A 575361-nucleotide genomic window follows, 5' to 3' on the forward strand; every position below is an offset into this window, starting at 1 on the left:
GTGTGTAGATGCTTGAGTAAGAGCCTAAAAATAGCCATGGTGCCTCGGTACAACTCTACCTGACCCTCTATCCCAGCAGCTTGCTTGGCCCTTGACTCGCGCTGTTACTTTCTGCTGCTTGGTGCATCGTTGTGGGCCCGATTCTGTGTGAGTAGCGGGGGGGACGGGAGAGTTTTTCATTGGGCATTCAAAGCTTTGCGAACACAGGCCCAGAGAGCTGCCCATCAGGCCGTTCTCCCTGTGTAAGCTGGATCATTCGTAGGTGCCCTGGCTCATTTGTGTCAGCCAAGAGCCCGGTTCAGGCTGAGGCCTCATGAACAACGTGGCCCGGATTCGCCAGAGATTAGCCCCAGCTGCCTATAAATAACGCTCCGGGAAGCTCTCCCGCGCCGGCTGCAGACAGGACCAGCAGCCTACCCAGCTGGCTTGCCAGGGGCGTGGAAAGGCGCTCTCATCACTGGGCATGGAATGAAATTGATCTGCAAGGCCGGGGTGTTCATTGTGGATCGTCAGGCTTTGGGGGCGCTTACAGGTTCGGCATAGTTAGGACTGGAAGAGGGGTTCGGTTCCGACTTCAAAACCCTGCTCTCCCAGATGCTCTGATCCCCAGTTCCAGCTGCTTCCAAAGATTCCATGGAGACCCTAAATGCGTGTACACAGGTTGGCTTGTTGCGCTGTGGTTTTGTGCTGGGTTGTCGCCACGTCGCCGGGCGTTCAGCACGGTTATCTGGGTGTAGGAGCCAAGTCAAACATTTTTGAAGTGGCCCTGCGGAAGCCTCCGAAGGGGCGGGGCATCAGGCTGAAGAGGCGGGGCCAGGATACGTCTGTGCTCCCCTGCCTACTGACCCTGATTGGCATGGGGGTGGGGGAGTGTGACGTAGTGGGGGTACTTGCTGGGCTGTGGTGACCTCTGCTGTCTGGAGCAAGACCCATCAGGGAAAACCTTATTATGCAAAGGTACCATACCGGTTGAACCAGCCTACCCCCCATGGGGAGAAACAAAGGGAGGTGGATGCTACCCTGGCTAGGGGGAAGGGCTGGAGGAGAGTTAGTTTAGTTCCTGGCTGGAAAGCAGGGGAGAAGGAGCTGGGGAGGAGGGCTGGGAGAGGTAGAGTTAGTTCCTGTCTGGAAAGCAGGGGAGAAGGAGCTGGGGAGGGGGCTGGGACTCCCCTATCTCAAGGGGGGCACTGAGGCCTCTTAGCCCCAGTTCCTGTAACCAGATTACATCTGTGCTATGCTGTATCCTGGAGGAGCAATAAACCACCCTCAATTCCACTGGCTGGTGGAGTCTGTTTGTGCCATTTCGGGGTGCAGGAGACGGGGGACCCCCCAACGCGCCGTCACAGGGAGCACGTGAAGTCTTTGCCCCTGCCCTCCCCAGAGAGAACTGCCAGCTGTTCTGAACAGCTGGCGGTTCCCTCTAGCGCCTGCACCCCAGCGAGGAGAGGAGACTTTGCGTCTGGCCCTCGGAAGCTCTCCTGCCCGCCCCTGGTTTAGAAAAACAGCCCGTCTTGATTTTAAAATTGCCAATGGTGGAGAATCCCCCACAACCAATTGTTCCAACGGTTAATTACTCCCTGTTAAAAATGTGCTCATTTCCCATCTGAATCTCTCAATTGCTGGCCATTGGATCATGTTAGACCTTTCCCTGCTAGACAGAAGAGGCCATGAGTAATGTTGCTGCCCCATGCAGATACTTATCGACTGTCATCAAGTCACCCCCTTCGCTCTCTTTGTTACACCGATCGCACGCCGGGGTCTTTAGCAGCAAGTCACGTTTCCTACTCGACTCATCATTCTCGCGGTTCTTCTCTGAACCTTCACCAGTGTATCCTTCTAGAATGGCAGACACCCAGCCTAGGCACCAGGGCCAAGTTTTCATTTCCCCTTGTTGTTTTTCAGAGACTTTGCCAAGTGTGGGCATGTCTACACTTGAAACACTACAGCAGTGCCACTCCTGAGTCAGTGTAGACGCCCACTACAGCAACGGGAGGGGTTCTGCCATGGGCATAGTTAGTCCAGATCCGCGAGAGGTGGTACTTGGGTCAGGGGAAAATTCTCCAATCAATCTAGCGCTGTCTACACCAGGGGCTAGCTCTGTTTAACTACATAGCACCAGGGTGTGGATTTTTTCCTGCCCCCTAAGCAACATAAATGGGTCAACTTAATTTTTGAGTACATCAAGTAGTCCTGTGGCATCTTAGGGTACGTCTAGACTACATGGCTCCATCAACGGAACCATGTAGATTTGTTTGTTCGGCAAAGGGAAATGAAGCCGCGATTTAAATAATCGCAGCTTCATTTAAATTTAAATGGCTGCCCTGCTCTGCAGCCCATCCTAATGGAGTTATAAAAAGGGCTGCCTGCCCCAACAGGAGCCTCAGATGGGTTGCTCTGTCCAGGCCAGCCTTGTGTCTCCAGTGGCGGTACTTGGCGGTACCAGGTGCTTTAGAGGAAGGGACAGGAAATCCCGCAATTGGCAGTTATGCTGTCAGCTTCTGCAGGGTAAATTCTTCCTAATCACTAGAGGTTGATTTAAACCCTGCAATAGGAGGGTTTATAACCCTCCCAAAAATCAGGTGATATTTTTGAAAAGTATTTAGTTACACATCTGGATAGTCTCGTCATCCATATAAAGGTCCAATCCAATTTTTTTTGTAAATCTGGCTCAATTCATGGCCTCCGTGACATCTTGTGGTGGTGAGTTCCACAGGCACCACCAGGCACTGTGTGACAAGGTATTTCAGCTTTATCGGTGCCAAACTTATCACTCTTCCGTCCTATCCACTGGAGAAAGAACTGCAAAGCAAAACAGCTGAAAGCTGTACCGGTGACAATGCCTCCCCTCTGTCAAGCCAGGAGGAACAATTTTTCATATGGGATTCAGTGACAAGAAGGCCCTGATTGAGGACTGTACGTGTGACAGCAATACAGGGAATGACATTCCTTATACACAGACATGACTTCATACTGTGATCGTTAATCGCGGAAAGCAAAGGGCTGGTTTTATAAATAAACTAGAAGATTTGCCCGGCGTCGCTCAGGTTCTTCATTCCTTTTTGGTTTGAGGGGCGGAGGGGGGTTGGAAAATAATATGAACAGGTCCATACTTCACTTAAATCATTGCTCCCGTTGGGGCTGGGGAGGAGCTGCTCAGTCTGCAGGCTGCCCTGGGGAGAGGACTACGCCAGCCCCCTCTCACTGCAGCAGTTTGGGGCCAGGTGAGAAGCGCTTTGCTATGGCTGCTGCATAGGTACATCTGCCCCCTGCACTCCCCAGTCAGTGTGAGGACTTTCCCCTCGCTCCCTGACAAAGGGGAACAGCCAGCTATATTCCTGTATGAATCGGGGGGGGGGGAGCTTCAGCCCCCTCACTATCCTCCCTAAAGGGCACTTTGGGGGTCAGAGGCCTGGACAAGGAGGAAGGCACCCCCAGTCAGCCCCTTTCACATGCCTGGTGATTCTGCCTCTTTTCTGCATGAGAACCAACCCAAGTCCAGGCACGTCCCATTTTCCTGGCACAACCAAACCCTGACCTTGCTATACTGAATTTGGTGGTCCTAGCTCAGACCATTTAGGAGGAGGTTTTGAACTGACGGACGGAGAGACAGACAGACTCTCTCAAATAGATAAGACCATAAGAACGGCCATAGTGGGTCAGACCACTTTCTTTTACTCTGTATTTGTCCAAAGCACAATGCAGGCTGATCCTCACCGGGGCCTTTGGGTGCTGTGAAAAGAAAGAGCATGGCCAGCAAGTGCAACTGACCGGTCTGTTTGCATTGTCCCGTCCCACGCCGAGTGCAGGGACATCACCAAACAGCATCAGCGGGGAAACGTAAATTGCACGTTACAGTGTTGTAAGGGCTGTGAATCTGGTCTGTGAATCTGGACAATGAACATTGGCCTACATTCTTTTGAAGGGCGCAGTGTTTGGACACCTTGCTTGCCGGGCACGGCGACGTGCTTTCAAGGGGTCTGGAATTTTTAGAAAGTGGGTACTCAGCACTTTCTGAAATTCAGGACTTTGAATGTGTCTAGGGGTGGGCACCCAAACATGGCTGCCACTCCAATCCCCAGTCACTTCCGAAAAAACAGCCCTAGGCTCCCTTAACCTTAACACTGCCCTTTCCACTGCCTCCTTAACTAGCTATCAGTGTATAACTGTGGCACCCCTCCAGCTGTCTGGCCATTGGCTGCACCATCAGGCAGTCCACAAAATCACACGTCCAAACATTCTTCCACAGGGTACTAAGGGAAGCCAAGCTCGACCCAGGAGATGGCCCCCAAAGGATGCCGAAAGGTCAGAGCAGTGGAGACAAGAATCATTTTCTTCTCCCAACAGGTGTCAGAGGGGTGGCCATGTTAGTTTGCTTCAGCAAAAACAATAAGGCATCCTGGGACACCTTCAAGACTAACAAATTTATTTGGACATAAGCTTTCAAGGGCGGCAAACCAGTGTTCTCACCAGTGTTCCCTATAAGCTGAGCATGTGAGCAGCCACCCAGGAGAGAGTCAAGTACCACCCACCTGATTAGCAGAGCACCCACAGCCGCCCGAAGCCAGTAGCATGTGTTTATATTGGTGGTGCACATCTGCACTTTCCTCAGTGCATATAACAACATTTATTCCACCCATGGATAAAAAAAAAATTAGCGGGAACACTGATACTCACCCTGAATATTAGCTTTGAAAGGAACTGGTTTCACTCTTCAGAGAGTCTTATGTCCACCCTCATCCATCCAGGGTACGATCCAAAACCCATTGAAAAGGAAACTTTTTATTAACCATACTGGGGTTTGCCTCCAGCCAAATCTGTGAAGATAAAGGATGCACTTCTTCCAGCTTTAGTCAAATGAGTATGGGACTGCTTGCTGGAGTGAAGAACGCTCCTGTGAGTAAGGACTGCAAAGTATGGAGAGAGTGAATAAGGAAAAGTTATGTACTTGTTACTGTAACACAAGAACTAGGGCGTCACCAAATGAAATGAATAGGCAGCAGGTTAAAAACAAACAAAAGGAAGGTTTTTTTCATGCAGCGCACAGTCAACCTGTGGAACTCCTTGCCGGAGGATCTTGTGAAGACCAGGATTTGAACAGGGTTCAAAAAAGAACTAGATAAATTCATGGAGGTTAGGTCCATCAATACTTATTAGCCAGGATGGGTAGAGATGTCGTCCCTAGCTTCTGTTTGTCAGAGGCTGGAAATGGGTGACAAGGAATGGATCGCTCGCTAGTTTCTTTGTCTGTTCACTCCCTCTGGGGCATCTGGCATTGGCCACTGTCAGCAGACAGGACACTGGGCTAGATGGACCTTTGGTCTGACCCAGTAAGGCTGCTGTTATGTTAAGATACAGCCTCTTACTCCTACCAGGGCACATAGCATAGGCGTGTGAATTTAATCAGGAGTTCTTATCTGGGAAGTTCCCGTCCCCCTCCCCATGGTACTAATGAAATGGGGGCTCTGCTAGATGGGAGGGGGGGTTCTGGTGTGGAAAAGGATGAGAACCAGTCAATTAGACTCTCAGGGTGTCTCAGCTTAGTCTGTGTCTCTGTACAAAGGTGGGTGTATGTCGTTGTGACCGCTGTTAAGAAGTTACTCTGGGTCCAGACAGTCCTTCTGTGCTCTGGGCTGAAAAGATCATCTCGGAGGACTATGGGAAAGGCTTTTTTCTCCACTGCGATGTCCCAGATCTGTTTTGATGATAGGCAGAGCTGGTAGCACTGTCTGTAGTGAAGGTCGCTTAATGCATTTTAGTTCTACTGGGAAGAAGACACCGTTCAAACCCCAAATCATTTTTAACCCCCACTCCCTTCCTCTCTGTTCTGTGCAGGCAGAGAATCGATGGGTGTCTCCAGTGTACAGCTAAATAGAGAGAAGCAGAGACATGCTCAACTCACTTAACGCCTCCTGCCAGAAGGACGCCACATTCCCTAAATGAGAGCTGGAGCAAGCTGAAATAGGCATGATTAAGGTTTTCTTAAGCAACATGAAGAGCTCGGCCAAATGCAGTTTTGGGCAGTTAAGCAATTTGGTTGTTTTTTACGCACACATATTTTATAGACTCATACCTAACCTACTCCAGTAGGCGAAGGGTTACATCACTTTCAATACCTACCACCAGTCAGTTAAACCTGATTCATCTACCACTTATCTTTAAGGGGTACGATCTTTCCTCGCTCTTCTGCTGCATGTAAGAGTCTACTTGATTTTACACTCCACCTTCAGATATTATTCTTGAAGGGAATTAACATCAGCACCTCCTCTCTAAGGGCACATCTACACAGCAGCGCAAAAGTCAAATTAAGCGACGCAACCTCAGCTACGTCAATTGCGCAGCTGAAGTCAAAATAGTTTAACGTGGCCTTTGGTGCTGTCTACGCAGCAGGAAGTTGAGGGAAGAGCACTCTCCCTCTGACTTCCCTTACTCCTCGGGAAATCAAGGCTACAGATGTTGGAGTGAGAAGTCCTCCAGCGCGACATTATTTCAAAATAATGGCTTGCTGTGTAGACGCGGGTTTTATTTCAAAATAACGTCAGTTATTCTGAAATAATGCTGCTGTGTAGATGTACCCTAAGATTTGCGACCCTTCACCGCTTTCTTTCTTTCTTTCTTTCTTTCTTTCTTTCTTTCTTTCTTTCTTTCTTTCTTTCTTTCTTTCTTTCTTTCTTTCTTTCTTTCTTTCTTTCTTTCTTTCTCTCTGCTTCTCTCTGTGTTTCTTTCACTCTGCTTCTTTCTTTCTTTGTTTCTTCCTTTCTTTCACTCTGCTTCTCTCAAAGGCTATGTCTAGACTGCAAGCCTCTTTTGAAAGAGGCTTTTTCGAAAGATACTTTCAAAAGATACTTTCGAAAAAGCTTCTTTCGAAAAAGAGCATCTAGACTACAGTCAGTACTTTCAAAAAAGCAAGCTGCAGGCAGTCTGGATGCTCTCTCTCGAAAAAGCACAGTTTGCATTACGTAGCGCCTTTTCTTGAAAGAGCACTGTCGAAGAAAGGCGTTATTCCTCGTGAAATGAGGAGGACCACCGTCGAAAGAAAAGCCACGTTCTTTCAATTTAATTTCCCATCTGTAGTCTAGATGCAGGTGACGTTTTTTTCGAAAAAAAGGCTACTTTTTTTTGAAAAACCCTGCTTCTTTCGACTTGATCCAGAGCCCACGGAAATCAGTGGGCTTTTTCACTGGCAGCCGCAGGCTTAGGATCCGGCCCCGAGTCTGTGTGGTCCAGCCAGCCAGGGCCCGGCAGCGCCTCCTGCCAGCGGCTGGCTCTGAGCAGGGTCCCTCGGTGCTGTCGCTTCTCCCCTGCTTCCCGGCAGAGTCTCCGGCTGGCCGCGCTGGCGGGACTGTCCGGGGGGCTCCGCTCTCCCTGTGGGGGCCCCCCGCATATTGCCCCGCACGGGATCCCGGGGGGAACCAGCCCAGGCGGGCTGGGAACCGGCTGGCTGCAGCTGTGAACATCCCTGTGTCGGCAGCCGAGAGCCAGTGCGGGGTGGGGGAGCGGGTGGGGGAGGGGATATGTCCCTGACTGGGTGGTGGTGGTTTTATTTGTTGTGTTTCATGAAGGAGCTGAGGAAGTCAACAAACAACTCGGCAGTGGGAGAGGAGAGGTTGCGGTGTTGGTTGGAGGAATGCTGAACGAACACACACACACATACACACACAGAGAGATACATCGACACACACACACACAGACACACACATACACAGATACACAGACACACACACAGAGATACATAGACACACACACAGAGATACATAAACACATACACAGACACACACACAGAGATACATAGACACACACACAGAGATACATAAACACATACACAGACACACACACAGAGATACACAGACACACACACACAGATACAAAGACACGTACGCAGATACACAGACACACACAGAGAAGGTTCAGCATTCGTTGAAGGCTGAAATTTACCAGATTTTGTCCAGAAGCAAGAATGTGTGTGTGTCTTTGTATCTCTCGGCGTGTGGGTGTGTGTCTGTGTATCTCTCGGTGTGTGTCTGTGTATCTGTGTGTGTGTGCCTTTGTATTTGTGTGTGTGTCGGTGTATCTCTGTGAGTGTCTTTCTATTTATGTGTGCGTCTTTGCATCTCTCGGTGTGTGTCTTTGTATTTCTGTATGTTTTTGTGTATCTGTGTGTTTCTTTGTATGGGTGTGTGACTGTGTATCTCTGTGTGTGTCTGTGTGTGTGTGTGTATCTCTGTGTGTCTGTGTATCTCTGTGTGTGTCTCTGTGTGTGTGTGTGTCTCTGTGTCTATGTATCTCTGTGTGTATCTCTGTGTGTCTGTGTATCTCTGTGTGTGTCTCTGTGTGTGTGTATCTCTGTGTGTCTGTGTATCTGTGCGTATCTGTGTACGTGTCTGTGTACGTGTCTTTGTATCTGTCTGTGTGTGTGCTTCTGGGTGTGTCTGTGTTCGTTCAGCATCTTCCAAGCAACACTTCAACCTCTCCTCTCCCACTGCCAGATTGTCCGTTGACTTCCTCAACTCCTTCACGAAACACAACAAATAAAACAACAAAGGGGGACTGCAGGATCTTATGGGGAAAATACAAACAGAATCCCCAGCATCAGATGTGCAATGGAAACAATATTGTGCCTTCATACAGACCACACAAATCTATTTTTAAAAAGCCGAACTATAGCTCTGGGTCAGCCAGAGCGAGGGAGAAGGGACAGTGGCTTGCAGAGACAGCTGGGGGAAAGCATGTAGACATCTTAGGGGCCACGTCCTGCCTGCCACTGGCTTTCTGTGTGACCTTGGGACTGTCCCTCTGTCTCATTTGCAAACTGCGGATTATGACAAAACACGCAGGATAGGAAGAGATAATAACGCCTATGATTCCTAGGGATGTAGATGTGCCATGTAATCCGCCGCAGCTCCCATTTAAATTTGCTCCAATTTAAATTTGCTCCGAATTAATTTGTTTTCATCCAAAAATTACATTTTTCAGCCCAGTCGACAGTGAATTGTTTTTAACGAGTTTAAGAAAAAAAAAAAAGTGCTGCGGGGATTGGTTGGACATTTCTCTCCCGACAGCGCACACGCGGAGCAAAGAGACGGATTTTCGTCCATACCCCCCCGCGCCGGTTCTGAGCCAATTGCTGCTGCTTTGAGCAAATGTGGATTGATCGAGTGTCAGTAGCTTGAACCGAGCGTGGTCTGTGGATCCGACCGAGAACGCAACGGAAGCAAATTTCTCTAGGGTTCCCAGGGCTCAGGATCCGCTTCTCGTTTACACTGGGGCAAATCTGGAGCGTCCCCATGGAAGTCCCTCCGGATTGACACCGCTGTGATTTTAATCCGGCGCGCTGTTTTGTAGAGATCTGATCTCTTTCCCTCGTGTGTCCCCCGCCCTCTCCCGGATTATCCTCTTCGACAGCGAGGTATAAACTGTAGCACGGACACACGGACACACGCACTCCCAATGAGGCGTGGGGGCAGGGCAAAGTCTGGGAGCTCTTCCAACCCAGCGTTAGGAAATTCTCCCCCCTCCCCTTCCCACCCTACATGAGTTGCAGCTTTCCTGGCTAATCCGAAACGGCAGCTTTTAGCAACCTGATCCTGTCGCTGGCAGCCCTCGGCCACAGACTGGTCAGACTGGTTTGCTTCTCCGGGCCCAATTCCCTTCTGGACACATTTCCATAGAGACACGTGCTCTGTGCTGCTCCAGCCAGAAGGGGCTGGAGTTTCCCCCGCCTTGCGAGCTAAACACATCCCCTGAAATCTGCTCTCTCCATGCACACACCCACACACAAAAACGCAGACACACACACACAAACATAGAGACACAGACCCACAGAAACAGACACACAGACACACACAAACACAGAGACACATACATACACACAAACACGCAGAGACACACAGACACACAGAGAGACACACAAACATAGAGACACAGACCCACAGAAACAGACACACAGACACACAGAAACACAGAGACACATACATACACACAAACACGCAGAGACACACAGACACACAGAGAGACACACAAACATAGACACAGACCCACAGAAACAGACACACAGACACACACAAACACAGAGACACACAGAGAGACACACAAACATAGACACAGACCCACAGAAACAGACACACAGACACACAGAAACACAGAGACACATACATACACACAAACACGCAGAGACACACAGACACAGAGAGACACACAAACATAGACACAGACCCACAGAAACAGACACACAGACACACACAAACACAGAGACACATACACAAACACGCAGAGACACACAGACACAGAGAGACACACAAACATAGAGACACACAGACACTGACCCACAGAAACAGACCCACACACACACACACACACACAACATTCCAGTTGCATGGACGAGATTAAACTCGATTCCCCCCGCCCCGCTAGGAGTTTAGACACACGTGTCTCTGTTCAGTGGGCAAGGTCCGCTGGAGGAAGAGGGGACGATTCTGAAAAATCAAGCAAAAATCAAGTGCGCGCAGCACAGTAGCTTTTTCTGCTTGTTTTCCATCCCCTGTCGCAGTGTAACTCGGGGCACGTGACAACGTTAAACGCAAACTGCGGTTTTGTTTGTTTGCTTGTTGGTTGGTTTTTTGGGGGGGTTTTTGTTTGTTTTGGTTTTGGGTTTTGGGGATTTTTTTTTGTTTTGGTTTGTTTGTATTTCGTTTTTTTGTTTTGGTTTGGTTTTTGGTTGGGTGGTTTCTTTTCTTTTTGCATCAGCTGAAACAAAACAAAACAAAAACAGGCGCAAAGGCGATGTGAAGAAATCCCCCCTCCCTATGTGTGTTGTAGACGCTACATGTACTGCTCCCACGATGACACCGGATTCTTTGGAAGACATGCTCTCTCAAATGCGGACCAAAGCGGGGGGAAGGAGGGAATCAAAAAGTCGATTGAATGAACAAATGTGTAAATACACCCACCCACACACACATACACACACACCCCACCCCCCCCACACACACAACCGTATATAATACTACATGCACACCCATTATAAATAGATATATAGTGTATTCGTGTATGTATAATAATACAATGTATTATGTGTACAGATGTGTATATATATATGCACGTGTGTGTGTGTGTGTGTGTGTGTGTGTATTACTATCAATCGTACTGTAAAAACCGACTAGCTAGCTAGATATCTAGATCTTTCATGAACAAAACCTACTTCCTTAGATGAGATGATCATAGAATCACAGAATGAACAAATGTGTAAATGTCCGCACCTATTGATATATGTGTGTATGTGAGATGTGTGTGTGTAGTCGATGTGGTTGTGTATATGGATTGCATACACAATATTTGTATGTCGATAGATAGCAACGTGTGTGCTGCACGCATAGCTGTACATCATTGTGTGGTTAATCTGGATCTAGGGTGCGGAACCTAGGTGGCTCTTCGGAGCGGGTATATAATCTGTTGGGAGTTATTTGGTCTCTCTAGATCTTCCGGGTGCGGTGTTTTACCGGCCAATCTGCTGCGGATGGTCCCAGGGATCAATCTATTTACAGCCCCCGCCCTCGCCAACATTGAAAGGCGCGAGCGCCTACAGTCCGCCAAGGGAAGCCGGAGAGGGGATCGGTACGTGCCCTCGCAGTCGGATTTGGCCTGTCCGGCAGCCAGGCGTGTGGCTGAAAGCGGGCAGGCGCCTTCTCGGGGCTGGGACGGAGAAATGACCCTTCTCTCGGGTCCGCCTGGCTCTGCCCGCCTTGCCTTTCCAGGAACGTGGGCGCGCACTTGGCACTTTGCACGCGCACTTTGCACTTTGCACGCGCACTTTGCACTTTGCATGCACACTTACCCACTTCGCACGGGCTAGAGCAGAGGGGGGGCGCTTCTCTGAGCTCTTCTCGCTCGGGTTTTAGATCCGGAGTCACAACAACACGCGGTACCGGGCGGGTACCGGGTGTTTCTCTTTAGCGCATCCCCCTTTGCACTGGGGGCGGGGGAGGGGGAGTTCGCCGCAGTCTTGGCTCACTGAGCTTGGCTGCCCAGTGACCGCGGCCGGGACACAACGACGCTCCAGTATCCGGTGGGGATCCGGAGCCACAAGGGGCCCTGGGGCTGTCTGAGAACGGAACTCGGCCCCTTGGCCCAAGGTCTCGCTTGCGCCTGGAGGCCGGGCTGGTACCTCTGGGGGGGCGGGGGAGGTCTGGGCCTCGCTGGGTTGGAATGGCCGGGCAATGATCGGGCCGGGCAAGCCGACAATGCAGAGGGAAGATGAGGCCCAGGAGCGAGGTGCGTGTCTACACAGCGGAAGAAGCGGGCTGTGCCCAGAAAGCTCGTGATACCAGCTCCCTGTTCGGTTACTCTGTAAAGTGCGACCAGACCATTGGCTGTTTGACGTTTTTCCTGCCAGAGTAACTCGGCTACCTCTGAAGCTACACTACTGTTGTGTGGCTTGTGTGCTAAGCAATGTAGGGACACAACAGGTGTCCACCCCAACATCCCTGTCTGTAACTGATGCGTGTGTGTCGACACCCCTGCCATTTATAAAACATGCATCGCACTGGTCTACATCTCTATTACATACAATGTATGTGAACATATCCAGATCTATCTATCTATCCCCACACACCATATCTATCTATCTATCTATCTCCACACACCGTATCTATCTATCTAGCTAGCTAGCTAGCTCCACACACCATATCTATCTATCTATCTAGCTCCACACACCATATCTATCTAGCTAGCTAGCTAGCTAGCTAGCTCCACACACCATATCTATCTATCTATCTAGCTCCACACACCATATCTATCTATCTATCTATCTATCTATCTAGCTCCACACACCATATCTATCTATCTATCTCTCTATCTCTCTCTCTCTCTCTCCACACACCGTATCTATCTATCTAGCTATCCCTACACACCGTATCTAGCTAGCTAGCTAGCTCCACACACCATATCTATCTATCTATCTATCTATCTATCTATCTATCTATCTATCTATCTATCTATCTATCTATCTATCTATCTATCTATCATACAATGTATGTGAACATATCCAGATCTATCTAGCTAGCTCCACACACCATATCTAGCTATCTATAACACAATGAATGTGTACATATCCAGATATATGATTTTATATATCCATATATATAATACAATGTACACATACATTATATAAATAAAATACATCTATGTGTACATATCCAGATACATTATTTTATATCTCTCTCTATATAAAATACAATGTATACATAAATTGTATATATATAAATAAAATACAATGTATGTGTACAGGACTATGTAGCACTTTAAAGACTAACAAGATGGTTTATTAGATGATGAGCTTTCGTGGGTTGTGACTATTTTCTTCCACTATTTGACCCGAGGAAGTGGGTCTGGCCCACGAAAGCTCATCATCTAATAAACCATCTTGTTAGTCTTTAAAGTGCTACATAGTCCTGTATTTTGTTTCAGCTACACCAGACTAACACGGCTACATTTCTATCACTAATGTATGTGTACATATCCAGATCTATCTATCTATCATGTGCATGTATGTAAGTATATATATGTATGTGTAGGCATAATACTTTTTTCCTCTCCGCTTAAATATGTACACACAAATACCCAGATCTATCGTAGACTGTAATATAAATATAAAGGATCTCTCTCTATAAATTAGAGCTTTTTAGAGGGATGGTACAGCTAATCTAACTATCTATCGATAGATCTGTAATTTATGGACAGTCCATTGATCTCTATATTACAGTCTAGATAGATGGAGGGTATCCCATCGAATCTCTCGGTCTATAATTTAGACGGAGATCGTTCATAGCCGTGTTGTAACCAAGATGGATGGAGGGATGGACGGGCTATCCTCTGATCTACCTGTCGGGGCTCTCATGGAGATAACCCCGGTCTCCCTGGAAGTTCCTGCGGCTGGCTAGCTCTGGCGACATTCCCGCGGAGACAGCGCGGATCTTAGCGCCATGAGGGGCGGATTGTCCATCTGGACTGCCCGGCCTCGCTATAAATTATAGAGAGCGAGCGGTGCGCGCGATCTCTCCGTAGGCGCCGGCTCGCCAGCCGGGTCTGTGTGTCAGGCACCCGGAGCACGAACAGATGCTGCTCCGGGCGGCTCTGGCGGTGCGGGACCGAGGGCGCTGGCTGGAGCCAGGCGGGGCCGGCTCTCTCTGCTGCGCGGCTACAGACCCGGCCCGGGCCCTGGCTTCCAGCCCCCCCCTTTCCTCCCCACCCGCCCGACGCCCCGCCCGGCACCTGCCCCGCCGGGGCCCCGCTGAAATATTCATGAACTCCGCTTTGGCTCCGCATTCGGCCGCGAGCCGCCTTGGGCAGCGCGGCTCCGGTTTCCGCGCCCATCAGCTGGCGGGGGGCAGAGGCGGGGGGGTGGCTGCCTCCCTCCGCACCACACCCCCCTCCCCGCCCCGGCTTCAATTTTTAAACGCGCCCCGGGGAACAAAGGGGCGCGGGCCGATCTCCTTTCCAACCCGCCTTTTCAGCCGTGGAAACCGGATCCCTCCTGGCCCGGCTCGGCCGCGGATCAGATGTGCGAGCCGGGCTCCTTTTTCCTCCGAAGGTGTCTAATTAGCGACAGCAGGTAAATAGCCGCGAAGGAGGGGGCGCCGGGGTCGCTGGGGACCTGTATAAATTACCTGTGGAAGGACCCTCGGGGAACAGACCCAGGTAACCTTCCTCTGAGCGCAGGGTGGGGAACACGCCTCCTCCTCCGTCTCTCTCCCCTTCGCCCTTTCTTCCTGGCTCTGGCAGGAAAGGCAGGGGAGCTGGTGTCTGCGGGGAAGGGGGCGCGAAGGGACAGACCCCGCTCGTCTGCCAGGTAGAGTATGGAGTTTTGTTTTCCGGGGGAGAGGGAGGGAACCGGAGTCACACCGGTTTGGGGGACAGAAAGGGGGCACCTTGGTCTGCTTCCTCCACACCTGCCAGGTAACAAAAGCCCCTTCCCCGCCTCGCCAGCTAACCCTCTGCTCCCATGTCCCTGCCAGGCCGCGGGAAGCTAAGGAAACCGGGCCTGGATACAGACTGCAGACGCGCACCGGTCCATATCTCCACGCCTTGTTCCGTTCCGCTCGCGGCACCAAGGCCCTGTCTGGCCACGGGAGAGGGGGGATCTCACGTGTGTGGTTAGCGGGGGTCTAGGTAGATAGTCAGGGGACGGGTGATGGTTGTACTGGCGTTTCCAAAGGAGGGTGGGGATGTTTGGTTCCCCCCGCCCTTGCTCAGAGAGCTCGCCCCGTGCTGTGGGTGTACTTTTAATAGAACTGCAAAGTGGGAAGATACAAACCGCCGGGAGGTGTTTGTTTTTTTACCTCTGAAACAGAGATAGGGAACTCAGGCCCAGGGGCCCCATGCGGCCCCCGCCTTGCCTGACTCCGGCCCCTGATGCTCAGCAGTGGGGAGCCCGCGCTGCCCCCCAGCCACAGGGACGGAGCTCACAACATCTACTAGCCTGCCCCCCCCCCCAGACTCTGGTGTGGGGAGGGTGTCTCCTTCTCCGTAGGGGGCCTGCTTCTCACTTGTGTGCGCCCCCGAACCCCCCCATGGACGCACAGAAGCCACCTGAGACGGGTTTTTCCTTCTCCCCTGACGTGTCTTGGTGAAAAACTCCAAATTTCGTTTACAATTAATACAGGAATGATATTTGTAGCCGTCGCAATGTCCCCCCCATCCCGTGTGCCCCCCCCCCCCGTGCCTGGGGAAAAACAAGCGCCCGAAGGAGCCGCTTTGTCTGGGGGGGGCTATTGGTATTCGCAGGGAGGGGTGCGGGTGGGGGGGTTTCAAGGGCAAAGCCGCGGTGCGCTCAGAGCCGTTCCCCTGCGCTTGGCTCCGCTGCGTCGCGTCTTTGCGCTTCTCGGAGCCCGGGGCGGGGGGTTTCACACCCCAGCGATGCTGCGCTGCCCACTTGCCCGACCGGGAGCCTCTGGCTCCGGGCGCTTTTCGGCAGCCCAGGGGCAGGGCTGGGTCTGCAGCGAGGCTTTGCGGAGGCAGGCCCGGTGCGCACCAGCTGGCCGGCTGTCATCTGAGCCTCCTACCCGGCGGGGGGGAGGAAGCGCCTCTTAAAGAGACAGTGTCCTTTGAGACCGACCCCCCTCCTAATCGGAACAGTAATAATTAATAAATACAGGCAGGCACCCCCCCCCCCCATCCTCTCGGCTTCCTTCTGCTCTGGGTTTGCAGAGACACCCCCCCCCCAGCTCCACTGTGATGTTTTTGTTTCATACCCCCTGTAAAGGGGGATTTTTGTATAAAGCGACCCCCCCCCCCACACACCAGCACTACCCCCGCCAGGACAAGCTGCCCGGGGTTCTGGAAACACACGCCCTTCGGGGCAGCTTTCGAGCGGGGGAGGAAAGGCGATGGGGCCGTTGCGTGCGGCTGTCTGTCTGTCTCTCCGTCTGTCTGTCTGTCTGTCTGTCTCCCGGTCTGCTCCGCTTGGAAATGGGCGCGTCTTTAGCCGCTGCCTAGACGGGAGGTTTGTTTGGTTTTTTAGGGGTGTCGTTGAGTTTCCAGAGAGACAAACATTCAACTCTGGGTTTTCCACGGGGAGCAGCATGAGACCCGCTCTTGGAGGGGGGCAGAGACTGGGGGGAGGGGGCTACGAACGGTTATGGGATGGGGGGAGAAATCCACCCCCCCTTGCAATACCCAACGGGCGAGGCAGCAGAGCAGCGGGTTTCTGCAGAGGGAGAAGGTTTTTTTGTTCCGCCACTTCAGACTTTTCGTGAGTTTTGTTGCAGGGCGTCTCCAATTCCGCAGCACCTTGGTGATGGTAACTCCCCCTCCCGCTCCGCCGCCTCTTTCCCCCAATTTCTTTTCCGATTTAGGGAGAGAGGATTCTGATGCGGGGCTCACAACCCCCCCCCCCCGCGCACCGAGGTCCGCAGGGCGCATCCCCTCTGCAGACTGGAGAGGTGGGGGGGGGGGGGCATGTGCAGCGTGCGGGTTGGGTTTTCGTTCTGAATTCGGATTGTGCGGCCTCTTCTATCCCCCCCGCCCCGCACAAAGGAAAAAGCCGGACCCACTTTCGGACCGCTCTCCGGCAAGCGCCGCACAAAGGACAAAACTGAGGCGGGGCGGGCGGTCCCTAGGACGCCAGGTGCATCTGGAGTGAGGGAAGGTGGCGAGGGGGCAGGCCCGGGCGCGGCGGAGCCGGGGGGGCAGGAGGGGTTTTCCGGTGCGTGCGCAGGGGCAGGGGGGGGGGGGCGCAGCGGGAGAGCCAGACAATCCGCCTTTTGTTCCCCCGGCCGCAGCCCGGTCTGCAGGGGCAGAGCAGGTCGGCGGCTGCCCCCCCAGATCCGGGCTCTGGCCAGACCCCTCTGCGCGTGGAGCAATCGAGCTCCGCGTGCAGCGACTCCGCTTGCGGCCGACCCGGCTCCGGTTCACACGGAGGGCGGGTTCGTCGATTCGAATCGCACAAAGGAGCCATGGCCGCCCCTGGGTGCGGGGCGGGGAGAGATGTGTGCGCGCTCTGGGGTTTGCGGGCAGCCGGGGGGGGGGGGTAGGACCTTGGCGGTGCGGTGGCGATGCCTAAAAGGGTCTCACTCCGGTTTTCCTGGGGAGGGGAGAGCGGGGGAGGGATGCGCAGGCAGAGAGGCTGGACGCGGGTGTGAGGGCGGGGAGGGGGCAGCCCGCAGCCAGGGCCCCCCAGGTGAGCTCCAGCCCATCCCCCCCCCCCGCTTCTTTTTCCTCCGCCTCCTCCCCCCCCCCCCCGACTCCACCTTAAAAGGCGCCGCAGCCAATTGGCCGGGGGCAGCCGGCGGGCCGGATTAGCCGCTCGCTGGCGGAGGTAAGGTGATTACAACCTAATTATCTCCCCATTCGGCCAAGCGCGCCGCCTCGCAGCAGGGCAGCTCCGGGCCGGGCGCTTCGCCTCCGACACCGCGCGCCGGAGCCCGAAACTGGGACCCGAGCAGCCGGCTCGCCAGCCCCCCCCCCCCGGTCCGGCGGCAGGAATCCGGAGCGAGCCCTGACACCCGATACCCAGGAAGTTCGTTTCACCAGGGTGGCCTTTCTCTGCCCCCTCCCCCCTTTTCTTTGTCCCCTCTCCTGGCGGGGCCCGGCTCCGCGGGGGGGGACGAGCCGCGGCGATTTGGGGAGGGTGAGCTGGGAAATCCGCCTTGTCTGTCTCCTGTGAGTTACCTGCCTGTCTCTCCCCCCCTCCTCTCCGCCCCCAGCCGTGCAGAGCCTGGGAAACTGAGGCAGGCTTTCCCCTCCCCCTCTTTCCCCTGTCCCGTCAGGTGAGTCCGGGCACAGGACCCCAGGGCGGTGTTTCCCGAAGCCTCTCGCTCAAAACACCTCTCCCCCCCCCTTTAATTTTAAACAAATCCGACAGATCGGTTTTAAAAGGGGGAGGAAGAATCCTCCCCCCCCCCAGCTGGCCTCAAAGGTAAGTCTGCTGCGGTTTCATTTGGGGGCTTGTGTGTGCGGTTGGGGGGAGGCGTGGGGGGTTGCGAGGGTCCCTGATGCCCTGGACTGGCGGGTCGCAGTGTTGCGGTAGCGCAGGAGAAAGAGGCGGAAACCCGAGCGGCCCGGCTGTGTTGTGACGGCAGCAGAGAGCAAAGTGGGCTGAATTCGGGGTTGCCGTTGGCTTGCGTGCTCTGGTTTTTGGGGGGCGGCGTTTGGGGGCCGGCGTCTTTTTTTGTTTGTTTTTTGTCGATCTGGCGCGCCTCCAATTTTCCAGACACTTGAGAGCAGGGGAAGGGGGAGATCGGGGGGAAAGGGGGAGATCGGGGGGAAAGGGGGAGATCGGGGTGAAAGGGGGTTCTCCCGCCTGCTTTGAAAGAGGAGAATTAATCGGAGGGGCCGATTTGTGTTTAGAACAAGCCGGCCCGGAAACCGGATTGCGCGGGGCTACCACAGATTCGTTCGCGGCCGGTGAAATTCTTTTCGCGATCACCTTCATCTTTTTCTGACGGCACCTTGAACTGGCTCCAAGAAGCCTCCCCTCTCTGCCCCCCCGCTTCCCCCAGCCTGATCTGAATTCCGGGTTGCGCGGCCGGACCCTCGGTTCCTACCGTTTTGGTTTATTTGCCTTTGGGCGCAAACCGAACCAAACCGGCGCGCGAAGCGGTGCGGGTCCAACAATTCGGATTTGCGGCGGGGGGGGGGTACAACCCTCCTCCCGCCCCCAGTCCCGGCCGCTCCTGGACTTGGGGTTTGCTGCGGAACCCCAACCCGGCGTCTCCATCGCCCTCCCCGGGCGAACAGCCGGGACCATCCGAACCCTGCTCTGGATAGAACGTTCTCTCCAGCTGATCTGTCTCCTTTGCGTGGGTGCACCGGGGGAGGGGGGCGGTGGCCAGGGGATATTTTTGCCCCCACCCCAGTGTCAGTGCCCCTAGACGAAAGCCGGGCCAGGTAGCTAGGCAGCGTCGCGTTTCCGCTCTGGCTCGCAGCTCCGCCGCTTTCTCTTTTCCTCGCCACGCACGATCATTGGGTTCTTCGCCGCGCTTGGCTGGTGCATCTCTTGGGCGTGGTAACCCGACCTGCAGCGTCCTGCGCTCTCGCTCCAGCCTTGTTGGGGGTGATAGGGGTGGGGAGGGGGGCTATTTCCTTTTGCCCAAATCTCCCTCAAAACCCCCATCCCCCTTTCTGGAGAGGGCCGGTCTGGAATCGCAGCTAAACGCCTCTGGCATTGAGCGCAGTGACAGGTGATCCGGATTAACCCTTCCTGTGCCGGGCGGAGCAGCCTCCTAGACCCGTTTTCTTTCGGAAGCGGTTTGCTCTGCGATCCAAGCTGCAAGCGAGATTTGTGTCTGGCTGGTTCACGGTAGGGCGGCTTCGCTGTTGCGCTCCCACCGCGAAGGTCAAACCGGTTTGCGTATAACCCTGTCCGCGGTCCCGACCTAAAACCGAATCTGAGCCGGGTGGTTGCACAGGTTGGACCCCTATTGTTACCTGGCATTGCATCCGGCAGCAGCAGATTTTTCTTAATGAATTCGTTCCCAAACAGTAATGACAACAAAAATGTTTTTTTCCCGATTTAAATACTAACCCCCAAAATCGAGTGAATGATTTTCAGACAATGCTGCAATAGACACTCTATTCCCTAATACAAATATCCCCTCGGAGTCAGCGTTTAGCCAGCTAAAATATTTGTCTATTGCGCGCCTTTAATCTGTTTGCGCGTTTAATTTTTATGTAGGTGCTTTAGAATTATTATTATTATTATTATTATTATTATTATTATTAATTTATTTGGACCATGTCCCGCCTTCGGTTTTCAAATAGGCTTTCCCATGGATATCAATAGGGTGGTTTTTTTTGGAGGGAAGGGGAGGGATTTATGACAATCCGACTAATTTCCTCTTCTCCTTCTGCTTATTGTTTTATTACGTATTCTTTAAATAGGGAAGAGTTGATCTCTGACCTGCCCCTCAGCCCAGAATATACTTGGATTGCTATTTGTCAAACCCAGCAAACGGTGTTCAGAACTCCTCCGTTTTTCTTTGTACCGGCAGAGCATTCCGTGTAAACGCGAAAACAAACACATCTGGGTAGATAGAGGCATAAGAAATTTGCACATACACTAAAAAAAAAAAAAAAAAAAGATTTAGCAAACCGGCAGGTCCAAACTATTTCTGTAAAGCGAGGCTCCTCGTCAGCTTCTTGACTAGGTGTGAATGGAACGAAATCGAATTTAAATCCATTTGGTTTGCCAATGGTTTATTCAGATGAATTTTCGATCGCAGTTAATCTGCGGGTTCAATCTCCCACTGCGGTTAACGGCACCGGCAGACAAGCGGTCCCTGCTAACGCGGTTTTGTTTAGTCTCGGATGAGGTCATTCGAAATCTAAACCGAGCTAGAGCGCAGCATTCGGATCGCATTTCATCGAGCCGTGTAGACGCGGAGAGGTTTTTAAACGCACTTCCAATGTGGTACCCTTTGTCCCAAAGCGAAGCGGATAAGAATTCGGTATGTGTCGGTGTTGGAAACTCGCTCATGCAATGACTCTGCGGAAACCGCAGCGAGGGAGGGCAAAACTAGTTTGAACCGAATTTCAGATACCATTTGAATGTCATGCGACGTTTCGAGGGATCGCCTCGGAACCGGAGCAGCTCCGACCGCCTCCAACACACCCGCCTCCCTCGGTAGGAACGAATCAAACGAGCTAGGATTTGTTCCAAGTATTAAGTGGCGATTTCAGAAGAGTCCACGACAAAGCGGACGCTGAATAAATCCGGATTCTAAATTTCCCACTGATTCGGATTTAAAAAAAAAATCCCCCTTTCCCCTCCGACCATCGCTGATTAGAATCGCCCCCAAACGAAGCATGTTAATTGCACTCATGACTCTGGAATTGGCCTGCCCTTTGAAAATGTCGATTTTGGTTGTGCCCGGTTGACCCCGATTTCGCGCTTGTGGGCGATGACTCGTAAGCCAAAAGGGGAAAACGGAGCGGTTGGCTTGGCTTTTACACGGGTGAGGCAGGCAGGGAGCGGCCGGGCGTGGTCGGTCTCCGAGGAAGAAACTGACCCGCCAGGGAACAGACATTCTGCGTGGAAAAGTCGCAACCCCATTTGTCTCTCCATAGGAAGCGCATTAGCTCCTTTCCCCCTTCGGAATCAATGTAAGTGCTTTGAAATCGCTGGTCCCAGCCGGGGGCTCGCCAGCTCAGCCTGCTTCGGGGTGATTAATATTTTACTATCTTATTCATTGATCCCCTCCATGCCCCGAGGGCAACCCTGGAAGAAAAGTGTGTGTGTGGCGCGGCAAAGCCTGCAGCGTTGGCGGGGCAGGCTGGGGAGGTTTTCTTCCCGCATCCTTTTGACCCTGGCTACTTAGTTTTGTTCTTTTTAAAGCCCGATTGATTTCCCTAAGAGAGGGGGTGCTCCGAGGAGGGGGCATCTCTGTTCCCAGGGGACTTTCCATCAACCCTGTGCATGTGCTACAGGCAAGGGACCTCTCCAGCAATATGGTTTTCCTTCTGCGCCTGGCATTAACGAGCTGCCCCAGCTGGTGCCAGCTGGTGGCGGCGACCCCCTCCTGGTCCTGGCTTTCTCTGGAGGTCTCGGTGGATTTGCCCAACCTGTGGCATTTTCAGAGTTTTCCAAGTGGGTTTGGGGGCCCATGAAGATGCCACCCAAAGGCACCGAAAGGCTGCAGTTCTGGGGGCAGGAAGGATAGAGGGTGTCCCCTCCCATGTCCCAAACGTGAGGTTTTTTTTCTGGATGGGGCTGGGCTGTGGTTCCCATCGCAGTGTATAGAAAAATCTCTCCCTTTCCCGTCTTTTACTTGCTAGAGTTTTAGGCCCTGTTCTGCATCCTGCTTGGCTCAAGCCAGACCCTCCCCGCTTGTTGCTGCATGAGCAGATGGCTGAGTTACTCTGCTTTTTGCAGAGTTCCTTCCACTGATGGACAGGCCCCAGCCCTGAGGCCGTGGTGACGGGCACCATAGGGAGAGCCTCACACGGAATCCCATTTAGTTTTCTTCCATGGGACAAATGCTGGCTCTAAAGGGTTTACATAAGGCCGGTCTTTTCAAGTGTGTCCAGCTTTGTGGGCATGACCTCTTCCCAGCCCTGCGGCCTGGTGTCTTCCGGGCTTTCAGGGCGAGTGCTTTGCGAGACGAGGTGGAGGCCACATTCAAGGTGTGGGTGGCCTCCTGTCGCCTCTCGGGGAGTTAATCCCAGGGAGTTAATCATGCGGGGCGGCTTTCCAGGCTGGCTTATGGGCCCTTAGTATGGGACCCCATCTGGATTCGCAAAACATAGTCACTAAATGGAGAGCAGAGAGAAATCTGTGAGAGACCCAGGAGCAGCCCAAGTCCAGACCCATCCTCCCCCCCACACACACCATGCAGCCCCTCCATCACTGTGGGCTGGCGGGACAGAGGCCAGGACAGCTGCGACAAAGGGGTCCGGATGCTGTTATGCTCAGCATTGATTGAGGAGCCTCCATCTCACTTTCCAAAGGGGTTTAGGCACTCAGGAGCCAGGACATGGAGGCACCTAAATCCGTCGGGCCTTGCGATGCTGCGCGACCCCCTTTCAATACTCTGAGCAGAGATTCCTCCGGCTGCACTTTCCTAAGGAAGGGTCCGGGCCGTACTTACTGTTCTGGCATCGGCAGCCTGCAAGCCCGGACTCCTGGGTTCCCTTCCCTGCCGGGACCTCGGGCCAGGCGCAACCTCTGCCTCTGGCCGGCCCTTAAAATGGCGGCGATGGTGCCTCATGGCGGAGGATGGGGAGAGGGGGCACTGCCGGGGCTCTGTCCGCTGGTGGCGGTGCAGTGCTGTGTGCTTGGTGGAGGGCCGGGGCGTTCCTCCCGGCTGGCGCTGTGGGAGGGCAAAAATCACCCTTGTGTTTGCCTTTGAGCCACCTCGCCGGCCCCTGAGCGCATTGGGCCAAGGCAAAGCTCCCTGCTGTTCGTGGGAAACTGGCCCAGGCCGCAGGGACCAGGGCTGTGCCCCGGCGAGCCGGGAGGCTGGGAATCCACCATGCTGACGCCTATTGCAGCCTCCCAGCCCGGCTGCATCGCAGGTAGCCCCTGGGGCTCGCTGGGCGTGTGCGGCCAGGGCATCTGCCGCCTCACAGGCCTGGCCAGGGCAGAGAGCACCAAGGAGCCAGACCGGCTCGGCGGGTGGCCTCTGCTCTGGAGACCTGGCCCCTTTAGAAAGCGAGGAGGAGCCATCTTGGCATCCCCACGCTCCCGACACGGGGAGAAGGCAGCTCTGGGCTTCGTGGCCGGCTGGAAGGCGACCCCTCCCCCCAGCTCTGGCAGTGGTGGCCACAAATTCCTGTTCCCAGGAGGCCTCCTCTGGGGCTCTGTGTAAGAGGGGACCAGTTGCTGCTTGGGGCAGCTCAGTGGGCAGGGAAGAGGGCGGACACCCCGGCATGGTCAGCCCATTACGCCCAAGCCGTCTCCTGGGTGGCGCTCCCCCGATGTCCCTCCACCGCGGCAGGGCCCAGAGCATGGGCTGTGTCTAGACTGGCAAGATTTTCTGCAAAATCATCTGCTTTTGCGGAAAAACTTGCCAGCTGTCTACACTGGCCGCTTGAATTTCCGCAAGAACACTGACGATCTCATGTAAGATTGTCCGTGCTTTTCCAGAAATACTAGGCTGCTCCCGTTCCGGCAAAAGTCTTTTTCCGAAAGACTTTTGCGCAAGAGGGCCAGTGTAGACAGCACTTAGTGTTTTCTGCAAAAAAGCCCTGATGGCGAAAGTGACGATCAGGGCTTTTTTGCGGAAAACCGCGTCTAGATTGGCCATGGACACTTTTCAGCAAAAAGTGCTTTTGCGGAAAAGCGTCCTGCCAATCTAGACGTGCTTTTCCGAAAATGCTTTTAACGGAAAACTTTTCCGTTAAAAGCCTTTTTGGAAAATCATGCCAGTGTAGATGTAGCCCCGGGCTCTGGGTGACCCCGGCCGGGATGAGTCCTGCCAACGCTCTGTAACTCCGTTTTGCCCCGCTGCAGAACGGGAGGGGGGATGGCATTACGGAGCTTGCCGTGCGAGAGGGCTTTGAGGCGCAGGAAGGGAACTCGCTCCGGAAGAGACCGTTTTTGCCAGCGTGCGGTGCCGTCGTCTCTGTCTCGTTTAGCTCTCGTACTGGGGGAAATCTTCAAATGCCTGGTTGGTCAGAGGGCACAGGGAAGGAGCCCGTCAGGCAGCAGTGTGAACAGGGATGTGAAGGGCACCGGACTGGCGGGTGGGAAGGCCCCACATGGTTAGCTCAGGGCTCGGCTTTGCAAGGTGTCTGTACACGCTGGGAACAAGGATGTCCAGAGTAGACAATCAGGGGCAGAGTTAAGGGGAAAATACCCGGGGGTGTTTGCAGTGGAGGCGAAAGGAGCGAGGCTGCCAGGACTGAAGACCAAAGTCCTCCATCCAGAGAGAAAGTAAAAGCCCAATTTGTGGCCACGTACGTTCCCCGCCCCCGTCCCTATCGTGCCTCAGTACCATGTCTCAGTACTTGCCGGCAGGCCTCTCTGGGTCATTCAGACCATCCAGAGCGTCTCTGCAGTGGGGCTGTGCTTTGTGATGTCTGGCCAGAGAACAAGGCCAATAGCCACTCAGGGGCCTGTGTGCAGTGGGCTAGGAGAGGTAGTGACGTGCGTGTGGTTAACGTAGCTCTGGGTGGGCTTGGGACTGAAAGTGAAAGGCGCCCGCTCTTGTTAGGAGCTGCCGGAGAAATCCAGCCCCTTCCCGATGTTCCATGTTTCCCGTATGGTGCATTCTGGAACCCCTGGTAGGCATGGAAATGGTTCACTGGTTACCTCAACGGGGGAGGCTTTTACCAGCTCTGGTTAACCGGTATGGGCTGGAGCAGCTCCCAGTCTGACCCAGGCAAGGGGCTGTTCCTGCCGTATGCAGCCCCTGTCTGTGGCAGACCCGGTCCAGCCCCCGCACAGCAGGTTCAGAACATGGGGTCGGCCACACTGGGTCAGGCCTCAGGTAATCCTCTCGTGATCCCTCTCCCTGTCACCCACCTCCAGACAAACAGAGGCTAGGGACACCATTCCTACCCATCCTGGCTAATAGCCATTGATGGACCTAACCTCCATGAATGTATATAGCTCTCTTTTGAACCCTGTCAAAGTCCTTGCCTTCACCACATCCTCTGGCGAGGAGTTCCACAGGTTGGCTGTGCGCTGAGTGAGGAAAAACTTCCTTTGGTTTGTGTTAAACCTACAACCTATTACATTTCATTTGGTGACCCCTAGTTCTTCTATTGTGGGAATAAGTAAATAATTTTTCCGATTCACTTCTTCCACACCCATCCTGATTTTTATTGACCTCTCTCATATCCCCCCTTAGTCTCCTCTTTTCTAAGCTGAAAAGTCCCAGTCTTTTTAATCGCGCGTCATAGGGGAGAAACCCTGAATCATTTTTGTTGCCCTTTTCTGGACCTTTTCCAATGCCAAGAGACCTTTTTTGAGATGAGGCAACCCCTCTGTACGCAGCATTCAGGATGTGGGCGTCCCATGGTTTTAGACGGAGGCGATAAGATATTTTCTTACACGCTGGCTCCCCGGGAGCCGGCTTCCCTGCGGGCTCTGCAGGATAAAGCTTATCTCTAAGGGTTATACTGCGGAGCCCTCAGAGCATGTCACCACTGGGATTTTTATCGGTTACACTTTTAAATGACTTTTACCTCCCTCGTTCCCAGCCCTTCGCATCAGCTGCTGGGCTGGGCAATTGCCCAGCTGTGGGTGAAACCTCGCTGGGTTTGGTTCTGCTCAGTATCCCGAGCTCCTGTGCTCTCGCAAGCCTTGCGAATGGGCCAAATCCGGCCTGGAAATTTCCACAGAGCCTGGCAGGGCCGCCCGGGGGGGGGGGGGGGGAGGAGGGAAGCAATTTGCCCTGGGCCCCCACGAGAAGGTCTGAGACGGAGAGTGCTAGGAAGGGGCCCCCGAAATTGCTTTTCCCCAGGCCCCCTGAATCCTCTGGGCAGCCCAGGAGCGTGGCCATGTGAGGAGAGACCCGTGTCAGGGTCTGAGTCTCCTCGGAAGGAGCCGATGTCCACGTCCTGACTGCCGGCTTCACCAGACATTGCTTGTGGGCCCTGAGGCAAGTCACGCAGGCTCCGTTTCAAACCTGCCCCCTGACTTTTGGGTCCAGGATTTGAGGCCCTTCCTTGAAATGGCAGAGGCTTGGCACAGCTGAAAATCAGATCCAAGGGGGCTCGCTAGATCCATGGTCACTGTGGAAAACACTGGCCCGAACTTCCCCGCCTCTGGCTCCCCATCTGTAGCTGTGCCCATTGGACAATACCCGGCTCACGGGGCCTGCAGGAGGCGACGTTCGTTGTTATCCCCAAAGTGCGGAGAGGCCCTCGGAGGGAAGGGGGCTGCAGAAAGGGAGTTTGGGATCAAAGGGCTTAAAGGGCATAAATAACCCTTGCGGTTGCCTGTTGTAGGACGCTGGGGAAAATCGGGCTCTTTCGCTGGCACGTGGCTGCAGACATGGAGACCCCCCTCCCACTCGAGGCCGGTTAGTGAGGAGTCTGGTGCAGCTGACTTGCGTCGTGTCAGAACAGCTGACTCGGAATCTATGGAAGGGGGCGTCTACACAGCCCACTACACTCAAAATAAGATACACGATTTGTGCCACATTTCGAAATATCGTGCTATTTCGCGCCATCCCTTAACCCTCGTGGAACAAGTGTTACCAGGATGCTGAAATAGCGCACCTGTTCTTTTGAAAAATATTTTCAAATAATGGGCAGCTTGTGTAGGCAGGGGGGAGCTATTATCCCAAAATAGCCGTGCAGTGTAGACCGACCCCGAGGGCACAGAGAAGAGCAGCCAGGAACTCCTCTCTCTCGTACTTTATGTGAAGATTTCTTTTGATCGGTATCATTGGCCTGTGGAACTCACTGCCACAAGACATTATGGATGCCAAGATGAAGTTCCTCAGGGAGGAAGACACTAGGGGCCTGACTCTGAAAAGCATTGGGGGCAACTATGTATAATTTAATGGTGAGGGATAGCTGGGTGGTTTGAGCATTGAGCTGCTGTACTTAGGATTATGAGTTCAATCCTTAAGGGGGCCATTTAGGGTTCTGGGGCAAATCTGTCTGGGATGGTACTTAGTCCTGCCTTGATGGTGAAGGACTGGACTTGATGACTTCTCAAGGTCCCTTCCAGCTCTGTGGGATAGGTATATCTCCCTATATTAACTAAAAATGCAGAGAGGGTCAGATTTTTTTAATGCATCTAACTCCCAATGGGCACCTAAGGCCCTGAAGTAACAAGGCCCCTAAATCCAGGCCTGAGTTTTATGGGCGGCCAGGATCACGGCTGTTGGTTCATTTGCTGGAGAGGGCTTCCAGGTGCAGAGTAGGGGGAGGATCCCCTTGTCGCTATGTCCACGTTGCCAGTTATTTAGCCCAACGTACCTGGAAGGGCATTGGAGATTGAGGCTCAGAGGGGAAGATCTAGGCTTTATCCAGTGGCCTCGCTTTTGTAGACACGGAGGGGTGTTGCCAGCCAAAGTGCCCTCTAATTTTTTTCCATCCAAGTGTGGAATAAATTTTGTTCCATGCACCAAGGCATGTGTGGATGTGCACCATCCATTGAAACACAAGCTGCTGGCAGTGAGCGCCGTGGGCCCTCTGCTAGTCAGCTGGGCAGCATTTAGATCTCTCCTGGGTGGCCCCTGAAGGGCTCAGCCTACAAGGAACTCTGGTGTCAGCTGTCCTGCACTGCAGAGTGAGGGGTGGCCAAGTGACAGAAGAAAGCAAAATACGCCAGACCAGCCTGGCCGCCTGAGGCCGCAGAGCAGGGTTACAGGCAGCTGCTGGCTGTCGGTTTTGCATCTTCAGCTGTAACGGACACCCTGGCTTGTAGCTCTTCTCAGAATCCCCCGAGTCCAAGTCTGGGAGTCGATTGTCTTTAATGGGATACCGTGGGCTTCCTTGGCAGGTTTGCTATCGCTTGGGGAAGGAATTTAAATACAGTGGAGGTTTTTTATGAGCTCATCAAACCCACTTCCCTAGGCCACTTAAATAGGCTGCCAAGCCCCATATCTGAGGCTGTCGATATATAAGGCTGGAAAATAAAAATAATAATAATAATTGGAACCAAACTCTATTAATTCTTTGTATTGGAAAGGCAGTGTAGTCAAATGGCTCAGAAATCAGGACTCCTGGGTTCTATTGCTCAGGAAGTCCATGATAAAGCCAGGGTGATGTTTACCCATCAATTAATCTTCTTCTGCCTCAGTTGCCCCAGCTGTAAAATGGGGCCAAGAATGTGCCTCTGCAGTAGAGCACAATGAATTGCTTGGCTTGTCCAATCCACACCCAAGGGGATCCTCCTGTCCTCTGCCCCCTGAAATCCTCCCCAGTAAAATGACCCCATAGCCCAGATCCTGACAGTCCATGAGGCTGGATTTAGGGGCCGGCGAGCCAGGCTACCACATGGGGTGCTGGTTTTATTGTTAGCGTCTTCTGTGACCGGGCTAAATCCCACATAGAAATGGGGCGAGGGTGTGCACTGGGCGAGGAATGCAGTAAACCGCCCTTGGAGGGTCTCCGGCAGGAGGCGTTGTAGGTGGGGGAAGTACAAACGGCGGGTAGGCGCGTTGGCGGCTAGGATGCCGTTCCTGACTCTCATGGGTGGCCGATAATGCAGGCAAAGGAAGGCGCAGCCGTCCCAGAATTGCCTACATGCTGCAGTCACCTGGGAAGGCTGGAACCGGCACTGCAGCCCTGGCCCTCTTGGAAGGATAAGGCTGGGGGTGGGCGGGGCTTAGCTCCAGGGGCGGGGCTGGGGCTTGTCTTCGCCAGGTGGGTCTTCACCTGCCACCCATGCAGTGACTCTGCCACTAATTTTCCATGTGATGTGGTCAGGCCCCTTCTCTGCCTCAGTTTCTCCATCTGTAGGTTGGGGATCAGTCCTCGCTGTCTTCACGAGGTGCCCTGTAGGACTTGTGTAAGCTCTGGGCTGGGCCTATTAATGCTAGGAGACATCCTGGCTTGTTCCCATCCCCCTCGGGAGAAGGAAGCAGCAGAAATATCCATTCCTCCAGGTGCTTATAAACTAACCATGACTGTGACCCTTCCCTTCATCAAAAAGCTGTACTAGTAGACAGTGAAAGTATAGGGGGTCTGCCTCTGAACGTGCCTTTCTGATAAGGACTTTTACTGGCATCATAGCTTGTTTGTTAGGGAAAAGCATCTTCCCCTTTCTGGTCGTGCTTTGCTAACAGCAGAGGGAGCCGTGTGTTAGCTCACTGGAAATGGGAGTTTGGGTCTCAGGTTTATTCCCAGCTCTGCCACCTACGTCCGGTGTGACCTTGGTCAAGTCCCCATATAATGGGGACTAATTTAGCTGCAACTACTCGAGAGAGAGATCTCGGAGTCAATGTGGAGAGTTCTCTGAAAACATCCCCTCCGTGGGCGGCGTCAGTCAAAAAAGCAAATAATGTGAGGAATCATTCAAAAAGGGATAGGGAATAAGGCAGAGAATATCTTATTGCCTCTCTATAACGCCATGATACGTCCACGTCTTGAATACTGTGTGCAGATGTGGTTGCTTCATCTCAAAAAAGATATATTGCCATTGGAAAAGGTTCGGAGAAGGGCAACAAAAATGATGAGGGGTTTGGAACGGGTCCCATATGGAGAGAGATTAAAAAGATTGGGACTTTTCATCTTAGAAAAGAGGAGACTAAGGGGGGATAGGATAGAAGTCCATAAAATCATCACAGGTGTGGAAGAAGTGAATAAGAAAAAGTTATTTACTTGTCCCCGTGATACAAGAACTAGGGGTCACCAGATGAAATGAATAGGTAGTAGGTTTCAAACAAAAGGAAGTTTTTCTTTCCACAGCACCCACAGTCAACCTGTGGAACTCCTTGCCAGAGGATGTTGTGAAGGCTAAGACTTGAACAGGGTTCAAAAAAGAGCTAGATAAATTCATAGAGGTTAGGTCCATCAATGGCTATTAGCCAGGTTGGGTAGGAATGGTGTCCCTAGCCTCTGTTTGTCTGGAAATGGGTGACAGGTGAGAGATTGCTTGAAGATTCCCTGTTCTGTTCACTCCCTCTGGAGCATCTGGCATTGCCCACTGTCGGCAGACAGGATACTGGGCCGGATGGACCTTTGGTCTGATCCAGTGTGGATGTTCTTACGTCATTTTCCTTCTCCGTGATGTGGGTTAATATTTCCCAGTCTCTTCTTTAATTCCTGTCAGGCACTTTGAAATCTTTGCTTCTCTCCTATTTTGTGGCTCATCTGAAGCTACTGGTCAGTTTCACCCTCGCCCTTTCTTCGCTCTCCTTCACTTGCTGTCCTGCGCCCTTCCTTGGGCATCTCTTTGGCTTTTTTTGAGTTTTGTAAATGTCTGTGCTCCAAGCCGCCCGCCTCTTTGCTCTCCGGACTTGCCAATGTCTCTGCCTTCTCCAAGCACAATGGAGACTTTGTGAGGAGTGAAAAGGTGTGTGCAAAGCTCCCGACATTGTCTGCTTGGCACAGGTTTTGTGTGTCAAAATGCCAGTCTGACAAGAGCAGCTGGCCCCATGCTGTCTAGCTCTGAGATGCAATTGGATTTGCGCTTGGAGCGGCGAGACGAGAGGAGGCTTTTGTTCTATCTAATCGGGCATTTTGAGTGTAGTCATGGCCCATTCTAGAAGAAAGCTGCTTCTGCTTTCCCTAAATTCAGCTATCCAACGAAAAGTGGGGAATTCCTTCCTGACCCTTGTGTGATCGCTCCCTCCGACCTAGAAGCATGAGATCTGATTGACCCTTTTACAAAATTAAAACAAGATATTCTGGATGGAAAATGCCCACAAAGATACATTCAGACTCCTAATAATCAGCCGCTCAATGCAATGTTGACTTGACCAGCCTGTTATCTGGCTGTGTTTGTGTCTACGTTTCGCAGTATCGCATGGGCTCACCAGACATCTCTTACAATCTGCGCCATTCCTTTTTTCTTTTTCCAACAGGGAGCTCAGTTCATTCTTGGGGCCGATGTTTATATCGTCTGATATGCGTTCGTTGCTCAATGTGAGATTAAGGTCATGCAACTTCGCTCTCTGTTGCTGGCATTTTCATCTGGAGGTTTAGGGGCAAATTCTGCTCTCGGTAATATAGGTATAAATCTTCGGTGGAGGGTTTTTGGATTTACACCCGTCTCGCTGTCAGCAGAATCTGACCATTCAGGACTTAAGTAAGTTTGGCAGCACTAGATTTTAATGTTTTTAAAGTAATGTTTCTCGTTGATGGGTCACAAACCTTAGATTTTGTTTCCAGATCAGAATGTTCCCAAAGACATTTCTATCGCTATTTCCGAAGACAGTATTTGATTTTTTTTTTCAATTGGTCTGAGTTTTTAGGGGGACTTTAAAATAATATTGGAGAATATCAATTTCCTTCATTCTTGTTAATGTAAGTGTTGGTGCTAGCAGGAAACAAACTCAGTTGCTGATTACTTCGTCAAAATGTAAAGACTGTAGAAGACTAGATGAATAAATAGAATCTGAATACTTGATTAAACTCCTTAATATTACATTCATAAGCTTCCTGGAACAACCTCCTAATAACCCTCCAAATGATCATTTGAAACAATGTGGCAGCTTTCTTGTACATTTCAATTAATGATCCATTTTCATCCCCTCCCCCTATCCCATCTGTGTGGCTTTTTTTGGGGGGGAGGGGGGAAGAAACTGACAAGTGCTGCCACTTACTAATTAAAATCTAATCCTTCCAAGCCTACTTTTAAGTTTTCATCAGGCAAAAAGCCTGCAGGCCAGTGGAAAATGGGAGCAGGGAGGAAGAAGTGGATGTTGCTAAATGGATACCTGCCTTCTGGGAATGAGACATATGGTCAGGGCAAGGCATGCTTAGTCGCGTGCAGGCTGCTTGACTTGTGCTCTCATTGTGGTTTAGTACAGATGCGGTGCTGTCTGCCTCCAGTGTGCCACACTAGATACTATCTGAGCTTAAACCAACAAGAGGTCTCTGCCCCACAAAGGATGCAGTGGGTAAACAACCTCTGACTTCCAAGCCGGGGTGAGGGACACGAAAGCATACAAGGCTTCATTACGGACAGGTCTGTAAACATAGGTCCCAGTAAAGTCAAAGGGAGCTCTGTGTCTCCTCTAACTTGTCCCATCTGTGTACGGAATAAATTTTGTTACGCGCGCCAAGGTGGGCGTGAATGTGCACCACCCATAGAAACAAAACACTTCACTGTGGGTGCTCTACTCATCAGCTGGGTGGCACTGGACTCTCTCCCGAGCAGCTGCACAAGGAAACAGCTTACAGAGAACACTGCTTGATGCTGACTTCAGCGGGCCCGGAGAATTTGGGCTGTGCGGCCACAGAAATGTCTGTCTCGGGCTGTGCCTTGTGTCACTGGTTTACTAAGGAAGCTCTCGCGCTCTCTCTTTCCCGCTGCCTTTATTTCCAGTGGCGAGATGGCTGGGGTGAGCATTACTCCTGTTCTGTGTATGGCACTGGTAGAATTCACTGTGAAAACACACTATCAGTGAATTACCATAGGGCCATAAACAGAGCAGAGAAAGAACCACAAGACCGGCTGCTCCTTGTCTCTGTGGGCCCCCGCCAGCCTTAACCCCTGCCAGCCAAGCCCTGCGACTCAGGGGCTGCAAGGAAAAGCCACCCGGGCATGAAAGATCTGGCTCATGGGATGGGAAGGCCGTACACACTGCCTTAGCCATCCGTTCGGCCTAAGATTTCTCGCCTGGGCGGTTAGCAGGAAATCAGGAGGCTGCGTCCGTGTTGGGGAGAGAGTCCAGGGAGGGATGGGAAGGGGCCCCGTGCCCGCCTCACTTGGGGTCGATCTCTCTGCTTTGCCCGTTTTGGCACTAGCACATTTTTGCTTTTGTATATCTACTTTGAGCAATTATGTGTAGTGCCAATATGGGAGAAGATGGACACAACAGCGCCCTGTGAGGACGGCCGGGGCCGGGCACAGAAACATGCGTGAGGGCGAGGACGTAGGACTGCATCCCCTGAACCCCGTCCCACAAAATTGTCCCTATAACTAACAGATTGTCTCCTGCCATGGGATCTTTTAATTTCTCCGCAGTACATAGTGCTATGTATTAAAACAGCAGTTCTCAGACTAGGGTCGCTGTCTCCCTGGACGGCCGGTAATACAGGCAAGGGAAGGCAGAGCCTACATGCCTGGCCCTCCAGGTGGCCAGGAGTGATCCAGTGGGGGTGGGCGGGGCTTGGCTCCAGGGGCGGGGTCTTGTGCGGAAGGGGCGGGTCTGGAGCTTGCCTTTCCTACCTGCCTCCCGTGTGGGGGTCAGAAAAGCACATGTTTTGGGAGCCAAGCCGAGGTGAGTTGATGTCTTTGGCAAAATGCAAGCAGCGGTATTGTAGCACTAAGCTACAGGCTGGAGTGTGCGTACTGCCACCCTCTACTGCATAGACCTGCTCAGCTGTGTGTGTCATAGGCCCACACTGCTAAGCACTAAACGCGATCCAGGCTTTTGCCTTTGAGCAGGAAGATCTGAGCGGTTGGAGTCCATTTCTAAGGCCCCACGGGATGCAGCTTCCTCCTAGGTCGTCACGGATTTGTCCAAATACAGTGAGGCCTTTGGTTCACACTTGCCTGTCTGTAATTGGGAAGATGTGTGCCTGAAAGGACTAGACCTCCAACAAAAGCTGGTTAGTTCACAACAGGTTTATGGTGGCCAGTTGTGGGCACCACGTTTCAGGAAAGATGTGGAGAAATTGGAGAAGGTCTAGAGAAGAACAACAAAAATGATTCCAGGCCTAGAAAACTTGAGCCATGAGGGAAGACTGAAGGAATTGGGCTTGTTTAGTTTGGAAAAGAAAAGACTGAGGGGACATGATAGTAGCTTTCAAGTATCTAAAAGGGTGTTAGCATCATAGAGCTGGAAGAGACCTCACAATGTGGTCAAGTCAACAAGAGCTTGAGCTGCCAACTGGCTTGCCGGCTCGGCTGTCTCTAAAACGGTGGGCCCGATTGGCCGCAAGCCCCCAGGCTTTCGACGCGCGCAAATGGCTCCCTCTAACTTCTGGGCAGCGGCCGCCCAAAGGAGACAGGGCTCATCTCTCCCTTATGAAGCAGTGAAGTCCTTGGCTGCGTGGTGAACCCAAAGAGTCAACAGGGCAAGATGGTGGAGGGGTGGTAGAACCTCATTGCTGGAGGCCCCTGTTTCAAGCCAACCCAGAAGCATTGGGGGGGTAAGAAGAAATGGTCCGGTGAGAGGGTTAGCTTATAACTGCTTCCTGCAGGGTCCTAGCTCCCAGTCGCTACTGGGCTGTATGGACCGCCGGTCTGGCCCTGTATGGTGATGCCGAAGGCACTGCAGGTGTCCGGTTGATAGGGCTGGCGTACGATCATAGGGCAGCCTGGGTAGCTGGTGATGTCGCTCCTGCCAGGGCCCAGCACACAAGGGAGCTGACTAGAGGTCATTTTCTCCCCGCCTACATAATACACGACCAGATGCCCGTTGGCAGCCAGCTCGCTCTGGCGTCCTTTTGTCCGAGGTGCCCGGAGCCGCCACAGGAGGCGAAAAGGAAGCCGCCCAGGCACCGGGTGGGCGGAAGTGGGAAGCATTGTGACTCCTGGCTTCCCAGGCTACGTCTACACGACGAGTTTTCTCGGCCAAAGATATGCTAATGACGGACTCATTTGCATGAGTCACGATCTCATTTGCATATTTTCTGCCGATCCGTTTTTGTGCAAAACCAAGCAGGGTGGACATTTTCTTTTTCTGCCAAACCCCCTTTTTCCACCTTCTTTTTTGGGGCATAAGGATCTTGTGCAAAAAGGGGCTTTGGCACAAAAAGAAAGCGTCCACACTGTTCGGTTTTGTGCAAAAACGGATCGGCAGAAAATATGCAAATGAGATCGTGACACATGCAAATGAGTCCCTCATTAGCATATTTTTTGCCGTGAAAACTCGTCGTGTAGACGTAGCCCCAGGCACTACGGGGCTTCCTGCTTCTGCCTGGGGCTACGTCTGACGTTGTCATAGGCTGGGTCTCATTGCCGCTAATGTTTTCCAGTCACCTGTGGAATCAATTTTGTTCTGCAGACCAATGCATGGGCAGATGTGCACCACCAGGCTGCCAGCTGTGGCGGCTTTGCTAATTAGCTGGGTGGCAATTGGATCTTTCCTGGGAGGCTGCCCAAGTGCACAGCTTACATCTGTGGTTCTCAAACTTTTTTGCTCACGGCCCACCTGGCTCAATGCAAACCTTTCTGAGGCCCACCAGTTGCTAGTGGAAACTCACCGTTAATGACATAATTACGCCCAAGCCAGTTTGCTAGTGCTGCACCTGGGGAGAATGGCTTCACGTCAATTATTAAACAGATTAGGTGTTTGAACTTTATCAAACTTTCATTCTTTAAAATGAAGTAACATAAACCAAAGCAAAGGGGGATGCAGGAGCGGACTGGGGGTAGGAGTCTGGCCAGGAGGGAGGGTGCAGAAGCAAGGCAGGATGCAGAGTCTGGCCAGGGAGCGGGGTGCAGGAGAGGACTGGGGGTAGGAGTCTGGCTAGGAAGGAGGGTGCAGGAGCAAGGCAGGGTGCAGAGTCTGGCCAGGGAGCGGGGTGCAGGAGAGGACTGGGGGTAGGTGTCTGGCTAGGAAGGAGGGTGCAGGAGCAAGGCAGGGTGCAGAGTCTGGCCAGGGAGCGGGGTGCAGGAGTGGACTGGGGGTAGGAGTCTGGCCAGGAGGGAGGGTGCAGGAGAGGACTGGGGGTAGGAGTCTGGCCAGGAGGGAGGGTGCAGGAGCAAGGCAGGGTGCAGAGTCTGGCCAGGAAGCGGGGTGCAGGAGCGGACTGGGGGTAGGAGTCTGGCCAGGAGGGAAGGTGCAGGAGCAAGGCAGGGTGCAGAGTCTGGCCAGGGAGCTGGGTGCAGGAGCAGACTGGGGGTAGGAGTCTGGCCAGGAGGGAGGGTGCAGGAGCAAGAGTGTGTAGGAGCGAGCTGGGGATGCAGGATCTTGGCGGGGGAGTGAAAAGGATGGGAGGGAGGCCCTTACCTGTCTTGGTGCCCCCTGTTGCTCCCAAGCTCCGCCTCCCAGTGCTCCCATTGGCTGGCCAATGGGAGCAGCAGCGAAAGCCTCCAATGGGTCACTGCGTGGCCTTCCTCCAGTGCAACCCCAAGGCCAGAGCTCCAGCTCCGGCTTCCTGCTCGGAGGATGCATAAGGTGGGGGTGGGGAGAAGGCAAAGAAAGCCCCGATCTTCCCTGCCAGAGCTGGCCGCTTGCTCTGCCTCCATCCAGGAGCCGGCTCTGGCGGGGAAGGTCGGATTTCTTCACCTCCGCCACCCCCATGGCCTCCCAGCAGGAAGTCGGAGCCGCTGTTCCAGCGGCAACTGCAAGGCTGGAGAGACAGCGCGGGCTCCCCGCTGCTTGGGGTGGCGGGGAAAGAGGGGGCACCCAGCTAGAACCACAGACCACCTGTAAGGGGGCCGTGGACCACACTCTGAGAATCTCTGGCCAACAGGGAACGCCAGTCTTGGGCTAAACACCCACCCACCCTCACCCCTGGCTGGGGCAGTCAGAAGGGGGGGGGGGGAGAAGAACGAGAAGGGTAAAATCCTGTCCCAGACCAATGAGCTTGCGTGTTTCCCAGGACAGAGCCTACCATGGGCACCCCAGGTCAAATCGGAGACCTTGATGCCAACCTGTCATCCAGGAGAAGTTCCGTCCAACTGCTCAGGCAATAACAGACCCCAAATTCACTGTCCGATGACAGCCCAGGGCTTAGTATATTTTGCTCTCGTCTTATCCTGGTGACGTGCAGTGAAGGGATGAGGCTGGGAGATCAGGAGCTATTCCTGGCCCTGACACCGATCCGCTGTGTGACCTTGGGCCAGTCACTTAATCCGCCCATGCCTCTGTGTCCTCTTCTGTCATAAAGAGGTCACGACGCTGAGCTCGCTCACAGGGGTGTTGCAAAGGGAGAAGACACCGGAGAGAGTCTGATTATTATAATTTATTTTATTCAAATGAGGTTGAAAGAGTACTATTCTCTACCCCTTCCGGAATTTCATTCATACCTTTTACTCTAGGGCTCTGGCAGCTAGTCAATCCTCATCATCTTCTTGGACTATGGAAATGAAATTCCTGCTTTATAATGTGGAGAAGGTGGAATTTTACTACTGTTTACTCTATTGCCTACGACAGCATTTTACTCCCACTTTGCACTGATAATTAGGAGTGTCTGCAAACGGCGCTGGGCAGCGGCAGATAAGACCTTAGCGTTTGCAAAAACACGTCTCCCCTCTGAACCGTAGGAGGACAGGGCTAAAACTTTTTTTGTTTTATTCCATGAAATTTTCCATCTCCGCTGGTCATCCGCTTCCCCTTTGGACAGCCAAATAACTTGCAGGTTGGGATGCAAAACTAAAACGCTTTTATTTGACAACAATAAAAAACCTGCACCTTTGCCCAAATCACTCCCAGGGGGGAGGGATAGCTCAGTGGCTTGAGCATTGGCCTGTGAAACCCAGGGTTGTGAGTTCAATCCTTTGGGGCCACTTAGGGATCTGGGGTGAATCTGTCAGGGATGGTACTTGGTCCTGCCATGATGGCAGGGGACTGGACTTGATAACCTCTCAAGATCCCTTCCAGCTCTATGAGATAGGTATCTATTTCCCTGCCTAGCTCAATGCAGGTGGTGGTTGATTTCTCCAAACTAGCCACCCAGTGCTAAATCAAAGTCACTTAGGACTGAGCCATGAGAGAAATATCTGTATCCAGTTGGGAGTGAAATGAAACAGAATGCCCCGTGCGGATGCTCTTCTTTATCAGATGGCCTTATGCCTGTGTCCTAGTTTGTTGCTTTGCAAGAGGTTTAAGCTAAGCTCCTTCCCTGAAAAACCAGCCTTATCCCAGAATAGACGTCTACATGGGGCGTTAGATCAGTAGAGCTCCAGGACTGGAGCCATTCTAGGATAACTAGGGAACAAATCTTCCATGGACAACCCCTGAGAGGTAGGTGAATAGTGCAGGAAATTTTCCACCCGTGGTGGCTTGGATCTTTTAACAAATCGGGAAATCTGTCGCTCGTTCCTTTTTGTAGCCATCTTCTGTCAATGTCAGGGCGACCCCACCTGCTGTGAACGGCCACCGATGACAGCTGCAAATGTTCCTGCAGCAAGGATGTTAAAATTGCTTTCGACTCTTGCCCAGTCATGACCCGGAAGCAGTATTTGACCCATCATGATGCCTGTGTCCCAGGCCAGCGGAGATCAGTGGCGAAACAATTCACAAAAAGGGGACTGAAGCTATTCCTGTCTTCCACTTTTATGGGCATTGCCCGGATCAATAGGGGAGCCCAATCCGGTCTGGGACCCTCACGGCGCTGCTGCATGCACAAAACCCCCTCACGCTGGCAAAGGCGATCACTTCCGCATTCGCAAATGCCATGCCGAGGCGGCTCATGCACCCGCATGACGCATTGAAAATTTTTGGATGACCTGCTGCTCTCCCCACAGCGTCCGTGCCTCGTTCATGCAGCACGCTGGGCGGACGGCGCGCAGCGAACACGCTGCACATTTTGGTTTTGATTCGTCATTCCAACTGCAGGCCGGGGCTTTGTTCGCTGCGTGCTATGCAAGCCCTGCGCTGCAGACCCAATGACACATTTCCTCCTGGGCTTGTGGCTGGCACACACTAATTTCTCCTGCCGTTGACATCTGCATTTCCACATCCGAAGCTATGGCTGGGACACATCCAGCCCCCTTAATTAGCCTCATTAACAGGGGTCCTACAATGGACAGGTACTTCTTCTGCTGTTCTTCTCCACACAGCACAGTCAATCTGTGGAACTCCTTGCCTGAGGAGCTTGTGAAGGCTAGGACTGTAACAGGGTTTAAAAGAGAACTAAATACATTCATGCAGGTTAAGTCCATAAATGGCTATTAGCCAGGATGGGTAAGGAATGGTGTCCCTAGCCTCTGTTTGTCAGAGGGTGGAGATGGATGGCAGGAGAGAGATCGCTTGATCATTACCTGTTTGATTCATTCTGTCTAGGACACCCGGCATTGGCCACTGTTGGGAGACAGGATACTGGGTTAGATGGACCTTTGGTCTGACCCAGTGTGGCCATTCTTATGTTCTTATATAGGTCTCCTGGATTCTGTTATTTCCACTCCAGCTCATCTGAGGAAGTGGGTTTTGCCCATGAAAACTCATGATTCTATATACTTTGGTTAGAACTCATGATTCTATATACTCTTAGGCTACGTCTTCACTGCAGAGCTATTTCGGGATACCAGAAGTATCCCGAAATAGCTATTCTGCGTCTTTTGAGCAAGCCCGTTATTTCAAAATATAACGGGCTCGCTATTCCGATGTCCCTGTAAACTTCGTTCCACTAGGAGTAAGAGAAGTTTCGGAATAGAACTCTGTTTCAAAATTTGATGCTGTGTAGCCGGCACCTAATTTCGAAATAAGCTTTTTTGAAATGATCTCGACATAAGCAATGCAATTTGAGTAGTGCGAATTGCGTAGCTTTTTTTGAGGTAAGGGTGCAGTTTAGACACACCCTATAGTGCCACTGGGCCATTTCATTTTTTTCTGTAAGGGCACATTTATACGGCTGAAATAACATAGTCCGCGTCTACACTACAAACAGTTATCTCAACATAATGTCGAAATAATAGTGAGCTGGAGGACGTCTTACTCCGACTCCTGTCGCCCTCATTTCACGAGGAGTAAGGAAAGTCGGAGGAAGAGGGCTCTAACTCGAACTTCCTGCCGTGCAGACAGCGCCAAAAGCCGAATTCAGTCATTTCGACTTACGCGACGCAATTGACGTAGCTGAAGTTGCGTAGCGTTATTTCGGCTTTAGCCCTGCTGTGTAGCCGTGCCCTGATAGCGGTGTCCTGGGCGCTAATGAATGTATTTTTACCGCACCTCTGTGAGGTGGGGGGAGCTATTCTGGAGTTGGGGAACTGAAGCTCAGTGAGATTAAGGGTATCCCTGAATTTGGGGTGCCCAATTTGAGGACCTCATTTTTCGGAATACTTAGCATTACATAGCGCTGGGTTGACTTGAGCTGCTTTGGCAAACCAGACCCCTAGATAGCCCAAGTCAGTCACCTAGAAAATGAGAGAGAGACAATTTTGTGACCACCGGTGACAAATGTGGTATAAGTGACATGCCCAGTAATACACAGGGAAACAGTGGCAGAGGTGGAATCTAATTCTCCTGGCCAGCATTCAGCGGCCTTGACCATGAGATCATCTTTTATCTTCTTGCAGTACCCTGCCTCATTCACTGCACTAAATGAGGCAGGGATCCTATAGACAACAGTCTCATTCACTGCATAACCCAATGGAAGGAGGCCAGGTCCTGTAGAAGATATAGTACCTGGTCATGTATGTAAAGACCATGTCACAGTCTACATGCACAAGGGGGCTGAAGTAAGCATGTGCAGGCAAACGTAATTCTAGCCCTTCCTATCTTTTGAGCGCTTGACTCTGTAGCCTTCGTAATGGCCTTTTATCACAGGTTGGTGTGGGCAGTTTTCTAGGCTTCCATATAAAAAGCCATCTAGGAAACCACACTCCACTTGGATGCCCTGTACTGCCCCCCAGGGTTGAAGCCATCAGAGCCACAGCACAGACCTCCGCTGTTTGAGCTGAAAGAGTAACCGACAGCAGTAGTAGGTTGTTGTCCACTTAGAGGGGGATGTGGCACTTGGCAAGTATCCGTGGACACCTACTGGCAGCCAGCAGAAAATGGCGAGACTCCAGGCATCATGGTTTCCCTTCCAAGCTCTGGAGCTTCCTATTTCTCCTGCCCCCCCATCCAGCAGCGGAACCTTCTCCTACATGTCCCTTCCGATCTGTCCTAGTTCCAGGGCCACGGTTATGCTAGGCAGGAGGTATGCCAAGCCTCCAGCCAGGCCCCGCCCAGACGCCGCCCCCAGAACGCCTGCAGTAGGCATATAGGGGGCGGAATATTGCTTCTCCCAAGTGTGCGCCTTCCCCATGTTCCAGGACCTGGGAGACTTGGGCCAGGCAGGGGGCGTGGCTCCCATGGGGCGGAGCCTGGGTGGAAGGGGTGGGGCTTGCGGCCACCGGCCACGTTCTGGCTCTTCCACACCACCGGTTCCTTGTCCCACTCTCATTTTTCTTATCTGGCTCATCCCAGTCTCCTTGGCCCGCCTGTCCCAGTTCCCGACGTCCAGCCCCTCCCCCCTCCATCCCAACAGTTTCTAATCGGTTTTGTACCCCATCCCCCACGCTCCTTGGCCCAATCCCCTCCCCCGCTCCGGGAGGTCTGACTTGTTCTCTCTGCAGGCTTCCTCCTCCAGGCAATAGCAAGGCAAGTCCTGGACTGGAGTGTGCCCAGTGAGCACAGAGTAGAGGCTAAAATCTAGGCGCTCTCTACTGAGCATGTGCAAACGGCAGTGAGTCTAGTGCGTATCACTTGGCCAAATGGGAGCAGATTTGGCTGGGGGTGGCAAAAGGCGCGTCCCTGACCCAGACCCCCCCCCCGGCCCCGCTTGGAAACCTGGGCGGGGCTGGAGCTTGTTAAAGACAAAAGGGGCACCAGGATTTTTTCTTTACTAAGGCAAAGTAGCACAGCCTCCATCTCGAAAATGGAAAAACAGTTTGGCCAGAACCCTCAAGGAAAAAAAAAAAGTAGGCCAAAAATTCCAGCCGCACTAGGTGACGTTTGGCCAAGTTCCAAGCGACTGAAGATGGTATCTTAGAGGAAGGGTGGTGCACCCTAAAGAATAAATATCGCCCCCCCCTCCCAGTCCTGCTGAGGGTGAGCGCATTCAAGGAGATGGCAAGATGCTTGCATATTCTATCAACAGCTCCAGAGGCTAAATTCCTCCGATCGCCGATTCATGGGGCAGTATTCGGGTAGTGCGCGCACGCTTCGTCGGTGTGACTCGGGCAGAGCAAAACAGGCTTCTTCTTTAGTCTAAAATGGGGCTACTCAACACGCAGCCTGCGGGTGGGAACCGAAACACAAAAGTAGGGTGGCCAGGTGTCCGGTTTTGAACCAGACAGTCCAATATTTGAGCTTTCTGCCCGGGAAACAAATTGAGAAAATAGAAATGAGAAAATAGAAATGTCCAGTATTTTCTAACTATGATGTAATGTCAAGTGTGTGCGGTATTTTTGTTGAAACCATTTGGCAACCCTACAAAAAACAGTCAATAGAATGGTCTTCCGTTGAGATGCATTTTAGTAGTTAAATTCCTGGACTGTCATTGCTCATAACAGTGATGACATATGGGTGGAAATTGGGTAAATTTTGCATTTTGCTAATATCCGCAGAACTGACTTCAATGGAGCCTGCGTGTTGGGCAGTCTTGCCTTAATCTTTGTATTCATGCCCATCAGTGTGAAATAATTTGCATATATTTGCATGTATATACAATTACACTTAAGTTGTGGCCCTCGGCATGTGCTGTGAGTATCATTGTGGCCCCCGGGGCTTCCAAAGTGGAGTAGCCCTGCCCTAAAATATTAAGCCCCTCTCGGAAACAGCTGGCCAATATCTGCATTTCTGCTTCCTTGAGTTCACCGGGTGCCCTTACTCCACTATCAAATCCTTAGCAAAGCGAACACCCTTCTAAGACGTGATGCAGCACAGGTATTAATGAGCATTTCGTGATTTAAAGCTCCGTAAGGAAATGTCACTCTGGATCACTTGCAGAGTGGACACGTTCTTCCTCCCGTTTGCAGAATTTCAGTGACCAATGGACATGATGCCCTTTGGGAAGGTCTCGGAGACCTCCGCCATCTCAAATAACCATCGTGATCTTGCAAGCTCCACGGGTTCGGGCAAATTTCCTCTGCCCTTCCTTCTGCTGCTGTTTGGTGCAAGGCTGTTCCCACAATCAGCTCCCCATAAAGACCTGCCTGTGGATGGAGTCCCCCCAGAGGGCTCTGCTAATGGGGTCACCCCTCATCTTTGAAAGCAGAGACACTTCTAGGGTGTCCTGCAGGCGGAGGACTCCAGACCTCCTGCAAATAGCATCTGGCTAAAGGTCAGGGAATTAACTTCTCCGTCCATTTGCTTATTTGATAACAGAGTTTACTTTACCGCATCATCTTTCTCCCCATCCCCCGGGTTGCTTTTCCAAGCTGCCCTCCACTTTACTGCTCCTAGCCTTGATGCAGAGGAAATTAGATCAATCCCCATAGATCTTCCTGTCATATTTTCCCCAGGAGCCTGGCGGCATAGTGCTCCGTATTAGGCTTGCTGACGACAGACAATGGAACCGCAGAGCTGTGAACCGAGCGCTTAATGGATGCGTTGATGGCGTCGGATGTGCTGAGATGGCTCCTTAGAGCTTTCGGCGGGCAGCGGCCAGGAAAGGTTTCTTCTCCTTTGTTTTAAGAGAGCGCCGTGGCTCTCCAGCGTGGCACCAGGGCGTGGGCTGGTGCAGGCGTCCCTTCCAGAAGATGGTTCCATCTCCATGGACTTTGCCAAGAATCCAGCCTGGTCTCTCGTGCAGGGACTTGCTCGTGGTGTTGTAGAAGCAGCCAAAGGCCCCCACCGAGATCGGGACCCCGAGGTGGGGCTCGGGGGGGGGGGAGGCTGAAGAGCCAGGGTGGGGTCCCCAAGGCTGGGGAGGAGCCCTAAGCCTTGGGTGCCAGAGACAGGCAAACCAGGGGCCACAGTCGGCCCCCGGGCCTTAACTCCCCCCCCCCCCCGCCCTAGGTGCTGTGCCCATGCCCTAGAAATTAGTCCCTGCCCTGGAGGTCCAGATCCTGAAACCGGCTCTGAGCGGGCCCCCCTGGAGTCCATGTAGATCCTGCCTGAAGTCAAAGGCCAAGCCAGTTGCAGGGTGGAGCCTAAACAGGCAACGTGTGTGCGTGTGTGTGTGTGTGTGGTGGAGGAGTGGGGGGAGTAGTAACGATGTGTCACTAGGGGGGACCAAGGCAGACCACTCAAAGGCTATGTCTACACCGGCAGCTTCTTGCGCAAGAACTTCTTGTGCAAGGGTTCTTGTGCAAGAAGTCTTGCACAAGAAAACGTCCACACTGCCATGTGCGCGCTGTGCTTTTGCGCAAAAGCTCCCAGGGCCGTGTGGACGCTCTCTTGTGCAAGAAAGCTCCGATGGCCATTGTAGCCCCAGGGGTTTCTTGCACAAGAAATCCCTGCCGAGCATCCACACTGCCCTCTTGCGCAAGAGCTCCTGCACAAGAGGGCTCACACCTGATACAAAAGAGCGTAGCTCTTGCACAAGGAGCCCTCTCTTACCACGCCGGACTGTATATTTACTTGTGCAAGAGCGGGCGGGCAGCATAGACGCTCTGCGGATTCTTGCGCAAGAACCCCCGTACTTGCGCAATAACCCGCCCGTGTAGACATAACCAAAGAGTTTGTAGATTGTCCTGCCTCTGGCAGAGACCTCAGGAGTTCATCAAATCCAGCCCCCTGCCCAAAGCAGGACCAATCCCAACTCTCAGCCGAGCGCAGGCGCCTCCTCGCCTGTCCCCCAGCCAGCTCAGCCAACGGCGCACGAGGCAGCCGGCCCTCAAGACCCCCGTTACCTGGGGCGCAGCGCCCCGAGCTGGGGGAAAGAGCTGTGGCCTCTCCTGTAACAGCTGCCGTTTCTATTGCTGTGTATGTTGGAGCAACGGTGGCAGAGTGAAGGCTGGGGGGTGAGTTTCTTACTGGTACTGTTGGGTCGCACCCTTTCTGGGGAGGGGGAGTTCAGGGCAGGGGGTGAGGGTGCTATATGACAAGACCTGTAAGAAATTTAAGGAGCAGGGGGGCTGAAGGCAGGGAGCTGAGGGGGTTAGCGGGAGTCAGGACAGGAGTTTGGGCATGAGGAGGAGCACAGGGCAGGAGACTGGGGTACACTGAAAATGCTAATGAAGCAGGGATTTAAATATCCCACGCCTCATTAGCATAAACATAGCCGCTGCTTTTTTTCAAAACGGAGTTTAAAAAAAATGTCAGTCTAGACGCAGAGCTGTCGAAAATAAAGCCTTTCTCAACGGATCCGCGTCTGGACTGCCTTTTTTCCAAAAAAACTCCGTTTTGAAAAAAAGAGGCGGCCACGTTTATGCTAATGAGGCGCAGGATATTTAAATCCCTGCTTCATTAGCAGTTTTGATGCACTTGATTTGCATCCCTCTGTCGACAGAGGGATGCAGTCGAGACGTAGCTTTAGGGACTCACAAAAAATATGGAGAGAGTATCATGAGCAAAACCCACTTCAAACCGCTAGCTGGGCCCCCGCGTTGAGTGCAGGGGTAGAGCAGCCGCCCTCCTAATCAATGAGGGTGGGAGGAATGGTGGCGAGGGAAAAGTTAGATCAGCTGCCTGTGCACAGCGGGTGGGGTGGGGTGGGGTTGGGTGGGGGAGTGATCAGACGCGCTCAGTGCATTCGGTTTTTATTATGGAACTTGGGCCATCACAACAAAGCTAACAGTATCAAGGACTTGCCAACTCCTCTTGAGCATAATGGGAATTTGGCACAGATGTTCAGGACACAATAAGGTGCCTCGGTAACTGCTGTTGCATTTAGTGGAGGGGGCAAAGATGCGTCCTTTTTACTTTAGTTCTAGTTATATGCTATTATTTGTTTTGAGATCTTCCTGCAGCAGTGAGTTCCGCAGGGCTACGGTGATATTTTCCTTTTAATAACTCTTCGAAAACGGGACTGGTCTCTTTCTCCTCCATGTGTCATGGTTGTATATGTCCCCTTCACATGTCTGATATCTAAGCCTATTGCTTTCAAGAGTGCAGGTAGGCCGAAACCCACCAGCCTTTACGGGAAGCCAAAGGTCTTGTAACAAATCAGTGGCCATTTAAGAACTTCACACTTGTCACCATGGTAACAGCCAGGCAAAAGCATGGTGCCGTATCCCACCACCTGAGCTAAAGGTGAATTTCCATTAGCAGTACAGGGTTTATGACACACAGCCAGACAGTTCTGGTTCCATCCAGAAGACACTGGTGTGTATACACTGGCTAGCGCTTTGACATCTGCCCAATGCACATTGCATTGTGTCAATTACAATGAAATTTCATTTCTCCCAGGGAGTCCAATATGTTGGATCGGGTTTTTCTCCGTGGCCTTAGACCAAACTCACGCCTTTTTCACCCAGGAGCTTTCTGATCTCCCTCCTGCTAAGAGACGGAAGCCAGGCCCCTGTGCACGGAACGGGGGGGGGGGGGGGTGTGAAGTAACTGCAGGTTGCCGAGTGACAGGGCAGGAAGAAATTCTCAGTGGAACTACAGCCGAGCGGTCACGGACGCCAACAGGGCCTTGTTCCCTGCCTCGCCTCGCTGATGCGTCTCGCCCGCCCTCCCGTCCCCGTGGCTGCGTGCATGGTCTCTCCCGCTGTCTTTGGCAATGGTAGAACTCACACTGGTGAGGTATCAGGATCCGGTGGTTCTAGACTTGCCAACTACCGCCCGAGGGTACAGCCGGCGGCGCCAGGACCACGCGCTCTCCTCTCGGAACCCAGCCGCCGGGGCCCTTCCCCTCAGCCCCAGCCCCACCCTCAGGTGTGGCTCCCTCCGCCAGTGGCTGCAGGGCGGTGCAGCAGGAAGTGAGCTGGCAGCTTCCCTGCACGTCCGTGGCCACAGGGCTCCTGGTCTTCGCCCCTGCGCGGCAGCTCCCCTTCTGTAGCTTGGATGTCCCGGGGCGGCGAGGGTTGAGCCAGGGCCTTACGCAGGAGCGCTCCGCTCACCGGGGGCTCCGTCCCCTCACACCACCGCCTGTGGCTCTCTTAAGGGGGCGGGCAGCGCGTGGCCGGCAACGCAGACGGTAGGACCGTACCCAGGTGAGTCAGTGGCCCTCCTCGGCGGCACCCCCAGGGGACGTACCCTCCCCGCCTCTCCACACACCCGTGCGATGCCTCAGGATGCACACACACACCCAGCAAAGACTGACGCACCAGAGGCCAGTGTCCTCCTGCAGTAGCGGAGCAGTGGTGGCAGCGAATACCAAGGGATTCTAGAACGAGGCTGCTGGACGCAGACCGACCCTCTCTGGCCCCCAGCCTGTGGTCACCCCACAGGCTCCTGGAAGGGTCCTGGATGCCGCAGTCCTGGTCGGGGCCGCGGGCGAAGCTGCCTGGAGTAACCCCAGCGGTGCGGCTGCAGGAGAACTGGCCACAGGGTCTACCCGCTGTGTCTGCCACACAATCCGTGTTTGCAGGAGCCCTCAGGGCTTTCATTCATGGCAGCCCAGTGCCGGGCAACCCCAGCTAGTGCGGGGGCCACTGGAGCGGCCTCCCTCACCCTGGCAGGCCCGCCGGGCACGTGCACAAGCCGTGCCCCCAAGAATAAAATGAAATCTGTTGCACCTGGCTCGCCTTCTGGGCCAGGCCTTTTCCTACCCAAAGTGACCCAGTCTTAGGGGCAAATTAAATTGTCAGCAAAAGCAACATGAAGAAGCGGGGGGCGCACACGGCTCTCCCCAGGGGGTGTGCGATCAGCGTGCACCTCACGTGTGCTTGCTTTAAATGTGGGTCACTTTATTTTGCCAGGGGCTGTTGTCTCCCCCCCCCCCCCACTCCTCTGTCCCCACTCCACCCCTTCCCACAAACCCCCACCCGGCCTGTTCCCTGCCTCCTGCCCCCAGCACGCCCCGGCTCCTCTTCTCCCCCTCCCTCCCAGCATTTCCGCAGTGCCGTGAACTGGCTGATTCGGGCCCCGTCCCTGCTCCTCCCCGCTACTGAGCCCCACACACCAGCAGAGTGACAGCCCTCTGGCACTGCTGGAAGGGCAGGGGAGCAGTATACGGGCAGTATACGTCCCCTCAGCACGTGCAAGGGGCACTGGGGGAGGGGGCAGAGGCGGGTTGCAACCAGTGTTCCCCGTAAGCTGGGGGCTTGTGCGGCCGCTCAGGAGGGATTCCAGTGCCGCCCAGCTGGGGAGCAGCGCGCCCCCTGATCGGCTGCTGTTTCTACTGGGGGGTGCACATTCATACATGCTGCAGTGCACAGAACAACGTGTATTCGGCACATGGAAGGAAAAAATCCACACATGGATAGAAAAGCTTAGCAAACACAAGAACGGCCACACTGGGTCAGACCAATGATCCATCCAGCCCAGTATCCTGTCTGCCGACAGTGGCCAATACCAGATGCCCAGAGGGAGGGAACACAACAGGTAATTCTCAGGTGTTCCCTCTCCCTGTCACCCACCTCCAGACAAACAGTGGCTAGGGCCATTGATGGACCTAGCCTCCATGAATCTATCAAGCTCTTTTTTGAACCCTGTCAAAGTCCTAGCCTTCACCACAGCCTCTGGCAAGGAGTTCCACAGGTTGACTGTGCGCTGAGTGAGGAAAAACTTCCTTTTGTTTGTTTTAAACCTGCTGCCTATTCATTTAATTTGGTGACCCCTAGTTCTTATATTGTGGGAATAAGTAAATAACTTTTCCTTAGTCACTTTTTCCACACGTCATGATTTTATAGACCTCTATTATATTCCCCCTTCGTCTCCTCTTTTTTAAGGTGAAAAATCAAAGTCTCTTTAATCTCTCTTCATATGGGACCCGTTCCAAACCCCTCATCATTTTTTTGCCCTTTTCTTATGCCAGTATATCTTTTTTGAGATGAGGCAACCACATCTGTATGCAGTATTCAAGAGGTGGGTATACCATGGTTTTAAACAGAGGCAATAAGGGTATGTCTACACTACAAAGTTAGTTCGAACTAACGGACGTTAGTTCGAACTAACTTTAATAGGTGCTACACTAGCGCTCCGCTAGTTCGAATTTGAATCGAACTAGCGGAGCGCTTAGTTCGAACTAGGTAAACCTCATTTTACGAGGACTAAGCCTAGTTCGAACTAGCTAGTTCGAACTAAGGGCTGTGTAGCCCTTTAGTTCGAACTAGTGGGAGGCTAGCCCTCCCCAGCTTTCCCTGGTGGCCACTCTGGCCAACACCAGGGAAACTCTATGCCCCCCTCCCGGCCCCGGACCCCTTAAAGGGGCACGGGCTGGCTACGGTGCCCGTGCCAGGTGCAAGCCTGCCAGCACCCAGCTAGCAGACCCTGCACCTGGCACGGCACAGAGCCACCCACCCGATGCCCCCCAGCCCACCCCCTCTTGCCGGGACCAGGCTGGCGGCTCCCGGGAGCTTCCCCTGGACCGCAAGAGGCGGGCACCTTCCTGGGCTAGTGCGGACATCGTGGACCTTGTCCACGATCTCCGCACTAGGCACAGGAAAGTGGCCGTCTAGGGCAGGAGAGCTGCCAGCCTGGCCACCCAGGACCAGGTGTGCATGAAAATCAAGGGGGTCCACTGAGACCCCCGACACTGAGCCCTGAGCTTACAATGGCCGTCCTGGGTCAGACCAAAGGTCCATCTAGCCCAGTAGCCTGTCTGCCAACAGCGGCCAACCCTAGGGACCCTGGAGGGGATGGACCGAAGACAGTGACCAAGCCATTTGTCTCGTGCCATCCCTCTCCAGTCTTCCACAAACTTTGGGCAGGGACTCCACTCCTACCCTCTGGCTAATAGGACTCCATGGACCCAACCTCCATCACTTTATCTCACTTCCCTTTAAACTCTGTTCTAGTTGTAGCCTTCACAGCCTCCTGCAGCAAGGAGTTCCACAGGTTAACTATTTGCTTTGGCAACAACAACAACAACAACTTTCTCCTACTAGTTTCAAGCCTGCTACCCAGTCCTTTCCTTTGGTGTCCTCTAGTCCTTCTTGATGGGAACTCAGGAAGAACTTTTCTGAATGCACCCTCTCCACCCAACCCCTGCTTTTAGAGACCTCTATCCTGTCCCCCCTCCGTCTCCTCTTTTCTAAGCTGAACAGTCCCAGTCTCTGTAGCCTCTCTTCATCTGGGACCTGTTCCCAACCCCTGATCATGTTAGTTGCCCTCCCCTCTCCCAGCCTTTCTCTTCCCCTCTCCCACCTCCTTTTCCCAGTCTCCCCCAGTTTTGTTCAATAAAGACAGAGTCAATGTTGGAAGAAACGTTATCTTTATTTTGTACATCAATAAGAAGGGGGTCTAGGGAAGGGTAAGTGGAAGGAGGTGAGGGAGGAATGGGGTACGTGCCCCCGATGGGGAGGACTGGGCTGGCTCTGCGGGCTTCTGGGGGTGGAAGCTCTCCTGCAGCCCCCCAATTGCCCCCTCTCCCCAGATGGCAGCCTGCGGCAAGTGCAGCCGGGCTGATGGCCGAGTGGTGTGATGTGCCCAGTGTGGGCACTCAGGGCACTCCAAGCCAGAACTTCTTTGCAAGAGGGGCACCCCTTAGAACTGTGTGTCCGGGGTGGGGGTCGGGACCCTTTAAGCACAGCCCTCGGCTAGCCTGAGACAGCATCTCCACGCTCTAAGTCCTCCTCTGATGCCCTGCCGGCACTGCTTCCGGCCATCCTTAAGCCCTGTTCAGAGTCCACTCAATGTGGACTTACTAGTTCGAACTAGCAAAACGCTAGTTCGAACTAGTTTTTAGTTCTAGATGCGTTAGTTCGAACTAGCTTAGTTCGAATTAACTAATTCGAACTAAGTTAGTTCGAACTAGCGCTGTAGTGTAGACGTACCCTAAGATATTTTCTGTCTTATTTTCTATCCCCTTTTTAATGATTCCAAACATCCTGTTTGCTTTTTTGACTGCTGCTGCACACTGAGGGGATGTTTTCAGAGAACTAGCCACAATGACTCCAAGATCTCTCTCTTGAGTAGTTGTAGATAAATTAAACCCCATCATAGTGTATGTATAGTTGGGATTATGTTTTCCAATGTGCATTACTTAGTATTTATCAATATTATGTTTCACTTGCCCTTCTGTTGCCCAGTCACTTAGTTTGATGAGATCTTTTTGAAGCTCTTCACAGTCTGCTTTGGTCTTAACTATCTTGAGCAGTTTGGTGTCATCTGCAAATTTTGCCACCTCACTGTTTACTCCTTTCTCTAGATCATTTATAAATAAGTTGAATAGGATGGGTCCCAGGACAGACCGTTGGGGGACTCCACTAATTATCTCTCTCCGCTCGGAAAACTGACCATTTATTCCTACCCTTTGTTTCCTGTCTTTTAACCAGTTATCAATCCATGAAAGAACCTTCCCTCTTACCCCATGACAACTTACCTTACTTAAGAGCCTTTGGTGAGGGACCTTGTCAAAGCTTTCTGGAAATCTAAGTATACTCTATCCACTGGATCCCCTTGTCCACATGTTTGTTGACCCCCTCAAAGAACTCTAGTGGATTAGTAAGGAATGATTTCCCTTTACAGAAACCATGTTGACTTTCCCCCAATAAATTATGTTAATCTATGTGTCTGACAATTGTATTCTTTACTATAGTTTCAACTAATTTACCTGGTACTGACATTAGACTTACCAGTCTGTAATTGCCTGGATCACCTCTAGAGCCCTTTTTAAATATTGATGTCACGTTCGCTATCTTCCAGTCAGTAGGTACAGAAGCTGATTTACAGGATAGGTTACAAACTACAGTGAATAATTCCACAATTTCCCATTTGAGTTCACTCTTGGGTGAATGCCATCTGGTCCGGGTGACTTGTTACTGTTAAGTTTATCAATTTGTTCCAAAACCTCCTCTAATGGCACCTCAATCTGGGACAATTCCTCAGATTTGTCACCTAACAAGAATGGCTCAGGTTTGGGAACCTCCCCAATATCGTCAGCCATGAAGACTGAAGCAAATAATTTATTTAGCTTCTCTGCAATGACTTTATCATCTTTGGGTGCTCCTTTAGCTTCTCGATTGTCCAAGGGCCCCGCTGGCTGTTTAGCCGGCTTCTTGCTTCTGTTGTACTTAAAAACATTTTGCTATTACTTTTTGAGTTTTTGGCTAGCTGCTCTTCAAACTCCTTTTTGGCTTTTCTTATTATATTTTTACACTTAATTTGACAAAGTTTATGCTCCTTTCTATTTTCCTCACTAGGATTTGACTTTCACTTTTTAAAAGATCTCTTTTTAGCTGTCACTGCTTCTTTGACTTGGTTGTTAAGCCACGGTGGCACTTTTTTGGTTCTCTTACCTTGTTTTTTAATTTGGGGCATACATTTAAGTTGGGCCTCTATTATGGTGTCTTTGAAAAATTTCCATGCTGATTGCAGGGATTTTACTTTTGTCACTGTACCTTTTAATTTCTGTTTGACTAACTTCCTCATTTTTGTGTAGGTTCCCCTTTCTGAAATTAAATGCCAGTGTTGGGCTGCTGAGGTGTTTTTTCACACCACAGGGATGTTAATTTTTATTACATTATGGTCACTATTTTCTAGTCCAGTTATATTTACCTCTTGGACCAGGTCCTGCGCTCCACTTAGGACTAAATCAAGAACAGCCTCTCCCCTTGAGGGTCCCAGAACCAGCTGCTCCCAGAAGCAGTCATTTAGTGCATCAAGAAATTTTATCTCTGCATCCCGTCCTGAGGTGACGTGTACCCAGTCAATCTGGGGATAGTTGAAATCCCCCACTGTTATTGAGGGCAAACAACAAAGCAAGCTCGCGGCTGTAAAGTAAATTCCAAACTATTGAAGGGGGCAGAATTGACAGTGCTAACAGCAACCCAGGCGTGGAAGAACTTGTTCACGGCATAGACCAAAGGGACACACCCCAGATGGAAATATTAATATTACTTACAGATGTTTGTCCTTCTAACCTGAGTTCAGCCACTGGACTGCACCTGCCTTGCTTGCTTTTGCTGCAAGCACAGGGAGGTGAAAATGGCTGTTGCTTTTCTCCCCGCTAACTTGCGGTAGAAACCACCCCCTCTAATAACGCTCCAATTCTGTAACCCCCTTCTAGCAAAGGAGCCCAGTGCAATTCAAGGCCTTAGGTACTTATGCCTCTGTGAAGTGGGTCAGTACCATAGTCCCAAACTTGGGGAAACTGAGGCACAAAGCAGCTCCATGTCCTTCCCCCTACGGATGGTCATGTAGGAAACCATGAGAGCTAGATATTGAACAGAGCACTCTTGAGTGCCTTTTGCTGCGCGCTAAGCACTAGCTCAGACTTCCCATTAAACTGCTCCCTGGCTAGGAGCACCGGCGTAAATCCAGATGCACCCCCCAGACTTCCATGGAGCAGCGCTGGATCTACCCCAGTATCTGTCCACAGCCCCTGTTAGCGGCAGAGGCTGGGCCATGCCCCTGGCTGTGAGTGCTGTGGGTTGGCACGGCTGTTCCTGAGGGCCGAACTGGGTCAGGTGGTGTCCTGGGGAAGACGATGGGCGGAGAAGGTTGTAGGGTCCTGGCGCTGGGGGGCAGGAGCCGGTGGCTCACGAATCTAGGAGCACATGGATGTTTCTGGTCCCCCAGGGCTCCTCTCGCCGGCCGCAGCCCGTCCCTTTGCTGCCATTTTTGGCACGCGGCTGTAATGTGACCTGAGGTTTGATTTAACCCCCTCGCCCTGAGACTGGAACGCACGTGCCAGGGGAGCTGCTGCCTGGAGCAAGATGGCGACTTTGTGGCTGTGCTGAGGGAGCTACGCAGCCTGCACATGCTCCTGTCCGACTCCCCCCCCCCCCGGCAGGTGCCTCCAAACTGGGGGTGGGAGAGCACTGAGCCTGCTGTGGGCACCTCGGGGGGCTCGGCCCTACCACCAGGGCTGGGGCCAACGCTCCACGTGTGGCCCCAGGCGTGACTGAGCCAGCCCCGGCGTTTGGGGCCGCGTTCTCTCCCCAGTGTTCCAAATCGCGCCGCGGATTGGGGACGAGGGGCTTCTCCCCCGACGCCCCCACCCTCCCAATGCAGAGCATCCTGCCCAGTGCATGCTGGGAGAAATGGAGGCTGGGGGATACCTGTGGGGGTCAGGCTGGATCCGGGCAGCTCCCTGTCAGGGCTCTCCTGGCTGAGTCATGGGGCTGCAGTTCGTGCAATCAACTGGTTACCTGAAGTGTTTGTACACTAATGCGAGAAGCCTGGGCAACAAGCAGGAAGAACTGGAGGCCCTGGCCCAGACCAAGAAATATGATTTAATTGGGATAACAGAGACTTGGTGGGATGACTCGCATGACTGGAGCGCTGTCATGGAAGGGTATAGATTGTTCAGGAAGAATAGGCAGGGGAGAAAAGGAGGAGGAGTTGCACTATATGTAAGAGAGCACTATGATTGCTCTGAACTCCAGTATAAAGAGGGAGAAAAACTTGTTGAAAGTCTATGGGTCAGGTTTAAAGGAGCAAACAGCAGTGATGTTGTGGTTGGTGTCTGCTACAGGCCACCGAACCAGGTGGATGAGGTAGATGAGGCTTTCTTCGGACAACTGAGCGAAGCTTCCAGATCGCAGGCCCTGGTTCTCATGGGGGACTTTAATCACCCTGACATCTGTTGGGAAACCAATATGGCAGTACACAGGCAATCCTGGAAGTTTTTGGAGAATGTTGGGGATAACTTCTTGGTACAAATGCTGAAGGATCTGACCAGGGGCCGTGCACAGCTTGACCTTCTCCTCACAAACAGGGAGGAACTAATAGGGGACGTAGAGGTGGGTGACAACCTGGGAAGCAGTGATCATGAGATGGTAGATTTCAGGATCCTGACCAAAGGAAGGAAAGAGAGTAGTAAAATACACACCTTGGACTTCAAAAAAGCAGATTTTGACTCCCTCAGAGATCTGATGGAAAGAATCCCCTGGGATGTTAACATGAAGGGGAAAGGAGTCCAGGACAGCTGGCAGTATTTTAAAGAAGCCTTATTGAAGGCACAGAAAGAAACCATCCCGACGCGTAGCAAGAGAGGCAAACCTGGTAGGGGAAATCCTTGGTGTACTTAAGCACAAAAAGGAAGCTTACAGAAAGTGGAAACTTGGACAAATGACTAGGGAGGAGTTTAAATGTATAGTTCGAGAATGCCGGGGGGTTATCAGGAAGGCGAAAGCGCAAATGGAGTTGCGACTAGCTAAGGATGTAAAGGATAACAAGAAAGGTTTCTACAGGCATGTCAACAAGAAGAAGGTGATCAGAGAGGGTGTGCAGTCCCTAATGGATGAAGGAGGTAACCTAGTGACAGAGGATGTGGGGAAAGCTGAAGTACTCAATGCTTTCTTTGCCTCTGTATTCACGGACAAGGTCGGCTCCTGGACTTCTGCGCCAAGTGATGCATGATGGGAAGAAGATGGACAGCCCTTGGTGGGTAAAGAACAGCTTAGGAAATATTTAGAAAAACTAAACGTACATAAATCCATGGGTCCAGACTTAATGCACCCAAGGGTACTGAGGGAGTTGGCAAACGTCATTGAGGAGCCTTTGGCCATTATCTTTGAAAAGTCGTGGAGATCGGGCGAAATCCCGGATGATTGGAAAAAGGCAAATGTAGTGCCCATCTTCAAAAAAGGGAAGAAGGACGATCCAGGGAACTATAGGCCGGTCAGTCTTACCTCGGTTCCTGGAAAAATCATGGAAGGGATCCTAAAGGAATCCATTTTGAGACACTTGAATGAGAGGAAAGTGATCAGGAATAGTCAGCATGGATTCACAAAGGGCAAGTCGTGCTTGACCAATCTGATTAGCTTCTATGATGAGGTAACTGGCTCAGTGAACATGGGAAAGTCAGTGGATGTTATATACCTTGACTTTAGCAAGGCTTTTGATACGGTCTCCCACAATATTCTTGCCAGCAAGTTAAGGGAATATGGATTGGATAAATGGACGGTAAGATGGATAGAAAGATGGCTAGAAGGCCGGGCCCAGCGGGTAGTGATCAATGGCTCGATGTCAGGATGGCGGTCGGTTTCTAGTGGAGTGCCCCAAGGTTCGGTTCTAGGACCAGTTTTGTTCAATATCTTTATTAATGACCTGGATGAGGGGATAGATTGCACCCTCAGCAAGTTTGCAGATGACACTAAGCTAGGGGGAGAGGTAGATACGCTTAAGGGCAGAGATAGGGTCCAGAGTGACTTAGACAAATTGGAGGATTGGGCCACTAGAAATCTCATGAGATTCAACAAAGACAAGTGTAGAGTCCTGCACTTGGGACGGAAGAATCCCAAGCATAGTTACAAGCTGGGGACCAACCGGTTAAGTAGTAGTTCTGCAGAAAAGGACCTGGGGGTTACAGTGGATGAGAAGCTAGATATGAGTCAACAGTGTGCCCTTGTAGCCAAGAAGGCTAATGGCATATTAGGATGCATTAAGAGGAGCATTGCCAGCAGATCCAGAGATGTCATTATTCCCCTTTATTCGGCTTTGGTGGGGCCACATCTGGAGTACTGTGTCCAGTTCTGGGCCCCCCACTACAAAAAGGATGCGGACGCATTGGAGAGGGTCCAGAGGAGGGCAACCAAAATGATTAGGGGTCTGGAGCATATGACCTATGAGGAGAGGCTGAGGGAGTTGGGTCTGTTTAGTCTGCAGAAGCGAAGAGTGAGGGGGGACTTGATAGCAGCCTTCAACTTCCTGAAGGGAGGTTCCAAAGAGGATGGAGAGAGGCTGTTCTCAGTAGTGACAGATGGCAGAACAAGGAGCAATGGTCTCAAGTTGTGGTGGGAGAGGTCCAGGTTGGATATTAGGAAAAACTATTTTACTAGGAGGGTAGTGAAGCACTGGAATGCGTTACCTAGGGAAGTAGTGGAGTCTCCATCCCTAGAGGTGTTTAAGTCTCGGCTTGACAAAGCCCTGGCCGGGTTGATTTAGATGGGATTGGCCCTGCCTAGAGCGGAGGGCTGGACTTGACGACCTTCTGAGGTCTCTTCCAGTTCTATGATTCTATGATACGGGGATGGTTGGATGAAATAACATGATCTTGGTAACTAATTGACCATTCATTATAGGGAACTTTCTGGGTGTCTGGCTGGTGAGTCTTACCCACATGCTCAGGGTTTAGCTGATCGCCATATTTGGGGTCAGGAAGGAATTTTCCTCCAGGGTAGATTGGCAGAGGCCCTGGAGTTTTTTCGCCTTCCTCTGTAGCATTGGGCACAGATCACAGCTGAAGGACTCTCTGCATGTTGGGGCCTTCAAAGTATTTGAAGGCTTCAATATCTGAGACATAGGTGAGAGGATTATTCTAAGAGGGGTGGGCGAGATTCTGTGGCCTGCACCGTGCAGGGGGTCAGACTAGATGATCATAATGGTCCCTTCTGACCTTAAAGTCTATGAGTTCTGAGGAGCGACCCCCCCCAGGAGCTGGGCTGCTGCAGCTTGGGGCCGGGGCCAGGCGGGAGCTACCTGGATAACCCCTGAGGCCAAACCGGTGCCTAGAGCCGAGGCTCGCTCCCTTCCCCTTCAGGCTCGCGGAGCACGGTGGAGGCCCCAGCCGCTGAGGGGAGGCATTTTCCCTCCTGTCTGCCCAATTCGACTCCCCCGAGGCACGCGGGCCTGGAGGAGAAACCCCCTGGGCCAGAAGCACTGGCCTGAACCGGCCCCAGTGTTAGGGGCTGGGCCATAGCGCTGGGGTGTGTGTGTGCTGGGTGGTAGTGCAGCTCACAAGCAGCTGGGGGGAGGCTGAAGTTAGTGACAGCAGCACCCCCGTGGCTCCGGACAGAGCCTCGCCCGGGCGTGTGACCCTCACCAGCAGGACGAGGGCTCTGAGCTTCGCCCGCTGCCCAGCCGTGCTAGCTGGCTGCCACCTACGCTAGAGTCCACCCTTCAAGAATCCAGGCGGCGCTGGGGCTGTCCCCTGGGTGGGGTCAGGCAGGGGCTGGGGGCGCAGTCCTTCGTACATCCCGGCTCCGTGACCGTGACTCTGCAGAGTCTAACGGAGACAATCAGGGGCACTTTGGGCCCGGACAGTCAACATTTCGGCCCACCGGGGTCCCCTTTGTCCTGGGCAAACTGCTGGAGTCAGCAGCCCCAGACTGGAGCCTCCTGGATAGAAATCACTTGACGGCCCCCAGGTGCACAGGGAGGGCGCTGAGTCCAGAAAAGCCCATTGACTGCAGCTTTATGCACCCTCCCTGTGAGAGCACTGACTAGGCCCCACAGCTAACACCAGGGTGAGGTCCCTGGGGAGGCCGTGAATAAGGAAAAGTTATTGACTTGTTCCCATAACATGAACACTGGGGGGGGGGGGAGGGGTCACCAAATGAAAATAACAGGTAGCAGGTTTGAAACCAAGAAAAAAGGGAGTATTTCTTTATAACACGCACAGGCAACTTGTGGAACTCCTTGCCAGAGGATGTTGCGAAGACCAGGATTTTAACCGGGTTCAACAAACAACTAGCTAAATCCATGGAGGACAGGTCTAGCAATACTTCTTAGCTAGCATGGGTAGGAATGGTGTCCCTGGCCTCTGTTTGTCAGAGGCGGGAAATGGGTGACAGTAGAGAGATCATGTGATGACTCCCTGTTCTGTTTATTCCCTCTGGGGCATCTGGCATTGGCCACTGTCGGCAGACAGGATACTGGGCTAGCTGGCTCTTTGGTCTGACCCAGTGTGGCCGTTCTTATGTTCAGAGGTGCCCAGCTCTTACCAGCATCGTGGTGACCGGGCAGGCTCCACGGGTCCATGTTTGGCTGGGTGCGGTGTGAAAAGCTCTGGAAGCCAGGTTCTGAGGTGCCTGTCTCCACGTCTCTAGGAGGCTTAGGGCAGAATGCCTTGTGCGTGTGGGAGGGGGCCCATGGTGAGTGGTTTTGTGGCCACTGAACACGGCTCTACCAATATGAGAGCGCTGGGCCGTAGCTCTTTAACGCTCCGCCTCAGCCCGTGGTGTCCCACACGCTAGAGACACGTGGCTGCGTGGCCGGTGGAGTGTGGCGCGTTCGCTAGCGCAGTGTTGTCCTGCTCAGACTCGGGGCTGGGGGCGGCTGCCGGCATCATGGGCGAAGAACCTGAGGAACCGGAGCAGCCTCGTTTGACCCCCCCGGCATTAAGCGCTGATCCCTTGTGGAGACTAAGGCAGGAATTACAGGGAGCTGCGTGTCACCAGGGGAGCTGACGGCAGCTGCTCCCGGCCTGCCTAGCCCCCACGGGCCTGACCCGGCACCTTGGCCCAGGCCCCGCCGGAACAAAGCTGCAGGTAAAAATACTCCGCGGGGGGCAGGGTTCCAGCCAGCCCCCGTCCAGGCACGTTACAGTCATTAATTAACCCTCCCAGCCCCAGCCACATACACCCCCCATTCCCGTCCCCCCCACACCCCTACACATCCACACACACACTTCCACCCATCCTCACATACTACACAGCCACACACCCTCACTCTCCCCACAACACACACACACATCCTCCCCACACACACCTACACACACACACACACACACACCCTCACTGTCCCCACAACACACACATCCTCACACACACAGTCACACACCCTGGGACCAGGGCTTTGTGGGCACTAGGGCGTGGGAGGGCTTGGCGGGGGGGGGGGCTGGCATGGGGTGGGACCAGGCATTTGTGGGTGCTAGGACGTGTGGGGCTTGGGGGGGGGCTGGCATGGGGTGGGACCAGGCGTTTGTGGGCGCTAGGACGTGTGGGGCTTGGGGGGGGGGCTGGCATGGGGTGGGACCAGAGGATGTATGGGTGCTGGCAGGTGCTAGGCTGAGGGTCTGGTTGGGGGTGGATGGGTGGGGGGTGCTGAGGGGCCCTGTGGCTGGTGGATGGTGGCTTGGCTGGGGCTGAGGTGGGAGCTGCTGGTGAGGGAGCCCCATTGCCTCAGCCCAAACCTCGCGCCGACGAGACAAAATGCCGCATATTTTATTTGCCAGAATAACCCCACAGGATCACGCCAGCGTCAGTTATTTTGGGAATTTATTTCAAACTAGCTGGCGAGCACGTCGATAATGGTGCACGACACACACAAACATTCCCCCCAGGAGTTCCGAATGAAACGAACCCCTAGGATACCCCAGTTCTTGTTTCTATGCCCTCTTGTTCCCCCCCTCCAGAGCCCAGCTGGGGGGGGGGTCCAGACACCCACAACCCTCCCCACCAGAGCCCAACCACGCCCCTCCTTGCTCAGATCCTTCCACCCCGAGCCAAGTGATCCAGAGTGTGAAACAGCCTGATGTTCAATGCTCAGTTCCAGATTTGCACAGTTTCCTGTACCGCACCCGCTCCTCCTCCCCCCAGGGCATGCTGGGAACTAAAGTTGCCAGAAACCCTCTAGTTCCCTCCCTCCCCCAAGCAGTGGCTTCTGGGTGCATGCTGGGCTCTGCTGGATGCAACGGCTATCAGTGGTGGCAAGCAGCATTGTAGCCTATTGCTGTAGGGAAAAGAAAATTCTGCGCGCACAGTGTTAATTTCTGCCCAATTCTGCATTGTGCAGTGGTGCAGAATTCCCCCAGGAGTTGAGCCTCCAGGAACTCAGTGTCTTGCAGATATTGACTTTCCTTTCTGGAAGACCTGCGCGAATGAAGTCTGCGTAAGTATAGCCCGATCGATCCGGAGCCATATTGATTACAATAAAGTATATGTGGCCTTTCCGGACAAACAAACAGGTGCCAAGGGCTGTCCGCTAGAATCAGAAAGCATACCGGGTCTGGCAGTTGTGTGTGTTGGGGGAGGTGTTTGATTTTCTTTGTTACATCTCTTGCAGCCCTCTACCAAGGTCTGAAGGTGCCTTCTCAAGCCAGGCCACCCTATGGATTGTGGTGCGCATGCGCTGCACTTGTTTATATGCGGGGTTTTGAGGAGTAGCTCATTGTGAAGGTGAGAATGCAGAAGTGTCCTGAGCAACATCACTTGTGCCTGGTCTAGCGCCAGCAGAACGTCTGCTGGGACGACAACAGACGATTCCATTACTACTGGGGCCAATACTGCTGGACCCTAACGTGGTCGGAACAACAACTCAGGCACAACACAACTTCAGTGTGTGGCAGCGCACAGAACTCAATGTGGCTCAGAAGCTCTCAGGCCTTCGGCAGAAGTTCTAAGGTCTTGCCAAGTGGTGACGCCAGACGACCTTCCTCCACAGGAGCAGCGCTCCTCTGCGGTATTGCTCAACACAACAAGGCGAGGATCTGGGCTGGTCCCGTCTACAAGGAACTCCGCATGCAAACACCGCAGACGCGAGCGTGTGGGCTGGTAGACTCCTCAGCTCCCCCCCGCAAAGAACTCACCTTGAAACGACCGCTCCATGTGATTGATAAGGGGAGGGCAAATAGCTGTGAGGCATTAGCAATGTATTTTGAATTGTATATTGTAACCTAAGAGCATCCCAAAGCCGGGGGAAACGGGCTCCCTGCTATTTGGTGCCGTTATTCAGGATGGGTCAGGATTTACTGCCGGGGTGTCCTCACAGGGCCGACCAGTTCAGTGCCTCAATGTCGTAAACTGTATCGGAGACGGAATACAGGAGGTATCACTGGAAAACTGACAACAGACTGAGCGTTATTCTTGCGCGCCGTGCGTCCGGTAAAATCCCACGGGGCCATCTGCATGGGGAGGAAACGTGGGATTCAAATGTGTTTTACCCACAAGCCCGGAGAGCAGTTTCTCCCAGAGAAACCGGCACCTCCAAGCAGACGTCATCAGAGCCGACTGGCAATCACATGGCAAGCGGCTGCTCATTTGTATGGGCGTGGGCGGGCACAGAGCACTTTGCCGTGGAGCAAACACCTGTGAGGAGAGAAACCGTCAGGGAACTCCCGTCTCCACCAGACAGCATGTCACTTACACACACACACACACACACACACAGAGCAATCTGAGGGCTAGTGGTGACTCCCCACTGCAATGGGGAAGCCCTGAGCTTTGTGGGCTGCATCTGGATTGTGCTTTGGGGTGGAGGGGGGGAAGGAAATAGTTTAGTGCACTGCTGTGCCCCCTCCCAGAAGTGCAGGTAATAGTTTGACTGGACGCTTACCCTGCTGCTCCCATTGGCTGGAAGCCCAGCCAATGGGAGCAGCGCCTGGGGGTGTGGAGCCAGGTAAGCACGCTCCCCCCCAGCCTCTGACCCCGCAGCCCCATCACCCTCACACGCCCCTTCCCACCAAGCCCCCACATGCCCACCCTGCCCCTGCATCCTCCCTTCCAATCAGACCCCCCCCCAGCCTGCTCCTCTGCCAACCTTCCTCCTGGACCCCCCCCCCCAATCCCCTGCACCCATGTTTGGCACCATGGGTGGCTGGCTGGTGGGCCGTGGAAAGATTTATGTTGAGTGGAGCAGAAAAGTTTGCACCCCACTGCTGTTGCTAACCCTGCGCGCCTCTTTCACAACCAGGGCCATGGCACGTCTACCAGGAACCCCGCTGGCGTCCTGGCTGGTCAATCCCCTGCACCCGGGGGGAGGGGGAGCAGGGCTCAGGCAGGAAGGGCAGGTCAGGTCGAGACAGGCATCATCCTGGAAGGCCGGTACCTGCAGGCGAACCCGTGTGTCCCAGCTCAGGTGTCCCCGCCCCCGCCCGCCGCGGCTCAGCCCCCTCAGCGACAAACTTGCGCCTCTGACAAGCCTGAACGTGGCGCGCGTTAGCCGCTAGCCCGGGGGCTCGGTTTGCAGCCTGATGAGCCCGGAACGCCAGGCTGGCACAGGCGACGCGCAGGGCACCTGCCTAGCCAGGCTCAGGTGGGGGGAAGGGGCCGCTGAAGGGAGCTTCTTTTGCTGAGGGAGCTCGTCCCTGGGCGTAAGGGACAGGCTGGGAGCCTGAGCGAGGCCTCTGTGGGGGATGCTGCCTGTAGGAAGAAGGCTGGACACGCCGGTGGAGGAAAGGCGGGTACCAGGCCAGCCAGGGAGGGCGGGGCTGAGTCCTGAGGGGTCACGCAGGCACAGAAAGACTCAGCATGATGGCCCAGGGGCTGATGCAGGCCCAGCTGTGAGCCCCCCCCTTTCAGGAGAGCCCCCCCCCCAGCTGAAGGTGTGCCCTGGTGTCTCCCTCTTCACTCCTGGCCAGGAGGGCGGTCGCACCGCTGGCCACTCCCAGGACAATCCTCCACCCACCTCCACCAGGCCCTGAGGCGGGGTGCGAGGGCAGGAGAGTGATTCTGGGCGACAGGCACACACGAATCCTTTGGGCTTCCCCCAGCGACTGGAGCGTCCCTCCGTGAAACAGCCCGGAGCCAAGAGGCTATTAAACAACACTGTCACCCCCCAGCACTGCCTGGCAGCGCAGGGCTGGGGTAGCAGGGCGAGGGGCGGAGCTGGTGGGAGGCATAAGCCGGCTAAGCAATTGCTTAGTATCCAGAGCAGCTCACCCCACCCCACCCTCAGTACGTGTGACCGGGAAGGGGAAATAATTCTGCTTTGGGCCCCATGGGCCAGCACCAGCGAGGGAGCGGCTGTGGGTCGGGCTTGAGGGGCAGAGGCAGAGCTGTGTGTGCATGAGACTGTGCCCAGCACCTGGCGGTGGGCAGCCGGGTTATGGCCTCGCTTTCCCAGGCCCTACGGGGCCAGGTGTGAACTCCTCGCACGCCCTCCCTCGCACTAGTGCCCCCCCTCTCTCTCTGCCTGCCCCACCTGCTGCAGGGGCAGCCTTACCTCAGGGGCAGCTTGCTGGGCACCCCTCCATGCCCAGGCTGCTCAGTGAGTTTCTTGCTGGCTCCGTGCAGCCCCAGGGCAGATTAGACCCTGTGCTCCCGCAGGCGGGCCTGACCTTCTTACAGAGACACGATTAGCGAAGATTAAAGCCGCGGAGGCCGGTCTCTGCGGGGCGGCGATGGAGACAAGCATCCGATCGCCCACAGCGGGGAGCGGGCTTATGCAAGCCGGGCGATAGCTACCTCCTCCAAGAGCATCATGGCCGCCACTGCACCCCCCCCTCCAGCCAGCCTGCTGCTTCACAACCACCCCTGCCCCCCAAGCCACTAGGAACCCCCCCCGCTCTGGGAGAGGGGCTTGCTGCTCAGCCTAGAGAGGGGCAAGACAGGGCTCAGCTGCCCGGCACCCCCCAAAAACTGTCCTGCCCCCGCAGCTGGCCACCCCCCCCAAAATGTCCTGCCCTGCAGCTGGCCAGCAGCCCCCCACCAACTGCCTTGCCCCCACAGCTGGCTGGCATCCCACCAAACCTCCCCCTTGCTTAGGTTAGTGGGTGTGATTTAGCTTCTTACAGGATCAATGCACCTTGATGCACGAGGACCCTGAGAAAAACACTGACCCCCAGGCACTGCCCCCTGCGGCTGGCGTGCAGGCCAGGCCAGCTCCACATACACTAAGAGCCCGAGGAAGATCATGCACGAAGCGTGTGAAGGATGAGGTGTGTGGGGAGGGGAGAGGGCGCCGAGCGTTAGCAGCCCAGCCCGGAGAGGGCACATCATGTCCAGGGCCGTGCTCAGGGCGTTGCAGGGCAGCGTGCGATGTGCAATGGGCACAGGTCAGAGGATGCAGCCGTGTGAGCGCACGTGGAGGAGGGGGGGTGGCGTGATGCAAGGCACCCGCCGGAGGGGCAGGAGTGCTCTCTAGCAGGGCCCCCTCCCTCCTGCGCGTTCACCCATCTCGTGAAGGAGCCCGCCCCAGCAGTGACCGTAACAATGGGGCGCAACGTGCAGCCCCCCCACCCTGGGGGAGGAAATGCCGGGGAAGGTCCAAACGCCCTGGTGCCCTTCTGGGTCACTCGGCTGAAAGTGCTGCTCGTTAACTGGAGTTTTAACGAGTGCAGCCCACTCTCTGATTAACCAAAGCGAGTGATTTTAATGGGCCGGCCTGGAAATTCAACCGCAGGTGACATGGTCTTCCGAGTGGTCCTCCCTGAGAATTCGTGGCCCCCAGCCAGGCCCGGTGTTAAATCACTGGACTGGCAGCAGATTCAGCCACCCTCGACACCGAGGGAGGTGGCTTTAGTTGAGGAAAACGCAGAGCTGGGGGGGGGGGCTGTTGCCATGGTGCCTGGGAGTTCCCCCTGTTCTGCACTGGGACCACGTCTCCAGGTGGGACCAGAGCCTGGGGGCAGGCTGCGGGGCTGGCCACTTCACATGTCGGTCTCCCCCTTCCCGGACAGGAGCCCAAGGCCTTGACCAAGCGGCATAAAACAGCCTCTGCCCTCCCCCGGCCTCCTCCACCGCACGGCTCTGATCTCACTGCAGGGCACATGCCAGCCCTGCGGTGCGAGCGAGGGAGCATTTGCCACAGCATTGCCAGGTCGCAGACCCGCATTGATGTAGGCCTCTTATCCTGGCTTGGCCTGACCCTTTTAAATTAGTAAAGCCAACAGGATCACGCCCACAGCTGCTAAGACAGCACTGGGGGGAGGGGGGAGAAGGGAGAGGGAAAGCAATCATAGGCTTAGGCCTGTGTGATTTAGTGCGCTGCAGTGTCCTGGGCATCAGGGTCCTCGTGCACAGCTCACCACTCTACACTGCAGTGTCCTGGGCATCAGGGTCCTCGTGCACAGTTCACCACTCGACACTGTAGTGTCCTGGCCAGGGTCCTCGTGCACAGCTCACCACTGAACACTGGGATAGCACTGTTTGAGAGAACATCTCACTCTTCTTAGCCTAGAGCTGGCCAGAGATTACATCACCCACAAGATAATGCAGCTGCCTCTGGGGTAGAACTTGGCAGTTTTTCAGCATTACAGAACAGTTTTGGACAGAAAGGGAACATACGAAGAGCCAGACTGGGTCAGACCAAAGGCCCAGTATCCTGTCTGCCGACAGTGGCCAATACCAGGTGCCCCAGAAGGAGGGAACACAACAGGTAATCCTCACGTGATCCCTCCCCGGTCTCCCACTTCCAGGCACACAGAGGGTAGGGACACTATTCCTACCCATCCTGGCTAACAGCCATTGAGGGACTTAATTTCCATGAATCAATCTAGCTCTTTTTTGTAACCCTGTTAAAGTCCTAGTCTTCATAACCTCCTCTGGCAAGGAGTTCCACAGGTTGACTGTGCACTGCATGAAGAAAAACTTCCTTTTGTTTTAAGCCTATTATCTATTACATTTCATTTGGTTCTTATATTATGGGAACAAGTAAATAACTTTTCTTATTCACTTTTTCCACACCAGTCATGATTTTCTAGACCTCTATCATATCCCCCCTAAGTTTCCTCTTTTCTAAGCTGAAAAGTCCCAGTTTTTGTAAATATCTCTTCATATGGGACACGTTCCAAACCCCTCATTTCTGTTGCCCTTCTCTGAACCTTTTCTAGTGCCAATATATCTTTTTTGAGATGAGGCAACCACATCCGTACACAGTATTAAAAATGTGGCATACCATGGATTTATACAGAGGCAAGAAGATATTCTCTCTCTCATTTTCTATCCCTTTTTTTAAAGACTCCTAACATTCTGTTTGCTTTTTTGACTGCTGCTGCACAGAGTGGATGTTTTCAGAGAACTGTCCACAATGACTTCAAGATCGCTCTCTTGAGTAGTTCTGTAAAACTGCTGGAAGGAAAGCACAGAAGCAGAATATGGATTAGGAGTATGCCCAAGACATCAAGGCTAACAGTGACCAGAAGTGGGCAAGACCTGGCTCTAACATCCTCTCCACCAGCTCAGCTCCCCAAATGTCATGCTGGGGTATTGGACTGACAACAATCCAAAGGGAAGAGCATGACTTGCTGAATGACCAGTCGTGCTTTGGGTTTCCCTAGGAGCCTTGCATCCCAATACTGACCAGAGCGTAGGAGATATGACAAAATCACAGGCCATGGCTGGATCTGTTGAAACAATTAGCAAATATTTTGGCAACAAGACATAGACAAGACACTCCAGTGACCTAAGCCCTCAGTATGTTTAGATTTGGGACAGGGCTCACTCATCACTAGGATCAACTCTTCCAAAAAATTGCCATGGGATCTTTAGGGATCATGCCAGATCCTGGGCTTGGGTTTAACATCTCCTCCAAAAAAAAGTCCTAGCATGCTACTGAACAGCAAAGAATGCCACCTTTGGGCTACGTCTACACTGGCATGATTTTGCGCAAGAACTCTTTTGCGGAAGAGTTCTTGTGCAATAACTCTTCCAGAAGAGAGCGTCTACACTGGCATGTGCCTTTGCACAAGGGATGTGCTTTTGCGCAAGAGCATCCATGCCAGTGTAGATGCTCTCTTGTGCAAGTAAGCTCTGATGGCCATTTTAACCACAGGGCTTTCTTGCGCAAAAAATTCATGTTGCCTGTCTGCACTGGCCTCTTGCGCAAGAATAGTTGCGCAAGAGGGCTTATTCCTGAGCGGGAGCATCATAGTTCTTGCGCAAGAAGCCCTGATTTCATACATTAGAACATCAGCGTTCTTGCACAAGAACACAGTGTAGACAGGCAGCAAGTTTTGGCGCAAAAGCGGCTGCTTTTGCGCAAGATCGCACCAACATAGACACAGCCTTGGAGTTCCCAACACCACTGCCAGCAGCAGCAGTAGGCTGGCGCAAGGTTTGAGAAGCAGAAAGGGACTATGAATGAAAAAGGGAGACCAACTTGTCTAATTTCGAGCTGAGGGAAGGGCAAAAAAGGGTAAACAGCATCAATAATGCAGAATAAGTGAGATTAAAAAAAAACGTTCACTTCATAATCTAAGGCCCCGACCATGCAGAGATTTATGCCCACAGATAGCTTTACTCAGTTTAATTGAACTCCATGGGATTATGCACCTGAGTCAAGTTACTCAGCTTTGTAGGTGGCTGCAGGAGCAGGCCCTAAGCTATTAGCAACACAGGAAAGCAAAAATAAAGCTACAGGTTGGACCTCCGTGGTCCAGTCCTGAACAAGGGACGTTGCTGGACCAGGGGTGGTCAACGCTGGCCCGGCTTCAGATGGATCAGCCAGGCTCCCAGTCCTGGCAGGGTTTCCAGCTCCACTGCCTCTAGCTGGATGCCTGGCTCTCTGGTCCTGGAACATCTGTGGTCCTGCTGGACCAGAGGGTCCCAGTTTAGAGGATCAATCTGTACTATATTTTGGCCACCTTTTAAAAACATCTTCCCCCTTCCTGGTCCAAACCTATGCACAGACCTACAAAATAAGAGACTCTGGGTACAGACACATTTGTAACAATTTATTGAATGAGGCAATAATAGACAGAATGGGAAAACAACAGGTATTCCATGCTCTGCTACTTGACAGGTTTTTTTTTTTCCTTTTTCTGGGGAGAATTTCTTAGACTGTAAGAACGTTATTTCATTGCCAAAGAAACACGGACTTTAAAGCCACTGGACATTTTCACAACGACAATAAAAAATAATAATAGTTTAAAAAAATAACAAAATCGGAAAAGCAGGGCTGTTTCTCTGGAAATGGTTCCCTCCCCTACAGAAAAACATATACAAAGAACATTTGATATTTTCATATAAAACAAGTAAATACAAGAATCTGAAAACTTTCTCAAAGGTGGAGCGGGACGTGGAGAATTGTGTTAAATGGCCACTTTAAAAAAAAATTAAATACCATGCACAATTGCACACACCGAGGGAGGGTGTGGCTAAAAGAAGGGAGGAGCTTGTCTGAGGGAGGGGCAGTGTGTGTTGGTTTTGGGAAGCAAAGGTTTGGCCCATTGGAAAGTCAAGTAAAATCAGCCACTGAAAACCCACCAGACATTATGCTGGCCTGGAGGTTTTCGCATGAAGTAGATTAAAAAAAACGAGCAGCAGCAAAGCTGTGCTGGCAACGCACATACAGCAGAAACAGGCGCAGGACCCATGGAACGCAAACCACGGCGGTGGGTTATGGGAAGGGCCAACTTGACCCCCAGATTTACTGAACAAGGGAGCATTGTGGGGTTTAGTTAATCTGGGTGGGTAGAGGCTGGGACAGAGGGTCATCTCTTTCGTACAGTCCTATCCCGGCTCTGAGCACACCAGTGACAGACACATCTCGCATGAACTCAACGTACCTCTCGGCAACCGGGCGGAACAGGGTTCAGATACAAAAGGAGTCCTTGGGGGATACACAGCAGAAGGAAGAATTTTCCCGAGTCAGTAACTCCCCTTCCCCGGCCGTAGGTCCCCACCAGATAGTCCATTGCCGTCTCCATTTACAAACATGAAATAGTAAAGAGAAGGCTTCTAAATGCCAGCTACATTTCAACAGCAGAGAAGAGGCGGGCAGGTCTTGAAGGTGGATCACAGGAGAGCCAGGCGGAAACTCTCCAGGGTGTTTGGGAACTTCCATACCAGAGTTTTCCTCTTACAGGTGTCATGGGTAATCAATGGCTGCCCTCCGAAGGGCTTTATCCTGTCGAAAGGCTGTTGCTGCCCCTACGCAGTTGGGCAAGCGCCTTTTTCCTAACTCTCCCCCCCCCCCTTTTTTTCCCCCACGTGAAAATGTGTGACAGCCTAATTCTCCCAGTGATAGGACAGAGGAGCCTGACTCCAGGAGCCACTGCAGAAATTGCTGCTGGCTTAGCGGGGCCAACAGCACTGTTGGGACTGTCCCCAGCCAAGGCCACGGCTACTTCCTACAGGAGGTGGGAGATTTCCCATCTTGCCCAGATTCTAATCGAGAGATTTCATGCGGAGGAGGGGACGGGGTGTGTGTGTGTGTTGTGTTTTTATTTAAATATCCTCAGAATGAAAGTCCATCACAAATTGGCTTTCCACTCCCACAAGATCAGAGCGGCACTATAAAAATGCACTTAACACACATCCTCTGCTTTTTTTTTTTTTTCCTTTTAAAAAAAGGTTAACGAAACCTTTGCTTCCAAAGCTGGGAGACTCAATGCCACCTGATTGCATCTCTGAAGAGGCGTAAAAAAATTATTCACGTAAGAGACGAGGAAAAAAACATCATCATGATCCTGCCGTGGCAACGTCACTGTTCCAAGGTCACAACCTCCACGGCCTGACCATCCATGGTGACGGCACTGTCTGCTATCCGTGTAGTCACGGGCGCCATGGCGACCTGGACGGGACCATTACCCTGGGCGAGGCTGGTTACCACTGTCTGGTACATGCTGACGGGGATCTGGACGAGCCCTGTGGAGACAGAAGGAGGAGATGGGGGTTGCAAACACTGCAGGCATTTCAACTGGGCAAATCAAAGGACTCTGGCACGTTTTGATACCTCCTTTATCCGCTGCGTGGTGCTAACATTTACATAGCCCCCAATCAGAATCGTGGCGTTTAAGGCCAGTGCAATCAGATCATTTAGAGTGACCTCCTGGCTACCACCCAGCACCCACCCTCCACCCAAAATTAGATCAAAATATTGCAACCCACAGGAGACTAAAACTGCTGTGTGCCGCAGGCAGGGCATAGGAAGGACTGAGATGCACCAGTTGTCCATGGGCTCCGCAATGGCAGATATACCCAAATGACCCTGGCAAGGCACTGGCGTTCCACGCCACGAGGTAAAACCCACCCATGGTCACTGCCAGTCTGACCTGGCAGGAAATTCCTTCCTGACCCACATGTGGAAATCAGTGATCCACGTGCCACACAAGCAAGAGCCAGCTGGCTAAGAACGTGTCCCATCTCCAGCTGTGCACACTCCTGGGCGTCAGAGGAAAGAGACAAAAAGACAAAACTAATTCCACCCAACCACAGAATACATTGGGGGGAGGGGGAATCCCTACATCACCCCCACATGTGACCAGATGAGCTTTAGGAACATCAACAACATAAAGGAACCCCTCAGGCTGCCCCCCACCGTCACAAGCAACCCTGCCCTCGGTCATATCCAATCCCGTTCAGAAACGTGTCCAGCTCTCTTAAAACCTATTGTTTGCCTCATAATTCCTGTTGGGAAGATGTTCCCAGGCCTCACTGCTCTGATGATGGGAGTTGTCCTAATTTCTGGCCTGAGTTTATACCTATCGGTTTTGGTGCCAACACTGTCCTTTAGCTTAGCTAGCGCTTCATCCTCCCTGGCGTTGAGCCCCGAACCCATAGGTAGTGCGTATTCAGACCTCCTCTCAGCCTTCGCTTTGCTAGGCTAAGTAAGCCAAGCTCTTCCAGGTTTTTCTCTTAAGCTGGGCCTTTCCTCCCCCAGCCATGCTAAGGAGTTCTTCTCTGCGCTGGCTCCACTTTTTGAATTTAGCGTTCCTGAATGATCCAGAGGAGGGACTCTAATGGGTGCATAGTGCTGTTCGCTGGCAGAAGCTGGCGCCATGAAATAACAGGTCTAAGGAGCCCACAGTGCTACCATGCAAGAAAGGGAGGTGACTGGAGTTGGAAATGCCTTAAAGAACAGGCTGGTTTTGAGGCCCACGGGAAGTCTGTGTACGCTGACTGAGAGGCTGGTCCGCACGTGTGTATACAAAGGCAAGAGAGAACGCCGGGGAGATAGGAACTGGACAGGAGCAGCGACTGGCCAGAGCAGGAGGGGAAAGGATGGATCGGAGAAGGGAAGGTGGGACTTTAGTCAGGGAGCCTGGAAGGGGAAGAGGGGAAGATAGCACAGGATTTAGGAAAGAAGGGAGAGACCTGTTTGGAACAGCAGGAAAGTATAGGCGGCATGTTAACTGCTTTCATTCCCTCAGCTGAGGCCATGAGATGGGCTGATCGGTTTCTCCTAAGTTTCTCGCTTAAGCACAAGGACACGTGTCAATTCTCCAGCCCCACCCAGGCACAAGAACAAAGCTCTTTTCGTTCACATTTTACGGAACACGTTCATGACAAAAATCTGTTGTCTCTGTTGTGTCCTGAGGTGCCTTATGGGTGAGACTGGACACAGCTCCTAGCGCTGAATTTAGAATTGACATGAGGTGAGGGTGAGAAAGGAGAAGGACAATCTGGATTAAAACGGTCCACCTGTGGACATATCTTGGTGCCTGTGCAGCATGAATTCAGCTTTCTTGTCCATAGGCTTTATGATACAGTCTTTAATTACAGAACCCTAGGGTTGGAGAGACCTCAGGAGTCATCGAGTCCAACCCCCTGCCCAAAGCAGGAACAACCCCAACTCAATCAGCCCAGCCAAGGCTTTGTCAAACTGGGACTTAAAACACCTCTAGGGATGGAGATTCCACCCCCTCCCTAGGGAACCCATCCCAGGGCTTCCCCACTCTCCTAGGAAAAGTTTTTCCTAATATCCATCTAGATCTCCCCCACTGCACCTTGAGACCATTGCTTCTTGTTCTGTCATCTGCTCCCACTGAGAACAGCCTCTCTCCATCCTCTTTGGAACCCTCCTTCAGAGAGCTGAAGGCTGCCAAGGGGCTTCTGCCTCCTTCAGTTATTCAACATCCCTTATTATCTTCCACGTTCCGTGTGCTGCCTGAGGCTGTGTGTAATGCGCGCCATTCAAGCCCTGCTCTGAAGAGAAAATGACTCATCTACTCTAGTTTTGTGGCGCTTTCACCATAATGGCTGTGTGGGTCTCACACATTAACGAATGGGGGGCAAGTTGGTAACACCCCCGTTTTACAGCTGGGGAATTGAGTGAGGAAGGCCAAATTGATCAAAGGTTGCCCCTATTTTGGGTCTCCTCTTTGAGAGGTCTAGGGCCTGAATTTGCAGAGTAATTAGCAATTTCACATCACGCTGTGACGAGCACAGGTTGCTCCAATCGACATCAATAGCAGCGCTGAGAATGGAGCATTCCTGTCCATCTGGCGCCCGGATACCCACCCGGGGCAGACGGAAAATGAGGAACACGTCATCAGGCAGCCGCTGATCGCAAGTTTCAAGTGACTTGCCCCAGCTTCACCCAGGAACTGTGCAGCAGAGGCAGGGGGAGAGTCCAGTCCTCTAGGGAAACCAGCTGCCTTCACCACGCAGCCACCCTTTCTCTCCCTGAGTGCCCTGCCTCATTCTCTACACACCGTCCACCTTCAGCAATGAGAGAGGCAGGGCTCTGACAGACAAGAGCCTGTGTCACTATAAAACCGTAACTCGTTTCCTGTCAGCCTGCCCCTTTATCCCCAGAACTGTTGCCAGCCCCTCTTCCTGGCAGCTTTTTCCTTTTAGCTCTTTACTCTCTGACCATTTTCACTGCTACGGTTCAAGGTCCAGTTGTGTGTCTAACGCCTCAGGCCTGCGGGCTGGTGATGTAGGGATCAGACTGGTGCGAGGTCTGACACTACGGTTGGCTCGTGGGTCAGTGCGCTTGCAGGGCTGGGCTAGGAAAGGCCGTGACAGCTGTGGCTGGACTATGGACTCTTAGAAGTTAGCAAACGAAATGACTTATTAGATCATCTAGTCTGCGCTCCTGGCTAGTGCAGGATTGTCTCTTACCCAGACCAAGTTCAAATCATTCTGGCCAGCTGGGGGTTCGATCCAAGTTTTCCAGACAGGAGTCTGCTGTCAAACTGCTCTCCCACTTGGGCAATGTGACTCAGATTTCACTAGCCAAGACCAAGCCCTCTTCCCCAAAGGATGCTATTTAATAGGAGGCAGCAGGATGTGTTGCCATGTCCTCGCATTACTTACTGGCCAGTCAGAAAAGCTTGTCTGTCGTGCCCATCAGGAGGGTGACCCAAGTTTTGAGATGGCACAGAGTTCACTAACACTTCGCACTTCTCTGCTCCCTTTCAGCTGAAGCTCTCAAAGCCCCCTGCAAACAATTAAGCCAAACCAAGACCCAGGGAGGTTAAGTGCCTGCCCCAAGGTCACGCAGCAAGGCAGTGGTAGTATCTGAGTGACGGGCCCTGGTTCCCAGCACCCTGGCATGCGTAACTGACCCGTGCAGAGCAGACTCTGGAAGCAGGGGGGAGGATTATATCTTTTCAAAGGGAGCAGAAGCTGATGCCTGAGCTGACATTTCTTCCACGCCCATAACCCCTGAAAGTCGTAGATGGACTAGCAAGCAAACCTCGAGGACTTCAGTTTGTGGGGGAGCCAGGCAGCAAGCCAGAAGTTTGGCCATAGGTCAGCGTGGAAGCCAAACCCCTTCCAGAGACGTAAGAAGCTGGCAGATCTACGCTCCGGGCGGCTGGCTTTCCTGGTCCTAACAGTGCCGCACTGCCGGAATGCATCTCCTGGAGTGATATCGCGAAGGCTCCACACAGCGCAGTGCCTGGCCCTCCCTGATCGGCCAGGGAGCACAAAAGGTTCCAATGCCTGATCCCACGGCGATGTCCAAAGGAAGTGTCCGTGCACACTAAGAAACAGCTGCTGCCATTCAGAGAAAGGATCTTTTCCAAGAGAGGGGATGGAAAGGGCTAGGTCTCTCTTGAAGGATGGATTCCTGCCATCAGGTGTGCAGTCAAGCCCAGCCCCATCTTAGATCCAGCAATACCTTAGAGCAGGGAATTATCTGGGAGGCTGGGGGGCACATGCACACACACACTCCTTTCTACGTGGGATTAAACTAAATCTCCTCAGCGTCGGACGCGGCAGCGTTTCTGACAGTAGCAGCAACCCACCCGGGCAGGAGACGGGCAAGGGCCGTAAAGTCCGCTGTGCATTAAGAGAGAGACACGATTAAATGGCAGATACACCGTAATCAGGGCTAGGATTGTCCCTGCACTGCATCTGCTCCGACCTGGCCCTGATTAGCTCTAATCTAGCTGACACATGTTCATCTACAGCATGGCGCTCGGAGCCTTTCAATGGTATCTCCGGCACAGAACATCGGGGGCTATGCAAGTACAAAGATCTGCGCTGGCGGGGGGGGGGGGGGGGGGGGGGAGGAGAGAGACACGGACAACACACCATTCCTTGAAGGAGACGTGCCCGTTCCCGGGAGACACGGCAGGCGGGAAGACTAAGACAGGGACGTGAGATACTGGAGCCCTCTGCAGCGCAGCGCTACGCTTCAGCTCTGTGCCTGCCAGGTGAAGGCCCATAAACAAACATCATGAATAATGCACCACCCCGCCCAGACAATAGAAGCGGGTTTCAAAGCCCTGGGGTGCAGCGGGAGCGGGGACACAGGTTGGCTCCTCTTTGTGAAGGGATTTTCTCGGACGCCAGCCCCCACCCACCGCTGCTCCCTTTGGAGGGGTGGGAGGGCGGGTGAGCGCGTGACGTGACAGTCAAAGGCAGTGTGGCATGAAGCCGTTCTGTGGGCCTCCTTCAAATCCCCAGTGAAGACCCGCCACTGTTAGCTGCGCTGGGATGGACCCGAAGGCCCCGTCCTGATCAGGACCCTGCTTTGCCGAGAGCGTTCCTGCTCCCAATGTGCTTCCGCTCTAAGGCACAGGGGGATGCGACATGTAGGCAACGAGCGGGAAGAACAGCCGCTCTCGTCCTGCTGGGCTGCCTGTGGTGGTACCAGGATGGTGGCAAATCACCTGGGGGCAGCAGGCTGCGCTGGGGGATGCATGGCAAAGGACAGGGTAGTGCACAGGCCAGCATGTGGCCCAAAAGATGCGTGGGGGGGGACGGGATGAGGACATGACAGGAGCATTTGAGGGCTGGGAATGGCCCTCAGGTAAACTGAGTTTGAGAGGCTTAGAGTCCAATGATAAAAGCTACCCCAGTGTATCCAATCCGCATCAGCAGCCCCCCGGCCGGTCCCTGCGGCAAGGCGGTCAAAGTGGGCGTGGAAGGACCGGAGAGGGGCTTTCTGGGCTGCTTCCGAGGGGCCTCTCGAAGGGGAAAGAGGCAGACGCAGAAACAGGTGGGAGACGCAGGCACAGGAAAAGCCACTGCCGGGCACAGGTGCTGAGACAGGGCACTAGAGCAGATGAGCAGGAGGAAGGAGCCATGTCGGGCCCGGTGGGTAGGAACAGTTAATTGGAGGCAGTGACTGGACAGGAGGAGGGAGAGGGATCCACAGAGGGCTAGAGAGGGAGGATGCCAGGTCAGGCAGGTCGCCTCAGCAACTCCGTTGTGCATGGACTAAAGGAGGCGGCGACGACTGGGAGATGCAAAGATGCTCAAGTGATAGGGCAGGGTGCTACTGAAGGTGGCTGCGTTAGCGGCCGTTACCCACAGCGGGAAGGGGTGCGTGGGCTCAGCTCTGGCTGTGCGGAGCTAAAGATGGCAGTGAAATCGGCCCGTTGCCAATGGCGAGGCTGACGGGCCGCTGGGAGCGGCTGTATGCGGTTTTTACACAAGCTGACAGCTCTTCCCCTTTTGTGGCTGCTGGGCTCAGACGATGAGCTCTCTGGGGCAAAGGTGGAGTCTTCCCGTGTGGACAAATAGGGTGCCGGTCCAGCACACCAGACCAGACTGGATCTACTTGCACTGCTGCGTCCATCATGACCACAGCAGAAGACACTTTGGCAGGTCTAGACACTACAGTGTCACCCCCCTGGGTCAGAGAGGGGGCTGCAAGTTTAATTTTCTGTGAATAAGGTGTGGTCCTCTCACTCCCAGCAAATACCAATTTGATCAGCTGGGCACAATTAGCAGCCCTGCGAGAACAGGCAGAGTACTGCACTGGCGCTGGGGATATATTGACACAGCATCTGTGTAGGCATTTCTCTCTAGCCAAATATCATTTCTTAGCACTATTACCCAGGCCAGCAGGAGCTCCCTGGTTCCCCATCAGGGCTGCCAGCAACCCTGATTTTGAAAGGTTAGTGCCAGGTACAGAAAGCCAGGCCCCGGGGGCATTACAAACTGTACTCCAGCCTCGGAGCTCACGAAAGGGTCTGAACTGCAGGCAACAACATTTTATGTGGCCACTCTAAGTCCAGCAAACCAAAGACACGTTCCATCTAATCCTGGGGGAGTAATGACCACCCCTGGGTTTCTAAAACAGACTGGCCACAAGAGGAGAGCACCAGCTGCCTTTACCATCAGGAAACAGCAGTGTTCATCTGCGATGGTTAAGTCTCTCATATAACCAGAGCTTTGTAAAACTCATCTTGCCCAGCAGGGACATTCTGAACAGCAAGCGACTAGTAAGAACATGAGAACTCCCAGACTGGGTTACACCGATGGTCCACCTAGCCCAGGATCCAGTCTCTGACAGTGGCCAGTACCAGAGCTTCAGGGGGAATGTGGGCAATTTAGAGAGCCACCCATCTTCCCTCTTGGTTTCTGGCAGTCAGAGATTTAGGGTCATCCCAAGCATGGGGTGACATCACTCATCATCTTGGTTAATAGCCACTGATGGACCAATTTTTCATGAACTTTAGTTCTTTTCAGAACCCAGTTATACTTTGGACCTTCCTGACATCCCATATCAATGAGTTCCTTAGGTTAGTTGTGGGTTGTGTGAAAAAGTATTTCCTCTCATTTCTATTACACCTGCTGCCTATTAGTTTCATGGTGTGGATCCTTGAATTTTGTATTGTGGGAAAGAGTAAACAATACTTCTCTCTTCACGATTTTATAAACTACTATCATATCTCCCCCCCTTAGCAAGCTCTTTTCTAAACTAAACAGCCCATGTCTTTTTAAAGTTTCAGAGGAGTAGATGTGTTAGTCTGTAACTGAAAAAACAAATAGTCTTGCAGCACCTTAGAGACTAACAAAAACGTGGATGGGTCTCAAAGGTACCGAATTATTGCAATCCAATTTCAAAAACGAGCCTGAAAGGGAGGCTGCAGAACTTAATTTCATTTACAGGTTCGATACCTGAAACAGAGGTCTAAACAAAGCCCTGGTATGAAAGGCCCGCTACAGTCCACATCCTAATGACATAAAAAAAACAAGCACCGGGTACTTATGAGCACGTAGTACCTACTCTATCAGCTTCATTTAGCATGCACACTAACTGACAATCCCCCCCCCCCCCCGCCCCGTTTCCCCTCTTCTTTTTCCTTTGCTCCTCCCCTCCACGTCCCTCTTTCTCTGCTATTTATTTGGAAACTGGACCCCTTAACTCCATTCATCTGAAGAAGTGGGCTGTGTCCACGAAAGCTCATGATACCAGCTACGTTTTTGTTAGTCTCTAAGGTACTCAGGACTATTCATTGTTTTTTAAGTTTTTTCAAATCTTTTTAGTCTCTCCTCATATGAAAGTCATTCTGTACTCCTGATCATCTTTGCTGCCCTTCTTTGAACCTGTTCTAGACCCACTGTATCCTTTTTGAGATTGGCCACCAGAACAGAACATATATGGTGCCTTTATGATATTTTTCTGTCGTATCTTCTACCCTTTCCTAACAGTTCTAACATGGGCAGCCTTTTTGACTGCTGTTATGCCCTGAGCTGAGGTTTTCAGAGACTCGTTCAAGATACCCTTCTTGAGTAGTAACAGCTAGAGCCCATCTTCTTATGTGTCTGTTTGGGATTTGTCCCCCAATTAACATTCCTTTGCATGTATTAGTGTTAAAATTCATCTGCCATTTTGTTTCCCAGACACCTAGTTTTGTGAGATACCCAGGAACTCTTCACAGTAGCATTGGACTTATTTATCTTGAAGAATCTTGTATCATCTGCAAATTTCGCCACGTCACTATTCATTCCTTTTTTCCCTTTTACCTACCTGGTGATTGTGTCACTTTTCTGTATGAAAGCTTCAGAGGGGGAGCCGAGTTAGTCCGTAACTGGAAAAACTTAAAACACAACGAATGGTCTAGCAGCACCTTAAAGATTAACGAAACATGTAGATGGGATGTGGGTTGTACCCACGAAAGCTCATGATACCAACTACATGTTTTGTTAGTCTTTAAGGTGCTGCTAGACCATTCATTGTTTTTTAAGTCTTTTCTGTAGTTTTCTGAGAAGCTATCCTATTCCAGGCACATCCGATTTTCCTGGCACAACCAAATCCTGACCTTGCTGTGAGTTACGATCAGAGGACGCTGTATCCTGAATTTGGTGGTCCTAGCTCTTACCATTTATTAGGAGGTCTTGAACAGACAGGCAGGCAGACAGACAGACTCTCTCAACTATACAGTAGATAGTGAGGCTTCAGTCCTGACTTTTCCGTGGAACATTCGCCAAACACAACAGCAAACAAAAGGACCCCCAGGTAGATCACAGCAGTCACCGTCATTATATAGTTGCTCCTCCTACCCTCAGCAGCTAAGAACATCAAACTACCTATCTGGATGTCACACTTATCAGCCATGAAACGTTCCCTAAAACGGATAGTGTCCTGCATAGTCCTGGCTCATCCTGTTCGATTTCAATGAGCTCCTCTCAGCTCATTCATAACAGCAACAGAAGTGGATCTATAGAAGAGCTCCAAGACTGGATAGGGACGGCTGACCTGGCACATGTCAGGATTCCAAAGAACCACGCATACAAAGCTTCACCTTTTTCTGGATTAAATGCTGCTTATTTAGGTGCAGGTGGGTTGAGAAGCATAACTTTAGACACCTGATTTTCAAAGTCCTCACCTTAGTCCTTTCCTCCGCTCTCCTGTTGAGAGCAGATGCCTGCTCTGTGTACTGAAATCAAGTTGCTCTCTTAGACATTAATCTTCTCCTACAATCCACCATTTCTACTTCTTCGGCTTTTCTGGCCTAGGGTTAGCATGATCAAAAGCCAAAATCCCCCCTCTTTGGGGGAGAAGCTAGAGCCCAGGAGGGAAGAGAGGGAGGCTTTTCTTCGGCTTCTATGTTTTGTATTTTTTAGCCCTTTTACTTTTCTTTTGCCTTTTTGGGAGGGGAAGGATGACCCCCTTAGGGCTTCTGCTCAGGAACATATGACGGAGAGGAAGTCTCGGGCCCTGGCATTCCTTTTTGTCCAATATGCAATCAGAAAGGATGAGCAAGGAGAAACTCCCAGAAAGAGCTCCGATCTTCCTCTGGGGAAGAGAGTCAGCAAGGATTCCTTGCCAAGTTGACCACTGGAGAAGCTGGGAGATGGCCCGGGGGGGCTTTTTTAATGGGGGAAAGATTGGGTGGGGGAACTTTTGGACTTACCCCTATAGAATCTTCGGCTGGAGGACGAGCCAGCCTGCTGAGTCTCAAGAACTGGAGAAGACTGACCTGCCCTTCTGGACGCATCTCCTGAGAAGTCTCTGCTTTTTTGTGGGGGGAATGCAGAGGGCCCTGCGAGCCATCCAGGTATGCAGTCCTTTGCCGGGGACAGCCACGTATCCACAGGCTGAGAGCAATTGTGACAGAATGCCTCTTCTGCGGCTCCCCAAGCATCTCTTCATGGATGAAGCATGCTGTGGCCCCGGATGGGCTCTGCCAAGCTATGTGGAAGAGTCTACTCACCACAGATACACTCCCTCATGGCTGTACATGGCTCTCCTCTTTCTGCGCCCCCACCTGACAGCATCTCTGGCCCTGCGGTGGTCTGCCTCTTCAGCCAGGTCAAAAATAGTCCTTTCCCTTCCGGCGTGCCAGTGGTTTGGCCCAATTTCAGGCTTTTGGGGCCTGCCAGACTTTTACTCCACGGTTGTCATGCCCCCTGCTGTAGGCAGCCTACTAGGGGAGCCCAGGCCGGCCCTCTGCTCTGGGTTCTAGCCCCGGGACTCTGTATAAAGCTGGGGAGGTCTGTTCAGACCCTCTGCTGTCTACCTGTGGCCCATGGCTGGGCCTCTCTCACCTGGTTCGGCCCAGACAAAGCATAGCCGAAACTAGTTATGAGAGACAAAAAGATCTTGCATCTGGCTTCCCTGCCCCAAGCAGGCTCTTGTTAGGCTCTAGGCCCAGCCAGGCCCTCCTTCCTTCACAGGCCTTCAAATGGTCTCCACCTCCCAATCAGCAACCTTGACCTGGGCTTTTCCTTTCTCTCCCACCTCCTGGCTTGACACCTTGCACAGGTGTACTGGGGCGGGGCTGACTGGGCCCACAAGTTTGGAGTATCCCCTTCCTGGTCACTGTGGGGGCTGTATCCTTCATCACAAGCTAGGATTGCAAATTACTTCAGTTAGTGCTCTCGGGTGTTGTTAGTAACACCAGGAAGCACTTTCAAAGGGTGTTTTTATCGCGAAACTTTTCCTTTAAACTGAAAGTCTGAGCCTTTACCTTCCTCTTCTGTCATTTTGGCCTCGTTCTGATGCATCTGTACAAACCTTATGTTCTTCTTAGTTGATAAAAAAAGAGGGGCTAGGAGAAGAGACAAAGAAGCAGATTGTGTTTTTCCATGGGAAACCAATTTCAAATCCTCAGCTCTGTTGACCAAATTACCTATCCCACCCTCGCTTCTCTCAGGGTACATCTACATGGCAGTGTTATTTCGGAATAACTGACGTTATTTCAAAACAACACAGCGCGCCTCTACACAGAAAGCTATTATTTCAAAATAATGGCGAGCTGGAGGACTGCTTACTCTGACTCTTGTAACCCTCACTTCACGAGGGGTAAGGGAAGTTGAAGGAAGAATGGTTTTCCTTCAACTTCCTGCTGTGCAGACAGCACCAAAAGCCGAGTTAAGCTATTTCGACTTCAGCTACGCTATTGGCGTAGCTGAAGTTGCACCTCTTAATTGGACTTTTGCCTTGCTGTGTAGACATGCCCTATGATTTGAAGGATGCTCACCAAGAAGAATCAGACTGGCTTAAGTCAGAGGCAAAATGTGGGGATATTCTGTATAAATTTCCCACACAGGGCTCGGCTCCTATGTAACTTAATCCTGACCTAAGACAGTAATTTTGCGCCCCTCTGAAGCAGGGACGGTTAAATCTTTTTGTCTGTTAAATATGGGCCAATTGTTGTGCAAGAGAAAGAGAGAGACGTGACAAATAAAGACTAAGAGGCCAAATGGCTCATTTCCACTTGTGATCTAAACAACATTTGAACCGAAGACTCCGGAAGTCTAATGAACTAACTCATCTTGCCACAGAGCTGCCTTGATCAGCTAGCTGTACAGAATAAATAAGATCAGCCACCCGTATCATGGGCAATTCAAATATATAAGAAACCTATTACCGAGAAAAAGTCATAGCACCTAATGTTAATAAAATTAGCAACTTTAGGTGTTGTTTTCTTTTAATGAAATATACGAAAGACAGTGGAGGATGTATTAGGTGATGAGCTAACAGGTGTTGTGGGGACAAAGCTTCATAGATGTTAGAAACATCGAATCAGTCACACAGTAGACTCCTTTGTGGTTCCCAAACAGAAGATGCATCAGATATTAACCTGGTATGTTTGATCTTTAGTCAAGCAGCCAAGGTACCATATTATAGTTATTAAAAATTCGGATTAGTAATTTAACAGAAAGCTATTCTCATTATGTTTTACCATAAATGTTTTAACACCCCCCCTTATTTTCTGTTCCTTGAACACTGTGGCAATTAGGAGGCAGACTTCTATGTTCTCTATTACAGTTTAGGAGTTTTCAGAGCAATTGTTAGGGATCCTATCACATGTCTATTGAAATCTATTATTTTAACCTGCACTAAAGTCTACAGGGCTTTTCCATAAAGTATATCTAAGCTGAGGTTAGCTTTACAGTTAAAACAACCTTTAGGCTCCCAGTATCTCTGGAGAGGCTGTGTAGAATGGCAACTACAAGTTCTGAAGTGTGATGGGGTGGCTCCATGATTTTGAGTTTTAGGGATAAAATCTATCTGAAAATACACAACAGGAATTTGAAGTCACAACGGCATTTTAAACTGTATTTAAATGGAATTGATTTAAAATCATTTTTAAAACTACTTTGCGATTCTCCCCGCTCTGTCCGGCTGGGAAAGCTGGTAACTCTAAGTGACACACACAATTGCATTTCTCAGGGAGCAGGGCGCTACTGCTGGGGTGCCCCTGTCTTCGTGCCAGCCCTCCTGGCGCCAGGTGAATATTAGTGAAATGCATGCCCTGCATGGCTCTGTATCTAACAGAGAGGGGTGTATGTATACTGATCCATTCCATCTGACCAGTGACCTCCAGTGCTGCAGGCCAAGCTGGATGTTCTATGGGACTCTGTTTTTTCTACAACACTCCTCACTGCAGTTTCTCAGTGCTGATGGGCCGGTATCAGTTTATCCTGGGGTGTGTCTTTCCTTGATGTAACTCCAGGCTGAACCTCTCTAGTTCGGCACCCTTGGGACCTGACTGGTGCCGAACCAGAAAATTTGCCGGACCAGGGGAGGTTTATATTGTCTAGCAGCAAGACCGGCAATTCCACTGCGTACTGGGCTCTTAGAAGACATTGAGGAGTACATTAGAGCTAAATAACAGCATAGAACCCTGAGAACCAGGACGGGGGGCTGTGAACAAACTTTCTGGGACCCTGGGAGACTTGGCCACACCCATAAGAGGCCATCCAGCTAACTAAAATCATGCCAGGCTATGGATGTTGCCGGATCAGAGAAGTTCAACCTGTACTGTGATCAACCTGCACATGCTCTCTAGGATGCTGACTCGGACATCTTACAAATCAAAATATCCCACGTGCACCCCCTCTTGCCCTCACCACAAGTGTTGTTACTGGTGCATATTAGTGAAATATATATTCTAGACCCAATCCTGTCACTTTGACTCTCATTCCTTCCTGGGGCAGCGATCCCATCAACTTCCACAGCATTTAGTCTTAATATGGATACCAGGATTGGGCCCTTAGCCTAGTAGCATGTGCATCTCTACCCCACACCTGCGATTGTTACTCTAGTATGCATCTGTGAATTTGACCATACATACGCTACTCTTCCCTCATACAAGTGAGATATAAAGATAGACAGACAGATGTACCCCTCTTTACTCTGAGAAATACCAGGAGTGATCAGAACACCTACGGAAACAAGCAATAGCGCCAACCAGCAGCTTAATCCCACCATTTCAAACTACCACCACAAAAAGTAACTCACCTGTGGAATTTTCTGTTAGACTCCACTTGCAACCTGAACAGTCTGCTGCTAGGAAGCCTGACAATAAAATGCAAGTATAAAATGCTGAACAAAGGGCAAAATATCGCAGGGGGTGGTATTACCAGCATAGCCCATATACAGACAAAAAAATATGCCCCCTTCACTCCATTTGTGAAGGACAGCCATTGGACAGAAGTCATTCCTGCCCTTCAGGGGATGAGAAGACATAGCTGGTCTCCTCAGAGTATCACTAAAATATTAGATATGCTAGACTATATATTTCTAACTGCAAAACAAACTATATTTTACATCCCATGAACAGTTTAGGACCAGGGAGTGTTCAATTACTGCTGATGACCCCAGGTATTAATACTCCCTTTATCAGATCATTAATGCAAAATCTTTTACCAGGAAGGAGATTTCTTGCTAGTACTTAGATCAGTGATATAATCAGGCCACAAAAAGCCTGATAGGCAGAGGCTGCTGAGAAGAAGGGTGGCTGAAACCCATATTCCTAACAGCCACGGTCCCCATCTGTTAATGTTCTCTCCATTACTCCCAGAGAAGGGGGGGGGGGGGGACAAAACAAACAACAGAAACCACACACACAAACACACAACCAGTGATGGATAGCTATACATCCCAGAGCAGTAGGCTAGAAAGTTCCTAAAAATCCAGGTTCTCCCTCCATCTAACCCACCAGACACTAAAAAGAAAAAAAAAAAAAAAGATAAACTGGTCTTGAATTATTCTGTCAAGTTGTAACAGACTTCACTCTAAATGCGTTTCGAAACGATAGGGTACACTGCACACTGGGTCATATATGAACACCCGCATTAGTGTACACTGTAGAGCATTTCATATGTGAAGGTATAAAGCAACTATTGTTGAGGGAGTATAGCAACATGTAACCAGATATTCTCTGGGTTCATTTAAAAGCCGCCTTTCTGAGCACTTCACTGGCTTGTTCAGCAGCGAACATATTTCTGTTAACACACAGAGCTACATTCATGGCTGACAAATAGGCCACGATATGCAGGCTCTTTTCTTCACTCGCTTCTGTGCATGTTCGAAATGAAGTAAACTTGTGTTCATCGGCCCAATAGGGTCACGTTAATTGTTCCTTCTCACAAAACACTGGTTGAGTGCCTACAGTTGGTCCTTCTTAGAACCTCATTTTTGTGTGTTTTCTTAGGCCAATCCAATGGTATTTGATTTAAAGACAGAAACGGGTTACAGCAAAATTGCCATCATGAGGTTCTCTATGAATTCTTGTTCAACGGCTCTGGATCACATTGGCTCAATTAGTCAAGCCACATAAGGTTTTCCTGTCAGTGCTGCAAATTCAGTGTGGAATTCAAAAGTGCAGTGGGGGCATGACTCTTCAGTCACCTCTCCCCAAGAAAGGTTCTTCTCCCAGAACCGGGGGGACAGTTACGCCTGTGGAACATGACAAAGTGGTCGAGGTAAAAATGTCTTAGCTCAAGTTAGTTAACAAACATGAAGTGAAATCCTAGTGAAGACAAAGCAACTTGTATATATCATTCCTTCGCTAGAGTTTTATTTCACAGTAGTTGACTCCAGTTAGCTAACTCAAAAGAACACGCCTTTGTTCCTGAGCAGAGACACTCATGGAGGTCAAAGAATTCCGGGAGCGTGTGCTCTTTTCTAGACTGCTGCATGCTATTCTAGTCTAGAGTATGCCCTTTTTTCAGGAACAATAAATTGTGACACTTTTGTATTTCTAGGTCTGATTTTGTAAGCAAGTAGTTTTTAAGCGAGGTGAAACATGGGGTATGCAAGATAAACCAGATTCCTGAAAGTGGTACAGTAGTCTGGAAAAGCTGAGAACCATTGCCTTAAAAGACAACCAAATAAGTTAAAAAACCTGGTTGATAAAGGAACAGAAAGAAGTAACTCCCAGTGTTGAAGAAATAATTCTGCTGTAAATATTGACAGTTTACAAAAGTATCTAGATGACTTAGAAGTCCAACTTCCATTTTCAAAAGTGAGATAGCACTTTTAGGGCTTATCTACACAGCAGGGCAAATGTCTAATTAAGCGATGCAACTTCAGCTACGTCAATCGCGTAGCTGAAGTCGAAATAGCTTAATTTGGCTTTAGGCACTGTCTACATGGCAGGAAGTCAAACCTTACTCCTCATGAAGTGAGGGTTACAGGAGTCGGAGTAAGAAGTCCTCCAGCTCGAGATTATTTCAAAATAATGCTGCTGTGTAGACGTACCCCTAGAAGTCTAATTCCTATAGACTTTTATCTAGACCTTGGCTCCCAAGTGCCTGTCATATTTGAAATGGGACTTAACATGCTTGTGAAATTCTTATCTGAGTGTATCAGTACAAGATGATACATTGTGGTTTAAAAGCTACCAGTGGGCTACATTCATTGAGAAAGTAACTGGACAGCTCCATTGCCTTGTGGACTCCACTAACTTCAAGGACGCTGAAGCAGAACTTAGAGAAAATCCACAAGATCACTACCATTTTGGCCTGTTCTATATTGGAAGTAAATACCATGATTTCAGAGACTGAGGGGCATCAGAGCCATGAATACAGCTGCAATTAAATATTCACATTTACATTTGGAAGTACAATGAACACACAGTTTTGTGCTCATCAATTGGCATCTGCTGGAGCTTGAAAACACACAGAATTTGCTTTAGCAGGGGAGAAACTGGATGGCTCAGGGGAATAGGAAATAAGAGCCTTTCAGTGATCGGTCTCTCGTTCAAATCTGTCCTGGCCAGTTGTAACAGATGGCCATTTCTGAAGGCTGTTTGGTAACTTATGAACTAAGGGACGGTCATAGTCAATTTCCTAGTGGACAATTTGTCCATGTCACAAACACACACTGTTGACATTTTTGGGCAGATCCAGTGGAGAGCCAAAAGATTATATAGGCAGGTAACCAACTATGCTCTGCCTGGAAAACGGAGCTCCCACCTGAAGAGGAATGATTCCCATCAGTGGAATCATATGTGGGACGATCATGCTGCAGCTACCCTTGCTACACATTCTACAGAAATTTAGAAACTAGAGTCTCAACAACCAAAGATCAGACAACTTAGCTCATCAATGCCTCCTCCACTTTGTTCCTTGTGAACAGGATCCTATGAATAGTGATTCAGCTTTCCCTAAAGCCACGGGGGGAAGTAGAGATGAGGAAATTGAGGGATCCTCAGAACTCCAGGATCCCCAATAATTCTCTCCTCGAAAAGGGAAAGAAAAATTACTGTGATCAGTAAATTGGCTATGGAATAGCAAATGCTACCACAGTGAATTCTGAACAAATTCCAAGCTAATGTCCTTTCTCTGGGTCTCCCAAGCTATGTCTATACTGGCGGGTTGTTGCGCCAGAAGTATGCAAATGAAGCTAAGCGTGGACTATCGCCGAGCCTCATTTGCATACCTAATGAGCTCCCATTTTTGCGGACGAGGGTCTTGTGCCAGAAGGTGCTGTCTACTCTGCCCCTTCTTGCGCAAGAAAAACCCTCTTGCGCAATGCCGTTATTCCTGAAAATAATCAGTGTAGCGGCATTGCACAAGAGGGGTTTTTCTTGCGCAAGAAGGGGCAGAGTAGACAGCTCCTTCTAGCGCAAGAGCCTCTTCTGCAAAAATGGCAGCTCATTAGGTATGCAAATGAGGCGCTTAGCCTCATTTGCATACTTCTGGTGCAACAACCCGCCAGTGTAGACATAGCCCCAGTGTGTCTGTGCTTCAGTCTGGGAATCTTTGGGGCAAGAAGCTTCTACCCGCACAGGGCACGCTGTCAGCACTTCCTTGGTGCGGAGTCCAAGATACCATGGTTCCAGCTGTTATACTGAAGAAGGGACTAGTCTAGGAATAGCAACTGAGGGAGAAGGCCATTTGAGAGTCCACGGAAGAAGAGTCACGCAGGACAGGAAGTTCTCTCAAGAGTTATTTCTGCTCAGGAAGAAATGAAGCCAAAGGAGTTCACTCTCAGGGGGGCGATGGAGTCAAATTCGGATTAAGGCCCCCACTATGCTGGAAAAGATCCAGGGGAAACGACTTCGGGAGCAACCGGTTTTTACACTTTGTATTTAGCAGCTTCATATGGACTTAGAAGCCCTTGTGCCCTCTTCCCTGCGAGAGAAAAAGGGTTTCACGGTGACAGCTGGAACTGCTCCAAACCCCATGGCCTCCTGATGGATTCTGGGGGCCAATCAATTAGCACCCCTGTGCCATTTTACTGCCCTCCTTGCATGCAGCAGCCTGAGCCCCGAAGGGAAGACAGGCTCTTGGGGAAGCGTTTGATTGGCTGTGTCAAGCAGCCAATCAAACGCATAGAGGTAGGTGTGCGGCAGCAGAAGCCACCACCCAGAGTCTGGTGTTCTCATGCCAAAGTCTGCACTGCGGAAAAATAGGCCGATTCCTCTTGCAATCTTCCTACACAGCTGTTTACTGCCTGCGGATTACTGCAGTCACATGAGCTGCTTTACAGCAAAGCCAAGCTGTCTTCATGAGCTGAGAAGGTCACTGGGAAGACACGGGGCTCAAGAGAGAAACATGCTGCCCTCCACAGGGCAGCTGGGGGCATGATTTGCAGCCCAAGGCAAGAAGGAGCAGCGGCATTCACATGCCCTTCCTGGTCACAGGGCGAGAGAAAAATGGTTTCACGTTCAGGCCTGTCATAAGGTGCCACCCAAGGGGAGCACGGAACGGGTATTTGCTACCTATGTCCGTCTCACCCTGTTCCTTTGCTAGAGGGGAAGGACACAAATTGCTGGATCCCCAGGAAGTGAAAGAAGGACGGAGTTGGAATTTGCCAGTGGCTAGTCCCTATTTGCATTTCATGTTTGAAAAATCACATCTGAGTCCCCCACCTTCTGGAGCAGTTCTCTATCTCCAGCAGAGGCCAGAATGTGATGATTCGGACAAAGCCAGCCATGCTGGCCCAGGGATGGCAGAACATTCCTTCCTGGCCCAGTCGTGATCTGCCGACATCCTGTGGTAGGAGTGCCGATTACTCCTTTCTTAGCAGGAGCAGCTAGAAATGTCATCCAGCCCCTTCTCAAAGCCAGCAGCAGCGCTTGGCTCTTGCGGAAAAGCAGGCACGTGATACATTTTATAAAAGCAGAAGCACCGATGTCCTGTGTGACCGGATCATCACATTACTTCCCAAACACGTGCTGCCTTCCCCACTATGCCATGCACAGAGCTTTAGGTCCCCACCTCTACCTCGTACTCACAGGAGTCCTTCCCTTGACTAAAATGAGATAACTCACATGAGTGATGGCTAATGGGCCGGCCTCTTAGCTACGTCCTACAGGCACAAGACAGTTTTTGCCTGTAGATTTTAAATCAGCATGTGCTGCAGAGATCTGCTCAAGGAAGATAAACACCATGCAACGAGGCTTCACACGGGCGAAGCAAAACATGTAGCATAAGGGAATGTAAGTGGTCTGGATGATTCTTTAAGATTCTTAACCTGTTTTCCACGATGGGCGATGGGCTTTTTAAGGGAACTGCGACCCGAACAGGTTCAGCCCCATCTGTTCTGTGCCCGGAGAGGCTGCTTTGCATCCTGGTACGTGGGGAAGTGACGAGTTGGAAGCCTCTGTCTAGACCAGGGATTGGAGGAATCTGACAGGACTACAAAGGCAACTCTGACTGGCCCTTACTCTGAGGAGAAAGGAGGAGGACTGGGTCTGACACCACTGTGAAGAAACTCCAGAGAACATACCTGGCAAGCCTGTTCCTCCCTTACAGGGCCAGAGGCACAAACATGCGTCAGTGCTTTAAATTAAACTCACCAGAAACGTGTGGGGGAAACCCCCTGTTGCAGGTTAACTTACAAGGGATTTCTTCTGCCTGCAGGGGAAGTTTATGGGAGGAACCACCTCTCATTTCATTCGATGCCTTATACAGTTACAACAGCTTGCTGGGATTTGAGCCAGCTTCCCATTTGGATCAAATTGCATCCCTCGCCCACTGACATCCATTAAGAGCGAGCCTGTAGCTGCCCTCAGGTTAGACGACTTTTCTCCTCCCCCAAAAATACAAGCCATCGCATTTTCTAATGGACTCTTCACTTCTCCTAAAAACGGGGAGTGCCCAGGCTTCGACCAGCTAATAGCCACGTGGGCAGCCTGCCAGGAAGCCAAGAGCCGTGTCCTACCTGCATCAAAAAGTTCAGAGTGCAGCCAGCCTCACCGGTGACGCAGAGCCACAGAGGCGGTAAAACTCTTCCGGATCAGGACCAAGGCAGGGTAACCCCAGGCAGCACATGGGTGTTCTGAGAGCCCAGTTACACCTTGGCAACACGGCAGCCAGCCCTGCCTGCCAAGGGGGAGTGTGGGGAGGGAAATGACAATGCAGCTAAGGGCAAACGAGGCTCCCAACGTGGGTCTGAAGGAAAATCGGCTTCTCCCAGGAATGAAGTCAGCCAGCTGGGAGTCTGAAACTCCACCCTAAGGAGCCACAGCGGTGGCAGCAGCAGGTGCTTCTTCACAGGACCCAGACATCAGAGGATCAGAAGGCACGAGGGCCAAAAGTTCCCCCTTCCTCCAAGTCTCCCTCTTGTGGGTGCCCTGCCCTCCCCTCCCCACTCCCGACACGTTCCCAGCTGACTGTTCATGGAGGCAGCTCGGCTAAGTCCCTGGCCAAGGGAGAGGGCTACCACAGCACTTGCCCAATGCTGCCGGATGAGACACAACTGAGGATTGTGAGCAAGGAACTTCAGATGGTGGGAAAGATTGAGTTACGGGGCACTTTTTTCCATGGTGTCTGCTATTAGAATGGAAGCTCTTTGGGGCAGGGCCTGTGTCCTCCTGTATCTTGAGAGCCCCGAGCAAATGTTGAGCATTGCCACAAGGAAAAATGTACGTGTGTAATCGGATTTGGCAGCGGAGCTGGGAGCAGCGCCCCTTCTTCCCTAAAACTAGGTGGAGCAGGGAGAATCTGGCTGGAATTTAAGGGGCAGCTTGGGGCTGAGCTTTTCCTGCTGTCACTGTTAGCCAAATCCTGCTATAAATTTGCAAGCCAAGCAAAATGACTCTGGATGCCAAGGCTATGGGACCGGGCGGGGAGGCGCTCCCAGGGCATGCATCCATGGAGGCTTTCCCGACTGCAACTGTGTGTACAAACCCAGCGCTGCAGCACAAGCCCTGCAACGCAAATTGCCCTTTGTTATTTAGTTAGCGCTCGGTGGTGCCAACTGAAAAGGGACCCACAGTGTCCTGTGACCGCGCTCCCTCTTGCACATCGCGGAGTCTTCCTCCCCACTCCCGGTGGCCACCACGGCTGGAAAATGGAGTCTCGGTCCCGCGACAGGGACGTTCAGCTGAGGGATGTTTCACTGTTTGTACACCGCTTAGTGGGAAACGCCAACCGGCTGACATTCCCCGCCTCCGCTTACGGTTGCTCCCCCATAATCACGCCTGCCCAGGCAAAAGCCTGAGACTGACTTGAGTGAGTCAGGCAACCAAATCCCATGGCAATTTGACAGGATCTGGGCATGCTGCTCCCTCAAGCCACTTGGAAGAAACCACAACGCTAGTGACAGCGGGAAGGACGGAGCTTCACTGGCTACATTTCGGTGCGGAAAGCAGAACTGCTTTTAATCGTCACCGCACAAAGGAAATCCCACTGGCTGGGATTTTTAAGATACAAAAACTAGAGGTCCAAGGAGATGCCGATGCGTCTGTCATATGCGTGTGCCCTCCTCCGGCTCCAAGCAAAAGGAACCATATTGCAGTGCTGATGGAGGGAGGGCCGCTATTTCTTTAAATGTAATGTTAATGCCTCGTAATCAGCTTTAATTTTCAAACAGACCCAGCCCTCCTGTCTGTTTTCCCTAATTCATGACACGTGGAAGGTAAATGGCCCTGTGCTTAAACCAGGGCAGCATCCGCTGTGACAGCTGGAGGGACTGTAAGTCTCAGCTGCCTGGTAATAGGAGTGGATGTCAAAACTCTCAGGGGGAGGGGGAGCCGGGGAGGGCAAGGGAGGTAGGGGAGATGCTACAAGGTCACCAGGGAGCCGGGAAGCAGCGCTTGCAGACAGGGTATATCGTTCACTGTACTGATGAGAAAGCCTGAAAACTAACTAGATCCCAGAGATGCTCCAAGCCACGTTCAAGCTGAAAGGGGACTTGGGGGAACCCCCAATGGCTGACAGACTTCACCCTGCTCTCTGGAGACTTGCAAACCGTCCATGGCTCACAGAGATGACCCTGAGAAGCAAGGGGGGGGGGGGGGGGGGGGGGGGGGGGGGGGGGGTGTCTTTGGAGTGTATCGGATTGCACCTAATAGGTAATTCAACACAAATCCAAGCCAGAGCCAACCACAGATGTGGACCCCCTCTCCTTGCAAATGACTTGATTCGAGCAGAGCTTGCAGGGATGAAAAGGGCAGCCTGAGAATTGAAGGGCGCTTGCTGGGGCAGAGTCAGGAGCGTGACAGGAGCACCCAAACTGGCTGGGACACCCCCTCCTCCCACCAAGCTGATCCCAGTGGTGAGAAGAAAGCAGGAGCCGGTTATCGGGTGCACTTTGCATTGATCAGGAGCCTTTCATCCAGGAGTCTCAAAGCCCTGCAGTCATCTGTCCTACATCTGGACCCACCGGGGGTTAAGCAAATTGCCCAAGGTCACCCAGCAGGAGAGCTAGGAACAGAACCTCGGCTTCCAGCTCCACTTCCTGCTCTAACCACTGGACAAACCCTTCCTCCCTGTACTCAAGGCCTTATGACAAGCTGGCTTAGAGCATGTGAGCCTGCCACATGCCCACCCTTGTTCTTGGGGGGACCCGAGTATTTGGAGGGAAGAAGAAAGCAGGCAGCCAGGGCAGCCCAGGATCCAGTTTTCAGCAAGACTATTTTTAGCCCTACTTAGTGGGCAGACAAATAATACTAATGGCAGGAGGCATCTCATCACCGGACCTGTGTGTCAAAGCAAAGGAGCTCAGGACCCAGCAAAGCCCAGGGCCAAAAAGCCAGCCTGAGCTGGGGACAGCCAGTGCTGGCAAAGATTAATGCTCAATAATGACAAGAATGCGCAATCCTGTGGCCTGTGTTTTAAAGTAGCCGCTCCTAAAGGGGCGCGAACATTGTTCCGGGCTAGCAGGGCCCCATGCCGGGCAAACGAGAACAGTCAGTGCAGCTGGAAGAGGGATCCCAGCTGCTGAGCCCAGAGGGGAGGGTGGTTCTCACAATGCTGCCCATCCTCGGAGCTGAGCATCCACAGGCGCAGCCACCGCTAAGCTTTCATTTAGGGGCTGGGACTCACTGCAGCAGCACCGGGGAGGGAGAGGAAGCACACAGCACTGAGCCGTTTGTGGCACGTGAGCAGACGCCTGCAATTTGTCCGTCATTAAAGAAGCGACTTTCCTGACTCCCCTGCTTTCTGCAGGTTCTGGATGCGAGCAGGGAAGGAGGGGAGCGTGCACATGCAAACCTTTGCCAGTTATAGGACACAGAAAACACTGGCCCTTCCCTTCTTCTGGTCCATGCAAACTGCTATGATCCTCTTCCGTACCTCGACTTCAGGCCCTGTTTGAACGCCCCCCAGCCAGCCTGAATATAGCCGATTTAAACTCCTGCCTCTCACCTCTCAGGACCTACAAGGACTTCTGCCTCTCCTTTTTGGTTCACGAAGCTACGGTTGCCAGGCGTCCAGTAGCGAACCCGACAGTCTGGTATTTTTGCCTTCTGTCCGGTAAAAAAAAATTCAGAAAATACCAGACACCTAAAATGTCCGGAATTTTCTGATTTTTTCCCAGCCAAGGAGGTGAAAATCCCAAGCTGTCCGGCTCAATACGGAGGCAATCTGGCAACCCTAGTGCTCATCTACCAGGTTCCACAGGGGAGCTGTCCAGCCCTGCGCAGGGAGGCAAGATGGCGGGCGGCTGCCAGCAGCCTGTTAGTGCCAAAAAGCCTCAAAAGCATTTCTTAAAGGGGGCCATGCTTTTTTTTTTTTTTGCCTAACACCACTTGGGGTTTTTTTTTTTTTTTTTTTGTTTGGTATTTTTTTCAGAAACCATCTGGCAACTCTACACGTAGCTCTAATTTGGCCCTCCCCCTGCTATTCCACTCAACACTGCTCTGAAAGCGAGACTGACTTGGGAAACATATTTTGAAAGGTAGTTTGTGAATTTCCCTTTGGGTTTTTATTGTACAACAGGCCACTAACAGTAAGCAGATCATCACTGCTCTGCGCCTGAGGCATTCAAAGGCAAACACAGGTAGCTACTTACTCGACAGGTTTGTCCTACGTACTAGTGCCTTGTTCTTTATTTTTGTTATCCAGGTCATTGGGGGACACAATGCAGGGAATGGGCCCCGGGCGCCTTCCCCTGACATGCTTTGAATTGGAAGAGTTTGTACAGAGCCTGACACTCTCGCCACATGTGTGGAAGTCCCCCTGCCACGCAGACACACTCTCCTGGGTTTTATCTGCGCAGCCCTTTACATGGTGCTAGAAACTGCTTGATAGCTGCTCCTTAGTTTGATCTTGCCCAAGAAGCAAGATCCCTCAAGCAAGCAGCGATTTGCTGCGTTTCATCTGATTTTTCTCTCTCGATCGCATCGCTAATTGCCATCACATGCTGATTGAAAGCTGCAAAGTGCCCGCCCCTTTGAAATGAGAAATACCCATCTAACTGCCTGTTTGCCCTAAACTCACTCGAGAGGCATGTTTCTGTGCAGATGCCGATTTCCTTTGTTTGCAAAAGCGCAGAGCTCGATAATCCCCCTTTGCTCACGTCAAACCGTCCTAATGCTCTCGCCCTGCTTTCATCACAGCCTGATAATCCTGCCTCGCCCTCGCCAGTAAGCCCGTCTCACTTCGGTCAGGATGAAAATTGTTATTGAGAAATTTACATCTCGTCTGCCGGCTCAACGTCATGCCCATCTGCACCCAGGGCAGAAAACCAGCAGACAAATTAGTATGATTAGTAGTCCTAGCCAAACACATGCCTGGAGCAGGAAAGCAAAGGGTCTACTTGTCAGAACTGAGGGAAACTAGGCAAGCTAGAACTGGGGCCCAGGAATGCAAAAGCAGGGGGTGCTACTAGTCAGGATTGAGGTGCATGAGCAGAGATTTTGGAGGGGTGAGGGAGAGGTACATACGTTTGCACACTGGTTGTACCCAACTCAAGTCAGTATAATTAGTTCCCCCATGTACCCTCAGCAATTTCTCTCTAAGGGTTCCCAAACGGAGGGGCATGCCCCCGGGGGGGGGGGCAGGAAGAAATTCCAGGGGAGGCACGAGGTACACAGGTCCTCACCCCCACCCCAACCCCAGTCATAGAACCATAGAGCTGGAAGAGACCTCAGAAGGTCATCAAGTCCAGCCCCCTGCCCTAGGCAGGACCAATCCCAACTCAATCAACCCGGCCAGGGCTTTGTCAAGCCGAGACTTAAACACCTCTAGGGATGGAGACTCCACTACTTCCCTAGGTAACCCATTCCAGTGCTTCACCACTGTCAATCTCCCCCCCCCCCCCCCCCCGCTCCCAAGTTTTGCTGCTATTTTTGTTTTTCGGCCCCCGTTAGTTCCTTTTCTTTTCTTTTTTTTTCTCAACAAGTTTTGCTGCTATTTTGGGGGGCTCGGTGGGCCTGAGGATTTCTCAAAAATCAAAAAGGGGGCGTGATGCCAAAAAGTTTGGGAACCACGGAGATCAATGCAAGCTTCCTTCTTGACAGTCCCATTTCCTTTCCCGGCTCCCAACTTCATGCTTTCTTTTAACCTCCCATCTGTAGCTGGGAATCCTTACCAGCTCACTCACACCAACCATCCTTCCTCTTCCTCCAGGTCGTGGGAAAAAAAGCCATTTATTCTGCCAAGGCTTCCCACTGGCCACTCTGGGTTTGTAAATTGTTATACAACGGACCCACTGACACTATTAACCTAAGCTCTGTGGGGCAGGGGTTGTGGTCTGCCTTTGGCATATCTGCCTTGCCCTGGCCAAGGGGCGCGCTCTAAACAACACGTACGCACATTCCTCTATATTTAAAAATGGCACCTCACTGAGAAAGTGTATCCCCAAAGATGATCTCAGCCCTCGGAGCCATGTGAAAAGGGAAGCTATGCCAAGAAGAGAGCTAGTAAACGGGAACTGCTTTGCTGGGCTCTGCCGCAGTGTCTCCTTCCTGACAAACTTCAAGAGTCTGTCTCCGTGCCCCCTTCATTTAAAAGCAGGCTGGGGCCGTCTCCTGCTATCAGCTATTGCTCCTCCATGGGAATTAAGCTGCTTCCCCTTCCACGTGGAGGCAGGCGCCTAACCCTAGCCCTGTGCTTGCAACGCAGTCCATTTTCTCCCGTCAGAGCCCTTGCACATAGACAAACGGGGCTGTAGTGAAATCTATCTGGACTAGTGCAGCGTCTTCTTTCCAATGGTGTAAGAACACAGCGTTTGAGGTAAGGGCTTCGCCTGTTGGATTATCAGCGCCTGTACCCTGACAACACCAGATATGCCAGAAAAAGGAGAAACTGCAATGAAGGAGATTTGAGTTCCCTTAGCTGTAAGTGTTACTCCTCATAAGTGACAAGGAGTCCTGTGGCATCTTATAGACCAGTGATTCCCAATCTTTTTCCCATGGAGGAACCCCTAAAATAATTTTTCATATTCTGAGGAACTCCTACCTATGAAAACGTTTGCTTAGCCAGAAAAAGTTGACAGAGGGGAGCGCAATTCAATTACTGCTAAATTATTGTCAAGAAAATTTATTTGTAAAGAGCTGTTTTAATATAATGTTAGCTTACATTGTAAGAAAAAAAATTGTATTTATATATTCCATGATTTCTTGCGGCACCCCTGATGATGGTCCACAGAACCCTGGTTGGGAAACACTGTTATAGACAAACAGATGTATAGGAGCATAAGCTTTCGTGGGCAAAGACCCGCTTCGTCAGATTCATGATCTGACAAAGTGGGTCTTTGCCCATGAAAGTTTATGCTCCAATACATGTGTTAGTCTTTAAGGTGCCACAGGACTCCTTGTCGCTTTTGCAGATCCAGTCTAACACGGCTACCCCTCTGATCCTGCTCATAGGAATACCCATAGCCCTCTTCCAGGTACAAAGAGACGTTTTCCCCTTTGTGATCAGTGTGTTTCTCCTGGAATTGGGGTATCACTTCCTGACAGCAGATGGAAAAACAACAATAGAATGGAGAGACATAACATAGCCAAACAAGGAGGGAAGAATTTTGTCCAGTGGCTGAAGTAAAAGAACAGGAGTCAGGACACTTAGACTTTGTTTACACTCAGAACATTAAAACGCAGCTGGGGTGGCGGCTGCAGCGCTGGGAGAGAGCTCTGTGAGCGCTCTAGGTAAACCGTCCCCCTGAGGGAAGTAGCTAACAGCACTAGGAGCCTGTTTACAGAGCTGTGACTGGCAGCGCTCAGTGCAGGGGGGCTTTTTTTCACACCCCTGAGTGAGAGAGTTACAGCGCTGTAACTTGCCAGTGTAGACAAGCCCTTTGGTTCTAGTCCCTGCTCTGTTAACGTGTCTCTGCATGACTTTGGGCAAGTCTGTTAAACTCTCTTGCCTCCATTTAGCTACCCATACAATGAGTGTAACAGGCCTCAGAACACAACCCAGAGACATATGGAAATCAACACTGGTAAAATATGTTGGCATCCTTGCATGGTAGAAGCTAGCGAAAGGCAAAGGAGTTTTAGAGAGGAACACTGATTGGCAATATTAGCAAGTTCAGTCTTTATCCGAATCACTGGGCAAGGAGAATTTGCTGGTAAACTCAGTCACTGATCTAAGATAGCTGCCCTTTCTTTTGCTGCAGCTAATCACATCCAGCCACTCACATTTAATCTCCCACTGATGGAATTGCATTCCAAACAGCTTGGCTACTGACTGGCTACATCAGATGTGTAAATGTGTATACTCTGGCAGATCCTTTACCTTGGTAGCAGGAGAGAACTCCAACTAGAAAAGCTACATGCACGGGTGGCTGGGGACACAAAATCTGAATGATGATACAGAAGCTGAAAATTCCTCTCCCGTCTGGGAATGGAGGGCAGACAGCGGGAAATGATATCAAAGTCGCCTTCCTACCCTATGGGGAGATGTATTAGCTGGTTACATAATAAAACTAACTGCCTGTGCTTCCAAGGACTATTGCCGAGACAAAGACCTTCCCCTTTAATGCCACCAGAGATTAGAGCAATCGAAGAGGAGAGGAAACAAGGGGAGGGACCGTGGGTGAGGTTTTGCGCAGAGAAAAATGCCGCAAACAACAGTCTCTTTCCTAAATGCATTGTAAATCCCATCTGATTTCGAAGTCTGCTGTGAAAGCCATCTTGCATTAAAACCATTTTAATGCTGGATGAATGAGGTAGAGTGACTCAGATCCTGGAGTGAGTCTAGGCGGGGAACTGTCCAGAGGAATTCAGAGCATGAAAGCACTTTGGACACAGACCAAAAGGAACAGGCCTGACAGATTAGCTAACCCACTTTTTATTCTTAAAGGGACACCAATGTGCTTTTCCAAGTCTGACATTGTAAAACCTTCCTGGAAATAAAATGCCCTTTCTTTCCCGGCCCTTGTGTTGGTAAACCCAGATTCCCTACTGTCCTACCCCCAGGTTGCTGGTGGAGCCCTCCCCAAAACAATTCCATTTCTTTTACTTCTTTGAGAGGTAGGGGGCAGGCAATAACACCCTCAAATAAGGTATAGATTTAGAAATAGGATTTACAGGTTAATTCGTGCTCCCTCTTCAGGCCAGTTGACTCCATAGCAACAAAACCAAGTGCAATGTTATTAGTGAACGTTGCTACTGGTTTTTTTTGGTTGCATTTTCCGACAACAGACTGGTGATGTTTTAGAACATAAAGAACATTCCTAACCAATTATTTCAAGGTGGGTCAAATATGAGGCCTACACTATTAAAGGTGCTGCTTTCAATACGGAACAGACCAAAAGACAACGGCCATCACTTTGCACACTGGTAATCCTGGGACCGTTTCCTTTGGCATTTATCAAATTTAAAATAGTTCAATCTTTTAACGCTGCATTACCTTATAACTGGGCATGTTACACATGTCTTAATCACAGACAATAACTTAAATTCAACTGCATCATCAAGTCGTTTTGAATTAACTAATGCATTTCATCCGTGAACTTGGAAAGCAATGTTTTATTTACTTTGGCAGTTGAGCAAAGGCATAACATGGGACAGTTACATGTGGCTGGTTAATATTATCTGATATTTGTCTAAGACAGAGGGACTCTGATTAGGTACTCTGCTAAGATTAATAACCACTACCACAGCAATTTGCGGTTGGCTAATTATAGTAGATACCACTCAGAACAGGCACTCAGATACTGTGAGGTGTACCACAGAAAGGCCTATAAAGAAAGCAAGCAAGAGCCTGAACTGTGCTAAATGAAAATAGACAGAGCAGGGATGAATTCACGGGCATGGAAGGTGCCACAAAAGTAGATACTCAGTATCTAGTGACAATTCTCCAGTAACTAAAGAGGAACATGTGAAAAAGTCCTCTGGGTGGCAAGGAAACATGGAGGGCAGCACTTTGCAGGCACCTCTTAACCAAATTCTTTGCCACTTCAACTTCCAAGGCCATCTCATTGGCCTAAGAGGGCAGCAAAGCCCTTTTAAAAAGGTGAAACCTGGCTTATGATGCTCCTAATGGTGAAGCCTTCCTTATAGCAAAAAAAAAAAAAAAAAAAAAAAAAAAAAACCCAACATCCCCGATAACTTTCCCTTGGGGAATCAGCACTAGCTTCTTGCTAAGCAAAGCTCCTGGTTTGTCACCATTCAAAATGGAACTTCCTCCCCTTGTTTCCTGCATGGGCTGGGTTTGTTCTGACTCATCCCGTCGGCCAGGACTTGAGGGTTTGAGTAGAAAACAAAATTAAATCCAATTAAATATTTATCTGCTCTTACCATTAGCATCCTGGACTCCAGTAAGCGCTCCCACGGCTGCTGCTGTTTCACCGGACAGGACAATTTGTCCTCCCCCCTGAAGGGTGGCTTCCGCAAGCGTGGCGACAGCGTGAGCGGCTGCTTCACTGCAGACAAGAAAAGAAAAAGAACAATTAGAGAAAGGGAGCGCTGGGGTGCTTGGCTTTCACCAGCTGCCACCGAAGGAGAGCCCACACATGGGGGTGGTAAGAGCTCTCGCTAGCCAAAGGAACGGAAATGCTCATGTAGTGAACAATCCTGGGGTGTGTCTAGACTACAGGGTTTTTTCGAAAAAAGTGGTCTTTTTTCGAAAAAACTTCCCCTGCATCTAGACTGCTGCCGCGTTCTTTAGAAAGTAAATCAAAAGAACGTGGCAGTTTTTTCGACCGCGGAAAACCTCGTTTGACGAGGAATAACACCTTTTTTCAAAAGTGCGCTTTCAAAAAAAGGCGCTACGTAATGCAAACTGTGCTTTTTCAAAAGAGGGCATCCAGACTGCCTGGGTGCTCTCTTCTGAAAAAGCGGCTTGCTTTTTTGAAAGTACTGGTTGTAGTCTAGACGCTCTTTTTCGAAAGTGGCTTGCAGTCTAGACGTAGCCCTAGTGTGGAAGAGGGCTAAGATGGACCAGATGAAATGGCCTAGATGAAATTACTATAAGGTGGGTGGCAAAACTGGCCCTAACTGACTTGCATAACAGAGTAGAGGGGATGCTTATAACATTTGTGGATGGCACAAAGCTGGGAGTGGTTGCTCGTACTTTGAAGGGCAGGATTAGAATTCAAAATGACCTTGAACGAACTGGAATGAAAACACCCTTAAATCCCTCTGTCAGCAGAGGGGTGTAGTTTAGACACACCCTAAGTGACTAGTTGTACTGTTGAAAAGGGTCAGGGGGTTATAGCTGATCAAAAATTGAACATGAGCCAACAATGTGATGCCGCTCTAACACGGTTATTTGTAAGATATGGGAGGTAATTGTTAGGGATGTTAGATAGTGTGTAATTGAAGAGTCATGTAACCACATCAAATCTTAGTGGTTACGTGATTATTCGACAGTCCCTGGGGGTGGGGCCAGCAGCCAGTGCACTCCCGGCCACACTCCCAGGGAGCTCCGTCATCTCGTGCTGCTGCTTCTGCGCTAGGGGTGGCAGGCGGGAGCCAGCCCAGAAGGGAGCCAATTTAAAAACTAGCTCCCCCCTGCTGCCTTGCGCTGCTGCTTTTGATACAGCACAGGGCGGTGGCAGCCCCCGTCCATGAGGGGCCTGAGCTCCCCGCGGACTGCTGTGCCGGCATCCCATGGAGCAGCCACTGACCACGGTAAGCCAGGGCCTGGGGTGGACAGAGGCTGCTCCCCCCCACCTATGCTGCCGCCTCTGATAGAAGCAGCAGCGCAGTGTGGGGGAGGGAAAGGCAGCTCCACCTGAGCACTGGCTCCTGCCTGCCCCCTCCCCTGCACTGCTGCCTCTGACAGAGAGGCAGTAGCGTGGGAGGAGGGCAGCGAAGCGGGGGGGGGGGGGGGGCGGGCAGGGGAAGGAGGAAGAAGAGAAGCAACTCATGTAAGCCAACACGTGTAGGGAGCTGGCATGAAAACCAGCTTCCTGCATGTACCAACTCCCGCTTGCCCCCCACATCTTCCATGCTGCTACCTCTCTATTAGAGGCAGCAACGCTGGAGTGAGGGGGATAGGTGGCTGTGCAGATCCGGTGCTCGTGGGGAGCCGGCTTAACATTGACATTTGGCTACATGTTGATATCTCTAGTAACTGTCCTGCTATACTCAGCAAGGGTGAGAGCTCAGCTGGGGCCACCGTATCCACCTGTGGGGACCACAATTTAAGAAAAATGTGGACAAACTGGACAGAGTCCAGAAGAGAGCAAGAAAAAAGAAAAAACGGTTTAGGAAACCTGACCTATTAAGGTTAACGTGTTAATTGAAACTGGGGTTGTTTATTCTTGAGTCCCGATGACTGAGGAGGGACCTGAAAACAGTCGTCAAATCTGTTAAGGGCTGTTACGAAGAGGATTATGCGCAATTGTTCTCAATGTCCACTGAAGATAGGAATCTATCAAGTTCGTCCGCAGCAAGAGAAGTTGGCTACTAGGAAACATTTCCCAACTATCAAGCTCTGGAATAGGCTGCCCAGGGAAGCGGTGGAATCCCTGTTATCAGACGCTTTTAAGAACAGGTTAGCGAAACACCCATCACAGACGGTCAAGGTCTATTTGGCCCTGCGTCAGCGCAGGGAGCTGGATTAGGCCTTCTCAAGGCCCTCTCCAGCCTCACATTTGTAAGATTCTATAAAATGACCCAACTGGCCCTTCCAATCTCTAATTTCTCCTATTATAAAATCCCTCTTAGTGCACATGTAATAGCCTTTTGCAAGGGACTTTTGAGAAGCCCAGGTAAGTTATAGCAAGTGATTGGACCTTATGCAAAAAGCCCTAACAAACTGGAGAGACAGGCTCTTCCTGTGCAGAAACCGTACTAGTTTTTCCCCATCAAAACCCCATTTCCTCCATCTGTTGTAATTCTACCTTCAGTAATTGTTTCAACCAATTCACCTTCCCCTGAAGTCAAGCTCACTGGTCAGTTTTTCTCTTGATCACTTCAGCTCCTTTAATCCAAAGCCAAACATTTTGCTACCTAGTGGTTTAATAGCTCATTTTAATGAGAGGGTAGCAGCTGAGTGACTTGTGCTATTCATGTGTTTGCTCCAGAGCCTCTTCTTTAGAGAGCTGAATATCTGACAGTGCTTCACCTAGACTATCTGAACAAGCAGATGCATCTTCGGCAGTGAAGATGAATGCAAAGTCGTCATTTAGCTTCCCTAAGAACTTCCTTAATTGCTCCATAGTAGTCCAAATCCACCCACAGCTTTTCTTGCAGGCTTCCTATGTGTTATTTGTTTTATGTCCTTCCCTCTTGACCTTTTTAATTTCCATCATAGAGTATACGCTCCTTCCAGATGACCTGGCTTGGAGTCTCATTTCTAAACGACACCTGTTTGGCTCAAAATAATTCCCATTGTATTTGACCGTATCATCTTGGTTTTTTGCCTTCTCACCTCTTTTTGCCTAGGAAGTTATGCCAGATCTCCTGAAAATCTGCACCGGCAAAAAGACATTTATAGCATGGGAAGACTGGCTAAAATAAACAGACTTCACTTGCAGGAGCTGCGCAGGCAGGAGTGGCTCATATTTAAATCCACTTTCAAGGGTAATTTAGCATCGCAATGAACTGTGAAGACTGCCTCCCTGAAAATAGTAATAGTGTTTTGTTTTATAAATGCTCTGTCCACCTATGTTGAGCTCCCCAGGTTTATCCACTAACTCATTTACATGCCCTCCCTTTCGTCCTCTCTTGCTGGAAGGTGCTCCTAAGAATCCCATCCCTAAACCCATTCCAGCAATTGCTTCGTGTGCCACACCTGCACACATCTGCTAGTTACAATGATGCTACTTCTCCAGGGACCCCTAGATACCATGCCTGCACCTGATGGAGTGACGAGGTGTACACTACAGAGGGCAGCTTTGTACTAAAACCAAGTAGAAACCTGCCAAAGCTGGTAACAGTAGCCAGCTCTTATGGACTGGGGTGTCCTCGAGGCCTAGTGACAGACCCACGAAGAGAGAGGTGGGAAACCTCAGCTCACTGTCAGGACTGCTGAAGGAGGTGGTGGTAGAGAAGGAGGACTATGCTCCTTGAGTCAATCCAGAACAAGAGTCCCATATGAAGAGAGGCTAAAGAGACTGGGACTTTTCAGTTTAGAAAAGAGGAGACTGGGGGGATATGATAGAGGTCTATAAAATCATGAGTGGTGTGGAGAGGGCGGATAAAGAAAAGTTATTTATTAGTTCCCATAATAGAAGAACTAGAGGACACCAAATGAAATTAATGGGTAGCAGGTTTAAAACTAATAAAAGAAAGTTCTTCACACAGCGTGTAGTCAACCTGTGGAACTCCTTGCCAGAGGAGGCTGTGAAGGCTAGGACTATAATAGAGTTTAAAGAGAAGCTAGATAATTTCATGGAGGTTAGGTCCATAAAAGGCTATTAGCCAGGGGATAGAAATGGTGTCCCCTGGCCTCTGTTTCTCAGAGGCTGGAGATGGATGGCAGGAGACAAATCGCTTGATCATTGTCTTCGGTCCACCCCCTCTGGGGCACCTGGTGCTGGCCACTGTTGGCAGACAAGCTACTGGGCTAGATGCACCTTTGGTCTGACCCAGTAGGGCCATTCTTATGTTCTAAGACTTGCAGCCAATTAATGCATCATGTGCGGTCATGTAGGCTGGTAGCCATACCACAGGCCTACATGAAGGATGTAAAGCAAAGGGTGGGTAAGATGTCAGGGCTTGCATAAATCACACCCCTCGCCCCTGAGGAAAACAAATCCATATATGCCCACCCTCGCATACACTTCCCAATTGCGGCCACTGTCAACATCTCAACACTTCTATTTCTGCCGGCAGCCGAACTCTCCCTTACCTGTGATAAACACTGGAATCAGCTCAGCTGCATTGCAGCTTGTTAACAAGACCTCCTGAGGCACCATTACTCTGCCGCTAACAGAAAGCAACCTGCACTACCACAGCACAAGAGCCGGCCTTTGTATTGTCCCAAAAGTGTACTTTGTTCTCACCCATATGTAACTAGAGCAGCCAAAATGCTTACTGAATACCTCATCTCACCTCTTGAAGCTCTTGTTGCAGGTTTCCCCACTCCCTCCGGAAATACAGAGCTGGCTAAAGAGAGAGAGATTGCCAGGACCCCTCGGATTGCTACTAGAGATAAAGGAAGAACAATTATTTCCACTAAGGACAGTGATTTTCAGAAGCAAACCCTGTTATTTATTTTCGAGCTGCTGAAAAGTAGCTACACAATAGGATATGGGCACTCCAGCATTAACAGGAGTGTTGTGAGCAAGACACGAGAAGTCATTCTTCTGCTCTACTCTGCGCTGAATAGGCCTCAGTTGGAGTATTGTGTCCAGTTCTGGGCACCGCATTTCAAGAAAGATGTGCAGAAACTGGAGAGGGTCCAGAGAAGAGCAAAAAATGATGAAAGGTCTAGAAAACATGAGCTATGAGGGGAGACTGAAAGAATTGGGCTTGTTTAAGCTTGGAAAATAGAAGACTGAGAGGGGACATGATAGCTGTTTTCAATTATCTAAAAGGATGTTACAAGGGGGAGGGAGAAAAATTGTTCTCTTTGGCCTCTGAGGTTAGGACAAGAAGCAATGGGCTTAAACTGCAGCAAGAAAGATTAAGTTTGGACATTAGGAAAAACTTCCTGCATGTCAGGGTGGTTAAACACCAGAATAAATTGCCGAGGGAGGTTGTGGAATCTCCATCACTGGAGATATTTAAGAGCAGGTTAGACAGACATCTATCAGGGATGATCTAGATGGTGGTTGGTCCTGCCGTGAGCACAGGGGACTGGACTTGACGACCTCTCAAGATCCCTTCAGTTCTAGTGTTCTATGATTCTATGAGAAAGAGATAAATCATGCACGAATAGGCTTGGTAGAACACCACTTTTACTGTTATAGCTTCAATAACCGCTCCTGATACAGAGATGCGTTAAGCAGTGGAACAGCCTAAAATAATGGCCACATTCCTGTTCTTTCTGTCCTTTAAAAGTTCTTGTGATGACTACTGGAAGTGGCCACCCTAGAAGGTGGGGAAGGGTGGACTTTGTGACAGTAGGCTTTCTCTACAACGTTATGAATACGTGGGGTGGAGTCAATTTTCATATCATCCCTTGAAAAGAGTGACCCAGGTTTTCTAAAAAAGTGACTGCACAGACAGCAAGTCTTTATCAGTCATAAAGTTAATGGATATAACATAGTGGCAGATGAGACCATGTTCCGAAAGATACCCGAGCCTGGGTCCCCGTCCTGGCCTCTTACTGGGAGTAATGCAGAGGCACTGCAAGTGACTCAGCAGCACCCTCGCCCATTGATTAAAATGTGGCCCTGTTTGGTACCAAAGGGGGAGAGGTGGGACTGGGGGGCGGGAAGGAGAGGAAAGATCTGCTTGACACAGCCGAGAAATAATTCTGGGCTTGGCCTGGATCCTGCTGCCATGGAAATGTGGAAGCATTTGTGGAATGTAGCTAGTATGACAGTGGCTGTTTTAACAAGTGGACTGGTGTAGAGTTCCTGGAGTCCTGCACTAACACCCAGCCGTCCATGCTCTTCTCCTGGCAGGACCAAGCCTTGTCCAGTATACACACTCCAAGACTGAAGAGGCTGAGTGCACATGCAAAGCACAAATATAAGATAAACCAGGTAGGAAAACCTGAGGGTTGGGTTTCAGGCAATACGCAATAATACCCTGCCCTTTGGATTCTTTTCCCTCTTCTCGTGCTTGGGACAGTCTCCGTCTGCTCACTCAGATCCCTTCTCTCAACAGTGTCTTCTACAAGTCTTTCAACACGACCTCCGCAAGGCTCCTATCTCAACCTCACGCCAGTTCTTCATAGCCCCACCAGAACGCTCTTCTGCAACCAACCAACTATGTGGCTCATTTCAAGCCAAGTGTTCCCCAAGCAGAAAGAGAAATCCAGGCAGTTCACTGCAGATTCTCGGCTCCAGAACCAAATACAGGAGAAACACCAACAACTAGCCTTGAAGAGTGATTCTGATTTCAGATCCAGGGAGACCAGGCTGCCACATGCCAGGTTAAACCAAAGCCATTGAGGGGTCCTCAATAATGTTGACAGAGAGGTGGAGTGTATTAAGCTGTGCTGCTAACGCACTGTAGCTCTTATCTGCTGTAATTGTACCAGTTCTACAGAGAGGGAGAAGCAGTAACGATATCTTCCCTAACAGTAATTTCCATTTCAGCAAGCTTCCTCATATTGCAATGGGATATTAGGAAATGGTCTATGCATGTTTTGGCTTGGATGGGTTGGGAATTCACTATGAAAAATCACTATGAAAGACCCCAGACAACTTCTTCCAAACGTATGACCAGCTTTTGGGCTGTCCTCACCGTGACAGATAGCAAGCCTGGCAGAAAGGTCTCCTTCTTCAGGGGCCTTACTCTGTAACTCCTGCTCTCACATGTACCTGTTCAACGCCATGGTAACGGTTGCTCCTTGTTGCATCTCTTGAGATGCTGCCACTGCTGCTTCTGCCAGCGATGCCACCGCCTGCGTGGCCTCTGAGGCCTGCGTCGTTTGGATAGTCATCTCTCCCCCCTGTAGCGTTGCCCAGTTCTGCTCCACCTAATTGGGGAAAGAGAGAAAGAGAATGCGAATAATGCGCGTTTTCCTGAATCGTTCCCACAGCTGGGTGGCTACTTGTAAAATGAGAATGTCAAACACTTTCAAAATGTCTTTGAAAAATCCTACCTGCTTTATTTTGCACAAAACGTCCTTAGAGCACCTCTGGTGGAAAAAGAGGTGCCTTGGGAGTAATTTAGAAACCTAGCTATAGGCAACATTTTGGAAACCATCCAATTGCTTCTCATTCACTACCAAGGTGTTGACTCCTGCCTCCGATTGCCTATGAGATTTCATACAAATGTTTTCATGATGCCTCCCATGCTGCCCCACATATATAAGGGAGAAATCCCCTCCATAGATGCAAACACTACCTTGTTATCCTCCAAATCCATCCTTTGCTATGATGTCTACAGATAACGTGCCTGTTATTTTAAACTCATTTTTATGCCTGAAGTGTCTAGTACCCCTGGTCATGGACCAAGACGCCATGGTGCCAGGTACTGTATACATACACCACAAAATGTCTCATTTCCTCCTATTCCCTCATTTGGGCGCCCATAATCATTTTCTCTCAGATCATACTCAGAGTGTAAGATGTCTGGGATTGTCTTTTTGTTCCGTGTTTACACAATGCCTAGAACAATGGAGTCTGGCCCATGACTAGGGATCTTATGAATAAAACGAATAATGAATGTTACATGTAGAAGCAGTTTGTTCATTGTGGTACATCCCACACTATGCAGGATCTTGTGCTTGCCAGAGAATTCACCTTCTCCCAGCTGATCATTCTCCATCCTAGGCTATCCTCCGCCAGTTGGGACCCCACATGCAGCAGTGAGTGAATGGTCACACACAGGATATTTGGGCATGAGGCAGGAATGAACATCAGGAAGAAAAGATCATACAATCAGAGGATGAAAGTTCTTCAGCCTTCAAGAGGTGTGGGCCATTTTAAAAGAGAAAATTCCTCTCACAGACCCATCCCTCCTCCCAGTTGCAAAAGTCCCTTTATATTGGCTGGTGCTTAAATGTTCATTCAACTGAACATCAGGAAGGGCTCCACAGACCACTGTCATGCCATCCAGAAAGGGAAGAGATTTACTTTATCGCACCCAATCCATCCTGCCTAGGCAAAGGTTTTTCTTTTGATTTGAGTATCCTCTTACACACTGGATCTTAGAAATGAGACCGCTGGCAGAAAGCGGGAGAGGAAAGAACCACCATCCCCACTGAGGCGTGAAAAGAAGCAGAAGAGGATGGAGTCACAGAAGCTGTCGGTAGATTTTAAGGAGATGAATGATTGAGTCAATAGCAAATCACAGTTGAGGAGGAGGAGCACGGAGTAAAGATGTGGCCAGAAGATGCCATTTGATATCTTGGTGAGAGAACAGTTCCCTGGGAGAGGATCAAGGGTGGAGATGGAGAAACTCGAAGGCAATGACTGTAGACTGTGGTGAAAGGAAGCTGAGGTACGAGTTAGAGAGGCAGACTGGATCAAGGACTTTTTCTTTTTTTAGGCTGGAAGAGACCAGCATAGGCTTATATTGGTTGGGGAGGAGAATTAGAAGAGGAGGGAAAGGGAAGGGGCAAAGGATGTCAAGAGGCAGGAGGAGAGATTAGAGGCGAGCAGGCAAGAAACCTGTGTGCGCGTAATGGGGCAGAGGACAGTTTACTGGGGGTGAGAAGGGGGTAGTGTTGGGTCTCATCAACTGTCTCTTTGAAGACGTCAGCAGAATCCGTTGCTGGAGGGTACAGGAGGGGGACTCCAAGGCAGCAAAGGATCCGATCAGCTGCAATTGTTGCCCTGAGTCAGCGAGGGAGGAAAAAGCAGTGCGGCTTGCCCAGGAAGTGTGACGAACTGGAGGCAGAGGGAATAGAGCTGCAGCGAAGAAAACCTGCATGCTCACAAGACTTTCGGCAGAAGTTGGAGCCTGCTGGAATGGACATTGCTGGAGATGAGATGAGTGGAAGAGTGACAGAGTGGAGTAGGCGGGGTCAGCGGAGTCAACAAAAGATAGAGAGAAGGGAGAGGGGAAGATGAAAATGGTTCAAGAGTCACTGACATCAACAGACTGTAGGTCACATCTGGGCAGGGGAGAGGGCCAACAGACAAGCACGCAGTGTTGAAGGAGATGAAGCAATGGTCACAAACGGGCCACGTGATGATGAGAAACACAGAGCAGAAGCATTCTGGTGAACTGGAACGTTGATCCGGGGAAAGGTTAGGCAAAGAGGAGCGAGAACCACAAAGGAAGCAGCAAGGGGATCAGATGGGGTCCCCGTGCCAAAGCAGAGGTCACCAAAACTGAAGTAGAAAGGATTGCGATGAGACCAGGAGTCCAAATAGAAGAGGAAGGAGGCTGATAGAGAGGGAAACAGAGGAGATGATCCAGAAGGACTGTTGGTCTCAGGGGAGAGAAGCATAACCCTGTAGGCACACCAAGAGACAAAGAGTGTGCAAGAAGTTGGCACTGAAAGAGAAAGTGGCTCCAGAGGCAGTGTTGGGAAGGGAGGGGGCGGGTAACGCAGGTTTCTTTAAGCACCCAGGGACCGAGGGAGCTGGATGGCAGAAATCTTTTTTGAGACAGAAGAGCAGGGTCAAGATAGAGCCCATTGTGCTGCTTACCACCCTGATACAGAAAAACGTTCAACTCTCCAGACACTGGGATGGTGGTAGATGGAAAGGGGGGGTGGGTGGGAAGGGAGGTTTCTGTCACATCACCCACGACAGGGATGGAGTGTGAAGAGCTGGCTTGGACAAGGAGGGGAACCCCAGGTAAGAAAACACACTTGGATCACAAGAGGCCCAACACCAAACTGCAGTTTGTCTATACAAGTAAAGTTTTACCTGTTTAATAAACTGGTTACAACTTTGTGTAGATGAGGGGGAGGTTTTCAGAGACAAGCTCTTAAGTCTCAAGGAGAGTCAATGAAGTTAGGCATCTAATTGCCATTTGTGCCTTTGAAAATCTTCCCCACGGCCTAGAGATAAAGATACCAGGCCCTGAAAAGCCTCTAGTGAATAGGAAGTACTTTTCAAGGCCAGAGCCCCAAACAAACAGCTGGCTTCGATTCGGTTTTTCAACTTCAAATGCTCTTTAATACAGAACAAAGCTGTTTTGTGCTGCCACCTATTGCCACAAAAACCTTTCCCTTACGGAACAGAACAGGTCGACCATTCCACTCCACCACAAGGATGGTACTTCACCCAGAAACCCAGGCATGTGGCCAAAAGGAAGGGCAGCAACGCACAGTGAAGTAAGTCAGTGAGACTGCTAACGAGGGGCTTGGGCAGAGGGAACTGAGGGAGACAATTGTAGCTGATTAAGTTATAGGAACCTTCTTTATACAAAATACATTTTGTTATGAAAATTATGCAGGGCTTTTTTTGCACTACAAACGGAAATGCTTCCTACTGAACAGTTCGAGTTTGTTATGATTAAGCTCCCCCATGTAGCTTTGTCATTGGGGATGTGAATGGTTAAGCGGTTGACCAGTAAGCATCACGCTTACTGGGTGATGCTTACGTTACAGTTAACTGGCAGGGGCTGGAGCGGCCCCCGTCTGCCGCATGCAGGGGGCTGCTCCACCCAGAGGGGCCTACCACCAGCTCAGCGTGATGCAGGCAGAGGTGCCTCAGCCTGGCCCAAGCAGTCCCCATCCCTGGCAGGCCTGGCCCAGCTCAGCCAGAGCAGTTCCCTCTCCCACCCTGCACTGTAGGCAGAGGCACCCCAGCCCTGCTAGAACAGCCCCTGGAGCACTCCCCGCCCACCCCTATTTAAGTGGTTCACTGCTTAAACACAAATGTGTAACCAATTAACTGATTAAACAGGATTTTATATCCCTATTTGTCACGTTGAAAAAATTGATTGAAAAACACGAGTACAAATGAACGTACCGTACAGTATAGCACGTTCCTTAACACTTACACCGCTATGCATTTATACAATGCCCTTTATTGGAGGAAAGTGCAAGCCACTTACACACTGACTGAGTCACTCTATCCTTTGGAAGTGCTGCAGGGACACGGTCCCATTCTCCCCATAGGGAAACTGAGGCAAAAAGAAGTTAAGCAGCTTCCCAAGGCCCCACTGTATTCTGTTCCTGGCTCTGACCCAGAAAGCCCTAAACCTGAACCATTCCCCATCTCCTCACACTGTAACCATCTCACTGGTGTTCCAGGCCCAAGGGTTATCCAGACAAGCACATGAATGAGTGTGTCTGGAGAGCTGAATCCAGAACACACGCATGCTATTATCCCAAAGGACACTGACTGAGATCAGCATGTGCAAAAGTTGGGAAATTGAGCACTTTGGGGCCCCTAGTAACTGGGCAAACACACATACCCCCAGAGTTACAGTTACCCCAGACCACGTAAACTAGCTAAGACAATGTTGCATGAACGTTGATTTCAGCTTTTAACTTGGCAGCATTTGGCATTAAGTGTTCACTGGGAATGCAAAACCTGAAGTATGAAAAATGCCAGCGTGCCAGAAGTGTCCAGTAGCGACACACAAGTGTGCTGTGTGCTTGAGAGCCACGACTTCACCCCCGCCCCCTTACCTCTCCATCCGTTACCGCGGAGTAATTGACTTGTGCAACGGTGACTGTGGTAGGCAGCTCAGAGGCATCAGCCAGAGTAGCAACTGTAGCACCGGTGCCAACCTGCAAAATGCCACCATAAAGGAGTAAACAAAATGCAGCACCTGCCATCACTGTTCATCTCAGCAGCCCGTCGCTGCATCTCGGCTAACGGGGCAGCCAAGCCCGCTAGCCTCCAAAGCTAACGCTCCTAGGAGGTTCCACAGTAATGTTTGGGGTAAGCATTAAGATCACTAGAAGGGAAAACTGAAGACCAGAGTGTCCCGCACTTTAATACCCAGCACTCGCCATATACACGGCTATTCATCGTTAGCCCCATGGTAAGGTCTGGAAGGTATCTTCATCCCCATTTAACAGCTGGGAAGCAGAGGCAAAGAGCCTGCTTCTAAGAAGCGCTGAGCCCTCAGACCTCCAAACAGATCCACAGGTGTGTGGGTGCTCCACCCCTTGGCAAAGATGGCTCTGAGCTGCTCACGTACGGCCTAAGAGGGAGTCTGCAGCAGCAGAAGGGGCCAATTTGCAGCCGCTCCGTGAGCAGTTTTGTTGTTCTTTGGGACAGAGAGGGAGGTGCATGGGGACAGAGGAAAGAGAAGAGTAGTAAGGTTGCCGTCACTGTAGGAACATCCTCTCTCCAAGTGATGACACCTAGATCTTTGGAAGCATTCTTCTGGTGACCTAAGTTGCATTTACACCAGAAGTTAGTAGGTATGGCTACAGGCTCAGAAGTGTGGATTTGTCATACCCCTGAGAACCGTAACTATGCCAACCTAAATTTTAGGTGTAGATCCATCTTAAGCTATTGTTTAAAAATACTCTAATCCCTATGGTTATGTCTACACTACCACCCTAGTTCGAACTAGGGTGGTTAATGTAGGCAACCGAAGTTGCAAATGAAGCCCGGGATTTGAATTTCCCGGGCTTCATTTGCATCTTGCCGGAACAAGGTGTAACGGTAGTTCGAATTAGAGAGCCTAATCCGAACTACCTAGTCCGTGCTGCGTGTAGCTGCGGGCACGGAGTCCGAACTAGCGGGGATTTAAAAATGGCGGCGCCCGGCAAGATGCAAATGAAGCCCGGGAAATTCAAATCCCGGGCTTCATTTGCAACTTCGGTTACCTACATTAACCACCCTAGTAACTAGGGTGGTAGTGTAGACATATCCTATCAGATTAGAGCAGTGTTTCCCAATTTTATTTGGCCACAGAACCCTTTTAAACTCGAAAGAATTTTGCGGAACCCCCAATAACAGTCTTATATATGGGGCTGAAAAAGTAGACCACAAATAAGTAAGGATAATAATAAACAAATGCTAAACAAGGTCATGAAATCAACATTTAGTTTAATTGTACATATTTAAAAACAAAAACAAAAAAATCACATAATATGAATTTTTTTAAAAAAAAAAATCATAAAATGTGATTGTAATGGAATTTTCTCGCGGAATCCTTATTTTCACTTCGTGGAACCCCGGGGTTCCGCGGAACACCCTTTGGGAAACACTGGATTAGAGCACAGCCATCAGTTGTGAGCACAGCCATCAAAAGGCTGTGAAACAAAGCCGTGATCTGCACTATCTACAGATGGCTTGAAAAAAACAGCTCTGAGAGGCCGAGCAGCTCCATTCATTTTACTAGGTGTTTGCCTTGAAACAGAATTGTCAGCACTTAACTATTTCAAGCGGTGACCAAAGCAGGCCCAGATGCAAGAGGGATGAGTCAGCTGAGGTCAGTTTTGTGTGTTTTGCTTTATTATAGAAAGACATGCCCAGTTTACTGTAAATGGCATCTTGTTTCAACATCTCAAGTGGATGGAGCCTCGTGAATACCACAACTTCAAGTGCCACGAAGAGTAATTACCAAATCGTGGGTCATGACCCCAGATGGAGTGGCACCATCAGCAGATAGGGTCACAGTGACCTCTGCTGTATTGAGAATGCCATTGTGCTCCAAACTCCGTGACTTTACACATACTGTGCACGTGAGGTCACAGTGCATAGAGGATGCTATTTTGCTCTACAAAATGGCACCCTCCATGTGGCACGTCCTTGCACGCATCATCCATATGGGGGTCGCAATGTGCAATGGATCCCTTGTTCTAGGGGATGCGGCACGATTGCATGCATATGGGGTGTGCGAGATCATGCTGTGCAGAAGACGCTATTTTGCTCTTCATCCTCCACCCAGTCTGGAGTCCCCAGAGGAAATGATTTAGAAGGGAAAATAATAAATAATGAATATTAAGTAATAGTAATAATTATATCGTTATAATTTTGCCAGCAAAATGTTGGCAACATGACCTAAAGTACAGTGCAGAAAATCCCACCTTGTTCTTACTGCAGGGGTCCAATAGACCCAGATGTGTGCCCCATGATACTCAGAAAGAGATGTGTAATAGATATCAGAGGGTTAGCCGTGTTAGTCTGAATCTGTAAGAACAACGAGGAGTCCTATGGCACCTTATAGACTAACAGATATATCAGAGCATAAGCTTTCATGGACAAAGACCCACTTTGTCAGATGCATGTAGTGGAAATTATACCTGTCTCTGGAATTTCCACTACATCTGACGAAGTGGGTCTTTGCCCACGAAAGCTTATGCTCCGATACATCTGTTAGTCTATGTGTAACAGAGTATCTCGAGTCGGCGATAAAGGAGGCAGTCTAGGCCTCAGCTCCCTCTCTGCTAAATGGAGAGAATGGCACTGCCGTCTTTCACAGGGGCGTTAGTAGGACGAACGTACTATTCTTTCCACCATGGGAAACTCCCGTACAATGGCAACAGAGGCCACAGAAGTACCTGAGCTAGACAGACGTGAGATTCCTGAAACAAGCAGGTGACGTCAAACAGCCAAGGTGTAGAGTTAAAAACACTTCTGCCCGACACGGCTGCCCAACAGTGTGTGAAGGGACACGTGGGCTCTGCTCACCTGGATAAGGGAGACCGTGCCATCAGGGTTACTGAAGGTCTGGACCACTGTCTGCGAGGGGACCAGATGTGCTATACTATGCGTAGCGGCAGTCTGTTGCTGCGTCTGTTGATCCTCAAAGGCATAGAGAAGGTCTTCGCGCCCATGCTGTTTGTAGCAGTTCTTCACAATCGTCCGTAACGCCTGGGTCCAGGATACCTAACGGGAGAGAACAATACCATTGAAAGAACAGTTCTAAGGGGCATTTCCAACAGCTAATCCCCCCTGAATTCACTCCTCCGTGACCTGAGCAGCGTAAATCTTTAGCTTTCTTCAGGGCTAATTTTTATCGGTTTTTTTTTCCAAAATAAAAACAGAGTCTCTGAATACACCCAAGCCCCCCATCTCTCTGAACCCCAAAGTTCATGAGTCACCCGTCAGAAGCAAGCCAGCAGGAAGACTGCCAGTACCCATGTGCCACATAACAGAACAAGTCTGTATGACCACGGGACGGAGGAAATCTCCTTAGTGAAACAGTTCTGCTTCAAACTTTCAGGGAGTTTAATGAGGAATGGGTGGGTGGGGGTCAAAAATCAAGTGAAGGGCTGATTGATACCGTAATTCCTGGCTCAACCAGGCTCACCCCAGCGAGGGAAAGCTCCAGTCCCTGCAAGTCCTAAGAGTCACAACATTTTCATGCCCCCTTGTGATTGTTGGGTAAACAGGTATCTCCCACTCCTCCTTAGCTCCCTGCAACATCCCGACAGAGTGGGCATGCATCCCTTTTTCTCTCCCCACTCACCCCTGCCTATCCCACCACGCCTGTTTCCTCACCTACAGGACGGGCACACACAGCTCTGTTTGATGAGAGGGGGTTACATCACCTGGCGGCTTTCTGTGGGGCTGGGATATGGGCTCTCTAGCAGATGTTTGGGAGAACAGAGACCCAGTACTGGGCCAGAGAGCCATTTCTTAAGCCTGTATCATGAGTTGCTAATGTGGCCAGCTGGATGAGGAGTTACCCACCACGAGAGGCGAGAAGAAGAGAGGTGGGATAAAAATATCACCTAGCAAATTAGCAATACTGAGTCAGAGTGGATCCGGGAATAAGCCTCTTTCGCCACCATGTTATTCTCCTCTACCCCTTGGACTAAGGTGGCGCTGACTCTCCAGGGCAGAAAGAGTGACTGGACCAAAAGGGACAGACAGATGATTGTCATGTGAAACTGCAGCACAGACAGCCAAGATATGGAAACGAGAAGGAAGAACCAAACCATGTGATTTGGGCACAAACTTTTAACGCTGGCATGGAACAAGGGAAATGTCTGACCTAGCTGCTCTCTCGGTCACGCACAAGGGAAGCTCACAACATAGCAACCTGCTTCCAAACTTCAGAGACTGCTCTGAAGAGGTAGCAGCAGCACAACACCCACCCTCTGTTTCTGCTCCTCGGTACGGACGTCACTGCGAACGTTTGCCCATGGAATATCCTCAGGCCACCAAACGGGTTTGCAGCTTTCTTTCCCCCAGCCCGGCTTCCCACGACCTGTTGAGTACTTCAGCATTTCAGGGATGAATGCTCGCAGCTGCGCCTGGAACCAACAGCACAAGAGGAATAAAAGCTTCTTCAGGGGATTTAAGGTTAGTTTATAAATTTCTGGATTCCATTTCCACCTGTAAACGATCAGACTAAAAACTAACTGAAACTGCTCTGAAAGCATGTGAGGAATCCCTCTCCACCTCACCCGTGTCACAGTGGTCAACAGCTCACTGTGGAGCGCTAGGAGAGCGAAAAAGCTAAGTCCGCCAATTAGAACAGTAAAAGCAACATACCACCGCCAATACTGCAATGTTACGGTTCAAATACTCCAGTGATGAGAACCAGCCAGCCCAGTTCAAATCAGAGAGCAAAAACCTGTAAGTTGAGACCTGCAAGACTTTAGCTTAGCTATTTTTGGCCTTGGAGACAAGAAATTATAACGTAAGTGACTGGAAAAAACAAACAAACCTGATGCTTTAGGATTATGGGAAAAGAGTACCAAGTGGTAAAACTGTTCAAAATTACCCAGAAGATTATTATTAGATCATTACAATACTGTAAAGGTGCATCTGACTCAGATCTGTCTCTCAACCATTGCTAATGAAAATAAAGGGAACTTACACAGCCTATAGAAAATTGTGGTCCCCTACGTTTCCAGGGGACACAAACCAATAAAAGAAAAGCCAGCTGACACTTTTATGGACACGCACAGAATACAGGTATAGGCAGAATCACATTATAAAAGGGAGAAATTGAGCTCCCTGTGGGAGTCTCTAGCAGGAACTAGCCTCTTACTGATGACCAAGCCATGAGAGACCCATCAGACCCTAGCACGATAATTAAGGTTGTGAGTATAACTCTATTTGTAACTTGTGCATAGAGCTGTAGAGAATTTCTATATGCTTGAATAATCATAAATTTAACTGTAACTGTAATAAAACTTGTAAATTCTACTTGTGACTGTGTGCGTAGTCATGACTCTTGGTTTTTACGTGTTCTTAGAGACACTAGTTCCGACACAAGTAGCAAAGGTGATTGTCACTGTGAAGCTTGAAACCATAGCTGCTAGAGCTGATGACACCATGGTGGTGTAACACCACATTGAAATTTCCCTTGACAATAAAAGGCTACAGTCTCCTCTAGAATTGCGCCCTTAAGCAGCAAGGGGCTCAAAAGCTAGACAGAGGTGGACATTAAGACAGAGGTGGTTCGTCAGGGTTAACCCCCGGCAGGCCGCCGCCACTGCATCTCTCTAGGCAATTTATTCCCATATTTAGCCACCCTGACAGTTTTTTCTAATGTCCAACTTAAACCTCCCTTGCTGCAATTTAAGCCCATTTGCTTCTTGTCCTGTCATCAAAGGTTAAGGAGAATCATTTTTCTCCCTTCTCCTTGCAACACCCTTTTAGGTATTTGAAAGCTGCCATCATGTCCCCTCCCAGTCTACTCTTTTCTAAACTAAACACCCAATTCCTTCAGTCTTCCCTCAGAAGTCACCTGTGCTAGACCTTTCATCATTTTTGTTGCTCTTCTCTGGACTTTCTCCCATTTCTCCACATCATGCCTGAAATGTGGTGCCTAGAACTGGACACAAGACTCTCGCTGAGGCCTAATCAGTGCAGAGCCAAGTGGAAAAATGACTTCTCGTGTCTTGCTCACAACGCTCCTGTCAATGCATCCCAGAATGATGTTTGCAACAGTGTCCCATGGTTGACTCATCTTGAATCTCCAACAGCTGATGGAGATGTTCTGTTGTCCAAGATCTGGGATGGGTCTCCATTCACTTTTCTTGGGAACAAGGAAGGATCTCAAACACACTGTGATAAGACACAGGTTTTCTAGCTTGCGCTGAGGAAGGGAGTCTCTATGTCCTGTCTGAGACCTCTCTTGTGAGAGGTGTCCCCAACGAGGGACGGGGGAAGGGTTGGTGCAGGAATGGAAAGGAATTCTATTGTGTAGATTATATCCCAGACCTAAATTTCTGAAGTAATACGTTGCCACATATGAAAGGAATAGAACAGATGGGGGGGGGGTCACCAAAGCAAGCGGAGGTATCCAGCTGTGTGGAGATTTGAGAGCTACCAACTCATGTCCCTTCAAAATGGCTTCTTGGCAAGGTATTGTGGGAGAGGTGACACTAATGGCAGGGTTTTCTGCCTGCTGCAGTGTAATCTCTGGCATCTCCTGTGTGGCTTGTAAACCCCCTGGTGGAAGAAGGGAGCAGGAAGCTGTTGGCAAAAAGGTGGCTTAGATGCTTTGAGGGGCTAGGATGTAGATCTCCAAGGCATGGATGATAACCCAGAATTCCTCAAACAGTGCGATAATTTGCCTGTTTTTTCACTGAACAAAAGGTTCCCTACGAAGGGGAGGCCTGCCATTGTTTGGGGTTCCTCAGGACAGCCCAAGGAGTGAAGCCAAGGAGTCTGCCTCATGACTACCAACGTCACCAGGGAGCATGACATCAAGCGACACCTGCCGCCTCATGGAACGCCACATGCCTCCAAAGCTGAAATCCTTGAGGTGGGAAAGAAGGACAAAACTTGCACTCAACCAGAAGATGAGATTCTCCAAGGCAGTACATGCAGGAGAAGTGAGGATCACTGATCGGGAAGACTCAAAGGCAAGCCACATAGGACTTAAAGCCTAGGATTGGGGGCATAATGGGCGCCCCAAACAGTAGGGGTGAACAGGAGGCGGGCAGGGTGAGGAGAGGGGAAGGAGGAACATCTAACTCAAACACTAATCTATCTAGCTACATTGCTTAACTAACTACACTAAAATAAAACTATTTACTGTAATCCCGGAAGAGACAGCAAGCGCCCCAGCTAAGCTGCGGGCACAGCTGGAGTTCCACCTCGAGCCGCAAATGGGTAAAAAGGAACTCAAGTCACCGTTGATCTGCGCTTCCCCGCACGTGCTTCGTTTGGAGCACAATGCTGAGCAGGCACGGACCAATGGACATTACTAGTGAAGATTCTTCAGGTCTCAATTGCACCCATCCCCACAGCGAACACCTCCCCAGAGATTCTGCATAAAGCCCAGGGCGACACACGCCATCCGCGTTTCCATAGCTACTTCCATCTCACGGTGCCGATCCCTTGGGTGGAATTGGGATCAGTGAGGCCCAGAGAGGTTAAATGATGTACTCAAGGTCATGCAGGGAGCCAGTAGCAGCCATAGCAGGCCTCCTTCCCTTTGCCCCACGCTCTGCCCGCTGTGTGGTCTAACCTGTCTGTGCCACTGCTTCCCCATCGATAAAAGAGGAGCAGTGCCTGTGCTGCAAAGCGATCCGAGGTGCTTGGACAAGAGGCATTACAGAAACGTTCGTCATTAAAAAGCCAGGAGCGCGGATGGAATTTGGTTGTCAAAAGCTCCTTCCCAGAACTCCTAGCTGCAAGCTGAGCTCCTTGTTACCAGCTGGATTAATTACTGGTCCTCGGGAGTTCAGAGACTCAAGCTACTCCAGGCACTTGTTAAGGAGGGTTCGTCTCTAATCCGCCAGGGAGGCAATCAGCAGTGGCACAGCGTTGTAACCTGCTCAAGCGTGAGGGCCTCTCTAATTAGTGTCACAACAAGACAGGCCCCCCTCATCCCACCTGCTCACAAAAGCCTAAACTGGGCTACAAGACAGAGATGGCGAGCCCCATATCGCGGAAGTGTGCAGCATCTGGGGGGGAATCAGAACTCCGTGCTAAACTCCGAGCCCTCAGACCTGCCCGAACCCCACCCACTCCCTGACAAAAAGGAGAAACCTGGCAAAATCGAGCGGCTTATAGAAATAAAGATTCATTCCAATCTCCTCGGTCCATCAGCTTGGAAAAGAGCTTAGGTGAGCTGCAATACAAGGTCTATATGAGATACTGTTCGAAACATTTTTGGGTGCCCTTAGCTATAGCCCTGGAGGCCTTCTAAAGACAGACAGGAAAGGGAACCTTAAAGGTAACGAGCTAATTCTGATCTTTGTTATCCTCAGCCTCCAAAAAACCCGAGATGCACCCAACTGCAGACACACAAAAACACTAGAAGCAACAGGGCAAAATGCAAGATGCACCTACCAAGCCAGGCCTTACCTCTGACAGTCAGCTAAAGGAAGCCGTTTCCAGAATAGAACACCCTCTGTGAAGAGCGGCCTTCCAACGGCCACCCAGAAATCCCTGGGCAGAGGGAGATTAACTAGACAGTTCTAGTGTAGACAGTTCATATTCCTGAATCATGTCCGAGTGGTGAAACAGGTGATAGCAGATGAAGCAGTAATCCAAGTGGGGTTCTGCAATTGGGTGTCCATCCTACCTAACAAGCGTGAGAGCTGCATTCTGCAGCAGATTTCAGACCGAGCGATCACATAATATTTTATCTGAGGCAGCAGATTAAAAAATGGGATCTCTGCCCGGGTAAGGAGTAACAAATTGACCCTCGTGAATCTCCCTTTTACAAAGCTCATCTTGCCTTTGGGGACCCTTTTAGGCCTCGCTGCTGCTGGACTTCAGAGAGGCCAGGCTGAGCGAGAAGTTTGGCCAAAAGAATCATTTGTTGAAGCAAAACTGAGAGCCCGGGTCTGGTCTCCTGGAGAGCAATGGGAGCCGAAGGGCCCTGACACAGGCAGGACTGAACCTTTAACATGCCTGGGAAACGCACCAGGCTAGTAACCTCTCACCACCAAAACCGTCGAGTCTCCACCTAATACTGTTATCCCCACCCAGAGCCGGGGATATTGTGGGAACTCTAGGGGTATGTCTAAACTATGAGGTTTTTATCGAAAAAGGATATGCAAATTCCACAGGATCTTTCGAAAGTGATAGTAGTCTGGACTTGTTTTTTTTCATGAAAAAACTCTTTTTTTGGAAAAAACACGTAAATCTCATTTTTTAAAGAAGAGTGGTATATTTTGAAAAAGGGTTTGTTTGTTTTTTCAGAAAAAAATGCGTCCAGACTACTTTCACTTTCGAAAGATCGGAAGTAGTTATGCAAATTCCCGCAGAGTTTGCATATCCTCTTTCAAAAAAACCAGTAGTCTAGACTTAGCTTAGGAGTGCACGAAGCAGAAAGGGTCCTGGAATATTGCACGGCAGCTCACAGCTGGGGAGCAGAGTCTGGGGGCAGGGGAGGCTCAGTTAATCAAAGGATCTGACTGCGCCTCTTTTGCTTGGTGTGTCCGGCCAGGTAGCAAAAGTGACTCAATCAGACCCTTTGACTAATGGACTCCATCCATTCCCAGGGTCTTTAATCCTGCATTTTACTCTTACATAAGGCTTCTCCCTTACTCACTTTGACTGGGTGAAAAATAAGAAATGTATAAAAAAAAAATCAGAATTGCTAACCCAGTTGCCTAGGTCCTGCACAGCCTGAGAAGCGGTACACCCTCCATCAGGAGAACCCAGCATCCCTTCAAGCTCACCACATCCCCTTCCACCGGCAGGAGCACTGAGTTCAGAACTTCTGAATGCTGCAAATCGCAACTTCCCTGCATCAGCTTGCGGCAGGCCAGGCACAAGCACATATCCTGAGCCTCCAACAGATAGCGAGGGTGCTATCTAAACACTGGCATGCCTGGCCACAGGTGTGCTTCACGCCCCCTCCCCCTCCATCACCTCCTCACCACAACTGACTAACTTTAATTTCCCCAACACAACTGTTCAGTGCCTAACGGCAAATGGCGTTGGTGCCTAGATGCTGGCCCACATCAGAGAAATGACCCCTTTTTAATTTCCTTTCGGGGGGGGGAATGGGACGGGGTAGAGTCATCTACACAGATGTGAAAACAAAGAAAGCAAGGTCAGGGAAGGGACAAATGTTGCATTCAGAACGGTGTCAGCCCCTTCAATGAGGTCCACGCATGCAGCGCAGAGAGAATGCGACTGTTCGCCTGCTGCGTTCAGACACGGACATGGCACTGTAAGTACAAAACTACCAGAGAGGCAGCGGAGGACTGGGCTCAGCTCTGAAGTCAAAACGCCCATTGGTTACAATGGGAGGATCAGCCGAGGAAGGGCTTCAGGACCAAACCGCACTGCATACATGCTTCACACCCAGCACAGGTGGGCTGTGCTCTCCTTCTGCAACTCCATGGAAACACCTTTCCTCAGCCTGTGGAAGGGTTCATTTCCCCCAAGACTGCCAAAGAAGCAGGGCAATTAAAAGGAGAATGATTTTCATCTCTTTAGTGAGCTAAACCGAATGCTTCTAACACCTGTCCAATGAGAACAGCAGCTGGTAAAAGCCAAAGCCTCATTTTTCCATTCCTGCTGACGTGCCCCTGAACTGGGATGCCCAATAGATATACTGAAATTTTTCTACTTTCCTCTGAGCTTTGTAATCACCAGACACAAACAAGGCTTGAAAAAGGCTAGATTCCCCTGGTAGCTGATGAAGGCAAACATCAGAAAAAGAGTATATTGAGCCATGTAAAAATCATCAGCCATGAACTGAAATGCTTTATACCCACTCAGCCAGGCATTCTGGGAATCAACATTTCTGCTACAACAGTTAATAGCAACACCAGCAATGCAAGATGCTTCATCTTTGCACTGATTTGCAAAGATGGTGTGGAGAAAGTGAATAAGGAAAAGTTATTTATCATAGAATCATAGAATAATAGGACTGGAAGGGACCTCGAGAGGTCATCGAGTCCAGCCCCCCGCTCTCAAGGCAGGACCAAGCTCCGTCTACACCATCCCTGACAGATGTCTATATAACCTCAGGGATGGTGTAGACTTGTTTACTTGTTCCCATAACACAAGAACTATGGGTCACAAAATGAAATTAATAAGTAGCAGGTTTAAAACAAACAAAAGGAAGTTTTTCTTCAGGCAGCGAAGTCAACCTGTGGAACTCCTTGCCAGAGGATGTTGTGAAGAGCAGGACTTTCACAGGGTTCAAAAAAGAGCTAGATAAATGCATGGAGGTTAGGTCCATCAATTAGCCAGGATGGGTAGGGATGGTGTCCCTAGCCTCTGTTTGTCAGAGGCTGGAAATGGGTGACAGGGGAGGGATCACTTTCTGCTTCCTTGTTCTGTTCACTTCTTGTGGGGCATCAGCCACAGTTGGACGACAGGACACTGGGCTAGATGGATCTTTGGTCTGACCCAGCATGGCCGTTCTTATGATTTAAGGACACGTGGTATCTTCCACTCTCCCAAAGGAGATGCAGAGCCCTGAACTTGGGTAACGGCAGAATTGTGGTGTTTAAAAACTCTGAAAATGCCACTGTGGTCAGAAAAGCGTCCCTGAAAATGTGGCCCCCAACATCTCTGCTCCCTGCAGTGTCTGAGCGCCATCAGCTTTTACTGAAGTAAGCATTTACTTCGCTTAGGCCTGCAGAGCTTGTACAGCTACAAGACAGGGAGACTTTCTCATTAACAAAACTGTCAGCTGCGATCCGAATGCGGCGATGCTTTAACAGGCAGAAAGACACTGCTGGATTTTCAGACCCCACAGAGCGTTTGCAGGCCTGGCAATACTTGACAACGCTTCGTCCTGTGTAAGGCCTTCTCCCATCCAAGGCTCTCAAATGTTTATGGCAGCAATAAGCAACTCACACCACCAGATCACTTTATTTCACCCGCCTCAGCCCAGCTCAGGGCAAGTGATTCAAAGGCACCAGGAAGGGAGCAGGTTGTCACAGGGGAGGGACGGGGGCTTGCCTGCATGCTGTTGTAGGAACCAATGAGCCACAGCAGAGAGGACAGTCAAGCCAGCCAAGGGGGCGGGGAGGGGAAAGAGAGGGGAATGTCCAGGCACCTGAGCAATTTAAGAAGGCCTGGGGTCCAGCCACTGCCTTGCCATTGCAGCAGACAGGAACTCCACCAGGCCCTTTTAAATTGCCTGGGCACACTGCAGACATGGGTACATAGGGCAAGGGTGGAACCCTCCTTGGGAAGGCTAGCCCCTAGCTCCTTTCCTTCCAAAGGACCCTCCCACTCTGACCAAAGCCACAAGACTCCCCTGCCCCTCTCACCCCTCCACCTGCCCAGAGATGCCCCAAGTGCCCCTCCCTCCCAGTCAAAGGAGACTTCCAGCCAGCTGCTGCCATGCTTCACCTCCCTTCCCCAGACCTGTCCTGCTCTGGGGAAAAGTGTCCCTCCAAAGACACTTTTGATGCACCCTCTGCAGTGATTGCGAAGTGCAAGATTCACTACTTTTATCAAAAGCATCTTTGGAAAGACTACTGCAGAGCTGGCTGGGTGTGGGGGAAAAGCAGAGAGGTGCAGCTGAAGCTGAGTGAGGTTCCTCCAAGCATGGACAGGGGAGGCACAGCTGGGACCAGGAGTCCTCTGGCTGGAGGGGTGGGGTTCTCAGGGCTTTTGATTCTGTCCGAAGAAGGGGGCAGGGACCCCACAGATTCTTCTGTCCTGGAATTGCGGTCAACAAGCCCAAGGCTAGTGCTGCAGGATAGAAGCTAGTGCGGTGGTATGGCTGCGGGGTTGGCTTGGTGCCCAACTCCCTCCCTCCACATTGTGTCACACACCCAGAGGAGGAGCTGACACTCCCCCCGGCATCACCCCCAAGACCTGCCAAAGAGTTTCAGTGGGTCGTGTGGCCCTCTGCTACTTTTAAGTTGCCCGTTCCTGATCTATGCAGCCACCTCCTCTTTATGGATGGGCAAGCAGAGACCAGAGTGTTGACGTGACCATCGGTCCACAGACAAGATGATTTTGGTACTAGCCATGACAAAGAATGGTTTTTGTTCCCTACTCTTGCCTTGACTGCAAGGACCCCAAAACGAGGGTCTCTCGAGGTCCCTTCCTCTCCGACATGTGCATGACGAGGATGAGGGTACAAGTGCAGGAGCTACATCGGCCTACTGTCTAGGAAAGTTCAATGCCACTGCTAAGAACAGCAATGAAGTTATTTAGCTGTCTAAACAAAAATGTCATTCCTGCAAGAAAACTGCCTACTTAGGAATATCTGCCTAAGCAGGACGGGCTCATGAGATCTCAAAATAAGAGGCCTTGTAAGTTACTTCACTGTAGCATCAACAGTTTGCATGCTTATGGCCAGATAACACTGCCCCGACAGGTAAGGCCAGAGTACAACTGCTCCACTCTTAAAAGCAAGAGGAGGGGTAGAGAGATCAGGGAAGGTTAGCAGCAGATTGTACTGCAGCAGTCAGCAACCCCTCTGTCTATGTGCTCAGGATTATTTAGACTGCAGTAGCAGTAGGTGCTTACTGAATCCTCCTTAGGATCTGGACCCTGTTGTGCAAGGAGCTCTATAAACGCCTAGTAAGAGAAGTCCCTCCCTCTGAAGAGCTAGCAATCTGATTTAGGACATCAACCATGCTAATAGATCAGCCAAAGGAGCTTTTGCAGAAGGACTCGCAAGGAGCTACCTTCCACCTTAACAGCGAGTAAGTTCTGAGCCAGGAGAGCAACCACAATGAACCAGGAATCAAAGTCACATCTCACACATGGGAACACAGAGTAGTCAGTGCCCCAGCGCCACCTGCCTAGGCCAGATTTAGGTGCAGAATAATTGCTTCAAAACCACTGAATTTCCTTAACAGCTGATGAGCCAGGTCACTTTCCATCTCTAGGAAACGGAATTGCTTCTGTTTTAGTTTTAACACAAGAAGGTTTTTTTAAACAAAGAATACAGACTGCAGAGCTGCTGTCCAACCATGCTCAAAGGGACAGGGGGTAAAGCTTAAACAACTCTTGATGCTGAAGTGCTGCTCTCATTTCCAACTCTACCACGAAAATTTAACACTTTCTGTGTAGAACATTCATGCGGGATGTTTAGTAGAATAAATGCTTCACGTTTGTCTCATGTTACCGTCATCATCAAAACAACTCACAGCCAGAGTTGACTGGACAAAAGCTCTTCTTTTAGTGGCAGCCAGTTTTATATATGTGCACACATCCGGCAGCACAGAGAAGGGAAGCTGGTTGAATTTTCCACCACACTGCAATAGCAGCACATCTAGGATTTCCTGCAGTCAATCTTAGAAGCCAAATCCATTTCCCTCTAATCTCCCTCCCCTCTGTCCCACTAGCACCAATTTCTTCTCTGTCCCTTCCTCACAATGTCACTTCTGTTGAGGTGAAACCCTTATTCACTGCTCCTATCACTCTCTGCGTCAACAACTCTTTTCCTGAAGCGCACCGGCCTTCCGCTGACATCACACCAAGTCCCCATCTAAATGGCTGATCACCCTCACTCGGCCTTGTTTCTGCCTCCCAATGCAGAGCTGGGTTTGTGCATTTCGGATCCTAGACTCGTAACAGATAAGGGCTGGAGGACACCTCATGAGTCATTGAGTCCAACCCCCTGCCCAAAGCAGGACCAACCCCAACTAAATCATCTCAGCCAGGGCTTTGTCAAGCCAGGACTTAAAACCTCTAGGGATGGAGATTCTACCCTCTCCCTAGGGAACCCAGGCCCGCACTTAACCACTCTCAGGGTGAAGTAGCTTTTCCTCATATCCAAGCTAGACCTCCCACACTGCAACATGAAAGCATTGCTTCTCAACCACTGATGAATAGCCTGGCTCCATCCTCTTTGGAACCAACCTTCATGTAGTTGAAGGCTGCTATCAAATCCCCCCTCACTCTTCGCTTCTGCAGACTAAATAAGCCCAAATCCCTCAGCCTCTCCTCAGAAGTCATGTGCCCCAGGAAACATCATTTTCATTGCCCTCCACTGCACTCTCTCCAATATGTCCACATCTTTGCTGTAGTGGAGGGCCTAAAGCTGGACACAATACTCCAGGTGTGGGCCAACTAGCGTGGAATAATCACTTCCCTCGATCTGCTGGGAACGCTTCTGGGAATGTAGCCCAGTATGCCGTTATCCTTCTTGGATACAAGGGCACCCTGTTGACTCATATCCAGCTTCTCATCCACTGGAAACCCCAGGACTTTTTCTGCAGAACTGGTACTTAGCCAGTCCGTCCCCAGCCTGTAACAGTGCTTGGGATTCTGCTCTTGTAGAACCTCATGAGATTTCTTTTGGCCCCATCCTCCAATTTGTCTTGGTCACTCTGGATCAGAGATGGGCAAGAATTTTTTAAATTTCTGATGTGGCCCTGGAAGGGGCGTGGCTTCAGGTGGAAGGGGGCGAGGCCAGTAGACTTCTCATACTCCCCCACCCACAGACTCTGATTGGCCGGAGGGGGGAGGAGCGCATGAAGTCTTCCTCCCAACCCTTGTCCCCAGCACCCAGAGAGAATCGCCGGCTGTTTTAAAACAGCTGATGGTTCCCTCTGATGCTGCTCGCCCTAGGTGGGGGGAGCAGACTTTGCGCACTCTCCCCACCGCCAGGCCAATCGGGCCCGAGGGGCAGAGAGTGCACAAAGTCTCTCGCCCTTGGCCCCCACTCTGCCAGGGAGCATGACGGCTAGGAAGAGCCGCTGGCTGTTTTAAAACAGCCAATGGTTCCTTCTGATGCCACGCCCCCCTGGCAGGGGGAGACTTCGTGAGCTCCCCCATCCCCAGATCTCAATTGGCCTGGGGTAGGGTAGCGGCAGGGCGGCCTCGGACCGGATCCAGCCCACAGAGGCCCCTTTGCCCACCCCTACTCTGAAGCCTACCCCTATCCTCCAGCGTATCTACCTCTCATCTGCCTGTCACCTGCAGCCTTTCAGAGGATGCAATCCATCCCAACAGCCAAACCATTAAGGAAGATGCTGAACGAAACTGGCTCCAGGGCTGACCCCTGGGCCACTCCCCCTTGATACAGGTTGCTGATTAGTCAAGGAGTCGTTGATCGCCACCCATTGAGCCTGACGATCTAGCCAGATTTCTAGCCACCTTCTGGTTCTACTAGCAATAAGCCACCTTCCCGATACGAGTGGCTAGAAACCATTCCAAGGTACACAACTGACAGCTCCTCCATTCACAGCCGATGGAGCATGACAACAGTGATCCCACGGGGAGAGGTGGGATTCCCAGCCATTGGTGCTCTGCTCCTCACTGGCATTTCTACAGTCTCCTCTGGAAAGGAGCCCCGGCGATAAGGATTCACCTCTCACGACGGGCCCACCAGAGAGATGGGATGAAGTGTCCCTCAGGGTGCAGACATATGCGGCACTGCAAAATCAACAAGCTTTAAAACGCCTCTTCAGTTCTTCTTCCAAGTTTCCACCTTCCTTGGCTGCTTACCTGGGTCATCTTGTCCACAGAGACAGGAATCCCATCGATGGTTAGGGGGGGCAGCTCGGAGTTCACCTCTTGTGGCGCAGGTGCATGCTCCGCTAGCGCTGACTCCAGGTCTTCCAGGATCATGCTCTTGTACTTGCGCACCTGTGGGGAATTAGGAGGCTCAGGTAAACAAGGTAAAGAGCAACAAGAGAGGCCAGGGCGCTAGGTAACCGGAGGAGGGGCTGTTCACTTTCCCCAAGATGCTGCAGAACTGAGTGAGCAAACAATGCCACAGCTGGGAGGTAAAAATACCCCCTGGCCCCAAAGGGCTGCAGGGAAGAGAAATGATGAAACTCCAAGTAACACCATCAAGGGGGGGCATTCGAATGCTTTCAGTAAAAGTTTGGAAGCAATGGAGCTATCGCAAGCAGGACACGTCTCGTTTCCTGCAAGGTCCTAGCTCGTTCGTTCAAGGCCAGGTGGAATCACTGACCGCCACGAGGATTTTAAACTCCTTCCATTTGCCAGAAGAGACCAGTCCTTCCTGGCTGCCCTGGAAATCAGCGGTCCCCAACATCTGCAGGTAACTACTGGGTTGCCAGATTGAGAGCTTGGCAGTGCCAGCCAGTGACTCCCCTACGTCCCACCCTCCCACAGCGGCCATCTGCACGGACTGCGTGTTCGGCCTCAGGTGCACCAGCATGGCCTGCCCGCGGCTGAAATGGACACACACCTCTCACCTAAGTCACAATGGCGCCTCGGTGGCTTCCAAGCCCCGAGCCCACAAGAGTGAGGCTTCGAGCGGCCCAAGTGGCACTGGAAGGTAGAGCATGTCACAGCAAATAGGGCAGGAGACTCGCCACAGATTGCATCTTCATCTTTCAGGGTGCGAGAGGAGCTGGAGTGGGGACTACTGGCCGAGGGGTTGCTAGCCAGCCCACATGCAGTGGCTAACGCCTGAAGCCCCTGAACTGCTACATGTGCCAGTGGCTGGGAAGCACTGTAAATGTCCCATAATCATAGCTAAAGGCCGGTAACACCACACACACCTTTTGCCCTGGCAGTCCCACAAAATCCCTCCCCTTCTCCTGCCATGCACCTGTCTATGGTGGTACTGTCAGATCCATCCTACCTTACCCCAGGCTACCCCAGTGCTCACTAGTGCAAGCAAGACAGGCTGAGCACCCTGATCTCATTCCTTCGCTCCGCACAGCAGACAGAACTGCACTGAAAGGCAGCCCTCTCTAGGGTGAGGCAGCAGAATCCAGGTGCACGATGAGCTCACAGCACAGAAACGGAGACAGGGAACATTTTGATGGTGACCACTAAGCTAGACTCCTGTTTTATGAGAGGAGACGGGGACCATTAGCACCTAAACAGAGCAGGTGGGACTTCAATATTCAGGCCGTATCTGAAAGAGCCACATTTGGGAGACTGTTCCCCCGATCCTCTGGCTCCAGGTGGGGGTGTTTTTCAAACCACTCACTGGCTCTTAGAAGCACTGGAAGCCACGATGAAACATGCACAGACAGCAAACAACCCATCTTAGAGCCTTTTCCCCTTCCCAGGGAGACTTACCACATTCTCCAAAGGTGCAGCACCAAACACTTTAAAAACAGGATTGGGTTTGGAGGGGGATATGCAAAGAACAATGGCCTGCTGCCCCACTCGGGTGGTGTACTCATCTAGCGTGGCACGGAGCTTCCTGAAACAAGGGAAGAAAATGGGGAACGGGGGATGATAAAATTAAGGTCCATTCCCACCACTGTTCTTCAGATTACAAATCCCTCTTCTTGACCCTGTCCATTCAAAACGCAGGTGTGAAAAGAAGCCTTGGTGAGCAACAGAGGCTACACAAGCATCTCTTTGCTGCCACAGGCCTGCTGTGTTCCTTTGTGCCATGCCCCAGCTCAGCTATGGCATTTCTACTTGTCACAAAGAAATGTGTTCAGAAAAAAGAAAAGCAGCGAGTGGAGAGAAAAACATTTCTCTCTCGGCAGTGAGGTTAATGGCACAGAGAAAAAGCCACATCGGATCAAACCATTGGGCCCATCATGTCTGAGATTTGTCTCTAACAATGATGAACCTTCAATTCCTTATCGAATGTAAAAAAAAAAAAAAACCCCTCCATGAAGCACGTGACCAACTGTAAAACACAGAGGAGGAATTAACGTCCTGACGCTTGCAGGTGATCAGTTAACACAGAGGAAGGAACTACCTTCAGCCAATGACTAACAATACAGAATTTATAGGAAGAGCACTTTGAAATGTTTTTACAGAGAAAGAATCTCTGATACACGTGTCAACTATTCTATGTTCTGCGACCACAACAATGCGGAATAATTCACTGGTACTTTAATCCTGCCCAAAGCCATAACTGACGTGTGGTAAGCAAGAAACAGAGACATTGCAACAGCTGGCTCAGGGAAATGCATATTCAGCCACTTGTTACATCAGTGAGTCTCTCTGGGATGCTTCCTCCATGGCGCAACGCTCATACTTACCATTTATTTCCTGGTATTCACATGTTAAATGATGTGACAGAATTGACAAGATAAAGGCAGTGACTTTGCTAGAGCACATCATGGGAAGTTTATATAGTTCAGGAGGGGGGAGTCTCCCCTTCATCAATGTTGCATAAAGTGGCAACTTAAAGGTTATCAATTCCCGTGGGGATTTCTGAGCCCCCTTCCGCAGTGGATGTTCTGCTAAGAGCGGTCATCATGCAATACCATGTGGACTCCCCAGTGTCAGACACACTAAACTAGGTCCCATCTGGCTCGTGCACAGATTTAAACACTGGACATTTTTATTGAGACTACCCTTGTGTGAAAAACCCTGCTACCAGCCATCTCAGGGTTTGCTAGAAGAGAGAGAGTGCAGGGACATGTGTTAGAACTATTGGGTGGCTTTATAAGTGGTCCCGTTCAATAATACAACACAAATACTGAATAAAGATGCATCCCTCCTGATGGTGGCAAATGGTTTGGACCATTCCAGAGCTGGGGTATTGTAGCTCTAATGGTTCTCAAGATAATGGCTTTAGCAGGAGTTCAGAATCCAAGTGGCAAAAAGCAAGATGGCCATTAGAATAACGTGGACTCCATTTGTGATTAGCCAGGAATAGGAATAAATAGTGAAGTCTATCAGGATGGCGACTTCAGTCTCTGTGGGTCACGCCACCATATATCAAAGCAGGGAAAGCTGCAATTTGATCCACTGATGCAAATTCAACACAGCTCTCAGGTTCAATTCAAATTGCCAAAGATGCCCTCAACTGAGCAACATGCAGCCAGCTCCCAATCTCAGTGACAAACGGGTTGTGGAAAGGCACAAAGAGGTGGAAACCGCTGTTAGCTCGTGCAAGCCACAGGCCACTGCAGGAGAGGGTCCTTACCGTAATAAACGTGTCTGTTGCCTCTTGCGGATGGAGGGGTTAGACTCAAACACGTGGGGTCGCTTTCGTTTTTTACCTGTTGCCACGGCGGCAGCTGCTGCCATTCCCACTGGGCCTGAAATCAAACCACAAATGGAGAATCAGCGCACAACCTATTAACTGTACAAGGAAGAAAAATGACCATTATGCCAACTGGAACAGGGTCTGAAGTGCTCATGGGCTAAGCTAATACAAACAAACAAATAATGGGCCATTTGCCCATCTCTGGACCAAATTAATCAGCATTCTTTGCAAAACTGTCACCTCATTGAAACGTCTTTCCCTGCAGGGCTCAGAAGGGTATTTCAAGAAACTCTTGCCATGTTGACAGGCCTCAAGTTAGGCCTCATGTGAACGTTGCATATTTCACTGAACAGAATTCTTCTCCCAATGATATAATTACTATTTGGGATTAGTTGTCGTATTCCCCCAACTACAAAAATAACCCATGTGCTGCAACCAGTGTGGCAGGGTTGCCAACCCATAGAAATTTCATTTATGGACAAAATGGGAAAAAATTTACAGACACTTTTTTTTAAATGGACATAATTTTTATATTATATTAAGACAACATAAATGGCCAAAAGTGAAAAGTAATCGTCATTCATACATCACAAGAACAATATTCTATTTAACTCACTTTCATTTACAGGCAGTCCCCAGGTTACGTACAAGATAGGGACTGTAGGTTTGTTCTTAAGTTGATTTGTATGTAAGTCGGAACTGGTACATATTGTAGGGGAAACTCTAGCCAAACATTTTTTTAGTTTTGGATAGCATAGGGAAAGGTTAACTCCCCTCTAATGTTTGTTTTGCTGTCTTGTTCCCCTGTTCAGAAGATTTCACATCTATTTCTGTCCCTGTGACAAACTCAGCACTAAAGGAGTAACTCATCAAATACCAAACAGCTCTGCACCATGCTTTGAGCTAATAGCTTTATTTCCACACACCACCCAGGGTTCTAGGAGGAGGGTCCTTTTTTTGCTAACACAATGAGGCCAGCACTTTGTTTGTTTTGGTGGAGTCTTTGTTTGCCCAGGGAGCCCAGCATGTATAGGGGGAGGAGGGGCGGAGAGGCTGCTTTTGTCTGCTGTTCGGCAGCCTGTTGCTCAGGGGAGGGGGGAGGCGTGCAGGATGCGAGGCCGCGGGGGGGGGGGGGGGGGGCAGCGGGCGTGGGGAGGCACTTTTCCTCTGCCCGGCAGCTCTGCGGGATCCCTGTCCCTGTGGCCAGCTGCTGCAGGCAAAGGCCAGTTGGAGCCGGCCGAAGAGGAGGAGGAGGTGGATTCTAGGACCCAGATGAGCAAGCCCCGGGGACGCTGCTGCGCTCAGGGAGCCCGGCATGTATAGAGGGGAGGAGGGGCAGAGAGGCTGCTTTTGTCTGTTCGGCAGCCTGTTGCTCAGGGGAGGGGGCAGCCTGTTGCTGGCAGGGGGTGGGGGGGGCAGCGGGCGTGGGGAGGCACTTTTCCTCTGCCCGGCAGCTCTGCGGGACCCCAGTCGGAGCCGGCCCGAGGAGGAGGAGGATCCTAGGACCCAGGTGAGCGAGCCCCGGGAATGCTGCTGCGCATGTGCAGGAGTTGCCTCACCCCGTTCGTATCTAGGGATCCGACGTAAGTCGGATCCACGTAAGTCGGGGACTGCCTGTAGTTAGTCATGGTCCTGGATGTTACGTCACCTCAACCATTAAGCTAAATAAACAACTAAAATGTTCAATTTCCACTGCTCCACAGTAAAATGGTGAAGCAGCACAGAAGAAATGTCATTGTTATAGAAGAATTGCTGTTTTTTGAAATTTCATTGCACTTTTACGAAATTTACGGACACCTAATTAATTTTTTTTTAAACAGACTTTACGGACATGTCCAATTTCGGCTAATTTTTTAGGGACTGGCCGTAAATTTATTGACTGTTGGCAACCCTGCAGTGTGCCACTGGATAATCAAGGTGCTAAAAGAGCACTCAAGAAAGACCAAACCTGTGGCACAGTCTCAGACTGAAATGTCCCTAGGGGAAGTTTGGGAACACATTGATAAATTTAACAGTAATAAGCAGGGGTCCTAGTTTTGAATGATAAAAACCCAAAATTCTCCAATTCAAAAAAATAAAAATCCATGTCTTCCCACAATTAAAATGAAACGCTCATCTTTAGTTTCCCTAGCCACAGTGCATATATAGGTATCGGTTGGATTGGGAAGACCATGTGTCCTATTATGACTGGGACAATCCCCTTTTTAAACTCTGTCCCGAATATCCCAACTTTTTTGGCAAAATTAGGAAGTGTCCTGTTTGCAAATGGGACAAATGCCCAGTTTGACCAAAAAAGTGGGGCATGCCCCTTTCAGGGACTCGGAAGAACATTCAGGGCAGGGGGTGGCAGGTGCTGAAGGGCAGGCTGTCGGCCTCAGGCCAGCCCCACAGGGTTTCCTGTATTCCCCTGGGGAAATATGGTCACCCTAACTTCTACTAATAGCTACAATATGTTCTTAATTTTTTTACAAAATATAAAAACTAAAATTCTCTGTAAAAAATGCCAATTCCATGTTTTTCCACAGCAAACTGATTTCTAGGATCCCTGGTGAGTCCCCAGCTGAGGAAAATCGCACAAGAGTTCTGAAGGAACTCAAATATGAAATTGCAGAACTACTCTCTGGGTTACTTCACGTATGGCTTAAATTAACCTCTGGACCAGATGACTGGCGGACAGCTACTGTAATGCCATTTTTAAAAAATCTCCAGATATGACCCGGGCACTTAGATTGGTAATTCTAATTTCAGTACCAGGCAAATTGGTTGAAAATATAGCAAAGAACAAAACTGAACACAATATACTGTAGTTGGGGAAGAATTAACATAGCTTTTGTAAAGGGAAATCATACCTCCCCAATCTATTAGAATTGATTAAGTGGGTCAACAAACGTGGACAACAGTGATCTAGTGGACATAGCTTTCAGAAAGCCTTTGGCAGGGTTCATCACCAAAGGCTCTTAAGCAAAACAAGCTGTCATGGGATAAGAGTGAAGGCCCGGTCATAAATCAAAAAACTGATGGATGAAAAAACAGGAAACAAAGGGCAGGGAAAAATGGTCAGTTTTCAGACTGCAGAGGCAAATAGCGTTCCCCCAAGGATCTACAATGGAACAAGTGCTGTTCAACATATTCATAAGTGAGCTGGCAAGAGCTAAATAGGGTGGTGGCCAAGTTTGCAGGCAATATTAAAGTACTCAAGATAATTAAGTCCAAAGCTAGCCACCAAGAATCTTACTTAGCTGGGTGACTGAGCAACAAAATGTCCGCTGAAATTCAGTGTCGACCAATGCAAAGTAATGCACATTAGAAAATATAATCCCAAATATGCATACATGCAAAATGATGAGGATTAAGCTGTTACTATTCAAGAAAGAGATCTGAGTCACCATGGATAGCTCTATGAAAAAAAAAATTGCTCAATGTGCAATGGCAATCAAAAAGCCAACACAATGCTAGGAACTTTTCAGAAAAGGACAGGTAAGACAGGAAATATCATAATGTCACTGAATAAATCCAAGCTACACCCACAACTTGAATACTGTGTGCGGTCCCAGTTGTCCCGCCTTTAAAAAGACACATTAGAATTGGAAAAAGCACAGAGAAAGGCGATAAAAATGACTGAGCTATGGAACAACTTCCATATAGAGAGAGATTCAAAAGTCAGCTACTGTTCAGCTGAGAAGAGAGATGAGTAAGGATGATATGCTAGAAATCAATAAAGTCACGACTGGTATTCAGAAAGCAAAGCAGGAAGTATTAGTAACTCTTCACATGACACAAAAACCGAGGGTCATCCGATGAAATTAATCAGCAGCAGGTTTAAAACAAACAAAAGGAAGTATTTCTTCAAGAAATGCAAAGCCAGGCTGTGAGACTTACTGCCAGAGGATGCTGTGAAGGCAAAAGCATAACTGGGCTCCAAAAAGAATGACAGATGTTCACGAAGGATAGGTCCATCAACGGCTATTAGCCAAGACAGGTCAGGGACACAACGCCAGGCTTTGGGGGCTCCTAAGACACTGACTGCCAGAAGCCGGGACAGGACATGAGATGGATCATTCAATGGTTGCCTATTCTGTTCATTCCCTCTGAAGCACCTGACCCTGGCCACTGTCAGAAGACCGGGTACTGGGCTAGATGGACCACTTGTCTTACCCAGGAAGGCTATTTTCATGTTCTTAAGAGAATTAAATTCTTAAGAGAATTTAAACAGAGTAAAACCCGAGAGTACCCCTACAAAAAACCAGAGTACTAGAGAACATACTCCAGCCAGAAATAATCCTGCACCAGGGCTAGGGAAGAAATGACCTGTTCAACATAAAAGGAATTTTCTGTTTAACTTATACAATTCAATTCCAGGTTGTTAGAGTTCTTTGTGATTGAGTAGCTGGCTCAACGGAGTCATGCCACATGTGTTTGGTTGTTGAAAGTACAGTAGGACCTCAGAGTTACAGACACCAGACTCATGAACTGATGGGTCAACCACAGCTCACCTGGAACTGGAAGTATGCAATCAAGCAGCAGCAGAGACCAGGAAAAAAAACCCAAATACAGTACAGTACTGCGTAAAACAAAACAAACAAACAAAGGGAAAGCTTCAAGGAAACATTTGACAAGCTAAGGAAACTCTGTTCATGTTTCATTTAAAGTGAGATAGATAAAAGCAGCATTTTTTGCTGCATAATAACGTTTCAAGGCTGTATGAAGTCAATGTACAATGGTAAACTTTTGAAAGAAAACAGACAACAGTTTGCAATTAGAGTTACCAACATTTCAGGGTTACCGGGTGTTTGTAACTCGGAGGATCTACTGGACTGAAATGTACAGGAATCCCTTTGGCTCAGTTAAGCTATAGCCATCAAGGTACTGAGCATCCCTAATGACCTGCTGAGAGCCCCAGCAGTGGGCACTGACACCAGGAAATGCCCTGCCCTAAGATTATTAACATTTATAAAGCGAAAATGGGAAAAAGTCAGACACACAAAATCACAGGACTGGAAGGGACTTCCACCTAGACCAGTCCCCGGCATTTATGGCAGGATTAAGTCTTTTTGTACAGGTGATGCAGTTACCACTGTTCTGCTCCGGCTATTGATAACCTATTTAACGTTGTCCCTTTAAAATAAACACCTGCCCCAGCTGCTTTAAGCATTACTATAGAAAGAATTATGAACAGGAAAAATCTTCTGATGCGACATTGCTTTCTGCTCTCTAGCACCGGGCTCCACCTGCCAGTGCACAGAAATGCCCCAGGCACAGGGATCTGCAGAGCAGCAGGGAGCACCAAAACGCAGTGTTCATGTTAAAACCTCCGTAACCAAACTTCAAAGCCAGATTTCCTGCAGCAAGCGCTGCATGTTGGATTGAGTGACGGGGCCGGTTTCTCGGTTTTTGGTCACAGTCCATATGAAGAGAGAGTAGGGTTGCCAGAGAGTTTCAACAAAAATACCGGACACACTTGACATTACATCACAATCTACATTACATCTTAGTTAGAAAATACCGGACATTTCTATTTTCTCAATTTGTTTCCCGAACAGAACGCTCAAATACTGGACTGTCCGGTTCAAAACCGGACATCCAGCAACCCTAAGAGAAGGATATTGTTAATAGCCTGGAGGAATGAACACAAGGCTTGCTTGGAGTCAGAAAGCCCTGGGCTCTCATTCTGGCTCTATCAATGACTTTCTATTTGACTCTTGCACAAGTCACAACCTCTTTCCCTCAGTTTCGCCATGTGTAAAATGGGAATGCTTCATACAGTTGTACAAGAGTGTTAGCTTGTGTTTATCTCTCTCTTTGAACATGAATTGCTACAGACATATTGTCATATTATCGGTGACCCGGAACTAGTGCCAAGTGCATGTAATGGAAAGAATAGAATTCAAATTCCAGATGTTGTTTCTCATCCCTGCCAAACCTGCGAAGAATGGGCAAATTATGGAGGGGCTGCCCAACACTCCTGAGATAGTTTGGCTGTTGGTGGTGAATTGGGTAGTCACGTGAACTAAGACAAAGAAAATCCAGCCTGGCCCTTCCACAAGCAGAATCAGAGCAACATATTGCCTGTGTAGTGGGAGATGTGAGATTACATACAAGACCCAGAAGACACTGCAGACTGGATCTCCAAGTCCCTGAATATCATATGACATGATTTGATAACTCCAATCTATAGCAAGGGAGGCATCGGTTGTATTGTATTAGGACAATCTGGTGATGAGAGAAGGCAAAAATTAAACAGAAAGAACAAAGACATCTTTAGCAAATTGTAAATTCATTAATAATTAGTCTTAAATGGAGAGATGAACTGGAGAACAGAAGTAGCAGCTGCCTTCATAGTCCAGCAGTTCTTTTTGCTGTATTGCCCTCTGGTGGCCAGTTCTATAATTTTATAGCATGCATTTAATTCAAACCTCTGAGTAAAATGGGACAGAGAAATACAGGAGAAGGAAGAATTTTTTGTTGTTTTTTGGGGGGAGGGAGTTCCCCCCATTTGTTGGTTTTGAATTACTGTTACTGTGAACTCACAGTTTGAGGACATGTAAGGAGAACTGAGATGTCAGGAGCGATCTAATGGTGACTTTGCTAAGCCAGAATTGGGAGGTCTCAAAGGGGTAGCTGTGTTAGTCTGTAACTTTAAAAACGAGTAATCCTGTGGCACCTTGGAGACAAAGTATATATAGTATCGTGAGCTTTCATGGGCAAAACCCATTTCTGAGCTCGTCTGAAGAAGTGGGGTTTGCCCACAAAAGGTTGTGATACTATATCAGAGGGGTAGCCGAGTTAGTCTGTAACAGGAAACACTTAAAAAACAACAAATAGTGTAGTACCGTGGTCACCAACCAGTAGATCGCGATCTACCAGTAGATCTCAGGGGCTCTAAGAGTAGCTCTTGAGCCCTCTCTGAACTGCGCACCTGCGCAGTACATTTACATTAGATTTCCTCATGTAATGTAGGCGGGGCTTCAAGGAAGGGGCGGGGCAGTAGATCTTCGCCTGTTCTGAGACTTAAAAAGTGATCTTGGGTGTAAAAAGGTTGGAGACCACTGGTCTAGTAGTACCTTAAAGACTAACAAAACATGGAAATGAAATTAATGGGTAGCAGGTTTAAAACTAATAAAAGAAAGTTCTTCTTCACACAGTGTGTAGTCAACCTGTGGAACTCCTTGCCAGAGGAGGCTGTGAAGGCTAGGACTATAATAGAGTTTAGAGAAGCTAGATAATTTCATGGAGGTTAGGTCCATAAAAGGCCATTAGCCAGGGGATAAAATGGTCCTTGGCCTGTTTGTCAAAGGCTGGAGAGGGATGGCAGGAGACAAATCTCTTGATCATTGTCTTCGGTCCACTCTCTGGGGCACCTGGTACTGGCCACTGTCGGTAGACAGGATACTGGGCTAGATGGACCTTTGGTCTGAGTATGGCCGTTCTTATGTTCTTATGGAGATGGTATCATGAGCTTTGGTGGGCAAAACCCACTTCTTCAAATGACCGGAGTATTATAAGTCCAGATCCATATATGTTTGTTAGTCTCTTCGAGAACATCTACACAGCAACATTATTTTGATATAACTAAGTCCGTGTCTACACAGCAGGCAGTTATTTCAAAATAATGTCAAAATATTGTCAAGCTGGAGAACTGCTTACTCTGACTCCTGTAACCCTCATTGTACGAGGAGTAAGGGAAGTCAGAGGAAGAGGGCTCTATTTCAAAATACATGCTGTGTGGACGCTCCCAATTTCGAAATAAGCTACACAATTGGCATAGCTCAATTTGCACAGCTTATTTCGAGGTGAGTCCTGTTGTGTAGGTGCCCCGGGACTACTCATTGTTTTCAGAATTAGGAGGTAACTCCATGAATCTACCAGACATTAGTTAGTATTTGTACTATTATTTTTTATTTATATTATAATGGCACATTGGAGCCCCAATCATGGCCCAGGACTCCACAGTGGTAGGTGCTCCAGGATCATCTAGAGGCCTCAATCAGGTCAAAGCTCCGTTTTGCTAGGCACTGCACTAACATATAGAAAATGACAAAGACTTTATAGTCTAAAGCAGGGGTGGCCAACTCGCAGATCTCAAGTCACATGTGCTCATTTCTTAAAGAAATGCAGCTCTTGGGTAGTTCTGAGCCGCTCACTCAGACTGCTCACGGCCGGCCGCTCTGCACACGCACCACAGCGCCTGGAGGGAGAAGTGCATAGCAGTGACGGCTCCAGGAGCCAGGCATTGGGTTAAAGCGGGAGTGGAGGGGGAGAAAAGGAAGACGGCTGGGGGTGCCTGGTTCTGGTAGAGGGGGAGGGCATTGGATTAGAGCAGGGGGGCTGGGAGTGCCTGGCTTTGGGGGAAAAGAGGGGAATTGGGTTAGAGCAGGGGGGAGGGGTTGAAGCACCTTAAACTCAAAGTCTTCATGGATGCAGAATAAGGCAGCCAACACAGAGGACATATTTAAATTCCAGGCCAAAAAAAGAATCAGCATGTACCTGGTTTACACTGTGTTTCTTTAAAGGCTATTGTTTGCCAGGCTGAAGCAATTATTCTGAGATATGAGTCTCTCCCTTCTTGATTTTGAACCTCTCATATTTGCGATCTGGGCCAGACCTGAATTTTTAGAACTATAAAAAAGCTATAATCTTCATAAGTAAAAAAAAATGAGGAAACCAGACCAGAGATCAACAAGCTGGAATGAAACAGGCACTTAAAATTGTGCTAATTTACTTCTCAGTTCAGTTTAATTTAAAAAAAAACCTCACAGGACATAATAGAGCAGTAACGGTAAATTTAAAATACGTGGTGGGGATGCTTTTTTTAGTGTGAGAATATTACTGTATTTTTAAAGGTTTTCTTTTTTTAATTTGATATTTGTTCTTTGTCAAGTTCTCTGAAGATCTATAGACTGGCCGTCAATTTTTTAAGTGACTAGAGACTTTTTTATTGGTTTTTGTCCAAAATGTCCTGTAATATTATTTTTATTACTACATTTTGTGTACTATATCTATCTATCTATAGACAGATATAGGTAAAAATAAATATAGAATACATAGCTCTTTGCACTCTATCCACAGCTATTTTGGTTCTGTGTCTCTAACTGGTCGGCCACCCCGGTCTAAAGGAAAGAAAGGAATCAAAAAGGCAAGGACACGGGAGCTGGAGACAGAAAAAGTGAAGTGAGACGTGAGCCTCGCCAAGGCAGCGAACACACTGAGCATGGTCCATCCGACACAGGAATAGGGTTCTTACACAAAGAACAGCGCTTAAAACCTGGGGAGCTGGGCATGGTGCTTACTATGACTATTTATGGGAAGAAAACCTTGGAAAACTTTTTTTTGGGGGGGCAGGGTGTGTGTGTGTAAATAACAGCTAACGAGGGAATAACTCACCAACTAATTAGAGGTAAGAGCTGGGGAAAAACTAGTTTACGTATCTAAAACACAAGACGAGGCTGGGAACACTGCCAAGCTCCGTCTGTGACCGGAGACGGTAGAGAAGGCACTGGGGTGGGAGAACTCACACATGCGCAATGCCTGCACAGTAGAAGCGTGTGGCTTGAGGTGCACGCACGCACGGCTCCGGGGACACTGCTCTGAAGACTCCGGAGGAAAGGTTCGGCGGTGGTGCACCAACTTAACGTGGAGCACCCACAGGAACATCTCGAAGAAGAATACAGACTTCCAGCGGGGAAGGAACAAGAGGTATAGATGGACCCTTCAGAAACCAGTATCTAGGCATCAGATTGTCCTTAATGCCCTCCCCTAAGAAAAAGGAGAGGGACTCTGTAGAGCTGGTGGCCAATTTTTTTGAAGACTTTTTCCATCAGAACAGTTCTTAGGTTCAAATCAGGCAGAGCAGGGACCGGAGCAGGCAAGCTATTAGTGATTCTGGAGTCAGTCGGTCACATGCTCTTGCACTCTCTTTTTTCGGAAAAGGTCTCCATTACATTCCACGCAGAACAAAAACAAATGGAAAAACCTCAAGTGTTTGTTTTTTTTAATGGAATCTGTGTTTTCTGGCCAGCTCTGTGGCTCCAACACAAAGGGTGAGAGTATAGGGTGTGTGGGCAACAACTCTTCCATTTCTTTTTTGGTATTAACTTCTCCTGCTCTGTTGGCAGATCTCCAGAACAACTACGAACCCTTCCCTTCTGCTCTGGAGGCATTTTAGCAAACTGGCTGCCAACCCAAACCAGATAAATCTCATATGGTCTGCAAGTTCCACCTTTCATTGACTGAAAAGGACTTCAGGCTCTCACCGGTCAGTGGTTCATATGAGACGGACATCCACTCATCCTCTCCCAGCTAGGGCCATACCAACGCTTCTTTGCCTGAGTCCCTTCACTGGATTTCTCTCTTCTAACTCATCAAATTCAAGTTAATCATTCTCCCTTTCAAGGCTCTGCACAACCTCAACCCTCCTACATCAAATCCCATTTCCTACCCAGAGCCAGCCCAAGCTACGGGCTGACCGGGCTACCACCCAGGGCGCAATATTGTAGGGGACGCCGCACGGGGCTGCTGGACGGGGCGGGGGCGGGGTCATGCACGCGCCAGGCGCCCTGGGCGGGGTCACACATGCGCTAGAGGGCAGTGCTGCACTCCCGGGGCGCACGAATGGCTCGGGCCGGCCCTGTTCCTACCACATGCAGCCTGCTCTCTCTCCTCAGGAGGGCTCCTTACTGCCCCCTTGCACCTTTCTTATGTACTGCATCAGAAGCTTCTGAACAACCCTTCGAGCAACAGCTGCCTCTTGCTCTCCCACTCCTGAACAGGCCTCGGCTTTGAAGAAAGCTAGCTGGCAATTTTCAATGCTGAGCATATTCTGCTGTACAATACTCTGTACTGCACCTTCTTGGCCCATTAGACAGTAGGCTCTTCAGTGCAGGGACTCAAGTGTTCAACACATTTAGGTATCACACCCACAGACACATTTACTGCATGATACTGCAGGGGATACTAAAAGAATTCAGTAAACGTTCACACCTTCACAGGTTGCCCAGTATTCAGCAAGTGCACTCCAAGGTTTCACTTTGGCATATCAATGACGTTAGGCCAGTCTCAGATTGGTAATCTGCTGTTATATTTGAGGCCAATGGGGTTAGGACCAATCCACGATTTTAAGCTATTTACTTGTTCCCATAACATAAAAACTAGGAGTCACCAATTGAAATGAATAGACAGCAGGGTTAAAACAAACAAAAGGAAGTATTTCTTCATGCAGCATACAGTCAACCTGTGGAACTCCTTGCCAGAGGATGGTGTGAAGACCAGGACTTTAACAAGGTTCAAAAAAGAACTAGAGAAATCCATGAAAGATAGGTCCATCAATGGCTATCAGACAGAACGGTGTCCCTAGCCTCTGTTTGTCAGAGACTGGGAATGGGTAATAGGGGAGGGATCACTTGGGGTGTGTCTAAACTACAGGGTTTTTTTAAAAAAAGTAGCCTTTTTAAAAAAAAAATCTTCACCTGCATCTAGACTGCATCCGTGTTCTTTTGAAAGTAAATCGAAAGCATGCGGCAGTTTTTTCGATCGCGGTAAACCTCATTTTACGAGGAATAACGCCTTTTTTCGATAGTACTCTTCTGAAAAAAGGCGCTATGGAATGCAAACGGTGCTTTTTCGAAAGAAAGCGTCTAGACTCTCTTTTGAAAAAGTGGCTCGCTTTTTCAAAAAAACTGCTTGTAGTCTAGACGCTATCTTTCGAAAGAGGCCTGTAGTCTAGATGTAGCCAGAATGATTCCCTGTTCAGTGGACTCCTGGCATTGGCCACTTTTGGAAGACAGGATCGTTGGCTAGATGAACCTTTGGTCTGACCCAGTAGGGCCGTTCTTATGTTCAAGGAGATAGAATCAGATGAAGTACCAGCTCCACTGGATAGACTTTGGATTGTTTTCCTACTTAAAATATGCCCTGGTCCATTAGTAGCATCTTCTTAGGTGAGACTAACGAGGTGCCGTTTCCTTCCTAGTCTGGTTTGGGGGGATTAATGGGGTTATTTTGGATAGTGTTCTGTAAGCCTCACTGTTTCATTTGGTAATGGAGGCTGGTTGCCCTCTGACATTTTCTGCCTTTCATTTACCTTTCTGTGCAGCAATCGGCTACTGCTAGCACTAGACTTCAAATGATAAATATCTTTCCCCTCCACTGTGGATGTCAACAGGACGTTACTCAACACCGCAACGCTCATTCCATTGGCATTGCAGGACCCTGTGATTAATCCTGATGCAATAACCACCCCCGCCCAGTATGGTGAAGTCACACAATTGCACTCAAGTGGCATTTGCAACCCACAACTGAATGATGGGACATCGGGCTCCTAGCCACGAGTGCTGAAGTAAGCTTACCTGCAGCAGCCAGGTGAGCAGTGACTTCATCGGTAGCCGTAGAGTTGAGGATATCAGAGTCATCGTAGGAGGTATCCTCAGGGGAAGATGGCGAATCTTCATCTGCACTCAACATGCTGTGTTCTGTGTAGGTGGCCACATGGACCTGCTGCACCTGCTGGGCCACTGCATGGGCCTCAATGGTGTCCATGTGTTCCGTCTTGGTCACCCCGTGTCCTTCCATGAATAGCTACTGTTAAGGGAGACAAAAAATCACAGGGCAGACATTCACCAACTGATACACTGTAATACAAATGGGGTTGCCCACCTCTCCTGCCACCCTCAGATCACTCCGCTGACGAAGAACGAGAAGAGACATTTTTAAATTGTGTTTCCTGTTTAGACTCTAGACATCGAGTCAGAATGATTATGGCCGAACACAATGGTTTCATGAAGTACCCTTGCCTGACAGGACTTAGCAGTGAACCACTGAATGAAGGAATAAATGTGTAGCATTTATATAATGTTGTATATTCTCAAAGAACTTTACAAACATTAATATATCCACCCTCACACAGTCCCTGAAAAAGCTTGGGGGAAAGACTGGAGCAAAGAAATGGCAGGTATATGCACAAGCCATATGTTACGTGACACTCAGATTGATAACAGTCTCTCTGCTCTGTTACCACTGAAAGGCTTCATGGAAGACTTTTAAATGGTGAAGTGTGAATGGAGAGGTTTTAAGTGGAGAGGTGTGAATGAAGAGAGGGTGGTTATCTAGGACACAAGAAGTGGAAGATCACTGCAGGCAGACATAAAGGAAAAAATGAGGAAGACGAGTGTGCAGGGCAGGACATAGATGCATCTGTTAAGGAGGAGGTTTGCATGGAGTGAAGGGCAAGGTAGGAGGAAGAAAGGGAAGCAAGAATGCATGTGGGGTGATTCAGAAGGAGAGAGGAAGCCAAAAGTGATATTTGAGAAAGGGCAGGACATGGTCAAAGCTGTGGGAGACACATTTTTCAGTAACATTTTCAACAGAGCGAGACAGAAGTAAAAAGAGAGAGTTGCAGCAGTCCAAGCCAGAAATAATCAGAGCTCGGATAAGGGATTTAGCAGTCAGGATGGAAAGGAGAAGACTGAGTTGAACAAATCTGTAAAAGAAGAGCTATCTGGATTTAGCAACAGCCTGCATGTTGTTGGGCGTCAGAGAAAGACATTATTCAGTTTCTACCACATGATGTTTGAGTAGGAGTCAGAACACCCGGGACAAGAGGTCAGGTGTCAGGAGAGGTAGATTTGGAAGTATCCACCTATGCTGTGGACAAAGACGACGTTTCCAGGCCTTTTTGAGACTTGGATTTAAAGCTATGATGTTAGCACGATGCATTGACTAACACATGCTACCACTACATATGGCTCACTAGCTCAAGCAAGGTTCTATATATGACCAGTAAGTAGGTGCTAATTGGTGGCCTAGAGAAGAGATTAAATGAAGAAGACGGACGGAATCCAGAGGGCAGCAGTTCTAGGACTGTATTGGAGAAGTGGAAGTTCAGGGGTCGGAATAGTCTCAAGGAGCTTGGAGCTAAAGGGAGGAGCAAAAAACAGGGTAGCAGAAAGGCGAATGGGATAGACAGGACGCAGTGCCCACGTTTAATCCCCTTCCAGATTTTAGTTACAGGCTGGTTTCTAAAGCCTATGCGTGCCAGCCTCGTCTTCACCCAGACCCACAGTGACACTGCAAGGAGTTCTACCATCACGGAAGACCATTGTAGCCTAAAGGACACCAAACATGGGATACAAGCCCTTAGAATAGTCCATGTAAAACTGAAAGAGTCTGTTCTAAAATCCCTTCCCACATTCCTGGCTATCTAATAGCATCTGCTGCGTCAAGACAGATCAGATGCATCCCAAGTGCAAGAAACACAATTCCTCAGATAGCTTTTTACTGTTCAATTATTAAAGAGGAAAAATAATTTAGAGAAACGGATGTGAACCCCCAAGGACTCCCCCCCCCCCCCGCGCAATACTATGGGAAGTTACCCGGGGTGCATAAGAGAGTGCCATCTGTACTGATGCTGAAGGGTGTGTGCATGGATTGTGTGGAGTGCGATGGTTTGAGGGATGACATTAAGGCACAACAGGCAGGACGGGGAAATCGACAGGAGGTTTAATGATCCAGATCTAGAGTTGGTTGAAGCAATGGGCAAAGCAAAGTGGCCAAAGCAAAGCCAGGCAGCGAATGATACTGGATACAGAGAAGGAACAGTGACGCCCACTGTCACAGCAGCACAAAAGGGGTCTGGAATTTCATAAGGGATCTAATTAGAGCAGGCTTTTAAGGTTTCAGGATTACCTGTCAGGTAGCACAGCTTACTGGGAGCCGGTGCCACTTCTGGAGGCAGCCAGCATGTCCCTGGAGTCCCCCGGGGAGGGGCAGCAGAGAGCTTTCTGTGCTGTCCCCGCTGGCAGTGCCATCCTGCTGCTCCCATGGGCTGGGAATGGGGAACCATGGTCAATGGAAGCTGCAGGAGCTGCCTACCCCTCCACCACCAGGAGCCACTGCGGGGAAGCGGCATAGGGCTGGACAGCGGGGCTGTGCTGTGGACCAGGAGCTGCCTGAGGTAAGTAGCACCTGGCCAGAGCCCGCACCTTGAACTCCTCCTGCACTCCAACTCCCTGACCCAGCTCAACAATCATGGTCCTCTAAACAATTTTCCTACCCAGGTGTGGCCGTCAGGTGAAAAAGTTTGCCCATCCCTGGGTCAGGTCCTATGTACTTGTTCTCGGGTCAGGCCCAGCTGAGGTAACCATGAGCGCAATGTGGGCTCCAGGGTTTGCAAGCACAGGCAGACCCATCAACCTCTCCCACCCAGTCAATTGGCAAATCTAATCATTTGCCCAACATTTGGGCAGCCTCCCCTGCACTTAAGAAGAGAGTCATTATATCTATGATCCTAATAGGAGGGCCTGGGACCTCATCAGAAGCCATGACAGCAAAACTCAGGTCAACATTTTAGGTGAGGGAGCGATATATTATTTATAAGGTTCAAATTTGGTCAGTTATTTTTAGTAAAAGTCATGGACAGGTCAGAGTCAATCAACATGGAAGCCCATGACCCATCTGACTTTTAAAGAAACAATCGGGACCAAGAGCTGACTGAAGCTCGAGCCGAGTGGGATGAGAGCCCGAGCCCTGCTGAGGGGTTGGAGGACGGGGTCCAGCTTCTGCCACCTGAGAACACTGATGGATCTAGGGCAGTGGTTCTGAACCTGGGGTGCACACACCCCCTGGGGGTGCGAGATGCCCTTTCTGGGGGTGCGAGACATGCCAGATTTTTATATCTTAGGTTTAAAGAACTGAATTGTTAAATATCCAACAATTTTTAATAAGAGGTGTGAGAACATATTTTGAGAACCAAAGGAGTGCAGGCTGCAGTAAGGTTAAGAACCACTGCTGGCTGGCAGCTCTAGCCCCAATGGAAGTGGAAAATGTCACGGAGGTCTGAAAGTCACGGAATGCACGACAATCTTATCGTAACTTATTTACTAGTACAAAAGAAGGGAATCAGAATACTAGGACTGGAAGGGACCTCGAGAGGTCATCGAGTCCAGTCCCCTGCCCTCATGGCAGGACCAAATACTGTCTAGACCATCCCTGATAGACATTTATCTAACCTACTCTTAAATATCTCCACAGATGGGGATTCCACAACCTCCCTGGGCAATTTATTCCAGTGTTTGACTACCCTGACAGTTAGGAACTTTTTCCTAATGTCCAACCTAAACCTCCCTAGTTGCAGTTTAAGCCCATTGCTTCTTGGAAGAGGCTTCCAAGGGTGGCCAGAAGGGCCTAAACTGCACACACTAATTCGAGTCATTTTTCTTTCTTTGAATCTTCATGGCAGGTTTCTCCCTTATCACCTTTTATAATACACTTTTCTGATGTCCGAGAGATTGCACAACCACTTCTAGGAGCTCGTCTACTATACTACAAGCACCACATGCAACACCAACTGTATAAAAAAGTGTGAGGCTCTATCAGCTTTCTGCGATGTGTTTTGAGCTCCTGAAGGAGAAGCAGCAGGAAAGTGCCAACTATTATTAGGGGGTGGAGTTTTATTAATCAGACAGTGTCCGAGCAGTAATACACAGGGAAGTTTCTAAAGGTCAGGGTGATACTGATTTATATCACAGCTGGTTGGCGTGTCATTCTAAAAACAGAGACCTTATTCCTGGAGTGGGGTGGGAAGAAGGGTTTGGTCACTGTAGTATTCAAGTACTTGGGTTGATTACATGGCTCACATGAGAGTTTATGTAGCTTGCCTAGCCTGCAGGAGGAAGGAAGCATGGTCTAGTGGTCAGAACAGAGAAATGGGAACCAGAACTCTTGAATTTCTGTAGTTCCCTTACGAAAGGAGCCTCTGACTTTTACTGGGAGGATCCTTTGTGCTGCAATTTAGCCCTAGATACAACTCCCATGAGCCTTTGGGAAAACAGGAGGGAAGGGTGGCTCTTCCAGGCATGGAGAGAGTTAGTAGTCTCCATTTTGGAGAGAGGAGCCAGGCTACTGGTGGGGAGCCTTTTCCAGGCCAGGAGCTGTTGTTGCAGTTAGAGCCTGTTACGGAGAGCCTGCTGGGGCTTGGATTTAGCAGGCTGCTTCGCAGGCTGTTGATTGTCCCTAGAGGGGAGAGTGCTTGTGGCCGAGAGGGGCCTAAGTAAACCTGCACAGGAGGTAATGGTGAGTAACTGGGCTGTTTGGAAAAGTGCTTCCTGGGACAGAGCACAGAAGACAAACTAACTCCTTGTCCAATGAGAGCTAGAGTGAGCTGCCCAGGGAACCAAAGCTACTGGCATTTAGTGGGGCCTGCTCCAGTGGCAGAGGGATTGTGCAGCTGGCTGCCTGCCCGTACTGATGAACACACAACCTGCCCAGTGCTGTCTCCACTCCAGCTGCAGACCTTCAAGCGCGCCCACGCAAGCGTCTGGGACTCTGAATCCAGAGGAGTACACTCTCTGGGGTGGGATAAATGGTGGCAGTGTAAATGCCAGATAGATGAGTTTCCTTTCTTCTGTGTACTTTGTTAATTAATTGTATTCACTTTTAATCGGTTAAACCCACTTTATTTAAGTTGTTAAGTAAAGGTGTGTTAATTCTAATTTAATCAATTAGAGATATATATATTAGTTATAAGTGTTATCTTGGAGTTAGATCCAAATTATTGCTGGAATAATTTTATTCTTGGAGGCACACCATTAAGTGTGTACAGGGCCAGCCAGGTGGAGGCACCGCAATTGTATATTCTTTAGGAGCCAGGGACTGCAGCAAGGGGGCGGATAAAGAATCCCCAATTAAACATCACCACTGGAGTACTGAGGATCTCCTTTTACATTAAAAACATCAGGCGTCCAGGCACACAGGTGAGTGTGACCTGCTCCCAAGTAACCCAGGGAGTTAAAACAGGGTTACATTTCATTTCTGACATTGTCTCTACAGAACCTTCACCAGGCTAGAACAAACCACACACAACAGAAATTTGTTATGTCATTTAATGTGCTTCTGGAAGTAGCTCAGACACTAAAGTGATAACTGCAGTATAGCAGCCGATATCAAATTGAAATTGTTTAACCATCTGATATTAGGCATGACATAGGAATAACCCCATCACCCATGCACTCAGGGAAGATTTCTCACGTGAGAAGCATTTTGATATCTTTGACTGAAAGCTGCCAAATAGCATTGGAAATAAGAAAGATTGAGTTCAGACCACAAGCATATGTAGCTAAGATGATGTCTATAATCCAGGGACTATATCAGCATAGCTGTGGCACCATGGTTATGTGGCATTACCTCCCACCCCCTGCAACGTAGATGGAGCTTACAACAGGAAGGGGTTTTCCATTGCTGTAGGGCAGCAGTGGCCAACCAGTGGCTCGTGAGCCGCATGCAGCTCACGAAGGAAAAAATTGCGGCTCCTGATGGAACCGGGACAGAACCGGAACCACTCAGGTCAGCTGGTCTCACAGCCAGGCCACTCTGAGCTGCATGCGTGCTCCAGCCTGCACCGTTCTGCTCATGGCCCCCAGTGCACTGTGTCATATACTGCACGTGCTGGCCGGGTCGCACTCAGCGTCCCAGACTGCACATGCTCAAAGCCGGCCGCTCAGAGCATGTGTCCCAGCGCCTGGGGAGATGCGTGTGGTGGTAGCGCCAGCGGCAGCGGCTCTGGGACCGGGGCATAAGGTTGTGGGGAGGGGTATTAGGTTAGAACGGGGAAGGAAGCCTGGCTCTGGGGAGGGGAGAGGAAGGGGATTGGGTTAGATGGGAAGGAGGCCCTAGCTCTGGGGGAGAGCACGGGATGGGGATTGGATTGGGGGAGGGGAGGGAAGGGGAAGGGAAGGGAGTAGGAATCCCGGTACTGCATGCCAGCTCCAATTGCTCAGGAAGCACGTGGCTGTCGTGGGGAGCAGAGGAAAAGCACGCGCTTCCTGAGATGTTGGAGCTGGCATGCAGTTCTGGGACACGGACACGGACACGGACACGGACACACCCCTGCACAGGCAGGCAGCAGGGGGAAGGGCCAAGTGACAGACCGGGTGTTTCAGGAAGTGTGCCAGCTGTTTATGGGGGGAGGGAGGGAGAGGGGAAGAGCAGCCTACATGCTTCCTGAGACCCAGGATCCTCAGGTACTAGCCAAACTGTCCCTGTCCCCTTCCCCTGGTCAGATCCCCCCACCAACAGGACCCTTCCCCCACCAGCACAGTTGGGACCACATTAGTGAGGCTTGGGGTTATTTGGAGGGGTTGTTTTTTGCATCTCACGTGTGTGGTCCCGACTGACTTTTCTGTGGGTCAGTGACCCCTGAGTCAAAACAGATTCCCCACCCCTCTCATAAATAAAGACAATGCTGAAACACATTGTGTTTGACATAATATTTTATTTAAAAATGAAGCCTGGCCAACAATCCCCCAATTGGGGCCAAGTCCCCATCTGGCTGCAGCATCATAATACTCCTGCACTCCCCCAGACCCCAAACCTGAGCCTATCATACGCTGGAACCCCCTGTCCTGAGCCTCTCACATCCCCAAAACTCCTGCACCCCCACATCCCCAGTCTTCTGCCAAAATACTCCTGCACCATCCACACACTGCAAATCTGTGTCCTGAGCCCATCATACTCCCAGCCTCCCTGCCCTGAGAGCCCCTCATGTACTCCAGCCCAAACTCTTGCACCCTCACAGCCACAAGCTTGCAGCTTGCTCAGCACCCCAAAGTAAAGACTAGGGTTATGATTATCCAGAACTTTTCATGAAATGTGTGTAGATTTTGGTGAATTGTTTCAGTCTAAAAAATAAACCAAAAAACAAAAACGAAACCCTAAAAACTGAATAGGTATTGAAAATGAAGAAACATTTTCAAAAACATTTTCAAATGTTTAGACTTTAAGTCAAAGGACTTTTCTAAAATTACCTTTAATTTTATTTTAAAAGTTAGAAGAAAAGGCTCAATATCTAAGGGAATATTTGGTTTGAGGTGAAACAAAGTGCTTCAATCAATCCAAAATGATTTTTTTGAGTTTTCAAAATTACTAGTTAACCAAAAACCAAATTATTTTCAGTCAGTCCTACTTTAAAGTGAATAGGCTTGATGGACCTAGCCTTTTCCCATTCAGTTACTCTGCCTCTTATACAGATACCCAGTGGCCTTTTTTTTTTTTTTTTTTAAAGAGCAATGCAACATGAAATATTCTCTTCATTTTCAAAAAGTTTATCAATTTAGAGTTGACATTAGACCAGGAATGACCAAGCATGACTTTACAAATCAAAAGAGCTTAATGTCACCCTTTATTATAGTGGCATGGTCTCTGGAGTCTACTACTGTCCTTACTGTGAACAATGCTCCATTTAATTCAGAATGCAGGCTGTTTGAATCACAAAGCTATATTGCATACTGGGAAATGTAGTCTTCAGAGATTTCATGTTTAATATTAAACTATACAGAATCACAGAATATTAGAACTGTAAGGGACCTCGAGAAATCATCAAGTCCAGTCCCCTGCCCTTACAGCAGGACCAAGCACTGTCTAGATCATACCTGACAGGTGTCTGTCTAACCCGATCTTAAATGTCTCCAGTGATGGAGATTCCACAACCTCCCTGGGCAATTTATTACAGTGTTTAACCACCCTGCCAGTCAGGAAGCTTTTCCTAATGTCCGACCTAAACCTCCCTTGGGGCAATTTAAGCCCATTGCTTCTTGTCCTATCAGAGGTTAAGGAGAACAATTTGTCTTCCTCCTCCTCTTATCATACCCTTTTAGATACTTTAGATCAGGGCTACTCAACTTTGGAAGCCCCGGGGGCCACAATGTTACTCATGGCACATGCCGAGGGCCATAACGTATGTGTGGTTGCAGATACATGCAAATACATATGCAAATAGCTCCTTTCACACTGACGGGCATGAATACAAAGATTAAGGCAAGACTACATAACAGACAGACCTCATTTAAGTCAATTCTGCTGATATTAATGAAATGCAATATTTACTCCACTTCTACCCATGACAGCACTTTTAATGAGCAATGACAATTCAGCAATTTAACTTCTATAATGAATATCAACAGAAGACCATTATGACGACTATTTTTTTGGTTTGGCTCCCACCCATCGACGGTGTGTTGAACTCCACATAAACCCAAACTGCCCCACAGGCTGCAGGCCGTGTGTTGAGTAGCCCTGCTTTAGATACTGAAAACAGCTATCATGTTCCCTCTCAGTCTTCTCTTTTCCAAACTAAACAAACCCAATTCCTGCCCTGCGGGAGGTACAGCAGGGCTAAGGCAGGCTTCCTACCCACCCTCACTCTATGCTGCTCTTGGAAGTAGCTAGCACATCCCTGCAGCCCCAGAGAAAGGGAATTTCCACACGCTGTCCAATTCCTTCAGTCTTCCCTCATGGCTCAAGTTTTCTAGACCTTGAATCATTTTTGTTGCTCTTCTCTGGACCTTCTCCAATTTCTCTACATCTTTCCTGAAATGTGATGCCCAGAACTGGCCACAATACTCCTATTGCGAACGAATCAGCTCTTGTTTTAGGTCTATCCCTTTCAGGCACACATCTTCCCAATTTAGACAGGAAAGTGTGAACCAGAGGCCTCACTGTGGAATACTGTATTTTGACAAATCCATGACTACCTAGGACAAAGCTGTGTTGTGTGGGGCCTTAAAAACTGACAGCAACAGCTCGGATCTTCCTGTTCAAAGGCAAAAGCCTTGATCTCATTTAGTTCTTAGCAGTGTAGGCCTATGACACACACGTAGTTGAGCAGGTCTATGCAGTAGAGGGCGATAGTACAGATCTATGCAGTAGATACTCTAGCCAGTACCTTAGTGCTACAATATCACCAGTTGCATTTTGTCAAAGACATCAACCTGTCTCAACTTGGCTCCCAAAACATGAGCTTCTCAGACCCCGTACTATAGTCTGAGAGCTGCTGTTACGTAGCTACATAGCACTACGCAGAGGAATTAAAAGAGGGTGGCTGTAGTCAGCTCCACAGGATGCAATTTGACATGATGCTCTGGCTCAGTAGTTCTCAACCTATTTACCACTGTGGGCCACATATGCAGCTCTCTCTTATTTGGGTCACATCCTCACAAAACATGTACTAAGTGCATGGCCCCGAGGATGGCACATGGGCCACAGTTGTGTGTGGAATAGGCTACAAGAGGCCCAAGGGTTGAACGCCACTTCTCTGGCTCTTTCAGAGGAATGTTTGGACACTTTATTCAACTATAAAATTGCAATCACCGCATTTTTGAGACTGTAAATGAACAACCATAGAACTGACATTAGCCCCCCCATGGGTACGCAAAGATACATGTGCACGTTTGATCTAGTTATTGGCAACATTCATTCTAGTTAAGTTCACAGTACACACTAATAGGCCTTGTCTACACTACAACCACTCGGTCAGTATAGATATACTGGGCAAACTCCCTGGGATAGACTCTTCGTATGCTGACACGGAGGAGTTTTCTGGTGGGACTGTAACACCAGCTTCCTGAATTATGTTAGCGGGGTGCAGGTAACAGCACTTTTCTATTGGCACAGCTACGTTTATAATGGGGTTTTGCTGGCATCGCTATGTTGGGTAGGCAGTGTGGTATTTTTCCTTTGTATGCCTGACCAACATAGCGATGCCAACAATACACAAAGTGCAGGCCTGGTCTTGATCTGGCGTTTCTGAGACTGTCCCATATCATGATTGGTCATGTTAGCAGAGGAATCATTAAGAAAATTATTTCACCTCTCTCCAATTCCTCCCATTTATATTTCACAACTGTTTATGGTTTCTTGCTCTCCCTGATATTGTTAGATTTTTTGTTCTTGATATTTCTTGCCTTCTATTTATTAAGTGTGTGTGCATGTATGTACACATTTCATGTGAGAAACCACTATTTGCTCCAGCTAATAAAGCAGAGTTCACCATCTGCATAGGAATGATATAGATACTGATCTCCTGTGCAAAGTGTTTTGAGCTCTACCAATGAAAAGTGCTGTATGAGAGTTGGATATTAATATTATTATATTTGGGTGACAAAGCTCTTTAAAGTCCGTAACATTGGGTTCCAGATCGGGCAAATTCATTCAAGCCAGACAGACAAGTTCTAATATATTGACAATTAGACTAGTCTAACTGAAGAAGTTTAAATTAACTTTATTTCATGCAAGGTTTTTGTTTGGTTGTTTTTTTTTTTTTTTTTTAGTGCAAGAAGAGAATGTTTGTTTTGGTTTTGTTATTTAATTCCCTCTCCCCCCATTATCTGTAGCAGCTTCCAAGCCCCAGATTTTCCCATATCCCAGCTCCCAGAAATCTTGCATCGCCATGATGAAGATCACAAAAACTGCATTTGTATCTTTCAAACCTACTGTGTTATTCTTACGGATTGTCTCCTCGGGTGAAGCCAGTCCTAGTGGCCATGCATATTAGCCAGCAGTTTCTGCAGGTAACCCTCAGAGATCAGCAAGCTTGTTTCTGAGCAAGTTTATTTCTATTTCAACAGTTAGGCAAACAGCTGTCTTACATCCAGGAAGACTAAGGTCATGTCTATACTACCCCTTAAGTCGGTAAAACTTACCTTGTTCAGGAGTGTGAAAAAAAGTGTTGTTCTGCTGACATAGCTACCTCTACTCATTTAGGTGGTTCTATCATAGTGACAAGGGAGCATTCTCCTATTGATATAGAGCAGCTGTATGATCAATCTTACTACGGCACAGCTGTATCAGTACAGCTGTGTGCTGTAAGATCGCTCTTGCAGACATGACCTAACACTGTGATGCCTATGAAAACATTCATAGGGGGGCTGGACTCGATGACCTCTCGAGGTCCCTTCCATTCTATGATTCCCTGATTGTTGTAATTCAGTCCAAAAGTCTCTGATAAAGTATTTTCACATCCAAAGGTATTTTTTGACCAACAACAAAAATAAAAGCCCCTCTTTACGCCCTGTGCAGCAGATTCATATCTTTCTAAATCAGAGGTTTCAATCAAATTTTCTATTGACACCAGAACTAGAAGAATAACAATCCTATAGGAGGACAAAATGAAATTACTAACTTATCTGAAAAGATCATAAGAGTTGAGGCTGCAGGCAAGAAACAGGAAACTGATCCTATTAAGCATGACGTCTACAGGAAATTGAGCAAACAACCACACGGATTAGACTGAGGCCTTGCCTGCACATGAAAGGTTTTGGTATTACTGAAGGAGTAAATGTGAATGGATGTAATTGACATAACTCCCTGCGTGGATGTTCTTTGTCATATAAGAATGACTTTTTTCATCTTAGCTTATGTTGCTTGGGAAGCGGGTTTAAGTTAATCCCTTCCCAATGCTCGCACTACAATAAGTGTCAAAACCAGGGGAGGGCAGTAAGGAATAGGCCGACATAACTATACCAGTATAACTGGCTTTCCCACTTAGACAAACCCTGAGCATACTTCAATCTCACTTCCTTACCACAGAACTATTAATCCTTCAGAGGCGGTAGGAAACATGTGAGATCAGGGTGCTGAAAGGGGAGGTATGCAAGAAAGGATTTCAGCCTCAGGATATGGGCCACAATATGAAGTTTGAGAAGCATTATACTAAATGACCAGAAGCATGATTGTTATGGCTGACATTTAAATTGCCTGTTCGGAAGCTTCAAGGGGTAGCCGAGTTTCTCCTGTACAGACTAACTTATAAAACAACAAATGATCTGATAGCACTTTATAGTCTAACATGTTTTGTTAGTGCTAGCAGACCACTTGTTATTTAAATTGCCATTACATTTCAGAGTTAAACACTCCATGAAAGAATCTAGACCAGTAGTTCTCAAACTTTTTGGCCGCGGACCACCTGGCTCAATGCAAACCTTTCCACAGACCACCAGTTGCTAATGGAAACTCACCATTAATTACATAATTACGCCCGAGCCATTTTGCCAGTGTTGCAGCTGGGGAGAATGGTTTAATTTAAATTATTAAACAGATCAAGTGTTTTAATTTTCTCATGTTTATTTAAAATGAAGTTTGCTAAACTAAGTAAAATATTAAAGCAAAGAGCGCAAATACCAGACTGTCCGGTAGAATACCAGACACCTGGCAACCCTACCCCTGGGAGGGTGGGGTGAAGAAAGCCCCAATGTTCCCCACCAGATCCGGCTCGTGGACAGAAGCAGAGCAAAAGCGGCTCCATGTGCAGCACGACTGGCAGGGAATGTTTTTTGGATTTTGGGTTTGTTGTTTTTTGAGAAGAGATCCCAAAGGCTTTAATAAGATGCTTGGTACAAACAGGCGGGGCTAGTCAGGGCAAGGAGCCGAGGGCAGCCCTACAACGTGACTTTGCGGAAGGCTTTCTTTTCCACATACTTCAGCCAATATTTCCTCTTGAACGTGTCCCGCTCCCTGGGCTCAGTCAGGTTCCTCTTCTACAGGCTCTTGAACTGGTCACACAGGGTGGCGCCCTTGGACTCCAGCGTTTGCAGGGACTCAGCTGGCTCCGTGCTCAGCTGCACGTCCAGGTCGGGCTCTTCATACCTGAGCCTGCCCAGCCTCTGGGGCTTGGTGGCCTCTGCCCGTCTCTTCGCCACACACACCTGGCACCTGTGCAGCAGCTTAGCCTCCCGCCGCTTCATCAGCTGCCGGATGGCTTGGAGCCAGTAAAGCTCCTAGGGCTGGCACTGTGGCGCCTTCTTACCCAGTTTCCAGGCCTCCAGGACTTTGGCTTCCTTCTCCCTCCAGCGCTGCTGTTCCAGTTTCTTCTTGCACAGGGGGAAGGTCGGGGTTTTCTACACCTACACCCACACACCCACACACACACCTCCTTCTAGTAGGAAGCCAGAGCTGGTGCTGCAGCCTCGCAGCTGTGCAGTGACCACGAGGCTGTAGCAGTAGTGCAGGCTCCCCGCTGCATGGGGAGCTGAGCTCAAGCTGTGGACCATCTGGGAGGCAGCCACGAATTGCTCTTTGAGAGCCACTGGTCTAGACAAATTATGGCTCTGAAAGTTGTTGTTCTAGCCTGTGGATGCAACAGTATGTCAAGTCAAATTGTCTTCTTCAGCTTTATAACTTCAAAGCATAGAAACTAATCTTTAAGTATTAAAATGCTTAACTTAAAAAAACCACTGGAAATACAAAAAAAAAAAAAAAAAAAAAATCCACTGGAAGACCCACCTTCCTAGAAATATCACACAGATTTCTAAAGCCCCAGCAGTAACTAAAAGCAGAAAGCCCCCAAACATTCTGTGGTTTGAAACATTTGCTATAGCATACAAAGATGCTATATTGTCCCTGTATACAGATGGGCCTTAAATACATATTCTTTTGGTCTCACGTGAATCTCTCTCATTTCCCATATTATTTGGCAGCTTTTAGCAAAAGGAGCTTGAAATGCTTTTCACGCGGTAAATCATCCCTGACAGCATGAGTTGTGGGGTTATTCCCATGTACAAAGGAGCGGCTGACATCAGGGGCTTCACCGATTTTTTTATCCATATAGATCGAAGATTGACGAGAAACCATCTCTAATTGAACCAAAGTGTGGTGCTGGACAGGAGGTGAGTGTATGAAAGACTAGCTAGCAGCAAAAAGTGCAGAATTGTTCTCTACACATCCGCTTTCATTACAAAAAAACCTCTACTATGTAGGCTAAGAAAACCTCCAAAAATGGGAATGTAACAGAATAACGTCTGCCTGAATCTGCAGATACAGGCAACCCCCGACTTGCGACTCGAGGGATCCCGGGGAAGCATTGCAAGTCGGGGGCATTGTAACTCGAACCCTCATTGATGATAGGAGCCGTGCGCCATCATAAACGTGGGCCGAGGACATAAGTCAGGGGGGTTTCGGCCCCTTCCGCACTTTAAAAAAAATAGTTGTAAGTGCGGGGGGTTGCAACTCGGGCGGTCACAACGCGGGGGTTTCCTGTATCTTGAAGCAATTCTCCTCAAATGTGAATTGCTGCTGTCATTTCAGTGGGTGTTAAGTGAAATCCTAGTGCTGACACTTTAAATGTCCACATTGTTCACTATTTCACTATCAAAATACTGTATATGAAAGGCGTGTTGGCTCTCCCAATGCTATAAAAATGCACGTTAGCCCGCTGTAACTGACCTCAACACCACACACTTTTTTGCCTATCAGGCAGATTAGAGATGAAGACTTCAAATCACATTACTTTCCATCATGGAAATTTACTTGAGGTATTTCACTCAGTCTGGTTGAAAAAATGTTTCTAAATAAAAGCTAAAATTTTTGGTCTACCCCTCCAGAAGATTGCTTTAGATAATCATCATTTTATGAATGAAAACTGAATTTGAATCTAGAAAAAGGCTTGAGAGGTAATTTAGATAATTCATGCTGAAACCCACTTGGTCTGTCCGTGCACTCCTGCCACATCTGCTCCATGTCCCTCTAAAGCAAGCAGACCTTGGACAGAGACAGAAGCCTGAGGAACACAGGTGGACACTGATTTTGAAGTAGTAGGCAGAAACGATCAATGAAGAGTGAATGAAATACAACAATGCAGGCTTTGCTCTCTGTCCCTGCCAAAACACGAACTAAAAATCTGTTTCTTGCCTTTGAGTTACATAACTAAAACCTCATTTATAATTAGAACAGACTTAGACGTTTCAGGAAAACGTTCAGAGGGATGAAAACGCTTTTTAAAGCCACAATTAGATATATTTCTGTAGTTACATGTATGCCAAGAAGCTTCCATGATATAATCTTTAAAAAAAAAAAAAACACATTGTTTTCTAGAAACCAGAACTGTTTCACCATCAGATTAGAGTACAATATTTTCTTCCCACACAAGTAGAGATGAAATTTATATTTTACAAAAATGAGACAGATGGAAGCTTTTGCATTCAGAATCAAGGCTGAGTCACAAAAATGGCAAGAACACAATAGTTAAAGGAAGAGTTCAATTACTATCTTGTGGTGGTCTCCAGTGTTTTCCATGAGTTATTAGATAAATTTTGTGAGACATGTATTAATTCCTCCCCCCCGCCCCAAAAAAAGGTCAAACCATTAAGTCATTAGTAGTAACTGTTGCGGCTATTTATAATCCAGATTGTTCAGTCAGCTACAGCCAGCTAAAGCACAGCCCTTTACCCAACTCACTCATTGGGTGGAGTGAAACAATCATCCAATCACACACAAGGGAGTGATGTTCACGGGGACCCACATGGTATGTATGGGCATGTCTACCCAGCAAAGTTATTTCGAAATAACTTTCCTAGCTTATTTCGAATTTGGTAAACCTCATTCTACGAGGAATAACGCCAAATTCGAAATAGCTGCTGTGTAGACACTTATTTCAAAATAGGGGGCCTCCAGCCTTCCCAGGGAGCCCTGGTGGCCACTCCAGCCTCAACCAAGAACACTTCTCTCACTCCCCCTCTCCCTGGAGCCCTTAAAGGGGTAGACTCTGGCCACAGTGCCTGTGCCAGCTCCAAGCCTGCCAGCTCAGGGCCAGCAGTCACTGCCCCTAACCAGGTGGCCCCAAAACATGAGCCAGCAAGCCACTGTCAGCCAGCCTTCCACCACTCCCCAGGAGCAGTCTGCCAGCAGGCACCTTCCTGATCCAGGGTGGAGATCATGGACCTTATTCAGGTTTGTGGGGGATGCTCCCGACGCCCATGATCTCCACACTAGACAGAGTAACGCGGCAGTCTATGGCAGGATAGCTGCTAGCCTGGCCAGCAAAGGCCACAAGCGAACCCAGGAGCAGGTTTGCATGAAAATAAAGTTGGTCCAGTGAGACCCACAACCCTGAGCTTCCCCTTTCCCTTCTTCCCCCTTTCAGCTCCCTCCTCCCAGGTTTCCTCCTCCTCTCTCCCACCCTCTCTTCTCCTCTCCCGCCTCCTTTCCCCAGTCTCACCAGAGTTTCATTCCCTCCCCCCCAGTTTTGTTAAATAAAGAGAGTGTGTGTTCATGAAAGTACATGTATTTTATTTGGCGTTAGGAAGGGGTAAGTAGAAGGACCTGAGGGAGGAATGAGGCACAAACCCCCAGTGGGGCAGAGCAGGGAGGCTCTTAGTGCTCCTCAGGGTAGAAGCTCTCCCGCAGGGCCTCCTGGATACTGACCCGACCCCCCCCTCCCGATGGACCTCCTGGATGGCAGCCTGCAGAAAGCGCAGCCAGGCTCGCAGCAACGCATCCAAGAGAAGCACCAACAGGGGCAGCTCTGGCTCCCTGTTGCAGAGTGCTATGGTGTCCCAAGTGAGGGCAACCAGAGCATGCAGAGACAAAATGCTTTGCTGTCCCTCATTGAGGTAGGCAAGCAAGCAGGGAAACCTGAGAACTGGCTATCCGCGGGGGTCCCTTTAAGCACAGACCTCAGATAGCCTCAGGCAGCAGCCCCACACAATAAGTCCTGACCTGATGCCCTGCCGGAACTGGTTCCAGCCAGCCTTAATTGAGATTCAGAGTCCACACAGTGGGATGCGCTATTTCGAACTAGCAAAATGCTATTTCGAAATGAATTTTGTGTGGAGACGAGTTATTTCGAAATAAGCTATTTCGAAATAACACTATAGTGTAGACATACCCGATGAGATAGGCAAGGACTCCGTGAATGTCAGTGGCAACACATGGTGGCCAAACAGCAACATTTTCTGACAGGCACAGGAATGCCAACCATCATTACAAACAGAATGCTAGGCGCTACAAATTATGCTGAATGGAGAGAAAAGGGCTAACAATTGTCAGCACCCCATCAAGATCTGCTGTAAGCAAATCCAAGGCCAATGATTACTTGGCAATTCACAAGCCATCTTGGGACTCCCATCCTTCTCTTCTGTACCCACTTAAGAGAGCATCAGCTACGTGCCTGGTATCCTTCCCCTCCTACCAAGGAAATGCAATGCCCAACTCACTCCTCTCTTTTTTACCTAGATATCACAAACTAATAATTGGATATTGAACCTAAACAAACAGTTTCACAAGAAGACAAATTCTGAACAGTGAGCATAATTAACAGTTTCCTAAGAGCTGTGGTGGATTCTTCATCACTACAATTATTAAATCAAAACTGGATGTTTTTCTAAAAAGCTCTGCTTGCAGAATTATTTTTGGACCATTCTCTGGCCTGTGTCACACAAGAGGTCAGACTTGTTGATTATACTGGTCCCTCCCGGCCTTGGGATCTATTAAATGCAGGACCAAGTCCATTGAGAGCCCTAACAATTAAGAGATCTCCAATTTGACTATAATGTTCTGTGGGAAGCCACTATGAAGAGAAAAGCACAATGGTGACGTGCTCTCGGCAGCTAGTGTAACAGAAGGGGCAGGATGCTACATTCTGCACTAATTGAAGCTTTTTAAAAAAAAATGAAGTGTTAGGTGTGCTACTGCTAGTAAACTGTAATAGTCTAGTCTGGAATTCACAAAGGCAAGGATCTCTGACACACAGGCCAGGTTTATTGAATAAGATGTGGCACATTCTTCTGGTTAGCTATGGTACTTTTTGTGGCTGTCACAGAGTCCAACAAACATGACACACTTTGAAAGACCCTTTCAGTACAGGACCTACAACATACAATCTATTCAAATGAAACAAGACAGGACCTCAAGAAAGGTAACACAAGGCAAGCAGGTGGGAGAGGAAGGAAAGACAAACCAACATTGAGGTTGTTTGATTGACGCAGTAGGTGTACCATGTTCCCGTTGAAAAATGAAGTGAAGGTAGTGGATTAGCACAGGAGAGTGAGGCCACTTCTATATTTTTCCTCTCCAGGATAACCCTCGGGTGGAGCTCTAATTTGCAAATAGCATAGCACTGTGGCTGTTCCTCTCCCCACCAATCCCTTAACTATTTATTTCTTGTGGTATTGGTGAGTAGATAATTGGCAATGACAAATTCTGACTTCACACAAAAGTTCTATGCAGAGTTAATTGGTTGAATCTTCTGGCACTAAGCACACATCCCTGGCAGCAGGATGTTTGCATCAGATTAAATTTTTTTAATTCAGCTTTTTCATGCGTTTTGCAGTTTTGACTTCAACTGCTTAAATATGGGATATGTTTTCATTGAGTATCTCCTCCATTGCTTAGCCTGTTTGTAACATCAACATCTGGAGTTTAATATCCCCTTCACGTGTTCAATCCTGAACAGTAAAGTCATGTTTGCTTTGCATTAGGCAATGACTATCACACTGGCACTGTTGTTCACACGTGCTGTGGTGGTGAGCAAACTAAGGGGATTCTTGTAGAACATCCTGTGAGCCGCAGGCATCTGACTTGGCTGTTGGACAGCAGGCAAGAGGGTTCAGCTGTACCCATCAATAGCTGACTGCTAAATTACTTTTTGTGGCTTTCCAATGGCTTTAATTATAGATTGCCCTCTTACTAAGAAACTGATGTTTGAATCAGGTCTCAGTGCATTTGTAATTGAATGCAAGTGCTTTTACTCCTTTAGCAACTGCCACAGGGCTTAGTCACCACTGGCTGCTTCTGCAATCTTTGTAAAGCTATTGCAGAAAGCAGTGAGAAAATATGAAGTATGTCATCAATATGCCAAAGATACTCAGCTCTACGTCAGCCTCTCATAAGGCCCTGGGAGAACGCGAATGAGCTTTCTAACAGCTAATCAAGAAGAGCCATGCAGCTTAATGTTTAGCACATCAGACTGATATAATGCTTCCCCATTCTTTGAAGAACTCAATCTTTTTAGCTTCAGGCGCTTGTGGCATTTGCCTGCCTTTTAGGGCTGCTCTCTGTATCAGGATTCTAGCTAGATCCCTCCTCAAATAGTTCCCAAATAGCAATAGTAGTGAGAAAGACCTGTCATCTTGGACAGGCCATGAGACTGTGTTGGTCTGAATCAGTGGAATGAGCACTGTTATGTTTGTTACATGAAAGCTGCACTACTGCACACTACGCAGAACCTAGGACACCCCCTGCCTCCAAGCTCTGCCCAAGGCTCCACCTCTGCTCCCCATTGCACCTCTTTCCCCAAGCCTCCTCTCCCAAGCAACATGACTTGGGCTGTTTGCACATGCCAGGCTCTTTGGTAATACCCCAGTCCACCCTGGGCCCTGTAGGGCTCCCCAAACCATGGGGTTCGGGGTGGCTGCCCCAAACCATCCTATGGACAGGATGGCTCTGGCACTATGCTATAAATAGAGCTAATCTTGAAGGCCCCTTGGTGCAAGAGGCAGCTGCTAACCTTTTAGGTACATAATCCTGATCTGAGTATATTATAACTGAACTCAATATTCCACACTGGCTATCAAGTCACTTTCAGGGGAAATCCGAGGGGTTAGATTGGCATCTATGAAGTTGTTCATAGCTGTCAACCAGGGGTAATGCATAGTACTGAGGGTATGCAGAGGTGTACCGGGGGCACATCAATCCATCTAGATATTTGCTGAGTTTTACAACAGGCTACGTAAAAAGCACTAGTGAAGTTGCTACAGACTAAAATTTCACGTGACTTGTTTAAAACCGCTCTATATACACTGAAATAGAAGTACAATATTTATATTCCAATTGATTTATTGTATACTTATATGGTAAAAATAAGTAAGTCGGCAATTTTTCAGGAATAGTATATTGTGACAGTTGTATTTTTAGGTCTGATTTTGTAAGCAAGTAGTTTTTAAGTGAGGTGAAACTTGGGGTATGCAAGACAAATCCAGCTCCCTGAAAAGGCAGAGTAGCCTGCAAAGGTGGAAAGCCACTGACCTAGATCTTATCTCAGGGGCTTCCCTCCCTATGCTTCACTGTAAGAGCTATACCTTTACACATGCTCTTGTGATATGTTCCAAGAGTGACACTGGTGAGAACAGAGAAAACGGCAGCTTCACTGGAAAGCCCTCATCTCAGTAATTCAGTTCTGTCAGACAGACCCGAGTCCAAATTTGGCCATGTATAGAGGAAGAATGGAAGACAAATATTGTTTATGTTTCCCGTCAAGTGCACATTTTGGACTCTTCTGATAGTCTGGTTTCTTGATGCCTTTATGGAGATTGCCGATCATGATGATTTGATTATGATGTCACATTCCGGGGAAGAGCTACTTGGCATCATTCTAACCTACTGAAAATGTACCCAGAATCCAGGGTGTTGATTCTCTTAATAAGAAAAAAGAGCAACTAGTCAAGCTGGATCTCTTTTTAAGCCTTCAGTGTCACTGAAAGTTAAAGACAAATCTGAAACCTAATGCATGACTTGACTTTTCCATAAGGGCTTGTTTAGATGGAGAAATTTACCAGCATAATTATATCTGTATAAACTTCCCATGTGGATATTTTCTACAGTTTATTCCAGTATAACTACAGCAGTATAATTATGCTTGTAATGTATCCAAAGCCTAAGCAAAAAGACCCAAGAAGAGAGAAAATTTGAACGAATGCAATCTTTCTCCTTAAAAATTTCCATCAAAGTTCTGTGTAGATCTACAAGTGCAGGGAACATGTATATTTCACACTAAACAAAAGGATCACAATCTTGAGGTGAAACCAACATGATTCTACACAAAATCATTAGATAGTCAGCTGTAGATAACTGCTATCCATTGCTTGAACTACAGTTGAATTTCTAAGAGCCAGTAATAGAAAACATGACCTTACATTTATTTCATAATAGATATGCAATTTGTGACCAATTATTTTGTAGTTTTGCCTCAGTTATAACAATAAAAGTCTTGAGAGAAGTTCATGTACAAAATATGAATACTATATATGTCAAGTTCTCCTCACGCTTTAGTATGCTTGGAAATGATCTCATTGTAGTGTTCCCCACAGTCATGCCAGATGACTCCTGTTCGATTTCTGGTCTCTCTCCATGGGTCAGTGGCAACTAGGAGAGGTGCTGAGCCCTTTGGAAAATATACAAATTCATGATCACCGTAATAACAGAATAAGTTGTTCTGACTGGCTTCAAAGGAAATTCCATCCAGTTTTCAGTCTCGACTAGAAGGATGGTGGTATAAAAGCAAGAAAAATTGAGGGAGAAAGATTAACAGATGTGAAAAGCTCCTTTTTTCAAACATCAAGCAATAATCTATAGAGGTGTAATCCAAAATTTGATGTTAAACTACACTGTAAAATCTTCAACCCCATGATGGAATTTCCATTCAATATTCATGCATTTCTTTCACAAACCTGCAAGTTTCATGTTATACGTATATGGGGCAATCTGCCCATCAATATGCCTAGAAACCATTGCACACACTGATGAGAGAGCACACGTTAGCTTTAACAACTTTTATAGAACATAGATACAATGAGGTAAAACAAGCACACTGCTCAGAGATTATGATTTTTTATGGGAATACATAACTTTACTTTTTACATTTTTGAAAAAGAATCAGGCAGGTATTCCAATATAAAATAATTCTGCTCTGAAACTCTGTATCCCACTGACAGTCATTCCAACAATGTGAATTAAGATAGAGTCATTTTTACTTTATATAGTTTTAATTAAAACATGAAGTGGTCTTTATACCACTGCTGAGAGATCTATTATTCACGGATTGCTGAGAACATCCTTGGCACAGCACAAAGATAGAGCCTTTTTTCCCAAAAGGATTATTCTAAAAGACAGAGAACAGCCATAGCAGGTTGAATTAAGGTGCAAATGTTCCTGTTTTTAATCCTCTTCTATATAGAGCAGATTTGCAAATTAATAATTATGCTGGACTATCATGTTTTAAGAAGGGATTTGAATGAGAGGGTGGCAATTCAGCACACTGTGGGCTAAAGTAGCATTTGAAGGTGTGATGTTAGCACGCATGACTTAAAAGTCTAGTGTAGATCAAGTCTAGGCTCCCCTCAACCACTTGAGCACAAGTTAAAGGCAGTGTGCCCTACTTGCACTACCCAAATGCATCTCTATATTCATTTCCTGCACACTACAATAATCTTTGTACATAATATGCCTTGTGAGGTATCGTTTGAAAACTAGTAATGCACTGGTCAATAATACCAGAGTTGTAACAACATTGTGTGTGAAGTTATGAAATTCCTCCTGTATGATGTCAAAGGCACATGTTCCAATTCAAGTTGCCCTGATTAGATAGAACTAGTCAAGCAGGCCTGTCTTAAACAAGGGCCATGTTTACCCCTAGATCTATCTATATATTTAAGAAATGTGTGTCCGTCTGAGTCCGTTTTTTCAAGAACTCCTCCTAAACTGTAAGAGCTAGGGACATCAAATTTGGTAGGCAGCTTCCTTTTATCCTAACTTAAAGCAAGATCTGGGCTTGGTTGCGTCAGGAAAATGGGACATGTCTCGAATTTGACTTTTTCCATAACATGAAAAGAAAGGGGGCTGATTGGAAGAGAGCAATACTGCAGAGCGACCACTTCCCACACACCCCAAAATATAAGACGATACTCTCAAAAACACTTTCCTTAACAGTAAGTAAATCCCACAGATGGTTTACGGAGGATGGAAAAGAAATACATAGACTCCTAAAACAGTGAACACACATAGTAAGCCAAGATCCCACTCAACTGACATTATTTGAAAAAAATAAAAATTAATGTAAATGAGTTTAATAAATGAGGGGAAATTAATTAAATCAAAAGACAGATTTAGTGTTAAATCTACCAGATGTATTTCTACCTCCAGTGAAAAAAGATTTAGAGAACTTGTATCTTGTAAGTGTTTCAAAACAATTTCAGACAATTATTTACCATACCCAGGGACAGGTCAAAAAGGCATGAATTTTCCTTTTTACCATCTCTCCCTGAATGAAACATGAGAAACCCCTTTTCCTACACTGATTGCATGTGCACTCTGAGGCAGCTAATATTACAGATTACTGCAATGTTCAGTCCAGCATCCAGAGGACAATTTTCTGTATTTTGGGAGCAGCAACCCTACTTGCTAGGCCCCAAAGAATACTAACCACCCTCAAAAATCTTGAGCAGGGAGTTTACAAAGTATTCTCACCTCTCCAGATAGGACACCAGGTATAATAGGCAAGCTGATGCTTTTCAAGTTCACAGCTTTGTACCCTGGAATTTGCTGGTAAAACTTTTGTCTGCAAGTCATCAAAAGTAACACTAACTTTCATTACAACCCAAATGTCACTAGGGCCAGAAGCTGAATTTCAAGCAACAAGAGTATTGGATGCAGACATTGGCTTTTTTCTTTAAGTACTGACAGAGTGTTGTTGTTTTTTGTAAACTGGATTACCTTGCTATTGTGATAGCATATTATTTAATGTTGGACTATGCTACAGTTTAACCTACACATAGATTATTATACCAGATTTTAAAGCTACTGAAATGATTTGTTAAAAAGATGAGGCCTGATTATAAATAATGTACAGCTGACCAACCATATGGCTGCTAATATTTTTTCTCGGGATGGTATGATTATATTTCAGCTCTCCATTTGTGTGGGGATCCAGGTCAAATCTGAGTCTAGAGAGTGGTATTCCACCAGATTTGAAACCTTCTTTTCCCCGGAGCATTAATCCAGTCAAACCAGGTGATCTACAGTTCTAAGCCACCGGGGCTTTTCTTGGTTTAAATATGCTGAAATTTTATTTATTTATTTTATATATATATATAAAAGCCTCCCATGAGAAATCACTAAAAAATCAGCATCTCTGTGAAGTCAAAAGGGTATAGTCTTACAAACATCACAGGAACTTAGACTGTATATTCCTCAGGAAAGAGACTTGTTTTACAGCTCATCTACATGGACATACTCAAGAAAGTCAATCCAAATTAGCTTTTAAATATGATTAATTAAAGCTTCTGAATAAACTACACTGAATAAAGGCCACTTCAACCCTAAATGAGTATGTTCACACAGGGGTTTAATGGAATTAAACTAACTGACTTTAATAAATTCAATTTATTCAGATTAATTTTCATGAGTGTGTCATATAGACAAGCTCTTATTAATGCCTATGCAGGCATGGTGATGGTGCTGCAGACATTCAGGGCTTGAAATACGCACTTATCCGAGCAAAAAGGCTGAATAGGGGCCAAAGCCTGATGGCTCTTTCATTGAAAGGGACGATGAGAGGAGAAGAGTATCTGGAGCTACACTTCCCTTAGGAGGAAGGGTTGGTGCACAGAAGACCTCCTGTACACCCAAGAAGTCAGCAGGAGCAGTAAAGGAGTGGGAGACAAAAATGAATTTATTGGGAACAGCGCTGATTTATGCTCCATTCCTATATAAAGATATTGCAATGTAAATTAAATGTGCCTAATCTGGGGAATAAAGCTTTACAAATGTTTTGACCCAGGTTAGTAGACTCTGGGGAAGTTTTTCAAGCTTTTCAATTATAATAGAGTTTGATTATTTCAATTAGATGATGCAAGACAGTGGGAGGGAATAAAGCTCTTTTGGACCTGACTAGTTTAGTCATTCACTTAAGTTTAAGGTAGAATGTAAATTAGTACACAAGTATTTCTAAATTACTTTATGGAACTGACATCTGTTGCATCATGCAACCACAATCAAAAACTCATACAATTAAATGAAAGTTAAACAGCCAAGTCACTCACATCGATTCTTAAATTGGGAGTAAATCAGTTTCTTACTATTTTACATCCTAGTCACATGCAGCAAGTGAATTTAAAAAAATGACATTTCATTTATATACAATCATCACTAGAAGAAAAAGGTAGCTCATTAATCAAAACCAGGGCTCAGAGCCTAGCAGAGCAGCATGCACCTCTCTGGAGTTTCCGATCCTTACTGAGCATACACCTGTTTCTACACTTCAGTACACAGACACATACTCTCCACTGCCCACTAAAGGGCAATTTATTCCAAGGAAAGGAGCAACGTATGAAAATTGGAAACAAAACAAATAGGAAAAATTGGTCTTTTCCATCCTACACAGCAGATACCCTCATGGAACACACCTTCATGCTTTCAGACCTTAGTCATAGGGGGAGAAATGTTATTTGTATTATAGGAGTGACCAGAGACCAAATCTGAATTGGAACCACATGCTTCTCACCCACAGCGACCTGGATGCTGTAGCAAAAATATAGTTTATGTTCCAAGCTTGTATAAAGTCTGTAAAGCAATAGATACTTCTTAAAAATTGACAAAAGGCTGCTCCATGGCAGAAAAACAGGTCAGGTTTTCAGAAAAATTGATCCTTTATAGAAAATTATGGGCCATTATGTAGCTATTTATATTTCACTATTAAGGGTTCTTGGCCCAGTACATGTATAGAAAAAAGGAAGATTATGTTCAAGAGGTGACTAGCTGAAGATCCTATCTCAAAATAGTGCAGATTTAACTTTCAGAAGCAGGGGAAAGAACATACTTATTTCACTGGTGGATTATTGTTAAAAAAAAAATGGTGTGGAAAAAGCATTATGGACAAGGCAGTAATTTGGAGCACAAGAGAAAGACTGTCCCAGGAAAAAAGTACAGAAGGGCATAAGTATAGTGTGAATAAGAGAGCAGGAAGAGGATCCAAAAAGAGCAGATGGGGAAAGAGAGAGTTGGGAAGACTGAAGGTGGCACAGATTTGAAAGCAAGCCAAGTCCACAAAAGTCCACAAAAAGAAAAAAAAAAAAACCTACAATCCTCCTCTCAAATCAAGAAATGGAAAACCTACTCACAGTTTTATGGAACTTTAATGCATTTAAACTGATATTGTAGAAGTAGTAAGTAGTTGTGTCCAAAGGCATGAGTAATGTTTAATTTTAAATATAAGCACATGTTCTTTATTTATGGGTTAACTATAAAAATATAGAAATAGTCCAAAAGAAATATTAGAGGGTGAAACATATCCCTGTGAAGTGCAGAAGGATCTGTGTCCTAATGATGTTAAAATGCGGTTAACTGACTAGTTGATGGAAATTCCATCGACTAGTCGATTACTTGATAGGCACTTCCGCATTCCTCCTTTGAAATGTAAAAAAGCCCCAGCTGGGGCTCCTGTATATTTCAAAGGAGGAATGCGGAACTCTGCATAGAGCCTGGAGCCAGCGGGAAGTCCCGGTGACTCTGGGCTGCTGGCAGCGTGCCTGTTTTGAAATGTACAACAGTCCCCACCGTTGGCTTTTCTGCATTTCAAAGCCATGGAGCCCAGGCTCCATTCTACGCTGCATGCCGCTAGAAGCCCAGGTCAGCTGGGGAGCGCCCAGCTGATCCCAGGCTCCCTACAGCACTTCCCTGGAACCCGGGGTCAGCTGGGGACTTCCCCAGGATCTGGGGAAATGCTGCACAGAGCCTGGGATCAGCTAGGGACTCCCCCAGCTGACCCCAGGCTCCATAGCTGCCCCTTTGAAATGCTCGGAGGTGGCAGTTTCAAAGGGGCAGCCACCACACAGTTGATGCATGGATCAGCTGTGAGACGGCTGCCCCTTTGAAACTTCCACCTCTGCACATTTCAAAGGGGCAGCTGTGGAGCCCAGCTGTGGAGCCCGCAGAATTTACCCAGAACCTGGGGTCAGCGACCCTGGGCTCCACAGCTGCCCCTTTGAATCCTGCAGAAGCAGAGTTTTAAAGGGGCAGCTGCCTCACAGCTGGTCCACGTATCAGCTGTGCAGCGGCCACCTTGGGGTTTCAAAGTTGCAGCGCCACTGTGCAGCGCTGCCACTTAGAGGCAGCAAAGGGGGAGGGAAGGGTTCTTCAATCTCACAGAGGCAGCAAGGGGGGGGAATATTGACTACTCAAAAGACTATCCAAGAAGCAAATGCTTATTGGATAGTCAACTAGCTGTCTAGTCTTTAACATCCCTACTGTGTACCACTTAAGTTCTTAATACACTTATTCAGTCCATAGGGCTTTAAGCAGGCCCTGTCCACTAGGATGAATTTCACCCAAAAATTTGCAAAGTATATAATACAGTCACACATCTCTGGAAGCAGCCTGATTTCATGTTAGAGAGCAAATTAACCTTGTATGGCTGAGCACCTCCTATTGCTTTACATTGCTATGCAATTTACTGTAACCAATTCTAATTTTAGGCAAATATGTGTAACGGCTATTTACTCAAACACTAATGAAGTTCACCACAGGAAAGCTAAGTAAGCTGCAACAAATACTTGACTCAAATGACTACGGACAAAATAACTATGGGAGTTATAGCAACACAGCTACAGCATTGCAGCTGTAATCCCATTGTCTAGACCAGAGTTTCCCAAATGGTGTTCTGCGGAACCCTGGGGACCCGCAAAGTGAAAATAAGGGTTCCGCGAGACAATTCCATGACAATCCCATTTTATTATTTTAAAAAAATAATATTTAAGCATTTATGAATTTTATTGAAAATAATTTTAATTTGTGTTCGCCACAGTAAGTGTCCCTGTGTAATGCCAGCTTAGCCAGAGAGCGGGGATGACGATGCCACTACTCAGCGCTGCGCACTCTGTCAATCAGTGGTGCAATCGCCTTATTTTGTGGTCTACTTTTTCAGCTCCATAAATTAGACTGTTATTAGGGGTTCCACAAAATTCTTTCAAATGCAAAAGGATTCCATGGCCAAATAAAATTGGGAAACACTGGTCTAGAGACACACTACAGTCCAGCAAGGAAAGGGGAAAAGCTGCATAGGCAGAGAGAGCACTTTATTGATATACAACAGTGGTCTCTAACCTTTTTAACCACAAGATCACCTTTTTCAATTTAAGTGCAATGTAAGATCTATCTCAAACCCAAATCCCCTTGCCCCACTTGCTTCCCGCCCCTGCTCCACCCACTCCTTCTGGGAGGCTTGAAAGTAGGAATAAGAAATCCTCCGGAAAAGGCTTTATTTTCCGGAGAATCACGTCTAGACTGGTACTTTTCTCCAGCTTATCCCCAAGCCGGAAAAAAGCGGCAGCCATGTAAATGTAAATGCAAATGCTGCGGGGGATATTTAAATCTCTCGCGGATTTGCAATTCCGACTGGTCTAATCTGCATCCCTTTTCCGGAAAAGGGGTGCAGTGTAGACACAGCCAGGGGCTGCAGGGACATGCCAGCTACTTCCAGGAGAAGAAATTACCATAGGGATAATTACTCCAGCCACAACACGTAAGGCATTTTAGAGCTCGCTACCCAAAGAATTAAATTTAAGCATAAGAGAGAAATGAAAATAATGAAATGAACAGACCAGTCTAAAACCAAAAATAACCCACTTTGCAAGCAGTAAAAGTAGTAACAACAACATCCCCCCCCACCTTATGTGTTGGGTCAGGAGAAGAGAGTGAAAGACAGTGTGTGTTTGTGAGAATGACAGTGCCTTCCTGTCCAAACCAGTCAGGATCACCTGTCAGAGGCTCCAGGATCTACTGGTAGATCCCGATCTACTGGTTGGTAGCCACTGGTATACAAGGACAACTATGCTGCTTGTGTAGACCTGGTCTGAAGCCACTTTACATCTGAATGAGAGCATTCATATAGTGGTTTAATAATGTGCTTTCACTTTACCCCCTTTACTTAATTTGTCTTAATTTTCCTAAGTGAGATGTGCTGGATGTTCACTTGATGTTTTGATTTTGCAGAGTAGCAATATTTTAAACACTTATACAATATGCCAAGTGAAGTCAGGTATATGAGTACATGCATGCATAAGTTATCTATAGTCAAACAATGAAAATGCCTGTAGCAAATGCACAGTGTTTAAGAGGAACTCTGCATCTTTTTCTGTATCTTGTATATATGCAACTTTCATAACATGGAATATTATTCCAACATATGAAACTACATGACCTGATGCACATTAGAAAATAAACATGCAATAAATGAAGCAGGGCTCCTCTTTTAAGTCCAATAAGTATTGACTTATTCATGATGTATATATAGCAGCAACAGTCCATAAGAGCTCTTGCTTTAGAATCATAGAACCACAGAGCTGGAAGAGACCTTAGAAGGTCATCAAGTCCAGCCCCCTGCTCTAGGCAGGACCAATTCCAACTAAATCAACCCGGCCAGGGCTTTGTCAAGCCGAGACTTAAACACCTCTAGGGATGGAGACTCCACTACTTCCCTAGGTAACCCATTCCAGTGCTTCACCACCCTCCTAGTGAAATAGTTTTTCCTAATCTCCAACCTGGACCTCCCCCACCACAACCTGAGACCGTTGCTCTTTGTTCTGCCATCTGTCACTACTGAGAACAGCCTTTCTCCATCCTCTTTGGAACCTCCCTTCAGGAAGTTGAAGGCTGCTATCAAATCCCCCCTCACTCTTCGCTTCTGCAGACTAAACAGACCCAACTCCCTCAGCCTCTCCTCATAGGTCATATGCTCCAGCCCCCTAATCATTTTGGTTGCCCTCCGCTGGACCCTCTCCAATGCATCCCCATCCTTTTTGTAGTGGGGGGCCCAGAACTGGATGCAATACTCCAGATGTGGCCTCACCAGAGCCGAATAAAGGGGAATAATGACATCTCTGGATCTGCTGGCAATGCTCCTCTTAATGCAACCTAATATGCCATTAGCCTTCTTGGCTACAAGGGCACACTGTTGACTCATATCCAGCTTCTCATCCACGGTAACCCCCACACATATTTAGGGCACCACACATATTGTATATGTGGCATAAACTGTGGTTTACAACACAACAAGACACATGTAGTTTAACTTATACAAAAAACTATGTTTAAATGGGAAATAATATGTAATTATATAATTAGAGACTACCAGTGTTTCCTGACTTGACAGCTTCACTGTTCAACCCTTTCTTTCACTTTTATTTTTGGTTGGTTAGTTTTTGTTCCCAATTCAGTTCTGTGTTAAATGTAAAATTCTAGTGCATTCAAGAGATGAATTACATCTAGACTTCAAAGGAATTATTTTCTAGCACCAGGCCTTGAACAATAAATATAAAGGTTTTTAAAAATGAGCAACATGTTGAAGAATTAGAGCACAAACTGAAGTTATAGCTGATATAAAAGTGAACACAATCAGCCATGTCAGACAAATGTTTTGTAAAAGCAAACCACTAAAAACGCACATGATTGCAGCCCGCCCCTCCCCCCTTAATACCTAAAATATTCTCTCTGAACTGAAAAGCTGGCAGACGCGACAAAACAATTCTGGTTGGAACAGCAATAGGACTGTTGTATTAAAATAAAAAACAAAACCGTACCCTCCCGCCACCCCAGTAAATTAGAGTCAGCACTTAGGAGCTGATGATGGAGGGCGTAATGAGGGAGTGGGGGGGAGGGACAAGAAGCAAAGGAGACTACAAGATTAGAATGTGCAATGTGCATCTCCCTAAATACTGAAAGTGAAATTATCAGTAGTTGTAAGAGAAAAAAAAACAAGCAAGGACTCTGCATGAATGAAGTCTTTTGAGCCTAATACTCTTGTCTTGTAACTAAAGACCTAAATCCACCTTTGAATACATTATACAAGAAAATTCTGGTTGAATGATCAACAAAACATTTAGACCGTATTTTGTCTCACAAATCATACAGAATAGCTTCGAAACAAGCTGTTTGCACAAAATATGCATACGCATCCTCTTTACAAAAAGAAAACCTGAGTACCTTGAACCACCTTTCTAATTTCCAAAGGTGGGACTAGACCTATCTGCAACACAACCCATTCAGAGGAGCAAAAAGATAGCCATGGAGGGAGGGATCTGCAAAAGGTAAACACACCCTGATGTGTAAGGGCCACTGTATTACGCTCTTCCTGAGTGCAACAGGGATCTTGCCTCCTGTCACACACCCACACTGGCAGCTCATGCAATACATGCTTTTGTTTTTGGCTGCCTCTGATGCCACCCATCCTCTCTCCATTCCTTGGAAAGGGAAGGAGTGAGAGCCCAGACCTGTCCCCATGATTCACTTCTAAAGAACGGCAGAATTTGTTCAAGATAGGGGGAAAAGGGAAGATACTTTCAGATGTCATCTGAAATGAACAGCAGTGGTTAGCGGGCAGGGATACAAATCCCGCCTTTGCCCTCTAATGCCAGCAACCAAGCTCACTTCTGAAAAGAGAGAATAAGTCCCTTCAGGCGCACTCTTTCCCACTTCCCCTACATTAAGTGTGGTGATCTGGGAAAACACACTTCCCCCTGGAGAGCAGAGATGAGACATCTTCCAGCCCTCTCCCTGGACTGGCAGGGGGGTGGTCGTTTTCCAACCCTTTTTCCTTTCCCCAACCCTGAAATGGGGGGCCAGGCGAGAATCCTGCTCCCCAGAGGAGTAGCGGAGCAGCCCTCTTCCCCATCCCCGGACAGGAGAGAAGGGATCAGGCAAGGCATCTGCTCCCCAGAGAGTTGACAGAACAGCCCCTTTCCCCATCTCTGGATGGAAGGGGGAGTCAGGTGAGGAATCTGTTTCCCGGAGGGAAGGCTGAGCAGCCCCTTTCGCTATGGGTAGAAAGGGAGGAGTGTCAGGCAGGGATCCTGCTCCCTCTGGGGTGTCAGATCAGCCCCTTTCCCCCCCTGGATAGAAGCGGGGAATCTAGGGGTGAGGGGTGTCAGCCAGGGATCCTGCTCCCTCTGGGGTGACAGATCAGCCCCTTTCCCCCCTGGATAGAAGGGGGCAGTCAAGGGGTGAGGGGCCAGGCAAGGATCCTGCTCCCCTCTGGGGTGACAGATCAGCCCCTTTCCCCCACCTGGATAGAAGGGGGCAGTCAAGGGGTGAGGGGCCAGCCAGGGATCCTGCTCCCCTCTGGGGTGACAGATCAGCCCCTTTCCCTCCCTTGGACAGAAGGGGGCAGTCAAGGGGTGAGGGGTGTCAGCCAGGGATCCTGCTCCCCTCTGGGGTGACAGATCAGCCCTGGATAGAAGGGGGGGGTCTAGGGGTGAGGGGCCAGGCAGGGATCCCGCTCCCCTCTGGGGTGACAGATCAGCCCTGGATAGAAGGGGGGGGGGGGTCTAGGGGTGAGGGGCCAGGCAGGGATCCCGCTCCCCTCTGGGGTGACAGATCAGCCCTGGATAGAAGGGGGGGTCTAGGGGTGAGGGGCCAGGCAGGGATCCTGCTCCCCTCTGGGGTGACAGATCAGCCCTGGATAGAAGGGGGAGGGGGGTCTAGGGGTGAGGGGCCAGGCAGGGATCCCGCTCCCCTCTGGGGTGACAGATCAGCCCTGGATAGAGGGGGGAGTCTAGGGGTGAGGGGCCAGGCAGGGATCCCGCTCCCCTTTGGGGTGACAGATCAGCCCTGGATAGAAGGGGGAGGGGGGTCTAGGGGTGAGGGGCCAGGCAGGGATCCTGCTCCCCTCTGGGGTGACAGATCAGCCCAGGATAGAAGGGGGGGTCTAGGGGTGAGGGGCCAGCCAGGGATCCCGCTCCCCTCTGGGGTGACAGATCAGCCCTGGATAGAGGGGGGGTCTAGGGGTGAGGGGCCAGCCAGGGATCCCGCTCCCCTCTGGGGTGACAGATCAGCCCTGGATAGAGGGGGGGTCTAGGGGTGAGGGGCCAGCCAGGGATCCCGCTCCCCTCTGGGGTGACAGATCAGCCCTGGATAGAGGGGGGGTCTAGGGGTGAGGGGCCAGCCAGGGATCCCGCTCCCCTCTGGGGTGACAGATCAGCCCTGGATAGAAGGGGGGGTCTAGGGGTGAGGGGCCAGGCAGGGATCCCGCTCCCCTCTGGGGTGACAGATCAGCCCTGGATAGAGGGGGGGTCTAGGGGTGAGGGGCCAGCCAGGGATCCCGCTCCCCTCTGGGGTGACAGATCAGCCCTGGATAGAAGGGGGGGTCTAGGGGTGAGGGGCCAGGCAGGGATCCCGCTCCCCTCTGGGGTGACAGATCAGCCCTGGATAGAGGGGGGGTCTAGGGGTGAGGGGCCAGCCAGGGATCCCGCTCCCCTCTGGGGTGACAGATCAGCCCTGGATAGAAGGGGGGGTCTAGGGGTGAGGGGCCAGGCAGGGATCCCGCTCCCCTCTGGGGTGACAGATCAGCCCTGGATAGAGGGGGGGTCTAGGGGTGAGGGGCCAGCCAGGGATCCCGCTCCCCTCTGGGGTGACAGATCAGCCCTGGATAGAAGGGGGGGTCTAGGGGTGAGGGGCCAGGCAGGGATCCTGCTCCCCTCTGGGGTGACAGATCAGCCCAGGATAGAAGGGGGAGGGGGGTCTAGGGATGAGGGGCCAGGCAGGGATCCCGCTCCCCTCTGGGGTGACAGATCAGCCCTGGATAGAAGGGGGGGTCTAGGGGTGAGGGGCCAGGCAGGGATCCCGCTCCCCTCTGGGGTGACAGATCAGCCCTGGATAGAGGGGGGGGGTCTAGGGGTGAGGGGCCAGGCAGGGATCCCGCTCCCCTCTGGGGTGACAGATCAGCCCTGGATAGAGGGGGGGGGGTCTAGGGGTGAGGGGCCAGGCAGGGATCCCGCTCCCCTCTGGGGTGACAGATCAGCCCTGGATAGAAGGGGGGGTCTAGGGGTGAGGGGCCAGCCAGGGATCCCGCTCCCCAATGTGGAGAGCGAGCAGCCCCCCCCCCCCGTTAGAAGGGGCCGCAGGGAGGGGCCCTGCTCCCAAGGGGGGCGGCCTGGCGAGAAGGGGGGGCCAGGCAGGGATCCTGGGCCGGGCCGGCCCGGAGAGCGAGCGACCCCCCCTCCCCTCGCCCCCCCGCCGCACCCCGCTCGGGGGCAGGATCCCGCCCCCGCCGCCCCTCAGCCCACCCCGGCCCGGGCCTAGCGCGGCCTGCGCGGCCCCGAGCTGGGAGTTGGGCCGGGCCGGGGGAGGCCGGGCCGGCGGCGCGGGCTCCGGAGCGGGGTGCCTGGGCAGCCGGCGGGGGCCCCGCGTTGCTGCGGCTGCGCCGGGGCTGGAGGAGCTGGGAGATTGCGCGGTAGGACACTCACCTCAGAGCGGCTGCGCTGCAGCGGGCCTGCGCCGTGGAGCCTCTGCCAGGCGGCGGCCGGGGAGGGAGCCGAGCGGGGACACGGCGCGGCTCGCCCTGAGCCGCCGCAATGGCGAGCGAGCGAGAGGCGGGCACCAGCAGCAGCAGGAGGCCGAGGAGAGGGCGCGTGACGTCACGGGCTGGCGCCGCCGCCATGATGAGGAGGGCACCGCGCCGCATCGGGAGGGGGGGGGGCGCCGCCCCGCGCCATGTTGGGGAGGTCGGACGGGGGGAGCCTGCCGCGAAAGGGGCGATTCGGGGGGCGCCGGGCGCCATGTTGGGAAGGTCGGAGGGGCTGATAAAAGGGGAGGGGGAGGTCGCCATCTTGGGCAGGTCAAGCCCCCGCGTTGATAAGGGGAGCTCGGTCCTGTGGGAGTCACACAGAACCGCGGAAGTCAGTAGAGAGCGCGCTTCGGCTCCAGCCTCACGGGGCGAGGGGGGGCAGGGCCCGTGGGGTGCTGTGAGGGGGGGGTAGGGCCCGTGGGGTGCTGTGAGGAGGGGCAGGGCCCGTGGGGTGCTGTGACGGGGGGGGCAGAGCCCGTGGGGTGCTGTGACGGGGGGGGGCAGGGCCCGTGGGGTGTTGTGAGGGGGGCAGGGACCGTGGGGTGCTGTGAGGGGGGGTAGGGCCCGTGGGGTGCTGTGAGGAGGGGCAGGGCCCGTGGGGTGCTGTGACGGGGGGGGCAGAGCCCGTGGGGTGCTGTGAGGAGGGGCAGGGCCCGTGGGGTGCTGTGAGGGGGGCAGGGACCGTGGGGTGCTGTGGGGGGGGGGGGCAGAGCCCGTGGGGTGCTGTGAGGAGGGGCAGGGCCCGTGGGGTGCTGTGAGGAGGGGCAAGGCCCGTGGGGTGCTGTGACGAGGGGGGCAGGGCCCGTGGGGTGCTGTGAGGGGCAAGGCCCGTGGGGTGTTGTGAGGGGGGGCAGGGCGCGTGGGGTGCTGTGACCGGGGGGGGGCAGGGCCCGTGGGGTGCTGTGACGGGGGAGGGGGCACGGCCCATGGGGTACTGTGAGGGGAGGGCAGAGCCCATGGCGTGTTGGGGTGGACGGGAGCTATGCAGTATTTCACAGAATCATAGAACACTAGGATTGGAAGGGACCTCGAGAGGTCATCGAGTCCAGTCCCCTGCCCTCATGGCCGGACCAAATACTGTCTAGACCGTCCCTGATAGACATTTATCTAACCTGCTCTTAAATATCTCCAGAGATGGGGATTCCACAACCTCCCTGGGCAATTTATTCCAGTGTTTGACCACCCTGACAGGAACCTTTTCCTAATGTCCAACCTAAACCTCCCTTGCTGCAGTTGACCCATTGCTTCTTGTCCTATCCTCAGAGGCCAAGATGAACAAGTTTTCTCCCTCCTCCTTGTGACACCCTTTTAGATACCTGAAAACTGCTATCATGTCCCCTCCCAGTCTTCTCTTTTCTAAACTAAACAAACCCAATTCTTTCAGCCTTCCTTCACAGCTCATATTCTCTAGATCTTTCATCATTCTTGTTGCTCTTCTCTGGACTCTCTCCAATTTCTCCACATCTTTCTTGAAATGCAGTGCCCAGAACTGGACAAAATACTCCAACTGAGGCCTAACCAGCACAAAGTAGAGCGGAAGAATGACTTCTCGTGTCTTGCTCACAACACACCTGTTAATGCATCCCAGAATCATGTTTGCTTTTTTTGCAACAGTTTTGCAACTGTTGACTCATATTTAACTTGTGGTCCACTATGACCCCTAGATACCTTTCTGCAGTACTCCTTCCTAGACAGTGGCTTCCCATTCTGTATGTGTGAAACTGATTGTTCCTTCCTAAGTGGAGCACTTTGCATTTGTCTTTATTAAACTTCATCCTGTTTACCTCAGACCATTTCTCCAATTTGTCCAGATCATTTTGAATTATGACCCTATCCTCCAAAGCAGTCGCAACCCCTCCCAGCTTTGTATCATCTGCAAACTTAAGCGTACTTTCTATGCCAATATCTAAATCGTTAATGAAGATATTGAACAGTGCTGGTCCCAAAATAGACCCATGCAGAACCCCACTTGTTATACCTTTGCAACAGGATTAAGAGCCATTAATAACTACTCTCTGGCTGTGTCTACACTGGGCCACTTATTCCGGAAAAGCAGCCGCTTTTCCGGAATAACTTGCCAGCTGTCTACACTGTCCGCTTGCTTTTCCGGAAAAGCAATGACGATCTACTGTAAAATTGTCAGTGTTTTTCCGGAAAAACTATGCTGCTCCCGTTCGGGAAAAAGTCCTTTTCCAGAAAAACTATTCCGGAAAAGGGCCAGTGTAGACAGCACAGTAGTCTTTTCCGCAAAAAAGCCCCGATCACGAAAATGACGATCGGGGCTTTTTTCCAGAAAAGCGCGTCTACATTGGCCACGGACGCTTTTCCGGAAAAAGGGCTTTTCCGGAAAAGCATCCTGCCAATGTAGACGTGCTTTTTCCGGAAATACTTATAACGGAAAACTGTTCCGTTTTAAGCATTTCCGGAAAAGGGCGCCAGTGTAGACGTAGCCTCTGAGTACGGTTATCCAGCCAGTTATGTACCCCCACTTATAGTAGCCCCATCTAAGTTGTATTTGCCTTGTTTATTGATAAAAATATCATGCGACACTGTATCAAATGCCTTACTAAAGTCTAGGTATACCACATCCACCGCTTCTCCCTTATCCTCAAGACTTGTTATTCTATCAGAGAAAGCTATCAGATTGGTTTGACATGATTTGTTCTTTACAAATCCATGCTGGGTGTTCCCTATCACCTTACCACCTTCCAAGTGTTTGCAGATGATTTCCTTCATTACTTGCTCCATTATCTTCCCTGGCACAGAAATTAAACTAATTGGTCTGTAGTTTCCTGGGTTGTTCTTGTTTCCCTTTTTATAGATGGGCACTATATTTGCCCTTTTCCAGTCTTCTGAAATCTCTCCTGTATGGTTTCTCTGAGGCAGGGGCATGGGCCAGTGGGTGCTAGGGTGGGACAGGCAAGGCCCAGCAGGGAAGAAGATGGGCCAATGGGTGCTATGGTGGGAAGGATGGAACCAAAGGATCTTGAAATGAGAAAACTACCATCAGGCACATGAAAGCTAGGGATGTGAAAGTGATACCCGCAAGCTCCTGGTATATGCAGGGAGCAGGCTTAAAAGCCAGCTCACCTCGCAGCACATCAGCAGTAGTCGCCCCAGGAATTGAAATTGGGGGGGGTGTTCAAATTTACAAGGGGGGTGTCAGAGCTGATGAGGGGTGACACCGTGAGGGTGAAGGTGAGCTGTATGGCATCATAGTTCACAAAACTGGGGGGGTGTTGGGGAAATTCAGGAGCGGTATACACCCCCATGGGGGGGGGAGTGTAAGGAAATTTCTGGCATGCACTGGAGGGAAGGGAGGGAAGGAGGTAGAGCCACTATGCACAGGGTACCAACTTAAAAGTCAGCTCCATGCACACACCAGCTTGTATGTAACCACTGACATTTTCAGCAGTTACATGATTACTTAAACACATTTTAACATCCCTAATATAAGCACATTATGAAAGCTAAGGCCTTACCGGGAGGATGGGGCCATTGAATGCCATGTTGGAAAGGGCTATGCCATGCTAGCAAGGAATGAAGCTGATGCAAGTTCTCAGTCCTTATCTCCAAGGAACTGCATGCCCTGTGTGCAGGAAATCAAAAATACTACCTAATGCTCTGGAGAAGGCTGTGATAGACATTTGTGCTCCTTTGGGTACACTGAAACTTTCAACAATAAGGGTATAGCTCACCTGTGCAGGAAAAAACTTTCTGAGGAGCCAGTCTGAGACTGTGGAATAAACTCCGTAAATATCTATGGAGTATCACAAACCTCACTAACTGCCTCCCTGAGGCCAACAGGCATTTCTTTGACCTTGCTTTTTCTAACAAATACATATCAATGTGTAGATCTGATTTTTTTTTTAAATCCTACATTTAGAACTTTACCAAAACAATTCACTCCAGTGTAAATGCTTCTTCCCCTACAGGAATAAATACTTACCTATATTTTAGCATATGAATTTAAGAATGGCCATACTGAGACCAATGCTCCATCTAGCCCAGAATCATGTCTTCCAATAGTGGCTAGTGCTAGATACTTCAAAGGAAAGGAGCAGAACAGGCCAAGCATCAAGTGAGCCATCCCCTGTTGTCCTGTCTCAGTGTCAGAGGTTCAAGGACACCCAGAGCATTGATTTGCATCCCTGATCATTTTGGGTAATAGTCACTGATGGACCTATCTTCCATGAATTTATCTATTTTTTTAAAAATCCATTTATAGTGCTTGCCTTCACAACCTTCCTTGGCAATGAGTTCCACAAGCTGTCTGTGACTTGTGTGAAAAAGTACTTTCTTTTGTTTGTTTTAAACCTGCTGCCTATTAATTTAATCAGAAAATTATCCATAGTGACTTCAAGATCTTCTGTTTTGGGGCCATTGACAGCACATGTGTGTCCATTATCTGCTCCCTCTCCCACCCAATAAGCTCATAATTTTGTAAACCAAAAAGTATACTACTCACTAACTATGCAAGCCAAACATGGAGGGAAGATCATGGATACCAATATGGGATGCAGGGATAGAGTGCATGATGCCAGGGTATTCCAGAGAGCTAGTGTTTTCAAATTTGGATAAGTGGGAATTTATTCTCACCTTATAATATGGCTATCGAATGATGTGTGTGTCCCTTATTGTTTTGGAAGACCCAGCTGGGTCATGAAGCCCTGCTCTGATGTGAGAACCCCTGGAAGGAGATGGTTTCATAGCTGTAAGATGATAGTGGAACATGAATTTATCCAACAGGAGACAAGGTTGCATTGCCTACAAAACTGCTTGGTTGCCAGTGAATGTAATGCATGTCAGGTCACTGACAAAGGCTGGGCACTGTATAATACATGTGAAGAGAAGAGGGAATTGGTTCATTCCTGAGCTGGTTTACAGGCTGTCAGAAAGTGCTCCTCTTATAACTGGTTTGGATCCAGGTGAACAAGGTTAGGAAGAGATGTCATGTATGCCCACATGCTTGGTTTGGAGAAGATAATGGAGGAAAGGAGAATGTGAGCACAAAGTTAGGGTTAACAACAAGAGGTCCTGTGGCACCTTGTAGACTAAGATTTATTGCAGCATAAGCAAAGACCCACTTCATCAGATGCATGTAGTGGAAATTCCAAAGGCAGGTATAAATATACACAGGCATATGAAGAGAGTACCAATTAAGAGTAAGGCTACAGATAATGAAGTCAACTCAGTCAGGGAGAATGAGGCCCACTTCGAGCAACTGATGTGGAGGTGCGAACATCAAGTGAGGAGAAACTGCTTTTGTAGTTGGGTAGCCATTCAAAGCTAGGGTGGTATATCAGTTTACCAATTTGATGTATTTTACTACAATTTATTTATTTTATTGCAAACTTTGCTTGGAAGTTCCTAGCTCTCTTTATTGTTGCAAGATCCATCTACAAGTTGGTATCAGCCTCTGGCCAGCTGGCAGGATGATTTCCCAGAAGTTATCTCCTCTGTTCCAGTGCTGTGGAAGCAACGAGAAGTGTAGAAATGTGGCCAGCTGTGAAGGCTACATGCAATGTGGGGTTTAAAAGCAGAACCAGTGACTTTCAATGCAGCAAAAGGGAGGAAAATACATGGCAAAAAATGTTACTGGGGAGGAATTAGAGAACGAGCAGCACCCAAGTTAATTAGCCTACATTCACAAAGTAAAATGTATGGGTCGTGAGCATGACTATAAACAGCACTTGGAGTATATAGACTGAGACAGGCCAGCTAGCCTGGGTTGAAAAACCACCAAAATTGAGTGAGAAGTACTTGTGTGGATGGGAGCTGAGTTAGGGACAACACCAAGAGCCCAGGTCAGCTCTGCAGGGAAGGTATAGCCATGCCCTATGTTTGATTAGATCAGTGTTCAGAGGTGAGCACCAAAACAGCCGTGGAATTTTAATGATCACAAACGGGAAGGAATTTGGTTGTAAATCTTGTCCAAATGAAAGCAGCATCAGAAGGCTGACTCCTACCTCCACTCAGTCCATGAGGTCAACTTCCATCGTGTACTTGTTCAATTTTCAAACACCTTTGTGCTTTCTCCCATACTGCCGCTCATCCTTGGGAAAAGCTCCCCGTGAACATCCGTCCAACTAAATCATTGACCTCCTTCAAACCCCTCCTTCCAGCTCTCCTTTGCCAGGAGGTCCACAAAATGTTGACACCAGTTGTGCTGCCATTGTGCTAAAACCACTGCTGATTTTGCTGACTGTAACAGGCTCACACCTCTCGCATGCGCCCACTGGCTGAGTGCATGAGCCTGCACTTACTTTGTGTTTGGGTGGGTCTTCGCTGATTCAGCGCTCCCCAGTCTGTCTGTGTGATAAAAACAAAGCAAACCCCTTTTGGGGTACAAGTCCAACAGAGGCCTCTGAGTGTCCTCTGTACTATGTGTCTCAGTTTGTTCCTGCTCCAGAGTAGACCAGTGCCTCATGAATCCTTCCCTTTAAACAATGTCTTCACCTTCTTGGGGCTACCTGGTTACAGCTCTTCAGCTGGGCCACCATAGTTCAATTCTACTCTCTGGGGTGCCTCACCCTCCCGGCCACTTCCCCACCCAGGCCCATCCACTACACTGGGTCTCAGCTCAAGGACCTTGTAGATGATAGCTATCTGCTGTGTCTCTTTGGCTAAGGCATGCTGCTACTCTAATTCCTTGGGCCAATTTTTTCCTCGTGGCCTTGTGCCTCCTTCTTATACTCGGCTTCTGGCAGCACTATCATCCAAGGTCCTGTAGCTCTGTTATTTAGCCACACACCACCTACTCTCCATCAGGTCCAGCATGGAACTGAACTCACGCTGGTTCTGCAGTTCTTCTAATACTGACCTGCTGGGTCCTGATTGGCTACTACCCACACAGCCACTCTCAGCAGCTTGTGGAACCTCGCTATTACCCTTTTCTGGTGAGAGGAGTGGCAGGGGCCACAAGGCCTCCAGCAGGAGGCCCTAGGACCTAGTCCACGCCATCACACTGACCTATACTGTCTCGTTGTTTCCTTGTACTCACCCATCAGTTCAATTGTATCTAACTGTCGTCTTCTTGTCTTCTACTTGGACAGTAAGCACTTTGGAGCAGGAACCATCTTTTGGTAACGTAAGAACGGCCGTACTGGGTCTGACCAAAGGTCCATCTAGCCCAGTAGCCTGTCTGCCAACAGTGGCCAGCACCAGGTGCCCAAGAGGGGGTGGACCGAAGACAATGATCAAGCGATTTGTCTCATGCCATCCATCTCCAGCCTCTGACAAACAGAGGCCAGGGACCCCATTTCTATCCCCTGGCTAATAGCCTTTTATGGACCTAACCTCCATGAAATTATCTAGCTTTTCTTTAAACTCTTTAAACTCTGTTATGGTTCCTGTGTTTATACAGCACCTGACATGATGGAGACCTCTTTCATGACTGGAGGTCCTAGGCGCTACAAAAATACAAATAAATAATCAAACAGCAAGCACCTCTTAACCCCACACAGAGTTATTGGCTCAGTGATGATAAGTCAAGGACTATCACTGTCAATCTGCTGAACTATCAATACCATATACATTAAGGCCTTGTCCGCATTTAATTTTTGGGGAGGAATTTCCTATCAATGCACTACTGCCATTGCAATTTCCCTGCAGCAATGGCATGAGCACTAGTATAGACAGGACACCTGCATTTTCTGACATTTTTAGCACTATGTTATCTAAACCAGGTCTAAACCCTTACAACTACAAAGGGCAGATTTTTCTAAAAAACTGAAAAGTCTACTGTAGTAGTAACCATATGTATCCCTTAATCATTTCCCATGCAAACACTGAACAAGTTTGGCTCTGCTTATCTAAGAGAACAGATGGGATGACAGCAAAGTGTCTATTACATTGCTGTACTTATGGGGGTTGATCTTTGGTGTGTTGGAAACAAGTGGGCCGTGTAGAGCACTGCAGTGGAAGGAACGTTCCTTGCTGCTGTTGGGTTATAAAAGTCCATTTCCTACAAAGTGTCCCACCTGTCTCCTTAAATGTAAGACAACTGCTGCCTGGTGGCATTACTTAGATGGCTACATTTTTTACTATTTTGAGGTAGAATCCCAGACTCTCGGAATCTCGTGCTTTATGAAAAACAAATAGATAAAATGTAAAAAAACAAAACAACCCTGCCCTCCAAACTCCACGTAACTTAAGATATTTAGATGTGAAAAGAACAGCATATATTATAGCCAGCATGCCAAACAGATGAACAAGGATCATTACAAAGAAGTAAATAAGCAACTTTGGACATGCATGTGACAGAAGGAAAGTCTTAAACTATTGCCTGACCTTTTCCTTGTCTTTCTTTGAGAGGAAAAAGAGTCCTGCACTCATTTCTTTATTTGCAACAGTGATTGTTCTGTAATATACTATAAGTAGATTTGCATGACTCATAAGTAGCATATTCTAGGAATTATCTTTCACTTGGTTCTGATCCCACAGTGCCTAGGTAGATGGATTGGACAGAAACTGCCTTTGCTTGAGGTCCTTTTCCACCAAACACATCTTTTGCACTCACGGAATCAAGTATTACCTATATACACCATTTTCCACAGAGCTACTAATAGTAAGAAGGTGAATTCATTTAAGGTCCTTCATTAATCTTAGGTCAGTACAGCCCACTTCAGGAAGCTTTTCCTGATCTTAATCTGAATATTCCTTCTCTTACATTTAATTCTTTAGTCCTAGTTCTTCCTCCTTGAACCACCCTAGATAATTGTTTTGTTAGCCTATAAAGTGCTACCAGACCATTTGTTGTTTTTTCAGTATGTCCTGTACAGCCTAACTCGGCTACCCCCAGAAGCAGCTAGATAATTACATTCTTCAAATATCTGTAGGTTATGTTCTGGTGCTCAGTTTATCATAGAATCCTAGGGATGAAAGAAACCTCAAATCTCAGAGTCATCAAGTCCAGCCCCTGCCCAAAGCAGGACCAATCCCAACTAAACCATCCCAACCAGAGTTTGGTCAAGCCAAGATTTAAAAACCTCTAGGGATGGAGAGTCCACCACCTCCCTAGGTACCCCATTTCAGTACTTTACCACCCTCCTAGTGAAATAGTTTTTCCTAATATCCAACCTAGACCTCCCCCACTGCAACTTGAGACCATTGCTCCTTGTTCTGCCATCTGTCACTACTGAGAACAGCCTCTCTCCATCCTCTTTGGAACCTCCCTTCAGGAAGTTGAAGGCTGCTATCAAATCCCCCCTCACTCTTCTCTTCTGCAAACTAAATAAACCCAAATCCCTCAGCCTCTCCTCGTAGGTCATGTGCTCCAGCCCCCTCATCAGTTTGGTTACCCTCCACTGGACCCCCTTTTATGTAGCTTTGCCAACCTTTAGCTATTTAGCCCGTAATTTTTCCTCATAATTAAATTCCTAGTATTTTTAGTTTCTCTGATTTCTCTCCAACTTGAAATGACCAACTGATTGCACCATTTCAGTTGTAGTTGTACCAGAGCTGTGTCACAAGGGTTTTACAGCACTGCCTCTCTGTTCTGTGGTATTATACCTCTGGGCATGCTGCCCAACATTGTTATCTTGGAGGACAAGAGTGCCATATAGAAATAGCACACCCTGAGTGAATAGAACCCCAAGGCGAGAAAGGCCCATAGGGTTAGAAAGGACGTGAGTGGAGTGGACTTCCTTCTGTGGTTATTTTATTAGAACTGGATTTGGAATTCAGAGATGATAGCCTCTATTGCCAGCCCTGGAGGGTCTTATTTGGATGTGTCAGCAGCTGCATCGTTTCAGAATGACTGAGGGCTGAACTATGCTGTGTGTTTGACAGTATGAAGTCTCAAGTAGGGGAGGGAATCAAAGTTGTGAGGGCTTGGAGTCCTTGATCAACACACATCAGGCAGGAAAACACTTTGTATAAAGTTAAAGCCTGTAACAAAACACCTAGTTTGGGGCAGGACCCATATTTGGTTCTGTGTTTGGACGGCACGTAGCACAATGGAGTTCTGGTCCATAAGGGGACTCTAAGACATGACAGTAATACAAAAAATAAAATAACAAGCCATGACGGCAGTGGTTTCACCTGTTATTTTGCAGTGCCTTGGGATCTAATTACCAAAACCAGTCCAAGCTTCAGTTCTGCGGCTTAGGAACCTGCCCCTCCTGCACGACAGTTTCTTGTCAAAACAGAGTCTATTAATAACTAATTACTTTTTCCTGCCAACAGACAGTCTATAGAAACAGAAAGTGATAATGCTAGATGAGTATAGCCAATATCCTCTGCATCATCTCCTCTGCATTATGATAGTTTCAGCAACATTTATATAGTGACAACTCTGTAAGAGCCCACTCACTATTATTTATATGTTCCAACAGCGTGCCAAGCTTCTTATAGTATAAAAAGCAAAGTCCAAGTCACAAAAATAGGTAATGGACATACAAAAATTAGGTTGCATTGAAAAGGAGAGGGAAGAAGCAATGCAGTTTGTCACAGTTCATGATAGGCATAAGATTTTTATTCTTTTTTTAAAATAGCTTTGTTAACACTTCCTTTTGGGGTAAACTGATCTATGGACTTTTTGGAAGACAGATGTTTCTGTAACACTTAACATGAGAACAGCCATACCGGGTCAGACCAAAGGTCCATCTAGCCTAGTATCGTATCTTCCGAAAGTGGTCAATACCAGAGGGAGGGAAAACAGGTAATCATCACGTGATCCCTTTCCTGTCATCCATCTCCAGACAAACAGTGACTAGGGACACCATTCCTGCCCATCCTGGCTAATAGCCATTGATGGATTTAACCTCCATGAATTTATCTAGCTCTTTTTTGAACCCTGTTAAAGTCCTAGTCTTCACCACATCCTCTGGCAAGGAGTTCTACAGGTTGACTGTGTGCTGAGTGAAGAAAAACTTCCTTTTGTTGGTTTTAAACCTGCTGCCTATTCATTTCATTTGCTGAACCTGAGTTCTTATATTGTGGGAATAAGTAAATAATTTTTCCTTAATCACTTTTTGCACACCAGTCATGATTTTATAGACCTCTCTCATATCCCCCCTTAATCTCCTCTTTTCTAAGATGAAAAATCCAAGTATTTTTAATCTCCCTTCATATGGAACCAGTTTCAAATCCCTAATAATTTTTGTTGCCCTTTTCTGAACCTTTTCCAATGCCAATATATCATTTTTTGAGATGAGGCAACCACATCTGTCACATTATTCAAGATGAGGGCAAACCAGGGTTTTATAGAGGCATTTACATGGCTGCCGCTTTTTTCCGGCTTGGCGATAAGCCGGAGAAAAGCGCCAGTCTAGATGCGATTCTCCGGAAAATAAGCCCTTATTCTACTTGAAAGTAGGAATAAGAAATCCTCCGGAAAAGGGCTTATTTTCCGGAGAATCGCGTCTAGACTGGCGCTTTTCTCCGGCTTATCCCCAAGCCGGAAAAAAGCGGCAGCCATGTAAATGCAAATGCCGCGGGGGATATTTAAATTCCCCACAGATTTGTAATTCCGACTCGTCTCATTAGCATCCCTTTTCCGGAAAGGGATGCCAATGTAGACACAGCCCATCTGTTTTGATCCATCTTTATTATACAATCACGCTTCCTTCAGTGGTCACTGAAGACCAGATTCACTGTGTGACATTTATGGTTTGCTTTCCTTCATTTTTATTGTGTGCAATTTCCAGGGCTCAGCGACTGCGGTGAAAGCCGCTCGCCAGCCCCGCATTGCGCATGCAAGCGCCGCCAGCGAACGGGGTGCAGGGCTGAAATCTACTCGCCATGGGTGAGTAGATTCTATACTTTGTCAAGCCCTGGCAATTTCAACCTAAATTGCATACAGGGAAATGCAATATTTTCCCCATTTGGCATAGACACCTGGATGTGTACAGTATGGTAGATTATACTTCTCTCTTATTAGCAAGAATATGGGGGATGTGATAGAAGCCTACAAAATCATGAATGGTGTGGGAAAAAATAAAGAAATATTATTTAACCCTTCACATAGTACAAGATCCTAAATTAATAGGCAGCAGGTTTAAAACAAACAAAGTACTTCACACAAGGTACAGTCAACTTACGAACTCATTGCCAGGGGATGTTGTGAAGGCTGAAAGTATAACTACATTAAAAATAATTAGTTAAGTTCACAGAGGACAGGTCCATAAATAGGTATTAACTAAGATGGTCAGAGACACAAGTCCATGTTCTGGAAGTCCCTAATCCAGTGACTGTCATCACTGAGTGGATGACAGGGGAAGAATCATTTGAAATATTGTCCTGTTCTGTTCATTCCTTCTGAGGCATCTGACATTGCCATGTTCAGGAGTCAGGTTAGTCAGCAAGATGGACTGTTGGTCTGACCCAATATGACTTTATATGTTTGTAAGACTCAGCATGGTTGAGTTTCTACTGCAGTGGAATGATAAACTGAAAAGAAGGTAGTTTCTTTCCTCTCTGGCTTTTGAAATGTAAATGACCTACAAAAGGGAAAAAAATTGGACTTTTTTAAAATATAAAAAAGAACACTTGCAAGAGATGGGCCGTTTAGAAGAAGTTCCAGTCCTGTTAAGGATGGGTGATTCTATTATGTCCAAAGAACTAGTGAAATGCAACTAGAACCAACAAAGCCAAGCAATTGGGAAGGGAAGGGATCTTTAATCAAACCTTTGAAAACTTGCTTTCTGTAAATTAATTTTTGTCATCTAACCTTTTGGATAAAGAAAGCTTTTATTTAATAAAAGATTCAACGTATTTGTCCCTTTTGTTATGGAATTAGCACCCACAAACATCCAAGCGGTCTTCCAACAAAACCAAAGAACTACAAACTTGACATTTCTAAGGTAGAAAATAAGCCAAAAATATATAAACACATACCATGTCGAAGGCCTTCGTTAGCCATCACCAAGAAGCAATCAAGAGTACAAGCCCAATGTTAAAAAATCCTCTGTGGGTCAACTTTAAAGACATTATCACAGGCCTAACACATAGGTTTGTATATGAAAACGTGAGATAGAAAACATGAATAGAAATAACAGTAAGAAGGAGGGTGGACTTGGTGCATGAAACTTTCTGCTGCCAACTGTGGTAGATTGTGCCCTCTGCTTAAGCACATTTTTGCTAATACGTAGCCCCTACCCATGCTTGCGCTGGACAACCACATTTGTCTGCTCCTTGATGCATACCAGGCAAGGACCTGCAGGTGAGAAGCCAATGTATTTTTAACAGCATGGTTTTGACATGAAACTTCCAACAGGAAATGCTAACCTTACACACTTTGAGAACAGACTACAGTGCATGGCAACAAATAGCGGAAGGCAGGAAATGCTGTTAATGCTGTAACACACATGTGGACACCTAGAACATAACATTTTAAACTGTGCTGCACACACATGCCTCAATTCACAGCTCCTGAACCACCCTTGTAATGATTTATTCACTTGCATGCATATAACATGTAGGCAGCAGCTACACCTACGAAAGTTACTCTCAGACTGAGGCATGGCAGACTTTATTGGGGTGTTTCTTTAAAAAAAAACACACAAAAAAACGGAGCCTGAGGGGAATAAGGTTTCTCCTAAGCTTTGATTCTACTTACTGTGATAACAGAATGAGCAAAACTATCTGTGGAAGAGTCATCTGGTGGTGAGTTTGTGAATATCTACGCTACAAGCACTGCAGTAATACAGCTAAATTGACCTACATTTTATGTGTAGGCCACGCTCGAGATGGCACTAATGTTACATCAATCATTTGAGTTAAAGAATAATCTCAACTAGCAGTTAGCAGAAAGCACACCACCACAGTACGGCAAAGAGATCATATACTAGAAGAGGAAAAACAAGGACATTTGACTTTTTTGCTTTGCGGGGATTATAGGTAAGGACCCCCTATTGTCTAGCCTGTGTTGTAAGGAATTATGTAAGGCTTTCCAAACAAAAGAAATTAATAGCAATTTTTCAGATATATTCAAAGACCAAAGGTTTAATATCTGCATTTCACTAACCCTCCCCTGGAGTCCTAAGCCTCATCATACAGAAATTAAACATTCTTTTTTTTCATATTTAAACCAAAAGCTGAAATCTGCCTTGTAAAGCCAATACTCAGTCTGCTGCAGATAATGTAAAAGACTAGATTTGCATAGGAATATAGCTAAACCAGACAGGGCTGGTGGTTTATCCAGTACACTATCCTATTCTGACAGTAACCAGTACTAGCTGCCTAAGAGGAAGTTGCAAGAAATCCTGCATTAGGTAGTTATAGAATAACCTGCCTACAGGAAAGTTATACATTTAGGAAAATTAGTAAGAGACTCATTTATGCAACAAGGTAGGAAGTTGTCTATCGCTTCCAAGCTCTTGGTGTTTTTAAGTCCTTGCTAATGCAACTCTGGGATTTTTTAAATTCATGTTAAATGTCCACACTTTTTGTTAAGCAGTTTGAAAGTGCATAGAAGTCACATCACACTTTTTCTTTTACCCTAGTACCTCAAAGAGAGTAATTCTCTGCCACAGAGAATCTACTGAACTGACACACAGCTCTATGAAGCACTCAGTAGATCCAGCAAAATAGGAGACTAAGCAAGTCCACCATGCAAGGAGACAAATCTAAGTCTCAGCTGACTGGAAGATATTACTTGGCTCTAGGGATACAAAGGGTTAATTGGTTGCTAGTAAGCATCAACCAGTTAGCTTCCGGCTCAGCTGAGCTGGAGCAGCCCCCTGCCTGCAGTATGGTGGGCCCAGCCAGAGCAGCCTCCACCCACTGCGTGGCAGGCTCAGCCTAGCCTGGCTAGAGCAGCTAGCGGCTGGCAAGCCCATCTGTGGGGCTGCTCCAGCCTGGCCAGACCTGCCTCATGGCAAGTGGGGGGCTGCTCCACAGCTAACTGGTTATACGGAGGCTGTGTCTAGACTGGCAAGTTTTTCTGCAAAAGCGACTGTTTTGCGGAAAAACTTGCCAGCTGTCTACACTGGCCGCTTGAATTTGCGCAAGAACGCTGATGATTTAATGTAAGATTGTCAGTGTTCTTGCACAAATACTATGATGCTCCCGCTCAGGGATAAGCCCTCTTGTGCAAATGTATTTGCGCAAGAGAGCCAGTGTAGACAGGGGAGGACTGTTTTGCGCAAAAAAGCCCCGATGGCGAAAATGGCGATTGGGGCTTTCTTGCACAAAACGGCGTCTAGATTGGCACGGATGCTTTTCCGCAAAAAGTACTTTTGCGGAAAAGCGTCCTGCCAATCTAGACGCTCTTTTCCGCAAATGCTTTTAACGGAAAAACTTTTCCGTTTAAAGCATTTGCGGAAAATCATGCCAGTCTAGACGCAGCCATAGTGTTTAACTGGTTAACTTTTTCAATTACAGTTTACAGCCCTGCTTGGCTCTTGAGTTTCTGAAGTCAAATCACCCTAGCTGACATCAATTGGAACAGCTTTGGATTTACCTGACAGAATGAATGACCTGTTAGCAATGAGCTTTTAGGCCCAACAGTTAGTGAGGAAGCTCAGGAGTTACATGCTTTGCGTCTCACTCTGCTGCTTTATGTAATCTTCCCCTTAATCCTAAAACAGACTATTTCCTGACAGACTTGCTTGCTACCTCTCAGGGTAAGGAAATGCCTCCTCGGAAACTGCATTGTGGCCAGCACAAAAGTTGTTTTACTTTTTGGTAATTTTCTTCCTCCAGTTTTAAAAGGAAATTTTCTCTTCCAGCCCTACCTACCATGATTGCCAGCAAGAACAAACGGCATAAAAGGAAAGAGAGGCTATGACCATCCTAATTTAATGACAGCAAGTATAAACCATTCTGGTTCATTCTGTTTCAAGAGCTATGGAGATCCCCTACCACTTGAGCTACGGGTGAATCAGTCAGCAGTGTAGGGCACATGACACACAGCTAAGCAGTCTTAATTGTAATGTGTTAATGAACAATCTACAGGCCAAAATTTAACACACTTTGAATAATTAATAGATTTAAGACAAATTTCAGTTTCTTATGGGCAATTCACAGAAAGAGGCTACATTCATGGAAAGAATCATTTACCCAGCTCTATTTGGTAGTGTCCCTTGAAAATAAGCAGAACATGCTGGGGCTACTAAGTCCTGGAGGACAGCTGGCAAAGCACAAGCATGTGCTGGTGCCAGGATGCACTATCTCATCAGGATTCTGGGATGGAACTTGGTACCCGCTCTGCACCCAGGTTCACCATTCATCCAACAGCGGTGTTCTGGCTCCTTTATGTGGCTAGCAGATTGCAGTCTTCCTCAGTATCTTTTCTCACTTCTATAAATTGATCCTGTACATCTGTCTGGCAAATCCACAAACTGGTTTTGAGATTAGATTGGGATGCACTACGTATAGAGGGCAGAATTCTGCCATCTCCTGCTGGATTATGGGAGGGGATGGAATGTGATTTTACAGTGACAACGTGCCAGCTGGCATGGGAGAGTGACATACTGGGCAGTATATCCGACAAGACAAGTTCAGTTATATCTGTGCAACACCACTATAGTAGCAGGTTTGCACTAGTGTAAATGATGGACATATTTGGCCCCATAAGAAGATCCATACACCAATGAACTTCCCAAATGAGACCTGTGCATAGAGGGAAATCTCCATCTTGCAAGGTCACACCAAGGCCTTTCAAGCATTTCATAGCAAGATGGGTCCAATCAGTGCTCTGTAAGAAAAAAGGTACACCGGTACTCTCGGGGGAAAATTGTTGAGGGGGGGGAAAGCTGTTGAGCAAAAAAAATAAATAAATAAAAAGCCACCCCAGGAGCCAAAATGCCGTCGCAGCCCCTTTAAGAGCCATGTGTCCCGAGTGGGCTTCCACCAGGAGCCCAGCCGCCCTAGGAAAGGAGGTGCCGGTACGCCCAAGGAGAATGCAATTCATTTAAATCATGCAGGAAAAATAGGTGCCGGTACGCCGTCCTGGGGCGTACCATCACAAAAAAAGCACTGGGTCCAATTATTATTGGTTCTAAGTTGTTTTTCCAAAGTCTGTAACACATTTTCTCTCAAACTCAGAAAGGCGTGTCATTCTTCCTTACTTCAAAGGCAGTCAGAAATTGCTTTCAGTCTGATTCTTCGGGGGTTCAGACAATGCCGCCAAACCTATAGCCAAGTGGATCACCACCCCAGGCAGAGGCCAGCTGAAAGTTTCCTGCTAATGTGATGCCACGCGGGGTGGAACACAAGCTTTCATGCTGGCAATAACTTGAGCATCCTAGGGAATTAGGATGTCTCCTTCCTTTTTGGTAACCGTGGCTCATTGCAGATTCTCCTCTCCTCCTGTTTAAGGAGAACACTTCTAGCTACAAATCCCCAAACTCCCCAGCACATCTATCAGTTTTTGACACATTCTCTATTGCCCCCACCCTCCAAACAGGCAATGCATAAGAACTTGGAATAGTTAAGACAAAATATTTCATACCAAATCTTGGGCCTTATAGCTGGGAGTGGATGGGATAAAATATGCTTGAACCAGTTCTGTGACAAATATGTGCCCTGAGCACAAACTTTGCTAAACAGGTGACTGATTAGCAGTTATCCAGGAGCCCAAGGACTGCGCTTAATTCGTATCAAATGGAGCTGATTGTAGCCACTCTGGGTATGTCTATACTACAGAGTTGTCAAAAAAAACCAGCTGTTTTTCTGACAAAAGTTGAGGAATGTCCAAACTGCTCTTGTGTTCTTCCGCAAGAAAATCGAAAGAACAAAGGGGTTTCTGGCATTGGTAATCCTCATTCTACGAGGAAGAAGCCTTTTTGCGAAAGTGCTCTTTTGCAAAAAGGTGTGTGTGGACGGGGAAGAGGGAGTTCTATCGGAAGAAGAGGAAAAACCACAGGAGCCCTCGTGGCCATTCCGTCCATAGCAATCACAGCTTACATGTGAGAGAGTGTCCATTCAGTCCGGACGCTCTCTTTCAAAAAAGCAGATCACTTTTTCAATGCACTTTTGCAGTGTGGACACTCTCTTTCGGAAGAAGTTTTTCCGGAAGCTCTCTTCCAAAAAAAGCTTCTTCCGAAAGAAGTCTGTAGTCTAGACATAGCCTCTATGTTTAACATGAAGCTTGTGGCCTTTAGCCAGGATGCACTTATTGAGAGAGATCACTGCATGCTGATGCATGAAGTCTCTGTGGGGTGCATCGCCTGAGGCTGCACTTTGGATAACTTTGGTTTAAGCAATAGCAGACACACCAGCTTTGATGTGCAATGGCTTTCAGAGAATACATTAGGTCTAGGAGCAGAAGTAGCAGCAGGAGCTATCAGTACAAAATGAATCTCCTTGCATACCATTGGAATTGCTCACAGAGGTACAATGTTTTATTAGCTTCCAGAATTAGCAGGCTAATGGCCAGGGTTAATATTACATTGGCACAGTAAGCATCTTAAATTAACATTTACTACTGTACGCTCGAACATAACAAGAGTGTCTTGGTAGTATTGGCCTTCACAGTGATTATGGCAAACATTAAGAGTTAAAAACCTGAGTGATCAGTTTGCTTTCAGTCCTTAACAGGGGTTCTCCTTTTCCCCGTGGAGCTTGTAAATCATGAGTCCCTTGGTTTACATCCATCTGATTACTATTTTCCCTTCTTCCCTTTCTTTTTGGGGGAGCCAGGCCAAGTAAAGCCACGGAACTCCAGGCAAGCAGCAGCATTGTGAGAAATGTAGTAGGCATTGAGCATGGCAGCTGGGCTAAGGATATCCACTTCACTCACTGGCTTCTTTGCTTTCTTCTTGGAGCCTTTGGATTTGCCGCGTTTGGATTTGCCATCTTTACCTGCCTGTAAAAGCAGAACAGCAACAAAATACCCAGGGATCGCAAACAGATCTGGCTCATGAGTGTAGCACTGCCACCAGGGCCGGCTCAAGCCATTCCTGCGCCCCGGGCAGCGGATGTGCGATGCATACATGGCTTTGCCCCCGGGCACACAGCGCATGCACAGCCCCACCCCCCGGTGCGCTGCGCAGCTCTAAGAAGCATCGTGTAGCCCCCGGCCCCGGGTGCGCAGCGCCTGATTGCAGCTCTAAGGAGTGCTGTGTGCACCACTTACAGCTGCCATCAGGTGCCCCCCATAGGTTGGTGCCCCGGGCAGCTGCCTGGTTATCCCCACCCTTAATCCGGCCCTGACTGCCACCTACGAGAATTCAGAGCATCTAACTAGGGCACTACAATCCTCTCTTGCCCATCCAGTACTGGGATCCCACATGCAGCTATATTGCTGCACCAAAAATCATCATCTGCAGCACCTCCAGCTATGTTAGTCCAGGGTTTCATGACCACAGACTTCCATCCTTGGTGAGGATCTTGTTGTATAGACTATGACATCATAGGAAAAACATATCAACTGATATCTACTCTATGGACCACGTTAGATTGTGAAATGGTCACCAGGTTGTATAGATTTTTTTTATAAAACTGGTGGATTAAAGTGAGAAGTCTAACCAGTCAAACTGTCTCCAAACGGTGTTTATATCTAGTTTTAAAAAAATCTGCATAGGATGAAAGCTGTTACTCCACACAAAACAGGTGGTCACTGAGAGCTTCTTGAATCAATGTACTAAAATGTAATTCTGACGCCCATAAAATGCATGTTTCATCACCATCCTTTCCTGTTTGCCTTGAAATTGTAAACCAGGGATGATAATGCACCCAACTGGGGCCTTTGGCTGCTATCAGAATATAAATATGTACTACTACTACTGCTTCTAATAGCAAAAACGTAACTATCTGCTTTAGCAAATGCATCAGACAGTGCAAGTTTCTTGTTAATACTCAGCAAGAGCCTGATCTAAACTCTACCAAAGCCAATAGAAAGACGCCAATAAAATTGGAAGAATTTGGCTCAGGCCCTTAGCTCCCACAGTGCTTCCTCAGAGGCAGATCCTCTGCACAGGATAATTTTGAACATTTAAAGATCTAGTTAAGAGTCTGGAGAGAAAAACATGCATAGGAAATATAGGAACATCTCAAGAAGAGCAAATAACGTGAGAAGAAGTGGTGTGATGTTTAGAGCTACAGCATGGGTACAGAGGAGAGAATGATGAACCAGTTTCAAGAGGAAAATTACTCAAGAATACCTACACTTCCTAAGTGATTAAAGGCTCTTTAGACTTTGGTCTCATGCCAAACTGCGCATACAATGCACATGGGGTAGCCTGGTGTTTACTGCCCACCTAGTGATGGGTTATATAGGTAATTTCACATGCTCTTCTGAATAACTGGACTTCACAGGAAATGCACCCGTTGAAGCACAAGAGAAATAAATGACTGATACAGTCAGAAACATTATGAACACTATCATTTCAGGGAACAACATAATCACTATGGGAACAGGAATGCACCTCAACAGCAGAGAGGCATACATAAAAACTCAGTGACAAAATCCTGGAACATAACCCATCTGAATTGATCTACAGATAGCTTTACAATTGTAGAAGGTTAGGGTTGGAAGAGACCTCAGGAGGTCATGTAGTCCAACCCTCTGATCAAAGCAGGACCCACCCCGACTAAATAATTCCAGCCAGGGCTTTGTGAAGCCTGGCCTTAAAAATTTCAGAGGGTGGAGATTCCACCCCCATCCCTAGGTAACCTATTCTAGCGCTCCTCCACCCTCCTAGTGAAATAGTTTTTCCTAACATCCAACTTAGACCTCCCCCACTGCAACTTGAGACCACTGATTCTTGTTCTGTCATCTGCCACCACTGAACAGCCTGGCTCCATCCTCTTTAGAGCCCTAATTCAGGTAGCTGAAGGCTGCTATCAAATCCCCCCCTCATTCTTCTCTTCTGCATGAAGGTACATTTACGGTAAAAATAAGAGGAAATGCATTTGAATTGCAACACAGAGCCAAACTGCAGCATCCTCAGAAAAAGAAAACCAATCCTTCTGGAGGAAAATGCACAGCACAAGCTATAGGGTATGAAGCTTGAGGATACCACATTAACTGTCACGTGAAGAGCAAACTGCTTGCAATCAGGCATCTATTAGCATAAGTGACAACTTTCATACAAGTGATAATTGCATAGTTGTAATTTGCTGAATACTCTTTGTAATGGAATGTTTATGGTTTATGATGCAAGTGCTTATATAGATGGATTTTTAAGCAAGCCGCCTGAACTATACTTCCATACATTTGTGCCCTGAAAACAGATGTACTGGCAAATTTTGAAATGCAATTACTTTCCTGCTGGAAGTTTGGCCCATAATATTAAAGTGTGCACAAAATTTTGTGATCTTTGAGAATGAAGCTGTTTTGGAGCCATAGAGTTATTCGATAGCAATCATCACTCTAGCCACTATTGCTTTCCTTCATAGCGATACATACCTATGACCTCTAGATTCTTTGGGTGCCCAAATCATTATCAGCAGTGAAGTACTTTATTTCTGATGAGCTCTAGATCTCCACTTCCTGTCTTCCCATTAAATTGCAGAACAGGAAGCTGAAGTCTACATAGTTAATAAGCAATGGGCTTACATTGCAGCAAGGGAGGTTTAGGTTGGACATTAGGAAAAACTTCCTATCAGGGTGGTTAAACACTGGAATAAGTTGCCTAGGGATATTGTGGAATCTCCATCACTGGAGATATTTAAGAGCAAGTTAGACAGATATTTAAGAGCAAGTTAGACGTACCAGGGGTGATCTAAACTAGTAGTGCCCACTTTCTTTGATCTGCAACCCCCGCACCTCGGGGGCCGCCAACTGCCACTGGCCGGCTAGATCTAGGCACCGCGACCCCTCGGGAAGACATCCACAACCTTGGGGGTCGCTACCCATGGGTTGCGCACCACTGATCTAAACGGTGCTTGGTCCTGCTGTCAGGGCAGGGGATTGGACTTCATGATCTATCAAGGTCCCTTCCAGTTCTAGTATTCTATGATAGTCTGCTGACATGCTGCAACATAGCCTGGAGAATTCCAACCTGGTAAAGATCTCTGACAAACTTCCCAGGCATCCAAGCGCTGCATCTCACTTGTATAGCACTGAATAGATTGCAGCCCTCGCTCATCTCACAGAGGCATAGCTCAGACAGATCACAGGTCCAAGCAAGATCTCAGTAGCTACTCTAGTCTCGTTCTTCTTACTCCATGTCCGGCACCACAGTATTTTGGCACCTTCCAAAGATGTTGGACATTTCCACTCTTATGGAAAGTGCAACAGAATCTTTGTTGACCCCGAGTGGTCAGAATTTTCATTTTACAAAGCAAGAGTAATGCTTTTACTATCTGTTTAGAAAGAGGGCAAAGTAGAATTGAGTGCATCCAAATACACATTTTAAGTTGTAAAACAGGTAGGTCCGTTTGGGTTCATCAGCCTTGAAAATGAGCCTTTCAGCTTCACAATACAGTAGAACCCAAATTCAATGAACACTGATTTTATATATGACTGGCTATATTACCTGTTTTTATCCCTTGATCAATAAAGGTGCACATTTTTACTTGAGTGAGGAGCAGAGGACAGATTCACTCATAGCATGGGTGTACTGACCTTCCTACATGCTGCTCAAAGTCCCTTAGTAACATAACAATGGTGCTGTAAGTAAAGAACATGCCGGCATTCATTCACATTCTGATGTGTTCAGTGCATTGGAAATCCCTTAAAAGTGGTGTGTTGGAGAAGGAAACGGTGCAGTGTAACTTAGTGGCAAAAAAAGAGATGCAGTTCTTTTAAAGAGAAATCAGCTATTTATTTCACCTGTGATTATAGGGACACCACAGCTCTTTATGTTCGTACGTAACTGTATGAAGTAATGAAATCCATCTGCAAGAGGTATACATTTAGTGCCATTAATTAGATACACTATCATTGAACAATTTGTGGAAGGTAGTGTGGTAGCCAAGTGATGTCTTTATTCATACCTTTGTTGATGGGTCCCAAACTTGTAAATGAAGTTAAGCTCCAAGAATTCCCTGTGTATTTGGCTTGTGGAATTGGCCTGAAACAACACAGTGACTTGGAGATCCATTAGTGAGTGCCTGGGCAGGTTAAAGTATTCTCCAACAGATCTCTGTGTGTTGCCTTTTCGGATATCTGATTTGCATCCATTAATTCCTTCCCACAGAGACTGTCCAGTTTGGCCAATGTACATAACAGAAGGGCATTGTTAGCATTTGATGACATAGATCACATGAGTGGATGTGCAGTTAAATGAGCCTCTGATTTAGTGGCTGATTTGGTTGGGTCCAGTGATGACATCGCTTGTGTAGATGTGTGGACAGAGTTGGCACTGGGGCTGATTGCAGGGGTGGGTTCCTGGATGATTATGATGGAGGTGTGCTGCGTGGTTACTGGAAATAATTTGTTTGAGGTTATGGGGTTGTCTGTAGGAGAGGACTGGCCTTTCCCCCACGGCATATAAGAGTGAGGGGTCATTTTCCAGGATAGGAAAATGGACTGCCTCCGCCTAAAGGAATATTTCCAATACACCGATGTACAACACGCTGACATTGCAGCTCGCCCCTGCCAATCCCGTAAGAGGAAGGCTTTCTATGTGGGCCCCTACTAACAGTCGTAACGAGAGTCTTGACTTCTACATCGATTGCTTCTGCAAACATGCACGGGCTGACAATGTCAGCAAACAACAACATATAACCTCAGTCATACAGAACGCAAAGCACATTATACACAGTCTCAAAAACAATTTAACATCATAATTAAAAAGGCTGCCAAAGGGGACGCTGTAGTCATCATCAGGGCTCGCCGAACCATGGTGAGCCCCGCTCACCAGCCGTGCTGTCCGGCGATCTGCGCATACACAGGTTGCCCGAACATGGCTCTTCTGGGTTGCAGTCTACTCGCCACGGGTGAGTAGATTGCATTATTTGTCAAGCCCTGGTCTTCATGAATTGAACAGATTATGAACAAGAGGCGACGAGTCAACTCACCAACACCAGATTCTACAAACTTCTCTCCTCTGATCCCACTACTAAAGAAACCCTAAAACAGTAGTCTCCAACTTTTTTACACCCAAGATCACTTTTTAAAATGTCAGGACAAGCCAAGATCTACCGTCCCATCCCTTTCCCAAAACCCCACACCTTCCTTGAGGCCCTGCCCACTCTGTTCCCCTTCTCTCCATCATTTGCTATCCCCAGGTTACTCTCAGGGTACGGCTACACCGCCACTTTTTTTCGGCAGTGAAAAAAGAAAGATTTTTTTCCCCAACATTTGGCCCATCTAGACTGAGCCAAATGTTGGAAAAAAACCCTTCTTCTGGAAGCCCCCTCATTCCTTGTGGAACGAGGAATACAGGGGCTGCCAAAAGAGCACGTTTGCCGGAAAAACTCCTGCAGTCTAGCCGTACCCTCACTGGGTTGAGATAGGAGGTGTGGGCTCTGTAGTGTGAAGGAGGGATTTAGGTGTGGAAAAGAGTGAGAGGTGCAAGCTCTGGGAGGGAATCTGGATGCAGGAGGATGTGGAGAAGGGGATGCTGGTTCAGGGAGGGGGCTCCAAGCTGGGGAGTGCTGGGCCCAGGTGGAGGGTTGGGGTGCTGAGCAAGCCACAGGCTTGTGGAGGGGAGGGTGCAGGTGTTTGGGTTGGGGATGTGAGGGGCTCAGGGCAGAGAGATTGGGAGTATGATGGGCTCAGGACACAGATTTGTAGTGTGATAATTGTGCAAGCGTGTTGTGGCAGAAGATTTCCTATCCTGGAAAATGACCCCGCACTCTCACTGGCCTTGGGGGAAAGGCCAATCTCGCCTGCAGACAACCTCTTAACCTCCAACAAATTCTTTCCAGTAACCACGCAGCACACCATCATAATCATCCAGGAATCCATCTCTGCAATCAGTCCCAGTGCCAACTCTGTCCACACATCTACATAGGCTATTTCATCACTGGACCCAACCATATCAGCCACTACAAAAGAGGCTCATTTAACTGCACATCCACTAATGTGATCTGGGTCATCAAATGCAAGCAATGCCCCTCTGCCATGTATATTGGCCAAACTGGACAGTGTCTATGGGAAAGAATTAATGGACACAAATCAGATGTCCAAAAAGGCAACATGCAGAAGCCGGTTGGAGAACACTTTTGCCTGCCCAGGCACTCATTAATGGATCTTAAAGTCACTGTGTTGTTTCAGGCTAATTCCACAAGCCAAATACACAGGGAAGCGTTGGAACTCAACTTCATTTGCAAGTTTGGGACCCATCACAAAGGTCTGAATAAAGACATCAGTTGGCTAGCACAGTACAGTACCTTCCACATCCTCATGACTAAACCAACCAAACAACGGGTACTTAGGAAAAAGTGCAAATTGTTCTTATCAGCTTCATGTAAGATGAATTCTCTAATTTTCTAATTCACTACTATATTATTCCCTTCCTATCCACTCCCTCTATTTATTTAGGGTCTGAAGTTTTAATACTCCATTCATCTGAAGAAATGGGTTGTACCCACGAAAGCTTATGATATCATCTACATGTTTTGTTAGTCCTTAAGGTGATACTACAGGCAGTCCCCGGGTTACGTACAAGATAGGGACTGTAGGTTTGTTCTTAAGTTGAATTTGTACGTAAGTCGGAACTGGTACATATTGTACCCCAGGTGTCCCAGATTCAGCCGCTGCTGAAACTGACCAGCGGCTAACTACAGGAAGCCTGAGGCAGAGCTGCTCTGCCCCGGGCTTCCTGGAATCAGCCGCTGATCAGTTTCAGCAGCAGCTGACTTGGGGACGCCTGGGGCAGAGCAGCTGGCGGCTACTGGGTTGGTCCCGCAGCACCGCTCCTCGGCGCTACTGGACCAACCCGGCGGGAGCACCCCAGCTGCTCTGCCCCAGGTGTCCCCAAGTCAGCTGCTGCTGAAACTGATCAGCGGCTGATTCCAGGAAGCCCGGGGCAGAGCAGCTCTGCGGAGGGACCGCCAAGACGCGCCGCGGTCCTGCCGCCCGCGTCCTCCGCGGGGAGAAAAGCTGCTCCACGTCTCCCTGGTCTGCTGTGGGGGGTGGGGGGAGCAGCAGACCAGGGAGACGCGGAGCGGCTTTTCTCTCTGCAGAGGACGCAGGCGGCGGGACCGCCGTGGCGCATCTCGGCGGTCTGCTGGGGGTGGGGGCGCAGCTAGTGCGGGGTTCCCTCATCCCGTTCGTAAGTAGGGATCCGACATAAGTCGGATCCGACATAACCCGGGGACTGCCTGTAGAAAATTCATTGTTTTTTAAGTTTTTCCAGTTACAGATTAATACGGATGCTCCTCTGAAGCTGTTGAACAATATGTAAGCTAGTTTATGCACCGTTCCTGTGCTAATTTTGAACTCCTCTGTTCCCATTTTGTTCAGAGTGTACTGTATATATAAATAATTGTATATTTAAAAAATAATGTTTATTACCATGGTAAGTCCTTTTAATGACCTGAACTGGTGGACTCAGCATGAAGCCCTGAAGATAGACCCTGCAATATACAAACCATGCAGAGGGTTACATACTTTGCAGATATCACAGTCTTGCTCTCTCTATTCCCCATCATCCCTTTGGTCATTTACAAAAAGAAAATGGAACAGGTAATAAAATGAGCCTCCCCCCAAAAAAACCCTTCTATCTGGTACAGACAACTACACTAGGCTAGCTTGGCAAAACATTTGTCGTTCACAGGTGCTTAACCCTTCCCCCCACCCCCAACTCCAAGTTTTGCCACAGCAAGTGAAAATGAGAATGCTGCTTGTTTTCTCTGCCAGAGTGCTGTACTGCCCGTGAAAAACCTTTTCTTTGGAGGAGTGGAAATATGTTACCAACAGCAGTGCCAACAAATACCATTCACACATGCTTACTTTTAGCAGCAGGGCTGTGTGGGCACAGCGGTGCCACTAAAAGCTAGGTAATGTAGACGTACCCTTATTTGTAAAACAGATCTGCTAAATCATCTACACTAGTTGTTCGTGACCATACCTTGCTAGACTTTAGAGATTTCCTGCTTTGCCCCAAGACAGGAGTTCTGTGTTGTAAGAGACCATCTAAATATCTGGAGTGCAATCACTGAAAAAAAGAGAGCGATGGATGAGACCTAAATTGCAGCTCACTGTGTTATACCAATAGCAAACTGGGAAAGAGCCTGGCAGCGGTAGATGTGCAATAATTCCGTTACATTACTACAACTTTTCGTTGACAACCCTTCCCCTTAAACATCATCCTCGGTTCCTGCGGTTTCAGAATTGCATGTGTGCCAGGAGAGGGAAGGGGACATTCTCTGGCAGGTATTTCTTAAGCATCTGTCATCTGGAGTATCTCACTGCAACTTCAATGTTGCAAAGCAGGGGAAGAAACAGGAGAATCCAGTAAATTTTCCGGTCAGCAATGCTACCTAGTGTCCAAGGAAGTTAAGTGGGGTTATTATCACTGGAGGATTTGAAGACTGACCAGGCTAACTCCCAGCCAGGGGTGTACTCAGCTGGTCTGAGCTCAGCAGGGACCCTCACTAGATGCCCTCACTAGATGCCCTCTTGAGGACCCTTCCAGCCCTACGCCTCTATGGCGTGTTTTCCTCCTTGCAGAAAGGAGGATGGTTTCCAGCATGCTGGGCAGCCACTCCTCCCACAGCGCCCCACACGCTGCAACAGGGCAGGGGCAGCTTCCACGTTTCACCCCCCCTCCAAAAAACCACCGCAGCGTTGCAGAGCCCGCCTCGCTTGCACCCCCTGCGCGGGTGCACGCCTGGCCGGGCACAGGGCTGCACCCTCCCCCATGGGCAGGGCACGGCACGTGCTCCCCGCGGCGCGCGTGCAAACGCACCGCCTCTCCCGCACGGGCTGCAGCCCGGGGCTCGCGCCAGCACCGCCTTGCCGGACCCGGGAGGGGCGGCTCGCGCTCCCCGCCTGGGGCCAGGGGCAGCCAGCGGGCGTGGCCTCCTCCTCGGCGTGGGCGGGGCCTCCCCCTTTGTTTACGCGCCCCGTTACCAAGGCACGGGCGGGGCTCGGACAGCGCCAGACCCCGCCCCCGCCCGATGTCGTCATGCTTACGTTTCCCAGCCTGCAGCGGGCGGGAAACGATGGGTCCCGCCCCCTGGCCTGGAGACGCTGAGGGGATGATTTGCGCGCGCGCTCCTCCTTCTGCCAACTGCCACCTGAAAAAGGGCGGGAAAGCTCGGCGGGGAAGCGTTACCCCCTCCCCCACTCCCAATATTGGTGAATGAGTCAAGAAATAAAGAGCAAGGGACTGAGCCGTGTCCCCCCCTTCCCCCACAAAACATGGGGGCACATAAGGGACCTACCATCAATCAAACCTTGGCCACGCCCCTAGCCTTATTAGCCACGCCCACTTGTTCCAGCCCTCTTACTACCTTTAAAAGGCAGAGGTGCAGGGGGGGGGGCAGTGATTCTGTATCCTGGGAAATTTCCCAAATTCTGGGAATTTTTGAGTAAAATGTGTCAAAATTGGGAATTTTCTTGAAAATTTGTTAAATCCTGGGCAATTTTCAATGAAATTAAAATTTCCGTTCATTTTGTCGTTCCTTTGGAATAAAAATTTGCGGATGATTGAAATTTATCAAAAACTGCTCTCAACTGGTTAACATTGTCATGTGACTTTTACCCGCCAACATTTTTGGCTGAAAAGTGCAGCTTTAATAAAATTATATTTTAATTATAGGGAGCATCATGTAACCATCAAAATTATTGCCATATATTTCAAGTTAATAATTATATATAGATCAAAATAAAAATAATAAAACCAATGAATTAACGATACATAAAATAGCCGTTATAATATATAAAAAATAATCTGGGAATTTTTTATCAGAGTTGGGAAATTTTTAGCACCGGACTGGGAAAAGGCAACACAATATAGAAGCACTGAGCAGGGGACTTCTGGGAGATTTCAGTGCTTTATGGGGACAAAGGGACAGAAGATTTAAAATCAGGACTGTCTTGGCAAATCCACGATGTACGGTCCGCCTATCAGTAACTAATGTGCAGGGGCTGGTCAGCACGCTCCTCCTCAGCGCCAGGGAATCATGCAAACCCCCATCCAGTTTTCATTACAATAATGAGGAAAAATCCTTGGTTTTCAGTGATCTGAGTCAGGCCCCAGCTCCCAGACCCCTGATAAGTACTGGAGACCCAAGCTGGGCCCTAAAGGTAACCCAAAGAAGTGCTCTTCAGATCTGGAAAGCTTGTCACTTTCACCAGCAGAGGGTGGGCCAATAAACTATATTAATGCACCTGTCTTGCCCACCACAGCTAGCTGCTCATTTTCATGTTTAGTCTCCCAGTTGCCTGCCTCACTTCAATTGAAGCTGGGGCAGCCACACTGCTAGCATAATTTAAGTCACTGTACGTGTTGCACTTAAAGGATTGGGTTTTGATGGTGTTCGGGGATTGTTTCCAACCTCCCCGGAGTCATTCACTGAAAGCAACATTCCCACAAACAGTGTTTTGGCTTCCTGGATTTCCTTCAATGAGAATCATGGAATTATAGAATTGGGAGAGACTTCGAGAGATTATCTAGTCCAGTCCCCTGCTTTCACTGGATGAATAAAACCCTCTCTGACAGATGTTGTCTAACTCAGGGGTCGACAACCTACGGCATATGTGCCACTTATCACACACAAGCCAATTTTTAGTGGCATAAAAACATAACAATGGCCACACTGGGTCAGACCAAAGGTCCATCTTGCTCAGTATCCTGTCTGCCGACAATGGCCAATGCCAGATGCCTCAAGGGGAGTGAACACAACAGCTAATCATCACATGATCCCTCTCCTGTCATCCATTTCCAGACAAACAAAGGCTAGTGACACCATTCCTACCCATCATGGCTAATAGTCATTGATGGACTCAACCTCCATGAATTTATCTAGCTCTTTTTTGAACTCTGTTAAAGTCCTAGTCTTCACAGCATCCTCTGGCAAGGCACCTGGGAGGGAGCTCAGCCCTGCCTCTCCTTCCCCGTGCAGCTGCTGGGGAGCTCTCCGCTGCTAAGCGGCGCCTTGGCCGGGATCAGAGGTGCCATTGCTGCGGCCATGGAGTCTTGGCCGGCCCCAAAGGCATCACTACCGCAGGCACGTGATCCAGGGCCATCCCAGGACCATGTGGCAGCAGTGCCTCTAGCCTCAAGGGCCGGCCCCAAACTGCAAGGACGCCAAACCAAACCAAACCAAACCAAAAAAACCCCAGAGAAAATGTGTAGAGCAAAAACAAACAAACAAAAAAGTGCCTGGGAGTAACCAGGGAGACCTGGGGGACAAGGGATTCAGGAGGATGGGCCGAAATGCAGTTGCGGACCCTTTAATTGCCACATGTCCCGAGCGGGCTTCTGTTAGGCACCGAGCCAGGCCCAGGAAAAGTGAAAAAATTCCTTAATGAGAAAATACCAGACATTTCTATGTCCAGTATTTTCTCAGTTGGTTTACCAGACACAAAGTCCAAATACCGGACTGTCCAGTTTAATACCGGACACTTGGCAACCCTAATGGCCGCGGCAGTGGGCCTTCTGGGGCCAGCTCTGGACCGTGTAGCCCCAGCAGCAGAGGCGGGGGAGGCCTGGAACAGTGAAGCCATGGCCATTGCTGCGAGGAGACACGAAGCCGGGTAAGCATCCCCTCTCATGCCCAGACCTCCTCCAATCCCAAGCCCCTCACTTCCCCCTGATCAAACACTGCACCCCCAGCTTGCTCCAACACCTTCCCTTGTTCCTGAACCCTCCCTCCTGCCAAACACCCTCCCCCGGGCCTGGCCAAACATCTATCCCCACCTTGCTCCTGCATCCACTGTTGCTCCTGAACCCTCTCTCCTGGCCACACACTGCACCCTCCCTTGCTCCCACCCAGACCTCTCAACCTCTCCTTCTTCTGCATCCCACCTCTCTCCCAGATCCTGCACACCCATCCCTAGCCTCCTGGAAGCCCTCAATTGCACACTGAAACCCCCTCCCATTTTTGTCACTACCCCAGAGCCTAAGAAGGTCTAGGGTGGCCAGGTGTCTGGTATTCAACTTTACAGTCCAGTTTTTGGGCCCTCTGGTAAAAAAATTCAGAAAATACCAGACATGTGCAATGTCCAGTATTTTCTGATTTTCCGGCTGAGTGTCCCACGGAAGCCTGACGGGGACGGGAGGAATGGCTGGGAGGTGGGGTGCAATCGGCGCTGGGTGCCTTTGGTTGCATCTGACATAGGAGTGATGCCTTGGGGAGGAGGAGAAGCCCTGTCTGTGCCCCTGAGCGCTGTTCAAGCATGTTGTGGAGCTGTAGCCAGACTCGCTCATACTTCGCCGGGACTGTGCACTGGATGGGCAGCGCCCTGGGATCTGCATGTGCCCCGGCCAGCCCTGCTCCCATCCCGGCTGGTCCCTTCTCTCCCCCACCTCCCACCCCAATTAAGCATGTCAGGTATTTTTTCTGAAGCTACCTGGTAACCCTAAGGGGGTCCAAAAATCAACTAACTTTGGAACCCCAGAAAAGTAAATCTGGTCTATGGAAAACCCTGAACCTTAGTCCTCCCTGTCCCTTCCCCTCACCCCATGTAGCTGCAGTTCCAGAGGAGTGAGGTGTCTCAGTTGGGGGCCACATCAGTGAGGGTTGGGGGGGTTTGGAGGAATTTTTTTGCTTCTCACTTGTGTGGTCCACAACTGATTTTTTTGGGGTCAGTGACCCCTGACCAAAAAAAAGTTCCCTACCCTTGCCATAAATGAAGAAAACATCGAAACCTTTTGTGTTGGACATAATATTTTACGTCATTTAAAATGAAGTTTGATAAATAAAATGAGAAAGTTAAAACACTTAATCTGTTTCATAATTTAAATTAAACCATTCTCCACAGCTGCAGCTGGTTCAGACAATATGGTCACCATACCGAGCCTGCTTCTGCTCCCCATTGCTCTGTCTTCCGCCCAGCACACAGATCCATAAATAAGTTAAATCTTGGCACACCACTTCAGAAAGGTTGCCAACCCCTGGTCTAACTTACTCTTAAATAACAACAAATAGATCTGCAGCATCTTAGAGACTAACAAAAAATGTAGATGGTATCATGAGCTTTCGTGGGCACAACCCACTTCTTTGGATGCAGTTAACGGGTCCAGGGTACAAATAAATAGAGAAAAAGAGGGGATGGGGAGGGAAAGAGAAGGAAAAACAATGGAGAAAAATATTGTAGAGTGTCCATGCTAAACAAAGCTCATAGAGTGGACTATAAAGTTCATAGAGCAAAGCTCATAGAGTTGCTTAGTGAGGAGGGAGAAGCAGTAACAGGGAACTTGGAAATGGCAGAGATGCTCAATGACTTCTTTGTTTCGGTCTTCACCAAGAAGTCTGGAGGTGTGCCTAACGTAGTGAATACAAGCAGAGAGAGGGTAAGTTTAGAAGATAGGATACACAAAGAACAAGTTAAAAATCACTTAGGAAAGTTAGATGTCAGCAAGTCACCAGGTCCTGATGAAATGCATCCCAGGATACTCAAGGAGCTGATAGAGGAGGTATCTGAGCCTTTAGCTATGATCTTTGAAAAATCATGGCAGACAGGGGAGATTCCAGAAGACTGGAAAAGGGCAAATATTGTGCCCATCTATAAAAAGGGGAATAAGAACAACCCAGGAAACTACAGACCGGTCAGTTTAACGTCTGTCCCAGGGAAGATAATGGAGCAGGTAATTAAGGAAATCCTATGCAAACACTTGGAAGGTAATAAAGTGATAGGGAATAGCCAGCATGGGTTTGTGAAGAACAAGTCATGCCAAACTAATCTGATAGCTTTCTTTGATAAGATAACGAGCCTTGTGGATAAGGGAGAAGCGGTGGATGTCATATACCTAGACTTTAGTAAGGCATTTGATACGGTCTTGCATGATATTCTTATTGATAAACTAGGCAAATATAACTTAGATAGGGCCACGATAAGGTGGGTGCATAATTGGCTGGATAACCGTAGTCAGAGAGTTGTTGTTAACGGTTCTAAACCCTGCTGGAAAGGGATAACAAGTGGAGTTCCTCAAGGGTCTGTTTTGGGACCCGTACTGTTCAATATCTTCATCAAGGATGTAGATATTGGGATAGAGAGTACGCTTATTAAGTTTGCAGATGATACCAAACTGGGTGGGGTTGCGACTTCTTTGGAGGATAGGGACATAATTCAAAATGACCTTAGCAAGTTAGAGAAATGGTCAGAGGTAAACAGGATGAGGTTTAATAAAGAGAAATGCAAAGTGCTCCACTTAGGAAGGAACAATCAGTTCCATACATACAAGATGGGAAGCGACTGTCTAGGAAGGAGCATGGCGGAAAGGGATCTAGGGGTCATAGTGGACCACAAGTTGAATATGAGTCAACAGTGTGATGCTGTTGCCAAAAAAGCAAATATGATTCTAGGTTGTATCAACAGGTGTGTTGTAAGCAAAACTCGTGAAGTCATTCTGCCGCTCTACTCTGCACTAGTTAGGCCTCAGCTGGAGTACTGTGTCCAGTTCTGGGCACCACATTTCAAGAAAGATGTGGAGAAATTGGAAAGGGTACAGAGAAGAGCGACAAGAATGATTAAAGGTTTAGAGAACATGACCTATGAAGCCAGGCTTCATGAACTGGGCTTGTTTAGTTTGGAAAAAAGAAGATTAAGGGGGGACATGATAGCGGTTTTCAAATATCTAAAAGGGTGTCACAAGGAGGAAGGCGAAAATTTGTTCCTCTTGGTTTCTGAGGACAGGACAAGGAGTAATGGGCTTAAAGTGCAGCAGGGGAGGTTTAGATTGGACATTAGGAAAAAATTCCTAACTGTCAGGGTGGTCAAATATTGGAATAAATTGCCAAGGGAGGTGGTGGAATCTCCCTCTCTGGAGATATTTAAGAACAGGTTAGATAGACATCTGTCAGGCATGGTGTAGAAGGAGCTTGGTCCTGCCTTGAGGGCGGGGGGCTGGACTCGATGACCTCTCGAGGTCCCTTCCAGTCCTATTATTCTATGATAAGTACCCGATGCTTAGCTTTTTGTGTCATTAGGGTGTGAAATGTAGTGGCCCATCCAGTTCATGTCTTTGTTCAGACCTTGATTCCAGATGTCAAACTTGTAAATGAAACCAAGTTCTGCAGCTTCTCTCTCAAGTTGCTTTTTTAAATTACTTTGTAATAATATAGTCACTTTTAGATCAATTAGTGAGTGCCTGGGCAAGTTACAATGTTCCCCAGCAGGTTTCTGTGATAACCCCACTGGTCATCATCTACAGCCGCCAACTTAATCCCCTCTAGCACATTATTAACAACCTACAACCTGTCCTGGAAAATGACCCCTTACTCTCACAGGCCTTGTGGGACAGGTCAATCCCCAACTACAGACAACCCTCTAACCTCAAATAAATTCTTTCCAGCAACCACATAGCATACCTCCATTATACTCATCCAGGAATCCACCCCTGCAATCAACTCCAGTGCCAACTGTCCACACATCTATACAAGCATCATCATCATAGGACCTAACCACTTAAGCCACCATATCAGAAGCTCATATAACTGCACATCCACCAATGTGATTTATCCCATCAAGTGCCAGCAATGCCCTTCTGCCATGTATGTTGGCCAAACTGGACAGTCTCTATGACAAAGAATTAATGGACACAAATCAGACATTCTAAATATGAACACACAGAAACCTGTTCGGGAACATTTTAACTTGCCTGGGCACTTGTTTGTTTGTACAAAACCTATTTGTTTAGATATTCTAGGCCTCAAGATTTATACTACTATCTCGCCGAAGCTAATGTTGTACAGGATACAAGCCCGTAGGTTACTTGCATTACTGCTAAATCCAATGCAAAGCAGAACATAATGAAGCAGAACTGGAGTCACAGAAAATACAACAAAGGCAAAGTAGCCCAACCAGCTACATAATGTGCACATTTTCCTTCCCGCTGATCATGGGAAAGACTATAAAAAGAGCCTCCCAACAAGTCAGTCAGTACTTATAGGCTGAAGGCACAGAAACCATGGAGTGTGGATTAAGTTTGAACTGTAGGACCCTTTCAGCCATGTAGCAATGCATTTCACTTCTACTCCCACTCACCTGAGGTACTTACGCGGCCTCTATTCCCATGATATCTGAGCGCCTCTATCTTTATTAATCTTCATAATACCCAAATGAGGTAGAGAAATACCATTATCCCACTTTTTAAAAGTAACTGAAGAACACAGAAGGTCACAAGGATGTCGAGCAGACCCAGGTTAGCACTCTGACCAATGGATCCATAGCAAATTTCTAGTTTATTAATATGCCTCCATCTCATTCTCTAATATTGGGAGAATTCTTATTTTCAAGGCACAGACAGTATAAGGTCGCCTACAGTAAGTAACTATTATTTTTGGCTCCTTTCTTTGTTTTGGTAGAAATATCATTAAAACACCACCAAAACTTTCATAATGTAGCAGAAGGCCAGTGCAGCTCTGGCTGACACTTGATGGCATAGATCACATTCGTGGATGTGCAGTTATATGAGCTTCTGATATGGTGGCTTAAGTGGTTAGGTTCAGTCAGCATTGACCTGAAGCAGAGAGATAAGAGTTCAGGGAGCTGAGAGTAGGACCGCACAAGCCTTGAATTTATACAAAGAACATTAGGAACTTTTCTTTTGACACTTTAATTTGAGGAAATGCACACAATGGACAAGTCACTCTGCTTTATTTTTCACACAACCTATTCAAGAAGTGTACAGATTTACTACTGCCATTTCTTTGAAAAATATTTTATTATACAAAACACATTAAGAACCATTCTCAGCCTAGTTCCGTAGTAATGATCACAGATGCTGACGTAACAAATTTGTGGGCTTATCATACGTCCACTTGAGATGCAACCAGGGCAGCCTAAAATGATAAAGTTTAGTCTGCAATATACTAACGTCTGTTGTTCGTACAAAAGCTGAATTCCAGTGTTCAGAAAGAACAAACAAAAAGGTAAAAACCCATTGTTCTAAGGCTTTGGCTCTTCAATGCTGATGGACGCTACCCGGAAAACTCACAGCATTTAGGCACTGCTACTATTCCTTGAATGTTGCTTTCAACAAACCCATTCTGGTCATATATAGCTCTGACTGTTATGGATTTTATAGTGCATACCCCATGCCAAGAGCCAAATCTCATTTAGTGGCTTAGCCGTTGACTTTAATATACTGGAAAAATTATTTTGTTCAATCACATAAGCAACTCTCAGTTGTTTTACCCAGCCAATACAGGCTTAAATGAAGGGAGACTATACCTGAATATTTATACTAAGCCCTAAACTTTCCAAGTTGTAGCCGTCTCTCACCTAAATTCTCACACACCACCACAAAGCTGTAGGCAATAAAGTTCATTATACTCTGCTCAGTAAATGCTATCCCCCTCGCCTCCCATAGAGTACAAAAAATAGCCCCTCAACACTAAAATTCCTTTGTCTCAAAAAGTCAGAAGGGTCACTTTCAGCATGACTTTGCCATTTCCTTCACTTACAGGGCTAGATGTATCACAAAGCAATGGAAAGAGTTAAGTTGGAATCTAACAGGTTACAGTAATCACACTTCATAAAAATGGCCCTGCTGCCGTATCTTCTCTGCACAGTTCTAGAAAGAGAAGGAAAAAATCATTGTAAATTAACCAGGAACCTATACTACACAAGAATCTCTTACATGGCACCTTTTGCAGTTTAGGCTGGTAATGTTTAGTCAAGAAGTCTACACTCTTTGAAATATTATGAAGAGACCTCGGACTATCTAACTCCTCTACAGCTACGAGTAGATATCACAGATATCTTACTGTTAATTTTGCTTTCATACAAAGTTAAATGAACGTAGTGATGGAAGAAAGTGTTGGATTCACAGGTGTAGTCAAAGATACAAAACTGCCAGTTCTGGAAACCAAAGTCGTTGGTTGTACAACACAGGACGCAGCAGTGAGGTTCCATCTCTAGAGGCAAAAGGTGTTTCATTTCCATTGGCTTTTTCAAGCTGTAGCTTCTGCTGAAATGGTAAAAATACCCCCAGTTATTGTTTACTTTCAATCTTTGAGGTATTAGGCTGTCTAATCTAGGTGGTAGCAGGATGTTTAATCATCTCTCACGTGATGTTCTAAGTTAAATAAAGGAAAGTTTCCTGAAGTGTGTACAGTGCAAGGCAGTCAGACAAAGCAAAGAAAGACCTTTGACAGTATAGAAACTTATAGAAACACAGTATAGAAACAGCAAGCTTATCATACATGAACACTAAAGTTAGGATATTCAGAGCCAGATTCTGATTTCCATTACACTGGTATGAACCTAGAGTAATCTCCACTGATGCCAGTCGAGTTTATTCTAGATCGGGGTGATCAAATACCGGTCCGCGAGCTGGATCCGGTTTGTCTGCGTTAGCTCCTGGCGGGCTCCCTCTGGTATATTTACTTGCACGGCTGCAGGTACTGGCGATCACAGCTCCTGTTGGCCGCGGATTGCCATTCCTGGCCAATGGGAGATGCAGGAAGTGGTGTCTGAGTCTATGCTGCTCCCATTGGCCGGGAACAGCGATCCACAGCTAACGGGAGCTGCAATTGCCGACACCTGCGGCCATGCAGGTAAATATAGCAGTGGCCCACCAGGGGTTAACCCTGGAGAACCGCTGCTGTGTTATTGCCCACCTCTGCTCTAGAGTGTCACCAGTGTAACATCAGAATTTGGCCCTCAACCTCTACATGCAGGTCTATTTATATTAGATGGTCTCTAAAAATTGGAGGAATGGGAAGATCTCTAAAAGATAGGTACCACAGCTTAGGGTGTCTTGAGTATTTAAAGGAAATTCTTACAAGGGAGGTTTTTTTTTTTTTTTTGCCAGACTTTAGACCATCCCAGTCAGAGAGCGACTTCTCCTTTCCTTTCCCCGGGAAATGGCATCTCAGAGCCTTACAGAGATGGTATTTGGTTCACATAGTCCTGTCATTGTCACTGATAATGTAGCAACTCTTCCCAGCGGATTGGCTGTGAAAACACCTCTCTCTCTAGCCAGAGTTCATAGGAGTAATGGAAATCCTCAGGGAGCTCCAGCCGTTGCCCCAACACACTCTGCAAGCAGTTGTCCACCGGTGCAAACTCTGAGTCCTGGGATTTATCATATCTCCGACTATTAAAGGCTTCAATGTTGGCTCTGAGTGTGCATTCTTCAGCTTGGAAATCCCATGGTCTGGCGTCAATATCTGCATTTGAGAAGAAACAACACCCCCACAAGATTATGAGAAAACCATTCCTTTTCTCTGACATGGGATGAGGTTTTAACAGGAGTAAAGGATTGTGCTCTCATCATACAGTTATAGCCCCATGCTGGTCAGATTTACCTCAGTTGCCACAAGAGATTATTCAAAACAAGTTCACACTATGGATACATACTTCTTACACGATATAATGCTATGGTTGTAAAGCATTCAAAAAATTAGGTAGTGCCAGAATTATGGTTACCTGTACAACCATTATTCTTCCCACAGCTGTATGCATCATGATACACTTTTAATTAAATAAGCACATAATATTTTTCTATAGGACCCCCCCCCCACACACACCATTTTTGCTGAAAAATTCTAAAAAAAAACCCAACACAAATCTAAAAACAAACCCTCAGCTGAGAGAGATGAAGCACGGAAAATTTAACACGAATGGTGAAAATAAGGCAAATTTATAAGTCATGAAACATCAGGGGTTGTTACTGAGAAGGAAGTAGAGCAGGGGTACTCAACACGTGGCCCACAGTCCGCATGTGGCCCGTGCCCGTTTGTTTGCGGCCTGCGATGCGGTTTGGATTTAGGCTCAACACATGGCTCACAGGTGGGATCCTTTGAACATGGCCTCCACTGGGAACACGCTCCACAATGGCGAGTCAATATAATGGTCTTCTGTTGACATAGGTTTTAGTAGTTAAATTCCTGGACTGTCATTGCTCATTAAAAGTGCTGTCACGTGGGTGGAAATCGGGTAAATATTACGTTTTAGTAATATCAGCAGAACTGACTTAAATGGGACCTACGTGTTGTGTAGTCTTGCCTTAATCTTTGTATTCATGTGCCCGTCAGTGTGAAAGAAGCTATTTGCATATATATTTGCATGGATATGCAACCGCACTTAAGTTGCGGCCCTCGGCATGTGCTGTGAGTATCACTGTGGCCCCCAGGGCTTCCAAAGTTGAGTAGAAGGGTTCCCTGAAGTAGAGGGTTTATGGGAGAATTATTGGTTGGATGTAAAAGCCATATAGTATCATTCAGTAGTGTAATTCAATCCCTCTAGAGACCATTTTTATATGACACAGTCACTGGCACTAGAAAGATATAGCATAAAGCTCCATTTTAGCTGCATGGCTACAAATTCACTGGTTTAAGGTGGAACAGTTTGATTTAGGGTACGTCTACTCTGCACAGCTATTCCGAAATAAGCTATTCTGGAATAGTTATTCCGAAATAGCATGTCTACACTGCAGGGAAGCTTCAAAATTAGTCCAAGGCAGGCTTCCCTAATGTAGACGTGCTATCTCAATTTAGAGCCCCAGGAGGCACTGGGGATGACTAACTTAGCACCTCACCAGGGCCGTTCTATTTAGAAATAGCAGCAGTGGAGAGTCTACACACGCCTTATTTCGAAATAGCTATTTCAGAAGAGGCATTATTCCTCGCAGAATGAGGTTTTCAGATTTCGGAATAAACTGTCTTTTCGAAATTATTAACGGAATGGCTGTGTAGACGCTTGCATTGTTATTTCAAAATAACGCTAGTTATCTCGAAATAATGGTGCTGTGTAGATGCACCCTTAGTGAGCTCAATGGCAGCTCAGACATACAAAGGTTAAAAACAAACACTATTTTGGAAAAATAAATCCTCAGCTGGCTTCTGAAAGCCCGAGCATTTACAAAACAGTCTGATAGACTGTCCAAAACTAGATGTGATGTTTGCTGAGCACTGATCCATGTTAAGTATCATGTTATGTTGTTGCTTAAATCTCTTTTGCTGGGGGGAATTTGGGATTCTGGCAAAATGCCCTTTTCTGTTAGATTCTTAAGCAAGGGTAAACCATGGTGCAAGAGGAGAGCAAAATGTGGGGCAAAGAGAGGACCCTAGAGCCAAAGTGCAGCACTGAGCATAATGGGATGCTACAGAAAGATCCAACCACAATCTCCTACAAATCATCCTCTCTCTAGTCTCATATGCTTTTCCTTGCACTAGTTGTAAAAATCATCCTTCACATCCATGTTTTCAGCTCATTATTCTTAATGGTTGCTGGTAAATTAGTTTAAAAAAAAGGCAAGGCCTCACTTTAAGAAAAACTTTGTAGGTGCTCTGCTTCTTCTGGTTTTGAGTGTCGAGTGCCTAAAACTCCTAGGACAACCAAAAGTGTGAAATAACTGAACGTCATCTGCCATAAAAAGAATCCCTGCTACTGTCTTCACTCAGAGTGAGTTTTGCCCATGAAAAAACTCATGATACTATCTATCGATCGATCGATATTTGTTAGTCTCTAAGGCAGTGGTTCCCACCCTTTTTGAGCATATGGACCCCTTTTCAATTTGTTAAAATTTTACGGACCCCCCCAAAGATCCCCTGGACCACGATGCTTCCTCGGCTCCTGCCCTCTCCATCTCCTGCCCATCCATGGAGCATATGGCAAGGGGGATCTCGTGGCCAAAGGCAGCGCCTGCCCCGGCATTCTACCCTTGGCTGGGCACGGAGCCTTGGAGGAGAAAAAAAAGAAAAGAAAAGTAAGGATCAGGCCCACCACAGGACTGGAAGCACGAGAGGGTTGGAGTGAAAATGGCAGCGCATCTGACAGCGGGAGGAGGGATGGTGCCTCCAGGGATATTAAGATCCCACCCCAAGGGTCGGAGGCAGCGTGTATGTTGCTGATCACGAACGATGAGCCCCAGGTGAGAATCGCCTGGCAGAAAGTCCCAGTCCTGCAGTGGGCCTGATCCTTACTTTTCTTTGCCTTTCCTAAACTTTCCACAGACTGAGGGTCTAACCACCTCAGGCTGGGAACCACTGCTCTAAGGTGCAACAGGACTACTGGATTTTTTTTTTTCAAAGAGCAAGCAGAGGAAAAGTTTTATGCCAATTAACCAAAAAGGACACATGTCAAAACCAAATAAAAGAGTGTCAAACTTCTGTGCCATATGATTCCTTTTTGGATTTCACTAAACTCTACAGTGGAACTAGACTAATCAATTTTACCTTTGGTGCTCCTGAATCATCACAACACGTATGCTCTGGCTCTCAAAAGCAAAGCGTGAAGGCTTAAATAACTGATAAACCATTTAATACTCTCCGCCATAAAACTTAAACATTGGGTTTTGATGAAGTGTCCCATCAATATGAATTCCTTGGAAAGTTTCAGTGTCACCTGGCCAGCTGGTTAAGTAGCAGTTCTGCAGAAAAAGACCTGGGATTACAGTGGATGAGAAGCTGGATATGAGTCAACAGTGGATAGCAGGTTTAAAACAAATAAAAGGAAGTTCTTCTTCACACAGCGCATAGTCAATCTGTGGAACTCCTTGCCTGAGGAGGTTGTGAAGGCTAGGACTATAACAGGGTTTGAAAGAGAACTAGATAAATTCATGGAGGGTAAGTCCATAAATGGCTATTAGCCAGTATGGGTAAGGAATGGTGTCCCTAGCCTCTGTTTGTCAGAGGATGGAGATGGATGGCAGGAGAGAGATCGCTTGATCATTACCTATTTGGTTCACTCCCTCTGGGACACCTGACATTGGCCACTGTCGGCAGACAGGGTACTGGTCTGGATGGACCTTTGGTCTGACCCACTATGGCCATTCTTATGTTCTTAGTGTGCCTTTGTAGCCAAGAAGGTTAATGGCATATTAGGGTGCATTAGGAGGAGCATTTCCAGCAGATCTAGAGAAGTGATTGTTCCCCTTTATTCAGCACTGCAGTAGTCACACATCTGCAGTATTGTGTCCAGTTCTAGGTCCCCCACTACAGAATGGATATGGATGCATTGGAGAGGGTCCAGCAGAGGGCAACCAAAATGATTAGGGGGCTGGAGCACATGACTTACAAGGAGAGGCTGAGGGATCTGGTCTTATTTAGTCTGCAGAAGAGAATAGCGAGGGGGGATTTGATAGCAGCCTTCAGCTCCCTGAAGGGAGGTTCCAAAGAGGATGGAGAGAGACTGTTCTCAATGGTGACAGATGGCAGAACGAGGAGCAATGGTCTCAAGTTACAATGGGGGAGGTCTAGGTTGGACATTAGGAAAAACTGTTTCCCTAGGAGGGTGGGGAAGCACTGGGATGGGTTCCCTAGGGAGGTGGTGGAATCTCCATCCTTAGAGGTTTTTAAGTCCCGGCTTGACAAAACCCTGGCTGGGATGATTTCGTTGGGGCTGGTCCTGCTTTGGGCAGTGGGTTGGACTCAATGACCTCCTGAGGTCTCTTTCCAGACTTAGGATTCTATGATTGGGTTAATCCTCATTGGGTGCTTTAAATAGCATGGATACAATACAAGTTTTAAGGCCAAGCTGTCAAGGCAAAGAAGTGTGTGTAGATCCTTTTTCCCCTTCACCCAAGCCTAAGATTCAGAATACTGTACTGAATTAACCACACAGTATGGGCACTGAGTGTATATGCAGTCAGCTGCATTCCACAGGTTCATGCATCATTGTATTAGTCAGAATCTTCCTCACAGCTGTCATTGCAAAAAATACAGGGGTCAAAAAGAAACTATATCACTGGGGTGGCATCTATGCAGACCACAGACTGAAACACAAGCTTGTAAATTGTAGCCTGTAGTAGCCCGTATGTTTATTTCAAAGGCCTAACCTACAGGCCCTGCTAGTTAGATTTTCACACACTGGCCACGTTTATACCCGCAGACTGGATACGGTTACAGACACGGCCAGTTACTTGGTGAATACAATGATCTCAGCTGCACCTGCAATTTTTACATTTGCAAAGTACTAAGTGCAAATGAAGGCCGAGTTGAGGTAGTGCTGAAACTAAGAGCCACTGCTCTTAGTTTGATCTGAGTGAATACGTGGTGCTATCTTAAGCACATCAGGCATGGCCCTGAAAGGAAGTGTGGGAGTTTTGGGTGGTTCAAAGGGGAGTTCCATGCAGAAGGGAGGGCACACAGTATCCCTGGGAGTTACTGGTTTAATGTAGTAAGGGGAGAGGGAGTTTGCTGTTACAGGGAGTAGCACAGAACTGAAGACTCCAGTGACTGGTGACCTGGTGCCCAGGAGATCCAACTCAGAGGGCACAGCTGGTGCTGGCCAGAGGGAGGACAGTGGGCTGCAGAGAAAAGACCTCCTTGGAGACCTGTCCAGCTGGTTTCAGCCGGGGAGAAGAGAGGAGGCGGAAAAGAGAGGGGCCCCGACCACCCTTTTTACCTGGATAGAAGACAATCGACAGGGGAGAGACATAAGAACATAAGAACGGCCGTACTGGGTCAGACCAAAGGTCCATCTAGCCCAGTAGCCTGTCTGCCAACAGTGGCCAGCACCAGGTGCCCCAGAGAGGGTGAACTGAAGACAATAATCATCAAGCGATTTGTCTCCTGCCATCCTTCTCCAGCCTCTGACAAACAGAGGCCAGGGACACCATTTCTATCCCCTGGCTAATAGCCTTTTATGGGCCTAACCTCCATGAAATTATCTAGCTTCTCTTTGAACTCTGTTATAGTCCTAGCCTTCACAGCCTCCTCTGGCAAGGAGTTCCACAGGTTGACTATACGCTGTGTGAAGAAGAACTTTCTTTTATTAGTTTTAAACCTGCTACCCATTAATTTCATTTGGTGTCATCTCAGGCAGCTGTAGGGGATTTTGGAGGCTCAACAGTGAGAGAGCAGGCAGAGCCCACCTTGCTGCAGGGGAGACTGACGTAAGGGCTGAGGGGGGCCAGGCCTACAGGCCTGAGGGATCCTTTGCTACTTTCCAAGCTCAATAAACCTTCCTGTTTTGTGCTGGCTGAGAGTTGCTCTGGTCTAGAGAACAGGGTTGCATTATTCCCTCTGGGAGCGGAAGCCCTGGGATGTCCAGAGGGAATAGACCCCCGCCCCCCCCAAGGGGACTCACGGCAGAGACAGGCGTGCTGAAAGTCCAGAGAGGCACTGTCCTGGAGGCGGAGGGGCAGACCCCCAGGAGAGAGTGAACTCCCCGAGAAGGGACCATCGCACTGGAGTGGGGCTGTTACACTGAAAAGGGGTTCCGCCCAGGGACTGATGGGCCAAGTGTGGGCCTGACCTGTGAGTCCGTGACAGGCCCTACGGCTTCTGAACAGCTGCCAGAACAGTCCACAGCCAGATCAATTTTGTAGGATCCAGAGGGAGCAGCAGGTCAAACTAAAAGCACGCTAGCTTCACCCAAGACCCGAGACAAGTTGCTCTCTCCCGGTAACACTCACCGTTGCCATAAGCCCAGTCATCGTTCATGCGGTGCCGCACTTTCTGGTAAATGGCAGACATCGTTTTCATGTTGCTCTTTCTCCACTGGCGCCCAAGGTACTTGGTCTGGATCTTCAAGAGCTTCAGCACGTAAAGCTGCATCATGGCCTGTTTCACTTTCAGAGCGCGTTTCAGGATGGGGGCAGATTTAAAAACCACCAGCATCTACCAAATCGTCAACAAAAATGTCAGTTTATGTACATGAGAGCGGTTTCCAGGTATCTAAAAGGGTGTCACAGGAAGGAGGGGGGAAATTGTTCTCCTTGGCCTCTGAGGACAGGACAAGAAGCGATGGGCTTAAATTGCAGCAAGGGAGGTTTAGGAAAAACTTCCTGCCTGTCAGGGTGGTTAAACACTGGAATAAATTGCCTAGGGAGGTTGTGGAATCTCCATCACTGGAGATATTTAAGAGCAGGTTGGACAGACACCTGTCAGGGATGATCTAGACAGTGCTTGGTCCTGCCGTGAGTGCAGAGGACTGGACTTGATGACCTCTTGAGATCCCTTCCAGTTCTAGTGTTCTATGTTTCTATGATTTATTCTCAGGCTCTTAGCCGCTCTGATACCCGGGTGGCAAGTATGATACAAAACACAGAAAAAACGCACATCCCTAAGGGATGTTCCACTGCGAGGGGAAGCTACGGAGGGTGGGAAATAAACTTTTCTAAGAATCCTTTTGCAAAGGAGGATTTCTGTAAGGGAACCAGATCCTAGGTTGATATAGCCTTCATGTGAGCCAATGTGGTAGAAGAAAACAGAGGAGCACAGCAGATCTCGAGTATTTAGAACAAGTGGCCAGCATAGAGCCTCAGCAGCAGCACTCACTGGGGCTCACTGTCACACTGCAGACCCTTTGGGGGGCACTATAACCCTACTAAACTCTGCTCCTCTCTCTTCTCATCTGCTTCTCCTCAAAGAGACTGCCACAGGATCCTGCCCACCTCTCAAGCACCTCCCCTTGGCCTCTCTGGGAATTGGCACATTCCAGGTCCTACACCCTCTTCTGCTGCTGCTTCATGTGCGTTGCCACCTCTCCCTCTCTTGCTCTGCAACTCAGACTCCTTCCTCTTCGTGGCTTGGCCCTCTCCAGGCAGGTCACTACAATTCTCCTTTTCTGGGATACGAAGGTCCTATTGGACAACTGTCCCAGGCAGACTTCTGCACCATTGCCCAGTTTGTGCCGCTACCTCTAGTGCTAGGTAGGGAAACCTGAGCCAGCCCTCTATTCCAGATTCCATTCCAGGAACCCTATTCCTAGCAACTTTCGTCTGCTTTCTCCCAGGCCCTGTTGCTCTTTCCCTGGGCTCCTCCTTACATCTTCTAGTGCCCTCCTCACCTCACCCCCCCCCCCCCACACTAGATTAACCAGTCCAAACTCCCTCCTCCCTGGGAGTAATGGAAGACTACTTAATTCCATAGCACCAACTGTGTCTCCCAGAGAGTGACTGCAGACTTCTTCGCTCCCCTATAGCCCATGTTTGCTGCCAGCTTCCTGCTCCAATGGCTCGTTCATGTTGCCAGCTGCATATTGGTTCGTTCCTGCCCTTTCCACCCAAACAGAGCTGTACATAACACTCTAGCCACAATCTCCCAGTTTCTTCTAGTATAAACAGCTCACATTCTAATTAAATGGGGGTTCCACCCCCCCAAGGGCAAAATCTGGGGAGAGAAACAGCTTCACCACCCTAATCTGATATTAAGCTCTTGGGCACAGAAGGCTGTCCCTTGCTACTTGGAGGATGGGCAGACATAGTGCAGTATCTTCGCTCTCATTTAAACGCCATTAAATATATGGCAGGATCTCTGTGACCAGGGGCAAGGCCCCCCAGACCGTGGCTCACCATGGTCCTAGAATGTTTCCACTTGGTCAGCTTGTTCAGAACCCTCAGCAGGTTAATACAAGAGAACAGGTTCCTCCAGCAGAACTGGTTGTTGTCCCCAGCTTCCTGCAGACAGACACAGGAGGGAAAGAATCAGTCCAATGCTACAGCCTGCAGTATTCAACTGGCACTACCCCCCTCCCCCGAGAAATGTCCTTTTGTTAATGGCTGAAGGTGGCATCTGCACCATTCTCATCCCATCTAAAAGAGAAAGGTATTGAATACCATAGTGCCCTCACCTGGCTGGCTAATCTCTCTGTTGACAAATTCACAAACACTTGGAAAGGCCACCCTGAAAAGCCCATTGCTGACAGAAGTTTTAATAACTTCAGGGGGTAGCCGAGTTAGTCTGCATAGGATAAACTTAAAAAAACAACAAATAGTCTGGTAGCACTTTAAAAACTAACAAAACATGTAGATGGGATGATGAGCAGTTTTAATAAGAAATCACACTTCACTTCTTAGGCCAGATGTACACTAGGAACTTTTGCCAGGATAATATCCATTAGAGACGTGGGCTTGTTTTAAACATTTTTAGAATTAAAAATAGCCCTAGTGGAGACAGTTATGCCAATGAAGAATTATTCTGACAGCATAGTTTAATTATTTCAGGTAACTGGTATAAGTTATACCAGCCTAAGCATATTTTCACAGGTAGAAGATGTGTTTACACAGGAAGTCCACTAGCAGCAAATCTTTTCCAGTACATACTAGGCTTTAGAGCAGGGGTGGGGAACCTTTTTTGGGCCTGGGGCTGCTGACCCATGGAAAAAAATCAGTCGGGGGCTGCACACAAGTGAGAAGCAAAACAAGAAGCCCTGACCGAAAAGGAGAAAGACACTCCCCACATTCCTCTCGCACACCAGAGTCTAGGGATGTCCAGGCTCGTAGATTTTGCGTGCTCCAGCTCAGCAGGCAGGTAGGCAGGGGAGCTGAAGCATCAGCGAGGGCTCCCCAATGCTGATCCTCAGGGTCTGAGGTTCTCCACTCCTGCTTTAGAGGCACTCTACCACTAAGCATCAATCAAATAGCATGCAGAACTTAACCCAGGTTGGAGAGTCTAGGGTTGTCAAATATTCTTCATCACAACGTACAGTCCTGATCTGAAAACTGCAAGAGTCTGTGTTTCTCCAACCGGAACTTTTTCACACAACACTTTTTACTGAACCAGGTTTGGGTTTGTTGTGGTTTTTCCTTGCTAGCAGTAATATAATGGTGAACTGGGTTTCTTTTCGCCATCATCCTTCCTTTATGTAAAGGGCCTTAAGCCTTTGCAACTTCTCTATGAAATCGCAATTATCCATCAGACAACAAGCACATCCCCTAGAAATTACACTGCTAAACTCTCTCTCCAACTCCTCTAACGAGGAAAGATTACGCTTGGTCCAGCCCTGCTCTTTTCTCAGTGTTTTCCCAAGAGACCAAAGAACAGAGTTTCATATTCCCAGTCTGACGACAACGTAACCAGCCGAGATCACACTTCTTTCTTCCTTTGACTGTCTCCCTGGGGAACCCTGCCTCCCATCTGACAACAAAGTACATGGCACTGTGCCTGGGAGGACAGGGGGACACTGAACTGACCCATAAGGCTGGTACGTTTTATTCTAGCCCTTTTCATTAATCTTTCCCACCCCCAACTTTTTTTTGGACTGTCTCAGAGCTAAGTTTTAAAAATTTAAGTGATTTACTCTCTTGCTATATTTTCCATAGAAGCAGAATGTAAACACATAATATATTTCCATTTATTCACCCACAGCAGGGATATTTTCAATCCCACAGGGCACAATCAACTGCTATGTCAGCTAAAAAATACATAATCATAATATTAACACATTTCAAACCAAGGCATCTGTGAAGTGCAGCACCTTTTCATTAGATGCAGAAAACTGTAAACTGTAGTTGATGCTGTGCATCTCACACACATACTATCTTTCTCTGCCTCCCCCTTTTATAAGGTTATTACATGAGGGGTTGCAAGCTGCCAGTCTCTACCTCCAAATCTCACTTTGCCTCTAGCATTTGTAGTGTTTACTATAAAATTTGTGTTTTTAATGTATTCAGTGTAGGGGTACATTCAGAAGCTTGCTGTGTGAAAGGGGCCACCAATACAAAAAAGTCAGAACCGCTGTCAACCAATTTTTTTTCAGGAGTTGGGGGAGTCTTAGTTTTAGTTCACTCATTAAAATATAACATGCCATTTCTATGTAAACAAGCCACTAACTTATGGAAAAAAGAAAACTTTGGTAACAACCCCAAGAGCCTGATATGTAGATCTCAAGAGAGACAGAAAAAATATTCATCATCCACACACAGACTTACGAAAAAACAAAAATGCAGATCTAGCCAAAATGTGACTTTTGGTGAGAAGTATATCAGCCCAGACATGAATGTAACATCTGTTATCCAGCTTGGCCATGGAACCATCCAATAAAACACAGAAGTTTTGACTTTTCCAACTCTTCACATTTAATTGACTGTCCCCCAGTTCGTGTATTATGAGACAACGAGAAAAAAAAGCTACCAATCTACCTCTCTCCTCTAATGTGCCTCCTTTCTAAGGCAAACAGTCTTTTCAATCTCTACTAACATAGGCATTTTTCCGGATCCTTGATCTTTCTCCTCAATCTTTGCCAAACCCACACCAGTTCTGCAATATCCTTTCTGCCAGGGGGCAATCAGCATGAGGCACAATAAATATCCAGGGGAGGCTGTACCATCAATTTAGATAAAAGTATTATGATAGTCTCTCCATTATTCTCCATCCCATTCCATATATAATCCAACATCTTGTTTGCTTTTTTTGGCTCTCATTTGTACACAGAACAGAGGTTTCACTGAGCTGTCCATAATACCTGGGTTCCATTCTTGAATTGATATGTCAGTTCAGATCCCTGCATGGTATAGCTAAGTAATTTCTTTCCTCCCCCTCAATGTTCCTTCAATTACCTTGCACTGATCAACCTTGAATTTAATCTGCCATCCTGTTGACCATTTCCTTGTCTTGTTTAGATTTCTCTGAAGCAAGATGGATTGATTTAAATCATGATTTAAATCACCAAGTGGAAAGTCTTGATTTAGATCACTGATTCTAATCAACTCTTCCATTTATACTTCAGTTTTTTTCTAAGGAAAGTTGTATTCTTATTAGTTGATATAACCATTAAACCACATTGGTTTACAACTAAATTGACCCTTTGCACCAGATTGACCCAATCTTTTTGTTACCTAGTAAGGTACACTATAACCACAGTAAACCTCAGAGTTATAGACACCAAAATTATGAACTGGCTTGCCAACCACAAACTTTATTTGGAATCAGAAATACACACTCAGGCAGCAGCAGAGGAGGAAAAAAGTGAATACAGTAGAGTATGTTAAATGTGAGGGTACGTCTAGACTACAGACTTTTGTCGACAGAAGTTTTGTCGACAGATTCTGTCGACAAAGCTTCTGTCGACAAAGAGCATCTAGACTACATCCAGTTCTGATGACAAAGCAAGTCGTTTTGTTGACATAACAGTGTAGACGCAAAGGACAGTGTAGATGCAATAATGCCTTCTATCGACAGAACTCTGTCGATAAAAGGCGTTATTCCTCGTAGAATGAGGTTTACATACGTTGACAAAACTGCTGAGTTTTGTCGACGTTATGTCGACATAACTCAAAGACAGTGTGTGGATGCAGGTATAGTTTTGTCGACAAAAGTCCACTTTTGTCGACAAAACCCTGTAGTCTAGACACACCCTAAGTTACTACAAAAATAAAGAGAAAGTTTTAAAAAAAGATTTGACAAGGTATGGAAATGGTTTCTGGGCTTATTTCATTTAAATTAAGATGATTAAAAGCAGCATTTTCCTTCAACATACTAAAGCATCAAAGCTGTATTAAGTCAATGTTCAGCTGTAAACGTGTAAAATAACCTTAAGGTTTTGTTCAGAGTTACAAGCATTTCAGAGTTACGAACAATCTCCATTCCCAAGGTGCTTGCAACTTTGAGGTTCTTCTGAATATACATTTATCCTAGTAATTATCTGGTTTAATATTTTCAGATTCTTATTAATTGTACATTTTTAGTATGTTAGAACAGTGTTTCTCCACCTTTTTTTATAAAGTACCCCTTTAAAAAAAAGTACCCCCAGTACCTACAGTTTTCAGGCATGCACAATTTTTTTCTACCATTGCAACACATTTGTTTAAACAACTTAATCGTAGTGGGCAGGCAATGAAATTTGTGGGTGTAAAAAGTACAAAAATAATAAAGTACTGTAAAATTTAAAAAACAAAAATTCAGTTTTCTCCCAATGCCAATTGTGTTGACGTACCCCCCAGACTTCTCTCAAGTACCCCAAGGGTACTCGTACCACTAGCTGAAAAACACTGTGTTAGAATATAGTGAGTGAATGATACATTGCTTATTTATTAGATAATTAGTGTTTTGTTCATTATTCGTTTCAAGCTGCATTCGACTGGTAACTGGAATTTAATTAAAGACACAAAACAGCATATCAAATTTTACTTTTATTAAACAAAACGACCTTTAAGTGTTTTGGATACATACATTTTTCTTATCAAAACATGTTTCACATTTACAACTAAATGATTTATTAAACAGAGGGATTAACTGTCGCCAGTGAATTAAACTGATTATTTTAGGTCAGCCTGGGAAAATTTTTCAAATATGCCTAAGTGAAAGTGACTGAAGCTTAAGTTCTTATTTGCCTAAATCTCTTGAAAATGAGACCATCCCCTAAGCTAATTAGGCTGACCTATTGTGCCATATTTATAAAGGCGGACCTCAAAAGTCAGATGTTTCCCCTCAGATTCTTTCTTTATATAGAAAAGCAGACTTTAACCCAAAGTTTTCAATAATTCAAAATACTTAATTTTTATTTAAATGTTTTAAGAGTTTATAATAAGATTAGATCTTAACATACCTTGCGTTCAGATTTCATTAACCAGTTATTTTCAAAAAGAAAAAATGATTTAAACAAGACTAAAATCTGATTTAAATAAAAATATGTTTTTATAAAAAATAATCCTGATGTTCCTCACAGTCCTCTCTGGTCCTAACTGACCAAAAGAACTTTGTGTCATCTGCACATTTTGCTACTGTACTACTAACATCTTTTCCAGATTATTAATCTATTCCCTAAGGCCCCCCATGTTAACCTTTTCCCACGATGAATACTGACCATTTAATCCTACTCTTTGCATTTGCTCTTCTAACCAGTTTTTGAGCCATGGCAATATTTTGCCTCTTAGCCAAAGACTGCAGCTAGCATCTTTATCACGAGGGACCTTTGCTAAGACCTTTTGGATGTCTAAATAACATCATCTAGTTCTCCTATAACCACTACTTTATTGCACTGTCATAATCATCTTTGCCTTCACTTTGTCCAATCAGTTGTGATTGGTGGCTCTTTGTCATCTCCAAGCATTCCTGTTGGGTGCATCTTTCAAGCTGGCGCCAGTCTTCTTCATGTTCTCCTTCCACGTCTCGAAACATGTTTTTCAAAGTCTTCCTTGTGTTCTTTGCCCTGTGACTACCAGATTGTATACTTCCTGGCCATATCTTTTGTCTAATCACCTTGCATGACCCAGCCACCATGGTCAATACTCCCTCAACTTTTCTGTGAGGGGTACAATCTGCATCAGAGCTCGTACCATTTCACTGGATAGCCTTTCTGCTCTCGTCTTACCTAGAGTCCACCTGAGCATTCTCATTTCAGCAGTCAGAAGAAGCTGATCTCTCTTCCTCACTGGCCAACATTCTGATGTGTGCATCATGGCAGGTCTACTGTCTAAGCATGATCTTATACCCTTTGCTCTTTAGCTCATCTTTATCGCAGCGAATTCCCACCAGCTCCCCACATTTGCACCAAATGCTTTTCCCATCACTGCTCAGCACTGAACAGAAAGGTCTGAATTGTTACACAGATATTAACTCTCTACCATCTAGTTTTACTGGCTCCTCATTGTCTCTCTTAAATGAAGCTAAATCTGTATTCCATCTTTTGTCTGCTGATTAAGTCATTTTCTTCTAATGAAACCCTCCATCGTTCTAGATCCTTATCTACTTTGTACACATTTGCACAGCAGTACTAATAAAGAATTATGTCTAAACAAATCTTAAGAGATTAGTGAGACAGTTTTCCTTTGCTGAATCTGTGCTCGTTAGAACCAATCAGATCTTGATTGTCCAGATTATTTGTTATTCTATTTTAGATTATCTTCATTAACTGCTCTCTTTAGCCCTTGGTGATCCAGTAGATCTACAGACTCTTTTGTAGGCTTCCTGCTTTTGAAACAAAGACTCTAGCTATTGCTTGTTGACCTCCATCTTGGCCTTCCTAATTTGCCTTTTACTTAAACCTGCTGTAATTTATTGGCATCACTAGGGGTAGATTTCCAAATTGTGAAGGATGTCTGTTTGGCTTGAATGACCTCTCAAAAACTTGGCATTAAGGCCATGTGTCCATTAGGAAATTAAAACAATATAACTACCTTGCACATAGGTGTAAAAAATCCACTTGTGAGCAAAACAGTTCAACCGACCTAGCTCAGGGTGTAGACAGAGCTAAGCTGATGGTAGAATTCTCTGAGAGAGATAGCTACCACCTCCTGGGAGGATGCGTGTAAACAGAAGAACCCTTGCCATCGGTATTGGTAGCATCTTCACTGAAGTGTTTTAAGTGTAGTCATAATGGTTTGCTCCAGGCCTCCTGGTTCTCTCTTGTTCAGTGGTACACGTGTCTTTTAAGACTGTTGTTTTCCTTAGTAGCATCCACGTCACCTCCAGGGACTTTATGGCCTTTACTGTCAGCTGTATGTTCTTTTTGCCTTATCATCTCACATTATGCAGATCTTCTCTTCCAAAGTTTGATGTCACTTTTTGTGCTTTACCTGTCCTATGGACTTTAAACTAAATATTTTGTACCTACTCTCCCTTAATGGCTCAGAAACTATCCCTGCTTGAACTAGTTCGGTTAAGACTAAATCTTGAACAGTTTTTCTTCCATTGTGTTCTAGAAGGAGAAGTGAACCATATCTGGAGTTCGAGATGTTTTGCCCCAGGAGTGCGCTGCCATAGGATGCACGTGCGCCCATGCACTCTCGAGTGATGCACCTGTGCTCTCTACACATCCCCGTGCTCCAGCGTAGGACTACAGGGAGGAATGCACCCACCCATGCTCCATTTTCTCCTCAACTTGTAGCTGAGGAAACAGTAGAGACAAATCCTTGCCTGCCCTTCTCTCCTATTCAGGGATGGGGAAAGTAGCTACTCGCCTATCCCTTTGCAGAGCAGGATCCCTGCCAGATCCCCAGTCAGAGAAGGGGAAAACCAAAGAAGCAGTTCTTCTATTCTGGCGAGCAATCTCCCTGCCTGGCTCCGAGTTCAGGGACAACATAAGAACGGCCATACTGAGACAGACCAAAGGTCCATCAAGCCCAGTCTCCTGTCTTCGGACGTGGCCAATGCCAGGGGCTTCAGAGGAAATTAACAGAACATGGCAGTTTTTGAGTGATCCATCCCCTGTCGTCCAGTCCCAGCCTCTGACATACAGAGGGATACTTCAGAGCATGGGTTGCATCCCTGCCCATCCTGGCTAATAGCCATTAAATGGACCTATCCTCCAGGAAGCTATCTAGTTCTTTTTTTAACCTTATTATAGTCTTGGCCTTCTCAACATCATCTGGCAAGGAGTTCCACAGGTTGACTGTGTGTTGCATGAAGAAGCAGGTTGAGGAAAAGGAAGGAGGTTGCTCCCACACTCCATTGGGATGTGCCAGTCCAGAGAAAGGGCTGGAAGGTGTTTCTCCCTTCTGCTGTCAAGGGAGAAGGGTGCTTTCCCTTATGACTACTCCCAATTCAGGGGAAAAGGAAGGAGTGAGTATTGAGGGACTTATTCCTTCATTCCAGCAGAGAGCTTGGCTATCATGACATGGGGGGAAGGGGAGGACTTATATCCTCAGCCCGTAACCATGGCTGTCACATGAGGGGACATCTGAAGGGATCTTTCTTTTCTCCTATCTTGAGCAAGTTCTGCCATTCTTTGGAAGTGAACCACGAGAACTGGTCTAGGCTCTGACTCCTCCCCTTTCCAAGGAATATAGAAAAGATGGGTGGGTTCAGCAACAGCCCAAAGCAAAAGCATGAACAGCAGGCATGGCACTGAATGTATGCAGCAGGGAGCAGGATCCCCAAGGCACTCAGAAAAAGCAGCTCATACTAATTCAGCAGCCCTTACACTGAAACACGAGGGTTTATAGAGAGCAGGCACAGTCCTGCGGGTACTGCTGACCAAAGTCTCCGATGAAGCACACAACGGCGCATGTACATCCACCAGTGGCACACCCCTTGGGACAATAATTCGAAGAACTAGCTCTTACAAGAACCAATTGCTAAAGTGTTGAGAAATTGTTCCTCTAAACTTCATCCCCTTGTGCAATTTGACTAGTTTCTATGTGCGTAGTTGCAGCAACTCATCCTCTTGTTAGATCCTGGCGCCTCCTTGATCTCTCAACAATATGCGCTCAATTGCCTTTTCCTGATTGGAAGCCTAATGGATGCAGAGATCTTAATCCAGGCTGAATTCTGGAGCTATAAACTTCAGGGAAATAATGAAGATAACAGATTGATTTGTAGCGATAAACAAGTCCACTAACCACAACTATGACCCACTAGAACGATCCACAGGTGGTCTAGATCCGCTTAAAGGCAGATGGCTTAGGACTGGAACAGTGTTTCACAATTTTATTTGGCCAGGAACCCCTAGGGTTGCCAGGGTAAAATTTGTCAAGGAAAAAAAAAAAAGACCCACCACAATAAACAAACAAACAAAGTTTCTTTAAGACAGGGTGGGGGAGTGACGCATTCTCACAGAACTCTTACTTTCCGGGGTTCCGTGGAGCACCAATTGGGGAACACTGGACTGGAAGATCTCCAGGAACCAGCACAATCTAGTGGGATGAGGCTGTAATTGGGCACCAGAAGTTCCCAAATTCTAACTCCAGTTCTACCAGTGACTCACCCAAACTCTTCAGGCCCTCTCTATGCCCTGGTTCCTGCATTCATCCTCAGGAAACTCTGGCTCTTTCTCCTCCCCCCCCTCCCCACTTCCCCCCCCTTCTCTCCCCCCATTTTCCTGTTTATTTAGAAACTGGACCTTTAATAACTCCATTCATCTGAAGAAGTGGGTTGTGCCCATGAAAATTCATGATACCATCTACATGTTTTGTTAGTCGTTAAGGTGCTGCTAGGCTATTCGTTGTTTAAGTTTTTTCATTACAGGAGAGTTAGCAGGCAAAATCCGGGGAGCACTTCATAGTTCCTTCAAGTGCAAATGAATAAAACAGCTGCAATCAGCAGAACTTGCCAGTAGACACTTTGCCAAAGGATCAATGCCCACAAAACAGATATCAGACAGGAGCACAAAGAAAAAACAGTTTCTTGCCATTTCAACCAGAAAGGACATTGTCTCAACAACTTGATTACCTGTATCCTGCTTCAAAGACCTTTTAAGACTTCACTTCAAAGAGAATCCTCTGAACTGTCATTCATGCTTAAATTTGACACTTTACACTCAAATTTGAATAAAGACACTAATTATCTTACCCATTACAAAGATAGCTTCTCCAATTATCACCTCTAATATTAGCTCACAGACATTTACCTCACCTCCTTTCCCCCCCTCCATCCCCCTTCTGTTCTGAAATTTGATTTATCCTTTTCATATGTGTTCATTTTTTTTAATTTGTATCCTTTGGTATATATGGTTGTGACAATTTTCTTCCACTATTTGATCTGAGGAAGTGGGTCTGGCCCACGAAAGCTCATCACCTAATAAACCATCTTGTTAGTCTTTAAAGTGCTACATAGTCCTATGTTTTGCCAGTAGATGGCACTGTTATTTCAGAGAACAGGAAACCAAAGAGGATTACAGTTTTTTAAACCCATCAGAGGGGTAGCCAAGTTAGTCTGTAACTGGAAAAACTTAAAAACAATGAATAGTCTTGTAGCACCTTAAAGACTAACAAAACATGTAGATGGTATCATGAACTTTCGAGTGAACAACCCACTTCTTCAGATGACTGGAGTTATTAAAGGTCCAGATCCAAGAATAAATAAGGAAAGGCAGGGAGAAGGAGGGGGGAAGGGAGCAGGGGGGGGGGGAAGGAGGGGAAAGAGAGGGAAAAAGAAAAAAAAAAGAGAGAAAACCCACACAATCTGAACTACTGGAGAAGTATGTGCCTACTTCCTTATACAGCCTCTCTCCGACTTACGAACTGGTTACGGACCAAGCAATTGGTCGTAACTCGGTTTGTTCGTTAGTCGGACCCCATTGAGTTACACATGATCGCGCTGTTCGTAAGCGCGGATTGCGTTTGTAACTCGGGGTCCACCATTTACGACAGTTTCAGTCGTAACTGCGAACGGTCATAAGTCAACCGTTCGCAACTTGGGGACCGGCAGGATTCTTTATTAGACAATCTTTCTATTAAGCCGTCACCGTTCTTGTCGGTCTGTCATGGGATTTTCAACTTGCCCCTTCTGCGCATGCGCTAACGTGGCCCTGCTGCTGTGCACACGCCAATGTGGCCACCCCCACCAGCTCCATATCCCATGCCCCCCGGCAGGCCACTGACGTGGCAGGCCACCCCCACGAGCTCGCCCTCCCTGGCAGGCCGCTTCCGCCAGCTTCTGCAGGCAGCCCGCCTGCCTCCATGCTGTGCCACGCTGCTCCAAGCCCCCCAGCAGGTCGTCGACACAGCAGACCAGCTCCCAGCCCGCCCCCCTCCCTTCAGCTCCGCATCCCAGCCACCCCGGCAGGCTGCCGACACAACAGGCCGCCCCACCAGCTCCGGCTCCCAGAGGGCAACAGCTCCAGAGCTGGGTGGAGGGCAGCATCCCCAGTGTATGTGTGTGTGGAGGGGAGACAGCAGTCCCAGAGCTGGGAGCAGTAGCCACAGAATGGGGGAGCAGCAGCCCTGTAGGGGAGAGGGGAGAGACAGCAGTCCCCAAGTGTGTGGGGGAAACAACTGCCCCATGGCTGGGGTGATGGGAACGGACGGCTGCAGCCCCAAAGCTGGGGGAACAGCAGCTCTGGAGCCAGAGGGAAAATAGCAACAGAACGGGTTGGGCAACCGCAGAGCCATTGTGACAATAGCTCCAGAGCTGGGGGACACCCCAGAGTTGGGTGATAGCAGCTCCAGAGCTCGGGTAGCATTAGCTCCAGAGTTGGGCAGACAGCACCCCAGAATCAGGGTAATAGCAACCCAAGAGCCAGGGAGGGGGAACAGCAGCCCTGAGAAGTCAAGTGCGGTTTTTGGACAATTTTTTAAAATGCTGTGTTGGATTAAATCCAGCCAGTGTTTTTCTGATTTTTTTAGTGGAAACACACTACGTTTAAGACCAAAACAGCAAAAAAATATATATAAAAAAATAAATTTTCAGCTACCAAGTTAGGAGAAAGATTGGATTGGCTAACAGTTTGCAACTACTCTGAATTGTGCTAAGCCAATCCAATCTTTCTCCTAACTTGGTAGTTGAAAACTTTATTTTTACTCTTTTGGTGCACTTTTAGAAATATTGTCTTTTTAAAAAGTTTTTTTATTTATTTTTTTGTTTGAGACCTTCTGAAAAGCAGAGTTTCTATTTCCCCCCCAATATCACTAAACATGCATAGAGGTATTATTGGGGTTTTTTTAAGCTGCCTTTTAAATGAAGCATGGAAATAATTTAGCTCCATCAGCTGATTTTTTGTGTGGCCTCATTAGTGGTTTTGCGCAGCTTTGGGAATATTGTTGGTCCACTTGCACTTCTTGCTGGGTATGTCTACACTACCCCGCTAGTTCAAACTAGCGGGGTAATGTAGGCATACCGCAATTGCAAATGAAGCCCGGGATTTGAATTTCCTGGGCTTCATTTGCATAAGCGGGGCACCGCCATTTTTAAATCCCCGCTTGTTCAAACCCCGTGCTGCGCGGCTACACGCGGCACGAACTAGGTAGTTTGAACTAGGCTTCCTAGTTCAAACTACCGTTACTCCTCATTCCATGAGGAGTAACGGTAGTTTGAACTAGGAAGCCTAGTTCGTGCCGCGTGTAGCTGCGCGGCACGGGGTTCGAACGAGCGGGGATTTAAAAATGGCGGCGCCCCGCTTATGCAAATGAAGCCTGGGAAATTCAAATCCCGGGCTTCATTTGCAACTGCGGTATGCCTACATTACCCCGCTAGTTCAAACTAGCGGGGTAGTGTAGACATACCCTTACTTGCCCTGCAAGAGTGGATCTCAAATACTGCAGGCCCTGCAACAAGGGTGGCCATTTTCTGTTTGCGCTACGCTAAATGCAAAAACCAAAAACACCCAAGTCCACTAGCTATCAAGAGCACACATACAGTTTGATGACTGCCACATAGTGACCTTCGAGAACAGAATTTGATCTTTCAGATCTAGAAAACTGCTCCCACCCTACTTTGATGCTGTCAATAGTCACAATGCTAAACCACTATCAGGTGAACCACTGGATGAGTTAAGGGCTTGGAACATAAGAACGGCCATAATGGGTCAAACCAAATGTCCATCTGGCCCAGTGTCCTGTCTTCTGACAGTGACAGGTGCTAAGTGCCCCAGAGAGAATAAACAAAACAGGGAATCATCAAGCGATCCCTCCCCTCTCACTCATTCTCAGCTTTCAACAAACAGAGGCTCAAGACACCATCCCTGCCAATTCTGGCTAATAGCCATTGATGAACCTATCGTCCATGAATGTATCTAGTTCTTTTTTGAGCGGTGTTAAAATCCTGACCTTCACCAACATCCTCTTGCAGGGAGTTCCACAGGTTGACTGTACATTGTTTGGAGAAATACTTCCTTTAGTTTATTTTAAATCTGCTGCCTATTAATTTCATTTGGTGATCCGGCGTTCTTGTGTTAGGAGATGGAGTAAATAAACACTTCCTTATCTACTTTCTCCACCCCAGTCATGATTAACAGGCCTATTAACAGTCATATCCCAGTTGTCTCTTTTCCAAGCTGAAAAGCTCCAGTCTTATTAATCTTTCCTCATACAGAATCCGTTCTATACCACTAATTATTTTTGTTGCCCTTTTCTGAACCTTTCCCAAACCTTGTCTATCTTAGGCAACCACATCTGCAGGCAGTACTCAAGATGTGGGCGTACTATGGATTTATAGGGGCAATATGACAAGTTTCTGTCTTATTCTCCATCTCTTTTTTAAGGATCCTGAACATTCTGTTTGCTTTTTTGACTGCCGCTGCACATTGAGAGGATGTTTTCAGAGGATTGTCCACAATGACGCCAAGTTCTCTCTCGAGCGGGAACAGCTAATTTAGACCCCATCGTTGTATATGTATAGTTGTGAGTATGTTTTCCGATGTGCATTACTTTGCACTTATCTACATTGAATGTAATGACAGATTATGTAGGGAGCACTAGTCTGGACTGGCTTCTGGCTCGTGGAAGATGGGAAGGGTCAAGACTTCATCCAGAAGAGAACCTTGCCCCTTCTCCTACACTCCTCACTCTCCAGTAATACCCTCCCTGCTTCTGCCTGATCCAACCATCCTCTCTGGGTTCCCAGGGTTACCACACTCAAACGTTGAGCCTGGACTGCTCTTCAGAGTCCATTTAAAATGACTGCAGTTGTGAACCTACTGTTATCATGCCGCAAGCATGGACTGGATACAGTAGATCATGCTTAATAGCAACCAGATATTGACGACTTCTGCTTAACAGAATTTTGCCAGGAATCCATTCCATCCCATTGCCTGCAATGTTGATAACACTCGAACGCTGGCAGCCGCATGCCATGTATTGACGTGTTTTTTAAGCGAGACCCCAGGTCTGGGGAGCATCTGCCAGAGTAGGAAGTGATGGGACATGCCTGCAGTCGGCCGTGAGCCTGTCCTAACTAAGCACTTCCTTCTGGGCTGCAAAATCCGTTAACAAGGGTTATTTATGTTCTTCTTACCAGGCTTTCTGCAGTGAGCTCCGGCAGCTCGTGGACTGTGCAGTGGGGATAATCCAGGACAGAGATGCTGTGGGAGACAGGGAAGGAGGAACGAGTCATTCATGAAGCAACAGATCAGTATTCTAAAATTTGTCTACATTACCTTTCCCAATCAGCCATTATGATCCCGGTCCCTAGCACACTGCACCCACTAAATCCTGCATCTAGCAACAAGTTAAGTTAGAAGATCCTCAAGGTCCCTTCTAACCCTATGATTTTTAATTACAGGGACCTCTGCTTAGAGCTTTGCAGCTGTAACTTCCGCGTTGTTGGGCACTGCTAGGAAGTCACTTACTTTCTAAGTAGGTCACGATTTCTCCAACATTCTCTTAGCGTGAGCCACACTGAATGGCAAGTCTTGTGGATGCACCTACCTTTTGCATTTATGATTGACAGGCCACCTCCCATCCTATTTCCAATCTCGTGACACCTCTGTTTCGCTGTTCAACAGAACCTGTCAAATTTTGTATTGCTCTAAAGTACATCCTGAGTGCTCTACTAAAGATTCTAGTAATTTGGATCCATTAAGCCAAGACAGATGAGCTATTTATACATTTTTAAAAACCCTAGGTTAAAATAATAAGAGATCTGGATTACTTAAACTGAGAACAGCAAGGAAATTCAGAGTGAAGGCTGCAAATCTCTCTAACCCTTCAGGTTCTCATGCCTTAACATAAAGGCTTGTCTGCAATACAACACAGATTGACGACGCAGCAATCAATCCACTAGCAGTCGATTTATCATGTCTGCTTAGACACAATAAATCAACCTCTGAGCACTCTCCTGTTGACGCCATGTACTCCACCAGGATGAGAAGAGTAGCCAGAGTCGACAGGAGAGCAGCTCCTGCTGACCTTATGCTATTTGCATAAGCTGAAGTTGCATTGGTTAGATCAATGGATGTGTGTGTGTGTAAAGTAGCATAGGGATGTGAATGTGCACCCATGTCCGTGATTAACTGGCAAGTCTGGGCTCATCGGTCAACCCTCATGGTTACACACAACCCCCTCCTTTGTGTTGCTGCCTCTGTATCAGAGGCAGCGGTGCGGGGGGGTGGGGAGGGAGGTGGGAGCCAGTGTGCGTGGGGAGCCAGCTCCCATGGAGCCACCTGTCCCTCCCTGTACTGCTGCCACTGGGAGGCATGTGTATTTCTTAATTTTCATTAAAATGTCATGGAATTGTAGCAAGATGTCTGGAAGGCAGCAGTGCGGGGGGAGGCAGGCAGGAGTTAGTGCTCACAGTAGTACTGGCTCCTGCCTGCCCCTGCCCCTCCCCTGTCCCCACATGTAAAAAAATTCAGTGGTTACACATTTACAAAAATAAATACATTTTAACATGTCTAGTGTCGTGTAGGCATCTCTCAAATTAACACGTCCAATTAACAAGTCCTATATCTCAAATCACAGAGGAGAATAAAAGTCTCAGAAGGATAGCCGTGTTTGTCTGTAACTTTAAAAAATGCATCGTCCTGTAGCACCTTAGAGACTAACAAAAAATATATATGTGTATATATATATATAATAACGTGTGTGTGTGTGTGTGTGTGTGTGTGTATTTCATGGGCAAAACCCACTTCTTCAGAGAGGAAGTGCTACATGACAACTCGTTTTTTAAAGTTACAGACTAACACGGCTACCCCTCAGAGACTTTTATTCTACTCTGTGATTTGAGATATTGGACTTGTTAATTAAATCTGCATATGCCAAGTCTGGCGGGAAAGAGACAGACACAGTACAACTTGAAGAACAGAGGAATAAAGCAAGACATGCATAAGATCAGAGAGGAAGTGGGTTTTCCCCACGAAAGCTCATGATACTATCTATATATTTGTTAGTCTCTAACGTGCTACAGGACGACTCATTTTTTAGAGTAGAATAAAGGCCCTTTTATTTCAAAAGCACTGATGCAGCAGTGCAATTCAGTGACGACTCTGTGACTATTTAAAACCAGCTGCTCAGGGTCAAGAGAGCTGAATGCTAGAGCAAGAGATGAGAAGGGCCCAAGCAACTCCGTCTAACCAGCACAGAACTGTTTCCCTGCTGCGTATTCTCTACTACTTTGTCCAGCCTAGAACATGGCCCCTTACAGAAGTTTTAGTGACCACAAGGGGAAGCTCTCCTCACGCACCGGGCCCCTCCTACATATGGAAGGAAAAGGAACAGCGGCCGCGGGGCTGTACCTGTTTTTGGCAGTGATGTAGGACATGATATTCTGATTGAAGAACTTCAGAATCAGCGGGATGCAGTTGGCAAACACCAAGTGCTGAGACACGTACTCAAACTGCAGAAAAGAGGTGCACACACACTGTCAGGTAGGCTCCATGCATCTGGCAAAGTGGTTTTGACCCATGAAAACTGACGCCCAAATAATTCTGTTAATCTTTAAGGTGCCACAGAACTTCTCATTGTTTTTACAGATACAGACTAACACGGCCCCCTCTCTGCCACGGTCAGGTAGTGCAATTAAAAAAAAAAATCAAACAAAAGTCACACTTCCAGATTCAGTTAAAAACCTTTCTCTGTGGATTTGCTGCAGCTGACCTCACAGACCTCTTCTCCCTTTCCTCCTCACCATAGGTCCTGTACCAGTCTCTCCCCAAAACCTCTGATCCACAGCTCCTGCTTTTTCTCTTTGCCAAATGGTTTCTCCAGCCCTTTCCAAGTTTCAACTAAATAACAAACACTCCCCCTCAGCTTTATATGTGTGTCTTGATTTCTCTCCCTCTGTTAAAATTTAATTCTAAAGACTTTAGAAATATGGTTCCTATGGCTACAACATAAAGCACAATTGAACTGTATATAGATTGCCAGAAAGAGAGGCATTCCCCCTTCCACCCCAACTGCGCAGGGACTTACAGCAGGTTCCCACAGGAAGAAATGGCTTCTTCCTTTATTTTTACATAGCATGGAGCAAGCTCATAGAATCACAAAACACTAGAACTGGAAGGGACCTCGAGGGGTCACCAAGTCCAGTCCCCTGCCCTCGTGGCAGGGCCAAGCACCGTCTAGATCCGGGGTGGGGACCCTTTTTAGAGTCGGGGACTGCTGACCCACAGAAAAATCAGTTGGGGCCTGCACACAAGTGAAAAGAAAAAAAACCCCTGACTAAGCCATGGGGGGTGGGGGCTGGAGCCAGGGGCCACTTCCAGCTCCTGAGCCTGAGGTTCCGATCTAGATCATCCCTGACAGGTGTCTGTTTAACGTGCTCTTAAATATCTCCAGTGTTGGAAACTCCACAACCTCCCTAGGCAACTTATTTCAGTGTTTAACCACCCTGACAGGCAGGAAGTGTTTCCTAATGTCCAACCCAAGCCTCCTTTGCTGCAATTTAAGCCCATCGCTTCTTGTCCTATCTTCAGAGGTCAGGGAGAACAATTTTTCTTCCTCTTCCAGTTAAAATTCATACACAACTAGTACTTGACCATTCTCTGTCTAGGTATTTCAAACTGCACCCTGTATTTTCCTGTTTTGGCATCAGTAGCCAGTCTCTTCCATTGGACCGTACTGAAGCGCTTACAAATATTCATGAAAGAAGCCCCATGTTTCTCTTTTCCCTGACCATATTTGACAAAGAGGGATGTTAAGGGCTGGACTACATGGGGAGCTCTTCCAGAATAGCTATTGCTGGAGAGCTCCATGTATGGACACACGTATTCCAAATTAGTTTAAACCACTTTGGAAGTGGATTAAGCTAATTTGGAACAAGGCTAGGAGACCATTCCCATATTGAATTGGTTAGGAAGAGCTCTTCTGCTCTAAATTTATGCTACGCCCACATCTTGAGTACTGTGTACAGATGTGGTCTCCTCACCTCAAAAAAGATATTTTGGCCTTGGAAAGGGTTCAGAAAAGGGCAACTAAAATGATTAGGGGTTTGGAACAGGTCCCTTATGAAGAGAGGTTAAAACGACTGGGACTTTTCAGTTTAGAAAAGAGGAGACTGAGGGGGGATATGATAGAGGTCTATAAAATCATGAGTGGTGTGGAGAGGGCGAATAAAGAAAAGTTATTTATTAGTTCCCATAATAGAAGAATTAGAGGACACCAAATGAAGTTAATGGGTAGCAGGTTTAAAACTAATAAAAGAAAGTTCTTCTTCACACAGTGTGTAGTCAACCTGTGGAACTCCTTGCCAGAGGAGGCTGTGAAGGCTAGGACTATAACAGAGTTTAAAGAGAAGGTAGATAATTTCATGGAGGTTAGGTCCATAAAAGGCTATTAGCCAGGGGATAGAAATGGTGTCCCTGGCCTCTGTTTGTCAGAGGCTGGAGAGGGATGGCAGGAGACAAATCGCTTGATCATTGTCTTCGGTCCACCCCCTCTGGGGCACCTGGTGCTGGCCACTGTCGGCAGACAGGCTACTGGGCTAGATGGACCTTTGGTCAGACCCAGTACGGCCGTTCTTATGTTCTTATGTTGTTAATCCACACTCTACCATATTCCAGATTAATTTTCATGCCCTAAAGCACACAGAAGGGGAATGACAGGCCCACGGACACATGGTAAGCCAGTTTCAGAGTCAAACTCAGAGCTTCTGTCTGGCTTCTGGTGCCAAATCCCTAACTCAGAGTATGGGGACAGACAGAAATATTGTGAAATGCAAAGCCTGGCGCACAGGGACCATGCGGTTACTGTCTCAACTTAACCACTGGGAGCTCCCTTTTCACTCACCGAGCAGAAGTTTGGGTCCTTCTTTGGGTATGTCTACACTGGAGCTGGGATCAAGCCACACAGCTACTCCAGATGTGCTAACAGCAGCATGGTTATCACAGCACAAATGGCAGCTGGGGCTCGCTGCCCAAGCACAAGCTCACCTGAGCCCGAGTCTGTACTGGGGACTAGCACGCGTCTGTCTGTCCAGGCAGGGAGGTATGCTGCCAACTGCAGCTCAGATGTGTCCTTACAGCAGGGGCGGGCAACATGCGACCTGCAGGCCGGATCTGGCCCACCAAGCCGCCCCCCCCAGGGCCCTCAGCCACAGAGCAGCCTCATGCCGCTTTAAGCGGCTGGCTGCTCCCCGTGGCTCTGCTCCAAATGCTGGGGGGAGGGGAAGGCTTTGCATGCTGCCCTTGCCCCCAGCACAATTTCTCAGCTCCTATTGGCTGGTTTCCTGAGGCAGGTGTGAGGTGATCTGGGGTAGGGAGTTGGGATGTGGGAGGGAGTGGGATGCCAGAGGCAGGCTTTGTCAAGGAGGCACTTACCTAGGAGTTGAGAAATTGTGCTGGGGGGGGGGGACAGTGCGCCTTGCTCCCCTGATGCCTGGAGCAGAGAACCACAGGGAGCAGCCAGCCACTTTGAGCAGTCTGGGGCTGCTGACAGGCAGGGACCCTGCCTTGGGGTCCTGCAGAGCCTCTGGCCAGGAGCCACCTAGGTAAGCACCTCAATCCCGGAGCCTGCCTATGGCACCCCACCCCTCCCACACCCAACTCCCTGCCCCAGCTCACCACCCAAACCCTCTGCACCCCCCCATCCTCCAGGACAATTCCCTCCTAGACCATGCACCTCCTCCTACACCCTTCCACCAGGCCAGAATCCTCTCCTGCACCCAGACCCCCTTATGGACCCTGCACCCCAAGCCCCTGCCCCAGATCACAACCCCCTCTTCATTCAAACTGAATGCCAGTCCCCTATCCTGAACCCCAACCTCCATAGAAAAGGGCAGCCCTGCACCCAAACTGTGGCCCCGTACCAGGCCTCCCTCCAAGGCCCACCCTTGCACCACCTCCTCCCCTGGCCCCCCTGGCTGGGAGTCTCCACTGATTAGCCAAGTCCCCTCCAGCTTCCGGCCAGCCCCACATTCCCCAGAATTCGACATGCTGTTTGCTTATGAATTGGGATCCGGAAGAGGGTCCTTAGCGCTGCTGCTTACTATTCAGCTTCACCATGTCCGAACTCTGGCGCACGCGCCGCAGCAGACAGACCCAGCGGCAAGCAAAGCCCCGGAGTAGGGAAAGGAGAAGGCAAAACAACCTGGCCAGAACAGCCCTTTTACCAGCAACCTCCGTGACCCTGATGCACGCACTCAGCTAAACGTGAGATTTACCCCAACACGAAGGGACACAAACTGGAGCCAGGATGTAAATCTAGTTGGTTTTGCTTGACACGTAGCTTAGCACACTGGAAATCTCAGCTCAGAAACAGCAGCTGGGTGGCTGAGAGATTCCTGCTTTTTTACTCGGTTTTCCAGCACAAGCGACTGATGCAAAAGGCACCTCAGTGTCCCACCCAGGGTTAAACAACAAGCAAGTACCCAGGAAGCCCCTGGGTTTTATTTCTTGGCGCAACTGCTGGATCGCAGCCATCCGCATGCCACGAGAAAGGAGGAAAAGGAGAGAACGCCCTCCTGTGCCCAGAGGAGCAAGAGCACACATAAGGGGACACGAGAGGCCTATTGCAGCTGGGGATCTCAAAACGTAGTGTACTAAGGCTAGGGATGTAAATATCGGTTCATTGAATAGTCGAGTAACCTCATTAATTCTTTTCAGTTAGTCGACTATTCTGTAATCCCCGGGGTGGGTCTAGCAGCCAGTGCTCTCCGACCTCACTCCCAAGGAGACCCCTTGCCACTCTACGCTGCTGCCTCTGTATCAGAGGCAGCAGTGTGGGGTGCCAGGGAGGAGCTGGTCCGCAAGGGGAGGCAGTTTAAAAACCAGCTCCCCTCGCGGATTGGCTGACTGTTGCCTCGCACTGATGCCTCTGATACAGAAGCAGGGCTTCTGAGCTCCTGGACCTGGCGCAAGCCGGAACTGAGCCGGGCTGCCTGGCCACTTGGCTCCTAATACACTTTAAATGCAGAGCCGCAGTGGGGGTAGGTCCCGGACCCGGCACAACGCAGGACTGAGCCGGGCTGCTGGCCAGCCTGCTAAAAAAATGTACTGGAAAGGAGGGGTTAATCAGCTTATCAGTTAATCGACTCTACTATTACAACCCTAATTAATGCCAAATCAAAATACTAGCCTCTGTCCATCTCATAGGGCAGGGCTGAATTCTAGGCTTGTTCCTTTCTGAATCAGCTCTTTAAAAGAAGAAAAAAGGGGGTGTTTGGCATGCAAAGTGGCTGCAGTACTGGGCCGCGGAGACAGCCCCATCTCATGTTTCAGACATTGCTAACAAGGGAACGCCTCAACACGGTCAGAACACAGTTTGGTCTGGTGTACACCCAGGCCAAACCAAACCCTGTTAGGACGCAAAGACGAGAGTCTTGAACGCTTTAACTCCTTAGAGTCCCTACCTATCTGTAGTTTAGAAACAGCCTCGTCGGGTCTGGCTAGTCCCACTCCTGGCAGAGGGAAAGAAAACTTCTCCCCTCAGGCTAAATGTTTAGGATCCCACTAAGTTTCGGTCCCTGTGGAATATTGACACGAGGCTGCCAAGGGAACTGCAGACACAGCGTTGCAGAAGCGACCCGAACACATTCACAGCCACTTCTCCTGGGCTAACAACGCTGAAGGGCTATGCTTTGGGGCTGACGATCGCCTCTGCAGCAGGCCAGAACCGGGTGAGGTAGCCAGGGGATCCCTCTTGGGAAACACTAAACACGTCTGACTTGTGATGCCCCTAGCGACGGCCTTCTCCTCCCCCGCTCACCTGGTAGATGTGGTTGACTTTGAAATGCTTCAGCAGCAGCAGCAGCGAGGCCGAAATGCCCTTCACGATGATCTCCTTGTGCCTGTTCACATCGACCCCCAACTTCATGCTCTGAAGAACCGTGATGCTGGTTGGGAAGGAGAAAGGGAGGGTCAGATCAGCATCGGATTTTTGTTCTGATTGGTTTATATTCATCGGCTTGGGCTCTATGAACAGGGGAGTCTCCACTGAACCTGCCACACAGAGAAGAGCCTGTGCTTATCCCTGGATCTCTTGCTTCCAGTGTGCCCTGCCAAGGGCCACCGCAGTGGGACAGACCACACTGCACAAGGAGAGCCTGGGCATTTGCTACAGCAGTTGAATTAGAAAGCAAAGGGCCCTTCCAGCGACACGCTCTTCCCAAAGTTTTATTCCTGGCACTGGTTGGTTTAATTTTAACCTCTGGGCATGAGCAGCCTTCTCTTTTGTGCTGTGTTCTGTCCACAACAGCTGGACTTTGAACCTGCGAGAGGAGAACAACCTGCTAGAGTTCAATGGGGACACAGATGTAGAATCGTAGCATGCTAGAACCGGAGAGACCTCGGGAGATTATCAAGTACAGTCCCCTGCCCTCCTGGCAGGACCAAGCACCCTCTAGATCAGAGTGGGGGCCCTTGGCTTGTCTGGATCCGGCCCTCGGGGCTCAGAGCTCCCCCAAGCATTGGGGAGCCTGCACTGGCATTACAGTTCCCACAACATCTCCCCACCGGGCTGGAGCACACAAAATCTGCTAGCCTGGGCCCCCCCAACCTCTAGTGTGTGAGAAGAATATGGGGAGTGTCTTTCTCCCTCTCAATCAGTTTTTGTTTTTTCTTTGCTTCTCACTTGTGTTCAGCCTCAACTGATTTTTCTGTAGGCCAGCAGCCCCCAATCCGAAAAAGGTTCCCCACCCCTGATCTAGACCATCCCTGACAGGTGTCTGTCTAACCTGCTCTTAAATATCTCCAGAGATGGAGATTCCACAACCTCCCGAGGCAATTTATTCCAGTGTTTCACCACCCTGACAGGCAGGAAGTTTTTCCTAATGTCCAACCTAAGCCTCCCTTGCTGCAGTTTAAGCCCATTGCGTCTTGTCCTATCCTCAGAGGCCAAGGAGAACAATTTTTCTCCCTCCTTCCTGTGACACCCTTTTAGATACTTGAAAACAGCTATCATGTCCCCTCTCAGTCTGCTCTTCTAAACTAAACAAGCCCAATTCTTTCAGTCTTCCCTCATTGTTCATGTTTTCTAGACGTTTAATCATTTTTGTTGCTCTTCTCTGGACCGTCTCCAATATCTCCACATCTTTCTTGAAACGTGGTGCCCAGAACTGGACACAAGACTCCAACTGAGGCCTAAGTTGTTCAACTTAACAGAGCACAAGGACTGGTCTTGGACACCCAGCAGCACCGAAAGGCAGAAAAGCACCAGATTAACCTTTTGTGGTGCCAAACATATTTGTGGGCACCCATGAAGTCATTGTGGACACCTTCCAAGAGTGGACACAATGTGGTGAGGACATGAAATCTTGGACATTTTTCATGGCTATACGTACTGCCATACACAGCTTCCCCAGTTTTTCTTATGGAGCTGTACCCGTGTGGCCATATCCTGGGTGAGCAGAACTTCCACAGTGACCAGGGAAACTCCCCACAGATTTATCTCCTTTTTCATTCTGACGTCCTACAGCCATGTTTCCTGGACCACCCTGTTTTGCCAGCCATGGTAAGTGGCCCTACCTTCAGCTCAGTAAAGTTCCATAGCCAGCAGCTACCTGGTCAATGTTGACAAATTCCTCCCCCAGCACCCATCCTGGCTTTTGAGCCAGTCACTTGCAAATGCCATTTCCCCAAAGTGGTGGGCAGTACTTTTTGACGGGGGTGGAGGGGGCCACTCCAAGATTTTGGAAAGTGGTCGAGGGCCACACTCTTCCAGGATATTAATGGAGGAGATGCAGGGTCTGAAATGGTGGTTGGGTGCAGAAGGGAGCTTGCGGTAAGGGGGGGAATTTGGGTGAAGGATGCAGTTGTCACCTGGGGCACTGGACTGGGATGCAGGGGGTTAGATTGTGACCTTGGGCAGGGAATGGAGGTACAGGAGAGGCTGCAGGGGTCTGGGTTGTGAGGTAGGGCAGGAGGGGATTGCGATCTGGGGCAGGGGATTGGAGTGCCGGAGCTGGGAGGGCATAGGGTACAGGAGGGACAGAGGATTTGGGTATGCGGAGTAGGGGGCAGGAGTGGAAGAACGAAGGTTGGGGAAGAGAGGGACTGAGGTTCCAGAGGCAGGGTCTGGCCAGGAGACTTACCAACCAGCAGCCCATTCCTGAATCAGCCTCCCTGCCTGCCCCGCCCCTGCACAGGCTGCAGCCATGTGCTCTGTGAATAATTAGGAGCCCCTTGTGTTTTGTGGCTGCCTGTTATTGAAACAGGCAGCTCCCATTGGCCAGTTTCTAGCCAGAAGCCAGCCAATAGGATTGTGCTGGGGTTGGGAGCAGCTCCTAAAGCTTTCCCCCCCTCTCCTCCGGGCTCAGTTTTTATAGTGAAACCGCCCCGCAGCCGCGTTTCTGAGTGACGTATGGGTGGGGCAAGGCAAGTGGGGAGCCTGCCTGGGGCTCCCTGCAGCATCTGTGGGCCAGATCCGGTGGCTTGGCAGGCCAGATCCAACCCATCGGCCGTATTTTGCCCAGGCCTGATATAGTCCTGGGAACCTGAAGTCACCTGCCTTCTTTTCCCCCCTGCTCCCATCTATATGCTATTCTGCTCCCTGGTCACCAGCACCTCTCCCCATGCTTGCTTTCCTTCTGCCTTGGACCCCATGCCCCAACCAGCTGGTCTTGTTATCCCCCCGCACACCTGATCGGCTTCCTCTTTCCCTTCCACCCTTTCCCACAGGCGACCTCTGTTCCTGGAGATTAACTCCAGTTTCTTTATCTGCTCCTAGCTCAACGGCCCTTGGTAGTCACAGAGTCACCCGTATTTCTCTGGCTGCAGCCATACGGCCAATTGCCCGAGGCCAGCCCTAGACAGGTGCCCCTATGAGCTGCGAGAAGGGTGGCAACTCCAAGGCTGAACATGCAAGGACAGCACTAGGGACTCCCAATCCTCAGGGCTGGCCTTAGGCAGCTTTAGATGCTGCAGTGTGGCGCTTCCCTACTCCAGGCCCTGGCTGTAAGTGCCCGAGATGCCCATCACCTGCAGCAGGGACCCCCAATTCCCATGACCCAACAGCTAACACAGAGTCATGAAGAAGGTGCAGTCTGGATGATTTTGGAAGCTGGGTACCAGGAGGCTCCCATCCCTGAACAGCAGCTCTGCAACAAGCTCACATGAACCTCCCTCCGCTGTGGAGCTGCGATCCTATGAAGTTACCCCGTGTATAGCCCGTGTATAGCAGCACCAGGAAGGAGCATTCACTCCCATGGACCCGTTTTTTCCATGGAAACAGTAGCTCAGATCTCCAAAGGGACAGGTGGATTCTGCCCTCCCAGAAATGGGAAATCGCTCCGTGACCTACGTCAGCCAGGAGGCCGCGCTGCTGCTGAAACAGCCTGCACTCAGCTGCCTCTCACTCACGCACACTTACGGCATCTCCTCGGGCAACACGTCTGCCAGGATGTTGATAGAGTCGGTCTTGGCTTTGGAGGTGGGTGCGGCCGCCAGGAGAATCTTCAGCAAAGCAATCTGCGAGAGGTGTGGGGGGGCAGAGATCCCCACAAATGCATTTAGAACAAGCAGGAATTGTGACCCACGCTGCAGTCCACACCCACAGCCTGAGAACCACTGGTCTAGACCATCCCTGATAAAAGGTTTATCTAACCTGCTCTGAAATATCTCCAGTGATGGAGATTCCACAACCCCGCTAGGCAATTTATTCCAGTGTTTAACCACCCTGACAGTTAGGAAGTTTTTCCTAATGTCCAACCTAAACCTCCCTTGCTGAAATTTAAGCCCATTGCTTCTTGTCCTAGCATCAGAGGTTAAGCAGAACAATTTTTCTCCCTCCTCCTTGTGACACCCTTTTAGATACTTCAAAACTGCTGTCGTGTCCCCTCTCAGTCTTCTCTTTTCTAAACTAAACACACCCAAATATTTTAATTTTCCACGAGAGGTCATGTTTTCTAGACCTTTCATCATTTTTGTTGCTCTTCTCCAGACTTTCTCCAATTTCTCTACATCTTCCTTGAAAGGTGGTGCCCAGAACTGGACACAATACTCCAACTGAGGCCTAATCAGCGCAGAATAGAGCAGAAGAATGACTTCTCGTGTCTTGCTCACAACACTTCTGCTAATACATCCCAGAATGACATTTGCTTTGCTTTCTGACAGCATTACCCTGTTGACTCATATTTAAGCTGGGATCCACTACGATCCCTAGATCCTTTTCCAGGGTGCTCCTTCCTAGGCAGCCATTTCCCATTTTATATCTATGCACCTGATTGTTCAATCCTAAGTCGAGTACTTTGCATTTGTCCTTGTTGAATTTCATCCTACTGACTTCAGGCCCATTTCTCCAGTTTGCCTAGGTGATTCTGAATTTTAATCCTATCCTCCAAACCACTTGCAACTCCTCCAAGCTTGGGATAGTCCACAAATGTTGTAAGTGTACTCTCTGTACCATTATCTAAACCACTGATGAAGACTTTGAACGGAACTGGACCCAGAACTGATACCTGCAAGACCCCACCAAGATCCCTTCCGGTTTGACTGTGAACTACTCTCTGGGAAGTTTTCCAGCCAGTTCTCCGCCCATTTTACAGTAGCTCCATCTAGGCTGTATTTCCCTAGCTTGTTTATGAGAAGGCTCGCAAGACTGTATCAAAAGCCTTACTGAAGTCAAGTTATACCACATCTACCACTTCCCCTGTACCCACAAGGCCTGGTACCCTGCGATAGTGTCAGCAGAGAGGACAAGAAAAGGTGGGCCAATGAAACGGAGCCCCCTCTCTCCCCTGTGGGTAACCCCACCAGCTCAGGGCTGAGCCATGGTGGGAGGGAAGCCTGCACGGATGATCGGAGTCTCCAGGGCATGCAGCCTCCTGTGCTTTTAAAAGAGACAGGCTTACCATATACTGGGGGAGATTGTATAACATTGCCTGATAGAGCATCTCACAAGGGGTCTCCTGGACTTTCTCCTCCCCCTAGTAGGCAACAGACAGATACAGGAAAGAAATCACAGAGCTGTCACTCAATCACTGAGGAACGTCAGAGACATACTCCCTGTCTCCTCCTTCCCCGCCCCCCTCTGTCCCCGAGCCTAGCTCGATTGTGGAGCGGCACCACATCTGCTTCTGGGACAGGTGCAATCTGGATCAAAGCCCAAGATTGGTGCTGCCTTAGCGAAGGGCAGGCCAGGATAGGCTAGTGTAAGTCCTGAGGACCAAGGCAAATCTATGGAGTTTGGTGACACAGCCATCACCTTGAAGCACAAACATGCAGCCTCCAATGACTACAAGCCCCAGCATGCCATGCTTCATCTTATGTGACCCAACTGCTCGCATCCAAGCGCTGCACTGCATTTTGGGACATGTAGTCCGACGACGGTGGCTGCTCTGTTCTGCTACATATGACTTAGACGGCGCTCTCAGGCTCCTGGCAAATGGGTAGCGACGTCCCGCTCTCGAGAATCAAGCTATTTCCAGTCCCCTTGGGCATCTCCACTGAAGCCCCGCCCTCCCATGGACCCATACAGCAATCAGCATGCCATAGTAACGCTCTACATTGACATATTCCTTAGAACAGGGGTGGGGAACCTACGGCCCAGGGGCCAGATGCAGCCCCTGGCTTGCCGGGATCCGGCCCCTGCGGCTCGGGGCTCCCCCCAGCGTTGGGGAGTCCACGCTGGTGAGAGGTAGGTTTTTTTGTTTCTCACTTGCATGCAGCCCCCGACTGATATTTCTGTGGGTCAGTAGCCCCCACCACAAAAAACGTTCCCCACTCAGTCTTAGAAACTGCTCCTTGAGAAACAGTCTAGCTGTGGAAGCTACTGATTTCTTACCAGTGACATCGGACACTTCTCCAATTCCTCTTCGTTCTTGATCTGCACATCCGAGATAGAGACATACTTGTGCTGGGGAAACACAAACCAGAGAGGCAGGGTAACACCGGGAGCGAAACAGAAGGCGCACACCATGCAATGAAAAACAGGCCAATCTTCCTCTCTTGGTCAGTCAGGGCAGGATTAGATTACAGTCCCCACTACAAAAGATCTTTGCAGAGGCACGAAAATTCATCCCTGCATGGGATACTCTATGGCTGTCACGTGCATTACAAATGACCTATGTAGAAATCACGTCAACCGTACTGAAATGCAGCAGCCTCTGGAGCACAACCCAGCAAGTGCTTAACAGTGCACTGCAACATTACTCATCAACGAAGGAGAAGAGAACATCCTCCTAATGTCTGGCTAGCACCAGGGGTAACAACCCTAACTAATGCTCCCTCTAATCTTTTCCATCCATGTGCGGAATAATTTCATGTGCACCGAGGCATGTGCGAATGTGCACCGGCAAGAGAGACACAAGCCGAGCGGTGGGTGCTCTGCTCATCATCTGGGCGGCACTGGAATCTCTCCTGAGCAGCCACACAAGCTTACAGGGAACACTGACCCTCACCCTTGCAAAAGATTCCATGGCAAATTTAATGCCCACGAGTGGTAAAACTTACGACTTCATCACTTATTTCTACTGCAATAGCAGCCAGGTGCACCAGTCAGGGACACGGTTAACAGAGATCCAGAGGGCTGATTAAAAAGGGCCGGGTGGGGAGAGTTTCTTTAAGTTTTCCGTATCCAGTTGTCTTCAGCCAGGGTGCCGTAAAACAATATGGACTGGGCCGTACGTACTGGCTTTAATTTTTCCTGGTGCATCCACCCTAAGGCCCCGCCCTCACCCCCGCCTCTGCCCCTCCCCCAAAGCACCCCACCCACACACTCTTGCTGCTCTCTGCTCACCCCCACGCACCTCCTGCCAGCTGCCAAACAGCTGATCCGGCTGCAGCTATGGCTGGTGGGTACTGAGCGTGCCTTATTTTTTCCCCATAGGTGCTTGGACTGGGATATTAAGTACAGGTCATGGGGGCACGTTCAGGCTTCAGGAATAACGTGAATTCCCTTGGGGAAGCAATCCTAGCCGGACAGGGTGGCACAGGAGTCCAGGATAAGAATTCCTTGACCCCCTCGTGCAAGGAAATTCAAATCCCAACAGGATCACTCCGATTTGTCAAGCACCGAAGGCAGAGAGCTGGAGCTGCAAGGGGAGCATGCACGAGAGGCTACGCCGCACACCTTGTCTGCTCTGCACTTGCACAGACATTCTCTTTCGCACTGGTGATCCTGGCCAGAGATTTCCCCTGCCCCAATGGAACGTACTGTGCACCGGTCCCATCCCAGAGGTGGCTGCCTCTCAGTGCTGCTGGGTGGAAGTAAGAACCAGTTGTGTGGCAACGGTACAGCAGACAAGCCGTCCCCTACAGCAGGGTGCCACAGACCAGAACCACCGCGTAAAGCCTCTGCGTTACCTGCTTTAGCGTCTTCACGCTTTCGTGGATGGGCCGGGGCAACCCTACCAAGGTATCCGTGTCTCTGCGGGAGGGAAAGAAAGAAAATCCGTACAAGTCCAAACGGGAGAGCTGGGAAGAAAACTTTCCATTTCGGATTTGGAGCCGAAGTCAGACAGGCCGTCTGTTGTTGGAGGAACAAAACCCAGACATGCCAGGAACTCAGTGTCTAAAAGCCACGATCCCCTGCCCCCGTCTCCGTTCCACCGGAGATACAGACGCACCGAGGACGCCTGGCCATGACTCTGATACGCTGCCCTCTCACAACAGCGACACAGAAAGGGGAAATCGGCAGCCAGCGCTTCCCAGCTCTGCTCCAAAGGGCACAGGTTCATTCCCCACCCAGAGAGCCGAACGCTCAGTGAATCACCAACATACCTCCCTGCGTCTGGTTGTTCTCCGAAGCGCCCACGCCACCCACGGCCTGTCCCACGCCTGCGCACTACCGCTAGCTCGCAGTGAGGATGTTAAGAGGCGGGTAATTCACTAATCGTGCAGTCGATGACATTTTTAATGACTACATGATTAGTCAATAAGGGAAGACTCGCTCAGCCCCAGCTCGCGCCGGCTCCGGACCTACCCCCACTGCGGCTCTGCAGTTTAAATGCAGTAAGAGCAGGGTGTGAACGAGGCAGCAGCATGGGGGGCAGGTGGCACTGTGAAGACAGTGCTGGGGGGAACCGCCTCTTAAGCTGGTACCCCCAGCACCGGCTCCTGCTCCCTCACCCTTGCTGCCTCTGATACAGAGGCAGCAAGGGGGCGGGGAGCGAGTAGTTGAGAAGTCAGCTCGACTACTCGCTGACATCCCTGGCTCGCAGCTCAAAGTGGCAGAGCTCAGCAACACCTGGTCAGCTCCTTCCCGCCTTCCCAGCCCCACGAGACCCGACTCAGCCTCAGCCACCGTCCTCACCACCCAGCATCAGCTAACGGAGTTTCCAGAATAGCCAGTGAAAAGTCTCTGTCCCGCCAGCCCTTCCACACCCTCACCCGCAGCTTTCGGGGATGCCATAATGCGAGGTTTGGACAAGGGAATCCTCTCCAGCCACAAGTCTGCTGTCCCACTGCCCCGCCCCCTCCTGCTCTCTCATTCTCTCCTCCCCCTGCCAGCAAACCCAGTCAGACCTGTGGAATAAGACCCAGGCCGCCTATCGCCCTGACCCCTGGCTGGCATGATGTGTCCATTCTTCAGGCTCCCTCTGTTTTTCGGCTGTAAGCTCTTTGGAGCAAGCACTGTCCATCAGCTCAGTGTTTCTCAACCTTTTTTTTTTTTTATAAAGTGCCCCCTTTAAAAAAAATTAGAAGTATCTCCCAGTAGCTACAGTTTTCAGACACACCATTTTTCTTCTACCATTACAACACATTTGTTTAAACAATGTCATCGTAGCCGGGTGGGCGATGACATTTTTGGGTGTAAAAAGTACACAAATAAAGCAGTGCCATAAAACTTAAAACAAAAATCCAGTTTTCTCCCAATGTCAATTGTGTTGATGTAGCCCCCAGACGTCTCTCGAGTACCCCTAAGGGTACTCGTACCAGTGGTGGAGAAACACGGCCTTAGAACACGTCCTGCACATTCAGCACAAGCAACACCTCCCAGCCACCAGCTAATCTAGACACTTTGTTTGCAGGCAAAAGCCAAACCAACTCTCCGCTCCCAGATGCCAAATACTCACTGTCCAAGGGTGAATCCAATGAATTTGTTCCTACTTGCCTCCAGGAAATGCTCAATGTCCTTCTGTCTGGTAGAGCGGCAGGAGGAAAACCAGGGAGAGAGGGGGAAACACACATTCTATCAGTACCAAGTTTGCTTGGAAACTGAACGCTAGACCCTCAGTATGCAGCCTACAACCCTCCAGCGTCGCTTAGCGGCGTTGTTATGGCCTTTGAACAAAGGCCTGCGTTGCTTCACCCAGGAGCCATAGACACGAGATGATCTGAAACTATTTTAAATCTCGAGTCATGTAACATGGGGGTAGAGTGGAGAAAGCGATTCTAAAAACAGCACCTTCTTATTCAACCGCTCTGCTCCCGGCAGGTTATCAAGGGCCATCTGCTCATTTAACAAAAAAAAGTCCAACCCGTGGGGCAGTGATGGGCAACCTGCAGCCCGGGCTTACCCCCCGCCCCCCATGCCCCTCACATGCTGGGGCTCCGCGCCTACCTACTCTTCCCCCTCCCGCCCAGAATACCATGAATCAGCTGATTTGCACCCCCCACACTACTCCCCCTCCCTCTCAGAGCTTGAATGCTGCAAATCAGCTGATTCAGAGCACTCCAGAAATGCTGGGAGGGGGAGACGCAGGGATAGGACACGCTTGGGAGAGGAGGTGGGGAAAAGCCTGGCCAGGGATTTAAATGGATGGAACCCTCAGTGCCGAACTGCAAAGCGCCTACACATCCCTTACTCCTAATCAGAGCTCCAACCAGACGTCGCGCTGAGTATGATGTATTGTCAAGCAAGCACAAAGGGTGCTTTTTCTTATTATTTGAACTTGATGACAGCTCTACTCATTCATGGACGATTAAAGTACTTCCACGTGTTTTAAACACCACACACGGGATATTTCAATCTTATTCTTGGGGTCATGGTGAGGGCCGATTTCAATCTTGCGGCCACTGAAACGAAGGAGGGCCAACTCACGCACCCCACTCACTAGTCTTGGCTGGCCATCACTGGCATGGGCCCTACAGGTGTCAGAGAACACGCTGGTGTCTCTTCGGCCTTGGGCATCCTTTCCAAGCCCTGATCGTTTCATGCCACTCGTGGGACTTTCACGACCGGGAAAAGCTGCAAGAGGTGAAAAGGACCCAGCTGAATTCCGGAGTCTAGGGGGAGTTGGCAGCCAAAACCAACGCCGCTCAACTTGCAGAGAGAGAGAGAGAGCACACGAGGGGCCGTGCAGAGAAGGACACATCAGCGCACCCTGGGAAACAGGGTCCTGCCCAGTTTAATGAGCTGTGCAGTGAATAGGCCGGGCTGCCGATTCATTTATCTCAGCTGATCAGCTTTACACGGGCTCCTGCATTTTTAAATCCATATCTAATCCTGGCTCGACCCAAGTCAGTGGCCAAGCTTTCACTGACTTCAGCGGGGCCAGGATCCCAGCCGTGTTGCATGGCGCTGCCTCCACATCTCACGGCCCGGGCCCTGACAGAGGCGCATCCCCCAGCCCAGAGCGACAGCGGAAGTTCTCCGAGCACCCAGATCACAGTGAAGCCACTGGAGGTCGCTCACCCTCCTGGCAGGGATGAGACGCACCACAACCGGAGAGAGGTGAGCTCATCAAACAGCTCACAAGGCTAGTTTCCCCAAGATCACAGCCAGGGACGGACCCCGCTCTGGGCCACCAGTACTGGCTGGTTACACTGGTCTCCATCCCTCCCCATAAGTAAGGAGCAAGCCAAGGGGTCTTGGCCATGGATCATTATGGAAGAACCAACCCTACGTCCTGCAACGTCCGGGATTTCCACAGTGGCCTCCCACCTAACGATGGGCCTGATTGGACCACGTGTGGCTTGCAAAGTCTTGGGGGATCCCAGCCAAAGGTCAATGAGGGAAAAGCGGGAAGTCTTTCCAGTCCAACAGGCAAACGTGCAACCCGGAACGCACTGCAAAGCAAGGGGAGCTGGGGTGAAAACGAGATGGCTCTACCTGACTTTGGGTGCCCATGGAAGCCCTTTGGGGAAGGACACCCGCTCGATGGGTGGGCGCTGAGCTGGCCCTGCTGGCATGATCGCATCCCGCTCCATCAGGTCCAGCTCCCCTTCCACCCCGCTGTCCCCCTCGTCGCTTTCCTCTTCATCCGCGGCAGCCTCGTCGTTCTTGAAAGGGTCCCTCTCGTTGTAGATATCCAGGCTGTCTTGCTTCACGAGGGGCTACCACACATGGAAACAGAGGAGAAAGGGGCAAGGAGGAGGAAGGATTTTACAAACCCTTAGGCTCCACTTCCCTAGAGGGGGGCATGGGTGGAACCCAACGTTTCTCCTGAGCAAGGACTTCCATCCCGCGGCCTCGTCTCTTAATTTGGCATCTCAGCCTGGATGAAGAACCATCTCCCTGCCTTCAAAACAGAGCCCCGGACAGAGCCCCCGGACTTTTTTCTGGTTTCATCATCAGCCTGCTCGTGAGCAAGATGTAAATGTTGGAACCACTGAGCGTAATTCATCAGCTCAAGCAGCTGAACGCCAAGGAGAACCACCGTAATTCGGTACGGAGCACACAGTCAATCTGTGGAACTCCTTGCCAGAGGATGTGGTGAAGGCTAGGACTTGAACAGGGTTCAAAAAAGAGCTAGATACATTCATGGAGGTTAGATCCATCAATGGCGATTAGCCAGGATGGGTAGGAATGGTGTCCCTAGCCTCTGTTTCTCTGGAGGTGGGTGACAAGGGATTCCCTGTTGTGTCCCCTCCCTCTGTGGCACCCAATAGGAAACGCATTGGAGAGGGTCCAGCTGAGAACAACCAAAATGATGAGGGGGCTGGAGCACATGACCTATGAGGAGAGGCTGAGGGAGTTGGGTCTATTTAGTCTGCAGAAGCGAAGAGTGAGGGGGGATTTGGTAGCAGCCTTCAACTCCCTGAAGGGAGGTTCCAAAGAGGATGGAGAGAGGCTGTTCTCAGTGGGGGCAGAACAAGAAGCAATGGGCTCAAGTTGTGGCGAGAGTTGTGGTCCAGGTTGGATAGTAGGAAAAACTATTTCCCTAGGAGGGTGGTGAAACGCTGGAATGGGTTCCCTAGGGAGGTAGTGGAGTCTCCATCCCTAGAGGTGTTTAAGTCTCGGCTTGACAAAGCCCTGGCTGGGTTGATTTAGTTGGGATTGGTCCTGCCTAGAGCAGGGGGCTGGACTCGATGACCTTCTGAGGTCTCTTCCAGCTCTATGGTTCTATGGCATCTGGTATTGGCTGCTGTCGGCAGACCGGACACTGGGCTGGATTGACCTTTGGTCTGACCCCGTCTGGCCGTTCTTATGTTCACTCCCCTATGCTGGTGACTTGGCATTTGGGATGCTCTCTCACTTTCCCAATAGGAAACCAAACCTGCCGTCTCTGGGACACGCCTGGGCCAGGCCAACCCCTCCCACTTGGAAGCGGGCAAAGAGACGGACGCTACTGAACGCAGCCCCTCCGGTCGGAGAGAAGATCACCCTTCAAAGAAAGGCCACGCGCTGCCTCCCAGGAGCCTCGATGGTCGCGGGCTCTTACCCGCCGGCTCCGGTGCCCGCGTTTCGACGACTGCTGGTCCAGCAGATCAATGGTGTAGGTGGGAGGCGAGGCAGCCCGCATGCGGCGCATCACCTGGATGCTGTCCTCCGGGAGCGGCGGCAGACCCAGCTCCTCCCGCTTCTTCACTTTCATGGCCTGGAGGGCTTCGAATCCCCCCAGTGTGAACTGCAGGCCAGGCGTGAGCAGGGAAAGAAGGGAAAAGAGACTGTGCCATCCAGCAGCCCTGCCTCCGTGGCCGCTCCCCACGGCCTCCCTGCTATTTACACCTCCCCTAGCACAAGGAGAGAAATCACACCCTTAGCTCGCAGTCTGCCCACGGCACTGGCACCTCTTGTGCTTCCCTAAATAATCTTCTCCGCTGCAAATGCTGGTAGGGTCGTGCTCACCCTTCACGAGCAAAACTAGATCTTCCCTCTCCGAGGAACGCCAGCGCAGCCAGGCCAAACGAGGACTGTTCCCCCCGGCTCCAGAGCCAAAATTCTCAGCGGGGCCGATTTCGCTTCCCTAGCAAGTCGCAAACCCACGTCTAACCTACTGCCCACCGGCATCCTCTTTCAACACCCCGGCTTCCAAGTCTCTGGCCAGCATCCGACAGGCCAGGCTGGATGGTTTTAACGGTCCCTATTGGGCCTATAAAACAAAATAGGAACATTTCTGCCTCCCAGACGTTTCCCTCTCATTTATTTATGGGTGTTTCCAAATTACTTTCCTACAGACATTTTTCACATTCAGTTTTGTGTTATCTCTTACTCGGCTTTCTAAAGGCCTGCTTGCCTCCGGCCTCCCTAGCATTTCCATCTCCGTTTGGGTAACACATCAGTCCCTCCCTCTTCCACGTATTTATGGATGGTATTTAATGAGCCACGACCTAACACAAACCCATGGGGTACCCCACGCCTGCAATTTTCTCCAGCCTGTATTTAACTCGTGAACAGAAATTTTGCCTGTATGATTCTTCAACCAGTTCGCATTCCAAATTGTGCTCTGTGTCCCCAAGCCAACCTGAATTCAATTCTCCTGTGAGATTTCCTGGGACATTGTAACAAATGCTTCCGTCCTCTCCAAATGTCCCATCCAGCCAGGAGTGGCCCGAAGCCGGCTGTGACAGCTGGTGCCCTAGGTGGACGGCACGATTGGCGCCCCCGCCTGCACGGCCGTGACGCAATTATCAGGCGCCCGGGCTGGCGGTGCCCTAGGTGACTGCCGAGTCTGCCTAGGCTCACAGGCCACCCCTACATCCAGCGCTATTCCCTTCATTCACTAACTCTGGCAAACTTTAGTGTTTATCAACTCCCAACGCAGCCTGCTGTTCATGGACCCGTGGTGCGCTAGGCACACACAGAACCTTCTCGCTCAGAAGTTTCGGTTACAAAATCTGGTGGTTAAAGTCACCCAAACCAGCTGGTACCTACCACCATCCCCTTGGATGCTCTTGCAGGTTTTCTAGGGTTGGTCCTGCTTTGGGCTGGACTTCCTGAGGTCTCCGCCAGCCCTCGGAGTCTATGGTTCTAGTCCCTTTTTCAGCCTTGCCTTAAAAGTGGATGGAGTGATGAATGGACTTGGCTACCAGACCTAGCCAAGGTTGAGTTAATTAGCCAAGGGGGTCCAGGAGGCAGCCTCCCAATGCCCAGCCCTCTCTGTGATCCAGGAGATTCTTGGACAGAAAAAAGGTCTCACCCACCAGCAGCACCTTCCATAGCAAAAGCAGGACTTTCTTCATGGGGAAGTGGGGGGCGTGCCCGCTGCAGAACTTGGTCACCATGGTGAAGAGCAGCAGAGCAAACGGCTCTTCGCTGTGCACGGGAAAGCCTGCGAGGGAGAGGAGCAAAACCAAAACCATAAAGAGATTCTCCCCCGGCTCCCTACGCGCTCACCACTAGAGCACGGTGTATTAGCACGTAGCCCATGCCCTGTCGGGGAGTCTAACACAAGCAGCGGCCGGCAAGCCCCCCGACCGCCCACCCCCGTCTCCACGGCTGTGAGCCCAAACTTGGTTTGATCTCGGGCGGGTGCAATAAGGAGGACCCCACTGTCGGTTTGTTCCCTTTGGTTTGGTAGCTACGAGAACGGGCCCTTCGGAGGGGGACCGGCTACTCACTCAGCTCCGTCCTGAAAGTCTCCCGGGAGCTCTTCCACTCGGGCGGGTCGTTTTCCGCCTCCACGCGGATGTTCTCCACCATCAGGTACATAACGCTCAGCAGCACCCTGGAGAGAAGGATATGGGGGGGGTAACTGTTCCATTCCCAGCCCCCTCTTATTCCTCTCCCCTAGAGGTGGTCAGAGGGCTGCCTTGTCCCCCCCACCACTAAGGCAGGGCCAAGATAGGGGAGAGTCTGGGAGAAGGGAGGTTGAGGTTTTCTCGGAACAAGCCAGTGAACTTCGCTCTCCCTCTACGGCCAGGCAGCAGGAGAGCCTACGCTACAACCCCAACGTTTTCCACAAACAGCTCCCCCCGCGTCAGAGGAAGACGCTGCTGGTCTCAAAAGCTGGCTCTTCCGTCCCATTGCATTGCAATGGCTCAGAGTGCAACCGGCGGGCCCACCTCATTCGGGCAATGCCCTGGCACAATCCCCCGGGGCCAGCAAGGGGACAAAAAGGAGAACTACAATATACGGCCTTTTCTCAGCCGAGCAACTGCTCCCAGCTTGGATTATGGGTTGTATCCCCCTGTTTCTGACCCCCCCGCTCGCCTCAACTCTTTCTTCAGATACACCAGACCCGGGTAAGCTCCCTAGAGCCAAGGGCTTGCTACCGTCCTCTGGGGAATCCATCCATGCCCAAGGAGGCTGGGACAATTCGTACAGTGCGGGCGCTGAGAGCCACTGACCCAAACCGTGTCCCCTGCACTTAGGACGGAAGAATCCTAAGCACAGTTACAAGCTGGGGACCAACCACTTAAGTAGCAGTTCTGCAGAAAAGGACCTGGGGGTTACAGTGGATGAGAAGCTGGATATGAGTCAACAGTGTGCCCTTGTAACCAAGCAGGCTAATGGCATATTAGGATGCATTAAGAGGAGCATTGCCAGCAGATCCAGAGATGTCATTATTCCCCTTTATTCGGCGTTGGTGAGGCCACATCTGGAGTATTGTGTCCAGTTCTGGGCCCCCCACTACAAAAAGGGTGTGGACGCATTGGAGAGGGTCCAGCGGAGGGCAACCAAAATGATTAGGGGGCTGGAGCATATGACCTATGAGGAGAGGCTGAGGGATTTGGGTTTGTTTAGTCTGCAGAAGCGAAGAGTGAGAGGGGATTTGATAGCAGCCTTCAACTCCCTGAAGGGAGGTTCCAAAGAGGATGGAGAGAGGCTGTTCTCAGTAGTGACAGATGGCAGAATAAGGAGCAACGGTCTCAAGTTGTGGCGGGAGAGGTCCAGGTTGGATATTAGGAAAAACTATTTCCCTAGGAGGGTGGTGAAGCACTGGAATGGGTTACCTAGGGAAGTAGTGGAGTCTCCATCCCCAGAGGTGTTTAAGTCTCGGCTTGACAAAGCCCTGGCTGGGTTGATTTAGTTGGGATTGATCCTGCCTAGAGCAGGGGGCTGGACTTGATGACCTTCTGAGGTCTCTTCCAGCTCTATGGTTCTATGATTCTATGATGGAAACCCCTTCAAGCTGGGGGGGCGCTGCAGAATTGCTGCCCCAGCACCTATGTCAATGCCTCTCCAAGGCCAGCGTGGGAGCAGGGGCACAAGATGACCTGCGGTTTCTGCTGCTTTTCTCCCAGGAGCCGAATGTGCAGCCGCAGATGCTGCCAGCCCAGAGAGCAGAAGCCCCTCGCTTCTCTATGCAGGGCACCAGCCGCCCTCGCTGGACTTAGCCTGAAGAACCCTGAAGACTAAAGAACAAGTCTGGCAACCTCCCTGGCACTTTGGCCCAGGCAGCAGGGACTGGGTGCGCCCACTGAGTGCACAGCTCCTGCCCATCTCTCGTTGGACTCAAGAGCAAGGAGGGTCTAGAATGGACCCAACCGATCAGATCCCGAGGGTTCCACACTAGAGAGGTTCAATCTGAAATAACTAGACCATTCCTGACCGGCGTTTGCCTAACTTGTGCTTAAAACCCTCTAACGACGGAGTTTCCACAAGCTCCCCTAAACTGTCCCTTCTACACTAAACCACAGGGTCTAGAATGAACGACACAGGATGAAAAAAAACACAAGGTACCTGAGCTCCGTGCTATCCGCTAAGGAGATGGCTGGTTTCCTCAAGGCACTGCTGCAGGCCTGACTGTTGCTGCAGCGAAGAAAGAGGACAGATGTTCATGGCCAAATCTCCAGTCAGTCCGTTGCAGCGCATCACTCAAACCAGACAAGACCTGCATCTCGGGCCTATTCACACTACAGACAGCTGTGGAATTATAGACGCGTGGGACTGGAAGGGACCTCGGCAGGCCATTTCGTACAGTCCCCTGCCCTCAAGGCAGGAAGTGTGAGAAACGGTCTCGTTATTATAGGTTGAACCTCTCTAATTCAGAACTCTCTCATCATCCAGAATGATTTTAGTTCACCAGGAGGGGCTGTGTCTACACTGGGCCACTTATTCCGGAAAATCAGCCGCTTTTCCGGAATAAGCTGCGAGCTGTCTACACTGGCCCTTGAATTTCCGGAAAAGCAACGACGCTCGACTGTACAAAATCAGCCGCTATTCCGGAAAAACTATTCTGCTCCCGCTCAGGCATAAGTCCTTATTCCGGAAAACTGTTCCGGAAAAGGGCCAGTGTAGACAGCCCAGTAGTCTTTTCCGGAAAAAAGTCCCAATCGCGAAAATTGCGATCGGGGCTCTTTTCCGGAAAAGCGCATCTACATTGGCCAGGGACGCTTTTCCGGAAAAAGGGCTTTTCCGGAAAAGCAGCCTGCCAATGTAGACGCTTCTTTTCCGGAAAAACTGTAAACGGAATAGTATTCCGTTTTAAGCAGTTCCGGAAATTCATGCCAGTGTAGACGTAGCCCCGATGTCCACTTTTCAGGGGTGTGGCCAAGTTTCCCGCAGTCCCATAAAGTTTGTTTACAGCCGCTAGTCCTGGCTCTCAGTGTTCTGTGCTGTTATTTAGCTCTAATTTACCTTTAAATGTCTTCTAAGAGCCCGGTAAGCAGTGGAAGTGTTGGTCATGCTGCTAGACAATATTGACCTCCCGTGGTCCAGAAAATTCTCTCGGTCAGAAGTGGCCAGGTCCCAAGGGTTCCGGAGTAGAGAGGTTTAACATATAATAATAACTAGACCATTCGTGACTGGCATTTGCCTAGCTTGTGCTTAAAACCCTCTCATGACTGAGTTCTCACAAAGCTCCCCTAAATTGTCCCTTCTACACTAAACCATCCTCCCCTCACAGGTGACTAGAGGGTTGTTCAACAGATGTGGTCTCCTCACCTCAAAAAAGATATTTTGGCCTTGGAAAGGGTTCAGAAAAGGGCAACTAAAATGATTAGGGGTTTGGAACGGGTCCCATATGAGGAGAGGTTAAAACGACTGGGACTTTTCAGTTTAGAAAAGAGGAGACTGAGGGGGGATATGATAGAGGTCTATAAAATCATGAGTGGTGTGGAGAGGGCCGATAAAGAAAAGTTATTTATTAGTTCCTATAATAAAAGAACTAGAGGACACCAAATGAAATTAATGGGTAGCAGGTTTAAAACGAATAAAAGAAAGTTTTTCACACAGCGTGTAGTCAACCTGTGGAACTCCTTGCCAGAGGAGGCTGTGAAGGCTAGGACTATAACAGAGTTTAAAGAGAAGCTAGAAAATTTCATAGAGGTTAGGTCCATAAAAGGCTATTAGCCAGGGGATAAAATGGTGTCCTTGGCCTCTGTTTGTCAGAGACTGAAGAAGGATGGCAGGAGACAAATCGCTTGATCATTGTCTTCGGTCCACCCTCTCTGGGGCACCTGGTGCTGGCCACTGTCGGCAGACAGGCTACTGGGCTAGACGGACCTTTGGTCTGACCCAGTACGGCCGTTCTTATGTAACCCTCCCCCAACTCTACGGCCATTAGCAAGTAGCCAAAACCAAAAGGGGGCATCCAGTGGATGTCTCCATCACGAAGACGAGAGCCAATCAGAGGACGCTAGACCCCTCTCACTCTATCTCCATGTTCAGCAGCTCCAGGAAGGCGGTGAAAGTCCCCATCTGATACAACAGGAAGTTATTGTGCCGAGACCAGCGCAGGACCTCTGCTTCCATGTCACACTCTCCAAACACACCTGGGGAAGAAAGAGAGGCCCATGGAGCACGCTACGTGATCAGGCAGCTTTAAGGTGAAGTGAGTGCCGGTGAAAGGTACAGGCGGCAGGACGGGAGTATGGAAAACCTGTGTGGCAATAGTGCAACCTTCCTCCATCCCGACATGGAGGGACCGCTTATTGGAGCAAGAGGGAAACTTCAGCTCAGCTTCCCCTCCAACCACTGGCTTCTCTCCAGCATAGGAGCCAGCATGCTCAGGGTCTAACTGATCACATCTGTGAGGTCAAGAGGGAATATTTCTCTCCTCCAGTCAGATTGGGATTGACAGAGTTGGGGGGGAGGGGTCAGCTTTCTCTGCAATGGGAGACGTGGGTTGCCTACCAGCGTTGTGCAGGTAGAACTCGTTAAATCGATTCTCTTGCATGGGCCCAGTAGTTCTCTGCTTATGGCACTTCATAGCTCAGTCTCGTGAGGGCTGATTGGTTTGATTTCACTTTGTTGGGTTGGGTGCACGGGTGGTGGCTGGCGCTGGTGGCTTGTATGATGGGAAAGGTCAGACTACATGGTCTTGTCCCTTCCAAGCTTAAATTCTACAACTCTAATGGTGCTCAGCGGCCTTTGTAGCTGCCAACGCTCCAGGAGAAGATGCATCAAGAACCACGCCCCCCCATCTCACCCACCTCCACCCTCCCCAGATGGCTCTTTTTAAAAGAATCGCCCAAAAGCCAACGCCCCGTAAAAGAAGCAACGAAGGGCAAACACTTCAAGTTTCCATTTTGTCTAAGGCAGGTCATGATTCGGGAGGAGGGGAAGAGAAATTAACTCAGAAAGCGAGGGTCCCACGCTGCCTAAAATCAGTTACCAGGCTGACCAGCGGGACATGAAAGCGGAGGAGGAACAGAAGAAAACACAGGGAGGAAGGGGAGACGGAGAAGCCAAGTGTGGGTGAATGGGAGATGCTTAGTGAGAACCAACTTACCTGGGCAACCCTGTAAATTGTGATCATAAAGCATCTCTTACGGGACTCTTCTCAATCAGACCAAGCACCTTGCAGGGGGTAACTTTAGTCTCTTTGGTGACCCAAGCTGGATTTATTCAAGCAACCTCCACGTTAGGCATTTCTAACGCCCCACCATGGCAGAACCCTGTCAGTACCTTTCAGCATCCAGATCTACAGAGTAAAGTCTTAAATTTCTCTTTGCAATCCCATGAACCATTCAGTCTCCGAAGAGATTCACTTCTTAGCCATTACATTAGCCCTGCTTCGGCATGTGCTACAGCTGCCGGTCAGCACCCACGTACGACAGAAATGCTTTACGGGCTTGTGTAAATGTAGATTCCACTGTTCGCATCCAGCAGAGGCAAAACCTAACCCATGTTAGCCTCCTACGCACTGAGACTATGTCTAGGCTGCAGGCTTCTTTCAGAAGAGATTTTCCGGAAAAACGTCTTTCAAAAGAGAGCGTCTACCCAGCAAAAGCACAATGAAAAAGCGATGTGGTTTTTTGAAAAATAGCATCCACATTCATTGGACGTTCTCTCGCATTTAAGTTCTGATTGCTGTGAGCAGAGTGGCCACCAGGGCACCCGTGCTTTTTCCTGGAGGCCTCTTCTTTCGGGGAAAAAACCCTCTTCCCCATCCACACACGCCTTTTTCCGAAAGAGCTCTTTCGGAAAAAGGCTTCTTTCTCGTAGAAAGAGGTTTACTGCTGTCGGAAAACCGCAGTGTTCTTTCGACTTTCTGTGGAAAGAACGCAATAGCAGTGGGGAGGTAAGTGTCGTTTTTCCGGAAAAACTCTGCCATTTCGACATACCCCGAGTGTCCACGTGACCCTGCTATCCTGCACTCCGTTTCTTAGCGTGCTTTGATCTACTCCCATTTCAAAGCGGGGCCGAGCAAAGTACGCTCAGGAACTTTCTCGTCCACATGGATGCAGCGCGTGGAAATTGAGGGCGAGGCAGGTTTACACCCCAGCTTGCCTGGAACTAAGTGTTCATTGAAACAAACCCTTCGACAACGCAGGGCTAGGAGAGGTGACCCACCAAGCAGAGGGAGCAAATCATTCCTCCTTGCCTTCAGAGCGGCCACCAGGCACCCAACCTTTCCGAGTAAGCCAGCAGTGCAAATGCCACTCAAAGTGCAGCCATCGGCTGGACGTGGGCAGTTACCTTGTGCCAGATAAAGGACGGCTCGGGCTGCTTTCAGTCTCTTGTCCCTGTGGACCACCTCCAGCCCATCCAGCAAGTGCATCACGTAGGCCTTTTGCTGAGCCCGGTCCAGCTCCGGCCACCTCTTGCCCTGCACTGGAGAGGAAAGGCGAGAATGAGCCAGAATCTTGACCCGCCAGTTGTCCGGCCCCGTTTCCCGCAGGGATTCCGCTCCAGCCTCTCTTAAGCGCCGAGGGGATGAGTGTCAAAGCGGATGGAAGGAAGCCAAGAGGAACAGCGTCCAGGGTCACCGGCATGCTGGAGGAGGACCCAGACTTCTCTGCGTGCTAGACCAATTCTCAGCACCCGCCTTCCAACCGAGAACGATTTTCGGGAGGCCCATGGGCGGTCAGCGAAGGTAGGGCTGGAGGCTTGCCCTTCCGCTGGAGCCCCGCCCCCCACAGGAGCCAAGCCGCCTCCCCCACCATGGGGAGGGGGGGCAGCACACTGTGTGCCCCCCACCACTGCAGGGAGAGGAGGAGTTTCCCTGCCCCCCGAGCAAGGGGAAGGGCAGGCACGGGGGCAGCAACACTCCATCCCCAGGACACCTACAGCAGCATTCTGGGGGCGGAGAGTGGGCGGGGCCAGGCTAGCAGTTTGGGAAAGCTGTGCCCTCCCCCGGCTAGCATACCGGCCGCCCATGGGGAGGCCCCACAGCTTGACTCAGGAGGAAAATCGCTTCACAGGCCCAGTTCTCGCAACCGCACCTCGAACCCTGAGCCAGCCCAGACGCTGACTGCCACAACGTACGGATCCAACACTGCAAAGCTTATCGGCCCAATAAGCCCCTCTCCTATCTATGCAGACCTACAGTGGCCTGTTCACCCAGCTCAGGCCTCCTTGGGAGGCCAGGTTTGCAGGGCTGGGCCCTGTCTTGCCACGGATGGAGATACCTTGGCTTTGAAAGTCCTCTTCGAAGCACTTCCTGTTGATGGAGAACTCTGGTTCCTCCGTGTAGCTGTACAGTTCTGTTGGGGAAGAAAAACGTTTGAGAGCGGGGCTGAGCAGTGAGACACCGAGAGCCCCGCTTGACTGTGCTCCCAAATGGGCGACGCAGGGCCCATCGATTCATCTGAGTGCATGTGTGGGAAATGGATGCCTAAATTAAATAGTTTGGAGGGCGAGCAGCGTGACCTAGTGGTAAGCACTGGACTGAGACTCAAGAGACCTAGATTCTGCTCCTGGCCTGTGGATGACCTTAGGCATGTCATGGCTCTGCTCTGTGCCTCAGTTTCCCCATCTGGAACATGTGGATAATGATCCTGACCTTCTCTATAAAGCACGTTGAGATCCAGAGCTGAAAAGTGCTATATATAACAGCAAGGTGTTATTATTAATAGGTTTTTTCTGTCGCCATGGTACCCAAGTGCCTCACAAGAATTAATTAATGTACCCTAACCACACACCCCAGTGAGGTGGGAAAGCATTCTCCCCTTTTTACAGATGGGAAATGGAAAGACAGAAGGGTCCAGACAGACCAGTTCCTTAATAAGTCATGCATCCTTCCTCCCTCTGAGGCGTCCAAGTTTAAAAATTATGCTCACAGTGTAAATGGAAAAAATGCTGCCGAAGTGAGGATGAGACAAGGTGGGCCGGTTTCGACAGCTCTGACAGAACCTGGAAAATACTTTGTTCACTTGAATGCCACACTTTTAAATTGGGATCCATAATTATTGCTACGTTAAAATAATACGATACACATAAAGACCCACAATGTCTGTTGTCATTTGCTCCAGCCGCTTTTTAAGAAGCTAGCTGACTTAACACCATTTACGCCAGCTGCTTACTTTTTAGCATTTCACCATTTCTAGTCAATTTCCCTGTCACTAGCTCGTACGAATTGTGGTCAGTGCAGAAAATGTTCCCTTGGGATTATTTTTCAAGTTATTTCTGTTGCTATTGAACAAAAGGGGTGGCAAAAGTACAGGGAGAGGTACAAACAAGGATCAGATTCCCCCACTGTATGAGGTACTGAAACAGAGGCAATGTCACAACTGGGATGCGGGCCATCTGGCCTAGTGGGTAGGACTGTCAGGCCTAGTGGTTGGAGCAGAAGCAGGCCTCAGAAGTCAAGCTACGGGTCAGAGAGAGTTGGAAACCAAGAGTCGAGCCTACGGTCAGAGTCAGGAAACGGGAGTCTAGCCAGGAGCTAGAGCCAACATAGGCAACAAGAGCGGGTTCTGTTGTAGCATCAGGCTGGGTAATGCCAGATTGCAAAGACAGGTCCCCTTGTAATATAATAATAATAATAAAGATATATGGAGATACCATCTCATAGAGCTGGAAGGGACCTTGAAAGGTCATTGAGTCCAGTCCCCTGCCCTCACAGCAAGACCAAGTACCAGTCCTGACAGATCTGCCCCAGATCCCTAAATGGCCCCCCTCAAGAACTGAACTCACAACTTTGGGTTTAGCAGGCCAATGCTCAAACCACTGAGCTAGCCCTCCCCCCAGCTGGACTGCCACACAGCTATGATCACCTCCACTAGGAGAGTATCCTCAATGTCATGTACCTTGCAAGACACTGAATTCTGCGCACTGACTATTGCTGTTTAATAAAAATATGCTCAAAGAAAGAAAGTTCATCTTTATTTTTCTTCTACACACGGGGGTTGCTACTGGACTTCATACACAGTGGCAGGAAGCATGGCTGCAGACTATAAATCATGCTCAGGAAGCAATCATTACAAGGGTCATTCCAGGCAACAAGTATGCAGAGCCTGGCTGAATGCATGATCGAAAGACACACGACTGAGGCTCGTTGTGAAAATGCTGCTTCAAAGCCTCCCTAATTTGAATAGCCCCCCACTGAATCCCTCTGCCATCTCAAAATCAGCCACTAGGCAGCTACTTCAATGCTCTACCCTGGGGAAACTCCCCCTCACCTCTACCCCTCCTGGCCTCACAAATGTTGTGCAGAACACAGCAGGCTACTATGACCAGAGAATATTTTCCTCCTTCAGGGCGAAACCTGCCAGAAAGGCAGAGCAAGCGAGCTTCTAATCTGCCAACATACACACGATGAGCACATGGAAGGCACATAACTCTGTAGACTCAATACGATGCCAGTTTGCTGATTTCCACTTTGTTTTTTAAAAAAAGGTAGATTTTACAGAACCTGTATTCGGGGTCCAATTTCGGGGCTCCCCTCAGTTGCAAAGGCCACAAGGCTCCGTGGTCATGGCGCTGGTAAACAAACAAACTGGGATGGCCAGTTAATGTGTTTCTGAGAGTGATTCCGTGGAACACTGGTCTACATCAGCCCTGGCAGGTGTCTGTCTAACCTGCTCTTAAATATCTCCAGTGACGGAGATTCCACAACCCCCTTAGGCAATTTATTCCAGTGTTTCACCACTTTGACAGGCAGGATGTTTTTCCTGATGTCCAACCTAAACCTCCCTGGCTGCAATTTAAGCCCATTGCTTCTTGTCCTATCCTCAGAGGCCAAGGAGAACAATTTTTCTCCCTCCTCCTCGTGACATCCTTTTAGATACAGCTGTGAGAGGTTAAAGCGACTGGGACTTTTCAGTTTAGAAAAGAGGAGACTGAGGGGGGATATGATAGAGGTCTATAGAATCATGAGTGGTGTGGAGAGGGTGAATAAAGAAAAGTTATTCATTAGTTCCCATAATAGAAGAACTAGAGGACACCAAATGAAGTTAATGGCTAGCAGGCTTAAAACTAATAAAAGAAAGTTCTTCTTCACACAGCGTGTAGTCAACCTGTGGAACTCCTTGCCAGAGGAGGCTGTGAAGGCTAGGACTATAACAGAGTTTAAAGAGAAGCTAGATAATTTCACGGAGGTTAGGTCCATAAAAGGCTATTAGCCAGGGGATAGAAATGGTGTCCTTGGCCTCTGTCTGTCAGAGGCTGGAGAGGGATCGCAGGAGACAAATCGCTTGATCATTGTCTTCGGTCCACCCTCTCTGGGGCACCTGGTGCTGGCCACTGTGGACAGACAGGCTACTGGGCTAGAAGGACCTTTGGTCTGACCCAGTACGGCCGTTCTTATATTCTTATGTTCTGTCCCATGGGCAGTGGGTGGAGCCAGGCTGCAGCTCCAGCCCCGGGGAAGAGATGAAGCCAGAGCCAGGGCTGCATGGTGGCTGCCTGGCTGCTCCTGGGGCAGGCCATGTAGACCCACGCCACTGGTACATACCACCGGAGTCCCATTCCCTACCCTTTCCCACCACCCATTCCCCATCTGCCTGCTGGTAACGATGCCCTCCCCCTGACAACGCAGGTAGTCTGTGCAAGGAACCCAGGTGTTCCTTGCGCCCTTTACGCCGTTGTGCGGGCGCACCATGGCACTCTAAATTTAGCCCCCCTCCCACCCTTTTTAGTTTAATTTAAAAATACGTGACTCATGAGAAAGTGGGTATTATTATTACTTGCTGAAAAAACCTGAAAGCAAGCAACCAACACAAGTATCAACCATTCAGCACCCAGCTTCCTTCTGACCCAAAGGAAGGACCAGAACGTAACACTCAGGGGCTGTGTCTAGACTGGCCACTTTTTCTGGAAAAGCAGTTGCTTGCCAGCTGTCTACACTGGCCGCTTGAATTTCCACAAAAGCACTGAGGATCTCATGTAAGATTGTCAGTGTTTTTCCGGAAATACTATGCTGCTCCCGTTCGGGCAAAAGTCTTTTTCCGAAAACCTTTTGCGCAAAAGGGCCAGTGTAGACAGCAGAGATTTGTTTTCCGGAAAAAAGCCCCGATGGTGAAAATGGCGATTGGGGCTTTTTTGAGGAAAAGCGCGTCTAGATTGGCCACGGATGCTTTTCCGCAAAAGGTGCTTTTGTGGAAAAGTGTCCTGCCAATCTAGACGCTCTTTTCCGAAAATGCTTTTAATGGAAAGCTTTTCCATTAAAAGCATTTCTGGAAGATCATGCCAGTCTAGACGTAGCCAGGCTTTGTCTACACTGCAGGGTTTTTGCGCAAGAAGCCTTTTGCAGAAGAGATCTTCTGCAAAAACTTCTTGTGCAAAAGCGCATCCACACCTCAAAATCACATTGCAAAAGCGATGAGCTTTTGCACAAGAGAGCATCCACCCTGCATGGACACTCAGAATGGCCATCAGAGCACCTGTGTTTTCTGTGATAGGCTCTTTTTGCACAAGAAACCCCTGCTGAGCTTCCACACACACCTTTTTGCACAAGAGTTCTGGTGCAAAAAGGAGTTATTCCTCGTAGAAGGAGATCTACACTCCGCAAAAAGCCCTCTGTTGTGTCAATTGACTAGATCTTCTTGCGCAAAAACATGCTGGAGGTGTGGACGCTCTGCGGGTTTTTGCGCAAAAACCCTGTAGCACAGACATAGCCTTAAAGAAACAATCTTGTTTCCCTCCCGTTTGCTGGGCAGCACAGCTCCCTCAGTCCTTGCTCTGGCTGGATTGTACGGTTACAATCACTACCATTGAGTTTCATAGCTATTCCCAGAGCCCCGGTCTACACTGGGGAGTTATTTTGAGATAACAAGTGGAGCGTCCACACGACCAAGCCCATTATTTCGGAATAAGGGGCCCGGCTATTTCAAATTACAACTCCCGCTTTCCATGAGGAATGACTCATTTCAAAATAGCGGCCGTGTGGACGTTCCGCTGCTGCTATTTCGAAATAACGACTCCCCAGAGTCCTTCAAAGTGATGACTCCCCAGGGCTTCCTGCGGCTCTAAGTCGAAGTAGCGCGTCCATATTCAGGGAGCCTGCCTAGGGCTCATTTCGAGGCTTCCCTGTAGCGTGGACGCGCTATTTTGAAGTACTTATTTCAGGAGTTGTTATTCCAAAATAATTTCCTAGTGTAGACATGCCCCTGCAAACTGATACCCTGAGGCGCATTGCATGTCACAGAGGGCACCTCTGACTTGGGTACGACTATTCGGGGGGAACATTACTCCGTGTGAGTAAGGAAATCCCACGTTGCTAAGGAGAGGGGGAGGCAGGAAGGAATCATAAGTGTTTACCCCGATCCCAACTGGCATCAACCTTTGACTTTAACGGAAGCAGGTTAAAGCACCCAATGAAAGTGAAGAGTTAAAATGAAGAACGCGGATCCCAGGATTGCACGGAGACCTCCTAAAGCATCTCTCTCTGTATTTCCAGAGACAAGTGAAATTTACCGTCGTATCCCTTCACCTGGACAGTCCCAAAACTGGACATTACATCGCTGGAAATGCCAGCCTGAGCGTTGTCCATTTGTACTGTGCACTTAACGGTAGCGCTGTAGGCACGGAAAGCTTTCGAAATCATTTTTAAACACACAGTCAGGGTCTCTTTTAGAGTGAACCAGCTCTACCCCCTCTTGGCGTTATACATCCTCCTCCCCAGCGCCTGCCCTGTGCGCGCCGACGGGGGGAGACAGATCGAACTGGCAGAAGACGTCGGGGCACAGGTTGGACCTCCCGGGTCCGGCACCGTTGGGACCTGACTGGCCCCGAACAAGAGAATCTGCCGGACCAGGGGAGGTCCCCCTCCATCGGCCCCCAAGCTCATCGCCTGCTCATTGCCCCAGCAGGCAACCTGCCTCTCCCGTGACCCGGCTGAGCTGCTTGCCCAGCTGTTGCTGGCTCCTGCTTTTGCAGTGAAACCCTAGCCCCACACTCCATGGGGCTGCCATGGGGCTCTGGCACTTTATGGGGCTACTGTGGGGCTTTGGCACTCCATGGGGCTGCCACGGGGCTCTGGCTCCGGCCCCAGCCCCGCGCTCCATAGGGCTGCTGTGGGGCTCCAGCCCTGGTCCCATGCTGCCCCTGGGCTGCCAACCCTTTTGCCCCCAGCTCCCGCTGGCCCTCCAGCTCTTAGGCTCCCGGGCTCTCTGGTCCAGGAGCAGGACCACGGATGTTGCCGGACCAGAGAGGGCCGGTTTTTGGAGGTGTAAGCTGTACTAGGAAGGTAGCCTGGGCTGTGAGCACGTCTGCAAATATTACCTACGGGACGAAACCTGGAGGACTCGGGAGGGACATCCCCTCGGCTCCAAAATAAAACGGAGCCCTGCGACGCAAGGGGAACAGGGAGACCGATCCAACCAGCTGTTGTCCGGGTGTGCGGTGGAGAGGGCATCCCGCACGCGCTCAGAAATGTGAGTCGGAAAGATCAATGAATGCAGAGAGCGCCAGAGTTAATGGAGGAGCCCAGTGGGGCAGGATCGGAGGAGGGCTATAAAGCAGAGGAAGTTGGCTACTGAAAAATTTGCAATATTCAGTTTCTTTTTATTTGACTTATTACACGTGGAAAGCCACGCCCCTGGTTCACCATCCCTTGCTTTAGTTTTCTTTCCCCCGCAACATTTTAAAATATCTAGAGATTTGTTCATAACGCGGGTGGCCCACTGGCACCCATCCATGCACATGGACCTCAGCATGGGTGCACAGGGCCAAACTCCCTCCGCTCACAGATGGAAAATCTTAGCAGGGGCACCGAGGGCTCCCACAGCAAGAAAAGCAACATGACTCTCAGCCCACGATCGAGAGCCGCCAGACCCTGGATTCTCATCGCGGGGGAGCTGCTTGGTCCAGGCGATCACTGTCGCGGGGGTCACTACCGTACTGAGTGCAGGGGTGATGAAATCGGTACCCTTAGGGGCTGAGTAAAGGGCAGCAGAACCACAATCAGCCAGCCCTCCCTGTGTGGGTCACCCTAAACTGGGGGGGGGGGATAATTTTTGATGGGGGGGCACTCCAAGAATGTGGAAAGTGATCGAGGGCTGCGCTCTTTCGGGATATGAATGGAGGAGGTGCGGGGTCTGGGATGGAGATCGGGTGCAGAAGGGAGCTTGGGGGTAAGGGATTAGGGTGCAGGACAGGGTGTGGGGTCCGGGAAGGAGTCTGAGTAAAGGAGGCAGTTATGGCCTGGCTGAGGGGAGAAAAGGGTAGGGGTTTGGGTTGTGACCTAGGGCGGGGTGGTGGTGACATGGGGCAGGAGATAGGGGTGCAGGATCTGGGAGGGGATATGGTAGTAGGAGGGGGCAGAGGGGTTGGGTTCTGTGGGGTAGGCATGCAAGGGGGGCAAAGGGGTTGGGTTGTGACATGGGGCAGGAAGGAGGGATGGCGACACGGGGTAGGGGATTTCAGGGCAGGATCTGGGAGGGGATATGAGGGGCAGGAGAGGGCAGAGGGGTTGGGTTGTGACATGGGGCGGGAAGGAGGGATGGTGACACGGGGTAGGGGATTGCAGGACAGGATCTGGGAGGGGACACAGGGGCAGGAGGGGGGCAAAGGGTTTGGGTTCTGTGGGGTAGGGCGGCGTAGGGCTGGGGTGCCAGAGGCAGGCTCTGGCTGGGAGACTTACCTGCTTGACTCCCATCCAGCAGCCTTCTCAAGCCCCACCCCCTCACTGGCTGCAGGGGCCGTGCGGTTTTTGAACATCTGCGAGCCTGAGGGGAGGGGAACTGGCCAACGGGATCGTGCTGGGGGAGGAGCAGCGCCGGGCGTCCCTTTCCCGCCCCCCCCCCGGCTCACAGCTGTTCAAACAGAGCCCCTGAGTTCACAGCGGCTGCTTTTCTCAGCAGCGTGGAGGAAGGGGGGGGACAGACAGGGAATCTGTCAGAGGCTCCCCGCTGGGTCTGCAGACCGGATCCGGTGGCTTGGTGGGCCGCGACCAGCAAAGGGTATTTTGCCCAGACCTGCCCTAACCTGAACCTTACCTGCTAACGAGGCAGCAGAGATGCCACATCCCACTGTGCGAGAGAACGAGGATGCACACGGGTGTTCCCAAAGGCATCCTAGCCATGATCTGACCTTCCCTGTTGCCCGGGAATCGAGGGAGGTGTCCACCCCAGAATTCGAGCAAGCTAACAGCAATACTAGCGGGTGCCGTCAGCCACCGCACATGAATACAACAGCACACCACCCCGTTGAGGGTTTATTTGAACAAGCTGTGCGCCTGAAGGCAAAGTCAAAACTAGCTGTGGGCTTGTGGTTTCTGCTAATCAGAATGAGAGGTGGGGAGAAAAAGTCAAACAAACCGAGACCAAAAGAAAACAAGAGGCTGGAAACCTTCCGTGAGAGGCACCTTTGATGCAGAAGGTGAAAGTAACTAGAGTTATTAGGAATACTTGTTGAGAAGGCGTTTCGTGACGTTAGGAGAGGCGAGGACCCAGCGTGGGTTGTAAAAGGGAGTGATCAAGGAATAAGTAGTGTACTTTGGAGCAGTCCTCCAGAACTATCCCAAGAGAACTTTTTCCTGGCACCTTCCTCCCCTGTGGGGAAGTGGCTGGCCAGCGCGGATCTGCCATTCATTACTCAATACGTGTAGGAAGGTTGCCAGGTGTCCGGTATTGAACCGGACAGCCTGGTATTTGCGCCTTTCGTCCGGTAAAAAAATTCAGAAAATACTGGACACCTAAAATGTCTAGTATTTAATGTTTTCCCCGAGGCCTGGCTCAGACGCCTGAAGAAAAGCCACTTGGGGACATGTTGGGGCGGAGGGGGAGGAGAGTGGCTGGGGAATTAAAGGGGCCGTGACTGCATTTCAGGCCTGGTCCCTTCCCCCCCCCCCCCAAACAGAATTTTTTCCTGGTGTTTTGGGTTCAGTATTTTTTGTGAAACCATCTGGCAACCCTATGAGTATGTTCCGCTTCTCGATATTTTTTAAGCAGGTTTTATGTCCCTCTGGGGTCTCGTATTTTACATGTTTCTATATATTTGTATGGTGTTTAAAGCATGTTTGTAAGCCGCCTCGAATATTTTAAAATAGGGAGCGGGGTAAAAATATTTAAATACATTTTAAAAAATCAATAAAAGACACTCTCAGGTTCTAGGTGATTGTTTGGGATGCCCTAAACCTAGTGCTTATGTCTGGGTATGTGCCTGCCGACAGGGGCAGTGATTCTATAGGGCAGTGCCCGGAGCTGCGGGCCCTTTAAATCTCCGCTGGAGTGCAGCACCGCATGCTCCCGGCAGCTCCAAAGGCTGGGGAGGGCGGCCAGGGCTCCGTGATGAGGGCATCGCAAAGTGCTGGTTGCCCCGCCCATTTTGGGAGCGTGGAGCTGACCTCCTGCCGCTTGCCCAGGCGATGCTGCCAGCGCCGCTTACATCTCATCAACGGCCGTTTCAGGCCCCCGCACGCTCCTTTGTGTTGATCTTTCGTCCGAGCGAATCGCTCCGCCCCCCGATTTCCTCCTGACGCCGCCTGGAGTGAGAGAGTGGAGCTGCCCCTGCTTTGGGTGGTGGGGTAACCGCCCAGCCGCAGCGTTTAAAGACCAAGCTGATTGGACTCGCCGGAGAGTCCCCATGACCGGCCAGTGATTAGCGAAGGCGAGTCACTGACAGGCGGGTCTGAGGCCAGGCCGTACGCTCAGCGGTGGAAGGAAAAACGAGGCAGAGGCTGCACTGGCCGTGAGGGCTCCTGCTCCCCAGAAAAATCACTAAGAGCTGAAATCAGTAAAGATCTGGATTAAGCAGCGGGACCGTAGCACAGGGCATCCCAGAAGGGGCGGGGAGCAGCCAACAGAGGCAGCATGAGGCCAGCAGCGGAAGAGTAAAGCAGCAGCAAGCAGCCAAGTGCAGAGGTGCACAGCGACCAGAGACGCTGCCCGATGCCCCCTCGAGGTTCATCCCTTGCAAACACACCTCTGGGTCTTTGCTACCCAATACAGCCAGCTGGGAGCAGCCGAGGAGGAGGGGAGTGATGTGTAAAAGGGACATTTGTTCACCGGACCTTCCTACTGGAGAGTAGGAAACTGAGGGAACGAACCTGCCCTGAGCCCTTCACGATCAGGTTTTTGCTCATGGCTACTTGATCTGAACGGGGGTTGTGGTGTTTCCCCAAACGGACGCTCGCTTCCCCTTCCCTTTTATGGAAAGTTCCCTCGTCAAACACAGGCGCAGCGCTTGCAAGAGGGGAAGTGCTGCCTTTTGGAGGAGCTGTGGGGGGGTGGTAAAGCTTTTGCAGATGACTGGGTGGGAACACGAGCTGGTTCTGTTTTACATTGTTAAGAGGAACTCCTCGATGTTGAACTTGGCCCTTGCCGCTGCCACCGGACTCCATCTGGCAGAAGGGTTACACACAACAAACAAAAAATCAGATTGTGTCACATTTATTGTAACTTCTAAGATTTTGGGAAAAAATTCTCACATTCCAAAAGAAGAAACAAAGCAAGCCAGGCCGTACGTGCGTCCACACTCTTCTCAGAGGGATACTCTGAGGATTAACTAGCTTCTGTGTGCAAAGCAGTTGAGAAAGCTGAAAAGCAGTAGATTTAAACATGACAAGCGGTCTCCTTAATTATCATCAGCACTCATCAAGCTATTGATATGCTCCCTGCTACTGCCACTCAAAACGAGAACCTGAAGAAAATAGGAAGCCTCAGCCACTGACATGTAAATAAGTCGGGCAGAATCGGAGTTTCTGTACAATATAATTTCATCAGCTGTTCTGTCAAATTTTCAAGCTTTTAAAATGTGTGTGTCAAGGTAAATGTTCAGATAAATGTTCCTAGCTGCAGGAAATGACAGGGGGGAGGATCACACAATTATTTAACATGAGTCGATGCGGAGATTCAACAAGCGAAAGCGTTCTGCTGCTAAAAGCACAAATCGGTAAACATCACATGCAAACTAAACCACGTAAATAGTCCTCAATTCAAGTTCGCAAGCAGCATTTTTCTAACACGACCGATCTGTAAATTACAGATACTGCTGAATGTTTTTTCAATCATTTTTGTGTCTGGTGAAATTGACAGTTACAGACTTTTACTAGTAAAAATCTAATCCTTCCGCCACTACGTGTAAAGAATTTGCAGCACTTTATTTCGGAAGAGATCCTATCGGCAAACCCCAGGGTTATATATTCTTTGCACATGTTCCTTCACCTCCCATCTAATTTTTCTGGGTGATTGACCTTGAGGTTATTGACTCCATCTTAATGATTTACTCAAGTAAATCTTGCCAGGCATAAACAAACATCTATGGAGACTTAGACATGATGATACAGGTTGAACCTCTCTCATCCGGGACTCCCTGGTCCAGCAGGCCATGTTGCTGGACCAGAGAGAGCTGGTGGAGGGCTAGAGGCAAGATCCCTGCAGGGGCCGGGAATCCAGGCAGGCTGGCTGCATGGAGGCCAGCGGCTGGGCACCCTGCCGCAGGAGTCCGGCTGAGTCCGTGGCGGGGCAGCTGGAATGCCATAGTAGCGCTAGCAAGACCAGAAGCTCCAGCAGTGGGGTGTGGCCGGTGCTGCCTTGGTAGGACTGGCTGGGCTGCCAACGCCAGAGGCTGAGCTGCAGTCTGTTGGGGGGAGGGAGCAGGAGTCCAGGATGCGGGACTGCAGGCTGGCAGGGCCGGGAGCACCGACAACGGGACAGCGGTTCGCTGCGGTGACGCTGAAAGCTCCAGCGGTGACTGTGGGCTGCTGTGGCAGGGCAGCAGGACTGGACGTATGTGAGGAGCCCGCCGGGAGGCCAGGCAAGGAGCGGAGCCAGGCTGGGGAGAGGGGGGCAGAAATGACCACCCCTGGTCTGGCAAAATCCCTCCTTCAAGACCACTCAGGTCCTGAGGGTGCAGGACCACAGAGGTCCCATATCTATATTATAGGAAAGGCCAAATCTCCTGGTAGATACCAGCGTCACCACAGCGAGTCACATCGCTCAGTATTCCAGCTCCCGAGGACACAGCTACGCAGCAGGGCTAAAGCCGAAATACGCGACGCAACTTCAGCAACATCAATGGCATAGCTGAAGTCGAAATAGCTTAAATCGGCTTTCGGCGCTGTCTGCACGGCAGGAAGTCCGAGTTAGACACGCCTCCTCCGACTTCCCTGACTCTTCGTGAAATGAGGGTTACAGGAGCCGGAGTAAGAAGTCGTCCAGCTCGACATTCTGTCGAAATAACGGCTTGTAGTGTCGACGTGGGCTATTTCGGAACAAACGAGAGTTATTCCGAAACAACACTGCTGTGTAGACGTGCCCTAAGAGACCACTTGGCATGGAGTACCTAGCTCTACAGCCCAATATAAGCAAGAGGAAAAATCTTTGCTGAAGGGGCTTTGTGGAATTACGATAGGGGGTCCTAGGGCCCTCCCCATGGGAACACATGGCATTGCACATGAGTACTGGACCTCAAGGGCTGTGTGCATCACCGACAAAAGGAAGGGTTGGCCATTGGCCATCTGTGTATGCCGACCTCTGGACTACCCCAGAAGAGGACCCAAGCACGTTCCAGATGCAAGGGGTAAGGCATGGAAGGCTGCACAGATCCAGTCCCATGAACACATAAGTCACGATAGAGGCAGATCTCTAGCTCAAATACTTCTGGGGCAAGATCAGCACTCCCCTCCATTCAAGGCGACACAGAGGCCACCTGGCAGGCCCATCGTCACAGACGCTCGGGAGAAGAGGCAACACCCAGCCCCTCCCCTGAGCGAGAGCCGGAAAGGTGTTGTGAACGGGATCCCCCCCGGAATGAACGTGGAGAGTTACAGTCGGGCTCAGGGCAGGTGTTGCGTTCGCCAAGGAAGTACTTGCAAACTTTCAGAAGGGACGTCAGTGCATCTCTGCAGATTTCCAACGGCACCTGTCTCATGCGGCAAGTGATTTTCTACCCAAAAGATGCCAACTTTAATAGATAAGTAGAACTGATGGGCTGCAAAATACGCCTCTCACCTCCATTTTCCACGTGTTTCTTTACCTGATAATTCAGCAGCGTAGCTGTCGGCATCCCCGTATTCAAACTCCACATTGGGGCAGTCCACGGAGCCCTGCGGGAGAGAGATTCCTTCGTCAGCACACAGACAAGGTGCACCCGGAAGCAGTGGAACAGTAACATGCACATGGACTGCACAGCCCAGCAAAGACCAGTATGAGCATAACCAGGCACGTCACGTTTGCTGCATCTTTTATTCAGAGCCTCAGAGTCGTCTGCTTCAAATCAAGAGAGCTGGGGGAGGCGGGCTGTTTCCACCAGGATCACGCAAGAGCCGTTGGGTTGTCAGGAAGAATCAAGGCAGCCTCGGCTCAGGGGCTGGGAAAATGTTGGGAGGATGCCAGGGGTTTCGCGGCATGGATTTCCCAGCAAGGTTTCCATTAAGGCTTATCAGGAGCGTGTCAAATTAAACCACACCAGGGCCTTCCCATCAGGAGACAGTTACCCAAGTGTACACGAGCCTCATTACTGCCACTGTTCTCCAGAGCCGGGTGGAAGGACTTTTGCCTCCTGCTTAAAATACAGGGTCAATTGGGAAGAGCTATTTTTAGCATCTTCCCAAAGCCATATTTGGGCACCGCTGCAATGTGATAACAGGAGGCAGGCGACAAGGCGTCCAGTGGTATCACAGCTGCCCCCAACCTACCTCGGAGGCTGGCTCCTATGGAAGGAGCGCTGCCTTTTATTAAGCAACTTCCTTTCCCATCTGACCATGTTCAGACCCATGCAAATGTATTTTGTTCCTAAGGAGGAAAAATGAGATTGTTCGCGCCAAACCACATTTCATTTTATACCTTTATCAGCTGGTGTGAGACGATCTAAACAACAACCACAGTTGTTGGTACGATACAGTGAAATGACGACTCCCTCCCACCGCACACACTTAAGCCATCAAAGAAGAAAGAGACCCTCCTACCCACATGGGAATCCAAATCCAAATGGAAAATCTCTTATTGGGGTGTTTTCCTGAACTGGGGCCTTAGATCACCAACTTGATACCCGAGTAATTTCAGCACTAGGCTACTCCTGGAGCAAAGTACTATAAAAAGGGAATAACAGTGACAAAATCAGGCACTGAAATGTTGTGGTGGTTGTTTAGATCGTCTCACACCAGCTGATAAAGGTATAAAATGAAATGTGATTTGGAGCGAACAATCTCAGTTTTCCTCCTGCAAATTCCTCCCCCTTTTACGAAACGTGACATTCTCTGTCTTTGTTTCCACTATGTTGCAACAGAATTGTACAAGCATCTTTCACGTTTCCTGGGAGCCAACAAACCGTATCACTAGTGTCACCTATCTGCTCGCTTTTCCAGCCACGTAACATTGTCCCGTGGCTATATTTAGTCCTATATGGAATACATTTTCTTTGGCTATGCGTGTGCTTTTACTCTATGGAAAACGTGAGCTCTGAAATTGGTTATTGGGGCATGAACCTTTTGTAAATGATTATCCTAAAGAAAAAAATAACTGGAGTGAACACATGCAATGTCTTCAATGAGAGACACGCAACACACTGGAGAACTACAAGTATTCCAAGTATCGACAAAATGAAGTGAGTTTAGAACCTTGATTTATCCGGTACAGCTTTAAAAATATCCACCAGAGCTAAAATTCTGTCTTCGTGAGAGCAGGTGGCCAAAAGTAAGAGTTTGCATCACCAATATTCATAATCAGGAACAGCAGAGATGGTCAGAACGGAACTAATCCAAAAGCCACCGACACCAGCGACAAGACTCATGGACATCAAGGGGCTTTGGATCAAGCCCAAAATGAGCATCCACCACAAAATGGCACAAACATTTTCAAGATTTTTGGTTTTCCTCCAAATTTTTAAACCACTGTCAATGGTCAGGCATAATAGGGAGTTTCAGTAGAGCCTCAGAATTACGAACACCAGCGTTATGAACTGACCATACTTGCACACCTCAGATGGAACCAGAAGTCGGCAATCAAGCAACAAAAGAAACAAAACAAAACAAAACAAGGAAATAGAAGTAGAGTAAGGTGCTAAGTGTAAACTACACACACATAAAGGGAAAGCAGCATTTGTCTTCTGCCTAGTAAAATTTCAAAGCCATATTAAGTCACTGCACAGCTGTAAATATCTGAAACAGCAGCCATGTTCTGTTGAGACTGACGAACATTTCATAGTTAACAAACAACCTCTGTTCCGGAGGCATTCGTAAATCTGAGGTTCTGCTGTACCCAGGACACACAGTAAAACCCTCCTTCCCAACAAGGCCCATGGAACAATTTGCGGTTCCTAGAACTCAGCCATTTGAGAGCTTTCATGAGCCAAACCGGAAAGTCTGGCTGTGATTGACAAGCACCACGGGATTAAAACTGTCCCGCTATTACCCAAAGTCATAGAAGAACATATCCCAGGCTAGAACTGGCAGGTGATGGTACAGAGTGGTGAGTCTGTTTCTGAAGAACCTTAAACATCCACCCCCGTTAAGCTGCACTGAGAAGATTGGTTACACCTATACATTTTGAGCGCTAGGTACATGTCACAACTGCTGGATTCCGGATTCACGAGAAACAAGCAAATATGAGAAACTTAAAACGTGATAAACTTCACAGCCTTATTCATGAGCTGTCACGGTGGACATGGATTCTGGGATGTCCCAGGATCTCTGAGACCTGAGTGGCTGTTGGGACGGTGTCCCTAGCCTCTGTTTGTCAGAGGCTGGATATGGATGACAAAGGTGGGACCACTTGAAGATTCCCTGTTCGGTTCACTCCCTCTGGGGCATCTGGAATTGGCCACTGTCAGCAGACAGGATCCTGGCTGGATGGACCTTTGGATTGACCCAGTGTGGCCATTTTTATGGCTAGGGCAGCCGGCATGGGGGCCACCAGAGTAGCTCGGGCAGGCCACTGCAGCAGGAGTTTGGGGGTGGAAACGGGCACAGGGCTAAGAATTGGGGCACGGAAGGGGGTGAGGGCTCCAAGTGGTGCTGATCTCAGGGTGCTCCGCAGAGGCAAGGACACGTCCCTCCCTAAGCTCCGAGGGGGAGGTGTGGCCAGCCAGCTCTGCGTGTTGCCTCCGCAGCTCCCATTGGCCACAGTTCTCAGCCAATGGGAGCTGCAGAGAGGGCAGAGCACGGAGCCCCCTGGCTGTGCCTCCGTCTAGGAGCTGAGGGAGGGACGTGTCGCCGCACCAGGTCCCCCACCACCAGGTCCTCACCCACCAGCAGCCGCAGCGCCCTCCAGGGCGCATCCCCTCCCTCAAGCACGTGGGGTGCTCCTCCCTCCCAAGCACCCAAGATTTCATCGGGTACATAGCACGAGTCACAGACAGGTCACAGGCTGTGAATTTTGGTTTACTGCCTGTGACCAGTCCATGACTTTTACTACCACCACCCGGGACTAAAACGCGGCTTTACTTCTGAACTGCTCAGGGTACTACGCACCTCCGGAGCCTGGCTTCCCAATGCCAAAGTGCCTTTCTCACCACGAGGTCATGAGATCCCAGTTCTTACAGGCTCGCCATTCTGATGTGCAGCCAGCATGATTCTAGCAGACATTACGTGAAGAACTGCTGGAGGGACAAACCAACGCTTTTCTGCATCTCCGCTAGGGATGTAAGCGACCAGTCGACACCGGATAAGCACATGCTTATCGGGTAGCTGAGTAGTGACTCAACCAGTCGCCCCCCCCCGCCACTGCCTCTAACAGAGAGAAGCAGCAAAGGGGGAGGAGGAAGCAGGAGCCGGTGCTGGGGGGAGCCAGGTTAAAAGCTGGTTTCCCCGCAGCACTGTCTCTGGGTGGGAGGAGGGTGTAGAGGCATAGTGGGGGGACTGGGTGCGAGCCGGGAATCAGCTGATTCCTGGCTCGTGCTCTGTCCCTGTTGCTGCGCCTCTGCCTTTTAAATATATTGAAGCTATGTCTACACTACGAGTTTTCTTGGCAAAAAATATGCTAATGAGGGACTCATTTGCATGAGTCAATCTCATTTGCATATTTTCTGCCGATCTGTTTTTGCGGAAAAACAAGCAGTGTGGACGTTTCCTTTTTGCTCAAAAAAACCCTTTTCCCGCAAGATCCTTATGCCCCAAAAAAGGAGGTTTACTGAACTTGCGGGAAAAGGGTTTTTTGCGCAAAAAGAAAACATCCACACTGCTTGTTTTTGTGCAAAAACCCCTGGCGCAAAAACGGATCGCCAGAAAATATGCAAATGAGATCGCGACTCATGCAAATAAGTCCCTCGTTCCCATATTTTTTGTCAAGAAAACTCGTAGCGTAGACGTAGCCTCAATATATTTAAAAGGAAATTCCATCGACTACTCGATTAGCAGATTAAACGCCATTTAACATCCCCGCTCTCTACCCTGGAGCCCGGCTTTCAAATGCCCTACGCCGTTCCCTGAGTCCAACGGCTCATAAAGATCAGGCCAAATTCTGTCCTACCTTAGGGGGGAGAAATTCCACAGAAGCCCATGGCTGTGCCTGTGATACATTGCTCAAAGGCTGAGTCTGCCCAGGCCTGTTTCAGTCACATAGGAGGCCAAGTGCAGCGGGAGAGGAGAAGACCGAATGGCAGCGTTTTAAGACCCAGTATCCATTACCGGGCTGTATTAGAAAGCAGACACTGGGCCGTGTAAACACTCGCAGGACCACTCAATATTATCAAGCCCTTGTTCTGGGCTTAAAAGGGAACAAGTCTAGCAAGGAGCATTCCCCACGTAGCTGGGACAAACAGCTGGTTTTACCCTCCGCACCTGCAGTGGTCACGGGACCTGGTCTCTAAAGTCACAAAGCAGGTCAGTAACGGAGCCAAAAACAGAACGGAGATGTCTCTCCCCGCCCCCAGCTCTGCCTGACCCTCCCTTCCAGCTCTGACTTTTGATCTCACGCCGTCAGGGAGCCTCGACAGCACACAACCAACGCGGGGACCAAATCCAGCGCGCTGACCATCTACGGTCGGCGCACGAAAGCTCTAGAGGAATTCGGCTAAGTAGTGGCGCCTGCGAACGTTAATCCCCCCGGCAGAGACGGCTAAACCAAAACGACCGCTGCACTTCTGACCCGAAAACGGATTGAAAGGTTGTGTCCCGAGGCCAGAATTCCACCGTCTGCCCAGGCCACCGGGGTGCGCCTTGGAAAGAGACGCCTCACCTGCACTTTGGCCAGGGCCACGCCCGAGGAGCAGCGATGGTTAAACTAAAGTTTCCAACCCGTAACGCCAGAGAACAGATAGGGCAGGTTTTTACAGCCGAAGGAACGAGACTATTCAGAGACCGCGTCCTATCGGCCACCAATGTTCTCCGCACCGAGCTCTCACTACGCAGGATCACCCCGGCGTGTCCGGCATCTCTCATCCATCACATTCGTACCCAGATCTAATCGGAGCAGCGGCTGAGCTCCGCTCTGGCTCAGTGCTGGCTTCGAAGAGAAGCCGCGGAGACGAGATGCCCCCAATCAGAGCTAGAGAGCCCCCGAAGAGCGTCAGCCTGGTGGGAACTCGAATCCTCCATCTCAGGCTCCGGAGGTTGCTGACTTACCCGTGAGGCCCCCGGAGAACCCGCCCCACTGCGCTACCTTCAGGCTGGCTTTTGCGGGGGGGGGGGGGGGAGAACAGGACGTTGGTGCTGCACTATTAGACATACGGTCCCTTCCTGCACCTGTGAAATCAACCTTTCATCAATCTCAGCGAGACCCTGCCCTCTGCCATTCCGGCCTCCCTCTCTGCCCTCCTGCTCTTTCCCCCACGACCGCCTCGCCGCTCTCCCCCATGCTGGAAGAGGGACCCGTCTTTGATCCCACACAATGGCCGTCAATTCCTTGCCCCCCCCCTTCCCAGAATCCTTCCCACAGTGACCCCCTCTTGTTAACATGCTACCAGTTCCTTTTAAAATCTACGCTCCAGCTGGCGGGTCTGGCAAGCCCCAACGCTGGCGTGTGCATCCTTCCAATGCGCATCTGCCCCCGTGCCCCGTCAGCAGCATAAACTCTTGGACTGTCTCTCCAGCTGCCATGCATCCAGCGGGCTCCATCAAGCGCAAGGGAGGGAGGGAGTGCAGGGAGAGCCAGCCAGAGGAACAAGGAGGGGGCATGAGGGAACACCCCGGTTAGCAATCCGAATTTTGGCAGGGGCCTGTGGGCGGGGGGCAGTGCCCTTCCTGGGTGCTACCACGAGTCGCCCGTGCAGCCAAGTGCGAATGCTGCTCACGATCTCGGCAGCAATCGCCCAACCTGCGGCTTGCCCGCATCCATCTACTCAGCAGCCTCGCTCCAAGTGCCCCGGCCCGGCGCTTCGGAGGATGAAACCCCGGAATGAACAATTATGAAGTCTCCGGAGGAGGGCAGGTTCCCAGTGCCTGGCGAGAGGCAGCACCCCAACCTGGCAGAAGACTGACAGGTCCCCTCCCCCCCATCTCCACTTCCCGGGGGGCTCATTACGCAGCAGGCGTCATCCAGCCGGTGCATCGCTAGAGCGAGGGTGCACCCACCACCCCGGTGCCAGCTCAGGGCCCTGCCACTAGGTGCGGGAGGAGAAAACTTGCCTCCTCCAGCGCCCCTCCGATCTGGGGGTGCAGCGCTGGTTCCCGGGGGGGGGGGGCTGACAAGTCCCTCCCCACTCCAGGCCTCTGCTGTCTGAGCCCCCCTCCCCCACCAGGCTGCCAGGAGCTGCAGCGAGGCTGCAAGAAGGCGCCGACCCCAGCTGCTCCTGTACGTCCCGGCCCGGCCGCGCCTCCGGGCGGGGACTGCAAAGCGAGCCGGGCAGGGGAGCCCGCAGCCGCAGCGGCCCCGACCTCCCCGCCCCACGGGCCGCCCCCTGCCCGGGCCCCGCGGGGAGCCGCAGCGCCCCAGGCACCTGTCGCCGGAGCCGGGGAGGCGCCCGCCCGGGAGCGATCGGGCCCCGCGGGCAGCTGCGAGCAAAGGGCAGGAGGCGCAGGGCAGCCGCGGGACCCCCCCCCAGCAGCTCCCCGGGACGGGGCGGGCCCCTCCGCCGGCGGGGTTGGGGGGGCCAGGGGGCTGCTGGGTGCCCTCGGGGGGGCTGGCTGGGTCCCCAGAGGGGCGGGCGGGGCGGGCTGGCTGGGTCCCCAGAGGGACGGGCGGGGTGGCTAAGTGCCCGGGGGGGCGGGCTGGGTGGGTCCCCCAGAGGGACGGGGGGGCTGGGTGCCCTCGGGGGGCTGGGTGGATCCCCCAGAGGGACGGGGGAGTGGGTGGGTCCCCAGGGGCGCAGGCTGCGGGGGTCCCCCAGAGGGACGGGGGGTGGCTGAGTGCCCGGGGGGGCTGGGTGGGTCCCCCAGAGGGACGGGGGTGGCTGAGTGCCCGGGGGGGCTGGGTGGGTCCCCCAGAGGGACGGGGGGTGGCTGAGTGCCCGGGGGGGCTGGGTGGGTCCCCCAGGGGAGGGGGGGTGGCTGAGTGCCCGGGGGGGCTGGGTGGGTCCCCCAGAGGGACGGGGGGGTGGCTGAGTGCCCGGGGGGGCTGGGTGGGTCCCCCAGGGGAGGGGGGGTGGCTGAGTGCCCGGGGGGGCTGGGTGGGTCCCCCAGAGGGACGGGGGGGTGGCTGAGTGCCCGGGGGGGCTGGCGGGGGGGCTGGGTGGGTCCCCCAGAGGGACGGGGGGTGGCTGAGTGCCCGGGGGGGCTGGCGGGGGCTGGGTGGGTCCCCCAGAGGGACGGGGGGGGCTGAGTGCCCGGGGGGGCTGGGTGGGTCCCCCAGAGGGACGGGGGGTGGCTGAGTGCCCGGGGGGGCTGGGGGGGGGGCTCCCCCAGAGGGACGGGGGGTGGCTGAGTGCCCGGGGGGGCTGGGTGGGTTCCCGGGGGGGCTGGGTGGTTCCCAGGGGGGGCAGGCGGGGGGGCTGGGTGGGTCCCCCAGAGGGACGGGGGGTGGCTGAGTGCCCGGGGGGGTGGGGGGGTCCCCCAGAGGGACGGGGGGTGGCTGAGTGCCCGGGGGGGCTGGGTGGGTTCCCGGGGGGGCTGGGTGGTTCCCAGGGGGGGCAGGCGGGGGGGACTGGGTGGGTCCCCCAGAGGGACGGGGGGTGGGTGCCCCCTCTCTCTCACCTCGGACTCCTTCCGCTGGCTCCTGAACAGCTCCCGCCCCTTGGCCTGCAGCGGCCTCCCCCTGCCGGGCGCCCCGTCCCCGGGCAGGGCGCTGCTGGCCGCCCCGGTCTCCTCCATGCGCCCCTCTGCCCTGCCCGCGCCAGCACGTGCAGGCTGAACCCCCCCCCCCTCCACCCAGGGACTCGCCACGCCCCCGCGCTGCCATTGGCTGGCTGTCTCCGCCGGGGACACACCCCTAGACGCCGATTGGCTGCGTGAGCGGCTGCCAGGGCGGGGCTGGGGGGAGAGGACACTCTGGGGTGACCACTAGACCATGTGGTCTGGCCCTGGGCTGGGGGACAAGCTGCAGCCAGGGGAGGGTAAAGGAGCAGTGGGCGACGCTTCAAAGGGGACAGAGCGGAGCTTGTATGAATCCCCGGTTCGCCCACAGCTTGGATGCTGCCTGCAGGTGGGTGGGCGCCTCCGCTCACAAAAGGCACCTTGGTTCAGAGAAGGGGATCGAAAATGATGAGGGGCTTGGAACAGGTGCCATGAGGAGAGAGAAAGACTGAGGGGGAAGATGATAGAGGTCTATAAATTCATAGCAGGTTTGGAGAAAGTGAATAAGGCAAAGTTCCTTGTTCCTATCACATCAGAATGAGGGGTCTCTAAGTGAAATGAATAGGTAGCACGTTTAAAACAAATAAAAGGAAGGGGTTTTTGGGGGGGGGGGTTATGCACAGCGCACAACCTGTGGAACTCCTTGCCAGAGGATGTTGTGAAGACCAGGACTTGAAGAGGGTTCAACATAGAGCTAGATAAATTCATGGAGGTTAGGTTCATTAATGGCTATTAACCAGGATGCGTAGGGATGGTGTCTCTAGCCTCTGTTTGTCAGAAGATGGGAATGGGTGACAGGAGAGAGATCACTTAATGATTCCCTGTTCTGATTCCCTGTTCTGTCCCCTCTCCCCGGGGCACCTGGCATTGGCCACTGTCGGCAGACAGGACTCTGGGCTAGATGGACCTTTGGTCTGACCCAGTGTGGCTCTTCTCATGGGAGAGGCTGGAGCCTCAGCTGGGACGGTGTGAAAAGGCCGCGGGCACTAAGGGGAAGGAGGGAGGTTGCTGCCCCCAGGGACAGAAGGCCTGTGGCAGCAGGTGGGATGTGGCAGGAGTTAGAGACATGGCCACCGCAGAGCAGGATTCACTCTCAGGGCAGTGGTGGAAACGAGGCAGACGCCAGGGCGTGTGAAAGGGGAGACAGGGCGTCACAGGGTTAGGCTTTTTCTCCCTTGTGGCCACAGCACTTTTCCTCAGGCCGGGTTCCCATGCCCTTTGTGAACCAGAGGGACTCAGTCTGTCCCGTCACAACAGCTGCCTGTGGTTGGAAGCTGAAAGCCAGAAGGGCATCGCAGAACTGGACGGGCAGAAATTTCAGTCCAAATGGCCAAGGTGGTGATAAAAACACCGAGCAGAGGGAATCTCAGTTTAACTTCTCAACCGCCCCCCCCACAAGAAACTCAGTAGGGCTCGCTGTATCTGCCTCTCTCACTGTCCGTTGATCTTGGATCCCGCCTTCATTCTGATGGAGATGTTGTGTGTGTCTTTGGGCAACCCCTAGATTTTAAGGCCAGAGGGGAGCACCAGGTTACGTGAAGTCACCTCCACAGTACCAGCCATTACATTTTCCCCTCCACTTGTGTTTGACAAAAACACCTTCCAGTCTTGATTGGAAAACACCAAGAGACGGAGAACCCACCACTTCCCTAATCACCCCCCATTAACATTGTTTGCATCTCTTTCCTTACCTATTGAGCACCGTTATAGACCCCACAACACACTAGCCCAGTTTGCCACAGCATCACCCACCTGGAAGCTTGTCCCTTGTGACCCCTGTACAGCTTTTTCAAAGGCACAACTTTCCCATCCGCCATGGTCTCCATGCCTTGTTCCAAGAGAAATAGAGATGTAGCCGTGTTTGTCTGGTGTAGCTGAAACAAAAAACAGGACTATGCTGCACTTTAAAGACTAACAAGATGGTTTATTAGACCATGAGCTTTCATGGGCCAGACCCGCTTCCTCAGATCAAATTGTGGAAGAAAATTGGCACGACCATATATACCAAAGGGATACAATCAAAAAAAGTGAACACGTATAAAAAGGACAAATCAAATTTCAGAACAGAGGGGGGACGAGGTGGGGAGGTTAATGTCTGAGCTAATGATATTAGAGGTGATAATTGGGGAAGCTATCTTTGTAATGGGTAAGGAAATTAGCATCTTTGTTGAGACCTAGGCAAATTGCATTTGGCTCCGTACAAATTCCTGACCTCTTGTCCTACTTGGCCAGTCTGTGTGTCAGCCACTGATTTTATCAGCAGCACTTTTACACTGCTTCCAGCCCATTGCTGAAAATATTGCACAGAAGCCGTCCAAATACCAATCGCTGCAACCTCCCCCCCAAAACACCCGAGCGGGTGATTCTCCAGTGACAGCTACAGCGTGAGCTCCGTTAGCCACTTCTTACTCCAGTTAACATGTGCTCTCTTACTACGGGGGACTGCCAATTCTGATCAGACTGTCGTGGGGTACTAAGTCAAACACCTTTCAAAAGCCTTTATATGTTGCATCTAATTTCAAACCCCCAAGCATTAAATCAGGTTTGTTTGTCAAGACCTGTTTTCCATAAAACAATGTCGACTGTCATTAATTATATTCCTGTTCATTAATTCTTTATCCAGACTCCTGTATCGGCTCTTCCTGAGTACCGACACAGCATTAGCTTTCTACCAGTGTTCTGGAATTGCCCCGGCTCCAATACTTACTAAAAATGAACAGCAGGCGGCGAGAGATCTCCAACTCATTTTGAGCATTTGGGGGCAAGTTACTCGGGTGGATTTAAAAGTGTTTATTGCCAGTAGTTGTCTACCATCTTCCTTGGCTAGGAATGGACTGCAAGCGCCGTGGGGATGCGAACTGCCCCTTGTGTCTTTCCACAGACAGAGCAGTAATAGCGACTGAAGAAATATAAAACAGAATTAGACTATTTGCCAAAGTCACTGTGTGGCTCCGTGCCTCAGTTTCCCCAGCTGTAAAAGGAGACCACGCTTTCTTCACAGTGCTGCAAAGCACTCTGGGAGCAGGACGGGAAGGTCTGTAGTGGAGAAAGCAGCGTCCACGGTGACACAGCATCTCTCTGGCCGAGGAATGAGACTATTCAGCATCGTTGTATCACATTCCAGACATTTCCAAATGAGTTCACTGGGGCTCTGCAGGATTTTGCCTGACCAGACAGGGGACCTGATCCTGCCCTTGTGAGTCTTCCAGGGGTCTCTGGCTGCCTGCCCATTGCCAAAATGAAATGTTCTTCCAGTGCTCAGAGAAAGGACAAACCCCAACCCCCCCCCCCCCCACTCCAGGCTTCCAGAGCTTAGCACAGTGGCAGGCAGCCTGCGGCCCATCGGGGCTTTACGTGCAGCCTACGAGACATTTTGTTTACTGTTGTCCACACGCAGGGCTGCCAGATTCTGCTGGTTTTTGTCAGTGTCGGTTTTTCCCTACCACTATTACTGAAGTGACCCGCCCGTGTGTGTCGAGTGAGGAGCAGGCTGATTGCTACAACACTGAATGTGAGCGCCGGGCGCTCCCTCTGCAGCCAGTCCCAGCGCTGCTACGGTGCAATCGGCACCCCCCGCACATTCTAGCTACGCAAGTGCAGTGAGCAAAACTACCCGATCCTGGGAGAGCGTCTTGGTGACAACAATCTTGCGGCCACTCACCAGCCTCGGTTGCCCATCGCTGGCTCAGCTGGTTCCCGGGAGGGACTAGTCCTAGGCCTTCCTAGAGCAGCACTGCTGGGGACTACATCACACTCACATTCATCGTCCGTTTCCTAAGGCCCAGCAGCAGCGGGATTAAACCCTTCCTTTCCTGTCAGAATCACAGAATCAGAGCATCAGGGGATGTCAACTTTGCAGAGCCAAGGAGCCATGTTTTCTAGTGACTGGTCACTTCCAGGCAGTTTGGGACAGTGTTGGGAGGATGTTCAACACTCCTGCTTTTGAGGGTGCCAAAGCGACTGTGGACATAAGGTTAAAACCACAATAACCCAGGTAAAGAGAGTTTATTACCTGTCCTCCTTAGTAACGATTTGGGACAGTGCTTGAAAGTCAGGCCTCGTGGAGAAGATAGATGGCTACAGAGGATTTTCTACACATCTGAAACCACGGTTATCTGGGGCTAGATTTGGAATCAGAGATAGTGGAAAGGCATCACCCCTTCCAGAGACATAATGGAGCTCACCCATAACTTAATCAGCAGCATGTAGGAAAAGAGACAGAGATCCCAGAACAAAATGAACACAGCAGGAGGGAGGTAGAAGCTCTTCACTGCATGCCCCTTGCCGAGATTCTAAGGGCTATAAAATCATGATTGGTGTGGAGGAAGTAAATAAGGAAAAGTTATTTGCCTGTTCTCATAACATAAGAACTAGGGGTCACCAAAATAAATTAATAGGTAGCAGGTTTAAAACAAAGGAAGCACTTCTTCACAATCTACCTGTGGAACTCCTTGCCAGAGGATGTTGTGAAGGCTAAGTCTTTTACCGAGTTCAGCAAAGATAAATTCATGGACGTTAGGTCCATCAGTGGCTATTAGCCAGGATGCGTAGGAATGGTGTCCCTGGCCTCTGTTGTTAGAAGCTGGAAATGGAGGACAGAGACGGATCATGTGAGGATTCCCTGGTCTGTTCATTCTCTCTGGGGCATCTGGCATTGGCCACTGTCGGCAGACAGGACACTAGGCTAGATGGACCTTTGGTCTGACCCAATATGGCCGTTCCTATGTTCTAAACATAGCAACTGATTTTCAGGCACGAACACAACGGGTAACAAACCCTTTATTCAGCTGACCAGGCCCAGTGACTTCCACAGGAAGAGCTGGAAGAACCGGGTGTATGGGGGAAGGGCTGGAAGAAATTTCATCCTTTTTAATCTGTATTTTCCTGTTATCTTTCTGGGTCTTGTATCAACATTGAGTGTTTGCAAAAGGCCTGCTAAGGGAGGTGACAGAATGGGCGCCAAACAAGATAGCGTGATTTTTTCAGACACAATTTAGCTTGTTTTCACCAAAGACAGAACAGGAACAGGAGAAGACCCAAGAGCCGTCTAAACAAAACAATTTCCAGCTCCACTCAGACAGCTTCTCTACCGAATGATTCCAATCTCTCCGCACAACATACAGGGGATGGGAAACTTGGTAGCCAGAATCATAGAGCTGGAAGAGACCTCAGGAATCAGAGTCCAGCCCCCTGCCCAAAGCCGGACCAACCCCAACTCAACCATCCCAGCCAGGGCTTTGTCAAACCAGGACTTAAACACCTCTAGGGATGGAGATTCCACCCCCTCCCTAAGCAACCCATCCCAGCGCTTCCCCACCCTCCTAGAGAAATAGTTTTTCCTGATATCCAACCTAGACCTCTCCCACTGCAACTTGAGACCATTGCTCCTCGTTCTGCCATCTGCCCCCACTGAGAACAGCCTCTCTCCTTCCTCCTTCAAGGATTCAAATCCTGGCTCACAGGCCATTGCAAACAGCTGTGGGCTGCTGTGCTGTGCGGAGGGGTGGAAGTGTGACCAGCACGCAGGCTGCAACCCACGCTTCAGTATAAAACATTGTGGGTCTGGCTTGGAGAAGAGCTTTGGCCTGAGAATTGTCTCATCCACCCTGATGGCCGAGAAGACTGTTGCTGTAAATCTTGAAGCAAATCTGCCCCACAGGTTTTGAGTGACAAGGACACAAAGATTTCCCGGATTTGTATTGTGCCTTTTCCAACCTTCTCCAGGAAAAGACAATTACGAAAACTGTCCGTTGCCCTCCTCTGCGGCTCTGCCTGCAGCACCCAGCGCCTTCTATAAACAATGAACCACCAAGGCACCGGGGCAGCTTTCTCCCTGACCTGGCTGCGGCTACCCTCGTCCTCTCCCACCCCACACACCAACATAGATTGCAGCCTCCTTGGAGCAGGCAGCCGTTGCGTTCGTTTGCAAAGCGCCCTGCGCACCCGGGGTGCTGTCTACATAATCGAGGTGGCGTTAGGGGTAGGGACCCCCAGAGCAAAGGGGCTGGGAGGAAGGCGCAGAAGGGTCTGAGACAATGAAAAGCAGGGAGCAGGGCTGTGATCGGAAGCCTGATCCTGCTAACTCAGGAGAGGAATCTGCAATTTCTAGCAGCTGAAGTTTTTACAAACCCACTAGTACTGGCTAGGGATGTTTGTGTGTAGTCGTTCACATGATTAACCGATAAGCCTGGGCTCATCAGTTAACCCTAACGACTACACACAGCACCCCTCTCCCGCTGTCTCTCTATCAGAGGCAGCAAATGGGAGGGAGGGGAGAGGGGGGAGCCAGTGCCCATAAGGAGCTGGCTTTTAAGCTGGCTCCCACAGAGCCGCCTCCCCCCCCCACGCTGCTGCCTCTTTATCCCACCTGCCCCCCCTTTGCGTGTAAACGTGTCACCGCTACAAATTCCAGTGGTGACACACACACACACACACACACACGTTCGTTAACATCCCTCGTAGTGGCACTGCAAGGTGTGGCTAGTGCACGGCGTCACCCCCGGCCGAGGCCAGGGTGAACTGACCGTTACATTTAGAAACAAGCGGACTCCGGCCATATCTTTAAGCAACTGACTGGCACTGGACATACTTACAGGCTAGAAGAGAACATTAATGGCCAACACAGGCATTGAGCCTACTGGCTCTGCCCTGCCCTTCAGCTTGCCGTGTGACAAGTACCAAATAGAAACGTCAGAGACGAGGACAGGTACATCTCGTTTCCTGGCGGTCACAAGAGCCAGGAGGGTAGAAAGCGCCTCCTGTTCCCAGACCTCTCCAGGGCCTATCACAGGGACACATGCTGGAGGCCACGATCATTTTGCAACATTTTATTTGTGTGTTGAGATTACAGAGTCTTTATTGCTGATCTAATACAATCACTCAGACATTAATATTTAAAACAGCCTTTTGAAAATGTTGTATTCTCGGTTTCACTGTAGACTTATGACAGATGATTGGTTTTTTTTTCCCTCCTGGTTTCTAAAGTTCAGAGCAATTGTTTTTCTTATAAGATTTTGCTGGTGTTGCCTATCTCCGTTTTCTAATATTAAAAAAAAATTGGTTACATTTAATAAACCCATTACACTTAATGAAGAGATGATCATGGAGTATGATTCCAGACTGATTAGGAGAAGCCAAGCAAGCAAAAAAGCTTACGGAAAAGGCATAGCAACATGGAGAAAAATCTGTAAAAGATCAGAGGGAGGAAAACGTCATTCAGAATTTCTTCTTCTTCTAGCTACACTGAAGATAAAAGGAGTTTAAAAATCAGCACAAACAAACAAATTCACCGATGAGGACACCACCACCACAGGCTACGCTAGTGACAGACACAAGAGGCAAGCGACCCTTACAGATGCACCAGCGGGTCACCCGATGGAATGGTTATTTTCCCGGGGGGGCAGACTGAGCCTGAGTTCGGAGCCCGTTTTTCCAAAGCGTGCCTGGCTCGACACAGGACCCTCAGCTGCATTTCCCAGTTGGTGTCACTCCAGAAAGCGGCGACAGGCTAACGTCGCCGCCTTCTCCACAGAAGAAAAGGGAAGAGAAAGCTGGTACTGGTCTGGAAGGCCAGTCTGCTGGCCGCAGTCTGGCCAGCTCTCGGGGAAAATGAGGTGCTATTTTCCATGGGAAATTAGGGGGTGCCCACGTGATGCACGACAGCACTAGCTGCTTGGGACTGACCACTAGGCTCCTTTTCCCTAAAGCACAGGGACTGCACCTCCCAGCTTGCAACGCTCCACCTTGATCTGAGCCAAAACGCATGCCGGGACCTGCCGTCTCTGAGGCTGCATCTCTGCTTACAGGCAACGAGTGGCCGGAGGCCGCCCTTCGCTGTGCACTGCTCTCCTAGGCCCTCCCCTAGAGGTGCAAGCGAGGAGCCAGATCACGTCTCGGTCTGGACAGAGCATGCCTGGCCACGCATCTCATTTCTGCCACGCTCACTCCCTCAGCAGTGCACAGCTCTTGATTCCATGGTCTCCAGTCAGGGCCGGCCCACAACGTCCTGGCACCTGAGGTGGGGAGCTCAAACGATGCCCCATTCCCCCTCGCTTGGACCAAAACTTTGAAAGGTCTCGATTCTCTGGGTCCTAGTGGCATCCCCCCCCCCACAGTCTGGCACCTGAGGCAGCCACCTCAGTTCACCTCATGGTAAGGCCGGCCCTGTCTCCGCTGCACAAAGGAGGCCCTCGTTCGGAACATCTGCGTTCTGGCGCGGCGATAGGCATGCGAATGGAAAAACAAGAGACCCGAGGGTCTCCTCAGATACCCTTAGCTAAGGCAGCACTTTGCTATCAACTTTCAAACCAACATCGCGGTGAGAGCCCGGGAACTTCCCGAGATATTTACAACCGTTTTGGGAATCCTGCCCTGCTCCGTATGGGACTGTACTCAGGTCACGGAGGTGAGACGCAAGCTCACAGACAGTCCAGCCAAAGCCGGTGTCAAGCGTTTGTCTGACAAGCAGCTTCACATGCCAGGCGTAAGCACGTGAGAGAAAGAGCAGACGGACGCGTCGGACGCAAGCATCCTCTCTACGCACACGAAGACAGATCTCACAAGAACTCCACGGTACTGTTCCACATTCCCCAACTCCTGGTGGCTGGGAAGTGGTTCTGTGACTACACACAAGAGAGAAGCCTCCCTCTAAGAAACTCTTTCCCTTTTACCTTTGGCCACTTGGGCTGCCCACGTATCTGCAGCCAAGATCTTAAAGAGCTACGCGAGCGGATCAATTCCCGGGGCTTCGGCTCAGACAGAGACACTATTCAGACAGCGGCCCGAGCATGAAATCCTGACACCCCTCCACACCCGAAGTCAAAGGGACTTTCGCCATTGAGTTCCATGGGCCAGGATTTCACCCTGTGTCTATACACCCAAGGGATTCCAGGACAAAGCCGGGTAGCTGCAGAATAAGGTTAGTCAAACAATGTAAGTATTACAAGCAATGCACCCGACTTGCATCTCCACCATAATTCAGTGGTCTCTTGCGAAAAATCTCAGGACCTGAATAAAATCCACAAAGGGCCGAAGATGATTTGTTACATGACTGGGGATTCTTCTACATTGCCTCTCTCGGACACAGCTTCATAAACCTGCCAGTAGCTTGCCTACAGCTTTCTGCGGAGGGCTCCATCCCGTGGGAGGTTGAAAATTGAACTGGGCAGGTTACTAGAAAATTGGCTGTAAGGAGGAATCGTGACACCGGGCAAGCTGGCCCAGGAGGTGGTCTTCCTCTCTAACTTGGATGATTCTGCGACTTGCCGGTCGACCACCATTTCTGTCTTTTGTGTGCGAGAACACAACGCCACAACAAACTGCTCCCATGTGTACAGACCCCAGATCCAAAGAGGGCAAAACAGCGATGTGATCAGGTACCACAGTGGCAAGCACTGTCTACAAAGGGCAAGGCTGCTAGGATCATGCCTCTAATAGTGGAAGCCACTTGAAGTACCTTGAAGTTTACACAAGGGAGATGTCTCTAATGACTATGAGGAGAAATGGTGACTTTAAACATCACCTTGACACACGTGTCTGCGCTGTATGCAGCATCCAGACGGGACATCTTGGGCTACAACAAGTAACGGAGGCATGTTTATCAGTTCCGACTAATACGACAAGACTAGACAAGATACTCATGTGACAGTGATTCTGAACTCTACTTATAACAGCTAGGTCTCAGGACAGAGCATACTCTCTGGTAAGGGCTCAGGATAATTACTGGTGCTTATGAATCCAAAGAAGGTTCCCTAGAATTCATTCACTGAACAGACGAATCTATGAAAATAAGCCTTGAACGGCTCCGGCCTTGGGAGACTGGGCAATCTTTCCCAGGCCTGGTGCTTTTGGACACAGACGTGATGTCCAGAGGACTGAAATACCAACTGGAGAAGGACTGTGTCGAGAGCGGTCCTCAGGCCTGAACTGCATTACTGCTTCATTCTGCAGCAGCGTGCACAGCGAGTTGCTGAGATTCCTCTCAAAGAGCCGCCTCTGGACGTGAGCAGCACGTCGGCAAAGTTGCCAGGCCGTCCCACAAGCGGGAGCAGAAGGGGACGCGCATCTGCCCCCCGGGGAAGAGAGCTTTGCTTGGCCTGGAAAACGTTGGCACGGCTCAAAACCTGCAGAAAGAGGCTGCTAAAGAATGGCGCGTAATTGGGTCTGAGTGCGCGCTGGTGTGAACTTTGCCGTGTCGTCCCCAACTGCTTTAGAATGGGAGCATCTCCACCGCCTGGGTCCTAACTCAGGCTATGGCGTGTGCTCCGGTGATGCTATCAACTAGGCTCTTGGTTACAGCTTCCCACTGTGCTGAGGCAAAGTTCATTTTGGCTTGTTGCCAAAGCCTGTCTTTGCGCAGTCAGCAGAATGAGAGAGTTTTCCCCAGTGGCTGCTGGCAAGATTTAATGTTTCACTACTAAGGCAGCACCAGTCTTGTCCGCAATGTCTAGAGCAAACAGGCTTGTGCTCAGTTCCTTTTAAAATGGCCTAGAAACAAAATAACAAAAAGTCTCCTGCCCCGGCAAACCGACAGACCTTTTTGGGGACTGCCCCCAATTCTGCTTCCACTGAAGAAATGTTAAGGTACAAAGGAAATGTGCAACCTTGAATGTAAGTTCCTAGACATTAAGGTACTAAAGTAACGTGCAAGCTTGAAGTCTGATCTCACATCTCGCCGCATGCATTGTCCGCCACCCCCTGTATATTAGAATAGACATACAGCGATAATGGATTACTTGAAGCTGACAGATACTTTGCAACAAAATAATTCCGCCAAATACTTCTTCCCCCCTTACTTCCCTCCCCCCGAAACAAAAATCAACTGTCTCTCAGTCCCCTGGCAGTAAAAAACACCATTGGCAAAGGCCGCACGTACAGTACTCTAGTTTAATAAATAAATAACCTAACACACTGTCTACTATGGGAGCAAGTCCAGTTCTGATTGAAGAAGCTTGTACGGTTTCATCCTGTACTCCAGTTGAGAAAAGGCTTGGATTCTTGTTCCTTACTTCTGATTACAGCTGCTGAAACCTAATACCTGCAGAGGGATGAGAAATACGAGTCTCAGTTAGTCATGGTGCATATAATCGTGCATGGTTCCTGAGCGCTGCCAGGATAAGACAAGGGCTACGTCTCCACTGCAGGCTTCTTGTGCGAGAACTGTTTTGCACAAGAGATTCTGCGCAAAAAATCTTGTGCAAGAGCGCGTCCACACTGCCATGTGCTTTTGGGCAAGAGATGTGTTTTTGTGCAAGAGCCTCCATGGCCGTGTGGATGCTCTCTTGCGCAAGAAAGCTCTGATGGCCATTTTAGCACAAGAAACCCGTTGCCCATCCACGCTGCCTTCTTGCGCAAGAGGGCTTATTCCACATGGGGAGAGGAATAACTCTTGCAAAAGCAGCTCTCTCTTCTGATGCTTTACTATAAACGTACTTGCGCAAGAACGCACGTGTAATGTAGACGCTCTGCAAGTTTTTGCACAAGAACAGCTGTTCTTGCGCAAAAAGCCTGCAGTGTAGACGTAGCCAGAGGGTATTGACTTAAAGGGCATAAACGCAAAGGCGGAAGGAGAGTGATTAGGAGGGGTAACCTCTTTTTCTCGGAAACACCACATCAAATTTAGACATCTCGTGCTCCCCCACAAAGCTCTTCAACTTTGCCCCACTATCCCAGATCTCTGGTACAATTTTCAAAAGCACCTAAGTCCCATTGACTTTTAATAGCCTGGCTGAAAAGCTTGAAGAATGGATGGTTTACACCTTGGTTTACACAATGCAGAAAAGAACAAAAATGATTTCGGAGTTGGCGGAAAAGCCTTCCACCGAGAGACGGAAAGAGCTCAGTCTGTTTATCACACAGAAGACTGAGAGGTGACTTGATTGCCATGCACAAGTACATTTATGGGGAGACCACACCAGATACTAAAGGGCTGTGTCATACAGCGGAGAAAGGCAAACATGAGCCAGTGGCTGAACGCTTGCCCGATTTAGGCATTCCTACATTCAAGCAGGAAATCAGGCAGAGTTTTAACAGTGAGAGTGATTAACCAGAGAACCAAAGGAAGTGGTGGGTTCTCTCCTCAGGCTTTGCCTACACTGCGAGTTTTTGGGGCAGAAAATATGCTAATGAGGGACTCATTAGCATAAGTCAAGGTATCATTAGCATATTTTCTGCCGTTTCTTTTTGCACAAGGGGTTTTTGTGCAAAAAGCAGTGTAGCTGCTTCTGTTTTGCACAAGATCCTTATGCCTCTCCTTTGCGCAAAAAGAAACGGCAGAAAATATGCTAATGAGTCTCTCATTAGCATATGTTCTGCCGCAAAAACTTGTAGAGTAGACAAAGCCCCAGTGTCTTCAAATCAAGGCTGGCTGTCTTTCTGGAAGATAGGCCCCATTCCAACACAAGTTATTGGACTCATTACAGGTGTAACGGGATGCAGTGTAATGGCCCTTTCTGGCTATAAACTCTATGAATCTAAGGGCTTAAGTGACTGCAGAACATGGGACGTAGAAGTTTCTGAAAATGTCACCCGTCTTTTATGCGTGACCCCCATGTACCCAAACGTCCAATAGCCAAGCACTTTGAGGCCGAGACTGTGTCTGGTACAATGCCCAGCACACTGTTGGTGCTCAACAAATCAGTATGGGACACGGAGCAAAGGGAAATTTAGACTGAGCAGCAGGAAATGCTCCCTGCTAAGACCGAGAAACGGTCTAGCTTGTGACACTAACGTCGGATGGGAACACACGCAGAGGGGGAGGAAGACAGGCTGGCGATCTGCAGGTCGTTCCCACCTCTAACTCTGAAGAGGCTCTTTTAAGTGTTTAGGGGCTGAGGGTCTAAAGCTCGTGTCAGTGGTACTGTACGTTACTGGGGTTCATACAGCAAAGGAGCATGTGTCGGCCCAGCCCCAGTCCGCAAGCTCAAACTCATCCGTGGAGGCGCAACCCCATTTCAGCCCTCCCGTAAACAGGAGCACAGGACCTTAAATGCTTGAGCGGATTGACGAGTAGTTTGACCCGGGAGAGGACCTGAGGTCTCTTAAGGAAACCTTTAATTTTCACTGAGCACTGCCAACCTTCCCAGATCCGCACAGCCTCTGAGAATGACAGTGCTTGTCCCGAGTGATCACAATCGCAGGCTGACAGGAACAACAGTGTTTAAGCACCCCGAGGTGTGTTTTTAAAGGCACAAACAGGAGTTATGCATGTAAGTCTAACCCACAGGGCAAGAGATGATATTCCAGGGCTGAGGTCTGGACTGTCCCAAGAATCTTGCCACTAGAAATCCTCCCCCAGGGTCACTAGCAATAATGCTGCTTGGTACCATGTTGTGCGTGTCAGATTTTTAAAAAAATTGTCATTTGAGTTGAGTTGGTGTCACTGAGATTTGCCACTTGATTGAATCAGACGGAAGCCGTCACCCTAGCCTGCCTCCTTCAACGCAAAGGGTTCTGCGTGTGAGGTGATTGTGCATTGTCGGTTTTCCTTCATTCTGTACCCCCACCATTTCATATTGGGTCACGGTTTCTGGGGAATGGGTAATTACCAGCCCCCTAGGAACTGTTCTCAGGGTACCAGTGGAATCAGATGCTTAATCATGGCAATTATTCTTGCTCCCGTAGGTAGAGCTGAGCTGATATCCACATAACCAGGCGTGTGTGTGCGTTTATTACATTAGAGAGAAGGGCTGAGAGAGAGACAAACAGAAAGATGATGTTTAAAACCAGCACCTGTAGTAGTTTGGTTTGAAAGGCCCATTTTTATTTAGTCCCAGGTATTTCGCTTGTTCATCTGTTAGTTCTGTCAGATGGGCATCGAACGTTGGAAGATGAAGACTTGCCACATACTCATCTGCAACAGATTCAAGGGAGATTAGCTTGAACATGGCAAATCCCCTAGGTTCCCCCCTCACTGCTGGATGAACAAACCAAAAGGGTCCAGTTATGGGTTTGTCTACACGGCAATGTAAGCCCTAGCCTGGCCTTCCTTGTGTCCACACAGCAATTATGTTAACCTAGGGCTTGAATTTAGGGTTCCAGACCCTCCATGGCTAGAGGGTCCAAGCCCATGTTAAGCTGGGACCTAGGGTGTGCACACAGTCCTAGTTTTAATCTGGTCTCAGAAGTCTTCTGAATGTATCCCAGAGTTCCTTGGGGCAACCCCCTTAGTCCTCTCTCTGCCAAGGATCGGTGGTACTCTATTGCGAATGGAAGCCACACCGCCCTTTGCAACTGGCAGTAGCTCAGGTCAGCATTAACCCACTGTCTGCCGAAAGGGTCTGGAAGCCCCCCTATTGGAGAGCCTGCAGGCTTTTGAAAGGGGACCAATCAGCAGACACTTCCTTGGTCAAAAGAGCATGGCTAGATTTGGGGGCCTGCTGCCTGGGAGGGAGGGAGGGAGCACGAGCCAGAGAGCAGAGAACAGTTGGGGAAGGAGGGCTCCCAACATCTCTGCTGCTTCTCCTCCTGGCAGGGCAGCCACCTTGCTCCCAGGTCCCCCTGCCCTCCCGGGCGCCTGAGCTGTGAGTGGGAGCCAGCCCCCAAACTTCCCCATAGCCACCCAGGTATCCCTTCTCTCTGCCCCCAGGGGACATGGGGGGGCAGGAATAAGGAATCCTTCGGGGGTGCTGAAACACTCCGCACCCGTTCTGTTCTGAAACCTGCAGAGTATGTTGAACGCCAGGACAGCCAGAAATGAATAAACAGAACCAAACAAAACCACTTCCCCGAGCGCTGCGTCTCCGAAATGAAGAATGGCAACATTCCATTCCAATGCTTGGACAGCCCTGGAGACTTGTGTCCTGACTACCCTCAGGACGGCTGCCCGTGGGAATTTTCCTGCCCATGGACGCAGCCTAGAGGTGAGGAGCTCAGTTCTCAGATCTGATGGAAGTTCAGGATAAGCCTTCTCCAGCTGCAGCCATTCCGCAGAGGCAGCCACCAAGGGAGCGATTCTGGAGATCAGGCTCCCACCTCAGCACCCAAGGCCCATCAATAGCACCCTCACACTTAGGAAAGCAGGTGGGCACTAGTTTCTCCACACAGTGCAGCACATCGGTAGGGCTCGAGTGTCCACGGGTGAGCCAAGGCGCGCTATGCATGCTGAGCTAGGGCTACTTGACGCGGGTCTGTGCTCTACAATTTGGACGTCAGAGCTCTAGGGTCACGCCTGGGTCAGACAAGCCTTGATCTAGAGTTAAAATGCAGCTGCTCAAGCCCAGGGTTCCTGGCACAGATCAGCTGATTCGAGTCCCACTAACCGTAGGCGTATATTGTTGTGGAGACATACCCTATATGCCCCCTCCTGACCTCCAGAGGAGTTTTGTCCCCATAGGACGTGCAGGTCTAGCCATGCAGACGTTCCCCTACCACATGCAAACACAGCCAGAGAGCGGATGTAAAGAGTTTCTTTCTATAGTTACTGGCTGAGTCAACTTTATCAGGTGCATCAAGCATTAGAGGAGAATGCCAGGATCCAGGGAAGTCAAGGCTGGTCACCTTTACAGGGCGAAGGGCTGTGTCATTTCGATAGATCTTGACCTCAATACAAATGACCTCTAAGCCGAATACAACTTCTTATCCCGGAGAAAAATATGTGATTCTTCTAAACACTGTTAGAAGAGAACTACACCCGCCTAACCCAGCATAAGGAAGAGTAAAAAATAGCTTCTGCAATCCTTTACGGTTAGAGTATGTTCACTGGCAACAGCAGGAGAACGGAGGCTGGACTCCTGGGGTCTACCACTGAATCACTGAGTGTCTCTCTGCAAATCATTTGCCTGCCTGCCTCAGTTTCCCCAGGTGTAAAACAGAGATAATGTGTCCCCACTTCACAGGGGTGAGGCAGCCTGATTAACACCTGGAACGTTCTCCAGCTCTCAGATGGTAGGGGCTATAAAAATGCAAGGTACCTTTCCCCTCGCTACTCTTAAGCCTCCTAGTAATCCACACATGGGATTCCTACTGAGATTTATCTTATTCCTGCACCAACTCAACACCTTTCAGATGGCAGCAAACGTTCGTATCAAAACAAGGTACGTTCTGGCACCAGGAGACTCAAGTAATGATGGGGACTGGCTCTGGGATTTCTAACTGCATAAACGGTAGGACTGTGCCATGAAGAATGAGGATGTGGCTGAATTTGGAAAACAGAAGAGTCCCTTTGGGAGAATGAATCCCACCCTGATATGGGGCAGCTTCACGGCAACAAACGTGAATTCACTAGCTCCGACTCACTATTAGTCAACCAAGAACCTCACACTGGTGTCTAAAGATGCCCCTGTGAGTTAGGGAATGAGATACTGTTTTATGGAAGGCAGAGCAACTTGCCAAAATCACAGCAGCTGAGCCAAGAACAGAACCCTTCTGGGGGGAGGGATAGCTCAGTGGTTTGAGCATTAGCCTGCTAAACCCAGGGTTGTGAGTTCAATCCTTGTGGAGGCCATTTAGGGATTTGGGGCAAAAATTTGTCAGGGATGGTACTTGGTCCTGCTGTGGAGCTAGGGGACTGGACTCAATGACCTTTCAAAGTCCCTTCCAGTTTAGGAGATAGGCAATCTCCATTAATTTAATAGGACTATAATAGAGTTTAAAGAGAAGCTAGATAATTTCATGGAGGTTAGGTCCATAAAAGGCTATTAGCCAGGGGATAAAATGGTGTCCTTGGCCTCTGTTTGTCAGAGGCTGGAGAGGGATGGCAGGAGACAAATCGACAAATCACTTGATCATTGTCTTCGGTCCACCCTCTCTGGGGCACCTGGTGCCAGCCACTGTCGGCAGACAGGACACTGGGCTAGAAGGACCTTTGGTCTGACCCAGTACGGCCGTTCTTATGTTATGTTCTTATGCCTCCCCATTCCTGCTCTCACCACTAGACAATCCTCATCCCAATTTAAGGGGAAAACTACGTACGACTCCAACCACCAGAATAGGAGAGGATGAAGGCAGGTCTCAAAAGCCAGCAAGAGGCCCCACCCCGTTCCACCTCAGTGAAGGCAAAGACAAGGCGATGGGGATGCCCTTACCCATTTTCTTAGGCAGCAGGTAGACATCCTGTTTGTAGCGCCCTTCTGGGGCATTGTAGAGCTCTATCAAAGCCAGAGCCTGGGAATAAAACAACACATCTGGCTGAGCAACCCTCATGTACCGTGGAGCAAAATGTCCTCTCGCTAGCCCTGAACATGGCTCACCTGAGTGGTTGCGGTGATGGACAATACAAAGGTGGGCACAGTGGAACAGCTCAGGTTCAACAGACGGCCCTGAGAAAGGAAATAAACAAGCCCCTTAATCCACATGGTGCCTTTTAGCCTGGAGGATCCCAAGAGAAGCAGAATGTGTATAAAAAGGACACGCACTGCTTCAAACCATTAGTGAAATGCAGCCTCGCTGGGGTGAAGCAGAGTACACAGCCACACACAACGGCTGTAAGGAGCCCTGTTCCCACTGGAACCTGCAGGGGGTGGGGCATAGGAAGGAGCAAACTCAAACGGGACTTTCGAGCCCGGGGCCAAGCCCTGTATGGGTGTGAAAAGGGCCATGGAATCAGACAGCAGCCCGCACCTTCCCAGCCCCATGCTGGGGCACCAGCTCAGGTCCCAGGAGAGGGCCCCGTGATGGATCACCCACACACTGTGGAGCTGTCAGAGCTTTCCCGTCCAAGCACGGCCTGGCCAGGCCCAGTTTAGTGTGTGGGAGCTGATGAGATCACAGCCCGGAGAGGCAGCGTGAGGGAGAGACAGACATGCCTGGCAATGCTGCCAACGGTTCCTCTGCAAAAGCCCCAGGAAATACTCGGCAGCCTCTCTTAACAGCAGGCGGTGGCCCTACGGAAGCTGCCTCTCTCCAGCGCGTCGGCCTCCCTCTGTCTCTGCAGCGGAGCCACCAGCACCGGGGGAAGCTCAGTCGCACGGTTCCAGAAGAGCGCAAGCAGAGGCCGTCCCAGCGGGTGGGCTATGGCGGGCCACAGGCCGCACAGAAGACAACAGAGCGGCTCAGGCCATGCAGCCCACCAGAGGGACAGGCACAGCTTTCGGGGTGGACAAATGCAGAGCCCCTGGCGAGCTGCTTGGGCCCCGGCAGCCATCTTGACAGGTTTCTGAGCACAGTGGCCCATTCAACCCTGGGCCTCTTTACTGAGGCGGCCCCTAGTGAGACAGATCCTGCCTTTCACCTGCTACTTACCTCTGCCAGCAGCACTATCCTCTTCCCATCTGGCCAGATGACATGGTCAACCTGAGACCTCACCCTCTCCCAGGTCAGCTCAGGTGTACGTAAGCTGGCCTGAAAGACAGCAAACCAGACCGTGGCAGCTACAGCGCAGCCAGGGCAAGTAACACAGCCCCTCCACTTCCACCGTCCTGGGCTCTCAGACTCCTCCAGGCTCCACTGAAGTGAGACACTATGAATCACGTATGGCTCACTTATTCATTTATTATAGGCTGGCACTCTAACCTCAGCTGCAGTTTGAATTCTTCTGACTGCACAGCTAGCTCAAAGGCAGGCTGAAAACTGATTTATAGTCACGGACATTAGACCCTCTGGCTGCTGGTTTCACCTTTCTTTCCAGGAACAGGGTGGCTGGCACCAAGGCACAGGCTACGTCTAGACTGCAAGCCTCTTTCAAAAGAGGCTTTTCTGAAAGTCTAGACTACGAGCCGCTTTTTCGAAAGAGGGCACCCAGGCAGTCTGGATGCTCTCTTTCGAAAAAGCACAGTTTGCATGACATAGCGCCTTTTTTTGAAAGAGCACTTTTGAAAAAAGGCGTTATTCCTCGTCAAACAAGGTTTGCCGCAGTCGAAAAAAACTGCCATGTTCTTTTGATTTACTTTCGAAAGAACACGGCTGCAGTCTAGAGGCAGGGGAAGTTTTTTCGAAAAAACCCTGCAGTCTAGACACACCCACAGAGAACTGCTGTCTGTAACCATGGGTTGTGGATGGGCAAAACAAGCCTCTTTCCTCTGGGACTGCTTCCAGCAACAAACCCTTCTGGACTGGCACTGCAAGGAAGAGCCAGTCCTATTTTCCTGCTTATCTCCAAACCCAGATGAGCAGATTTCAAGTCCTGTGCAGTAATTGGCATCACTTGCCCCTAGGTTACGAGCAGTGCGCTGAATTCCACTCTGAAGTCTCAACAAGACCCTTCATGGTTTAATAATGGGAAAGTCACCAAACTTGCAGCAAACTAGCCTGCTGGTGGGAAGGAGGAAAAGGGCCTTTATATTCTTCCAGCTTTTATTTCTGAAGCTAAGCTAGTGCAGGCGCAGCTCTTTGAGGATGTCTTAGGCATTTTTTGCAGTACAAAACAGATGGTGGGGTAGAGGTCTAGTTTATTCCCCAGTCCCCTCAGGCCAGCCAGTCAGAAAAACTGGCCAGCCAGGAACCACTACAGATTGGACCTCCCTGGTCCAGTACCTGACCCATCCTGGATTTGCTGGACTTGGGGAGGTAATTTCTGGCCCTGTTGTCCTGCTCAACAGCCCTCCTGGGGTGCACCAGGCTCCCGGCACTGCTCTCAACTCACTGCCAGCAGTCCACTGCCCTGCCGGCCCACAGGGCACCCAGCCGCCAGCCCTCCACTGGGACTCTCTGGTCCTGGAACATCCGTGGTCCTGCCAGACCAGAGAGTCCTGGCTTAGAGAGGTTCAGTCTGTACCGATGACTGACTAACTGATCTCAGAAGCTTTCAACACTCCTGAGAATGAGAATTAGGTGAGACGAGGGGAACCAATGAAATGAACGGAAGAAACCCTCTCCCAGATACCCACCAGAGAACACACCAGTGCTTACCACGTCAATTTCAGTGTTAGAATGGCCCATGTTGCACACAATACAACTGTTCTTCATTCTGTCCAGATGCTCTCTCGTCACTACGTTCTTGTTACCTTTAAACCCAGACATATATGGTAATACACAGGAGTGATGACACAGCTACAGTAAGTTCACCAGTGCAGCCCACTCCAACCAACCAGGTTTCACTTGAGTTTTAGAAACAGGCATTCCTTTTTTCACAATTTTTTTTTCAAAAAGCTAGAATGAAAACTGAATGTCTCTCTCTCTCTCTCTCACACACACACTGAACGACGTGTGAACCTGGCTCTTTGGCCAGCAAACCAGAGGGATGCACAAACCCGTCTGGATAAACCAGACTAACCCCACTGCTTGCTAAGGAATGCCCACCCCCAAACTCAAATGAAATTTCTCTGGGTTTGAATGAGCGCCACCGCTCCGATTTGCTCACACTATATTCTCTTCTGCTGAACCATGGGACAATCTGGGCTCTGGCTTGGAACAGGAAGGACTAAAATAGCTTGAGCGTCCTCACAGTGTTTCTGCCATGAGGAAGTTCTGGGAACCGCCCGAGAAGAGGATGGCAGGAAGCCTGCTCTCTCAAAAGGACTAGCTCAGACGAGCTTGTTCTAACGAGTATCTGAGCTCTTAGGTGCATAGGGGAGACCAGCTTTGTGAAGGTCTAGACACAAGCAGGTCTCCTGTACCGTAGCTGCTTGTCACCTCATGTGAGCTAAGGTGTTTGCCATACGAGACATACAAGGACCTTGGCGGTAGGTGGAGTGTGACGAGGACTTGGCAGCCTTCTGCAGTATTTATTGGGTGCAGGCAGCTGTGCTCTGCCCATGACAGAATAAGCATGGGACTGGCCAGCGACTAATGTAAAAGTGCCTCCTTGTTTGGAGAACTATCATTGGCTGCTGGGTGTTAGCAACTTTACAAAAGTATCCTACCAGGCCCGCCTATTTGAATTGTACCGCTGCCCCACTCCAAAGACAGGGGTTTGACCAGCACATCTAGCCCATGTGACCTTGCAGCTCCTCCCATTACCCCGGGACACACCAACCTGTGCAGGTGATGACAATGTCGACCTGTCTGATCACCTCGTTGAGTTTCACAAGGCGGAATCCGTCCATGCTGAGAGAAAACAGAGAAAAACCTACAGAATCAGAGGGCTGGCTGAAACACACCACACACCCCGACGCGAGGCTGAGCTGCCAAGAGGAACCCTTTGGGGCCAGACTGGGACCCACTGGTGCTGCACACTGATGGGTTTGTAGCAGCACCAAGAGCAGTGTTGGCTCAGAGGATCTTACACGGGGTTTTAGTGGGGAAAGTGACGTGGTGGAGTTCCATGTTTTCTATCAATCATTCTAGATCAGAGTCTCAAGTATACTGCAGGTATACGGCACTTCTAGCGGTCAGCCCTGAAAACTGCACCTGGGATCTGAAAATTCATCTCCACCAATTACAAAGAAATTAGGGCACCATTTTCAACCCTGGCTGCCTAACTCCATACTTAGGCACCAAGATTCTTGTCCTAAACAGCTCCTCCTGACTTCAGTGGGAATTGCAGGTGTCAGCACATCCAAAAACAAGGCTATATTTTTTTAGGGTCCTAAATATGGATTTATGCATGTAAATCTAGGCCCTCTGACTTGAAATATTTGGGGTTAGATTTTCTCCCCTATTGTGACCACCAATGTTCTCTCCATTTTTCCCCACACATGCACAGAATGAATTTTATTTTGGGTGACACATCACCTCCATATTGGTGCACATAACAACATTCATGTAGTGGGGGTGGGGCAGGGGAGTTCAGAGTGTGGGAAGGGGCTCAGGGCTGGGCCAAGGACTGAGGTGCAGAGGTGGTGAGGACTCCACGACGGGGCCAGTGACAAGGGGATCAGGGCCAGTGTGTGTGAGGGGTGTGTGCAGGGTTTGGGGTGCAGGCTGCCCAGAGGCCACCACAGTGAGACAAGACTCCCCCCAACCCTCTCTTGCTGCAGCAGCACCTGGGCTGGGCTGGGCTGGGCGGGAAGAGGCACCTCTCTTCCCAGCTGCAGCAGGTCCATGCCGAGGCTGGGGTGTCTCTCCCCTGGCCACAGCAGGTCTGTTCTGGGGAAGAGGCATCGCTCCCCCCCGCACTCTGAGGGTGGGGCTTAACAGGCTGCTGTGCAGCTTAATGGGAACTTAAGTGACCACCCAATATCAGTTTCCAAAGTCAGCCCCCGCGTGAAAATCCCTCCCGCAATATCACTTCTATTGTGCCTATGAGGAGCATGACCATAATTACAACACAAAACAAATGCAAGTGGTTCCCTCCTCTTTTGACTCTGGGTATCCCATCTCCTCTATGCCTGTCTTTCACAGAGAGAAATCGTCAAGGAAAGGGCTGCCTATCTTTGTGACTTGTACAGTGCTGGGTATACGGTTGGTACGAAGCAATCAAATTGACAGTCAATTAGCCCCGAGGGAATTCTGCAATTGATGCGCTTGGAGCCACAGTCAAAGTACAGAGTTCCCCCAGGACTGACAAACGGATGCATGAGGTGGAAAGGTCTCCAGCTGACTCCCTTATAGCTGGATTGTCTCTTGCAGTTTTGTGCATGTTACCAAGCAGACAGAACCACAGAGGCGTGGATCAGCTCTGCTGAGCAAGCAATGCCGAGTCGTTACTGTTCTGACCATAACTGCACTTTGGAAGTTTGAAGAAAGAGGCTGGTGTGTTTAACAAGGCCCTAAAGCAAAATGACACTCTGACCTTCCAACCCCTTTTTGCTGCAGTTCTTATGCGTAAGTGGTATCTCTGCTGTAAGCCAGATTTCATTTGGAGAAAATGAGGCCAGAGAGAATTGCAGCACCGGTGTGTGAGGGGATAGCTGTGTGCTGTCAGTCCCAGTTACAGCACCAGGATCTGCAATGTGGATGATCTGAGAAACTGACATGTTCCTTCAGTGGACCCCCATGGAACACAAGCAGGGCAAAGTGTGATATGCAGGGTGAAAATTCTATCATCTCGACACGCTGTAGCACTCTGACCATCTCATAGTCGCAAAATCCTTCAATTGCCTCTTAAAACCACCGCTGTCACTCCAGTTGAGCTGGCTAATCCATGGCTGCAGATCAGCAGGCTGCTCCTCAGGAGAGACACGCAGGACTGATAGCAGCTATGAGCAAGGGATCACGCTGAACCCGTGGCACTGGGACAAAGCTAGGGATGTAAAATCCCGTTTAACAGGTTCAACGTGAAGTTTAACCAGTTAACTGATTGAAGGGGGGGGAGGGGGGACTGGAGCTGCCCCCTGGGCCTGTCGCAGACAGGGACTGGTCCGGATGCCCAGAGCAGCTCCTGTTTGCGGCAGACTCTGTAGGGCGGAGCAGCCCTTGTCTCACTTCCCTAGACACAGCGCTAGTCCGGAGAACACCTGATGCTGACAGGATCCCGCTCTCAGTCTTACTGTGCCCGAGTAAGACCTATGGAAGGACCCGGATTCCCCACTGCCCCTTACCAGGCTTGCAGAGCACAGATGGGATCGATCTCGGTCACATACACTATGGAGCCCATGGCCTTCAAAGCAGCGCAGCAGCCTTTTCCAACCTGCAGAGCGAACAGAGCACAAGGACAGAGGATGAGAAGTCAGAGCGCTCGATAAGCACCGTCTGCTCTCTACAGAAAGGGGAAAATCTCCCCTTTGCAAATCTAAGATCAAATTTACTTCCCCTCTCTGCATTCAGCCCAGGCACACCGCTCCGCTGTAAACTGTATGAACACAATGCACACAGGGCGGGAGGGGGGAAAAAGCCGTTGAAATATGAAGCATAACTAACCAGAGCTACTTTGCTACCAGTAAAAGGACCCAAAGCAAAACTCCAAAACCAAATTCAACCCAACTTTAGGTGAGGCTGGATCCACCCCAAACTTTGTGGCTAGTATTAAAGAGTATTGCATTAAAATCCAGGAATTTGAGAGATCTGGATCGGGTCCCAACTTTAGTAACAGCACAACTAGATGTTTGAAAAATTCCATTCCGTTACCGCACAGTTCCTTTTCTTCTTACCTTCCATGCCTAGAAAGCCAGACTGGTGCATTAAAAACCAAACTTCTTACCTTGGGGGAGTCTAAGGCTATGTCTACACTACTGATGCTACAGTTGCATAGCTACATGGCTGCAATGTATCCCTGAGGAATAGATGCACACTACAATGACCAAAAAGGTTTTCTCTATTGAGGGAAAACCAGCTCCTTTAGTGATAGTAATGGGGCAATGGAAGCACCTTTCATATAGCACACCTCACTGTGTCTATACCAGGGATTAGCTTAACACAGCTACAATGCTCAGGGTTTTGATTTTTTACACCTCTGAGCTCTGTGGCTACATCAACCTAAGGTTTAAGTGTAGACCAGACCTTAGGGTTTCTTGTATTCATTCATCTATTTGGACAGCTCAGTATCAATGTTTTACCCGTGACACACTCAGTAAACCTGATGGGGAGTTCAAGGGCATGGCTGACTGGACCAGAATTCCCCCACATGTGATCACCACGTGCATTCAACTCTTAAATCACAGTGGAACCACCGCATGTTTGTGCTGCGGCTCGTGTGAAATGATTTGGGGGTTCTCAGTCCAGATCAGAATACTCCCCACCATAACTGCTACTAACAAGTCCCCATGTTGGAAGCCCCAGCTGAAAGAGGGGGTGGGGGGTAAGAGAGAGACAGAGAGAGAAAGAAAATATGGAGACTGAATTTCCCACTTTCACCTACTCAGATGATCCCTCCAGAAAGCTCATTGGCAGGTCAGCATTAAGATGGATTGACGATTTCAGTGGGCAATGAATGCTACAGCAAACCTTCACCCCTCCCCACCCCCATCCCACCCCTGAAGCATCAGACTTCTTGTACCAATAGATTTCAAAAGAACAGAGAAATAAAAATGCAGAGAAATTATAGCAGGGGAAACACCCCTTTATTTTTGCCAAATTGCACTCGTTACTTTTAGAAGCAGGTTTTAAGATAACTGCAGATGCCAAGAGACGCCACAGAGACACAAAGCATCCAAGGACCCAGCTACGTGAAGAGAATCTCTAATTCTACAAGCAGCAGCCACCAGACAGCACACAAAGCACATTCTGTGTGATGAAATATTGAAGTGTTACCTCTCCATAGCCACAGACCACCACTTGCTTTCCTCCAAACATCATGTCTGTCGTCCTTTTAAGGCTAAAGTGCAAGAATCAAAACAACTGCTATTAGATGCAACCCTCAATATCAAGGCATACATAAAAGTAAACCCATGCCAGTATTTAATGGGTAATCAGAATCTCTTAAAATTAGTGCTGCTGACACTTTTTTTTTTTTGCTCAGCTGAGGTGAAATTCCCTCCGTTGACAACTATCCCACCCCAGAGACAACACTCCATTTGGTGGGCCGATCATGCTCCTTTTCAACAGGACCACTGGGGAAAAAAACATTTTTCTTCCCCTAAGGGCAAAATAGATACAGGTGTAAATCACTTTGGAATTACATGTTAGTATTTCAAGGGCAAAATTTGGCCCCTTGATTCTTCTTGGGGTGGGGGTATCTCAGAATGGGAACCTTGTCTTCCCCATGGCAGTGCAAAATGCTGCCGTCCAAGACACGGGGTTACAATGGAGAGTTTTCCACACAATGGCCCCCAGAAGAGACGCTGCAGAAGACAAACGATGGTTTCCTGGCACGATCTTGAAGGTTTGTACAAGTAAGACTCTTCCTTCCAGTCTGTTTCCATCTCCCTAACAGTGTCCTACATTACAGTCTATTTTTAGTTGGAAAGTAAATAGGTTAGCAGTGTGGGGAAGGCAAAATTCCCTTCCTTTTCAAATGAATTTAGACAGAAATCCCTGCAGATTTAGCTGCACTTTTGCACCGATTTTCTCTTGCTCTGTTTAAGAGGTTGGAGTGAGGTTTTATCTTAGAGCTCAACTTACTTACATCTATTCCTATTCAACAGGACACAGCAAGATAAGGAGGTGATTTTGAATTTCTACATTGAAAATGGTCACTGGTAATTAACACGTTGCATACACATGCACCCAACTTTACATCATGCTGAAAATCTGGAAGCAATTCTACCTTCAGTTGTAAGATTTCTGGGGCAGGGACTGTGTTTTCATTACACACGTGTGCTTTATTCAGCACACTGAGACCTTGATCCCTAACTGGGATGCCTTGGTGCTGCTACAGCGTAAGGAAGAGTAGTTCAACAATGCAGTTGCATTAGCCCTCAGAGCCATTTAGTTTCACAAAACTTCTGTACAAACGCCCAAGAGACTGAGATAAGCCAGTCTATACCTAGCTACATCTCTGCGCTGTATCACTAGAGTCTGCACAGGATTCAGGATAGATTAGGATTGTATCTGAACACCCTAGGGAGGCAGGAAAATACCATCCTGTTTGCGCAGATGGTGGATTAAGCAACCTGCCCAGGGCCACATAGCAAGTGTGTGGCCAAGCTAAGTGATGAACTCGATTTTCCAAGTCCAAGCTAGTGTCCCAATCACAAGACCATCAACCTCATAATATCTAAAGAAAGGAATAAAATAAAAAAAGCAAGTAGACAGGTCAGAGTCTACTGCTGAGGCTGGATTTGCTGCGCTATCCCTTCAAACTTATGGGAACCAATCTTCTGACTGAAGGCATCAGCTGATCACCACAAGTTCTTTCCCCCAGTTCCCCTCCACAACATGAGCACTACTGATAAGGTTCAATATTGGGGAACCTGCCTTCCACTGAAACATTAGGGACTAGGCAAAGAAGGACATGGGATGTCAGATTAGGATGGGCTGAGTCACTAACGCAAATCCTATGTTTTCACAAGAAATTAATTTTTAATATTTCCATATGTTCCTTTAGAACATACGACTTCTACACTGGGTCAGACCAATGGTCCATTTAGCCCAGGATTCTCGCTCAAAGCAGACTTTCAGGGGGTGTACACATCAGAGATATTTTGTAGCATCTACTTCTGTCTTCTCTTCCAGGCTTCCGGCAGTCAGAGGTTTAGGGTCATCATGAGCATCTTGGCTAATAGCACTGATGGACCTATCCCCCATGAACATAGCTAGCTCACTTCTGAATCCAGTTATATTTTTGGATCGCACAACGATCTATGCAATGAGTTCCACAGATAGTTGAGAGCTGTGAGAAAAAATATTTCCCCATGTTTGTATTAAACCTAATGTCTATTCATTTCTTTGGGTGACTTCTGGTTTTTGTATTGTGGAAAGGGTAATTTACCACTTGCCTACTCACTTTTTCCGTTCCATTCCTGATTTTAGAAATCATCATCACATCTCTCTTCAATCACCTCTTTTCTAAGTGAAACCGCCCCCATCTTCTTAATTTCTCTTCATATGGAGACCATCTTGCATCATTGACAGCATTTGCTGTCCTTTTTGAACTTTTTCCAGTTCCACTACATCCTTTTTGAGTGGGGTGGCCAAAACTGGATACAGTGTTCAAGTTGTACCGGGGATTTATATAGTGGCAACATTATAATATTTTCTCATTTTCTATTCCTTTCCCAATAATTCCTAACATATCAGCCTTTTTGTCAGTTACTATGTGTGGTGCTGTTGCAAAAAAAGCAAATATGATTCTAGGTTGTATTAACAGGTGTGTTGTAAGCAAAACTCGTGAAGTCATTCTGCCGCTCTACTCTGCACTAGTTAGGCCTCAGCTGGAGTACTGTGTCCAGTTCTGGGCGCCACATTTCAAGAAAGATGTGGAGAAATTGGAAAGGGTACAGAGAAGAGCGACAAGAATGATTAAAGGTTTAGAGAACATGACCTATGAAGCCAGGCTTCATGAACTGGGCTTGTTTAGTTTGGAAAAAAGAAGATTAAGGGGGGACATGATAGCGGCTTTCAAATATCTAAAAGGGTGTCACAATGAGGAAGGAGAAAATTTGTTCCTCTTGGTTTCTGAGGACAGGACAAGGAGTAATGGGCTTAAAGTGCAGCAGGGGAGGTTTAGATTGGACATTAGGAAAAAATTCCTAACTGTCAGGGTGGTCAAATATTGGAATAAATTGCCAAGGGAGGTGGTAGAATCTCCCTCTCTGGAGATATTTAAGAACAGGTTAGATAGACATCTGTCAGGGATGGTGTAGACGGAGCTTGATCCTGCCTTGAGGGCGGGGGGCTGGACTCGATGACCTCTCGAGGTCCCTTCCAGTCCTATGATTCTATGATTCTATGTATTGAGCTGAGGTTTTCAGAGAACTATCCACAAACCCCAAGATTTCTGTCTTGAATGGTAACAGCAAATTTAAAACCCATCATTCTCTAGGTATGCTTGGGATTATTTTTTGCAGTGTTTGCATTTACCTGTTTTGAATTTCATCTGGCAGTTTGTTGCCCAGTCACCCAGGTTAGTGTGCCCGTGTCTAGTCTAAATACACCCAAGCCTGGAAGTCATATAGAGTGCTCTGTTTAGTCAGGAAGCTACATACCCATCAAGAATGGATTCTCTGCAGCAGTAGAGGTTATCAAACTTCTGTTTGGTGACAGAGTCATTGACGTTCATAGCTGGGACACAGAGTTTCCCAGCTTTAGATAACTGGTACAACCTGTTAGGAATAAGGGAGAGAACTTCAGAAATGAACAGAGACAGGTTTTCCTATGTTCTGCCAACGTACTCTCCCTTATCTCTCTTGATTAGCAGGCAAGGAGCGGCACATACCTCTAAAATCAAAGTTAGCATCTACCTATGGACAGCCTACTAATTCCAGCATGCGAGGTGTGTCCCTCATTTAAAAAACACTTATGCTTGTCCCCTCCAGAAAAAATTGCCACTATAAAATTAGAATCTAGGCTAGCATGTTCTGAACTTTCCCACTTCATGTTTTTATCTAGTGCACCATAGCATGCTTCTTGCAATTTCAGATCAGTACCCCTGAGATGTCCTTTCTAGGGATGTAAGCGACTAGTCAAGTAGTCAACAAGTTGCTCCCTCCCCTCCTCCCCCCACCTCTATCAGAGGCAGCAAGGGGGAGGAGCAGGAGCTGGTGTTGGGTGGAGCCAGCTTAAAAGCTGGTTCCCCCCAGCAATATCTCCGAGGGGTGAAGGGCAGAGGTGCAGTGGGGGGCTGCTGAGAGTCAGAATCAGCTGTCCCGGCCCACACCTGGTCCCAGACGCTGCGCCTCTGCTTTTAAAATGAGCTGGCTGGTATCCTGCAAGCCAGAATTTGATAGGCTCTCTCACAAACACATTCAGTACAATCGTGTTCTCCAGACCTTCTTGCTCTCTGCTGTTTGCCACCACCTGGATAACTCTTCTGTGCAAAACTACCCAACTGTGTATTTCCTTCCTCACACACTCTGACCGCCCCCCCACAAGCTTGAAATGTTAGCTCCCAGATACACTGATTTCCCACATCTAATGCTTCAAAAGCGAAAGGTGTCCTCTTTGTGTTCTCTGCGTGCCCCCATCAGCATCCTTAATTCAGACCTTAGCCCCAGTCTTGAAAGAACAGAGGGAGTTATCTTTAACCTTACTTTGCTCTTTACACTATGCCTTACCCATACATCTCTGACTGCCATTGCTAGAACGCTGTCAAATCAGGCCCTTTTCTGCATTTTGCCTGCTGAAATCTTAATAAGCTTTCAGCCACTACTTCCTGTCTCAAGTCTCGATTCCCTTTTTTGCAGCATGCCGAAATCCCGATGCTGAACTCCAGTCAGGCTAAGAGCTGCTGCCACACTCTGCTCTCACTGCAACAGCAAGAGACTTCCGTCCGCATCCTCGGTCACTTGGCTAGTTCCCTACCCTTCCCTACTGTTCAGAGGCAACCCACCCCTTCCCTCCACCTGAAACTGACTTGCTCAAACCGCACCCAGGCTCAGACCTTCCTTCTGACCTAATCACGCCTCCCACCACTTCCTCTGCTGGGCTATGAGTCACTCATTTGGGCTGCTTCGCCTATCTGGAATTCTACCCCTCCCTCAAGCAATGGAGTCACTTCCTCTTACAATATTACTCCTGGTGCACTGCTGGGTGGGACTGGCTCTAAGCTTCTCCCTTTCCTCAAGGCCTAGGATGCTTTCCCCTTTGTACTACAAGGCCAATCCTCACTCCTCGTCTCACTGTCCCTGCCCCTAGCAATGTGGGCAAGCATGACCCCCATTTTTAGAGATGGGCGAGCAAGAGGTGAGATGCTTTCTCAATGTCACTCCAAGGTCAATGGCAGAATCAGAGCGAGAACTCAGTAGTTCCTACCTCCTACTCTCAGGTTCAGCTCATTAGTTGTTTTAAGATTATTTTTATATAGCAGAGAAAAAATATGATTTTTTATTTTTAAGACCTAGTCCAAACCAATGGGAAACTACTCCAAGGCTGGATCAAAGTCCAGGCAACTGTCTGAGATTCTAGTGTGTACTGAGCTGAGCATATGCTAACATACACATGACCCTCTGCCCAGACGGGGCTAAGTGTTTGCTGCAGATACAGCTCCATTACCTGTGCACACCGGTCACACTCTCTTCTACTATCCCCTTGATCTTCTTAAACATGTTGGGATATTTCTTATAAATCCAGTGGGTCAGGTCCCCTCCATCATCCAAGATCTGAAATGAGAACGTTGCACCAAGTCACTGTACCGAAATCCAGCAAAGCCACCGACCTCTTTCATGAATTACACGAGGAGTAAATTAGTCACTGAATTCTAGCTTCAGATACAACTCCTTGTCGTGGTATCACGGAGGCCATTACAAGCCAATAGACAAAACCAAGCCCAGGGTTATTCAGCGCAGCAATGACGCTTGGGTTACATTTCTGTTTAACGAGGCAGGAAAGGCACTAGAGTCTTCTGTATTTATCCCCAGACTAGGGACAGCGCCAATAGCAGCCGTGCAAGTCCCCCCTCCCCACTTGCTCCAGCAAGAGGAACCGGCTTTGGAAGTGACAGGGAAGTGTTTGTTGGCCATAGCCCAGTCTCTGGCCTTTCTGCTGGACTCCCTCTGGTAAGGCCAACGAATGAGGGGCCATTGAACATCATTTAGGCAGCAACTTTGCATCACATTCCCAGGTGGGTTTGAACTTAGAACCTAGAAGTACAAGGCTCCGGAGCACATTACCAATCCCCTGAACTCTCCATCCCTCCTAATGGACCATTTGCCAAGGGAGATAAAAGCCCCAGTGTGCAAGACATTCCTTTGGGTTGAAAATTAATAGGCCAACTTACTGCTTTATTAAAACAGTTAAAAATGAACCAATCTGCTGGTGTGGGTTCTATGCTCAACACAATTGCTCACTGAAAAATTAACACCTTATTAAGGACCATAATTCAGCCTAGGATCCTAGAAATCAGAGATGGGAAAAGATCTCAAACTTTCTAGTCCAGTGAGCTAGGGGTCCCTGGGGACCCACAAAGTGTTCACAGGGGAGCGCTGGGGACAATTTTTAATGGATATGCCTGTTTTTGCTTTTTTTCCCTCTAATTAAGAAGCCAATAAAATCAGCTTAACAATGACCTGATTTCCCTAGGGGTCTGCGTCTTATGTGGCAGCTGTGGTGGGGCTGGCAGCCTGTCTGTGCCCTCCACTCCTACAGGGCATTTCCAGTCCAGTGAGACAGAGCACCCTAGGGACTCACAATGGCTTGTCTGAAAGCCCCCTGCTGCTGAAGAGTGAAAAGAGACGGCACCACTAAGATAGCGCTGCCTACAGCACCGGCCAGCAGGGATAGGGGATGGGGCAGACAAGAGCGTTTCACTTTGCAATGGAACAATTTTTACCGAGGACTAAGTCTACACGTCGCAAACGTCGGGCGGAAGATGACGATGTGAATGAAGTTAAGCAGAGCAGCAGGAACAAAGGTGACAGCACCAGTCCAGGTACAAGACGTTTGAATTTTCATGACTTGTGTTCACTGTAGGGTAGCCAGTCTCCTGGAATCTGGCTCAATCTCCAAGGGGCTCCTGAACCCAACCCAGGACATGAGCTACTAAAAGTCTGGTGGTGCACTGGGGCTAAGGCAGGTTTCCTGCCTGCACTGGCCCTGTCCTGCTCCCAGAAATGGCTGGCATGTCTCTTCCCATGGCCCCTACGCAGGAGAAGGGAGAATCTCCACTGCTGGCTCCCCCCTGAGCAATGACCGTAGCTCCCATTGGCTGGAGCCTGCGGACAATGGGCGCTGTGGAGACGGTGCCTACAGATGCAGCATGCAGAGCCACCTGGGCAGGACTGCAAGGACGTGCTGGATACTTCCAGAAGGGTGCAGGGCTAGGGTAGGCAGGAAGCCTGCCTTAGTTCTGCTGTGTTGTCAAGCAGGACTCACCCAAGGTAATCACCGCCTGTCCACAGCCCGCACCCCGACCGTCTTCCACAACCCAACTTCCTGCCCCAACACTGAGCCCCGTCCCAGAGCCCACACCCCAAACTCCTCCTGCCCCCATCCTCTGCCCCTCCACCCAAACTCCCTTCCTAGAGCCTGCACCCCTCACCCACTTCTGTACCCAAATCCCCTGGCCCAGCCCCGAACTCCTTGCTGCACCCAAACTCCCTCCCAGCACCTGTATTTCCCTCCTGCACCCACACCCCTGTCCCAGCTCAGCCCAGAGCCCCCTCTCTCACTCTGAACCCTACCTCCCCTAGGTGCGAGTGAGCATGGAGGAGAGCAAGGGGTGGAGGGAGGAAGGACAGACTGAGCAGAAATGGAGAGGGAGAGAAGGGCCGAGGCAGAGATGTTTGGGTTTGTGTGGTTAGATAACTATAGCTCAGGGCCAGTTGACAGAACAAGCTTTTTCACTGCAGCTTGGTGAATCCAGACCCAGCAAATATGGCTCAGTTTCAGTGCCATGTGAGATTTCTTTAGGCAGGTACTAGAATGGAAGAATGCTTATTGAACCAGACCCATTCTTCTCACTAAAATCTTAGGCAGCGTCCAAGCACATCAAAATCCGTATTTTTAAATTACAATTAAAAAAACAACCACCAATGAGATTCTAGAATTAAACAAATGGTTGAATAAAGTTGCAAAACTCTCCAAACTCTAATGACCCTCTTGAAACCAGAGTCCAGAACTCTTCTAGCATTCTGAAGCTTTTTTTAAACAAAAAGCTATTTGGTGGTAGAGAGACACGACAGTTTAACTCTCTGTAGAGAAACCGGGCCCTCTGCACTGTAAGTCTGGAAACACAGTTCTAATCTATCTCTCCATTGTCAGTGTTTTATCACCCAACAAAAGGCAGCATATGAAAGAGTGGTTACCAGGCCATTACGAAACACATTTAATCTATAAGAAAGATGCAGCCCATGCTACAATAAACTACTGTGTGGCATTAGTTGATTTTATCGTTTGGGTTTTCTGTTGCATACATGTGACGGGGCGATCCCGCCTGCGGCGGAGAGCCCCGTCCCAGCCGCTCTGTACAGCGGGAGGCCGTGCGCCCCCCGCCGCTGTCCGCGGTGTTCGGCGGCAGCGTAGAACGCGTCGGCCTCAGGCGCACCGGAGGACGTCATCCGGGCGCCCCGGAGACCAGGCCCCCGTCGCCCCGGCAACGGGCAGACGCCCCGGCGCGAGGGGCGGGGACGACGCAGGACGCCAGGGCCGCGACCCCGGCGCCAACTTTAAAATGGACCCGCGGCCCCAAGGAAGGGAGGGGAGACCGCGAGTGACGGAGCCGAGCGGAGCGGAGCGCCCCACGGACTAGAGGAGCAACGGAGCAACAGCTGCTCCCCACCCGGCGTACGGGTGCACCGGACCGCGGCGTGTTGGTGAGCACGGGAGCCGGAGGGGAAGGAAGCAGCCCAGGGCAGAGTCAGGGATGACTGGTGGGCTGATGAGTTAAGGGGTCGTACCCCGTCAGCCGGGTTCGGGTCGGCTGGACCAGAACCCTTAGGGCCCTGGGCTGGGGCCCGTGAGAGAGGGCGGGCCCGGGCCCCCCTTCCCCTCCCGCCTTGTTGGGGTGTGGGAAACCGAAGATAAGCGCACGAATAAGAGGAACTGGGGAACTCGGGACTCAAGGACAGCAGCGAGCCCTCCGGACAAACGCCGCGAGGCGGCGTGGGGGCGCCACAATACAATAGCATCTGCAGGATGGATTGGGGATTTTCAGCCACAGATTTTGTCTACCACAATGGGAGTAAATTCACTGCATGCTGGGACATGACTGGTGCGACCTAGTGGTCAAAGTAGGAGTCAGGCTGTGTCTGAGACCAGGAGATCAGGCTCAGAGATAGGCCATCAAGCAGAGTCCAGCATCAGTTGGCCGGCAGGATCAGAGTACCAGGAGACCAGAAGGAGACAAACTTCAGAGCAGAACCACAGATCGATAACCAGAGTCAGATCAGTAGAGGGTACCAGGAAGTGAAGCTGGGGAGCAGGAAGCACAAGACCAACATGGATCCAGTTGCATGAACAACTTCCTGTTCTCCTGTGCCGATTTAAATAAGGGCGGTAGACCAAACATGGCCCCCAGCGTTCTGCCAATCGGCTCCCAGGACTGGGTATCTCTGTCTGAATCCAACTCGTATTCTAACAGACCCCTGGGTGGCAGGTTGGACCCTCCAAGCACCAAAGAGCTCTAGGACCAGAGTTCATGACCCACCTCACTAACATACATTGACTGAAGACCCATGAAAAGGATCAGAAAAACTTCTGACAGAGATTGTTAAGTGGCAGATGCCTGTTTAGGTTCCCTTCCCCCGGCCCCAATCCTCACTACCTCCAATTACTACCTCCCAGCAAAGCCCAAATGCAAAGAAAGGGCGGGGAGCTCTGCCCCCAACTCTGAGCTCTTCTGTTGGGGTGTCTAAGGGATTCAGCATGTTCCACAAGCGCCCAGCACTGCTCTGCTCTGCGCTGAATGCTCCATGTGACTTACAGCATGTCAAACACTCATCTCAGATCCCCACAGCCAGGCAATGAAGAGCACTTCTCACCTTGCCGCCACAAAACTCTGCTTTGCGTGAGTCTCAAATAGGCAGCTGCACTCAGCCGCCTAGGCCCTTGCGTGATACTCCTGTGCGGACTGTGCCTGGATGGAATACAGAGCCATCCTAAAGGGTATCCAGGTAAAAGTCTTTTATTCCCACGATTACACTGCACAGAGTTTCACAAGGTTCCCTCGTCCCACTGGGGTATAATAAAACCCCACTGCAGACAGAATGTGCACCTCCTTAACTCCCTCACTTCCCATGGCTGGCTCCAGGTGGGTAGTGGAAGTGACACCCCAAACACAGTGCACAATGAGTTCTCCCATCACAGCAGGAGACAGCAGCAGGTCCCAGAGGAAACCCAAAGTGGGTTTGGCTGAACAGTAGCTGGAAAAGCCTAGCTCTTTGCACCCTCTACTGGCTCAGCAGTAGCCGTCTGCCCATAGCAGTGTTGCTCTCAGAGAACTCTACCAGACCCAGATGCTCTGGTGCTACCCTGCACTGTATCGCATTATTGCTCTGTTCCAAACGCTGTTTTAGCGCCATTCCAAATGCAAAATTCACTCCCAGCATCCCAGGCACACTGCACAATGGAACATCAGCCGCATACTTGACAATATCCAGCTGAGTTTTCTCCTGTGATAACATGCTGGCAGTGTGTTCACTGAGCCAGAACGCTGCCAGCGTCGCTGTTTATACAGTGATTTGGAAATGCGAGGTGTTGTTTATTATTGATAATAATCTCTGTATGTCCTTTGAGGACAAGCTCCTCAGAGCAGGGACCAACTGCTCCTTTCTGAATGTTTGGCAAAAGCTTAGCCCACTGTGAGTACTTCACAAAATAATAAACACACCTCCTTTTCTTCCAAGTACTTTACAAGCAAACAAACTCCTGTGTGTGCAGATATAATTCCCATTTAACTCATGGGGAAACCGAAGCACTGAGCAGTTAATGACTTGCCCAAACCCACACAGAGCAGTGGCATTGCTCAGCAGTTCCTGGCTCCGCAATCTGTGCTCAGAGCACACTTTTCACATCAAATCGAGAGCTCTAATGTAATGAAGACACTGAGATGATCGTGAAATATGAGAGATGAGACTCATTCTCCCCTCCTGATTCCTTTCAAACTACCCATATACTTGGAGTACGCACAAACTACTGAAAACCTTGGTTTTATTAATCCTCACTTAATTGATAGGGCAGAGAGTCCTCTTGTGAAAATGCCTAAACAGGACAGATTTCTGGGTTTTAGTCAGTTTCTCCTTCTAGGAGAATATAAGATAAAAGGCATTAAGGTTTGAATAAACTTTAAAAATAATGAATAGTCTAGTAACACCTTAAAGACTAACAAAACATGTAGATGGTGTCATGAGCTTTTGTGGGCACAACCCATTTCTTCAGATGACTGGAGTATTAAAAGTCCAGATCCAAGAATAAATAACTTGAACAATCTAATTCACTATTTTTTCCATGTTTTTTCCTTTTTCTCTCCTCCTTTTCACCCCCCACCCTTTCCCTTATTCTTGGATCTGGACTTCTAATACTCCAGTCATCTGAAGAAGTGGGCTGTGCCCACGAAAGCTCATGATACCATCTACATGTTTTGTTAGTCTTTAAGGTGCTGCAGGACTGTTTGTTGTTTTTTAAGTTTTTCCAGCTACAGACTAACTCAGCTACCCCTCTGAAAATTAAGGTTTGAGAACGAGTTCCCGGAACACGTCAGCAGATGACCACCTGCTCATTTTCCATTAGTTTCCTCATACACCCGATTGATAAGGATCTTTCTTTAGAACCTTTCCAGTTATTTTAGGAAACCAATCTTCACCTGCATGACCAAGCTAGGGACATTTTTTCATCAAATCAGCCTCTCCGAACATTAGCCCTACCTTGCCTTTCTGTTGCTACTTGCAGTCAGACTTTTTGTTAGCCCAGAGTGCTAGTATAACTGCATTGTATCAATCACCTACTGGTTTTACTGCATGCAGCTTGGTTCAGAGAACTCTGAGGGGCCAAAACATGGTAACAGAAACAAAATTGCATTTTCACTCTGCACTCTCCTCAAAAGGGACATTTATATCCTCTGGCACACACCTGCTGTGTCTATTATCCCAGAAGAGATATCATCCACCCTCTGCACAGAAATACCTTCTCCTTTGATTTGTACGTTATTCCTCCAACAATGCAAACCTGGAATCTCGACAGTCTCTCACTGCAGCTGCTAGTCAGACTATAAGGTTCTTTTTAAAATAGTAATTCTCAAATCCCCCCCCAGATCAGTTTGCCGGATCCTTCCTGTTTCGCAGCTATTTCCCCTTCACAGCCCTGTCCCCAGATAACTTATTTCACTTTGCTTCATGCACAGAACAGAGCCACTCTTGGCTGGAGACTGTGAATAGCAGTGCCCATGGCTGCACACTCTCACCAGGCAGCGTCTCATGCGCCCACGTCAGGACACAGAAGGAGGTGCAGACCTGCAGCCGCTCCAATTCCTTGGAGGTGGGGTGCCCATAGAGACAAAACATCTCAAAGAACTTAAGTTACTGTGCAAGTAACCTTTCCTTCTGCCAACATCTGTCCTTATGTTGTACCCTTCACTCTAAGGGTACAACTAGACTACATGCCTCTGCTGAAAGAGGCAGGTAGATTAGACTACATGACATAGTCAATGAAGCGGGGAAAGCCATTGACAGCCGATCCCTTATGCCTCGTGAAACGAGGTTTACAGGATCGAGGCATAAGGGATCGGCCGACAATGGCTTTCCCTAAGTCGATAACCTAAGCCGTTGTCGACCGATCCCTTATGCCTCGTGAAACGAGGTTTACAGGATGGGTCGACAACGGCTTTCCCTGTCGACTGATCCGCGTCCTGACTGCCACATTGTGAGCCAGCACAGCGCAGTGGCCATTTTTATTTTAATGATGAGGGGGATATTTCAATCCCCGCTTCATTGACTATGTCGGTATGTCTAATTTACATGCCTCTGTCGGCAGAGGCATGTCTAGACATACCCTAAGAGCGGAGGAGGGTGCTGAGGAGATAAATCCCAGGCAGCTCAAAGGATGACATCACCAAAGATAGTGTCAGCCCTTGAAGGAGGTAAGATTACGTAGCGCATGGCGTAAGCGTGAATGAAAGGCCATGTTGCAGTCCCATTCTGGGATGTGAAGTCCCCCAAGAATCAGCTTTGTAAGGTAACCTACCCTCTTTCTAGAGCTGGGTAGGTGAGAGGAACGTCTTCCTTTTAGAGGACTTTATCTCTGGAACTACCTGCAAGGTTCTGGGTACCACTGGAGCAGCATGAGAGAGAGGCTGACACATGGTGGGGAAGGAGGAAGCAGACCCCAATGGAGTTAGGGAGTGTTCTACTAAGAGGTAGGGATGTTAAATTTAGATTCATTGGCTAATCGAATAGTCGATGCAATTTGCATAGACTATTAGATTAGCCAATAAGGGCACCTCCGCCTTTGAAATGTAGCAACAGCCTCAGGGCTGCTGCTACATTTCAAAGGCAAAAGCACTGCTGGAAGGGGGGGCCAGAGGAGGATTCCCCCGTCAGCCCCGGGCTGCATGCTGCTTTCAGGCACCCCCCACTTTTCCCCCACCTTGCTGCCTCTTTCTGATAGAGGCAGCAAGAAGGAGGGAAGCGACTAGTCGTTCACGTCCCTACTAAGAGGAGCTTCAACCTAGCCCCTCTATCTTTACAAGACCTGTCTTTGAACCCCATGCAGAATGGTCTGTTCTATGGACCACATGAAAGAGCTCCACAGATCCCCAATGCTATCCTCAAAAAAGGAATTCTGAGAAGACCCCAGTCATCCTAGCACATTTCACAGAACCCAGATGACGAGTCAGACTATCACAGCACAAACGTGCCAGATGTAGGCAGGGTTTTGATCTCTCCATCACCACCAACTCAGCGTCACTCCTGATGAGAGCTCATTCTCCAACATAAGCTGTTTATCAGTTCTTCGACTGAATTTTCCATATGCAGATTTATGGATACAGGGATGGATTATCTGAATATTCCTCAAACCTTCTGCAGGGGATAGTTTTCTTTCTTTAAATACACATTTTATTTAACACATCCCAAATAATTCAATATGAGGAAACGGAAGCAATAGAAATACATCCCAATATCCACCATCCTTTAGGCATGCAAGCACCAGCACAAAGGACAACTCTCAAGTGTTGCAGGAAAAAAACAAGAGAGAACTGAAAACTATTCCATTTGCCAAGTCCCAAGCTCCGGGCTCTATGAGCAAGGTGGTCACAAGCCATTAAAGCAAGGAGCTACACGTCTAACTCTTTTGCAGTATGATATAATGAGATCAGGACTAGTTCTCAAGGTCTCTGGAGTCCTAATCCTGGCTCTAAAATTGAGGCTTTGTCTTAAGGCTTGTCTGCACTGCCACTTTTCTGCACTGTAACTTTCTTGCTCAAGAGTGTGAAACACACAACACCTGAACACAGCAAGTCAAAGTGCTGTAAAACACCAGTGGAAAGAGGCTCCCAGAGCTGGAAGCAGCCCTACCTGTACTGATAGCCACTCCCCTTATGGAGCTGGTTTACCTACAGTGCTGGAAGAGCCCTGCACACACTTCTGTGTTAAAGCCACAGCGGCACTTTAGACAGAGAAGTGTAGACAAAGCCCACATGGAAAAGTTGCACGGGCAGAACCTAAGGTGTGAATTTAAGATGATCTATTTAAGCTGATGCAAATTGCTGTGTGGGCTAGGGATATTAGATATCATGTAACTGAACAGTCGTGTACAATGAAATCTAAGCGGTTACACAACTATTCGATAGTCCCTGGGTGGGGCCAGCAGCCAGTGTGCTCCCAGCCCCACTCCCCGGAAGCCTCCTGCCACCCCACGCTGCTGCCTCTGTATCAGAAGAAGCAGCGCAGAGTGGCAGGCAGAGCTGGTCCACAAGGGGAGCCAGTTTAAAAACAAGTGCCCTGCGCAGACCAGTTGCTTGCCACCCTGCCTGATACAGGGGCAGCAGTGCGGCATGGCAGCAGCTCCTGTCTGTGGGGGCTCCGAGTACCCCACAGACAGAGGCTGCTCAGTGGGATACAGAGAAGCCTTTGTGTGTGGGGAGCTGCTGCGAAGCAGCCTCTGTCTGCAATGGGCCCCGGCTCGCCATGGACAGAGGCTGCTCTGTGGGATGCGGAGCAGCCTCGTTCTGCAGGGAGCTCGGGCCCGCTGCAGGCAGAGTCTGCTTTGAGGCAGCCTCCTCTGATACAGGCAGCAATGCAGGGGGAGGGGCAGATGGCACCGCGGATCTGGTGATGGGGGGAAACCAGCTTTTAAGTCAGGTACCCCCCGGCACAGCTCCTGCCTGCCCCCTTGCCTCTGCACGCTTATCAGCTCCAGCCTGCCCCCCTTACCTTTTAAGCCAGCTCCTCCCGCCACCTTGCTTGCCGCCTCTATTACAGAGGCAGCAAGCGGGGGGGAGGGAAATGTGTGTAGTTCAGTGGTGCAGAACCTCAAGCATATGGACCCCTTCTCAATCTATTAAAACGTTACAGACCCCCTGAGCAATATAGCTGTGCCTGCAGCCTGTGTGCCCCTCAGCCCACGCTGCTTCCTGAGCCACGTCCCTCGGCTCGCTCGGGAAGCAGCGCGGGCTGAGGGACTTGCTGGCTGCAGGGACACAGCCTCCCAGCTCCCAGCCATGGGAACTGAGAGGCTCCATGCTGACAACCAGTATGTCCCTCAGCCTGCGCGGCTTCCCAAGCTGAGGGAAGCAAAGCAGGTTGAAGGACGTGCTGGCTGCGAGAGGCTCCATACGTTTGTTTTAGTTTCTATTTTAAACTTTCTGTGGAACCCCTACAGTACCATCGCCGAGGCTTATCGGTTAATCATATAGTCGACTATACATTGACAACCTAGTGTGGACGCTTATTTGGCTTTGAGTGTTTTTCTGCAGCTTTAGGAACAGGTTTAAAAGTTAGAGTGAAATAAACTGCTCAAACTGAACTAAGAGCATTTACACAGGGCTTTGCACCAGTTCAGCGACACTGGTTTAAAAACTGACCTAAGTAAAACTAGTGCAATCTTCTTGTATGGATAAGAATTGGAATGGCTCTGTGCAAAGTCTCTTGCAAGCATTTCAACCACCTTCTCCAATTCCCTACGTGTCAGACAGTGATGAGTTTGTTCCCCATGTTGTGAGGATCAGTTCAGAATTGTAAAGCACTCTGAAGATAAGTGTTATGTAGGTGGCAAGCAGTATAATAAGTGGTTGATGACAGATAGAACGCTACATTCGGGATTTAATAGGGAACACAATTTTAATAATTCCAAACCTTTTGTGAACCCTATTCCACCCTTAGTCTCTCTAGACTATAGCGGGAACATCCGCCTTTCTAACTGCTACTACATGTGCCAGATATTTTAGATCCTACCATGTTTGAGACCCACCATGTTAGGTTGCCATCCCTCGACGTTGACACAGCGATCGATACACCACCAGAAGTCATCTTCAGATTCCCCCTTCCAGGCAAAGACAGGAAAACCTGACAGAGACAGGAAGGAAGTTCAATGCTAATGTGATCTATGAAAGTGTCGCCCGAGTGCTCCACTAGCCGGGCAAAGGTGGGATGGTCAGGGTGATGCACGGCTACCCGTTACCGTGAGAGCACCCATACTGACAGACTCTGGCTGGAAGCAGCACTTGCTGGGATGGAGGTCTGGTTCTTGCCACCAGTTGTGGAGGTGCTTACATGGTACCACCGGCAGGAATGAGCTTTACTGAAAGGGCCTTTCAAAAAGTCATCAAGCGAAGAGTTCGGACCCTCTCGCTAGATCTGTTCATTGTTGTTCTACCCAAGAGGTGGGCAATAATTTTTCATGGAGGGGGGCACTCCAAGTGGTCAAGGGGCACGCTCTTCCATGATATGAACAGAGGCAGTGTGGGGTCTGGGATGGAGGATGAGTGACAAAAGGAGCTTGGGGATAGGGATTTGGGGAGCAGAACAGAGTGTGGACTGAGAAGGAGGCTGAGCAAAGAAAGAAACACTAGAGATTTCAAGCTGCAAAGGGGTTATTGTACGCTGAGGGGGAAGTTATTTGAAAAAGAACATAATACGCTTGCACGGTGTCCTCTTTTAAAAGTATTAATAGTGAAAAGCTGACAGGAGTCTCTCGAAAGCACACAGAAGGGGATAAAATCCCTTACCACTCTCTGCCAGGGCGGCAGCCACTTCATTGAGAGTAGAGTAGATGTTGCATGCAGCCCATCGGCATTGAGCACCCAAGGCACCAAGAGTCTCCATTAGTACCTGGATGAGAGAAAACAAGAACGGCCACGCTGGGTCAGAGCAGCGTTTCATCTAGCCCAGGATCCCATCCGATGGGCCAATGCCAGATGGCTCAAAGGGAATGAACAGAACAGGGCAATTACCACATGATCTATCCTGTCAGCCCGCCCAGCATCAGACGGGAACGAAGGATGCTGCCTTTCCGTGAATTGCACAGAATTAGAATGCCTCTATGTAAATTGACTTCCACATGAAGCCAAATACTGAGCCCGGTGTCTGCTGTGAAATGCAGATTTCTATGGGCTCAACAGAGTTTCTTTAAACCCAAGAGCTTGTCTACACAGTACACAAGCGGATGGTGGAGGAGTATAAATTTCAGTGCTCACTACTACGTCGTGCTAGAGCAGTGGTCTCCAACCTTTTTACACCCAAGATCACTTTTTAAATCTCAGAACAGGCAAAGCTCTACCGCCCCGCCCTTTCCTTGAAGCCCCGCCCTCTCTATTCTCCTCCTGCCCATCACTTGCTATCCTCAGCCCTTACTTACACACTCTGATAAACAGTTTATTTTTAAATTATGCGATACATACTATTAAAATCACGTGTTTACAGTTATGAAATAAATGGTCTGTTTTTTATTCATGCTATTTAAATCTAAAATGAAGCATTTATAATTATACATTTTGTGGGGACAGAGTTCTGCGGCTGGGAACAGGGGAGAGGGAACAGGGTGCTGAGAGGGCAGAGGACAGGGTTCTGCAGCAGGGGACAGAGTGCCAGTGGGGACAGGTTTCTGCAGCTGGGGACAGGCTGCCAGTGGGGACGGGAGTGGGGACAGAGTTCTGTAGCTGGGGCCAGAGGAGTGGGGACCGAGTTCTGTGGCTGGGGCCAGGAGAGTGGGGCCAGCATTCAGGGAGTGGGGAGTGGGGAGTGGGGGGGTGGGGAGTGGGGTGCCAGTGGGGGCAGAGAATCCCCTGCATCTGTCTTCTCCCAAGATTCTCCCCCCCTCCCCAGGGAAACCAGCGCGTGCCTGCCCCGGGGCCGCCCCCGCCCCGCCGCGCAGGGAAATCCCCCGCGCATGCGCGCACCTGCCCCAGGGCCAACTGCCCCCCCCCCCCGCAGGGAAGCCCCACGCGCACCTGCCCCGAGGCCAAACCCCCCCCAAGCCTGCCCCGGGGCCAAACCCCCCCCCCCCCGCGCAGGGAAGCCCTGCGCGCGCCTGCCCCGAGGCCAACCCCCCCCCCCCCCCCGCGCCGGGAAGCCCCGCACAGGCACGGCTGCCCCGGGGCCAAACTCCCCCCCCCTCCCAACCGGGAAGCCCCGCATGCACACGCCTGCCCTGGGGCCAACCCCCCACGTGCACTGGGAAACCCCCTATGTGCCTCCCACGGGGCTGACTCACCCCTCCTTTGCGGTACAGGGAGCCGATGCTCCCTCCCGCAGTACACCCGGCAGAGCAGCTAGCACACTTCTGGAATCCCCGCAAGTGGCGCTAAGCTGCGGGACTTCTGAAGCCGACACTACCTCCGTTTTCTCTTGAGGTAAGTAGTGGGGCTTCTGGGGGGTGGGAAGGAAATGGGGGCGGGGCGGACAGGACGCCTCGCGAGCGACTGGTTGAGTCCTTGCGATCGACCAGTAGCTTGCGATTGACCTGTTGGTGACCATGTTGCTAGAGCCTTGCTGGCATGCACTGAAAGCTCCCTAGCGGGCACTAGTGAGCTTTAGTGCATGCCAGCAGGGGTCACACGGATAAAGTTATGTAGAAATGCCAGTGTGCCCTGGTCTAATGCAGTGGTGTGTAGACAAGCCCTAACAGTGTGGTCAGTGCTGTATGAAACAGGGAGGAACAGATCATGCATCAGAGAACCTATCATTTCAAACGAATGAATACAAAAAATAAAACAGTCCGTTTCATCCAGAGATAGCAAATCCTCTAACCCTACTCCCTTGCTAGTCGTTAGAGGGCCTTCCCTGTCAGTGCTGGGAACCCCCAAAATCCAAGCGCCCTGAATCACAGTGCCTTCACTTGCCTTAACCACTTCCCCCCTCTTTTTGGATTCTAAACTTTAAAAAAAAAAAACCATTGTTACTCATAGGAGCAGCTCACAGACGCATGCACCTCTCAGACGATAACATGCACAGTCTAAAGAGAGATATAGACAGGCATGAGCCCTTATTAAACAGGCCTCTCAGAAGATGGCAATTTTCCTTTTTACAAAGTGATTTGGGAGACGTGCTGGATTGACATCTCTGGAGACTGAAATCCTCTTTGTCCCCAAGAGCAGCTGCAATGCAGGATTCCCTTACACTGCCCCGCTAATACGCGCCTGCCCCAGAAGGACTGAGAATAGGTTTCAGTCTTCACGGCTTATTGATTCTTTGGCCTGCCTGCTCAGACTGCCAACAGGGGTATGATTTAGTGCCTACTGTCTTGGTGTTTTCTGAGCTGTGGACTGCCATTGTCTGGGAACTGGATCGATTCCCACCAACCCAGCTCAGGCAGATCACTGAACATCCAACAACAGACAGTCACTACCATCCTGGGCCAGACTCAGACAGGGCACTTAGGAGTCACTAGCAGCACATCCCCTCAGCTATCCACCAAGTCATTCAATCTCTGGGAAACCTATTTTCCTCCAAACATGGCATTTCGCAATGAGGCCTATTTCAGGGAGACGATTTCCTAGGAGCACATACTTTGTATGCCAACGGAGTCACCCTACCGTGGAATGCACAGAGGCTTTGTGCTGAAATACTCTTTGCAAAGGGAAAAGAACTGAATAAGTAAAGCAGGGCCTTACAGCAGTCTGTGCAGTAATGTGTGTGCAGCCCACAATCTTGGCCCCAGCCAATGGCTTCTCTCCCTGAGCTCGCTTCCTTAAAGCCATTAGTGCAGGCATTTCTGGAAGGGAAGAAAAATCCATCAGTAAAAAGCAAAGAAGATTCGGCACAAGGAAGCAGACACTCAGCACCACTACTCTGCCTCAGGGTCGTCCCAAAGACCTACTGTAATAAGTCTGTGCAGTGTTGCCAACCCCATGCCCTCAACAGGCAGGACTCTGGCCTTCCAAACCATTAAATCGGCTTAAAAATATTAAGATTTTTAAAAATTAATATATTTCAGATTCTTGCCTCCTGGGTGTTTAAGTCTTCAGGCTACAGTCCAGTCACACTTTCAAGCTGTTCTCTGCAACCAAAATAGCTAGAAACTTGCCGCTCCCTCCCCAAAGGAAGCTGAAATTTTCACATAATCACTTGTCTACTTGAGTTGGTGCTTGAAGAAATCCAAATATCACAAGACTCATGGTAAAATCCAATTGTTGGCACTCTACTATGGCTGGGTAAGAATTTCAGGTTTGTTATTATGCCTTCAGCACACGCGTAGCAAGCCGGGACTTGCATAAGCCCACATTATTTGTGACCACTGTAATCCTTGCGAACAATCTAGTAATTGGATTTGGTCCCTTTTCACAAGCGGTCTGAACTAATCAGGATTTTTACAACTTTGCCTGTTATTTGTGAATTGTCTGACAACCCTCTTCTGTTTGTATAACAGGTCTTTGAAAAGTCAAGATTTTCTGTTTGGTGGATTACTTAGAACACAAGGTATGTTTTTTTCTGTTCTCCAGTAGGTTAACCTAACTTTCATTAGCAGGAACAATGCTTGAAGAAATCAGTGAGATGCTGAAAGTCCCAGAAAAAGGCTGGGGAACTCTTAAAGGAGACGTACAGAAAGGAGGTTAAGGTAGCCTAAGAAATTTTAGGACACAAATATTTCCCTATTTTGTGTTAAGCCACTGGAGCCTCTTGCCTTATACACCTGCTTAAAGATGCATCACATAGCTCTCTTGTAACAGGAACTCTTAAGTATAAAAGGGTATAAGTAGAACTAGTCAAAAAATGGACCTAGTCTCTCCCTCCCCCTGGAAAGTTTCAACAAATATGAAAAACCAGGACTATGTAGCACTTTAAAGACTAACAAGATGGTTTATTAGGTGATGAGCTTTCGTGGGCCAGACCCACTTCCTCGGATCAAATAGTGGAAGAAAATTGGCATGACCATATATACCAAAGGATATGGTCATGTCAATTTTCTTCCACTATTTGAGCTGAGGAAGTGGGTCTGGCCCATGAAAGCTCATCAACCTAATAAACCATCTTGTTAGTCTGTAAGGTGCTACATAGTCCTGTTTTTTGTTTCAGCTACACCAGACTAACATGGCTACATTTCTATCACTATGAAAAATTAGTTTGTCAAAAGTTTTCCATGGAAAAATTAAGACTTTCAGGGAAAATGCTTTGTCCAAATACTTCAATATTTTAATTCACAAACATTTCTGTGATGCCATAGGCTTTTACTCTCTGTGGTTCCTGGTCAGACTTCAGTTCCCATCATGCACCATGCTCTCCTCTTATGGTGAAAAGAGGCAACTGCACTACAAGTGCATTATGGGAGGCATAGTCTGACTGGCCCATAATGGAGGATAAGGACCCGAGGAAACAAAAACTCATGAGGCACCACATTGGAATTTCCAAACTGAAATAGTTGAATTTTTGGCTGAAATGTTTTGGGTTTAGAAATTTTTTTTTAAACAAAAACAGACACTTCTCTGGGCAAGTCAAAAACCCAATTTTCTGCTGAAGAACAGTTTCAACAAGCCCTTGTTAAAAGTTCTGCAGGATGGGAAGGTCTGAGGGACTCAGGATTTAAAGCTATTTAGGTGAGAAGTCCAGCTCGCAATATCAAACGTGAGGAACCTCCCTCCTTTTACCTTGTTCAGCAATTTCAATCTCTCGGCGCCCAAACTCCGCCTGCTTTATGTTTTTCACACAGAAATCACTGCTGCCTTTGGAGTTCTTCTGCTGCTTGTCTCGGGGGGAAGTCTCATCATCAGAGCTGTCGGTGTATGAGGCAGCTGGAGAATGAGAGAATAAAGGCATCAGGCAGAATAAAATATCCCGACCCCACCAACAAGCAAAGGAATGGAATTAGTGCTGTGGAAGTAGTCCAATAACCTGAAATAAAAAGGGGATGCATGTTTGAGTTACAGTCAATGACCCCAATACCTGATCACCTGAGGGTAAAACTACTTTGCAATTACACATCGCTCAGACATGCCCTTGAATTCGTGTTCTTTACAATTTTGAGATGATCAACTAAATAGCTCAAATGCATTTCTCCTGGGCAACAAGAGCATCTTTAGGTGCTATTCCATATCCTACCTCAGCTACGACCTCCCCTTTTCCTTCTACTGTCTGCACCTTGAGGACGATTCCTTTTCACACTGAATTGCCCTCCCTTCCACATTTCCTATATCTGTCAACCTGTCTATCACTACTTCAGCAGCACCTTTTCTTTGACCATACCAGTCTCCACTCATGCCTGCATCTTGTCTCATCTTGACCACAGAAATGCCTATAGACTATGGCCGCTCCGTGACCCATCTGCCTACATTCTCCACCCACTTAAGTCACTGGTCCCTCATGCCAACAAGTATGTCTATTATATCGGGAAATGCACAGCAGGATCTGGATAAAGATCCAATCTTATTTTATGTTATTTACGAACAGTGAGTAGTTTGATAGTAACACTACCTAGTCACGACTCAGGGTTTTTACATCTAGTCCCTGGACTCACTCAGTTTCTAAAGCCTGGTTTACACTATGAAGTTAGGCCAACATAAATTTCCTTGTGTTGGCCTATTTCTGCCTGTGTCTACACTCAAATTAATCTCTGTCCAGCATAGGGATGTAACCGACTAGTCATCTATCTGATAAGCATAATCTTATCAGATAGTTGAGTAGTCACTTGACTATTTGCTCCCCCCTAACCGCTGCCTCTATCAAAGAGAGGCAGCAAGTGGGGAGGAGCAGGAGCCCGTGCTGGTGGGAGCCAGCTTAAATGTCGGTTCCCCCCGAGCACCGTCTTTGCAGGGGGCAGGAGAGGCATCCCTGCTGTTGCACCAATCTCTTTGATATGTACTGGGAACCCGCGGGGACCAAAGCAGGTCCTACTCGTGTGGGGTCCCAACCGCTGCACTTCTCTCTTTGAAATGTACAAGAGCTGTGAGCAGCTCTTGTACATTTCAAAGGGAGAAGTGGAGTGGGATAGCGAGTGCCCCCCTTATCAACTAATCAAGTAGTCAATGGAAGTTCCATCGACTATTCAATTAGTTTATTAATCGAAATTTAACATCCCTAGTCCAACATAATCACCCTATTACGATGACACAGTAAAACCACCTCCCCAAATGCCATTGAGATCTAGTGAAGTCAATCTATTGAGACTGGCACAGTGTGCGTGCAAACATTGCATGATCTATATCAACCTTAGCGATTCTTAGCAGCAGGCCAACAATGCTGCATTTCCTGCAACAGTGAGTGTTTTTGACTCAACTGTGAATGCACTCCGCAGAGTCATACAGGCCAGAATCAAGCCTTCCTCACCTCAAACCTCCTTCCTATATGTTTTTGAAATGCCTTTTCCCAATTTTCCACCATGGCAAGCACAATTAGCAGCTCTCTTGTTGCATGCAATGACCCAAGTGACCATTCCAACTCCCCACTAGATGCACTCCTTCCTGGAATAGACCAGAAGTACTGGATCTCCAGGACCTATGGGCAAAAGAGGTTGTGCAAGCACAACTATGGACCAGCCCCAGAAACAGTGATATCTATCAAAAGATTGCATGGGGGATTGCAGGCACAGGATACGACAGGAATCAGGTGCAATGACACACGAGGAACTATGCCAGCACACCACAAGGTCAGAGAGACTCACAATCATTCTGGTGCGGAGTTGCAGGCCTGCCACTTTTACAACAAACTGCATGGCATATTTGGGGAAGTCCACATCAGCACCCCACAAAGCATGGTGAACACCTTGGAAGAGTCCAAGACAGAGACTCCTGCAGCGAACAGTGTGGAGCAAGAGATGCTGTCGGGAAGGGGGGCCGGGACAGGCAGGGTTCCAGCTATGGCATGAGCCAAGATCTATCTGAGAATCTCCCTCAGTCTAGCCAGTCCAGCCTGCCAGACCTGGACAGACCCAATGAAGGGGAAGGGACGTCTGTGTCCATGCATTTTCCCTTACCATTCCTAAATTTAAAGATGTCACGTGGCCCATCACCAAGTTAATGTGCCAAAGATCCAACTTTTCACCGTTTTACTCATGCAAGAAGAGGTAGTGGGCCACCCAATAGAGGCAGAGCTGGTAGCTGTGCTTCATTTCCCTGTAGCGTTAGGCATGAAGAGAGAGAGGAGAAAGAATCGGATTCAGCAAGCACTGCATAAAATAGGTCCAGTACAACTCACAATCACAGATATGAATGTATCTGACTGGGGATGTAGAATCCTGTTTAATCAGTTAGCTGGTTAAATGTTAGGTTTAACTAGTTAACTGATTAAGCAGGGATTAGTGGGGGGAGGACACTCCAGCCCAGCTGGGCTTGAGTAGCCCTTTCTCCCACTGTGGCCAGGCTGGAGCACTGCCCCCTCCTCCGTTGCAGGCAGGGGCTGCTCCAGCCTGGCCCTGTCTGCGACGGGCCCAGGGAACATTGCAGACAGGGCCTCCCCCAGATGTTTTTTGTTTCAGACTAGCCCCTGCCTGCGACAAGCCTCAGCTGGCCAGAGCAGCCCCTGCCACGGTGGGCCCCTTGCGGGGCTGAAGCAGTCCCCTGCCCCTGGCACACAGGAAGCTGTTCCAGCTCCCACCAGTTAACTGCAATCTGTAAGCAACACCCATTAACCCAGTTAACTGGTTAACCGTTCACATCCCTAGGAAGGACGACAATTCCTAAGAGCACCCAAACCTTCAGCCCAGAAAACACTCCAGCACAGAACACTGTGGTGACTGACCACGGAAGTGCTCCTCTAAGCCTCTCTCAATTGCATAGCTCCATGTTGAGCTCTTGCAATGGCCCTGCTAAACTCAGTTTCACCTCCACTCTGGCAGCAGCTTTTCCTCCTTTGCCTTACAGATACTATGCAGTTCCCAATAGGCAGCTATAACTATTCTACTATACATCTACTTGTCTCACGGAGAGCAGATCTGGTCAGCAAACAATGCCAGCATCCCTTCAATCTACAAAAAGCACTTTCAACGATCAATGCTCCCTCTAATCTTTTCCAGCCATGTACAGATTTTTTCCATTCATGTGCGCAATAATTGTTTTCTGTGCATCAAGGCATATATGATTGTGCACCCCCAGGAGAAACAAAAACATAGCTGTGGGCACTCTGCTAATCAGCTGGGCGGCATCTGAATCTTTCCCAAGTGGCTGCACAAGTGCACAGGAAACACTGTCAACTATCATTCAACACCTGCTGAACCATGAATGAATCTCTCCTTCATGCTGTCCAGTATATGGTTTCTTGAGTCAAGGGAACAAGGGATAGGCTGTGTCCCTCCCAGACTCATCACTGGCATTTCATTTCACTAATGGCAATCTGCCAGTCAGGAATGTCCCTGTTTGCGGCTTTTTTTTTTTTTTTTTAACAACCCTCTGTTTTTAAAGATGCAAGGGAATTGCATCTTCCCAGGCCAGCCTACACTGATGCCAGCAAGGTCACTCTGAGTGAGTGCAGATCTCAGGTGTCCGGTATTCTCTGAATTTTTTTTACTGGACAGGAGGCGAAAATACCGGACTAGCTGAGTGAATACCGGACACCTGGCAACCCTACCTGTTGTTGAAGCAGTGGAGAGCTCTTTAGGCCCTATGCACCTACAAGGGACGATGGACATGAAAAGTGCCCAGCCCGTTTATGGGATTTTAAATGAAAGGCATGAAAATTACAGAATAGGGATGGTATTATGGGATGGAAAACACTGCATTCTGGAAACCTGACCCACAGCTTCCAGAGATTGCTGTGCAACTCATTTCTACCTTCCAGCTTGTGAAAACTCCCCCAAAAGGCATTGCACTGGATGGTGGTGTGTGACACACTGGGATACCTACGCATGGTGCATCACACTTTAAAATGACCCAGGCACTCCTGGGAAGTACATATGCAGCCAAGTACGCATGCACATGAGCAATATATTCTTTTCAGTGGTTGTACACCAATGTAGCTGGCTTCGACCCAAGTTTGTGGTGGAGACGTGGGAATGTGTTTATCTGGAAGATGAATCCTCAATTAAGATTTAAGTCTGGAACGATGGGCAAGATGGTGGTTGGCTGTACAAGGGAGTCCCATACGGGTTTTAAAGTATGGTCAAAAAAGCATTTAAAAATGGCACCCTCTTACTCTGTAGCTCTGCCCCCTGGGTCACAGTCTCAGCTGCCACTTTACGGAGATAGACAAGTGATTCCTTTCTTTAGCTCTGCACAACATTATTTTGATAGAACTGTCAGCCCATTGGTGGGCCTTTGTCTAAGCGTGGGAAGAGGCAGAAAGTCCCCACCAGATTTCAGGGGAATCTGATGTTATTAAAAACACCTTTTGTATTACAGGAAGAAAACCTGATCTGGTACCACTACAAGAGAATCACTGCATCGGTGCAGAATTCCATTAGCAAAATCTCCAAGGACTGCTAAGCGTGAATGAGAAGTGTTTCTCCCTTCTATTTAATTATAAATACTATACACCTAGTGACAAACATGTCACGTGCTTCTTCTTTGCATCGTTTATACGTGTTCTTTACTTGTTTTTCATTCTCCCTCTCTCACCCCAGTTCTGGTTTTTTTTTCTGCATCCAAGTCATTTTCCTCCTCTTAAGTGTAAGTATTTTCAGTGCCAATACCCCCCGCCTAGAAATGTACCTGTATTCTTCACAGAAGCATAGAGCCCTGTGGAAAACACAACCTTGTAAGCTCAGATGGCTTTGACCCTGCCTGGAGTTCTAGGATATTTCACAAAAGGCTAAATAATGGATAATGGCCCCTTAAAGTGCACACAGCTCTTTCTAGCTATTGAAGCAGCAAGTTGGAACTCCCTCTCCTCAGCTCACTGAATAATGCTAGGCTACTACCTGCATGGGTATGGGGTCAGAACTGGTTCCTGGTTCTTCCTGCCATTCCCAAATGTGGGAGTAGGCAAAAAATCCAATGCCAAGAAATGCTCAATGCTGACAAAGTCTGGCCACTCTGGTGGGTTGAATGGTACCCCGTGTTCAGTTTGAGACAGGGTTTCTTGGAGGCCAAGAGACAGAAGAAGAAATGTGACACCACATTTTCCCTTCTTCTCACTCTCGGAGGACTAACTGGGACAGAAGACATACAATCTCTGGTGCAAGAGATGCTGGAGCTCAGATGCATCTGGTACATAAAAGATTCAGTTCTCCAGTGCCAAGGAACAAATCTTCTCCCCCAGTGACAAAATTCAAGCCAGGCTGGTGAAGAAACCATTATGACTGGTGCCAATGGCAGAGCCTCTTTCTTCAAAGGTAGCTAGTACAGGCAGTCCCCGGGTTACGTACAAGATAGGGACTGTAGGTTTGTTCTTAAGTTGAATTTGTATGTAAGTCGGAACTGGTACATATTGTAGGGGAAACTCTAGCCAAACATTTCTCCAGAGCTCAGTTTTATTCTCCCACACCTCACTTCCCTCAGTCCTTTATTCTCAAGCTGAGGTGTCTGCTGAGAAAAGCCGCTCCGCGTCTCCCTGGTCTGCTGGGGGGGGCGCTAGCTTCGCGTCTCCCTGGTCTGCTGGGGGGAAGCAGCTAGTGCGGGGTTGCCTCACCCCGTTTGTAAGTAGGGATCCGATGTAAGTCGGATCCATGTAACCCGGGGACTGCCTGTATTCTGAACCCAGTTCCATGTTTGGCCTCTAAGAGCTTTATTTTGGGTAACCCAGCTGGCTCTTCCCATCAAGGACAGATTTCTAAGATGGTTCAGTAGAAGTCTCTCCCACCCCATCACAATTACTAAAGCAAAACAGAGTATCATTGGCATCAAGGACTAAGAGCTGCACTCACTCAGAGTGACCTTGCTGGCATCTGAGGTGAAGTTTGAAACCTGTGACAAGATCTCTGCTTCGCAAGCCTCACCCCGAATTCTTTTTGGATCCAACCTCGATGATGAAGCAGATCTGGTACAATTATCATAGTCGTCTGAGGAGACCCTTGCTATCATCTTCTCTTTATGGAGCTAGCTCCCTTCTGGGATGCCAGACTCCTTGAGCCCCTCAGGACTGGTTTCAAAAGGCAAAGAAATGTTCGGGGACCAGAGACCAACTGGACGCCATCCTCTCACCGATTCCGTTCCAAAGACAAATCAGCTAGAACTTAGAATGGTGGAACCTCCCCACCTCATCTGCTTGGTTCATAGTCAATAGAGAGTTCTCTGCTAGGGAGACTGTCCTGGAGAGTATGCCTACACTTCAGTGAAAGACCTGCAGCCAAGCCATGGTTGGCTTCTAATTACAGGGTCTGGGGCTAAAACCTGCAGTGGAGAACTCAGGCTTGGATTGAAACCCAGGCTCTGAGATCCCACGAATGGGATGGGTCTCAAAGCATGGGGCTCTAGCCTAAGCCCAAATGTCTTCAGTGAAATTCTTAGCTCGGTGAGCCTCAGTCAACTGAACTGAGCTCAGAGACTCAGTGCCACAGGGTTTTTATTGCAATGTAGACATTCCTGATATGGACTTCTCAAGAACCTGAGCCACGTGGTTTGCCCTCCTCCCTTGATGGAATTCGCTACAGTTTCCTCCCAGGGATCTTTAAATCCATTCAAGATATTTCAACAAGAATTACAAACACACTGAACTGAGGTTCCGGGCAGCCACAGGGGGGCTGAGAGCTGTGGGGGCTGAGAGCTGCAGTGAGTTCCCCGTGGCTCCTGGCCACCGCCGCACCCACCCCCACACAAGGACAGGAGACCCACAAATAGTGATGCCACAAATTGCGAGAGTCTTTTGTATTTCCTTTGCCAAATTACAAATGAGATCTCTAAAACCTAAAGAATATGTACTTGAGAAAGATAAAGCATCACCCTGCACGGTTTCTTTCACGCCTCCAACTCCTGCTTTAGCTATCAACAAAAGAAGAAAGCAGACTGCACATATATATCGATATATATAGACTGCACATATATAGATCGATCAGATTAGTATAAAAACATTTCTGCCATATATACAAATCAATACTACAATAACCCATATAAACCACACTTCTATGTCAGGAGGAAGTGTATTCACCAACACATCGCGTCAAGGATTCAGCTCCCAGACCAGGAGAATACTTTGGCAGACAAACTCAGCAGCATGAGCAGCCTGCCACACAAATAATCCCAAGAGACACTACAGGTTTGTCCACATGACATCTTAGCATGTGGCAAACTGGCGCACTGCACAGTCACACCCTGGCTTGCTGTGCATCGAGGTGTGTCTAGATTGCAATCTAACCCCTACTGCTGTCCCATGTTAGTTGGCGTGGGTAATGGGGCTCCAAAACCGCAATGTAGACATTCAGGCTCAGGCGGGGGCTCAAGCTCTGGAACCCTACGTTTCCAAGATTTATTCACTATTTTCCCTTCCCCCAAGCTGTGGCACACGACAAACGGACCTTGTCCCAGCACAAGATCACTCCAATGATGCAGAACAGTGCTCCTGAGGAGGATAAAGTTGGGGTTCTCTAATGGTTCTCTTCCCCCTGAATGGAAGCCATTGGTTGCCATAGGCCTTTCCTCCCCATCACCTTCATTCAAGTGTCATTGGAAACATAAATGACAAGGCATACGGCTCTGCAGACAGCATTGACCCCAACCAGATAATCTGGGAATTCAGTGGAGTCGAGCCAACATTTTCTTTCAGTGGTTCTGGGTCTTTTACCATAACTGAGGTCTCATGCTTCACCTAGATGCTAAATCTCAGCAATGGGAGTTTTCATCAAATGTCTGTGAACATCAAACTTTCTTCCGAGGAGTCCAAGAGTTGCTAGTGCAAAGTCTTCAACGAGAATGTAGCCAAGTGGAAAAGAGTCTCAGCTTTGGGGATCTATCACAACGTATCTGAACCGGCACCTCTCTGTCAGTGTTTCCCACAACTGGGGAGCGGCACTGACCAAGGCAGAAAAGGAATCACCTCAACTGAAAGTTAAGAGCCATATTCTACACTCCCAATATGTTGAATTTAACTGGTCTAAGGAGGACCTCAAGTGACACAGGGGTCCCCTTCTGACTGCAGCATCAGTCAAAAAAGCAAACAGACCGCTAAGAATCATTTAAAAAGGGATAGAGAATAAGACAGAAAATATCTTATTGCCTCTGTATAAAACCATGTTACGCCCACATCCTGAATACTGCATACAGATGTGGTCGCCTCATCTCACAAAAGATATATTGGCATTGGAAAAGGTTCAGAAAAGGGCAACAAAAATTATTAGAGGTTTGGAACAGGTCCCATATAAAGAGAGATTAAAAAGACTTGGACCTTTCATCTTAGAAAAGAGGAGACTAAGGGGGGATATGAGATAGAGGTCTATAAAATCATGACTGGTATGGAAAAAGTGAATAAGGGAGAGTTATTTACTTATTCCCACAATATAAGAACTAGGGGTCACCAAATTAAATGAATAGGCAGCAGGTTTAAAAGAAACAAAAGGAAGTTTTTCTTTACTCAGCACACAGTCAACCTGTAGAACTCCTTGCCAGAGGATGTGGTGAAGACTAGGACTTGAACAGGGTTCAAAAAAGAGCTAGATATATTCATGGAGGCTAGGTCCATCAATGGCTATTAGCCAGGATGGATAGGAATGGTGTCCCTAGCCTCTGTTTGTCTGGAGGTGGGTGACAGGAGAGGGATCACGAGAGGATTACCTGTTGTGTTCCCTCCCTCTGGGGCATCTGGTATTGGCCACTGTCAGCAGACAGGATACTGGGCCGGATGGACCTTTGGTGTGACTCAGTATGGCCTTCTTATGTTCCCTCATGGGGCATTCTATGTCTCAGAGCAAATGTGCTGTCCCTCCACCCAGCAGTCAGAACTTTCCAGAGGGACCCAAGCTTGGGAGGCATACTTGTTTATATGCCAAGACTGAAAATTTGTTACTCATAAGATACTGAAAGAACTCAAATGAAAGGGATGCATATTCCTCTTTCAGAGCTCCCATAGCCTTTCATTAACATTTAGGTGTCGCGAAATCTCAAGCAAGCAGTTAAAAACCTCTGTTCTATACTGCCAGTATGCACATGGGCTTTTACATAGCACCCAGCATGCTGGTAATTGACTCTTCTAGCCTCTCTCGGGCACTTCAGAACACCCCCCTGCGGAAAAAGCTTTGTGCTGGTGCTGTCTGTGTGCCAGGCTCTCCATGATCTGCTTAGGCCTAATCTTCTTACTAAGACTTATACATTACTGAAATTTCTCTGCAGAGGGTCTGTCCCCTGCAAAGGTGTGAAAGGCAAGTCTGACCCTGTACACAGTACATTGACTGCGAAACACATTCAAGGAGGTGAAGAACTAGACGACCGTCTTTTAATAAAGAAAGCAAATTATACAATACCGAACACTGTGGTCAAGAATTGCAGAAGGATTAACTAGTTAATGCAGGATTATTTTCTTGAGAAGAGAGACTCTGTGCAAAGGGTTTTTAAAACAGCATCTTGGTGCTGCTTCTCATGCTGAATGTCTTTTTTGTAACCAAGCCTTAAAAACACAGGCAGTAACCAGATTCGCAGACATGCTGCGTTCTGTACTGTTAACAGGCATAGAGCAAAAACAAGGAGCCCGGTGACACCTTAAAGCAGGGATTCCCAAACTTTGTAATACCGCGACCCCCTAAAATTCTAAGAATTTGTGACCCCCCCCCCCACTCTCACTGCTCCACAAGTAAAGGCGGAGTTGGGGGGTCGTCGGGGGCAGCAGAGCTGGCTGGGGGAGATCGGGCGGGGGAACCGGCAGTGGAGCTGGCCGGGGAAGGTCAGGAGGAGAAGTAGGGGAGAACCAGCCGGTCGGGGGGAGCGCAAATCGGCCAGTGGGGAGCGGGACTGACCCAGGCATGTGCAGATCCCAGGGCACTGCCCGTCCCACGCGTAGTCCCGGCGAAGCGTGAGCGAGTTTGGCTGCGGCTCCACTATGCGCTTGCCCAGCGCTCAGGAGCACGTACAAGGCTTCCCCTCCTCCCCAAGCTGTCACACGCAACCAGAGGCTCCCAGCGCTGACTGCGCCCTGCCTCCCAGCCACTCCCCCCAGGCTTCCGTTGAGCGCCCAGCCGGAAAACCAGAAAATATAGGACATTGCACGTGTCTAGTATTTTCTGAAATTTTTTTTACCGGACAGAGGGCCCAGAAACCGGACTGTCCAGTTGAATACCGGACACCTGGCAACCCTAGCTGCGACCCCCCCCCCCAAGTTGCTCACGACCCCCAGTTTGCGAAACGCTGCCTTAAAGACTAAAAGATTTATTTGGGCATAAGGTTTCGTGGGCAAAAATCCACTGTGTCACATGCATAGAGTGGAAATTACAGAGGGAGGCACAAGCAGACAAGCACATGAAAAGAAGGGAATTACCTCATCAAGTAGAGGACCAATGCTAACAAGACCAATTCAGTCTGGGTGACTGTGGCCCATTCCGAACAGCTCATGAGGAGAAGTGAATACCACAGAGGGAACACTGCTTTTGTAGCAAACCAGCCATTCCCAGTCCCTATGCAAACCCAGATTACTAATGTTAAGTTTGCAAAGGAATTCCAGCTCTCTGTCTTTGAAGTCTGCTGAAGGCTGGCCACTTTCAATCTGTTGCTGAGTGTCCAGGGAGACGGAAGTGTTCTCCCACTGGGTATTGTATGTGACTGGTCTTGATGTCTGATTTGTGTCCATTTATTCTTTGCACAGAGACGGTCTGGTTTGGCCAATGTCCCTGGCAGGGGGGCAGTGCTGGCACATGATGGCATATGTCACATGTGTAAATGTGCAGGAGAATGAGCCCTTGATGGGGTGGCTGATGTGGTTACATCATGATGGTGTCCCATATGGACAGAGTGGCAATGGGGTTTGTTGCAGGAATTGGTTCCTGGGTTAGCGTTTGTTATATGGTGTGTAGTGTAGTACAATGAAGCCCTAAAACAAAAGCCCATGTAGCACAGGCGTGGCTTGAGGCCTAGCTAACGATGGGCAAAACATGGCTACCATAAAGCAAAGCTAAGCTGTGAGCAAGAGGCAGGCCCCTGCTCAGAGAACTTGGTACGAACAGGGCTCAGAGTGTAAAACACTAATTGGTAATTGCCCCAGGTATAAAACAGTCACTGGTACTGGTCATAACTTGAAAGCACATGGCAACACCAGCTCATTAAAAAAGACCTTGGTACCCGCACACCCCACAGATATACACCCAGGTTCAGGAAAGGGTCTAAAATGACAGCATGATGCTTAGAGATGTTCTAATCAAACCACGAGGTACAGGGTGATGGGTGGTATCCAACTAGTGTCAGAAGGTGGTAACCTGACATCAGAGGGCAGCAACCTGACACGTCAGCAGCAATGTGTAACTTGTTGGTACCTGTATATAGAATGGTGTCTTGGAGCGACAGTTCTTATCCAGCTGTGTTGGTAGTTTCGGGGGGAGGGGGGAGCAGTGGAAGCTGAGTACTTTGTTACGAGTACATGTGAATAGTGATTCGGTAGTCTTTACTGACAACTATGACTGTACTTTGCTTAACAATAAGCCTGGCTGGGCACCTTTGATCCTTATCTGATTTGTGGTCTTTGGGGGGCTCTCTTGGGGTCTGCGGTAGCAACTAATTGCATAAATCAAAACAGCACACACCACTGCGCAAACACGCAAGCAGCCATCTGGTTATCCTCATTAGCGGAGCCAGAGACCTGTTAGGACACTGCAGCAGTAAATCCTGGCCCAACAACATGTCGCTGACGAGGGTCAATTCCAAAAAAGGGCACTACCTACACTACCCCATGACCTGCACCTCCCAAAATTGCCTATTATAAGCTAATATAAAATGTACCTTGTTCCTTTTCTATTTGAGCCCACTAAAGTTATGAAACAACATGAGAAATAATTCAGTCTTCTTTAATTAAAGATATTAAGTTAATCTTATTTCAATAACCAATTAATGTGCATAGAGTGCACAACAACAATACTTAGCCCTTAAGGTCTTCAAAACGCTGGACAAATATTAACTAACTAATCCTCATAACACCACTGCAAGGTAGGCAAGGATTATGCTGATTTTACAGAAGGGGCCAACAGAGAGATTAAATGATTTGCCCAAGGCAAAGCCACTTAGTCACTGGCAAAGAGAGGATTACCACATGCAGACCACTAGGCTGTGCTCCCTTGCTACTGTGACTAAAGCCAGGTCATATAGTTGCACATAGCTGCCGTACTATTACAGCTAGCTGGCTGGGAAAGAGGACTGTGACACTTTTGGTATATCTAGAGGACGCACAAGATGGCCACTGCAAGTAGAAGCAGAAGGCAGTAGTGACCATGAGCTGGTTAAGTTTAGGATCCTGACAAAAGAAAGAATGGGGAGCAGCAAAATATGAACCCTGGACTTCAGAAAAGCAGACTGACTCCCTCAGGGAACTGATGGGCAGGATCTCCTGGGAGGCGAATATGGGGGGAAAGTAGGCCTGGAAAGCTGTCTGGCTGTTTAAAAAAAGCCTTGTTGAAGGCTCAGAAACAAACCATCCCAATTTGTAGCAGGAACAGCAAATATGGCAGGTGACCAGCCTGGCTTAACATAGACATCTTCGGTTTACTAAAACACAAAAAGGAAGTTTACAAGAAGTGGAAACTTGGACAGATGACTAGAGAGTATAAAACCATTGCTTGACCATACCGGGGTGCAATCAAGAAGGCCAAAGCACACTGGAGTTGTAGCTAGCAAGGGATGTGAAGGAGAACAAGAAGGGATTCTACGGGTATGCTAGCAATAGGAAGGTGGTTAGGGAAAGTGTGGGACCCTTATTGAATGGGGGAGGTAACCTCATGACAGATGATGTGGGAAAAGTTGAAGTACTCGATGCTTTATTTGTCTCTGTCTTCACAAAGTCAGCACAGCATGGGGAGGAAGTGAGCAGCCCTTGATAGTGAAGAAGGGTATGTCTACACTAGCTCATTAGTTCCAGCTAGGTAGGCAAATGAGGGCAACCGAAGTTGCAAATGAAGCCCGGGATTTAAATATCCTGGGCTTCATTTGCATGTTCCCGGGCGCCGCCATTTTTAAATCCCCCTTAGTCCGAACAAACTGCCCGCGGCTAGACGCGGCAGTTAAACGTTAAATTCGAACTAAGGAGTTAGTTCGAACTAACATTTAACTGCTGTGTCTAGCCGCGGGCAGTTAGTTCGGACTAAGAGGGATTTTAAAATGGCGGTGCCTGGGAACATGCAAATGAAGCCCGGGATATTCCCGGGCTTCATTTGCAACTCCGGTTGCCCTCATTTGCCTACCTAGCTCGAACTAATGAGCTAGTATAGACATACCCGAACAGATTAAGGACTATTTAGAAAAGCTGCACGTGCCCAAGTCCACGGGGTCAGATCTAATGCATCCAAGGGTGCTGAGAGACTTGGCTGATGAGACTGCAGAGCCACTGGCCATTATCCTTGAAAAATTCTCAGCGATCGAGGGAAAGTGGGTACCCCTGGATAATTGGGGAAAGGCATATATCGTGCTCATCTTTAAAAAGGGGGAGGAGGAAGATCTGGGGAACTACAGACCTGTCAGCCTCACCTCAGTCCCTGGAAAAATCATGGAGCAGATCCTCAAGGAATCCATTTGGAAACACCTGGAGGAGAGGAAGGTGATCAGGAGGTCAACATAGATTCACCAAGGCCAAGTCACGCCTAACCAACTTGACTGCCTTCTGTGATGAGATAACTGGCTCTATGAACATGGGGAGGAAAGTTGTGGATGTAATGAACCTTGATTTTAGCGATGCTTCTAATATGGGGTCCCATGGTATTCTTGCCCACAAATTAAAGCCAACAAATTTACGGCCTAGATGAATGGATTATAAGGTGGACAGAAAGCTGGCGAGATTGTCGGGCTCAACTAGTAGTGAAGGATACCTCGATGTCTAGTTGGCACAGCTGGTATCAAGCACAGTGCCCCATGGATCAGTCCTGGGACCAGTTATGTTCAACATCTTCATTAATGATCTGGATGGTAGGTTGGTTTGCACCTTCAGCAAGTTTGCAGATGACATTAAGATTGGGGGAGAGGGATAGGATCCAGAGTGAACTAGACAAATTAGATTTTTGGGCCAAAAGAAATCTGATAATATTATCAAGGACAAGTGCAGAGTCCTACACTTAGAAAAGAAGAATCCCAAGCACTCCTAAAGGCTTGGGACCGACTGCCTAAGCAGCAGTTGTGCAGAAAAGGACCTGGGGATTATGGTGGATGAGAAGCTGGATATGAGACATCAGTGTACCCTTGTTGACAAGAAGGCTAACGGCATATTGGGCTGCATTAGTAGAAACATTGCCAGCAGAATGATTATTTCCCTCTATTCGGCACTGATGAGGCCACATCTGGAGTATTTTGTCCAGTGTTGGGCCCCCCACTACAGCAAGGATGTGGATGCACTGGAGAGAGTCCAGCAGAGAGCAAAGAAAATGATTAGGTGGCTGGAGCACATGACCTACGAGGAGAGGCTGAGGGAATTGGTCTTATTTAGTCTTAAGAAGAGAAGAACAAGGAGGGATTTGATAGCAGCCTTCAACTACTTGAAGTGAGGATTCCAAAGGGGATGGAGAGAGGCTGTTCTCAGTGATGGCAGACAACAAAACAAGACACAATGGTCTCAAGTTGCAATGGGGGAGGTCTAGATTGGATTTCAGGAAAAACTATTTCACTAGGAGGATAGTGAAGCATTGGAAAGGGTTGCCTAGGTAGGTGGTGGAATCTCCATCACTAGAGGTTTTTAAGGCCAGGCTGGACAAAGCCCTGGCTGGAATGATTTTGTAGGGGTGGGTCTGGCTTTGATTACGTGTTGAATTAGATGACCTCCTAAGGTATCGTCCAACCCTAACTAATCCTCTGTGAGTCTATGAATACAGCTGTAACCATGAAAGTACTTCATGGGCCAAAAACTGAATTTTCTTTCCATGAAATTCAGAGATTAGATTCTTATATAAGTAGGCTTAGAAATATTAGATTTGTATTGGTAAATGTTGGTAAACTTCAATTTCACTGTACACACATAAACCAATAACAAATTTTGACCAATGATAATCTAAATTTCAAGAGTCAAAGAAAAAAGATGCTGAAAAATGAGAGTATGATTTAGATCTCAAAAGTCTATGATCAGTAAATTGTTGTGACACACACACCTCCCCACCAGTTTCCCACAACTCTTTAAAAATTAAACAGATAAAATTTGGAGAAATGCTTAAAACCCATAACTTTTGCATCTGTGAAACATTTAATTGATAAGAATTAAAAAAAGATTTAAAATATACATCAATATTATCCATCAGAATTACAAAAAAGATCAATTTTTTGCCATACATATCAATGAGAGTCACTGGGCAAACCATACTTTGCCAGAGGTGTTCATGCTTTGTTATGAAAGATCTAGGAAAGCATCTTCAAATTGTATGCAATAGGACATGGTTACAGACAAAGAGGCAAATAGGAGCTGGTTAGCAAGTAAGTAGCAGACCCTAGAACCGTGATGTCCAATACGCTAGCCGCTAACCACGTGTGGCTATTTGGCTGGTTGAGTGTGACTAGTTGGCTCACAAAATTATTTACATGTTCAGAATAATGTGGCTAGTTTGCTATAATAGTAGTGGCTACTGCTTCAGAACTGGTTGGTTGCCACAGCCCTAGAAGCAGGAAAATTCCTCTCTGTCTTCAGTTTAGTGGTAGAATTTTTAACGAAGTACTCCTTGTGAGGTACCCCGATAGCATGCCAGTGACCTATACAACTGAGAATCTTTGAAGTGATTTAAGGGGGGTAAGGCATTCTGTTCAATTGTTGGCAGCCTATCTCCAGAGATCCCTTCAGAAATCCCAACCTTAACTAAAAAAGGATCATTTGATAAATTCGATCACAAGAGAGGTCTTTGCCACTTTAAAAAAAGCAGACCGAATGATTACCTTCTGTAACTAGCAATAGCCTAGTGACTGAAAGTTGAAGTGTTTAGATGATTCTTTGGTGATTTACATGACATGAGTCTGGAAGGTCTCATTCAGTCCCATTCCTGGGGGACTGAGTTTACATCACAAGACCAGCATAACCTTTACCCATTCTGCACACATATGCCTGGACTCAATGCACCTGTCAACTGAACTCCCCTTTTGGTGCTAGAATTTGTCCCTCAAGGTCAAAGATGAGGCACATTTATGGACATCACCAACCTGCAGATGCTACTATCCTGAAAACAAAGGGCTTCAGATGCCAAGGTTGTTAACCCAGCACTTTGCATTCGTTTTATGAACACAGATTCAACTGCTGAAGCTGAAGAGGCAGAGACTAAATGCATGAAACAGAGGAGAGTTCACAGGAAATCACTCAGAGCTCTGTCAGCTATGGATCTGGAGCATCCACAAACTGAAGAAATATTAGTCAGACTAATTAGACTAATAAGCTGTACAAATGACACTCATACTCAATATTCATATTAGAATACTGATCAGCTCTCAAAGAGTATTGTAAAGACTGTGCAATGTTATATTAGATCACAGGTCTTGATTAGAAATCCTGTTCGTGCCAGCTGAAAGCTTGTGTTACCATGTGGGAAACAGTTAGGTTTAATACGGGGTGGGGAACCTCAGGTGCGGGGGCTGGATGCGGCCTCTGGCTTGCCTGGATCCAGCCCCCGAGGCTCAGGTCTACAGAGGGTCTAGAACACACAAAATCTACTAGCCTGGGCCCCACTAGGCTCTGGTGTGCGAGGGGAAAGTCAGGGGCCAGTCAGTGAGAGCTTGGGGTTTTGCCGGGGGGAGGAGGGGTTGGGTTTGTTTGGCTTCTCACTTGTGAGCAGCCTCCGACTGATTTGTCCCTGGGGCAGCAGCCCTCAGCCCCAAAAAGGTTTCCCAGACCTGGTTTGAGACTTCGCTGAGACATACTTGCCTGTATATCTGGTATGGTGAAAACTGACCGTGGGTTAATCTTTATATGGGAAGAACACAGCATGCATTTGTTCCTCTGCACCTCCTAGGAACCTACTGTGAGGAAATATAGCTATTGTAGGAGAAACAGATCATCCCCCCACCGCAGGGTGAGTGTTCACACAGTACCAGAGTAAAGCAGTGGGTTATAATACTAAGAAACACAGCAGCCCAACACAAACATGTGGGTGAAAACCCTACTACACCTGGAGGAGCTAGCCATATCTTCATTGCTTCCTTGGGGGCAGAGAGAGTTTCCTTGGCCTTTGCCTGTGCTGAGCATAGCAGGGAAGAGCCCACACTGAGCTGCAGGGGCCTCTCCTCTGCAACAATAGAGAGAGAGTCCACACATTAGAAAAAAACTGCCCCCAGTCATTAATGATCAAGCACACTTTTAAATAGGCTGCCCCCAAGCCACAAGGTGAATTCTCCATCTATTATTATCTATGAGGAGAGGCTGAAGGATTTGGGCTTATTTAGTCTGCAGAAGAGAAGAGTGAGGGGGGATTTGACAGCAGCCTTCAACTCCCTGAAGGGAGGTTCCAGAGAAGATGGAGAGAGGCTGTTCTCAGTAGGGGATGGCAGAACAAGGAGCAATGGTCTCAAGTTGCAGTGGGAGAGGTCTAGGCTGGATATTAGGAAAAACTATTTCACAAGGAAAGTGGTGAAGCGCTGGGATGGGTTCCCTAAGGTGGTGGTGGAATCTCCATCCCTAGAGGTTTTTAAGTCCTGGCTTGACAAAGCTCTGTCTGGGATGGCTGAGTTGGGGTTGGTCCTGCTTTGGGCAGGGGTTGGACTCGATGACTCCTGAGGTCTCTTCCAGCCCTATGATTCTATTTAGAGAGCATGAAGCAGATAGAGCCCTTACCCCCAAAACGTTGTAATCTCAGTCAGAGAAACTGAGATAATGGTTCAAGTATGAGACACTGCCAGGGAAATCAGCGTAGGTGGCTTCTTAGAGGGGTGGGTTTGCGGAAGGGACAAGAGAGGAAGGACATTTGGACTACACAGCACGGGAGGCTGTCCCAATCGTAGGGGAAGCAAGACAGGCCAGAGAGCCAAAAGAGGGAGGAGAAGACAAAGAAGGTAGTCACCCTACAGTAAGTGTGGTTTTTCAGTCCATGTGGATCCCACCATGATCATGCCTCTCGTGCACGATTGGAGATTTTGCATAACAGTCTGTCAAAGGTGCGTGCCCCAGCTGCCACCTTGTGCTTCTGTACATGGGCATAAGGTGTGATGCAGCCTCAATCCTGCCTCAGTTCAAAGCTCATGGTGCTGAGCGCTCTGAATAGAAGCGATGGAGGAGTCGGTCGTGGGCACCCCAGTTACTATAGGGTAACAATTCTCTGAGTACATCAGCGTAGATTCCACTCTAAGTGCCTGGCAAGCAGTATCCTCCCTGGATAGCAGGAAAGAATATTTCCAGCTGCATTAGTCAAATGATAATTGAAGCACCGCCCTCCTCAACTTAGCATCATAGAGCTGGAAGAGACCTCAGGAGGTCATCAAGTCCAGTCCACTGCCCAAGGCACAACCAATCCCATCTAAATCAACCCAGCCAGGGCCCTGTCAAGCCAAGACTGAAAAACCTCCAAGGATGGAGATTCCATCACCTCTCTAGGGAACCCATCCCAGTACTTCACCACCCTCCTAGTGAAATAGTTTTTCCTAATGTCCAACTTGACCTCCCACACTGTAACTTGAGACCATTGCTCCTTGTTCTGGCATCAGACCTGTCTATCATGACAAGATCATAAGCTTTAACAAAAGCCAGTGGGTTGCTCCATGGAGATGTCTTGCAGATCTCAGATACTGACACATTTTGGAAGGAAAACGATTTGACATACGGTGTATCTATCAGCTGAGATCCACTCAGATTCTCTGTCATGAGATGGCTTCTCTTTTTGATGAGTGGGATAGAGCCATGAACAGGTGAAGAGACAGGCTCCGCCACATTACAGTAACAGAACACGGTTCTTGAAAAATCTGGAGAGTGTAGCTGCTTCTCCCCTAACATTGAACATTGTTTCAGGAGAAGCCTGGCAGCTTAAATGATTGATTGAAGTGAAATTCTCAGTCCACTTGTATGTAAGAATTTAGGGTGTGGTCTCAACACAACTTTGGGCTCTATGGAAGAATGCATGAGGGGGTTCGACTATAAAGACTTAGCCTTGCTGAACTTCCTGGCTGTGGTGACAGAAACCAGCATTGAGCAATCCAACAGGACCTTGAAAAAAAGATGCTCCACACCTTTCATGAGGCCTATGGTGAGATTCCATATGGGAACTGGGCTTCTAATATGTGAATAAGTAAAACAGGAGGCCCTTGAGGAATTTTAATACCTCTGGATGCTTAGAAAACTAAACACAACTGTATTGACAAATGGCAAGTTGATTTTACTGCAGAGTGGAATTTGAGAGAACTAAACGTAGGTCCAGCATGTTTTCAGTGAAGCATGTATTTCAGGATCCTTGCTATCAGAATCTCTCCTGGGTCCCAATTGTATTGGATTGCCCAAGGAAAAGCCTTTTCCATTTGGAGGACTGCTTTCTAGTAAACGACTTAATGCCTGGTAAGAGACCTTCTCGAGCCTGTCAAGAGCAGTCCGTCTTATCAGAGGGGTAGCCGTGTTAGTCTGAATCTGCAAAAGCGGTGAGGAGTCCTGTGGCACCTTATAGACTAACCGAAGTGTTGGAGCATCAGCTTTCGTGGGCAAAGACCCACTTCGTCAGATGCATGTAGTGGAAATATCCAGAGGCAGGTATAAATATGCAAGCCAGAATCAGGCTGGAGATGACGAGGTGGATCCAATCAAGGAGGACGAGGCCCACTTCTAGTAGCTGATCTAGAGGTGTGAATTCCAAGAGAGGAGAAGCTGCTTTTGTAGTTAGCGAGCCATTCACAGTCTTTGTTTAATCCAGAATTGATTGTGTCAAACTTGAAGATGAAGTGTAGCTCAGCAGTTTCTCTTTGAAGTCTGGTCCTAAAGTTTTTTTGCTGCAGGATGGCTACCTTTAGATCTGCAATTGTGTGTCCAGGAAGACTGAAGTGTTCCCCTACAGGTTTTTGTATGTTGCCATAGTATGTTGTCCCTCTTAGTAATATTCAACCAGCCAACATCTAAGAAGTCAGGTGCCACAATTGCAGCTTTGGGTGCATTAGTTGACCATGATTTTTAGGTATCGCATTTGGGTAGACTGGGAGATGGACATGGGGTGGGCTGCACATTTGCAATCAGTCTAACAGTCCAGTGTGCCTTGGTCGGTAAAGCACAATCAGCGTGACCTTGCTCAGTCTGATTTGGGATATTAATCTGGGTATCAGGGGAATTGGTGGAAAGGCATATAGGAGATCGAGACCATTGTAACAAGAAGATGTCTAGTAAGAAGCCCTCTCTGGAGCAAAAGTTCAGTCAGAAGCGGACGTATTCTGTAATGAATAGGTCTATTGTGGGAGTCCCTCATAAGTGAAGCAATGGTTCTATGATAGAATTCCATAGCAACCCCTTCTGGTTGGTTACTACATATTTGCTTATGGCAGACCACACCCAGCGGTACGGGTGAGGTGACTTCCAAAGGTCATGCCTACCAAATTCATGGTCCATTTTGGTCAATTTCACAGTCAAAGGATTTTTAAAATTACAAATACGATTTCAGCTGTTTAAATCTGAAATTTCAGTTTTGTAATTGCAGAGATCCTGACCCAAAAAGGAGTTGTGTGGTGCGTCACACTTCCCCCTGCTTTATAAATATTAATATGAATATGCACAACTTGAAGATGCATTAGGAAAAATGCACCATGTAACATGCCAGTTGAAAAGCTACAATCTGCTGAATGTGTACATTCTATTTCTGTGCATTTATCATTCTGGCATATGAAGTTAGAAATATGAAGTGTGAATCTGTTTAAATGTGCTAAGAAGGGCCATTAGTGACACTCTCTTCCCAAAACGAGATAGAGATTGGCTCCTAGAAGCTTATGAAGGCAAATTTCACCAAGCTCAATAGAGCCACAGCAGCATGCCAGAGAGTTATAGCAGGCTTATTTGAAATTGGCCAGTCCAGAGACATTGCTGATGTGATGGTGGCTGAGTTCTATAGGGAGAGCCATAGCCACCAAGATCTTTCTATTGCATTACCCAGGGATATCTAGGGAGAGGATTCTCTGCTTAAAGAAGATACAAATATCCTGTCCAGTGACAGAGAAGAGGAGCAGCACTGAGGTGAATGGCATTTTTGGTAGCAGGGTCTGCTCGATACTGCTAAGTACCTCAGTTCTAAATTCTTCCAGGGGCGTGCTCAGCATCCGCAGTGATTCTGTTGAAGACATACATGCTGAAGGTTGTCATCACTTTCTCTCGGTGCTCAAGTGGTAGGTGATCCCCTATCACTATCTCTTTCATGTTGTGTGATGCCCAGTAGTTTTCCCTCTCAAGTCTTACATGGTCGTTTCTTGTGGGAAGACACAGAGCTCCCGCTGGAGTCTTTGCCCTTGTGTTCAGGGAAACCTCTCTTAGTGCTGAACTTTGATATTGCAGGTGATGGCTCAATATTTTCTCAGTGCCATCTTCTCTGGACTGGCTTTCGGAAGATCATCTGTTTGTTACCTGGTATCTGTCTCCCTGAGGTCCAAAAAGACCTTCAAGGATTGCTCCAACAAATGACTCCTCTGTTGTGCATCTCATAGCTTGCATCTCCTGAAAGAGAACCACCAGCACACCTGGTACCTACCATATATGACTCTGTCCCGAACAGAAGAGATATCCACTACGCCTATATTAATGGAATTAGCCTACTGCAGGAAGGGTAGGATTTGAAGCCCACAGGCTTAGAGTTTGCTGTGTTAAGGCATCCTGAACAGGGAAAAAAATCACTCCAAACAGGCTGAGTTCATTCATAGCGGTTCTTCAAAGGAAGCAAAAGAGGACTTATTTTATTTATTGTTAAGACTTCTGAGAGGTTTAGTTGGAGCTATAGAGTAGCAGCTTTGACATGCACTAGGTTCTATCGCACAACCATAGGCAGATGGAACTGAGCCACTCCACCCTTTATGCCTTCGTATAGATTAAGCATGTGCAGCTCTAGTGGACGCTGCTGTTCATAACAAAAGAACATACATAAGAACGGCCACACTGGGTCAGACCAAAGATCTCAAGCCCAGTGTCCTGTCTGCCCACGGTGGCCAACGCCAGGTGCTTCAGAGGGAACAAACAGAACGGAATTATCATGTGACCCAATCTGTTGCCCATTCCCCGCTTCTGACAAATCTGCTGCCTATTAAGTTTCTGTGTTCAAAAGACCGATCTTGTGCACACAAGTGACTATAATGGAACCCTGACACATACTTAAAGATCAATCAGCACAGCTCACATGGAGGAACAAGATAAAATACAAGTACAGTCATAATCTGAGTGTGAAGTTGCACAAAGACTGGGAAGGCCAAAGGAGCTAGAAAGACATATAAAGGATTTGAGAGGGAGCAGAGTGTTTAGAGAGAGACAGGAAAGCCTAAATTTGAGTTTTAAATCTGACTCTGCATAAGAAATCCATTTAGTTTAGTATCCAAGAGCCAACTGTATATAGAATCAAGAAAATTGCAGCACATCCTCTCTTTGCCTCCCTTCCCAAATCTCACAGAGGTAATAAAGGAGACACTACGAGATCCCCAAGCTGCAAGCGAAGGCCCAGCAGACATATAGACAAAAAAGCACTTGCGAATTAGAGAGGAACATGAACATAAGGGAGCCGGCAATGGTACCTACCTGAGCTGTAGCTATCTGTAGATGACTGAGAGATGGACCGGGACAGAGAACGGCGACCAATCTTCGTTGGTCGCTTGTTAAATTCTTGCTTTTGGTCAGCAAACTGGATCTGTTAAGAAAGAACTCCCAGTTATATGTAGTATAAAAAAACCCAACAACATTGCCTGACAGAATAAGCTAATCCTAACAGCCTCAAAGACTACATTGTGAGGGGCTATTCACATTATTTCAGTGGAGATAGAGAAGCAGTTTCTATTACATAATAGAGGTATTAATTTGGGTGCATCTTAGCACACATAGCGTAAGCCCATTTCTCCTTCACAAACACTGCAAACTCAGGATTAAATCACTTTTACCAACAGGCACACAAGTTAGAAGAATAAAGATATTTCTGTTCCAGTAACTTGTTTTTTCTAAAACTGAAAACAGTGCAGGTTATTAGTCATAACAGAGGCCCTCAAAAGTCTGTAGAATTGAAGATTATTTTATCGAGCAGAGGTCTGACAAGAAATATGGAGAGTGTGAGATGCTAGCTACCTGCTCTACAAAATACTAAATGGCCGAAATAAAACAACCTTCACAGCAATCGCTCACACAATGGATTATTTAGGATTTGCCATAGAAGATGTGGCTATTGCAATTCTGGGGTGTGGCACTTGTAGAAACACCCAGCCTCTTGACCATCTAAATGTGGTTGCCACAAAGTCAAAAAGGAGAACAAAGTAATAGCTGGATCATACAGTAAAGAAAGGATCACATCATCTTCTCTAGGGTGGAAAACAACAGCTGCTTAACACTGTACAGGAAACTCTTATGTAACAGGTCAAAAAGTGAAAGACACCACTTACAGCTGACACTCCCATAGGAAATTTCTGTTAGAAAACTGTAATTCTCCAGATCAGAATTTGGCCAAGATACTGAAACTAATATTCTGACACTTACAGGCAACGCGCTAGTAGTGAACTGTGGTATAAACGCTGTATGGTGTGGACCAGTCTTTATTCTCCCCCTGTGAATAGATGTGTTTGTTTAACTAATAAAATGATGGGAAGAGAGTGGTAACTGCCAGCCCGACAGATAGTCTGGGATCTGAGACTCAAGCAAACTTTCTTCCATCTCAGGCATCACCACCAATAATCAAAATCCTACCGGCTATGTTAGGCTCTTAGCAACAATTGGGCAATCCCATTAATTTCAGTGAATTTATATACAACAGACTGGAAGATGGAAAATAATTCTTCTGTAGTACATGGGGGAGGAGGGGGGCGGAGGGTCTCCTTGAGTTGTCTTGCCAAGCTAACAGAAATCAAAACTTATTTTTAGTTCATCAGGTCAGCAGATCTCTTCTGACCACATGAAGCAGACAGAGCTGCTACGATGGCACCATTTTTATATAGACACGATTCAGAGTAAAACCACACTGGAAGCATTACAGAAAAGGCTCACCATCCTCTTCTGCCAATGTGCTTCAACCCCTTTATGGATGTGATAGGGACTGACTGAAACCATATTGTACGTAGGCAAAACATACGTTGGATAGTAACAGCTACCAACAGGACCAGATTTTTTTTTTACTGGCGGGCTACCAGAGACAGCTCCATCACTCACTGCCTACTCCCAGACCCTCCAAGCCTCTAAAAAGGTGCATCTTATAGCTTTCAGCAAAAGGCTCTTTATTAAATAGAAATTCAACTTATTTAGAACACACAAAAGCAATCCGAGTTTCTCATTTTCCTAGCTACACTTCTCTAGCAAATGTTCACCCCGAGCACAAGGTGCTCTTCAAGCACTGAGCTAACATCTGAGGTGGGGACTCAACTTTTAACAAACAGGGAAATTAAAACGAAGACTTCATCTGACTCTTGCAAGATTACAAAGCAATTCAGTGGCAGCATCAAGGACAGACACTAAGTAGTCTACTTCCCTATTCCAATCACTAGTAGTATGCCACAATTTAGCAAACATTGCAGAGCACATGTCTATTAGTCACAGATATGTTTTTTATGCTAGCTAATTTTTAACATTTTTTGCGTGCTAACATGTTAGCGCTCTCTTACTGAAATGGGAAATAATTCTTCACTTGAAAATTAAGAATAAAGGGCCAGATTCTTCACTGGTATAAATCATCAAAGCTCCATTGATTTCACAGGAAACACTGCACCAAGAGAGGATCTAAACAATAAGGTTAAGCATCTACATCTTCAAAGCACTGTAAAACCATTAGTGGGAATGATTAACCTTTTAAGATATTTCAAGTAGTTAGTTTTGTTTAAGGATTTCTCCTAACTGCCTGGTACTTGACTCCTTTCTGGGAGCAGCTCAAATTGAAGGACAGTATCTTAAGCTGTAATGCTCTATATTGCCACAAGGGACTGCTCACCTTACAATCCCACTCTCTCACTGCTTGCATTAGCAAGTGCAGGGAAGGAATAATATATCACTAACCAGTGGTTCCTCTGTACAATTTATTAGGGATCCTGACTAGGTCAGACTAGACCACTTCATCAGAACATGGCCATGACATGAAGCCTGGTAAGCAGGTAGGGATTACTGGGGCTGATCTGGGGATCTTTCAGGTTTCCAGGGGGAATGCAGAGAACTGTTTGGGAACTTTGGCAGGGCCATGGGGCTAAAAAAATTATTCAGCTGCAGTCACAGCTATGGCAGAAAGGCTTGTAAGAAGGTTTGCGACAACCACCCAGGTACTTCCTCTGATAATCCTACAGCTAGCATTTACTGAACATCTGACAACAAACAGAAAACTGCAAGTGGTCATTCAAAGTAAGGTGAGAATCAGGTTCCACATCCAGCCTTCAAGCAACTCTACTCCTTGTGAAAATGATTCTAGGCACACTACTGTGTGCGCGTGTGCCACACTGGTGGGTGTGTGCGTACACACAGATTGCTGTTTTTCTATAAAAATGCTCTTTTCACTCAGACAGCTCCCTCAATGACTGGAGGAGCTTCACCCCATCAGATTATTGGCAGCAAATGATGCTCTAGGAAAAGTTAGATATGCTAAAAGGCTACTAATAAGGACAAATAACTTGAATTGCACAATACAGAACAAAAGCAACCTTCTGTTAAAATTCTACTGCACATCTGTTCAAGGATTTTCAACGAAAATACTGTAAAGAGTGCAATCATATATTATAGGTCTCTCAAAGCACTTTTTCCAAAGTAACACAGGAATGTAAGTGACTTGGCCAAATTAGAGAGTAAACTAGTGACTAAGTTACGCAGCACTAGAACCCAGGTCATGTTACTTACCACATCTCGGCTCTAACTCAAGAATCCTGACGCAAGTCAAGAGTGACTGACTACAACAAGGCACTGAACCCCAAAATATGGCAGTTATCTACGAAACCAAGAGCAGCACTATAGTGATGATACATCTTCCTGTCCAGACATCAGTTGTGCTGTAACTAGCATAACATTTCACCAAGTGCCTCTGATGTAACTATATCTTTCCACTCTTATTCACAGTCCTGTGTAGGTCAGTAACTCAAATTTAGTTTCCGTAGGACAATTACTGGAACCAGCTTAGTTTAGTTGCATGTTATATGTGTATTTCTTACCTATATGTGTACACACAACATGATGGTGATATACACAATCATATTTTGTGGAGGTATGATTTTTTTTTAAATGTCAATTTCTAGATCAGGAGTGCAGTTTAGAATTGAAATCTCTGCAATAGAGGCATGCCCTACCGACTAAGTGAGATTTTTAACCTTCATTGTCAGACCATAATTCTAATTTAAAACACTATTAATTCACAGCTTGTCTCCACAATGCTGTGCTACCCCGAGAAAGAGCTGTTTTCTGGCTGCACCTGAGACAAGCTACCCCCATACTCTGTAATCAGGTTTCTCCCTTGCTATTTGAGACCAACACAAGCAAGGATACTGATTACATGTAGGTCTTGTTTATCCCAAGGAATAAAAGTCCCTCTCAAGGTAACAGTGTTCCAGGAGAGTTTATGCTCAGGTGATAAATTCTGAGACCCTTAAAACCTACAACCATTTGGATTTAGGAGACTGATCTGCTTTGACCACTTGTGGTTATATATACACTGCTTCTAACAGCCATGTAGATCGGTGGCAGGAAGGAATGATTCAGACTGGAATTGTTACCAGAGCCACAAGGGTTAATGATTTCTAAATGCAGGTGCATGCTCACTTCTTTGTAAAGAAGTGAGATAAAGCTCCTCTCTTCCCAAGGATGCTGCCTACGAGTCCCATTTTAAGACCAGCTCTGCACCGATTCACAAAGTTCAATAGCATGTATGGCCATCAGCAGCTCTGGTTTTCACATACTGGTTTGTCCTATACAACCTCCCCGCCCCCAATGTCCATTATACTCTCCCATAGCACGGCACGGTCTGAAGAGAAACGACTGAACAGCTCTAAAATAACAAGTTCAGCTCAAGCAGCGGCAGTTAAACCCCCATTCCCAAGAGGAAATGGACAGACACAGATGCATTCTCTGGAGACTATGCTGCATTCACACCAGGTGAAGGGGCTTAGCCGATACCAAAAGTAAGTGACTGGAGAGAGAGACAAACAATTGCACGTTGTTCTAGAAAGTCTACAGTACAGTACCTAAAGGTTGCCCTCACCTGGGCTTTAATCCCTGAATCGCCATTCACTTTGTATTTCTTCTTGTTCGGCATAGCGTCACTAGCTACAGCCCTTCTGCAATCCTTCCAGTCCAGTGTCCTTTCTGGCCATTCATTTATACATCCAGCATCAGAAATCCTGTCTGCTCTGGTTTCAAGTCTCTTTTTTACTGGGGGGTGGAGGGGAGTGGAGGAAGGCAGGTAAGGAGAGGGCTAGACTTGCCTGGGTTTCCAGCTCCCTCTCCAATAGCCCATTTGGCAGGGAAGAACCCCAAGATTTAATGAGGCATTTCTGCTAGCATCTAACAAACAAGTCCCGGCATTTTTTTCTTTTTTGTTTTACACCGGGTTACAATGTTCCCTGACCTCTAACCCATTAGCAGCAGTTTCTAACATGGCCTGACTTGTGCATGCATAACAATTGCTTATTTATATAACCGGTACATTTTCTTGCTTGCTATAATTAACTTGCTAATAAGGCTCTTTTTAACTTGGGTTCGCCCCCACCTCCCTTTCCCAATGTCAGATGATTACATTAACTGAGCCTCATTAGAACAAAATTAACTAATGGGCAACTAAAACAATGAGGGCATTTGTTGGGTTGGTAAATGTTTTTCAAATGATGTTAACCCCCTATGGCAGCAAGCACAGAGCTCTCTGTCCTTGGGAAGGTCAAGCCCTCTGAGTGCACAGGGTCACTTGGGGGGACAAGACGAACACATAGCTGCTGCTGCTTCAGAATCCCTCTGTTGCTATGTTAGAGATTAGGAATGTTAAATTTAGATTAATCAGCTAATCGAATAGTCGATAAGGGAGCTTTCGCCTTTGAAGTGTAGCAACAGCCCCAGGGCTGATACTACACTTAGGGTGGCCAGGTGTCCGGTTTGGAACCGGGTGATCCAGTATTTGATCGGGAAACCAATTGAGAAAATAGACATGTCCGGTATTTTCTAAATAAGATGTAATGTCAATTGTGATGTCATGTCAAGTGTATCAGATATTTTTGTTGAAACCATCTTTCACCTAGCTACACTTCAAAGGTGAAAGCACTGAGGGAAGCACAGGGCCAGCGGGGGACTCAAGTAGTCCCCTGCTGGCCCCGTGCTCCTGTGGCATTTCGAAGCGGCAGTGCCACATGGAACCTGGGGTCAGTGTTTTAAAACGGCAGGGTCTGGCCCCAGGCTCCACATGGCGCTGCCGCTTTGAAGCACCCCTTTCTCCCCCCACCCTTTGCTGCCTCTTTCTGATAGAGCCAGCAAGGGGGAAAGGAAGCGACTAGTCGTTCACATCCCTATTAGAGATACCCTCCCCTCCCCCCCTCCTCCGTGTGGGAAAGGGGAAAAGGAGAAGGGACAAAACAGGCACAGAAAGGCACTGGCAAACAGCACTCATGCTAGTGTCACACAGGGGCACAGCTGTGTCACACATTTCCTAAGCACAGGTTTCCTCATGTGTAATACCAGACTTGAAACAAGAGAGATTTTCATTTTCTTTCTTAATGGGTAAGATCATCATTCCACAGCCAGCTACTCTGACATGGACATGGTCAAGGCTATTGGCTGCTCACAACATCAGTGTGTTTGGCCAGAATATTTTATACTAGGAGAGTAATAGTACACAACTGGATTAGTTAATGGCAAAGTCTAAACAAATATGGCAAAGTGCATCTAGTTTTCCACCTTCCCCCAGTACTCTATGCTCTCACCAGATCCTGCCCTGAGTTCCAGTAATGGAATGTTGCTCTTCTATAGCACGTTTCCGTAAGAGGATCTCCAAACACTTAAACAGTAAGAATTACTGCATACCTGGGAACCCTAGCTCCTCCTCCTTTGCTTTAAGCATTAGACAACACTCCACCACTATGAAATTTGGGTGTTATAATATTCAGTTTCATTCACTGCTGAATGTTAGCTACTGCAGTTCTAGAGCAAAATGGTGCAGCTGTTTAATGGAACACCACCCCACAGCTTAGGACAAAGTGAAGAAATAGATTATATTCAACTGAAAGTGCACAGGGGATTTGAAAGGCACAAAATTATTCCACCAGGAAATTTACCAGGACATTGGGCTTAACACCACTGCTGCATCTCAGGCTAGTTCTCCATAACGAAAAAGGTGTGATTTTATGGTCTTAATGTAAAATCCTAAAGAAGACTTTTTTTTACCTTGACATAGCTATTCAAGGTAAACAAGTAGAGAATATAAGGTTGACCTCCATTAAACAGAGTGAAGTTAAAGTTATATGCGCCATGTCTCTACTAAGATTTTACATCAAGAAAATTCACTCAAACAGCACTTTCAATATAAAAAACACCACTTTATTCAGCAAAGAGAGAGATTAAGACACCAAAGCTTAACACCGCCTATAATCTAAAAACAACTTAACCATCTTGCCAGGAAAAAAGGTTGCAGCATGCTTGTTCCTTGATGTAGAGAACCACAAAATGTAGAGAACCATAAGCAGTCCTACTAAAGTCCAGCATTGGACCACAGCTAAAGACCATGGTTAACACACATTATGAATCATTTGTTCTACAAAAACAAAAGAGCTTTTAACAGTGCAATGTATCGGAGGGTGGACTAGATGATCATGATGGTTCCTTCTACCCTAAAAGTCTATGAGTCTGTATGTTTAGACTCAAACATTGTCGGAGGACCAGATTACAACCTCTAAGTGATCATGTTGTGTGTATGGAATATTTTTTATTCTTGTTCGCTTTGTTAATTGTAAACCTTAATGTATCATTACTGTATACCAATAAAAACAGTGTGTAATATACAGGAGCAAATGCTGAAGGAAGAAATAACTTTGGAAATGTCTTGAGTACTTGATTTTGGAAACAGTGCTTGCAGTAACATTAGCTTTTTTCACTTAACAGCTCTAGTTTCTTTTAAGGAACAAAGAAAAAGAAACAGTGGATACTAATTTTGTGCAGCCTACATGTTTATGGGGATTTGCTAATGGAATTTGTAAATTCCTTGCTCCACAGCAAACGGACTTGTGGAAACAAAACGGGGCAAGCTTTTGAGTACAGGCAGTCCCCGGGTTACGTACAAGATAGGGACTGTAGGTTTGTTCTTAAGTTGAATTTGTATGTACGTCGGAACTGGTACATATTGTAGGGGAAAACTCTAGCCAAACATTTCTCCAGAGCTCAGTTTTATTCTCCCACACCTCACTTCCCTCAGTCCTTTATTCTCAAGCTGAAGTGTCTGCTGAGAAAAGCCGCTCCACATCTCCCTGGTCTGCTGGGGGGGGCGCTAGCTTCGCGTCTCCCTGGTCTGCTGGGGGGAAGCAGCTAGTGCGGGGGTGCCTCACCCCGTTTGTAAGTAGGAATCCGATGTAAGTCGGATCCATGTAACCCGGGGACTGCCTGTACTCTACAGCTAATTGGTATGTAACAATCACTAAGTTCTCTATACATGCCAGGTTAGATGTTTCATAGTCTAGCTATTATTTAGTTATTCCTTGTGAGAAACATGGTAAGAACTTCTCTTTCCAATGGGAAAATTCCCAGCCTCTCAGAACACTCAACAGGGTTAAATGATTTTATTCAAACTTCCCAAAAAGTTCTATCAAAATGACAAACTTAAGGCAGAGAACAAGTGATTAGCCTCCCAAAACATTTAGAAAGTTATGAAGCTGTGTAAATAACAGGATTAAAATGGAAACTCTTTGGCAACTTCACCTACAGTGGTTATGACCAGCATGATTATTATGATAATACTTTGCCCTTTGAGATATACTAATAGGAAGTGCTATAAAGTGCTTTATTGAGTGCTCCCACTACTCCGGCGAGGAAGGTATTATCCTATTAACAGATGGAAAAATAGAGTCAGAGACAGGTATGCAACTTGCCAGAGCGCATAGTGAGCAAAGACTGGAAGTGAACCCAGGACTCCTGCCTCCTTACTCCCAAAACTGTGCTTTAGCCACTAGACTTGTGAAGAGTTCCCAGTGACTAAGATCCCATCACTTTTCATGAAAGGAAAACAATACGCAAGACCCTGGTAACCAGGAGAGATGCTTTATATCCTATTCCACTTTCCTACATGAAATCAGAGATGTGTGGTCTTAATAGCCGTGACAGCTCCAAAGCACACAGAACTGGTTTGCTGAGGTAGACACAATGCTTTCCCTCCACTGTGACACAACAGCTGCGTGAAATGAGTATAAAATGTGAAGGTTAAGTTCTTTAGTTAACTTTAACCCTGCCTTCTTCCGCTATGTTCAAAAGACTTATGGGTCACATCCTTTATGAGGAGGGAGCTGCGTGTGTGTGTGTATCAAACTCTCTCATGCCTGAAATTAACGTGTAATCCTGACAACGCTACTTGTGGAGCCAAGGCCTATGCTAAAGCTTTAAGTGTTTAAGATTCCAGCCCTGCAGCTAAAATGTCACATGGAGTCTAACTCAGCAGATTAACGCGTACATTTTAACCCTTTGCATTTCTGAAGCACAGTCTAAACTAAGAGTCTTAAAATGCGGCTAACTGACTAGTCGACGGAATTTCCATCGACTAGTCGATAGGCACTTCCTCATTCCTTCTTTGAAATGTACATGGCATGTCTGCTTTGAAATGCACTAGAGTCTCCAGCAGGGGGGGGGAAGGGTGACTCCTCAGCTGACCCTGGGCTCCACGACTGCCCCCTTTGAATCGCACAGAGGCGGCGTTTTAAAGGGGCAGCCCGCCACACAGTTGATCCGCAGATCAGCTGTGCAGAGGCGGCCTTGGGGTTTCAAAGTGGCAGCGCCGCTATGCGGCACTGCCACTTTGAAGTACACCCCCCCCACTTCCCACTTTGTTGCCTCTATCTTATAGAGGCAGTGGGGGGGCGGGGGGGGGCGGGGGGGGGCGGGGGCGGTATCAAATAATTGAAAGACTATCCAATAAGCAAGTGCTTATTGGATAGTTGACTAGACGACTAGTCTTTAACATCCCTACTCTGAACTTCTCCTAGTAATCTATCTTCTTATCCAGACGTCTTGCAGTAGCCATGCCCTTAGCTGTCTCGGAGGCCACAGACATTCATCTAGCGCAGAGGTCCCCAAAGTGTGGAAACCACCCTCCTAGGAGGGCATGGACAACCAGCCTGGGGATGCAGCAGGGCCCAAGCCAGCCCCCTCTCCTGCTCTATTCCTGGCCCAGGGATGAGGCTGCGGGCCAGGCTTGGAATGGAGTTGCACCTGGCCTCAGGCCTGGCTGCCAGGCCCTGCTGCAGCCCAATTGCTAATTTGATCTTGCCCCTGCCCTCAGCTGCAGCACCAGCTCCTGGCCTCACACGCACCTGGCCATATCCCCAGCCATGGCTCTGTTCGCCAGCAGCCAAGGCCAGGGGTAGAACCAAACCTGATCACAGGCCAGCTGCCAGTCCTCACTGCAGCCTGGCTGTGGCATCCCTTCTGCCCTATTCCCACACATGGCCATGGCCTCAAACCCAGCTGTGTTCCAAGCTGTGGCCCGGGCTTTGTGGGGGGAGGCAGGAACACATGGACAGAGTAAGAGGGACATGATCCTCAAAAGTTTGCGGACTGTTGACCTACAGTATTCTAGTACACTTAGACTCTCACTGCGGTGTACCAGACCACCGCCTAGACTGGTACAAACTCCATCTTGAGAGATGAGAATATTCTATCACTTCACAGGAGACCCGGGATGGAGGCTGAACTTGGTCCTCAGATTTCATGGATGCCTGTGCCAATGGGGAGGTGAAACATGATATATTTCAATCCCACCCTCACACTCAGTGGCTTGCCCAGACTACATCCTGCTCAAACAGGTCCTAGCAAACCAATAGAACAGTCACACTTCGATGTCTGAAAAATCACTCCCCCTGACTGCAGTTGTTAGGCTTCTTCAGTAAAAAACCTCTCCTCATTGCCAGACTGATGCAGCTCCATTGGTGGAAGTGCTAATGGATGTAAGATTCCAAGCAGATGCTAGGATGTTATCACTATGTTCATATGTACCTGTTCAGAGCAGGCTTGTGTAATACAGGTAAAAATGCTGCTGTCTGCTAGTCCCTAGCCTACATTAGTGTTACCAACATAGCAATCATGTTTGGAAGCGTGCTGGTGGGAAACTTTTAAAAATCGGTGTCATGTGGACAATGCCAAAGAGAGACTGGGACAAAGAAATAGATAAATATTTACAAATGGAGAAAAGTGTTCCCCAAACTTGTTACTATGTCTGTTTGTAGCGGCACGGCAACAGGTGAGGCCAAGTGGCAAGGTTCTTCCCACATTATTTAAAGTTGCTCAGGTAACAAAAGGCTTTGTCTTTCACTGTATAAAATCATAAGACCATAGAAGTTAGAGAAAACACCTGTTGGGTCATTATTTCCCCCAACAGCGCATGATTAAGCATGGCTGTTATACACAACTAAAAGTTTTGAAGCTGGGACCTTGTAGCACACACTCCTTACATTTTTTTCCAGAAAACATATATATCCAGATAGCAAAGTGAAACTATTGGAGCCCTGCTAGTAACCACCACATTTAAGCTTATATTTTTGCTAGCACGGCTCAGATCCCAGTATGAGTACGGCACTTGCTTCTTTGCCAAGAGGTCTACCGTAGGCATTATAAATGACCAAACTAAAATCTAGTCTATAAACATAAATCCCTATTTGAAGATAAGTGTAAAATCGACACTTCTGATGTGTCAAACGAGGGGGATCTGTTGTGCAAAGTTTTATCAATGCTGACCTTCAAATGTAATAACTACTTCCTGATAGTGTGACAAAAAAAAAAAAAGATAAGTTGGGAGTAAAGTACAGTAGAGAATTTCATTCTATAGAAAGCCAGCAGCCAAGGGATAGAAAATGACAGGTTAGTAGTAGTTACTGGAAAACTTTTAGTGACTAGCAAATTCTGTAGAGAGACTAATTAACACTGAATTATTGCAGAAGACTAACAAAGCTCAAACCAAGTCATAACAGGTTCTCTGAAAAAATATTTTCTAGCGTTAAGTATTTACATCAGACCAGTGAAAATACTGTTTTCACCAGTGACTATTTACAACACTTGTTGCTGCAACCCATTTTAAAGTACTTACAGACAGCCAAATCTGTCATGATAATGTTCTAAAACAAACCAAAGGCCTTCCTTAGAAGAGCTGATAGGACTCAGCTTTTCACACAGAAAGAAGTTAGGCTGTAAAACGTGAATAGCAATCTGTGAAGGAGTAGTAGCTCTTCATATAGCACCATCCATGCTTTTGCACTAGGGTGGCTCACATTTTTCAATCCACGGTAGCTGCATAGACACTCTCTCTGGTGGAAGCTCCCCCCAAGCTTTAACTGTTCAAGTGCTGGCTGGTTTTCTAAACAGAATCATAGCTGTCAACCATATCAAGAACTCCTAGTGCCAAAGGAGCAAAGTAGAGAAAAGTTTATTTTAGTCCTCATTGTGTTTCCTCTCCTGTCCTCTTACTGGTTCAGGGGAGGTTGAGCAGCACTTGCCTGTTTTAAAATGAACATTAAGGAAGGTGTAACAGATGTTAGCAACACAGATACAATTCAAAGACAAGAGTCTTACTTAGTAATAAATATTCAGACTGCCAAAGAAATAATAAAGCATGTTTGCTACGCATAACTTGTTCTGAGAGTAGACAATGCAAGATTATTCTTCACATCAAGTGGTTTTTTCCTCTATGCATCTCCAATTGCTTTATAATAAATATTAAGTCCTTACACAATATCTCTGTGAAATAGGAAAACAGTACACCCATTTCATAGATCGAGGCTATTTCTACTGCCATTTGACTTTTCACAGTTAGACTGGACAATATAAGTACAATGAAGAATAATCCTGCATTGGCAGGGAGATGGGACTACTGGATCTTGCCTGCCTCTGACCTTAATGATTCTCATTCCTGGCAAATGTTATTATTCTTGAGTACACTGCAGTAGAATTGTGCCTGGCATAAATCCACTGGACAAAGAGAAAACCCCTTTAGAAACCCAGTAGCCACCAATTAGCTGTGTAATAAACTGAACAACTCACCATCCAGTCTGGCATGTGGAAAGCAGAGGTGCCTGCACTGCTGTCCCACTTCTCCATTGCTGAAACTTTTCAAGCTTGCTCTCTACCAAAGGGAATTGGTATTTGGATAAGCCAAAAAAAAAAAAATGCCCCGTGCGTGCGTGCAGTCAGACTCAAGAGCCAAGTCCCTTGCTTTTCAGGAGCTCACACGAGGCTTCAGATGCTGCACGCCCTTCCAGCACAGGCCTTCCATTCAAATCACCCTCCTTAGTCAAATGCAGGCAGCTCCAACGCCTCCTTTCTGTTTGAACCCCTGGGCTCTCAAACCTAATTTCTCTTGTGGCTACTTCATGTTTTCAGCCAGCCCTGCACGAAATGCAACAATGACCTCTTCTCTCAACTGACTTTTAGCTCAAATTGAGTGCAGAGTGCTTTCCTGGCAACCTGCAGTTGTGTGAGGGACACCTATCGATGGCCTGCCTACGCCCCTAAGAACACGTCACCAAAACTGCTGATACTGTGATCAATAAGAATCAAGGTCAAGAACACACTCCTATTTTTAGAACTACTTTTTGCACTGTATTGTCAACATGTGTCCCCTTGAACGTAGCTAGATACTTGATAGCATTAAAAGTTCGTGTAACTCTGTACAAAATAGCATACAAGTGCCTCTAACTGCTAAAAGCATACTCCTGGCCAACCAGCAAAACAGTGTATTTAAAACTAACCTCTAAGTGCCATAATTTTGTGTAGTACTCAGTTAATCCTGTTTTTAAACAATACATGCATTTAACACTCAGAGGAAAGCAGAGCAGTGTATTTATTTGTCCATAGCTCCCTCTGCTGGGCAACATGAATACCTTAATTCTTTATAACTAGTTGAAAAAAACCACAAACACCTAGTTGAAATGAATGATTAGAAAGTGTTCTCATACTCAGAAGAATTACGGAGTAATGGGTAAGCAGTGAGGTAGTAAAGTTTGCAGATGATACCAAACTGTTTAGGATAGTCAAGACAGAAGCAGACTGTGAGGGACTCCAAGAAGATCTCACCAAACTGAGTGATTGGGCAACAAAATGGCAAATGAAATTTAATGTGGATAAGTGTAAAGTAATGCACAGCGGGAAAAATAACCCCAACTATACGTACAGTATGATAGGGGCTAATTTGGCTACGAGAAATCAGGAAAGATCTTGGAGTTATCGTGGACAGTTCTCTGAAAACTTCCACACAGAGTGCAGCGGCGGTCAAAAAGGCAAATAGGATGCTAGGAATTATTAGGAAAGGGATAGAAAATAAGACCCAGAATATCTTACTGCCCCTGTATAAAACTATGGTACGCCCACATCTTGAATACTGTGTACAGATGTGGTCTCACCTCAAAAAAGATATTTTGGCCTTGGAAAGGGTTCAGAAAAGGGCAACTAAAATGATTAGGGGTTTGGAACAGGTCCCATATGAGGAGAGGCTAAAGAGACTGGGACTTTTCAGTTTAGAAAAGAGGAGACTGAGGGGGGATATGATAGAGGTCTATAAAATCATGAGTGGTGTGGAGAGGGCTGATAAAGAAAAGTTATGTATTAGTTCCCATAATAGAAGAACTAGAGGACACCAAATGAAATTAATGGGTAGCAGGTTTAAAACTAATAAAAGGAAGTTCTTCTTCACACAACATGTTGTCAACCTGTGGAACTCCTTGCCAGAGGAGGCTGTGAAGGCTAGGACTATAATAGAGTTTAAAGAGAAGATGGATAAATTCATGGAGGTTAGGTCCATAAAAGGCTATTAGCCAGGGGATAAAATGGTGTCCTTGGCCTCTGTTTGTCAGAGGCTGGAGAGGGATGGCAGGAGACAAATCGCTTGATCATTGTCTTCGGTCCACCCTCTCTGGGGCACCTGGTGCTGGCCACTGTCGGTAGACAGGATACTGGGCTAGATGGACCTTTGGTCTGTCCCAGTACAGCCGTTCTTATGTTCTTATGGAGTCCGATGTTTGTGGACACCACATTAAACTTGCTTAGTTTACAAGTAAACCCATGGTTTTGTGACCTGCTAATGCACCCTCGGCATGGGGGTTTCTAAATTAAGGTGGGTGTTTCTGGTTCACTCACTACCAACATTAAAGATTCTGCAATCAGAATTTAGTGAAGAATCTACCTGCAATGCACAAGCCAGAAAAGATTCTAGCTCATTATTCTGCAGCTGCGTCAGTTTTGCAGCACTAGCAGGAATAAAAAGTATTAAAAAACGGTCTGGAGGGCCACGTTTGACTACACACAGAATAGATCTGTTGGAATAAGGTGTCAAACAACAGCACGTTCATATTTTACTTGCTACTAGCTTTTGATAAAAAAAGACATGTCCGATAGCAATGGCAGTCTGGACTAACCAGATAATCATCTTATAACTGGGAAACTAGCTTCTGAAAGTGCCAAATTCTTCTCAAAAGATCCCCTTAACAATTTCCATGCCATTTCTAGCCAGAGAGATTTATTTCTGTGAAAACCCTCTAAAAGAGGTTTGACGTTACGGTGGTTGGCTTTTTCTTATCACTGAATTTTTGAACAATTTCCTAAGTTTTTCTGGCACATCATCTCCAAAGTGGCTCAGTCTACAAACTTACCAATGTGTTTTGTTTGGCATTGCTTAAATGTCTTCCAGTGTTTGAACACCTATTAGTATTCCAATAGCATAATTCCATAACAGACCTAAACAGAAAAGCAATGTTAAGGTTGGATGGGAGTTGTAAGTTGGTGGGAAGGGTGATATAGCAGCGGAAAACTGGCTAGATTTCTTTACTTTCTTTACAAGTTTAATGTGGGATTTTTTTTAGAATTCTTGTAAAGAAAGTTATCAGAGAGGGATTGCCATCTTGACTCCACTGAATTGCTTTCAAACTTAGCTCTTTGATAAATGTAAGCTAACACCACAGCATTCTGAGTCTCTCTCAGAGATATTGCCACCTTCCCCGCCCGGCATGCCCCTGAGAAGTACCATGCAAGAGTCTGAATACATCCCATGTCATGCTTGTTCATTCTTCTCTCTTCCATCCTCCCCTCATCAGAGAAAATTTGGATTCTAAACCACATTGCGCCTTCCAGAACATCATGCAAAAACTCACCTCAACGCCTGGGAGAGTGTCCTAGAATCTACAATAGATTTCCTCGCCTATCCTCATAGCGTATCAACAATTTTGAATGAAAAAGGTTTAGCATTCCCAGGTACTATCTGAGACAGGGTCATCTCAAGCTAGGGGATACAGAAACCCAAGCAGAGCATCTAGTATATTTTGGACAAAGAGCTGTAATGAAATAGGAACAAATTCACTCCTGAGGTAAGCAGGTACACCTCCATTGAAGTGGATGTAATCCTAGCATCAGTGGTGAATCTGGCCCACAGATTAGATTGATTGATTATCTATTACATGTATGATATTGAAAAAGTGATCTCCATTAGGCAATCTCAGTTCAGGGCATTACATATATCCTCCTCCCTCGAGATCAAGAGAGCCACAGCCCAAATATCAGCGTTAGCCGCCACCCTTCATCTAGGCATCCACTAGTATAACTTGCTACTGTAAGTCACAGTGTGTGCTGGTTCTAGCATCTTAATATGGGTTTTCAAGTGCCATAGATTTCAAGGCCAGAAGCACTGTGATCATCTAGTCTGACATGTGTAACACAGACTACAGGACTTCCCCAACACTCCTAGAGGATATCTACTTAATCATTTCCCTGCCACACTACAGGCCTCGGGCTTTACTACACTGTGGCCCCGTCTGTTTTCTGCCTGTGCACATAATGTCTCTTCTGTGGGCTGTAATACTTTGCTTTAATTTTGGTTGTTGGGTTTAATGCCACTGTGGGGAGGAGGAGGGAGGAGGAAGAGTGTTAGTGATCTGAGAGAGACATGGAGATCAGAACAGAAGATTGTGTGGTCCCTTCTTAAATTCTATCTTTTAGGAAAGCATTCAAGCTTCTATGATGAAACTGTGGATTTTAGTTAACTGGCCACCTCAAAGCGTAGTAGAGTGATACTGCTCCTTGCTGCAATGGACATCAAACATGTAACAGTTGCTGATACTTAATGAGCAATGATCAATCATTCCTGAATCTGCTCCCACGGGCTTCTCAGCATTAAGCCAGGAGAAGACTGCCATCTCTCATGCTCCAGAGTGAGCCGCTCAAAGCTTTATTCTAGTGAAAATTCATTCTTCAAAAAATCTCAATAGGATACTTAACCAGTGCATACTTGGCTAGTTGAAGTCTTCTAGTCATTAGTCTTCTAATACACGGTGTGCTCTGCTTGATCTCTCAGCATTATGCGTTAACCAGACCAGTATATAATAATACTGTGCACTGATGTTGCATCCCTCACTATAGGTTTCAAACCACTTTACCCAAAGGTAGGTAAAAATATTCCCATTTTACAAATTGGTGCTCCATACTCTGTGTTCCTGTGATTTAACTAAGAACACACAGCCGGTCACTAAGGGTATATCTAGACTACAGGGTTTTTTCAAAAAAAGTGGCCTTTTTTTGAAAAAACTTCCCATGTCTAGACTGCTGCCGCGTACTTTCGAAATTAAATCGAAAGAACGCAGTGGTTTTTTTGACTGTGGTAAACCTCATTTTACGAGGAAGAACACCTTTTTTCGAAAGTGCTCTTTTGAAAATAGGTGTTCTTGAATGCAAACAGGGCTTTTTCGAAAGAGAGCATCCAGACTGCCTGGGTGCTCTCTTCTGAAAACATGTCTCACTTTTTCGAAATAAGTGATTGCCGTCTAGACGCTCGCTTTCAAAAGAGGCTTGTAGTCTAGACATACCCTTAGAGCATGAGAGCCAAGAGAACAGGTTCGGTTTCCCCTACTCTCCAGTTCCATCCAATAACCAATGCTACTTTCTGATCCCCACCAGCACTATTCTAAACCCAAGGCCAGCATGTACATCCTCAGCATTAGTGCTTTGACCTGGGAAGTGATTCTCTGCAGGTTCCACTGCACTATGATCTTTACCCAGAGACTTTCAAAAGACTTACATGAGGTTATATTTATTATTTTATATACAAGTAATTGCTACCTCTTTCTTACTTGATCTAAAAATCAAAAAGGAGTGATATAAAAAGTGGAAACTGGGTCAAATTACAAAAGATGAATATAAGCAAACAACACGTGTGCAAGAGCAAGATTAGAAAGGCAAAGGCACAAAACAAGTACAGTATAGCTAGAGACATAAAGGGTAACAAGAAAACATTCTTTAAATATATTAAAAGCAAGAGGTTGTAGGCCCATTGCTCAGTGAGGAGGGAGAAACAATAACAGGAAACTTGGAAATGGCAGTGGTGCTTAATGCCTTCTCTGTTTCAGTCTTTACCCAGAAGTTTGATGATGAAGGGATGCCTAACATAGTGAATGCTAGTGGAAATGGGGTAGGTTTAGAAGTTAAAATAAAAAAAGAACAAGTTAATGTTAGAAACGTTAGATGTCTTCAAGTCACCAGGGCCTGATGAAATGCATCCTAGAAGACTCAAGGAGCTAATAGAGGAGGTATATGAGCCTTTAGCTAACATTTTTTTTAAATCATGGGAGACAGGAGAGATTCCAGAAGACTGGAAAAAGGAAAATTTAGTGCCCATCTATAAAAAGGGAAATCAGAACAACCCATGAAACTACAGACCAGTCAGTTTAACTTCTGTGCCAGGAAAGATAATGGATCAAGTAATTAAGTAATTCATCTGTAAACATCTGGAAGAAAATAAGGTGATAGGTAACAGCCAGCATAGATCTGTAAAGAACAAATCATGTCAAACCAATCGGATAGCTTTCTTTGATAGGAAAATAAGTCTTGTGGATAAGGGAGAAGCGGTGGACGTAGTATACCTAGACTTTAGTAAGGCATTTGATATGGTCTCATATGACCTTCTTATCAATAAACTAGGCAAATACAACTTAGATGGGGCTACTAAAAGGCGAGTGTATGACTGGCTGGATAATAACTACTCTCTAAGAAAAGTTAATGGTTCAAAGTCATGCTGGAAGGGCATAACAAGTGAGATTCTGCAGGGGTCTGTTTTGGGACTGGCTCTGTTCAATATCTTCATCAACAATTTAGATATTGGCATAGAGAGTATGCTTATTAAATTTGCAAATCATACCAAGCTGGGAGGGGTTGCAACTGCTTTGGAGGATAGGGTCAAAATTCAAAATGATCTGGACAACCTGGAGAAATGGTCTGAAATATGATGAAGTTTAATTAGGACAAATACAAAATACAGGCAGTCCCCGGGTTACGTACAAGATAGGGACTGTAGGTTTGTTCTTAAGTTGAATCTGTATGTAAGTCGGAACTGGCGTCCAGATTCAGACACTGCTGAAACTGACCGCCAGTTCTGACTTACATACAGAATCAACTTAAGAACCCCAGGCGTCCCCAAGTCAGCTGCTGCTGAAACTGATCAGCAGCTGATTCCAGGAAGCCCGGGGCAGAGCAACTCTGCCTGGGGCTTCCTGTAGTCAGCGCTGGTCAGTTTCAGCAGAAGCTGACTTGGGGACGCCTGGGGCAGAGCAGCTGGGGTGCTACTGGACCAACCCAGCAGCACCCCATCTGCTCTGCCCCAGACGTCCTGATTCAGCCGCTGCTGAAACTGACCAGCAGCGGCTGAATCAGGACCTGGGGCAGAGCAGCTGGGGTGCTGCAGGGTTGGTCCAGTAGTGCCCACGGGCGCTGCAGGACCAATCGGCAGCGCCCCAGCTGCTCTGCCCCAGAGTCCAAAACAAAAGCCTGGTCTGCTGGGGGGGGGGGGGGGAGCACACTAGCTGCGCCCCCCCCCCCCCAGCAGACCAGGGACACGGGGAGCAGAGCCGCAGCGGCAGCGGGGTGCCGCGCCTCTGAGGCTTTGCTCTGGCAAAGCCTCAGAGGCGAGGGACCCCGCCACGGCTGCGGCTTCAGTCTGGGTGCCTGTGATCTGCTGGGGACGGTCCCCAGCAGACCACAGGCACCCTGACTGAAGCCGCAGCCGCGGGGGGGTCCCGCGCCTCTGAGGCTTTGCCAGAGCAAAGCCTCAGAGGCGCGGGGAACCGCCGCTGCTGCCGCTTCAGTCAAAGCGGCAGCAGCGGCGGTTCCCCGCGCCTCTGAGGCTTTGCTCTGGCAAAGCCTCAGAGGCGCGGGACCCCCCCGCGGCTGCGGCTTCAGTCAGGGTGCCTGTGGTCTGCTGGGGACCGTCCCCAGCAGACCACAGGCACCCAGACTGGAGCGGCAGCAGCGGCGGTTCCCCGCGCCTCTGAGGCTTTGCTCTGGCAAAGCCTCAGAAGCGCGGGAACCCGCCCGGTGCCCCTGGTCTGCTGGAGACGGTCTCCAGCAGACCAGGGGCACCGGAGCAGCTTACGAACGGGGCTTTCTCGCCCCGACTTCCGGGGCGAGAAAGCTCCGTTCGTAAGTGCGGATCCAACGTAAGTCGGATCCGCGTAAGTCGGGGACTGCCTGTACTCCACTTAGGCAGGAACAATCAGTTTCACACATACAGAATGGGGAGCAACTGTCTAGGAAGGAGTACTGTAGAAAGGGATCTAGGAGTCATAGTGGACCACAAGCTAAAGATGAGTCCATAGTGACACTGTTGCAAAGAAAGCAAACATGATTCTGGGATGCATTAACAGGAGTGTTGTGAACAAGACACAAGAAGTCATTCTTCCGCTCTACTCTGTGCTGATTAGGCCTCAACTGGAGTACTGTGTCCAGTTCTGGGCACCACATTTCAAGAAAGATGTGGAGAAACTGGAGAAGGTCCAGAGAAGAGCAACAAAAATGATTAAAGGCCTAGAAAACATGGGCTATGAAGCAAGGCTGAAGGAATTGGGCTTGTTTGGTTTGGAAAAGAGAAGACTGGGAGGGGACACGATAGCAGTTTTCAGGTATCTAAAAGGGTGTCACAGGGAGGGGAGGGGGATTGTTCTCCTTGGCCTCTGATGATAGGACAAGAAGCAATGGGCTTAAACTTCAGCAAGGGAGGTTTAGGTTGGACATTAGTAAAAACTTCCCAACTGTCAGGATGGTGAAACACTGGAATCAATTACCTAGGGAGGTTGTGGAATCTCCATCACTGGAGATATTTAAGAGCAGGTTAGACAGACATCTATCAGGGATGATATAGACCGTGCTTGGTCCTGCCATGAGGGGAGGGGACTGGACTTGATGGTCTGTCGTGGTCCCTTCCAGTTCTAATATTCTATGATTCCGATTCACCACTTAAACTGTCTTTTGAATCGACTATATATTTGAGAGAGAGAGAGAGAGAGAGTCCGTCCATCAGTCTGTTCAAGAACTCCTCCTAAACGGTAAGAACTAGGACCGCCAAATTTAGTATACGGCTTCCTCTTATCATAACTTTAAACAAGGTTAGGGTTTGGTTTTGCCACGACAATGGGATGTGCATGAAATGCAATTGTTTCTCATCAAACAGAAAGGGAGAGTTGTGGTAGCAGGGACAGTTATACTCATGAATGACCACAGGGGGGCAGCTAGTGCCCCAGCCCAAGGAAGCAGCTGCAGCTTGCCAGCACAGCCCCTACTGCTCCAGTCTGGCCATGGGGAGCAGTGAACGGGTGAACTGCACAATACCGCCACCCGGGGCCGGCCCCAGAGAGCAGTTGGCAGGCACCCCCACCCTCTACCCTGTACCCCCACCTCCTCCCCATAGCCCCTCTTTACCCCCAACCCTGACTCCTGCACCACCACCCCACACACCAACAGCCTTCCTGAGACCCCCACAATCCCAAGCCCTTGCCTGACTCTTGTGCCCCCCTCACTCCAAGCCCTCTGCCCTAAAGAACCCAAGCAATGCTGGGTAGATCGTCTAGTAGTTATAACCAAAATCTGTGATATCCCATTGATTTTTCTAATACACTCTTTTCACCATAAATACCAATTATACAAAAAGGACTTCTTCCAGTGCACGGCATTATAGCTGACGCAATTTAGATTTTAAAGCTCCTTGTACTGACAGAGTCACCGATAGTTTGAACAATGTGAAAGTCTGCCCAAGACATAGCATTTTACATAAAGGAACACAGTCATCTTGAAAACTACATTTGTCTGAAACTGTACCTACACTTAGTTGCAATATCTGACATTTGCTATGTGTCCTTGGACAAAATGGCTAGCCTCAGTTTTCCAAGCTGTAAAATAGGCATAAGACTTATGTACCTTTTTAAAGCACTTTGAAATTGTCAGATGAAAGGCATGCTACAAATTCAGTTTTAATACTATTTAATACCTTAGCATTAACAAACCAATAGAGTCCACTTGCAGCTATTTCTCAAACTATTCTTCTATGCGCTCTCATTAGCCTTTAAAAGATTTAATTGGAAACTGATAATTGATCGCTCCTCTCAACCAGTTAAAAAAGCATGAGTTGAAAAGTTTAAATAGAAATTAATTTTTGAAAGTCGCTTGTGGGCTATGTGTGTTGGTAACTCTAGTAAGGAAGTCGGTGTTATTCAACAATGCTCAACAAATGAAAAATGAATTAAAAGAATTCTGAATCAGCTGTAATGACTTTTACAGTCATTACATTTTTTCATCACTACTATCTGGTGTTTGTTTTTATATATATTTGTCCTCACAGAAAACATAACTCATGTAAAAACACCACACTGAAAAGCACTTCAAATAGCCAATGAAATTAAATGGATTACTTCGTAGCCTTGTTAGGCTAAGATCAATGATGTAGATATTGGGATAGAGAGTACGCTTATTAAGTTTGCAGATGATACCAAACTGGGTGGGGTTGCGACTTCTTTGGAGGATAGGGACATAATTCAAAATGACCTTAGCAAGTTAGAGAAATGGTCAGAGGTAAACAGGATGAGGTTTAATAAAGAGAAATGCAAAGTGCTCCACTTAGGAAGGAACAATCAGTTCCATACATACAAGATGGGAAGCGACTGTCTAGGAAGGAGCATGGCGGAAAGAGATCTAGGGGTCATAGTGGACCACAAGTTGAATATGAGTCAACAGTGTGATGCTGTTGCAAAAAAAGCAAATATGATTCTAGGTTGTATCAACAGGTGTGTTGTAAGCAAAACTCGTGAAGTCATTCTGCCGCTCTACTCTGCGCTAGTTAGGCCTCAGCTGGAGTACTGTGTCCAGTTCTGGGCGCCACATTTCAAGAAAGATGTGGAGAAATTGGAAAGGGTACAGAGAAGAACGACAAGAATGATTAAAGGTTTAGAGAACATGACCTATGAAGCCAGGCTTCACGAACTGGGCTTGTTTAGTTTGGAAAAAAGAAGATTAAGGGGGGGACATGATAGTGGTTTTCAAATATCTAAAAGGATGTCACAAGGAGGAAGGAGAAAATTTGTTCCTCTTGGTTACTGAGGACAGGACAAGGAGTAATGGGCTTAAAGTGCAGCAGGGGAGGTTTCGATTGGACATTAGGAAAAAATTCCTAACTGTCAGGGTGGTCAAATATTGGAATAAATTGCCAAAGGAGGTGGTGGAATCTCCCTCTCTGGAGATATTTAAGAACAGGTTAGATAGACATCTGTCAGGGATGGTGTAGACGGAGCTTGGTCCTGCCTTGAGGGCGGGGGGCTGGACTCGATGACCTCTCGAGGTCCCTTCCAGTCCTATTATTCTATGATAAGGATTAATCTTGAGACAGAGACAAGAGACGAGAGAGAGAGAGACAGACAGACAGAGAGAGAGAGAGAGAGAGAGCGAGAGTGAGTGAGTGTACACACACAACCACACATAAGGTGCGGCCCTCAGCATGTGCTGTGAGTATCATTGTGGCTTCCGGGGCTTCCAAAGTTGAGTAGCCCTGATCTAGATCATCCCTGACAGGTGCCTGTCTAACCTGCTCTTACATATCTCCAATTATGGAGATTCCACAACCTCTCTAGGAAATTTATTCTCACAAATGACCACCACAAAACAGGCACGGAATATGCAGTTCACTGTGCTGGCAAAACTTCCATGACCTTCAAGGAGAGAGTTTTACGTCTTTAATGGACTTCAGGAGCCCCCAGAGTAAAAAACTAGAATGAATGGAACATTCCAGGTTCCTCTTGCCACAGGTCAAGGATAAGGCAAACTGGAAATGCAGGCGAAGGAAACTTGCCTTGCTACAGCACTGTTCTGTGGATGGAGGGCTCCAGTATCTTAATATAGCATTTTTCATGAGCAGAGGGGGTAAAATTCACCCCTGCGCAGAGTGCTACCACAAGCCCCAAAATGCATAAAAAGCATCACTGTCACTCTGACCATCACAAAGATGCCAAACCTTACTCAATAAACCTCGGTGAAGTGAGCTTTGGACTAGCAGAACAGCTAAAGGCTTTACAAACATTTGGTAAAAAAAATTGAAACAGAGCAGTGACATGCTCGCCGGGACTGTTGCCCAAGGACATGCTTTCACCTAGCAGTGATAAAGTTAGAGAGAAGGAAAGCGATTCCAACGCCTTATAAACACAATGCTTTAGAGCCTGCTAAAAGCTTTCCATGAAACCAGAAAGGAAGACACTAACTAAAAAATCTGAAATCTCAAGAGTAGGGATGTTAGGTGTCATTTAATTGAATAATTGTGTAACCACATCAAATCTTATTGGTTACACAATTATTCGACAGTCCCTAGGGGCAGGGCCAGTAGCCTCACTCCCGGGGAACCCCCTGCCACCTCGCACTGCTGCCTCTATCAGCACAGGGAGCTTGAGCCCTCTGTGGACAGAGGCTGCTGCTGCACCATGCTGCTGCCTCTGATCCAGTGAACGGCTGATGAAGTCTTCCAACAAGATGGCATTTTGTGACTGAACTCAGAGTTTTAAATAGTCCTTTCCTCCTTTTAAACATAGCCAAGTCATTTACTTTCCCCATGAGCTGGCAGAACTGGAAAATCAAAGTCTTAAAATGAACAGAATCATGGAATTAGAAATGACTAGCACATACTGTTGTTATTTACTGTAGCATCCACAATATGCTAAGCACGTTCCAATCACTGAAATATGACAGTCCTTGCTCAGAAAAGCTCACAAGGCGTAGGCAGGCAAGCAGACAGAGGGTAGGGAAAGGAGACAAACGGTAGGCAAATCACATACAAGCCAACTTGGTTCACTGTGAGCAGCACAGCAGACACTAGAGGGTGCTGAGAGCCTGCAGAACAAATAGCATTTACTCATTTAATACATTTAACACCTCTCTGTGGGAACTTTGAAAAGATAAATAAATTATAAATAAATCATTAATAATACTTAATCATGTGTTTAGTCACAGGAACTTTCGGGTTTACATTTTCATATAAAATGTCTTACAGCATATGGAGACACTTGTCGTTCTGAACAGTACAGCTTTAATAAGGGCTCACTCAAAAGAAGACCATTACTCTGTTGCCACTGTACAAAATGAAACAGGAGTAGGAAACTTAGTACCACTGTGCCAACTCTGCACGATGTACTTTAAATGCTCAACACGCACATTGCTCTCCAACCCGTTTGCAACTCTTTTCACACAAAGTCTCACTTGATGTGATCTTGCTAACAGTGAGTTCAAGAGTCTATGGTTTGACATGTCAATAACTAACATACTTAACAGAAGTGCAGCAATTACTTGAGACAATGTGAATGCAGGAGAATAGAGAATGGGTTTTCTCTGTCTGCAGAGTCCTCTGCAGTTCATGCTTTGGAGCTAGAAGGTCCCCTCTAAACACAGTGGGACTCAGCATAAGGAAATTCCATTTTCCAATGTCAAACACTTGGTCAACTAGCCAAGCTAATGAACGGTTGCAATGAGAAATTAATTTTATTATAGCTGAGTAATTAATGAAAAACAAATAAAACCCCTCTCCCTAGCTCATCTAGAATACTTTTCATCCATAGATCTCCAAGTACTTTATGTAAGAGATAAATATCATTCCCATTTTACATATGGGAAACTAAGGCACATACGGGTGAAGTGACTTCCCCAACATCACACAGCAAGCTAGTGGTAAAGCCAGGAATTAGAACCCACATCTCGAAAGCCCCATCCAGTCAGCCCTACAGGGAACGCATTGTTATAAATTATTAACACCCTAGGAATCATACAACAGAATTATGTATTTTCGCTTTGCCTATATATTCACCTTAAGTATTTCATGACAATGAGTTTATAAACCAAGTCGAAAAGCCCAATGAAAATCTAGGGGGCCGAGGTGTATGTTAGATTACAACTTCACCTCAAAGGTAATCGCTCACCTTCCACCCATTCAAAACACAGTCAAAAATGGTTTCAAAGGCCAAAAGCTGGTACAGACTGTGAGAGACCCTAAACAAGTCAGCTAATCTCCCTGTGCCTCAGTTTCCTGTAAGTTAATCAGAAAAAAACATTACTTACCTTTCATAACCGTTGTTCTTCAAGATGTATTGTTTATGTCCATTCCAATTAAAATGTGCGCACACTGCTTGCACAGTCGTTGGAAGGTTTTTCCACTAGCAGTATCCGTACATGGGCTGTGGAGACCCCTAGACTGGCATGGATATGATGGTGAATCTAGTCCACTGCCAACCCTCCCTCTGCTCAGTTCCTTCTTGCTGGAAATAAGGTGGCGGGAGGAATTTGGAATTAACATGAGCAACACATCTCAAAGAACAACTGTTACGAAAGGTACGTAACCGTTTTTTCTTCGAGTGATTGCTCATGCGCATTCCAAGAAAGGGGACTCTCGAGCTGTTATACAATGGAGAGGTTGGAGTTTACTGGTCTGCTGACTCCAATACTGCCTTTCCAAAAGCAGCATTGTCTCCTCCTTCTTGTTGAATTACATAAAGAGACATAAAAGAATGCACAGAAGACCAGGTAGCTGCTCTACAAATGTCTTGGATAGGGACATGCGCAAGGAATCAGTTGAGAAGACCTGATCCTGTGCAGAACGCATGCACAGTGGAAAAGCTGGAACCTTTGCCAGGTCTAACAGCTGCAAATACATGATGTAATCCATGAGGAGATCCTCTGGGACATCACCGGAAGCTAGCGATGTTAACGGGTAGTCAGTTAAATGGTTACTTAGTGTGACGTAGTGGGGGTACTTGCTGGGCTGTGGTGACCCCTGCTGTCTGGAGCAAGACCCAGCAGGGAAAACCTCGCTAGGCAGAGGTAAGGCCAAACTGGTTGAACCAGTGGCCAGACACCCCCCATGGGGAGGAACAAAGGAAGGTGGAATGCGGCCCTGACTGGGGGGGCAGGGCTGGAAGGGAATTTAGTTAGTTACGGTGGGAGAGCATGGAGGAGAGCCTAGGAGAAGGGGCTGGAGTTTAGGGGCCCAGTCTCCCCCATCTCAAGGGGGCCTGAGGCATCCTAGCCCAGCTCTGGGACCAGACTACATCTGTGCTGTGCTGTATCCTGGAGAGGCAATAAACTTCCTCTATTCCACCGGCTGGTGAAGTCTGTTTGTGCCATTTCGGGGTGCAGGAGACGGGGAACCCCCAACGCGCCGTCACACTTAGTAAGCATCACCCTTCATGGGTGATACAGTGTAACAGTTAGCCAGTACCTGGGAGCAGCTCCGCCAGGCCGCCTGGGTGGGGCTACCAGCTCACAGCTTGTGTGGGGCTGGGGGGCCATTGGGGCAGTGGAGGTTGCTGGGACCAGGTGCCACCAGGATTGAACAACCCCTATCTGCAGCAGGGGCCTCTCTTGCCTGACCCCAGCAGTTGGGAGGGGGGGGCTCCATCACCCCTTTAATCAGTTAAACGCATCAGTGATATTGCGTTTACCCATTTAACGGGATTTTACATCCCTATTGGAAGCCCCTTCATTCTATCTGCCACCGCAACAGACAGATTTCCTAAAGGGCTTGGTGCGCTCCAGGTTCAAAGCTAGCACAGGCCTGACATCCAAGGCGTGTTAGGAGTGATTTGGGTGAGAAACCAGTAAAAAGATGCCCTGACTAACATGAAATTGAGAAACCACCTTAGGCAGGAACACTGGGTGCGGTCTGAGCTAAACCTTGTCGCTGCAGAATACCGTGTATGGATGCTCAGATATTAGGGCCTTGAGCTTAGAGACCCTCTTTGCTGAGGTTGACAGCCACCAGAAACACTACCTACAAAGACATATCCATAGGCAACATGTCACAAGAGGTTCATAGCATGGGGCCAGCAATCTTGCTAGAACTAGACTGAGGTCGCACTGCAGCACTGAGTCCCTCACATGAGGGTATAATGTGTTTACACTATAAAGCCAGGGTAAAGTTTGGTCGAGGCAAGAGAGAGACGCTCCAAGGACAGTCACTGGCAGTAACAAGCAACAGAGCAGGGGGAGGGTCTGCAGAGGACTAGAACCACCACCATAGCATTGCTGCTCTACGGGTTTCCACAGCTGACCTATAGACAATGCTAGGGGGAAAACCTTCCGACTGTGCATGCAGCACGCACACACACATTACTTGGAATGCACATGAGCAATCACTCGAAGAACAATAAGACTTCCCTACCTCCCGGGGAGGTTGTGAGACATTCAGAGAAGGGCCACCTGGAGACACACAAACAGTTTAGGAAGAGAGTAGCTATGAATGGTGCAACTCAGGCAGCTATGCTAAAATACTTGCCAAAAATAATTATAACTTCTCCAAAATATGCATTGTAGATTGAGAAATAATGTTCTGTCCTGGGGAGGGAGAAATTAAAGATGGTGAAAGGACCTGACAGACAGCCCCAAACACTGGGTTGGTTTTTGGGGGTTTTTTGGTGTTAGATATGACATTTTCCTAAGAGACGAGGGAATTGCAAATGTTCCCATTTTAACACCATGCTGTGTATCTGTCCTGTTGCCAACTCAACATCAGGATAAAAGTGACAGCTGTTGTGCCTTTGTTTTTGTAGGAGTGAAAAAGGATGTTGGAAAATCTTTTCAGTTTCACATAAAACACCAAGACTGTGACAAGCAGAGAGTGACCCTGGGATGGGGGCCACACTGCAGCTGGCTGGAATCTAATCACACAAGCCCAGAGTGGAACACTCTCTTATTTTTTTAAAAGACAATTTACCTTCAAAACACTAAATAAGAAAATAGCAATGTTCTCCCCAAAAAACACCAGAGAGGAGAAAAGCAACATATCGTCAAAGCCATTTCCTTCAAGAGTCTGAGGCCTACAAAACAGGCGCATGGAGAGCTGCAATTACTCCTTACCATGGAAAACTTATTTGTTTCATTGTTCAGTGCTTTCCTCTCACATCCTGTTTGTTTCAGCCACCTGTTGAGTCTTGTAATTAGCATTATAGAGTGCCTGATCCTGCAAATACTCATCTGTTCAAGTACAATTTCAATGGGACCTTTCACGTGCTTAATGTTAAATACTCGCATATGGTGCTTCTAGGAATGGGTCTAATAAGATACAAAGCTTTTTTAAGGCAGGGACTTTTTTTTTTAAGTAATTTACATGCTGCACCCAGAATAATGGGGCTCTGAATAGAACCTCTAGTCATTTATTTCGATTTATAATGAATGAGCCCACACAAGAGCTGGGAGTGCCTTGAGCTACTTAGTTACAAAATCAGCATATGCATTTCAGTCACTCATCTTCCAAAGCAGCAACTCTTGTTATAACAAATACCTCAGTATGTCAGAGAATATCCCTCCATGCCTAGCCCTCCTTTAAAAGCCTGATGAAACACACGGGCCTTGCAGCACATCATGAAAGTTGTTAAATTCACGCTATTCAGGAGCAGGGAGCAAAGGGCAGTCCAGAACTGAGAGGCACACAGAGAGAACACTCCTGATTGCACAAGTCCTTCCGTTAATCATAACTGAGCCAATATCACACAGTGCTGCCTTAATTCTCTTTGCCAGCTCCTCATGCTACCTCCCTCTGCCTTTTTTCCTGTGGACCCCACACAAAGCACAACCTCCCTGAGCACATCCACAAGCAGATCCCAGCCCACATTGAAGTCCCTCTTCAAGATCCACTTCTCCTGTGCTGCTTACAGTGAACCAAGTTGGCTTGTATGTGATTTGCCTACTGTTGTCTCCTTTCCCTACCCTCCGTCTGCTTGCCTGCCTGCAGAGGCCTTGTGAGCTTTTCTGAGCAAGGACTGTTATATTTCAGTGACTGGAAAATGCTTAGCATATCATGGATGCTACAGTAAATAACAGCAGTATGTGCTAGTCGTTTCTAATTCCATGATTCTATTCATTTTAAGATTTTGATTTTCCAGTTCTGCCAGCTCATGGGGAAAGTAAATGACTTGGCCATGTGAAAACTGTTTAAAAGTGGGGAAAAGGACTATGTAAAACTCTGACTTCAATCACAAAGTGCCATCTTGTTGGAAGACGTTACCAGCTGTTCACTGAAGAAATCAAATCTATATGTTGGAGGCTCTTGGCATTATGACTAGATAAAGGCAGCACATATATCAATTTTCCCATTTACTTTTATAAGGACAAAAATCAGGGAAAAAAAAATCCAGTAATGCGTGAACAGCAATCTATTGCATAAGATAACTGTATATAGATCCTGCTGCTAAAATTTATCCTCACAAGAAAAGAGAGAGAAGTATTATTTCTAATAGCAGAACACAGCCTTCTTATAAAGCTCAGATAAAGCTTATACAGTATACCCTTTGGCTATGTCTACACTGGCCAATCTTGCACAGGAACATACGCAAATGAGGTGTGGCGATGAATATCACAGCACCTCATTTGCATACTTAATGAGTCGCCATTTTTGCACAAGGGGCTTTTGCACAAGAGCCATTCTGCCTGAAAATTAGCGGCAGCATGGCTCTTGAGCAAGGGGGGTCCTTGCGCAAGACAGAGCAGTGTAGACTGCTCCTTCTTGCGCAAAAGCCCCTTGCGCAAAAATGGCAGCTCATTTGCATATGTTCTTACGCAAGATTGGCCAGTGTAGACATAGTCCTTAAATATTCCAGGGCAGTGGAACATTTAAAGATACAAGCCAGTATGAGTAGATTTCTGAACTGCAGAAAAACAACAGCACCAGATAAATTCTTTGCGCTTCAATTTATAGGACCTCTTCTGCTATATATAATTGCAAAAGATCAGATCTGTTATAGTAGAACTAGAAGATAAGGCTGCTTGACAGGAAAATCTCTCTTGGGAACGCTCTTATTCCTCTGGAGGGCACAAAATCCCCAACGGCCTCAGCCCCATGCAGGCAGTCAGCTTAAATCTGTTCTCATTTTAGGATATGGGAGGTCTAGCAGATATTCCAGTACTAATTTAAGCAGTGTATTTTCTCCACAATAAAATTAATCTGTTTTAAATGTGCATTGAACAACCAAAGTAATTTATCCATATAATGAAAGCCAATAATTTCCTCCAAGCAGAAATCAACATTGAACTGAAGATATTAATCTGTCCCTGTCCACTTAAATCCATCCTCTCTCATTGTTTGCCCTGTTCCCAAGTTTGTTCTGAAGGATCTTGGAACTACAGATTCTTCCCTTCCCACATATGTGGAAGTCTCTTCAGCTAGTTTTGACAACTCTTGCAATTTTATTGAGTTTCAAGATATTTGGTACTTTTCTTAAAGCCTCAGTTCTGGGAGTCATGTGATTATGTAAGAATCTACAATTTCTAGCCCGCTGGGTCGCAAAGTTAAAAAACAACACACGCTCTAAAGGGATCAAAATCCATTTTCAAGGAAATGATTTTTTTTTTGAGGGCCTGTATCACAATGGAAGGCGGGAGAGATTCCAGAAGACTGGAAAAAGGCAAACATAGTGCCCATCTATAAAAAAGGAAATAAGGACAACTCAGGAAACTACAGTCCATTTAGCTTAACTTCAGTGCTAGGAAAGATAATGGCGCAGACACCTGGAAGATAATAAGGTAGTAAATAACAGTCAACACCAATGTGTAAAGAACAAATGATGTAAACCAACCGGATAGCTTTCTTTAGGATAAGAAGCCTTGTGAATAAGGGGGAAGCAGTAAATGTGGTATACCTAGACTTTAGTAAAGCAATTCATACAATCTCATGTGACCTTCTGATAACTAAACTAGGGATACCTAGATAGGGCTACTATAAGGTAGGTGCATAATTGGGTGGATAACAATTCCTAGAGAATAGTATTCAATGGTTCACAGTCATGCTGGAAGGGCATAATGAGTGCAGTTCTGCAGGGATCAGTTTTGGAACCGGTCTTGTTCAGTATCTCCAATCATTTAGATAACGGCATAGAGAGTATGTTTATCAAGTCGGTAGGTGATTACAAGCTGGAAGTGGTCGCACGTGCTTTGGAGTACTGGATTATAGTTCAAAATTATCTAAATAAACTGGAGAAATGGTCTGAGGTACATAGGATAAAATTCAATAAGGAAAAATGCAAAGTACTCCATGTAGGAAGGATCAATCAGTTTCACACATACAAAATGGGAAATGCCTGGCTAGCTAGGAGTACTGCAGAAAGCAATCTAGGGTTTACAATGGACCACAAGCTAACTATGACTTAACAGTGTGATACTGTTGGGGGGAAAAAAAGCAACCCCCATTCTGAGATGCATTAACAGGAGGGGTGTAAGTGAGACATGAGAAGTCATTCTTCTAATCTACTGTGTGCTCCTTAGGCCTCAACTGGAGTTGTATGTCCAGTTCTGGGCACCATATTTCAGGAAAACTGTGGAGAAATCAGAGAAGGTCCAGAGAAGAGCAACAAAAATGATTAAAAGTCTAGAAAACATAAGCTAGGGGGGGAAGATTGAAAAAATTGGGTTTATCCAGTTGAAAAAAGAGAAGACTGAGAGGGAACATAATAGCAGCTTTCAAGTACCTAAAAGGGTGTTACAAGTAGAAGGAAGAAAAAATATTATTCTTAACCTCTGATGGGAACCAATGGCTTTAAATTACAGCATGGGACAGTAGGAAAAACTAATTTAGGTTGGACATCAGGAAAAACTTCCTGTCGCGGTTGTTAAGCACTGGACTAAAATGTCAAAGGAGGTTGTGGAATCTCCATCATTTGAGATTTTTAAGAGCAGGTTAGACAAATATCTGTCAGGGATGATCTAGATCTGGGTTACTCAACTTTGGAAGCTTTAGGGGGCCACAATAATACTCACAGCACATGCCGAGGGCCACAACTTAAATATGGTTGCATATATATGCAAATATATGTAAATAACTTTTCACACTGACGGGCATGAATACAAAGATTAAGGCAAGACTACACAACACACAGGCCCCATTTAAGTCAGTTCCACTGACATTAACAAAATGCCATATTTACCCGATTTCCACCCATATGACAGCACTTTTATCCCCAAGCCGGAAAAAAGCGGCAGCCATGTTAATGCAAATACCGCGTGGGGATATTTAAATCCCCCGCGGATTTTGTTATTCTGATGTGTCTAATCTGCATCCCTTTTCCGGAAAAGGGGTGCAGTGTAGACACAGCCGAGATGAACAGTTATTTTCCTGGCTGCTTCAAGAGAGATTAATATCTAGGAGTCAACACAAGAATAAATAACTCCTCCAGGCCTTTTTTTACAAAACACGTACCCCCAGCAACAGCAATTAGGTCTTCAGATTTAATTTCTGGTGAAAAACAAGCCTGCAAACCATGTATGTTTGAATTAGGGAAATACCAGCTGACATGGAAAGTGGCTAGCTTAATGAATTTTATTTCAGCTCAGCTTCCCCAGTGGTTGGATCCGTAATGTACTAATTTTGAAACAACTTTAAAAAGAAAAATCAAAGCTTGAGGTAAATGCATGCAATTCAGCACATGTAGGCACCAGGGCTTTACACTCCTGCATAACAATTCTCAACACTTGGGGAGGCATCAGTCACTATCACAACTGACTGCTACTATGCATTCAGGACGAGATTGTTTAATGGATCAGGAATAGCAAGATCAATCGCACTGCCCACCAGCAGTTGGAATGCTCTGCCAAGACAGAGTAGAGATGGGCCTGAGTCAATGACCCTATAGCTTTAGGAAATTTGGGGACCTGGAACCGAACATTACATCAGGCCCCTCTCTGTAGGAATAGAATGGCACAGGGGTTACCCAAAAGCTAAAAAGGGGGATGATGATGATGATGTGGAAACTTACCATAGAAATACATTTGAGGCACACAGAATAATGCTACTGAATCCTTATGAAAAACATTTGCAACTCAGAGAGCTGGTCACTAATCCTTTTTTCAGAAAAAAAAAGATAACAAGGCTATCACCATCCTTAAATCTTGTTTTTTCTGTGAGCAAAGTTCTGTAATTAACAGGAAAGCAAACAGATCCTGCAAATACTATGCCAGAAAATCTGACATTCTCTCATTCCTTAGACTTCCAAGGGCTAAATGTGCTGCATGGAAAATGTACTTAACCCCCATGGAGAGGAAGAAGAGACTCAGATCACTTTAGACATCCATCTCCCACAGTCAACCCAAAAGACTAAGGGTATGTCTAGACTACAAGCCTCTTTCGAAAGTGATCGTCTAGACAGCCACAAGACTTTTGAAAAAGCAATCCACTTTTTCGAAAGAGAGCACCAGGCAATCTGGATGCTCTCTTTCAAAAAAGCCCTGTTTGTGTTCAAGAACGCCTTTTTTCAGAAGAGCTGTTTTGAAAAAAGGCGTTCTTCCTCTTAAAAGTAGGTTTACCAATATCGAAAAAACACACCGCATTCTTTTGATTTAATTTTGAAATAACATGATGGCAGTCTAGTTGCAGGTGAAGTTTTTTCGAAAAAAGGTTACTTTTTTGAAAAAACTCCATAGTCTAGACCCGTGGTCCCCAACATGGTGCCTGCGGGCGCCATGGCGCCCGCGGGGGCATTTCCATGCGCCCGCCAGGTGCTCGGGGCTGGCCTGGCACCGGGCGCATGGCAGGGGGAGCGCCGGCCCCGGGCGCGCGGCACTAGGCGGGGGGGAAGCGCCGGCCCCGGGCGCGTGGCGGGGGGAGCGCCGGCCCCGGGCGCGCGGCGCTGGGCGGGGGGAAGCGCCGGCCCCGGGCGCGCGGCACTAGGCGGGGGGGAAGCGCCGGGCACGTGGCGCATGGCGGGGGGAGCGCCGGCCCCAGGAGCGCGGCGCATGGCGAGGGGAGCGCCGCCCCGGGCATGCGGCTATGGGGGGGGGGGCCGCCCCCGGGCATGCGGCTATGGGGGGGGCGCCCCTGGGCATGCGGCTATGGGGGGGCCGCCCCTGGGGCGCAAGTGTCCCCGCCCCCTGGCGCCCGGCGGGCGAACGGCCCCGCCCCCTGGCGCCCGGCAACCTTGAAAGGTTGGGGACCACTGGTCTAGACACACCTTAAATCAACTGGCTTCAGAAAACCACAGCCAGTTTGGACCCAAAAGGGCAGAGAGCAAATTGGGAAGACATTTCTGAAATACCACAAATCTAGGAGCAGTGTGTACAATTTGAGAGAGGTCAAAACCTTCAAGTCTTACAGCCAGCTAGTTTGAACTTTAAGCAGCAGATCTGCAAATTCAGTGGTCCTAAAATGATGGTACAAAATTTAATAGTTTTGCTACTTCTCCACAAGTTGCATTGAGAGACTGTTTCATTCTATACCAAACTGCTAAAAACAAAGTTCAACTCTGAAAGCTAAATATAGGACTGGCTCCCGGGAAAGTAAATTGTACATTTTGCATTTATTTTTCCCTTAGTAAAAGGAGTAAATCTGAGGACAAGAGTCCTTCAGACCTGCACAGAACAAGTTAGCTTTCAGTATTCTTCTGTTCCTAACAAGCAAATAACTACTATATGGGAGCATATTCCAGTTAACCAGGATTGTACTGTCTTTTATAGAGGTTTACACTTCAATACTACAGTAGGGGCACTATGTATGCACAGGGAGAAGCCGTGTTGTACTGGGTCTTCCACAGAGGAGTTCTGTTCATGTAGGAGCTACACTACAGAATCTCAAATCTGCAAAGCAAAAAATCAAGGACAAGAATTTTGCTTACTTGGAATGGAAAGAGTTTTAATGGTAAAATAAAAGGGCATCCATACCAATGTTTCACTGCAGTTTTCTTTCTGATGCACGGGCAAAAGGCAAACTGTGGATTAAGTATACCCAACAAAAGAAATTAACAAGAAAGTTAAACACAAACTATTTAAATATTGTTGCATGACATCATTGCCTTCAGAAGATTTCAAAATGTTTGCACATGTCTAAAGTTGGAACAAATAAATTGCTTTTGCACGCTACTTGATTGCAAGTTATTTATAATGCCCTTGCTTCAGAAGCTGAAACAGATAAATATGCACTGACATACTCCCCTTCTCTAGGCTGTTTATGTAAACTACTACATTGTCCCGTACATTCTGGAGTAGGCTATTACTCTATATTACATTGAATTGCTGCGGAATTGGCTATGTATGTGGAGGAGACATATGATAGGGAAAAAGGACGCATGCGTAAATCCTGTACAGCATATAGTAAACTCTTGTCTATCCAGAGATCTGAGGTGATAAATGGCATTTCAGATGAACTGGGATAAGCAACTGATGCAGCTACAGGGTTAGTCTCCGACCCAAGAGCACAGTGAAGGAAATGCTGCCCAACTTTTTAAAATGCTATGGTTAAAAACTGCAAATGTCTGGCATGACTTATTTAAAAGCTGTCCAGCAGCCTTTTTTAAGGAGGAGCGTATTTGTATACCCCCAGGGATATAATCACATCCTAAGACAATACTATTATTGTTTGCAACTACAGTACATAATCAGTATAAAATATTCAGTTCCAATTATTTTAGATTCCCAGTGCTACTGATCTTGGCCAGTTTTTGTTTAACAAACAGTAGGGAACTGACAATGTTTGGAGTTCACCTTTTTCTAGACGGCCATAGTCTTGCAAAGGAGCCCTGAATTCAGACTCAGACGATATAGGTTAATTTCCCAGCATTCACAGATTCACTGTGTGACCCTGGCTTTGGCTGTGTACCCCATCTCTGTAATGGTGGTGCTGCTTCTATATAGAGGAACATATTTATTATGTGAGATGCTCAGATACCACAGTAAAGCCAATAACGAGATACAATATCTTAAAAACAGAAAAATATAAAACTTCCAAATGAGAACTGTCAGCCTGAATTGCAATTTTCAGCCTCAACATGAAGACCATGGAGGAGGGATAGGAAGGAGAACACAGATAAACTAAAGCAAAATTCGAGCCATGTCATGAAGAAGCACATGCATGTGTAATACCAACAGGCAGAACTGAACCTGAGACCTTCGGAGCTTTACGCATGAGCCTCTACAGCTCGAGCTAAACGCCAGCTGGCTCTGAGCTAAGCCCATATGAAATACCTTTCAAATGATGAAGTAGTGAATCTAATCTGCCATCACCCAGAACAAGATCTTGATTAGAAAACTGGTGTTCCCATAAGGGTCATAAATAATCATGCTAGAATTAAAATGCCCAGAATTTTGGGATAAAGTTGCTACAAGCAGCAGAAACCTTCATACTAGCATGCTAAGTACTATCAAGTTAGGAAGTCTTATCTATCCCAGCCTGCATTTGTCAGTGGTTTGTCATAAACGGAAGCCTATTTTACTTGGTAGGGCAGCAAATACGTACAGGGAGGTTTCTCTTTATCCATGGGAATTCTTTCCAATCAGCAACAAGATGACAGGAGCAGGCTGATGAAGTTGGCTGATTGCAAAATCGCTCTTTGGTTTTAAAAATTCCTGAGCTAACCTTCATTCACCTCCTCCCTGTCCAGCACCAGCCCTCCCCAGTGAAAGTTACAAATATTCCACGACAATGCAGTAAACTAATGATATTTTCTCTCTTCAAATTGTTCAAATCACTCAGCTGTCAATGGACGCTGGAAAATGAAGTTAATGAGCAAGACTTTAATCAGTGGACCTTGTTCTAATCAGCAAAACAACCTTTCAAAGAGGAATGACAGGCTGTCTCTCCATGGTGTTCCATTTTCCCATGGGAAGAAAGTTAATGTCTTACATTTAAAAACAATCTTACAAAATCTGAAAAACCCTACTGAAAACCTGAACTAATGTATGCAAATATGAAGGTCATTTAAGTCTTGGTTCAACCCACATGCCTTCTCTATGTTGGAGAGAGGAGGACAACTAGCTATGAGGAACCCCAGTATAACTACAACATTAGCTGGATCACACCTTTACTTAAACCAGTAAAACTCTACACCTAGACCAGAGCTTAGAGTAGGCTGAAAATGGAGTGTGTAAAAATCCCGCCTTCCTATCAACACACATCTGTTTATAAGTTCACGCATTTTACTCCTCCTGGCATTCCAAAACCCATCTGGAATAGCAAGTTGGACAGAATTGTTAATTCCTCCCCATTCCAGGGTCTTTATTGCTGGTTATACATGATCCACCAAATACCCTTTTTACTTTACTTTGTACCATTAACGAACCCTTATAATGTTTACGTCAGAGCTGACCTAATCTTATTCTCATGGAAAGTTCACCCTGGTAGGTAGGTGAGAATAAGTTCTGATTCACCACAGGTGTAGTGAAGGGCTCAGTTCTTAAAGTCTTAATGAGATTAACATTTCTGTCATAAGAACAATAAAAATCAGAAATAAAGGTAAATCAATTAGGCATTCTTCAACATGTGTTATATGATCAAGAAGAACATTTAAATACAAGTGATATTTAAAAATTAGAATAATGAGGGATTACTAAAAGTTTCTCTGCAAATCAGAACATTCTGACAGCTTAAAAGGCAAATGATTTATTTCATTCGTGGGCTTAGTAAGTATTTAACACCCACACGTGGGACAGAACATATATAAAGGTGATTGGCTTTCTGCTCACATACAGTACACTGTGTACAGATGGGGGATATTGTGAAGACGAGAGTGGGTGTCAAAGAAATAACCAGTTTTTTTCTTTTACGGGCTGGGGGGAATAAATTGAATTAAATGATTAGGTCAATGTTTCCAGTTTTCAGTGACTAAAGTGAGCCCTCTTTCAAAAATCTTATAAAGGGTTACTTTAAACAGCTTTCTTTTGTAATATCAGGAGCAATAACAGTACATCATATACACAGCAAACTGGACAGCAGGATACAACCATAAGTTTTGCAGACACAGCTATGTCAATTAGGTGGGGTAGGGAATTAAACACACCTTGATCAACATATCAGAGGGGTAGCTGTGTTAGACTGTATCTCAGAAACAACAAGGTGTCCTGTGACATCTTAAAGACTAAGGGTATAAGCTTTTATGGGCAAAACCCCACAATTAAAACACATTCTGAAGAACATAGTAATGCTGGCAAAAACATGACAGGTTGGACCTCCCTGGTTCAGCACCCTCAGGACCTGATTGGTCCCAAAGAAGGGAATTTGGTCTTGGTCCCAGAGAAGGGAATTTGCCAGACCAAAGGAGGCCCCCTGCCACAGCCCCCAAAGCCCTCTGCCCCTACCTGCTACCATCTCATTCCACTCCGGCTGAGCTGCCTGCTGGCTATCCCCCAGCCCAGGTCCTGCTCCAGGCCTGGTCCCGCTCTAATCCCAGCCAGGCTGCTCCAACCCCACTGTCAGTTGAGCTGCTGTGCCCAATCCTGCTGCTGGGTGACATGCGGCCAGACTGGCTGCTGCAGCCCCACCCCTTTGCCCAGGACCGGCTCTAGGTTTTTTGCCATCCCAAGCTTCCTGGGGGGTGGGACACACGCTCTGGGGGGAGCCCAAACTTCGGGGCATTTTCATCTCCTAGGACAGCGTCAGAGACTCCCCATGTGAGGACAATGGGGGGGGGGGCAGATTCATCCACAGCAAGTCAGTTGAAGACTTCCAAAGTATGCAGCTCTTCACATCACCTAGTGCTGGAGTCCTGGTCCCACTCCTCATTCTGCAAAGGGATTTTATTATTAAAAGTCTTATAATAACTCAGACTCCAACCCCAACACATAAGCTGTCCAACTCTTGGTGTCCATGGACAAGAATCAGCCTCACTATACAATGAGACAGTTCAAAGGGATAAGAGAACTTTTGTTTCAATTCCCCAGCTCAACTGTCCAGAACAAGACAGGCACCAGACAACAAAACCCCACTAGCCTAGGACCTATTCCATGAGCACAGCCCTGTGCTTTCTCCTTCAGGGATGGACCAAACAGCCTCTGAAGCAGGGTGGATTGATTTAAATAGCTTTGATTTAAATCTCTAATTTTAATCATAATTTAAACTGGCAAGCAGAAAACCTTGGTTTAAATGAGCAATTAATCATTTAAATTATAATTTTAAAATATTTTCCTAAAGGATGGTTGAGCCTTATTGATTAGCAACCTTTAAAACCTGTTGATTTACAACTAAATATAACCTTTATGCCAAATTTGGTGCTTCTATTTACTAACCAGGAGAATACACTCAGTACAGCTACCAACTAAATAACTGCCCAAATAATTGTGTAACTTACATGTAATCAGATTCTTAATTTTTACATTTTTATTCTATTACAAAATGGTGTATAATAGGAACACTTAGACAGGTTTTACCCCATTTATTATTTGCTAAGTGGTGACTACTTTTTTAAAAACATACGATTTGCATCTACTTCTGTCTGGACAGAAATTCAATTTAAAATAAACAAAACCAGCATTTAATTTTTGTATTACATAAAACTACCTTAAATGTGAAGGCCACATAACAAAAAAGTATCCAAACACATTTTGCATCTAAAATTAATTTAATAAAGGAAATATTCATAGTGAATTTAACAGATCGATTCTAGACATCATGTTCTTCAAGATGTTAGAATGCTCTCATAACCAGTTTTTTACTGAGAGAAGAGGAAAACAAGTTTTTCTGCTTTGTCAACTCTTGGTTTTGCAACGGTGAATGAACTAATCATTGAACTGAACTAGCTGAATAAACCAAAGTGATAAAAACATTCTCTCTCAACCTGCAGAAGAAGCTACTGCTGATGTAAACACTGGTTCTGGGTGCTTACACAGCAACTTACACTAGTGAACTGGTAGAATTTCTTTAAAAGTTGACAGGACACATGTTCTATTTAATTTTTAAATTGAATTAATACGTTATTTAAATATGTTATGATAAATTTGGGCCATGACAATATTTAATTTAATTGTAAAGGTATATTATTTAAAACAAACCCTATTTAAATGGGATCATAATTCCAATTTTAATAAAGCTCTCCTGCCCCAGACAGGAAGGGACTTGGGGACATGGGCACTGGGATACCAGAGTTCCCCTTCCTCAGACAAAGGGGGAGAGAGAATCACCTGGGTCCTAGGCAGGGGTGAGGTTGTCAGGACACAGCACAAGGGAGCTGGGTTCCTGGGCAGGTGTGTGGGGGGGGGAGGGTTCAGGGCCCCGAGAGTAGGGGGCGGGGGGATTGTTTAGAGAGCCAGACAGGAGATGGGGATCCAGGTGGGCAGCAGAGAGGTGGGGTGAGAAGCGGAGACGGGGTCCCAGCTGGGTTGCAGTGGGCCAGGATGTAGGGTGCGGGGTTGCTGGGCAGAGGCTGAGCCGGGGGAGGTGAAGAGAGGGGGAGGTAGTGGGGGGGGCGGGACAGTGGGCAGGAGCAGACAGGCGGGAGAGTGGGGGGAAGCCGGGCAAGGGGGGTTCACAGATAGGGGATTTGCAGGGGAGAGAACACAGGCGGGGGTGGCCGGCCGGAGGGGATACATTGCCGGAGGGGGGGTTCACAGGCAGGAGGCAGAGCAAGGGGAGTTGCGGGGGGGGGGGGCGCACGGGAGGGGTGATGGCCAGCTAGGGGGGTACACAGGCAGAAGGGGGCTGCACTCACAGGAAGGCGAAAAAGGCTGCCGGGCTCAGCGTCACCAGCAGCAGCCATGGCCGCCCCGCGCCGCCCTCCAAGAAGCGCCCCAGCAGGGGCCGTGCCTTGGGGCTGCCCGCGCAGAGCTCCCTGTGCCCCGGGGCCAGACGCAGGCGCCAAGCAGCCGGGCGCGGGGCTCCCCGCCTGCTCCTCCTGCGGGCCGGAATGCCACCCCTGAAAATGTGCTGCCCCAAGCACGTGCTTCCTTTGCTGGTGCCTAGAGCCTGACCTGCCTTTGCCGCAGCCTGGGTCCCAGTGCAGCCCAAACGGCGCACAGCTGCGGCCCCGCTGCCACCCAGGTTGCTGAGGGCCTGCCCCAACTGCTAGGAGGCATGCAACCCTGCCCGGGCTGCCCCGGCCCCTGTCGGGCTGTCACAGCCCTGCAGCTGCCGGGGCTCTGCCAGTCGTGTGGCTGCTTAAGCTGCCGTGGCACTGGCTTCACTGCCAGGCGGTGGGCTGCTGGGGTGACCCGGCCCTACCCTGCTACCATGAGCCCCCCCACCTCGGTCTCACAGCCCTGACAGGCTCCAGCTCCAAGGCTGCCCCAGGACTCTGTTGCTCAGGAAAATCCATAGTCCAGCCAGACCGGAGAGTTCCAGTTTAGGGAGATGCAACTTGTAGTACAAAACATAATTGTCTAAGCAAAAACGTCTATTTGCAGGTAGAGATTATTTCATTCATAAGGGCAGCTGCCATTCACTCTCTTTCTGATTCACTCAAGAGAACAAACTTTGTGTGTCCCAGCTACTAAGCACCCTGCAAAGTCATTAATTTTTGTTGCAAAGAAACTCTTAGAATTGGTAATTGCCATTCAGGGGCCCGTTTAATACAAACAACTACAGCATCACCATCAACACCATGTCACTCACATACTCTGAATAAGTGAAACTATAGCGTAAGGGTAACATTTTCACAAGCACCTAATCCCAGGATTCAGGCTCTCAGATTATTTAGGCACTTTTGAACATTTTACTCTGAAGCAAGAATTTCCTGCCCAAGATTAACAAAAGCTGCACAACTAACCGAAGCATTTTCAATTTACAAAACTAGGTAGGATCAGGAGTCATGTAATGATCTACAACTATTTTCTCCTGTAGGCCTCCAGTTCAAATCCAATTCAGAACTCATTACCATCACACCTCTTGATTTCTATTAGCACCTCCTTTCAACTTCCCCAATACTCACAGTTGTCTTATCCAGCTGTTTATATTGCCTAATTGCCCCTCATTTAATAATCTCCCCCACACTTTCTCAATCTCTATTTAAATTTCCTATTTTCCAATTAAAAATAAACCTTGTCTACATCTTCAAAGTCTTACATGAATCTGATAAACCCTTCTTAACCAGTTGTGTCTTAGGGTGGATCTATATTCCAAAATTAGGCTGACAATTTAGGTTGACCTACTGCCACCACAGTAATTCAACTGACTGTTGGTGCCCACAATGCCCTCTTTCTACTACTGGAGCATGTCCTCGCCAGGAGCGCTTATTGCCACTGACGTGGGGCACTGTGGGACCCAGACAGCTGAGAGTGGGACACTGACAACCAATGGGCTCGCGAGAAGAACCCTATACTCACGGCAGGTGACAACCCCAGCTCCAAGCCAAGCTGAGAGCTTAGGCTTTCAGTGCCAGTCACAGAGTCAAGCACTTTGATGCAGGGCTCAGAGCTGGAGACATGAAATTGACAAGAATAATTTCACAGCTGGTAGGCTCCCTGCTGGGAAACCGAGCCCCACATCAGCTGTCACTCAAGAGAGAGATGGGGCTGACAACAGAAGGGGAGCCCAGAACCATAGTGGGCTCAGTTTCATAGCAGGGAACCTAGCAGCAGCTAATTTGTACAGTCTCATCAATTTCACGGCTCCAGTTCTAAGTCTACACAGCTGACAGGACAGCCCACAGCCCATGAAGTAATGCAGTGTCTACATAGCCACTGCCTCACCCAACCAACATAAGCACTAGGCTCTTGTGGAGGTGGGGAGTTCTTAGGTCAGCATATTTTCCACAATAGTCTTTGCATTTTTTCTTCTCTGCCTCCTCTCACTGGGGCTATGTCTACACTACAGTGTTTTTGCACAAAAACCCGCGGAGCGTCCACACATCAGGTGTGTTTTTGCACAGGAAAATCTACAGTCAATCGACAGAAGAGAGGGCTTTTTGCAGTGTGTAGACCTCCTTCTATGAGGCATAATTCCTTTTGCGCAAGAGTTCTTGCACAAAAAGGTGTATATGGACACTCAACAGGGGTTTCTTGCGCAAAAAGAGCCTATCACAAAAAGCACAGGTGCTCTGATGGCCATTCTGTGAATGGCAAGCAAAACTTTCTTGTGCAAGAGTGTCCATGCAGTGTGGACGCTCTCTTGCGCAAAAGCGCATCGCTTTTGCGATGTGCTTTTGAGGTGTGGACGCGCTTTTGTGCAAGAAGTTTTTGCGGAAGATCTCTTCCGCAAAAAGCTTCTTGCGCAAAAACCCTACAGTGTAGACAAAGCCTGGGAGAACCTCAGCCACAGTTCAGTCCTTAAAGCCACTCCCCTGACCCAAGTCCCACTTCAGCTGAAATGCCTAGAAACTAATGACAGTATAAAACACTACTTGTTAATGATTTAGCACCACTGAGCTAGGAACATTGCTAGCGCCTAGCACGGTACAACCTTCTTGCAGTTACCCTCATCTTTCTTCAATATCTCCAGCCCTCTTACTGTTCCCATCTTTTTTATTCTTTTTATATTGACTGTAAACTCATCATTAAATTGATTCAACTCACTGATGTCTACTGATGCAGAGTACCCTGGAAAATGGGAGCATTTCAGTCAGGTTTTTATACTGCAGGCGTTACTATGATCCTGATTGGGACCATTGGGCACTAACGCAACACGAGTATTCTTTATTAGAGTAGAAAAAGTAGTTTTGTGTTGCACAAACACTGTAGAAATTCAGTTCAGTACTTAAGAGTTTATATTTTGATCAATCTGAAATTAAACTTTCAGGTAGGTTTGTCAGAACAACCACCATGGCAGTCACTCTACATCCTAGCTCCTGTTGTGAGTTAGAGTCACTCATTCAAACAACGCCAACATATTTATTTTTAGTAGTCTCATAAAGAGAACTCTTATTGGGAGTGTGAACTGGATTCTATTCTGCCTTGTTCAGTAACAACATTGTCATCTGAAATTAGACTACAAAAATCTTATTGGGACGCTGCAAGAGGCAGAAAGAACACAGTGACGTTTGTGATGGAGAGTCTTAACTTGTAAGCAAAGCCAAACTATTCTGTTGTCATTCGGCGTTAACATGGAATTGTTTGGGATCGAATTTAGTCATTTTTCTGCCCATCACTGTCCTTTAATTTCATGTTCTCGCTGCTTCCTAATTGCTGTCCCTATCTCTGTGGTTCTTTGATTTTCTCTCTAAGGGACAGGTAACCAGGGAACTAACTGAATGTTTATTGACAAAGAATCTAATGGTTTGGTGTTTTGGACAGCAGGAAAGTAGCCAAAAAAAGCATCAGCCGCCCTATAAGAGCCAGTGACTTCTCACTGAACTGAAGAAGAGGAGACCTTTCATTAGCTCCTGAACAATCATTTTGACAAAGCAGCAGCTACTAACTGGCTCAGCTGTAGCAACAAGTTACCCCCTTAAGCTTCAAAGCTGATTTTTTCCAAGCCTACTAAAGTCTCTATGAAATGAGCAATTTTCCAAAAGTTGTCGTCTAAACATTGGTTTTTAAACTGAACATTTGGGCCCTACGGAATTTTCACGAAGAGGCCAGGAGCTGCAATTGCAGATCACAACAATGCACAAAGCTCTGACCTTATGCAGAGACTTGCATCAGCTTACTAGAGGATCATTGTCACCGCTACAGCATGCTGCAATTTTATTACTGCACCATATTAGGTGATCTATTCTAATGCTTTTAGCCTAAAAAATGGAGTGTGGAACTGCAGGCTGCAGAACAGCAAACAGCAAGTTATTTAGAGATGTTCTTTTATACTCAGAGAGCAGCAAGCTGTACCTTACACTGGCAAGGAGATGAGATCAGTTAACACAGAGGATAATCTTGCCCTCAAACAATGTATAATATATGCAGTTGCTCATTTATTTTTTGGTAAGTGGACACTAAAGCAAAACATGAGAAGTCAGAGCTATAACTCTTGTATGTTCCTCATGGTATTTTATCTTTAAATGTTGGTATGTTTAAAAAATGCAAATAGCACTATACCAAGCAAACCAGTTGTAGTAGTTGACTTATGGAAAGTCTAATGACCTTCACAAACCACTGAACCTTTACTCTCTCGGTCTAAGATAGCAATTGATCCCTTCAGGTGAACATCCCCCAGAGGTTAAGTTAATATTGTTCAATTTGAAGTAAAATGTTCACGAGTCAGAAAAGCAGCCATGACACTCAACCAGCTCCTTCAGCCATCAATCAATACTATTACATTTTAGTATGGAGACAGTATTTTAATGACATTGTTGGGCATTCTCCCTAACATACAATAAGGCAATTTAACATGCAGTAAAGCCCAACATAAACCCAAAGGAAGATCCAAACTAAAGTTATCACCAACGTTACAAAGCTTCAGGAGGTAGCCGAGTTAGTCTGTTACAGAAAAAAAACAACAAATGGTCTGCCAGCACTTTATAGTCTAACAAAACATGTAGATGGTATCATGAGCTTTCGTGGTCACAGCCCACTTCTTCAATTGACCGAGTTCATCTGAAGAAGTGGGCTGTGCCCACGAAAGCTCATGATACGATCTACATGTTTTGTAAGTCTATAAAGTGCTACCAGACCATTTGTTGTTTTTTTCTGTAACAGACTAACTAGGCTACTCCCTGAAGCATTAAAATGGAGTTTGCTGTCTCAAGTTGTTTTCTCCCTAGTATCCTTTATTAGTCCAGTGAAATCATGTCTCCTGCTGCAGTTCGGAGAAGCAATCACTGTCTTCCAGTCTCACACGTACTGAGTCAGGTTGCCAGCTACTGCAGTTCCATGCCTAGGGTCAAGGACAGCATTTCAAAGGCCACAGCAGCTAAGGGCGCCAAGCAAGATCATCTTGGCAAGTGGAAGTTTTCTTTGGCTATGAGCAATAGATGCCTCTCCCTCTGAGGGAACGAAGGGGGAATAAAAGCAGTTTGTGCGCTGCAGACTGGAAGAAAGGGAAACATTACAGCAGCTGACCCATGTCTAGGAAAGACCTAGGAGGTATGCTGAACTGCTTGCTGTGAATGCTATGGTTAAGACTATTCACACACAAAAAAGTGCTAAATACCAGTTTTAATTCTTTAATAACCCTAATACTCTAAGCATTGTGTTTTCCAACACATGACACAAGCTATTTGTCAGTGAAACATTATCCATTCTTTATCGCACAACACTTTAGCCACTCATGGGAATTTTTTGGCCAACCTTGCCTGGCTTTATGAGATTTGAGGATAATTCATATTACAGGAGCCCCAAAGGTTTAAATCAGATTGAGGCCCCATTGTATTGGGTGGTATATAAACAGTTAAATACTGGCTGAATAATTTTATGACCCATAACATCTGTAGTTCTTAAGGTCAGGCAATTAAACACCCCCTTTGGGCATTGGTAGAGTCTTTTGACCTCCTGCAGAAAATTTCCCAGAATTTTCCATTTAGCATAAGGCATTGTATAATTGGCCAGTCATACTCTGGGTTACAGCTGGAAAGGAATAGTAAATATGATAAACCAATGGTTTGACACAGTGTGGTAAACCCTCTGTTCCTATATACAGTAACAGATTGTCAGCCTCGTGATCATCTAGTCTGACCTGATAATGCTGGTCATGGGACTTCCCATTTAATTCCTGATTCAAGTCCAATAGCAGTTGAACTAGATAGATACAAAATGCTGCATCACACCTACCCTAGAAAGTTTCACCACTTTTCTAGGTAGTTCTTAACCTGTTCTTTTTCCACTGAGGGCTGCCTACCTCTTCCCTATACTCTGCTGCCTAGTGCAGCTGACCTTGTCTGTGAAGACAGATGCAGAAAAAGCACGCATATTCCCTTCATATTGGCACTTCTACAGGATGACAACAAGATTTTCCTCACAAAATCCTAGGGTTGGTCTAGGGCTAGGAAATTAGGCTGATGTAACTACATTGCTCAAAGGTGTGAAAAAAACATGCTTCTGAGCAATGCAATTAAACTGATCTAAACACTAGTGCAGATAGCACTAGGTCAGGGATGGGCAATAATTTTTGGCCGGAGGCCACACCAAAAATTTTTTAAGTGGCCCAGGACCGCCCTGGAAGGGGCATGGCCTAAACCAGAGGGGGCGTGGACAGGATGCTTCTGGGCAGCCCCGCCCACAGACCATAATTGGTCTGGGCACGGAGGAGCCCCTTTGCTTCCCCTTCCCACTAGGCGCCCATGCCCCTGGCAGGGCGGGAAGAGGCTACGCATGCTCCTCCACCCCTAGGTCAATCAGGAGCGTGCGAAGCCTCCTCCTGCCCTGCAAGGAGCACATGGCACTTCGAAGTGCTGCGCACTCCTCGCAGCTCTGGGGCTGGGGCAGGGCAAAGGAAGCTTCACGCAGCTCCCCCGCCCCCAGGCCCTGATTTGCCTGGGAGAGGGAGGAGCACGCAAAGTCCCTCCCACTCTACTCCTGCCCTGCAAGGAGCGTGTGGCACATCAAAGTGTTATGTGGTCCTCGCAGGGTGAGAGGAAACTTCGTGTGCTCCTCCTGCCCCAGACCAATCAGGGCTTGGGGGCAGGGTAGCACGTGACGTCTCCTCCCGCCCTGCGAGGAGTGCATGGTGCTTCAAAGCGCTGCATGGTCCTGCCAGGGCGGGAGGAAGTTTTCGTGTGCTCCCCTACCCCCAGGCCCTAATTGGCCTGGGGGCGGGGGAACAGCAGGGCCTCTATGCACCAGATCAACCCGCTTGGCGGGCCAGATCCGGCCCATGGAGGCCCTTCTGCCCACCCCTACACTAGACTGATGACAGAATTCCTCCATCAAAGTAGCTACTGCTTGTCAGGAAGGTGAATTATCTATGCCGATGGGAGAACTTCTTCCATCAGTGGAGACAGCATCTTCACTGAAGCACTGGAGAGGCACTGCCGCAGTGTTTTAAGTGTCTACAAGTCCCTAGACCAGGGGCAGGGAACCGTTTTTTGGGTCGGGGGTCACTGACCCACAGAAAAATCAGTCGGGGGACGCACACAAGTGAGAAGCAAAGTGAGAAGCCCCTGGCTGGGAAGGAGGAAGACACTCCCCACATTCCCCTTGCACACCAGAGCCTGGGGGGAACCAGGCTAGTAGATTTTGTGTGCTCCAGCCCTGCGAGTAGGTGGCAGGGGGGTTGGAGCGCCAGTGTGGGCTCCTCAATGCTGAGCTTCGGGGGCTGGATCCAGGGGTGTGGAACCCTGGGCCTGAGGTTTCCCACCCCTGCCCTAGAAGCTAGACACAGAAGAGACCTACTGGTCATCTGCACCACCCCTGCTCAGGATAATGAAGGTGACTATGCTGCAGTCTCCTGTGCTTTACTCAGTCTAGGTATAAATGCCTTGAACAGAACTTGCCACCATTTCCCTTGGAATATTTTTCCAGTCTAGTCTAATTCTTCAAGTTCTTTTAAAATGTTTAGAATACAGACCCTAGCTGTATTCAGGATTATTGCCTTGACCCCGTATATAGCTACAACAGATCCCTTCCATTTCTTGATGGTATGTGATCAGGCACCTCGCCTCAGGTCCTAGGGTGCAGGAAGGGGTGTAGGTCCCTTGCAAGTTTGTCTCATTTCCTTACTCACAACTTTTAAAATCCCATATAGCTCCACTCTGTATTACCTTTTCTTCTTTTCCCCAGCCCTTAACTTTTTAAAAAGACAGTGCTGTTTTCTGTTTTTAGAAATGAGGTGCTTTATAAAAAAGACATCTCATTACCAGAAGGGATCTTGCAGCTTAATTTTTGCCCTTTATACAAACATAGCTGATGTTTTTTTCCTTGCATTTCCTTCAGAAGACCTGATTAATGAGTTATATTAGCAGCATACATGTCATGGTCATGAGGGATGGCCAGCAGCCTGAGGACTAAAGGGTTAACTGTACCTAGCAGTCAACCAACAGAAATGCAGATAGGAATTTTGGGGTTTTCCCTCCTTTGTCTCTTGAGCAGTTTACTCTCCAGATACTGAGGGGGGCAGACAACATCTCCCTCTCCTAGAAACATATCCCTCTCCAACATGTCCCTCTTCACCATCTGTAAGTAGGGCAAAGTCTAGATAAATCCATTAGGTTTTACTGGTCTGCAGTTTGGGAATGGGAACCTGATGTCTGTGCATTTAGAAATGGGTTTTCCTTCCTCTCTTTTGTAACCAAGTTTGGTTCACATGGGAAAATTCCCCATGAGTTTATTAATTGGTTGCTCTTTCCACTAGCCAATCCAACTATGCTTGGAACAGGAGTATTGTTTTGATGATACAGTAAACTTCCGATAATCCGGCACCTTTGGGACCCAGAGGGTGCCGGATTATCAGATATGCCGGACTATCGGAAGGGGGGGGCTATAAGGGGTCTGGGGTAGGGGGGGTGCCACCCCAGACCCCTCATAGCCCCCCCTTCCGATAGTCCGGCTCTGCCCCAGGCGTCCCTGATTCAGCCGCTGCTGAAACTGACGAGCAGCAGCTGAATCGGAGACGCCTGGGGCAGAGCAGCTGGAGTGCTGCCAGGTTGGTCGGGGTAACACCGACCCTTGGCGCGGTGAGACCAACCAGGCAGCACCCCCAGCTGCTCTTGGGGACGCCTGGGGCAGAGCAGCTGGGGTGCTGCTGGGTTGGTCCCGCAGCGCCGCTCCTTGGCGCTACTGGATCAACCCGGAAGCACCCCAGCTGCTCTGCCTCAGGCGTTCCCAAGTCAGCCGCTGCTGAAATTGACCAAGAGCTGACTCCAGGAAGCCTGAGGCAGAGCTGCTCTGCCCCGGGCTTCCCGGAGTCAGCCGCTGGTCAGTTTCAGCAGCGGCTGAATCAGGACGCCTGGGGTAGAGCAGCTGGGGGGCTGACGGGTTGGTCCCACAGCGCTGAGGTGCGGCGCTACTGGACCAACCCAGCAGCGCCCCAGCTGCTCTGCCCCAGGCGTCCCCAAGTCAGCCGCTGCTGAAATTGACCAGCGGCTGATTCCAGGAAGCCCGGAACAGAGCAACTCTGCCTCAGGCTTCCTAGAGTCAGCTGCTGGTCAGTTTCAGCAGCGGCTGAATCGGGGACAGCTGGGGTGCTGCCGGGTTGGTCCCGCAGCCCCCAGGGGCAGCGCTAGGGGACCTACCTGGCAGCACCCCAGCTGCTCTGCCTCCGGCTTCCCCGATTCAGCCACTGGTCAGTTTTAGCAGTGGCTGAATAGGGGAAGCTGGGGGCAGAGCAGCTCCAATAGTCCGGCTGCAGAGCACTTCCGGGTTCCTGATGGTGCCGGACCATCAGGAGTGCCGGACCGTCAGATGCCAGACCAATGGAGTTTTACTGTAAAAGTTCTTTCTTTTTTATTAACCTGATATTGGTTCATTTCTGTGTCCTGGGAAATCTGTCTGTGGGACCTGCATGCCTCTGATTAGGGAATAGCAGGCACAGACTGCAGTTTGTATTTTCTTTTTTCTTTTTCAAGCTCTTTGGGGAAAAGAGCTTGGGGTGTCCTGGAGTTGGCTTCTAAGGTTACCAGGTGTCCGGTATTCAACTGGACAGTCCAGTTTTTGGGCCCTCTGTCTGGTAAAAAAAAATTCAGAAAATACCAGACATGTGCAATGTCCTGTATTTTCTGTTTTTCCGGTTGAACGCCCAAGGGAAGCCTGGCAGGGGTGGGGAGAGTGGCTGGGAGGTGGGGCACAATCGGGGCTGGGAGCCTCTGGTTGCACGTGACCCGTTGGGGAGGAGGGGAAGCCCTGTAAGTGCTCCTGAGCTCTGTTCCAACATGTGGTGAAGCCTCACCCAGACTCACTAGTGCTTCGCCGGGACCGTGTGTGGGACAGGCAGTGCCCTAGGATCTGCACATGCCCAGGTCGGGCTCCCCCCCCCTCGCTCCCTCCGACTGGCTGGTTTTCCCACACTTCTCCTCCCAATCAGCCCCGCCTGCCCTACTTCTGACAGCCAGTTCTCCCCTCCTCCTCCAGATTTCCCCCAGCCAGCCCTGCTGCATCCAACCCCCACATCCCCCACCAGCCCTGCTTCTCACCGGCTGCACCCCCGAAACCCCCAGCCAGTATTTTTTTTAATTCACCTGGTAACCCTATTGATTTCAAGTGTCCACCCCTGTTTGTGGGTTTAAAAGCACTTGATGTTGGCAGCAGATTTTATCCCCAAAATCTAGGTTTTTAAGGTTTTGGGGGGAAGTTTTATACCAAAGCCTGGAAATATAAGGTTTTGGGGTTCTCTTGCAGGCCCCCACTTCTGCATTCATTGTGCCAGAGTGGGAAATCAGCCTTGACAATACATATGACCTTTGCTCTGGGAATCTAGATTCAGTTCTGGGCACTCAGTGTATGTCTACACTACATAATTAACCTGAGCTCTTACCTGGGTTTTAGCCTCAACTCCCATAATTGTCCACACTGACAAGCCTCTGACCAAGGATTACAGAGGGACTATAAACTTGTTCTGGTTTATGTGGCTGGAGATGCAAGCTAAAGCCCAGAGTTCAGCTTAACTCCAGCTAAAAGCTGCATTTGCAGTGAGGATGCAGACAAAAGCTTCCTGTAAGGCCTGAGCCAAGTCACCTCACCTTTCTGTGTCTCAGGTCCTCATCTCTAAATGGGGATAATATTTCCCTAACTCAGAAGGACATTGGGAAGATAAGTTCTTTAATGCCGGTGACATACTCAAGACAGGATGAGCACTGCAGAAGAAGCTGCTCTTGAAATCCTACTTAGGATCAATCTCTATTTTATGATATTCAAAGAACTGGTTTGGAGAAGGGAGTTAAGGCTTTTATGGGGGTGCTGCAATAGTAAAGCACATTCAAAGGCATAATTTTTGCCTCCTTGTAGGTCATTCTGGTTGAAACTGGTAAAGAAACTGCATCTACATGGGCTGTGACCTATTCAGTTAACTGTAGAAATGGAGTCTGAAGAATCAGTTGTGGGTGGGGGGTGGGTAATGAAATGCCTAGTGAAAGTCCATGCTAACGAAGAATGTGGGAAGGGAGGCAATTAGACTGCCTTCAACTACCTCTACACAGAAATGTTAATAGCTGAACCATTTGGAATCTCATAATGAGTTTCCATCTATAACAGTCTGTTCCATCATGAAAATACCTGACATTTATTGCCCCTTACTGTTAGCAATGTCTAAAATAAAGAGAGTTGCAAACAGACCCAGGGTCCTTAAACAAAAAAAGTTTAGAAAATAGCTACTGAACTGTTTGCAATTAAATTCTATATAACACACAATACTGCTATGCTACATAATGCATCTAAACCCAAACATAGTCCAAGTGTGGCTCATGAAGTTTTAAAACGTGTGCCGCCATCTTTATTCTGGAGCTGCAACACTCACAAATCCCAACATACACAATGCTCCACCTTGGACATAATCTCCACACAGTTATGTCATCAGATGAAAGAGAAGAACAGCTGTTGCCAATGCAAAATTACATACCATTAACCTAAGAAAGGAGGTAGTGCCATTTGCCTTCAACCAGAGCAAGTCAACCAGGAAGCTGACAAGCCAGATTTACCTTATTCACAACCTGTATTCAAATACATGCAGAGTTTAAAGAGTGGGGTTAAAAAAGGGATGGCAGAAGTCTCCCAGAAGCCTCAGACAAAGTTCTGAGGAATAAAACTGAGACAGAAGCTATCGTATGTACTGAGACTTCTCAGCCCAGTCTGCACACCATTTTGGCACCTGTATATGTGGGTTGGAGGTGTGTGATTTTTTTCTCAATATAAACACACCTATTACACCAACCCACCTAGTGTGGACACAGTTACACATCTGAAATCAAGATGTGGGGACCTTTAGAACTTAGCCAGAGGTTACTGGCCTACCACAGAAGAGAGTGAACGCATATCTGTGGCCCGCAATGTGTAGGAGATGAGGTGAGATAATCATGTTAGTCCCTTTTGACCGGAAAGTCTATGAGTATTTATAAAGTTGTCATACAGATACACCTTTATTCCCGTTCCCATATAAAAAAAGCTATATTGGTATAAGCACCTTTTTATCAATACAACTATACCCATAGTAGGGGAGTAGTACTGCTTTCACAATACCCATAAAGCTATAAAAACTTTTGTGCATAAGCAAGGCCTTAGAGAAATTATTTGCTGGCCTTACGATGCTGGCTCTCTGCATTGTCAGTTGTTGCACTGCAGCAAGACAGCTAAACATGAATTAAATGTTCCCCTAGTATTGCTTAGCCAATGTTGTTGCACAGACATGTTAGAACACTGCTAATGAGAAAGGGGAAAATACCCTCTGTAATAAAATGTGCTCCATACTGAATGTTTGAGAACCCCTGAGTACGTCTCACAATAAAGCGCTTTATTGATAAGTACATAAATACTTGATATGTGATAGACAGACAGGTAGATAGATTAGCTAATCCTCCTAAAGCAGGGTGGGTATTAATTTCTGAAGTGGCCTCGGGCCGTACCGGAAGGGGTGGGGCCTCGAGCAGGAGGGCGGGGCTGGGATACTTCTGGATTCACCACCCCCAGACCATGATTGGTCTGGGGGTGGGGGAGCGCCTTTGCCCACCCGCCCTCACCTTTCCCCTAGGTGCCCATGCCCCTGGCTGGGGGAGACTTCCCACGCTCCCCTGCCCCCAGGCCAACCAGGCCCAGGGGGTGGGGGAGCATGCGAAGTTTCCTCTGCTTTGTCCCCACCCTGCGAGCAGTGCACGGCACTTAAAAGGGCCATGTGCTCTTGGCAGGGCGGGAGGAAGCTTCATGTGCTTCCCCACCTCCTAGGGCTGCCAGATGGTTTAACCAAAAATACCAAACACCCTCCACCACCACCACCCCCGCAAAAAACACACCAGGAAAAAATTCTGTTGAGAAAAAAGGGGGGAGACCAAAGCTGTTGAGAGAAAAAAAAGGACCCTGAGAGTTTAAGCAAAAAATCACTTAATCAATCAAAAAAGCATGGCCCCTTTTAGAAATGCTTTTGAGGCTTTTTGGCCCTAATAGTCTCCCGGTGGCCATCTGCCATCTTGTTTTCCTGCTCCAGGCCAGACAGCTCCCCTGCAGAACCAGATAAACACCCGGTATTTTTGCCTCCTGGCCCGGAAAAAAAAAAATCAGAAAATACTGAACATTTTAGGGGTCCGTATTTTCTGAAAATTTTTTACCGGACAGGAGGCAAAAATACCAGACTGTCCGGGTCAATACCGGACACCTGGTAACCCTACCATCCCCAGGCCAATCAGGGCCTGGGGGCGGGGCAGCGCACGAAGTCTCCTCCTGCCCTGCTGGAGTGCGTGGTACTTCTAAGTGCCATGTGCTCCTCACACGGTGGGGCCAGGCAGAGGAAACTCGGCATGCTCTCCCCGCCCAGGCTCTAATTGGCCTGAGGCGGGGGAGAGGTAAGGACCTCCACGGGCTGGATCCACCCGCTTGGCAGCCCAGATCCGGCCCACGGAGGCCCACGCTTACCCCATCCTAAGGTTTACCCACAACAAAGTAATTCTACTTTTCATTTCATTCATAAAGCTTGCCCAAACTGACACCAGTAAGGACCTGCAAGCTGGCATGTTCCTATAGAAAAGATGTTATAAATTACCACGTATTCCTGAGATTATATAGATGCTATTGCAAGTTTTCTTCTGACCTGATCAATGGAAAGAAAGATCTGGACACAGCAGCACTTAGTCTCTTGGGACAAAGGAAACTGAAAAGCTTAGCTTCTTCCTAGGGATGTAAGGGAGTAGTCGACTAGTTGACTACTCGCTTCCCGCCCTTGCTGTCTGTGTCAGAGGCAGTAGGAGGTGGGAGCAGAGCTGCAGCGTCCCAGAGCTAGCATGAGCCAGGACTGTGCAATTCTGGCTAGCGCCGGCCCCGGGAGCCAACCCCACTACAATTCTTCACTTTAAATGTAGTAATTTACACTGCACAGCTGCAGCAGGGATAGCTTCTGAGGTTGGCTCGAGCCGGGACCAAGCAGTCCCAGTTAGCACTGGCTCTGGGATGCTGCAGCTCTGCAGTTTAAATGTAGTAAGAGCCCGCCAGGTTCTTACTACATTTAAGATGCAGAGCCATGCTGAGGTTAGCTCCCAGGGCCGGCATGAGCCAGGACTTCTCAGTCCCGGCTTATGCCGCCCCCAGGAGCTAACCCTGCTGAAGCTCTGCTGTAGTAGGAACCCAGCGGCAGTAGCAAACGCTCTCCCCTTATCAATTAATCGAGTAGTCGATACTCAATTAGCTGATTAACCACAATTTAACATCCCTACTTCTGCCCCCTGCTGATGCACAATCATCTCCCAAGAAGTCTGAAAACAATTGGTAAGAACAAAAACAGAAATTAAAATCCAATGTAATTACCTCAAGTCTAACAACTACAGCAACTGAAAGAAAGCAGCACAATGAAGACTCTGATACAGGATGACATTCCTGTTCAGGACAGCACTTAAGAATATGCTTAACTTACTTAAGTAATGTCCTAAGTAGGGGTAGGCTTAGGCCCTGTGCTGAATCACTAGTTAAAATGGAAAGAGACTCACCAATTCAAACAGCAAACACTTCATTAAAATAAACAATGGACATGTACATTCTAAACCGTACACAAGTTTTTACTTCTCTTTTTATCGTTCATTTATCTCCTCTATGCCAGATCACTACTTAACACCTTTAAGCTGTGTTAAGGATATGCCTACAACACTAATACTTCCTTCATAGTAACAGTACAATTTTTAAAAATTAATCCAACAAGAAGGATCCTCCCTTGACCAAAGCAACCACATGATCAGCATACTACCAGCCCTATAGTCCCTTCAATGGGTTTCAAACTTCGATTTCTTCTTGGCAATTGAGCCAGTAAGTTCTTCAGGGCAGGCCAGTTGTCCTGTCTTTCTGATGTGCCATGCACATTTGGGGCACTTTTTGAATAAATTTGCAAATTATTCCTGGGAAGGACTGCGTTGTCCAGGGCAATGAAACGGGGATTGAAATAATCAAATCAGCTGTTCACATCTGACCCAAGTCAGTAGAAAAATTAGAGATACCTGAAGGCTATTCTGTGTTGGGGACTTTGTGATAACTTCCCTCACTGAGCAGGGTAGCCTGTCAAATTTCCTACACAGTAAACTGCAAACCCAGGACTAGAGCAGCCAAAAATGGGGAGGGCCTGAGTCCAGAAATGCTAAATCTAGTGTCAATATGCAGCATGGACGCTCAAGTTCTGAGCTTGCAAACCCAGAGTCCAAGGACTCACTAACCCTGTGCTTACACTCTAGCTTACCTTTCGTCCTTAGGCAGGTAGATTTTAAGGAGGTTTTTTCCAAGTCCAACCTACTTGCTTCTTCCATTCCACCTGAACAATAAGTGTAATAAAAAGTGTAACTGAGCTCAATATCTAAACAGAATGATCAAAATCTAAGCTAAATCTAGACACATTACATACTAAATCAATGGTGAATACATTATTCTCTGACTCAGTGAAAAGTTTACATCGATGCCCTCAGTTCATAAAGCTCCAGCCACCAACAACAGGACAGGAGTTGGAAATTCCAACTCCAAGCACAGGAGGAAGTAAAATGCAACTTCTGCTCCTTTTCTGAAAATCTGTCTTCTGCCTGAACTGCTAGAGAGAGAGGCAGGGTGGGACTGAGTCAAATCAGAATTATTTAAATCATTAAAACAAGTCAATTTAAATAAGCAAGCTGGAAACCTTGATTTAGATAATCAGTTTTAATCTTGTTTTGCATTTGTAGTTTTTCTGGTTATTTGATTTTTACTGGTAACCATTCATATTGATTTGCACCTAAATATAGCCTTTAATCTGGTGCTTGTTTTTGCTAATCAAGAGGATGCATTATATCTCTACACGTTTATCTAAAAAATTATAAAGCTTAACATACATTTGTGCAGATTTCTAAACACAAAATATAAAATTAAGAAATGATGAATGATGCTTTTCTTATTTACTAGATGATTAATTTTACTTGTTATCTGCATGAAACTGCATTTAGGTAAAATGGGGAATCCAATTTAAAAAACCACAAAACTAGCTTTTTAAAATCATTTTAATAATTAAATAAAGCTACCTTAAATGGGCTGGAAAGCTAAAAAAATATATAATTTTATCAAAATGTGTTTTGCATTTAAAAATTTATTTATTTATTAAACAAATGAAGTGTTATTTGTAAAGATTGATTCAAAGTGATTTTTTTTTCTGGTCATCGTGTCTTTCAAGATTTTAGAAGACGTAGATTCCATTCTCTTATACCTCACTTATTTCAAACTTTGGCAGCAAACAGGTACTGCGTAGATATTTAATTAATAGATTATAGTAAGTTTAGGACACAGCATGGGTTATCATAATTTCAGATGTTTAAAAAGAAAAAAATTAGTAAGTCTATTTTGGGGTTTTTTGGTCACTGGTTTTTTGATACTGTATAAAGAGCTTAGGAATTATCCAGTCCCTGGTGACATGGTGCCATTCTGCTAGAGAATAGAGGATTACACAATTAACACACAAAGCAGACTTGGGGGGGTTTGCTGTAAAGTCTGAATTACAATGCCACAGATGAAGTGCAGCAAATGAAATTTAATTGTTCAGCATGTGTTATTCTATCAGGCCAAAATTCTCAAAAGTAACTTCTGATGCTGGGTCTCAGTATTTCAGAGTGCCCAACCAGAGAAACTTACAAGACTCTGATTCTCTGGTGGCAGGTGTTTGGTACTCTCCGAAAATCTAAATTCTCAAATTGGGCACCCAGCAGTTATTTTTTTAAAATACTGGCTCAAGCTTTTCTTCTATGAAAACAGAACTAAATGCTGCTCTCTACAAACAACAGCGCAAATCATCACTCCAGCACTTTATGCTGGGAGTTACAGGGCCAGTTTCCACGAAGCTCCAAATGAAGGAATGGAAGCAAGCCATACACATGGCATTCATCTCAAACTATTTGGAGTTTATCTTTGCAGATTATACCAGCAATTTTTGTGCTCTGCAGGACACACCAGGTCTTGTTAGATGGGGGTTAGGTGAGGTATCCTGGGCATCCTTTGAATAAAAGCTGATAGGTGTTCTAAATTTACTCTTTAGTGAGGTTCATTCGATGTAGATACAGAAGACAACTTTTTATATGTCAAGAAAGGGTGGTCAAAGAGAGCTATGAGACTGCAAAGCAATTTCATATTTGGCCGTCTGAAAAGCAGCTGATTCACAATGCAAATTAAGTGTGTGAAAATTGCATAAACCAAGCAAAAATCACTGCAAGAAGCCATTACTTGCAACTCTTCGTGCTTGCAACGCTTATTAGCCAAGGGGTTTTGAAACTCTGGATCACTGCTTGTAAAGGTAAGTTGCTATCTGGCCACGAGATGCTTTGTTTTACCTGAGTATCCACAGGTATAGCTGCTCGCAGCTTCCAGTAGCTGTGGTTCACCATTCCTGGCCAATGGGAGCGGTGGGAAGTGATGGCCCAGCCCATACCACAGCCACTGGGAGCTGTGAGCAGCCATGCCTGCGGACACTCAGGTAAACAAAGTGTCTCGGGGCCAACTAACAGCGCTCTCTGTTACAAGCCGTGAAAATCCCTGCCTTAGCCCATGTAGGCCCACTCAAAATAAGCACCCCAGGCCTTTTGTAAGTGTGGACTGTAGCATTTGGAAACAGATGTGGCTGAATCAGTGCTGCCTACATTTTCTCACAAAATGCTCCCTCCCCACCCGCCCCTGTACAATCATGCAGCATCTCTAAGAGAGATACCGAAATGGCAAACATGGAAAGGTAATGTTAGGTATTCTGAGCTACATTTCATGCAATTAGATAATGATACTCTTTAGGCTTATTTTGTGTCTCATTCTTTTCTAATTTGCTTCTTTGAAGCCTGCTCCCCTCCTCCCCTTGTGCGTTGCCTTCTCTTGTCCAGCATATGCTGCCCTGTATCTTGATCCACTATATGAGCTGCTCAGTCCCCTGGTCCCCTTCTCTGAATGTTCCTCCCCAACTTGCAGCTGTTTCCTCCGGTTCCACTGGCAGCTAGGCTCTATGAAAGCAGTTCGCCCCTAATAGATGTAGCTAGGCTGCCATTCCCCACCCTTTCTCTCCTGCTGCTTTTATGGGACTGAAGGCTCCTCTTTATAAAGTAGTAGTAGAAACTAAAGCTTTGTCTACACGACACAACTTTTAGTGACATGGCCATGTCACCACGGCTGTGCAGCCAGAAGTGGAGCATTGTAGCCACTGCGTGTCAGCCCTTTTGCCAAGAAGAGCGGCGTTCCCGTTGTCATGTTCCCCTTGTTGGCAGGAGACAACGTGCTGGTCACCGTAGCACATGTCCCAGCAAAACATTTTTTTGGGGAGGGGGGTAGGAGCAGTTAGCACGTCAGAATGACAAACATTGTGTCACTCAACTGCCAGCGTAGCTACAGCCTAATTATAAAGATATCACACGGCAACAGCAACGAGTCAGCTTTTTGCAGACGGTCAGCAATTGCTTCATATGCCATTAGTGGGAAACAGGCCAGGCACGGTCTTCATTAAGAAAAAAGGTGTGTTCTTAAGTCAAGCCAACCTACATTTTTAATAAAAACCAAACCGAACCCCTTTCGCTGTATGTGTTCAGTGACCATAAAATAGTAAAATCAGTCAATAATAGAGATTCAATAGCTCCAGAGACTGATAATGATACAAATCTCATCTCTATGCTAGATAACTCAGGGATTGCTGGGGGTTGTTCAGCAATCTACATGAAACAAGTTGGCAGTTCAATCCATTGGACAACTGCTTACATCTCAAATACAAGTGACCTTTTTGCAGTTTCAACAACTGTGACAAGGTCCGATGGGTCTCAGAGAGAAACTCATGTAACCTGCCCTGCTCCATTAGGGCTTGTCTACATGGGAAAATGTCACCAGTTATACCAGCATATAATTAAATCACTACAATTATACCAGTCAAACTCCCAGTATAGACACTCATTCATCTTAGGCCAGGTCTACACTAGAGACTTGTATCAGTGTAACTATGTTGCTCGATAGGGTTGCCAGGTGTCCTGTATTCACCCGGACAGTCCGGTATTTTCGCCTCCTGTCCAGTAAAAAAAACATGCTTACCTGGTTCTTCAAGGCTGCCGGCACAAAATAGTTGCCGGCCAAAAGACCTAGGGAAAGCTCAACTCCTCCCCCCCCCCCCCTTTTCCCCCTTCAACAATTTTTTCCCAGTGTTTTTTTTGGAGGGGGGGGGGGGAGAAGGTTGGTATTTTTGTTTCAACCATCTGGCAACCCTATTGCTCGAGGGTGTGAAAAGTCCACCCCCCGGGCAATGTAGTTACACCAACTTAATCTCCAGTGTAAACAACGCTATGTCAGTGGGAGAGTTTCTCCTGTACTATAGCTACCACCTCTCACAGGCATGGATCAACTACATTGACAAGAGAAGCTCTCCAGCTGGTATAAGAGCATCTTCACTTAAGCATTACAGTGAGACAGCTGCCCCAACGCAGCATTTTAAGTATAGACTGGTCCTGAGTTTATACTGCTTCCAAGGCAATGTAAGCTGAGCCAGAAGAAGACGGTATACACAAAAGTTACACTGGTTTTACTGCAATAGTTTAAATGTACATTTTACCATATACTAGTATAAAATTGTCCCATGCAGACAAGCCTTTAGAGATGGTCCTTATGGAATAGTGAGTGTTGAGGCATATTCATAGGACAGTATAAGGGAAACTACCCATTCAGTATCTGCTCTGTGGGTGAATAGGGGACTCAGACTGCAAATGTTGATCTGGCTCCCTTAAACCCAACTTAAAGTCAAACAAATATGATTTTAAACCACAAATTTATATTTAAAAGTGATCATTTTAGTTATGGATGCAACAAAGTTGCTGGCAGTTGCCAAGGCCACCAACAAAACAGAGAAATTAGCAGCTGAGAAAAACTATAAAAGCAGAACAAAGGAAAACATTTTACTGGAAACTACTTATTAAAACAACAAGCAGCCCGTGAGACTTGCGGAATAAATGCACCTTATAATTATACCAATACACAGATGCAGGCTGGCAAGACAGTCAAGCTCTGAAAGCTGGGAGTACTAAACATTTTCCAGTTAACTTCCTCTATCCACCAGTCAGATCAGGGTATGGGGCCTGGTCTGTGCTCATAAATTTTGTTTGGCACAGTTGTGTGTGTGGGGGGACAGACAGAATGGGACCAAAAACAACTCACCCCTAAAAAACCCTGTGCCAGCAAAAGCATTAACAGACACTGTTCTACCAGGGAAAACGTCTTTTGCTACTTTAAGCTGGGTCCCCACAAGGAAGGTGTACCTATATAGTTATATTAGAATCACAGAAGACTAGGGTTGGAAGAGACCTCAGGAGGTCACCTAGTCCAACCTCCTGCTAGACGTAGGACCAACTAAATCATCCAGGCCCGGGCTTTGTCAAACCCAGCCTTAAAAACCTCTATGGATGGAGATTCCACCACCTCCTCCCTTGGTAACACATTCCAGTGCTTCCCCACCCTCCTAGGGAAATAGTTTTTCCCTAATGTCCAACCTAGACTTCTCACGCTGCAAAATCACTGAGAGTCTAGAGAAGGCTTTCGTGGATTTTCATTGGATTTTCTCAAAGTAATTTTTCCATCAGAAAAATGTTGATTTGTTGAAACCAAAACCTTTCACAGGAATGTACCAGTTTGAGTAATGGTTTCCTTAGGCCCAGGATGGAATTTCTGATCAAAACAAGGGACATACAGATGCATCCACACAAAACAGCCAATTGGCCAGTGGTTAAAGTCTCTGCTGTAGCTGATTTGGGACTTGAAACTGGTTTTTCACATGAACGCCCAAATCACTGGCTTATTAGCTATTAATGACGGGGTGCAGTTGATGGGCTACATCTCTGCTTGCAATGAAAAATTCAGAGAGGCCTGTTTCATCTGATGAGGAACAAGACATTGGAAGTCCTGAAAGTTTCATAGCATGGAAAAGCCATTTCCTGCCCAGCTCTATCAGTGACTCGGCTATTCTCTATGTAGGGATCAGCTGTGAAAAAGGATAGCAAACTTTTCATCTACAAGGATTGTTCAGTAATATGCTGGCCGAGAGCAGTGAATGATCGTTGCTGTACAATGCCAACAAAGTGGCAGGCATTTTAGAGATCTATGCACAAGTTCCAGCCCTGCACAATCTAAATGAGAGGCGGGCAAAATGCAACCTGCCAAACATTTGGATCGGACCTGCTGTAGCCCAGTAGGACCCTTCAGCAGGATCCTTGGCTGCCGTGGAGCCACGCAACTGCTGGGGCCAGTGTGTGCATCTCTGCGAAGTGTGTGCCCCCTGTGGGGAGGAGGGGGTCTCCAGACACTGCCTCCATCCCCAGCATAAGCCTTGCAGCTCCCATTAGCCAGTTTCCAGGCATGCCTCACAAATACACACTGGCCCCAGTAGGTGGCCACTTTGAGCAGCATGTAGGGCAGTGGCAGCCAGGGAGCCTGCCCAAGGGTGCCACTAGGCCGTCAGCCAGGAGCCCCCTATAGTGAGCACCTCCCAAACCAGACCTGCGCCTGATGCCCCACCCCTTTCCACACTTCAACCCCCTGCCTCAGGTCACAACCCCCTCCTGCACCCACACCCCCTCCCAGATCCTGCAAGCCCTCCTCCATCATTGCCCCAGGCCAGAACTCTCTCCTGAACCTACACTCCCTTCCTGTACTCGTTCCCTCCTGTACCCTAACTCCGTCCCAAAAGCTGCTCCCCCTCCATTAATATAGAAAAGTGTGGCCCCTGACCACATATCTAGTTATTGGAGTGGGCTCCCCCATCAAAAATTATTGCCCATCCCAGTCTAGACAGACAATTTATAAGGAAAAGGAGAGCAATGACAATCCAAACCATTCAAGTAAATTATTTTTTTTAATACTGCCCCATTGTGTTAAGTACTATACACACCATGGATAGATGGTTTCTGCCTCCAAACGCTTACAATTTAAAGTTAAGATGGACATAATAGTGGATACAACAGACAGTGACAGCGTAAGACAACCAATCAATTACAACTGATGCAATATGTGCTCACAGTACAAAATGTGCCTAGCCATTGTAGAGGGTTTTGTAGGCATGGCAACAGTTAAGCAGACATCATCTTAATTCCAATATTTTTACCCTTTCCCCCCTACTAAGTCACGCTAGCCAGGCGAAGATAGGGAGGAGGAGAGATTACTCACCTTGTACAGTAAGTAGAGTTCAAGATGTTCTGTTCCTATGGGTGCTTCACATCAGGATGCCCACGCACCAGTACACGCTTTCAGAGATTTTTGCCAGCCGTGTCCAAGCCCTGCACATCCAGATAGGGGATGCGGACCTGCCTCTTCTCCAGTTCCTCTGCAACCATGAAGTCCAGGGAGTGTGACTCCAAAGTAGAGGGGAAGGAGGGTGGGTAGGGAAGAAGCATTTGAACTCCCGTTACCAGTTCAAGATACGTAACTACTTCTTTCTGATATTGTCTTATGGGTGCTCCATATCAGGAGATTCAGTATTTCAGTTATGGTGGAGAATATGGAAGAAGTGGATTCAGTACAGATTGTAGAAGAGCTGCACCAAGGCCATGTCAACCCTTGAAGTATGCACAAGAGCAAGGCGGTGGGAACACATGTACAGCAACGGTCGCTGATGGCTTTGCAAATGTTGGAGATGGATATATTCTTCAGTAAGGCCACAGAAGTAAACTATGCCCTGCGGAGTGGGCTATCGCCCTAGGTGCATGACACACCCCTGAGGGTTTGTAAGTCAAGATACATCCCAAAGAAATCCATTTTGACAGTCTGTGGGTAAAAATCATTCTTTCTGTGAGGGAAACAGTCTAGGAGAAGCTCTGAAAGACTTAGACCTATTGAGATAAAAGACAAAGCCTCTTTTCACAGCCAGCGTATGAAGACTGGCTTCCTTTCTCAAGGAATGAGGCTTGGGATAAAAGACTAGCAGATGAATAGCCTGATTAATATGAAATTCTGATGAAACTTTAGATAGAAAGTGAGGATGGGACACTGCAGATGGCGGATCACTCAGAAGAGTTCCTAGTTGCGGTACCCTTCTAGTCAAGGTGAGGACCATGGGAAATGAGGTCTTAATATAAATGAAAAAAGAACAGCTTCCCATTCGTTTAAATAGGGTTTTCCCAGGGCACTGAGAACTAAGAATGGAGACAATTCTTTGAGATATTAATTGCTCACTTTGCTGTTTCTTTGATCAAAATCCAAACCAAATCTTCTGGTACGAAGATGTTCACATTTTAAGGCAATAATCATTAAAGATCTCAGCCATATTGAGAGGGATACTGCCTCACTTCTGCATGACAGGGTGCTCATGTAACACCTTTTAAAATGTTTATATTTTAAAGTAAAATTCTGAAAGCAGCTTTATTCCATTTGTGCACAACCTCATCCCTCTTCTTCTTCCAAATGTTTTTTTTTAATCAACGCTATGAAGTAAGTAGACAATCCACAATTTAGAAACCTCTCTCCAGGTTCTTATCCCAGTCCAACAAGGTGGTAACTTAGTGCCATCAGATCTGTCTTGTTAACAGCATTACACTGAAGTACATGGCTTGCACGGCTGTGTTCGGACCACAAACACAAATAGAAATTGCTAAGACAACACATATCCCCAGATGTTGAATCCAAGATTTTGGTTGCTAAGCAACTATATGTTGGATTTAAAATTTCCCCATACCCTAGTGAAACTGCATAGTATCAGTCCACCAGAGCCCTTTTAAGATTGGCATCAGCTGAACTTCTGAAAAGGATTACACTCCAACCAGCCAACCTGTGGGTTAGAAAAGAACGGGAGCACATGCAGAACTCATGATCAGCCTGTGAGCTCACTTAATAGGCCAACTATGCAAGTAAGAGCTTCAGAGAGGTAGCTGCGTGAGTCTAACTGGAAAAACTTAAAACCAACAGTCTTGCAGCGCCTTAAAGACTAACAAAACATGTAGATGGTATCATGAGCTTTCGTAGGTACAACCCACTTCTTCAGATGAAACAAGTAAAGTCACTCTTGTGCTCCCCAACAGTTAGCATCATCATTAACCTGCTCACAAGTATCTCAATCTTGAAACAAAATCTACCATGAAGTAAAGTACAGCAACTGTTGCCATGAACAAAGGAAAATGTAAATATACAGGTAAACATCAATACATGCAGCATTAAAATCCAACCCAGTGCAAATAAATCACCTCTAAGAAGAAAGGGAGCAGTTGTGCAGAACTGATCATTAAAAAAATCCTCAAATGCTGATCCAAATATTCTTTTCCAAGCTCATATTTCCAACCTCCAATAAATGATGTGGCCTTTGCTGGAGTTTTTTGTAATGGCAAAAACTAAAGGAAATACAAAGAAGCAATGGGAAAATGCAGTACTGTATTCCCAGAAAAGGAAAGAGAACAAACACCACACTAATAAGAGATTAGGCATTTATTAAGTCACTAAAAGGAAAGAGATTGTCAGCACCATGCTACAATTTGCATCAACTGCAGCATAAATGGCCCTTTCCTCTAAACAAGGCTTTTCAGCCTTCTCACTGGGGAAATACAATTGATCCTGGGACAAACAGATGAAACAATGACCTGGCCACAAAGGAAATGGAAAACAAGGAATCTAAGAACACCCACTCTTAGACAAAAATTACAGAAGTCAGTGACTGAGGGTATGTCTACACTACAGCACTAATTTGAACTAACTTAATTCGAATTAGTTAATTCGAACTAAGCTAATTCGAATTAGTGCATCTAGACCTAAAAACTAATTCGAATTAGCGTTTTGCTAATTCAAAATAGCATGTCCACATTGAGTGGCACAAGCACTGTAGCCAGACCGTGCCCCTTTAAGGGCTCCGGGGCTGGGAGGGGGGCAGAAAAGTTTCCCTGGTTTGGCCCAGAGTGGCCACCAGGGCAACCTGGGAAGGGCTAGCCTCCAACTAGTTCTAATTAAGTGGCTACACAGCCCTTAATTCGAACTACTTAATTCGAACTAGGCATTACTCCTCGTAGAATGAGGTTTACCTAGTTCAAATTAAGTGCTCCGCTAGTTAGATTTAAATTCGAACTAGCGGTTTGTATGTATAGCCGCTATTAAAGTTAATTCGAACTAACGGCTGTTCGTTCGAATTAACTTGGTAGTGTAGACATACTCTGGGGGAATAGTGTTCAATGTGACTATTTTCTTCTACTCTGGTAATTAAAAGAAAAAACATAGTAAAAATTACTATGTCACTATCAACTTAGGCCAGGCCTCCTACTTAGATTATTTTAAAAGGGGCCGGTAAGGTTGTGAGCTTTTCCAATTTCCTGTGAACAACTTTACATTAAACATTCCCTGGATACAATGCGTTCAAACTCAGCCGCTTTGGGCTGGAGATGCAGAATGTCGGAGTGAAGCCGACTATAACCAGTCTAGTTTCATGGTGAAAAGTAAATAGGTGCAAAGTTCATTAGATTTTTTAAAATGTTTTTCAAGCTGGTTGTGACCGTTAGGTTTTGTACTGTACTTGGTTATCAAGGCCTAACTGGGCTAAGTGGAAAGGAAGATGGTCTGATACAGAGATTTTCAACCATTTTCATCTGGGGACCTCTAGAAGGAGGTGCAGACTCCTTTGGAACTCGTAGTCTGCAAACCCCCAGGAATACATGAACCCCAGCTGAAAACCTCTGGTCTAAGAGTTAAGATATCAGAATTCCAACTGTTCTAGTTAGCCATCTCTCTCCCCAGTCTCATCCTTTGCTTCCCCTTGTTTCCTGGAGTTGTTTAGCACCTTATGGTTGCCTGGCATCCGGTTCTACCAGAACACCCGGTTGAAAAGGGATCTTGGCAGCTCCAGTCACCTCGGCTAACCAGGCTATTCAAAGTCCAGATGGGAGCACAGCAGAGCTAAAGGAAGCTCCGTGCATACCCCAGTTCCTGCATGGCTCCCAGAAGTAGCCAGTATGTCCCTGCAGACCCTAGGCAGCCAGGGGACGGGAACCTTTTTTTTGGATCAGGGACTGCTGACCTACAGAAAAATCAGTTGGGGGCTGCACAAAAGTGAGAAGCAAAAAAACAAAAACAAAACAAACCACCTCACTGACATGCCCCCATCTGAGAAGCAGAAAGACACTCCCCACAGTCCCCTCACATACCTGAGCCTAGGGGAGCTGGGTGGCACATACAACTGGGGCTCCCCTGGAACAGGGCTCCACAGGAAGGGGCTGGCTGGTCCTGCTGCTGCCCTTCCTGGCCGGGGCTCTCTGGGGACAGGGCCCACCAGTCTGATGGCAGGGCTCCCATCCGCTGGACTCCCTGACTGGCTCACATTCCCGGGTGCTGGGGCTCTCTGGTCCAGTAACGTCTGTGAACCTGCTGGACCACAGATGTTGCTGGACCAGAGAGTCCTGGATTTAGGAGGTTCAATCTGTACTAGTTTTACTTTCAGTGCTCCAATTAATTTTGGAGCCAAGGCGACTGAAGAAGGTCGAGACGGGAAATGAATGTGAAGATATAAGCTCTTCATTCCAAGGACTAGCAGCGCAACTGACAGTAACTAAAGTCTTTTGATTTTTTTTTTCCTGGCATCCTGCCTGGTGTCAGCAAAACAGATGGCATTCTTGTTCGTGGGATGATACTAGGCTTTTCGTTACACACGGGGAGCCAAGAGCTATGCCGGGCCCCTGGACAGAGGAGAGGGGGTTCCATGTTCCTGGAAGGGGCAAAGCCCAAGCAGCCAGCCCTCAGCACGTACTGTGCCATGCTCCTGGCCCCACCCCCCAGCTCTCAGAGCCGTCCGGAGCATGCTATGCGACGCTCCAGCAGAGATTTAAAGGGCCCAGGGCTCCAGTTGCTGCAGTAGCGGCCAAGAGCCCCAGTCCCTTTTGAATTGCAGGACCCTGCCTCCATCCCCTATTGGCAGGCCTGGTCACTCTACTACCCCATAGGGATGTAAACAACTAGTCACTATCCAATAAGCACATGCTTATCGAGTAGTTGAATAGTGACTCAACTCGTCGCTTCCCCTCCCTCCTTGCTGCCTCTTTCAGCTTAAAAGACAGTTCCCTGCAGTCTTGGGGGGCAAGGAGAGGGGGACAAAAGAGGCAAAGGCGTAGCAGGGGACCAGCGCAAGCCAGGAATCAGCTGATTCCTGGCTCATGCCCGGTCCCAGATGCTGCGCCGCTGCTTTTTAAATGTATTAAGAGCTGCCAGGATCTTAATACATTTAAAAAGCAAGGCGCAGCAGATGGACGAGGGGACCAGTCGTGAGCCGGGAATCAGCTGTCCCGGCTTGCTCTTGGTCCCCCGCTACTGCACGTGTGCTTTTTAAATGTATTAAGAGCCTGGCCGCCAGGCTCTTAATACATTTAAAAGTCAGAGCCAAAGCGGAATTAGCTCCCAAGCCGGGAGCTAACTCTGCTACAGCTCTGAAGTTTCCCTCCTTATTAACTAATCAAGTAGTCGATGGAAATTCCATCGACTACTCGATTAGCTGACTACCCGCAATTTAACATCCCTACTATCCCAGTCTCTCATAAACAATGAGTAGTCCTGTGGCACGGTGAAGACTAACACATTTATTTGGGCATAAGCTTTCATGGGCTGGAGTCCACTTTGTCAGATTCACCTGGGCTCCAACCCACAAAAGCTGATGCCCAAATAAATGTGTTAGTCTTTAAGATGCCACAGGATTCCTTGTTGTTTTTGCTGAAGCAGACTGTCCCTCTGAAACCAGTCTCACCTACAATCAAAACCCGCAGACACATTTCCACTGCTCATTGACAGATATGGAGGGTGGTGTTTGAAGTCAGGGTTGAGCCACAAATGCTGCATGACAGTCATCCATCCGTTCCCCTCTGGCATTTTTCTATGAGCAGGGCAAGGCAATTTTTCTCACAAGTGGACATTCCTAAGTGCCCCCCCATCAAAAAATTATTGCCCACCCCAGATGTAAGGAGACCAACTCAACCATAAACTCCTGGAGCTAGCAGATTTATAGTGGAAATGCTGACACCATCACAGACAAGATCAAAGCAGCAGACATTGCTGTAATGAAACTGTAAATCTCTTCAAAATACTATCTATGGTGCCAAAATCTGTGGAGAGAGGGCCCAAAACTAAAGCTAGCATACCAACAAAGGGAGGCAATGTTTCCTTTTTAATTCCTTATTCCATCTTACTGAAAGTAATGAGGTGGAATTGTGTAAGTCTATATAGCATCAACAAAACTGCCTACATAAGAGACTGGCATCTTTACTCAATTTTTCCTTTAGACTCTCAGTTCCTGACAAATAATTTTAAAAGAATGCAAAGGGCTGCACCTTGCCCAAGCCATCGGACAGGACAAAGGGCCAAACAAAAAAGGAAATCTATATAGCTGAAAAGATTGCTAAACATGATCAGGGCTTGACAAACTGTGGCGAGAGCTACTCGCCAGCCCCACACCGCGCATGCACCAGACCAGCACTGTGCATGCGCACAGCGCCAGTGAATGAGGCGCATGGAGCGACCGGCTGAAATCTACTTGCCACGGGCAAGTAGAAACAGCGGTTTATCGAGCCCTGTACACGATACTTCGTATGTCCTGTTATCTGCTCTGAATTTCATAGTTCTAATGCTTAAATAAATTTTGTATTGTGGACTTTCATTCCTCCTGCTTCATTAATAGAATTTTAACTGGCTTTTTTTTTTTAAACGTCTAAGGGGTTGAAGCCCTTAGATAAGAGAGTACGTCTAGACTGCAAGGCTATTTCGGGATACCTCTGGAATCCCAAAATAGCTATCCTGTGTCCAAGGTACGCGTCCACTATTTCAAAATAATTTTCAAAATAAAGGAAGCACTGTTTCGGCATCCCTGTAAACCCCGTACCATGTAGATGTGCCAAATTTTGAAATAACCTATTTTGAAATAAAATAGAAATATATGTATATTTATATAGAAGCAAGAAGATATTCTCTGTCTTATTCTCTATCCCTTTTTTAATGATTCCTACCATTCTATTTGCTTTTTTGACTGCCGCTGCACATTGAGTGGATGTTTTCAGAGAACAATCCACACTGACTCCAAGATCTCTCACTTGAGTAATTGTAGCTACATTAGTCCCCATTGTATTGTATGTATAGTTTGGATTATTTTTTCCAATGTGCATTACTTTACATTTATCAACATTAAATTTCATTTGCCATTTTGTTGCCCAATCACTTAGGTTGGCAAGATCTTTTTTAAGTTCTTCACAGTCTGCTTTAGTCTTAACTATCTTGAGCAGTTTAGTATCATCTGCAAATTTTGCCACCTCACTGTTTACCCCTTTCTCTAGATCATTTATAAATAAACTGAATAGGATGGGTCCCAGGACAGAGCCTTAGGGAACCCCACTACTTACCTTTCTCCATTCGGAAAACTTACCATTTATTCCTACCCTTCGTTTCCTGTCTTTTACCAGTTAATCCATGAAAGGACCTTCCCTCTTATCACATGACGACTTACTTTACTTAAGAGCCTTTGGTCAGGGACCGTATCAAAGGCATTCTGGAAATCTATGTACACTATATCCAATGAATCCCCCTTATCCACATGTTTGTTGACCCCCTCAAAGAACTCTATTGCAACAAATGGGAGAAGAATGAGACGGCCTCTCCTGCCACTCGCATGGAATCCTACCGTATTCTAGTGCGGAATTTTCTTCTAATTTACCTCAAGCTACAACATTTGTACCTGCACACAGATTACCAAGGGTCCTTAATAGCTGCTCTTCCATGAGACTGTAGCCATTGTAAGAGCCATTTTATACCTATACACCCTACCAACAAAACAATTATTAAGATTATTAATGATAAAAGATTGGAGAATGATAATTTAGTTTGATGAACAACTTTGTAAGTAGGGGAAGAATTTGATCTTCAATGGACTAGTGATAGCTTTCAAGTTTTGTTTGCCATTTCCATTCCAGTGCAGGTTCAATAGCAAGTCAAAGTGGCTACCATGGATGACTGAACATCAGTCATGCCAAATGATTTAGGTCCATGTCTCAGTGACACATTCACATGGTAAGACCTCAAGTACCATGAATAGATGCACTTGACGGTAGCCTAAGAAAGGCTGAAGACTAACTAGGCCTGGAAATGAACTCTGTCCCATAGGTTCCCCAACCTGAGGTTGAATTCATTTGATGGAAGCTTATATTGTTGCTGACACCCCATTCTGAGGGCAGATTTCTGACTGCAAAGATGCCAAATGCTGCACCAAATTCACTTTATATTTGACATATTTGACAGGAACCCAGAGGGAAAAAAAACTCCTAACATCTGAACTTCAGATGCCCGTACTCAGTAGGCCAGAAGCAAAGAATTCATTACAGATGACTAAGGAGTACTAAAACTTGTGGCTAGCTATAGATCAGGTGATGAAAAACCAGACAGTTCATTAGAGGTTAGATGTGGCTGTCATCTTAAGCGAGTTTAGTCATTTCAGTATTCTCCTTATAACTGAGTCTGCACCACAAAACCACCAGATGCAATTTGGCACAAGGATCAAGGGTGTATCAGCAGTCACTTGTGGTAATGCTGGAGCACTCGAAATTGAAACTGCCCTTACACAGCTAACAAGTTATATAACTTGTCTAAAAAACTCAGGCCCAGACGTCTCTAGAAAAGAGGCACCAGGAAAATACTGGCATTTGCTTTAACCCGTAGTTAGCCTAGGGGCATGGATGTAGAGTGGAATGAAGTAAGCTAGGCAGACAGCCCTAGGACACAGGGGTTATAATTATTTCGAATCCTTCCATAATTTTAACAACTTCTACATTTCTGCAAATTAAAAGCAGCAAAGAGCTGAGTGGAAGTAAAACATGAATGGACAGATGCTTAATTTAAGATGCAGTTAAGGCACAACAAAATGAGCATAACTCATCAAAAGAGTTTAACTGACGTAACCATGAAACATCCTCTGATCTCATCTGTGCTTTGCTTAGGCCAGCTCGGGCAGTTCATTTTTTAAGTCAAAAGTTAGGCAGGGTAAAGGACACAAATTGCATTTAAAAAACAAATCAGACAGTGCTGCCTAAAAGCACTGTTCTCATTAGAGATGTAAGAGTTTAACTTTGGTAGCCCCGGAAGTGATTAACCGTGTAGCTGACAGAATTTTTATTGGTTACAAGGTTAATATTTGTATTCATTATTTACAACTCTAATTCCCATTTGGCCTCTGAACAGACTACATTTGAAGAGACAGAGGAAAAGGAGGAAACTTAGCTCTACTTGTGCTGTCATCATATGCAGCATTCTACCTATTATCGACTATATATTTGAGAGCATTTGTGTCCGTCTGTGAGCCTGTTTGTTCAAGAACTCCTCCTAAAAAATAAGGGCTAGGACCACCAAATTTGATAGACAGCTTCCTCTTATAAGATAAAGCAAGGTAAGGGTGTAGTGGTGCCACGACAATAGGATGTGCCTGGAATGTGACTGTTTCACATGAAGTGGGAAGCGGGGCATCTGATAGGCGGGATAGTTATACTGCATAATGACTACAGGGGGGCAGTAAGGGTCCACAGATGGGGCATGGGAGGATAACCCCATCAGGGTGGCAGGGGTGAAGAAAGGGACATAGTATATATGTCACATACTATATATGTGAGAGAGTTTGTCTATTTCTGTGTCTGTCCCCCAGCTGGGGGACATGCACTCCTCTCCCAGCTGTGTCCACTGCAGCAGCCATGGATAGGAGTTTCTTACCTGGCCCCAAACTGCTATGGTGACAGAGCTGGGGTTGTCCTCTCTCCCTGAGGCAGCCTGCATACCAAACCCCTCATCTCCAGCCCCAACCAGAGCGATGATCAAAATGAAGAAAAACAAAACTTATTTGAGTTACTGACCCAAGCCGGGTAAATCCTCTAGCTTTCTATAAAAATTAGCTTCTCTCCATTTCCCATACATGAACACCTGTTAGTCAGCAGGGTGGATAACAATATGATTTTTTAAAAATAAAATACTAAATTTCTCATTTAAAAATAAGTTATTAAATTTTATCACGAACATGCTACACACACACTTACAGTCTCAAAAATTAATTAATAGCTTTAGTGTCTAGTCTAATGTTTCTCAACCTTTTTTTTAAGACCCCCTTCCCCCCCAAAAAAACACTGTAAGCACCCCCTTTTTCAAAAATGTTTTTGTAATACCCCCAGTACCTACAGTTTTCAGACAATTTTTTTCTACTATTGCAACGCATTTGTTCCCAACCTTTTCCAAATGGGGACACATTTTAGCAATTCAGGAAGACTTGGTGACCCAGGGCAATTCAAAAAATGTGTGAATGTCTCCTTAAGAGCCAGCTGGGGAGACACCTGGCAACCCTTCCGAAATGTAATGGTGACCCATATTTGGGTCTTGACCCATAGGTTGGGAAACAACTTAATTATAGCTGGACGGGCGATTAAATTTTTGGGTGTAAAAAGTACAAAAATAATAAAGCGCTATACAACTTCAAAATTCAGTTTTCTCCAAATTTCAGTTGTGTTGAGGTACCCCCAGACTTCTCTCAAGTATCTCTAAGAGTACTCGTACCACTGGTTGAGAAACACTGGTCTAGTCTGTCCAAATTAACTAACTCTTGCTTCTTGAAAATTCTGGGCTTCCAATTTCTCTCTCTCAGCAGACTGAAAAGTAACATGTACAAAGACAGACACAGGCTTGTTTTTGTGGTGGTGGACCTTTGCCAAGTACAGCAGAGAAGTTAGTTAAGACATTGTCTTAAAGACAGAGATGATATATAGCAGGCGTAGGCAATCATTTTTGCTAGAGGGCCATTCCAAGATTTTGGAAAGTGGTCAAAGGGCTGCACTTTTCTACAGAAGGAGTTTGGGTCTGGGACAAAGGCTGGGTGCAGAAAGTAGCTCATGGTTGGGAACTGAGGTGCAGGAAAGGGTATGAGGTCTGCGAAGGAGTTTGGTTGGAGGGGGTTGTGATCTGGGGCAGGAGCTTGGGGTGCAGAAGAAGATTCTGGCTTGGGAGAGAGATGTAGAAGGGGGTGCAGGGTCCGGGAGGGAGTTCTGATCTGGGAGTGGAGGGGGTGCAGGTTTTGGATGATGACCTGGGGAAGGGAGGAGGATGACCTGGGGCAAGGAGTTGGGGTGTGGGAGGGAGCTGAGATGCCAGAGCCAGGAGGTGGCCGGGAGGCACTTACTTAGGAAGCTCCCAGCCAGCAGACCTGCAGGACCCTGAGGCAGGATTCCTGCCTGCCACAGTCTCAGGCTGTTCAAAATGGCTGGCTGCTCCCTGTGACTCTCCCCTGCGAGCACTAGGGATGGTGGGGTTGTTCACTGCCCTCACCTCCCAACAAAATCTCTCAGCTCCCATCGGCCTGCTGCCACTCCCTCTCGCCCCGGCTGAGGGTCAGCTGTGCAGGAAAATGCTCATCTGGAGGCTTTCCCTGCTGCTCCCGTTGACCAGAATTACACCCAATGGGAGCAGCGGGGTACACAAAACCAGGTAAGCACACCAGTCCTTCTCATGCCCGCACTCCACACCCTCATCGCTCTCACACACCCCCACCCACTCAGACCCCCCCGACACCCCAGCCCACTCCTACACCCAACCTCCCACCCGCATGCCCCTAGAACCAACCCTCCTCCTGTTGAGACCCTGCACCCCTACTCCTCTCCTGCCCAGACTTCACACCCCCACCTCCTGCTCAGATCCCCGACTCTCAGCCTGCTTCTGCACCCCACCTCCTGCCCAGATCCCTGACACTCAGCCTGCTTCTGCACCCCACCTCCTGCCCAGATCTCCCACTCTCAGCCTGCTCCTTCACCCAACCTCCTGGCCAGACCCCAACCCTGCTCCTGCACCCCACCTCCCACCCAGACCTTGCACCCCCATCCCCTCCTGCACCCCACCTCCCAGCCAGACCCTGCACTCCATCCCTATCCTTCTCCCTGGCAGCCCTCTCCCACATACGGAACCCTTCATTTTGATCCCACCCCAGAGACATGGGAAACCCACAAAATCTACTAGCCCTAGGACTCCAGAAGAGTTCATATGGGCTGTGGGAAGCCCTGAACTTCTGCCCTCCCTTCCCTCCCCCATGTGGCTGGAGCGCAAGGGGTATGACGTGTCTCAGTCAGGGGCCACATCAGTAAGGTTGGTTTTTGTTGTTGTTTTTCTGTTAAGTTAGAAGGGGAAAAAAAAGAATTGTGTGTGGCCACTGATTGATTTTTCTGTAGGTGAGTGGCCAACCCTGAAAAGGTTTCCCACCCACTCCATAAATAAAGACAAGGTTGATACCTTTTGTTTTGGACATACATTAATATTTTACTTTATTTAAAACAAAGTCTGGTAAGCCAACATGATGAAGTTCAAGCTCTTAATCTGTTTAATGATAGTTATTAACATTTCCTTTACCTCCAATTATGTATGCCCCTTATGTTATAGCTGCGTATTTATGGTTTTATGCTCCAGTAGTCCAATATGAATAATTTAGTATTTAAGGTATTTAGAGAGAGCAAAGGCGTTTTGTTATCACGGCTGGTGATCTGTGGAAAGGTTTGCGTTGAGCGGTGTGGGCCAAAGGCCAAAGAATTTGAGAACCAGTGTTCTAGCACATGGCTCTAGCTGGAACAGGCTGGTCTATTCATGGTACCTGAAACAGCCCTTCCTACCAGTTTAGGCAATTCCTGAACTGCAGCATCCCATGATATCCTGGAACAACTCTAAAATGCTGGTGATAGATCTCAATCCCTGCTCTGTAAGACACCTTGCCTGGCTATTCTGGACCTGAGTTCCCAGTCCACAACTCTGCCAATGCACCTCAGTCCTCCAGAAGGAATCCCCTTAAAAATGAGTACATGTCTAGGGCATGCCCCTTTTTTAAAAGAAGTGGTACATGATTTTAGGACTCAGACACTGAAAACATTTTATTATGCACATTACAGTGGTGGCCCAAGTTTGCTGACACTGATCAAGGCTAAAATAAAAAGATGGTCTTTGCTTTGGAAAAAACCTTACAACCTAGGTAAGCATATGTTTTCTAATCAAATATGTGAACTTGGTTTTGTCTGATTTAAGAGGACAAAAGTGTTTCTATTAGATACAATTTCGGGGTTTGGAATTCTCTTGCAGACATGGATATTGAAAATTTCAGTGCATTTCTCAAGAGGAAAACAAACAAAGGATGTCTGAGTGAAAGGCGCTTCAAGGAAAAACAGGTGGCAATATCTTTACCATGACTAATGCAATTTTTACTCTGCATTACAGGATAACTGTTTTAAAAGTAACCATTTTAAGCTTTTCTGCTCTTGTTCTCTCAGTCTCACATATCTGAAGGGCATTCGACTTATAAGGTTTCTTTTTCTCTGCTTGAATATCTTTTAAAATTGATTAGACATACCGGGAGACTGGATGACTCAGGAGGGCTGGAAATGCAATATGAAGTCTTTCACATCTAGAACGCTAGGTCAAAATTAACTAACATAGAATGCATCTGGGATATTTTTAAGGGGAAGGAAGGGCCAGTGGAGGTCACATAAGAAGTTTAAGTTGTGGTATTTCAAAACATGCATTCACTCCGAGCATTTTCTGCTCTTTTAGTGCCAAAATTACTTTGCCTAAAACAGTGTCTGTTTTGACATCCTTGCTGAGAAATGGTCTCTAATCTATTGTGTGGCATGGGGAAGTTAACTGCTTTAGAATATAATAAACCCATGCTAAAGTGAGCAAGGAAGGGCTTACCAGGGACCCAATACAGCAGAGATATAAACAGAAGGCAGAGGGTACCTGGAGAAGGGGCCCTGAGGAGAAGAGAAAGTATTCTTCTCAAGTCCATGTAAAACAGCCAGGGTAAACTATGAAATTGGTAAATTTAGTAAATTTCTCTAATTTCACATGGGTGTTGTGTGACTTTACTTGTTTAGAATTTAAGCTCCTTGGGAGAAAGGTGCTATGTAAGTGCCACTATTAAGGACAAACCCTATTTTCAAGGTTTTGTTTTAAAACATTTTCTTTGAGAATGGAGAGTGTTTAGACGTCTGCATTTGCTGAAGATTTCTGTGAATATCTGTGTAAATCTTGAGCAAGGTAGATCCCTGAATTCTGTAGAACCGTGGTTCCCAACTGTTTTTATATACCATAGACTGGCAAACCCAAACTTTTGGCGGACTGGTAACATTTTATTTGGGTATTTGCATATTTATTATGGTAATTAATTTTAAGAGGTGATGTGGTGTTTTACAATGCACCTGTACGCACACAATGCATGTCCTAATGGATCAGAGTTTGCAGATATCTAAAGCAGAGACTGATGGAAAACAAGATGTTAAAATAGTTTGTTTTGACAGTTGCAAAACTGAATCATTTTACCACCACTGAATATACAGGTAGCACACGCTGCTCAGGCCACGATTTTTGCCTACTCGTTGCCATCAGCGCCCTGATGCTTGGGGGGGAGGGTGGCGCAATAACACATGTGCGAGCAAAGCTCCTGCCGACCGCTCCTCTGTCCCCTACTCCCCTTGGACAGTGCCCAGCCTTTCCCTCCTCTGCAGCCCGGGGCAGCTACCTCCTCTACTCCCCATGGACAGCAGCTCCCCGGAGGCAGCGGCACCTTCCTTCCGCGCCATTGGGATCCCAGCCCCATACATGCTGCTTCCACACACGCTGTGCACCAGTGGAGGGGGAGCAGGCGCCAACAGGGTTCCGCTCTAGCCACAGCGCTGCCTGGGGCGGTCTATACCGCCACCTGCAGGCCGGAGGAGGCAGCGCTGCTTGGGGCTGGGCAGCCCAGGCAGGGACAGCATGTCTACGTGGCATGGGCGTGGCCTGGCAGCATTCCGGGGCCCGGCAGCCAGCAGTTCGTGGACCGGCACCGGTCCACGGACTAGCGTTTGGGAACCACTGCTGTAGAAAGACTGGAGACTAAAAGAGCAAATGCCTCTGAATGGCTTCTGCTAGTGCAGTGGTCACCAACCGGTCGATCGCAGCGCCTCAGAGGTCAATCGCCATGGCCAGTTGGCAGGGCAGCTGCCCTTCTTTGATCCAGTCCAGCTGGAGTGTGGCACAGCCTCAGCAAGCTGAAAGCTGCGGCCCACGAGGCTGAGCTGTGCTCCACCTTGGCTGGATCAAAGAGGGGCAGCCGCCTGTGTAGCTACCCCTGTTTGTTAACTTGCCAGCTGGGGGAGAGGGAAAGAAGAGGCGCGTGCAAACACACGTATTGATCCCCGCTCTTGCCTCCTGCTCCAGGAGGGGGCTGGGCGGCTAACATGTGGCTCACTGGGGACAGGGCTATGCTGGGCTGGGCTGTGTGTGGGGTCAGAGAGCCACCTTCCCCAGTGCCCGGCTGCACCCAGCCGGGTTGGGTGTAGGTTTAGGGAGCCTCTTCCCCGGCGCCTCGCTGCACCTGGCCTGGCTAAAGCCAGTCCTGGGTGCTGCAAGGCTCTGCCTGCCCAGCAAAGGCCTGGGCTGGGCAGAGAAGAGACTCTGCCCCCTCCCCCTCAGCGCTGCTCCCAGCCAGTGAGTGTGCTGCGCTGGAGGTACAGGTGTGTGGAGATAGGAAGGGGGTGAAGGAGGATGTGGGGGCAGGATGGGAGGGGGCGGGGTTGCACTGAGGGGCATGCGGCGATGCAGGGGATCATGCTGGGGGGAAGCATGTGGCTGAGGGGAGCGAGGCTGGACCGGGGGAAGATGTGAGGGGGATACAATTTTACTTTGCAGAAGCTGCACTTTCCTTCACTCCCCACGTCTTTGTGTCCTTCCCCAACTAGCTATTTAGCTGCATTCTCACCCTCTTACCTTTTCTGTGTTACTCCCCCAACTCCCTCCGGCTCTGAACTCCCTCTCTTACCCCCACACCACCCCCTCTCCTGCCTCCAAACTTCCTTCCAGACCTTGCTCTCCTCACCCCCTCCTGTATCCCACCTCCCGCCCAGATCCTGCATCCCTATCCCACTCACTGGCAGCCCTGTCCCGCACATTGAACCCTTCATTTTTGTCCCCACCCCAGAGCCTAAGGGGTCCACAAAATCCACTAACTCTGAAACCTCAGGAAAGTAAATCTGGCCTATGGGAAGCCATGAAACTCAGTCCTCCTTGTCCCTTCCCCTCACCCTGTGGGGGCTGGAGCACCAGAGGAGTGAGGTGTCTCAGCTGGAGGCCACATCAGTGAGGGTTGGGGGCTTGGGGAGTTTTATGCTTCTCAGTTGTGTGGTCCCCAACTGATTTTTCTGTGGGTCAGTGACCCCCGACCCAAAAAATGTTCCTCACCACTGCCATAAATGAAGAAAAAATTGAAGCCTTTTGTGTTGGACATAATGTTTTACTTTATTTAAAATGAAGTTTCATCAACCAACATGAGAAAGTTAAAACGCTTAATGTGTTTAATAATTTAAATTAAACTATTCTCCCCAGCTACAGCTCTAGCAAAATGGCTCGGGTGTAATTATGCAATTAACGGTGAGTTTCCATTAGCATGGACAGGTTTGGAGAGGGCAGGCCCTCAGGAAAAGGGTGAGGTCTCGGGGAAGGAATGGGGTAGATCCTGGCTTGCCCTGACATTTAAAAAGTGATCTTGGGTGCAAAAAGGCTGCAGATCACTGTGCTAGTGCTATCATCTCTCCATCTGCGCCCACGGACTACTGGACGTAGTAAAACGCATTTGTTTTGGGATCTGTTTTTCTGAGAAGGCTCAGCTGTAGCACCTAGTTTGAAGGGAGATTCCTGTTTTTATGCTCAGTTTGGCATTTATATTACCTAAAGCACAATGAGGTCAGACGATTTGTACAGTATCACACACTGAGTCAGTACCATGGCTAAGATCAGCCCCACAAGTCTTCCCAGTACAAGTTCTTTCTGTCTATGTGAAAGGACATAAACCAGATTTGATCATTTCTGAATCACTGGCAGCAAGCTACTTAATGGGTTTTACATGAAAGAGAAAGCAGAGAAAGCCACATCTGTGAACCATTTCAGCATCTAGGACCCATGCTGAACAACAATTCAGTGTTTCTCTACTTTTATGGTACCATGGACCGGCGTGCTGCCTTCCTAAACCGTGTCAGGGAGATCTCAGGGACTATGGAGGAGTCGCTGAGAAACAATGCAGCAGCTCCTATCAGGAAATTCACAAGCTCAGGATGCCTAATAATTCATTTATGGTCATCTAAAGCTAACATTTGCAGCAGAGAAACCAGAAAGACATTTCAACGTATTCATATTATAAAACATGTGTCAAGGAAGAATGCACAGTAAATGAAAAACTAAAGTACAGACTGTGCCTGGTATTTATGGTTACCCAACAGAATCTTTATTGTGGTAACTAGATAACCAACTTCCAAACCTGTAAGCCTCCTGTGGTCAATGTACAGGCACCATCCTGTTGTAGTCATGAGACAGCACATGAAATCCGCAATAGATCTTAAATCAATTCAGCAAAGAAATTACATAGCAAATTTCAATTTCAGAGGATTTAACCTGCTTCAAAGAAATTGGTCCCATTTTAAAGTAACATCAGAAAAATTACAAAGGCAACGGAATTGGAACTCCAGAGCTATCAGATGTTTACAATAGTTTTCATGAGTGCCTGAGTAAGTAGGCACTGCAACTATCTGCTTTTCATCCATAAAGGACTTCACAAACACTAATTCATCCCAACAGCCATCTTGTATAGGCAGGTATTATACCTCATTTGACATACAAGGAAGAGGTACAGAGAAGTGAAATGAATGGCCCAAGAACACAGTGTGTCTCAGAGCTGAGAGAACTCCAGAGCACAACTTCCCTGCCAAACTCTGACTTTAAACTAAGAGTTACATAGGTACAACAATACTCAACAATAGTACCATATTTACCAGAACTGAGAAACAGCCACTGCAGATCAGACCAGGCTGCCATCCTGTCTCCAGAGGCCAGTAAAAGATGATCAGAGAAAGATATTAGAAGAGAAGCAGGACAGAACAGGGAGATAAGGTGCTAGTGAATCACACTCAGAAGACCTAAATTCAATCCTCTGCTCTACCACAGACTTTCGATGTGACCACAGGCATACTCTGTGCCTCAGTTCACTATCTGTAAAATGGGAATACATAGATAATTAGCACTTCCCCATCTCAGAGGTGTTGGGAGAGAATAACTACAAAGATTATAGGTGCTGAGATAGATGGGGGCTGTATAAAGTATCCCATAATCTGCCCACAGAATAGATGTTCATTCCTAACCCCAGACAGTTAGGGTACGTCTACACAGTGCAGCTACTTCAGGATACTGAAAGTATCCCGAAATAGCTACCCCGCATCTTAACAAGCCACCCGTTATTTCGAAATATTTTTTGAAATAATGGGCGTGCTATTTCGGCATCGCTGTAACCCTCGTTCCATGAAGGTTAAGGGATGTCTTGAAATAGTGTGTTATTTCGAAATTTGGTGACGTGTAGCTGCACCAAATTTTAAAATAAGCTATTTTGAAATAGATTTGAAATAAGATACACAATTTGCGTAGTGCAAACTGTGTATCTTATTTCAAGTTCAGGGTGCTGTGTAGATGCACTGTGATTGCTTAAAGACCCAGAATATAAGAGGGTTCTATTCCTTATTTTTTCTCTATTGCATGTACATGCGGATGGTTTCATTATCCATGGATGAGAGGTCTAATCCTTCAACTCCTACTAAACTACCAGCCTGGGTGATTTCTGGCACATAATTGAAATATACAAATATATATAATAGACCAGAGATTTCTGGCAGAGCAGGATCCTTGGAACAGGGACTTTTGCTGTTCGGTGTTTCTGCAGTGCCCTAGCATTGCACAGTGGGATGCTGGTTCAGGACAAGAGCTCCTAAGCACTACGCAATAAAAATGACTGTAAAATAGTTCCTTTCAACACTATTTAATTTACCTGCGTGTCACTGATGTCCCTTTGTTCTTATGCTGTGAGATAGAGTAAATAGGAGTCCACAGTTTATTTTCTGTACACTATTATTTCATATACCTTTATCACATCCCCTCAGCCTTCTTTCTAAACCAGAGTCTCAATCTTTTTAATTTCTCATTTAATGAAAATACTCCAGGCCACTTATTTTTATTGCCCACTTCCGGTTTCCCTTCTATTGCTGCTATTTTCCAAATTATTCATTAGGGACAATGCAACGATACCATTCAGCCCCTTAACGCTTCCAACAAAAACAGGGAGGTTCAGTTAATTTAAAAACTCTGAATATGGAATCTATAATGTTTCAAAGTATGTATGGGTGAGTCAAAGGTCATTACCAACTAGCATCAAACAACGGATGTAACTGGAGTGGCTAAAAGGGAACATATGCAGCACAGTGGGGAAAGTCAGTAGGATCATCTTGAGGACGATCACTCTAGAAAAACAAAACTGGCACTAAAATCACATAGGTCAAACAAGGAAGCTGGCAAGATCTCATGTTTCCATATTGTATAAGCATGTTTCTATCCTTTCTAAGTTTGTCCCAAACTCATGCCACAGCTCACTTACTTCATCGGAGTACTGGAAATAAGATACAGAGCATGTCACCTCTAGACTAGGTTCAAATCCAACCTAGTAAAATAGCAGCTTCAACTGTTCAAATCGTGTTGGGTTTTGGGATGGACTCCAGTTCCATTAGGAACTGACACTCCCTCACTGATATCCTTAAAATTGCAGAAGCATGGGTAAGTCATGGAAGCCAGAGCACAGAACTGAAATGGCTTCAGTGGCACTGACAGAGGACAGACATTCATTCTCATCCTCTCAGACCTAACTGCAGAGCTCAACAACACTGACCATGAGATACTGCTGTCTCATCTGAGAGGTGCAGGAATCCAGGGTAATGCAATAAAATAGTTTGGGCCCTTCCGGGGGGGGAGGGGGGAGAGAGACACAAAGTAGTGATGGGAAACTGCTCTTCCTCTCACTTGTGGGGGGGGGTTCCCACAAAGATCAATTATCTCTCTGGTCCTTTTCATCCTCCACATGCAGTCAGGTCAAACAGCATGGACTCAAGAGCCAGCTGTCAGATGACAAATTATGTCACTGCACCACTACCGCCAAGAGATCAGCTCTTGCATAAACTGAGAAGTCTCCTTCTACTGAGGGTTCACATCTGCAATTGGTCAGCTTAGTCCCTAATCTAGAAGTCATTTTGGATTCCTGACTGATGCTGAGCTGCATAGTAAAGCTTTCTGCTTCTCCACTTGGCTGGGAGACTCCCTCCCATTCTGGAAGATGAAGACCTGGCCTAAGTTATTCCTGCCTTTGCCACCTCTCAACTTGATGACAGCAACTGGATTTACCTGGCATAAAAACTTCAGCAATTAAGAATCTCCAACCAGTACAGAACGATTCCATGCATGTCCTCAGCAAGTTCTGCAATCGGAGGCTGCTTTCTCTTTCCTTGAATCACAGTCTCGGGCTGGTTGAAGACTGCCACATTGGAGGTTCAGTCAGAGGAACAATCACTACGAGGACTTCTGAATGAGTCAGGGAGAGATAGGAATGAAGGTTGAGATTGCCGCTCTCCCTTTCTTAGATTCGCTATGACACAATAAGGGAGGCAAAAAGGTAATATCTTAATTTTAGTAGGGGGCAAGACTATACCTGTTTTTGGCTACTGACCAAATAGTTGACCTCATTAATAGCTGAAATAAACCGAGAGAGAAACCTCCTTTTCCTGTGCACTTTACTTCTAAAATTAATTTCCTGCTATTTTTTCATACCCTTCTTCCTCCTTCAATATGCAAATATCCTAATTTACTGGATATTTAGGACAAATAACTTGTTCTAAACTTGATTGTCTGTTACATTAAGAAAGGACGTCATGCTGAAACAATACCTAAATACTCAATACTTAAATACTCTTTACCTAAGTTGGTTCTGATCTACTACGGACTGGGTGTATCTGGCTGGCTGTTTTTGTATGTGTAAGAGTAAAGCAAAATTGATGAGGAACATGCAGCAATAGCAATCCCCAGAGCAATTTGCCTCAACATTCTCTGTAATACCAATGGATTTAAAAACAACGAGCAGTCCTGTGACATCTTAGAGACTAACAAATATATTATATCATGAGCTTTCGAGGGTAAAACCCACTTCATCAGATGAGGGTTTAAAGTTATCTAAATGGGTTATTCAGTGCTAATGTTATGCAAGATTCCTGATCAGTGGTGTGGAGATTTGAGCTGTGAGACTACTTATACCTATGATGGAATTAAAGTAACCTTGGCAACCATTATAATTAAAATAGGCCTCCTTGAGAAGTAAGACTGTGTCCATGTGTACATGTTTGCTGCATTCATTTGTATCCTTAGCTTATATAACATCATGCTGCAGCAGCAATTTAATACCCTGGATCCAAGGGCAACTATGCTAGTTTTCAGAGTGACCTGCGAGCCCTTGGTTTGCCAACTGGCTGTTGTGTTCATTTCCTATGGAGTTCAAATGACTGAATTACTGTATTTCTCTGTAAAATGTGAAGCTATCATCTCTTGTTATTGTTTCCTTGGACTCTGATATTCTGTTCTCTCTGGCAGTCCTATTCTTGAGCTCTGATGCTGCTGCAGCACAATATTGAATCCATCTCTCTCCATTACTCACCCACTTCCTAAGCTTTTCTGAGAAATCATGACTGTGCCTGCACACGTGTGTGTGTGTCTGCAATGTACTTTCGTAGAGCATTGCTGTACATGGTTGTAGTTAATGACAGTCCAAGCTATGAACGGATTCCCATGTTTCAGTCTAATTTTCCTAACCCTTGTCTTTTTAGTTTTAAGGGCATAAAATTTTGAAGCTTTAATTCTGTAAGTAACTGTGGGGGGTGAGGTAGCAATTGTTTCTTCAGAGCGTGTGCACCAGTGGGAGGTGGGGAAGCAGAACAGAAGAGGTTGAGTCACCTTAACACCATTGTTATGACACGCAACTCATAGGAGTCTGAACTGCATTGCCCTTTACTTTGGGCCACATTGTTGAAGCAGTACTATATTTTTAGGCTCACACTTCTGGGTGAATTTTTTGCCCATTGATAGTGTTACAAAAAGCACCTTACTATATAACCTTATTATAACTACTATGAAAAGAAAAGACAGTCTTCCCTGTTTGTGTGAGTCCTTCATTCAGCCACACGGGAGAGAACATTTAAAAAATAGACAAATGTGAGCTTAAAAACACAAAAAATTAGTGCATTATGCAAACTGACTAGATTTCAAATTTAGAAGCCCTGTTTCTAGGTTTGGGGGAGCACTAGTGGGGTGTGTGGTCCTTGCTCGCTCCTATCTTTCATCAGCTACCCAGGTCCCTCAGTATCTTGTTCCTGCAGGCTTGAGTTTCCCTGGCAGCTAAGCAAGGTAAGATGCATTTTAACATTGATTGTTACTTGCACATAATTCTGTTACACAAGCTTTGGGGGCACCCGCCCGTAACCATTTCTGGGGCTCAGGCATAACCCTGTTAATATAAGCACCCTCCCCATTCCTGGGACTCAGGTATAATCTTACACTCTGCGAGTTTCTGAGGTCTTTTTACCAGTGAAAGAGCCTTATACATTAATATCCTACTTAACCTTTGTTTATTAATAATCACCAAAAACCAGAATGCACACCCTAAGCATACAGTGCTCATCACTCCCAATAAAACAGATGAACTTTTCTTGATGGCCAGTCAGGATGAGGTCCATTTCGGGTACTCCAGTTTCTGCATGGTGTCAATGGCAGAATGTTGAGGTCTGGCAGCTCTGATTTCGGGGCGGTTTCCTGAAGTTGGTTCCCAAAGAATTTCCTTTTGGGCTCTTGGTTATATAGTAAAACTTGAGTCCTGCTTAGCTATACTTTAACCAATTATTTTACTAAAATTTTACTAACCAGACCTAACATACTGAAACAAATAATCTAATCAATTATATCCCACCACCTTAATTGATTTACATCTAGCAAAATTAATTATACAGCAGATAGAATCAATTAAAGAGCTAGACAGAGATTATACAGACAAACAACAGGGATGTGGGGACCATAATGATAGAATAAAGAAATGAGAATTTCACAGCCCCAGCTATTGACAGGTAGTTTCTTATCAGACAGAATGCTATCAAAAGTAAGTTTTCTTTAACCATCTTAAGATCTGTTTCTTTATTTGGTGGTATTGGGTGATTAGGACAGGGTCTCCTTGTTAGCAGCTTGATATCACACTATTTTATTGTAATTTAGATGGAATGTGAGGAGAGGATGTGATGTCCTGCCTCTCACCTAATGGCTGCTGCTCTTATATTCTGGCTGCAGACAAAGGCTTTAGGATTTAAGCAATGCGATAGAACTGCAAAAAAGGCCTTATTCTTACTCTATCCTATTTAGAGGTCCTGTATGTTGATCTTTTAAATCTTTGTAGTGGAAGATTTGTTTTGAGCAAAGTTCTGGAAGGGTAATATTGTCAGATTAATTTGATCTATTAAATGGGCTGTAGCTGCACTACAAATTTAAGTTGACTTAGTTACTACAGTTGCTGTATGTCAAGTTGGTTTGTGCACGACCATGCTACGCTCCAAGTGTTTGTGGCATGCTTCTACTGTCGCAGCACTTATATTGACGAGGAGAACAGCACACTATGGGTAGCTGTGTCTCTGTGCAACTCCAGCAGAAGGTGTTTTGAGGAGGCTTTGCAAAGTTCAAAGCTGAGGGGAAAATTGAGGGATATAATTTTTGAGATCATAGAAAGAGTTACACTTACAGAAGATAGTGTGCCGCTCTTTGTAAAAGCGGCATGTCTGGAGCTCTGCACCGTAGCAACTGCTTTGGGCAGAAAAGTTGAAAATTATGACCAGAGTGGTCACAATGGGCGTTGTGGAACAGCTCCTGGAGACCAGTTCAGTCGATGGAAGCAATGAAATGTCTGCACTGCCACTACATCAGCCTACCTGCATGGTCATAAACCTCTCACAGAAGTGGAATCATGTCAACATAATAATGTCGATGTCTACCCAATAACTTTCCCATTGACATAACTCGTTTGCAATGTTTACTTAATCTACTTTATGTTTGATGCCTGTAGCATATAGATAACTCTGTGTACCAGACCATAAAGTGCAAGAATGATTACCCTGAACAGTCCATGTAGATGTTTTAACACAGTTACATTTACTTTTCTTTAAGTGATCTAACATGTTTGTAAGGTTTTTAAACTTCCCTTGAGAACACTATCTCGGGTGATTAGACAGTCACAGTGAGGGCAGTTATGAAACTTTAATTACCAGAGGAAAAAAAACTTCACATAATAGAACTTTATTTTGGAAGCATCTTTCATACAAACTGTAGCCTTAACTGCTTTTAAATTAAATAATCACAAACTTAAATAGCAGATGGAATGAAATTAAGGCCATGTCTATACTAGCAAACTTAAAGTAGCACAGCTCTTTTGATGCAGTTGCACTGTCGTAAGATAACTCGTCTGGCTGTTCTACACTGACAGGAGAGCTCTTTCCTGCTGACATAACCAGCTAAACAAGTAGTGGTGGTTGTGTCAGTGGGAGATGTTGCTTAGGGGTGTGAAAAAACGTAAGTTTTTCTGACATAAGTGGTAGTTTAGCTATGACATAAAAGATATGAGCAAGAACATTTTTAAGATCAGATTTTTAAAATGAAAGAGTTCATGTGGTGAGGAAATCCAAAAATGTGGTGAAGCGGAGAAGCAGAGAAAACAAAGTTACTATTTTAACTGGCTCAAATATGGAACCTTGTTACATGGATTGACAAATGAAGAACTAAGTGAAAGGTTATAACTAAGTACAGAAGTGGTTATAGGAGAGCCACAAGAGTACGTGTTGAACAGATCTGATCTCATTTGACACCTTCAATGAATGCATTTAGAAGACAACTAAAAATAACATAAATGGACTATGCAGGTAATACTAATTTGGAAGGAGTTATGAATTCCACAAGACCTGAAAAGCCTAGGTTTATCGGGTAGTCCAGTCATTACTTGACTGATCACATCTCCCCATGCTGCCTCTGTATCATAGGCTGGGAGAGGGGGGCGGAGCAGGAGTCAGTGCTGGGGGGGGGAGCAACTTAAAAGCCAGTTCCCCCCAGCACAGTCTCCATGGGGGAGGGCAGGGGGGAAGAAGGGGCAGGGGAGGCAGAGGTTCAGCAGGAGAAACAGCACAAGTGACCAATTAGACTTCACCCTTCTCCCTCCCCCCTCCCCAGCCTAAATACTGGAATTTCAATGCAGAAGTTTAATTTATTCTACACTGATCTCTGTGGTACGTAAATGCCTTACAAAACGTCATAGTCCCCAAAAATCTGCTGTGTAGCAATCTGCTACTTTTCTCATTGTGCTTGAGTTTTGGGGATTTTTTGGGGGTTCTCTTATTTCTCTCTTACACTATTTACTGATTCAGTTACTCTAGTAAAAGGCAGTGGTTAATGTAAAACAAGCTAGGGTGGAGCAATGAGTATTGTGTTTCAGCCTGAATTAGAAAGGCTCTTTATCTCACTCTAAGTATTGTAACAGTATTTAACATAAGTGACATACAATCCACCCCATGAAAAATCCTGATTCTGAGCTGCAATTCCCTGGGCATTCGTCTTAATAGCAGCAAGTGAGATCACATCACCCACCAGAGCCTAAGGAAAAGATGACAGAAACACCAATGGTACAGCTGTGGTGGCCTCTTTGTTCACAGACCCCTCGAATCAGATTAAGATTTTAACGTCATTTGATAACAGGGATTCCAGGCTTTTGAGTGGTGCACAGAAATGGTTCTAGTTCCAACAGTTTGTGATATTAGCAACTAATATCAGATATTAATTTAAAAGTGGAAAGCAAGATGGGAAGAGTAATGTGATTCCACTGTCCTATATCTTATGATCCAATGATAAAAAAAACATGAGCACTTGTTTGCTAGAATTCTCAGCATTTCTTTCCATCCCTCCCAGTTTAAAGTATATAGGAATGCTAAGGCGTGTCACTATTTATTTCATTTTAAACACATTCATTGGAATAATTTTTGCTTTTTTGGCATTGGTCCATAGATATAAATTTCATGACTACTCAGATTACACACTTATTTTTTACCATACTTTTATAGGGAAAAAAATCACCTGTTAATCCTTAATATACCAGGATATGCAGATCTCTGTACTATCTGCTTCCTTTCACGCTATTTGATAAAACTAATGTTTTGTCTACACTTAACAGTTTAAAGCACAGCTGCGGCAGCACTTTAAACTGAAAGTATGGCCACAGCATGAGCAATAGTTCCCAACCTTTTTTATACCGCAGACAGGCAACGTTTCATTTGCATATTCATTATGCAAATAACAAATGCAAATAAAATGTTACCAGTTGGCCAAAATTCCCGTATCACAGACAGCCTCAACTCTGCCAGCCCCCCGCCCCTTAAGGGTTAGAGCCCACCACCACCAGACCCCCAATGTCGGCCTCCTGTTTCCAGAGCCCCACTGCACCCAACCCTGTCAAACCCCCCTCCCAGTGCCAGCCCTCAATATTAGCCCCATCCCCAGAGCCCCCCCATGCCAGTCCTGCCTCTGTAGCCCCCCCCACTATTAGCCCCACCTTCAGAGCCCCCCAGTCCGGACGCCCCAGTGCCAGATCCCGCCCCTTAGAGCCCCTCATCCCTTAAGACAACCCACAATTCAGCAGCCCGAGGGCCGGGCACAGAGAGCTTGGAGAGAGAAGGAGGCTGCTTGAATGACGAACGTGGCAACTTGGGCGGAAAGCAGCTGGTCCCAGCACGTGGAGGCGGTTGCACAGAGATTAGCAGCTTGGCATTTGCTCAGCTGCAGCCCCCAGCGGTAGCGCTGCGCAAGAGAATCGCACCACCAGTCCTGAGCCACTCCTGCCAGCCCACATAGACTACAGGCCTGGGTCGGACGCAGCGGCTCCCCGGGCTCCCGTCGGCCAATGCAGGGCCCTGTCACCCCTTCATGGTGTGGCCTGGTGGGGCAGAGATGATTTGGCCGGCGTGGTGCAGCACTGCCCACATGACCTTTCCCCGAGCTGCTCCACAGGAAGAGTCTTGCCGGGCAGCGAACTTCCCACCATGAAGCGAACCACATCCAGAAGGCGATCCTGCCTCTGCTGGGCACTGATTGGCTGAGAGGTGGGGCAGGACACACCTCTCACAACAGCTACGGTAGGAGGAGAAGCGCTGGGAGGTGTTCCTCAGCCCTGGTCTCCCACAGCAGCTGCGGCCCGGCAGCCAGCAGTTTGCGGAACAGCACTGGTCCGTAGACCAGTGGTTGGGAACCACTTCTTATCAGCACTCAGGTGCGGGAGGGGGGGTTCACATCCCTGAGTCAGAACGTTACAGTGCTGTAAAGTGCCTGTGTAGACTTGGCCTAAGCGATGCCTACAATTCCAGTGATGTTAAATATGACAGTGGCCACAATGACGACACCTAAAAGACAAGCATTCCTTTCTTCCGGTTACTGCCAGTGTGCCACAGAACAAGAATCAGTTCACACTAAAGCTTTGACAGATAGGTTTGTCACTTCAGTCCTCACTGCCTCCAATTACAACACCAGAAAGCATCCTACCACTACAATACACACACAAGGAATCTCTTCTTGACAATTTCACTCCGATTTTCAGAATTCAACCTGCCCTCATTTGCAGAGGCAAAAAGCAGGAGTGAGCGATGGGATTATATACTAGGGATGTCAGAGTAGCCATTTAAACGCTCATGCTTATAGATTACCCAAATGGCTATACGCATTTCCTGGTCTGGCACAGTCGGCTCCCCAGAAGCGGGGTGGCAGGCAGGAGCCAGCTTAAAAGCTGGCTCCTGGTGTACACTGGCTCCCAGGGAGCTGGCTGCCGCCCCTCATGTAATCATGAAACCATTGACATTTTCAGCGGTTACACTGTTAGCAAATTACATCCATTTTAACATCCCTATACCATACTATAGAATAGACCAGGATCAGCAACCTTTCAGAAGTGGCATGCCAAGATTTGACCTATTCACTTCTATTTACTGATCTGCATGTCAAGGAGAGGAGGGAACAGGGGCAGGCTGGGTACGATGACCATATTTTCTAAACCAGCTGCAGGTAGGGAAATGGTTTAAATTTACATTTCTCATGTTTATTTAACATGAAATTTGATAAACTATGTAAAATATTAATTTATGTCCAACACAAAAGGTTTCCATTTTTTTTATTTATGGCAGAAGTGGGGAACCTCTTTTGGATTGGGGGCCACTGACCCACAGAAAAATCAGTTGGGGACTACATGACAAGCAAAAAAACAACAAAAAAACCACCTCCAAAAAACTCCAACCCTCACTGATGTGGCCCCCAACTGAGACACCTCACTCCTCTGGTGCTCCAGCCCCATGGGGCAAGGGGAAAGGTCAAGGGGGACCTAGGTCCAGGGCTTCCATTAGGCCAGATTTACTTTTCTAGGGGTCTGGAGTTAGTGGATTTTGTGGACCTCCTTAGGCTCTGAGGAGGGGACAAAAATGAAGGGTTCAATGTGCGGGACAGGGCTGCCAGCGAGTGGGATAGGGATGCAGGATCTGGGTGGAAGGTGGGGTGCAGGAGGGGGTGACGAGAGCAGGATCTGGAAGGAAGTTTGGCAGCAAGAGAGGGTATGGGTTGGGGGCATGAGAGGGAGTTTGGAGTCTGGGGGAGTAACGCAGAAAAGGTGAGAGGGTGAGAATGCAGCCAAATAGCCAGCTGGGGAGGGAGGCAAAGAAGTGGTGAGTAACGGAAAGTGAAGAGTAAAATTGTATCCCCCCCCCATATCTTCCCCCTGCTCCAGCCTCACTTCCCTCAGCTCCATGACTCCCCCCAGCCTGATCCCCTGCATCGCCCAATGCCCCTCAGTGCAACTCCTACCCCTCCCATCCTGCCACCGCATCCAACCCCCACATCCTTGTGCCCCAGTGCTGGGACTCGCAGCCCCCTGAGACTAGTGCTTGGGCAAAGGGGGCGGGGGGCATGAACAGTTACTTCCCTGCCTGGCCCAGCCCTTTGCTGGGGCTCGCCCCTCACCTGAAGGCTGCTGCTCTGGAGTTGGGGCAGGCAGAGCCCGGGGCTGGTTCCAGCCCAGCAAGACGCAGCAGGGCGCAGGGGAAGGGGCTTCCCGTCCCCCCGTGGGGAGCAGTGTGGTGAAGCTCAGGCTCTGGCGCTCCACGGAAGCGGCAGCAGTTTGTGACCAGCCACCCAGCCCAACTCTGAAGCCCCAGCCCCACCCCCTCCCAAAGCAAGGAGCAGAACCTGTACCGAGGAGGGGCGGAGTGGGGGGGGGTTACCCTGTAGCTCCTGGGAGCTGCATGTTCAGGTTGGGCAGGGGATGCCCCAGGGACACAGAGCCCAGTGCGGGGTCATGCCGCCTGCTCTGCGTGCAGCACGGCCGCCTCCCTCCCCGCTTGCCCTTCCAGCAGGAAGCCAGAGTTGGTTCTCAAGCCTGCATCTGCGCAGCAATCGCAAGGCTCCAGCCACTCCTGGGTGGGGGGTCTGAGCATCCACTGTGCATGTCACTCAAAATTGGCTCGCATTATGGTATGCAGGGGCAGTCCGTGAGCTTAGGCGTGCTAAGCAGCTGCCTAGGGCGCCGCTGGCCCAGGTGCCCCGTGATGACATCACGGCCATTGACGACCGTGCAGGTAGGGGCGTCAATTGCGCCGCCCCGCCTAGGGAGCCAGCTGCTGCAGCCGGCCTCCGGCCGCTCCTGATGGCATGCGTGCGGTAGGCTGCCGACCCCTGCAATAGACAATCTTAAATTCCCTTGTTTTCAGGTCAGTGTGACAGTGACTCAAACAGCGTGTGCCTGGTTCAAAAGCGTACGCAACCCTGCATTGAATTTCTGTGGCTCACAGTCAGGCATTGTTAAAAATCAGAAAGCAGCTCCAAAAAGAAAACTAAAGGCCAATGAACTTACATTACACAAGTGCATGAAAGCACTACTGAGGTTAGAAATTATGCCCATAAGCCAGCCGGTCTAAAGTTCTAAGTATCAGACAGTGGACACTATTAATACCTACCTGCTGGACTGATTTGCTGGATTCTTCTTTCAACTCCTGGCTCATTTAAAACCCACCACTATGGCAGAACCATCACTGTATATCTGGGCTTCAAAATCAGTTCAGTAGAAGGAAAATTCAAAAGGCAGTTTCTCAGATATCACTGAAGTCTTGTGAACTTCTCATTTTTTCAGTATGCATAACACATGGCAAACACACGTATCCACCTTGTGGACTACAGAGCGCAAAATAAGCTACCAGGTTGCTTGCTAAACACTTACTGCTTCTCAGTCTGTTTACTTGACCTTGCCAGATGGAATAGAATAGTCCAAAAACTGATTTTCCAAAAATAAAAATGTACATTCAGCATCTTTGAAAGAGCCCTCCCTGCCTTCTGGCCTCTGCACCAGTTCACCACCTCCAGGACTAATTACTGTCCCATAAGAGTCTCAGAGGAGACATGAACAAGTAAAGAAACCACATAAAAATCATTTGGATTTACAGCACACTTTTGGCCAAAGAAATGATTTCAAAGTCCTCACCTCCATTACTCTGCAGTAGAAATGTAGCTTTTTACTAAATATCCCTGTATGCACATACCCACAAAAACATTCTGTATATCTACAAAGAAACAACAGTTGTTACCTGAATCCAAAACACTCAAAAACACCAATGGATTCCAAGACTTTCATGGAAACCCAGTACAGATGAACAACGCATACAACATGTATGTTAGAGTACAAAAACAAAAACTGTAAGAGTTCTTAGGGAAGCTGAAGAGATTTTTCAGACTACAGTTTACAAATGGGAAAACTGATGCCCAGCTGTCTTGAAGATAACCAGAGGAGATTTCTTCACCCCAGCAAGGAAAAAAGGTGAGAAGACTGCATTAAACCTGAGCCAGAAAGTTTCCAGGGGAAAAGTTAACTGAACAACATAGATACTAACTAACATTATCTGCTATAGCAAGTTTTTCCAAAGTAAATGGCCCTCAGGTTTTAAGTTTCATACCAATAGCCTATTTTGTGAATCGTACAGATTTATGAGAGAGAAAGTGCTGCCCATATCCTACCCTATGGCACAAAAATCAGTGCATTCTGGGAAAACAAATCCATAGTCCCTCCCTCCTCTTTTGCTATTTGTTTTTACACGCTTTTGGACTGAACATGGAGAAAGATTTGAAAAACAATAAATAGTCTTGCAGCACCTTAGAGACTAACAAAACATGTAGATGGTATCACAAACTTTCATACACACAACCCACTTTGTGGCCAAGAAAGCTTGATACCATCTACATGTTTTGTTAGTCTCTAAGGTGCTGCTAGACTATTCATTGTTTTTTAAATTTTTTCCAGTTACAGACTAACTCGGCTACCCCTCTGAAGCTACTGAGAAAGATGACAGCCAGGAGACTGAAGTTCTCTTACCTTTTCAATACCCACTTCTGCTATGGTACCTTACTCACAGCATGAAAAATGCAACAGACACATATAGACCCAAGTACGAGGCTACTTACTTTGGATGAAAAATACCAACATCCCAAGTTCCTAAAGTCATGCCCTCTTCAATTTAAAACAAACGTTTTGCACATAACAGTACACACTGCCACATTGCCACACAAACTTTCTACTTAATTATACATAAACAGCTACATTATAAGACTATGAAGGTTGCAAACGCAAGCACTCAAAAGTTAGAAAATCTTAACTCCCTGTGCATATGTATTATGATAGTCTTTAATTATATACTCCCCCCCCCCCCCCCCAAGGAACCCCTACCTCATTCAGTGCACAGGAGAAACTGTTGAGAATATATTAGGGCTGAATGAAGGAGTGTGTTTACAATCTCTGCTTCGTTTGCTGCCGAAGTTGAAAAATGTGCAGTGAATAACATAATAAAGGTGTATAGGATTGCTGAAAGAGAATAGATGGTTTTATGGTGAAAGTAGCTGAATGCTTTCCCGGAAAGAGAAATTCTATCCCCACCTCTGTCACAGAGTTTCTATGGGATTCTGGGCAAGTCACTTGGACCAAACTATAGTGTGATCCTCAATTTCTGGATGCCCAGCTTGAAACCCTGAAGTCTGATTTGGAGAATTTCTGAGGACTCTGAGCTGCAACTGAAATCAATGAGAGCTATGCTTTGTCTACATGAAATGCTATGGGGGGAAAAATTAAGCCTCAGGCATCTCAAAATCAACTAAGTCTCCTACTACATCTTTTTCTTTTCATTTTCTTCCCGGCTTCACATCGCGTCTTTTCTTTTGCCTTGTCTTTGGTAGCCATTTCCGTTTATCCCCTCTCCCAAAGACATGTCCTCTGCCTCTTTCTGCTTCCTGACTCTCCTCAAAAAATTCTCTCTTGAGACCTTTTTCTAACTTCTCATCACCTTTCCCCCTTCTATTTCAATTTATTTCATCAAACACCTAAGCCTTTTAGGCTTAGATTGATAAGACAAGATCAAGCACTCCAGTATCCAAAGGCAATGCCCAAGTGAGAAGACAAACACTCCACGTACTCCGTGAGCAGTATGGATCCTACAATGGTTCTGTCTCTGGACTTTACTCAGAAGCTCTCCATTTATATCAGCCTCTGGTCACAAGCTGTCTGAATCTAAAGCTTCGCTCAACCCTTTATGGCTGCTGCTCTTTGATATCTGCTCCCACTCAGGAGAGAATGGGGTTCTCTGCGCTACGCTGGTCCTTTCATAACCTGTTTTTTAAACCTCATCCCCAGCTTCAATGCCTGACTTTTCTGCAACCACCCGAAGAACAGCCTCAGCATGATTCTTACCAGTTTCATTACTGCCCAGAGAGATCTATCAATAGCAGAAAGAAAACTAAAAAGACTGATCAGTTTTTGATCTGCTGCAGCTGAGTAAAAATGAGCTGTGTCCGCAGACTTACCTTTGCGGTTAGTGTTCATATACTCTCTTGGAAATCATAAAGGTTACGGTTTTGTTTTTTTTTAAATGAAACCTTAGATTCTGCAGACACTGATGATACTCCTCCAAAAATGCACTTTATTAATCACAAGCATGACACTTTCACAGGGTGCTCAGGATTGTAAGCACTGTTACTCCTCTGCCTCACCAAGAAATCACTTTGCTGTAGTTTAAAATGTATGTGCACCCAACCAGCAAACCCCTTGAAAACCTGCCAGTTTTAACCTCACCTTCCAGGTAATGTTCAGTGAACCCCAGTTCCCATACTACCTGGAAAACCATTCCTCTTCAGTATCCAGTCCTTCACTGGACTCTCAGGGTGCACGTACAAAGCAGGGCTTAACTCGACATAAGCTATGCAAATTGAGCTATGTCACAAAATCGGGAGCATCTACACAGCACTTATTCCGAAATAGTGCACTTGTCCTCTGACTTCCCTCACTCCTCGTACAATGAGGGTTACAGGAGTCAGAGTAAGAAGTCCTCCAGCTTGACAGTATTTAGACATTATTTCAAAATAACTGCCTGCTGTGTAGACGCGGACTAAGTTATTTCGAAATAATGTTGCTGTGTAGATGTATCCTCACTGAAATTACCAAGCTTGCTGTCTCCAACGAAGTAAAATATTCACTTCCCTGTTGGCTCAGCTGAGGACACACACTTTACCTAATTACACAGTCCTGAAACAGTTTATAACAAAACTAATCATGTTTATTAATAAAGAGTGCAAATTTAAGTGATACTAATAGGTATGGTTACAAACAAAAACACATTTTAGTGATTAAAATTTAATGTTGGCAAACTACAGTTTTTGCTTAAACAGTTTATCATCAACTTATCAGCATCCCCCGAGTGACAACATTGGGGATTTTTTTAGTATTTTGCATGAATACTGTGCAGGTGCCTCAGTTTCCCTATGTGCTGCACATTAAACGAGATGGGGGAAGAGGGTTTTGTTGTTGCAGGGGACCAGGTATGACCTCGGACAATGGCCTGGAGATAGGGTACCCTTGTGACTGGTGACCAAGAGGCCCAGGCCAGCTTTGAAGCTGGCTGATTCTGGCCAGCTGGAGGACAATGAGCTGAGGAAAGAAGGCCCCAGGAACTTAGACAACTGGTTCCAGCCAGAGGGGCAACAAAGGACAGAAAATGAAAGGCCCAGGTGACCTGTTTACCTGGGAAGCAAGAAAAGAGGCAGGGAGGAGCTGTTGGGGTAGATGATTCAGGATGCTCAGTGGGAAACAGGGGGCTTCTAGAATGGGGAAGAGAGCATCCAGAGCCTACCTGAATGGGGGAGAGACCTAGATGTACAGTGTTAAGGGTTGCTAGACCTGAGGACCCTGAGAATTGCCTACGCTGTGTTCAGACATTCAATAAACCGCTCTGTTTTAAGCTGTCTGAGAGTCACTCCAGTCTAGAGATCAGGGTTGCATTGTTCCCTCTGGGTATGGAGGTCCCAGGGGTCTAGACCAAGTGCACCCACTGAAGGGGCTCGTGGGGAGAGAGGTGTGTTGAAGATTCAGGGTACAGTCCCAGGCAACAGGGCCAGAGGGACTAACACTAGCAAAAGAATGCAACCTGTTATGCCAATGGAGGGTTACTCCCGGGGCGGTAGGGAACCGAGGCACATGAGTCCTGAGAGTCCGCAACATTCAGTCCTTCTGGCACGAGGTCCCAACATTCCCAGAATCAGAGAATCCTTTTTGCATACATGAGGGATAGATAGCAAGAGAGTCCTCTTTTCTTCCCTCTTCTAGACCAGAAGACCTTTGGAATGTATTCTTTGAAAAGAACCCAGACAAGTTCCTCTCCCCTGCTGCTTGTTCTCTCGGGTGCAGGAAATAAGACCCTTCTTCATCCTTTGGTTAATTTGCTTTTTTGATTGGCGGCTTGATCACTTCGTTTACTTTGCAAGCAAAGGTCAATAGAAGTCTGTTTACCTCTAATCAATCCATGCTGCTTTCTCATCCAACTGTTAGCTTGATCCATGCTGACAGGTAAATCCACATTCCTTTGTCCAACCAGCTGTGAAGCAGTAGCCACTATAATGGCTACTGCTATAGTGAACTAGCCACACTTAACAGGTAAAACAGCCACATTGTTCAAGCCAACTAGCCACACTCAAATAGCAAAACAGACACTAGTGGCTAGCGTGTTGGACTCCACAGGTCCAGAGTAAGCTGGTTTATCAGCTGCCTCCAAAATACATGTTAAGAACATATTTCCAGCAAAAACAAAAGACAGGACTATGCAGCACTTTAAAGACTAACAAGATGGTTTATTAGATGATGAGCTTTCATGGGCAAGACTCACTTCCTCAGATCAAATTGTGGAAGAAAATTGGCATGTCCATATATACCAAAGGGATACAATCAAAAAAAGCGAACACATATAAAAAGGACAAATCAAATTTCACAACAGAGGGAGGATGAGGGGGGAGAGGTTAATGTCTGTGAGCTAATGATATTAGAGGTGATAATTGGGGAAGCTATCTTTGTAATGGGTAAGATAATTAGCATCTTTGTTAGGCTAGACCAGACTAATGCAGCTACATCTCTATTTATATTTCCAGCACACATCCATAACTCTGTATACACAACACCTACATACATCACACAATGTATTAACGACCAGCATGACACCAGTTTTCATGATACCTTACAATGGTGATTGTCAACCAAGAATCCTGAGTAAGGATTTAAAAAAAAAAAAGGTTAAAAATGTAACTGTTAAAAATCCTAGCAGTTACATATGCTGCGGGTTACAGCCAGCTCCTCAGGAGCAGGGCTGGCAGCCGGCTTATAGTACAAGCCAGCTCCCAGCACACACTGGCTCCTGGCCCCACTTTATACTGCAGAGCTGGCAGTGCGGAGCAGCAGCCAACTCCCCCGGAACAGGGCCTGGAGCTGGTGTGTCATGCTTATAAGTTAACTGTTTAAACAATTACACTCTTTCATCCCTATTCCTGAAGGGCTTCAGGGGGTCGGCCAAAATAAACCGAAGAGCAGGGCCAGCTTTAGAGTTGCTGGGGTCCAGAGAAAAAAGCTGACACCTCAGCTATACCACATGGGGCTGAAGCCATCTTAGCCTTGCAAGTGCCCTGCTTGTGACCCCCAATGCTGGCGATGGCTTTTAATTTACTAGATATGCAGAAAAACATTAGTTGTGGCACAAAGCGGGGGGGGGGGGAGAGGAGGGGAGTTTTTTCTAGCATGTTGAGGGGGACCTCAGAAAGAAAAAGGTTGCAAGCTCCTGCCTTACAAAGATACTGTCTGGCTTAATACTCTGACAATGTGCAGGATGAGATTTTTGCCACCAGTTGGCATAAAAGAGGCTCACAGGGTCACAAGGGGCGAGTGGGGTTTTTAAGCTCTACCTTATAGATCTTGACCTCTCCCCACCCCCTACTTAAGAGACATCTCTTGACCCAGCCTCTAGCCTTTCCTTTCTCAAGACAGAGCTTGAGACCATCCCCTACACAGCTTCCTGAGGATCTTACGCACAGTATCTCCTGAGGTTTGCCCTGGGTATAGCACAGAATTCCCATGCTGTCCCTGCATTTCCAAATTCTCCTTGAAGGCTCCTCTCCAGGCTCAGTACACAGGCTCTGACACTGACTCCCACACATCCATCTTAGGTTCCATCCAGCCCTGGTTCCACACTTACAGCAAATGGGTCTCTTCTAACTCGCCTGCATCTCACTTTCATGCTCCACACAGTGTCGTTTCCTGCCTAACCCCAACCTCTTTCATACATCCCTTAAACCTGGACTGCTACTTTTGTGCTGATAATACTAAACACTTCTTGAAAAACTGATTACTCTTCTTTCTTCATCCCACCTCCTTGAGCAAAGAAAACTTTGGTTACCCCTACACTTTTCAGTTAAATGCCTCAGACAAGCCATTCTCTTGGGCATCCTGAAACATGACCCACTCACTCCAGTCATCCCCTCAACTCACATCTTCCACTTGCTGCCTTTGGATGTAATCATGGTATCTTCCTGATCCTGAACCTCTTATTATTATTCATCTAACTAGAGCACCTAAACCCCTTATCCTAGTGCAGGAACCCACTGTGCTAGCTGCTGTACAAATACAGACCCAAAAGACATTCTTTACTCAGAAAGAAATATCTTCCTGCAGGTATGTTAACAGTTAACTGGTTACCTGGTAAGCATCACCCTTAATGAGTGATGCTTACTGAGTAACAGTTAACCAGTAACCAGGGAGAAGTCCATCACAGGCATAGGACTGCTCCAGCCCCGCCAGGCCAGCACACAGGGCTGCCAGTCAGAAGCCCCACATGGGACCAGAAGTGGCAGTGACTCCCAAAGCAAACAGGCTGGAGTGGGGGGGCTGCTCCAGTCCATCTGCCTCCATTTAATAAGTTAACCAGTTAAACTTAACGTTCTGTCGATTAACTAAAAAAAAAAAGGATTTTACACCCCTAATCACCACTTCCATGTTACACTTGAACTTGACTCCACTGCTAAGCCTTCATAACCCCTCACTTGCACTACACAAAGTGTCCTTCAAGTGTCTACCTTCCAAACCCAAGTATATATAGCATAATGTCCTCCCCTTCTCACATGTACAAAGAAGCATAACCATGTCATCCCATACTCAATTACAATGGCTCAACAATCATTTTAGGACACAACTCTCAGCTAATCTTTGTAATAAAGCCTTCTGTGGAGTTCAACCACTTCTACTCACTTGCTTATAACACCCACTTAATCTCTTAATTTCAGTATTACTGGTGAAGGAAAGGCTTTCTCCTCTGCAAATCCAGCTGCCTGGATCTAGGGATGTAAAATCCCCTTTAGTTAGTTAACTGGTTAAACATTGAGTAGATAGCCGAAGGAGCTAGCCCATGGAGTTGGCCAGCAAGTGGTTTTCTCAGCAAGTGTTCCCAACAGAGATTTGGTTTCGGAAGTATTTAACCTAAAAGACTTTACACATCATCAGAATTGCTTGTGGAAATCAAATCTCAAGTTCTTCAATCTTATTTCTATACTTGCCGACTCCTGCCATTTCAGAGCACCAGACTGACTTCTGGGAGCCCAGATAGGCTTTGCTGAAATTCAATACATTTATATTGAATTAAGCATTGAGTGAATTTGATTTTGGCTTTCTTCATTATCCTTATAATAATACCTGTTACACAGACTGAGCTGCATTTCTATGAAGCTTTAGGGTATGAATCAGTAAAAATTTGAGTTTACTAAACCCTGATTCCTTTTTATAGCACCGCCATCAACCATTCTGTTTTTAATCTTAACAAAACTCCTGCAAACAGAGCCTCTGCTGGATGGCTCACACTATTAATGGGACACAGTTTTTCACCTCTAGGCTGCTGGAACAAATCCAGCTTAAGTCAGTAGTGACTAGTAACTCTCACTATCTGACAAATATCAGAGGGGTAGCCGTGTTAGTCTGAATCTGCAAAAGCGACGAGGAGTCCAGTGGCACCTTATAGACTAACTGAAGTGTAGGAGCATAAGCTTTCGTGGGCAAAGACCCACTTCGTCAGATGACATGCATCTGACGAAGTGGGTCTTTGCCCACGAAAGCTTATGCTCCTACACTTCAGTTAGTCTATAAGGTGCCACAGGACTCCTCGTCGCTTTATCTGACAAATGTTTAGCAATCTATGGAAATGGATTTGGGGCACTTGAGTTGAAAACTCACCACAAAAATTAAGCCATTTAGTGACAGTTTTGTGGCAGAAATCTCAGTAGAGAGGAAAACATGAATGGGCTATAGCGAGCTTCACTCTTCCCACTAGAGATGATTCCTTTAAGACAAGGCTGAGGCATTAAACAGAAGCTTGTACTGCAAAGGCCTATGCCAGGCCTCCTTCACATGAGAGATTTAAAGCTCACCTTCCCTCTTATCTTAGATTCGTCTTTATTCTCTTCCTATTTGCTCTACTGAGCTTTAAATACTTTTGTCTAAATTTTGTTGGGCGTCTCAAACAGCCTCCAGCATGGTCACTGTGTGACTGTATCTTATTTCTCAGACTGCTCCTGTTCCATTCCTAGTCGAGGTTTTACATCTCTCCTCCATCCCAATACAAACTTCCTCAGGTTCCCAGTCTTGATCCACTTCTCCATTTATTATCTCCCTATGGGAGAACCCACTGCTAGATCATAAATCACTTTTCAGAGTGGACATCTGACTCTACATCTCCCTCAGATCATCAACTTTACATTTACCTTATTTCTTGGCCCATCAGCTCAAATCTACAGCATAACTTCCTATTCAATGTTTTCAAGACTAAGTTCTTCCTTTTGGGTAGAATTGCCTCTAATCTCTCATGCTATGCATTTATTCCCCTCTACCTCCTTTAAACATACATAAATCTTACATCTTTCAGATGCTATCCAGCACCTAAACTTATACTACCAAAACCACAGAATTTGGCAACATCTCGGACCATCAACCTTCTTTTTCTGCTCATCTGCAAGTCATCCAATGCCATCTTCCAAATACTCGCACTGCTGAAATCTTTATTTATGCTTTCATCAGTTCTTCTCTCAACAGTCACAATGTCTTTTTGAAGGCTTACACTCAACTTCAGGGGGCCAGAATGTTGCTGAGGAATGTCTTTCAGGAATTATGACTAGATTACCTCATTCTTCACCATGTTTTTAAATATTGCCCTTTATCGCTTCCTGTTTGATGTAGAACATTGTTTCACGGGTGTTAAACCTCACATACTCAGAACACACTACAGGAGGTCAAATGCACTTTCCAAAGTTTTATATACTCCCTATGGCCTCTCTCTCAAGGTCTGGGAGAGGATCAAAGCTGATTAGCTGTAGGTTTTTAAATCACTGGTAAATTCAAAAACACAAACACTTCGTCAAGAAAGTACAAATCTCATTGTCATGTGTACCTAGCAGTTCTATAAATTTTAATACAAGTTGGGTGTGGGCTATAGAAGCCTTGCAAACTGTTGTTTCACTCATTCGTCACAAAGTTTAGGGACCCTTAATTATACTTCCTTTCCTTATTTCTGCGTTTTCTATGCCCTTCACTGAATTAACATTTACTCATCTTTATTGCTTTTATATTTCTACTACTGTTTTTCTCCCTATAGGTGTCTACACAAGGAAATTATTTCAAAATAAAGATATTCAAAATAACTCCTGAAATAACTATTTCAAAATAAGCTTATTCCCCAAGGAAAGCAGAATAACAGATTTTAAAAAATAACCAGCCCATTATTTTGAAATAATGGGCTTGGTAGTGTGGATGCTTTGCTTATAATTTCAAAATTAAAGGGGTTATTTCGAAATAACTCCCTAATGTAGACCAGGGCTACATGTCACTTTTCCCTTTCTATTTGCAAGAGTTTCTGTATCCAACCTTAAGGTATTCGTCTTTCAACAAAGGTCTGAATACATCATACATGCTATCTAAAAATAAATTGTGCACATGCTGAGCAAGAGGGACCCAAGGTTATTACATATTAAAACACTGCCTCCAAATGATAACATTTTACTAACTGGCATACAAACCACACTCATTATGAGCAGCAATTGGGAATTTGGCCTTAGGGGAAACATTTATTACCCTGTTATAAATGATTGCTATAGATTAGAATGAAATTGAGTAAATGGCAATCTAACACAAGCGTTCCATTCAGAATATCTATATAACAATTGAATAAAACAATGTGAGAATCTCACACCAGCCAGTTGGATTTGTTATGGAAAAGCAGCAATTTCAGCGCTTCTCCCCCCACCCTCCATACAAACAAATTAGCTGGGAATCAAGGTCAAAATCATAATTTAGATGAGCCACATGAGAGTCATTTATACTCTTTACAAAGTAAAATATCAAACTGCAGCTCACTAGTCAGGTGATATTCCAATCTGGTGAGCACGTATGATTTAATCATATTACCGGAGAATTTTATAGTTATAGCGAAGTTCCACTCAGACAAGAGACATTCGAATAAGATGCACTTTGTTACCCTATATGTCTTTACTCTGTTTTCGGTTTGAAGCCCACTTAGTTTACAGACAAATCCTGCAGTTTTTACTGCCATCAGTACTGCAGAGGCGGTCTAGCTATGGAGGAGCAAGCTGTGTTCTGTTTTGCTTTGTGAATCAACAGGATAGCCAGCTCAGTTCTGATTCCAAACCTCTATGCTGATAATGTTAAGAAGCAGGAAAAAAAACACAGCATGACATTTCGAATGCAAGCTGTGCTTTCACTGCTGAAACCTAGGGAAAAAGTTCTCTTTCAATTTGTAAAGTGAGCATACATATTAATATAAAACATTACAACTGTATAATGCCTTTCCTCAGAAGATCTCAGAAAAACTTCCTAATTGTCAGGGTGGTTAGGCACTGGAATAAATGCCTAGGGAGGTTGTGGAATCTCCAACTGCGGAGATATTTAAGAGCAGGTTAGATAGATACCTGTCAGGGATGATCTAGATCAAGGGTCAGCAACCTATGGCTCACTAGGGAGCCAGATATGGCTATTCTGCAGCTCCAGCTCAGTCCCTCCCTTGCTGCCCCCTGCAGCAGAGAACCTGTGCTGGCACTCCAGCCTCACAGTCCCCCGCAACACTGGAAGCACCAGCACTGGTTTCTGCGCGGGGGGGGGGGGGGGGGGGGGGGGGGTGAAGGCCTGAGGTTCCCCACCGGATCTAGCTTGTGGGGAAGAAGCCAGAGCCAGAAGTGGCTGCGTGCTGCTGTTCCCCTCCCACAGCTGAGGGAACAGCAGCGCAAGGACGCACTTCCTGTAGGCTTTCCCCACTGCTCCCATTGGAGCAGGATGGAATACCCCCGGTGCCTGGGAGAGGCATGCAGTGCAAAAACAAGTGCCCACCCTCAGCCCAGCCCCTGCAACCCCAGCCCCCACATGTACCCTTTTCCCCACCACAACCCTGCATCCCCAGCCTACTCCTGCCCCCTCCACCCTGTCAGACACCCTACTCCTGCATGCTCCCTTGCTCATGCACCTCCCCCCCAGACAGACACCCTACTCCCAGCCTGTTCCTGCACCCCACCTCCCACCCAGACCTCACACCCTCACCCCCCTCTGCATCTCACCTCCCGCCAGATCCTGCATCCCCATCCCTATTCCACTCACTGGCAACCCTCTCCCACACACTTAACCCCAAATCCACTAATCCTGGAACCCCAGAACAGTAAATCTGACCTGAGGCCTTGAAGCACAGTCCTCCCTGCCCCGTCCCTCCCCATGGGGCTAGAGCACCAGTGAGGTGAGAGCGTTTCAGATTGGGCCACATCAGTGAGGGACTGGGTTTTTTTTGGAGGGTTTTGTTTTGTTTTCTTTTTTTGCTTCTCCCTTGTGTGGTCCCCAACTGATTTTTCTGTGGGTCAGTGGCCCCCAACCCAAAAAAGGTTCCCCACCCCTTCCAGGGCTTTGTCAAGCCAAGACTTAAACACCTCTAGGGATGGAGACTCCACTACTTCCCTAGGTAACCCATTCCAGTGCTTCACCACTCTCCTAGTGAAATAGTTTTTCCTAATATCCAACCTGGACCTCTCCCACCACAACTTGAGACCATTGCTCCTTGTTCTACCATCTGTCACTACTGAGAACAGCCTCTCTCCATCCTCTTCGGAACCTCCCTTCAGGAAGTTGAAGGCTGCTATCAAATCCCCCCTCACTCTTCGCTTCTGCAGACTAAACAGACCCAACTCCTTCAGCGTCTCCTCATAAGTCATATGTTCCAGCCCCATAATCATTTTGGTTGCCCTCCGCTGGACCTTCTCCAATGTGTCCACATCCTTTTTGTAATGGGGGGCCCAGAACTGGACACAATACTTCAGATGTGGCCTCACCAGAGCCAAATAAAGGGGAACAATGACATCTCTGGATCTGCTCCTCTTAATGCAACCTAATATGCCATTAGCCTTCTTGGCTACAAGGGCACACTGTTGACTCATATCCAGCTTCTCATCCACTGTAACCCTCAGGTCCTTTTCTGCAGAACTACTACTTAAGTGGTTGGTCCCCAGCTTGTAACAATGCTTGGGATTCTTCAGTCCCAAGTGCAGGATTCTGCACTTGTCCTTGTTGAGCCTCATCAGATTTCTTGTGGCCCAATCCTCCAATTTGTCTTAGTCACTCTGGACCCTCTCTCTGCCCTCACGCATATCTACTTCTCCCCCTAGCTTGGTGTCATCTGCAAACTTGCTGAGGGTGCAATCCATCCCCTCATCCAGGTCATTATTAAAGATATTGAACAAAACAGGTCCTAGAACCGAACCTTGGGGCACTCCGCTAGAAACTGATCGCTATCCTGACATTGAGCCGTTAATCACTACCCGCTGGGCTGGCCTTTTAGCCATCTTTCTATCCATCTTACTGTCCATTTATCCAATCCACATTCCCTTAACTTGCTGGCAAGAATATTGTGGGAGACCGTATCAAAAACCTTGCTAAAGTCAAGGTATCTCACATCCACTGACTTTCCCATGTCCACAGAGCCAGTTACCTCATCATAGAAGCTAATCAGATTGGTCAGGGATAACTTTCCCTTTGTGAATCCATGCTGACTATTCCTGATCACTTTCCTCTCTTTCAAGTGCCTCAAAATGGATTCCTTAAGGATCCCTTCCATGATTTTTCCAGGAACCGAGGTAAGACTGACCGGCCTATAGTGCCCTGGATCATCCTTCTTCCCTTTTTTGAAGATGGGCACTACATTTGCCTTTTTCCAATCATCCGAGATTTCTCCCGACCTCCACGACTTCTCAAAGATAATGGCCAAAGACTCCTCAATGACATTTGCCAGTACCCTCGGATGCATTAAGTCCGCACCCATGGATTTGTGTACATTTAGCTTTTCTAAATAGTTCCTAACCTGTTCTTTACCCACCAAGGGCTGTCCATCTTCATCCCATCTTGCGTCACTTAGCGCATCAGTCCGGGAGCCCACCTTGTCCATGAATACAGAGGCAAAGAAAGTATTGAGTACTTCAGCTTTCCCCACATCATCTGTCACTAGGTTACCTCCTTCATCCAGTAGGGGTCGCACACTCTCTCTGATCACATTCTTCTTGTTAACATGCCTGTAGAAACCTTCCTTGTTATCCTTCACATCCTTTGCCAGTCTCAATTCCATTTGCGCTTTCGCCTTCCTGATAACCCCCCGGCATTCTCGAGCTAAACATTTAAACCCCTCCCTGGTCATTTGTCCAAGTTTCCACATTTTGCAAGCTTCCTTTTTGTGCTTAAGTTCACCAAGGATTTCCCCTGTAAGCCATGCTTTTGTAGTCATGCTGAAGCAATAAGCCACCATCACACAGTAAATCTATTAAGAAGTCTTGACTTTCACAACCCTACTCTTACTAACTTATCATACCACAGTCACTAAAGCCAACATTTCCAAAGTTTTCTGATCTTGGATATCTAATTTTATGAATGTCCAACATCAGTTAATGTAAGCCTGATTTTTAAACCTCTCACTCCAGGAGCACTCACCTAATTAGTAAATTGCAATTGAGAATTTCAGTTTATTAAGATTAAATGACTGATGTGATTTTGACCTATGAAGTCAGGTCCAAGGTATCTCAAGTTGAACACTTAAAAACTGAGGTTCCCACAACTGGTGGCCGCTTTTGAAAATTTAGGCCTAGATACAGAATTCTAAGAGGTCAGAGAAGTGGCTATAAAAATTATGTTAGCATACACTTGGTGACGGCAGCAGTTCTGCATAGTGAAAATACAAGTACAAACATTAAAGCACCAAGCATGAGAAAAAGCGTTTAACCTTACTTACTCTTGTCCCAATTAAATTAGTGTGATTAAAGTTAAGCATGAATATACATGTTCATAGGATTTGATCTTATATGCTTATCAGGTCATTTTGCTATTGCTCAGCGATTACAATCCCATCATTAAACTAACACAGAATTGCAAAATCACTTAAGTTTACTAATGTAGGCACATTACCAGCCCGCCCTTTACTATGACAATGAGTATGTTAATAATTATTTCCTCATGCACAGACAAAGTATTTGCCTCGTGCAACTAGAATTTTGCAAAACCAAGCTAATATATACTAGTACCCAACAGTTCTAAAAGATGAGAGCAACTGAAGAGAAAAAAAACCTCGGCTATTAGTCTTCAGAGGTCAGGCCTACACTGTAAAAAAGGAATATGTCAAGCATGTTACGTAATGTGTTAACAGTTAAAATCCTAGTGTAGACAAGGTAAACTATAGGTTTAACATGCTAGCCAGGCACAACAAATCTTACACAGAGGATACCTTTAATCTTGAGTTGACCAGTCAATACATTAAAGCCATAATTTATCCTGTCTATACCAGGATTTTAACATGCATTAGCGATTAGTTAATATGTTTAAAATACACTTTTTTCCATAGTGAAAATAAGTCCTGAAAGTCTTAAAGCCAAGCAAAGATGTTTTACTTTACTACTATATATTGCCTTAAAAGTTGCATACATTTGCTTTAAATTCTTTGCTGTACCAAAGGACTGTGGCTGCATAAACCTGGTTTAATGAAAGGCAAGACAGCCTTCAGTCATTGGAACAAACCCACGCATGGAAGTGATTGGAAAGCAATAGCATTACAGAAGGAGAAGGAACAGCATGTACTCCCAGATATCCTCATTCAACACATCTCACTTCCTATAGCAACCACACAGATTCACAGCCCATAAACAATCCCACCATGGTAGGCAATGTAGGCAGTGGTTGTTGTCTTTGCTCCTCCACGAATATTCTGCTCCTACCACGAATATTCTGCTCCTACCGCAGTGAGGATCAGTTCCCCCTAGTTGGGTACTGTTTGTTTCCTTTATATCAGGCACTCTCTCTGCTGAGTTTAAAAGTACCGGGAGGCAGGGATGCAGAACTCTTCCCATAGTGCAGCACTCTCACCACCCACTTCAATGCTCCCCTTTGACCTGGGAGATTTAGAAGGTCAAATATACCATGATCCTTGACACAGAAGGCCCATCACCATGCTTTTCATATTCTCAAGCAATCACTGTTCTTTGGGAAGTAAAGGAAAACAGGCATCCTTCCCAAGGATGGCAGACTCCAAAAGGTGGGGTTATAGATAATATAAGGTTACCTAAGAATAAAGATGACCCAAAAAGGGGGTATCAGATTATGGGAGCTCTAGGCTTTCTCCAAAATATACAATAGTGTAACCCATACACCTAGTGTCACTGTCGCATGCAGTGGCACTTAGACCACAACAACAGATAAGACCAAGAGACCTCTCTACAGCCTAGCCTGAGATCCAGATGGCTTTTAGCTCAAGCAGAGAGGCTCCAGAGGTCCCTCCAGGTGGTGGTTACAATAGCACATGGCACAGTTTCTCAACCTGAGTACTCAGGAGTTTCTAAAAGGGCTGGATTAGTGGATTTATCCTCTTCAGGGAGGAGTTCAAGCCCTCACAGTCTAGTGCTTTTGGTCCCTCTAGAGAGAGATGAAGTGGAACAGGTTCCCCAAATATTGGGTATGATGTCAAGGGGTTCCAAGTAACATCTTTCCAGAAGACTAGAAGGTCTCTCTTATGGATAGAGATAAGTTCCAATCTTTCTTGAAGACCACCCAAAGCTCCCACCACCACCATCCCAGCAGGCCAGCAAGGGAGGTTCTCCATAGAGAACAGGGCTCTCCCTACCTAAGGCGCTTATGTGGGAGCCCCTTCAAGGGGGAAAGCTATACCTATAGGGTAAGAAGAGTTTCCCCCTCAAAGAATGAGCATCCCTATCCCACAGCATGCCTAAAAAGGGGTCCCACTTAAGAGGATAGAGGTCCTTCTCCTAGGGGTCTCCGTAAGGGGTCCTGCTTTAAGCAGATAAGGATTCTTGTATGCAGTCTCCCCACTGTGGGCTCTGCATTAAGAAAATAGCAGCCACTTCTCCAGGGGGATCTCAATCATGGCGAAGCCTCTTCCCTATTGGGGTCCTGCATTAAAGTCATCAGGGTCCCCCACAAAGATCAAAATTCCTCCCCCTACATTAGAAAGGTAAATGGGATCCCTCTCCACATTTTGGGGGGGGGGGGGAGACCTAGTCCACCAGACTCCCCACCGGCACCCCTCCCATGTTAAAGAGGTTAAGGCCAGTCCCCAGGACCTACCACATGCACATTGGGGGAGGGGGTGTCAGAGACTGTCCCCAAGCTCCTCCCCAGTGTCCTGCACACCATTACAGGGGGGAAGCAGGAAGTCAGTGATGGTCCCCCCAGCTCCCCACAATGTACCCCACATACATAATGGGGGGCTGAGCCGGTTCCCCAATCTCTCTCTCACACACAGCGGAGGGAGGCGGCCAGGCCCTGAGCTCCCCCCTTCCCTGATCACCCCACACCCGCATTACGAGGGTCAGGGCTGGTCCTTAGGCTGCCCTCCCCTAAGACCTCCCCCACACACGCATATGCTGGGGAGGGGGGGAGATCAGGGCCAGTCCTCCCCCGAAGCTCCCCTCACAGGGGGGGGGGGCGAAGATCCGCTCCTCCCCCCCTCACACATTCTGGGGGGGGCAGGGCCGGTCCTCCCCCCTCACACACGCCGGGGGGGGGGGCAGGGCCGGTTCCTCCCCCACACACACACGCCGGGGGGGGGGGCCAGGGCCGGTTCCTCCCCCCTCACACACGCCGGGGGGGGGGCCCAGGGGGGGGGGCAGGGCCGGTTCCTCCCCCCCACACACGCCGGGGGGGGGGGGGGGGCCGGGGGGGGGCAGGGCCGGTTCCTCCCCCTCACACACGCCGGGGGGGGGATAGGGCCGGTTCCTCCCCCCACACACACGCCGGGGGGGGGCAGGGCCGGTTCCTCCCCCCTCACACACGCCGGGGGGGGGCAGGGCCGGTTCCTCCCCCCTCACACACGCCGGGGGGGGGCAGGGCCGGTTCCTCCCCCCTCACACACGCCGGGGGGGGGCAGGGCCGGTTCCTCCCCCCTCACACCCGCCGGGGGGGGGGGGCAGGGCCGGTTCCTTCCCCCTCACACCCGCCGGGAGGGGGGGGCAGGGCCGGTTCCTCCCCCCTCACACACGCCGGGGGGGGGGCAGGGCCGGTTCCTCCCCCCACACACGCCGGGGGGGGGCCGGTTCCTCCCCCCACACCCGCCGGGGGGGGGGGCCGGTTCCTCCCCCCACACACGCCGGGGGGGGGGGGCCGCCGTTACCTTCTTGACGGTGCGCGGCGCCTCGGTGACGGTGCCGTCGGGGCTGACCAGCGCCTCGCGCCCGGCGCCGCCGTCCCCCCCGTCGCGGTGCCGGTGCTGCGGGTGGTGCGGGTCGCTGCGCTTCATGGCCGACGCCTGCGGCACCTTGGCGGCCCCGAGGGGGGGCCCGGCCGCCGGGAGCCCGGGGCCGCCGCCCAGGGGAGGCCGCTCGGCCCCGCAGCCCGCGCCCCCGGCCGCCTCGCGCTCCGGGGCCGGCGGGGGGCAGGGCGCCGGCGGGGGGGGCCCCGGCTCGGCCGGGCGCGGGGGGGCGACCGCCCCCTTGTCCCGGGGGCCGCCCAGCTCCTTCAGCTCCACGGCGGGGGCCGCCACCTGCACCGACATCGCCGCCGCTCGCCGCCCGCCTGCCTGCCTGCCTCAGACACCCGGCCGCCCCTCACCGGCCGCCGCGCGGGGCACCACGGGACATGGAGTCCGCCGCCGGGCCCGGCCGAGCGCTGGCGGCGGCCGCCTGGACTACAACGCCCGGCGTGCCCCGCGCGCGGCGCTCCGCCTCATGGCGCTGGGGCGCGCGGGGCCTCCTGGGAGGTGTAGTCCTCGCCTGGCGCTGGTCCCCAGGCGCCTGTTCCACCCAGCCCACGGAGCATCCCCGAGGCCTGCTGCCTCCCTCCGTGCTGGTCTGCAGCGGCGTGCGTGGCCACCAGCCTGGCATCCCTGTCCCGCTGCTCCTAGGTCGGGGGGGGGGGGGGCTTCTGGGGAGAAGGGGACTTTTGTTCCCCTCTTTAGCTTGTGAACAGCGCAGGGCCAGACCTGCCCGCCTGGGAGCACCAGGCTCACCCGTGCAATCCTGCGAAGGGCCGGTAGATCGTTCCAGGGAGTCAAGCTTTAATATTTGCAGAATGGGGGCCTACGGATTCTGACTGGCGGCTCCTGAACTTATTATTTGTGTGGTTACATAGCTGCCCAAGGCCCCGGCTGCACGTGGGCTAAGCACTGTGCACACAGGTCGCTCCTGCCCCATTCTGCTCCCAGGCTAAACAGCTGTTCTACAGACTGGAAGCTTGCTAGCCTGCTACAATATAACACAGGGCTACTCCACATGCAGCCTGCGGCCTGTGTGTTTGCAGCCCACAGTGCCGTTTGGATTTACACAGGGCTCAACACGGCCCGTGAGTAGGATCCTTTGAACATGGCCTCCACTGGGAACACGCTCCCCGGTGGGGTGAGCATTGAAAGATGCAAGCAGACGGGCTGGCTGGAACAGGCGGGTACAGGATGTCGGTGTTTCTAGCCCCCAGGGAGGTGGTGCCAGGAGCGCTGGGGCATTGTGGGAAGTGGTTTGTATTCATGCCCATCAGTGTGAAAGAAGTTATTTGCATATATTTGCATATATATTTGCATGTATATGCAACCACACTTAAGTTGTGGCTCTTGGCATGTGCTGTGAGTATCATTGTGGCCCCCGGGGCTTCCACAGTTGAGTAGCCCTGATATAACACCATCTGTTGGCGCTTTATACAGAGGCAGGCACATCTGGGTTGAGGAGACTGCAGTGACCTTCACATGTCTGTAAGGCTACAGATAGCAGCATGGCAACTTTGTTTCCCTTGCAAACAATTTTTTTGGCTTTATAAAATATTAAACACCCAAAAACATTAACAGAGAGTCAGGGCTGCCTCATTCCTTTCCAGAAGGATGGACTTCAGATGCATACCAAACCTTTGAAAGCTAGGTCGTTTAAGCATGAAGGTAACCCAAACTTATGAAAGCAGGAAATACGAAGTTAAAATACATGTCCACCCTGTCCCCCAGCCTCCTGCTCCAGAGGTAGGGAACCTTTTTGGGGTCAGGGTCTGCTGACCCACAGAAAAATAAGTCAGGGGCCACACACAAGTGAGAAGGGGGGGGAACCAAGACACACTCTCAGTTGGCCCCTGACTGAGGAGAAAGACACTCCCCATATTCCCCTCACACACCACAGTCTAGGGGGCCCAGCCTACAAGATTTTGTGTGCTCCAGCCCCACGGAGGGGCGGCGGGCAGGTGAGGCTCCCTAGTGCTGGGAGGGCATGAGCTTCAGGGGCTGGATCCAGGCAAGTGGCCTGCGGTTTCTCACCTCTGCTCTACTCCATCATTGCTTCTTTGTTCCCAGAAAGCAAATATTTCTTTGAGAGTGTTAAAAAAAACCCACCCTGCTTTTTGGAGACCCAGGTTCTTTGTCCAAGTATTATTGTATTATTACTAGCTTTACCTGTCCCATTGCAACCGTAGATGTACACTCAGGTTGGTCCCATGAAGGACCGGCTGCTGCCATGGTTGTGTCCTCAGCTGCTCCACCCACCCACCTCATACCGTCTGCATGCGCTGTGCACTTACATCTGCCCGCGAGCACTGTGGGGCCACTGGGGCCACTGGAGTCCGTCATCCAGGTGTCAGCGGGCTGGATCCACTCAGCCCATGACTGTTACAATGAATAAACCCTGTTACAGACACTGGAGTTCAGGGGTCCCTGTTCTGCCCCCGTGGGTTCAGTCCTGGAAGGGGATGAGAAGCTGGGCTGCTCTGCTGGCCCAGCCAAGGGACTGGGCAAACCTGAACCAGCATTGTCCCCAGCTGCAGCAAAGCTAGGCACTATCCCACAAGTGAGACATGGAAACTGGGAGCACACACCTCAAGTCCACCCCTCCCCCCCAGGCCTCAACCACAGACCAGGCCTGCTCTGCATTCACCCAAGCAGGGGGTAGCTCCCCCTACACGCACAGCCCCCCACCTGGGCCAGTCACTGCTCTGGTTTCTGCAGCCGGAGCAAGCAGCTCCAGAGCCAGCGGCACATCCGTGCCAGTTCCAGCCTTGGGGAAAGCTGGTAACCCACCTCTCTACCCTCAGTTGGTTCCATCCCTAGAAGTAGCTGCCTAGCTGCCCCTGGAACAGGGCTTGAACCCACAACCCCACAGACTGGCCGTTGACATTTTTGCCATTAGGCCACTGGAGAACCCACCCCAAACCTAGACTGCTCAAGTCTTCCAGTGTATTCTCAAATGTTCTCTGTGACAGCCCCCTCTCCTTTTATAATGGTACAGATTTATTTGCTTGTATTTCTGCAGCCCTAGGGGCCAGTCTCATGGACCAGGGCTCCGTGGTGTCAGACATGTACAAACACAGACCAACCAGACAGACCTTGCCCCCGGCAGCTTCCAAGATAGACGCAGACAGAGAAATGGGGGAGTACAAAGAAACAATGAAAACAGTGGTCTCTGCATACCCAGCAGCCCAGCTGTTGCCAGGATTTGTATAAGCCCCATCATGGATCCAGAGATGTCATTATTCCCTTTTATTCGGCTCTGGTGAGGCCACATCTGGAGTATTGTGTCCAGTTCTGGGCTCTCTACTACAAAAAGGATGTGGAGGCATTGGAGAGGGTCCAGCGGAGGGCAACCAAAATGATTAGGGGGCTGGAGCATATGACTTATGAGGAGACGCTGAGGGATTTGGGTCTATTTAGTCTGCAGAAGAGAAGAGTGAGGGGGGATTTGATAGCAGCCTTCAACTTCCTGAAGGGAGGTTCCAAAGAGGATGGAGAGAGGCTGTTCTCAGTAGTGACACATGGCAGAACAAGGAGCAATGGTCTCAAGTTGTGGTGGGGGAGGTCTAGGTTGGAGATTAGGTAAAACTATTTCCCTAGGAGGGTGGTGAAGCACTGGAATGGGTTCCCTAGGGAAGTAGTGGAGTCTCCATCCCTAGAGGTGTTTAAGTCTCGGCTTGACAAAGCCCTGGCCAGGTTGATTTAGTTGGAATTGGTCCTGCCAAGAGCAGGGGGCTGGACTTGACGACCTTCTGAGGTCTCTTCCAGTTCTATGATTCTATGATTCTATGGAGAAGGAAGAAAACAAAGTAACCCCGCAGAACTCAATGGGGATCTCCACCCAAGCAAGAGGGGCAGTGAGGGAAAGGGGCTGGAATCAACATCAATATAGGACATGAGAGAGGGTGGGTAGAGTGGGGATAGGTCCTGAAAGGGAGGCAAGTTTATGTTCATGGGAGGGAGGGCAGTGGGGCCAGGCAGTCATTCTGCCATCCACAGCTCTGATCCCTGCACTTGGAAAGAGTTACGAGAACCCAGGACCCTGCTAACTAAAACCATGAATGCTTTCTTTGATCACTCCACACTCTTCTCCTCCCACCGGTACTTAAGAAACCATTGACTTCTCCAACATCCTGTTTGTGAGCAAGCTAATAAACCCGCCGTATGTCCCCCCTAAGCCCACCGAGCTCTGCCAATTACCCAGCCAACCCGGCTTCCCTCCAGCAAACTGTCACCTTGACGCGCTCTGCTCTGGCATCTCATTTAACACTGGGTCCAGCTCAATGATTTGATCCTGATCTTCAAAGCCCCCCAGAGGCCTGGCTAGGGCCGACTTTAGGAAGTGCGGGGCCCAATTTGAACCAAATTTCGGTTGAGCAAAGAAAACAACAACAACAGCCCAGCACACAGAGAAACAACTCATAGCCCCTTTAAATCCCCAGCTACAGGGCAGAGTCCCACCTTCCAGCCAAACCCATGGGCCAACTCCCCATCCCATGGCACACAGAAGCTGCCGCACTCCTCTTCCGGGGCCACACTCCTCTTCCCCTCCTGCAACGCACCCAGCACACCAGTACACTTCCTGGTTTAGGGCGCGGGTCCCTTGTAGGTGTGGGGCCCGATTCAGGGGAATCGGGTGAATCGGCCTAAAGCCAGCCCTGGGCCTGGCCCAAATAACCCGAAAGAACCCTGCCACCCGTCTGGCCATAACCTCCCCTGACAGTTGCATTCCATTGGCACAATAGACCAGCCCACCTCTAGAGTAAAACCCAGGCATGCAGGGGACAGGTTTTTGGATATTCACTCCCAAAAGGATGACCACAGGCCTCAGCGTCTGATGAGAAAAACACAAAACCCGCTGACCTTCCCAGGGCATCCCTAACAGAAATCAAGTAGCACTCAGGGCATATTACGGGAGTTGAATAGTGGTGCACACCAAAGTACGGCACTGTAATTCTGCCCCTGGCTGCTGTGGGCACGCACTTAAAGATCCTGAGTTCACATCTGTGTAGTCCAAACTGTGGGGCAGTGCAGAGATGCCCTGTCAGGTTCCTGCAGATCTGTGGGAAAGGAGGGGTGTGTGTGTACAATTTATAACATGACACACTCAGATACCATAGTGATGAGCGCTGGATAAGTCAACTGACGGGTATAGATGCAGTAGGCATCCTACTGCTATAGATTATATACATTCGAAACAAAAGCAAAGTCAGTATCCTCCTCCTGTGTTTGTTTTTCGATGGCACCCAGTGCACTGCAGACATGAACTCAAGATGATTCAGACTGTCTCTGCTTAACAGCATTTGTGCATTCGAGATGAGCAATCTGATTTTCCTACCAGCTATTGATTTGTTCTGGCCTGTCTCCGGGTCCGCCTGTGCGATCACAGCTTTCATTCGTTTAATTAAAGACCAGGAGACCAGATGGCCAGAGAGCACTGACATTTGTCCCTAGGGGGTGGCTACATGTGTTCATGGCTAAGATTTCTCACATTCCTGGATACTGCTCTTCCTTGACCAATGGCCCATTTGGTTAGTCAGGCAGCTTCAGTTGACAAATCCTCCGCAGATTTCTCTGTGCAGTGCTGAGGGCTGGCTGGGGGGGGGGGGGGCACAGTGCTGTCTGGGCAGTGCTGAGGGCTGAGGACAGGGGGGGGGGGGGGTGAGGGCACAGCGTTGTTTGGGCAGCGCTGAGGGCTGGCTGTGGGGGGTGGGCACAGCGTTGTCTGGCCAGTGCTGAGGGCTGGCTGCGGGGGGGTGGGCACAGCGTTGTCTGGGCAGTGCTGAGGGCTGGCTGTGGGGGGCACAGCGTTGTCTGGGCGGTGCTGGGCAGTGCTGAGGGCTGGCTGGGGGGGGGATGCTGAGGGCTGGCTGGGGGGGGCACAGCGTTGTCTGGGCAGTGCTGAGGGCTGGCTGTGGGGGGGTGGGCACAGCGTTGTCTGGGCAGCACTGAGGGCTGGCTGCGGGGGGGGGGGGATGAGAGCACAGCGTTGTCTGGGCAGCGCTGAGGGCTGGCTGCGGGGGGGTGGGCACAGCGTTGTCTGGGCAGCGCTGAGGGCTGGCTGCGGGGGGGTGGGCACAGCGTTGTCTGGGCAGTGCTGAGGGCTGGCTGTGGGGGGGGGCTGGGCATGAGCGTTGTCTGGGCAGTGCTGAGGGCTGGCTGTGGGGGGGTGGGCACAGCGTTGTCTGGGCAGTGCTGAGGGCTGGCTGCGGGGGGGGTGGGCACAGCGTTGTATGGGCAGCGCTGAGGGCTGGCTGGGGGGGGGTGGGAGCACAGCGTTGTCTGGGCAGTGCTGAGGGCTGGCTGCGGGGGGGTGGGCACAGCGTTGTCTGGGCAGCGCTGAGGGCTGGCTGTGGGGGGTGGGCACAGCGTTGTCTGGCCAGTGCTGAGGGCTGGCTGCGGGGGGGTGGGCACAGCGTTGTATGGGCAGCGCTGAGGGCTGGCTGCGGGGGGGGGGTGGGCACAGCGTTATCTGGGCAGTGCTGAGGGCTGGCTGCGGGGGGGTGGGCACAGCGTTGTCTGGGCAGCGCTGAGGGCTGGCTGCCACCAGACCTGCCCCATCTGAGGCCTGGCCCTTCCCGGAGCACGAAGCTGCCCCCCCCACCTTGCCCAGGGGTCCGTCAGTTCTGTCAGCTCCCCTGTGTGTTGTGTGGACAAACCTTCCTAGGCTGTACCCCAGAGCACACACGATTGGGACTTTTTCTGTCCTTTCCTCTCACAGGTACCTTCCTGGGCAACAGTTAAGAGACTGCGAAGAGTTCCAAAGGCATCTCAGGATGACTAGGTAACGAAACGTCAGCTGGCGTTTCCATGCTGATAAATGCAAAGTAACGCACACTGGAAAACACTGTCCCAACGACACATACAAAACGATGGGGTCTCCATTAGCTCTAACCACTTGCGAAAGAGGTTGGAGTCGCGATGGACAGTTCTCTAAACAGCCGCTCAATGTGCTGCAGCCATCCAAAAAGCTGAGAGCAGGTTAGGAACCATTAGGAAAAGGACCGATAACAAGACAGTAAATAGCGTAATGCTGCTCTATGAATTCATGGTACGCCCACACATGGAATGCAACGTGCAGTTCTGGTTTTCCAGTCTCAAAAAAGCTCATGTTAGAAATCAGAAAAGCACAGGGAAGGGCAACAAAAATGAGAAAGGGTATAGAGCAGCTTTGTGGGGGGGTGGCTGCCCCACACTAGCCAGGAAAGGGTTAAAACAGGCAGGCGGGAGCCTGTGCTGAGCTCTGGCCAATCACGGAGAGGCTTTTAAAGAGCCAACCAGAGGGTGGCTTTGCTGAGGAAGCCCTGAATAAAAGGAGCTGCTCAGCAGAACAGGGACACTTAGGCCCTGACCAGAGAAGGTGTAGGACCTTCCTCCCAGAGATGCACCTTTGGGGTGCAGAGCTGGGCAGGCTCAGGGGGGCTAGAGAGGGAGACTCCAGCCTGAGACCTGCCCGGCTGCAGGCCTTGCTGCAAGGGCCAGGAGGGTGCAAAGGGCCACAGGGGAAGTGGCCCAGGGAACAAGAGGCAGTAAAGGGGAATAGAGGAGGGCAGTAGTGGGCGGGCCTGGGTTCCCCCCTTCCTTCTTGCACTGTGTCTAGCCACCATTGATGTGCAGCCTGGAAGGACTTTGGCTTGTCCCTGAAGTGAGGGCTAGACTGAGGCTGCAGTTGGCCACGGTGGCAAGTGCTAGACCAAGGCACTGCCATGGGGTGGGCACTGTCCTGAAGAAAATGCTGCTCCTTGGGAGCGACGCAGGTCCGGAACATGAGCATGGACCCCAGATGGGGATTGACATCATCCTGGCTGACAACGAGTCTAATTCCCTGGAGCTACCAGCAGGGGGTGCTGCAGCAATGAGGCCTGCCTCATGAAAAGCTTCCATTTGAGGAACATAAGAAAGATAGCTTCCCCAATTATCACCTCTAATATCATTAGCTCACAGACATTTACCCCCCCCCCCCATCCCCCTTCTGTTCTGAAATTTGATTTGTCCTTTTCATATGTGTTCATTTTTTTTTATTGTATCCTTTGGTATATATGGTTGTGACAATTTTCTTCCACTATTTGATCTGAGGAAGTGGGTCTGGCCCATGAAAGCTCATCACCTATTAAACCATCTTGTTAGTCTTTAAAGTGCTACATAGTCCTGTATTTTGTAACAGAACATAAGAACGGCCGTACTGGGTCAGACCAAAGGTCCATCTAGCCCAGTATCCTGTCTACCAACAGTGGCCAGCACCAGGTGCCCCAGAGAGGGTGGACCGAAGACAACGATCAAGCGATTTGTCTCCTGCCATCCCTCTCTGGCCTCTGTTTGTCAGAGGCTGGAGAGGGATGGCAAGGACACCATTTTATCCCCTGGCTAATAGCCTTTTATGGACCTAACCTCCATGAAATTATCTACCTTCTCTTTAAACTCTATTATAGTCCTAGCCTTCACAGCCTCCTCTGGCAAGGAGTTCCACAGGTTTACTACACGCTGTGTGAAGAAGAACTTTATTTTATTAGTTTTAAACCTGCTACCCATTAATTTCATTCGGTGTCCTCTAGTTCTTTCATTTAGGGAACTAATAAATAACTTTTCTTTATCGGCCCTCTCCACACCACTCATGATTTTATAGACCTCTATCACATCCCACCTCAGTCTCCTCTTTTCTAACTGAAAAGTCCCAGTCGCTTTAACCTCTCCTCACATGGGACCCGTTCCAAACCCCTAATCAGGAGAGATTAAAAAGGCAAGAGACGACCAAGGGGCAATATGAAAATCATGACTAGTGTAGAAAAAGTGAAGAAAGAAAAAGCACAAAGATCAGAGGTCACCCAATGAAGATAACAGGCAGCAGGTGTAAACAAACAAAAGGAAGTAGTTCTTCACACAACGCACAGCCAACCTGTGGAACTCCCTGTCAGAGGATGCTGTGAATGCCAAAATTATCACTGGCCTAAATAATAAGAATTTGATAAGTTCACAGAGGATGGTTAAATCAATGGCTTTTAGCCAACATGGTCAGGAACTCCACCCCATGCTCTGGTGTCCATAGCCTCTGACTGTCAGAAGCTCGGAGTGGATAGAATCATAGAATAATAGGACTGGAAGGGACCTCGAGAGGTCATCGAGTCCAGCCCCCCGCCCTCAAGGCAGGATCAAGCTCCGTCTACACCATCCCTGACAGATGTCTATCTAACCTGTTCTTAAATATCTCCAGAGAGGGAGATTCCACCACCTCCCTTGGCAATTTATTCCAGTATTTGACCACCCTGACAGTTAGGAATTTTTTCCTAATGTCCAATCTAAACCTCCCCTGCTGCACTTTAAGCCCATTACTCCTTGTCCTGTCCTCAGAAACCAAGAGGAACAAATTTTCTCCTTCCTCCTTGTGACACCCTTTTAGATATTTGAAAACCGCTATCATGTCTCCCCTTAATCTTCTTTTTTCCAAACTAAACAAGCCCAGTTCATGAAGCCTGGCTTCATAAGTCATGTTCTCTAAACCTTTAATCATTCTTGTCGCTCTTCTCTGTACCCTTTCCAATTTCTCCACATCTTTCTTGAAATGTGACGCCCAGAACTGGACACAGTACTCCAGCTGAGGCCTAACTAGTGCAGAGTAGAGCGGCAGAATGACTTCACGAGTTTTGCTTACAACACATCTGTTGATACAACCTAGAATCATATTTGCTTTTTTTGCAACAGCATCACACTGTTGACTCATATTCAACTTGTGGTCCACTATGACCCCTAGATCCCTTTCCGCCATGCTCCTTCCTAGACAGTCGCTTCCCATCTTGTATGTATGGAACTGATTGTTCCTTCCTAAGTGGAGCACTTTGCATTTCTCTTTATTAAACCTCATCCTGTTTAATAGGATGGGAGGTTTCAGCTGGGCAGCAGTAACTCTGTGTGACATGCAGCTTCCCTGGGTGTTCCATGTGCAGACGAAATCTCAGCGGATCAGTCCCTTTGCGCTGTTGTTCTCCTGAGCTCGGCTAGAACCCAGAAGCAGCAGCAAGATGTGTGAGATGAAAAAAGAGTTCAAAGTCATTAAAAGTGGTTGATCCACAGGGGGTCACAAAGGGATGACGGCCATTGTTTGCTTCCTTAAGATGTAAAGGGGAGTCTAAGGAATTGGTTTTAACTGACAGGAATAAACAAATAAGAGGGGGTGATTTACAATAGCACAGGCCTGCCAGTAGGGTGAGGGAGTGGACAAAGGGGGCAGTTACTCAGGGTAAAGCGATTCAAAGGAGCCTGGGACTCTGGCCCACCACTGCTGCTATATTCCGGGCCCTTCAAATTCCTTCCAGAGATCTGTGCTATGCACCTAGTGCGGCTCTGAGGGATGGTGGGGGCCGCACCATGTTCCGAGTGACGTTGAGTGCTGTCTGCCTTGGGCCCCGCCCCTTCTGCCCTCAGCCCCGCCTCTTCTGAGAGCTCACACCTGGCCCCGCCCACCTTGCCCAGGGTCTGGCGGCTTTGCTGCATTAGCAGCTTTGGTGTCTACTCTTTCTTTTCCAGGAAGACACTGTGATGTGCAGCAGGAAAACTTAACTGAAGCTAACACTGGAGAAATTGTGCAGGTGACACCTGACTCATTGAGCAGAAGTGATTTTTGATTCAGGCTGTTTACAGCTCTTCACTTGTTTTTGTTGACACTTAATTAACTCAAATGCCTGGGATTAAAAAAAACTCTCTTTGTTCAAATGCAACAACCCCAGGGCTACGTCTAGACTGGCATGATTTTCCACAAATGCTTTTAACGGAAAAGTTTTCCGTTAAAAGCATTTGCAGAAAAGAGCATCTAGATTGGCACGGACACTTTTCCACAAAAGCACTTTTGCGCAAAAGCATCCAAACTAGACACGCTTTTGCGCAAAAAGGCCCCGATCACCATTTTCGTGATTGGGGCTTTTTTGAGCAAAACAAATCTGAGCTGTCTACACTGGCCCTTTTGCGCAAAAGGACTTTTGCCCGAACCGGAGCAGCATAGTATTTCCGCAAGAAGCACTGACTTCTTACATGAGATCATCAGTGTTCTTGCGGAAATTCAAGCGGCCAGTGTAGACAGCTGCTTTTGCGGAAAAACTTGCCAGTCTAGACACAGCCCCTGAGTAATAATCTCCTGGGTGTAGCATCTCACTCCCAAGCCAAAGGGCTTCTTATTTTCCATGGCCCATGTGTTTAGTTTCCACTGCCCAAAGCAGGACCAACCCCAGCTCAGTCATCCCAGCCACATCCCCGAAACCTCCAGTGTGTTCTCCATCAATGCCAGAACCAACCCAATGGGACACTCGCTGATATTTCAAATCTGAATAATTAAAAAATCAAAACTACTTTCCACACTGTCATGGTGCATCATAAGGAAGCGAACAATAGAGCACAAACTGATTTCCATCCCGTAGCTCCTCCTTGCAAGTTACTTTTAACCAAACATCTCCAAACAAATCAATAAACACAAGAAAAGATCCAGCCTGTAAGTGAAGTCCATGTTTGAGAAGGGGAGACTGGGAGGGTCGGAGAGAGAATGTAATTTTATCTGAACAACCCTGAGCATCACTAGAAATCACCCCCTTTTATTCGACAGCGTCACTGTGACCCCTGGTAACCTCCACAGTGAAAGGGAAGAAGCTTACTGTCAGGATTCTGGGGGTGGCCATGCAGTGTTCACAGTTACAGACAGCGGTTTCCTAGTTTGTGGTTTGTTTAACAGCAGCGTAGGCCAGAGGAAACCAAACGCTCCTACTTGTATTAATGAAGGGAGGCTGCGTTATGTGTTAGAGGCCACGGTGGGTAGCTAAGACTCCTATTCCTGTTCCAGTTTCTCCAAAGACTTGCTTTGTAGCCTTAAGTCACTGTGGGTCGATCTGGGTTGCAAGTGCAGTAAATGTCCCTGACGCGCTTGTACACTTTGCACTGGGACTCAGTCCCTGTTTATCATTGCTCCAGGACTCCAGAGGAGAGTTTCTTTTTCTGGCTCCATGGCCTGCTCATTCAACCTGGGATCCAGAACCCAAGGTGGGTTTTGCTGCTCTCAGAGCCTAGTAAACCATCCTGCCAGTTATGCAGTGGGAGAGGGGGTGAAGTCTAGCTCCTTCCCCCAGAGCTGTGCGATACCTTTGAATCTGCATACACATGGGGGCAGCTTTCCTCAGGAGAGGTGTCCTGGTTTTGTGCACTTTTCTGATCACAAGAGCACCACCCTCCCTCTCTGCCTCAGCTCAGTATCTTTTCAATAAAGAAAACAATAAAAGAGAGAGGTGCCAGGAGGCTGTCTTCGCTGATGTTTGCAAGGCACCTCACCTCACCATCATGGGACACTAATTACCCTCTGCATCTGAGCACACCAGAAGGGGCACATCAGAACATCTAGGGTTGCCAGATGGTTTAGCAAAAAATATCGAACACCACCCCTCCTAAAAAAAATTCTGTTGAGCAAAAAAAAAAAAAAAAAAAAAGGAGGGGGGGGGGCATTGTACCTTTAAATGGTCCTGCACTCCTCACTCCCCCTCCCCTGCCAGATGCAGCAAGGGGAAATTGTCCCCGCCAGGCTTCCATCCAAGGGAAACAGGAAATACCGGACATTTCACATGTCCGGTATTTTCTGTTTTTTTTAACCTTACGGGGGGCCCGGAAGAACAGACAGTCCGGGCGAAAACCGAACACCTGGCAACCCTCATTAGAGCTCCCCAGTCCTGTGTTCTGCTCTGCCTCAGGCCGGTTGTAACTTTGAGCCTCCTCGGGGCTTTTCTAACTTACCACACTAAGCGAATGTCCCTCAAAGATCTTACACTAGCCAGCAGAACTGGGGAGGGAGGACAGCTAGCAAGGGAGCCAGCATGAACAGAGAGAATTCCCCTCTGGTAGGAGAGTTAGCCTCTGGACATTTGTGACCAGACTGGAACAAAAGGACCAGATTGTAAGGGAGAGTGTGTCCCTAAAAGTGTAAAGTATTTGGTTTGGAAATAGGGTTGCCAGATGGTTGAAACAAAAATACCGAACACCCCCCGCTCCCCTCAAAAAAAACACCGGGAAAAAATTCTGTTGAAGGGGGAAAAAAAGGGAGGGGGAAACCAAAGTTGTTGAGAAAAAAAAAAAAAGGACTCTAAGGACTTATTAAGCCAATAAATAAATAAAACAGCATTAAAACAGTGAGAATGTAAGAGTGAGTGCAGCGATAGGAACAGCAGAGAGGTTGAGCACTAAGACCCAGGGGAAGCATTGTGTCCCCTAGGTCTTTTGGCCGGCAGTCGTTTTGTGCCAGCAGCCTTAGGGAACCAGATAAGCATGGGGGTGGGAGGCTAGGGGTGTTGGGGGCTTGGGGGAGGGGGGGGGGAGGCCGGGCGCTGAGTGTTTGTAGGGTTGCCAGGTCTCCGGCATTTTCGCCTCCTGACCGGGGAAAATTTCAGAAAATACTGGACATCTTAGGTGTCCAGTATTCTCTGAATTTTTTTTACCGGACTGTCCAGGTGAATACCGGACACCTGGCAACCCTATGGCAATGAGGACGAGTAACTGCATTTCAGTGATTCCTGTAAAGTACTTTGGGACTCTGGCATAAGCTATATGGGCAAAAGCGAAAGCTCCATTGACGCTAGAAGGGTTTGCTGGTTTCACTAGCCTGGGAAATCTTTTCTAGTGTAGACACAGCTGGTCGGCCCCCTCCCACTAGGCTACAACAATGTAAGATACAGTTGGGCCCCCTTGTCACTCCTGTGAGCACACCCTACAATTCACTTCAAGTTTGCCGCTCCGGTTCAGAACGAGTAACAGCCCCAAACGGCAGCATAACTCTGGAGTCACTGACAAACATGGCCAACGAGCACAAAACGCACGCGCCATTCCCACGGCCAAGGGGTGCTAGTGACAGACCGCATCTGGAAGGAGCTAGCCAGGGAACAAATATTTAATAATAGGCTGTTCAGTCTCGCAGAGAAAGGCAAAACACAATGCAGTGAATGGAAATGGGCTCTAGACAAATACAGGCAGGAAATAAGAGGTACATTTTTGACAGTGACGGCCAGTGAGCGTTGGAACAATTACCTAGGGGTGTGGTCTAAGTTCCCTCTAAGGTGTGTGGTCATGTACTGCCTATTAAGCCCCACGTAGGGGCCCAGGGCTGCAGTGGGGAAGAGACGCCTCTCCCCAAACCCCAACCACTGCCAAGGGAGAGGCACCTCCCCCCGCCAAATCCCACATGGAGCTTCCCAGAGCTGTCATGGCCAGGGGACAAAAATCCCTTCCCTGGTCCCCACCCAGCTTATCCTGGACCTGTCCCATCTTAGGGACAAGTGCCCCTCCCTCCCGCTGGAGTTGCCAGGGTAGTAGAGAGGTGCCTTCCATCTGGCCCTGAGCTGAGGTAACAGAGAGCTGGGAGGAGTCATCTCTCCAAGGGCAGCCTGCTTACTGAACCCCACAGCCCCTGCCCCACCTGAGAGCCCATCCCCCCAACTCTGCCCCAGCCCTGAGCCCCCTCCTGCACCCCAAACGACCCACCCCAGAGCCTGCACCTTCAGCCAGAACCCTCACCCTGCTTCACCCAACCACCTTCTGCCCCAGCTCTGAACCCCCTCGCACCCCCAGCTCTCAGCCCCACCCCTGCCACACACTGCCCATGTGTCACGGGATGACTCCATGGTGGTGCACGCACCAGAAGTCATTCCGCACATGGGCAGAAAACATGAGAGGGAGCAGGTGCAGTCTCCATCGTCGTTAAGTTTTAAATCAAGACGGGCTGTTTTACCAAGCGCTCTGCTCTAGGGATTATTTTGAGGAAGTTCTGGCCTCTGTTATCCAGGAAGTCAGAGCAGCTGATCACAGTGGTCCCTTCTGGCCTTGGAATGTATGAAGTGTAGTGGAACGGAAACCTCATCATAGGGGAACTAAACACATGGGCCATGGAAAATAAGAAGCCCTTCGGCTTGGGAGTGAGATGCTAAACCCAGGAGATTATTACTCAGGGGCTGTGTTTAGACCGGCAAGTTTTTCCGCGAAAGCAAGTGCTTTTGCGGAAAAATTTGCCAGCTGTCTACACTGGCCACTTGAATTTCCGCAGGAACACTGACGATCTCATGTAAGAAATCAGTGCTTCTTGCGGAAATACTATGCTGCTCCCGTTCGGGCAAAAGTCCCTTTTGCGCAAAGCCTGCAGTGTAGACAGCTCAGATTTATTTTGCGCAAAAAATCCCCGATTGTGAAAATGGCGATCGGGGCTTTTTTGCGCAAAAGCGCGTCTAGATTGGCACAGACACTTTTCTGCAAAAAGTGCTTTTGTGGAAAAGCGTCCGTGCCAATCTAGACGCTCTTTTCTGCAAATGCTTTTAACGGAAAACTTTTCCGTTAAAAGCATTTGTGGAAAATCATGCCAGTCTAGACGTAGCCAAGGAGTGGGGGTGAGGAGGCTGAAATAGCTCCGCTCCAGGGGACCACAAGCATGGTCTGTGCCCAAGCATAGGAAATCCACCCGGGCGACAAGCCTGGGGTTGGTTGTGTGCTTAATAGTTCGGTCGACCTAGTGATGGTGGCCAGGGCTGCGAAAAATCAAGACATCGCCAACCATACCTCCAGCGTGGATGCAGCTGCATCTGTGCTTCCATCAGCCAAGAGGGTTTCATACCCCACTCAGTCTTCTTTTCTCTGGTCTAAAGACGAACCGGGAAAGGGTTAAAACAGGCTGGAAGGAGCCTGCACCATGCCCTGGCCAATCAGAGTGGAGCATTTAAGGAGCCAACCACAGGGCAGCTTGCTGGGGCAGCCCTATATATAAGGAACTGCCCAGCAGAGATGGTCACTTAGGCCTTGACCAGCGGAGGCACTGTTGTTAGAGCAGTGCTGTGCAGACTCGGGGGGCTAGAGAGGGAGGCTCCAGCCTGGGCCAGGAGGGTGCAAAGGGTCACAAGGGAAACAGCCTTGGTGGTCAATCCAGACGGTGGCCTGCCCCTATGGTACGGGGCTAGGTTTTGGGGCTGCCGCTGGCCAGAGTGACGGGTGAAACCGAGAACTGCCGATACCCTCCTGGGGGGAGGTGTAGCCTATACAGATTGTGGCTTGCCCCAGGGACAGAGGAGCTAGGCTTGGAGGTCACAGTGACAGTAGGAACTTAGGACTGTCAGTCAACCCCCGGAAGGGAGCAGAGAGGCCACTGGAGTGGGCACCACGAGAGGGCAGTGTCCTGAAGAGGACACCGTAGTCCAGGAGGGACGTGAGTCCGGAAAGAGGACGAGGAAGATACCAGCCAGAAGGCGGCTCCCTGCTGACAATAGAGCTAATTCCCAGCACTACCAGCAGGAGGCGCTGCAGCTGGGTGTGCCTACCGTGTGACAGTCCTGTTTTCTAGACCTTTAATCAATTTCACTGCTCTTCTCTGGACTTTCTCCAACTTGCCCACATCTTTCCCCAAGTGTGAGGCTCTGAACACGACCCAGTAGTCCAGCTGAGGCCTTATCTGTGCGGCGTAGAGAGGAAGAATGACTTTTTGTGTTGTAGGTGAAACGCTCCTGCTAATACAGCCCAGAATGAGGTTTGCTTTTTTATTGCAACAGTGTCACCCTGTTACTCATATTTAGCTTGTGATCCGCTGTAATCCCTACCTGCTTTTCTGCAGTACTCCTCCTAGACAGTCATTTCCCATTTTGTGTTCGTGCAATTGCTTATTCCTGCCTAAGTGGAGTACACTGCATTTGCCCTTATTCAATTTCATCTTATTTATTTCAGCCAACTTCGAGCCAAGATTATTTTGACTTCTAATCCTGGCTCCAAAGCGCTTGCAGCCCCTCCCAGTTTGGGATCATCAGCAAACTTGATACGATGTCCTGCGATCAAGTCACCTCTCAACCTTTTTTGATAAAGAAACCGAGCTCTCTCAGTCTCCCACTGTGAAGCGTTTTCTCCAGCCCAGGAATCCTTTTTAGGGACTCATTTTCTCTGCCCCCCCGCCCCCCACTGCAAATTTTCAGCATCAGGTTGCTTGGGAAGGTGAGTTCCAAGATTCCAGTGAAAACACAACCCAGGGGTGGAAGATGCCAAAATAAACTTTGCAGCACAGGACTGGCAAAGCAGCGCCGCAGCCTCAACCTCAGACCCATGCATCTCTCCCCCTTTCTGTGCCCCCCACGCCCCCAGACTGTGTCACTGAAGAGATCTGCTGAAGACTTGAGACACATTTCTGAGCAGAGAGAAGGGCTCGCCCCACGCCCTGCCTGGAGTTTGGCTTGAGCATATGCAAGCCCTGAGCTCTGTGTGGGCTGCTCTACATGAAACTGGCCCCGAGACCTCCTGTCAAGGACACCCACACACATCACTAAATGAGACCATTCACGCTTCCTTCAAAGCAGGCCCCAAACCTGCCAGTCCCCAAACCAACTAGCTCTCAAGGAACCAGATGGTAGATGTCAATAGGACAGTCACTAGATCTCCAAAGCTATGAGCATTCATCTCTGTTGCTTAAGCTAAAAAACCTGGCCCTGTAGTCGTGGACTGGAACAGACTCAAATTTGTCTAGGGCCTGGGGACACAAACACGTCCCGATCTGTGATTTCCATAGGTCCTAAGGCCAGAAGGGACCAGACTGACATGAATGCAGACCAGAGGCCATAGATCCACGTAAGCTGTAACACAGCTTTGAGAAACACATGGAATCTCGATTATAAAACGTTCAGTGATAGAGAAGCCACCACGATTCTCAGTAAGTTGCTCCAGCGGTTCATAAGCCACGAGAAGTCATTCTTCCGCTCTACTCTGCGCTGGTTAGGCCTCCGTTGGAGTATTGTGTCCAGTTCTGAGCACCACATTTCAAGAAAGATGTGGAGAAATTGAAGAGGGTCCAGGGAAGAGCAACAAGAATGATGAAAGGTCTAGAGAACATGAGCTATGTCGGAAGGCTGAAAGAATTGGGTTTGTTTAGTTCAGAAAAGAGAAGATTGAGGGGGGACATGATAGCCTTTTTCAGGTATCTAAAAGGGTGTCATAAGGAGGAGGAAGAAAACTTGTTCATCTTGGCTAGAACAAGAAGCAATGGGCTTAAACTGCAGCAAGGGAGGTTTAGGTTGGACATTAGGAAAAAGTTCCTAACTGTCAGGGTGGTCAAACACTGGAATCAATTGCCCAGGGAGGTTGTGGAATCCCCATCCGGGGAGATATTTAAGAGTGAGTTAGATAAATGTCTATCAGGGATGGTCTAGACAGTATTTGGTCCTGCCATGAGGGCCGGGGACTGGACTCGGTGACCTCTCGAGGTCCCTTCCAGTCCTAGTATTCTGATTCTATAACCCTCACCTGGCTTATGCCAAGTCCTCTCTCCTACCCCCCAGCCTCCTTTCCCTAAGCAAACCCCTCCGAGATGGCCATGAAAATCTACCCACACCCTCAACCATTCCCAGTCCGACTGGAAACCGTGTCGGAGAAATGGCTGAGACCCCCAACCAGAGCAAACTCGGAACATGCTGCCCACTGCACCCAGTCTGCATGGGCCTTCCCCTGCTAACAAAGGCCGAAGATTGTCCGGGTAGGATTTCAGGTGGCAACAGGGACAGCATTTTAAAGAGCAGAAGCAGAGAGCAGAGGAAGGCAGCTCATCAAGTTCGATGTATGGGTTGGATCGCGGGACAGGTGGCAGCACCAACTAGGAAAGCCAACTGGCTGCAGGCTCACAAGGAAACGCCACGGGGGTGGGAATCTGAACAGGCATTCACCTCTGGCCCCCCCTGTGTCTGTCGGACAGTGAGCTCTTGGGAGTCGGTGCTGTGAAGTGTCACATGCTTGTACAGCTCCCAGCGGAGTGGGGCTCGGCCCGCTGGGGTCCTGTAGGCAACACCTTGATATAAATCAGACTCCTAAGGCTGGAAGAGACCTCAGGAGTCATCAAGTCCACCCCCTGGCCAAAGCAGGACCAACCCGAACTCAATCATCCCAGCCAGGGCTTGGTCAAGCTGGGACTTAAAAACCTCTAGGGATGGAGATTCCACCCCCTCCTTAGGGAACCCAACCCAGTGCTCCCCACCCTCCTAGGGAAATAGCTTTTCCTAATATCCAACCTAGACCTCCCCCACTGCAACTTGAGACCGTTGCTCCTCGTTCTGCCATCTGCCCCCACTGAGAACAGCCTCTCTCCATCCTCTCTCGAACCCCCCTTCAGGGAGTCAAAGGCTGCTCTCAAATCCCCCCTCACTCTTCTCTTCTGCAGACTAAACAAGCCCAAATGCCCCAATCACTGCTACTAACAAGGGCTTGAAATTGACCCCCACCCTGTGCTCGCTGTGGCCAACTACTCAAGCTCACTGATGCAGGGAACATGCAGGCCGCATGTCGAGGGGCAGAGTTGCGAGACTTGTGTTCCTCTGCAAGGAGTCAGGAGAAGTCCCTGCTTAGTAGGGTTAGGGGGCAGCGCTGGAGCTCAAAGCCCTGCATTCAAAACCAGGGCAGCACTTGCACCCTCAGGGATGGCTTCCCGCACGTGTTCCAGACTGCACCTCAACCCGGATCGGGGGGAATTCAGACTAGGGTTGCCAGGGGCCCGGTTTTCGCCCGGACAGTCTGGTATTTGTGGCCCCTGTCCAGTAAAAAAAAACACCTTTGCTCAACAACTTTTGTCCTATTTATTTTTCTCAACCAATTTTACTCCCCGCCATGTTCGGGATGTTTTGTGAAAGTATCTGGCAACCCTAATTCAGACTCCAGGGCCTAAACTGGCTGCTGAAGCTGCCAGTGAGGGCTAATCGGGGCCAGCGGGTTTCAGAGGCATACACCTGCCTGCCTAGGAACCGGACTGCCTCCTACCAGCTCCCGTCCCAGAGGCTAATGATCAGAGGGAACATTGACCGGCCTCTCTCCAGCAAGCCTGGATTAGAAGCAGCGATGGAGCAGGAATTAAACAGACTCTCGCAGCTCCCCTGGGGGGCTGTGGCTGTTCACACCAGGCCACAGCTTTTGGCGGGAAACGTTTACGAGTTTTCTCCGGCCTGCGGTGGGGTGGGCTGGGGGCTGCCCGCTTCACTCCCAAGCTAAACAGAGGCGCTTTGCAGAGGCAGTGGCCAAATACACGCGGCTCCCCGGGCCAATGGCCGCAGTGACGGGCCTCTGCCTGGCAGGCCCAACACAGCCAGACAGGCAGGCCGGGCCAAGCCAGCCAGCCAGCGTGGCACAGACGGGGCTGCTGTCCACGGCCTAGCGCAGAGACCACCATGGAGCTCACCGTTCACTGGCGAGAGCCAGGCCAGCAGCGCCATCTCGTGGCAAAGGGCTGGGCTGGCTTTCTCCTGCTCTGGGCAGTGTGGACCCCCCCGCCCCCGTGCAACAGCTGCTCAGCGCCTGTACTGGCGAATCGGGCACGGGCGAGGGGGGGCTGGGACTCACCAGCAAGAGACTCCCCCTTCAAAAGGTGCGGAGTTAGCAGAAATGAAAGGGGAATGCGACCAGCTCCAGGCCAGGCCGGTGCTGTGCAAACATCCCCCTATAACGCACAGCTCTGGTGGTACTCCTTGGTCCCAGCCCGCAGCCCCTGCAATTCCAGGGCCCCGGAAGCACCCAAGTCTGCCCCCTGGCTCTCCCAATCCTGGTCTCGTCCCACATACACTTTTGCTGATGGCTCTTAATTCGACTCCACAGCCCCCTCCCCCTTCCAGCCCATGGATCCCCAAACCCCCCCCCCCCAAGCAACTGAGACCCCTCAGACTTGACACACCGATGGGGTAAGCCAGGTGGTGAGAAAATGCCACCCGCTTGCCACCCCACTTCTCTTTAGTGCCCCCTTCTCCGTCCCGCCTCAGACAAGAGCATCGTGACACCTTCCCCCGGAGCATCCGGCTTCTGTCTGCATCACAAAGCTGGGTCATACGGCCTGTGGGGGCCCAAATCCCACAGCCCAGGACAGAGCAGCCCTGCATCTCCTCGGGGAAGAGACAGATCAACAGGCAAACTCAAGAGAGGCTAATTTTCCACCCACGTTTGACCCCCAACCAACTCCTGCAAACTCAGGCACTCGACTTGGGCACGCTGCCCTCCCCTCCTGCAGCATCAGCTCCTCCAGGGACTCAACACTGCAGGGATCCCTGGTTCTTTCCAAGGGGGCCAATTCCCCATCCCACACACCCAGGTTTGCCCTGCGCTCCCCCACTGCTTGGAGAAAAACGCTCCTGAATAAACAATTGAAAGCTCAGAAAACAATCAGCTCCCTCAAAAGATTTACGGCCCTCCTGCGACTGAATGGTCGGAAATATGGTGAACAGAACCCGCGATCCCTCACTGTGCATCTCTCTTCTATTCACATCAGGCCGACAGGCACTAGCCTGGAGGAAGGAGGAGGCCAAGAGCCTATTTTTGACCTGCCTTTCACAGGCAGACGGAGTTTGATGTTGCAATGTAGCCAGGAACACTTCAGTTTAAAGAGACGCCGTTCACCTGAAAACACTCTGTCAATATTACTCACCGTCCTCCTTCAAATTCCTTACAACTCTTCTTGGCCTTGATGGCCACACAGAAATTTGACAGCGATCAAGCAGCTGTGGTGTAGAGCCCTGCAAATCTGCCAGTATCCACGGCTCAGTTTTGTGGCTACAGATACAAAGATACATTTTGTATACGAGAACCCTGGAAAAGTGCAGATCTTTTTTGTAGCGGCGGATACCAGTTTTGTATCCACACTGGGCTCTACTGAGGTGCTGAGACTGGGGGGGATCAATTCTGCCTCGTTCTTTCCTAGTACTCTCCTGCCTGTGTGTAGCCATCTACTGTCTCTAGTCTTAGACGAAGTTCCTTGTCCAGGATCCATCTTTTTGTTGTTTGTGCAGCACCTTGTGTGGTGGAATCTGGATTCTGGGCACTCGCGGAACACAAATAATTATTAGTTATAAAACATGAGATTGCAGGAGGAAACTTGGTTTATTTTGTGCATCTGGCGGCATTTTATTTAGAGTCAGTTACCCTGTTTTCTCTGCAGAGCTTGGTTTGCCATCTTCCCCCTTGCTGAAAGGACCTTTGTAAATTTGAAAAGGGGAAGATAAAAAATCCCTTATGTTTTCAGAAGAATTTTAGAAAATCAGGACATGCTACTGAAAGGAATTTTTAAAAAGTAGTTCATGTGTAAAACAGTAAATTAACAGTCTGGCTTTATTGCCCAATTGACTCTATGAACAGGAGTAAAATAATCCATTCAGATCACGACTCCATTTGCACTGAGCAGTGGTGCAGGTACAGTGCTAGCATAGGCTTGTCGCCTGGCTTAAAGGTGTTTTGGGGGCAGTGTTAAGGCTGTTTGGGTTATCTGTGTATTGCCCATGTTTAACTATCAACATTATCTCTTCACCCATATATGAATTCCTTTGCTTGTTAAAACAAAACTGGGTTCTTTAAACCCAGTTTGTCATCCTTCATGATCTTTGTTTAATTTTTTCACGACTCATAATTCAGATGATGAAAAATCACTGAGGTCAGTTTCATGTTGGTAGGAGGCAGTTTCTCTCAGATTCTCTGGACTTTGGGTTACCAAATGCTACACGGGAATGTCTGAGCATTTAAAATAATTATTTCTACTGAGTTTTTTATTTTAAAATTGGACTGACAATTCTCCTGGCCTTAGGTTTTATAAAAGCTCATTTCAGTGTTGCTTGACTTTAATGGCAATATGCATTCGCATTACATTCGCAATTGGATTGCTGGGCTTTTTAACATTTGGGTCTTTAAAAGAAAAAGCTACAGGTTGGACCTCCAAAATTCAGGACTCCCCTTGTCCAGCAACATCCGTGGTCCGTCTGGACCAGGGAGTTGTGGCTGGGAGCCCTAGTGGCAAGAAGGCTCTAGTAGCCAGACCAGGGACGCGGAAGCTGTTTTAACGGGGATGGGGCTGCACAGCTGCAGCACCCTGGTAGTGGAGGCGGGGCTGCGGCAGTCCAGGCTGCCAGGGCCGCAGCAGCATAGCACGGGGAGGGCAGCTAGGGCTGGCAGCGGGGAAGGGAGGCAGGCTGTGGGGCTGGTAGCAAGCGACCTCCCCAGGTCCGGCAAACTCCCTCGTTCAGGACCAATCAGGTCCGGAGGGTGCCGGACCAGAGAGGTCCAACCTGTACCAAGCTTTTCTCCATCACGCGGTGCCGGATTATTGTTCATTATGTACAAAAAAGGGGCCAGACAAACTGAAATGTGGCAAATTTAATACTGATAAAAGCATTTTTTTTCCCTCTAGACAGAAAAAATAACCTGTGGAACTTGCTGTCAGCGGATAGCGCTGAAACCAGGAGTTAGCAGGGTTCAATAGACATTTACAGGAATAAACACCGACCGATACAAAACACGTACGGAGGGATATGAAACCTCACGCCTTCGTCTTAACACTGCCAGGGTCCGGGTCGTTATTCCATAACTGACCACGAGGAGGAGTCTTACACGTTCGTGGAAAGCGTATGCAAGATACTGAACTAGATACACCTTGGCTATGTCTACACTCGCGGCTTCTTGCGTGAGTAATATGTAAATGAGGCTAAGCGTGGAATATCGCCGAGCCTCATTTGCATACCGAATGAGCCACCATTTTTTTTTTCAGACGAGGCTCTTGCGCCAGGAGGAGTGTCTACACTGCCCCTTCTTGCGCAAGAAAAACCCTCTTGCGCAATGCCGTTCTTCCTGAAAAGTAATAGGTGTAACGGCGTTGCGCAAGAGGGTTTTTCTTGCGCAAGAAGGGGCAGTGTAGACACTCCTTCTGGCGCAAGAGCCTCTTCTGGAAAAAATGGTGGCTCATTAGGTATGCAAATGAGGCTCGGCGATAGTCCACACTTAGCCTCATTTGCATATTACTCACGCAAGAAGCCGCGAGTGTAGACATAGCCCTGGAGTCTGAACCGGTCTTCCTAGGTTCGTATGGAATTATGCGCCACCTTAATTCCAGCTTGCAGCAGCAGCTGCATTTTTCCTGGGTGGTATATTCTTTGCAGCCAGCTCCAGTCCCCCCCAAACTTCGGGGGTGCTCAGATCGAGCTAGAAGAGGCGTGGTCGGTCCCCTCCTCCCAGTGGGCCAAACTGCCACCCTGGGTCCAGACCCGCCCCTGCAAACTTGACATCTTCAGCCTGACTCAGCTCATGGGAAGATTCCCGGCATGTCCAGAAATGCTCCGAGGACAGACTTCCCCTGGAGCATCACCAGACCCAGCTGGAACCCAGCTGCTCATGAACATGGAAAACGAGCAGGTGTTTGTGGGAGCTGGACTTGTTCAATCCCCTGGAAGCGCCAGGTCAAAGATCAAGCTTTCCCCCCTCGCCCCTGGGTCTGGAATAGCTCCCATGACCCAGGAGACCCATAATTTCAACAGACCGACCCTTGGACTGAGCGGCAGGGTTAGCACCAGCAAGTCTCCACCTCCTGCACTAAAGAGGTAGGGTTAGCCCTTGTGAGTCTCCGCCCCTTTACACAGAAACAATCAGAAGGGGTGGGGCTTACACCTTGGAGACTCCGCCCCTTATGAGAAAACAATCATGACACATGCCCCATTTAACCACCAACTTTCCAGCACCAGGGGATGCCAGGCGCCTGGCAGGTTTGGAAAGCGCAAGTGCACTAGAAAAAAAAGTTTCATTTGCTCTTTACACTTGGGGAACACGCATCCTCCATCACCACCCTTCTTGCTTCAGCTACAAATGGGATGAGCCAACACAGCTGCCTCTGCTCTGCCTGGGGCCAGCTGCTCTGGTTTGGAGCACAGCTGCTCTAGGCTAGGTCACCGCCAGCCAATCAAAAGGCACTTCCCTGTTGCTAGGGTGGTGGGATGCAGGAGGAATAACCCCCCACCCTCTTGCTAGAATACGTCCTCTGAGGCTGCGTCGTTGTTAAGAGGATCCTGGTGACAAACGGCAACACAAGCACACGGCTTGCCCTGTCTGAGACAGATGAAAGGCCATAAAAACTAGGGGTCATAACATAAGAACTAGGGATCACCAAATGAAATGAATAGGTAGCAGATTTAAAACAAACAAAAGGAAGTTTTTCTTCATGCAGAGCGTAGTCAACCTGTGGAACTCCTCGCCAGAGGATGTGGTGAAGGTTTTAACACGGTTCAAAAAAGAACTAGATAAATTCGCGGATAGGTCCATCAATACTTATTAGCCAGGATGGGTAGGGATGGTATCCCTAGCCTCTGTTTGTCAGAAGCTGGAACTGGACGACAGGAGAGGGATCACATGATGATTCCCGGTTCTGTTCACTCCCTCTGGGGCATCTGGCATTGGCCACTGTCGGCAGACAGGATACTGGGCTAGAGGGACCCTTGGTCTGACCCCGTCTGGCCGTTCTACTCTGCAGGGAAGTCAAGCCGGCGGGATGGGGAACAGTGTCTTAGAACAGGGCACGTGTGGGATGTGGGAAGGGCATTCATGTTTGATGTTCCACAGAGGAAAGGACAGTAAACAAAAACCAGGCCCACGGCGGGGGATATGATGCACTCCTGTAAGGGATTTCTAGCTGGGGCATCCCTTTGATGGCCTTCGACACTCGTAAACATCTCTGCGTCACACAAACATATATTAAAAAACCCACTAACACAACAGAAATATTTAAACCCACTAAGCAGCATCTACCTGGGCACATTAGCTTCCTCGGCAAACAGGGATGGGGCCTTCAAGGAGGAAGAGAGTGTGTGCTCGTTTTGAACTGGCCCCGTCCCTTGTAAACCAGGTCTTCAACAGGGGCATTAACAGAGATGTATCAGGCAGGGACTACAAGTCCCAAAATGCAGGGGACTACAACTCCCAGCATGCAACGCTGCGCGAGCACCGCCCACCACGACAAGCTGGGACTCTGTCCCCCAGCAGCTCGCAGTGTGGCCTGTTCGTCACACGTCTGGCCCCACCCCCTGGTTCTGGGTAACATGTCCCCGCCCCCAAACGTATGGGGAACGATTAAATGCAGCCCCAGGGTGGGAGGCGTGGACAACACGTCCCACATGCCGCCCCGCCCTGGACAAAGCCTCCGCCTCTCCGGGCAATCGCGAATGGGCGACCATCCGGGAGTGACGTGGCCCCGACGCTTCGGAAAGTCTACAGACCCCTAACGACACTCTCCCGCCGGCCCTTCCCTTTCAGCACCTGGCCTGCTTCACGGGGCAGCAGGAAAGTCCTAGGAGAAAGAAGCCAAGAAGCAAATGCAGCCGGGGCAGGGCTGCCGGGGGGAACGTCCTCGAGTAACTCCGCGCAGCAGGGCGAGGAGCAGAATCCAGGACCCCACCTGGGAGCTGGCACACCCTGGCTCCAGCCCACAAGCCCGGCCTCCGAGGGCAGCTCCAGCACAGCTCCCTTCGGTTTTGTGTCCGTCGCCCCTGGAGCAGTCCATAGTACCTGGCAGGGCTCCGCCAGCCGCCACGCCAGCGCTGGGGATCCGGCGTGGGCCTCGCGGCCTCCCGCGGGCAGGCAGATCAGCCGGGAGGGGCCTGAGAAAGCCAGGAAGGGGAAGTTCAAAAGCAGACGCGAGCTCCCGAGGAAGCACCAACGTTTGCAGCGGAGAACCGTCCCTGGTGGGATCTGGAGAAGGGGAGGTTTAAACGCACGACTCTCTCCCGGGGGGTCCTCCACAGCCGGTCTCCTGAGGAGCTGGGGGGCTTATCCAGGCAGGGACGGCGTCTGGTTCCCTGCGGGCCTAGAAGTCCGAATCCGCATCCAGCAGCTCAGCATCCATGAGGTTCGTCTGGGAATGGACGGGGGCGAAGCCTGCCCTTCGGCCTGGAGTCCTCAACCCGCAGGGGACGCTCCCGCCGGGCAGGGCGCCAGGATCCAGGCCGGCGGCGGGGGGCGGGAACGCACCGTTGGGTGGCTGGCATGCCAGGAAGCCCCTCACGCTGCCCTCGAAGGCCAGACCTTCCTGGGGCCCGGCCTCGGGGCAGAAGGGGCTGCTGACGAGGTGGAAGGCGGCGTGTTGCCTGGAGCCGGCGGGGTCGTCCCAGGGGAAGCGGCCTTCGTGCTGGCAGGCGCTGAGCCTCAGGCCAGGGTAGGAGCCCGGGGGCAGCGTCTCCTCTCCAAGCCGAGACTCCCAGGGGCTGGAGACCAAGCACTTCTGCCTGGGCAGCTTGGGCAGGCGTGGGACGGCGCTGCGGGCCTGCGGGGCCAAGGAGCCCACGTCGCAGAGCTGGGGCGCAGGCCCGGGCGGGCCGGCCTCTTTCTTCTTCCTCCTCTTCTTCTTGCGGCCGGCTCTCTTCTCCAGCTCGGGCGAGATCTCGGCGGCCACGACCCACAGGTTCGCCCTTTCGTCGGGGGGGACTGGGGGCAAGAGAGAGAGGGGCCGGGGTGAGGGGCCTGGCCGGGCAGACTCGCTCTTAACACACCCCAGGCAAGCTTAGCGAGCGGGACAGCAAGACACAGACCTGAGAGCGGGCATGAGACAGCGTCCTTGACCCAGCTCTGCCACTGCCCCCTAGCTCACCACCCCTGCTATCCCACCACGCATAGCTCTCCCACTGCCTCTCCGTCCCGCCTTGCAGCCACTCGTGCGCAGCATCAATTTTGTCAAATGCACAGAGGCATGTGCAGATGTGCACCACCAGTAGAAACCCATGTAGCTGGCTGCGGGCGCTCTGCTAATCAGCTGGGCGGGGATTTGAATTTCTGGCCACCCAAGCGCGCGGATTACAGCCAAATTACGTTGCCCCTGGCTCCAGCTGGCAATCTTTCCTGCCTTTCCTGAGCTGCGAGCCCACCCCAGAAGTGGCCGCATGTCGATGGCTGCGGGGCAACCCCTCTCCTAGCCCTGCGCCTTCACTCCTTGCACCCCGTCTCCCGGCACTTCAACGGACGGGGGTCCTCATTTTCCACAGGGAGAAATGGAGGCCCAGCGTGGAGTCGTGACTTGCCCCAGGTTAGCGCCGGGCTGAGGAGAAAACGTGACGTCTCCTGGCGCCCAATCGCCGGGGAGCGGAGAGCACTGCCGCCCTTGTGGGATCCCGTTTCCGGCTCTGCAGATGTTCAGCTTCCTGCCTCGGTTTCCCAACTGCCAGCAGCTAGGCTGCAGGGCCTGTCTCTTGCTAGGGGGCTGAGCCGCACCCCCCAAAAAGGGGTCCCGATAACCGAAACCTCCCGGTGCCCCCAGGACGCCAATGGCCTCCCGCAGAAGTGCGCGGCAGCGCTACCCCCCGGCTGGCCTGTCACCCTCGCCTCCCCGCGCTTTCCCAGAGACTCACCAGGCGTCGCCACGGGTGTGACCGAGACGTCCTGAGGCAGGATGGCTCCTCTCCTGGCCACCATCTTGGTGACGTGCTGGGCCCAGGCCGAGGACACGTCGGCCGACGGCTCGTTGAGGTCGAAAGCCAAACCAGCTGGGACGAAGGTCAGAGAGATTCTCACCACCGGGCAGCGGGGAACCTCCCGGCCCCAGCCGGGCCGGGATTCTTCTCTGATTCACCTGCACAAGCAGCCCACTCTGGAGCCGACACCCCGCCTTCCCGTGGCGACCAGGGAGCCCTCCCATGCGGCCCCAACCCTCAGAGGCCGGACCCTGCGCGAGCCTGTTCAACAGATCCGAGCCACAGAATGGCAAGTAGCTGCACGAGCCGGCCTTGAATCTGGCTCCCAGCGGAGAGGAGGAACAGCGAGTAAAAACTGTTGTCGTCGCTGGACAAAGCGGCTCTCATTCTGGATGCAGACAGGCAGGGTGGTCCAGAGGTTAGAGCACATCTGGGTCCAATTTCCTGCACTGCCAGGGTGACTAGGACTGGGTCCCTTAGCCGCCCCTGCCTCAGTTTCCCTTCTGCCCAATGGGGCAAGAGCCCTGCCTTCACAGGGGCGTGTGAGGGCAACATCAAAGGCACAAGGCCGGGATATTGCTCTAGAGGGAGACGGCCACCCGTGGCTACCCGCCACGTGGTCAGACTGCCACGCCATGCTCTGTGTGCCCCATGCCCCGGGGGGCCAGACGTGGGGAATGGCGACAGGGGAGGGGTCACTGGATTCCCTGCTCTCTGGACTGCCTCTGGGGCACCTGGCCTCGGCCACTCTCGGAGGCTGGACACGGGGCAAGAGGGACCTTTGGTCTCACCCAGTGTGACCGTTCCTGTGTTCTCGTTCGGGGGGGGGGCAAGCACTTCTAACGGGGACCACTCTAGGATTTTGGTAAGTGGCCCAGGGCCGCACTTTTCTCTGGAGGGGGTCTGGGTGCAGAAGGGAGCTTGGGGTAGGCGACTGGGGTGCAGGAGACGTGTGGGGTCTGAGAAGGAACTTGGATGAAGGAGGGGGTTGTGACCTGTGGCAGGAGGGGGGAGGGGTGCAGAGGGTTTGGGTGGTGACCTAGGGCAGTGGATTGGGGTGCAGGGTCTGGGAGGGATTGGGGTGCAGGAGAGGATTCTGGCCTGGGGGAGGGGCATAAGCGGGGTGCAGGGTCTGGGAGGGGTTGGGGTGCAAGAGAATTCTGGCCTGGGGGAGGGGCATAAGCGGGGTGCAGGGTCTGGGAGGGATATGGGGTGTGGGGGAGGGTGGGCGGGAGGTGCTGACCTAAGCAGCTCTCTCAGGAAGGCTTCCCTGCCTGCCAGCAGCCACACGCGGCTCAAAGCGGCAGGCGGTTCCGGGTGGCTCTCTGCGCTGCGGGGGCAGAAGAGGCTTCCTGCTGTCCCCACCCGCCAGGAAAATCTCTTGGCTCCTATTGCCTGGAAACCGGCCAATGGGAGCCGAGAGATTTAGCTGGGGGCGGGGACAGCACGAGAAGCCCCCTCTTCCCCCCCCAGCGCAAAGAGCCACAGGGAGCGGCCAGGCTCTTGGAGCGGCGCTGTTCCGTGCCGCCGGGGCGCACCACGGGCCGGATCCGAAGGCCTGGCGGGCTGCAGCGCCCTCTAGTGAGGGCGGAGGGCGGTGCCTGAGAACCGCGTCCCACGTGCCCCACAACAAAGCTGGGACTGATAAGCGCGGGGGGGTAGTGGGGGTTGCAGAGGAGCCTCAGGCAGTGGGGGGAAGCCCGCGGCTCCCCCCCTTGGCACGGGACGTACCCACGGGCCCGTCGTGCGAGAGGGTGTGCATGCTGAAGGACAGCTCCTGCTCCGGGTTGTGCAGCAGCTCCTTCCGCCGGGAGAAGGCCTTGGCGATCATCTTGCTTTTCTTGATCCTCTTGGGCTCGTCGTCGCTCTGTCCCGTCAGCCTGCCGGGGGCGGGAGTGGGAGAGGAGCTGGTTCAGAGGTGGGGAGGGCAGGGCACTGATCCGCTGCAGCATGGGGCAGGAGATCCCCGGGGATGGGGCCCGAGGGCCAGGCCTGCCCTGTCCTGCTGAGCCAGGAAGTCGTCCATCCGCCTGTCTGTCCCCCCACTCACCAAAGGTCACCAATGTCCCGCTCTTTCCCCAGATTCCCCCTCCCTCGGGACCGGCTGAGACCTGCCAAATTCACCACACGGGCCGCCAGACGAGGGCAGCTTCGGGCCTGGCCTGGGCCGTGGGGCACGTGGTGCCCCAGCTCCTGGGGCCCAGAGGACACGGGCCCCCAGCTGCTCCCACCTGCACCAGGTGCGCTTCCAGATGAGGAGGGTGGCTTTGGTCCACACCCAGGTGCTCATGGAGATGCCGGTGCCGAACATGGCGAAGAGGTTGATCTTCTCCACCAGCAGGCTGGGCCGGTTCTTGATCTCGCAGTTGGGGATGGGCTTGTTGGTGTGGATGGCGATCGTCACGTTGGCTTCGCACCTGCGGCAGAGAGGCGGGGCTTGGTGGCCGCACGGAGAGCGGGGGCGACAACCCACCCGGGCCTCGGTAACGGAGCCCGAGGGGGGGCACCAGGAAAGCCATCGCCCCCCCCAGCTCTCCCGAGTGCAGCCAGATAAAGGGGCATTAAACACACCTCCCCCCCTTGCAAGGAGCAGCTGCGGATTCAATTTGGGACAGAAACTCAGGGGCTGAGTTCCCTTCCTGCAGCTCGACTGATCCCAACAGCTGCCCAGAGGCCACGGTGAGGGGCCTGCAGGAGGTCAGAGAGCTGCGGGCAGCAGCAGGAGCATCGAGTGACGGGCTCTCCATTGGGGTGCAGCGGACGCCCCCCCCAAGGGTCCTAGCCTTGGGAGCAGCCGGCAGGGCGTTCAACAGCCTGGCACCGGGCATGGTGACGGGCTCACAGGACCTCCTGGAGCAGGTAATCCCAATCCGTCTCACCAGGATCGGGCGTGCCCCAGTCCTCATGCCACGGGGCTAGGCTCTGCCCAAGGCCACGGGCGGCCAGTGCCGTCATGCCTGGGGGGGTGACACAGGGACCAGCCGTGGCATCGGCCAGCGCCCGGCTGGGGATCCTCACGAGGTGCCGGGGAAATGGGAAGGGCATCGTCATGGGACCCGGGGCGGTTGTGGAAAGCGTCACCCTCTTCCAACGCTGGCCAAGGAGCTGTCCTGCCAGAGCAGAGTCCCGGGGCCCCGAGGGGGGGGGCGCCGCCGGCTCCCACTTACAGGACGTACTCCCGGAAGCTCCGCTCCCACTCGGCCTGGTTGAAGAAGTCGTAGAAGTGGCAGGCGAAGGTGATGAGCACGAAGCCGAAGGCCAGGAAGCCGAAGATGCCTGCAAGAAGCCGGGAAGGACCCGGGGGTTATTCCCGCGGCCCCAGGATGCGGCACGCAGCTGCCAGGACGGAAGCCCAGCCACCCAGGGAAAGGGAAGGGAGGGGTCAAAGCATAGCTCGGGCTCCTTCGACACCTCTAGGGTCCTCGTGAACACCAGCGGCACCCACTTCTCGCGTACCACAGAGCTTCCCGTGCACACCAGCGGTCCCCCACAAGCCAGGCCCGCCCGGGCCCCGCTTACCCAGCCGTAACATGGTCTCGTTGATTTTGCTGGCCGCCTTCTCGCTCAGCAGGCCGGGGTGGTTACTTTTGATGGAGAACAACGTCATGACGCCTGGGGGCAAACAGACAGCAGGGCGGGCGCGTCAGCCAGGCGCCTGGCACCGGGCCGGCAAGGCAAGAGCGCCAGGACGGCCTGGGGCGGCCTCAGGAGCCCCAGCAGAGACGGAGCAGGGAGGGAGAGCCCGGCTCCCGCGGGGTCGTGGCTGGCGGCGCGGCGCCAGGGGGCTCGGCCGGGGCGTGTGGCAGGCACAAGCCGGACCCCCGCCCCGCCCGTGGGCTGCTGCAATGCCAGAGCAGGGGAGCTGCTGGGGGGTGGCAGGAGATGGGCTGTACCCGGCAGGTTGCCCCTTCCCCCGCTTCGGGCCATTCAATGAACTACAGGAGCCCTCTCTGCCCCGGGTGGGGGAGTTTATCCCACGTGCACGGAGGGAAATGTCTTCCTTCCCAGCCAGGAACCAGAGCCTGCACCTCACCCTTCTCCCGGGACACGGCCCAGCACGTGTGATCCACACGAGAACGTGGCGTCTGTGTCTCCCTCTAGTGGCTGGTCCTCATACGAGGATAACAGTCTACTACAGCTGCCGGCTAAGCGACGACAGCCGTGTCAATCCCAGGGTACCGGAGAGACAAGGCGAGCAAGGTAATACCTGTTACCGGGCCAACTTCTGTTGGGGAGGGAGACAAACCTCTAAGCGCCAGGGCTCTCCTGCAGGCCTGGGAAACGTACTTATACACACACAGCTGTTCTCTAGGCATTAAATGGGGGTGAAACCAGCCAATCACGAGGCTCAGAAGACAAACCCGCCCTCTCGCCAGTGCTGGGCACTTGTCACAGCGCGATCCTTCCGAAGCGGATCTCTCGGTCCTCAGCCGCCAGGGAAACCCGCCCCGCGCTTTCAAAAGAGCCTACGTTTGCAACGTTGCGACCCAGCAAAAATCGTGGTCTTGATACAGACCCAGCCTTCGACCGGCTAACCCCGGGGAGTTGGTCCTGGAGGGGTGTGAGGAGACCACCTCCCCGGGCACGGCCCTTCAGAAGGTGCGTGAAATACAGACACTAAACAAAGGGGTTGCAGTCGGCGAGGCAGGGCGTGGAATTTTCACACCCGAGCGACGCAGTGCTACCGAAGTAAGGCTACGTCTACACTGCAAGGTGTTTGCGCAAAAACCTGCGGCGCGTCCACACCTCAAATGCTCTTTTGCGCAAGGAAATCAAGAGTAAAACGGCAGAAGGGAGGGCTTTTTCCACCGTAGGTCAACCTCCTTTTACGAGGCATCACTCCTTTTTGCGCAAGAGTTCTTGCGCCAAAAGGCAGGTGGGGACGCTCCAGAGGGGTTTCTTGCGCAAGAAAAGCACAGGTGCTTCTGTGCACGGCCAGCAGAGCTTTCTTGGGCAAGAGCGTCCATGCAGTGTGGACGCTCTCTTGCGCAAAAGCACGTGGCTTTTGCGATGTGCTTTGAGGTGTGGCCGTGCTCTTGCGCAAGAAGTTATTGCACAAAAACGCTTGCGCAAAAGGCTTCTTGCACAAGCTGCACGTAGTGTAGACGTAGCCTAAGCGTGCAGTGTGGACCTGGTCTCCGTAGCAAAGCGCTCGGTGCAGCTCAGATGCTGGTCTCTCCCCGAGAGGAGATGGCTCATAACCGACACCACCTGCCTCCCTCGGCTCAGGTGTCAGCGGCTCCCACCTTCGCCCCGGGAGGCCCCAAACTACATCCCGCTGATGCGTCCGCACCCACCTCGGATGAGGAAGTAGCCTCCCACGATCAGCACCAGGCCGATGGGCGCCAGGACGAAGCCGGCCCGGTAGCGATAGTTCTTGTAGCCCACAAAGCAGATGCCGCTGACGGAGTCTCCATCCACCTGGGCGGGGCAGAGGCATCAGTGTCCGGCCTTCCCCAGCCTGCCGAGGGGGCTGGGAATCTCGTGAGAACAGGGCTGGGCTGGCCCTGTCCAGGGAGAAGGGGGGGGAACCTGGTAGCTATTTGGGGGCGGGGACAGCCTATATCTCTGCCACGTGGCAGAACAGGTGTGGTAGATGGCCGGGTGTTTACTGGGGAGGGAGTGGGACAGGGATGGAGGCTGGTGCGTCCTACAGGTCAGTCCAAACAGCCGGGATTTGTCTTTGGGAGCACACTGGGGGACAGGAGGGGTCCCCGGCAGTCCAGGGAGGGAGCCACGAACATGGTGAAGGGGCTGGGAAATGCCAACCCCCACCTGGATCGCACCGGGGATGTTCGCAGACACAGGGAGCCCTAGGGGAAAAGAGGAGACGGCTCTTGCTCACCGATGCCGGGTTAACGTCCCACCCCCAGGAAGAGTGATGGGGGCCCTGAGAGAAGAGCATCCCCGGGGAGGCGGGGGGAGGACCTAGAGCTCTCCATGCCGGGCCCCCCTACCTGGGCGACAGCCAGGATGGCGACGGTGAGGACGAAAGGGATGGCCCAGGTGACCAGGTGGAAGTAGGAGGTCTTGCCCAGCAGCGGCTGGTAGGTGGTGCCCAGGGCCTTGAACGAGGTGTGCCAGGCGTAGGTCAGCATGACGAACCAGATCACGCCCGACATCAGCGAGTAGTAGACGATGACGAAGATGATCACGCAGGAGAGCGTCTCGTTGGAGCTGGGGAGGGGGACAGGACAGGGTTAAATATCGGTTAACTGGACAGTCGGTTAACCTCATGAATTCTCATCGGTTACTCGACTGTTCTCTAGTCCCCGGGGGTGGGGCTGGCAGCCAGTGCGCTCCGGCCCTGCTCCCAAGCAGCCCCCTTCCACTCCACGCTGCTGCCTCTGAATCAGAGGCAGCAGCGCAGGGGGCCAGGCGGGAGCTGGCCCGCAAGGGGAGCCAGTTTAAAAAGCAGCTCCCCTTGCGGACCGGCCGCCTGTCGCCCCGTGCTGCTTCCTTGGATACAGAGGCAGCGACCCCCGGCGTGGGGGTGGGTCTGAACTCCTGGTCCTGGTGTCCACCTCGCTCCTCGTACACTTGAAATGCAGAGCTGCAGGGGGGGTAGGTCCCAGACCTGTCACGAGCCAGGACTGAGCTGGGCTGCTGGTCATCCTGCTGCAAAATGTACTGGTGGGGGGAATGCGCGTAGTCTACAGCAGCCTATAAGCTTTCGCTTATCGGTTAACCGACTACACCAGCTGTGGCCAAGCCGCATGCGGTTCTTCCCCCGCTAGGGTGCGGCTTGCAAAGCCCCTCCCTCCCCTGTGGCTCATAAAGCCTCCCCCACACCCCTGAAAACAGCTCTCTCCTCCTGGCTCCCTGTGCTCCCCGGGGCAGGGGAGCCGTCCGGCACGGCCATTAAAGCTGGAGTATTATAGACGGTGTTGGCCGGCGGGAGCCTGATGTGGCCAAAAAGCCTCTAAACGCGTTTTCTTAAAGGGGCAGTCTTTTTTTTTTTCTCTTGACCAAACACAGCCGGAGGCTCCTTTTAAAGGGGCAGTCTTTCTTGTTGTTGTTTTTGCTCGACAACTTTGCCCTGGATCCACTGATATCTTGGCTCTTTGCCCAGAATGGGTTGGCCACCCCGGATTACACTATTACATCCCTAGACAGGGCTGGGAGTGGGTCTCTCCCCCCATCCTTCCTTCCCTCCCACCTCCTGATACATACTTGCTAGCATGCCCCGGTGCCCTGTAACATGGCGCCTCGCTTCCTGGCGGCTCCCATCCCAGCCACACCTGGGTCCCATGGGAGCTCTGCCCAGAACCCCAGCTCTGTCCCCAGCCCCCCCCACCGGCCCTTCCCTTCAGCAGGCTGCGTCAGAGCCGGGGATGGGGCCGCTCGTCCCGCGGGGCAGAGGCACCTACGTCGGCTCCCCCAGCCGCATGGTGCCGTCGGCTCGGCACACGATCTCGCCGCGGGCCCCGTCCATGAACTGCGCCAGCCAGCCGATGCTGCCCACGAAGAAGCAGGCGTTGACGTAGAAGAGGATGACGGCCGGGTAACGGTTCGAGTTCTTCCAGTCGGCAACAAACGTGGCCTGGGGTGGGGGTGGGGGTGAGACGAGAAATGGGTCTGGGGCCATGTAGCACCTGCTCCCGGCCTCGCTCTACAGCCTGCTGTTCAGCCCTGAGCTGAGAGCAGAACCAGCCAGCAGGGGGTGCTCCGAGCCAGCGCCCATGGTCTGGGAATCAGCCGCCAGCCACCCCCTCCCGCCCAGCCGGGGCTCTCGGCAGCTCCGCTCACCAGGGTGAAGAAGGTGCAGAAGATGGTGACGGAGCTGAAGGCGGCGATGTACACGTGCATGTCCCGGTGCTCGCTCTCCGTGAAGAGGGGGTTCTGGCACTGGATGCCGCAGCCCTCCACGTCCTCGTACCAGCTCTTGGGGTTGTCCGTCTGCACCAGGGGCGCCTCGCAGTGCCCCGAGCTGTTGAATTTGATGTTCTGCACCTCGTTCTGCGGGCGTGGCGGGGAAGGGAGGAAAGGGATCGATACGGGCGGCAGGGACGCTGCCGTGACTCACGCCGAGGGCCGGGAACCACGAGTGTGGAGGTCCCAGATCTGCCATGGACGGGCTCCCCGCCCTGGGGGGAACCACGGACCGACCCGGCCGCAGACTGGGATTACGCCACACGCCCAGGGAGGCGGACACGCTGAATCAACGGGATTGGGCTAACCCCGCATTTCAGCTCTCCCGCCGGGAGGACACGGTCCTCTTCCTTTGCCTCTGGAAGGGGACGGGACATGGGAGCAGGGCTGGAGACGGGCTGACACAGAGGCTCTGTGGGGACGTGGAGAGAGGCAGCTAGCGTTGGGGACCCCCCTTGGTTAGGGTGAGAATCCGCCGCGGCTCCGCACCAGTCGCGTGACACGCGATAACCGTCCCACGACAAACCTTGTCCCGGTCCCACTGAAACCCCCAAATATTCCAATTGCCACCGAGTTTTCTAAGGCTCTTCCCCCGCACCAAGCACCCAGTTTAGGCTTCATCTGTGCGCCCGTGTCTCTTGGGGGAGGGAGGAGGAGGGTGTCTCCTATCACCAGAACAGTGGCCGGAATGCCTGGTCCCTCACATGGGCACAGCACAGCCCAGCACTTTACAAGGCTTCCCCAACCTCGGCTGAAATGCAGCCGCCTCTGGTGCGGAACCGAGTCGCTCCACAGCGCTGTACAACAGCCTCGTAGGGAGGGAAATCCTGATTAACTTCACTGAGATTCCAAGGGGGAGTCAGCTGTAGACAGGAGGTCACCGCCCACTTTGGTTGTATGTCTCGGGCACATAACCGCACCTCTGGCCACACGGGGCTTGCTAGCACCCAGCCAGGGTGTTGAGTCTGTACCAACGCCAACATGTTTATCTCCAAAACAGGCCCAGCAGCGTGTTTCAAGCCCGCCCAGGCAAGTTCGGTTAATATGGCCCAGTCCGTCCACTGGACCTGCCGGCTGGAATCAGGTCGGGGGGCCGGAACCGGGGCTGGTCCTGTTGTCGAGATAAAGCATCTGATCCTGCGATATTTCTGCGGCTGGAGAACATCTGCCGCTAGAGAGCAGTATTCCCTGTAAGCTGAGCGCTTGGGTGGCTTCCCAGGAGAGATTCAGGGACCGCCCAGCTGATTAGCAGAGCACCCACTGCTGTCCACATGTGTTTCTCCAGGTGGTGCACATCCGCACATGCTTTGGTGCATGTAACAATATTTATCCTGCACGTGGATGGGAAAAATTAGAGGGACCATTGCGAGAGAGCTCCAAATAGCCCCCCTCCTTACAGTTAAGGCCTGTGATGTGGCCACCTCTCTCCTCAGAGTTGAATCAGGACCAAATAGCCCATCCAATGACTCATCGTCCCCTCTCCCCCCAGGACCGGCGCCCCCGCCCCGAGCTGCACGGAGGGTGCTGCTTCAGCCCGTAAGAGGCACGGGGCCAGGATGGCCGTGCCGCGGGACGGACACCGGGCACCGCGGTGAGGTGCGAGACGCCTCCTTACCGGGCAGCCTTCCGGAAAGCGGTCCGTGGTGCACTTGAGGAAGTCGGGCCAGCCCCGCTCCCGTTCCACGATGGTGCACGGGCCCCGGGTGGCCTGGCACAAGGTCTGGCTGGGCAGCTCCACCTGGCCGTCCTCGCACTTGGGCATGTACACGGCGCAGAGCAGCGGCTGGATGGCGTCCCAGCAGCGCGGGGCGTTCCGCAAGCCTGGCCGAGGGAGAAAGCCGCCGTGGGAATTCGGCACGGGTGTCGCACGCTGCCCTCTAGTGGCTGGGCCCTGTAACCACGACAACCAACCCCTTCCCACTGAAGGACACTCCCTTAGCTCGGCCAGGCAAGGCCTGCGTTTCTGATGCGGACGCTGCCGGTTCAATCCCCGATGACCACGACAGTCCTTGTGCCAAGGACGGGGCATGTAATGGAACCAGGCTAGGACGTGCTCCATCCAGTGCCCACACGGCCAGTTTGTGACCGTCCATCCCCCCCTTCATAAAACACAGGATTTATCTAGGGGCATGGGCTGTTATATGGTACCAGGAAAGGCTCAAACTCCTCTGTGCAACACTCCTCCACTAGCCCCCTCCGTCAACAAGCAGCTGCTGTGAACAGACCCTCCGTTCTCAGGTATTTCAGCTGTTCCCTGGGTCACAAATGCACCTGGGCTACAGAGAGCCCTTTGACAGATTTATTTTCAGCAGCATGCCGGGAAGGGGGGTTCAGACAAACTCGCTGCTCCATTGCCTACGGCCCAGAGCGGGGGACAGCACCCTCTGGCTCTCATGCCAAACGTGGCTCAGAACGGAACCAAACGTGTCTCTTCGACCAGTCCCCAAACCCAGGCTCCTTCTTACATGAACAGAAAACGGAATTCGGAACGTTAGAAGCACGTGGCTTCCCCTGGCAGGGGGACTTGGTTGGTTTCGAGGGCCGGCTGAGGGGGACGTGTGTGCTCCATGCTGGGAGAGCGAGGGGGGCTGGTGGCGGCAGAGGCCTCCCCCTGGCCGCAGTGGCCCAGCTCCAGCCCCCATCTGACGGCCAGGGTCTGTCTCCAGCTCCTGCAACAGCTGCAACAGCCCGGCTACAGTGGCCTGGCTTGGGCTCCGGCCGGAGCAGCCTGGCCAACAAGGCCCCCATCTGGCTGCTGCATCCTGTCCCCAGCCCTGATCCTGGCAGGCCCCGTGGTCTGGTAGCAGGAAGGGCTTGCTGGTGCCCCCCTCTTGCTGCGGCACGGGTTCAAGGGGAGGCCACGATCCGGCTGGAGCCACCCCGGCTCAATCCCTCGTTCAGCCTCTGCTGCCTGGTGCAGCAGCCCAGCCTCAGCCAGGTAAAGTAACCCAGCCCCAGTGCCCCCCCCACACTCTACTTCCCACCCCCACTGCCTTGCTCAGCCTCCTGCACCTCCCACACACCCCAGCCCCCTGCCCTGAGCCCTCATTCACCCCCACCCTGACTCCTGCACCCCCACATCCCCAAACTGCACCCCCAGCAGCAGAGGTCCCATTAAATAAAGCTGTGAGTGCAAAGTTTCATTTCTGCTATTATTAATCATCACGTCAATTATCGATTATATGACGTCTATCATACTGTATAGCAGAAAGGAGACAGAGGTGAACCATGGGGGCACGCAAGACAAATGGGGGGTTCTGAAAGAGGTACAGCACTCTGGGAAGTTTGAGCACCACTGATTTAAACCTCTCGGTTTCTCCACGCCCCTAATACACACTGGGGCTAATATTGCTCCCTCTTAGAGCTGAGCATTACACCTTGAAAGCCCACCCTCCAGCAGTCCCCTAAGCCAGCCAGGCCCCCAGAAATCGGTATCTTTGATGCACACCATGCATCATTCATCCATGGAACTCACTGCTTCAGGACAAATAGCAAGATTCAAGATAATGATGCGAGGCGCATTGCATAGAACAAAATGTCCATTAGGCACCTTTAACCGCGTCATGTGAGCAAAGCCTTTACTCATGAGAACTCTTTGAGTGGACTATTTGAACATAAATGATTCAAGTATCCGGTGGAACCTTAGGGTACGTCTAGACTATAGGCTTTTGTCGACAAAGAGCGTCTAGACTACATCCAGTTCTGTCGACAAAGCAAGCTGCTTTGTCGACATGACAATGTAGACACAAAGGACAGTGTAGATGCAATAACGCCTTCTGTCGACAGAACTCTGTCAACAAAAGGCGTTATTCCTCGTAGAATGAGGTTTACAGCCGTCGACAAAACTGCTGAGTTCTGTCGATGTTATGCTGACAGAACTCAGCGGTAGTGTAGAGGCAGGTATAGTTTTGTCGACAAAGGCCCACTTTAGTCGACAAAACCCTGGGCTGTGTCTAGACTGGCCGCTTTTTCCGGAAAAGCAGCCGCTTTTCCAGAAAAACTTGCCAGCTGTCTACACTGGCCACTTGAATTTCCGCAAAAGCCCTGACGATCTCATGTATGATTGTCAGTGCTTTTGCGGAAATACTACGCTGCTCCCGTTCGGGCAAAAGTCTTTTTCCGAAAAACTTTTGTGCAAAAGGGCCAGTGTAGACAGCAGAGATTTGTTTTCCGCAAAAAAGCCCTGATCGCCAAAATGGCGATCAGGGCTTTTTTGCGGAAAAGTGCGTCTAGATTGGCCACGGACGCTTTTCCGCAAAAAGTGGTTTTGCGGAAAAGCGTCCTGCCCATCTAGACACGCTTTTCAGAAAATGCTTTTAACGGAAAACTTTTCTGTTAAAAGCATTTCGGGAAAATCATGCCAGTCTAGACGTAGCCCTGTAGTCTAGACACACCCTTAGAGACTAACAAAAATAAATAGAATCATGAGCTTGTGTTTAGAACTCACTTCATCAGATGAGTTGGAGTGGAAATAACAGAAACCAAGAGATATACAGAACATCAAAAGAAGTACCTGCCAATTGTAGAACCCCTGTTAATTAGGCTACTTAAGCAGGCTGGATGTGAATAAATGATTCAGCAATTGTAAGTTGAAGGGATATGACAAGGTCAAATTTCACCCAAAAGTTTACAGGCTTTGTAAAAAAATAAAGCAAAATCTCAAATGCCAAAGTATTTTTATTAAGTGTAAAGAAAAAACACAGACCACCTAGTAACAAAACCCCCTTTCAGCATTTGCAAAGTAACGCCATGGCATCAAGTCAGTGCCTTACAGCTCGGGAGTGAAAACGCATCGATGTTGGTGACGCAGGGGAGGTGGGACTGAAACAGATGATCCCGTTTTGAAAAAAATCAAAACTCCAAGCCACGCCAAGTGAGGGCAGCGGGCGTAAGAGCGAGACGCCAACTGAAATGCTACGTTGCTGCCACGTTCGTGATCGCCCCCGGCGTGAGCAGCACAGGAAGGCCGTTAGTTCATTAACAACATTCGGATTTTTATCCCGACCAGTGTTTCAGCATCGGTTTTAACGCTGCCGTTGGTGCTTTTGCAAACACGTCAGACACGGCTCTGGTGCAGGGATGTAAAATCCCGGTTACTCTGTTAACCAGCTAGACTGCAGTTTAACTGGTTCAGCAGGGTCCCACTCCCCCACCCCCCGCACGAGGGGGCAGTCAGCCCAGTGCATGGCGGGGGGGGGGGGCAGGGAGCAGAAGCAGCTCCTCCTGTGTGCAAGGCAGCCCGTTCCTGCTCTTGGCCCCCCATGTGTGGGGGGAGGACGTGTGCGGCTCCCAACTCCCACAAGAGGGTGATGCTTCAGGTAACTTTGGTTAACCAGTACTCACTCACATCCCTTCTCTGGTGTCCTCCTCTTACAGGTCTGAGTCCTCCCCAGACCCGGCTCACTTCTAACCATGGCTCAGAGACCTCTCTCAACTTCATCCAACAGCTCAGACCAGCAGAGATTCCCCCCCTCATAAGAACATAAGAACGGCCGTACTGGGTCAGACCAAAGGTCCATCTAGCCCAGTATCCTGTCTGCCCACAGTGGCCAGCACCAGAGAGGGTGGACCGAAGACAATGATCAAGCGATTTGTCTCCTGCCATCCCTCTCCAGCCTCTGACAAACAGAGGCCAAGGACACCATTTTATCCCCTGGCTAATAGCCTTTTATGGACCTAACCTCCATGAATTTATCCAGCTTCTCTTTAAACTCTATTATAGTCCTAGCCTTCACAGCCTCCTCTGGCAAGGAGTTCCACAGGTTGACTACACGCTGTGTGAAGAAGAACTTTCTTTTATTAGTTTTAAACCTGCTCCCCATTAATTTCATTTGGTGTCCTCTAGTTCTTCTATTTAGGGAACTAATAAATAACTTTTCTTTATCGGCCCTCTCCACACCACTCATGATTTTATAGACCTCTATCATATCCCCCCAGTCTCCTCTTTTCTAAACTGAAAAGTCCCAGTCGTTTTAACCTCTCTTCATATGGGACCCGTTCCAAACCCCTAATCATTTTAGTTGCCCTTTTCCGAACCCTTTCCAAGGCCAAAATATCTTTTTTGAGGTGAGGAGACCACATCTGTACACAGTATTCAAGATGAGGGCGTACCAGAGTTTTATACAGGGGCAGTAAGATATTCACCCTCCACCCATCTCCCTGTAAGCCTGGCAGGTCAGTGGAGTGTATCACCATGTGATGAGCCTGGACTATATTGATGTGTATTGCCATGGAAACAGAATCCGTCACTGGAGAAGCGAGCAGTTCCCGCCTGTATGTGGAGGGTTGGTAGGGGACATGCGGGTCTATGAACTGTACTGAAAAGTCGTGTGTGGCGGGGGGGGCCTGTCTCTGACTACAAGAGAGTGGATGCTTACAGGATGGCAGCACCGGGGGCAGAGTTAAGGTTAACTTGGAAAGCACGGCTGCTTTGTACTCTGCTCTATTCAGATTAAAGGTTCTCAGACCGACACAATCTTCTGCACAAAGTCCCTGGAGTCGTTTCTGCGCTGGCGGCCTCGAGCGTGGTGACTGAGTTTGGAAAGAAGGGGGCGTGGTCCCCAAGGAGTTGCAGTGCAAGACAAGGTCTCTGTGTGCCCGCACGTACAACGGCTGAGGAGCACGCCCGGGCTGGCTGATTCACCGTAAGCGTGAACAAGCCCCAGACTCGTGCACTGGAACCAACTTCGGCGGAAGGTTTGGAGACGGAGAGGGAAGCTGCCCGGCGATTCCTGCGGGAGGAGGTGGAGCGGCCCTGGAAGAAGGTGCAAAGCGGAGGAGAGAGAGATGGGCAGGCAGGAGATGAGAACAGGGCTGGACGGAGGAGAAGGTATCGCCACGGAAGAGGCAGCAGCCAAAGCAGACAGAAAAGTGAACATAGAGGGCAAGGGTGCAGCCCACGTGACGTATCCAGTCGGGAGCTTTCTAGCAGTGGGCAAGGCAGCAGAGGGGGAAGTTTGGAGGAAAGTTTGGATCGGGCTTCCCCCCGAAATGTGACAGAGGGAGATTTTATAGGGGGATGAGAAAGGGCTTATTTGGGACCACGCTTCACTCTGGAGCCCCGCGGGCTGGGGGCTGCTCCAGCCTGGCTCCCCCACCCAGTATCCCCCTGAATCGGTTAACTGGTTAAAGGGGATTTTACATCCCTAGTTAGAAGGGGATCCAACAGGGCTGGGCGTGGGAGGAGTCTTGCCTCTTAACTAGCACGTGCAGACACTGCAGCGATGAACAAAGCGACGGGGGTTGTCGGTGCTTCAAGCCACGCGCGGAGAGGCTCAGGAATAACACTGCTTCCCAGGATACGGCGCTCACAGGTTCACAGCGCTCGAGGCCCGGAGGGGCCACTGGACCCTCTAGCTGGCCCTCCCGTGACATGTCACCCAGTCCCCCTGGGCTGAGCCAATAACGTGCCTCTGACTTGCCCCAGAGGGGGAGCCGTGGTAGGCTGTAGCTAAAAAACCAACCAACGGCCCTGTAGCACCTTAGGGTATGTCTACACTGCCACCCTAGTTCGCACTAGGGTGGCTAATGTAGGCATTCGAACTTGCAAATGAAGCCCGGGATTTAAATATGTCGGGCTTCATTTGCATCTTGCCGGGCGCCGCCATTTTTAAATCCCCATTAGTGCGGACTCTGTCACGCGGCACGGAGTAGGTAGTTCGAATTAGGCTCTCTACACCTCGTTCCCATCCCTCCCGCGTATGGCAGGACAGCTGCCGAACGCTGCAACTCAGGCCGAGCTGGGACAGAGTCCAGGGGGTACGTCCATTCCCACTAACCACGCTCGCCAGCACAGGGTCACCTGGCCTAACCCTCTGCCAAGAGGCGTGGGAAACCAGCCAAGACCGTCTCTTTTAGACAACCTCCAGGGAAGGCGATTCCCCCACCTCCCAGGCAGCCTTGTCCTCCGGGGAGATGAAAGCGAAACCTCACTGCTGGTAGCTTTGTCTCCAGGCAAACGGTCCAACAAGGAGGCCATGCTGTTCGTAACAGAGCGGCAGGATGTCAGGCAGAGACGTATTAGCCGTGTATGGCCAGTGGGTGCTGTTGGTTTCCTTCATCAGAGGTATCCAAGTCCTACAAGCTGGCCCTTGGGCATCTTTCGTCTAACTACAAGGCACATCCTACAGACGTTCCTTGCCTTGCAGCCCTGGCCTGGTCTTGTAGCCTGCAGGGCTCCGTCGTGTCAAGAGGATGCAGGTGGGTGCTAGAGATGGGTGCTTCAGGGTGCTTAGCTGATGGGGTTTGGCGTGGGGTGCTAGTCGCGTACTAGTGCAAGCGCCCGCGGGGGAAAGCAGGCTGCCTCTCCGCCACAGCACCCAAGCGTGAGCAGAGATCCCACCCGCGCTGAGCGCTGTGCAGAGGCGCAGTCGGACAGAAAGGGGCGCGCCAGACCCCCGGGGCAGCGAAAGCTCATCTCATTCGGCCAGCTGGGACGTGGTCACTGGGGGACCCTCCACACCCACACGGGGAGGGAAGGTCTCCATTCAGCCACGTGTTTGGGCCCCCAAACCAGCCCACCCAACTCCTGGCACGCATGTTCGCGGCCCACCAAATTCCAGGCCACTCTCCTGGGAGTTCTACCACGGGGCCAGCCCTGGATTCATTTCCCGGGAACCGGGCTAAGACCAACATTTTATCCCAGGGGATAACTGACAGCTGCTCCCATCATAGGCCAGACCAGAACTAGCCCTCTAAAGACCACCAAGAGAGAGAGAATGGCTCATTACCAGCCTCCTAAGCCACCCGATTCCCCCAGCTCTCTCCTCTGCATCTGACCAGTTCCCTCCCCACCCTTCTACCCTCCTGTCCCAGGGACGGCAGCCTGTGGAGGGTCCCCCTCCAGGGCTGGGAACCAGCTGCCGCTGTGATCCCGATTCTCTTTAGCATTGTCCCCGGGGAACTGCTGGCTCCTACCTGTTCAGACTACAGACAGCAATGACCGTTGGGCCCCGCCCTCTGGCTTTCCTGGAGTAGAGCAAAGCGACCCTCCCTGCTGCCCACGCATCGCCTGTGACAGTGCCCCCCGGGCAGACAAGCAGCAGCCAACGCCCCCCCGTGGGGCTCAGAGCCTAGGTGGAGCAGCTGCAGCAGCAGAGAGCCGCTTTACCCAGCACTGCCAGGCACAGAGCCGCTCCAGGAAGCCAGAGGTGGGAATTCCCAGCCGCTCTCCTGGCTACATCAGAACGGCCACACTGGGTCAGACTAACCATCCATCTTGCCCAGCATCCTATCTGCTCACAGTGGCCAAAGCCAGATGCTCCAGAGGGAGGGGACACAACCGGTAATCCTCACGTGATCCCTCCCGTCACCCATTTCCAGACAAACAGAGGCTAGGGACACTATTCCTACTCATCCTGGCTACTAGCCATCGATGGACCTAACCTCCATGAATTTATCTAGCTCTTTTGCTGAACCCTGTTAAAGTCCTAGCCTTCACTACGTCCTCCAGCAAGGAGTTCCACAAGTTGACTGTGCACTGAGTGAAGAAAAAAAACCCCAAACATCTGCACTTGAGTGCCCCACCCAGCATACCACCCACAGTCCCAGCATGAATCTAGGATCACAGTGCGACTAGGGCGACAAGACCTTGTGCACTGTCTGCAGGGCCAGATGAACTCTGGAGCGGCAGTACCAGAGCACAGACCGCCGGCACTAAAGGCCTCCCTGTGCCCCCTGGCAGCAGTAGGAGCAAAGGAGCCAATTGCAAAAAGCAGGGGAAGTCCATCTATAAAGAGCACCGCACCCCCTCTGACCTGCCCCCCAAGCCCTCTGTGAGCTCTGCCTCTCCTCTCCCCGCGGCTGCCTGTGCCCAGGTGAGCTACACCTGGACGGTGAGCTCTAAAATAGCCCCTCCAGTTAGGCCCATACGTTCCTGTATGGCCGGCCCCAGGGCTCCCACAGACCTCTGGACTCCTCCGCCGCCCCTTCACCTCCCCCCAAACCACCTGATGTAGCCTGCCATGACTCGCACCCTCCCCCCAATGCCCCTCGCAGGACCTGCCCCCTGCCTCTGCATCCCTCCCCAAGACCTCCATGTGCCCCCTACTGCCTGCATTTGCTCCCAGCGCACCACCCACCACCTGCCCCTTCTTCCAGTGCTCCCGACACAACCTGCCCCTCCTCCTGAACTTGCCCCTTTACCCTGGACCTTCCACCCTACTCTCCTGCTTCCCCCCCTCCTCACGTTGGCCCACCAGCTCCCTTTGCCCTCCCCTGCATTGGCCCTCAGCCCCCATGCCCTACTCCCCTGCATGGCCCTCAGCCCCCCATGCCCTACTCCCCTGCATTGGCCCTACAGCCCCCCCCCCATGCCCTACTCCCCTGCATCGGTCCCCTAGGCCTCCATTCCCTGGCCGCCCCATGCCCTAGCCTGCTCCACTGTCATTGCCTCATACCCTGCCCCTTCCATTACCCCCCCCCAGACTCTGACCCCTCTCCATTGCCCCCCCCCCCGACCCTAGCCTGCTCCACTGTCATCGCCTCTACCCTGGCCCCTTTCCATTGGCCTCCCCGAGACCCTGGTCCCTCTCCACTGTCTCCTCCCTGGTACCCTAGCACTCTCCACTGCCCCCCCCCCTGTCCCCTGTCCATTGGCCCCCCCCATACCATAGCCCTCTCCACTATCCCCCCCGTACCCTGTCCCCTCTCCCCCCCCCTACCCTGCCCTCTCCATTGGCCCCCCGGACCCTGGCCCCTCTCCATTGCCTCCCCCAGACCCTAGCCCCTCTCCACTGCCCCCCCCCAAACTCCCCCCCCCGACCCTGGCCCCTCTCCACTGCCCCCCCCCCCCGAGACCCTGTCCCCTCCACTCCCTTGGCTCACTCTCCAGATCCCCCCCGTACCCTGTCCCCTCTGTCCCCCCTACCCTGCCCCTCTCCAGACCCTGGCCCCTCTCCTCTCCCCCGGACCCTGCCCCTCTCCACTGCCCCCCCCAGACCCTGGCCCCTCTCCACTGCCCCCCCAGACCCTCCCTCTCCACTGCCCCCCCCAGACCCTGGCCCCTCTCCACTCCCCCCCAGACCCTCCCTCTCCACTGCCCCCCCCAGACCCCCCCTCTCCACTGCTCCCCCCAGACCCTGGCCCCTCTCCACCCCCCCCCCAGACCCTGTCCCCTCTCCACTGCCCCCCAGACCCTCCCTCTCCACTGCCCCCCCCCCAGACCCTGTCCCCTCTCCACTGCCCCCCCCAGACCCCGCCCCTCTCCACTGCCCCCCCCAGACCCTGTCCCCTCTCCACTGCCCCCCAGACCCTGGCCCCTCTCCACTGCCCCCCCCCCCAGACCCTGGCCCCTCTCCACTGCCCCCCAGACCCTCCCTCTCCACTGCCCCCCCCAGACCCTGCCCCTCTCCACTGCCCCCCCCAGCCCTGGCCCCTCTCCACTGCCCCCCCCCCCTCCCCTGGCCCCTCTCATCGCCCCCCCGGCCCCCTTACCGGACCAGAGCAGCAGCTTGTCGTGCGCCTCCTCCTGGGAGCCCGAGTCGGCGGCGAGCAGCGTGGAGGTGGCGGCGTAGGGCAGCGCCGAGCCCAGGCAGGCGGTGGCGCGGAGCCGCTCGCAGGGCGCCGCCCGCTTGCAGCGGTCCCGGGCGGCCGAGGCGTTGAGCGGCGCCCCGCGGCCCGGCCCCAGGCCCAGCAGCAGCAGCCCCCAGAGCAGGGGGCCCCGCAGCCCGCCCGCCGGGCCCATCCCCAGCCCCCTAGGGCGAGCCGGGCCCCGCTGCCCGCGCCCCGGCATCTCGGCCGGCCCGCCCCGGGGCCATCCTAGCGCCCCCCCCAAATCCCCCCCCCGCCCTGCAGGAGCGAGCCCCGCGCGCCCCCCCCCAAAATCCCCCCCCCCGCCCCGCAGGAGCGAGCCCCGCGCGCCCCCCCCCAAAAAAAAACTCCCCTCCCCCCGCCCCGCAGGAGCGAGCCCCGCGCGCCCCCCCCCCAAAAAAAACTCCCCTCCCCCCGCCCCGCAGGAGCGAGCCCCGCGCGCCCCCCCCCAAAATCACCCCCCCCCCCAAAAAAAAACCCCCCCCCCCCCGCCCTGCCGGAGCGAGCCCCGCGCGCCGCCCGAAAAGTTTGTGCAAAGTTTGCCCGGGCCGGCGGCCTCCTTTGTCGCTCCGGCTCCGCGCTCAGGAATGCGCAGGCTGGAGGGAGCCAGGCAGGGAGCGAGGGGGGCCCTCTCCCGGCCGCACCGAGCGCGTCCTACCCCCAGGTCCCTCCCCCCGCCGCCCCCCAGGGGGGGAAGCCGAGGAGGGGGGCCCCGGCTCGGGGGATCCCCCCCGCTGGCCCTTGGGGCAGGACAAAGGGAGCGCGGAGGAGCAGGGGAAAGCGGATCTTGTGCCCACTCCACTTCGGTTCCCGTCCCCGCTCCGCGCTCGGGATTCGAATCCGGATTCCGCGGGCTGGCCCCGGCCGGGCGCGCTCTGGCAGCGAGCGGGGCCGAATCCGAGAAGGGCTCGGGCCGCCCTAGGGCAGGGGCCGCCGCCGTCAGGGCTGAGCGACCTGGCGGGGGAAGCGGATCCGTCGCTGGCCCGTGTAAACAGAGCAACACGCGGAGTGCAGCTCCTGGCCCAGAGGAGGCCGCGTTCTGGGAATTGAAACCCCCTGCCCCCCGGTGGAAGTTTCCTAGCTTAGCTGCAAGTTTCCCCGCACTTAAAAGCTGCTGGCTCACAGAATCAGACGAGTGTCCTAGCACAGTCTCAGCCTTGCTGAGTTTCTAATGTGATCACATAATTATAAAGTACCTCGATTGGAATATAAATATTGCCCCTACATTTCAGCAGTTTGTTCAATGAGGTTTTGATGGACTTTTTTTTTAAACCAAGGCATTTCTCCTTAGTTACTTCCTAGCAAAGGGTGAGAATTTGGCTCCCTCACACAGCCCCAGCTCAGAATTGAGGTGATTTGCTTTTAAAGAGAGTTTCAGTGAAGGATCAAAAGGAAGAGGCGCTTCTGCCTTGTCTATTTAGAGTAGGAAGCCAGGTCTACACTCCAGACTTACCCCGGTGTAACTAGGATGTGAAAAAGCCACACCTGAGTGATGCAGTCATACCGACCTAATTCCCGTTGGAGACAGACTACGCCGATGGGAGACAGGCCTCTGGGCTGGATGGATCCTGGGGGTACCTCTAGCCGACGTTCTTTTTTTCGAAAGGAGATATGCAAATTTGACGCTAATTTTCATATCTTCTCCTGCTTGCTTTTTTGAAAGCGTTTTTTCCGAAAGTGAAAGCAGCTTAGACGGAGGGTTTTCGAAAGAACCCTTCTTCCTTAAAAAATGAGATGTACAGGGTTCTTTCAACCTCCCCCCCATCGAAACTGCTTTCACTTTTGAAAAAAAAATGCTTTTGAAAAAGCGATCGGAAGACGACATGCAAATTAGCGCCAAATTTGCATATCTCCTTTCGAAAAAAGAACGTTGGCTAGATGTACCGGGTCTGGCCCAGCAGGGCCTGCCTTATAGTGCATTCTCTTGCGGAGCTGGATTAACTGAGGCGGCAGGAGACACTGCTGTCAGCATCAGAGCGTCTTCATTTCAGCGATGCCGGTGCGCCAATGCAGCTAGGCCTGCGGGACATTGGAAGTGTAGATCTGCCCTCTGTGATGCTAGCAGACCAGCTGCCGGCTCCTGCCAAGTCCCCCCGGGGTGGGGAACCGTTTCTGGGTCAGGGGTTGCCCACAAGTGAGAAGCAACCCTCCGGCCATCTCCCTGACGCAGCCCCCGAGTGAGAAGCAGAAAGATACTCCCCACCTTCCCCTTGCACAGCAGAGCCGAGTGGGGTCCGGGCTAGCAGATTTTGTGGGAAAAGCCTCCGGAAAGCATTTTACTGTGCTAGCCACAGGGAGGGGAAGTGGCCACGCATGAAACCGCTTCCTCCCCCACCAAGCAGACCCTGTGGGTTGGTTCTGGCTCCGGTTTGCCTGACTCCAGCCTGTGAACCACGGGGGCAGTTGGGCTGGGCTGTGGGGCTGGAGTGCCAGCGTGGGCTACCCCATGCTGGGGGGGGGGGGCCCTGAGCCTCAGAGGCCAGATCCAGGCAAGCCAGGGACCACATTGGCCCCTGGGCCTTAGGTTTCCCACCTCGGTTTAAGCAGTTAATCGATAAGCATGAGCTGATTGGTTATGGTAAAAAGCTGGCTCCCATCCCCAATCCTGGGGAGCTGGCTGCCACCCCGTACCTCTGGTTCTGTATCAGAGGCAGCAGCACAGGGCACCCGCTGGCTCCCTTGCAGGCAGGAGCTAGTGCATGCCGGGAGCCGGCTTAAAAGCTAACTTCTGGTGCGCACCAGCTCCTAGGGAGCCAGCTGCAGTCTCAAGCTTATCCTGCTGAGTCCACAGTGCAGCCGGCTCCGCAGGAGTGGTGCTGGGAGCCGGCTCCCGGCGCCCACCAGCTACCGGCCCTGCTCCCCGGGAGCCGGCTGCACTGTGGGATCTGCCGCGTTTAACCGCTACAATTTTTAGCAGTTATAGGGTGACCTAATTAACTGGTTTTTAACATCCCCGCTTTCCGTGTGCTTGCTTTATGCCCATGGCACTTTTGTAACACCAGTAGAAAAAACCCAACCTCGGGTGGACAGAAACCAGCAGAACCCGGCAACTCTGCGCATGGACAGCAGTAAACAAATGTCTCATGGGCCACGCATAGAACCCCAATGGACGGCAGATTGGCCCCCCAATGTTTAAAGGGGTTTGCAGTGCAACCTCTGTAACTCACCCCCCAGGAACGAAGCATTAACTCACCTAAGACGCCGACATCCTACGAAAGGTCTTAGCTCCTGCCCTCCAAGGCGGCCCACTGAAACCAAATGAACCATTGTGAATCATCAGCAAAGATTTGGTTAATTGCACCCCCCCCCCCCCCCAGGAAGAGGGGACTGGCGCAAGAATTCATCCCAGCGGCTTGAATGGAATAAAAATTGCCAAGCAAAAACCCAGGCTCTGTCTACAGTGGCTATCAGTACCGCTACGCCGCTCTAGGCCGATGGGAGAGAATTCTCCCGCTGACATAATGAACCCCCCTCCCCCAGCAGATGGCGTTGGCCGAAGTTCTCCCACCGATGTAGGGCTGGGCACACGGGTTTTTTACACCCCTGAGCGACATAAGCTTTTGCTGACATAAGTGGTCATGTAGCCACAGCCTGGGTCTCTGGGCCTGCCAGAGAGCACCAGCTGTTTGGCCAGATTAGCCTTGGTGAACATACAGAGCATGCATACTTTGTGTGTGTGTGTGTGTGTGTGTTAGCCTTGGTGAACGTACAGAGCATGCATACTTTGTGTGTGTGTGTGTGTGTGTGTGTGTGTGTGTTAGCCTTGGTGAACATACAGAGCATGCATACTTTGTGTGTGTGTGTGTGTGTGTGTGTTAGCCTTGGTGAACGTACAGAGCATGCATACTTTGTGTGTGTGTGTGTGTGTGTGTGTGTGTGTGTGTGTGTGTTAGCCTTGGTGAACATACAGAGCATGCATACTGTGTGTGTGTGTGTGTTAGCCTTGGTGAACGTACAGAGCATGCATACTTTGTGTGTGTGTGTGTTAGCCTTGGTGAACATACAGAGCATGCATACTTTGTGTGTGTGTGTGTCAGCCATGGTGAACATACAGAGCATGCATACTTTGTGTGTGTGTGTGTCAGCCATGGTGAACATACAGAGCATGCATACTTTGTGTGTGTGTGTGTGTGTGTGTGTGTTAGCCTTGGTGAACATACAGAGCATGCATACTTTGTGTGTGTGTGTGTGTTAGCCTTGGTGAACGTACAGAGCATGCATACTTTGTGTGTGTGTGTGTTAGCCTTGGTGAACGTACAGAGCATGCATACTTTGTGTGTGTGTGTGTGTGTGTGTTATCCATGGTGAACATACAGAGCATGCATGCTTTGTGTGTGTGTGTGTGTGTGTGTTAGCCATGGTGAACATATAGAGCATGCATGCTTTGTGTGTGTGTGTGTTAGCCTTGGTGAACGTACAGAGCATGCATACTTTGTGTGTGTGTGTGTGTGTGTGTGTGTGTGTTAGCCATGGTGAACATACAGAGCATGCATACTTTGTGTGTGCATGTGTTAGGCTTGGTGAACGTACAGAGCATGCATACTTTGTGTGTGTGTGTGTGTGAGCGCGCACGCGCGTGCGCTTGGCAATAACTCTCATCTCCTTGGTTCATAATAGTTTTCTACTGGATTGGCCACAGGGGTAGGAACTACAGTGCAACTTGGGACTCGGAATACTGTTGGGTTTTTTGGTGTAAGGGACCATCTCTCGCAAAGGCAAGCTTACCAGGGCAGTGGGAGAGATCGCAGCACCCAAGGGCACTGGACTCCACGTTAAGGCTGATGTTGCGTCGGAAGATTTCACTCCGGCTGCCTGGTGAAATCGGGATATTGAACTCACACCCCATTTGGGGTGTTTGCCTTGCTACTTAACAGGCTGCCCTTCAGTCGCCCCGGCCAGCTGGGCAACCTCTTTGGGCCTGGAACAGGGCCTGGCTGCGTGTTCAGACAGCACCGTGCGTAACCGGGCTCTCCAGGCACGATTCATACCAAGAGCAGCTCTACTTCCTTAAAGTGGGTTAGTAAAGAACAGCAGCTGGGCAGGGTGTGTGATGGCGACGGAGGGCGTGGGAGTTTTATTTTTTCCCCCATGTGGTGCTTGCTTTAGAAACCTCCAGGCGAGCTTGCCGTATTTTTTGCCAGAGGTCACTTTGGAGAACCAGCTAAGGGGAGCAGGGGCGCTCGATTCCTTTCATTGAGAGGCTGGCGGGGATACAGAGATCTTGCTGCCTGCCTGTCCCGTGACTGAGTTACGCAGACAGTAACCAGAGAGACCCGGGCAACCCTCGGGGGTGTGCATCTCTGCCGTCTTCCACGTCGAGCCAGGGCCATCCACACTGCACCGCTGAACTCCCTCATCAAGCCTCTTCTCCAGCTATGTAGGCTGAGGCTACATCTACACTACAAGGTTTTTGCACAAAAACCCACAGGCTACATCTAGACTGGCATGATTTTCCGCAAATGCATCAGGCCTCTTCTCCAGCCTATGTAGGCTGAGGCTACATCTACACTACAAGGTTTTTGCACAAAAACCCACAGGTTACGTCTAGACTGGCATGATTTTCCGCAAATGCTTTTAACAGAAAATTTTTCCGTTAAAAGCATTTGCGGAAAAGAGCGTCTAGATTGGCACGGACGCTTTTGCGCAAAAGCACTTTTTGTGGAAAAGTGTCTGTGCCAATCTAGACACGGTTTTGTGCAAGAAAGCCCCAATCACCATTTTCACCGTCGGGGCTTTTTTGCGCAAAACAGTTTTTAGCTGTCTACACTGGCCCTCTTGAGCAAAAGCATTTGCACAAGAGGGCTTTTCCCCAAGCGGGAGCAGCATAGTATTTGCAGAAGAACACTGACAATCGTACATTAGATCGTCAGTGTTCTTGCGCAAATTCAAGCGGCCAGTGTAGTCAGCTGGCAAGTTTTTCCGCAAAAGCAGCTGCTTTTGCAGAAAAACTTGCCAGTCTAGATGCAGCCACAGTGAGTCCACACCTCAAGCGCATTTTTGCACAAGAAAATCTACAGTCAATCGACAGAACAGAGGGCTTTTTGCGGTGTAGGTAGACCTCCTTCTACGAGGCAGAACTCCTTTTTGGGCTACAGCTCTTGCACAAAAAGGCCTGCGTGGACGCTCTCCACAGGGGTTTCTTGCGCAAAAAGAGCCTATCTGACAAAGCACAGCTGCTCTGACGGCCATTCTGTGAATGGCCATCAGAGCTTTCTTGCGCAAGAGCGTCCATGCACTTTGAGATGTGGACGCGCTTTTGCGCAAGAACTCTTCTGCAAAAGACTTCTTGTGGAAAAACCCTGCGGTGTAGACATGGCCTGGGGGAAGTCCCACTCCTGTCCTGCAGGCTGGAGGAACAAAAACTCGGACGCGGGGAGACAGAGGCTATGTCTACACTGCAGGTATCTGTCAGCAGAAAGTATGCTAATGAAGCGCTCATTAGCATTTGTCACGCTGTCATTTGCATATTTTCTGCTGATGCTTTGTGAGCAAGAGGTTTTTATGCAACAACAAGGGGGCCATTTTATGCAAAAACCCCCTTTTGTGCAAGATCCCTTATGCCTCAAAAAAGGAGGTATACAGGATCTTGCGCAAAAGGAGGGTTTTTCTGAGCAAAACAGACCCGCCTACATGGCTTGTTTTTGCGCAACAAGCATCGGCAGAGACTATGCAAATGACAGCACGACATGCTAATGAGCATGTCATTAGCATACTCTCTGCGGAGAAATACCTGCAGTGTAGACATAACCAGACTCAGCTGCTCCTCTGAGGGACACAAGAAAACCCATGGAAGGAAGTTTTCCTACTAAAAGGAGATTGCCTTAGTGCTAGTGGCTAGAGCACACCCCCTCAGGCTCCAGTACTTGGTCAGCCCTGATTTCGGACAATCAGTGGCTACTATAAATAGAGGGTGTATAGCAGAAGGAAAACTCCTGGTAAAACTTAATCTCAGGGGTGAACATGAATACAGTTTTGTTACACAATGAGGCCATGTCCACACTAGGAAACTATTTCAAAATAACTAACATCGATGTAATAACTCCCAAAATAAAATCGAAATCGCGTCCACACTATGGGGAAGCCTTGAAATGAGTCCAGGGCAGGCTCCGTTAATGTGGACACTCTACCTCGCCCTAGAGCCCCAGGAAGCACTGGGGAGTAATTAGTTCAGATGATTCTGGGGAATCGTTATTTCGAAGTAGCCGCTATTCGGAAATAACTATGTCTACACTTGCACCCTCTTTCGAGAGAGGGATGCAAATGAAGACATTCAAAATTGCAAATGAAGCTGGGATTTAAATATCCCGTGCTTCATTTGCATATTCACGTTATGGCGCTATTTCGAAATAGCACTATTTCGAAATAATAGACGCTCTTAAGACACGGTTATTTCAAGAGAAAACCCTTCTCTCGAAATAACCCTTATTCCTCATACAATGAGGCTTGCCAGTTATTTCGAGAGAAGGGTTTTCTCTCGAAATAACTGTGTCTTAACAGCGTCTGCTATTTTGAAATCGCGCCATAACGTGAGTATGCAAATAAGCATGGGATAGTTAAATCCTGGCTTCATTTGCAATTTCGAATGTCTTCATTTGCATCCCTCTCTGGAAAGAGGGTGCAAGTGTAGACATGCCCTCAAAACAGGAGTGCAGATTTCAAAATAAGCGGCCTGTTATTTTGAAATATCAGGCTTGGTCGTGTGGATGCTCCACTTATTAATTGGCTCTAGGGGGGTTATTTCGAAATAAAGCCCTAGTGTAGACCAGGGCTTAGAGTCTTGAATCCAGCGCCTGGTCCTGCTCCCGCTTAAGTCACAAGCCAAACTCCCATGGACTTGCGGGGAGCCGGGGGCATGGTTTTAAAGGCAGACTTTTCCATTCAGCAGCCCAGCTCTCCCCCAAGCACGGGAAGCTGAACTCGGAAATGCTGGCTGCTGTATTTCCTCTGAGTGCTGCTCCTTGGGTGGGGCACGACCCCGCTGTGAGGAGGGGGAGGGGGACACGCACCTGGCACAAAGCCCACCCCCCAAGGGGACAGGAATCCCTGCAGCAAAGGACTGTGGGAATCTGGTGGCTCGAGGGACCATTTGTCAGGGACTGTGTGTCTTCGGTCCCGCCCCCCTCCTCACCCAGAACAGAGCCCCGTGTAGGGGCGTGCAAGGTGACTCAGCCGGCCCTCACCTCACACACACACGGAGGTGGCTTTGCGCTCCCCGAGTCCTTTGCACAGAGCCAGTCTAGCATGCTGGGCTGCCGCAGGGCCGGACCCTGCCCCTTTACGCCTGGTTCAGTCTCCCTCGCCCCGGCGTTGCTCCAGATTGACACCCGTGCAGACCGATGGAGCTGAAACATGGCCGAGGAGCTGGCGGGAGGGAGAGGAGAGGCAGCACACGCAGGGGACCACACACTGAGCTCCATGCTGGCAGCTTCAGCCAGGCCCGCGCCCTCCCTGCCTTTCCCAGCACGCTGAATGGAGCTGGCGGGGGGAAAACCCCACCCACAGTCACAGGCTGAAAAGCTGCCGCCAGGCTGGCGAGGTCAGAACCCGAGAAGGTACCAAGAGACCCGGGGCCAGCTCCAGCCGCTGGAATCACAAGGGGGTGGGGGCAGACGCGGCGGCGATGGAGATCGTACAGCTACTGGCCTTCCCAAGGGTGCCCTCCGCCCCCGGACTGCACCCAAACCCCTGCAGCATCTGCCCACTGGAGGCGTGTGCTGGAGAGGCCCAGCGGGCAGAGCAGCACCGGGCTGCAGTGACATGGATGAGCGACCCGAGAGCGAGGGGTCTGCTGGGCTGGGGTGCTGGTGAGCAGACGGGGCAGGACCCTAAACGGCACCACCCGTGGCTGGCACAATTTGTACGGTCGGGGTGCCGAGGGCTATTCAACCAACCTGGCCGTGACGGCAACTCGCCAGCTCAGGGGCGGCCGTTCCCTCCTTCTAGTCCTACGGACGAAGGAGCACAGCCGGGCGCATCCGGAGCCTGGAATGGGACCGTCCCGCCGATCCAGCCTGGCGCTGGCCTGGAATTTCACCCAGCCCTTCCTGGAGTGAGCCCGGTACGGTTGGGATGATCCAGGAAGGAACAGCCCTGCTCTTTCCTCCTGCTCGTACGGCCGCCCCCACCCTCCGTTCATCCATCTCCCTCGCAAATATTTCCATTTCCCAGAGCCAGCGACATCTTTTCTCCCTCCCCACCCTGGCTGGGGCCCAAAGTCAGCTGGCCAGCAGCATGGACGGGCCTGGAGCCGCACCTACCGGCAGCAGAGGAGACTTCGGCTTTGGGGGATGGAAGGGGCCGGATCTAATACACCCACAAAGCAAGTTTCACTCCAGTGCCCATCCCCCACCCTGAAGCCCTTTTGGGGCTCTGAGAGGCGGCCCATCATGGGCAAAGTTCCCAGGGCTGGGTCAGCAAGGTACCCCCCTCCTGCACCTCTGAGACCCACAACTCAGCCTCAGAGCAGGGCAGGACCTGCCCTCTCGCCCCCACCATGGCTATCAAGTTGCATTCCCATAGCACCTATAAGCCCCACCACCAACGGGTCCTTTTGCGCTTGGTGCTGTACCAACAGAACGAGATGCACGAGGAAGGGAGAGATTCCCCCATCTGGACAGCCTCAGGTTAGAAGCCAACTCCTCTCCCCCCCGGATTGTTCCATCAGGCCAGGGGGTTCAGGCAGCATCTACACCTGGCCTGTACACATGGGGCAACACATACGAGACGAGGGCCACACCATGCGGGTATTTTGGGGGGGGGGGTCTCCAGATACAGCTAGTGCATTACATGCATGGGGGAAGCTGCAGCCGTTCTCTGCGTGCCGGTGAAAGTCTTCTCCTCCCAACACTCGGCATGGAAATTCCCCAGGGCCAGGCCATCACAGGAGGCCAGCCAGCGACACCGTAGCAAAGCACCAAGTTATGCAGCAGGCTCCCGTAGACTTCAGATGCCCCTGCTCCAAAGAGCACAGAGCTCCCCGCTCCTTGAAGGGAAGGAAAATCTGCAGTAGCAATATAGGGCCCATGACCCAGCTGAGCTGGTCTGATTCCATCCAGCAGGGGGCAGGAGTGTGTGCAAACACACACACAGACATTTTATTTCAGGGCTGGTGCCGCATGGAGAATCATAGAACACTAGAACGGGAAGAGACCTCGAGAGGGCATCAAGTCCAGTCCCCTGCCCTCACGACAGGCCCAAGCACGGACTAGCTCCTCCCTGATAGATGTCTAACTCCAGAAAACCAAACTCACTCCTGCCAGAGCCCAATCTGCTTTGATTCTCCGCAGCAGCAAAGGGAAAACATCACAGTGGAGTTAATTTCACAGACAAAGCGAGAACCCGCGTGTTACAAGCGCCCCAAAACATTTCGTCCCTGCCGATCCCTCCCTTTGGGCAGCGTTCCGATACGGAGATGGGCATGTCCCCAGAGGACGCTCTCAGCTTCTGCGTGCGAGGAGGAGATGCTGCCTCTTGTGGGCAGGACAGCACGTGCGCAGACGTCCACTCCCAAAGGCAGCACCGATCGCGTGGTCTTGCTTTCCACCTGGGTGCTGCACCAGGGCGCACGCTACCCGAGCGTGATTGGCAGAGGGGAAAGGATGGGGAGACCTTCCTTTGGCACCGGCCCCCGTCCAGGATAAGCTACCCACGGGCATGGGACCGTGGCCCTCATCTCATCTGACCTCCTGCCAGGCACAGGCTGGAGAATTCCACCAAACGATGCCTGCATGGGGCCCGTAATGTGTGGTTCAAAGGGGACGTCTTTTAGAAAGCCACCGAGCCCGGATGGTGAATCCGCTCCACCCCAGAGGACGCTATTCCACTGGCTCATTACCGGCGCCGGTGAAAACGTGCACCGTATTTAACGATGCCAACTCCCGGCCCCTGGATCTTGTTCCACCTTTGCTGGCGAGGAGCCTTCCAGGGGCAAGTATCTTCCCCCCCCACGCAGGCAACTAGCTAATCTGCCAGCGGCTGGGATGCAGCAAACCCTCCGGTTCATTCGTAGTCTTAGGCGTGACCTGGCGGGTTCCCCAGCAAACCCAGCCGAGGCTGATAACCGCAACCCTCCACTCCCGCTATGCCTGCCTGCCTCACAGCCCCGCCTCACCCCACGGTGGGCATCTTCTCGCAGACCGCTTTGGACCGACACAGGCTGGCTGATTGGTGGGAGGGGTAAAGAGGGCTCCCAATTCACTGCTTGAGGAGCTCCGCTTCAGTCCCTTCCCACGGCCAAGCCCCGCAGGCGACGGCACACTCCGACTGGACCTGGGGCAGCCAGCGCACCCGCCGGTCTTTGGTTGTGTCCACTTGTCTGGAGAGTCCAGAGCCAGGAGTCACGCGGACCTCTGGCTAGACAACTAACCCACCGCCTGAGGGCTCTCCTGAGCCGCTGCTGTCTGCTCCGGGGCCCTGCTTTCAGGAAACTCGGCCTCAAGGGAGGTTTCATCATCTCCACGGCGACCCAGCAGTGTGTCCCAGGGATACCCGCCCTGCCAGGAAATGCGGAGAGTGTCCCGGCCCTCACAGCCTGGGGAAGGACTGGAGGGCCTAGTGGTTAGAGGCTTCACAGCCCCTGCTTCGGAGTCTGCCCCCTTCCCCCTAGCCTCCAGATCCGATTCGCAGCCTGGTGTTTGGCAACAAGTTACATCCTCTGCCCTCCCCCCCGCTACGTTTAAGCCAGAGAAGCATCCGTGAAGCTCAGCGCAGGATCCTGGCTGTCTGGCGTCATTCCCATCTGGATGCCGGGAGCTGGCCCAGGGACTGGGGGAAGGAAGCTGGCGAGGCCCCCTCTCTGTGCTCCAGGACCACCAAGCAGGAAAGCAGCTTGTGCCTGCATCAGACCCCCAACCCCTCCCCTCTGGCCTCCTTTCGGTACCCGCCAGCCCAGTGCGAATGCGCCACGGTGGCTCAAGGCAATTCCCCAGAGCTGGGAAACATTTTGCTCTTTCCCCCTCTTTAAAAGAGACCCTGCCAAAAAAAGGCTCCTGAGACAGCTGGGACGAGGCTATGGACGATGCTTCACACGGCTGCCGAGGGAGGGGGGTCTCTTCTGCTCCTGTGGGGGGATCCCCACTTTTAGCCCCTGCAGGGCAGGGGGAAGCAATACAGTGCAGGTCTCTTCATGCTGGAAACGTGCAGCGCCAGCGGGAAAGCCTCGCTCCTCTTGGGGCGGGGAGGGGGGGGTCAGTACCAAGGATCCGCTTGGTGCCGCTGATTGTAGACTTGCAGCTTGATCTGGTCTCGGATCTGGTTGATGAGGATCTGGGAGAGCAGGATTCCCACCAGCTGCAAGGAGAGGAGAGAGCCACAGGCTGAAGGCACCCCAAGGGCGTTCGCGGCTGCAACCAGGAGCGGCTGACATCCCCGCTGGCCAATCAGCGCACCCCTCTCCTGCAGCTCAGCCAATCAGAGCACGGTTGCCGAGTGACACGCGCACGGCTTCCAGGAGAGCATCCTTTGTTCACCCGTGGTACCCGGGAGAGACGCTCGCTGGAGCTGGAAAGGGGACAGCGGCCGGCAAGGGCTCCCAGCAACTCGGCCGATCCTGCCCCGGGCTCCCCGTGCACAGCTCTGGTGGATGCCACATCCCAGCAGGCTGGTGCGATCCTGACACACAGAGCCAAAACGGGCCCCGAATCGGCACCCGGGAAACAATTCTGCCCCACTCCTGCCCCAGAGGGCGCTAGCATGGGCCATGGCGAGGGGGCTTCCTAAACACCCAGCAGGGATCCTTCTCTAGGGATCAGTGGGTCCATCGCATAAGCCAGGCCCTGCCCCATCCTGGGTCAGGGGGCTGGCATAGGCTAGGCAGGGGAGGGTACAGCCTCCCCAAACAGCCAGCCTGGCCCCGCCCACACTCCGCCCCCAGTACACCTGCTGTAGGCGTTCTAGGGGCGGAGTGTTGCTCCCTGTGCTTTGGGGACAGGGAGGCTAGGACCGTGTGCAGACTGGGGGGCGTGGCCTGGGTAGAAGGGGCGGGGCTAGAAGCCTGCCTCCCCCAGCCCTTCCTTCACCCACGGCCCATGGAGGCTGGTGACCTGGGGGGGAGTAATTCACCCCTCCCGTTCTGAATGCTGCTAGCTTGCCAGATCCACCACTACCGTGTGTGTGTGTGGTGGGGGGGGAGTGCACTCGTGTGTGCGTGCGCGCACACACACACACACGGCAGGCTGCTGCCCCTCCCCCCCCCCCCCCCCCGAGATCTAAGGGACCCACTCCCTTGGTCCAGCTGACGACCCTGGCTCCAGATACCCCTGCAGGGCTATGCGAGGCAGGGTGAGAGCACGCACAGCCAGCTGGGACTTCCTTGGTCCCCTTCGGCCAGAGCCACCGGGCACCGACCCCCCGGTCTGAAGGCAGAGGGCTGCCCCTCCGGCCCAGGCGAGGCCCCTCTGGGACAGGCAGGAGCTACCTGGGGAATGGCCAAGCCGAGCGCGATGCCCCCCAGCAGGAAGAGGTTGCTGTGGATCCAGTTCACCAGCTTGTCGATGCAGCCGTTGGGGTAGATGAACTCGCTGGCCTCCAGGTAGTTCATGGCTTGCATGCCCTGGCCGCACATGGTGTTGATGACGGCCTGTGGAGAAGCACAAGGGCAGGTGAGAGCGAGCTGGGGGCCGAGGGACGTGGCCTCACCTCACGCCGGCAAGTCGCTCCGGCGCCCCTGTGCCAGGTCGTCCCGAGCCGCTGTCCGATGGCACATGGGACACGGCCCTGCTTCCTCTGCCAGTGGGGCCTCGTTAACGCCAGCTGACCTGGCATATTGGGGGGCATTAGGGGGAGCATGGCCAGCAGATCTAGGGACGTGATTACTCCCTTTTACTCAGCTCTGGTGAGGCCACATCTGGAGTATTGTGTCCAGTTCTGGGCCCCCCCTACAGAAAGGACGTGGACGCATTGGAGAGGGTCTGGCGGAGGGTGACCAAAATGAGGGGGCTGGAGCACATGACCTACAAGGAGAGGCTGAGGGATTTGGGCTTGTTTAGTCTGCAGAAGAGAAGAGTGAGGGGGGATTTGACAGCAGCCTTCAACTTCCTGAAGGGAGGTTCCAGAGAGGATGGAGAGAGGCTGTTCTCAGTGGGGGCAGATGGCAGAACGAGGAGCAATGGTCTCAAGTTGCAGTGGGGGAAGGTCTAGGTGGGATATTAGGAAAACTGATTTCCCTAGGAGTGTGGGGAAGCCCTGGGCTGGGTTCCCTGGGGAGGGGGGTGGAATCTCCGTCCCTAGAGGTGTTTAAGTCCCAGTTTGACCAAGCCCTGGCTGGGCTGATTGAGTTGGGGTTGGTCCCGTTTTGGGCAGGGGGCTGGAGCCCTGGGATTCTAGGATTCCATGCTCTGTACGCTCACTCCCCTAACCCCCAGCCCCAATTCCCCCACCCCCAGAGCGGCTGGACTCCACAGCTCGCCTCCTCACCTGGAGAGCTGCCGGGCCGTCGCCTAGACCATCGCTTGCGGCGTCTAGGAGACCAGGCTGCCGGGCACTACTCCCCGGGCGAGCCAGCCCCAGGGGGCCCTGCCGTATGGGGAGCGGCTTTGCCACCCCCTGCACGTCCGCGGGGCACCGGCCGACACGCGCCGCACACGGGACTCCTTTTCCACCCAGCAACGGCAGCGCAGGGCTCTCCCAGGTGGGAGAGGCGGGGGCAGAGGGAAGGGGTAGGATCGCATCTCCAGCGCGGCCCCATCTCCCTGACCCACCCGGAGACAGTGGGACCGGTACCCCCCCAAGTCCCAGCCTGCCTGTGACTGGTGAACTCAGGAAACCCCCGAATCAGCCCCTCTTTGTCCCCCAGGTCCGTGACCGGATCCCCCTTTTCCCCATGCTCCACCCCAGCCCCTCTCCCTCAGCCTTCTGTGGGTGTCAGAGGCTGGGGGCTGCCCCATGCCACCTGGCCTCCCAGCATCGGGGCCAGCGCCACCCACCAGCTCTCTAGGGCAGGCTGGGGGCACTACCCTGGGGCAAGGGCAGTGGCAGGAGGGGGCTTGGGCAGGGGCTAACAGTGGCCACGGGGTGGGAGGGGGCTGTGGCAGTACCACGGGGCAGGGGCTAACAGCGGCCACGGGGTGGGAGGGGGCTGTGGCAGGACCACGGGGCAGGGGCTAACAGCGGCCACGGGGCGGGAGGGGGCTGTGGCAGGACCACGGGGCAGGGGCTAACAGCGGCCACGGGGCGGGAGGGGGCTGTGGCAGGACCACGGGGCAGGGGCTAACAGCGGCCACGGGGCGGGAGGGGGCTGTGGCAGGACCACGGGGCAGGGGCTAACAGCGGCCACGGGGTAGGAGGGGGCTGTGGCAGGACCACGGGGCAGGGGCTAACAGCGGCCACGGGGTAGGAGGGGGCTGTGGCAGGACCACGGGGCAGGGGCTAACAGCGGCCACGGGGCGGGAGGGGGCTGTGGCAGGACCACGGGGCAGGGGCTAACAGCGGCCACGGGGCGGGAGGGGGCTGTGGCAGGACCACGGGGCAGGGGCTAACAGCGGCCACGGGGTGGGAGGGGGCTGTGGCAGGACCACGGGGCAGGGGCTAACAGCGGCCATGGGTGGTGGCTGGGCTCCGGTGGGCAAAAAGGGGAGCGTCTTGGCTGGAAGATGGACTGGATGGGGAGAACTTGCCTCCCCAGCCCACGGGGTTACCCACTGCCCATGGCTAGGGCCCAGAAACAAACTAGAGCCGCTCAGCCATGGGGGGCAGGGCCCATCTGAACGGGCTGCCCCAGCCACCCCGCCTCGAGGGAGGAGAATTAGCAGAGTCCCAGAGAGCATCACCAGCCCTCCCCCCCCCGTCTCGGCTGATGGAACTTCCCTCCCAGCCAGCACAGAGACCCCCCCCCCTCCACCCCAGCAATGGCTCCAGCCTGGCTCACTAGAGCCGGAGGAGTCGCTGGGCTAGGAGCGCCCCCTAGTGGCCTGAAGATTCACTCAGCTGCAAAGGTCACTAAAGCACAGGGATCAATCCCATGGGGGAGATGAATCCTAGACCGGGAAGGGACCTCGTGAGGTTCAGGCCCCTGCGCTCACGGCAGGACCAAGTATTACACAGACCAACCCCAACAGGTGTCTGTCCAACCTGCTCTTAAAAATCTCCAGTGATGGAGACTCCACAACCGCCCTGGGCAATTGATTCCAGTGTTTCACCACCGGGACAGGCAGGAAGTTTTTCCTAAAGTCCAACCTAAACCTCTCTTGCTGCAATTTAAGCCCATTGCTTCTTGTTCTATCCTCAGAGGTTAAGGAAAGCCGTTTTTCTCCCTCCCTTTTAGGTACTTGAGGGGAAAAAACAAAACAAAACAAAAATCTTATGTCCCCTTTCAGTTTCCTATTCTCTAGAAAAAAAACCCACAATTTTTTTGTGTCTTGCCTCTGAGGTCATGTTGTCTAGACCTTTCATCATTTTTGGTGCTCTTCTCTGGACCTTCTCCAATTTCTCCACATCTTTCCTGAAATACAGTGCCCTGAACTGGACACAGTACTCCAACTGAGGCCTAACCAGCGCAGAATAGAGCGGAAGAATGACTTCTCATGTCTTGCTCACAACACGCCTGTTAATGCATCCCAGAATCATGTTTGATTTTTTTGCAACTGTCTCACACTGTTGACTCATATTTAGCTTGTGGTCCACTATGACCCCTAGATTCCCTTCTGCAGTACCCTTCCTAGACAGTCACTTCCCATTCTGTATTTGTGACACGGATTGTTCCTTCCTAAGTGGAGCACTTTGCATTTGTCCTTATTGAATTTCAGCCTACTGACTTCAGACCATTTCTCCTGTTTGTCCAGATCATTCTGAATTTTAATCCTACCTTCCAAAGCAACCCTTCCAACTTGGTATCTTCTGCAAACTTGAGACGTGTACTCTCTGTGCCATTATCTAAACCACTTACGAAGATACTGAATAGAACTGGACCCAGAACTGATCCCTATGGGACCCCAGTACCATCTAGCATGACTGGGAACCACTGATGATTGCTCTCTGGGAACAGCTTTCCAATCAGTTATTCACCCACCTTAGAGTTGCTTCCATCTAGGTTGTATTTCCCTAGTTTGTTCATGAGGTGGTCACCAGAGACAGTATCAAAAGCCTTACTAAAGTCTAAAAAAAAGTCTCAGAGGACTAGCCCTGTTTCTGTAACTTTAAAAAAAACAATGCATGGTCCTGTAGCACCTTAGGGTATGTCTACACTAGCCCCCTAGTTTGAACTAGGGAGGCTAATGAAGCATACCGAAATTGCAAATCAAGCGCGGGATTTAAATATCCCGCGCTTGATTTGCATGTTCCCGGCCGATCGCCATATTTGAAACATACAAGCCCGAACTAACTGCCCACGTCTACACGCAGCAGGGAAACGGGCATTTGGAATAAGACTTTATTCTGAACTACCTGTTAAACCTCATTCCAGCAGGAATAACAGGTAGTTCAGAATAAAGCCTTATTCCAAACGCCCGTTTCCCTGCCGCATATAGACGCGGGCAGTAAGTTCGGGCTTGTAAGTTTCAAACATGGCGATCGGCCGGGAACATGCAAATCAAGCACGGGATATTTAAATCCCGAGCTTGATTTGCAATTTCGGTATGCTTCATTAGCCTCCCTAGTTTGAACTAGGGGGCTAGTGTCGACATACCCTTAGAGACTAACAAATATAAATATATATATATATAGGGTCATGAGCTTTTGTGGGCAAAACCCACTTCCTCAGACGAGTGGACAACAAAGGTGAAATGGACACGTCGGATCTCAGAAATGGTAATATACAAAAGCCCACAGGAGCACATTATAACCTACCTGGACGCTCATTAATAGATTTAAAAGTGGCCATTCTTCTACAAAGGAATTTCAGGAGACAACTACAGAGATAAACTGCTGAACTGGCTGTCATGTCAAATTTGATACTCTCTCTCTCATGGCTTGAGCAAAGACACGAACTGGATGGGCCGTTATATTCAACACCCAAATGACATCAAAAGCTAAGTATGGAACACTTCCTGACCACCCAATTAGCCTCAATAGCACCAGCACTGCCATTGACAGGTTTTTTTCCCCTCCCTTTCCCTGTATAATTGGAGGTTCCCTCTTTTTTTCCTCTACTTGTCATATATTTGTTAAGTATCAGAGGGGTAGCCGTGTTAGTCTGGATCTGCAAATGCAACAAGGAGTCCTGTGGCACCTTATAGACTAACAGATTTATTGAGGCATAAGCTTTTGTGGGCAAAGACCCACTTTGTCAGATGCATGTCTGTTCGTTAGTTTGCATGTTTATTTGTTAGTTTCTCAGGGCTGGTCTATGCTAGGACTTGAGTCCAAAATAACTCTCCCAAAGTCAAATTTGTAAGTGATGCATCCACACGACCAAACCCATTATTTTAGAATAAGGAGCCGTGGAATTTGAACTCCGTAGTCCTGCTTTTTATGAGGAATAACGCTCTTCCCGAACTCGTAAGACCGAAATAACGGCTGTGTGGATGCTCTGGTGCCACTAATTGGAACTAATTGGCCTCTGGGAGGCATCCTGCAGATCCCCAGGCCTCTGAGTCCAAAATAGCGGGTCCACATTCTCATAGACTCATAGACTTTAAGGTCAGAAGGGACCATAATGATCATCTAGTCTGACCCCCTGCACAGTGCAGGCCACAGAATCTCTCCCACCCCTCCTAGAATAATCCTCTCACCTATATCTCAGATATTGAAACCTTCCAATACTTTGAAGACCCCAAGATGCAGAGAATCCTCCAGCTGTGATCTGTGCCCCATGCTACAGAGGAAGGCGAAAAACCTCCAGGGCCTCTGCCAATCTACCCTGGAGGAAAATTCCTTCCCGACCCCAAATATGGCGATCAGCTAAACCCTGAGCATGTGGGTAAGACTCACCAGCCAGACACCCAGAAAGTTCTCTATAGTAACTCCTATCACATTAACAGAGCCTGCCTTGGACTACATTCGATTTTTCCCTGTAGAGAGGACACGGAAGTTCGAATGTGTTAAATCGGGTGCCCAGAAGTCAAATTTAGTAAATTCAAAATAATCTCCTAGCGCAGACAGGGCCTAAGGTGCTGCAGGATTACTTGTTGTTTTACTAAAGTCTAGATATACCACATCTACCACTTTCCCCCATCCACAAGGCTGGTTACCCCATCAAAGAAAGCTATTAGAAAGGTTGGACATGAGTTGCTCTTGACAGATTCATGCTGGCTGTTACTTAATCACCTTATTATCTTCTAGGAGTTTGCAAATTGAAGGCTGATTGGTTTGCTCCATTATCGTCCTGGGTACTGAAGCTCTGGAATTCCCCAGGTGGTCCTGACTTCTCTTTTTCTGAATGGCGCAGGGCATGTGGCGGAGGAGTCCAATATTTTGGCTGCACAAGAGCGTCAGCCCAGGACCCAACAGTCAAGAAGCCTCCTGGGCCAGCTGGGAGGACGCAGCCTCTCAACCGGACCTTTGAAGCGGACCATCCACCAGCAGGGAGAAGGGGGGTGTTGGGAGCCCGGCAGAAGGAGCCAGAGCACAGCTGGGCATGGGACAAAGCAGGGAGGTGGCTGAGCATTGAAGGGATTCTGCCCTCTGGCAGCCAAACTGGGCTCAGCCACAGCGAGCTCCCCTCCATTATAACTTCTGGGCAGTTTTACCCATCCCCAGCTCTCCGGCTTAGAGTCTTCCTTGGGCCTGGGTAGAGGGAGGGGCCCCAACTTGAGGGTGGTGAGAAGAGGTCCTGTTCCGGCTGCTCTTACCTGGTCGGCAGCGTGCAGGCAGCAAGAATAAGGCACGGAACAGCGCTCCCGGCTGGGGTTGTCAGCAGTGCAGTTGAAATACATGTTTTGGGACCAGTCCTTGTAGGAGACACCCCCACAGCAACTGAACTGTAATGAGACAGCCCAGGTCAAAGAGGGCTGGCGGGCAGGGGAGGGGAAACGGGGCAGATCTCAAAAAAGCATCTTTAAAAAAGAAGCTAGGTCACTTCGAAGGGGGGGGTTTAAAGGTTTTAGTAGGTCCTACATAAACAACAGCTTAAGGGCTGGAGAATGAAAAACAAATACATTACTCCCCCCGGAGAAGGAAGCTGAAGAGTCGGTTTGTAATGTGGCTTTACGCGTGTTACAGGTGACAACGTGGGCAAAAGGAGAAGCCAGGGAATGGCAAAGAAAGCGGGATCGTATTTCTCCGCCGCTCGCCCTCCGCCTAACTCCGCCATCTCCAATCTGACTTTTCTAATGAACTAGAGACAGCAGTGAAAGTGGGAGGACAGGGCTGCGGGAGACAAAGGGTTAATAAGGGTCCGTGCAGCGGGTGGGGGCCTAATGAAACCCCAGATGTGCAACGCCAGCTTGGTCCAGGGACCAAGACAAAAATCATTCGTGCATATGGTATGCACGAGAGTTCGGCGAGCACCGGCGACTAGCACTATTACTGGACTCACAGTGGGAGGGGGTGTGGTCTCTGAAGGCTCCGCCCTCCCAAAGGAAGTTGGGGGTGGGGTCCACAAGGAAGCAGGAGGATGTGGAACCCGTGATGGGGAAGCAGATTGCTCCCTGCTCTGGGGAGGGACGCCGGGGGGGGCAGATCGTGGTCACGTGGAGATGGCGAAGAGAAAGATCACGTTCCAGGCTTTGAAAGGGAATTTGGGTCCACAGGCAGGAGAGGAGATTTCAAGGAGGTTTTAAAGAGAGGGGAACCGTGTGAGAGTTTGGAGAGCCATCTCACCAGCCTGGCCAAGGACCGGCCGTCCCTCGATGGGGCGGGCAGACCCAGTCCTCCCCATCCCAGAGGAGGCCAGAGAGCTTGCCCGGAGCAGTCACCCCATAGGAGGCCGGAGGCCACGTGCATGGCCCCTGGCGACTGGACTCACCTCCTTCTGGCCGAAGTCGATGAGGTTCTGCAGGTCCAGGTCGTCCCGGTAATGCACGATGGCGTTGTTGATGATCTCGCTCACCTTCCCGCGTGCCTGGGGGACGAACGCCGAGAGGTCGCCAGGGAGATGTCCCCTCCTCCCCAGGTACTCGCCCGCCCCTTGCTACTGGAGCATCCGAGCGCCTCCCTCCCTCCCAGCTGCCTGACGGGCGGGCGCCACCCACCACCTGGCTCCAACGAGCTGCGCCCACGTTCCTGAATCGCAGGCCGGCAGCCTCGCCCAGGCCCATCCTGCCCCACCATTGCCCCGCCACTGCGGGGAGGAACCTCCAGGAAACCGGAACGCTGGCCACTGACAAAGCCAACGAGGGCAGAGACCAAACCTCGGCGCTGAAGGGAAGAAATCCGGTCTGTGCTCCCAGGCAGTTCCCGGCCCAGTCATGGCTGGTCCCTGCTGTTATGCAGGGGCGTCCTCCGCCCCCCCACTCAAAAGAAGGGTGCTCACCCCAGCTGTTTGGTGAACCTCGGGTCCTTACCTTATCCGAGAAGACAAAGCCCAGCACTCCAGCTGCCAGCTGCAGCAGGAAGATGATGGTCAAGCAGATTGAGAACTGCCGGGGAGGGAAAACAGCGGTCAGCAAATTGCCACGGAGGAGGCAAAGAAAGACAACACCCCTTAGAGCCCCAGTTGTGTCGTTGTGACTCCAGCGGGGATGCTTGATGCTGCCAAGTCACAGGGCAGCAGGACTCCGGGCCTGTCGTGTTACGTGGTCTTTTCACAGACTCTTACCCACTGATGGCTTCACCCAGCACGGAAATGCAGCCACTTCTGGGGAGGAGTTGCGCCGTTGTCTCCCAATACCCAGAGCACTGGGATGGGAAGAGAGACACCGCTGCTTTTCGAAGCTGCCGGGGGAGGCCGAGGGGCAGGGTGGAGTTAACACCCCGTTCGTGCAAACGAGGCGGTAGGATCTTTACCGTTCCCAAGTGCTCAGACCGCGGGCGTGACATCTCGCCTGGAAAGACGGCACCTCTTGGAGCACTGCGCTGGGTCGCTGGTCCAGGGCCGAATCAGACCGAACCCACCTCGTGGATTTACTACGCTGCTCTACAGCATTGTCCGCATCCCAGCTAGCAAACACCTAGCTACAGCTCTCCGCGGTGGAACTACAGGCAGTCCTACCACTCTCTACCGATCTCCTGAGTCTGTTCTTCCCTGGCTATGGGCAGCTGCTACCCACCCGCATCCAATCAGCTGGAAGGAACGGGAAATTCTGCGTCTGTGCAATTACGTGGAAAAGGTCTCTTCCCCTCGGAGGCACACGGTTAAGGATCTACGGTGGCGCAGAAGTTCCCCAGCTCCAGCCACTAGAGGGCACCACACTCAGCAGGGCTGGGTGCCAGCAAATTTCACACCCTTGGGTGGGGGATGGAAACAGGAGACAGAGCAGAGAGACCCCCCCCCCCCCGAATCCCCACGGCTGCCCAAGTAGGCAGTGAGGGTCCCCAATCTTGGCAATAACCCCCAAGAGGGTCCCCTCCGCCCCAGAGCCGGGGCCCCCTCACCGTCTGCAGCAGGCAGATGTTCTCACGCAGGGAGCCGATGCAGCCGCAGAAGGTGATCAGGAACATCAGGACGCCGACCACCATGAGCAGGATGGCAGGATCCACCGCCAGGCAGGCCATGGCCGCCTCTGCCAGGCATGGGGGAGCACAGAGCCGTTAGTCCAGCTGCCTCCCCTCCCCCCCGCTAGGAAAGGACCCAGAAGGAGACGGCTCTATGGGGTGGGGCGGTGGGAAGTCTCCTTTGGGACCCCAGCCTCTCTCATTGTCCTGTCCCCCCCCACCACATCCCTGCAACAGCCCCCAGCCTGGGTCCAGCTAGCCACTCAAGATCGTCTCACCAGGACAGGAGGGGGCCGGCAGCGACCCCTGGGGAGGGCAGAGTCAGAGCCGGGCGTGAGCAGGGGGGCCGGGTGTCCGGTTGGAACCGGGCAGGCCTGGAGTTGAGCTCTCCGTGCGGGACAGAAATGGAGACAATGGGATCGAGACAATGGGAACGGCAGGGATTTCCCGAGGACGATGGAACGTCGGTCAGGATGGAAGGTCCCGTGTGTCCCGTCTTTTTGTTGAAACCGTCTGGCAACCCCAGGCCTGAGCCAGACGGGGGCCCAGCTCATCTCCTGGCTCGGGGAGACCCTGGGACGTTCAGGGCCCATGTTGCAGCCAGGCTCCTGCCCCACCCTGGGTCCCTCCTTGCCCCCCCGGAGCATCTGGGGGCGAAAGTCCCCATGGAGGGCCCTGCCCACTGCCCTTTGCCCCAGGAGCTGGGGGTCTCGTTAGCCCCTCTCCCCAGTGGCTGCAGCAGAGGGAGGCGGGGAGGGAGGCGCCTGGCCCAGGCGGGTTGGGAGCCGGCTGCGGGACACTGATGGGCCCGTCTCCTCCCTTCCATCCCAGCTCAGCACAGCCCTCACTAGGGAGCTTGGGGCCCAGCCGGGACTGTCCCTCAGGGGTCCAGCCGAGGATACCGGCCAGCTGGGGAGGGGCTTGGCCGCTCTGCCCACTGCTGCTGCACCAGAGGTAAGGCACCCCGCTGGGCCCCGGGCCCCGAGCGCTGACACAGACCAGGGGCCCTGCTGGAATGTCGCCCCCAGGCCCAGGCGGCTGAAACCCCACCCGGCTGCAAGAGCAGAGGGCTATTTGGCAATGGACAACGGCCCCAGGCCTGTGATATGGGCCAGGGGCCCGGTGCGTGTGGGAGGGGATGTGACTCAGCACCGCTGGACAGGGGCAGCAGCGTCCCCCCTCCCGCCCCAGCAGCTGACGGCGTTGGGGGCGACAGGCCAGCAATAGGCCACACTCCCCCACTGCGGGCCTCAGCCCCCCTCAGCGAGTTCCCCAGGCTCGGTTCTCCTCCCCGCCCCCTCCTGCTTCCAGGGCAGCCGGTCTCCGGGGTCCTACCCCTGGGGAGAGCGAGCCCAGAGCTCCCGCCCGGACCCCGCAGCAGACCTGCCGCTCACCCGCATGCTTCATCAGCCTGGCGTAGATGCCCACAGCCACCATCACCATGGAGATCATCTGTGAAGGCAGGATGTGGAGATTCAGAGCCAGCTGCCGGCTCGGCACATCAGCCCGGACAGGCTGTGTCCTTAAGGGAGGAGGGGTACCAGGGTGTGTGTGTGCCAGAGGGCTCAGGGGATCGGCAATAGGGTACAGAGCCTTGCTCCCCACATGCGGACCTCATCAAGCCCTGGTCGGCCCCACCAAGGCTGACCGGCCTCTCCCCACCTGAGGGGTGCTTGGGGTCTTGCTAAGCAGCATGAATCAGGCCCAGGGGTAGTCTGCTGGGTGTCCTTGAGCGAGTCACTTGGTGCCTCAGTTTCCCTTTGCCAGCAGGGCTCAGGATACTGAGCCTCACCGTGCCCAGTCCCCGCAGGACGAAGATCCACAGAGCACGTCGCCGTGGCAGGGGACTGACTGCACCCCTTTCCCACACCGATGGGGGGTCCAAGTGGGGCTGAGGGCAGCACGCCAAGAAAATGTCATTCTCTTCTCTGCAGGGCAGGGACTTCAGCTTGCAGGGCCAGGCGCGAGCTCCGGATTCCCCCGCCAAGAATCAATGCCCGGAGGGACACTTTGCAGCCAGCCATTGGGGCGCGTGTCATATACCCCGCAGGGCCACATACATACACCCTGCCCTCTCCTGCCCAGGGACGCCACGCCCGGCTGGCCCAGCAGCGTTTTGAACAATGACGTGGAGCAGAAGTGGATTCTTTCTGCTCCTCTGGCTGTGTGTGAGGTTTGCCGCTGCTTTGCAACAAGAAGAGAATCCATGCCCGGGGGAGGAGATCGTCCCAGTCCCGTGTGTAGCGAGGCAGGAGCAAACCCAGTGGGGGAACCCGGGACCCCCTGTGGCTGGCAAAGGGGAAGCTGGTAACCGGCAGGTGGTTTGCAGCTCCGGCACCAAATGCCCTGCAAAAGGAAGCTCAGAACCAAGATTGGCCTCTCTGGCCCCGGGGGAGAAGCGCTGGGAACAAGAAGCAATCACGTGCACAGCACTGTCCAAACACGAGCCTGCTTCCTGGAAAGAGAGAAACTGAGGCTCAGGAGTGAAGCCGCTTGCTCACAGCCGGCACCTGGGGCAGAGCCGTGAATCAAGTCCAGGAGTCCCTGACCAGGACTCAGTCCCGACTGCACAGCCCCTGCCGGGATTTTCAGCGTTCTAAAGCTTCCTTCACTTGGATCTCACAGGGGACAAATAAAGTAGCATTAAAAACCCGTGGCAGGCCCAGGCCAGCTGCCACAGGTTTGGACTAAGGGGCTGTTTAGGAGTTTATCTTGTTCTTTTTTTTAAACTGATATAGCTTTGGCCTTCATAACATACTCCGGCAAGGAGTTCCACAGGTTGACCATGAATAGTGTGAAGATCGACTTCCTTGTGTTTGTTTTAAACCTGCTGCCTATTAATTCCATTTGGTGACTCCCTACTTTTGGGCTGTGTCTAGACTGGCAAGTTTTTCTGCAAAAGCAAGTGCTTTTGCAGAAAAACTTGCCAGCTGTCTACACTGGCTACTTGAATTTCTGCAAGAGCACTGATGCGCTCGTGTAAGAAATCAGTGCTTCTTGCGGAAATACTATGCTGCTCCCGTTCGGGCAAAAGTCCCTTTTACGCAAAGCTTTTGCGCAAAAGGGCCAGTGTAGACAGCTGAGATTTGTTTTGTGCAAAAAAGCATCTAGACAGGCACGGACGCTTTTCTGCAAAAAGTGCTTTTGTGGAAAAGCATCCGTGCCAATCTAGACGCTCTTTTCTGCAAATGCTTTTCACGGAAAACTTTTCCGTGAAAAGCATTTGCGGAAAATCATGCCAGTCTAGACGTAGCCCTTGTGTTACAGACGGGAGTAAACACCACTTCCTTATCTGCTTTCTCCATCCCAGTATTAACCTCTCTCATATTCCCCCCCGTTAGTTGTCTCTTTTCCAAGCTGAAAAGTCCCAATCTTATTAATTTTTCCTCATATGAAAGCCATTCCAAGTTTCTGTGGCACTTCTCTGATTCTTTTCCATTTCAATGTATCTTTTCTGAAAAGAGGCAACCACAGCTGCATGCAGTATTCAAGATGTGGGTGTACCATGGATTTAGAGAGGGAAAACGATATTTTCGGTCTTACTTTCTAACCCTTTCTTAATGAGTCTCAGCATGGTTTGGTTTTTTGGACTTCAGCTGCACGTCGAGAGGCTGTTTTCAGAGAACTCGCCACAATTTCGTTCTTGAGTGGTAACGGCTAATCTGTTCGTATAGTTGGGATTGTGGTTTCCAATGTGCATTTCTTTGCATTCATCAGCAGTGAATTTCATCTGCCCTTTTGTTCCCCAGTCACCCAGTTTTGTGAGATTCGTCTGAAGCTCTTTGCTTGGGACTTATCTGAAAATGTTGCCACCTCACTGTTTACCCCTTTTTCCAGATCATTTATGAATGCGCTAAGACTGGTTCCAGTACAGATTGGGGATGTGAAAGGTTAACCAGTAAGCCTCACCCTTACTGGGTGAGGCTTACTGGTTCCAGTTAAGCAGTGGGGGCTGGAGCAGCTCTTCCCCTACTGCAGGCAGGTGGCTGCTCCAGCCTCATGGGACCTGCCGCAGACACGGGCTGTTGTTCCGGCCTGGGCATGTTGCAGGCAGGGGTGGCTCCAACTTGTGGTGGGGGGACAATTCCAGCACACCCACCCCCACTACCTCAGCAGGGACTCGCCCAGGGGTGGGCAATAACTTTGGATGGGGGAGCCACTCCAAGATTTTCTTCCAGGATATGAATGGAGGAGGTGTGGGGTCTGGGATGGAGGTTGGGTGCAGAAGGGAGTTTGGGGGAAGGACACAGTTGTGTCCCGGGGCACTGGACTGGGGTGCAGGGGGTTGGATTGTGACCGAGGGAAAGGAATTGGGGGCATGCTTGTACCTGCAGGGTCAGGGGCAATCACAGCCCTTCGCAGCCTCACTTTCTTGGTCAGCATTGAGGGCTGGGGATGGGGGTGGGGTGGCTTGCTTCCCAGAGGAGCCTGCGTGTCAGTCCATCCACCCCAACACACCCCGGCTCCTCAGGACTCCGCGAGGGTTTGGAGTGAAAACCAAGCGGCAGAGGCAGGACCCGACACGGGTCCCATTTGCCTCGCAAGCCCAGATGCAGAAGGCTCCATGCACGGGAGAGGAGAGACCTGCAGCAGCTACTGGGGCCGTCAGCAAAGCCTGGGGCCATTTTAGTGGCTGGAGCAAAGCAGCCACTGTCAAATACGTCCCTTCCGCCCCCCCCAAGCGGTCACCATCGTCCCCCTGGGGCCGGTCTTCTCACCAGCATCTCCCCACCCATGCAACAGCTCTGGCCTCTTCCCATTGCACTCACCTGGGCATGGCTAGATGGGCAGTGGCCCCATCTCTCCCGCAGCGGGCAGCTCCCCCGGCATAGTGAGCGCGCCCCTGGCCTTGCAGTTCACTCCCTAGGCTACACTCTGCTGCTCGCATCTCCCCAGAGGACAGGCTGGGTCCAAAGGCCGGAGCATCTCTGGGTCACTCATCCTGCTGGCCGCCAGCCTTGTGCTGGAACCAGCGCCGCCGTGTCCAGCCGTGCCGCCGGGTGGGCAGGAGCCGAGCACCGAGGCCCTCGGGCGGCCGTACACGAGCGGTAGAGCTTTCCGGGGGGGGGGGGGGGGGGGGGTTGGGTCTAAGGCGGAGTTAGGAGGCTAACAGGTTTTTCGGGAGGGGGGGAGAGGGGGAGGAGTTAGACTACTCCAGGGCAAACAGCTACCTTGCCCCAGGTGCTGACTTGTTTTTACCCTGTGAATGCTCCACCCCTGCTTTGAGGCCCCGCCCCTTCCCACACCTGCTCTGAAGCCCCGCCCGCACTCCACCCCTGCTCTGAGGCCCCGCCCCTTCCCACACCTGCTCTGAAGCCCCGCCCGCACTCCACCCCTGCTTTGAGGCCCCGCCCCTTCCCACACCTGCTCTGAAGCCCCGCCCGCACTCCACCCCTGCTCTGAGGCCCCGCCCCTTCCCACACCTGCTCTGAGGCCCCGCCCCTTCCCACACCTGCTCTGAGGCCCCGCCCTCACTCTACCCCTGCTCTGAGCCCCGCCCCTTCCCACACCTGCTCTGAAGCCCCGCCCTCACTCTACCCCTGCTCTGAGCCCCGCCCCTTCCCACACCTGCTCTGAAGCCCCGCCCTCACTCCACCCCTGCTCTGAAGCCCCACCCTCACTCTACCCCTGCTCTGAAGCCCCGCCCCTTCTCCTCCCAAGGCCCCACCCTCACCCCACCCCTGTTCCACCCCCCTGCACACCCCCCCACCCGCTCCTCTCCACCCTGCTTGTGCCCAGGAACACCCCAAGTCCGTGTCTATGTCCCAAGCTATGTTTTGCTGCTGCTTCTGAACACAGCCAGGAAATAAAGGAACCACCTCTGGTATTTACATGTCAAAGGGGACACCCCGTGTTAAACATTAACCCAGCATTTTAAATACCTTTTCTTGCTTGAGCTCAGCCCTGGGTACGGCCCAGAAGACGGATGGGGTCGCTGCCTGGAGGCGATGGAGCCGCTGCACAACTGTGGGCCTACCACCACCCCTCCCCACCCTTCCCTCGCCCATTTAGCTAGTAAGCTCTTCAGCACCGAAGTTGCCCCTACCACACGGGCACCCAGCACCTGCCAGAACGCAGCCTCCATCTTGCCTGGGGCCACTGGGCAATCAGGAAATTATTTGTCAGAGTCGTGGACATTTTTCTATTGGCCGTAGGCTTGGTACGGACTTAAAACCTTACGTTTTTACACACGTTTATGTAAAATAGAGAGATCCAACGGCAACTCTTGGCTTCAGTCTCATGTGAACTGCGGCTAGGGCAGGAGAGGAGAGAGAATTTTTACACAGCCTACCTGCTCTCTGCTGTTCTGCACCTCAGCTGTCTGCTTTGGTGGCTCTCCTACCTGAGTATCCCCCATCAGCTAGAGGGGGAAGTCTCTTCTGCCTCCTACCCTGCCCAGTGTACCCCACTTGCACCTCCGTGGCCTGTACGCCTGGGACACACAGTTGCTACCAAGCCCTCTGCTCCTTTAAGTTGCCATAGAAACCCCACTAGTTCGGTGTGACTGCACCCCGGAGAGGTTTTGGCACGTGGCTCAGGCTGGTTGAGCCGAGTTTGCCTTCGCATTAGCCACATCTGCGCAGCATGGCTCGCCTCTCTGGGCGCCAAATAGACACGGACGAACCTGCCGCAGCCTTCGCTTACAGACCTGGGGCCTTCAAATCCAGGAGCCCGACCTTGGATTTCTGTTCTGCCTACGCAGCAGCCGTGGCACCCGGCCTGCAGCCAGAGCCGTCGCGCCCGGCCCACACGGAAACCGGGCTTGCGCCGCACACGCTTGCAGGGCGCCGGGGCGCGACGCGTGCAGTTAGGAATGTTCCACGCCGCTGAAGCTGGGGACTGCGTCCGAGGCAAAGAGAACACCTGGGTTTCACGCTTCGTTTGTGACTTCCCAGGAGAAGCAGTCGACTGCAAAAGCCACGGAGAGGGAAAAAAAAAATGCAGAGCCCCACGTGCCACCTTTTCTTGATCATCACACCCACGAGGCCAAGGGCTCCCCAAACGCCAGTCACTTCCTACACAAGTCACGCTGCGGGCGGTGTCTGCACCCCTAAAACCACCCTGCTGCCTTCATCCACATCCCTTTAGCAGCCCCCGCAGCTAACCCTGTGCAGTGCCGTCCTGGGACACACGGGGGTTAAAACGCCAGTGACGCCGCTGCACCAGGCTGGGGAGGTGAATGTTTAACCAGTAAACCTCACTCTTAATGGGTTAACTGGTGGGAGCTGCTCCAGCCCTAGAAGGAGCCACAGGAGGGGTGTTCCAGCCCAGCAGGGGGCAGCAGACCATATCCAGGCTGGAGCGACCCCCGCTCCGATCTCCCCACTTTAATCAGTTAACCAATTAAACAATGTGTTTAACTAGTTAACCAATTAAATGGGATTTTACATCCCTACACCAGACCCACTCCCCATCCCAACACAGCAGGGAAATGACCTGCACCAAGGCCCACAGAAATCCCGACTCCCCTGGAGTGATGCAAAGCTGCACCCGGGAAAAGCGACAATATTTCAATGGAGAAAGTGAATAAGGAAAAGTCATTTACTTGTTCCCGTAACATAAGAACTCGGGGGTCACCAAATGAAATGAATAGGCAGCAGGTTTAAAACAAACAAAAGGAAGTTTTTCTTCACTCAGCACACAGTCAACCTGTGGAACTCCTTGCCAGAGGATGTTGTGAAGACCAGGACTTTAACAAGGCTCAAAAAAGATAACTAGATACATTCATGGAGGTTAGGTCCACCAATGGCTATTAGCCAGGATGGGTACGGATGGTGTTCTTAGCCTTTCCTTGTCAGAGGCTGGAAATGGGTGACAAGGGAGGGATCACGTGATAATTCCCTGTTCTGTTCACTCCCTCTGGGACACCTGGTGCTGGCCACTGTTGGCAGACAGGACACTGGGCTAGATGGACCTTTGGTCTGACCCAGAATGGCCCTTTTTATGTATGTAAATGGCTCTCCTCCACCCAGCCCGTGCACTGAGTTCCGGACGATCGCCTGTGTGAATGCTCCAATTCAGACTTGGAGGAGCGATGGATCACACACATCAAGCAAGCGGCAGGTGGGGCAGAGGGATCAGCTCCCAAGCCTGAACAGCTGACATCTGCCAGTGTGTGGTGACACCCCCGCTGCACGGGGGCCATCCGCAGCCCTTCCCTTCCTCTGTGGCTGCCTTCAGCCAAACCCAGACATAGCAATGGGGCTCATAGCCACCGCTGGCCCATGCTGTCTCTGGGCTGACAGGCCAGGGAGGGAGAAGCCAGGACACCCCAGGTGCTGGCAGAGGAGTCACCAAACAGCTCCCCCCTCCAAGTCAGGGCCAGGGCCAAAGGGACACACATCAGAGCTGGGCTCTTATGAAATGAATGGAGCTTGTAGCAGCAATGGGAGGGGGGGGGCACTTCACACATTCCCCTATCCAATTTTCCATTTCGGTGCAGAATAAATTTTGTCACGTGCACCAAGGCAAGTGGGTATGTGCACCACCCTATCCTGCCAGTTGTGAGCACTCTGCTAATCCATTGGGCGGCATTTAAATCTCTCCTGGGTGGCTGCCCAAGCGTGCAGCTTACTGGGAACGCTGCTCATATCCCTCCCCCGGACAGACAAGTAGGTTGGGATGTGTAGGCCCCTAGTGGTACACCCCTCTGCTTCCCCTGATTGGCCAGCAGGCACCGACGCTCACATGCATTACATGCACCGAGCGTTACGTGAGCTCAGAAGCCGGGCTGGCTTGGCTGCATCCCTGGAGAGCATGGGACAGGGCTCTGCTCCCCGGGGGAGACTTCCAATGGGGCACAGCGGACCCAGGCTGGCATCTCTCTGCCAGAGAGGAGTAGGCAGCAGAGAAAAGCAAGAGCTGAAAAGGAAAGAGGCCTGGGCAGTTTGAGTCTGGAGCTGTCTCTGCTTGAGGGGCTCAGAGGGGTCCAGCCCTGGGAGCTATTTACACATGTAGCCCGATTTTATCCTCCCTGGTCATCGACCTTCACACTGCCTGCTCCTTGGCTCAGTAGGGCTTGTACAGGGCATGCCTGCCTCTCGCTCTGCAGTCCTCCCGCCCCACAGGAACCAGGACCCTGCCTCAGGGCACCGCCGGCTGCCCGGCACTTCTATGGGGTACCTCTTCCCCACCCCATCGCTGCCTGCCGCAACCCAGCCCCAGAACCCGGGGCCAGGCTGCTGCATCTGCCCAAGGCATATCGGGCGGCCCCGACGCAGAGGGCGTCTGTAAGCCGAGAGCAAAGGAAAACACCAGGCACTAATCTGGAGGCGGCGGAGGGGGAGCGGCAGGCAAGCAAGCACGTCCGGGCTTTCCAAAAGGGCAGCCAGAGCCAGCCAGCCGGCCGAACGGCTCTCCAAAGAGGAAGAGCGCTGATCTGGGGGCGAGAAACGCAGCAGCGGCAGGAGACGGAGAACACTGCGGCGTGGACAGGCCACGCTTCTGCTTGGGAAGGGACGCTGCCCGAAGGGAACGTTTCAAAGCGGGTCGCTCCCGTGGCGAGAGGATTAAAAGCGCAGCCTCTTCGCCAAGCCTGACTGACTGTAGACGCGCTTGGTGCGTATGTAGCACCGACACGCACCCAGGGGGCAGTTTCACGCTACAGGCTGCACTGACGAGCTCCCCCGCACTTGGGGGCACGGGGACGTCTAACTCGGATGCATTTCCTCTTCGTTTCACGCGTGCTTCTCTCCCCTCAGTGACTCACGTTCAGCCCCGTGGAGAGGCCAGGCCTGGCCTATGGTGCCCTAAACTCCCCTATGCTCCAGGGCAAGGCCCCTCCAATTTTTGCTATCCGCATGCGGAATAAATGTTACGTGCACCGCGACAGGTGAAAACCCGGCGCCGACTCCGCACCGGGGCAACTGGCTCGGGTTTGCGGGGCTGGGGCTTGGGATCGGAGACCCCCCCCACCTTCCAGGGTTCCTCAGCCAGGGTTCGGGTGCAAGCTCTCCCCTCTACATTGCTGTGGCTAGCCCTGCTAGGCGAGATCTGCTGCCAGGGGGCTTTTCTTGCATACAGACCCCCCCCCCCCGCAAAGACCTGCTCAGAAAGCAACGACCAAAGGCAAGTCTCCAGGGCCAGGATAGCGGGTTGATTCCCACGCTAGGGTACAGCCTCACGGCTCCCATGGACATCCACAGGATGCTGCGTGCAAGACAATTCTCCCACCTGGCTTTGCTCCTCCAAGTGCTTAACTCTGCAAGGCAGACAGGGACCCGGCTTAGCCCACCCTGCGAAGAGCAGCACCCCGGCTCTCCCCCCAGGGCTCGGTGTGGGTGACAGAAACAGGGAAGTTTTCATACAGGCCCTGAGTTTCACAGGGAACTACCTTCAGGTCCCCGCCACCCCCAGGACACGGAAGAGGCTGGATACAGATGCTTCCCTCTCCTGCTTCTGCATTGCTAGAATTGTATTCGGGTCTTAGAGCAGACCTCCGAGGAGGGCAGCCAGCAGGTCCCTCTGCCCCTTATCCCTGGATGGACTCGGTGGCGGGGAGAAGGGGCAGGCTTTGGCGGGCGTGGGGGTGGGGATTCCAGCTGCACCCCACGCAGAGCTCCCTCCCCAGCCGGGCCGCTCACTGCAAAGCGAGTGTCACCCGCGGCCCTCCACCGCTCCCCGTCCCCTTCCTCCAGGGCCCTGAGCTCCTTACGCTGCTCTGCTCAGCTGCCGCTGGGAGCTATATAAAGGGCTGTAATCTGTATCCCCAGGGTAGGGCGCGCCCTCTCCGCTGGGCGGGCGGAGGGACTGTAATTCCATTAGCAGCCCGGCGGGCAGGGCCTCCACCCCAGGGCAGGGCTCCATGAGGAGTCATTCCAGGCCACGGCCCTGTTCCATCGCTCGCTCCCCCGGCACCTGTGCTGGCTTCCTTCCCGGGAACGCAGGCACCTGCCCGGCCGCTTGGCTTAACCTCTCACCCCACCCAGCCGGATTGAACACCGCTTCCCCCTGGGAGCTTCCTCCCCAGAAATCAACTAAACACAGGCGAGCTGACACGGGGCCAGAGCAGCTCAGCTGCAAAGGGAAGGTAACTGGAGAACGTGCAATTCGCGTCTGTGCAAGGAAGTGCTGGGACACCTGGTTCAGCCTGGCAGGTCTCCACCCCCAGGGACGTTTGGAGGGACACTGGGTCCCCGAGTGGGTGACTCCCTCCTCTCAGCACAATGCTGGGCCAGGAGGTTTTGCAGCCCCCATCCAGGTCTGCAGCGGCCAGCGGGAGCAGGGCTGAGAGAGGCAGCGGGGACGAAAGGTCGTCAGCCCAGACGAAGGTCAAAGACATCAGCACAGGACCGCGCCTTAGGTGCCAAGAAAGGCTCCCAGAACATGCCTTCGCTGCACTCTCATTTCAGGCCGCAGGCTCCCTTTGGCTCAGATCACGCTAACGCGGGGTCTTTAAGGCTGAGGTGTGTGACGAAGTCCCCCTGGCTAGGGCATCAACAAGGCTGAGTCCAGAGCCTTTATCAGAGACCCCCTCGTCCGACCTCCCTGCACCTTTGATCAGAAGAGCCGTCTCTTTCGCAAGGGACAGTTCGTTAAATCCTCAACTTCTCTGGGTGAAACCCCCGTTTTACAGGCAGGAAAAGGGACCAGAGGCAGATGTAAGTGTTGTGTACACTCTCTCTCTCTCTCATTAATACAGCCATCCTGGGAAAACCCCCATCTAGATGCAGGTTGGTGTTTTTTTTTTTTTTTTTTTTTTTTAAATTAGGAGCTATACCATCTCAGAGCTGGAAGGGACCTTGAGAGGTCATTGAGTCCAGTCCCCTACCCTCACAGCAGGACCAAGTACCATCCCCTGGTTTTGCCCCAGGTCTCTAAATGGCCCCCTCAAGGATTGAACTCACAACCCTAGGTTTAGCAAGCCAATGCTCAAACCGCTGAGCTATCCCTTATATTACAGGACGGAGGAAACTTCAGCCATTATACCAGCAAACCCCTTTTAACGTAGGCAAGGCCAGTATGTCCAGGAGCAAAACCGGGAATACAACCGGATTCACAAGTCCCCCAGCTCTGGCCACCGGACAGCAGCCTAGATACTCGCTTTCTGGACCCCTCTTCTGCGACAAGCAGAGGATTCTGCTACGCTGGAAGTACATGGGTCTTTGAGGCAGCTCTTAGCAAGCTACAAGTGACAACCCTTGGAGGTCTGGCTTCCCAGGTGGAGGAGCACTCTAAGGAGCTCAGCAATTAAAGAAAACCTCCCTGGCCAGAGGAGGGTTCGGATGTATCGGGAGACGGACGGGCGACCTAGTGGGGATTTCCAGCTGAGAGTTCATTCTAGGCTGTATGGATGTCGGTTTCACTCTTGTGCTGAGCTGGCCCAAGTCTCTTCAGACACACGAGACCAACCCATGAAACTACCCTATTCGATACCAAGCCCACTTCCTCTTTGGGAGTTCACAGGGAGATAGTAACATCCTCATGTTCAGTGGGGACCAGCCCTGCAGAGGGCAATGCAAAACCAGGGCAGCCGGAGAAAACTAACCGCTCAGGGATCTGGAGGGCTCACGTGAAAGAACATCATAGAATCATAGAGCACTAGAACTGGAAGGGACCCCGAGAGGTCAGAAAGTCCAGCCCCCAGCCCTCATGGCAGGACCCAGCACCACTTACATCAGGGATGGGCAAGATGTGGCCCAGGGGTCGGATCTGGCTCACCTAAAACTTTGATCCAGCCTGCGGACTGTATCTGGCCGCTTTCTATTTATATCTTGCTGCCCATGCCACCGAATTTCCAGGCCTTTTAAATAGCCCCAGCAGCCCCAGGTGGCTGCCAGACAATGCGGTAGCGGCGGGGCCAGGAACCTGAGAGCCCTTTGCTGTGTTTTTAATTCACAGCCGTCAGCCGCAGGGCGAGGCTAATCCTCAGCCCCGCCTCTTTCACCACAGGCCCCACCCCTTCTGGGGGTGGAGCTGGCCCATGACCAGGTACCAAAATTCATTAAGCGGCCCCCTTGTGAAAATTATCACCCACCCCAGATCCATTCCTTCTCAGACACTGTGGGCATTTAGCAAAGATATTCTCTCTGCGGTGATCCATTGCCAACCCCAGTGAGCTCTGAACACCTGGGTAATCTGGACGAGCCTGGGAAGAAAGAGCAAAGCAGCTAAGTGCAAACGATACGCTACTGGCACCGAATTCATTCCACAGCACTGGAAACAGCCAGCCACCTGACAATGCCTCCGGGGCAGGTGTGAGTATACAACCCTAACTTGTAGTCATTCTAAGCTGCTCCAAAAGCACCTTCTTCTTACCCCCAGGCATTACCCCCGCCAGTAAAGCGACAAGAAGTGAAACAGGCAACGTAAACAAGAACAACAGTCGACTTAAAACCGTCCCAAGTAGCAAGTCCACTGTTGCCGTGGGACTATCACATTTTTCCTTTCAAAAGAAAGACTCACTCTCTGGCGTGGGCCTGTCATCCTCAAGAAACCCTCCCCAAAGCAAGGGTGGAAACTGATGGCACATGAATAAAGATCCACGGTGGGTTTAAAAAAATGCTGAGGGGCGTGTGATTTTTAAAGTTAACATCCCTGTGAATTCTACAGACGTTGAAGAGCAACAATATTTTTTCTTAAAAATCCCTTAGAGGTCCTTTTAGTAAAGCAAACAAACGGGAAAAGTGTAAGATAGCCGAACAAGACACCCAGCAGCTAATCAGCTACCCCATCCTACAGCCTCACAGCAGCCAGTCGGGGCCTGTGAAATAGAAAAGCACAGGGCAAGGAACAGAGATGACAGGGGGCCAAGTTTACCTTCAGGTGGTTATCCAAAAGGACAGTACTTCCTGATAGGTTACTACAGCCGGCAGTGGTTGGAAAATCCATGAAGCCCAGCCTCTTTCCAACTACTCCTAGCATACAAGACATTTCCGTCCCATATCTGTCCCCTGATCAATTTTACACACCAGTCAAAGTCTAAGTTTAAATAGGCCCTTTCAGCATAGTGTCATTCACTGTTCTCAACCATGTTGGTCTTCATAAGGGGTATTCATGCTGAATGAGCTGGCATGATCACTAGTAAGTGAACCTCTTTGATATTATTCTGAGAACCACTGATTTCTTAAAGGGATACAGCTGACAACACAGTTTATGGACAAAGTTACCGGGGTGCCCATGTGTCACAGAGGAAGTGGGGGAACTGACAGTTTGAGAAACTGTATTAAAAATAGAGTTTTGTCTTGGGTGTTAATTCACACAGGTTTCATGGATTTTAACAACCCCTGCTGGGAACCCAAACACAACAGCTTCATGCCAAGGAGCAAGAGGTCAGGCAGGAAGGGGACTGGGCAAAGTGAAGCCAGCCCCATGTCACTTGCAGGAGAAATACATTGGAATTGCCCCTTCCTTTTGGTTTTCCTTTCAGCGGCTCAGGGAAGGGTCTTTCCAAGGAATGATTTCTGTCTGGACAGCACCCCTGCAGCCTACAAATATGAAATCACTAGTCAAAATTCACGAATGGGCAAACAGAAAGGGGGGGGGAGAGAAAGAGGGTGGGAGGGGGGGGAGCCAGAGTGCTTCCTCCATGGCATGTATCAAAAGAAACCGCCAGTGTTCCTTAAAGAACCACCAACCCCTGTATTGCAGTGGGAAGAGGACATTCCTTTGGCTAGATACTAGGGGGCCTTTTCCTCCCCCTGCCACCTTACCCCCCCAGATTTTAATTGCCCCCTTCCACACTCCAGATACCCCCCTCCCCTGAGTGACCACCCCCACCATACCCTGGGCACGGCAATGCCCTGGGAGCATGCCCCACTGCCCCCATGCCCTGGGCAGGAGACTCACCCTCCCAACACGTGTCATGCCCCCTCCCCACGCTGTGGCTGTCGCCCCCACGCACCCAGAAGAGCAGGTTGAAGAAGAAGAGCAGGTACTTCACCAGCGGGCTCACGAAGGAGAAATCCTCCCCGGGCGCGCCCCGCCTGGCCATGGCCCCGGGCGCGCCCCGCCCGCTCACTCACTGCCGGGGCCGGAGCCGCCCTGGCCCGCCGCAGCCACCGATCGACCCAGAGCGCCAGCTCCACCAGCTGGCAGAACCCCCGGCTTCACCTCGCCCCGCCCCCTGGCCCACCGGCCACCCGATTGGTCACTCCACCCGCGCGGCCCCTCCCTGCTCAGAACGCTGTGTAGCAAGCCTTGCCCCGCCTCCTAGCCCGCCTGCCTCCCGATTGGTCACTCCACCCGCGCGGCCCCTCCCTGCTCAGAACGCTGTGTAGCAAGCCTCGCCCCGCCCCCTAGCCCGCCTGCCTCCCGATTGGTCACTCCACCCGCGCGGCCCCGCCCTGCTCAGAACGCGGTGTAGCAAGCTCGTCGGGCAACACCTGCGAGGCGCCGCTTCTTAAAGGGGCCGCGTCCCCCGCCCCCCCCCCCGGCCCTTGGAGCGGGTCAGGTCTGAAAGTGGCAGCGTCTCCTTCGCAAGGGCCCGGAGCCAGGAGGGTGGGGAGGGGAAACGTTCTCAAAGCAGCAAAGGGCGGGGCCACGTGGGGGCAGGCAGCTGAGGCTGGGGGGGGGAATGGTGTGTGGGGGGAGGGTGGTTCTCTGGTCTGAGGCATGGGAGCCCCTGGGGATTGTCAGGCTGGGGGGCAGTGTGGGGATGATCACACAGGGGGTTACAGTGGGGAGACACGCTCTCCCCTAGCTGCACCACAGGGCTGCTATGGCGCTGAGGGGGCTTTGGGGAGTCCTCTCTCCCTGCCACCGCCTCAGGGCAGCTTGTCCCCCAATCCACTGCTCCCCAGCCACCCCCCAAAGCCTGCCCCCCCGGCTGGAACCCTCACCCCCCCGCATGCCAACCCTCTGCCCCAGCCCTGCACCCCGAATCTCTGGGCCCTACCCCTGCCACATAGCACCTCCCTATTGGTGCGCATAACGAAACTCATCCACACATGGATGTTAAAAATTAGAGGGAACCTTGCTGAGCCACCTTTTCAGCCCCCGCCCCACGCTGGATCCTGCCACCAGGGAAGATGGGGCTGCTCCATACCATAGACACCCCCTGCTGCCGAGACACCTCTGTGGCCAAGCTCCCTGAAGGCCCTCACTCAGGTTCCCTGGACCCTGGTGCATGAGACAGCCTTAGGGCGCAACACTTTCCTACCTGCTCTGTAGCCAGGGGACCGGAGGCAGCTGGATTGTGTTGGTAGCACCTGCTGCCTTTCCACATTCTGCAGGCCAGAAAGTAAAATTTGCACGGGGTTCGAACTAGCCGGCATTTAAAAATGGCGCCGGCCGGCTTCATGCAAATGAAGCCCGGGAAATTCAAAGCCCGGGCTTCATTTGCAACTGCGGATGACTACATTACCCCCGCTAGTTCGAACTAGCGGGGTGGTGTAGACATACCCTCTCTCTCTCTCTCTTTCACACACACACACCCCTGATTCTGTCTCTCTCTTTCTCTTTCACACACACCCCTGATTCTCTCTCTCTCGCTCTCTCTCACACACACAACCCTGATTCTCTCTCGCTCTCTCTCACCCCCCTGATTCTCTCTCTCTCTCTCTCTCTCTCTCACACACACACCCCTGATTCTCTCTCTCTCTCTCTCTCTCACACCCACACCCTCTCTCTCTCTCTCTCTCACTCACACACACACACCCCTGATTCTCTCTCTCTCTCTCTCTCTCTCTCTCTCACACACACCCCTGATTCTCTCTCTCTCTCTCTCTCTCTCTCTCTCACACACACACACCCCTGATTCTCTCTCTCTCTCTCACACACACACACACACCCCTGATTCTCTCTCTCTCTCTCTCTCTCTCTCTCACACACACACCCCCCTGATTCTCTCTCTCTCTCTCTCTCTCTCTCACACACACACATACACACACCCCTGAGTCTCCAGTCTAAAGCAGAGAACGGCCGGGAAGTCAATGGGGAGATGCTGGAGTAAAGCTTGGGTAAGAGCCTAGGACACTAGAGCTTTTTCTGGGCCAAAGGTATCTCTGAACTTCCACAATCAGTGAAAGAGTTTCTGCACTGGGCTGAAGCCAGACGCCGGACATTGCACCTTGCCATGGGTTAGAAAAGCATTCAAGAATCTGCAAGGTCTACATCTAAGCAAGCCTGGTGTCACCTGCCGTAGGGGGAGATGGGACCCTCCCCCCCCTACGACCCTGCCACATGTAGGCAGAAGGCCCTTTTCGTACAAAGTCATCACTGTCCCAGAGTGTGGGGGAGTCCCCGGCCCTGCACCCCATCCGCAGCCAGATGTGACTCTCAGCCGGCAGGTAGAACAGAAAGTGTGTTTGTTCACAGGGAGACAGCGTAGCACAGGGTCAATGTTAACACAGGGACCAAGAACAGGGAGTATTATTCCTCTTGGGGAGAAGGGGTCCCGAGACTGACCCTTCCCCCAGGCCTAGTCCCCAACTGGGGTCAGCCCTGTGGACCCGTTTGTTCCTCTTCCCAGACACAAGCTGTTATCTACTGTCACCTGCCCCTCAGGATGTGAGAGGCCACACATTCTTCCCCAGTGAGTCATGACCAGCCTCCCTCCCCTCATCCAGCTAGTGTTGCAGTGCCGAGGGAAACTGAGGCACACACACGCAGAGAGGCTATGTCTATACTGCATTTTTTTTTGCAGAAAAGGATATACAAATGGTGTGCTCATTTGCATATCTTTTTCCAGCAGAGATTTTGCCGCTAAAAAGCCTGGTGCAGACGTGGCTATTTGTTGGAAAAAAACCCTTTTTTGCAAGATCCCTTATTCCTCAAAAATCCAGGTTTACAAGATCTTGCGAACAAGGGGTTTTTTCTCTGACAAATGGCCACGTCTACACGGGGCTTTTTAGCAGCAAAACCTCTTCCGCCAAACGAAGCAGAAGATATGCAAATGAGCGTGCCATTTGCATATCCTCTCCCGCAAAAACACCGCAGCGTAGACATAGCTATAGAGTCATTACAGAACAGCAGAATCCCATACAACCCCGCAAGGCAAACAGAGTGACTACAGAGGCAAACGGAGTTAATACAATCCCGCTACGTCACAGTCACAAGTAAGCTTGAAGTCTACATTTCACTCCAAAGGCAATCGCTTCACACCGGGCCTGGCAAGCTAGCCAAGACTCAGAACTTTATTGTTACATTGAAGCGTGCATTGAATCTCTCATTAGCAAGCCTGTGAGGCTGGTGACTTCAAGCGATTCTGGGGCTTGGGTCACGGGGAGCTAAAGACCAAGCAGCCCAAGGGGATATTTAAGGGTTGCCAATGATTTGCAGAACACTTTTAAAATACAATTAATTCCATGCTCCCTGGTAATCTCTTCCCCCATTCCTTATCTACTGTCTAGTTGAGAGTTTGTCTGTCTCTCTGTCTGCTTGTCCAATTATTCCTCCTGAATAGTAAGGCTACGTCTAGACTGGCATGATTTTCCAGAAATGCTTTTAACAGAAAACTTTTCAGTTAAAAGCATTTTCGGAAAAGCGCGTCTAGATTGGCAGGACGCTTTTCCGCACAAGCACTTTTTGTGGAAAAGCGTCCGTGGCCAATCTAGACGCGGTTTTCCGCAAAAAAGCCCCGATCGCCATTTTCGCGATCGGGGCTTTTTTGCAGAAAACAGTCCTGTGCTGTCTACACTGGCCCTTTTGCGCAAAAGTCTTTCGGAAAAAGACTTTTGCCCAAACGGGAGCAGCATAGTATTTCCGGAAATGCACTGACAATCTTACATGAGATCGTCAGTGCTTTTCCGGAAAATCAAGCGGCCAGTGTAGACAGCTGGCAAGTTTTTCCGCAAAAGCAGATGATTTTGCGGAAAAACTTGCCACTCTAGACACAGCCTAAGAGCTAGGACCACCAAATTCAGTACACAGCTTTCTCCTAGCAAGGTCAGGGTCTGGTTGTGTCAGGACAATGGAATGTGCCTGCAATGGGATTGCTTCTCCTAAAACCATACAGAAAAGAGACAGAATCATCAGGCAGGTGAAAGGAACTAGCTGGGGGGAGAGGGGGTTGCTTCCTCTCCACCTGTCTGGGACTACCCCAGCCCCAAGCCTCCCGCCCCTCAGGCACCCTTTAGAGGGGGGGGGGACTCAAGCCCCCCCCCTCCATTTGTATGGGAACATTGCTGGCTGTTCCCCTTCGTCAGGGAGCGAGGGGAAAGTGCCCAGTTTGCTGCATTCCTCACTCTGGCTGGGAGTGCAGGGGGCAGATGAACCGGGGGACCTGTCCCCCTCCCCCGGCTGTGCTTGCTGGAGGTGCAGCAGCCATGGAGAGACACTTCTCACCTGGCCCCAAGCTGCTACGGTGAGAAAGGCCTGGGGTTGTCCTCTCTCCGCAGGGCAGCTTCCACAGTGAACCCCTCTTCCCCAGCTCTGCCCCAGAGCAACGATTCAAACGAAGCCTGGGTGTTTTCATTTTATTTCCTAAAAAACAAACATTACATTAAGGACCCGAGCAATGAATCTGGTAGGGAACCTTTGCTGCTTCTGGGGCTTCACAGATGGCATGATCCTGGTCCCAAATTCTCCTGCTCCGCAACTTCGGGTCCTTAGCACTTGAGCTAAGGAGCGTCTCCTTCTGGGGACACCGTGTGTACAGCCATGTCACACAGGCCTCGGGGATTTTGGTAAAATGTTCCAGATGGTGTGACTGACAGGTCAGCTACTACCCCAATGGGAAATTTTTACCAAAAGTCCCTGGTACAGAGAGAGTCTTTTGGGTGGCAATTTTATGAAAGGGATTTTTGTTTTCTCGGGGCTGCATTTGGCTGAGATGACTTCTGCTTTGTTGTCATTTGAGTTCCTGTTTAGCCTTTTCCTTCATAAAGGAGAGCAGGCTAAACATAGATTTTGTCCAACCAGCACAAAACTCAGTGAAGAGAAATGGTTTTATAGTTCTTTTAATGTAAAGTATATTTATAGATCAACTGTGTCTGGCCAGACTGGGCTCCAATGATCCCTTTAATTTTTTCCACCCAGGCGTGGAATAATTTTATGTGCACTGAGGCATGTGTGAATGTGCACCACCAGTAGGAACAAAAAACCTAGCCGTGGATGCTCTGCTGATCAGTGGGCAGCGTTTGACTCTCTCCTGGGTAGCTGCCCAAGCACTCAGCTTATAAGGAACGCTGGTAGGTATCCAAATGCATCAGGATTACGCCAGTGTGCCTGAGACTCTGGATGTGAAATGGGTCTGGGAAGGAACATCTATCCCAATAGAGTATAATGCAAAAGAGCAAAGAATCTGCAGATGCAGCATTGCCAACTCCTGCAATTTTAGGAAGAATCTTGCAATTGAGATGTCTGGGGCCTGGGTGTTTCTTGAAACTCTTGATTGCTAGAATCCTATTGCTACCCGAAAACTTCAGCTTCCATTAAAAAAAAAACACAGTAGAGAAAATTGCAGGGGACATAAAGTCTCCAACAGCAGAAGGCAAATAAAAAGAACCCCGCCATTATTATTTTGGTAAGTCTCACAGTTTTTAAGCCCATCTCAAGGGCTATGTCTATACTGTGCTCTCTTGTGCAAGGAAATATGCAAATGAGGCAAAGCAGTGAATATCACCACACCTCATTTGCATACTTAATGAGCCGCCATTTTGCGCAAGGGGCTCTTGCGCAAAAAGGAGCCATCTACACGGCTCCTTTTTACGCAAAACTCCCTCTTGAGCAAGAGCAGTTCTTCCTGAAAAAAAGCGTGTAGATGGCTCCTTTTTGTGCAAAAGCCCCTTGCGCAAAATGGCAGCTTATTAAGCATGCAAATGAGGCGCAGCGATAGTCACTGCTTCGCCTCATTTGCATATTTTCTTGCACAAGAGAGCACAGTATAGACATAGCCAAGACGTTTGGGGCCTGACTGGGTGTTTGCAATACTGCAGTTGCATGCTGCAAAGTAAATTAGGTTTTGAAGACCACTCTGACTGAACAAGCTGGGGTGTTATTCATAACAGATGAGGAATCTGGGGGCATTAGCTATCATTTGTACCTTGTGAGTGTCTGTAACGGGCCTGGCGCTCACCTCACACGAGCGCCCCCCTTTGGCCGAGCGCACATGCCTGCGCTATGTCTTTAACAGCCTTTGGGCTACTCAGCCCAGCCGAGTCACACGCTTTGTGCAATCACAAACCCCTTCCAGGATACACCTCTCACAGCATCTCTCAGTTCAGTGCCATTCTCTCCGTTTGTCGCCTCATTCTGAACAAGAGTGGTCCCTCCAGGGCTTCTCCTGCAGACAACTCCTTTGCCCTTAGCTTAGGGCTTTACCTTCAAGCCCATCAGTCTCCCAACCGCCTGCCAACGGACGCTGACCATGGTTCTGCCAGTCATCCCTGACCTTCCCCTTCCAGATCTAGGCTGCAGCTTCTTATATAGCCCCTCCCGGCCCCTGATTGGCTGGTTTCCTCCTAGCCACTCTAGCCACCTGGAGGACTTCTCTATGGCCCTTTTGGCCTTAGGGCCTAGCCCCATTGCAATATAACTTTAAAAAGACAGTTGGAGGACTGAGGTCAGATCAGTTGGGGATTAAATCTAGGAATTTAGATTTGGCTTTTTAACAGCCTTTTGGCTACTCAGTCCAACTTCTGATCACATGGGTTGGTTACTTCACTCGCTTATGGCCTTAAACTGCAGCAAGGGAGGTTTAGGTTGGACATTAGGAAAAAGTTCCTAACTGTCAGGGTGGTTAAACGCTGGAATAAATTGCCCAGGCAGGTTGTGGAATCTCCATCCCTGGAGATATTTAAGAGCAGGTTAGATAAATGTCTATCAGGGACGGTCTAGACAGTATTTGGTCCTGCCATGAGGGCAGAGGACTGGACTCGATGACCTCTCGAGGTCCCTTCCAGTCCTAGTGTTCTATGATTCTATAATTAACCCAGGAGTTATCGTTTTGCACCAGACCAGAGCCATAAACCATCCTCGAAGACTTTCTTTCACTGACTCAGCTGTGTTCAACTTCATGCTCCATCCTTCCCTCCCCGAGAGGCCATGGAATCAGTTGTGCCTGGATTCATCTGGCCCTGTGTGAAAATGCACCAGCCTGGTGTTGTGCTTACGGCAATGGAGAAATTCTTTAGTATAAGCACTTAGTTAATTACAGAAACCCATTAATGCAGCTCTGTGCACAATGTAATGTTACTCCGGTAATGGGAATGACTCAGCCATATGTAACTTGGCACAGTTTTAGATACCTGAAAACTGCTATCATATCCCCCCTCAATCTTCTCTTTTCCAAGCTAAACAAGCCCAATTCTTTCAGTCTTCCTTCATAGGTTATGATCTCTAGACCTTTAATCATGCTTGTTGCTCTTCTCTGGACCTTCTCCAATTTCTCCATATCTTTTTGATCTTTTGTGTCACCTTTTGGCCATACATCTGTGGGTCATGGCTACAGAACGTCCGTATTTTAGGCTCTTGTCTATTGTCACTTATGACCACCATCCCCTCTAATTTTTTCCATCCATGTGTGGAATAAATTTTGTTCTGTGCACCGCGGCACGTGCAGACATGCACCGCCAGTAGAAATTAGGGATGTTAAAAACTCATTTAAAAATGTAACCGTGTAACTGTTAAAAATCCTAGTGATTACACGGTTACATGCGCTGCAGTATACAGCTTGTATGTAAGCGTATACTTTTATATATAAGCTTTATGTTGCAAAGCCCAGAGTGAATTCTCCCTGGGAGCGGGGTCAGTAGCTCCCGCTGACCTGACTCCCATAGAGCCAGCTTGTAACTTTTATGGAAACCAATAAGCTGGTTAGCCGGTTAACTGTTTAAATAGTTACATATTTACATCCTCAGTAGAAACACAAGCTGCCAGCTGTGGACATTGTGTGCACTCTGCTAATCAGTTGGGTGGCATTTGAATCTCTCTTGTGGGGTTGCCCAACTGTCCAGCTTACGGGGAACGCTGCTTGGGATAGTTAACCCAGAATGTATGGCAGATTCCAGTGGGAGAGAAACATCCTGTCTCGCTAAGCAGGGCTCGACAAATTCTGGAAAACCCTACTCGCCACCCTCCCCCCCGAAAAAGTGTTTTTTTAATGGCATAAATTCCTAATAAGAATAAGAACAGTAGTTACTAATAAGTTATTAATAAATATCACCCAAGTTATTAATATATCTTATAAACCTCTACCTTTTTCCTCTGCTGCCATGTCTCCTCCCCAGGGTGGATAATAATTTTTGATGGGAGGCCACTCCAATAATTTGGAAAGTGGTCCATGATATGAATGGAGGAGGTGCGTTGTCTGGGATGGAGGTTGGGTGCAGAAGGGAGCTTGTGGTATGGGAGGGAGTTTCGGTGAAGGAGGCAGTTGTGATGTGGGGCACGGGACTGGGATACAGGGAGTTGGATTGTGACCTAGGTCAGGGAATTGGGGTACAGGAGAGGGTGCAGGGGTTTGGGTTGTGAGCTAGGGCAAGAGGGGACTGTGATCTGGGGCAGGGGATTTGGGTGCTGGATCTGGGAGGGGATATGGGTGCAGGAGAGGGGCAGAGGATTTGGGTGTGTGGAGTAGGGGGCAAGAATGGGGGGCAGAGGGTTGGGGAAGGGAAGGGGCTGGGGTGCCAGAGGCAGGCTCTGTCAGGAGACTTACCAGCCAGCAGCCCATTCCTGAATCAGTTTCCCTGCCTGCTCTGCCCCTGCACAGGCTGCAGCCATGTGCTCTGGAGCCCCTTGTGCTTCCTGGCTGCCTGTTATTGAAGCAGGCAGCTCCCATTAGCCAGTTTCTGGTCAGAAACTGCCCAATGGGATTGCGCTGGGGGCGGGAGCAGCTCCTATAGCTTCCCCCCCTCCAGACTCATAGTTTTTAAAGAAAAACCGCCCCACAGCCCCGTTTCTCAGCAGTGTGCGAGTGGGGTTAGGCAAGTGAGGAGTCTGCTTGGGGCTTCCTGCAGCATCTGTGGGCCATATCCGGTGGCTTGGTAGGATGGATCCAGCCCATGGGCCTTATTTTTCCTAGGCCTGATCTAGATGGTGCTTGGTCCTGCCGTCAGGACAGGGGACTGGACTTGATGACCTCTCAGGGTCCCTTCCCATGCTAGAAGCTTTTTCGGAAAAAGGAGTGTGGGGACGCAGAAGAGTGTTTTTTTCGAAAGAAGAGGCCTCCCGGAAAAAGCACAGGTGCCCTGGTAGCCACTCCGCCCACAGCAGTCACAACTGAAATGCGAGCTAGCGTCCAATCAGTGTCCAATCGCGTTTTCGTTGCGCTTTTGCTGTGTAGACGCTCTCTTTCAAAAGAAGCCTGCAGTCGAGACATAGCCTTAGAGGACCAGGTCATGGGGAAAAGATCAAACTTTGCATTACTTTGTATAGCGCGCCACCTTGTGGCAATGGAGGGAGCAGCCACCAATGGATGATGGCTGCAAAAACCCAAACCCAGAATCTGGTGGTGTGTTCACAAGGGAAAAAAGAACGGAGGTTGCTGTTGGTATGGAGGGGAGGCAGCCGGAGGAGAGGAGCACGGTCGGGAATGATCAGGTACGACTGTTGTGTCTGCTCTGAGATGTCTGTCCAGATAACAGATACAGCTTAAAAAACAACGAAGAGTCCTGCAGCACCTTAGAGACTACTAATACAGTGGTTCTCAACTCGTTTCAGTCCACAGACCACCAGGCAAATCAAAAACATTTCGTGGACCACCTCCTTTGAGACATGATAAAAAAGAGCAGACAACGAACATGTTGGGTTGAAATTTATTTCTTACTAAAGAATTTTGGTGCCTGCCCACGCCATGTGACTTTGGACAATGTTCCTGTGGACAATGTTCCTGTGGATCTTTGGACAATGTTCCTGTGGACAATGTTCCTGTGGATCTTTTCCCCATGACCTGGTGCAGGGGTTTGGGTTGTGAGCTAGGGCAAGAGGGGACTGTGATCTGGGAAAAAGTCTTCATGGAGCACCAGTTGAGAACCACAGGACTAATACAGCATGTAGAAAAGCTTCAGAGGAGGAGCCGAGTTAGTCTGTAACTGGAAAATCTTAAACAACAAATGGTCTAGCAGCACCTTAGAGACTAACAAAACATGTAGATGGAATCATGAGCTTTCGTGGGCACAGCCCACTTCTTTAGATGACCGGAGAATTGAAAGTCCAGATCCGAAAAGGCAACACACAGAAACCTGTTGGTTAACGTGTTCTCCTGCGCGGGCACTTACTTGTGGATCTCAAAGTCACCATGTTGTTTCAGGCCAATTCCACAAGCCACATACACAGGGAAGGGTTGGAACTTAACTTCATTTACCAGTTTGAGTCCCATCAGAGAGGAATGAATAAAGATATGGGCTGGCTCACACACTCCCTTCCACATCCTAACGACTTAATCAACCAACGGCTATGTCTACACTGGCATGATTTTCTGGAAATGCTTTTAACGGAAAAGTTTTCCGTTAAAAGCATTTTCGGAAAAGCGCATCTAGATTGGCAGGATGCTTTTCCAGAAAAGCACGTTTTGCAGAAAAGCATCCGTGGTCAATCTAGATGCGCTTTTCTGCAAAAAAGCCCCGATCGTCATTTTCGCGATCGGGGCTTTTTTGCGGAAAACAGTACTGTGCTGTCTACACTGGCCCTTTTCCGGAACAGTTTTCCGGAAAAAGACTTTTGCCCAAAAAGGAGCAGCATAGTTTTTCCGGAAAAGCACTGATGATTTTACATTAGGTTGTCAGTGCTTTTCCGGAAATTCAAGTGGCCAGTGTAGACAGCTGGCAAGATTTTCTGGAAAAGCGACTGATTTTCCGGAATAACTTGCCAGTCTAGACACAGCCAATTAGTATTTAGAGGTGCAAATTGTTCTTAACAGCCTCTTGTAACTTGAACAATCTAATTCACTATTTTTAATTTTTTTTTCTTTCCCTCCCTTCTTTCCCCCACCCCACTATCCCTTTTTTATTCTTGGCTCTGGACTTTCAATACTCCAGTCATTTGAAGAAGTGGGTTTTGCCCACGAAAGCTCACTATACCATCCACATGGCTGGTTAGTCTTTAAGGTGCTGCTAGACTATTCGTTTTTTTAAAAAATGTAGAGGGTATCATGAGCTTTCGTGGGCACAACCCACTTCTTCAGATGAATGGAATAAGGAGTCCAGGGTACAAATAAATAGCAGAGAAAGAGAGGGAATGGGGAAGGAAAGAAGGAACAAAATAGGGCAAATATATTGTCAATTTGGGTACGTCTACACTACAATGTTAATTCGAACTAACGGATCCAGACAAAGGGTATGTCTATACTACCCCGCTAGTTCGAACTAGCGGGGTAATGTAGGCATACCGCACTTGCAAATGAAGCCCGGGATTTGAATTTCCTGGGCTTCATTTGCCTAAGCGGGGAGCCGCCATTTTTAAAACCCCGCTGGTTCGAACCCCGTGCAGCGCGGCTACACGGGGCTCGAACTAGGTAGTTCGAACTAGGATTCCTATTCCTCGAGGTGTACCGGTAGTTTGGAATAGGAATCCTAGTTCGAACTACCTAGTTCGAGCCCCGTGTAGCCGCGCTGCACGGGGTTCGAACCAGCGGGGTTTTAAAAATGGCGGCTCCCCTCTTAGGCAAATGAAGCCCAGGAAATTCAAATCCCGGGCTTCATTTGCAAGTGTGGTATGCCTACATTACCCTCCTAGTTCAAACTAGGAGGGTAGTGTAGACATACCCTAAAAAACTAGTTCGAATTAGCTTTTTGCTAATTTGAACTAGCATGTCCACATTAAGTGGACCCTGAACCGGGGTTAAGGATGGCCGGAAGCAGTGCCGGCAGGGCATCAGAGGAGGACTTAGAGCGTGGAGATGCTGTCTCAGGCTAGCCGAGGACTGTGCTTAAATGGTCCCGACTCCCACCCCAGACAGACAGTTCTCAGGGGTGCCCCGCTTGCAAAGCAGTCCTGTCTTGGAGTGCCGAGTGCCCACACTGGGCACATCACAGCACTCGGCCATCAGACCGGCTGCACTTGCCGCAGGCTGCCATCTGGGGAGAGGGGGCAATTGGGGAGCTGCAGGAGAGCTTCCACCCCCAGAAGCCCTCAGAGCCAGCCCAGTCCTCCCCATCGGGGGCTCGTACCCCATTCCTCCCTCACCTCCTTCTACTTACCCTTCCCTAGCCCCTCTTCTTGATGTACAAAATAAAGATAACGTGTCTTCCAAAATGGAATCTGTCTTCATTGAACAGAACTGGGGGAGACTGGGAAAAGGAGGTGGGAGAGGGGAGGGCAACTAAAATGATCAGGGGTTGGGAACAGGTCCCATATGAAGAGAGGCTAAAGAGACTGGGACTTTTCAGCTTAGAAAAGAGGAGACGGAGGGGGGACAGGATAGAGGTCTCTAAAAGCAGGAGTTGGGTGGAGAGGGTGCATACAGAAAAGTTCTTCATTAGTTCCCATAAAGGACTAGAGGACACCAAAGGAAAGGAATGGGTAGCAGGCTTGAAACTAGTAAGAGAAAGTTGTTCTTCACAAAGCAAAGAGTCAACCTGTGGAACTCCTTGCTGCAGGAGGCTGTGAAGGCTAGAACTGGAACAGAGTTTAAAGGGACGTGAGATCAAGTCATAGAGGTTGGGTCCATGGAGTGATATTAGCCAGGGGGTAGGAGTGGTGTCCCTGCCCAAGGTTTGTGGAAGGCTGGAGAGGGATGGCACGAGACAAATGGCTTGGTCACTGTCTTCGGTCCATCCCCTCCAGGGTCGCTAGGGTTGGCCGCTGTCAGCAGACAGGCTACTGGGCTAGATGGACCTTTGGTCTGACCCAGGACGGCCATTGTAAGCTCAGGGCTCAGCGTCAGGGGTCTCAGTGGACCCCCTTGAGTCTCTTGCACACCTGCTCCTGGGTGGCCAGGCTGGCAGCTCTCCTGCCCTAGACGGCCACTTTCCTATGCCTAGTGCGGAGATCGTGGACGAGGTCCACGATGTCCGCACTAGCCCAGGCGGGTGCCCGCCACTTGCAGTCCCGGGCAAGCTCCCGGGAGCCGCCAGCCTGGTCCCGGGAAGAGTGGGAGGGCTGGGGGGCATCGGGTGGGTGGCTCGATCCGTGCCAGGTGCAGGGTCTGCTGGCTGGGTGCTGGCAGGCTTGCACCTGGCACGGGCACCATAGCCAGCCCGTGTCCCTTTAAGGGGTCCGGGGCCGGGAGGGGGGCAGTAGAGTTTCCCTGGTGTTGGCCAGAGTGGCCACCAGGGAAAGCTGGGGAGGGCTAGCCTCCCACTAGTTTGAATTAAGGGGCTACACACCCCTTAATTCGAACTAGCTAGTTCGAACTAGGCTTAATCCTCGTGGAATGAGGATTACCTAGTTCGAACTAAGCGCTCCGCTAGTTCGAATTAAGTTCGAACTAACGGAGCGCTAGTGTAGCGCCTATGAAAGTTAGTTCGAACTAACGTCTGTTAGTTTGAACTAACTTTGTAGTGTAGACATACCCTTAGAGTGTCCGTGGTAAACGAGGCTGATAGAGTGGGCTGTAAGTACCGGGAACAGGAACGGGGTGAAGAGAATAGCCCTTCCACACTGCCAAATACAGGAGCACCCCCGCGAGTTGTTACCGTTCTCCGTCTGCCTAACTCTGAAGGCAGTGCTGCGACCCACAGAGGGGCAGAAGTAAGGGAGGGCCATGTCCTTCCTTGGGCACTGTCTTCACAGCTGGCTGGCTGGCGAGCGATGGCCACTGCAGATGCTTAGAGATGGTAAATGCTAAGTTTAACGGCCGATTGGCTCCCACCCACAGGGTGATGCCGCAGGCCTGGCAGGGCCGGGGCAGCTTCCTGCCCACAGCTTCCCCATCCCTGCTGAGGATCGGCCCAAGGTTACATTGCAGGGACTGTCCTGACCCAGAAGGGCCCAGTGGGGTCCCAGCTAGGAGGACAGACTGAGAAATGGATCTTCCAGTCTCTCCTTTCCCGACTCCCCCGTGTCAAGGTAAAATTGCCTCCCACTCCTCCTCGTCGGGCTCACCCCCAAGCTGTACTGGAGCCCGTCTGTCTGGGGATTCAGCCAGCAGGCTTGCCAAGTTGGCCACGGCCTTGTGCAGAGCCCACAAGGGAAGGGAGAGCCGGGGGGCAGGAGCTGCACCTGCCACAAGACAGCGACGTGTGTGACGCCCGAACACACCCCCGGTCTCTCTCGGTGGCTTTGTCCCTGACCGTTTGTTTCTCTGCATTAGATATTTTAGCACAGTTCCGATGCCTTGGCGCTCAATGCCTTGAAACAGCCCATTGCCCTCCACAAAGCACTTTCACGCCCCTTCTCATCCACCCTCACTGCTCATGTCTCTCCTCCCATGGGACAGACTGGGACGTGAGGTGCAGAGAAGGGACATGTCCTCACCGGGCGAGGGCAGGGCCAGAGAGAAAAGCCAATGGTTCTCTCTTGTTCTAAGCAGAAGACAACAAACCCCCCAAAGGCCACGACAGAGCCCGGGAATTGAGATGAAACAGTTTGTTGGAAAATCCCATGAACATTAATGAAGGCTATTTTTTGAAATCATGAATCGATCTGGAGGACAATTCCTTGCAAAATTGTTTTTTTTACAAAACAAAAGCATCTCCCATTTGTCACATGCTGTAACATTGTCTCATCCTAGACTCTTGAAAACATTTTGATCTAGAAACTAGATCAGATGCTTCCGGTTGGGCTCAGTCGTAGCTCCTCTGAATGATTTAAAATAAAATAGTAAAGAATTTGACTATTTCAGATATTATCCAGCAGAACTTCATTTATCCCATATAATTGGGACTGGGATCAGATCCAATAATAATAATACATTCGGATAATCCAGGGAATGGGAACGTGTGAGGCTGCTGCTCCATCTAGTGGCTCCAGGAGAAATCCCTGGATTCTGCACCTGTGTGTGCCAGTTGTCCGGTTAAGACGGAAGCCGCACAAAGGAAGGTTGGGAAAACAGCGTTCTGCTGCATGACGTTGTAATCTGTAAGGATTCCTCATGATAGGACACCTCCAATCACACACTGCAGCTAGTGACACTCACACAGATCCTCCCAGCTCCAACTGCCCCCCGCCGTGACTCAAGTAGGAGAGGGTTGTTCTCCTAACTGATGGGGAAACTCAGGGTGAGAACGGCGCAGGGACTTGCCTTAGGTCACACAGGCAGCCAGGGGCAGAGCTGGGAACAGGACCCAGGAGTCGGGACTTTCTAACGAACCATCAGTCTGGAGTTTCACCTATTGACTGCTCAGAGTAAAGGCAGCTCAGGTGAGCTCCAGCAACCGTCCCTAGTGGGTATTCAGCCAGTGTTTTGGAAGCCCTAGAACCCGAGAGAGACTCAGGAACTGCTCCGAGACAAGCAAGGGCGAGAAGCAGCACCGTTCCCCAAGAGGAATAAGGGACCTTTTGGAAAAGGCTTTATTTTCCGAAAGATCCCCGTCTAGACTGGCACTTTTTTCCGGCAAAGCCCCGAGCTGGAAAAAAGTGGCAGCCATGTTCATGCAAATGGAACGGGGGAGATGTAAATCCCTGTTTCATTTGCAATTGCGACTTGTCTCATCTGCATCCCTTTTCTGGAAAAGGGGTGCAGTGTAGACACAGCCTTCGGGTGTGTCTAAACTACATGGCTCCGTCGACGGAGCCATGTAGATTTGTTTGTTTGGCAAAGGGAAATGAAGCCGCGATTTAAATAATTGATGCTTCGTTTAAATTTAGATGGCTGCCGCTCTGAGCCGACAAACAGCTGATCAGCTGTTTGTCGGCTCAGCGCGCTAGTCTGGATGCTCCTGCGCCGACCTGAAAGCCCTTTAGCGACCTCCCCGTTATGCCTCGTAGGATGATGTTTACCGATCAGCTGTTTGTCGGCTCAGAGCGGCAGCCATCTAAATTTAAACGAAGCATCAATTATTTAAATCGCGGCTTCATTTCCCTTTGCCAAACAAACAAATCTACATGGCTCCGTCGACGGAGCCATGTAGTTTAGACGTACCCTAAGGGACCAGGGCTTAGGTGGAGAAAAGTTCTCCCACGGGAACCTAGTGCTTCTGGTGCCTTGAATGTGGCCAAGGCCACGTGGCTCAGGTACCTCGGAGGCTCTGACCTTCTCCAGAGGGTCATCTGGCTCCTAGCTCAGTTAGCAGTAGAAAGGAGCAAACGCCAAAGAGGCTTCTCATCGTGCTCACGTACGTGGACCTGAATTCTCTCGGTCCTCAAGGGGAGCCCCGAAGAAGGAAACTCCCTGCAGCAAAGCCCTAGAGAGCTCTGAAATTGCCCCTGCCCTGCAGCCTGTCCCACCTGCCCGTTGTCATGGATTCTCTGTGAGGTCACCACCTCCCAACATCTTTGGACCAATAAGCTGAGGCGCTGCAAAAGGCCCTTGTGATGTCACTGCCACAGGCCCTTGTGATGTCACTGCCACACCCACCCCGTGCCCACGGCCAGCCCTTTCGCATGTCTGAGCTGCCCGCCCTGTGTGGACCCCACTCACGTGGTGTTAGCGCTGGGGCTCAGGCAGGCTACACATGGGAACAGCGGAGGCTGCTCGGTGCCACACTCGGCTTTGCAGAGATTTTCAGCCTGCAAGGCCAGAAGAGATCGTGAGGTCAGCTACTGCGCCCCCGCCCCCGGCTACGTATCACAGACCTCCTGTCTGGCGCAGAAGTGAGTTTTGGGCCAAAGCGCACCCGCGAGCGGCCTCTGCTCTTCACTGGGACGTGTCCCGGGATGGAGACACCCCCCTGCCCTGGGTAGTTTGGAGGGAATGGATGCCATGCAGGGAAGGGAACTGAATCCGAGGCCTTGCTTGTGAGTCTGGCAGTGCATTATAACACAGGGTACGTCTACACTACAGCGCTAGTTCGAACTAACTTAGTTCGAATTAGTTAATTCGAACTAAGCTAGTTCGAACTAACGCATCTAGAACTAAAAACTAGTTCGAACTAGCGTTTTGCTAGTTCGAACTAGTAAGTCCACATTGAGTGGACTCTGAACAGGGCTTAAGGATGGCCGGAAGCAGTGCCGGCAGGGCATAAAAGGAGGACTTAGAGCGTGGAGATGCAGTCTCAGGCTAGCCGAGGGCTGCGCTTAAAGGGTCCCGACCCCCACCCCGGACAGACAGTTCTAAGGGGTGCCCTGCTTACAAACCAGTCCTGGCTTGGAGTGCCCGAAGTACCCACACTGGGCACATCACACCACTCGGCCATCAGACCGGCTGCACTTGCCGCATGCTGCCATCTGGGGAGAGGGGACAATCGGGGGGCTGCAGGAGAGCTTCCACCCCCAGAACCCGCAGAGCCAGCCCAGTCCTCCCCATCGGGGGCTCGTGCCCCATTCCTCCCTCACCTCCTTCCACTTACCCTTCCCTAGCCCCCCTTCTTATTGATGTACAAAATAAAGGACACATGTGTTCAAAAATAGAAACTCTGTTTATTTAACAAAACTCGGGGAAACTGGGAAAAGGAGGTGGGAGAGGGGAAGAGAGAGGCTGGGAGAGGGGAGGGGGAAAACTGGGAGGAGGGAGCTGAAAGGGGGAAGCAAGGGAAAGGAGGGGGTGGGGAAACTGAAGGATCAGGGGTGGGGGTCTCGCCGGGCCGACCGCCTCCCAGTACAGCGAGGGAGGGGGCCTCGGCGTCCCCGGGGCGATGGGGTGGAGGGTGCGGAGGTTGAGGTGGGGGGTGTGGACATTGAGGAAGAGGTTGTGGGGGTTGAGGAGGGAGAGGTGGGAGGGGGAGCAGGAGTGGGAGGAGGGACAGCAGTTGGGGGGACAGCTGGTGCAGGATCAGCACGGGGCACCATGCTCTGCAGCAGGAGCTGCAGGTTGGTGCTCAGCCCTCGGACCTCAGACAGCAGCTCGTGGCGGACCTGCAGGTCTTCCCGCATCCAGGCCTGCAGTGTGCGGTGCACCGCTCGCAGGGCCCCAAGGTGCTGGTCCCGGTACTCCTGCTCCGTGCTGGCAGTCCGGAGCAGGCCGCGGGTGCGGGAGCATGTCCCAGGCGGGGTGGTGCGCCCTGCACGAGCAGCTGGTGCAGCTGTAGAGAAAGAAGAGAAGTGGTCAGTTCTCCCTGGGGACGCAGAGGATGATGCCCAGCCCCCTCCCCAACTCCGCAACGTGAGGGTGACCATGTCCTGCACCGTCACAGCCGCTGTGCTTGTACAGAGGCCATGGTCAGGATGTCTGGCTCTCCCCGGGACTGGAAGCTGCCCCAAGACCGCACCCATGTCCCTGTGCCATGTATAGTGTGGCCGGGGCGGTGGGGGGAAAGGGGAGATGTCCCCTGCCTCCGTGTAGAGGGGACATGTGAAGGGAAATCATCCTGCTGGGTCCTGCCCCGGGGTCGGGAGCATGTCACGTCTCTTTGCACAAGCATGTGCCTATTGGGCAATGGCCCCTGGGTGTCACGCAGCTGGAGCCACCTGCCCAAGGGTGGCATGGCACGTGCTCGCACGTGTACAGGTGTCTGCGTGATCCGTGGAAGGCATGGCCCACGCGCGCGGTCCCTGGTCTCCCTGCCACCTCCCCCCCCGAACTACTTAATTCAAACTACTTACCCGGTACGGTCTCCCTGGACGACCCTGCCGACTCCGGTGCTGGGACATCCTGCGGTGGCCCCTCCGGTGTGCCCGGGTCAGGGCCCTCCAGTCCCGGCTCGCTGTCCCCCAGGCTGGCACGGACCGCCCTGCCCCCCAAGAGTCGGTTGAGGGCAGAGAAGTAGGGGCAGGTGGCAGCCCCTGCTGTGGCGCCACCCCTGGTGGCCCTGGCGTACGCCTGGCGCAGCTTTTTAATTTTAATGCGCACCTGCTCCTGGGTGCGCCTGTGTCCCCTGGTGGCCATGGCGGCTGCTATGCGCCCATAGACGGCCGCATTCCTCCTCCTAGTGCGGAGATCATGGACGTTGGGGGCCTGCCCCCAAACCTCAATGAGGTCCATGACCTCCGCACTAGTCCAGGAGGCCGCGCGCCGTCTACGGCCCCTGGCTGGCCCCTGGGTGCTGGGGGACTGGGCAGGGGACATGTCACTCCCACTGGCTGCCTGGCTCATGGTGGGGCCACTGGTTCGGGGCAGAGACTCCTGGCAGGGCTGGCTGACTCCAGTGCCGTCTGGCCAGAGTCTACCCCTTTAAGGGCCCGGGGCTGGGGGAGAGGAGAAGAGTTTTCCTGGTTGTGCCCAGAGAGGCCACCAGGGGGAACCTGGGAAGGGCTAGCCTCCCACTAGTTCGAACTAAAGGGCTACACAGCCCTTAGTTCGAACTAGCTAGTTCGAACTAGGCGTTAGTCCTCGTAAAATGAGGTTTACCTAGTTCGAACTAAGCGCTCCCCTAGTTCGATTCAAATTCGAACTAGCGGAGCGCTAGTGTAGCACCTATTAAAGTTAGTTCGAACTAACGTCCGTTAGTTCGAACTAACTTTGTAGTGTAGACATACCCACACATAGGGTTGCTAGGTGTCCAGTTTTATACCGGACAGTCCAGTTTTTGCGCTCTTTGTCCGGTAGAAAAATTCAGCAAATACCGGATATATGCAATGTCCGGTATTTTCTGAATTTCCGGCTGGGCGCCGGACGGAAACCTGGCGGGGGAGGGACTGGGAGGTGGGGCCACGATTGGCGCTAGGAGCCCTGTGGTCGTGTACAAAAGCAGAACGGGGCGGGGCAGGGGCAGTGGCTGGGACTCCCAGCCACTTCCCCCACCTGGCTTCTGCACACAACCAGAGGCTCCCAGCGCCAATCGCGGCCCCGCCTCCCAGTCGCTCCCCCGCTCCGCCCGGCTTCTACTAGCCACTAGAGGGAGTGCCTGCCAGGGGCGTGGCCCGTTGGACTCCAGCTGCAGGCAGTAGCTGCGCCCCTCCGCCCCCAGCCATTCCTCCCGGCCAGCTCCCCTGGCACCCGATCCTCCCCCAGCTCTGCTTCCTGCCCCCCCTTCCTTCTGGCCAGCCCCACGGCCCCTGACCCCCCTCCCTCCCAGCCAGCCCCGCGGCCCCCGCCCTGCTCCTCCCCTCCTGGTCTCTCCTCTCCGCCCGGTCTCTCGTGTGCCTACGATCAAGTGTGTCTGGTATTTTGGGGAGGTCTACCTGGTAACCCTAAACACACATGCACACCGGCACTGGGCAGAGCTTGTTCACGTCACCTTAATCCTGGTGTTTCCAAACGTTTAAAGGCCTGGGCTACCCACAGTCCTGGTGGCCAGGTTGGAGATGGCAAAGTCTCTGGCTGCATGTGCCCTGCGGCTGCCTTTCAGGGTGCTAATGCAAGGGGGAAGGTTTCTGGGGGTGTTTTTGGAGGGGCATGTAGCTTATCATGGCAGGGAGTGTTCCTTGTCAGCCTGACGGCTGAGTGTCTAGTTTCTCTTCCAGACCTGCTCAAAAGGGGCCTAGGAGGATGC

The 575361-nt window shown here is 49.5% G+C and overlaps 7 protein-coding genes across 17 annotated transcripts; all 7 read right to left on the reverse strand.

Moving 5' to 3' along the window:
• Window positions 1-68144: 68144 nt before the first annotated feature.
• On the reverse strand, window positions 68145-204895 carry NRF1 (nuclear respiratory factor 1). 4 transcript variants are annotated; one of them, XM_089778049.1, is made up of 14 exons: window positions 204820-204895; window positions 204264-204325; window positions 143667-143898; window positions 131263-131377; window positions 129444-129570; window positions 127887-128027; window positions 115682-115840; window positions 114270-114467; window positions 111305-111406; window positions 106584-106741; window positions 99493-99617; window positions 83589-83645; window positions 80809-80889; window positions 68145-70072 (listed from the first exon to the last, which is right to left on the reverse strand). In XM_089778049.1, exons 3-14 carry the CDS (start codon window positions 143887-143889, stop codon window positions 69909-69911), a joined length of 1650 nt encoding a protein of 549 aa, XP_089634175.1. In that variant the 5' UTR covers window positions 143890-143898; window positions 204264-204325; window positions 204820-204895; the 3' UTR covers window positions 68145-69908. The 4 variants fall into 4 exon arrangements, with proteins under 4 accessions (XP_089634175.1, XP_025039003.1, XP_075781489.1 ...); XM_025183218.3 differs by lacking the exon at window positions 80809-80889; XM_075925374.2 differs by lacking the exons at window positions 204264-204325; window positions 204820-204895 and adding an exon at window positions 177864-178021.
• Window positions 196233-204896, reverse strand: SMKR1 (small lysine rich protein 1). Its single transcript, XM_025183219.3, has 3 exons — window positions 204820-204896; window positions 204264-204325; window positions 196233-196718 (listed from the first exon to the last, which is right to left on the reverse strand). The coding sequence occupies exons 2-3, from the start codon at window positions 204264-204266 to the stop codon at window positions 196515-196517; spliced, it is 207 nt and encodes a 68-aa protein (XP_025039004.1). The 5' UTR covers window positions 204267-204325; window positions 204820-204896; the 3' UTR covers window positions 196233-196514.
• An 8670-nt stretch (window positions 204897-213566) lies between these two features.
• STRIP2 (striatin interacting protein 2) lies at window positions 213567-288757 on the reverse strand. Of its 2 annotated transcripts, none has more exons than XM_075925402.2 (21): window positions 288602-288757; window positions 280573-280642; window positions 267843-267917; window positions 266911-267045; window positions 264641-264761; window positions 262729-262797; window positions 260664-260770; window positions 260247-260374; window positions 258545-258730; window positions 256993-257216; window positions 255014-255079; window positions 253302-253365; window positions 251782-251853; window positions 250850-250924; window positions 249370-249467; window positions 245770-245896; window positions 240363-240463; window positions 238145-238211; window positions 224110-224214; window positions 222229-222433; window positions 213567-216037 (listed from the first exon to the last, which is right to left on the reverse strand). In XM_075925402.2, exons 1-21 carry the CDS (start codon window positions 288716-288718, stop codon window positions 215787-215789), a joined length of 2463 nt encoding a protein of 820 aa, XP_075781517.1. In that variant the 5' UTR covers window positions 288719-288757; the 3' UTR covers window positions 213567-215786. The 2 variants fall into 2 exon arrangements, with proteins under 2 accessions (XP_075781517.1, XP_089634189.1); XM_089778063.1 differs by lacking the exon at window positions 288602-288757 and adding an exon at window positions 281033-281068.
• A 6755-nt stretch (window positions 288758-295512) lies between these two features.
• AHCYL2 (adenosylhomocysteinase like 2) lies at window positions 295513-470435 on the reverse strand. 5 transcript variants are annotated; one of them, XM_075925413.2, is made up of 17 exons: window positions 469992-470435; window positions 358453-358561; window positions 335439-335582; window positions 333468-333568; window positions 330585-330687; window positions 329828-329922; window positions 318983-319089; window positions 316978-317094; window positions 313643-313706; window positions 311995-312083; window positions 309549-309619; window positions 308483-308577; window positions 306878-306976; window positions 305887-305955; window positions 305722-305800; window positions 302429-302549; window positions 295513-299735 (listed from the first exon to the last, which is right to left on the reverse strand). In XM_075925413.2, exons 1-17 carry the CDS (start codon window positions 470370-470372, stop codon window positions 299729-299731), a joined length of 1851 nt encoding a protein of 616 aa, XP_075781528.1. In that variant the 5' UTR covers window positions 470373-470435; the 3' UTR covers window positions 295513-299728. The 5 variants fall into 5 exon arrangements, with proteins under 5 accessions (XP_075781528.1, XP_006120395.1, XP_089634197.1 ...); XM_006120333.5 differs by lacking the exon at window positions 469992-470435 and adding an exon at window positions 363074-363215; XM_089778071.1 differs by lacking the exons at window positions 358453-358561; window positions 469992-470435 and adding an exon at window positions 352895-353038.
• Window positions 470436-493808: 23373 nt separating this feature from the next.
• Window positions 493809-517920, reverse strand: SMO (smoothened, frizzled class receptor). Its single transcript, XM_075925434.2, has 12 exons — window positions 517574-517920; window positions 507756-507961; window positions 506018-506227; window positions 505639-505811; window positions 504226-504445; window positions 503566-503689; window positions 501788-501880; window positions 501436-501544; window positions 500500-500685; window positions 500000-500148; window positions 498206-498340; window positions 493809-497288 (listed from the first exon to the last, which is right to left on the reverse strand). Exons 1-12 carry the CDS (start codon window positions 517869-517871, stop codon window positions 496672-496674), a joined length of 2520 nt encoding a protein of 839 aa, XP_075781549.2. The 5' UTR covers window positions 517872-517920; the 3' UTR covers window positions 493809-496671.
• A 10005-nt stretch (window positions 517921-527925) lies between these two features.
• TSPAN33 (tetraspanin 33) lies at window positions 527926-555180 on the reverse strand. Of its 3 annotated transcripts, none has more exons than XM_075925441.2 (8): window positions 555015-555180; window positions 541528-541585; window positions 540074-540201; window positions 539044-539118; window positions 538506-538601; window positions 537391-537519; window positions 531084-531245; window positions 527926-529957 (listed from the first exon to the last, which is right to left on the reverse strand). In XM_075925441.2, exons 1-8 carry the CDS (start codon window positions 555063-555065, stop codon window positions 529856-529858), a joined length of 801 nt encoding a protein of 266 aa, XP_075781556.2. In that variant the 5' UTR covers window positions 555066-555180; the 3' UTR covers window positions 527926-529855. The 3 variants fall into 3 exon arrangements, with proteins under 3 accessions (XP_075781556.2, XP_075781553.2, XP_089634208.1); XM_075925438.2 differs by having other exon boundaries at window positions 554976-555180; XM_089778082.1 differs by lacking the exon at window positions 555015-555180 and adding an exon at window positions 554921-554953.
• A 17003-nt stretch (window positions 555181-572183) lies between these two features.
• On the reverse strand, window positions 572184-574353 carry LOC149525534 (uncharacterized). Its single transcript, XM_089778087.1, has 2 exons — window positions 573533-574353; window positions 572184-573012 (listed from the first exon to the last, which is right to left on the reverse strand). Exons 1-2 carry the CDS (start codon window positions 574020-574022, stop codon window positions 572552-572554), a joined length of 951 nt encoding a protein of 316 aa, XP_089634213.1. The 5' UTR covers window positions 574023-574353; the 3' UTR covers window positions 572184-572551.
• Window positions 574354-575361: the final 1008 nt, after the last annotated feature.

This window comes from Pelodiscus sinensis, chromosome 1, assembly GCF_052426305.1.
Source record: "Pelodiscus sinensis isolate ZL-2025 chromosome 1, ASM5242630v1, whole genome shotgun sequence".
NCBI lineage: Eukaryota > Metazoa > Chordata > Testudines > Trionychidae > Pelodiscus > Pelodiscus sinensis.

Bases quoted from the DNA above. Each gene is read 5' to 3' on its own strand.
- SMO (XM_075925434.2), bottom strand. From the start codon at position 517,871: ATGCCGGGGCGCGGGCAGCGGGGCCCGGCTCGCCCTAGGGGGCTGGGG. The intron at 500,686-501,435 runs GTAAGTGGGAGC...TCTCTGCCGCAG, and splicing joins AGCTTCCGGGAGTACGTCCT to GTGCGAAGCCAACGTGACGA. The intron at 498,341-499,999 runs GTACGTCCCGTG...CCTTCGTCCCAG, and splicing joins CTCGCACGACGGGCCCGTGG to CTGGTTTGGCTTTCGACCTC.
- AHCYL2 (XM_075925413.2), bottom strand. From the start codon at position 470,372: ATGTCGGTGCAGGTGGCGGCCCCCGCCGTGGAGCTGAAGGAGCTGGGC. The intron at 330,688-333,467 runs GTAAGGCCCTGC...TCTCTCATCCAG, and splicing joins ACATTACTGCACAGACTGCT to GTACTAATGGAGACTCTTGG. The intron at 313,707-316,977 runs GTATGTAGCTTC...CTTGCACTTTAG, and splicing joins AGAGAATCCATTCTTGATGG to CCTTAAAAGGACGACAGACA.
- TSPAN33 (XM_075925438.2), bottom strand. From the start codon at position 555,065: ATGGCCAGGCGGGGCGCGCCCGGGGAGGATTTCTCCTTCGTGAGCCCG. The intron at 540,202-541,527 runs GTGAGCGGCAGG...CATGCCTGGCAG, and splicing joins CAGGCTGATGAAGCATGCGG to AGGCGGCCATGGCCTGCCTG. The intron at 531,246-537,390 runs GTAAGAGCAGCC...GCTTCTCCACAG, and splicing joins GCCTGCACGCTGCCGACCAG to GCCGTCATCAACACCATGTG.
- NRF1 (XM_089778049.1), bottom strand. From the start codon at position 143,889: ATGGAAGGACACGGGGTGACCAAGACGGAACACATGGACACCATTGAG. The intron at 111,407-114,269 runs GTGAGCAGAGCC...GGCATTTTGCAG, and splicing joins GCACGGTCTCCCTTATCCAG to GTTGGCACCGGTGCTACAGT. The intron at 70,073-80,808 runs GTAAAGGCTCAG...CTGTCTCCACAG, and splicing joins CAAAATGACAGAAGAGGAAG to GGCTCGTCCAGATCCCCGTC.
- LOC149525534 (XM_089778087.1), bottom strand. From the start codon at position 574,022: ATGAGCCAGGCAGCCAGTGGGAGTGACATGTCCCCTGCCCAGTCCCCC. The intron at 573,013-573,532 runs GTAAGTAGTTTG...CTTTCTCTACAG, and splicing joins GTCCAGGGAGACCGTACCGG to CTGCACCAGCTGCTCGTGCA.
- STRIP2 (XM_075925402.2), bottom strand. From the start codon at position 288,718: ATGGAGGAGACCGGGGCGGCCAGCAGCGCCCTGCCCGGGGACGGGGCG. The intron at 267,918-280,572 runs GTAAAGAAACAC...CTTCCCCAACAG, and splicing joins CTACGCTGCTGAATTATCAG to AACTGTACAGCTACACGGAG. The intron at 264,762-266,910 runs GTAACTGCCCAC...TTTCTTCCCCAG, and splicing joins CGTCCTTTATCTGGCACAAG to GTGTGTTTGGAGAGTGTGAC.